Source organism: Heterodontus francisci, chromosome 21, assembly GCF_036365525.1.
Source record: "Heterodontus francisci isolate sHetFra1 chromosome 21, sHetFra1.hap1, whole genome shotgun sequence".
Taxonomy (NCBI): Eukaryota; Metazoa; Chordata; class Chondrichthyes; order Heterodontiformes; family Heterodontidae; genus Heterodontus; species Heterodontus francisci.
In genome coordinates, this window is record NC_090391.1 from 65,808,334 (window position 1) to 66,385,049 (window position 576,716).

Below are 576,716 nucleotides of genomic sequence, written 5' to 3' on the forward strand. Positions count from 1 at the left end.
AAAGACAAACACTGATACCCAGGAACACAGACACACACTTACACCAAGTAACAAAGAAAGACAATCACACCAAGTAACAAAGACATACACTGATACCCAGTAACACAGACACACACTTACACCAAGTAACACAGACACACACAGACACCAAGTAACAAAGACATACACTGATACCCAGTAACACAGACACACACTTACACCAAGTAACAAAGACATACAATGACACCAAGTAACAAAGACATACACTGACACCAAGTAAAAAAGACATACACTGACACCAAGTAACAAAGACATACACTGATACCCAGTAACACAGACACACACTGACACCAAGTAACAAAGACAGACAATAATACCCAGTAACACAGACATACACTTACACCAAGTAACACAGACATACACTGACACCAAGTAACAAAGACATACACTGATACCCAGTAACACAGATACACACTTACACCAAGTAACAAAGAAAGACAATGACACCAAGTAACAAAGACATACACTGATACCCAGTAACACAGACACACACTTACACCATGTAACAAAGACATACACTGACACCAAGTAACAAAGACATACACTTACACCAAGTAACACAGACAGACACAGACACCATGTCACAAAGACATACACTGACACCAAGTAACAAAGACATACACTTACACCAAGTAACACAGACATACACTGACACCAAGTAACAAAGACACACACTTACACCAAGTAACACAGACATACACTGACACCAAGTAACAAAGACGGACACTGATGCCCAGTAACACAGACACACACTTACACCAAGTAACAATGACAGACACTGATACCCAGTAACACAGACACACACTTACACCAAGTCACAAAGACATACACTGACACCCAGTAACAAAGACATACACTGACACCCAGTAACAAAGACACACAATGACACCAAGTAACAAAGGCACACAGTGACACCAAGTAACAAAGACATACACTGATACCCAGTAACACAGACACACACTTACACCAAGTAACAAAGAGGTACACTGACACCAAGTAACAAAGACATTCACTGATACCCAGTAACACAGACTCACACTTCCTCCAAGTAACAAAGACATACACTGACACCAAGTAACAAAGACATGCACTGATACCCAGTAACACAGACACACACTTACACCAAGTAACAAAGACATACACTGACACCAAGTAACAAAGGCATACACTGACACCCAGTAACAAAGACATACACTGACACCCAGTAACACAGACACACACGGACACCAAGTAACAAAGACATACACTGACACCCAGTAACAAAAACATCCACTGACACCAGGTAACAAAGACATACACTGACACCAAGTAACAAAGACATTGACTGATCCCCTGTAACACAGACACACACTTACACCAAGTAACAAAGACATACACTGACACCAAGTAACAAAGACATACACTGATACCCAGTAACACAGACACACACTTACACCAAGTATCAAAGACAGACAATGACACCAACTAACAAAGACATGCACTGATACCCAGTAACACAGACACACACTTACACCAAGTAACAGAGACATACACTTACACCAAGTAAGAAAGGCATACACTTACACCAAGTAACAAAGACATGCACTGACACCAAGTAACAAAGACGTACACTTGCACCAAGTAACAAAGACATACACTGATACCCAGTAACACAGACACACACTGACACCAAGTAACAAAGACATACACTGACAACAATTAACAGAGACATACACTGATACCCAGTAACACAGACACACAGTTCCACCAAGTAACAAAGACATACACTGACACCAAGTTACACAGACACACACTTACACCAAGTAACACAGACACACACAGACACCAAGAAACAAAGACATACACTGATACCCAGTAACACAGACACACACTTACACCAAGTAACAAAGTCATACAATGACACCAAGTAACAAAGACATACACTTACACCAAGTAAAAAAGACATACACTGACACCAATTAACAAAGACTTACACTGATACCCAGTAACACAGACACACACTTACACCAAGTAACAAAGACATACACTGACACCAAGTAACAAAGGCATACACTTACACCAAGTAACAAAAACATGCACTGACACCAAGTAACGAGGACGTAAACTTACACCAAGTAACAAAGACATACACTGACACCAAGTAACAAAGACATACACTTACACCAAGTAACACAGACATACACTGACACCAAGTAACAAAGACACACACTTACACCGAAAACACAGACATACACTGACAGCAAGTAACAAAGACATACACTGGTATCAAGTAACTCAGACACACACTTACACCAAGTAACAAAGACAGACACTGATACCCAGTAACAAAGACATACACTGACACCAAGTAACAAAGACATATAGTTACACCAAGTAAAAAAGACATACACTGACACCAAGTAACAAAGACAGACACTGATACCCAGTAGCACAGACATACACTTACACCAAGTATCAAAGACATACACTGACACCAAGTAGCAAAGACATACACTTACACCAAGTAACAAAGAAATACACTGACACTAAGTAACAAAGACATTCAATTACACCAAGTAACAAAGACATACACTGACACCAACTAACAAAGACATACACTTGCACCAAGTAACACAGACATACACTGACACCAAGTAACAAAGGCATACACTTACATCAAGTAACAAAGACATACAGTGACACCAAGTAACAAAGACATACACTGATACCCAGTAACACAGACACACACTTACACCAAGTAACAAAGACAGACACTGATACCCAGTAACACAGACACACACTTACACCAAGTAACACAGACATACACTGAGACGAAGTAACAAAGACATACACTGATACCCAGTAACACAGATGCACACTTCCACCAAGTAACAAAGACAGACAATGACACCAAGTAACAAAGACATACACTGATATCCAGTAACACAGACACACACTTACACAAAGTAACAGAGACATACACTGACACCAAGTAACAAAGGCATACACTTACACCAAGTAACAAAAACATGCACTGACACCAAGTAACAAAGACGTAAACTTACACCAAGTAACAAAGACATACACTGACACCAAGTAACAAAGACATACACTTACACCAAGTAACACAGACATACACTGACACCAAGTAACAAAGACACACACTTACACCGAATACATAGACATACACTGACAGCAAGTAACAAAGACATACACTGGTACCAAGTAACTCAGACACACACTTACACCAAGTAACAAAGACAGACACTGATACCCAGTAACAAAGACATACACTGACACCAAGTAACAAAGACATACAGTTACACCAAGTAAAAAAGACATACACTGACACCAAGTAACAAAGACAGACACTGATACCCAGTAGCACAGACATACACTTACACCAAGTATCAAAGACATACACTGACACCAAGTAGCAAAGACATACACTTACACCAAGTAACAAAGAAATACACTGACACTAAGTAACAAAGACATTCAATTACACCAAGTAACAAAGACATACACTGACACCAACTAACAAAGACATACACTTACACCAAGTAACACAGAAATACACTGACACGAAGTAACAAAGGCATACACTTACACCAAGTAACAAAGACATACAGTGACACCAAGTAACAAAGACATACACTGATACCCAGTAACACAGACACACACTTGCACCATGTAACAAAGACATACACTGACACCAAGTGACAAACACATACACTTACACCAAGTAACACAGACACACACGGACACCAAGTAACAAAGACATACACTGACACCCAGTAACAAAACCATACACTGACACCAGGTAACAAAGACATACACTGACACCAAGTAACAAAGGCATACACTTCCACCAAGTAACAAAGACATACAGTGACACCAAGTAACAAAGACATACACTGATACCCAGTAACACAGATACACACTTCCACCAAGTAACAAAGACAGACAATAATACCCAGTAACACAGACATACACTTACACCAAGTAACACAGACATACACTGACACCAAGTAACAAAGACATACACTGATACCCAGTAACACAGATACACACTTACACCAAGTAACAAAGAAAGACAATGACACCAAGTAACAAAGACATACACTGATACCCAGTAACACAGACACACACTTACACCATGTAACAAAGACATACACTGACACCAAGTAACAAAGACATACACTTACACCAAGTAACACAGACAGACACAGACACCATGTCACAAAGACATACACTGACACCAAGTAACAAAGACATACACTTACACCAAGTAACACAGACATACACTGACACCAAGTAAAAAAGACACACACTTACACCAAGTAACACAGACATACACTGACACCAAGTAACAAAGACGGACACTGATGCCCAGTAACACAGACACACACTTACACCAAGTAACAATGACAGACACTGATACCCAGTAACACAGACACACACTTACACCAAGTCACAAAGACATACACTGACACCCAGTAACAAAGACATACACTGACACCCAGTAACAAAGACACACAATGACACCAAGTAACAAAGGCACACAGTGACACCAAGTAACAAAGACATTCACTGATACCCAGTAACACAGACACACACTTACACCAAGTAACAAAGAGATACACTGACACCAAGTAACAAAGACATTCACTGATACCCAGTAACACAGACTCACACTTACTCCAAGTAACAAAGACATACACTGACACCAAGTGACAAACACATACACTTACACCAAGTAACACAGACACACACGGACACCAAGTAACAAAGACATACACTGACACCCAGTAACAAAACCATACACTGACACCAGGTAACAAAGACATACACTGACACCAAGTAACAAAGGCATACACTTCCACCAAGTAACAAAGACATACAGTGACACCAAGTAACAAAGACATACACTGATACCCAGTAACACAGACACACACTTACACCAAGTAACACAGACATACACTGACACCAAGTAGCAAAGACATACACTGATACCCAGTAACACAGATACACACTTCCACCAAGTAACAAAGACAGACAATAATACCCAGTAACACAGACATACACTTACACCAAGTAACACAGACATACACTGACACCAAGTAACAAAGACATACACTGATACCCAGTAACACAGATACACACTTACACCAAGTAACAAAGAAAGACAATGACACCAAGTAACAAAGACATACACTGATACCCAGTAACACAGACACACACTTACACCATGTAACAAAGACATACACTGACACCAAGTAACAAAGACATACACTTACACCAAGTAACACAGACAGACACAGACACCATGTCACAAAGACATACACTGACACCAAGTAACAAAGACATACACTTACACCAAGTAACACAGACATACACTGACACCAAGTAACAAAGACACACACTTACACCAAGTAACACAGACATACACTGACACCAAGTAACAAAGACGGACACTGATGCCCAGTAACACAGACACACACTTACACCAAGTAACAATGACAGATACTGATACCCAGTAACACAGACACACACTTACACCAAGTCACAAAGACATACACTGACACCCAGTAACAAAGACATACACTGACACCCAGTAACAAAGACACACAATGACACCAAGTAACAAAGGCACACAGTGACACCAAGTAACAAAGACATACACTGATACCCAGTAACACAGACACACACTTACACCAAGTAACAAAGAGATACACTGACACCAAGTAACAAAGACATTCACTGATACCCAGTAACACAGACTCACACTTACTCCAAGTAACAAAGACATACACTGACACCAAGTAACAAAGACATGCACTGATACCCAGTAACACAGACACACACTTACACCAAGTAACAAAGACATACACTGATACTCAGTTACACAGACACACACTTACACCAAGTAACAAAGACATACACTGACACCAAGTAACAAAGGCATACACTGACACCCAGTAACAAAGACATACACTGACACCCAGTAACACAGACACACACGGACACCAAGTCACAAAGACATACACTGACACCCAGTAACAAAAACATCCACTGACACCAGGTAACAAAGACATACACTGACACCAAGTAACAAAGACATTGACTGATCCCCTGTAACACAGACACACACTTACACCAAGTAACAAAGACATACACTGACACCAAGTAACAAAGACATACACTGATACCCAGTAACACAGACACACACTTACACCAAGTATCAAAGACAGACAATGACACCAACTAACAAAGACATGCACTGATACCCAGTAACACAGACACACACTTACACCAAGTAACAGAGACATACACTTACACCAAGTAAGAAAGGCATACACTTACACCAAGTAACAAAGACATGCACTGACACCAAGTAACAAAGACGTACACTTGCACCAAGTAACAAAGACATACACTGATACCCAGTAACACAGACACACACTGACACCAAGTAACAAAGACATACACTGACAACAATTAACAGAGACATACACTGATACCCAGTAACACAGACACACAGTTACACCAAGTAACAAAGACATACACTGACACCAAGTTACACAGACACACACTTACACCAAGTAACACAGACACACACAGACACCAAGAAACAATGACATACACTGATACCCAGTAACACAGACACACACTTACACCAAGTAACAAAGTCATACAATGACACCAAGTAACAAAGACATACACTTACACCAAGTAAAAAAGACATACACTGACACCAATTAACAAAGACTTACACTGATACCCAGTAACACAGACACACACTTACACCAAGTAACAAAGACATACACTGATATCCAGTAACACAGACACACACTTACACAAAGTAACATAGACATACACTGACACCAAGTAACAAAGGCATACACTTACACCAAGTAACAAAAACATGCACTGACACCAAGTAACGAGGACGTAAACTTACACCAAGTAACAAAGACATACACTGACACCAAGTAACAAAGACATACACTTACACCAAGTAACACAGACATACACTGACACCAAGTAACAAATGCACACACTTACACCGAAAACACAGACATACACTGACAGCAAGTAACAAAGACATACACTGGTATCAAGTAACTCAGACACACACTTACACCAAGTAACAAAGACCCACACTGATACCCAGTAACAAAGACATACACTGACACCAAGTAACAAAGACATACAGTTACACCAAGTAAAAAAGACATACACTGACACCAAGTAACAAAGACAGACACTGATACCCAGTAGCACAGACATACACTTACACCAAGTATCAAAGACATACACTTACACCAAGTAGCAAAGACATACACTTACACCAAGTAACAAAGAAATACACTGACACTAAGTAACAAAGACATTCAATTACACCAAGTAACAAAGACATACACTGACACCAACTAACAAAGACATACACATGCACCAAGTAACACAGACATACACTGACACCAAGTAACAAAGGCATACACTTACATCAAGTAACAAAGACATACAGTGACACCAAGTAACAAAGACATACACTGATACCCAGTAACACAGACACACACTTACACCAAGTAACAAAGACAGACACTGATACCCAGTAACACAGACACACACTTACACCAAGTAACACAGACATACACTGACACGAAGTAACAAAGACATACACTGATACCCAGTAACACAGATACACACTTCCACCAAGTAACAAAGACAGACAATGACACCAAGTAACAAAGACATACACTGATATCCAGTAACACAGACACACACTTACACAAAGTAACAGAGACATACACTGACACCAAGTAACAAAGGCACACACTTACACCAAGTAACAAAAACATGCACTGACACCAAGTAACAAAGACGTAAACTTACACCAAGTAACAAAGACATACACTGACACCAAGTAACAAAGACATACACTTACACCAAGTAACACAGACATACACTGACACCAAGTAACAAAGACACACACTTACACCGAATACATAGACATACACTGACAGCAAGTAACAAAGACATGCACTGGTACCAAGTAACTCAGACACACACTTACACCAAGTAACAAAGACAGACACTGATACCCAGTAACAAAGACATACACTGACACCAAGTAACAAAGACATACAGTTACACCAAGTAAAAAAGACATACACTGACTCCAAGTAACAAAGACAGACACTGATACCCAGTAGCACAGACATACACTTACACCAAGTATCAAAGACATACACTGACACCAAGTAGCAAAGACATACACTTACACCAAGTAACAAAGAAATACACTGACACTAAGTAACAAAGACATTCAATTACACCAAGTAACAAAGACATACACTGACACCAACTAACAAAGACATACACTTACACCAAGTAACACAGACATACACTGACACGAAGTAACAAAGGCATACACTTACACCAAGTAACAAAGCCATACAGTGACACCAAGTAACAAAGACATACACTGATACCCAGTAACACAGACACACACTTACACCATGTAACAAAGACATACACTGACACCAAGTGACAAACACATACACTTACACCAAGTAACACAGACACACACGGACACCAAGTAACAAAGACATACACTGACACCCAGTAACGAAACCATACACTGACACCAGGTAACAAAGACATACACTGACACCAAGTAACAAAGGCATACACTTCCACCAAGTAACAAAGACATACAGTGACACCAAGTAACAAAGACATACACTGATACCCAGTAACACAGACACACACTTACACCAAGTAACACAGACATACACTGACACCAAGTAACAAAGACATACACTGATACCCAGTAACACAGATACACACTTCCACCAAGTAACAAAGACTGACAATGACACCAAGTAACAAAGACATACACTGATATCCAGTAACACAGACACACACTTACACAAAGTAACAGAGACATACACTGACACCAAGTAACAAAGACATACACTTACACCAAGTAACAAAAACATGCACTGACACCAAGTAACAAAGACGTAAACTTACAGCAAGTAACAAAGACATACACTGACACCAAGTAACAAAGACATACACTTACACCAAGTAACGCAGACATACACTGACACCAAGTAACAAAGACACACACTTACACCGAATACACAGACATACACTGACAGCAAGTAACAAAGACATACACTGGTACCAAGTAACTCAGACACACACTTACACCAAGTAACAAAGACAGACACTGATACCCAGTAACAAAGACATACACTGACACCAAGTAACAAAGACATACACTTACACCAAGTAAAAAAGACATACACTGACACCAAGTAACAAAGACAGACACTGATACCCAGTAGCACAGACATACACTTACCCCAAGTAACAAAGACATACAGTGACACCAAGTAACAAAGACATACACTGATACGCAGTAACACAGACACACACTTACACCATGTAACAAAGACATACACTGACACCAAGTGACAAAGACATACACTGACACTAAGTAACAAAGACATTCAATTACACCAAGTAACAAAGACATACACTGACACCAACTAACAAAGACATACACTTACACCAAGTAACACAGACATACACTGACACCAAGTAACAAAGGCATACACTTACACCAAGTAACAAAGGCATACACTTACACCAAGTAACAAAGACATACAGTGACACCAAGTAACAAAGACATACACTGATACGCAGTAACACAGACACACACTTACACCATGTAACAAAGACATACACTGACACCAAGTGACAAAGACATACACTTACACCAAGTAACACAGACACACACGGACACCAAGTAACAAAGACATACGCTGACACCCAGTAACAAAACCATACACTGACGCCAGGTAACAAAGACATCCACTGACACCAAGTAACAAAGACATTGACTGATCCCCTGTAACACAGACACACACTAACACCAAGTAACAAAGACATACACTGACACCAAGTAACAAAGACATACACTGATACCCAGTAACACAGATACACACTTACACCAAGTATCAAAGACAGACAATGACACCAACTAACAAAGACATACACTGATACCCAGTAACACAGACACACACTTACACCAAGTAACAGAGACATACACTTACACCAAATAACAAAGGCATACACTTACACCAAGTAACAAAGACATGCACTGACACCAAGTAACAAAGACGTACACTTGCACCAAGTAACAAAGACATATACTGATACCCAGTAACACAGACACACACTGACACCAAGTAACAAAGACATACACTGACACCAATTAACAGAGACATACACTGATACCCAGTAGCACAGACACACAGTTACACCAAGTAACAAAGACATACACTGACACCAAGTTAGAAAGACATACACTTACACCAAGTAAAAAAGACATACACTGACATCAAGTAACAAAGACATGCACTGATACCCAGTTACACAGACACACACTTACACCAAGTAACACAGACACACACAGACACCAAGTAACAAAGTCATACAATGACACCAAGTAACAAAGACATCCACTTACACCAAGTAAAAAAGACATACACTGACACCAATTAACAAAGACTTACACTGATACCCAGTAACACAGACACACACTTACACCAAGTAACAAAGACAAACACTGATACCCAGTATCACAGACATACACTTACACCAAGTATCAAAGACATACACTGACACCAAGGAGCAAAGACATAAACTTACAGCAAGTAACAAAGACATACACTGACTCCAAGTAACACAGACGTACACTGACACCAAGTAACAAAGACATACACTTACACCAAGTAACAAAGACATACACTGACACCAAGTAACAAAGACATACACTGATACCCAGTAACACAGACACACACTTACACCAAGTAACACAGACATACACTGACACCAAGTAACAAAGACATACACTGATACCCAGTAATACAGATACACACTTCCACCAAGTAACAGAGACATACACTGACACCAAGTAACAAAGGCATACACTTACACCAAGTAACAAAAACATGCACTGACACCAAGTAACAAAGACGTAAACTTGCACCAAGTAACAAAGACATACACTGACACCAAGTAACAAAGACATACACTTACACCAAGTAACACAGACATACACTGACAACAAGTAACAAAGACACACACTTACACCGAATACACAGACATACACTGACAGCAAGTAACAAAGACATACACTGGTACCAAGTAAATCAGACACACACTTACACCAAGTAACAAAGACAGACACTGATACCCAGTAACAAAGACATACACTGACACCAAGTAACAAAGACATACAATTACACCAGGTAAAAAAGACATACACTGACTCCAAGTGGCAAAGACATAAACTTACACCAAGTAACAAAGAAATACACTGACACTAAGTGACAAAGACATTCAATTACACCAAGTAACAAAGACATACACTGAAACCAACTAACAAAGACATACACTTACACCAGGTAACACAGACATACACTGACACCAAGGAACAAAGGGACACATTTACACCAAGTGACAAAGACATACACTTACACCAAGTAACACAGACAGACACAGACACCAAGTGACAAAGACATACACTGATACCCAGTAACACAGACACACACTTACACCAAGTAACACAGACACACACAGACACCAAGTAACAAAGACATGCACTGATACCAGTAACACAGACACACACTTACACCAAGTAACAAAGACATACAATGACACCAAGTAACAAAGACATCCACTGACACCAAGTAAAAAAGACATACACTGACACCAAGTAACAAAGACAGACACTGATACCCAGTAATACAGACACACACTTAAACCAAGTAACAAAGACAGACACTAATACCCAGTAACACAGACATACACTTACACCAAGTATCAAAGACATACACTGACACCAAGTAGCAAAGACATACACTTACACCAAGTAACAAAGAAATAAACTGACACTAGGTAACAAAGACATACACTTACACCAAGTAACAAAGACATACACTGACACCAAGTAACAAAGGCATACACTTACACCAAGTAACACAGACAAACACTGACACCAAGTAACAAAGACATACACTTACACCAAGTAACAAAGACATACAGTGACACCAAGTAACAAAGACATACACTGATACCCAGTAACACAGACACACAATTACACCAAGTAACACAGACATACACTGACACCAAGGAACAAAGACATACACTGATACCCAGTAACACAGATACACACTTACACCAAGTAACAAAGAAAGACAATGACACCAAGTAACAAAGACATACACTGATACCCAGTAACACAGACATACACTGACACCAAGTAACAAAGACACACACTTACTCCAAGTAACACAGACATACACTGACACCAAGTAACAAAGACATCCACTGACACCAAGTAATACAGACACACACTTACACCAAGTAACAAAGACAGACACTAATACCCAGTAACACAGACATACACTTACAACAAGTATCAAAGACATACACTGACACCAAGTAGCAAAGACATACACTTACACCAAGTAACAAAGAAATAAACTGTCACTAAGTAACAAAGACATACACTTACACCAAGTAACAAAGACATACACTGACACCAAGTAACAAAGGCATACACTTACACCAAGTAACACAGACAAACACTGACACCAAGTAACAAAGACATACACTTACACCAAGTAACAAAGACATACAGTGACACCAAGTAACAAAGACATACACTGATACCCAGTAACACAGACACACAATTACACCAAGTAACACAGACATACACTGACACCAAGGAACAAAGACATACACTGATACCCAGTAACACAGATACACACTTACACCAAGTAACAAAGAAAGACAATGACACCAAGTAACAAAGACATACACTGATACCCAGTAACACAGACATACACTGACACCAAGTAACAAAGACATACACTGACACCAAGGAGCAAAGACATAAACTTACAGCAAGTAACAAAGACATACACTGACTCCAAGTAACACAGACGTACACTGACACCAAGTAACAAAGACATACACTTACACCAAGTAACAAAGACATACACTGACACCAAGTAACAAAGACATACACTGATACCCAGTAACACAGACACACACTTACACCAAGTAACACAGACATACACTGACACCAAGGAACAAAGACATACACTGATACCCAGTAATACAGATACACACTTCCACCAAGTAACAAAGACAGACAATGACACCAAGTAACAAAGACATACACTGATATCCAGTAACACAGACACACACTTACACAAAGTAACAGAGACATACACTGACACCAAGTAACAAAGGCATACACTTACACCAAGTAACAAAAACATGCACTGACACCAAGTAACAAAGACGTAAACTTGCACCAAGTAACAAAGACATACACTGACACCAAGTAACAAAGACATACACTTACACCAAGTAACACAGACATACACTGACAACAAGTAACAAAGACACACACTTACACCGAATACACAGACATACACTGACAGCAAGTAACAAAGACATACACTGGTACCAAGTAGCTCAGACACACACTTACACCAAGTAACAAAGACAGACACTGATACCCAGTAACAAAGACATACACTGACACCAAGTAACAAAGACATACAATTACACCAAGTAAAAAAGACATACACTGACACCAAGTAACAAAGACAGACACTGATACCCAGTAGCACAGACATACACTTCCACCAAGTATCAAAGACATACACTGACACCAAGTGGCAAAGACATACACTTACACCAAGTAACAACGAAATACACTGACACTAAGTGACAAAGACATTCAATTACACCAAGTAACAAAGACATACACTGACACCAACTAACAAAGACATACACTTACACCAGGTAACACAGACATACACTGACACCAAGTAACAAAGGCACACACTTACACCAAGTGACAAAGACATACACTTACACCAAGTAACACAGACAGACACAGACACCAAGTGACAAAGACATACACTGATACCCAGTAACACAGACACACACTTACACCAAGTAACACAGACACACACAGACACCAAGTAACAAAGACATGCACTGATACCAGTAACACAGACACACACTTACACCAAGTAACAAAGTCATACAATGACACCAAGTAACAAAGACATACACTTACACCAAGTAAAAAAGACATACACTGACACCAATTAACAAAGACTTACACTGATACCCAGTAACACAGACACACACTGACACCAAGTAACAAAGACAGACACTGATACCCAGTATCACAGACATACACTTACACCAAGTATCAAAGACATACACTGACACCAAGGAGCAAAGACATAAACTTACAGCAAGTAACAAAGACATACACTGACACCAAGTAACAAAGACATACACTGATACCCAGTAACACAGACACACACAGACACCAAGAAACAAAGACATACACTGATCCCCAGTAACACAGACACACACTTACACCAAGTAACAAAGTCATACAATGACACCAAGTAACAAAGACATACACTTACACCAAGTAAAAAAGACATACACTGACACCAATTAACAAAGACTTACACTGATACCCAGTAACACAGACACACACTGACACCAAGTAACAAAGACAGACACTGATACCCAGTATCACAGACATACACTTACACCAAGTATCAAAGACATACACTGACACCAAGGAGCAAAGACATAAACTTACAGCAAGTAACAAAGACATACACTGACACCAAGTAACAAAGACATACACTGACACCAAGGAGCAAAGACATAAACTTACAGCAAGTAACAAAGACATACACTGACTCCAAGTAACACAGACGTACACTGACACCAAGTAACAAAGACATACACTTACACCAAGTAACAAAGACATACACTGACACCAAGTAACAAAGACATACACTGATACCCAGTAACACAGACACACACTTACACCAAGTAACACAGACATACACTGACACCAAGGAACAAAGACATACACTGATACCCAGTAATACAGATACACACTTCCACCAAGTAACAAAGACAGACAATGACACCAAGTAACAAAGACATACACTGATATCCAGTAACACAGACACACACTTACACAAAGTAACAGAGACATACACTGACACCAAGTAACAAAGGCATACACTTACACCAAGTAACAAAAACATGCACTGACACCAAGTAACAAAGACGTAAACTTGCACCAAGTAACAAAGACATACACTGACACCAAGTAACAAAGACATACACTTACACCAAGTAACACAGACATACACTGACAACAAGTAACAAAGACACACACTTACACCGAATACACAGACATGCACTGACAGCAAGTAACAAAGACATACACTGGTACCAAGTAGCTCCGACACACACTTACACCAAGTAACAAAGACAGACACTGATACCCAGTAACAAAGACATACACTGACACCAAGTAACAAAGACATACAATTACACCAAGTAAAAAAGACATACACTGACACCAAGTAACAAAGACAGACACTGATACCCAGTAGCACAGACATACACTTCCACCAAGTATCAAAGACATACACTGACACCAAGTGGCAAAGACATACACTTACACCAAGTAACAACGAAATACACTGACACTAAGTGACAAAGACATTCAATTACACCAAGTAACAAAGACATACACTGACACCAACTAACAAAGACATACACTTACACCAGGTAACACAGACATACACTGACACCAAGTAACAAAGGCACACACTTACACCAAGTGACAAAGACATACACTTACACCAAGTAACACAGACAGACACAGACACCAAGTGACAAAGACATACACTGATACCCAGTAACACAGACACACACTTACACCAAGTAACACAGACACACACAGACACCAAGTAACAAAGACATGCACTGATACCAGTAACACAGACACACACTTACACCAAGTAACAAAGACATACAATGACACCAAGTAACAAAGACATCCACTGACACCAAGTAACAAAGACATACACTGACACCAAGTAACAAAGACAGACACTGATACCCAGTAATACAGACACACACTTACACCAAGTAACAAAGACAGACACTAATACCCAGTAACACAGACATACACTTACACCAAGTATCAAAGACATACACTGACACCAAGTAGCAAAGACATACACTTACACCAAGTAACAAAGAAATAAACTGACACTAAGTAACAAAGACATACACTTACACCAAGTAACAAAGACATACACTGACACCAAGTAACAAAGACATACACTTACACCAAGTAACACAGACAAACACTGACACCAAGTAACAAAGACATACACTTACACCAAGTAACAAAGACATACAGTGACACCAAGTAACAAAGACATACACTGATACCCAGTAACACAGACACACAATTACACCAAGTAACACAGACATACACTGACACCAAGGAACAAAGACATACACTGATACCCAGTAACACAGATACACACTTACACCAAGTAACAAAGAAAGACAATGACACCAAGTAACAAAGACATACACTGATACCCAGTAACACAGACATACACTGACACCAAGTAACAAAGACACACACTTACTCCAAGTAACACAGACATACACTGACACCAAGTAACAAAGACGTACACTGATGCCCACTAACACAGACACACACTTACACCAGGTAACAATGACAGACACTGAAACCCAGTAACACAGACACACACTTACACCAAGTAACAAAGACATACTCTGACACCAAGTAACAAAGGCATACACTGACACCCAGTAACAAAGACATACACAGACACACAGTAACACAGACACACACTTACACCAAGTATCAAAGACAGACAATGACACCAACTAACAAAGACATACACTGATCCCCAGTAACACAGACACACACTTACACCAAGTAACAGAGACATACACTTACACCAAGTAACAAAGGCATACACTTACACCAAGTAACAAAGACATGCACTGACACCAAGTAACAAAGACGTACACTTGCACCATGTAACAAAGACATACACTGATACCCAGTAACACAGACACACACTGACACCAAGTAATAAAGACATACACTGACACCAATTAACAGAGACATACACTGATACCCAGTAACACAGACACACACTTACACCAAGTAACAAAGAAAGACAATGACACCAAGTAACAAAGACATACACTGATACCCAGTAACACAGACACACACTTACACCATGTAACAAAGACATACACTGACACCAAGTAACAAAGACATACACTGATACCCAGTAACACAGACACACACTTACACCATGTAACAAAGACATACACTGACACCAAGTGACAAAGACATACACTTACACCAAGTAACACAGACACACACGGACACCAAGTAACAAAGACATACACTGACACCCAGTAACAAAACCATACACTGACACCAGGTAACAAAGACATCCACTGACACCAAGTAACAAAGACATTGACTGATCCCCTGTAACACAGACACACACTAACACCAAGTAACAAAGACATACACTGACACCAAGTAACAAAGACATACACTGATACCCAGTAACACAGACACACACTTACACCAAGTATCAAAGACAGACAATGACACCAACTAACAAAGACATACACTGATACCCAGTAACACAGACACACACTTACACCAAGTAACAGAGACATACACTTACACCAAGTAACAAAGGCATACACTTACACCAAGTAACAAAGACATGCACTGACACCAAGTAACAAAGACGTACACTTGCACCAAGTAACAAAGACATACACTGATACCCAGTAACACAGACACACACTGACACCAAGTAACAAAGACATACTCTGACACCAATTAACAGAGACATACACTGATACCCAGTAACACAGACACACAGTTACACCAAGTAACAAAGACATACACTGACACCAAGTAACAATGACATACACTTACACCAAGTAAAAAAGACATACACTGACACCAAGTAACAAAGACATGCACTGATACCCAGTTACACAGACACACACTTGCACCAAGTAACACAGACACACACAGACACCAAGAAACAAAGACATACACTGATACCCAGTAACACAGACACACACTTACACCAAGTAACAAAGTCATACAATGACACCAAGTAACAAAGACATACACTTACACCAAGTAAAAAAGACATACACTGACACCAATTAACAAAGACTTACACTGATACCCAGTAACACAGACACACACTGACACCAAGTAACAAAGACAGACACTGATACCCAGTATCACAGACATACACTTACACCAAGTATCAAAGACATACACTGACACCAAGGAGCAAAGACATAAACTTACAGCAAGTAACAAAGACATACACTGACACCAAGTAACAAAGACATACACTGATACCCAGTAACACAGACACACACTTACACCAAGTAACACAGACATACACTGACACCAAGTAACAAAGACATACACTGATACCCAGTAATACAGATACACACTTCCACCAAGTAACAAAGACAGACAATGACACCAAGTAACAAAGACATACACTGATATCCAGTAACACAGACACACACTTACACAAAGTAACAGAGACATACACTGACACCAAGTAACAAAGGCATACACTTACACCAAGTAACAAAAACATGCACTGACACCAAGTAACAAAGACGTAAACTTGCACCAAGTAACAAAGACATACACTGACACCAAGTAACAAAGACATACACTTACACCAAGTAACACAGACATACACTGACAACAAGTAACAAAGACACACACTTACACCGAATACACAGACATACACTGACAGCAAGTAACAAAGACATACACTGGTACCAAGTAGCTCAGACACACACTTACACCAAGTAACAAAGACAGACACTGATACCCAGTAACAAAGACATACACTGACACCAAGTAACAAAGACATACAATTACACCAAGTAAAAAAGACATACACTGACACCAAGTAACAAAGACAGACACTGATACCCAGTAGCACAGACATACACTTCCACCAAGTATCAAAGACATACACTGACACCAAGTGGCAAAGACATACACTTACACCAAGTAACAACGAAATACACTGACACTAAGTGACAAAGACATTCAATTACACCAAGTAACAAAGACATACACTGACACCAACTAACAAAGACATACACTTACACCAGGTAACACAGACATACACTGACACCAAGTAACAAAGGCACACACTTACACCAAGTGACAAAGACATACACTTACACCAAGTAACACAGACAGACACAGACACCAAGTGACAAAGACATACACTGATACCCAGTAACACAGACACACACTTACACCAAGTAACACAGACACACACAGACACCAAGTAACAAAGACATGCACTGATACCAGTAACACAGACACACACTTACACCAAGTAACAAAGACATACAATGACACCAAGTAACAAAGACATCCACTGACACCAAGTAACAAAGACATACACTGACACCAAGTAACAATGACAGACACTGATACCCAGTAATACAGACACACACTTACACCAAGTAACAAAGACAGACACTAATACCCAGTAACACAGACATACACTTACACCAAGTATCAAAGACATACACTGACACCAAGTAGCAAAGACATACACTTACACCAAGTAACAAAGAAATAAACTGACACTAAGTAACAAAGACATACACTTACACCAAGTAACACAGACACACACGGACACCAAGTAACAAAGACATACACTGACACCCAGTAACAAAACCATACACTGACACCAGGTAACAAAGACATCCACTGACACCAAGTAACAAAGACATTGACTGATCCCCTGTAACACAGACACACACTAACACCAAGTAACAAAGACATACACTGACACCAAGTAACAAAGACATACACTGATACCCAGTAACACAGACACACACTTACACCAAGTATCAAAGACAGACAATGACACCAACTAACAAAGACATACACTGATACCCAGTAACACAGACACACACTTACACCAAGTAACAGAGACATACACTTACACCAAGTAACAAAGGCATACACTTACACCAAGTAACAAAGACATGCACTGACACCAAGTAACAAAGACGTACACTTGCACCAAGTAACAAAGACATACACTGATACCCAGTAACACAGACACACACTGACACCAAGTAACAAAGACATACTCTGACACCAATTAACAGAGACATACACTGATACCCAGTAACACAGACACACAGTTACACCAAGTAACAAAGACATACACTGACACCAAGTAACAATGACATACACTTACACCAAGTAAAAAAGACATACACTGACACCAAGTAACAAAGACATGCACTGATACCCAGTTACACAGACACACACTTGCACCAAGTAACACAGACACACACAGACACCAAGAAACAAAGACATACACTGATACCCAGTAACACAGACACACACTTACACCAAGTAACAAAGTCATACAATGACACCAAGTAACAAAGACATACACTTACACCAAGTAAAAAAGACATACACTGACACCAATTAACAAAGACTTACACTGATACCCAGTAACACAGACACACACTGACACCAAGTAACAAAGACAGACAATGATACCCAGTATCACAGACATACACTTACACCAAGTATCAAAGACATACACTGACACCAAGGAGCAAAGACATAAACTTACAGCAAGTAACAAAGACATACACTGACACCAAGTAACAAAGACATACACTGATACCCAGTAACACAGACACACACTTACACCAAGTAACACAGACATACACTGACACCAAGTAACAAAGACATACACTGATACCCAGTAATACAGATACACACTTCCACCAAGTAACAAAGACAGACAATGACACCAAGTAACAAAGACATACACTGATATCCAGTAACACAGACACACACTTACACAAAGTAACAGAGACATACACTGACACCAAGTAACAAAGGCATACACTTACACCAAGTAACAAAAACATGCACTGACACCAAGTAACAAAGACGTAAACTTGCACCAAGTAACAAAGACATACACTGACACCAAGTAACAAAGACATACACTTACACCAAGTAACACAGACATACACTGACAACAAGTAACAAAGACACACACTTACACCGAATACACAGACATACACTGACAGCAAGTAACAAAGACATACACTGGTACCAAGTAGCTCAGACACACACTTACACCAAGTAACAAAGACAGACACTGATACCCAGTAACAAAGACATACACTGACACCAAGTAACAAAGACATACAATTACACCAAGTAAAAAAGACATACACTGACACCAAGTAACAAAGACAGACACTGATACCCAGTAGCACAGACATACACTTCCACCAAGTATCAAAGACATACACTGACACCAAGTGGCAAAGACATACACTTACACCAAGTAACAACGAAATACACTGACACTAAGTGACAAAGACATTCAATTACACCAAGTAACAAAGACATACACTGACACCAACTAACAAAGACATACACTTACACCAGGTAACACAGACATACACTGACACCAAGTAACAAAGGCACACACTTACACCAAGTGACAAAGACATACACTTACACCAAGTAACACAGACAGACACAGACACCAAGTGACAAAGACATACACTGATACCCAGTAACACAGACACACACTTACACCAAGTAACACAGACACACACAGACACCAAGTAACAAAGACATGCACTGATACCAGTAACACAGACACACACTTACACCAAGTAACAAAGACATACAATGACACCAAGTAACAAAGACATCCACTGACACCAAGTAACAAAGACATACACTGACACCAAGTAACAAAGACAGACACTGATACCCAGTAATACAGACACACACTTACACCAAGTAACAAAGACAGACACTAATACCCAGTAACACAGACATACACTTACACCAAGTATCAAAGACATACACTGACACCAAGTAGCAAAGACATACACTTACACCAAGTAACAAAGAAATAAACTGACACTAAGTAACAAAGACATACACTTACACCAAGTAACAAAGACATACACTGACACCAAGTAACAAAGACATACACTTACACCAAGTAACACAGACAAACACTGACACCAAGTAACAAAGACATACACTTACACCAAGTAACAAAGACATACAGTGACACCAAGTAACAAAGACATACACAGATACCCAGTAACACAGACACACAATTACACCAAGTAACACAGACATACACTGACACCAAGGAACAAAGACATACACTGATACCCAGTAACACAGATACACACTTACACCAAGTAACAAAGAAAGACAATGACACCAAGTAACAAAGACATACACTGATACCCAGTAACACAGACATACACTGACACCAAGTAACAAAGACACACACTTACTCCAAGTAACACAGACATACACTGACACCAAGTAACAAAGACGTACACTGATGCCCACTAACACAGACACACACTTACACCAGGTAACAATGACAGACACTTATACCCAGTAACACAGACACACACTTACACCAAGTAACAAAGACATACTCTGACACCAAGTAACAAAGGCATACACTGACACCCAGTAACAAAGACATACACTGACACACAGTAACACAGACACACACGGACACCAAGTAACAAAGGCAAACACTGACACCAAGGAACAAAGACATACACTGATACCCAGTAACACAGACACACACTTACACCAAGTAACAAAGACATACACTGACACCAAGTAACAAAGACATTCACTGATACCCAGTAACACAGACACACACTTACTCCAAGTAACAAAGACATACACTGACACCAAGTAACAAAGACATGCACTGATACCCAGTAACACAGACACACACTTACACCAAGTAACAAAGACATACACTGATACTCAGTTACACAGACACACACTTACACCAAGTAACAAAGAAATACTCTTACACCAAGTAACAAAGGCATACACTGACACCCAGTAACAAAGACATACACTGACACACAGTAACACAAACACACACGGACACCAAGTAACAAAAACATACACTGACACCCAGTAACAAAAACATACCCTGACACCAGGTAACAAAGACATACTTTGACACCAAGTAACAAAGACATTGACTGATCCCCAGTAACTCAGACACACACTTACACCAAGTAACAAAGACATACACTGACACCAAGTAATAAAGACATACACTGATACCCAGTAACACAGACACACACTTACACCAAGTATCAAAGACAGACAATGACACCAACTAACAAAGACATACACTGATCCCCAGTAACACAGACACACACTTACACCAAGTAACAGAGACATACACTTACACCAAGTAACAAAGGCATACACTTACACCAAGTAACAAAGACATGCACTGACACCAAGTAACAAAGACGTACACTTGCACCATGTAACAAAGACATACACTGATACCCAGTAACACAGACACACACTGACACCAAGTAACAAAGACATACACTGACACCAATTAACAGAGACATACACTGATACCCAGTAACACAGACACACACTTACACCAAGTAACAAAGAAAGACAATGACAGCAAGTAACAAAGACATACACTGATACCCAGTAACACAGACACACACTTACACCATGTAACAAAGACATACACTGACACCAAGTAACAAAGACATACACTGACACCAAGTAACACAGACACACACAGACACCAAGTAACAAAGACATACACTGATACCCAGTAACACAGACACACATTTACACCAAGTAACACAGACACACACTTACACCAAGTAACAAAGACATACAATGACACCAAGTAACAAAGACATACACTGACACCAAGTAAAAAAGACATACACTGAAACCAAGTAACAAAGACATACACTGATACCCAGTAACACTGACACACACTTACACCAAGTAACAAAGACAGACACTAATACCCAGTAACACAGACATACACTTACACCAAGTATCAAAGACATACACTGACACCAAGTAGCAAAGACATACACTTACACCAAGTAACAAAGAAATAAACTGACACTAAGTAACAAAGACATACACATACACCAAGTAACAAAGACATACACTGACACCAAGTAACAAAGACATACACTTACACCAAGTAACAAAGACATACAGTGACACCAAGTAACAAAGACATACACTGATACCCAGTAACACAGACACACACTTACACCAAGTAACGCAGACATACACTGACACCAAGTAACAAAGAAATACACTGATACCCAGTAACACAGATACACACTTACACCAAGTAACAAAGAAAGACAATGACACCAAGTAACAAAGACATACACTGATACCCAGTATCACAGACACACACTTGCACCATGGAACAAAGACATACACTGACACCAAGTAACAAAGACATACACTTACACCAAGTAACACAGACACACACCTACACCATGTAACAAAGACATACACTGACACCAAGTAACAAAGACATACACTTACACCAGGTAACACCGACATACACTGACAACAAGTAACAAAGACACACATTTACACCAAGTAACACAGACATACACTGACACCAAGTAACAAAGACGTACACTGATGCCCAGTAACACAGACACACACTTACACCAAGTAACAATGACAGACACTGATACCCAGTAACACAGACACACACTTACACCAAGTCACAAAGACATACACTGACACCCAGTAACAAAGACATACACTGACACCCAGTAACAAAGACACACAATGACACCAAGTAACAAAGGCACACACTGACACCAAGTAACAAAGACACACATTTACACCAAGTAACACAGACATACACTGACACCAAGTAACAAAGACGTACACTGATGCCCAGTAACACAGACACACACTTACACCAAGTAACAATGACAGACACTGATACCCAGTAACACAGACACACACTTACACCAAGTCACAAAGACATACACTGACACCCAGTAACAAAGACATACACTGACACCCAGTAACAAAGACACACAATGACACCAAGTAACAAAGGCACACACTGACACCAAGTAACAAAGACATACACTGATACCGAGTAACACAGACACACACTTACACCAAGTAACAAAGACATACACTGACACCAAGTAACAAAGGCATACACTGACACCCAGTAACAAAGACATACACAGACACCAAGTAAAAAAGACATCCACTGAAACCAAGTAACAAAGACATACACTGATACCCAGTAACACAGACACACACTTACACCAAGTAACAAAGACAGACACTAATACCCAGTAACACAGACATACACTTACACCAAGTATCAAAGACATACACTGACACCAAGTAGCAAAGACATACACTTACACCAAGTAACAAAGAAATAAACTGACACTAAGTAACAAAGACATACACATACACCAAGTAACAAAGACATACACTGACACCAAGTAACAAAGACATGCACTTACACCAAGTAACAAAGACATACAGTGACACCAAGTAACAAAGACATACACTGATACCCAGTAACACAGACACACACTTACACCAAGTAACGCAGACATACACTGACACCAAGTAACAAAGAAATACACTGATACCCAGTAACACAGATACACACTTACACCAAGTAACAAAGAAAGACAATGACACCAAGTAACAAAGACATACACTGATACCCAGTATCACAGACACACACTTGCACCATGGAACAAAGACATACACTGACACCAAGTAACAAAGACATACACTTGCACCAAGTAACACAGACAGACACAGACACCAAGTGACAAAGACATACACTGATACCCAGTAACAGACACACACCTACACCATGTAACAAAGACATACACTGACACCAAGTAACAAAGACATACACTGACACCAAGTAACAAAGACACACAATGACACCAAGTAACAAAGACATACACTGATACCCAGAAACACAGACACACACTTACACCAAGTAACAAAGACATACACTGACACCAAGTAACAAAGGCATACACTGACACCCAGTAACAAAGACATACACTGACACCCAGTAACACAGACACATACGGACACCAAGTAATAAAGACATACACTGACACCCAGTAACAAAAACATACACTGACACCAGGTAACAAAGACAGACACTGACACCAAGAAACAAAGACATTTACTGATCCCCAGTAACACAGACACACAGTTACACCAAGTAACAAAGACATACACTGACACCAACTAACAAAGACATACACTGACACCAAGTGACAAAGACGTACACTTGCACCAAGAAACAAAGACATACACTGATACCCAGTAACACAGACACACACTGACACCAAGTAACAAATACATACACTGACACCAATTAACAGAGACATACACTGATACCCAGGAACACAGACACACAGTTACACCATGTAACAAAGACATACACTGACACCAATTAACAAAGACGTGCACTGATGCCCAGTAACACAGACACACACTTACACCAAGTAACAATGTCAGACACTGATACCCAGTAACACAGACACACACTTCCACCAAGTCACAAAGACATACACTGACACCCAGTAACAAAGACATACACTGACACCCAGTAACAAAGACACACAACGACACCAAGTAACAAAGGCACACACTGACACCAAGTAACAAAGACATACACTGATACCCATTTACACAGACACACACTTACACCAAGTAACAAAGACATACACTGACACCAAGTAACAAAGACATGCACCGATACCCAGTAACACAGACACACACTTACACCAAGTAACAAAGTCATACACTGATACTCAGTTGCACAGACACACACTTACACCAAGTAACAAAGACATACACTGACACCAAGTGACAAAGGCATACACTGGCACCCAGTAACAAAGACATACACTGACACCCAGTAACACAGACAGACACGGACACCAAGTAACAAAGACATACACTGACACCCAGTAACAAAAACATACACTGACACCAGGTAACAAAGACATACACTGACACCAAGTAACAAAGACATTGACTGATCCCCAGTAACACAGACACACACTTATACCAAGTAACAAAGACATACACTGACACCAAGTAACAAAGACATACACTGATACCCAGTAACACAGACACACACTTACACCAAGTATCAAAGACAGACAATGACACCAACTAACAAAGACATACACTGATACCCAGTAACACAGAAATACACTTACACCAACTAACAGAGACATCCACTTACACCAAGTAACAAAGGCATACACTTACACCAAGTAACAAAGAAATGCACTGACACCAAGTAACAAAGACGTACACTTGCACCAAGTAACAAAGACATACACTGATACCCAGTAACACAGACGCACACTGACACCAAGTAACAAAGACAAACACTGACACAAATTAACAGAGACATACACTGATACCCAGTAACACAGACACACAGTTGCACCAAGTAACAAAGACATACACTGACACCAAGTAACAAAGACATACACTTACACCAAGTAAAAAAGACATACACTGACACCAAGTAACAAAGACATGCACTGATAACCAGTTACACAGACACACACTTACACCAAGTAACACAGACATACACAGACACCAAGTAACAAAGACATACACTGATACCCAGTAACACAGACACACACTTACACCAAGCAACAAAGAAAGACAATGATACCAAGTAACAAAGACATACACTTACACCAAGTAAAAAAGACATACACTGACACCAAGTGACAAAGACATACACTGATACCCAGTAACACAGACATACACCTACACCATGTAACAAAGACATACACTGACACCAAGTAACAAAGACACACAATGACACCAAGTAACAAAGACATACACTGATACCCAGAAACACAGACACACACTTACACCAAGTAACAAAGACATACACTGACACCAAGTAACAAAGGCATACACTGACACCCAGTAACAAAGACATACACTGACACCCAGTAACACAGACACATACGGACACCAAGTAATAAAGACATAGACTGACACCCAGTAACAAAAACATACACTGACACCAGGTAACAAAGACATACACTGACACCAAGAAACAAAGACATTTACTGATCCCCAGTAACACAGACACACAGTTACACCAAGTAACAAAGACATACACTGACACCAACTAACAAAGACATACACTGACACCAAGTAACAAAGACGTACACTTGCACCAAGAAACAAAGACATACACTGATACCCAGTAACACAGACACACACTGACACCAAGTAACAAAGACATACACTGGCACCAATTAACAGAGACATACACTGATACCCAGGAACACAGACACACAGTTACACCATGTAACAAAGACATACACTGACACCAAGTAACAAAGACATACACTTACACCAAGTAACACAGACATACACTGACACCAAGTAACAAAGACACACAGTTACACCAAGTAACACAGACATACATTGACACCAATTAACAAAGACGTGCACTGATGCCCAGTAACACAGTCACACACTTACACCAAGTAACAATGTCAGACACTGACACCCAGTAACACAGACACACACTTCCACCAAGTCACAAAGACATATACTGACACCCAGTAACAAAGACATACACTGACACCAGTAACAAAGACACACAACGACACCAAGTAACAAAGGCACACACTGACACCAAGTTACAAAGACATACACTGATACCCATTTACACAGACACACACTTACACCAAGTAACAAAGACATACACTGACACCAAGTAACAAAGACATGCACCGATACCCAGTAACACAGACACACACTTACACCAAGTAACAAAGACATACACTGATACTCAGTTGCACAGACATACACTTACACCAAGTAACAAAGACATACACTGACACCAAGTGACAAAGGCATACACTGGCACCCAGTAACAAAGACATACACTGACACCCAGTAACACAGACAGACACGGACACCAAGTAACAAAGACATACACTGACACCCAGTAACAAAAACATACACTGACACCAGGTAACAAAGACATACACTGACACCAAGTAACAAAGACATTGACTGATCCCCAGTAACACAGACACACACTTATACCAAGTAACAAAGACATACACTGACACCAAGTAACAAAGACATACACTGATACCCAGTAACACAGACACACACTTACACCAAGTATCAAAGACAGACAATGACACCAACTAACAAAGACATACACTGATACCCAGTAACACAGAAATACACTTACACCAAGTAACAGAGACATCCACTTACACCAAGTAACAAAGGCATACACTTACACCAAGTAACAAAGAAATGCACTGACACCAAGTAACAAAGACGTACACTTGCACCAAGTAACAAAGACATACACTGATACCCAGTAACACAGACGCACACTGACACCAAGTAACAAAGACAAACACTGACACAAATTAACAGAGACATACACGGATACCCAGTAACACAGACACACAGTTGCACCAAGTAACAAAGACATACACTGACACCAAGTAACAAAGACATACACTTACACCAAGTAAAAAAGACATACACTGACACCAAGTAACAAAGACATGCACTGATACCCAGTTACACAGACACACACTTACACCAAGTAACACAGACATACACAGACACCAAGTAACAAAGACATACACTGATACCCAGTAACACAGACACGCACTTACACCAAGCAACAAAGTCATACAATGACACCAAGTAACAAAGACATACACTTACACCAAGTAAAAAAGACATACACTACACCAATTAACAAAGACATACACTGATACCCAGTAACACAGACACACACTAACACCAAGTAACAAAGACAGACACAGACACCAAGTGACAAAGACATACACTGATACCCAGTAACGCAGAAACACACTTACACCATGTAACAAAGACATACACTGACACCAAGTAACAAAGACATACACTTACACCAGGTAACACCGACATACACTGACAACAAGTAACAAAGACACACATTTACACCAAGTAACACAGACATACACTGACACCAAGTAACAAAGACGTACACTGATGCCCAGTAACACAGACACACACTTACACCAAGTAGCAATGACAGACACTGATACCCAGTAACACAGACACACACTTACACCAAGTCACAAAGACATACACTGACACCCAGTAACAAAGACATACACTGACACCCAGTTACAAAGACACACAATGACACCAAGTTACAAAGGCACACACTGACACCAAGTAACAAAGACATACACTGATACCCAGTAACACAGACACACCCTTACACCAAGTAACAAAGACATCCACTGACACCAAGTAACAAAGGCATACACTGACACCCAGTAACAAAGACATACACTGACACCCAGTAACACAGACACACACGGACACCAAGTAATAAAGACATACACTGACACCCAGTAACAAAAACATACACTGACACCAGGTAACAAAGACATACACTGACACCAAGTAACAAAGACATTCACTCATACCCAGTAACACAGACACACACTTACTCCAAGTAACAAAGACATACACTGACACCAAGTAACAAAGACATGCACCGATACACAGTAACACAGACACACACTTACACCAAGTAACAAAGACATACACTGATACTCAGTTGCACAGACACACACTTACACCAAGTAACAAAGACATACACTGACACCAAGTGACAAAGGCATACACTGACACCCAGTAACAAAGAAATACACTGACACCCAATAACACAGACAGACACGGACACCAAGTAACAAAGACATACACTGACACCCAGTAACAAAAACATACACTGACACCAGGTAACAAAGACATACACTGACACCAAGTATCAAAGACATTGACTGATCCCCAGTAACACAGACACACACTTATACCAAGTAACAAAGACATACACTGACACCAAGTAACAACGACATACACTGATACCCAGTAACACAGAAACACACTTACACCAAGTATCAAAGACAGACAATGTCACCAACTAACAAAGACATACACTGATACCCAGTAACACAGACATACACTTACACCAAGTAACAGAGACATACACTTACACCAAGTAACAAAGGCATACACTTACACCAAGTAACAAAGACATGCACTGACACCAAGTAACAAAGACGTTCACTTGCACCAAGTAACAAAGACATACACTGATACCCTGTAACACAGACGCACACTGACACCAAGTAACAAAGACATACACTGACACCAATTAACAGAGACATACACTGATACCCAGTAACACAGACACACAGTTGCACCAAGTAACAAAGACATACACTGACACCAAGTTAGAAAGACATACACTTACACCAAGTAAAAAAGACATACACTGACACCAAGTAACAAAGACATGCACTGATACCCAGTTACACAGACACACACTTACACCAAGTAACACAGACATACACAGACAACAAGTAACAAAGACATACACTGATACCCAGTAACACAGACACACACTTACACCAAGTAACAAAGTCATACAATGACACCCAGTAACAAAGACATACAATTACACCAAGTAAAAAAGACATACACTGACACCAATTAACAAAGACATACACTGATACCCAGTAACACAGACACACACTAACACCAAGTAACAAAGACAGACACAGACACCAAGTGACAAAGACATACACTGATACCCAGTAACACAGACACACAGTTACACCATGTAACAAAGACATACACTGACACCAAGTAACAAAGACATACACTTACACCAGGTAACACCGACATACACTGACAACAAGTAACAAATACACACATTTACACCAAGTAACACAGACATACACTGACACCAAGTAACAAAGACGTACACTGATGCCCAGTAACACAGACACACACTTACACCAAGTAACAATGACAGACACTGATACCCAGTAACACAGACACACACTTACACCAAGTCACAAAGACATACACTGACACCCAGTAACAAAGACATACACTGACACCCAGTAACAAAGACACACAACGACACCAAGTAACAAAGGCACACACTGACACCAAGTAACAAAGACATACACTGATACCCATTTACACAGACACACACTTACACCAAGTAACAAAGACATACACTGACACCAAGTAACAAAGACATGCACCGATACCCAGTAACACAGACACACTCTTACACCAAGTAACAAAGACATACACTGATACTCAGTTGCACAGACACACACTTACACCAAGTACCAAAGACATACACTGACACCAAGTGACAAAGGCATACACTGGCACCCAGTAACAAAGACATACACTGACACCCAGTAACACAGACAGACACGGACACCAAGTAACAAAGACATACACTGACACCCAGTAACAAAAACATACACTGACACCAGGTAACAAAGACATACACTGACACCAAGTAACAAAGACATTGACTGATCCCCAGTAACACAGACACACACTTATACCAAGTAACAAAGACATACACTGAAACCAAGTAACAAAGACATACACTGATACCCAGTAACACAGACACACACTTACACCAAGTATCAAAGACAGACAATGACACCAACTAACAAAGACATACACTGATACCCAGTAACACAGAAATACACTTACACCAAGTAACAGAGACATCCACTTACACCAAGTAACAAAGGCATACACTTACACCAAGTAACAAAGAAATGCACTGACACCAAGTAACAAAGACGTACACTTGCACCAAGTAACAAAGACATACACTGATACCCAGTAACACAGACGCACACTGACACCAAGTAACAAAGACAAACACTGACACAAATTAACAGAGACATACACTGATACCCAGTAACACAGACACACAGTTGCACCAAGTAACAAAGACATACACTGACACCAAGTAACAAAGACATACACTTACACCAAGTAAAAGAGTCATTCACTGACACCAAGTAACAAAGACATGCACTGATACCCAGTTACACAGACACACACTTACACCAAGTAACACAGACATACACAGACACCAAGTAACAAAGACATACACTGATACCCAGTAACACAGACACACACTTACACCAAGCAACAAAGTCATACAATGACACCAAGTAACAAAGACATACACTTACACCAAGTAAAAAAGACATACACTGACACCAATTAACAAAGACATACACTGATACCCAGTAACACAGACACACACTAACACCAAGTAACAAAGACAGACACAGACACCAAGTGACAAAGACATACACTGATACCCAGTAACACAGAAACACACTTACACCATGTAACAAAGACATACACTGACACCCAGTAACAAAAACATACACTGACACCAGGTAACAAAGACACACACTGACACCAAGTAACAAAGACATTCACTCATACCCAGTAACACAGACACACACTTACTCCAAGTAACAAAGACATACACTGACACCAAGTAACAAAGACATGCACCGATACACAGTAACACAGACACACACTTACACCAAGTAACAAAGACATACACTGATACTCAGTCGCACAGACACACGCTTACACCAAGTAACAAAGACATACACTGACACCAAGTGACAAAGGCATACACTGACACCCAGTAACAAAGACATACACTGACACCCAATAACACAGACAGACACGGACACCAAGTAACAAAGACATACACTGACACCCAGTAACAAAAACATACACTGACACCAGGTAACAAAGACATACACTGACACCAAGTATCAAAGACATTGACTGATCCCCAGTAACACAGACACACACTTATACCAAGTAACAAAGACATACACTTACACCAGGTAACACCGACATACACTGACAACAAGTAACAAAGACACACATTTCCACCAAGTAACACAGACATACACTGACACCAAGTAACAAAGACGTACACTGATGCCCAGTAACACAGACACACACTTACACCAAGTAGCAATGACAGACACTGATACCCAGTAACACAGACACACACTTACACCAAGTCACAAAGACATACACTGACACCAAGTAACAAAGACATACACTGACACCCAGTAACAAAGACACACAATGACACCAAGTAACAAAGGCACACACTGACACCAAGTAACAAAGACATACACTGATACCCAGTAACACAGACACACCCTTACACCAAGTAACAAAGACATCCACTGACACCAAGTAACAAAGGCATACACTGACACCCAGTAACAAAGACATACACTGACACCCAGTAACACAGACACACACGGACACCAAGTAATAAAGACATACACTGACACCCAGTAACAAAAACATACACTGACACCAGGTAACAAAGACATACACTGACACCAAGTAACAAAGACATTCACTCATACCCAGTAACACAGACACACACTTACTCCAAGTAACAAAGACATACACTGACACCAAGTAACAAAGACATGCACCGATACACAGTAACACAGACACACACTTACACCAAGTAACAAAGACATACACTGATACTCAGTTGCACAGACACACACTTACACCAAGTAACAAAGACATACACTGACACCAAGTGACAAAGGCATACACTGACACCCAGTAACAAAGACATACACTGACACCCAATAAAACAGACAGACACGGACACCAAGTAACAAAGACATACACTGACACCCAGTAACAAAAACATACACTGACACCAGGTAACAAAGACATACACTGACACCAAGTATCAAAGACATTGACTGATCCCCAGTAACACAGACACACACTTATACCAAGGAACAAAGACATACACTGACACCAAGTAACAACGACATACACTGATACCCAGTAACACAGACACACACTTACACCAAGTATCAAAGACAGACAATGTCACCAACTAACAAAGACATACACTGATACCCAGTAACACAGACATACACTTACACCAAGTAACAGAGACATACACTTACACCAAGTAACAAAGGCATACACTTACACCAAGTAACAAAGACATGCACTGACACCAAGTAACAAAGACGTTCACTTGCACCAAGTAACAAAGACATACACTGATACCCTGTAACACAGACGCACACTGACACCAAGTAACAAAGACATACACTGACACCAATTAACAGAGACATACACTGATACCCAGTAACACAGACACACAGTTGCACCAAGTAACAAAGACATACACTGACACCAAGTTAGAAAGACATACACTTACACCAAGTAAAAAAGACATACACTGACACCAAGTAACAAAGACATGCACTGATACCCAGTTACACAGACACACACTTACGCCAAGTAACACAGACATACACAGACACCAAGTAACAAAGACATACACTGATACCCAGTAACACAGACACACACTTACACCAAGTAACAAAGTCATAAAATGACACCAAGTAACAAAGACATACAATTACACCAAGTAAAAAAGACATACACTGACACCAATTAACAAAGACATACACTGATACCCAGTAACACAGACACACACTAACACCAAGTAACAAAGACAGACACAGACACCAAGTGACAAAGACATACACTGATACCCAGTAACACAGACACACAGTTACACCATGTAACAAAGACATACACTGACACCAAGTAACAAAGACATACACTTACACCAGGTAACACCGACATACACTGACAACAAGTAACAAAGACACACATTTACACCAAGTAACACAGACATACACTGACACCAAGTAACAAAGACGTACACTGATGCCCAGTAACACAGACACACACTTACACCAAGTAACAATGACAGACACTGATACCCAGTAACACAGACACACACTTACACCAAGTCACAAAGACATACACTGACACCCAGTAACAAAGACATACACTGACACCCAGTAACAAAGACACACAATGACACCAAGAAACAAAGGCACACACTGACACCAAGTAACAAAGACATACACTGATACCCAGTAACACAGACAAACACTTACACCAAGTAACAAAGACATACACTGACACCAAGTAACAAAGGCATACACTGACACCCAGTAACAAAGACATACACTGACACCCAGTAACACAAACACACACGGACACCAAGTAATAAAGACATACACTGACACCCAGTAACAAAAACATACTCTGACAACAGGTAACAAAGACATACACTTCCAACAAGTAGCAAAGACACACACTTACACCAAGTAACACAGACATACACTGACACCAAGTAACAAAGACAGACAATTACACCAAGTAACACAGACATACACTGACACCAAGTAACAAAGACAGACAATTACACCAAGTAACAAAGACATACACTTGCACCAAGTATTTTGAAAAACACTGACACCAAGTAACAAAGACATACACTGAGACCCAGAAACACCGACACACACTTACACCAAGTAACAAAGACATACACTGACACCAAGTCACAAGGATACACACTGACACCCAGTAACAAAGACATACACTGACACCAAGTCACAAAGACATACACTGATACCCAGTAACACAGACACACACTTACACCAAGTAACAGAGACATACACTTACACCAAGTAACAAAGGCATACACTTACACCAAGTAACAAAGACATGCACTGACACCAAGTAACAAAGACGTTCACTTGCACCAAGTAACAAAGACTTACACTGATACCCTGTAACACAGACGCACACTGACACCAAGTAACAAAGACATACACTGACACCAATTAACAGAGACATACACTGATACCCAGTAACACAGACACACAGTTGCACCAAGTAACAAAGACATACACTGACACCAAGTTAGAAAGACATACACTTACACCAAGTAAAAAAGACATACACTGACACCAAGTAACAAAGACATGCACTGATACCCAGTTACACAGACACACACTTACACCAAGTAACACAGACATACACAGACACCAAGTAACAAAGACATACACTGATACCCAGTAACACAGACACACACTTACACCAAGTAACAAAGTCATAAAATGACACCAAGTAACAAAGACATACAATTACACCAAGTAAAAAAGACATACACTGACACCAATTAACAAAGACATACACTGATACCCAGTAACACAGACACACACTAACACCAAGTAACAAAGACAGACACAGACACCAAGTGACAAAGACATACACTGATACCCAGTAACACAGACACACAGTTACACCATGTAACAAAGACATACACTGACACCAAGTAACAAAGACATACACTTACACCAGGTAACACCGACATACACTGACAACAAGTAACAAAGACACACATTTACACCAAGTAACACAGACATACACTGACACCAAGTAACAAAGACGTACACTGATGCCCAGTAACACAGACACACACTTACACCAAGTAACAATGACAAACACTGATACCCAGTAACACAGACACACACTTACACCAAGTCACAAAGACATACACTGACACCCAGTAACAAAGACATACACTGACACCCAGTAACAAAGACACACAATGACACCAAGAAACAAAGGCACACACTGACACCAAGTAACAAAGACATACACTGATACCCAGTAACACAGACAAACACTTACACCAAGTAACAAAGACATACACAGACACCAAGTAACAAAGGCATACACTGACACCCAGTAACAAAGACATACACTGACACCCAGTAACACAAACACACACGGACACCAAGTAATAAAGACATACACTGACACCCAGTAACAAAAACATACTCTGACAACAGGTAACAAAGACATACACTTCCAACAAGTAGCAAAGACACACACTTACACCAAGTAACACAGACATACACTGACACCAAGTAACAAAGACAGACAATTACACCAAGTAACACAGACATACACTGACACCAAGTAACAAAGACAGACAATTACACCAAGTAACAAAGACATACACTTGCACCAAGTATTTTGAAAAACACTGACACCAAGTAACAAAGACATACACTGAGACCCAGAAACACCGACACACACTTACACCAAGTTACAAAGACGTACACTGACACCAAGTCACAAGGATACACACTGACACCCAGTAACAAAGACATACACTGACACCAAGTCACAAAGACATACACTGATACCCAGTAACACAGACACACACTTACACCACGTAACACAGACATACATTGACACCAAGTAACAAAGACATACACTGATACCCAGTAACACAGACACACACTTACACCAAGTAACAAAGACAGACACTGACACCCAGTAACACAGACACACACTTACACCAAGTAACAAAGACACACACTGACACCAAGTAACAAAGACATACACTGACACCCAGTAACACAGGCACACATGGACACCAAGTAACAAAGACACACACTGACACCCAGTAACACAGACACACACTTACACCAAGTAACAAAGACATACACTGACACCAAGTAACAAAGACATACACTTACACCAAGTAACAAAGACATACACTGACACCAAGTAACAAAGACATACACTGATACCCAGTAACACAGACACACACTAACACCAAGTAACAAAGACATACAGATACCCAGTAATACAGACACACACTTACACCAAGTAACACAGACATACACTGACACCATTTAATAAAGGCATGCTCTGATACCCAGTAACACAGATATACACTGACACCAAGTAACAAAGACATACAATGACACCAAGAAACAAAGACATACACTGATACCCAGTAACACAGACGCACACTTACAACAAGTAACAAAGACATACACTGACACCAAGTAACAAAGGCATACACTTACACCAAGTAACAAAGACACACACTTACACCAAGTAACACAGACATACACTGACACCAAGTAACAAAGACAGACAGTTACACCAAGTAACAAAGACATACACTTACACCAAGTATTTTGACATACACTGACACCAAGTAACAAAGACAGACACTGATACCCAGTAACACCGACACACACTTACACCAAGTAACACAGACATACACTGACACCAAGTAACAAAGACAGACAATTACACGAAGGAACAAAGACAAACACTTACACCAATTATTTTGACATACACTGACACCAAGTAACAAAGGCACACACTGACACCAAGTAACAAAGACATACACTGACACCAAGTAACAAAGGAATACACTTACACCAAGTAACAAAGACACACACTTACACCAAGTCACAAAGACATGCACTGATACCCAGTAACACAGACACACACTTACACCAAGTAACACAGGCAGACATTGACACCAAGTAACAAAGACATACACTGATACCCAGTAACACAGACACACACTTACACCAAGTAACAAAGACAGACACTGATACCCACTAACACAGACACACACTTACACCAAGTAACAAAGACATACACTTTCACCCAGTAACAAAGACATACACTGACACCCAGTAACACAGGCACACACGTACACCAAGTAACAAAGACACACACTGACACCCAGTAACACAGACACACACTTACACCAAGTAACAAAGTCATAAAATGACACCAAGTAAAAAAGACATACAATTACACCAAGTAAAAAAGACATACACTGACACCAATTAACAAAGACATACACTGATACCCAGTAACACAGACACACACTAACACCAAGTAACAAAGACAGACACAGACACCAAGTGACAAAGACATACACTGATACCCAGTAACACAGACACACAGTTACACCATGTAACAAAGACATACACTGACACCAAGTAACAAAGACATACACTTACACCAGGTAACACCGACATACACTGACAACAAGTAACAAAGACACACATTTACACCAAGTAACACAGACATACACTGACACCAAGTAACAAAGACGTACACTGATGCCCAGTAACACAGACACACACTTACACCAAGTAACAATGACAGACACTGATACCCAGTAACACAGACACACACTTACACCAAGTCACAAAGACATACACTGACACCCAGTAACAAAGACATACACTGACACCCAGTAACAAAGACACACAATGACACCAAGAAACAAAGGCACACACTGACACCAAGTAACAAAGACATACACTGATACCCAGTAACACTGACAAACACTTACACCAAGTAACAAAGACATACACTGACACCAAGTAACAAAGGCATACACTGACACCCAGTAACAAAGACATACACTGACACCCAGTAACACAAACACACACGGACACCAAGTAATAAAGACATACACTGACACCCAGTAACAAAAACATACTCTGACAACAGGTAACAAAGACATACACTTCCAACAAGTAGCAAAGACACACACTTACACCAAGTAACACAGACATACACTGACACCAAGTAACAAAGACAGACAATTACACCAAGTAACACAGACATACACTGACACCAAGTAACAAAGACAGACAATTACACCAAGTAACAAAGACATACAATTGCACCAAGTATTTTGAAAAACACTGACACCAAGTAACAAAGACATACACTGAGACCCAGAAACACCGACACACACTTACACCAAGTAACAAAGACATACACTGACACCAAGTCACAAGGATACACACTGACACCCAGTAACAAAGACATACACTGACACCAAGTCACAAAGACATACACTGATACCCAGTAACACAGACACACACTTACACCAAGTAACAGAGACATACACTTACACCAAGTAACAAAGGCATACACTTACACCAAGTAACAAAGACATGCACTGACACCAAGTAACAAAGACGTTCACTTGCACCAAGTAACAAAGACTTACACTGATACCCTGTAACACAGACGCACACTGACACCAAGTAACAAAGACATACACTGACACCAATTAACAGAGACATACACTGATACCCAGTAGCACAGACACACAGTTGCACCAAGTAACAAAGACATACACTGACACCAAGTTAGAAAGACATACACTTACACCAAGTAAAAAAGACATACACTGACACCAAGTAACAAAGACATGCACTGATACCCAGTTACACAGACACACACTTACACCAAGTAACACAGACATACACAGACACCAAGTAACAAAGACATACACTGATACCCAGTAACACAGACACACACTTACACCAAGTAACAAAGTCATAAAATGACACCAAGTAACAAAGACATACAATTACACCAAGTAAAAAAGACATACACTGACACCAATTAACAAAGACATACACTGATACCCAGTAACACAGACACACACTAACACCAAGTAACAAAGACAGACACAGACACCAAGTGACAAAGACATACACTGATACCCAGTAACACAGACACACAGTTACACCATGTAACAAAGACATACACTGACACCAAGTAACAAAGACATACACTTACACCAGGTAACACCGACATACACTGACAACAAGTAACAAAGACACACATTTACACCAAGTAACACAGACATACACTGACACCAAGTAACAAAGACGTACACTGATGCCCAGTAACACAGACACACACTTACACCAAGTAACAATGACAAACACTGATACCCAGTAACACAGACACACACTTACACCAAGTCACAAAGACATACACTGACACCCAGTAACAAAGACATACACTGACACCCAGTAACAAAGACACACAATGACACCAAGAAACAAAGGCACACACTGACACCAAGTAACAAAGACATACACTGATACCCAGTAACACAGACAAACACTTACACCAAGTAACAAAGACATACACAGACACCAAGTAACAAAGGCATACACTGACACCCAGTAACAAAGACATACACTGACACCCAGTAACACAAACACACACGGACACCAAGTAATAAAGACATACACTGACACCCAGTAACAAAAACATACTCTGACAACAGGTAACAAAGACATACACTTCCAACAAGTAGCAAAGACACACACTTACACCAAGTAACACAGACATACACTGACACCAAGTAACAAAGACAGACAATTACACCAAGTAACACAGACATACACTGACACCAAGTAACAAAGACAGACAATTACACCAAGTAACAAAGACATACACTTGCACCAAGTATTTTGAAAAACACTGACACCAAGTAACAAAGACATACACTGAGACCCAGAAACACCGACACACACTTACACCAAGTTACAAAGACATACACTGACACCAAGTCACAAGGATACACACTGACACCCAGTAACAAAGACATACACTGACACCAAGTCACAAAGACATACACTGATACCCAGTAACACAGACACACACTTACACCACGTAACACAGACATACATTGACACCAAGTAACAAAGACATACACTGATACCCAGTAACACAGACACACACTTACACCAAGTAACAAAGACAGACACTGACACCCAGTAACACAGACACACACTTACACCAAGTAACAAAGACACACACTGACACCAAGTAACAAAGACATACACTGACACCCAGTAACACAGGCACACATGGACACCAAGTAACAAAGACACACACTGACACCCAGTAACACAGACACACACTTACACCAAGTAACAAAGACATACACTGACACCAAGTAACAAAGACATACACTTACACCAAGTAACAAAGACATACACTGACACCAAGTAACAAAGACATACACTGATACCCAGTAACACAGACACACACTAACACCAAGTAACAAAGACATACAGATACCCAGTAATACAGACACACACTTACACCAAGTAACACAGACATACACTGACACCATTTTATAAAGGCATGCACTGATACCCAGTAACACAGATATACACTGACACCAAGTAACAAAGACATACAATGACACCAAGAAACAAAGACATACACTGATACCCAGTAACACAGACGCACACTTACAACAAGTAACAAAGACATACACTGACACCAAGTAACAAAGGCATACACTTACACCAAGTAACAAAGACACACACTTACACCAAGTAACACAGACATACACTGACACCAAGTAACAAAGACAGACAGTTACACCAAGTAACAAAGACATACACTTACACCAAGTATTTTGACATACACTGACACCAAGTAACAAAGACAGACACTGATACCCAGTAACACCGACACACACTTACACCAAGTAAGACAGACATACACTGACACCAAGTAACAAAGACAGACAATTACACGAAGGAACAAAGACAAACACTTACACCAATTATTTTGACATACACTGACACCAAGTAACAAAGGCACACACTGACACCAAGTAACAAAGACATACACTGACACCAAGTAACAACGGAATACACTTACACCAAGTAACAAAGACACACACTTACACCAAGTCACAAAGACATGCACTGATACCCAGTAACACAGACACACACTTACACCAAGTAACACAGGCAGACATTGACACCAAGTAACAAAGACATACACTGATACCCAGTAACACAGACACACACTTACACCAAGTAACAAAGACAGACACTGATACCCACTAACACAGACACACACTTACACCAAGTAACAAAGACATACACTGTCACCCAGTAACAAAGACATACACTGACACCCAGTAACACAGGCACACACGTACACCAAGTAGCAAAGACACACACTGACACCCAGTAACACAGACACACACTTACACCAAGTAACAAAGTCATACACGGACACCAAGTAACAAAGACATACACTTACACCAAGTTTCAAAGACATACACTAACACCAAGTAACAAAGACATACACTGATACCCAGTAACACAGACACACACTTGCACCAAGTAACACAGACATACACTGACAGCAAGTAACAAAGACATGCACTGATACCCAGGAACACAGACACACACTTACACCAAGTAACACAGACACACACTTACACCAAGCAACAAAGACATACACTTAGAACAAGTAACACAGACATACACTCACACCAAGTAACAAAGACAGACAATTACACCAAGTAACAAAGACACACACTTACACCAAGTAACACAGATATACACTGACACCAAGTAACAAAGACATGCACTGACACCTAGTAACACAAACACACACGGACACCAAATAACAAAGACACACACTTACACCAAGTAACACAGACACACACTGACACCCAGTAACACAGACACACAATTACTCCAAGTAACACAGTCAGACACTGACACCAAGTAACAAATTCATACACTGATACCCAGCAACACAGACACACACTGACACCAAGTAACACAGACATAAACTGACACCAAGTAACAAAGACATACACTGATACCCAGGAACGCAGACACACACTTACACCAAGTAACACAGACACACACTTACACCAAGTAACACAGACATACACTGACACCAAGTAACAAAGACAGACACTGACACCCAGTAACACAGACACACACTTACACCAAGTAACAAAGACACACACTGACACCAAGTAACAAAGACATACACTGACACCCAGTAACACAGGCACACATGGACACCAAGTAACAAAGACACACACTGACACCCAGTAACACAGACACACACTTACACCAAGTAACAAAGACATACACTGACACCAAGTAACAAAGACATACACTTACACCAAGTAACAAAGACATACACTGACACCAAGTAACAAAGACATACACTGACACCCAGTAACACTGGCACACATGGACACCAAGTAACAAAGACACACACTGACACCCAGTAACACAGACACACACTTACACCAAGTAACAAAGACATACACTGACACCAAGTAACAAAGACATACACTTACACCAAGAAACAAAGGCACACACTGACACCAAGTAACAAAGACATACACTGATACCCAGTAACACAGACAAACACTTACACCAAGTAACAAAGACATACACTGACACCAAGTAACAAAGGCATACACTGACACCCAGTAACAAAGACATACACTGACACCCAGTAACACAAACACACACGGACACCAAGTAATAAAGACATACACTGACACCCAGTAACAAAAACATACTCTGACAACAGGTAACAAAGACATACACTTCCACCAAGTAGCAAAGACACACACTTACACCAAGTAACACAGACATACACTGACACCAAGTAACAAAGACAGACAATTACACCAAGTAACACAGACATACACTGACACCAAGTAACAAAGACAGACAATTACACCAAGTAACAAAGACATACACTTGCACCAAGTATTTTGAAAAACACTGACACCAAGTAACAAAGACATACACTGAGACACAGAAACACCGACACACACTTACACCAAGTAACAAAGACATACACTGACACCAAGTCACAAGGATACACACTGACACCCAGTAACAAAGACATACACTGACACCAAGTCACAAAGACATACACTGATACCCAGTAACACAGACACACACTTACACCACGTAACACAGACATACATTGACACCAAGTAACAAAGACATACACTGATACCCAGTAACACAGACACACACTTACACCAAGTAACAAAGACAGACACTGACACCCAGTAACACAGACACACACTTACACCAAGTAACAAAGACACACACTGACACCAAGTAACAAAGACATACACTGACACCCAGTAACACAGGCACACACTAACACCAAGTAACAAAGACAGACACAGACACCAAGTGACAAAGACATACACTGATACCCAGTAACACAGACACACAGTTACACCATGTAACAAAGACATACACTGACACCAAGTAACAAAGACATACACTTACACCAGGTAACACCGACATACACTGACAACAAGTAACAAAGACACACATTTACACCAAGTAACACAGACATACACTGACACCAAGTAACAAAGACGTACACTGATGCCCAGTAACACAGACACACACTTACACCAAGTAACAATGACAGACACTGATACCCAGTAACACAGACACACACTTACACCAAGTCACAAAGACATACACTGACACCCAGTAACAAAGACATACACTGACACCCAGTAACAAAGACACACAATGACACCAAGAAACAAAGGCACACACTGACACCAAGTAACAAAGACATACACTGATACCCAGTAACACTGACAAACACTTACACCAAGTAACAAAGACATACACTGACACCAAGTAACAAAGGCATACACTGACACCCAGTAACAAAGACATACACTGACACCCAGTAACACAAACACACACGGACACCAAGTAATAAAGACATACACTGACACCCAGTAACAAAAACATACTCTGACAACAGGTAACAAAGACATACACTTCCAACAAGTAGCAAAGACACACACTTACACCAAGTAACACAGACATACACTGACACCAAGTAACAAAGACAGACAATTACACCAAGTAACACAGACATACACTGACACCAAGTAACAAAGACAGACAATTACACCAAGTAACAAAGACATACAATTGCACCAAGTATTTTGAAAAACACTGACACCAAGTAACAAAGACATACACTGAGACCCAGAAACACCGACACACACTTACACCAAGTAACAAAGACATACACTGACACCAAGTCACAAGGATACACACTGACACCCAGTAACAAAGACATACACTGACACCAAGTCACAAAGACATACACTGATACCCAGTAACACAGACACACACTTACACCAAGTAACAGAGACATACACTTACACCAAGTAACAAAGGCATACACTTACACCAAGTAACAAAGACATGCACTGACACCAAGTAACAAAGACGTTCACTTGCACCAAGTAACAAAGACTTACACTGATACCCTGTAACACAGACGCACACTGACACCAAGTAACAAAGACATACACTGACACCAATTAACAGAGACATACACTGATACCCAGTAGCACAGACACACAGTTGCACCAAGTAACAAAGACATACACTGACACCAAGTTAGAAAGACATACACTTACACCAAGTAAAAAAGACATACACTGACACCAAGTAACAAAGACATGCACTGATACCCAGTTACACAGACACACACTTACACCAAGTAACACAGACATACACAGACACCAAGTAACAAAGACATACACTGATACCCAGTAACACAGACACACACTTACACCAAGTAACAAAGTCATAAAATGACACCAAGTAACAAAGACATACAATTACACCAAGTAAAAAAGACATACACTGACACCAATTAACAAAGACATACACTGATACCCAGTAACACAGACACACACTAACACCAAGTAACAAAGACAGACACAGACACCAAGTGACAAAGACATACACTGATACCCAGTAACACAGACACACAGTTACACCATGTAACAAAGACATACACTGACACCAAGTAACAAAGACATACACTTACACCAGGTAACACCGACATACACTGACAACAAGTAACAAAGACACACATTTACACCAAGTAACACAGACATACACTGACACCAAGTAACAAAGACGTACACTGATGCCCAGTAACACAGACACACACTTACACCAAGTAACAATGACAAACACTGATACCCAGTAACACAGACACACACTTACACCAAGTCACAAAGACATACACTGACACCCAGTAACAAAGACATACACTGACACCCAGTAACAAAGACACACAATGACACCAAGAAACAAAGGCACACACTGACACCAAGTAACAAAGACATACACTGATACCCAGTAACACAGACAAACACTTACACCAAGTAACAAAGACATACACAGACACCAAGTAACAAAGGCATACACTGACACCCAGTAACAAAGACATACACTGACACCCAGTAACACAAACACACACGGACACCAAGTAATAAAGACATACACTGACACCCAGTAACAAAAACATACTCTGACAACAGGTAACAAAGACATACACTTCCAACAAGTAGCAAAGACACACACTTACACCAAGTAACACAGACATACACTGACACCAAGTAACAAAGACAGACAATTACACCAAGTAACACAGACATACACTGACACCAAGTAACAAAGACAGACAATTACACCAAGTAACAAAGACATACACTTGCACCAAGTATTTTGAAAAACACTGACACCAAGTAACAAAGACATACACTGAGACCCAGAAACACCGACACACACTTACACCAAGTTACAAAGACATACACTGACACCAAGTCACAAGGATACACACTGACACCCAGTAACAAAGACATACACTGACACCAAGTCACAAAGACATACACTGATACCCAGTAACACAGACACACACTTACACCACGTAACACAGACATACATTGACACCAAGTAACAAAGACATACACTGATACCCAGTAACACAGACACACACTTACACCAAGTAACAAAGACAGACACTGACACCCAGTAACACAGACACACACTTACACCAAGTAACAAAGACACACACTGACACCAAGTAACAAAGACATACACTGACACCCAGTAACACAGGCACACATGGACACCAAGTAACAAAGACACACACTGACACCCAGTAACACAGACACACACTTACACCAAGTAACAAAGACATACACTGACACCAAGTAACAAAGACATACACTTACACCAAGTAACAAAGACATACACTGACACCAAGTAACAAAGACATACACTGATACCCAGTAACACAGACACACACTAACACCAAGTAACAAAGACATACAGATACCCAGTAATACAGACACACACTTACACCAAGTAACACAGACATACACTGACACCATTTTATAAAGGCATGCACTGATACCCAGTAACACAGATATACACTGACACCAAGTAACAAAGACATACAATGACACCAAGAAACAAAGACATACACTGATACCCAGTAACACAGACGCACACTTACAACAAGTAACAAAGACATACACTGACACCAAGTAACAAAGGCATACACTTACACCAAGTAACAAAGACACACACTTACACCAAGTAACACAGACATACACTGACACCAAGTAACAAAGACAGACAGTTACACCAAGTAACAAAGACATACACTTACACCAAGTATTTTGACATACACTGACACCAAGTAACAAAGACAGACACTGATACCCAGTAACACCGACACACACTTACACCAAGTAAGACAGACATACACTGACACCAAGTAACAAAGACAGACAATTACACGAAGGAACAAAGACAAACACTTACACCAATTATTTTGACATACACTGACACCAAGTAACAAAGGCACACACTGACACCAAGTAACAAAGACATACACTGACACCAAGTAACAACGGAATACACTTACACCAAGTAACAAAGACACACACTTACACCAAGTCACAAAGACATGCACTGATACCCAGTAACACAGACACACACTTACACCAAGTAACACAGGCAGACATTGACACCAAGTAACAAAGACATACACTGATACCCAGTAACACAGACACACACTTACACCAAGTAACAAAGACAGACACTGATACCCACTAACACAGACACACACTTACACCAAGTAACAAAGACATACACTGTCACCCAGTAACAAAGACATACACTGACACCCAGTAACACAGGCACACACGTACACCAAGTAGCAAAGACACACACTGACACCCAGTAACACAGACACACACTTACACCAAGTAACAAAGTCATACACGGACACCAAGTAACAAAGACATACACTTACACCAAGTTTCAAAGACATACACTAACACCAAGTAACAAAGACATACACTGATACCCAGTAACACAGACACACACTTGCACCAAGTAACACAGACATACACTGACAGCAAGTAACAAAGACATGCACTGATACCCAGGAACACAGACACACACTTACACCAAGTAACACAGACACACACTTACACCAAGCAACAAAGACATACACTTAGAACAAGTAACACAGACATACACTCACACCAAGTAACAAAGACAGACAATTACACCAAGTAACAAAGACACACACTTACACCAAGTAACACAGATATACACTGACACCAAGTAACAAAGACATGCACTGACACCTAGTAACACAAACACACACGGACACCAAATAACAAAGACACACACTTACACCAAGTAACACAGACACACACTGACACCCAGTAACACAGACACACAATTACTCCAAGTAACACAGTCAGACACTGACACCAAGTAACAAATTCATACACTGATACCCAGCAACACAGACACACACTGACACCAAGTAACACAGACATAAACTGACACCAAGTAACAAAGACATACACTGATACCCAGGAACGCAGACACACACTTACACCAAGTAACACAGACACACACTTACACCAAGTAACACAGACATACACTGACACCAAGTAACAAAGACAGACACTGACACCCAGTAACACAGACACACACTTACACCAAGTAACAAAGACACACACTGACACCAAGTAACAAAGACATACACTGACACCCAGTAACACAGGCACACATGGACACCAAGTAACAAAGACACACACTGACACCCAGTAACACAGACACACACTTACACCAAGTAACAAAGACATACACTGACACCAAGTAACAAAGACATACACTTACACCAAGTAACAAAGACATACACTGACACCAAGTAACAAAGACATACACTGACACCCAGTAACACTGGCACACATGGACACCAAGTAACAAAGACACACACTGACACCCAGTAACACAGACACACACTTACACCAAGTAACAAAGACATACACTGACACCAAGTAACAAAGACATACACTTACACCAAGAAACAAAGGCACACACTGACACCAAGTAACAAAGACATACACTGATACCCAGTAACACAGACAAACACTTACACCAAGTAACAAAGACATACACTGACACCAAGTAACAAAGGCATACACTGACACCCAGTAACAAAGACATACACTGACACCCAGTAACACAAACACACACGGACACCAAGTAATAAAGACATACACTGACACCCAGTAACAAAAACATACTCTGACAACAGGTAACAAAGACATACACTTCCACCAAGTAGCAAAGACACACACTTACACCAAGTAACACAGACATACACTGACACCAAGTAACAAAGACAGACAATTACACCAAGTAACACAGACATACACTGACACCAAGTAACAAAGACAGACAATTACACCAAGTAACAAAGACATACACTTGCACCAAGTATTTTGAAAAACACTGACACCAAGTAACAAAGACATACACTGAGACACAGAAACACCGACACACACTTACACCAAGTAACAAAGACATACACTGACACCAAGTCACAAGGATACACACTGACACCCAGTAACAAAGACATACACTGACACCAAGTCACAAAGACATACACTGATACCCAGTAACACAGACACACACTTACACCACGTAACACAGACATACATTGACACCAAGTAACAAAGACATACACTGATACCCAGTAACACAGACACACACTTACACCAAGTAACAAAGACAGACACTGACACCCAGTAACACAGACACACACTTACACCAAGTAACAAAGACACACACTGACACCAAGTAACAAAGACATACACTGACACCCAGTAACACAGGCACACATGGACACCAAGTAACAAAGACACACACTGACACCCAGTAACACAGACACACACTTACACCAAGTAACAAAGACATACACTGACACCAAGTAACAAAGACATACACTTACACCAAGTAACAAAGACATACACTGACACCAAGTAACAAAGACATACACTGATACCCAGTAACACAGACACACACTAACACCAAGTAACAAAGACATACAGATACCCAGTAATACAGACACACACTTACACCAAGTAACACAGACATACACTGACACCATTTAATAAAGGCATGCACTGATACCCAGTAACACAGATATACACTGACACCAAGTAACAAAGACATACAATGACACCAAGAAACAAAGACATACACTGATACCCAGTAACACAGACGCACACTTACAACAAGTAACAAAGACATACACTGACACCAAGTAACAAAGGCATACACTTACACCAAGTAACAAAGACACACACTTACACCAAGTAACACAGACATACACTGACACCAAGTAACAAAGACAGACAGTTACACCAAGTAACAAAGACATACACTTACACCAAATATTTTGACATACACTGACACCAAGTAACAAAGACAGACACTGATACCCAGTAACACCGACACACACTTACACCAAGTAACACAGACATACACTGACACCAAGTAACAAAGACAGACAATTACACGAAGGAACAAAGACAAACACTTACACCAATTATTTTGACATACACTGACACCAAGTAACAAAGGCATACACTTACACCAAGTAACAAAGGCACACACTGACACCAAGTAACAAAGACATACACTGACACCAAGTAACAAAGGAATACACTTACACCAAGTAACAAAGACACACACTTACACCAAGTCGCAAAGACATGCACTGATACCCAGTAACACAGACACACACTTACACCCAGTAACACAGACAGACATTGACACCAAGTAACAAAGACATACACTGATACCCAGTAACACAGACACACACTTACACCAAGTAACAAAGACAGACACTGATACCCACTAACACAGACACACACTTACACCAAGTAACAAAGACATACACTGTCACCCAGTAACAAAGACATACACTGACACCCAGTAACACAGGCACACACGTACACCAAGTAACAAAGACACACACTGACACCCAGTAACACAGACACACACTTACACCAAGTAACAAAGTCATACACGGACACCAAGTAACAAAGACATACACTTACACCAAGTTTCAAAGACATACACTAACACCAAGTAACAAAGACATACACTGATACCCAGTAACACAGACACACACTTGCACCAAGTAACACAGACATACACTGACAGCAAGTAACAAAGACATGCACTGATACCCAGGAACACAGACACACACTTACACCAAGTAACACAGACACACACTTACACCAAGCAACAAAGACATACACTTAGAACAAGTAACACAGACATACACTCACACCAAGTAACAAAGACAGACAATTACACCAAGTAACAAAGACACACACTTACACCAAGTAACACAGATATACACTGACACCAAGTAACAAAGACATGCACTGACATCTCGTAACACAAACACACACGGACACCAAATAACAAAGACACACACTTACACCAAGTAACACAGACACACACTGACACCCAGTAACACAGACACACAATTACTCCAAGTAACACAGTCAGACACTGACACCAAGTAACAAATTCATACACTGATACCCAGCAACACAGACACACACTGACACCAAGTAACACAGACATAAACTGACACCAAGTAACAAAGACATACACTGATACCCAGGAACGCAGACACACACTTACACCAAGTAACACAGACACACACTTACACCAAGTAACACAGACATACACTGACACCAAGTAACAAAGACAGACACTGACACCCAGTAACACAGACACACACTTACACCAAGTAACGAAGACACACACTGACACCAAGTAACAAAGACATACACTGACACCCAGGAACACAGACACACACTTACACCAAGTAACAAAGACATACACTGACACCAAGTAACAAAGACATACACTTACACCAAGTAACAAAGACATACACTGACACCAAGTAACAAAGACATACACTGATACCCAGTAACACAGACACACACTAACACCAAGTAACAAAGAAATACAGATACCCAGTAATACAGACACACACTTACACCAAGTAACACAGACATACACTGACACCATTTAATAAAGGCATGCACTGATACCCAGTAACACAGATATACACTGACACCAAGTAACAAAGACATACAATGACACCAAGAAACAAAGACATACACTGATACCCAGTAACACAGACGCACACTTACAACAAGTAACAAAGACATACACTGACACCAAGTAACAAAGGCATACACTTACACCAAGTAACAAAGACACACACTTACACCAAGTAACACAGACATACACTGACACCAAGTAACAAAGACAGACAGTTACACCAAGTAACAAAGACATACACTTACACCAAGTATTTTGACATACACTGACACCAAGTAACAAAGACAGACACTGATACCCAGTAACACCGACACACACTTACACCAAGTAACACAGACATACACTGACACCAAGTAACAAAGACAGACAATTACACCAAGGAACAAAGACATACACTTACACCAATTATTTTGACATACACTGACACCAAGTAACAAAGGCATACACTTACACCAAGTAACAAAGGCACACACTGACACCAAGTAACAAAGACATACACTGACACCAAGTAACAAAGGCATACACTTACACCAAATAACAAAGACACACACTTACACCAAGTCACAAAGACATGCACTGATACCCAGTAACACAGACACACAATTACACCAAGTAACACAGACAGACATTGACACCAAGTAACAAAGACATACACTGATACCCAGTAACACAGACACACACTTACACCAAGTAACAAAGACAGACACTGATACCCACTAACACAGACACACACTTACACCAAGTAACAAAGACATACACTGTCACCCAGTAACAAAGACATACACTGACACCCAGTAACACAGGCACACACGTACAACAAGTAACAAAGACACACACTGACACCCAGTAACACAGACACACACTTACACCAAGTAACAAAGTCATACACGGACACCAAGTAACAAAGACATACACTTACACCAAGTTTCAAAGACATACACTAACACAAAGTAACAAAGACATGCACTGATACCCAGTAACACAGACACACACTTGCACCAAGTAACACTGACATACACTGACAGCAAGTAACAAAGACATGCACTGATACCCAGGAACACAGACACACACTTACACCAAGTAACACAGACACACACTTACACCAAGCAACAAAGACATACACTTAGAACAAGTAACACAGACATACACTCACACCAAGTAACAAAGACAGACAATTACACCAAGTAACAAAGACACACACTTACACCAAGTAACACAGATATACACTGACACCAAGTAACAAAGACATGCACTGACACCCAGTAACACAAACACACACGGACACCAAATAACAAAGACACACACTTACACCAAGTAACACAGACACACACTGACACCCAGCAACACAGACACACACTGACACCAAGTAACACAGACATACACTGACACCAAGTAACAAAGACATACACTGATACCCAGGAACGCAGACACACACTTACACCAAGTAACACAGACACACACTTACACAAAGTAACACAGACATACACTGACACCAAGTAACAAAGACATACAAATACACCAAGTAACAAAGACACACACTTACACCAAGTGACACAGATATACAATGGCACCAAGTAACAAAGACATGCACTGACACCCAGCAACACAGACACACACGGGCACCAAGTAACAAAGACACACACTTCCACCAAGTAACACAGACACACACTGACACCCAGTAACAAAGACATACACTTACACCAAGTAACACAGAAATACACTGACACCAAGTAACAAAGACATACTCTGATACCCAGTAAAACAGACACACACTTACACCAAGTAACACAGACATACACTGACACCATGTAACAAAGACATACAATGATACCCAGGAACACAGACACACACTTATACCAAGTAACACAGACACACTTGCACCAAGTAACAAAGAGATACACTTACACCAAGTAACTCAGACAAACACTGACACCAAGTAACAAAGACATACACTGATACCAAGTAACAAAGACATACACTTACACCAAGTAACAAAGGCATACACTTACACCAAGTAACAAAGACATGCACTGACACCAAGTAACAAAGACATCACTTGCACCAAGTAACAAAGACATACACTGATACCCAGTAACACAGACGCACACTGACACCAAGTAACAAAGACATACAATTACACCAAGTAACAAAAACACACACTTACAACAAGTAACAAAGACATAGACTGACACCAAGTAACAAAGACATACACTGTTACCCAGTAACACAGACACACACTTACACCAAGTAACAAAGACATGCACTGATACCAAGTAACACAGAAACACACTTACACCAAGTCACACAGACATACACTGACACCAAGTAACAAAGACATACACTGATACCCAGTAGCACAGACACACACTGGGCGTCACATTGGCACAGTGGTTAGCAGCCTCACAGCTCCAGGGGCCCGGGCTCGATTCTGGGTCCTGCCTGTGCGGAGTTTGCAAGTTCTCCCTGTGTCTGCGTGAGTTTCCTCCGGGTGCTCCGGTTTCTTCCCACATGCCAAAGACTTGCAGGTTGTTAGGTTAATTGGCCATTATAAATTGACACTAGTATAGGTAGGTGTTTGGGAAATATATAGGGACAGGTGGGGATGTGATATGAATTCGGGATTAGTGTAGGATTAGTATAAATGAGTGGTTGATGGTCGGCACAGACTCGGTTGGCCGAAGGGCCTGTTTCAGGACTGACACCCAGTAACACAAACAAACACACACTGACAGCCAGTAACATAGAGAAACACTGATACACAGTAACAAAGACATACACTGACACACAGACACACACTGTCACCAATCAACAGACATACACTGACACCCAGTAACAAAGACATACACTGACACCGAGTCACAAAGACATACACTGATAACCAGAAACACAGACACACACTTACAAGAAGTAACAACGACATACACTGACACCAAGTAACAAAGACATACACTGACACCAAGTAACAAAGGCATACACTTACACCAAGTAGCAAAGACACACACTTACACCAAGTAACACAGACATACACTGACACCAAGTAACAAAGACAGACAATTACACCAAGTAACAAAGACATACACTTGCACCAAGTATTTTGAAAAACACTGACAGCAAGTAACAAAGACATACACTGATACCCAGTAACATCGAGAAACACTGACACACAGTAACACAGACATACACAGACACACACTGACACCAAGTAACAAAGACTAACACAGACACACACTGTCACCAAGTAACAAAGACATACACTGACACCCAGTAAGAAAGACATACACTGACACCATGTCACAAAGACATACACTGATACCCAGTAACACAGACACACACTACCACAAAGTAACAAAGACAAACACTGACACCAAGTAAAAAAGACATCTACTGACACCCAGTAACACAGACACACACTTACACCAAGCAACAAAGACATACACTGACAGCTAGGAACAAAGACATACACTGATACCCAGTAACACAGACACACACTTACACCAAGAAACAAAGACACACAATTACACCAAGTAACACAGACAGACACTGACACCAAGTAACAAAGACACACACTGACACCAAGTAACAAAGACATACACTGACACCCAGTAACCAAGACATACACTGACACCAAGTCACAAAGACATACACTGGCACCAAGTAACAAAGACATACACTGATACCCAGTAACACAGACACACACTTACACCAATTAACAAAGACATACACTGACACCAAGTAACAAAGACATACAATTACACCAAGTAACAAAGAAACACACTTACACCAAATAACACAGCCATACACTGACACCAAGTAACAAAGACATACACTTACACCAACTAACAAAGACATACACTGATACCCAGTAACACAGACACACACTTACACCAAGTAACAAAGACATACACTTACACCAAGTAACAAAGACATACACTGACACCCAGTAACAAAGACACACACGGACACCAAGTAACAAAGACACAGACTTACACCAAGTAACACAGAAACACACTGACACCCAGTAAAACAGACACGCACTTACACAAAGTAACACAGACATACACTGACACCAAGTCACAAAGACAGTCACTGAAAACCAGTAACACAGACACACACTTACACCAAGTAACAAAGACATACACTGACACCAAGTAACAAAGACATCCACTGACAGCAATTAACAAAGACATGCACTGATACCCAGTAACACAGACACAAACTTACACCAAGTAACAAAGACATACACTTACACCAAGTAACAAAGACATACACTTACACCAAGTAACAAAGACATACACTGACACCAAGTAACAAAGACATACACTGATACCCAGTAACACAGACACACACTTACACCATGTAACAAAGACATACACTGATACCCAGTAACGCAGACACACACTTACACCAATTAACAAAGACATACACTGACACCAATTAACAAAGACATACAATGATAACCAGTAACACAGACACACACTTACACCAAGTAACAAAGACAAACACTGAAACCAAGTAACAAAGACATACACTTACACCAAGTAACAAAGACATACACTGACACCAAGTAACAAAGACATACACTGACCCGCAGTAACAGAGACACACACTGACACCAAGTAACAAAGACATACACTGACACCAAGTAACAAAGACATACACTTACACCAAGTATTTTGACATACACTGACACCAAGTAACAAATACATACACTGACACCCAGTAACACAGACACACACTGACACCAAGTAAAAAAAACGCTCACTTACACCAAGTAACAGACACACACTGACACCCAATAACACAGACACACACTTACACCAAGTAACACAGACACACACTGACACACAGTAACACAAACAAACACACTGACACCAAGTAACACAGACATAAACTGACACCAAGTAACAAAGACATACACTGACACCCAGTAACAAAGACACACACGGACACCAAGTAACAAAGACACACACTGACACCCAGTAACACAGACACACACTTACACCAAGTAACACATGCAATCACTGACACCAAGCAACGAAGACATACACTGATACCCAGTAACACAGGCACACACTGCGGAGGGGGGTGGCACATTGGCGCAATGGTTAGCACCGCAGCCTCACAGCTCCAGGGACCCGGGTTCGATTCTGGGTACTGCCTGAGCGGAGTTTGCAAGTGCTCCCTGTGTCTGCGTTGGTTTCCTCCCGGTGCTCCGGTTTCCTCCCACATGCCAAAGACTTGCAGGTTGATAGGTTAATTGGCCATCATAAATTGCCCCTAGAATAGGTAGGTGGTAGGGAAATATACAGGGGACGGTGGGGATGTGATAGGAATACGGGATTAGTGTAGGATTAGTGTCGGATTGCTGTAAATGGGTTGTTGATGGTCGGCACAGGCTCGATGGGCCGAATGGCCTGCTTAAGTGCTGTATCTCTAAACTAAACTAAATACTAACACCTCGTGTCACTGACACCCAGTAAAACAAACAAACACTGACACCCAGTAACAAAGACATACACTGATACCAAGTCACAAAGACATGCAATGATACCCACTAACACAAACAAACACACACTGTCACCCAGAAACACAGAGAAACACGGATACACAGTAACAAAGACATACACTGACACCAAATAACACAGACACACACTGACACCCAGTGACACAGACACACACTTACACCAAGTAACACAGACACACTTACACGAAGTAACAAAGACATACACTGACACCCAGGAACAAAGACACACACGGACACCAAGTAACAAAGACACAGACTTACACCAAGTAACACAGAAACACACTGACACCCAGTAACACAGACACGCACTGACACCAAGTAACACAGACATACACTGACACCAATTAACAAAGACATACACTGATACCCAGTAACACAGACACACACTTACACCAAGTAAGAAAGGCATACACTGACACCAATTAACAAAGACATACAATGATAACCAGTAACACAGACACACACTTACACCAAGTAACAAAGACAAACACTGAAACCAAGTAACAAAGACATACACTTACACCAAGTAACAAAGACATACACTGACACGCAGCAACAGAGACACACACTGACACCAAGTAACAAAGACATACACTGACACCAAGTAACAAAGACATACACTTACACCAAGTAACAAAGACAGACAATTACACCAAGTAACAAAGACATACACTTGCACCAAGTATTTTGACATACAATGACACCAAGTAACAAAGACATACACTGATACCCAGGAACACAGGCACACACTGACACCATGTAACAAAGACATACACTGACACCCAGCAACAAAGACAGACACTGACACCCAGTAACACTGACACACTCTTACACCAAGTAACAAAGACGCTCACTTACACCAAGTAACAGATACACACTGACACCCAGTAACACAGACACACACTTACACCAAGTAACACAGACATACACTGACACCAAGTAACAGAGACATACACTGATACTAAGTAACACAGGCACACACTGTGGGGCGGGGGGGGCACATGGGCGCAGTGGTTAGCACCGCAGCCTCACAGCTCCAGGGACCCGGGTTCGATTCTGGGTACTGCCTGTGCGGAGTTTGCAAGTTCTCCCTGTGTCTGCGTGGGTTTCCTCCGGGTTCTCCGGTTTCCTCCCACATGCCAAAGTCTTGCAGGTTGATAGGTTAATGGGCCATTATAAATTGCCCCTAGTATAGGTAGGTGGTAGGGAAATATATAGGGAACGGTGGGGATGTGATAGGAATACGGGATTAGTGTAGGATTAGTGTAGGATTACTGTAAATGGGTTGTTGATGGTCGGCACAGGCTCGGTGGGCCGAAGGGCCTGCTTAAGTGCTGTACCTCTAAACTAAACTAAATACTGACACCCAGGGTCACAGACCCACACTGACACCCACTAACATAAACAAACACCAACTGACACCCAGTAACACAGAGAACCACTGATACACAGTAACAAAGACATACACTGACACCAAGTCACGAAGACATAAACTGATGCCCAGGAACACAGACACACACTGACACCCAGTAACAAAGACATACACTGATACCAAGTTACAAAGACATACACTGAAAACCAGTAACACAGACACACACTGACACCCAGTAACAAAGACATTCACTGATACCAAGTCACAAAGAAATACACTGATACCCAGTAACACAGGCACACACTGACACCAAGTAACAAAGACATACACTGACACCAAGTAACAAAGACGGACACTTACACCAAGTAACAAAGGCACACACTTACACCAAGTAACACAGACATACACTGACACCAAGTAACAAATCATACACTGACACCAAGTAACAAAGACATACACATACACCAAGTAACAAAGAAAGACAATTACACCAAGTAACAAAGGCATACAATTAAACCCAGTAACAAAGACATACACTGACACCCAGTAACACAGACACACACGGACACCAAGGAACAAAGACACAGACTTACACCAAGTAACACAGACACACACTGACACCCAGTAACACAGACACACACTTACACCAAGTAACACAGACAGACACTGACACCAAGTAACAAAGACAGACACTGATACCCAGTAACACAGACACACACTTACACCAAGTAACAAAGACATACACTGACACCCGGTAACAAAGACTTACACTGACACACAGTGACACAGACACACACGGACACCAAGTAACAAAGACATACACTTACACCAAGTAACAAAGTCATGCACTGATACCCAGTAACACAGGCACACACTATGGGGGGGGGGGGGGGGGGGCACATTGTCGCAGTGGTTCGCACTGCAGCCTCACAGCTCCAGGGACCGGGTTCGATTCTGGGTACTGCCTGTGCGGAGTTTGCAAGTTCTCCCTGTGTCTGCGTGGGTTTCTTCCGGGAGCTCCGGTTTCCTCCCACATGCCAAAGACTTGCAGCTTGATAGGTTAATTGGCCATTATAAATTGCCCCTAGTATAGGTAGGTGGTAGGGAAATATATAGGGACCGGTGGGGATGTGATAGGAATACGGGATTAGTGTAGGATTAGTAAAATGGGTTGTTGATGGTTGGCACAGACTCGGTGGGCCGAATGGCCTGTTTAAGTGCTGTATCTCTAAACTAAACTAAATACTAACACCTAGTGTCACTGACACCCAGTAAAACAAACAAACACTGACACCCAGTAACAAAGACATACACTGATACCAAGTCACAAAGACATACACTGATACCCAGTAACACAAACAAACACACACTGTCACCCAGTAACACAGAGAAACACTGATACACAGTAACAAAGACATACACTGACACCAAGTAACACAGACACACACTGACACCCAGTGACACAGACACACACTTACACCAAGTAACACAGACACACTTACAACAAGTAACAAAGACAGACACTGACACCCAGTAACAATGACATACACTGACACCCAGTAACAAAGACACACACGGACACCAAGTAACAAAGACACAGACTTACACCAAGGAACACAGAAACACACTGGCACCCAGTAACACAGACACACACTTACACCAAGTAACAAAGACATGCACTGATACCAAGTAACACAGACACACACTTACACCAAGTCACACAGACATTCACTGACACCAAGTAACAAAGACATACACTGATACCCAGTAGCACAGACAAACACTGGGCGTCACATTGGCACAGTGGTTAGCAGCCTCACAGCTCCAGGGGCCCGGGCTCGATTCTGGGTCCTGCCTGTGCGGAGTTTGCAAGTTCTCCCTGTGTCTGCGTGAGTTTCCTCCGGGTGCTCCGGTTTCTTCCCACATGCCAAATACTTGCAGGTTGTTAGGTTAATTGGCCATTATAAATTGCCCCTCGTATAGGTAGGTGGTAGGGAAATATATGGACAGGTGGGGATGTGATAGGAATTCGGGATTAGTGTAGGATTAGTATAAATGAGTGGTTGATGGTCGGCACAGACTCGGTTGGCCGAAGGGCCTGTTTCAGGACTGACACCCAGTAACACAAACAAACATACACTGACAGCCAGTAACATAGAGAAACACTGATACACAGTAACAAAGACATACACTGACACACAGACACACACTGTCACCAATCAACAGACATACACTGACACCCAGTAACAAAGACATACACTGACACCGAGTCACAAAGACATACACTGATAACCAGAAACACAGACACACACTTACAAGAAGTAACAACGACATACACTGACACCAAGTAACAAAGACATACACTGACACCAAGTAATAAAGGCATACACTTACACCAAGTAGCAAAGACACACACTTACACCAAGTAACACAGACAAACACTGACACCAATTAACAAAGACATACACTTACACCAACTAACAAAGACACACACTTACACCCAGTAACACAGACACACACTTACACCAACTAACAAAGACAAACACTGACACCAAGTAAAAAAGACATCTACTGACACCCAGTAACACAGACACACACTTACACCAAGAAACAAAGACACACAATTACACCAAGTAACACAGACAGACACTGACACCAAGTAACAAAGACACACACTGACACCAAGTAACAAAGACATACACTGACACCCAGTAACCAAGACATACACTGACACCAAGTCACAAAGACATACACTGGCACCAAGTAACAAAGACATACACTGATACCCAGTAACACAGACACACACTTACACCAATTAACAAAGACATACACTGACACCAAGTAACAAAGACATACAATTACACCAAGTAACAAAGACACACACTTACACCAAATAACACAGCCATACACTGACACCAATTAACAAAGACATACACTTACACCAACTAACAAAGACACACACTTACACCCAGTAACACAGACACACACTTACACCAACTAACAAAGACATACACTTACACCAAGTAACAAAGACATACACTGACACCCAGTAACAAAGACACACACGGACACCAAGTAACAAAGACACAGACTTACACCAAGTAACACAGAAACACACTGACACCCAGTAACACAGACACGCACTTACACCAAGTAACACAGACATACAATGACACCAAGTAACAAAGACAGTCACTGAAAACCAGTAACACAGACACACACTTACACAAAGTAACAAAGACATACACTGACACCAAGTAACAAAGAGATACACTGACACCAATTAACAAAGACATGCACTGATACCCAGTAACACAGACACAAACTTACACCAAGTATCAAAGACATACACTTACACCAAGTAACAAAGACATACACTTACACCAAGTAACAAAGACATACACTTACACCAAGTAACAAAGACACACACTTACACCATGTAACAAAGACATACACTGATAACCAGTAACACAGGCACACACTTACACCAAGTAACAAAGACAAACACTGAAACCAAGTAACAAAGACATACACTTACAGCAAGTAACAAAGACATACACTGACACCAAGTAACAAAGACATACACTGACCCGCAGTAACAGAGACACACACTGACACCAAGTAACAAAGACATACACTGACACCAAGTAACAAATACATACACTGATACCCAGTAACACAGGCACACACTGACACCAAGTAACAAACACATACACTGACACCCAGCAACAAAGACATACACTGACACCCAGTAACACAGACACACACTGACACCAAGTAAAAAAAACGCTCACTTACACCAAGTAACAGACACACACTGACACCCAGTAACACAGACACACACTTACACCAAGTAACACAGACACACACTGACACCCAGTAACACAAACAAACACACTGACACCAAGTAACACAGACATAAACTGACACCAAGTAACAAAGACATACACTGACACCCAGTAACAAAGACACACACGGACACCAAGTAACAAAGACACACACTGACACCCAGTAACACAGACACACACTTACACCAAGTAACACATGCAATCACTGACACCAAGCAACGAAGACATACACTGATACCCAGTAACACAGGCACGCACTGCGGAGAGGGGTGGCACATTGGCGCAATGGTTAGCACCGCAGCCTCACTGCTCCAGGGACCCGGGTTCGATTCTGGGTACTGCCTGTGCGGAGTTTGCAAGTGCTCCCTGTGTCTGCGTGGGTTTCCTCCCGGTGCTCCGGTTTCCTCCCACATGCCAAAGACTTGCAGGTTGATAGGTTAATTGGCCATCATAAATTGCCGCTAGTATAGGTAGGTGGTAGGGAAATATATAGGGAACGGTGGGGATGTGATAGGAATACGGGATTAGTGTAGGATTAGTGTAGGATTACTGTAAATGGGTTGTTGATGGTCGGCACAGGCTCGGTGGGCCGAATGGCCTGTTTAAGTGCTGTATCTCTAAACTAAACTAAATAATAACACCAAGTGTCACTGACACCCAGTAAAACAATCAAACACTGACACCCAGTAACAAAGACATACACTGATACCAAGTCACCAAGACATGCACTGATACCCAGTAACACAAACAAACACACACTGTCACCCAGTAACACAGCGAAAAACTGATACACAGTAACAAAGACATACACTGAAACCAAATAACACAGACACACACTGACACACAGTGACACAGACACACACTTACACCAAGTAACACAGACACACTTACACCATGCAACAAAGACATACACTGACACCCAGTAACAATGACATACACTGACACCCATTAACAAAGACACACACGGACACCAAGTAACAAAGACACAGACTTACACCAAGTAACACAGAAACACACTGGCACCCAGTAACACAGAAACACACTTACACCAAGTAACACAGACATACACAGACACCAAGTAACAAAGACAGACACTGATAACCAGTAACACAGACAGACACTTACACCAAGTAACACAGACCACCACTGACACCAAGTAACAAAGACATACACTGATACCCAGTATCACAGACACACACTGATACCAATTAACAAAGACATACACTGACACCAAGTCACAAAGACACACACTGACACCCAGTAACAAAGACATACACTGATACCAAGTCACAAAGACATACACTGATAACCAGTAACACAGACACACACTGACACCAAGTAACAAAGACATACACTGATACCAAGTAACAAAGACGTACACTGACACCAAGTAACAAAGACACACACTTACACCAAGTAACGCAGACACACACTTACACCAAGTAACGCAGACACACCCTGACACCAAGTAACAAAGAAAGACAATTACACCAAGTAACAAAGACATACAATTAAACCCAGTAACAAAGACATACACTGACACCCAGTAACACAGACACACACGGACACCAAGGAACAAAGACAAAGACTTACACCAAGTGACACAGACACACACTGACACCCCGTAAATCAGACACACACTTACACCAAGTAACACAGACATGCACTGACACCAAGTAACAAAGACAGACACTGATACCCAGTAACACAGACACACACTTACACCAAGTAACAAAGACATACACTGACACCCGTTAACAAAGACATACACTGACACCAAGTAACACAGGCATACACAGACACCAAGTAACAAAGACAGACAATTACACCAAGTAACAAAGACCTACACTTACACCAAATATTTTGACATACACTGACACCAAGTAACAAAGACATACACTGATACCCAGTAACACAGACACACACTTACACCAAGTAACAAAGACATACACTGACACCAAGTCACAAAGACACACACTGACACCCAGTAACAAAGACAGACACTGACACCAAGTCACAAAGTCATGCACTGATACCCAGTAACACAGGCACACACTATGGGCGGGGGGGGGGCACATTGGCGCAGTGGTTAGCACCGCAGCCTCACAGCTCCAGGGACCCGGGTCCGATTCAGGGTACTGCTTGTGCGGAGTTTGCAAGTTCTCCCTGTGTCTGCGTGGGTTTCCTCCGGGAGCTCCGGTTTCCTCCCACATGCCAAAGACTTGCAGGTTGATAGGTTAATTGGCCATTATAAATTGCCCGTAGTATGGGTAGGTGGCAGGGAAATATATTGGGACCGGTGGGGATGTGATAGGAATACGGGATTCGTGTAGGATTAGTATAAATGGGTTGTTGATGGTCGGCACAGACTCGGTGGGCCGAATGGCCTGTTTAAGTGCTGTATCTCTAAACTAAACTAAATAATAACACCAAGTGTCACTGACACCCAGTAAAACAAACAAACACTGACACCCAGTAACAAAGACATACACTGATACCAAGTCACCAAGACATACACTGATACCCAGTAACACAAACAAACACACACTGTCACCCAGTAACACAGAGAAACACTGATACACAGTAACAAAGACATACACTGAAACCAAATAACACAGACACACACTGACACACAGTGACACAGACACACACTTACACCAAGTAACACAGACACACTTACACCATGCAACAAAGACATACACTGACACCCAGTAACAATGACATACACTGACACCCATTAACAAAGAAACACACGGACACCAAGTAACAAAGACACAGACTTACACCAAGTAACACAGAAACACACTGGCACCCAGTAACACAGAAACACACTTACACCAAGTAACACAGACATACACAGACACCAAGTAACAAAGACAGACACTGATAACCAGTAACAAAGACAGACACTTACACCAAGTAACACAGACCACCACTGACACCAAGTAACAAAGACATACACTGATACCCAGTATCACAGGCACACACTTACACCAAGTAACAAAGACATACACTGACACCAAGTCACAAAGACACACACTGACACCGAGTAACAAAGACATACACTGACACCAAGTCACAAAGACATAAACTGATGCCCAGGAACACAGACACACACTGACACCCAGTAACAAAGACTTACACTGATACCAAGTCACAAAGACATACACTGATAACCGGTAACACAGACACACACTGACACCCAGTAACAAAGACATACACTGATACCAAGTCACAAAGAAATACACTGATACCCAGTAACACAGACACACACTGACACCAAGTAACAAAGACATACACTGACACCAAGTAACAAAGACGTACACTTACACCAAGTAACAAAGACACACACTTGCACCAAGTAACGCAGACACACACTGACACCAAGTAACAAAGACATACACTGATACCCAGTAACACAGACACACACGTACACCAAGTAACAAAGACATACACTGACACCAAGTCACAAAGACACACACTGACACCCAGTAACAAAGACAGACACTGACACCAAGTCACAAAGACATACACTGATATCCAGGAACACAGACACACAATTACACCAAGTAACACAGACATACACTGGCACCAAGTAACAAAGACATGCACTGATACCCAGTAACACAGACACACAATTACACCAAGTAACTAAGACACACACGGACACCAAGTAACAAAGACATACACTTACACCAAGTAACAAAGTCATGCACTGATACCCAGTAACACAGGCACACACTATGGGCGGGGGGGGGGGAGGGGGCACATTGGCGCAGTTGTTAGCACCGCAGCCTCACAGCTCCAGGGACCCGGGTCCGATTCTGGGTACTGCTTGTGCGGAGTTTGCAAGTTCTCCCTGTGTCTGCGTGGGTTTCCTCCGGGAGCTCCGGTTTCCTCCCACATGCCAAATACTTGCAGGTTGATAGGTTAATTGGCCATTATAAATTGCCCGTAGTATGGGTAGGTGGCAGGGAAATATATTGGGACCGGTGGGGATGTGATAGGAATACGGGATTAGTGTAGGATTAGTATAAATGGGTTGTTGATGGTCGGCACAGACTCGGTGGGCCGAATGGCCTGTTTAAGTGCTGTATCTCTAAACTAAACTAAATAATAACACCAAGTGTCACTGACACCCAGTAAAACAATCAAACACTGACACCCAGTAACAAAGACATACACTGATACCAAGTCACCAAGACATCCACTGATACCCAGTAACACAAACAAACACACACTGTCACCCAGTAACACAGCGAAAAACTGATACACAGTAACAAAGACATACACTGAAACCAAATAACACAGACACACACTGACACACAGTGACACAGACACACACTTACACCAAGTAACACAGACACACTTACACCATGCAACAAAGACATACACTGACACCCAGTAACAATGACAAACACTGACACCCATTAACAAAGACACACACGGACACCAAGTAACAAAGACACAGACTTACACCAAGTAACACAGAAACACACTGGCACCCAGTAACACAGAAACACACTTACACCAAGTAACACAGACATACACAGACACCAAGTAACAAAGACAGACACTGATAACCAGTAACACAGACAGACACTTACACCAAGTAACACAGACCACCACTGACACCAAGTAACAAAGACATACACTGATACCCAGTATCACAGACACACACTGACACCAAGTAACAAAGACATACACTGACACCAAGTCACAAAGACACACACTGACACCGAGTAACAAAGACATACACTGACACCAAGTCACAAAGACATAAACTGATGCCCAGGAACACAGACACACACTGACACCCAGTAACAAAGTCATACACTGATACCAAGTCACAAAGACATACACTGATAACCAGTAACACAGACACACACTGACACCCAGTAACAAAGACATACACTGATACCAAGTCACAAAGAAATACACTGATACCCAGTAACACAGACACACACTGACACCAAGTTACAAAGACATACACTGACACCAAGTAACAAAGACGTACACTGACACCAAGTAACAAAGACACACACTTACACCAAGTAACGCAGACACACACTGACACCAAGTAACAAAGAAAGACAATTGCACCAAGTAACAAAGACATACAATTAAACCCAGTAACAAAGACATACACTGACACCCAGTAACACAGACACACACGGACACCAAGGAACAAAGACAAAGACTTACACCAAGTGACACAGACACACACTGACACCCCGTAAATCAGACACACACTTACACCAAGTAACACAGACATGCACTGACACCAAGTAACAAAGACAGACACTGATACCCAGTAACACAGACACACACTTACACCAAGTAACAAAGATATACACTGACACCCGTTAACAAAGACATACACTGACACACAGTAACACAGACACACACGGACACCAAGTAACAAAGACTCACACTGACACCAAGTAACACAGGCATACACAGACACCAAGTAACAAAGACAGACAATTACACCAAGTAACAAAGACCTACACTTACACCAAATATTTTGACATACACTGACACCAAGTAACAAAGACATACACTGATAGCCAGTAACACAGACACACACTTACACCAAGTAACAAAGACATACACTGACACCAAGTCACAAAGACACACACTGACACCCAGTAACAAAGACAGACACTGACACCAAGTCACAAAGACATGCACTGATACCCAGTAACACAGACACATAATTACACCAAGTAACTAAGACATGCACTGACACCCAGTTCCAAAGACATACACTGACACCCAGTTACACAGCCAGACGGACACCAAGTAACAAAGACATACACTTACACCAAGTAACAAAGTCATGCACTGATACCCAGTAACACAGGCACACACTATGGGCGGGGGGGGGGGCACATTGGCGCAGTGGTTAGCACCGCAGTCTCACAGCTTCAGGGACCCGGGTCCGATTCAGGGTACTGCTTGTGCGGAGTTTGCAAGTTCTCCCTGTGTCTGCGTGGGTTTCCTCCGGGAGCTCCGGTTTCCTCCCACATGCCAAAGACTTGCAGGTTGATAGGTTAATTGGCCATTATAAATTGCCCGTAGTATGGGTAGGTGGCAGGGAAATATATTGGGACCGGTGGGGATGTGATAGGAATACGGGATTCGTGTAGGATTAGTATAAATCGGTTGTTGATGGTCGGCACAGACTCGGTGGGCCGAATGGCCTGTTTAAGTGCTGTATCTCTAAACTGAACTAAATAATAACACCAAGTGTCACTGACACCCAGTAAAACAAACAAACACTGACACCCAGTAACAAAGACATACACTGATACCAAGTCACCAAGACATACACTGATACCCAGTAACACAAACAAACACACACTGTCACCCAGTAACACAGAGAAACACTGATACACAGTAACAAAGACATACACTGAAACCAAATAACACAGACACACACTGACACACAGTGACACAGACACACACTTACACCAAGTAACACAGACACACTTACACCATGCAACAAAGACATACACTGACACCCAGTAACAATGACATACACTGACACCCATTAACAAAGAAACACACGGACACCAAGTAACAAAGACACAGACTTACACCAAGTAACACAGAAACACACTGGCACCCAGTAACACAGAAACACACTTACACCAAGTAACACAGACATACACAGACACCAAGTAACAAAGACAGACACTGATAACCAGTAACACAGACAGACACTTACACCAAGTAACACAGACCACCACTGACACCAGGTAACAAAGACATACACTGATACCCAGTATCACAGACACACACTTACACCAAGTAACAAAGACATACACTGACACCAAGTCACAAAGACACACACTGACACCGAGTAACAAAGACATACACTGACACAAAGTCACAAAGACATAAACTGATGCCCAGGAACACAGACACACACTGACACCCAGTAACAAAGACATACACTGATACCAAGTCACAAAGACATACACTGATAACCAGTAACACAGACACACACTGACACCCAGTAACAAAGACATACACTGATACCAAGTCACAAAGAAATACACTGATACCCAGTAACACAGACACACACTGACACCAAGTAACAAAGACAGACACTGACACCAAGTAACAAAGACGTACACTGACACCAAGTAACAAAGACACACACTTACACCAAGTAACGCAGACACACACTGGCACCAAGTCACAAAGACATGCACTGACACCAAGTAACAAAGACATACACATACACCAAGTAACAAAGAAAGACAATTACACCAAGTAACAAAGACATGCAATTAAACCCAGTAACAAAGACATGCACTGACACCCAGTAACACAGACACACACGGACACCCCGTAAATCAGACACACACTTACACCAAGTAACACAGACATGCACTGACACCAAGTAACAAAGACAGACACTGATACCCAGTAACAAAGACACACACTTACACCAAGTAACAAAGACATACACTGACACCCGTTAACAAAGACATACACTGACACACAGTAACACAGACACACACGGACACCAAGTAACAAAGACACACACTGACACTAAGTCACAAAGACACACACTGACACCCAGTAACAAAGACATACACTGACACCAAGTCACAAGACAAACACTGATACACAGACACACACTTACACCAAGTAACACAGACCACCACTGACACCAAGTAACAAAGACATACACTGATACCCAGTATCACAGACACACACTTACACCAAGTAACAAAGACATACACTGACACCAAGTCACAAAGACACACACTGACATCCAGTAACAAAGACATACACTGATACCAAGTCACAAAGACATACACTGATACCCAGTAACACAGACACACACTGACACCCAGTATCAAAGACATACACTGATACCAAGTCACAAAGACATCCACTGATACCCAGTAACACAGACACACACTGACACCAAGTAGCAAAGACATACACTGACACCAAGTAACAAAGACGTACACTTACACCAAGTAACAAAGACACACACTTGCACCAAGTAACACAGACATACACTGACACCAAGTAACAAAGACATACACAGACACCAAGTAACAAAGACATACACTTACACCAAGTAACAAAGACAGACAATTACACCAAGTAACAAAGACAGACAATTACACCAAGTATTTTGACATACACTGACACTAAGTCACAAAGACATACACTGATACCCAGTAACACAGACACACACTTACACCAAGTAACACAGACATACACTGAGACCAAGTAAAAAAGACATGCACTGATACCCAGAAACACAGAAACACACTGACACCAAGTAACAAAGACAGACACTGACACCAAGTAACAAAGACGTACACTGACACCAAGTAACAAAGACACACACTTACACCAAGTAACGCAGACACACACTGGCACCAAGTCACAAAGACATGCACTGACACCAAGTAACAAAGACATACACATACACCAAGTAACAAAGAAAGACAATTACACCAAGTAACAAAGACATGCAATTAAACCCAGTAACAAAGACATACACTGACACCCAGTAACACAGACACACACGGACACCAAGGAACAAAGACACAGACTTACACCAAGTGACACAGACACACACTGACACCCCGTAAATCAGACACACACTTACACCAAGTAACACAGACATGCACCGACACCAAGTAACAAAGACACACACTTACACCAAGTAACAAAGACATACACTGACACGCGTTAACAAAGACATACACTGACACTCAGTAACACAGACACACACGGACACCAAGTAACAAAGACACACACTGACACCAAGTCACAAATACACACACTGACACCCAGTAACAAAGACATACACTGACACCAAGTCACAAGACAAACACTGATACACAGACACACACTTAAACCAAGTAACACAGACCACCACTGACACCAAGTAACAAAGACATACACTGATACCCAGTATCACAGACACACACTTACACCAAGTAACAAAGACATACACTGACACCAAGCCACAAAGACACACACTGACACCCAGTAACAAAGACATACACTGATACCAAGTCACAAAGACATACACTGATACCCAGTAACACAGACACACACTGACACCCAGTATCAAAGACATACACTGATACCAAGTCACAAAGACATCCACTGATACCCAGTAACACAGACACACACTGACACCAAGTAACAAAGACATACACTGACACCAAGTAACAAAGACGTACACTTACACCAAGTAACAAAGACACACACTTGCACCAAGTAACACAGACATACACTGACACCAAGTAACAAAGACATACACAGACACCAAGTAACAAAGACATACACTGACACCAAGTAACAAAGACAGACAATTACACCAAGTAACAAAGACATACACTTACACCAAGTATTTTGACATACACTGACACTAAGTCACAAAGACATACACTGATACCCAGTAACACAGACACACACTTACACCAAGTAACACAGACATACACTGAGACCAAGTAAAAAAGACATGCACTGATACCCAGAAACACAGAGACACACTTACACCAAGTAACAAAGACAGACACTGATACCCAGTAACACAGACACACACTTACACCAAGTAACAAAGACATACACTGACACCCAGTAACAAAGACATACACTGACACCCAGTAACACAGACCCACACGGACACCAAGTAACAAAGACATACACTTACACCAAGTAACACAGACAAACACTGACACCAAGTAACAAAGACATAAACTGATACCTAGAAACACAGACACACACTTACACCAAGTAACAAAGACAGACACTGATACCCCGTAACACAGACACACACTTACACCAAGTAACAAAGACATACACTGACACCCAGTAACAATGACATACACTGACACCCAGTAACACAGACACCAAGTAACAAAGACACAGACTTACACCAAGTAACACAGACATACACTGGCAGCCAGTAACACAGACACACTTACACCAAGTAACACAGACATACACTGACACCAAGTAACAAAGACATACACTGATACCCTGGAACACAGACACACACTTACACCAAGTTACACAGGCACACACTTGCACCAAGTAACAAAGACATACACTGACACCAAGTAACAAAGACATACACTGATACCCTGGAACACAGACACACACTTACACCAAGTTACACAGACATACACTGACACCAGATAACAAAGACATACAATTAGACCAAGTAACAAAGACACACACTTACACCAAGTAACACAGAAAACACTGACACCCAGTAACACAGACACACACGGACACCAAGTAACAAAGACACACACTTACACCAAGTAACACATACACACACTGACACCCAGTAACACAGACACACACTTACACCAAGTAACACAGACATACACTGACACCAAGTAACAAAGACATACACTGATAACCAGTAACACAGGCACACACTTACACAAAGTAACACAGACATACACTGACACCAAGTAACAAAGACATACACTGATACCCAGGAACACAGACATACACTTACACCAAGTAACACAGACACACACTTACACCAAGTAACAAAGACATACATTTACACCAAGTAACACAGAGATACAATGACACCAAGTAACAAGGACATACAATTACACCAAGTAAAAAAGACACACACTTACACATGTAACAAAGACAGACACTGATACCCAGTAACACAGACACACACTTACACCAAGTAACAAAGACATACACTGACACCAAGTAACACAAACAAACACACACTGACACCCAGTAACACAGAGACACACTAATAAACAGTAACAAAGACATACACTGACACCAAGTAACACAGACACACACTTACACCCAGTAACAAAGACAGACACTGACACCTTGTCACAAAGCCATACACCTACACCAAGTATTTTGACATACGCTGACACCAAGTAACAAAGACATACACTGATACCCAGTAACACAGACACTCACTTACACCAAGAAACAAAGACATACACTAACAACAAGTCACAAAGTCACACACTGACACCCAGTAACAAAGACATACACTGACACCAAGTCACAAAGAAACAAACTGACACCCAGTAACAAAGACATACACTGACACCAAGTCACTAAGACATACACTGATACCCAGTAACACAGACACACACTTACACCAAGTAACAAAGACACACACTTACATCAAGTAACACAGACACACTCTGACACCAAGTAACAAAGACAGGCAATTACACCAAGTAACAAAGACATACAGTTACACCAAGTATTTTGACATACACTGACACTAAGTCACAAAGACATACACTGATACCGAGTAACACAGACACACACTTACACCAAGTAACACAGACATACACTGAGACCAAGTAACAAAGACATGCACTGATACCCAGTAACACAGAGACACACTTACACCAAGTAACAAAGACAGACACTGATACCCAGTAACACAGACACACTCTTACACCAAGTAACAAAGACATACACTGACACCCAGTAACAAAGACATACACTGACACCCAGTAACACAGACACACACGGACACCAAGTAACAAAGACACAGACTTACACCAAGTAACACAGACATACACTGACACCAAGTAACAAAGAAATACACTGATACCCTGGAACACAGACACACACTTACACCAAGTAACACAGGCACATACTTACACCAAGTAACAAGGACATACACATACACCAAGTTACAAAGACATGCAATGACTCCCAGCAACACAGACACACACGGACACCAAGTAACAAAGACACACTTTTACACCAAGTAACACATACACACACTGACACCCAGTAACACAGACACACAATTACACCAAGTAACAAAGACATACACTGATACCCAGTAACACAGACACACACTTACACCAAGTAACACAGACACACACTTACACCAAGTAACAAAGACATACACTTACACCAAGTAACACAGACATATACTGACACCAAGTAACAAAGACATACAATTACACCAATTAACAAAGACACACACTTACACCAAGTAACAAAGACATACACTGATACCCAGTAACACAGACACACAATTACACCAAGTAACAAAGACATACACTGACACCAAGTAACACAAACAAACACACACTGACACCCAGTAACACAGAGAAACACTAATAAACAGTAACAAAGACACACACTTACACCAAGTAACACAGGCACATACTTACACCAAGTAACAAGGACACACACATACACCAAGTTACAAAGACATGCAATGACTCCCAGCAACACAGACACACACGGACACCAAGTAACAAAGACACACACTTACACCAAGTAACACATACACACACTGACACCCAGTACCACAGACACACACTTACACCAAGTAACACAGACACACACTGACACCAAGTAACAAAGACAGACACTGATACCCAGTAACACAGACATATACTGACACCAAGTAACAAAGACATACAATTACACCAATTAACAAAGACAGACACTGATACCCAGTAACACAGACACACGATTACACCAAGTAACAAAGACATAAACTGACACCAAGTAACACAAACAAACACACACTGACACCCAGTAACACAGAGAAACACTAATAAACAGGAACAAAGACACACACTTACACCAAGTAACACAGGCACACACTTACACCCAGTAAAAAAGACATACACTGACACCAAGTCACAAAGACATGCACTGATACCAAGTCACAAAGACATACACTGATACCCAGTAACACAGACACAGACTTACACCAAGTAACAAAGACATACACTGACACCAAGTAACAAAGACATACACTTACACCAAGTAACAAAGACAGACAATTACAACAAGTAACAAAGACATACACCTACACCAAGTATTTTGACATACACTGACACCAAGTAACAAAGACATGCACTGACACCAAGAAACACATACACACACTGACACCCAGTAACACAGACACACACTTACACCAAGTAACACAGACATACACTGATACCCAGTAACACAGACACACACTTACACCAAGTAACACAGACATACCCTGACACCAAGTAACAAAGACATACACTGATACCCAGGAACACAGACACACACTTACACCAAGTAACACAGACACACACTTACACCATGTAACAAAGACATACACTTACACGAAGTAACACAGACATACAGTGACACCAAGTAACAAAGACATCCAATTACACCAAGTAACAAAGACGCACACTTACATCAAGTAACAAAGAAAGACACTGATACCCAGTAACACAGACACACACTTACACCAAGTAGCAAAGACATACACTGACACCAAGTAACACAAACAAATACACACTGACACCCAGTTGCACAGAGAAACACTAATAAATATTAACAAAGACATACATTGACCCCAAGTAACACAGTCACACACTTACTCCCAGTAACAAAGACATACACTGAAACCAAGTCACAAAGACGTACACTGATACCAAGTCACAAAGACATACACTGATACCAAGTAACACAGACATACACAAACACCAAGTAATAAAGGCATACAATTACACCAAGTAACAAAGACGCACACTTACACCAAGTAACAAAGAAAGACACTGATACCCAGTAACACAGACACACACTTACAACAAGTACCACAGACATACACTGACAACAAGTAACAAAGACATGCACTGATACCCAGTAACAAAGACATACACTTACACCAAGTAACACAGGCACATACTTACACCACGTAACAAGGACATACACTTACACCAAGTTACAAAGACATGCAATGACTCCCAGTAACACAGACACACACGGACACCAAGTAACAAAGACACACACTTACACCAAGTAACACATACACACACTTACACCAAGTAACACAGACATACACTGACGCCAAGTAACAAAGACATACACTGATACCCAGTCACACAGACACACACTTACACCAAGTAACACAGACATACACTGACACCAAGTAACAAAGACATACACAGATACCGAGGAACACAGGCACACACTTACACCAAGTAACACAGACACACACTTACACCAAGTAACACAGGCACATACTTACACCACGTAACAAGGACATATACTGACACCAAGTAACAAAGACATACAATTACACCAATGAACAAAGACACACACTTACACCAAGTAACAAAGACAGACACTGATACCCAGTACCACAGACACACACTTACACCAAGTAACAAAGACATACACTGACACCAAGTAACACAAACAAACACACACTGACACCCAGTAACACAGAGAAAAACTAATAAACAGTAACAAAGACATACACTGACACCAGGTAACACAGACACACACTTACACCCAGTAAAAAAGACATACACTGACACCAAGTCACAAACACCTACACCGATACCAAGTCACAAAGACATACACTGACACCAAGTAACAAAGACATACACTTACACCAAGTAACAAAGACAGACAATTACACCAAGTAACAAAGACATACACCTACACCAAGTATTTTGACATACACTTACACCAAGAAACACATACACACACTGACACTCAGTAACACAGACACACACTTACACCAAGTAACACAGACATACACTGATACCCACTAACACAGACACACACTTACACCAAGTAACACAGACATACACTGACACCAAGTAACAAAGACATACACTGATACCCAGGAACACAGACACGCACTTACACCACGTAACACAGACACACACTTACACCATGTAGCAAAGACATACACTTACACCAAGTAACACAGACATACACTGACACCAAGTAACACAGACACACAGTTACACCAAGTAACACAGACATACACTGACACCAAGTAACAAAGACATACACTGATACCCAGTAAGACAGACACACACTTACACCAAGTAACACAGACATACACTGACACCAAGTAACAAAGACATACACTGATACCGAGGAACACAGACACACACTTACACCAAGTAACACAGACACACACTTACACCAAGTAACAAAGACATTCACTTACACCAAGTAACACAGACATGCACTTACACCAAGTAACACAGACATGCACTGACACCAAGTAACAAAGACATACAATTACACCAATTAACAAAGACACTCACTTACCCCAAGTAACAAAGACAGACACTGATACCCAGTATCACAGACACACACTTACACCAAGTAACAAAGACATACACTGACACCAACTAACAAAGACATACACTGATATCAAGTCACAAAGACATACACTGATACCCAGGAACACAGACACGCACTTACACCACGTAACAAAGACAGACAATTACACCAAGTAACAAAGACATACACCTACACCAGGTATATTGACATACACTGACACCAAGTAACAAAGACATAAACTTACACCAAGAAACACATACACACACTGACACCCAGTAACACAGACACACACTTACACCAAGTAACACAGACATACACTGATACCCAGTAACACAGACACACACTTACACCAAGTAACACAGACATACACTGACATCAAGTAACAAAGACATACACTGATACCCAGGAACACAGACACGCACTTACACTAAGTAACACAGACACACACTTGCACCATGTAACAAAGACATACACTTACACCAAGTAACACAGACATACACTGACACCAAGTAACAAAGACATGCAATTACACCAAGTAACAAAGACGCACACTTACACCAAGTAACAAAGAAAGACACTGATACCCAGTGACACCGACACACACTTACACCAAGTAACAAAGACATACACTGACACCAAGTAACACAAACAAACACACACTGACACCCAGTAACACAGAGAAACACTAATAAACAGTAACAAAGACATACACTGACACCAAGTAACACAGACACACACTTACACCATGTAACTAAGACATACACTTACACCAAGTAACACAGACATACACTGACACCAAGTAAGAAAGACATGCAATTACACCAAGTAACAAAGACGCACACTTACACCAAGTAACAAAGAAAGACACTGAATCCCAGTGACACAGACACACACTTACACCAAGTAACAAAGACATACACTGACACATAGTCACAAAGACATACACTGATACCCAGTAACACAGACACACACTTGCACCAAGTAAAACAGACATACACTGACACCAAGTTACAGAAACAAACACACACTGACACCCAGTAACACAGAGAAACACTAATAAACAGTAACAAAGACATACACTGACACCAAGTAACACAAACAAACACACACTGACACCCAGTAACACAGAGAAACACTAATAAACAGTAACACAGACATACACTGACACCAAGTAACAAAGACATACACTGATACCGAGGAAAACAGACACACAATTACACCAAGTAACACAGACACACACTTACACCAAGTAACAAAGACATGCACTTACACCAATTAACAAAGGCACTCACTTACACCAAGTAACAAAGACAGACACTGATACCCAGTAACACAGACACACACTTACACCAAGTAACAAAGACATATACTGACACCAAGTAACAAAGACATACAATTACACCAATTAACAAAGGCACTCACTTACACCAAGTAACAAAGACAGACACTGATACCCAGTAACACAGACACACACTTACACCAAGTAACAAAGACATGCACTGACACCAAGTAACACAAACCAACACACACTGACACACAGTAACACAGAGAAACACTAATAAACAGTAACAAAGACATACACTGACACCAAGTAAGACAGACACACACTTACACCCAGTAAAAAAGACATACACTGACACCAAGTCACAAAGACATACACTGATATCAAGTCACAAAGACATACACTGATACCCAGGAACACAGACACGCACTTACACCACGTAACAAAGACAGGCAATTAAACCAAGTAACAAAGACATACACCTACACCAAGTATATTGACATACACTGACACCAAGTAACAAAGACATGCACTGACACCCAGTAACACAGACACACACACGGACACCAAGTAACAAAGACATAAACTTACACCAAGAAACACATACACACACTGACACCCAGTAACACAGACACACACTTACACCAAGTAACACAGAAATGCACTGATACCCAGTAACACATACATACACTTACACCAAGTAACACAGACATACACTGACACCAAGTAACAAAGACAGACACTGATACCCAGGAACACAGACACGCATCACACCAAGTAACACAGACACACACTTACACCATGTAACAAAGACATACACTTACACCAAGTAACACAGACATACACTGACGACAAGTAACAAAGACATGCAATTACACCAAGTAACAAAGAAAGACACTGATACCCAGTGGCACAGACACACACTTACACAAAGTAACAAAGACATACACTGACACCAAGTAACACAAACAAACACACACTGACACCCAGTAACACAGAGAAACACTAATAAACAGTAACAAAGACATACACTGACACCAAGTAACACATTCACACACTTACACCCAGTAAGAACGACATACACTGAAACCAAGTCACAAAGACATACACTGATACCAAGTAACAGAGACATACACTGACACCATGTAACAAAGGCATACAATTACACCAAGTAACAAAGACGCACACTTACACCAAGTAACAAAGAAAGACACTGATACCCAGAAACACAGACACACACTTACAACAAGTAACAAAGACATACACTGACACCAAGTAACACAAACAAACACACACTGACACCCAGTAACACAGAGAAACACTGATAAACAGTAACAAAGACATACACTGACACCCAGTAAAAAAGACATACACTGACACCAAGTCACAAAGACATACACTGATATCAAGTCACAAAGACATACACTGATACCCAGGAACACAGACACGCACTTACACCACGTAACAAAGACAGACAATTAAACCAAGTAACAAAGACATACACCTACACCAAGTATAATGACATACACTTACACCAAGTAACAAAGACATGCACTGACACCCAGTAACACAGACACACACGGACACCAAGTAACAAAGACATAAACTTACACCAAGAAACACATACACACACTGACACCCAGTAACACAGACACACACTTACACCAAGTAACACAGACATACACTGATACCCAGTAACACAGACACACACTTACACCAAGTAACACAGACATACACTGACACCAAGTAACAAAGAAAGACACTGATACCCAGAAACACAGACACACACTTACAACAAGTAACAAAGACATACACTGACACCAAGTAACACAAAGAAACACACACTGACACCCAGTAACACAGAGAAACACTGATAAACAGTAACAAAGACATACACTGACACCAGGTAACACAGTCACACAGTTACACCCAGTAACAAAAACATACACTGACATCAAGTCACAAAGACATTCCCTGATACCAAGTCACAAAGACATACACTTACACCAAGTAACACAGACATGCACTGACACCAAGTAACAAAGACATACAATTCCACCAAGTAACAAAGACGCACACTTACACCAAGTAACAAAGAAAGATACTGATACCCAGTAACACAAACAAACACACACTGACACCCAGTAACACAGAGAAACACTAATAAACAGTAACAAAGACATACACTGACACCAAGTAACACAGACACACACTTACACCCAGTAACAAAGACATACACTGAGACCAAGTCACAAAGACATACACTGATACCAAGTCACAAAGACAGACACTGATAACCAGTAACACAGACACACACTGACACCAAGTAACAAAGACATACACTGAAACCAAGTAACAAAGACATACACTTACACCAAGTAACAAAGACAGACAATTACACCAAGTAACAAAGACATACACCTACACCAAGTATTTTGACAGACACTGACAACAAGTAACAAAGACATGCACTGACACCCAGTAACACAGAAACACACGGACACCAAGTAACAAAGACACGCACTTCCACCAAGTAACACATACACACACTGACACCCAGTAACACAGAGAAACACTAATAAACAGTAACAAAGACATACACTGACACCAAGTAAAACAGTCACACACTTACACCAGGTAACAAAGACATACACTGACACCAAGTCACAAAGACATACACTGATACTAAGTCACAAAGACATACACTGATACCCATTAACACAGACTCACACTGACACCAAGTAACAAATGCATGCACTGATACCCAGTAACACAGACACACACTTACACCAAGTAACAAAGACAGACACTGATACCCAGTAACACAGACACACACGTACACTAAGTAACAAAGACATACACTGACACCCAGTAACAAAGTCATACACTGACACCCAGTAACACAGACGCACACGGACACCAAGTAACGAAGACACACACTAACACCAAGTAACACAGACATACACAGACACCAAGTAACAAAGACATACACTGATACCCAGTAACACAGACACACACTTACACCAAGTAACAAAGACAAACACTGACACCCAGTAACAAAGACATACACTGACACCCAGTAACACAGACACACACGGACACCAAGTAACAAAGACACAGACTTACACCAAGTAACACAGACATTCACTGACACCCAGTAACACAGACACACACTTACACCAGGTAACACAGACATATACTGACACCAAGTAACAAAGACATACACTGATACCCAGTAACACAGACACACACTTACATCAAGCAACACAGACATACACTGACACCCAGGAACACAGACACACACTTACACCATGTAACACAGACACACACTTACACCAAGTAACAAAGACATACACTTACACCAAGTATCACAGACATACACTGATACCAAGTAAAAAAGACACACACTTACACCAAGTAACAAAGACACTCACTGACACCAAGTATACAAAGACATACAAAGACACCAAGTAACAAAGACATACACTGATACCCAGTAACACAGACACACACTTACACCAAGTAACAAAGACATACAAAGATACCCAGCCACACAGACACACACTTACACCAAGTATCACAGACATACACAGACACCAAGTAACAAAGACATACACTGATACCCAGTAACACAGACACACACTTACACCATGTAACAAAGACATACACTGACACCAAGTAAAAAAGATATACACTGATCCCTAGTAACACAGACATACACTGACACCAAGTAACAAAGACACTCACTTACACCAAGTAACACAGACATACACTGACACCAAGTAACAAAGACATACACTGATATCCAGTAACACAGACACACACTTACACCAAGTAACAATGACAGACACTGATACCCAGTAACACAGACACACACTTACACCAAGTCACAAAGACATACACTGACACCCAGTAACAAAGACATACACTGACACCCAGTAACAAAGAAACCAAATGACACCAAGTAACAAAGGCACACACTGACACCAAGTAACAATGACATACACTGATACCCAGAAACACAGACACACACTTACACCAAGCAACAAAGACATACACTGACACCAAGTAACAAAGACATTCACTGATACCCAGTAACACAGACACACACTTACACCAAGTAACAAAGACATACACTGACACCAAGTAACAAAGACATACACTGACACCAAGTAACAAAGGCATACATTGACACCCAGTAACAAAGACATACACTGACACCCAGTAACACAGACACACACGGACACCAAGTAACAAAGACATACACTGACACCCAGTAACAAAAACATACACTGACACCCAGTAACAAAGACATACACTGACTCCAAGTAACAAAGACATTCACTGATGCCCAGTAACACAGAGACACACTTACACCAAGTAACAGAGAAATACACTGACACCAAGTAACAAAGGCATACACTGGCACCAATCAACAAAGACATGCACTGACACCAAGTAACAAAGACGTACACTTACACCAAGTAACAAAGTCATGCACTGAAACCAAGTAACAAAGATAGACACTTACACCAAGTAACACATACATACACTGACACCAAGTAACAAAGACACACACTTATACTAAGTACACAGACATAAACTGACACCAAGTAACAAAGAGATACACTGATACCCAGAAACACAGACACACACTTACACCAAGTAACAAAGACAGACACTGGTACCCAGTAACAAAGACAGACACTGATACCCAGTAACACAGACAGACACTAACACCAAGTCACAAAGACATACACTGACACCCAGTAACAAATTAACACACTGACGCCAAGTAACAAAGACACACACTGACACCAAGTATACAAAGACATACAAAGACACCAAGTAACAAAGACATACACTGATACCCAGTAACACAGACACACACTTGCACCAAGTAACAAAGACATACAAAGATACCCAGCCACACAGACACACACTGACACCAAGTATCACAGACATACACAGACACCAAGTAACAAAGACAGACACTGATACCCGGTAACTCAGAAACACACGAACACCAAGTCACAAAGACATACACTGACACACAGTAACAAAGACAAACACTGACACCAAGTAACAAAGAAACACACTGACACCAAGTAACAAAGACACACACTGACACCAAGTATACAAAGACATACACAGACACCAAGTAACAAAGACATACACATGATACCCAGTAACACAGACACACACTTACACCAAGTAACAAAGACATACACTGATACCCAGTAACACAGACATACACTTACAACATGTAACAAAGACATACACTGACACCCAGTCACAAAGGCATTCACTGATCCCCAGTAACACAGACACACACTTACACCAAGTAACAAAGACACAAACTTAAACCAAGTAACACAGACATACACTGATACCCAGTAACACAGACACACACTTACACCAAGTAACAAAGACATACACTGACACCCAGGAACAAAGACACACACTGACACCAAGTAACAAAGACATCCATTGACACACATTAACAAAGACATGCACTGATACCCAGTAACAAAGACACACACTTACACCAAGTAACAAATACAGACACTGACACCAAGTAACAAAGACATACACTTATACAAAGTAACAAAGACATGCGCTGACGCCAAGCAACAAAGATGTACACTGATACCCAGTAACACAGACATGCAATTACACCAAGTAACAAAGACATACACTGACACCCGGTAACAAAGACACACGCTGACACCAAGTATCACAGACATACTCCAACACCAACTAACAAAGACATACACTGATACCCAGTAACACAGACAAACACTTACACCAAGTAACGAAGACATACACCGACACCAAGTAACAAATACATACACTTACTCCAAATAACACAGACATACACTGACACCAAGTAACAAAGATATACACTTACACCAACTAACAAAGACACACACTTACACCAATTTACACAGACATACACTGACACCAAGTAACAAAGACATGCACTTACACCAAGTAAGAAAGACACACACTTACACCCAGTAACACAGACCTACACTGACACCAAGTAACAAAGACATACACTGACACCAAGTAACAAAGACATACATTTACACCAAGTAACACAGACATACACTGACACCAAGTAACAAAGACATACACTTACACCAAGTAACAAAGACATAAACTGACACCAAGCAACAAAGACATACACTGATACCCAGTAACACAGACATGCACTGACACCAAGTAACAGAGACATACGCTGACACCAAGCAACAAAGACATACACTGATAACCACTAACACAGACAAACACTTACACCAAGTAACAAAGACAGACAATGACACCAAGTAACAAAGACATATACTGATACCCAGTAACACAGACACACACTGACACCAAGTAACAAAGACACACACTTACACTAAGTGCACAGACATACACTGACACCAAGTAACAAAGACATACATTGATACCCAGTAACAAAGACATACACTTACACCAAGTAACACAGACAAACACTGAGACCAAGTAACAAAGACATACACTGACACCAACTAACAAAGACACACACTTACACCAAGAAACACAGACATACACTGACACCAAGTAACAAAGATATACACGTACACCAAGTAACAAAGACACACACTTACACCAAGTAACAAAGACATACACTGACACCAAGTAACAAAGACATGCACTTACACCAAGTAACACATACACACAGACACCAAGTAACAAAAACATACACTGATACCCAGTAACACAGACACACACTTACACCATGTAACAAAGACATACAATGACACCAAGTAACAAAGACATTCACTGATCCCCAGCAACACAGACACACACTTACACCAAGTAACAAAGAGACACACTTACACAAAGTAACACAGACATACACTGACACCAAGTATCAAAGACATACACTGACACCAAGTAACAAAGACATACACTTACACCAAGTAACAAAGACATACACTGATACCCAGTAACACAGACACACTCTTACACCAAGTAACAAAGACAGACACTGATACCCAGTAACAGCGACACATACTTACACCAAGTCACAAAGACAGACACTGACACAAAGTAACAAAGACACACACTGACACCAAGTAACAAAGACATACACTGACACAAATTAACAAAGACATACACTGATACCCAGTAACAAAGACACACACTTACACCAAGTAACAAATACATACACTGACACCAAGTAACAAAGACTTACACTTACACCAAGTAACAAAGACATGCAATTACACCAAGTAACAAAGACATACACTGACACCAAGTAACAAAGACATACACTGATACCCGGTAACTCAGAAACACACGAACACCAAGTCACAAAGACATACACTGACACACAGTAACAAAGACAAACACTGACACCAAGTAACAAAGAAACACACTGACACCAAGTAACAAAGACACACACTGACACCAAGTATACAAAGACATACACAGACACCAAGTAACAAAGACATACACATGATACCCAGTAACACAGACACACACTTACACCAAGTAACAAAGACATACACTGATACCCAGTAACACAGACATACACTTACAACATGTAACAAAGACATACACTGACACCCAGTCACAAAGGCATTCACTGATCCCCAGTAACACAGACACACACTTACACCAAGTAACAAAGACACAAACTTAACCCAAGTAACACAGACATACACTGATACCCAGTAACACAGACACACACTTACACCAAGTAACAAAGACATACACTGACACCCAGGAACAAAGACACACACTGACACCAAGTAACAAAGACATCCATTGACACACATTAACAAAGACATACACTGATACCCAGTAACAAAGACACACACTTACACCAAGTAACAAATACAGACACTGACACCAAGTAACAAAGACATACACTTATACAAAGTAACAAAGACATGCGCTGACGCCAAGCAACAAAGATGTACACTGATACCCAGTAACACAGACATGCAATTACACCAAGTAACAAAGACATACACTGACACCCGGTAACAAAGACACACGCTTACACCAAGTATCACAGACATACTCCAACACCAACTAACAAAGACATACACTGATACCCAGTAACACAGACAAACACTTACACCAAGTAACAAAGACATACACCGACACCAAGTAACAAATACATACACTTACTCCAAATAACACAGACATACACTGACATCAAGTAACAAAGATATACACTTACACCAACTAACAAAGACACACACTTACACCAATTTACACAGACATACACTGACACCAAGTAACAAAGACATGCACTTACACCAAGTAAGAAAGACACACACTTACACCCAGTAACACAGACCTACACTGACACCAAGTAACAAAGACATACACTGACACCAAGTAACAAAGACATACATTTACACCAAGTAACACAGACATACACTGACACCAAGTAACAAAGACATACACTTACGCCAAGTAACAAAGACATAAACTGACACCAAGCAACAAAGACATACACTGATACCCAGTAACACAGACATGCACTGACACCAAGTAACAGAGACATACGCTGACACCAAGCAACAAAGACATACACTGATAACCACTAACACAGACAAACACTTACACCAAGTAACAAAGACAGACAATGACACCAAGTAACAAAGACATATACTGATACCCAGTAACACAGACACACACTGACACCAAGTAACAAAGACACACACTTACACTAAGTGCACAGACATACACTGACACCAAGTAACAAAGACATACATTGATACCCAGTAACAAAGACATACACTTACACCAAGTAACACAGACAAACACTGAGACCAAGTAACAAAGACATACACTGACACCAACTAACAAAGACACACACTTACACCAAGAAACACAGACATACACTGACACCAAGTAACAAAGATATACACTGACACCAAGTAACAAAGACATGCACTTACACCAAGTAACACATACACACAGACACCAAGTAACAAAAACATACACTGATACCCAGTAACACAGACACACACTTACACCATGTAACAAAGACATACAATGACACCAAGTAACAAAGACATTCACTGATCCCCAGCAACACAGACACACACTTACACCAAGTAACAAAGAGACACACTTACACAAAGTAACACAGACATACACTGACACCAAGTATCAAAGACATACACTGACACCAAGTAACAAAGACATACACTTACACCAAGTAACAAAGACATACACTGATACCCAGTAACACAGACACACTCTTACACCAAGTAACAAAGACAGACACTGATACCCAGTAACAGCGACACATACTTACACCAAGTCACAAAGACATACACTGACACCCAGTAACAAAGACATACACTGACACAAAGTAACATAGACACACACTGACACCAAGTAACAAAGACATACACTGACACAAATTAACAAAGACATACACTGATACCCAGTAACAAAGACACACACTTACACCAAGTAACAAATACATACACTGACACCAAGTAACAAAGACTTACACTTACACCAAGTAACAAAGACATGCAATTACACCAAGTAACAAAGACATACACTGACACCAAGTAACAAAGATATACACTGATACCCAGTAACACAGACACACACTTACACGAAGTAACAAAGACATACACTGATACCCGGTAACACAGACAAACACTTACACCAAGTAACAAAGACATACACCGACACCAAGTAACAAATACATACACTTACACCAAATAACACAGACATACACTGATACCCAGTAACAAAGACACACACTTACACCAAGTAACAAATACATACACTGACACCAAGTAACAAAGACTTACACTTACACCAAGTAACAAAGACATGCAATTACACCAAGTAACAAATACATACACTTACACCAAATAACACAGACATACACTGACACCAAGTAACAAAGATATACACTTACACCAACTAACAAAGACACACACTTACACCAATTTACACAGACATACACTGACACCAAGTAACAAAGACATGCACTTACACCAAGTAAGAAAGACACACACTTACACCCAGTAACACAGACCTACACTGACACCAAGTAACAAAGACATACACTGACACCAAGTAACAAAGACATACATTTACACCAAGTAACACAGACATACACTGACACCAAGTAACAAAGACATACACTTACACCAAGTAACAAAGACATAAACTGACACCAAGCAACAAAGACATACACTGATACCCAGTAACACAGACATGCACTGACACCAAGTAACAGAGACATACGCTGACACCAAGCAACAAAGACATACACTGATAACCACTAACACAGACAAACACTTACACCAAGTAACAAAGACAGACAATGACACCAAGTAACAAAGACATATACTGATACCCAGTAACACAGACACACACTTACACCAAGTAACAGAGACATACACTGACACCAAGTAACAAAGACATACACTGATACCCAGTAACACAGACATGCACTGACACCAAGTAACAGAGACATACGCTGACACCAAGTAACAAAGACATACGCTTACACCAAGTAACAAAGACATACACTGACACCAAGTAACAAAGACACACACTTACACTAAGTGCACAGACATACACTGACACCAAGTAACAAAGACATACATTGATACCCAGTAACAAAGAAACACACCGACACCAAGTAACAAAGACACACACTGACACCAAGTATACAAAGACATACACAGACACCAAGTAACAAAGACATACACTGATACCCAGTAACAAAGAAACACACCGACACCAAGTAACAAAGACACACACTGACACCAAGTATACAAAGACATACACAGACACCAAGTAACAAAGACATACACTGATACCCAGTAACACAGACACACACTTACACCAAGTAACAAAGACATACACTGATACCCAGCCACACAGACACACACTTACACCAAGTATCACAGACATGCACTGATATCCAGTAACACAGACACACACTTTCACCAAGTAACAATGACAGACACTGATACCCAGTATCACAGACACACACTTACACCAAGTAACAAAGACATACACTGACACCCAGTAACAAAGACATACACTGATACCCAGTAACACAGACACACACTTACACCATGTAACAAAGACATACACTGACAACAAGTAACAAAGACATACACTGATCCCCAGTAACCCAGACATACACTGACACCAAGTAACAAAGACACACACTTACACCAAGTAACACAGACAAACACTGACATCAAGTAACAAAGACATGCACTGATATCCAGTAACACAGACACACACTTTCACCAAGTAACAATGACAGACACTGATACCCAGTAACACAGACACACACTTACACCAAGTAACAAAGACATACACTGACACCCAGTAACAAAGACATACACTGATACCCAGTAACACAGGCACACACTTACACCATGTAACAAAGACATACACTGACACCAAGGAACAAAGACATCCACTGATCCCCAGTAACACAGACATACATTGACACCAAGTTCAAAGACACACACTTACACCAACTAACACAGACATACACTGACATCAAGAAACAAAGACATGCACAGATATCCAGTAACACAGACACACACTTTCACCAAGTAACAATGACAGAAACTGATACCCAGTAACACAGACACACACTTACACCAAGTAACAAAGACATACAATGACACCAAGTATACAAAGACATACAAAGACACCAAGTAACAAAGACATACACTGATACCCAGTAACACAGACACACACTTACACCAAGTAACAAAGACATACAAAGATACCCAGCCACACAGACACACACTTACACCAAGTATCACAGACATACACAGACACCAAGTAACAAAGACATACACTGATACCCGGTAACACAGACACACACTTACACCATGTAACAAAGACATACACTGACACCAAGTAACAAAGACATGCACATATATCCAGTAACACAGACACAAACTTACACCAAGTAACAATGACAGACACTGATACCCAAAAACACAGACACACACTTACACCAAGTCACAAAGACTTACACTGACACCCAGTAACAAAGACATACACTGACACCCAGTAACAAAGAAACCCAATGACACCAAGTAACAAAGGCACACACTGACACCAAGTAACAATGACATTCACTGAAACCCAGTAACACAGACACACACTTACACCAAGCAACAAAGACATACACTGACACCAAGTAACAAAGACATTCACTGATACCCAGTAACACAGACACACACTTACACCAAGTAACAAAGACATACACTGACACCAAGTAACAAAGACATACACTGACACCAAGCAACAAAGGCATACACTGACACCCAGTAACAAAGACATACACTGATCCCCAGTAACACAGACACACACGGACACCAAGTAACAAAGACATACACTGACACCCAGTAACAAAAACATACACTAACACGAAGTAACAAAGACATACACTGACACCAAGTAACAAAAACGTACACTTACACCAAGTAACAAAGGCATACACTGACACCCAGTAACAAAGACATACACTGACACCCAGTAACAAAGACACACACTTATACTCAGTACACATACATACACTGACACCCAGTAACACAGACAGACACTAACACCAAGTCACAAAGACATACACTGACACCCAATAACAAATTAACAGACTGACACCAAGTAACAAAGACACACACTGACACCAATTAGACAAAGACATACAAATACACCAAGTAACAAAGACATACACTGATACCCAGTAACACTGACACACACTTGCAACAAGTAACAAAGACATACAAAGATACCCAGCCACATAGACACACACTTACACCAAGTATCACAGACATACACAGACACCAAGTAACAAAGACATACACTCATACCCAGTAACACAGACACACACTGACACCAAGTAACAAAGACACTCACTTACACCAAGTAACACAGACATACACTGACACCAAGTAACAAAGACATACACTGATATCCAGTAACACAGACACACACTTACACCAAGTAACAATGACAGACACTGATACCCAGTAACACAGACACACACTTACACCAAGTCACAAAGACATACACTGACACCCAGTAACAAAGACATACACTGACACGCAGTAACAAAGAAACCCAATGACACCAAGTCACAAAGGCACACACTGACACCAAGTAACAATGACATTCACTGAAACCCAGTAACACAGACACACACTTACACCAAGCAACAAAGACATACACTGACACCAAGTAACAAAGACTTTCACTGATACCCAGTAACACAGACACACACTGACACCAAGTAACAAAGACATACACTGACACCAAGTAGCAAAGACATACACTGACAACAAGTAACAAAGGCATACATTGACACCCAGTAACAAAGACATACATTGACACCCAGTAACAAAGACATACACTGACACCCAGTAACAAAAACATACACTGACACCCAGTAACAAAGATATACACTGACACCAAGTAACAAAGACATTCACTGATCCCCAGTAACACAGACACACACTTACACCAAGCAACAAAGACATACACTGACACCAAGTAACAAAGACACACAATGACAACAAGTAACACAGACACACACATACACCAAGTATCAAAGACATACACTGACACCAAGAAACAAAGGCATACACTGACACCCAGTAACAAAGACATACACTGACACCCAGTAACACAGACACACACGGACAACAAGTAACAAAGACATACACTGACACCAAGTGACGAAGACATGCACTGATACCCAGTAACACAGACACACACTTCCACCAAGTAACAAAGTCATGCACTGATACCCAGTAACACAGACACACTTACACCAAGTAACAAAGACATACACTGACATCAAGTAACAAAGACATACACTTACACCAAGTAACACAGACAAACTCTGAGACCAAGTAACAAAGACATACACTTACACCAAAAAAACAAAGACACACACTTACACCAAGAAACACAGACATACACTGACACAAAGTAACAAAGATATACACTTACACCAAGTAACAAAGAAACACACTTACACCAAGTAACAAAGACATACACTGACACCAAGTAACAAAGACATGCACTGACACCAAGTAACACATACACACAGACACCAAGTAACAAATACATACACTGATACCCAGTAACACAGACAAACACTTACACCATGTAACAAAGACATACACCGACACCAAGTTACAAATACATACACTTACACCAAATAACACAGACATACACTGACACAAAGTAACAAAGATATGCACTTACACCAACTAACAAAGACACACACTTACACCAATTTACACAGACATACACTGACACCAAGAAACAAAGACATGCACTTACACCAAGTAAGAAAGACACACACTTACACCAAGTAACACAGACCTACACTGACACCAAGTAACAAAGACATACACTGACACCAAGTAACAAAGACATACATTTACACCAAGTAACACAGACATACACTGACACCAAGTAACAAAGACATACACTTACACCAAGTAACAAAGACATAAACTGACACCAAGCAACAAAGACATACACTGATACCCAGTAACACAGACACACACTTACACCAAGTAACAAAGACATACACCGATCCCTAGTAACACAGACATACACTGACACCAAGGAACAAAGACACTCACTTACACCAAGTAACACAGACATACACTGACACCAAGTGACAAAGACATGCACAGATATCCAGTAACACAGACACAAACTTACACCAAGTAACAATGACAGACACTGATACCCAAAAACACAGACACACACTTACACCAAGTCACAAAGACATACACTGACACCCAGTAACAAAGACATACACTGACACCCAGTAACAAAGAAACCCAATGACACCAAGTAACAAAGGCACACACTGACACCAAGTAACAATGACATACACTGTTACCCAGTAACACAGACACACACTTACACCAAGCAACAAAGACATACACTGACACCAAGTAACAAAGACATTCACTGATACCCAGTGACACAGACACACACTTACACCAAGCAACAAAGGCATACACTGACACCCAGTAACAAAGACATACACTCATCCCCAGTAACACAGACACACACGGACACCAAGTAACAAAGACATACACTGACACCCAGTAACAAAAACATACACTGACACGCAGTAACAAAGACATACACTGACACCAAGTAACAAAGACGTACACTTACACCAAGTAACAAAGGCATACACTGACACCCAGTAACAAAGACATACACTGACACCCAGTAACAAAGGCACACACTTATACTCAGTACGCAGACATACACTGACACCCAGTAACACAGACAGACACTAACACCAAGTCACAAAGACATACACTGACACCCAGTAACAAATTAACAGACTGACACCAAGTAACAAAGACACACACTGACACCAATTAGACAAAGACATACAAAGACACCAAGTAACAAAGACATACACTGATACCCAGTAACACTGACACACACTTGCACCATGTAACAAAGACATACAAAGATACCCAGCCACACAGACACACACTTACACCAAGTATCACAGACATACACAGACACCAAGTAACAAAGACATACACTGATACCCAGTAACACAGACACACACTTACACCATGTAACAAAGACATACACTGACACCAAGTAACAAAGACATACACTGATCCCTAGTAACACAGACATACACTGACACCAAGTAACAAAGACACTCACTTACACCAAGTAACACAGACATACACTGACACCAAGTAACAAAGACATACACTGATATCCAGTAACACAGACACACACTTCCACCAAGTAACAATGACAGACACTGATACCCAGTAACACAGACACACACTTACACCAAGTCACAAAGACATACACTGACACCCAGTAACAAAGACATACACTGACACGCAGTAAGAAAGAAACCCAATGACACCAAGTAACAAAGGCACACACTGACACCAAGTAACAATGACATTCACTGAAACCCAGTAACACAGACACACACTTACACCAAGCAACAAAGACATACACTGACACCAAGTAACAAAGACTTTCACTGATACCCAGTAACACAGACACACACTGACACCAAGTAACAAAGACATACACTGACACCAAGTAGCAAAGACATACACTGACAACAAGTAACAAAGGTTTACATTGACACCCAGTAACAAAGACATACACTGACACCCAGTAACAAAAACATACACTGACACCCAGTAACAAAGATATACACTGACACCAAGTAACAAAGACATTCACTGATCCCCAGTAACACAGACACACACTTACACCAAGCAACAAAGACATACACTGACACCAAGTAACAAAGACACACACTGACAACAAGTAACACAGACACACACTTACACCAAGTATCAAAGACATACACTGACACCAAGTAACAAAGGCATACACTGACACCCAGTAACAAAGACATACACTGACACCCAGTAACACAGACACACACGGACAACAAGTAACAAAGACATACACTGACACCAAGTGACGAAGACATGCACTGATACCCAGTAACACAGACACACACTTACACCAAGTAACAAAGTCATGCACTGGTACCCAGTAACACAGACACACACTTACACCAATTATCACAGACATACACAGACACCAAGTAACAAAGACATACACTGATACCCAGTAACACAAACACACTTACACCAAGTAACAAAGGCATACACTGACACCAAGTAACAAAGACATACACTTACACCAAGTAACACAGACAAACTCTGAGACCAAGTAACAAAGACATACTCTTACACCAACAAACAAAGACACACACTTACACCAAGAAACACAGACATACACTGACACCAAGTAACAAAGATATACACTTACACCAAGTAACAAAGAAACACACTTACACCAAGTAACAAAGACATACACTGACACCAAGTAACAAAGACATGCACTGACACCAAGTAACACATACACACAGACACCAAGTAACAAATACATACACTGATACACAGTAACACAGACAAACACTTACACCAAGTAACAAAGACATACACCGACACCAAGTTACAAATACATACACTTACACCAAATAACACAGACATACACTGACACAAAGTAACAAAGATATGCTCTTACACCAACTAACAAAGACACACACTTACACCAATTTACACAGACATACACTGACACCAAGAAACAAAGACATGCACTTACACCAAGTAAGAAAGACACACACTTACACCAAGTAACACAGACCTACACTGACACCAAGTAACAAAGACATACACTGACACCAAGTAACAAAGACATACATTTACACCAAGTAACACAGACATACACTGACACCAAGTAACAAAGACATACACTTACACCAAGTAACAAAGACATAAACTGACACCAAGCAACAAAGACATACACTGATACCCAGTAACACAGACACACACTTACACCAAGTAACAAATACAGACAATGACACCAAGTAACAAAGACATATACTGATACCCAGTAACACAGACACACACTTACACCAAGTAACAGAGAAATGCACTGACACCAAGTAACAAAGACATACACTGATACCCAGTAACACAGACATGCACTGGCACCAAGTAACAGAGACATACACTGACACCAAGTAACAAAGATATATACTTACACCAAGTAACACAGAACTACACTGACACCAAGTAACAAAGACACACACTTACACTAAGTGCACAGACATACACTGACACCAAGTAACAAAGACATACATTGACAACCAGTAACACAGACACACACTAACAACAAGTCACAAAGACACACACTGACACCCAGTAACGAAGACAAACACTGACACCCAGTAACAAAGAAACACACCGACACCAAGTAACAAAGACACACACTGACACCAAGTATACAAAGACATTCACTGACACCAAATAACAAAGACATACACTGATACCCAGTAACACAGACACACACTTACACCAAGTAACAAAGACAGACAATGACACCAAGTAACAAAGACATCCAAAAATACCCAGTAACACAGACACACACTTACACCAAGTAACAAAGACATACACTGATACCAAGTTACACAGACACACACTTGCACCAAGTAACGCAGACACACACAGACACCAAGTAACAAAGACATACACTGACACCCAGTAACACAGACACACACTTACACCAAGTAACAAAGACATACACTGACACCAAGTAACAAAGACAGGCACTGATACCCAGTAACAACGACACATACTTACACCAAGTCACAAAGACATACACTGACACCCAGTAACAAAGACATAGACTGACACCCAGTAACAAAGACACACACTGACACCAAGTAACAAAGACTTACACTGATACCCAGCAACACAGACACACACTTACACCAAGTCAGAAAGACACACACTGACACCCAGTAACAAAGACATACACTGACAACAATTAACTATGACATACACCGACACCCAGCAACACAGATACACACTGACACCCAGTAACAAAGATAAAAACTGACACCAAGTAACAAAGACACACACTGACACCAAGTAACACAGACACACACTGACACCAAGTAACAAAGACATCCACTTACACCAATTACAAAGACATACACTGACACCAAGTAACAAAGACATAAAATTATACCCAGTAACACAGACACGCACTGACACCCAGTAACAAAGACATACACTGACACCAAGTAACAAAGACAGACACTGATACCCAGTAACACAGACACACACTTACACCAAGTAACAAAGAAATACACTGAACCCCAAAAACACAGACACACACTTAGACCAACTAACACCGACATACACTGACACAAATTAACAAACACATACACTGACACCCAGTAACAAAGACATACACTGACACCAAGTAACAAAGACACACACTGACACCAAGTAACAAAGACACACACTGACACCAAGTAACAAGGACATACACTGACACCAAGTAACAAAGACACACACTTACACCAAGTAACAAAGACATACACTGACACCAAGTAACAAAGACATGCACTTACACCAAGTAACAAAGACATGCACTGACACCAAGTAACAAAGACATACACTGATACCCAGTAACACAGACACACACCTACACCAAGTAACAAAGGCATACACTGATACCCAATAACATAGACACACATTTATACCACCTAACACAGACATACACTTACACCAAGTAACAAAGACAGATACTGATACCCAGTAAAACAGACACACACTTACACCAAGTCACAAAGAAATACACTGACACCCAGTGACAAAGACATGCACTGACACCCAGTAACAAAGACACACACTGATACCAAGTAACAAAGACATACAATGATACCCAGTAACACAGACACACACGTACACCAAGAAACAGAGACATACACTGACACCAATAAACAAAGACATACACTGATACCCCGTAACACAGACGCACACTTACACCAAGTATCAAAGACATACACTGACGCCAAGTAACAAAGACATACAATTGCACCAAGTAAAAAAGTCATACACTGACACCAAGTAACAAAGACATACACTGATACCCAGTAACACAGACACACACTTACACCAAGAAACAAAGACATACACTGATACCCAGTTACACAGACACACACTTGCACCAAGTAACAAAGACACACAGACACCAAGTAACAAAGACATACACTGACACCCAGTAACACAGACACACACTTACACCAAGTAACAAAGACATACACTGACAACAAGTAACAAAGACAGGCACTGATACCCAGTAACAACGACACATACTTACACCAAGTCACAAAGACATACACTGACACCCAGTAACAAAGACATAGACTGACACCCAGTAACAAAGACACACACTGACACCAAGTAACAAAGACATATACTGATACCCAGTAACACAGGCACACACTTACAACAAGTAACAAAGACATACATTGACACCAAGTAACACAGACACACACTTAAGCCAAGTAACAAAGACATACACTGACACCAAGTAACAAAGACATAGACTTACACCAAGTAACAAAGACATACACTTAAACCGAGTAACAAAGACATACACTGATACCCAGTAACACAGACACACACTTACAACAAGTAACACAGACACACACAGACACCAAAGAACAAAGACAAATAATGACACCCAGGAACACAGATACACACTGACACCCAGTAACACAGAGAAACACTGAAACCAACTACCAAAGACACACACTGACACCAAGTAACACAGACATACACTGACACCAAGTAAAAAAGACATCCACTTACACCAAGTACAAAGACAAACACTGACACGAAGTAACAAAGACATACAATTATCACCAGTAACACAGACACGCACTGCCACCCAGTAACAAAGACATACACTGACACCAAGTAACAAAGACAGACACTGATACCCAGTAACACAGACACACACTTACACCAAGAAACAAAGAAATGCACTGATACCCAATAACACAGACACATACTTACACCAACTAACACAGACATACACTGACTCAAAGTAACAAAGACATACACTGACACCCAGTAACAAAGACACACACTGACACCAAGTAAAAAAGACATCCACTGACACCAAGTAACAAAGACACACACTTATACCAAGTATCAAAGACATACACTGACACCAAGTAACAAAGACATACACTTACACCAAGTCACAAAGACATACACTGACACCAAGTAACAAAGACATGCACTGATACCCAGTAACACAGACACACACTTACACCAACTAACACAGACATACACATACACCAAGTAACAAAGACATACACTGATACCCAATAACACAGACACACACTTACACCAACTAACACAGACATACACATACACCAAGTAACAAAGACATACACTGATACCCAATAACACAGACACACACTTACACCAACTAACACAGACATACACATACAGCAAGTAACAAAGACAGACACTGATACCCAGTAACACAGACACACACTTACACCAAGTCACAAAGACATACACTGACATCCAGTAACAAAGACATGCACTGACACCCAGTAACAAAGACAAACACAAACACCAAGTCACAAAGACAAACACCGTTACCCAGTAACACAGACACACACTTCCACCAAGTAACAAAGACATACACTGACACCAAGTAACAAAGACAGGCACTGATACCCAGTAACACGGACACACACTTACACCAAGTCACAAAGACATACACTGTTACCCAGTCACACAGACACACACTTACACCAAGTAACAAAGACATACACTGACACAAAGTAACAAAGACATACGCTTACACCAAGTAACAATGACGTACACTGACACCAAGTAACAAAGACATACACTGATACCCAGTAACACAGACAAACACTTACACCAAGTAACAAAGAAATGCACTGATACCCAATAACACAGACACACACTTACACCATCTAACACAGACAGACACTGACACCAAGTAACAAAGACATAAACTGACACCCAGGAACACAGATACACACTGACACCCAGTAACACAGAGAAACACTGACACCAAGTAACAAAGACAGACACTGATACCCAGTAACACAGACAAACACTTACACCAAGTCACAAAGACATGCACTGACACCCAGTAGCAAAGAGATGCACTGACACGCAGTAACAAAGACACACACTGACACCAAGTATTAAAGGCATACACGTACACCAAGTAACACAGACACACAGTTACACCAAGTAACACAGACATACACTGACACCAAGTCACAAAGACATACACTGATGCCCAGTAACACAGACACACACTTACACCAAGTAACAAAGACATACACTGACACAAAGTAACAAAGACATACACTTACACCAAGTAACAAAGACAGACACTGACACCAAGTAACAAAGACAGGCACTGATACCCAGTAACACGGACACACACTTACACCAAGTCACAAAGACATACACTGTTACCCAGTCACACAGACGCACACTTACACCAAGTAACAAAGACATACACTGACACAAAGTAACAAAGACATACGCTGACACCAAGTAACAAAGACGTACACTGACACCAAGTAACAAAGACATACACTTACACCAAGTAACAAAGACAAACACTGACACGAAGTAACAAAGACATACAATCATCACCAGTAACACAAACACGCACTGACACCCAGTAACAAAGACATACACTGACACCAAGTAACACAGACTCACACTTATGCCCAGCAACACAGACACACACTTACACCAAGTAACAAAGAAATGCACTGATACCCAATAACACAGACACATACTTACACCAACTAGCAAAGACATACACTGACACAAAGTAACAAAGACATACACTGACACCCAGGAACAAAGACAAACACTGACACCAAGTAACAAAGACATGCACTGACACCAAGTAACAAAGACACACACTTATACCAAGTATCAAAGACATACACTGACACCAAGTAACAAAGACATACACTTACACCAAGTAACAAAGACATACACTGACACCAAGTAACAAAGACATACACTGATACCCAGTAACACAGACACACACTTACACCAACTAACACAGACATACACATACACCAAGTCACAAAGACATCCACTGATACCCAATAACACAGACACACACTTACACCAACTAACACAGACATACAATTACACCAAGTAACAAAGACAGACACTGATACCCAGTAACACAGACACACACTTACACCAAGTCACAAAGACATACACTGACATCCAGTAACAAAGACACACACTTACACCAAGTAACAAAGACATACACCGACACCAATTAACAAAGACATACAATTACACCAAGTAAAAAAGACAGACACAGACACCAAGTAACAAAGACATACACTGATACCCAGTAACACAGACACACACTTACACCAAGTAACAAAGACATACACTGACACCAAGTAACAAAGACAGGCACTGATACCCAGTAACACGGACACACACTTACACCAAGTCACAAAGACATACACTGATAGCCAGTAACACAGACACACACTTACACCAAGTAACAAAGACATACACTGACACAAAGTAACAAAGACATACGCTAACACCAAGTAACAAAGACATACACTGACACCAAGTAACAAAGACATACACTGATACCCAGTAACACAGACAAACACTTACACCAATTAACAAAGACATGCACTGATACCCAATAACACAGACACACACTTACACCAACTTACACAGACATACACTGACACCAAGTAACAAAGACATACACTGATACCCAGTAACAAAGACGTACACTGACACCAAGTAACAAAGACACACACTTACACCAGGTCACAAATACATACACTGATACCCAGTAACACAGACACACACTTACACCAAGTAACAAAGACATACATTGACACCAAGTAACAAAGACATACACTGATACCAAGTAGCTAAGATATACACTGACACCAAGTAACAAAGACACAAACTTACACCAAGTAACAAAGACATACACTGATACCCAGTAGCAAAGACATACACTGACACCAAGTAACAAAGACACAAACTTACACCAAGTAACACAGACATACACTGACACCAAGTAACAAAGAAATACACTTACACCAAGTAACAAAAACATACACTGATACCCAGTAACACAGACACACACTTTCACCAAGTAACAAAGACAGACACTGATACCCAGTAACACTGTCACACACTTACACCAAGTCACAAAGACATACACTGACACCCAGTAACAAAGACATACACTGACACCCAGTAACAAAGACACACACTGACACCAAGTAACAAAAACATACACTGATACCCAGTAACACAGACACACCGTTAACCAAGTAACAAAGACGTACACTGACACAAAGTAACAAAGACATACACAGACACCAATTAACAAAGACATACACTGATACCCAGTAACACAGACACACACTTACACGAAGTAACAAAGACACTCACAGATACCCAGTAACACAGACACACACTTACACCAAGTATCACAGACATACACAGACACCAACTAACAAAGACATACATGATACCCAGCAACACAGACAAACACTTACACCAAGTAACAAAGACATACACTGACACCAAGTAACAATCACAGACACTTACACCAAATAACACAGACATACACTGACACCAATTAACAAAGACATACACTTACACCAACTAACAAAGACACACACTTACACCAAGTAACATTGACATGCACTGACACCAAGTAACAAAGACATGCACTTACACCAAGTAAGAAAGACGCACACTTACACCAAGTAACACAGACCTACACTGACACCAAGTAACAAAGACATACAGTGATACCCAGCAACACAGACACACTCTTACACCAAGTAACAAAGACAGACACTGATACCCAGTAATACAGACACACACTTACACCAAGTATCAAAGACATACACTGACACCAAGTAACAAAGACATACACTTACACCAAGTAACAAAGACTTACACTGAAACCAAGTAACAAAGACATACACTTACACCAAGTCACAAAGACATACACTGACACCAAGTAACAAAGACATACACTGACACCAAGTAACAAAGACATACACTTACACAAAGTAACACAGACATACACTTACACAAAGTAACACAGACATACACTTACACCAAGTAACAAAGACACACACTTACACGAAGTAACACAGACATACAGTGACACCAAGTAACAAAGACATACACTGATACCCAGTAACACAGACACACACATACACCAAATAACAAAGACAGGCACTGATACCCAGTAACACAGAAACACACTTACACCAGGTCACAAAGACACACACTGACACCCAGTAACAAAGACAGACACTGATACCCAGTAACACAGACACACACTTACACCAAGTAACAAAGACAGACACTGATACCCAGTAACACAGACACACACTTACACCAGGTCACAAAGACATACACTGACACCCAGTAACAAAGACATAGACTGACACCCAGTAACAAAGACACACACTGACACCAAGTAACAAAGACATGCACTGTCACCAAGTAACAAAGACATACACTGACACCAATTAACAAAGACATACACTTACAAAAAGTAACAAAGACATACACTGACACCAAGTAACAAAGACATACACAGATACCCAGTAACACAGACACACACTTACACCAAGTCACAAATACATACACTGACACCCAGTAACAAAGACATAGACTGACATCCAGTAACAAAGACATACACTGATACCCAGTAACACAGACACACACTTACACCAAGTCACAAAGACATACACTGACACCAAGTAACAAAGAAATACACTTACACCAAGTAAAAAAGACATACACTGATACCCAGTAACACCGACACACACTTTCACCAAGTAACAAAGACACACACTTACACGAAGTAACACAGACATACAGTGACACCAAGTCACAAAGACATACACTGACACCCAGTAACAAAGACATACACTGACACCCAGTTACAAAGACACACACTGACACCAAGTAACAAAAACATACACTGATACCCAGTAACACAGACACACCGTTACACCAAATAACAAAGACGTACACTGACACAAAGTAACAAAGACAGACACAGACACCAATTAACAAAGACATACACTGATACCCGGTAACACAGACACACACTTACACGAAGTAACAAAGACACACACAGATACCCAGTAACACAGACACACACTTACACCAAGTATCACAGACATACACAGACACCAACTAACAAAGACATACACTGATACCCAGCAACACAGACAAACACTTACACCAAGTAACAAAGACATACACTGACACCAAGTAACAAACACAGACACTTACACCAAATAACACAGACATACACTGACACCAATTAACAAAGACATACACTTACACCAAGTAACAAAGACTTACACTGACACCAAGTAACAAAGACATACACTTACACCAAGTCACAAAGACATACACTGACACCAAGTAACAAAGACATACACTGACACCAAGTTACAAAGACATACGCTTACACAAAGTAACACAGACATACACTTACACCAAGTAACAAAGACACACACTTACACGAAGTAACACAGACATACAGTGACACCAAGTAACAAAGACATACACTGATACCCAGTAACACAGACACACACATACACCAAATAACAAAGACAGGCACTGATACAAAGTAACACAGAAACAAACTTACACCAGGTCACAAAGACACACACTGACACCCAATAACAAAGACATACACTGATACCCAGTAACACAGACACACACTTACACCAAGTAACAAAGACAGACACTGATACCCAGTAACACAGACACACACTTACACCAAGTCACAAAGACATACACTGACACCCAGTAACAAAGACATTGACTGACACCCAGTAACAAAGACACACACTGACACCAAGTAACAAAGACACACACTTATACCAAGTAACAAAGACATACACTGACACCAATTAACAAAGACATACACTTACACCAAGTAACAAAGACATACACTGACACCAAGTAACAAAGACATACACTGATACCCAGTAACACAGACACACACTTACAACAAGTCACAAAGACATACACTGACACCCAGTAACAAAGACATACACTTACACCAAGTAACAAAGACAAACACTGACACGAAGTAACAAAGACATACAATCATCACCAGTAACACAAACACGCACTTACACCAACTAACACAGACATACACATACACCAAGTAACAAAGACATACACTGATACCCAGTAACACAGACACACACTTACACCAACTAACACAGACATACACATACACCAAGTCACAAAGACATACACTGATACCCAATAACACAGACACACACTTACACCAACTAACACAGACATACACAAACACCAAGTAACAAAGACATACACTGATACCCAATCACACAGACACACACTTACACCAAATAACACAGACATACACATACAGCTAGTAACAAAGACAGACACTGATACCCAGTAACACAGACACACACTTACACCAAGTCACAAAGACATACACTGACATCCAGTAACAAAGACACACACTTACACCAAGTAACAAAGACATACACCGACACCAATTAACAAAGACATACAATTACACCAAGTAAAAAAGACAGACACAGACACCAAGTAACAAAGACATACACTGATACCCAGTAACACAGACACACACTTACACCAAGTAACAAAGACATACACTGACACCCAGTAACAAAGACATAGACTGACACCCAGTAACAAAGACATACACTGATACCCAGTAACACAGACAAACACTTACACCAAGTAACAAAGACATACACTGATACCCAGCAACACAGACAAACACTTACACCAAGTAACAAAGACATACACTGACACCAAGTAACAAACACAGACACTTACACCAAATAACACAGACATACACTGACACCAATTAACAAAGACATACACTTACACCAACTAACAAAGACACACACTTACACCAAGTAACATTGACATGCACTGACACCAAGTAACAAAGACATGCACTTACACCAAGTAAGAAAGACGCACACTTACACCAAGTAACACAGACCTACACTGACACCAAGTAACAAAGACATACACTGATACCCAGCAACACAGACACACTCTTACACCAAGTAACAAAGACAGACACTGATACCCAGTAACACAGACACACACTTACACCAAGTATCAAAGACATACACTGACACCAAGTAACAAAGACATACACTTACACCAAGTAACAAAGACTTACACTGAAACCAAGTAACAAAGACATACACTTACACCAAGTCACAAAGACATACACTGACACCAAGTAACAAAGACATACACTGACACCAAGTAACAAAGACATACACTTACACAAAGTAACACAGACATACACTTACACCAAGTAACAAAGACACACACTTACACGAAGTAACACAGACATACAGTGACACCAAGTAACAAAGACATACACTGATACCCAATAACACAGACACACACATACACCAAGTAACAAAGACAGGCACTGATACCCAGTAACACAGAAACACACTTACACCAGGTCACAAAGACACACACTGACACCCAGTAACAAAGACAGACACTGATACCCACTAACACAGACACACACTTACACCAAGTAACAAAGACAGACACTGATTCCCAGTAACACAGACACACACTTACACCAAGTCACAAAGACATACACTGACACCCAGTAACAAAGACATAGACTGACACCCAGTAACAAAGACACACACTGACACCAAGCAACAAAGACATGCACTGTCACCAAGTAACAAAGACATACACTGACACCAATTAACAAAGACATACACTTACACCAAGTAACAAAGACATACACTGATACCCAGTAACACAGACACACACTTACACCAAGTCACAAAGACATACACTGACACCCAGCAACAAAGACATAGACTGACACCCAGTAACAAAGACATACACTGATACCCAGTAACACAGACACACACTTACACCAAGTAACAAAGACATACACTGACACCAAGTAACAAAGACAGACACTGAAACCAAGTAACAAAGACATACACTGATACCCAGTAACACAGGCACACACTTGCACCAAGTAACACAGACATACACTGACACCAAGTAACAAAGACATATAATGACACCCAGGAACACAGATACACACGACACCCAGTAACACAGTCATCCACTGACACCAAGTAACAAATACATAGACTTACACCAAGTACAAAGGCACACACTGACACGAAGTAACAAAGACATACAATTATATCCAGTAATACAGACACGCACTGACACCCAGTAACAAAGACATACACTGACACCAAGTAACAAAGACAGACACTGATACCCAGTAACACAGACACACACCTACACCAAGTAACAAAGAAAGGCAGTGATACCCAATAACACAGACACATACTTACACCAACTAACACAGACATACACTGACACAAAGTAACAAAGACATACACTGACACTCAGTAACAAAGACACACACTGACACCAAGTAACAAAGACATACACTTACTCCAAGTAACAAAGACACACACATATACCAAGTAACAAAGACAGACTCTGACACCAAGTAATAAAGGCATGCACTTACACCAAGTAACAAAGACATACACTTACACCAAGTAACAAAGACATACACTGATACCCAGTAACACAGACACACACTCACACCAATTAACAAAGCCATACACTGATACCCAATAACACAGACACACACATACAGCAACTAACACAGACATACACTTACAGCAAGTAAAAAAAGACAGACACTGATACCCAGTGACACAGACACACACTTACAACAAGTCACAAAGACATACACTGACATCCAGTGACAAAGACATGCACTGACACCCAGTAACAAAGACACACACTGACACCAAGTAACAAAGACATACACTGATACCCAGTAACACAGACACACACTTACACCAAGAAACAAAGACATACACTGACACCAATTAACAAAGACATACACTGATACCCAGTAACACAGACATACAATTACACCAAGTAAAAAAGACATACACAGACACCAAGTAACAAAGACATACACTGATACCCAGTAACACAGACACACACTTACACCAAGTCACAAATACATGCACTGATACTCAGTCACACAGACACACACTTACACCAAGTAACAAAGACATACACTGACACAAAGTAACAAAGACATACACTTACACCAAGTAACAAAGACGTACACTGACACCAAGCAACAAAGACATACACTGATACCGAATAACACAGACACACACTTACACCAACTAACACAGACATACACTGACACAAATGTAACAAAGGCATACACTGACACCCAGGAACACAGATACACACTGACACCCGGTAACACAGAGAAACACTTACACCAAGTAAGAAAGAAAGGCACTGATACCCAATAACACAGACACATACTTACACCAACTAACACAGACACACACTGACACCAAGTAACAAAGACATACACTGACACCATGTAACAAAGACACACACAAATACCAAGTAACAAATACATACACTGACACCAAGTAACAAAGACATACACTTACACCAAGTAACAAAGACATAAACTGACACCAAGTAACACAGACACACACTTACACCAAGTAACAAAGACAGTCACTAATACCCAGTAACACAGATACACACTTACACCAGGTCACAAAGACACACACTGACATCCAGTAACAAAGACAGACACGGATACCCAGTAACACAGACACACATTTACACCAAGTAACAAAGACTTACACTGATACCCAGCAACACAGACACACACTTACACCAAGTCAGAAAGACACACACTGCCACCCAGTAACAAAGACATACACTGCACCCAGTGAGAAAGAAACACACTGACACCCAGTAACAAAGACATGCACTGATACCCAGCAACACAGACACACACTTACACCAAGTAACAAAGACATACACTGACACCAAGTAACAAAGACATACACTTACACCAAGTAACAAAGACATACACTGACAACAATTAACTATGACATACACCGACACCCAGCAACACAGATACACACTGACACCCAGTAACAAAGAGAAAAACTGACACCAGTAACACAGACACACACTGACACCAAGTAACAAAGACATACACTGACACCAAGTAACAAAGACATAAAATTATACCCAGTAACACAGACACGCACTGACACCCAGTAACAAAGACATACACTGACACCAAGTAACAAAGACAGACACTGATACCCAGTAACACAGACACACATTTACACCAAGTAACAAAGACTTACACTGATACCCAGCAACACAGACACACACTTACAGCAAGTCAGAAAGACACACACTGACACCCAGTAACAAAGACATACACTGCACCCAGTGAGAAAGAAACACACTGACACCCAGTAACAAAGACATACACTGATACCCAGTAACACAGACACACACTTACACCAAGTAACAAAGACATACACTGACACCAAGTAACAAAGACATACACTTACACCAAGTAACAAAGACATACACTGACAACAATTAACTATGACATACACCGACACCCAGCAACACAGATACACACTGACACCCAGTAACAAAGAGAAAAACTGACACCAAGTAACAAAGACACACACTGACACCAAGTAACACAGACACACACTGACACCAAGTAACAAAGACATCCACTTACACCAAGTACAAAGACATACACTGACACCAAGTAACAAAGACATAAAATTATACCCAGTAACACAGACACGCACTGACACCCAGTAACAAAGACATACACTGACACCAAGTAACAAAGACAGACACTGATACCCAGTAACACAGACACACACTTACACCAAGTAACAAGGAAATACACTGAACCCCAATAACACAGACACACACTTACACCAACTAACACCGACATGCACTGACACAAAGTAACAAACACATACACTGACACCCAGTAACAAAGACATACACTGACACCAAGTAACAAAGACACACACTGACACCAAGTAACAAGGACATACACTGACACCAAGTAACAAAGACACACACTTACAACAAGTAACAAAGACATACACTGACACCAAGTAACAAAGACATGCACTTACACCAAGTAACAAAGACATGCACTGACACCAAGTGACAAAGACATACACTGATACCCAGTAACACAGACACACACCTACACCAAGTAACAAAGGCATACACTGATACCCAATAACACAGACACACATTTCCACCAAGTAACACAGACACACACAGACACCAAATAACAAAGACAAATAATGACACCCAGGAACACAGATACACACTGACACCCAGTAACACAGAGAAACACTGACACCAACTACCAAAGACACACACTGACACCAAGTAACACAGACATACACTGACACCAAGTAAAAAAGACATCCACTTACACCAAGTACAAAGACAAGCACTGACACGAAGTAACAAAGACATACAATTATCATCAGCAACACAGACACGCACTGCCACCCAGTAACAAAGACATACACTGACACCAAGTAACAAAGACAGACACTGATACCCAGTAACACAGACACACACTTACACCAAGAAACAAAGAAATGTACTGATACCCAATAACACAGACACATACTTACACCAACTAACACAGACATCCTTTCCTTTTGGGCCTCCTTATCTCGAGAGACAATGGATATGCGCCTGGAGGTGGTCAGTGGTTTGTGAAGCAGCGCCTGGAGTGGCTATAAAGGCCAATTCTGGAGTGACTGGCTCTTCCACAGGTGCTGCAGAGAAATTTGTTTGTTGGGGCTGTTGCACAGTTGCCTCTCCCCTTGCGCCTCTGTCTTTTTTCCTGCCAACTACTAAGTCTCTTCGACTCGCCACAATTTAGCCCTGTCTTTATGGCTGCCCGCCAGCTCTGGCGAATGCTGGCAACTGACTCCCACGACTTGTGATCAATGTCACACGATTTCATGTCGCGTTTGCAGACATCTTTATAACGGAGACATGGACGGCCGGTGGGTCTGATACCAGTGGCGAGCTCGCTGTACAATGTGTCTTTGGGGATCCTGCCATCTTCCATGCGGCTCACATGGCCAAGCCATCTCAAGCGCCGCTGACTCGGTAGTGTGTATAAGCTGGGGGTGTTGGCCGCTTCAAGGACTTCTGTGTTGGAGATATAGTCCTGCCACCTGATGCCAAGTATTCTCCGAAGGCAGCGAAGATGGAATGAATTGAGACGTCGCTCTTGGCTGGCATACGTTGTCCAGGCCTCGCTGCCGTAGAGCAAGGTACTGAGGACACAGGCCTGATACACTCGGACTTTTGTGTTCCGTGTCAGTGCGCCATTTTCCCACACTCTCTTGGCCAGTCTGGACATAGCAGTGGAAGCCTTACCCATGCGCTTGTTGATTTCTGCATCTAGAGACAGGTTACTGGTGATAGTTGAGCCTAGGTAGGTGAACTCTTGAACCACTTCCAGAGCGTGGTCGCCAATATTGATGGATGGAGCATTTCTGACATCCTGCCCCATGATGTTCGTTTTCTTGAGGCTGATGGTTAGGCCAAATTCATTGCAGGCCGACGCAAACCTGTCGATGAGACTCTGCAGGCATTCTTCAGTGTGAGATGTTAAAGCAGCATCGTCAGCAAAGAGGAGTTCTCTGATGAGGACTTTCCGTACTTTGGACTTCGCTCTTAGACGGGCAAGGTTGAACAACCTGCCCCCTGATCTTGTGTGGAGGAAAATTCCTTCTTCAGAGGATTTGAACGCATGTGAAAGCAGCAGGGAGAAGAAAATCCCAAAAAGTGTGGGTGCGAGAACACAGCCCTGTTTCACACCACTCAGGATAGGAAAGGGCTCTGATGAGGAGCCACCATGTTGAATTGTGCCTTTCATATTGTCATGGAATGAGGTGATGATACTTAGTAGCTTTGGTGGACATCCGATCTTTTCTAGTAGTCTGAAGAGACCACGTCTGCTGACGAGGTCAAAGGCTTTGGTGAGATCAATGAAAGCAATGTAGAGGGGCATCTGTTGTTCACGGCATTTCTCCTGTATCTGACGAAGGGAGAACAGCAAGTCAATAGTCGATCTCTCTGCACGAAAGCCACACTGTGCCTCAGGGTAGACGCGCTCGGCCAGCTTCTGGAGCCTGTTCAGAGCGACTCGAGCAAAGACTTTCCCCACTATGCTGACATAGTGTTACCCAGTCACACAGACATACACTGACTCAAAGTAACAAAGACATACACTGACACCCAGTAACAAAGACACACACTGACACCAAGTAACAAAGACATACACTGACACCAAGTAACAAAGACACACACTTATACCAAGTATCAAAGACATACACTGACACCAAGTAACAAAGACATACACTTACACCAAGTAACAAAGACATACACTGACACCAAGTAACAAAGACATGCACTGATACCCAGTAACACAGACACACACTTACACCAACTAACACAGACATACACACACACCAAGTAACAAAGACATACACTGATACCCAATAACACAGACACACACTTACACCAACTAACACAGACATACACATACACCAAGTAACAAAGACATCCACTGATACCCAATAACACAGACACACACTTACACCAACTAACACAGACATACACATACAGCAAGCAACAAAGACAGACACTGATACCCAGTAACACAGACACACACTTACACCAAGTCACAAAGACATACACTGACATCCAGTAACAAAGACATGCACTGACACCCAGTAACAAAGACACACACAAACACCAAGTCACAAAGACAGACACTGTTACCCAGTAACACAGACACACACTTACACCAAGTAACAAAGACATACACTGACACCAAGTAACAAAGACAGGCACTGATACCCAGTAACACGGACACACACTTACACCAAGTCACAAAGACATACACTGTTACCCAGTAACACAGACACACACTTACACCAAGTAACAAAGACATACACTGACACAAAGTAACAAAGACATACGCTTACACCAAGTAACAAAGACGTACACTGACACCAAGTAACAAAGACATACACTGATACCCAGTAACACAGACAAACATTTACACCAAGTAACAAAGACTTGCACTGATACCCAATAACACAGACACACACTTACACCAACTAACACAGACAGACACTGACACCAAGTAACAAAGACATACACTGACACCAAGGAACACAGATACACACTGACACCCAGGAACACAGAGAAACACTGACACCAAGTAAAAAAGACAGACACTGATACCCAGTAACACAGACACACACTTACACCAAGTCACAAAGACATACACTGACATCCAGTAACAAAGACATGCACTTACACCCAGTAACAAAGATACACACAAACACCAAGTCACAAAGACAGACACTGTTACCCAGTAACACAGACACACACTTACACCAAGTAACAAAGACATACACTGACACCAATTAACAAAGAAATACAATTACACCAAGTAAAAAAGACATACACAGACACCAAGTAACAAAGACAGACACTGATACCCAGTAACACAGATACACACTGACACCCAGTAACACAGAGAAACACTGACACCAAGTAACAAAGACATACACTTACACCAAGTAACAAAGACAGACACTGACACCAAGTAACAAAGACACACATTTACACCTGGTCACAAAGACATGCACTGACACCCAGTAGCAAAGACATGCACTGACACGCAGTAACAAAGACACACACTGACACCAAGTATTAAAGGCATACACGTACACCAAGGAACACAGACACACAGTTACACCAAGTAACACAGACATACACTGACACCAAGTCACAAAGACATACACTGATGCCCAGTAACACAGACACACACTTACACCAAGTAACAAAGACAGACACTGACACAAAGTAACAAAGACATACACTTACACCAAGTAACAAAGACAGGCACTGACACCAAGTAACAAAGACACACATTTACACCTGGTCACAAATACATACACTGATACCCAGTAACACAGACACACACTTACACCAAGTAACAAAGACAGACATTGACACCAAGTAACAAAGACATACACTGATACCAAGTAGCTAAGACATACACTGACACCAACTAACACAGACATACACATACACCAAGTAACAAAGACATCCACTGATACCCAATAACACAGACACACACTTATACCAACTAACACAGACATACACATACAGCAAGTAACAAAGACAGACACTGATACCCAGTAACACAGACACACACTTACACCAAGTCACAAAGACATACACTGACACCCAGTAACAAAGACATGCACTGACACCCAGTAACAAAGACACACACAAACACCAAGTCACAAAGACAGACACTGTTACCCAGTAACACAGACACACACTTACACCAATTAACAAAGACATACAATTACACCAAGTAAAAAAGACATACACAGACACCAAGTAACAAAGACAGACACTGATACCCAGTAACACAGACACACACTTACACCAAGTAACAAAGACATACACTGACACCAAGTAACAAAGACAGGCACTGATACCCAGTAACACGGACACACACTTACACCAAGTCACAAAGACATACACTGTTACCCAGTAACACAGACACACACTTACACCAAGTAACAAAGACATACACTGACACAAAGTAACAAAGACATACGCTTACACCAAGTAACAAAGACGTACACTGACACCAAGTAACAAAGACATACACTGATACCCAGTAACACAGACAAACATTTACACCAAGTAACAAAGACATGCACTGATACCCAATAACACAGACACACACTTACACCAACTAACACAGACAGACACTGACACCAAGTAACAAAGACATACACTGACACCCAGGAACACAGATACACACTGACACCCAGTAACACAGAGAAACACTGACACCAAGTAACAAAGACTGACACTGATACCCAGTAACACAGACACACACTTACACCAAGTCACAAAGACATACACTGACATCCAGTAACAAAGACATGCACTGACACCCAGTAACAAAGACACACACAAACACCAAGTCACAAAGACAGACACTGTTACCCAGTAACACAGACACACACTTACACCAAGTAACAAAGACATACACTGACACCAATTAACAAAGACATACAATTACACCAAGTAAAAAAGACATACACAGACACCAAGTAACAAAGACAGACACTGATACCCAGTAACACAGATACACACTGACACCCAGTAACACAGAGAAACACTGACACCAAGTAACAAAGACAGACACTGATACCAAGTAACACAGACACACACTTACACCAAGTCACAAAGACATGCACTGACACCCAGTAGCAAAGACATGCACTGACACGCAGTAACAAAGACACACACTGACACCAAGTATTGAAGGCATACACGTACAACAAGTAACACAGACACACAGTTACACCAAGTAACACAGACATACACTGACACCAAGTCACAAAGACATACACTGATGCCCAGTAACACAGACACACACTTACACCAAGTAACAAAGACATACACTGACACAAAGTAACAAAGACATACACTTACACCAAGTAACAAAGACAGACACTGACACCAAGCAACAAAGACACACACTTACACCAGGTCACAAATACATACACTGATACCCAGTAACACAGACACACACTTACACCAAGTAACAAAGACATACATTGACACCAAGTAACAAAGACATACACTGATACCAAGTAGCTAAGACATACACTGACACCAAGTAACAAAGACACAAACTTACACCAAGTCACAAAGACATACACTGACACCCAGTAACAAAGACATACACTGACACCCAGTAACAAAGACGCACACTGACACCAAGTAACACAGACATACACTGATACCCAGTAACACAGACACACCGTTACACCAAGTAACAAAGACGTACACTGACACAAAGTAACAAAGACATACACAGACACCAATTAACAAAGACATACACTGATACCCAGCAAACACAGACACACACTTACACCAAGTAACAAATGCATACACAGACACCAACTAACAAAGACATACACTGATATCCAGCAACACAGACAAGCACTTACACAAAGTAACAAAGACATACACTGACACCAACTAACAAACACAGACACTGACACCAAATAACACAGACATACACTGACACCAATTAACAAAGACACACACTTACACCAACTAACAAAGACACACACTTACACCAAGTAACACAGACATGCACTGACACCAAGTAACAAAGACATGCACTTACACCAAGTAAGAAAGACACACACTTACACCAAGTAACACAGACCTACACTGACACCAAGAAACAAAGACATACACTGATACCCAGCAACACAGACACACTCTTACACCAAGTAACAAAGACAGACACTGATACCCAGTAACACAGACACACACTTACACCAAGTATCAAAGACATACACTGACACCAAGTAACAAAGACATACACTTACACCAAGTAACAAAGACTTACACTGACACCAAGTAACAAAGACATACACTTACACCAAGTCACAAAGACATACACTGACACCAAGTAACAAAGACATACACTGACACCAAGTAACAAAGACATACACTTACACAAAGTAACACAGACATAAACTTACACCAAGTAACAAAGACACACACTTACGCGAAGTAACACAGACATACAGTGACACCAAGTAACAAAGACATACACTGATACCCAGTAACACAGACACACACATACACCAAGTAACAAAGACAGGCACTGATACAAAGTAACACAGAAACACACTTACACCAGGTCACAAATACACACACTGATACCCAGTAACACAGACACACACTTACACCAAGTAACAAAGACAGACACTGATACCCAGTAACACAGACACACACTTACACCAAGTCACAAAGATATACACTGACACCCAGTAACAAAGACATAGACTGACACCCAGTAACAAAGACACACACAAACACCAAGTAACAAAGACATACACTGACACCAATTAACAATAACATACACTTACACCAAGTAACAAAGACACACACTGACACCAAGTAACAAAGACATAGACTGACACCAAGTAACAAAGACATACACTGACACCAAGTAACAAAGACATACACTGACACCAATTAACAATAACATACACTTACACCAAGTAACAAAGACACACACTGACACCAAGTAACAAAGACATACACTGATACCCAGGAACACAGACACACACTTACACCAAGTCACAAAGACATACACTGACACCCAGTAACAAAGACATACACTTACACCAAGTAACAAAGACAAACACTGACACGAAGTAACAAAGACATACAATCATCACCAGTAACACAGACACGCACTGACACCCAGTAACAAAGACATACACTGACACCAAGTAACAAAGACAGACATTGATACCCAGTAACACAGACACACACTTACACCAAGTAACAAAGAAATGCACTGATACCCAATAAGACAGACACATACTTACACCAACTAGCAAAGACATACACTGACACAAATTAACAAAGACATACACTGACACCCAGGAACAAAGACAAACACTGACACCAAGTAACAAAGACATACACTGACACCAAGTAACAAAGACACACACTTATACCAAGTATCAAAGACATACACTGACACCAAGTAACAAAGACAAACACTTACACCAAGTAACAAAGACATACACTGACACCAAGTAACAAAGACATACACTGATACCCAGTAACACAGACACACACTTACACCAACTAACACAGACATACACATACACCAAGTCACAAAGACATACACTGATACCCAATAACACAGACACACACTTACACCAACTAACACAGACATACACAAGCACCAAGTAACAAAGACACACTGATACCCAATAACACAGACACACACTTACACCAACTAACACAGACATACACATACAGTAAGTAACAAAGACAGACACTGATACCCAGTAACACAGACACACACTTACACCAATTCACTAAGACATACACTGACATCCAGTAACAAAGACACACACTTACACCAAGTAACAAAGACATACACCGACACCAATTAACAAAGACATACAATTACACCAAGTAAAAAAGACAGACACAGACACCAAGTAACAAAGACATACACTGATACCCAGTAACACAGACACACACTTACACCAAGTAACACAGACACACACTGACACCAAGTAACAAAGACAGGCACTGATACCCAGTAACACGGACACACACTTACACCAAGTCACAAAGATATACACTGATACCCAGTAACACAGACACACACTTACACCAAGTAACAAATACATACACTGACACAAAGTAACAAAGACATACGCTTACACCAAGTAACAAAGACATACACTGACACCAAGTAACAAAGACATACACTGATACCCAGTAACACAGACAAACACTTACACCAATTAACAAAGACATGCACTGACACCCAGTAGCAAAGACATGCACTGACACCCAGTAACAAAGACACACACTGACACCAAGTATCAAAGGCATACACGTACACCAAGTAACACAGACACACAGTGACACCAAGTAACACAGACATACACTGACACCAAGTCACAAAGACATACACTGATACCCAGTAACACAGACACACACTTACACCAAGTAACAAAGACATACACTGACACCAAGTAACAAAGACATACAATGATACCCAGTAACACAGACACACACTGACACCAAGTAACACAGAGAAACACTGATATACAGTAACAAAGACATACACTGACACCAAGTAACACAGACAGACACTGACACCCAGTAACAAAGACATACACTGACACCGAGTCACAAAGACTTACACTGATACCAAGTGACAAAGACATACACTGATACCCAGTAACACATACACGCACTGACACCAAGTAACAAAGACAGACACTTACTCCAAGTATTTTGACATACTCTGACACCAAGTAACAAAGACATACTCTGATACCCAGTAACACAGACACACACTTATACCAAGTAACAAAGACAGACACTGATACCCAGTAACACAGACACAAACTTACACCAAGTAACAAAGACATACACTGACACCAAGTAACAAAGCCATACAATAACACCAAGTGACAAAGACATACACTGACACCAAGTAACAAAGACATACAATGATACCCAGTGACACAGACACACACTTACACCAAGTAACAAAGACATACACTGATACCCAGTAACACAGATACAAACTTACACCAAGTAACACAGACATACACTGACATCAAATAACAAAGACACACACTGACACCCAGTAACAAAGGCATACACTGACACCAAGTCACAAAGACATACACAGATACCCAGTAACACAGACACACACTTACACCAAGTAACACAGACATACACTGACACCAAGTAATAAAGACAGGCACTGATACCCAGTAACACAGACACACACTTACACCAAGTAACAAAGACAGACACTGATACCCAGTAACACAGACACACACTTACACCAAGTAACCATTACATACACTGACACCAAGTAACAAAGACATAAACTGACACCCAGTAACGCAGACACACACGGACAGCAAGTAACAAAGACATACACTGATACCCAGTAACACAGATACACACTTGCAACAAGTAACAAAGACATACACTGACACCAAGTAACAAAGACATACAATGATACCCAGTAACACAGACACACACTGACACCAAGTAACACAAACAAACACACACTGACACCCAGTAACACAGAGAAACACTGATACACAGTAACAAAGACATACACTGACACCAAGTAACACAGACAGACACTGACACCCAGTAACAAAGACATACACTGACACCGAGTCACAAAGACTTACACTGATACCAAGTGACAAAGACATACACTGATACCCAGTAACACATACACGCACTGACACTAAGTAACAAAGACATACACTTACTCCAAGTATTTTGACATACTCTGACACCAAGTAACAAAGACATACTCTGATACCCAGTATCACAGACACACACTTATACCAAGTAACAAGGACAGACACTGATACCCAGTAACACAGACACACACTTACACGAAGTAACAAAGACATACACTGACACCAAGTAACAAAGACATACAATAACAACAAGTAACAAAGACATACACTGACACCAAGTAACAAAGACATACAATGATACCCAGTAACACAGACACACACTTACACCAAGTAACAAAGACATACAAAGATACCCAGTAACACAGATACAAACTTACACCAAGTAACACAGACATACACTGACATCAAGTAACAAAGACACACACTGACACCCAGTAACAAAGGCATACACTGACACCAAGTCACAAAGACATACACAGATACCCAGTAATACAGACACACACTTACACCAAGTAACAAAGACAGACACTGATACCCAGTAACACAGACACACACGGACAGCAAGTAACAAAGGCACACACTTACACCAAGTATCACAGACACACACTGACACCCAGTAACACAGCCACACACTTACACCAAGTAACAAAGACATACACTGACACCAAGTAACAAAGACATACACTGACACCAAGTAACCAAGACATACACTGACACCAAGTAACCAAGACATACACTTATACCCTGTAACACAGACATACACTTACACGAAGTAACAAAGACATACACTGATAACCAGTAACATAGACACACACTTACACCAAGTAACAAAGACAGACAATGATACCCAGTAACACAGACACACACACACCAAGTAACAAAGACATACACTGATACCCAGTAACACAGACACACACTTACACAAAGTAACAAAGACAGACAATGATACCCAGTAACACAGACACACACACACCAAGTAACAAAGACGGACACTGACACCAAGTAACAAAGACATAAACTGACACCCAGTAACACAGACACACATGGAAACCAGTAACAAATACACACACTTACACCAAGTAACACAGACACACACTGACACCCAGCAACAGAGACACACACTTACACCAAGTCACAAAGACATACAATGACATCAAGTAACAAAGACATACACTTACACCAAGTAACAAAGACATACACTGACACCAAGTAACAAAGACATACACTGATACCCAGTAACACAGACACACTCTTACACTAAGGAAGAAAGACATACACTGACACCAAGTAACAAAGACATACACTGACAACCAGTAACACAGACACACACTTACACCAAGTAACAGAGACACCACTGACACCAAGTAACAAAGACATACACTGATACCCAGTAACACAGACACACACTTACACCAAGTAACAAAGACAGACACTGATACCCAGTAACACAGACACACACTTACACCAAGTAACACTGACATACACTGACACCAAGTAACAAAGACATACACTGATACCCAGTAACACAGACACACACTGACACCCAGTGACACAGACACACACTTACACCAAGTAACAAAGACAGACACTGATACCCAGTAACACAGACACACACTTACACCAAGTAACACTGACATACACTGACACCAAGTAACAAAGACATAAACTGATACCCAGCAACACAGACACACACTTACACCAAGTAACACTGACATACACTGACACCAAGTAACAAAGACATACACTGATACCCAGTAACACAGACACACACTGACACCCAGTGACACAGAGAAACACTGAAACACAGTAACAAAGACATACACTGACACCAAGTAACAAAGACATACACTGACACCAAGTCACAAAGACATCCACTTCCACCAAGTAACACAGACATACACTTACACCAAGTAACACAGACATACAATGACACCAAGTAACAAAGACAAGCACTGATACCCAGTAACACAGACACACATTTACACCAAGTAAAAAAGACAGACACTGATACCCAGTAACACAGACACACACTTACACCAAGTAACAAAGACAGACACTGACACCCAGTAACAAACACATAATCTGACACCCAGTAACACAGACACACACGGACACCAAGTAACAAAGACACACACTTACACCAAGTAACACAGACACACACTGACACCCAGTAACACAAACAAACACACTGACACCAAGTAACACAGACATAAACTGACACCAAGTAACACAGACATAAACTGACACCAAGTAACAAAGATGTACACTTACACCAAGTAACAAAGACATACACTGACACAAAGTAACAAAGACATACACTTAAACCAAGTAACACAGACATGCACTCACACCAAGTAACAAAGACAGGCACTGACACCAAGTAACAAAGACACAAACTTACAACAAGTCACACAGACATACACTGACACCAAGTATCAAAGAATGACACTGACACCCAGTAACACAGACACACACTTACAGCAAGTCACAAATACATACACTGATACCCAGTAACACAGACACACACTTACACAAAGTAACAAAGACATACACTGACACCAAGTAACAAAGACATACACTGATACCCAGTAGCAAAGACATACACTGACACCAAGTAACAAAGACACAAACTTACGCCAAGTAACACAGACACACACTGACACCAAGTATCAAGGACATATACTGACACCAAGTAATAAAGACATACACGTACACCAAGTAGCAAAGACATACACTGATACCCAGTAACACAGACACACACTTACACCAAGTAACAAAGACAGACACTGATACCCAGTAACACAGACACACACTTACACCAAGTCACAAAGACATACACTGACACCCAGTAACAAAGACATACACTGACACCCAGTAACAAAGACACACACTGACACCAAGTTACAAAGACATACACTGATACCCAGTAACACAGACACACAGTTACACCAAGTAACAAAGACATACACTGACACCAAGTAACAAAGACATACACAGACACCAATTAACAAAGACATACACTGATACCCAGTAACACAGACACACACTTACACCAAGTAACAAATGCATACACTTACACCAAGTAACAAAGACATACACAGACACCAAGTAACAAAGAAATACACTGATACCCAGTAACACAGACACACACTTAGACGAAGTAACAAAGGAATACACAGATACCCAGTAACACAGACACACAATTACACCAAGTATCACAGACATACACAGACACCAACTAACAAATACATACACTGATACCCAGTAACACAGACAAACACTTACATCAAGTAACAAAGACATACACTGACACCAAGTAACAAACACAGACACTTACACCAAATAACACAGACAGACACTTACACCAAGTAACAAAGACATACACTTACACCCATAACAAAGACACACACTTACACCAAGTAACAAGACATACACTGACACCAAGTAACAAAGACATGCACTTACACCAAGTAGGAAAGACACACACTTACACCAAGTAACAAAGACAGACACTGATGCCCAGTAACACAGTCACACACTTACACCAAGTAACAAAGACATACACTGACACCAAGTAACAAAGACATACACTGATACCCAGTAACACAGACACACACGTACACCAAGTAACAAAGACATACACTGACACCAAGTGACAAAGACATAAACTGACACCCAGTAACACAGGCACACACGGACACCAAGTAACAAAGACACACACTTACACCAAGTAACACAGACACACACTGACACCCAGTAACACAGACACACACTTACACCATGTAACAAAGACAAACACTGACACCAAGTGACAAAGACATACACTGACACCCAGTAACAAAGACATACACTGACACCAGGTCACAAAGACATACACTGATACCCAGTAACACAGACACACACTTACACCAAGTCACACAGACATACACTGTCACCAAGTAACAAAGACATACACTGACACCAAGTAACACAGACACACACTGCCACCCAGTAACACAGACACACACTTACACCAAGTAACAAAGACATACACTGACACCAAGTAACAAAGACATCCACTTACACCAAGGAACAAAGACAAACACTGACACCAAGAAACAAAGACATACACTGATACCCAGTAACACAGACACAAACTTACAACAAGTAACAAAGACATACACTGATACCCAGTAACACAGACACACACTGACACCAAGTAACAAAGACATACACTGACACCAAGTAACAAAGACATAAACTGGCAACCAGTAACACCGACACACACGCACACCAAGTAACAAAGACACAGACTTACACCAAGTAACACAGATACACACTGACACCCAGTAACACAGACACACACTTACACCAAGTAACAAAGACATACAATGACACCAAGTAACAAAGACATACACTTGCACCAAGAAACAAAGACATACACTGATACACAGTAACACAGACACACACTTACACCAAGTAACAATGACATACACTGATACCCAGTAACACAGACACACTCTTACACCAAGTAACACAGACATACACTGACACCAAGTAACAAAGACATACACTGATGCCCAGTAACACAGACACACACTTACACCAGTAACAAAGGCATACACTGACACCCAGTAACACAGACACACACTGGCACCAAGTAACAAAGACATACACTGACACCAAGTAACACAGACACACACTGACACCAAGTAACACAAACACACACTGACACCAAGTAACACAAACACACACTTACACCAAGTAACAAAGACATACACTGACACTAAGTAACAAAGACACACACTTACACCAAGTAACACAGACATAGACTAACACCAAGTAACAAAGACACACACTTACACCAAGTAGCACAGACATAAACTGACACCAAGTCACAAAGACACACACTGACACCCAGTAACAAAGACATACACTGACACCAAGTCACAAAGACATACACTGATACCCAGTAACACAGACACACACTTACACCAAGTAACACAGACATACACTGACCCCCAGTAACACAGACATACACTGATACCCAGTAACACAGACACACACTGACACCAAGTAACAAAGACATACACTGACACCAAGAAACAAAGACATAAACTGACACCCAGTAACACAGACACACACGGACACCACGTAACAAAGACACACACTTACACCAAGTAACACAGACACACACTGACACCCAGTAACACAGACACACACTTACACCAAGTAACAAAGACATACACTGACATCAAGTAACAAAGACATACACTGACATCAAGTAACAAAGACATACACTGACACCCAGTAACAAAGACATACACTGACACCAAGTCACATAGACATACACTGATACCCAGTAACACAGACACACACTTACACTAAGTCACACAGACATACACTGACACCAAGTAACAAAGACATACACTGACACCAAGTAACACAGACATACACTGACACCAAGTAACAAAGACATACACTTACACCAAGTAACAAAGACATACACTGACACCAAGTAACAAAGACATACACTGATACCAAGTAACACAGACACAAACTTACAACAAGTAACAAAGACATACACTGATACTCAGTAACACAGACACACACTGACACCAAGTAACAAAGACATACACTGATACCCAGTAACACAGACACACACTTACACCAAGTAACAAAGACAGACACTGATACCCAGTAACACAGACACACACTTACACCAAGTAACAAAGACATGCACTGACACCAAGTAACAAAGACATAAACTGACACCCTGTAACACAGACACACACGGACATCAAGTAACAAAGACACACACTTACACCAAGTAACACAGACACACACTGACACCCAGTAACACAGACACACACTTACACCAAGTAACAAAGACATACACTGACACCAAGTAACAAAGACATACACTGATACCCAGTAACACAGACACACACGGACACCAAGAAACAAAGACACACACTTGCACCAAGTAACACAGACACACACTGACACCCAGTAACACAGACATACACTGACACCAAGTAACAAAGACATACACTGACACCCAGTAACACAGACACACACTGACACCAAGTAACAAAGACATACACTGATACCCAGTAACACAGACACACACTTACACCAAGTAACAAAGACAGACACTGATACCCAGTAACACAGACACACACTTCCACCAAGTAACAAAGACATACACTGACAACCAGTAACAAAGGCATACACTGACACCCAGTAACACAGACACACACGGACACCAAGTAACAAAGACACACACTTACACCCAGTAACACAAACACACACTTACACCAAGTAACAAAGACATACACTGACACCAAGTAACAAAGACATACACTTACACCAAGTAACACAGACATCGACTAACACCAAGTAACAAAGACATACACTTACACCAAGTAGCACTGACATACACTGACACCAAGTCACAAAGACTCACACTGACACCCAGTAACAAAGACATACACAGATACCCAGTAACACAGACACACACTTACACCAAGTAACACAGACATACACTGACCCCCCAGTAACACAGACATACACTGATACCCAGCAACACAGACACACACTGACACCCAGTAACACAGACACACACTTACAACAAGTAACAAAGACATACACTGACACCAAGTAACAAAGACATACACTGACTCCAAGTAACAAAGACATACACTGAAACCAAGTAACAAAGACATACACTGATACCCAGTAACACAGACACAAACTTACAACAAGTAACAAAGACATACACTGATACCCAGTAACACAGACACACACTTACACCAAGTAACACAGATATACACTGACATCAAGTAACAAAGACATACACTGATACCCAGTAACACAGACACACACTTACACCAAGTAACAAAGACAGACACTGATACCCAGTAACACAGACACACACTTACACCAAGTCACAAAGACAAACACTGACACCAAGAATCAAAGACATAAACTGACAACCAGTAACACAGACATACACGGACACCAAGTAACAAAGACACAGACTTACACCAAGTAACACAGATACACACTGACACCCAGTAACACAGACACACACTTACACCAAGTAACAAAGACATACAATGACACCAAGTAACAAAGACATACACTTACACCAAGTAACAAAGACAGACACTGATACCCAGTAACACAGACACACTTACACCAAGTAACAAAGACGTACACTGACACCAAGAATCAAAGACATAAACTGACAACCAGTAACACAGAGACACACAGACACCAAGTAACAAAGACACAGACTTACACCAAGTAACACAGATACACACTGACAACCAGTAACACAGACACACACTTACACCAAGTAACAAAGACATACAATGACACCAAGTAACAAAGACATACACTTACACCAAGTAACAAAGACATACACTGACACCAAGTAACAAAGACATTCACTGATACACAGTAACACAGACACACACTTACACCAAGTAACAAAGACATACACTGATACCCAGTAACACAGACACACACTGACACCAAGTAACAAAGACATACACTGATACCCAGTAACACAGACACACACTTACACCAAGTAACAAAGACAGACACTGATACCCAGTAACACAGACACACACTTCCACCAAGTAACAAAGACATACACTGACAACCAGTAACAAAGGCATACACTGACACCCAGTAACACAGACACACACGGACACCAAGTAACAAAGACACACACTTACACCCAGTAACACAAACACACACTTACACCAAGTAACAAAGACATACACTGACACCAAGTAACAAAGACATACACTTACACCAAGTAACACAGACATCGACTAGCACCAAGTAACAAAGACATACACTGACACCCAGTAACAAAGACATACACTGACACCAAGTCACAAAGACATACACTGATACCCAGTAACACAGACACACACTTACACCAAGTAACACAGACATACACTGACCCCCCAGTAACACAGACATACACTGATACCCAGCAACACAGACACACACTGACACCCAGTAACACAGACACACACTTACAACAAGTAACAAAGACATACACTGACACCAAGTAACAAAGACATACACAGACTCCAAGTAACAAAGACATACACTGAAACCAAGTAACAAAGACATACACTGATACCCAGTAACACAGACACAAACTTACAACAAGTAACAAAGACATACACTGATACCCAGTAACACAGACACACACTTACACCAAGTAACACAGATATACACTGACATCAAGTAACAAAGACATACACTGATACCCAGTAACACAGACACACACTTACACCAAGTAACAAAGACAGACACTGATACCCAGTAACACAGACACACACTTACACCAAGTCACAAAGACAAACACTGACACCAAGAATCAAAGACATAAACTGACAACCAGTAACACAGACATACACGGACACCAAGTAACAAAGACACAGACTTACACCAAGTAACACAGATACACACTGACACCCAGTAACACAGACACACACTTACACCAAGTAACAAAGACATACAATGACACCAAGTAACAAAGACATACACTTACACCAAGTAACAAAGACAGACACTGATACCCAGTAACACAGACACACTTACACCAAGTAACAAAGACGTACACTGACACCAAGAATCAAAGACATAAACTGACAACCAGTAACACAGAGACACACAGACACCAAGTAACAAAGACACAGACTTACACCAAGTAACACAGATACACACTGACAACCAGTAACACAGACACACACTTACACCAAGTAACAAAGACATACAATGACACCAAGTAACAAAGACATACACTTACACCAAGTAACAAAGACATACACTGACACCAAGTAACAAAGACATTCACTGATACACAGTAACACAGACACACACTTACACCAAGTAACAAAGACATACACTGATACCCAGTAACACAGACACACACTGACACCAAGTAACAAAGACATACACTGATACCCAGTAACACAGACACACACTTACACCAAGTAACAAAGACAGACACTGATACCCAGTAACACAGACACACACTTCCACCAAGTAACAAAGACATACACTGACAACCAGTAACAAAGGCATACACTGACACCCAGTAACACAGACACACACGGACACCAAGTAACAAAGACACACACTTACTGCCAGTAACACAAACACACACTTACACCAAGTAACAAAGACATACACTGACACCAAGTAACAAAGACATACACTTACACCAAGTAACACAGACATCGACTAGCACCAAGTAACAAAGACATACACTGACACCCAGTAACAAAGACATACACTGACACCAAGTCACAAAGACATACACTGATACCCAGTAACACAGACACACACTTACACCAAGTAACACAGACATACACTGACCCCCCAGTAACACAGACATACACTGATACCCAGCAACACAGACACACACTGACACCCAGTAACACAGACACACACTTACAACAAGTAACAAAGACATACACTGACACCAAGTAACAAAGACATACACAGACTCCAAGTAACAAAGACATACACTGAAACCAAGTAACAAAGACATACACTGATACCCAGAAACACAGACACAAACTTACAACAAGTAACAAAGACATACACTGATACCCAGTAACACAGACACACACTTACACCAAGTAACACAGATATACACTGACATCAAGTAACAAAGACATACACTGATACCCAGTAACACAGACACACACTTACACCAAGTAACAAAGACAGACACTGATACCCAGTAACACAGACACACACTTACACCAAGTAATAAAGACATACACTGACACCAAGTAACAAAGACATAACTGACACCCAGTAACACAGACACACACGGACACCAAGTAACAAAGACACACACTTACACCAAGTAACACAGGCACACACTGACACCCAGTAACACAGACACACACGAACACCAAGTAACAAAGACATACACTGACACCAAGTAACAAAGACATACACTGAAACCCAGTAACAAAGACATACACTGACACCAAGTCACAAACACATGCACTGATACCCAGTAACACAGACACACACTTACACCAAGTCACACAGACATACACTGACACAAAGTAACAAAGACATACACTGACACCAAGTAACACAGACACACACTGACACCCAGTAACACAGACACACACTTACACCAAGTAACAAAGACATACACTGACACCAAGTAACAAAGACATACACTTACACCAAGTAACAAAGACATACACTGACACCAAGTAACAAAGGCATACACTGATACCCAGTAACACAGACACAAAATTACAACAAGTAACAAAGACATACACTGATACCCAGTAACACAGACACACACTTACACCAAGTAACACAGACATACACTGACACCAAGTAACAAAGACATACACTGATACCCAGTAACACAGACACACACTTACACCAAGTCACAAAGACAAACACTGACACCAAGAATCAAAGACATAAACTGACAACCAGTAACACAGACATACACGGACACCAAGTAACAAAGACACAGACTTACACCAAGTAACACAGATACACACTGACACCCAGTAACACAGACACACACTTACACCAAGTAACAAAGACATACAATGACACCACGTAACAAAGACATACACTTACACCAAGTAACAAAGACATACACTGACACCAAATAACAAAGACATACTCTGATACACAGTAACACAGACACACACTTACACCAAGTAACAAAGACATACACTGATACCCAGTAACACAGACACACACTTACACCAAGTAACACAGACATACACTGACACCAAGTAACAAAGACATACACTGATACCCAGTAACACCGACACACACTTACACCAAGTAACAAAGACAGACACTGATACCCAGTAACACAGACACACACTTCCACCAAGTAACAAAGACATACACTGACAACCAGTAACAAAGGCATACACTGACACCCAGTAACACAGACACACAAGGACACCAAGTAACAAAGACACACACTTACACCAAGTAACACAGACACACACTGACACCCAGTAACACAAACAAACACACTGACACCAAGTGACACAGACATACACTGACACCAAGTTACAAAGACATACACTGACACCAAGTAACACAGACACACACTGACACCAAGTAACACAAACACACACTTACACCAAGTAACAAAGACATACACTTACACCAAGTAGCACAGACATACACTGACACCAAGTCACAAAGACACACACTGACACCCAGTAACAAAGACATACACTGACACCAAGTCACAAAGACATACACTGATACCCAGTAACACAGACACACACTTACACCAAGTAACACAGACATACACTGACCCCCAGTAACACAGACATACACTGATACCCAGTAACACAGACACACACTTACACCAAGTCACAAAGACAAACACTGACACCAAGAATCAAAGACATAAACTGACAACCAGTAACACAGACATACACGGACACCAAGTAACAAAGACACAGACTTACACCAAGTAACACAGATACACACTGACACCCAGTAACACAGACACACACTTACACCAAGTAACAAAGACATACAATGACACCAAGTAACAAAGACATACACTTACACCAAGTAACAAAGACAGACACTGATACCCAGTAACACAGACACACTTACACCAAGTAACAAAGACGTACACTGACACCAAGAATCAAAGACATAAACTGACAACCAGTAACACAGAGACACACAGACACCAAGTAACAAAGACACAGACTTACACCAAGTAACACAGATACACACTGACAACCAGTAACACAGACACACACTTACACCAAGTAACAAAGACATACAATGACACCAAGTAACAAAGACATACACTTACACCAAGTAACAAAGACATACACTGACACCAAGTAACAAAGACATTCACTGATACACAGTAACACAGACACACACTTACACCAAGTAACAAAGACATACACTGATACCCAGTAACACAGACACACACTGACACCAAGTAACAAAGACATACACTGATACCCAGTAACACAGACACACACTTACACCAAGTAACAAAGACAGACACTGATACCCAGTAACACAGACACACACTTCCACCAAGTAACAAAGACATACACTGACAACCAGTAACAAAGGCATACACTGACACCCAGTAACACAGACACACACGGACACCAAGTAACAAAGACACACACTTACACCCAGTAACACAAACACACACTTACACCAAGTAACAAAGACATACACTGACACCAAGTAACAAAGACATACACTTACACCAAGTAACTCAGACATCGACTAGCACCAAGTAACAAAGACATACACTGACACCCAGTAACAAAGACATACACTGACACCAAGTCACAAAGACATACACTGATACCCAGTAACACAGACACACACTTACACCAAGTAACACAGACATACACTGACCCCCCAGTAACACAGACATACACTGATACCCAGCAACACAGACACACACTGACACCCAGTAACACAGACACACACTTACAACAAGTAACAAAGACATACACTGACACCAAGTAACAAAGACATACACTGACTCCAAGTAACAAAGACATACACTGAAACCAAGTAACAAAGACATACACTGATACCCAGTAACACAGACACAAACTTACAACAAGTAACAAAGACATACACTGATACCCAGTAACACAGACACACACTTACACCAAGTAACACAGATATACACTGACATCAAGTAACAAAGACATACACTGATACCCAGTAACACAGACACACACTTACACCAAGTAACAAAGACAGACACTGATACCCAGTAACACAGACACACACTTACACCAAGTAATAAAGACATACACTGACACCAAGTAACAAAGACATAACTGACACCCAGTAACACAGACACACACGGACACCAAGTAACAAAGACACACACTTACACCAAGTAACACAGGCACACACAGACACCCAGTAACACAGACACACACGAACACCAAGTAACAAAGACATACACTGACACCAAGTAACAAAGACATACACTGACACCCAGTAACAAAGACATACACTGACACCAAGTCACAAACACATGCACTGATACCCAGTAACACAGACACACACTTACACCAAGTCACACAGACATACACTGACACAAAGTAACAAAGACATACACTGACACCAAGTAACACAGACACACACTGACACCCAGTAACACAGACACACACTTACACCAAGTAACAAAGACATACACTGACACCAAGTAACAAAGACATACACTTACACCAAGTAACAAAGACATACACTGACACCAAGTAACAAAGGCATACACTGATACCCAGTAACACAGACACAAAATTACAACAAGTAACAAAGACATACACTGATACCCAGTAACACAGACACACACTTACACCAAGTAACACAGACATACACTGACACCAAGTAACAAAGACATACACTGATACCCAGTAACACAGACACACACTTACACCAAGTCACAAAGACAAACACTGACACCAAGAATCAAAGACATAAACTGACAACCAGTAACACAGACATACACGGACACCAAGTAACAAAGACACAGACTTACACCAAGTAACACAGATACACACTGACACCCAGTAACACAGACACACACTTACACCAAGTAACAAAGACATACAATGACACCAAGTAACAAAGACATACACTTACACCAAGTAACAAAGACATACACTGACACCAAATAACAAAGACATACACTGATACACAGTAACACAGAAACACACTTACACCAAGTAACAAAGACATACACTGATACCCAGTAACACAGACACACACTTACACCAAGTAACACAGACATACACTGACACCAAGTAACAAAGACATACACTGATACCCAGTAACACCGACACACACTTACACCAAGCAACAAAGAAAGACACTGATACCCAGTAACACAGACACACACTTCCACCAAGTAACAAAGACATACACTGACAACCAGTAACAAAGGCAGACACTGACACCCAGTAACACAGACACACAAGGACACCAAGTAACAAAGACACACACTTACACCAAGTAACACAGACACACACTGACACCCAGTAACACAAACAAACACACTGACACCAAGTGACACAGACATACACTGACACCAAGTTACAAAGACATACACTGACACCAAGTAACACAGACACACACTGACACCAAGTAACACAAACACACACTTACACCAAGTAACAAAGACATACACTTACACCAAGTAGCACAGACATACACTGACACCAAGTCACAAAGACACACACTGACACCCAGTAACAAAGACATACACTGACACCAAGTCACAAAGACATACACTGATACCCAGTAACACAGACACACACTTACACCAAGTAACACAGACATACAGTGACCCCCAGTAACACAGACATACACTGATACCCAGTAACACAGACACACACTGACACCCAGTAACACAGACACACACTTACACCAAGGAACAAAGACATACACTGACACCAAGTAACAAAGACATACACTTACACCAAGTAACAAAGACATACACTGACTCCAAGTAACAAAGACATACACTGATACCCAGTAACACAGACACTAACTTACAACAAGTAACAAAGACATACACTGATACCCAGTAACACAGACACACACTTACACCAAGTAACACAGATATACACTGACACCAGGAAACAAAGACATACACTGATACCCAGTAACACAGACACACAATTACACCAAGTAACAAAGACAGACACTGATACCCAGTAACACAGACACACACTTACACCATGTAATAAAGACATAAACTGACACCCAGTAACACAGACCAAGTAACAAAGACACTCACTTACACCAAGTAACACAGACACACACTGACACCCAGTAACACAGACACACACTTACACCCAGTAACAAAGACATACACTGACACCAAGTCACAAAGACATACACTGATACCCAGTAACACAGACAAACACTGACAGCAATTCACACAGACATACACTGACACCAAGTAACAAAGACATACACTGACACCAAGCAACACAGACACACACTGACACCCAGTAACACAGACACACACTTACACCAAGTAACAAAGACATACACTGACACCAAGTAACAAAGACATACACTTACACCAAGTAACAAAGACAGACACTGATACCCAGTAACACAGACACACTTACACCAAGTAACAAAGACGTACACTGACACCAAGAATCAAAGACATAAACTGACAACCAGTAACACAGAGACACACAGACACCAAGTAACAAAGACACAGACTTACACCAAGTAACACAGATGCACACTGACAACCAGTAACACAGACACACACTTACACCAAGTAACAAAGACATACAATGACACCAAGTAACAAAGACATACACTTACACCAAGTAACAAAGACATACACTGACACCAAGTAACAAAGACATTCACTGATACACAGTAACACAGACACACACTTACACCAAGTAACAAAGACATACACTGATACCCAGTAACACAGACACACACTGACACCAAGTAACAAAGACATACACTGATACCCAGTAACACAGACACACACTTACACCAAGTAACAAAGACAGACACTGATACCCAGTAACACAGACACACACTTCCACCAAGTAACAAAGACATACACTGACAACCAGTAACAAAGGCATACACTGACACCCAGTAACACAGACACACACGGACACCAAGTAACAAAGACACACACTTACACCCAGTAACACAAACACACACTTACACCAAGTAACAAAGACATACACTGACACCAAGTAACAAAGACATACACTTACACCAAGTAACACAGACATCGACTAGCACCAAGTAACAAAGACATACACTTACACCAAGTAGCACTGACATACACTGACACCAAGTCACAAAGATTCACACTGACACCCAGTAACAAAGACATACACTGACACCAAGTCACAAAGACATACACTGATACCCAGTAACACAGACACACACTTACACCAAGTAACACAGACATACACTGACCCCCCAGTAACACAGACATACACTGATACCCAGCAACACAGACACACACTGACACCCAGTAACACAGACACACACTTACAACAAGTAACAAAGACATACACTGACACCAAGTAACAAAGACATACACTGACTCCAAGTAACAAAGACATACACTGAAACCAAGTAACAAAGACATACACTGATACCCAGTAACACAGACACAAACTTACAACAAGTAACAAAGACATACACTGATACCCAGTAACACAGACACACACTTACACCAAGTAACACAGATATACACTGACATCAAGTAACAAAGACATACACTGATACCCAGTAACACAGACACACACTTACACCAAGTAACAAAGACAGACACTGATACACAGTAACACAGACACACACTTACACCAAGTAATAAAGACATACACTGACACCAAGTAACAAAGACATAACTGACACCCAGTAACACAGACACACACGGACACCAAGTAACAAAGACACACACCTACACCAAGTAACACAGGCACACACTGACACCCAGTAACAGACACACACGAACACCAAGTAACAAAGACATACACTGACACCAAGTAACAAAGACATACACTGACACCCAGTAACAAAGACATACACTGACACCAAGTCACAAACACATGCACTGATACCCAGTAACACAGACACACAATTACACCAAGTCACACAGACATACACTGACACCAAGTAACAAAGACATACACTGACACCAAGTCACAAACACATGCACTGATACCCAGTAACACAGACACACAATTACACCAAGTCACACAGACACACACTTACACCCAGTAACAAAGACATACACTGACACCAAGTCACAAAGACATACACTGATACCCAGTAACACAGACAAACACTGACAGCAATTCACACAGACATACACTGACACCAAGTAACAAAGACATACACTGACACCAAGCAACACAGACACACACTGACACCCAGTAACACAGACACACACTTACACCAAGTAACAAAGACATACACTGACACCAAGTAACAAAGACATACACTTACACCAAGTAACAAAGACAGACACTGATACCCAGTAACACAGACACACTTACACCAAGTAACAAAGACGTACACTGACACCAAGAATCAAAGACATAAACTGACAACCAGTAACACAGAGACACACAGACACCAAGTAACAAAGACACAGACTTACACCAAGTAACACAGATGCACACTGACAACCAGTAACACAGACACACACTTACACCAAGTAACAAAGACATACAATGACACCAAGTAACAAAGACATACACTTACACCAAGTAACAAAGACATACACTGACACCAAGTAACAAAGACATTCACTGATACACAGTAACACAGACACACACTTACACCAAGTAACAAAGACATACACTGATACCCAGTAACACAGACACACACTGACACCAAGTAACAAAGACATACACTGATACCCAGTAACACAGACACACACTTACACCAAGTAACAAAGACAGACACTGATACCCAGTAACACAGACACACACTTCCACCAAGTAACAAAGACATACACTGACAACCAGTAACAAAGGCATACACTGACACCCAGTAACACAGACACACACGGACACCAAGTAACAAAGACACACACTTACACCCAGTAACACAAACACACACTTACACCAAGTAACAAAGACATACACTGACACCAAGTAACAAAGACATACACTTACACCAAGTAACACAGACATCGACTAGCACCAAGTAACAAAGACATACACTTACACCAAGTAGCACTGACATACACTGACACCAAGTCACAAAGATTCACACTGACACCCAGTAACAAAGACATACACTGACACCAAGTCACAAAGACATACACTGATACCCAGTAACACAGACACACACTTACACCAAGTAACACAGACATACACTGACCCCCCAGTAACACAGACATACACTGATACCCAGCAACACAGACACACACTGACACCCAGTAACACAGACACACACTTACAACAAGTAACAAAGACATACACTGACACCAAGTAACAAAGACATACACTGACTCCAAGTAACAAAGACATACACTGAAACCAAGTAACAAAGACATACACTGATACCCAGTAACACAGACACAAACTTACAACAAGTAACAAAGACATACACTGATACCCAGTAACACAGACACACACTTACACCAAGTAACACAGATATACACTGACATCAAGTAACAAAGACATACACTGATACCCAGTAACACAGACACACACTTACACCAAGTAACAAAGACAGACACTGATACACAGTAACACAGACACACACTTACACCAAGTAATAAAGACATACACTGACACCAAGTAACAAAGACATAACTGACACCCAGTAACACAGACACACACGGACACCAAGTAACAAAGACACACACCTACACCAAGTAACACAGGCACACACTGACACCCAGTAACAGACACACACGAACACCAAGTAACAAAGACATACACTGACACCAAGTAACAAAGACATACACTGACACCCAGTAACAAAGACATACACTGACACCAAGTCACAAACACATGCACTGATACCCAGTAACACAGACACACAATTACACCAAGTCACACAGACATACACTGACACCAAGTAACACAGACACACACTGACACCCAGTAACACAGACACACACTTACACCAAGTAACAAAGACATACACTGACACCAAGTAACAAAGACATACACTTACACCAAGTAACAAAGACACACACTGACACCAAGTAACAAAGGCATACACTGATACCCAGTAACACAGACACAAAATTACAACAAGTAACAAAGACATACACTGATACCCAGTAACACAGACACACACTTACACCAAGTAACACAGACATACACTGACACCAAGTAACAAAGACATACACTGATACCCAGTAACACAGACACACACTTACACCAAGTCACAAAGACAAACACTGACACCAAGAATAAAAGACATAAACTGACAACCAGTAACACAGACATACACGGACACCAAGTCACAAAGACACAGACTTACACCAAGTAACACAGATACACACAGACACCCAGTAACACAGACACACACTTACACCAAGTAACAAAGACATACAATGACACCAAGTAACAAAGACATACACTTACACCAAGTAACAAAGACATACACTGACACCAAATAACAAAGACATACACTGATACACAGTAACACAGACACACACTTACACCAAGTAACAAAGACATACACTGATACCCAGTAACACAGACACACACTTACACCAAGTAACACAGACATACACTGACACCAAGTAACACAGACATACACTTACACCAAGTAACAAAGACATACACTGACACCAAGTAACAAAGGCATACACTGATACCCAGTAACACAGACACAAAATTACAACAAGTAACAAAGACATACACTGATACCCAGTAACACAGACACACACTTACACCAAGTAACACAGACATACACTGACACCAAGTAACAAAGACATACACTGATACCCAGTAACACAGACACACACTTACACCAAGTCACAAAGACAAACACTGACACCAAGAATCAAAGACATAAACTGACAACCAGTAACACAGACATACACGGACACCAAGTAACAAAGACACAGACTTACACCAAGTAACACAGATACACACTGACACCCAGTAACACAGACACACACTTACACCAAGTAACAAAGACATACAATGACACCAAGTAACAAAGACATACACTTACACCAAGTAACAAAGACATACACTGACACCAAATAACAAAGACATACACTGATACACAGTAACACAGAAACACACTTACACCAAGTAACAAAGACATACACTGATACCCATTAACACAGACACACTCTTACACCAAGTAACACAGACATACACTGACACCAAGTAACAAAGACATACACTGATACCCAGTAACACCGACACACACTTACACCAAGCAACAAAGAAAGACACTGATACCCAGTAACACAGACACACACTTCCACCAAGTAACAAAGACATACACTGACAACCAGTAACAAAGGCAGACACTGACACCCAGTAACACAGACACACAAGGACACCAAGTAACAAAGACACACACTTACACCAAGTAACACAGACACACACTGACACCCAGTAACACAAACAAACACACTGACACCAAGTGACACAGACATACACTGACACCAAGTTACAAAGACATACACTGACACCAAGTAACACAGACACACACTGACACCAAGTAACACAAACACACACTTACACCAAGTAACAAAGACATACACTTACACCAAGTAGCACAGACATACACTGACACCAAGTCACAAAGACACACACTGACACCCAGTAACAAAGACATACACTGACACCAAGTCACAAAGACATACACTGATACCCAGTAACACAGACACACACTTACACCAAGTAACACAGACATACACTGACCCCCAGTAACACAGACATACACTGATACCCAGTAACACAGACACACACTGACACCCAGTAACACAGACACACACTTACACCAAGGAACAAAGACATACACTGACACCAAGTAACAAAGACATACACTTACACCAAGTAACAAAGACATACACTGACTCCAAGTAACAAAGACATACACTGATACCCAGTAACACAGACACTAACTTACAACAAGTAACAAAGACATACACTGATACCCAGTAACACAGACACACACTTACACCAAGTAACACAGATATACACTGACACCAGGTAACAAAGACATACACTGATACCCAGTAACACAGACACACAATTACACCAAGTAACAAAGACAGACACTGATACCCAGTAACACAGACACACACTTACACCATGTAATAAAGACATAAACTGACACCCAGTAACACAGACCAAGTAACAAAGACACTCACTTACACCAAGTAACACAGACACACACTGACACCCAGTAACACAGACACACACTTACACCCAGTAACAAAGACATACACTGACACCAAGTCACAAAGACATACACTGATACCCAGTAACACAGACAAACACTGACAGCAATTCACACAGACATACACTGACACCAAGTAACAAAGACATACACTGACACCAAGCAACACAGACACACACTGACACCCAGTAACACAGACACACACTTACACCAAGTAACAAAGACATACACTGACACCAAGTAACAAAGACATACACTTACACCAAGTAACAAAGACAGACACTGATACCCAGTAACACAGACACACTTACACCAAGTAACAAAGACGTACACTGACACCAAGAATCAAAGACATAAACTGACAACCAGTAACACAGAGACACACAGACACCAAGTAACAAAGACACAGACTTACACCAAGTAACACAGATGCACACTGACAACCAGTAACACAGACACACACTTACACCAAGTAACAAAGACATACAATGACACCAAGTAACAAAGACATACACTTACACCAAGTAACAAAGACATACACTGACACCAAGTAACAAAGACATTCACTGATACACAGTAACACAGACACACACTTACACCAAGTAACAAAGACATACACTGATACCCAGTAACACAGACACACACTGACACCAAGTAACAAAGACATACACTGATACCCAGTAACACAGACACACACTTACACCAAGTAACAAAGACAGACACTGATACCCAGTAACACAGACACACACTTCCACCAAGTAACAAAGACATACACTGACAACCAGTAACAAAGGCATACACTGACACCCAGTAACACAGACACACACGGACACCAAGTAACAAAGACACACACTTACACCCAGTAACACAAACACACACTTACACCAAGTAACAAAGACATACACTGACACCAAGTAACAAAGACATACACTTACACCAAGTAACACAGACATCGACTAGCACCAAGTAACAAAGACATACACTTACACCAAGTAGCACTGACATACACTGACACCAAGTCACAAAGATTCACACTGACACCCAGTAACAAAGACATACACTGACACCAAGTCACAAAGACATACACTGATACCCAGTAACACAGACACACACTTACACCAAGTAACACAGACATACACTGACCCCCCAGTAACACAGACATACACTGATACCCAGCAACACAGACACACACTGACACCCAGTAACACAGACACACACTTACAACAAGTAACAAAGACATACACTGACACCAAGTAACAAAGACATACACTGACTCCAAGTAACAAAGACATACACTGAAACCAAGTAACAAAGACATACACTGATACCCAGTAACACAGACACAAACTTACAACAAGTAACAAAGACATACACTGATACCCAGTAACACAGACACACACTTACACCAAGTAACACAGATATACACTGACATCAAGTAACAAAGACATACACTGATACCCAGTAACACAGACACACACTTACACCAAGTAACAAAGACAGACACTGATACACAGTAACACAGACACACACTTACACCAAGTAATAAAGACATACACTGACACCAAGTAACAAAGACATAACTGACACCCAGTAACACAGACACACACGGACACCAAGTAACAAAGACACACACTTACACCAAGTAACACAGGCACACACTGACACCCAGTAACAGACACACACGAACACCAAGTAACAAAGACATACACTGACACCAAGTAACAAAGACATACACTGACACCCAGTAACAAAGACATACACTGACACCAAGTCACAAACACATGCACTGATACCCAGTAACACAGACACACAATTACACCAAGTCACACAGACATACACTGACACAAAGTAACAAAGACATACACTGACACCAAGTAACACAGACACACACTGACACCCAGTAACACAGACACACACTTACACCAAGTAACAAAGACATACACTGACACCAAGTAACAAAGACATACACTTACACCAAGTAACAAAGACACACACTGACACCAAGTAACAAAGGCATACACTGATACCCAGTAACACAGACACAAAATTACAACAAGTAACAAAGACATACACTGATACCCAGTAACACAGACACACACTTACACCAAGTAACACAGACATACACTGACACCAAGTAACAAAGACATACACTGATACCCAGTAACACAGACACACACTTACACCAAGTCACAAAGACAAACACTGACACCAAGAATAAAAGACATAAACTGACAACCAGTAACACAGACATACACGGACACCAAGTCACAAAGACACAGACTTACACCAAGTAACACAGATACACACAGACACCCAGTAACACAGACACACACTTACACCAAGTAACAAAGACATACAATGACACCAAGTAACAAAGACATACACTTACACCAAGTAACAAAGACATACACTGACACCAAATAACAAAGACATACACTGATACACAGTAACACAGACACACACTTACACCAAGTAACAAAGACATACACTGATACCCAGTAACACAGACACACACTTACACCAAGTAACACAGACATACACTGACACCAAGTAACAAAGACATACACTGATACCCAGTAACACCGACACACACTTACACCAAGTAACAAAGACAGACACTGATACCCAGTAACACAGACACACACTTCCACCAAGTAACAAAGACATACACTGACAACCAGTAACAAAGGCATACACTGACACCCAGTAACACAGACACACAAGGACACCAAGTAACAAAGACACACACTTACACCAAGTAACACAGACACACACTGACACCCAGTAACACAAACAAACACACTGACACCAAGTGACACAGACATACACTTACAACATGTCACAAAGACATACACTGACACCAAGTAACAAAGACATACACTTACACCAAGTAACACAGACATACACTTACACCAAATAACAAAGACATACACTGATACCCAGTAACACAGACACACACTTACACCAAGTAACAAAGACATACACTGATACCCAGTTACACTGACACACACTGACACCATGTAACAAAGACTAACACATACACAAACTGTCACCAAGTAACAAAGACATACACTGACACCCAGTAACAAAGACATACACTGACACCCAGTAACAAAGACACGCACTGACACCAAGTAACAAAGACATACACTGATACCCAGTAACACAGACACACACTTACACCAATTAACAAAGACATACACTGATACCCAGGAACAGAGACACACACTTACATCAAGTAACAAAGACAGACACTGACACCCAGTAACACAGACACACACTTGCACCAAGTAACAAGGACATACACTGATACCAAGTAAAAAAGACATACACTGACACCAAGTAACAAAGACAAACACTGATAGCCAGTAACACAGACACACACTGACACCAAGTAACAAAGACATACACTGATACCCAGTTACACTGACACACTTACACCAAGTAACACAGACACACACAGACACCAGGTAACAAAGACATATACTGATACCCAGTAACACAGACACACACTTACACCAAGTAACAAAGACATACACTGACACCAAGTAACAAAGACATACAGTGACACCAATTAACAAAGACATACACTGATACCCAGTAACACAGACATACACTTACACCAAGTAACAAAGACATACACTGACACCAATTAACAATGACATACACTGACACCCAGGAACACAGATACACACTGACACCCAGTAACACAGAGAAAAAGTCACAGCAAGTAACAAAGACACACACTGACACCAAGTAACACAGACATTCACTGACACCAAGTAACAAAGACATCCACTTACACCAAGTACAATGACATACACTGACACCAAGTAACAAAGACATACAATTATACCCAGGAACACAGACACACACTGACACCCAGTAACAAAGACATGCACTGACACCAAGTAACAAAGACAGACACTGATACCCGGAAACAAAGACACACACTTACACCAAGTAACAAAGACATACACTGATACCCAATAACACAGACACACACTTACACCAACGAACACAGACATACAATGACACAAAGTAACAAACACATGCACTGACACCCAGTAACAAAGACATACACTGACACCCAGTTGCAAAGACATACAATGACACCAAGTAACAAAGACATACACTTACACCAAGTAACAAAGACATACACTGACACCAAATAACAAAGACATACACTGATACACAGTAACACAGACACACACTTACACCAAGTAACAAAGACATACACTGATACCCAGTAACACAGACACACACTTACACCAAGTAACACAGACATACACTGACACCAAGTAACAAAGACATACACTGATACCCAGTAACACCGACACACACTTACACCAAGTAACAAAGACAGACACTGATACCCAGTAACACAGACACACACTTCCACCAAGTAACAAAGACATACACTGACAACCAGTAACAAAGGCATACACTGACACCCAGTAACACAGACACACAAGGACACCAAGTAACAAAGACACACACTTACACCAAGTAACACAGACACACACTGACACCCAGTAACACAAACAAACACACTGACACCAAGTGACACAGACATACACTTACAACATGTCACAAAGACATACACTGACACCAAGTAACAAAGACATACACTTACACCAAGTAACACAGACATACACTTACACCAAATAACAAAGACATACACTGATACCCAGTAACACAGACACACACTTACACCAAGTAACAAAGACATACACTGATACCCAGTTACACTGACACACACTGACACCATGTAACAAAGACTAACACATACACAAACTGTCACCAAGTAACAAAGACATACACTGACACCCAGTAACAAAGACATACACTGACACCCAGTAACAAAGACACGCACTGACACCAAGTAACAAAGACATACACTGATACCCAGTAACACAGACACACACTTACACCAATTAACAAAGACATACACTGATACCCAGGAACACAGACACACACTTACATCAAGTAACAAAGACAGACACTGACACCCAGTAACACAGACACACACTTGCACCAAGTAACAAGGACATACACTGATACCAAGTAAAAAAGACATACACTGACACCAAGTAACAAAGACAAACACTGATAGCCAGTAACACAGACACACACTGACACCAAGTAACAAAGACATACACTGATACCCAGTTACACTGACACACTTACACCAAGTAACACAGACACACACAGACACCAGGTAACAAAGACATATACTGATACCCAGTAACACAGACACACACTTACACCAAGTAACAAAGACATACACTGACACCAAGTAACAAAGACATACAGTGACACCAATTAACAAAGACATACACTGATACCCAGTAACACAGACACACACTTACACCAAGTAACAAAGACATACACTGACACCAAGTAACAAAGACATACACTTACACCAAGTAACAAAGACATACACTGACACCAATTAACAATGACATACACTGACACCCAGGAACACAGATACACACTGACACCCAGTAACACAGAGAAAAAGTCACAGCAAGTAACAAAGACACACACTGACACCAAGTAACACAGACATTCACTGACACCAAGTAACAAAGACATCCACTTACACCAAGTACAATGACATACACTGACACCAAGTAACAAAGACATACAATTATACCCAGGAACACAGACACACACTGACACCCAGTAACAAAGACATGCACTGACACCAAGTAACAAAGACAGACACTGATACCCGGAAACAAAGACACACACTTACACCAAGTAACAAAGACATACACTGATACCCAATAACACAGACACACACTTACACCAACGAACACAGACATACAATGACACAAAGTAACAAACACATGCACTGACACCCAGTAACAAAGACATACACTGACACCCAGTTGCAAAGACACACACTGACACCAAGTAACAAAGACATACACTGACACCAAGTAACAAGTACACACACTTACACCAAGTAACAAAGACATGCACTGACATCAAGTAACAAAGAAATACACTTACACCAAGTAACAAAGACATACACTGACACCAAGTAACAAAGACATACACTGATACCCAGTAACAAAGACACACACTTACAATAAGAAACAAAGACATACACTGATACCCAGTTACACAGACACACACTTGCACCAAGTATCACAGACACACACAGACACCAAGTAACAAAGACATACAGTGATACCCAGTAACACAGACACACACTTACACCAAGTAACAAAGACATACACTGACACCAAGAAACAAAGATAGGCACTGATACCCAGTAACACAGACACACACTTACACAAAGTCACAAAGACATACACTGATACCCAGTAACACAGACACACACTTACACCAAGTAACAAAGACATATACTGACACAAAGTAACAAAGACATACACTTACAACAAGTAACAAAGACATACACTGACACCAAGTAACAAAGACATACACTGATACCCAGTAACAAAGACATACACTGACACCAAGTAACAAAGACATACACTTACACCAGGTAACACAGACATACACTGACACCAAGTAACAAAGACAGACACTGACACCAAGTAACAAAGACATACACTTACACCAAGTAACACAGACATACACTGACACCATGTAACACAGAATACACTGACACCAAGTATCAAAGACATACACTGACACCAAGTAACAAAGACATGCACTTACACCAAGTAACAAAGACAGACACTGATACCCAGTAACACAGACACACACTGACACCAGGTCACAAAGACACACACTGACACCCAGTAACAAAGACAGACACTGATACCCAGTAACACAGACACACACTTACACCAAGTCACAAAGACATACACTGAGACCCAGTAACAAAGACATACACTGACACCAAGTAACGAAGACATACACTTACACCAAGTAACAAAGACATACACTGACACCAAGTAACAAAGACATACACTGATACCCAGTAGCAAAGTCATGCACTGACACCAAGTAACAAAGACACAATCTTACACCAATTAACACAGACATACACTGACACCAAGTATCAAAGACATACACTGACACCAAGTAACAAAGACATACACTTACACCAAGTAACAAAGTCATACACTGGCACCCAGTAACACAGACACACACTTACACCAAGTCACAAACACATACACTGAGACCCAGTAACAAAGACATACACTGACACCCAGTAACAAAGACACACACTGACACCAAGTAACAAAGACATACACAGACACCAAGTAACAAAGACATACACTGATACCCAGTAACACAGACACACACTTACACGAAGTAACAAAGACATACACTGATACCCAGTAACACAGACACACACTTACACCAAGTATCACAGACATACACAGACACCAACTAGCAAAGACATACAATGATACCCAGCAGCACAGACAAACACTTACTCCAAGTAACAAAGACATACACTGACACCAAGTAACAAACACAGACACTTACACCAAATAACACAGACATACACTGACACCAAGTAACAAAGACATACACTTACACCAACTAACAAAGACACACACATACACCAAGTAACACAGACCTACACTGACACCAAGTAACAAAGACATACACTGATACCCAGCAACACAGACACACTCTTACACCAAGTAACAAAGACAGACACTGATACCCAGTAACACAGACACACAATTACACCGAGTATCAAAGACATACACTGACACCAAGTAACAAAGACACACACTTACAACATGTCACAAAGACACACACTTACAACATGTCACAAAGACATACACTGACACCAAGTAACAAAGACATACACTTACACCAAGTAACACAGACATACACTTACACCAAATAACAAAGACATACACTGATACCCAGTAACACAGACACACACTTACACCAAGTAACAAAGACATACACTGATACCCAGTTACACTGACACACACTGACACCATGTAACAAAGACTAACACATACACAAACTGTCACCAAGTAACAAAGACATACACTGACACCCAGTAACAAAGACATACACTGACACCCAGTAACAAAGACACGCACTGACACCAAGTAACAAAGACATACACTGATACCCAGTAACACAGACACACACTTACACCAATTAACAAAGACATACACTGATACCCAGGAACACAGACACACACTTACATCAAGTAACAAAGACAGACACTGACACCCAGTAACACAGACACACACTTGCACCAAGTAACAAGGACATACACTGATACCAAGTAAAAAAGACATACACTGACAACAAGTAACAAAGACAAACACTGATAGCCAGTAACACATACACACACTGACACCAAGTAACAAAGACATACACTGATACCCAGTTACACTGACACACTTACACCAAGTAACACAGACACACACAGACACCAGGTAACAAAGACATACACTGATACCCAGTAACACAGACACACACTTACACCAAGTAACAAAGACATACACTGACACCAAGAAACAAAGATAGGCACTGATACCCAGTAACACAGACACACACTTACACAAAGTCACAAAGACATACACTGATACCCAGTAACACAGACACACACTTACACCAAGTAACAAAGACATATACTGACACAAAGTAACAAAGACATACACTTACAACAAGTAACAAAGACATACACTGACACCAAGTAACAAAGACATACACTGATACCCAGTAACAAAGACATACACTGACACCAAGTAACAAAGACATACACTTACACCAGGTAACACAGACATACACTGACACCAAGTAACAAAGACAGACACTGACACCAAGTAACAAAGACATACACTTACACCAAGTAACACAGACATACACTGACACCATGTAACACAGAATACACTGACACCAAGTATCAAAGACATACACTGACACCAAGTAACAAAGACATGCACTTACACCAAGTAACAAAGACAGACACTGATACCCAGTATCACAGACACACACTGACACCAGGTCACAAAGACACACACTGACACCCAGTAACAAAGACAGACACTGATACCCAGTAACACAGACACACACTTACACCAAGTCACAAAGACATACACTGAGACCCAGTAACAAAGACATACACTGACACCAAGTAACGAAGACATACACTTACACCAAGTAACAAAGACATACACTGACACCAAGTAACAAAGACATACACTGATACCCAGTAGCAAAGTCATGCACTGACACCAAGTAACAAAGACACAATCTTACACCAATTAACACAGACATACACTGACACCAAGTATCAAAGACATACACTGACACCAAGTAACAAAGACATACACTTAGACCAAGTAACAAAGTCATACACTGGCACCCAGTAACACAGACACACACTTACACCAAGTAACAAAGACAGACACTGATACCCAGTAACACAGACACACACTTACACCAAGTCACAAAGACATACACTGAGACCCAGTAACAAAGACATACACTGACACCCAGTAACAAAGCCACACACTGACACCAAGTAACAAAGACATACACAGACACCAAGTAACAAAGACATACACTGATACCCTGTAACACAGACACACACTTACACGAAGTAACAAAGACATACACTGATACCCAGTAACACAGACACACACTTACACCAAGTATCACAGACATACACAGACACCAACTAGCAAAGACATACAATGATACCAAGCAGCACAGACAAACACTTACACCAAGTAACAAAGACATACACTGACACCAAGTAACAAACACAGACACTTACACCAAATTACACAGACATACACTGACACCAAGTAACAAAGACATACACTTACACCAACTAACAAAGACACACACATACACCAAGTAACACAGACCTACACTGACACCAAGTAACAAAGACATACACTGATCCCCAGCAACACAGACACACTCTTACACCAAGTAACAAAGACAGACACTGATACCCAGTAACACAGACACACAATTACACCGAGTATCAAAGACATACACTGACACCAAGTAACAAAGACACACACTTACAACATGTCACAAAGACACACACTTACAACATGTCACAAAGACATACACTGACACCAAGTAACAAAGACATACACTTACACCAAGTAACACAGACATACACTTACACCAAATAACAAAGACATACACTGATACCCAGTAACACAGACACACACTTACACCAAGTAACAAAGACATACACTGATACCCAGTTACACTGACACACACTGACACCATGTAACAAAGACTAACACATACACAAACTGTCACCAAGTAACAAAGACATACACTGACACCCAGTAACAAAGACATACACTGACACCCAGTAACAAAGACACGCACTGACACCAAGTAACAAAGACATACACTGATACCCAGTAACACAGACACACACTTACACCAATTAACAAAGACATACACTGATACCCAGGAACACAGACACACACTTACATCAAGTAACAAAGACAGACACTGACACCCAGTAACACAGACACACACTTGCACCAAGTAACAAGGACATACACTGATACCAAGTAAAAAAGACATACACTGACAACAAGTAACAAAGACAAACACTGATAGCCAGTAACACAGACACACACTGACACCAAGTAACAAAGACATACACTGATACCCAGTTACACTGACACACTTACACCAAGTAACACAGACACACACAGACACCAGGTAACAAAGACATACACTGATACCCAGTAACACAGACACACACTTACACCAAGTAACAAAGACATACACTGATACCCAGTAACACAGACACACACTTACACCAAGTAACAAAGACATACACTGACACCAAGTAACAAAGACATACAGTGACACCAATTAACAAAGACATACACTGATACCCAGTAACACAGACACACACTTACACCAAGTAACAAAAACATACACTGACACCAAGTAACAAAGACATACACTTACACCAAGTAACAAAGACATACACTGACACCAATTAACAATGACATACACTGACACCCAGGAACACAGATACACACTGACACCCAGTAACACAGAGAACAAGTCACAGCAAGTAACAAAGACACACACTGACACCAAGTAACACAGACATTCACTGACACCAAGTAACAAAGACATCCACTTACACCAAGTACAATGACATACACTGACACCAAGTAACAAAGACATACAATTATACCCAGGAACACAGACACACACTGACACCCAGTAACAAAGACATGCACTGACACCAAGTAACAAAGACAGACACTGATACCCGGAAACAAAGACACACACTTACACCAAGTAACAAAGACATACACTGATACCCAAGAACACAGACACACACTTACACCAACGAACACAGACATACAATGACACAAAGTAACAAACACATGCACTGACACCCAGTAACAAAGACATACACTGACACCCAGTTACAAAGACACACACTGACACCAAGTAACAAAGACATACACTGACACCAAGTAACAAGTACACACACTTACACCAAGTAACAAAGACATGCACTGACATCAAGTAACAAAGAAATACACTTACACCAAGTAACAAAGACATACACTGACACCAAGTAACAAAGACATACACTGATACCCAGTAACACAGACACACACCTACACCAAGTAACAAAGACATACACTGATACCCAATAACACAGACACACATTTACACCAACGAACACAGACATACACTTACACCAAGTAACAAAGACAGATACTGATACCCAGTAACACAGACACACACTTACACCAAATCACAAAGACATACACTGACACCAGTAACAAAGACATGCACTGAAACCTAGTAACAAAGACACACTCTGACACCAAGTAACAAAGACATACACTGATACCCAGTTACACAGACACACACTTGCACCAAGTATCACAGACACACACAGACACCAAGTAACCAAGACATACACTGATACCCAGTAACACAGACACACACTTACACCAAGTAACACAGACAGACACTGACACAAAGTAACAAAGACATACATTTACACCAAGTAACAAAGACATACACTGACACCAAGTAACAAAGACATACACTGATACCCAGTAACAAAGACATACACTGACACCAAGTAACAAAGACATACACTTACACCAAGTAACACAGACATACACTGACACCAATTAACAAAGACAGACACTGACACCAAGTAACAAAGACATACACTTACACCAAGTAACACAGACATACACTGACACCAAGTAACACAGACATACACTGACACCAAGTATCAAAGACATACACTGACACCAAGTAACAAAGACATGCACTTACACCAAGTTTCAAAGACAGACACTGATACCCAGTAACACAGACACACACTGACACCAGGTCACAAAGAAACACACTGACACCAAGTAACAAAGACAGACACTGATACCCAGTAACACAGACACACACTTACACCAAGTCACAAATACATACACTGATACACAGTAACACAGACACACACTTACACCAAGTAACAAAGACATACACTGACACCAAGTAACAAAGACATGCACTTACACCAAGTAACAAAGACAGACACTGATACCCAGTAACAAAGACACACACTGACACCAGGTCACAAAGACACACACTGACACCAAGTAACACAGACACACACTTACACCAAGTAGCAAAGACATACACTGACATCAAGTAACAAAGACATACACTGACACCAAGTAACAAAGACATACACTGATACCCAGTAACACAGACACACACCTACACCAAGTAACAAAGACATACACTGATACCCAATAACACAGACACACATTTACACCAACTAACACAGACATACACTTACACCAAGTAACAAAGACAGATACTGATACCCAGTATCACAGACACAGACTTGCACCAAGTATCACAGACACACACAGACACCAAGTAACCAAAACATACACTGATACCCAGGAACACAGACACACACTTACACCAAGTAACATAGACATACACTGACACAAAGTAACAAAGACATACATTTACACCAAGTAACAAAGACATACACTGACACCAAGTAACAAAGACATACACTGATACCCAGTAACAAAGACATACACTGACACCAATAACAAAGGCATGCACTTACACCAAGTAACAAAGACAGACACTGATACCCAGTAACACAGACACACACTGACACCAGGTCACAAAGACACACACTGACACCAAGTAACAAAGACAGACCCTGATACCCAGTAACAGAGACACACACTTACACCAAGTATCAAAGACATACACTGACACCAAGTAACAAAGACATACACTGGTACCCAGTAACACAGACACACACTTACACCAAGTAACAAAGACAGACACTGATACCCAGCAACACAGACACACACTTACACCAAGTCACAAAGACATACACTGAGACCCAGTAACAAAGACATACACTGACACCAAGTAACAAAGACATACACTTACACCAAGTAACAAAGACATACACTTACACCAATAACAAAGACATGCACTTACACCAAGTAACAAAGACAGACACTGATACCCAGTAACACAGACACACACTGACACCAGGTCACAAAGACACACACTGACACCAAGTAACAAAGACAGACACTGATACCCAGTAACACAGACACACACTTACACCAAGTCACAAATATATACACTGATACCCAGTAACACAGACAAACACTTGCACCAAGTAACAAAGACATACACTGACACCAAGTAACACAGACATACACTGACACCAAGTATCAAAGACATACACTGACACCAAGTAACAAAGACATACACTGGTACCCAGTAACACAGACACACACTTACACCAAGTAACAAAGACAGACACTGATACCCAGCAACACAGACACACACTTACACCAAGTCACAAAGACATACACTGAGACCCAGTAACAAAGACATACACTGACACCAAGTAACACAGACATACACTTACACCAAGTAACACAGACATACACTGACACCAAGTAACACAGACATACACTGACACCAAGTATCAAAGACATACACTGACACCAATAACAAAGACATGCACTTACACCAAGTAACAAAGACAGACACTGATACCCAGTAACACAGACACACACTGACACCAGGTCACAAAGACACACACTGACACCAAGTAACAAAGACAGACACTGATACCCAGCAACACAGACAAACACTTACACCAAGTCACAAATACATACACTGATACCCAGTAACACAGACAAACACTTGCACCAAGTAACAAAGACATACACTGACACCAAGTAACACAGACATACACTGACACCAAGTATCAAAGACATACACTGACACCAAGTAACAAAGACATACACTGGTACACAGTAACACAGACACACACTTACACCAAGTAACAAAGACATACACTGACACCAAGTAACACAGACATACACTGACACCAAGTATCAAAGACATACACTGACACCAAGTAACAAAGACATACACTGGTACCCAGTAACACAGACACACACTTACACCAAGTAACAAAGACAGACACTGATACCCAGCAACACAGTCACACACTTACACCAAGTCACAAAGACATACACTGAGACCCAGTAACAAAGACACACACTGACACCAAGTAACAAAGACATACACTGATACCCAGTAACATAGACACACAGTTACACCAAGTAACAAAGACATACACTGACACCAAGTAACAGAGACATACACAGACACGAATTAACAAAGACAGACACTGATACCCAGTAACACAGACAAAAAATTACACCAAGTAACAAATGCATACACTTACACCAAGTAACAAAGACATACACAGACACCAAGTAACAAAGACATACACTGATACCCAGTAACACAGACACACACTTACACGAAGTAACAAAGACATACACAGATACCCAGTAACACAGATTCACACTTACACCTAGTAACAAATGCATACACTTACACCAAGTTACAAAGACATACACAGACACCAACTAACAAAGACATACACTGATACCCAGTAACACAGACAAACACTTACACCAAGTAACAAAGACATACACTGACACCAAGTAACAAACACAGACACTTACACCAAATAACACAGACATACACTGACACCAAGTAACAAAAACATACACTTACACCAACTAACAAAGACACACACATACACCAAGTAACACAGGCCTACACTGACACCAAGTAACAAAGACATACACTGATACCCAGCAACACAGACACACTCTTACACCAAGTAACAAAGACAGACACTGATACCCAGTAACACAGACACACACTTCCACCGAGTATCAAAGACATACACTGACACCAAGTAACAAAGACATACACTTACACCAAGTAACAAAGACATACACTGACACCAAGTAACAAAGACACATACTTACAACATGTCACAAAGACATACACTGACACCAAGTAACAAAGACATACACTTACACCAAGTAACACAGACATACACTTACACCAAGTAACACAGACATACACTTACACCAAGTAACAAAGACATACACTGATACCCAGTAACACAGACACACACTTACACCAAGTAGCAAAGACATACACTGATACCCATTTACACTGACACACACTGACACCAAGTAACAAAGACTGACACATACACACACTGTCACCAAGTAACAAAGACATACACTGACACCCAGTAACAAAGACATACACTGACACCAAGTCACAAAGACATGCACTGACACGCAGTAACAAAGACACACACTGACACCAAGTAACAAAGACATACACTGATACCCAGGCACAAAGACACACACTTACACCAATTAACAAAGACATACACTGATACCCAGGAACACAGACACACCCTTACACCAAGTAACAAAGACAGACACTGACACCCAGTAACACAGACACACACTTGCACCAGGTAACAAGGACATACACTGATACCAAGTAAAAAAGACATACACTGACACCAAGTAACAAAGACATACTCTGATACCCAGTAACACAGACACACACTGACACCAATTAACAAAGGCATACACTGATACCCAGTTACATTGACACACACGAACACCAAGTAACACAGACACACACAGACACCAAGTAACAAAGACATACACTGATACCCAGTAACACAGACACACACTTACACCAAGTAACAAAGACATACACTGACACCAAGTAACAAAGACATACACTTACACCAAGTAACAAAGACATTCACTGGCACCAAGTAACAAAGGCATACACTGATACCCAGTAACACATACACACACTTACACCAAGTTACAAAGACATACAAAGATACCCAGTAACCAAGACATACACTTACACCAAGTAACACAGACATACGCTGACACCAAGTAACAAAGACATCCACTGACACCAAGTAACAAAGACATACATTATTACCCAGTAACAAAGACATACATTGATACCCTGTAACACAGACACGCACTGACACCCAGTAACAACGACATACACTGATACCCAGTAACACAGACACGCAGTGACACCCAGTAACAAAGACATACACTGACACCAAGTCACAAAGACATACACTGACACCAAGTAACAAAGACATACTCTGATTCCCAGTAACACAGACACACACTTGCACCAAGTAACAAAGACAAACACTGACAGCAAGTCACAAAGACATGCACTGACACCAAGTAACACAGACAGACACTGATACCCAGTAACACAGACACACCCTTGCACCAAGTCACAGAGACATACACTGACACCCAGTAACAAAGACATACACTGATACCCAGTAAAACAGACACGCACTGACACCCAGTAACAAAGACATACACTGGCACTAAGTCACAAAGACATACACTGACACCAAGTAACAAAGACATACACTGACACCCAGTAACACAGACACACACTTTCACCAAGTAACAAAGACGTACACTGATACCCAGTCACACAGACACACACTTACACCAAGTAACACAGACATGCACTTACACCAAGTAACAAAGACATACACTGACACCAAGTAACAAAGACATCCACTGATACACAATAACACAGACACACACTTACACCAAGTAACAAAGACATACACTGATACCCAGTAACACAGACACACACTTACACCAAGTAACACAGACATACACTGACACCAAGTAACACAGACACACACTTACACCAAGTAACAAAGACATACACTGACACCAAGTAACAAAGACATAAACTGATACCCAGTAACACAGAGACACACTTACACCAAGTAACAAAGACATACACTGATACCCAGTAACACAGACACACACTTACACCAAGTAACACAGACATACACTGATACCCCGTAACACAGACACACACTTACACCAAGTAACACAGACATACACTGACACCAAGTAACAAAGACATACACTGATACCCAGTAACACAGACACACACTTACACCAAGTAACACAGACATACACTGACACAAAGTAACAAAGACACACACTGACACCCAGTAACAAAGACATACACTGACACCAAGTCACAAAGACATACACTGATACCCAGAATCACAGACACACACTGACACCAAGTAACACAGACATACACTGACACCAAGTAACAAAGACATACACCGATGCCCAGTAACACAGACACACACTTACACCAAGTAACAAAGACAGACACTGATACCCAGTAACACAGACACACACTTACACCAAGTAACAAAGGCTTACACTGACACCAAGTATCAAAGACATAAACTCACACCCAGTAACACAGACACACACGGACACCAAGTAACAAAGACATGCACTGATGCCCAGTAACACAGACACACACTTACACCAAGTAACAAAGACAGACACTGATACCCAGTAACACAGACACACACTTACACCAAGTAACAAAGACAGACACTGATACCCAAAAACACAGACACACTCTTACACCAAGTAACAAAGACTTACACTGACACCAAGTATCAAAGACATAAACTCACACCCAGTAACACAGACACACACGGACACCAAGTAACAAAGACACAGATTTACACCAAGTAACACAACACACACTGACTCCCAGTAACACAGACACACACTTACACCAAGTAACAAAGACATACAATGACACCAAGTAACAAAGACATACACTTACACCAAGTATCAAAGACATACACTGACACCAAGTAACAAAGACATACACTGATACACAGTAACGCAGACACACATTTACACCAAGTAACAAAGACATACACTGATACCCAGTCACACAGACACACACTTACACCAAGTAACACAGACATGCACTTACACCAAGTAACAAAGACATACACTGACACCAAGTAACAAAGACATCCACTGATACACAATAACACAGACACACACTTACACCAAGTAACAAAGACATACACTGATACCCAGTAACACAGACACACACTTACACCAAGTAACACAGACATACACTGACACCAAGTAACACAGACACACACTTACACCAAGTAACAAAGACATACACTGACACCAAGTAACAAAGACATAAACTGATACCCAGTAACACAGAGACACACTTACACCAAGTAACAAAGACATACACTGATACCCAGTAACACAGACACACACTTACACCAAGTAACACAGACATACACTGATACCCCGTAACACAGACACACACTTACACCAAGTAACACAGACATACACTGACACCAAGTAACAAAGACATACACTGATACCCAGTAACACAGACACACACTTACACCAAGTAACACAGACATACACTGACACAAAGTAACAAAGACACACACTGACACCCAGTAACAAAGACATACACTGACACCAAGTCACAAAGACATACACTGATACCCAGAATCACAGACACACACTGACACCAAGTAACACAGACATACACTGACACCAAGTAACAAAGACATACACCGATGCCCAGTAACACAGACACACACTTACACCAAGTAACAAAGACAGACACTGATACCCAGTAACACAGACACACACTTACACCAAGTAACAAAGGCTTACACTGACACCAAGTATCAAAGACATAAACTCACACCCAGTAACACAGACACACACGGACACCAAGTAACAAAGACATGCACTGATGCCCAGTAACACAGACACACACTTACACCAAGTAACAAAGACAGACACTGATACCCAGTAACACAGACACACACTTACACCAAGTAACAAAGACATACAATGACACCAAGTAACAAAGACATACACTTACACCAAGTATCAAAGACATACAATGACACCAAGTAACAAAGACATACACTGATACACAGTAACGCAGACACACACTTACACCAAGTAACAAAGACTTACACTGATACCCAGTCACACAGATACACACTTACACCAAGTAACACAGACATGCACTTACACCAAGTAACAAAGACATACACTGACACCAAGTAAAAAAGACATCCACTGATACACAATAACACAGACACACACTTACACCAAGTAACAAAGACATACACTGATACCGAGTAACAGACACACACTTACACCAAGTAACACAGACATACACTGACACCAAGTAACAAAGACATACACTGATACCCAGTAACACAGACGCACACTTACACCAAGTAACAAAGACAGACACTGATACCCAGTAACACAGACACACACTTACACCAAGTAACAAAGACATACACTGACACCAAGTAACAAAGACATAAACTGATACCCAGTAACACAGAGACACACTTACTCCAAGTAACAAAGACATACACTGATACCCAGTCACACAGACACACACTTACACCAAGTAACACAGACATACACTGACACAAAGTGACAAAGACACGCACTGACACCCAGTAACAAAGACATACACTGACACCAAGTCACAAAGACATACACTGATACCCAGAATCACAGACACACACTTACACCAAGTAACACAGACATACACTTACACCAAGTAACAAAGACATACACTGATACCCAGTAACACAGACACACACTTACACCAAGTAACAAAGACAGACACTGATACCCAGTAACACAGACACACACTTATACCAAGTAACAAAGACAGACACTGATACCCAGTCACACAGACACACACTTACACCAAGTAACAAAGACAGACACTGATACCCAGTAACACAGACACACACTTACACCAAGTAACAAAGTCTTACACTGACACCAAGTATCAAAGACATAAACTCACACCCAGTAACACAGACACACACGGACACCAAGTAACAAAGACACAGACTTACACCAAGTAACACAGACACACACTGACTCCCAGTAACACAGACACACACTTACACCAAGTATCAAAGACATACACTGACACCAAGTAACAAAGACATACACTGATACACAGTAACGCAGGCACACACTTACACCAAGTAACAAAGACATACACTGATACCCAGTCACACAGACACACACTTCCACCAAGTAACACAGACATGCACTGACACCAGTAACAAAGACAGACACTGATACCCAGTAACACAGACACACACTTACACCAAGTTACAAAGACATACGCTGACAGCAAGTAATCAAGAAATAAACTGACACCCAGTGACACAGACACACACGGACACCAGGCAACAAAGACACACACTTACACCAAGTAACACAGACACACACTGACACCCAGTAACACAGACACACACTTACACCAAGTAACAAAGACATACACTGACACCAAGTAACAAAGACATACACTTACACCAAGTAACAAAGACATACACTGACACCAATTAACAAAGACATACACTGATACCCAGTAACAAAGACATACACTTACGCCAAGTAACAAAGACAAATCCTGACACCTAGTGTCACAGACACACACTGACACCCAGTAACACAAACAAACACACACTGACACCCAGTAACACAGAGAACCACTGATTCACAGTAACAAAGACATACACTGACACCAAGTAACAAAGACATACACTGACACCAAGTAACACAGACACACACTGACACCCAGTAACAAAGACATACACTTACACCAAGTAACAAAGACATACACTGATACCCAGTAACACAGACACACACTTCCACCAAGTAACAAAGACAGACACTGATACCCAGTAACACAGACACACACTTATACCAAGTAACAAAGACAGACACTGATACCCAGTCACACAGACACACACTGACACCAAGTAACAAAGACAGACACTGATACCCAGTAACACAGACACACACTTACACCAAGTAACAAAGGCTTACACTGACACCAAGTATCAAAGACATAAACTCACACCCAGTAACACAGACACACACGGACACCAAGTAACAAAGACACAGACTTACACCAAGTAACACAGACACACACTGACTCCCAGTAACACAGACACACACTTACACCAAGTATCAAAGACATACACTGACACCAAGTAACAAAGACATACACTGATACACAGTAACGCAGGCACACACTTACACCAAGTAACAAAGACATACACTGATACCCAGTCACACAGACACACACTTCCACCAAGTAACACAGACATGCACTGACACCAGTAACAAAGACAGACACTGATACCCAGTAACATAGACACACACTTACACCAAGTTACAAAGACATACGCTGACAGCAAGTAATCAAGAAATAAACTGACACCCAGTGACACAGACACACACGGACACCAGGCAACAAAGACACACACTTACACCAAGTAACACAGACACACACTGACACCCAGTAACACAGACACACACTTACACCAAGTAACAAAGACATACACTGACACCAAGTAACAAAGACATACACTTACACCAAGTAACAAAGACATACACTGACACCAATTAACAAAGACATACACTGATACCCAGTAACAAAGACATACACTTACACCAAGTAACAAAGACAAATCCTGACACCTAGTGTCACAGACACACACTGACACCCAGTAACACAAACAAACACACACTGACACCCAGTAACACAGAGAACCACTGATTCACAGTAACAAAGACATACACTGACACCAAGTAACAAAGACATACACTGACACCAAGTAACACAGACACACACTGACACCCAGTAACAAAGACATACACTTACACCAAGTAACAAAGACACACACTTACACCAAGTAACACAGACATACACTGACACCCAGTAACACAGACACACACTTACACCAAGCAACAAAGACGTACACTGACACCAGGTCACAAAGACACACTCTGACACCCAGCAACAAAGACATACACTGACACCAAGTCACAAAGACATTCACTGATACCCAGTAACACAGACACACACTTACACCAAGTAACAAAGACAGACACTGATACCCAGTAACACAGACACACACTTGCACCAAGCAACAAAGACATACACTGATACCCAGTAACACAGACACACACTTACACCAAGTAACAAAGACAGAAACTGATACCCAGTAACACAGACACACACTTACACCAAGTAACAAAGACTTATACTGACACCAAGTATCAAAGTCATAAACTGACACCCAGTAACACAGACACACACGGACACCAAGTCACAAAGACACAGACTTACACCAAGTAACACAGACACACACTGACACGCAGCAACACAGACACACACTTACACCAAGTAACAAAGACATACAATGACACCAAGTAACAAAGACATACACTTACACCAAGTAACAAAGACATACACTGACACCAAGTAACAAAGACATCCACTGATACACAGTAACACAGACACGCACTTACACCAAGTAACAAAGACATACACTGATACCCAGTAACACAGACACAAACTTACACCAAGTAACACAGACATACACTGACACCAAGTCACAAAGACATGCACTGATACCCAGTAACACAGACGCACACTTACACCAAGTAACAAAGACAGACACTGACACCAAGTAACAAAGACATAAACTGATACCCAGTAACACAGAGACACACTTACACCAAGTAACAAAGACATACACTGATACCCAGGAACACAGACACACACTTACACCAAGTAACACAGACATACACTGACACAAAGTGACTAAGACACACACTGACTCCCAGTAACAAAGACATACACTGACACCAATTAACAAAGACATACACTGATACCCAGTAACAAAGACATACACTTACACCAAGTAACAAAGACAAATCCTGACACCTAGTGTCACAGACACACACTGACACCCAGTAACACAAACAAACACACACTGACACCCAGTAACACAGAGAACCACTGATTCACAGTAACAAAGACATACACTGACACCAAGTAACAAAGACATACACTGACACCAAGTAACACAGACACACACTGACACCCAGTAAAAAAGACATACACTTACACCAAGTAACAAAGACATACACTGATACCCAGTAACACAGACACACACTTACACCAAGTAACAAAGACAGACACTGATACCCAGTAACACAGACACACACTTATACCAAGTAACAAAGACAGACACTGATACCCAGTCACACAGACACACACTTACACCAAGTAACAAAGACAGACACTGATACCCAGTAACACAGACACACACTTACACCAAGTAACAAAGGCTTACACTGACACCAAGTATCAAAGACATAAACTCACACCCAGTAACACAGACACACACGGACACCAAGTAACAAAGACACAGACTTACACCAAGTAACACAGACACACACTGACTCCCAGTAACACAGACACACACTTACACCAAGTATCAAAGACATACACTGACACCAAGTAACAAAGACATACACTGATACACAGTAGCGCAGGCACACACTTACACCAAGTAACAAAGACATACACTGATACCCAGTCACACAGACACACACTTCCACCAAGTAACACAGACATGCACTGACACCAGTAACAAAGACAGACACTGATACCCAGTAACACAGACACACACTTACACCAAGTTACAAAGACATACGCTGACAGCAAGTAATCAAGAAATAAACTGACACCCAGTGACACAGACACACACGGACACCAGGCAACAAAGACACACACTTACACCAAGTAACACAGACACACACTGACACCAAGTAACAAAGACATACACTGACACCAAGTAACAAAGACATACACTTACACCAAGTAACAAAGACATACACTGACACCAATTAACAAAGACATACACTGATACCCAGTAACAAAGACATACACTTACACCAAGTAACAAAGACAAATCCTGACACCTAGTGTCACAGACGCACACTGACACCCAGTAACACAAACAAACACACACTGACACCCAGTAACACAGAGAACCACTGATTCACAGTAACAAAGACATACACTGACACCAAGTAACAAAGACATACACTGACACCAAGTAACACAGACACACACTGACACCCAGTAACAAAGACATACACTTACACCAAGTAACAAAGACACACACTTACACCAAGTAACACAGACATACACTGACACCCAGTAACACAGACACACACTTACACCAAGCAACAAAGACGTACACTGACACCAGGTCACAAAGACACACTCTGACACCCAGCAACAAAGACATACACTGACACCAAGTCACAAAGACATTCACTGATACCCAGTGACACAGACACACACTTACACCAAGTAACAAAGACAGACACTGATACCCAGTAACACAGACACACACTTGCACCAAGCAACAAAGACATACACTGATACCCAGTAACACAGACACACACTTACACCAAGTAACAAAGACAGAAACTGATACCCAGTAACACAGACACACACTTACACCAAGTAACAAAGACTTATACTGACACCAAGTATCAAAGTCATAAACTGACACCCAGTAACACAGACACACACGGACACCAAGTAACAAAGACACAGACTTACACCAAGTAACACAGACACACACTGACACCCAGCAACACAGACACACACTTACACCAAGTAACAAAGACATACAATGACACCAAGTAACAAAGACATACACTTACACCAAGTAACAAAGACATACACTGACACCAAGTAACAAAGACATCCACTGATACACAGTAACACAGACACGCACTTACACCAAGTAACAAAGACATACACTGATACCCAGTAACACAGACACAAACTTACACCAAGTAACACAGACATACACTGACACCAAGTCACAAAGACATGCACTGATACCCAGTAACACAGACGCACACTTACACCAAGTAACAAAGACAGACACTGACACCAAGTAACAAAGACATAAACTGATACCCAGTAACACAGAGACACACTTACACCAAGTAACAAAGACATACACTGATACCCAGGAACACAGACACACACTTACACCAAGTAACACAGACATACACTGACACAAAGTGACTAAGACACACACTGACTCCCAGTAACACAGACACACACTTACACCAAGTAACAAAGACATACAATGACACCAAGTAACAAAGACATACACTTACACCAAGTATCAAAGACATACACTGACACCAGGTAACAAAGACATACAGTGATACACAGTAACGCAGACACACACTTACACCAAGTAACAAAGACATACACTGATACCCAGTCACACAGACACACACTTACACCAAGTAACAAAGACATACACTGATACCCAGTAACACGGACACACACTTACACCAATTACCAAAGACAGACGCTGATACCCTGTAACACAGACACACACTTACACCAAGTAACAAAGACATAAACTGATACCCAGTTACACAGAGACACACTTACACCAAGTAACAAAGACATACACTGATACCCAGTAACACAGACACACACTTACACCAAGTAACACAGACATACACTGACACAAAGTGACAAACACACACACTGACACCAAGTCACAAAGACATACACTGATACCCAGAATCACAGACACACACTAACACCAAGTAACACAGACATACACTGACACCAAGTAACAAAGACATACACTGATACCCAGTAACACAGACACACACTTACACCAAGTAACAAAGACAGACACTGATACCCAGTAACACAGACACACACTTACACCAAGTAACACAGACATACACTGACACAAAGTGACAAAGACACACACTGACACCCAGTAACAAAGACATACACTGACACCAAGTCTCAAAGACATACACTGACACCCAGAATCACAGACACACACTAACACCAAGTAACACAGACATACACTGACACCAAGTAACAAAGACATACACTGATACCCAGTAACACAGACACACACTTACACCAAGTAACAAAGACTTACACTGACACCAAGTATCAAAGACATAAACTCACACCCAGTAACACAGACACACACGGACACCAAGTAACAAAGACACAGACTTACACCAAGTAACACAGACACACACTGACTCCCAGTAACACAGACACACACTTACACCAAGTAACAAAGACATACAATGACACCAAGTAACAAAGACATACACTTACACCAATTATCAAAGACATACACTGACACCAGGTAACAAAGACATACACTGATACACAGTAACGCAGACACACACTTACACCAAGTAACATAGACATACACTGATACCCAGTCACACAGACACACACTTACACCAAGTAACAAAGACATACACTGATACCCAGTAACACGGACACACACTTACACCAAGTACCAAAGACAGACGCTGATACCCTGTAACACAGACACACACTTACACCAAGTAACAAAGACATACACTGATACCCAGTAACACAGAGACACACTTACACCAAGTAACAAAGACATACACTTATACCCAGTAACACAGACACACACTTACACCAAGTAACACAGACATACACTGACACAAAGTGACAAAGACACACACTGACACCCAGTAACAAAGACAGACACTGACACCAAGTCACAAAGACATACACTGATACCCAGAATCACAGACACACACTAACACCAAGTAACACAGAAATACACTGACACCAAGTAACAAAGACATACACTGATACCCAGTAACACAGACACTCACTTACACCAAGTAACAAAGACAGACACTGATACCCAGTAACACAGACACACACTTACACCAAGTAACAATGACTTACACTGATACCCAGTAACACGGACACACACTTACACCAAGTACCAAAGACATACGCTGACAGCAAGTAACCAAGAAATAAACTGATACCCAGTGGCACAGACACACACGGACACCAAGCAACAAAGACACACACTTCCACCAAGTAACACAGACACACACTGACACCCAGTAACACAGACACACACTTACACCAAGTAACAAAGACATACACTGACACCAAGTAACAAAGACATCCACTGATACCCAGTAACACAATCACACACTTGCACCAAGTAACAAAGACATACACTGATACCCAGTAACACAGACACACACTTACACCAAGTAACACAGACATACACTGACACCAAGTAACAAAGACATACACTGATACCCAGTAACAGAAGCACACACTGTGGGGGGGGGGGGGGGCAATGGGGGGCGTTGGCCGCATTGGCGCAGTGGTTAGCACCGCAGCCTCACAGCTCCAGGGACACGGGTTCGATTCTGGGTACTGCCTGTGCGGACTTTGCAATTTCTCCCTGTGTCTGCGTGGGTTTCCTCCGGGTGCTCCGGTTTCCTCCCACATGCCAAAGACTTGCAGGTTGATAGGTTAATTGGCCATCATAAATTGCCCCTAGTATAGGTAGGTGGTAGGGAAATATATCGGGACAGGAGGGATGTGATAGAAATACGGGATTAGTGTAGGATTAGTATAAATGGGTGGTTGAAGGTCGGCACAGTCTCGGTGGGCCGAAGGGCCTGTTTAAGTGCTGCATCTCTAAACTAAACGAAATCCTGACACCTAGTGTCACAGACACACACTGACACCCAGTAACACAAACAAACACACACTGACACCCAGTAACACAGAGAACCACTGATACACAGTTACAAAGACATACACTGACACCAAGTAACACAGACACACACTGACACCCAGTAACAAAGACATACACTGACACAAAGTAACAAAGACATACACTGACACCAAGTAACAAAGACACACACTTACACCAAGTAACACAGACATACACTGACACCAAGTAACAAAGACATACACTTACACCAAGTATTTTGACATACACTGACACCAAGTAACAAAGACATACACTGATACCCAGTAACACAGACACACACTTACACCAAGCAACAAAGACGTACACTGACACCAGGTCACAAAGACACACTCTGACACCCAGCAACAAAGACATACACTGACACCAAGTCACAAAGACATGCACTGATACCCAGTAACACAGACACACACTTACACCAAGTAACTAAGACAGACACTGATACCCAGTAGCACAGACACACACTTGCACCAAGCAACAAAGACATACCCTGACACACAGGAACAAAGACATCCACTGAAACCCAGTAACAGAGACACACACGGACACCAAGTAACAAAGACATACACTTACACCAAGTAACAAAGACAAATCCTGACACCTAGTGTCACAGACACACACTGACACCCAGTAACACAAACAAACACACACTGACACCCAGTAACACAGAGAACCACTGATTCACAGTAACAAAGACATACACTGACACCAAGTAACAAAGACATACACTGACACCAAGTAACACAGACACACACTGACACCCAGTAACAAAGACATACACTTACACCAAGTAACAAAGACACACACTTACACCAAGTAACACAGACATACACTGACACCAAGTATTTTGACACACACTGACACCAAGTAACAAAGACATACACTGATACCCAGTAACACAGACACACACTTACACCAAGCAACAAAGACGTGCACTGACACCAGGTCACAAAGTCACACTCTGACACCCAGCAACAAAGACATACACTGACACCAAGTCACAAAGACATTCACTGATACCCAGTAACACAGACACACACTTACACCAAGTAACAAAGACAGACACTGATACCCAGTAACACAGACACACACTTGCACCAAGCAACAAAGACATACACTGATACCCAGTAACACAGACACACACTTACACCAAGTAACAAAGACAGAAACTGATACCCAGTAACACAGACACACACTTACACCAAGTAACAAAGACTTACACTGACACCAAGTATCAAAGTCATAAACTGACACCCAGTAACACAGACACACACGGACACCAAGTAACAAAGACACAGACTTACACCAAGTAACACAGACACACACTGACACCCAGCAACACAGACACACACTTACACCAAGTAACAAAGACATACAATGACACCAAGTAACGAAGACATACACTTACACCAAGTAACAAAGACATACACTGACACCAAGTAACAAAGACATCCACTGATACACCGTAACACAGACACGCACTTACACCAAGTAACAAAGACATACACTGATACCCAGTAACACAGACACAAACTTACACCAAGTAACACAGACATACACTGACAACAAGTAACAAAGACATGCACTGATACCCAGTAACACAGACACACACTTACACCAAGTAACATAGACATACACTGATACCCAGTCACACGGACACACACTTACACCAAGTACCAAAGACAGACGCTGATACCCTGTAACACAGACACACACTTACACCAAGTAACAAAGACATACACTGATACCCAGTAACACAGAGACACACTTACACCAAGTAACAAAGACATACACTTATACCCAGTAACACAGACACACACTTACACCAAGTAACACAGACATACACTGACACAAAGTGACAAAGACACACACTGACACCCAGTAACAAAGACAGACACTGACACCAAGTCACAAAGACATACACTGATACCCAGAATCACAGACACACACTAACACCAAGTAACACAGAAATACACTGACACCAAGTAACAAAGACATACACTGATACCCAGTAACACAGACACTCACTTACACCAAGTAACAAAGACAGACACTGATACCCAGTAACACAGACACACACTTACACCAAGTAACAATGACTTACACTGATACCCAGTAACACGGACACACACTTACACCAAGTACCAAAGACATACGCTGACAGCAAGTAACCAAGAAATAAACTGATACCCAGTGGCACAGACACACACGGACACCAAGCAACAAAGACACACACTTCCACCAAGTAAAACAGACACACACTGACACCCAGTAACACAGACACACACTTACACCAAGTAACAAAGACATACACTGACACCAAGTAACAAAGACATCCACTGATACCCAGTAACACAATCACACACTTGCACCAAGTAACAAAGACATACACTGATACCCAGTAACACAGACACAAACTTACACCAAGTAACACAGACATACACTGACACCAAGTCACAAAGACATGCACTGATACCCAGTAACACAGACATACACTGACACCAAGTAACACAGACACACACTGACACCCAGTAACAAAGACATACACTTACACCAAGTAACAAAGACACACACTTACACCAAGTAACACAGACATACACTGACACCCAGTAACACAGACACACACTTACACCAAGCAACAAAGACGTACACTGACACCAGGTCACAAAGACACACTCTGACACCCAGCAACAAAGACATACACTGACACCAAGTCACAAAGACATTCACTGATACCCAGTGACACAGACACACACTTACACCAAGTAACAAAGACAGACACTGATACCCAGTAACACAGACACACACTTGCACCAAGCAACAAAGACATACACTGATACCCAGTAACACAGACACACACTTACACCAAGTAACAAAGACAGAAACTGATACCCAGTAACACAGACACACACTTACACCAAGTAACAAAGACTTATACTGACACCAAGTATCAAAGTCATAAACTGACACCCAGTAACACAGACACACACGGACACCAAGTAACAAAGACACAGACTTACACCAAGTAACACAGACACACACTGACACCCAGCAACACAGACACACACTTACACCAAGTAACAAAGACATACAATGACACCAAGTAACAAAGACATACACTTACACCAAGTAACAAAGACATACACTGACACCAAGTAACAAAGACATCCACTGATACACAGTAACACAGACACGCACTTACACCAAGTAACAAAGACATACACTGATACCCAGTAACACAGACACAAACTTACACCAAGTAACACAGACATACACTGACACCAAGTCACAAAGACATGCACTGATACCCAGTAACACAGACGCACACTTACACCAAGTAACAAAGACAGACACTGACACCAAGTAACAAAGACATAAACTGATACCCAGTAACACAGAGACACACTTACACCAAGTAACAAAGACATACACTGATACCCAGGAACACAGACACACACTTACACCAAGTAACACAGACATACACTGACACAAAGTGACTAAGACACACACTGACTCCCAGTAACACAGACACACACTTACACCAAGTAACAAAGACATACAATGACACCAAGTAACAAAGACATACACTTACACCAAGTATCAAAGACATACACTGACACCAGGTAACAAAGACATACAGTGATACACAGTAACGCAGACACACACTTACACCAAGTAACAAAGACATACACTGATACCCAGTCACACAGACACACACTTACACCAAGTAACAAAGACATACACTGATACCCAGTAACACGGACACACACTTACACCAATTACCAAAGACAGACGCTGATACCCTGTAACACAGACACACACTTACACCAAGTAACAAAGACATAAACTGATACCCAGTTACACAGAGACACACTTACACCAAGTAACAAAGACATACACTGATACCCAGTAACACAGACACACACTTACACCAAGTAACACAGACATACACTGACACAAAGTGACAAACACACACACTGACACCAAGTCACAAAGACATACACTGATACCCAGAATCACAGACACACACTAACACCAAGTAACACAGACATACACTGACACCAAGTAACAAAGACATACACTGATACCCAGTAACACAGACACACACTTACACCAAGTAACAAAGACAGACACTGATACCCAGTAACACAGACACACACTTACACCAAGTAACACAGACATACACTGACACAAAGTGACAAAGACACACACTGACACCCAGTAACAAAGACATACACTGACACCAAGTCTCAAAGACATACACTGACACCCAGAATCACAGACACACACTAACACCAAGTAACACAGACATACACTGACACCAAGTAACAAAGACATACACTGATACCCAGTAACACAGACACACACTTACACCAAGTAACAAAGACTTACACTGACACCAAGTATCAAAGACATAAACTCACACCCAGTAACACAGACACACACGGACACCAAGTAACAAAGACACAGACTTACACCAAGTAACACAGACACACACTGACTCCCAGTAACACAGACACACACTTACACCAAGTAACAAAGACATACAATGACACCAAGTAACAAAGACATACACTTACACCAATTATCAAAGACATACACTGACACCAGGTAACAAAGACATACACTGATACACAGTAACGCAGACACACACTTACACCAAGTAACATAGACATACACTGATACCCAGTCACACAGACACACACTTACACCAAGTAACAAAGACATACACTGATACCCAGTAACACGGACACACACTTACACCAAGTACCAAAGACAGACGCTGATACCCTGTAACACAGACACACACTTACACCAAGTAACAAAGACATACACTGATACCCAGTAACACAGAGACACACTTACACCAAGTAACAAAGACATACACTTATACCCAGTAACACAGACACACACTTACACCAAGTAACACAGACATACACTGACACAAAGTGACAAAGACACACACTGACACCCAGTAACAAAGACAGACACTGACACCAAGTCACAAAGACATACACTGATACCCAGAATCACAGACACACACTAACACCAAGTAACACAGAAATACACTGACACCAAGTAACAAAGACATACACTGATACCCAGTAACACAGACACTCACTTACACCAAGTAACAAAGACAGACACTGATACCCAGTAACACAGACACACACTTACACCAAGTAACAATGACTTACACTGATACCCAGTAACACGGACACACACTTACACCAAGTACCAAAGACATACGCTGACAGCAAGTAACCAAGAAATAAACTGATACCCAGTGGCACAGACACACACGGACACCAAGCAACAAAGACACACACTTCCACCAAGTAACACAGACACACACTGACACCCAGTAACACAGACACACACTTACACCAAGTAACAAAGACATACACTGACACCAAGTAACAAAGACATCCACTGATACCCAGTAACACAATCACACACTTGCACCAAGTAACAAAGACATACACTGATACCCAGTAACACAGACACACACTTACACCAAGTAACACAGACATACACTGACACCAAGTAACAAAGACATACACTGATACCCAGTAACAGAAGCACACACTGTGGGGGGGGGGGGGGGCAATGGGGGGCGTTGGCCGCATTGGCGCAGTGGTTAGCACCGCAGCCTCACAGCTCCAGGGACACGGGTTCGATTCTGGGTACTGCCTGTGCGGACTTTGCAATTTCTCCCTGTGTCTGCGTGGGTTTCCTCCGGGTGCTCCGGTTTCCTCCCACATGCCAAAGACTTGCAGGTTGATAGGTTAATTGGCCATCATAAATTGCCCCTAGTATAGGTAGGTGGTAGGGAAATATATCGGGACAGGAGGGATGTGATAGAAATACGGGATTAGTGTAGGATTAGTATAAATGGGTGGTTGAAGGTCGGCACAGTCTCGGTGGGCCGAAGGGCCTGTTTAAGTGCTGCATCTCTAAACTAAACGAAATCCTGACACCTAGTGTCACAGACACACACTGACACCCAGTAACACAAACAAACACACACTGACACCCAGTAACACAGAGAACCACTGATACACAGTTACAAAGACATACACTGACACCAAGTAACACAGACACACACTGACACCCAGTAACAAAGACATACACTGACACAAAGTAACAAAGACATACACTGACACCAAGTAACAAAGACACACACTTACACCAAGTAACACAGACATACACTGACACCAAGTAACAAAGACATACACTTACACCAAGTATTTTGACATACACTGACACCAAGTAACAAAGACATACACTGATACCCAGTAACACAGACACACACTTACACCAAGCAACAAAGACGTACACTGACACCAGGTCACAAAGACACACTCTGACACCCAGCAACAAAGACATACACTGACACCAAGTCACAAAGACATGCACTGATACCCAGTAACACAGACACACACTTACACCAAGTAACTAAGACAGACACTGATACCCAGTAGCACAGACACACACTTGCACCAAGCAACAAAGACATACCCTGACACACAGGAACAAAGACATCCACTGAAACCCAGTAACAGAGACACACACGGACACCAAGTAACAAAGACATACACTTACACCAAGTAACAAAGACAAATCCTGACACCTAGTGTCACAGACACACACTGACACCCAGTAACACAAACAAACACACACTGACACCCAGTAACACAGAGAACCACTGATTCACAGTAACAAAGACATACACTGACACCAAGTAACAAAGACATACACTGACACCAAGTAACACAGACACACACTGACACCCAGTAACAAAGACATACACTTACACCAAGTAACAAAGACACACACTTACACCAAGTAACACAGACATACACTGACACCAAGTATTTTGACACACACTGACACCAAGTAACAAAGACATACACTGATACCCAGTAACACAGACACACACTTACACCAAGCAACAAAGACGTGCACTGACACCAGGTCACAAAGTCACACTCTGACACCCAGCAACAAAGACATACACTGACACCAAGTCACAAAGACATTCACTGATACCCAGTAACACAGACACACACTTACACCAAGTAACAAAGACAGACACTGATACCCAGTAACACAGACACACACTTGCACCAAGCAACAAAGACATACACTGATACCCAGTAACACAGACACACACTTACACCAAGTAACAAAGACAGAAACTGATACCCAGTAACACAGACACACACTTACACCAAGTAACAAAGACTTACACTGACACCAAGTATCAAAGTCATAAACTGACACCCAGTAACACAGACACACACGGACACCAAGTAACAAAGACACAGACTTACACCAAGTAACACAGACACACACTGACACCCAGCAACACAGACACACACTTACACCAAGTAACAAAGACATACAATGACACCAAGTAACGAAGACATACACTTACACCAAGTAACAAAGACATACACTGACACCAAGTAACAAAGACATCCACTGATACACCGTAACACAGACACGCACTTACACCAAGTAACAAAGACATACACTGATACCCAGTAACACAGACACAAACTTACACCAAGTAACACAGACATACACTGACAACAAGTAACAAAGACATGCACTGATACCCAGTAACACAGACGCACACTTACACCAAGTAACAAAGACAGACACTGACACCAAGTAACAAAGACATAAGCTGATACCCAGTAACACAGAGACACACTTACACCAAGTAACAAAGACATACACTGATACCCAGTAACACAGACACACACTTACACCAAGTAACACAGACATACACTGACACAAAGTGACAAAGACACACACTGACTCCCAGTAACACAGACACACACTTCCACCAAGTAACAAAGACAGACACTGATACCCAGTAACACAGACACACACTTATACCAAGTAACAAAGACAGACACTGATACCCAGTCACACAGACACACACTGACACCAAGTAACAAAGACAGACACTGATACCCAGTAACACAGACACACACTTACACCAAGTAACAAAGACACAGACTTACACCAAGTAACACAGACACACACTGACTCCCAGTAACACAGACACACACTTACACCAAGTATCAAAGACATACACTGACACCAAGTAACAAAGACATACACTGATACACAGTAACGCAGGCACACACTTACACCAAGTAACAAAGACATACACTGATACCCAGTCACACAGACACACACTGACACCAAGTAACAAAGACATAAACTCACACCCAGTAACACAGACACACACGGACACCAAGTAACAAAGACACAGACTTACACCAAGTAACACAGACACACACTGACTCCCAGTAACACAGACACACACTTACACCAAGTATCAAAGACATACACTGACACCAAGTAACAAAGACATACACTGATACACAGTAACGCAGGCACACACTTACACCAAGTAACAAAGACATACACTGATACCCAGTCACACAGACACACACTTCCACCAAGTAACACAGACATGCACTGACACCAGTAACAAAGACAGACACTGATACCCAGTAACATAGACACACACTTACACCAAGTTACAAAGACATACGCTGACAGCAAGTAATCAAGAAATAAACTGACACCCAGTGACACAGACACACACGGACACCAGGCAACAAAGACACACACTTACACCAAGTAACACAGACACACACTGACACCCAGTAACACAGACACACACTTACACCAAGTAACAAAGACATACACTGACACCAAGTAACAAAGACATACACTTACACCAAGTAACAAAGACATACACTGACACCAATTAACAAAGACATACACTGATACCCAGTAACAAAGACATACACTTACACCAAGTAACAAAGACAAATCCTGACACCTAGTGTCACAGACACACACTGACACCCAGTAACACAAACAAACACACACTGACACCCAGTAACACAGAGAACCACTGATTCACAGTAACAAAGACATACACTGACACCAAGTAACAAAGACATACACTGACACCAAGTAACACAGACACACACTGACACCCAGTAACAAAGACATACACTTACACCAAGTAACAAAGACACACACTTACACCAAGTAACACAGACATACACTGACACCCAGTAACACAGACACACACTTACACCAAGCAACAAAGACGTACACTGACACCAGGTCACAAAGACACACTCTGACACCCAGCAACAAAGACATACACTGACACCAAGTCACAAAGACATTCACTGATACCCAGTAACACAGACACACACTTACACCAAGTAACAAAGACAGACACTGATACCCAGTAACACAGACACACACTTGCACCAAGCAACAAAGACATACACTGATACCCAGTAACACAGACACACACTTACACCAAGTAACAAAGACAGAAACTGATACCCAGTAACACAGACACACACTTACACCAAGTAACAAAGACTTATACTGACACCAAGTATCAAAGTCATAAACTGACACCCAGTAACACAGACACACACGGACACCAAGTCACAAAGACACAGACTTACACCAAGTAACACAGACACACACTGACACGCAGCAACACAGACACACACTTACACCAAGTAACAAAGACATACAATGACACCAAGTAACAAAGACATACACTTACACCAAGTAACAAAGACATACACTGACACCAAGTAACAAAGACATCCACTGATACACAGTAACACAGACACGCACTTACACCAAGTAACAAAGACATACACTGATACCCAGTAACACAGACACAAACTTACACCAAGTAACACAGACATACACTGACACCAAGTCACAAAGACATGCACTGATACCCAGTAACACAGACGCACACTTACACCAAGTAACAAAGACAGACACTGACACCAAGTAACAAAGACATAAACTGATACCCAGTAACACAGAGACACACTTACACCAAGTAACAAAGACATACACTGATACCCAGGAACACAGACACACACTTACACCAAGTAACACAGACATACACTGACACAAAGTGACTAAGACACACACTGACTCCCAGTAACAAAGACATACACTGACACCAATTAACAAAGACATACACTGATACCCAGTAACAAAGACATACACTTACACCAAGTAACAAAGACAAATCCTGACACCTAGTGTCACAGACACACACTGACACCCAGTAACACAAACAAACACACACTGACACCCAGTAACACAGAGAACCACTGATTCACAGTAACAAAGACATACACTGACACCAAGTAACAAAGACATACACTGACACCAAGTAACACAGACACACACTGACACCCAGTAACAAAGACATACACTTACACCAAGTAACAAAGACATACACTGATACCCAGTAACACAGACACACACTTACACCAAGTAACAAAGACAGACACTGATACCCAGTAACACAGACACACACTTATACCAAGTAACAAAGACAGACACTGATACCCAGTCACACAGACACACACTTACACCAAGTAACAAAGACAGACACTGATACCCAGTAACACAGACACACACTTACACCAAGTAACAAAGGCTTACACTGACACCAAGTATCAAAGACATAAACTCACACCCAGTAACACAGACACACACGGACACCAAGTAACAAAGACACAGACTTACACCAAGTAACACAGACACACACTGACTCCCAGTAACACAGACACACACTTACACCAAGTATCAAAGACATACACTGACACCAAGTAACAAAGACATACACTGATACACAGTAGCGCAGGCACACACTTACACCAAGTAACAAAGACATACACTGATACCCAGTCACACAGACACACACTTCCACCAAGTAACACAGACATGCACTGACACCAGTAACAAAGACAGACACTGATACCCAGTAACACAGACACACACTTACACCAAGTTACAAAGACATACGCTGACAGCAAGTAATCAAGAAATAAACTGACACCCAGTGACACAGACACACACGGACACCAGGCAACAAAGACACACACTTACACCAAGTAACACAGACACACACTGACACCAAGTAACAAAGACATACACTGACACCAAGTAACAAAGACATACACTTACACCAAGTAACAAAGACATACACTGACACCAATTAACAAAGACATACACTGATACCCAGTAACAAAGACATACACTTACACCAAGTAACAAAGACAAATCCTGACACCTAGTGTCACAGACGCACACTGACACCCAGTAACACAAACAAACACACACTGACACCCAGTAACACAGAGAACCACTGATTCACAGTAACAAAGACATACACTGACACCAAGTAACAAAGACATACACTGACACCAAGTAACACAGACACACACTGACACCCAGTAACAAAGACATACACTTACACCAAGTAACAAAGACACACACTTACACCAAGTAACACAGACATACACTGACACCCAGTAACACAGACACACACTTACACCAAGCAACAAAGACGTACACTGACACCAGGTCACAAAGACACACTCTGACACCCAGCAACAAAGACATACACTGACACCAAGTCACAAAGACATTCACTGATACCCAGTGACACAGACACACACTTACACCAAGTAACAAAGACAGACACTGATACCCAGTAACACAGACACACACTTGCACCAAGCAACAAAGACATACACTGATACCCAGTAACACAGACACACACTTACACCAAGTAACAAAGACAGAAACTGATACCCAGTAACACAGACACACACTTACACCAAGTAACAAAGACTTATACTGACACCAAGTATCAAAGTCATAAACTGACACCCAGTAACACAGACACACACGGACACCAAGTAACAAAGACACAGACTTACACCAAGTAACACAGACACACACTGACACCCAGCAACACAGACACACACTTACACCAAGTAACAAAGACATACAATGACACCAAGTAACAAAGACATACACTTACACCAAGTAACAAAGACATACACTGACACCAAGTAACAAAGACATCCACTGATACACAGTAACACAGACACGCACTTACACCAAGTAACAAAGACATACACTGATACCCAGTAACACAGACACAAACTTACACCAAGTAACACAGACATACACTGACACCAAGTCACAAAGACATGCACTGATACCCAGTAACACAGACGCACACTTACACCAAGTAACAAAGACAGACACTGACACCAAGTAACAAAGACATAAACTGATACCCAGTAACACAGAGACACACTTACACCAAGTAACAAAGACATACACTGATACCCAGGAACACAGACACACACTTACACCAAGTAACACAGACATACACTGACACAAAGTGACTAAGACACACACTGACTCCCAGTAACACAGACACACACTTACACCAAGTAACAAAGACATACAATGACACCAAGTAACAAAGACATACACTTACACCAAGTATCAAAGACATACACTGACACCAGGTAACAAAGACATACAGTGATACACAGTAACGCAGACACACACTTACACCAAGTAACAAAGACATACACTGATACCCAGTCACACAGACACACACTTACACCAAGTAACAAAGACATACACTGATACCCAGTAACACGGACACACACTTACACCAATTACCAAAGACAGACGCTGATACCCTGTAACACAGACACACACTTACACCAAGTAACAAAGACATAAACTGATACCCAGTTACACAGAGACACACTTACACCAAGTAACAAAGACATACACTGATACCCAGTAACACAGACACACACTTACACCAAGTAACACAGACATACACTGACACAAAGTGACAAACACACACACTGACACCAAGTCACAAAGACATACACTGATACCCAGAATCACAGACACACACTAACACCAAGTAACACAGACATACACTGACACCAAGTAACAAAGACATACACTGATACCCAGTAACACAGACACACACTTACACCAAGTAACAAAGACAGACACTGATACCCAGTAACACAGACACACACTTACACCAAGTAACACAGACATACACTGACACAAAGTGACAAAGACACACACTGACACCCAGTAACAAAGACATACACTGACACCAAGTCTCAAAGACATACACTGACACCCAGAATCACAGACACACACTAACACCAAGTAACACAGACATACACTGACACCAAGTAACAAAGACATACACTGATACCCAGTAACACAGACACACACTTACACCAAGTAACAAAGACTTACACTGACACCAAGTATCAAAGACATAAACTCACACCCAGTAACACAGACACACACGGACACCAAGTAACAAAGACACAGACTTACACCAAGTAACACAGACACACACTGACTCCCAGTAACACAGACACACACTTACACCAAGTAACAAAGACATACAATGACACCAAGTAACAAAGACATACACTTACACCAATTATCAAAGACATACACTGACACCAGGTAACAAAGACATACACTGATACACAGTAACGCAGACACACACTTACACCAAGTAACATAGACATACACTGATACCCAGTCACACAGACACACACTTACACCAAGTAACAAAGACATACACTGATACCCAGTAACACGGACACACACTTACACCAAGTACCAAAGACAGACGCTGATACCCTGTAACACAGACACACACTTACACCAAGTAACAAAGACATACACTGATACCCAGTAACACAGAGACACACTTACACCAAGTAACAAAGACATACACTTATACCCAGTAACACAGACACACACTTACACCAAGTAACACAGACATACACTGACACAAAGTGACAAAGACACACACTGACACCCAGTAACAAAGACAGACACTGACACCAAGTCACAAAGACATACACTGATACCCAGAATCACAGACACACACTAACACCAAGTAACACAGAAATACACTGACACCAAGTAACAAAGACATACACTGATACCCAGTAACACAGACACTCACTTACACCAAGTAACAAAGACAGACACTGATACCCAGTAACACAGACACACACTTACACCAAGTAACAATGACTTACACTGATACCCAGTAACACGGACACACACTTACACCAAGTACCAAAGACATACGCTGACAGCAAGTAACCAAGAAATAAACTGATACCCAGTGGCACAGACACACACGGACACCAAGCAACAAAGACACACACTTCCACCAAGTAACACAGACACACACTGACACCCAGTAACACAGACACACACTTACACCAAGTAACAAAGACATACACTGACACCAAGTAACAAAGACATCCACTGATACCCAGTAACACAATCACACACTTGCACCAAGTAACAAAGACATACACTGATACCCAGTAACACAGACACACACTTACACCAAGTAACACAGACATACACTGACACCAAGTAACAAAGACATACACTGATACCCAGTAACAGAAGCACACACTGTGGGGGGGGGGGGGGGGGGGCAATGGGGGGCGTTGGCCGCATTGGCGCAGTGGTTAGCACCGCAGCCTCACAGCTCCAGGGACACGGGTTCGATTCTGGGTACTGCCTGTGCGGACTTTGCAATTTCTCCCTGTGTCTGCGTGGGTTTCCTCCGGGTGCTCCGGTTTCCTCCCACATGCCAAAGACTTGCAGGTTGATAGGTTAATTGGCCATCATAAATTGCCCCTAGTATAGGTAGGTGGTAGGGAAATATATCGGGACAGGAGGGATGTGATAGAAATACGGGATTAGTGTAGGATTAGTATAAATGGGTGGTTGAAGGTCGGCACAGTCTCGGTGGGCCGAAGGGCCTGTTTAAGTGCTGCATCTCTAAACTAAACGAAATCCTGACACCTAGTGTCACAGACACACACTGACACCCAGTAACACAAACAAACACACACTGACACCCAGTAACACAGAGAACCACTGATACACAGTTACAAAGACATACACTGACACCAAGTAACACAGACACACACTGACACCCAGTAACAAAGACATACACTGACACAAAGTAACAAAGACATACACTGACACCAAGTAACAAAGACACACACTTACACCAAGTAACACAGACATACACTGACACCAAGTAACAAAGACATACACTTACACCAAGTATTTTGACATACACTGACACCAAGTAACAAAGACATACACTGATACCCAGTAACACAGACACACACTTACACCAAGCAACAAAGACGTACACTGACACCAGGTCACAAAGACACACTCTGACACCCAGCAACAAAGACATACACTGACACCAAGTCACAAAGACATGCACTGATACCCAGTAACACAGACACACACTTACACCAAGTAACTAAGACAGACACTGATACCCAGTAGCACAGACACACACTTGCACCAAGCAACAAAGACATACCCTGACACACAGGAACAAAGACATCCACTGAAACCCAGTAACAGAGACACACACGGACACCAAGTAACAAAGACATACACTTACACCAAGTAACAAAGACAAATCCTGACACCTAGTGTCACAGACACACACTGACACCCAGTAACACAAACAAACACACACTGACACCCAGTAACACAGAGAACCACTGATTCACAGTAACAAAGACATACACTGACACCAAGTAACAAAGACATACACTGACACCAAGTAACACAGACACACACTGACACCCAGTAACAAAGACATACACTTACACCAAGTAACAAAGACACACACTTACACCAAGTAACACAGACATACACTGACACCAAGTATTTTGACACACACTGACACCAAGTAACAAAGACATACACTGATACCCAGTAACACAGACACACACTTACACCAAGCAACAAAGACGTGCACTGACACCAGGTCACAAAGTCACACTCTGACACCCAGCAACAAAGACATACACTGACACCAAGTCACAAAGACATTCACTGATACCCAGTAACACAGACACACACTTACACCAAGTAACAAAGACAGACACTGATACCCAGTAACACAGACACACACTTGCACCAAGCAACAAAGACATACACTGATACCCAGTAACACAGACACACACTTACACCAAGTAACAAAGACAGAAACTGATACCCAGTAACACAGACACACACTTACACCAAGTAACAAAGACTTACACTGACACCAAGTATCAAAGTCATAAACTGACACCCAGTAACACAGACACACACGGACACCAAGTAACAAAGACACAGACTTACACCAAGTAACACAGACACACACTGACACCCAGCAACACAGACACACACTTACACCAAGTAACAAAGACATACAATGACACCAAGTAACGAAGACATACACTTACACCAAGTAACAAAGACATACACTGACACCAAGTAACAAAGACATCCACTGATACACCGTAACACAGACACGCACTTACACCAAGTAACAAAGACATACACTGATACCCAGTAACACAGACACAAACTTACACCAAGTAACACAGACATACACTGACAACAAGTAACAAAGACATGCACTGATACCCAGTAACACAGACGCACACTTACACCAAGTAACAAAGACAGACACTGACACCAAGTAACAAAGACATAAACTGATACCCAGTAACACAGAGACACACTTACACCAAGTAACAAAGACATACACTGATACCCAGTAACACAGACACACACTTACACCAAGTAACACAGACATACACTGACACAAAGTGACAAAGACACACACTGACTCCCAGTAACACAGACACACACTTACACCAAGTAACAAAGACATACAATGACAACAAGTAACAAAGACATACACTTACACCAAGTATCAAAGACATACACTGACACCAGGTAACAAAGACATACACTGATACACAGTAACGCAGACACACACTTACACCAAGTAACAAAGACATACACTGATACCCAGTCACACAGACACACACTTACACCAAGTAACAAAGACATACACTGATACCCAGTAACACGGACACACACTTACACCAAGTACCAAAGACAGACGCTGATACCCTGTAACACAGACACACACTTACACCAAGTAACAAAGACATACGCTGACAGCAAGTAACAAAGACATAAACTGATACCCAGTTACACAGAGACACACTTACACCAAGTAACAAAGACATACACTGATACCCAGTAACACAGACACACACTTACACCAAGTCACACAGACATACACTGACACAAAGTGACAAACACACACACTGACACCCAGTAACAAAGACATACACTGACACCAAGTCACAAAGACATACACTGATACCCAGAATCACAGACACACACTAACACCAAGTAACACAGACATACACTGACACCAAGTAACAAAGACATACACTGATACCCAGTAACACAGACACACACTTACACCAAGCAACAAAGACAGACACTGATACCCAGTAACACAGACACACACTTACACCAAGTAACACAGACATACACTGACACAAAGTGACAAAGACACACACTGACACCCAGTAACAAAGACATACACTGACACCAAGTCACAAAGACATACACTGATACCCAGAATCACAGACACACACTAACACCAAGTAACACAGACATACACTGACACCAAGTAACAAAGACATACACTGATACCCAGTAACACAGACACACACTTACACCAAGTAACAAAGACTTACACTGACACCAAGTATCAAAGACATAAACTCACACCCAGTAACACAGACACACACGGACACCAAGTAACAAAGACACAGACTTACACCAAGTAACACAGACACACACTGACTCCCAGTAACACAGACACACACTTACACCAAGTAACAAAGACGTACAATGACACCAAGTAACAAAGACATACACTTACACCAATTATCAAAGACATACACTGACACCAGGTAACAAAGACATACACTGATACACAGTAACGCAGACACACACTTACACCAAGTAACATAGACATACACTGATACCCAGTCACACAGACACACACTTACACCAAGTAACAAAGACATACACTGATACCCAGTAACACGGACACACACTTACACCAAGTACCAAAGACAGACGCTGATACCCTGTAACACAGACACACACTTACACCAAGTAACAAAGACATACACTGATACCCAGTAACACAGAGACACACTTACACCAAGTAACAAAGACATACACTGATACCCAGTAACACAGACACACACTTACACCAAGTAACACAGACATACACTGACACAAAGTGACAAAGACACACACTGACACCCAGTAACAAAGACAGACACTGACACCAAGTCACAAAGACATACACTGATACCCAGAATCACAGACACACACTAACACCAAGTAACACAGACATACACTGACACCAAGTAACAAAGACATACACTGATACCCAGTAACACAGACACACACTTACACCAAGTAACAAAGACAGACACTGATACCCAGTAACACAGACACACACTTACACCAAGTAACAATGACTTACACTGATACCCAGTAACACGGACACACACTTACACCAAGTACCAAAGACATACGCTGACAGCAAGTAACCAAGAAATAAACTGATACCCAGTGGCACAGACACACACTTCCACCAAGTAACACAGACACACACTGACACCCAGTAACACAGACACACACTTACACCAAGTAACAAAGACATACACTGACACCAAGTAACAAAGACATACACTTACACCAAGTAACAAAGACATACACTGACACCAAGTAACAAAGACATACACTGATACCCAGTCACACAATCACACACTTGCACCAAGTAACAAAGACATACACTGATACCCAGTAACACAGACACACACTTACACCAAGTAACACAGACATACACTGACACCAAGTAACAAAGACATACACTGATACCCAGTAACAGAAGCACACACTGGGGGGGGGGGGCAATGGGGGGCGTTGGCCGCATTGGCGCAGTGGTTAGCACCGCAGCCTCACAGCTCCAGGGACACGGGTTCGATTCTGGGTACTGCCTGTGCGGACTTTGCAATTTCTCCCTGTGTCTGCGTGGGTTTCCTCCGGGTGCTCCGGTTTCCTCCCACATGCCAAAGACTTGCAGGTTGATAGGTTAATTGGCCATCATAAATTGCCCCTAGTATAGGTAGGTGGTAGGGAAATATATCGGGACAGGAGGGATGTGATAGAAATACGGGATTAGTGTAGGATTAGTATAAATGGGTGGTTGAAGGTCGGCACAGTCTCGGTGGGCCGAAGGGCCTGTTTAAGTGCTGCATCTCTAAACTAAACGAAATCCTGACACCTAGTGTCACAGACACACACTGACACCCAGTAACACAAACAAACACACACTGACACCCAGTAACACAGAGAACCACTGATGCACAGTTACAAAGACATACACTGACACCAAGTAACACAGACACACACTGACACCCAGTAACAAAGACATCCACTGACACAAAGTAACAAAGACATACACTGACACCAAGTAACAAAGACACACACTTACACCAAGTAACACAGACATACACTGACACCAAGTAACAAAGACATACACTTACACCAAGTATTTTGACAGACACTGACACCAAGTAACAAAGACATACACTGATACCCAGTAACACAGACACACACTTACACCAAGCAACAAAGACGTACACTGACACCAGGTCACAAAGACACACTCTGACACCCAGCAACAAAGACATACACTGACACCAAGTCACAAAGACATGCACTGATACCCAGTAACACAGACACACACTTACACCAAGTAACAAAGACAGACACTGATACCCAGTAGCACAGACACACACTTGCACCAAGCAACAAAGACATACCCTGACACACAGGAACAAAGACATCCACTGACACCCAGTAACACAGACACACACGGACACCAAGTAACAAAGACACACACTTGCACCAAGTAACACAGACACACACTGACACCCAGTAACACAGACACACACTTACACCAAGTAACTTGATGGACCTGATGCAGAAGTGATCTGCAAACAGTTAGAGTGCGGTCCTTTCAGTTCTATCGATTATTATGCTCAGTCATTTGGAGAAGGATCCGGACCCATTTGGCTTGATGGGATGGAATGTATTTCACACGAATCGTTCCTTTGGCAGTGTCAAAAAGAACCGTGGAGTAAACACAACTGTGAACACAGGGAGGATGCTGATGTTGTTTGTTCAGGTAACACAACAAACCTCTAAATGTGCGAGTGTCATTTCAAACATTGGTGTCTGATGCAGTCAGCATGTTTCTCTTCTAAACAGAAGCAAAAGTAACTAAGGAGCAGCAGCACAGATCAAAGGACTGCATTCGAGAATATGAATGTAAACGTGGGCTTTCACCAGGTGCTACTTCCTCTTTATTATACCAACTATCTGACATGTACTCCTGTTTTACACTACATCAATAATAACCATTGATTCTCTTTGCCAGATTCTGGACATTGGTTGCGCCTGTTTGGAGGTAACAACAACTGCTCCGGGAGAATTGAGATATTGTGCAATAACAGCTGGGGCACGGTGTGTGATGACTCCTGGGATATGGCCGATGCCAATGTTGTCTGCAGACAGCTGGATTGTGGTCACGCTCTTTTGGCCCCAGGAGGAGCTACTTTTTCCCAGGGTGACGGTGTTATCTGGCTGGATGAGGTGAAATGCACTGGAAGCGTATCTTCTCTGGCCCAATGTCCTTCTTCATCGCCGGCTCAGTCTGACTGTGATCAGTGTGATTTGTTCCGGTGAGGGTGACAGGGTTTGGAGAGTGGGGTTAGGTTTCATCGTTTTGTTAAATTGACTCACTAGTTCGGGAAATTAAGAACAGTATTTATCGTTTAAATGGAAAGTGCTGAAATTTCATCCTCCTGAACTTTTTGTACAATATCCTCCACAGGGCTCGTTGTGCCTCCAATTGCTGTCCCGTCCACATCTGCAGGTACTTACCATTATTAGTATCCTCGCCAGCGTTCGGGTTTGAATTAGTTGAATTGGTATTGTAGTCATTTTCTCAAGATACTATGAGCACTTTCTCACTGACTGGAACATCTTTTCCTCACCGCATATTTCAAATGGTCTGGTTGAAATTCAGCTAATTCCAGATTCTGGCTGTACCTGAACTGTCGTGTTCTCATCAGAAACATGGGGGCACTGTCTCTGTAATTTAGACTGGCTCACACTTCCCTCTGGTGCAATGTGCATCACACATATTGCGGAATGTTCAGCCTGACTCATTGCCCGGAAGCAGTGGATATAATTATTAACTCCCTTTTGTAAATATGTTATCGTGCAAGACGGACTGTGTATGTGTTAAACCTTTCTGTATTGTTGTCATTAAGAACAGGGATATAAAACTACTTCCATCCTAGTTGCAGTCTGCTTCGGAGTCCTGCTAATCTGTGCGTTGATCTCACTGATGGTGGTTATACAGAAAAAGTTAATCAGAAGAGGTGAGTTTCATATCTTACCTCGGATCCAACTAAAGATCCCAGATATTGTGTCATATGCATGCAAAACTCTCGTTCCTTGCAGATTTCTATGGACTGTCAAGTGGCCTTGTTAGAAGCACATTATTTTTTTTTTGCTGATTTTCTCCATTCAATGTGCTCTGGATTTAGTAAAATGTGACATTTAAAATGGAGAGTGATTTGAAGTGTCCACATTCACTGTGAGAGTTCAGCACATCATACATGAAACTCTGGAAGAATTTACTTATTGTAACAAAGGATCCGGAAGTTTAATTCAACTTTTTAAGCTGTGCATTCAACTATTTACTTGTCTGCTAATCTTCCTTCATCCATTGGTTATCAGTTCCAGCCTTTCAGATTCCGGCTCTGGGCATCCAATATCGAGCTGTCTAACCGTGTCTGACTGTTATTTTGACAGGTGATACTTGTATAGGACCTTCTGTATTCACCAGGGGTGATTCAACATTCCAAAACGACGCTTCCACTCATATTTCACCCATCCAAATCACTCCTGATTTATTATAAGAAATGGGACGCTTAATAAATGACACTTTTCATAATAATATAAAGTTCCAATAGAAATAGACCTCTCTCTCTAAAGAAAGATTCTATAGCTGGGACAGCATAGGCACCTAGCACTGCCAAGGACCCGACCAGAACAGGCTCTGTAACAAGACAGTCCTAAAGCTGATAAGATCGAGCCTTGTAACCTCACTAGACAGGCAGTCGTTTACAAACGATCACAAGCAGGAGATCAGGTCATAGAGTCATAGATTAATAGAGTTATTCAGCACTGAAACAGTCCCTTCGGCTCAGCGCATCTCTGCCGGCCATCAGGCACCTATCTATTCTAATCCCATTTTCCAGCACTTGGCCCATGGTGTTGTATGCGATGGCATTTCAATTGTTCATCTAAATACTTCTGAAATGTTGTGAGGGTTCCTGCCTCTACCACCTCTTCAGTCAATGTGTTCTCGACTCCAACCATCCTCTGGGTGATACTTTTCCCCTCAAATCACCTCGAAATATCCTTCCCCTTACCTTAAAACGATGCCCCCTGGTTGCTGACCCCTGCACTAAGGGAAAAGGTTTCTTCCTATCTATCCTATCAATACCCTTCATAATTTTGTATACCTCAATCATATTCCCTCCTCAGCCTTCTCTTTTCTAAAGAAAGCAACCCCAGCCTTTCCAGTCTCGCTTCATAACTGAAATGCTCCTACCCAGGCAACATCCTGGTGAATCTCCTCTGCACCCTCTCCAGTGCAATCACATCCTTCCTACAGTGCAGTTCCCAGAACTGTGCACAGTACTCCAGCTGTGGCCTAACTAGCGTTTTATGCTGCTCCATCATAACCTTTCTGCTCTTAAATTATTTGCCTTGGCTCATAAAAGCAAGAATCCCATATTCTTTCCGAACCACCTTATCTTTCTATGCTGCTGCCTTCAGTGATCTATGGACAAGTACACCAAGGTCCCTCTGACTCTCTGTACTTCCTATGGTACTACCATCCATTGTATATTCCCTTGCCTTGTTCCTCCACCTAAAATGCATCACCTCACCCTTCACGGGATTAAATTCAATTTGCTGCTCCCTTGCCCATCTTACCAGCCCATCTATGTCGTCCTGTAATTTCAGGCTTTCTTCCTCACTATTTACGACACCACAAGTTTTTGCATCATCTGCAAACTTACTCCTCATACCTCCTATATTCAGGTTTAGATGATTAATGTTCACTACAAACAGCAAGGGTCCCAGCACCGATCCCCGTGGTACATCACTGGTCACAGGCTTGCACTCAATAAAACAACCCTCGACCATTACTCTTTGCTTCCTACCACTCAGCCAATTTTGGATCCAATTTGTCAAATTGCCCTGGATCGCATGGGCTCTTACCTTCAAAAGGGAAATATTGAGAGTTCAGGGCTAACATGTTCCCATAGAGTTGAAGGGTTGGACGAACAATTCCAGGGATATTGTGCGTGTCAAGGGATATGGAGGATTGGATAAGGAGCAAAAAGGAGGCTACTGGCAGATTCAGAGCGCTGAAAAACAGCGGACTCCCGCGAGGAGGACAGAAATTATCGGGGGTACTTAAAAATTGAATTCGGAGAGCGAAGAGGGGGCATGCAATAACACTGGTGAGGAAGATCAAGGGAACGCCCAATGCATTTTTTTAAAGTATATCAAGGGCAAGAGGATAACCAGAGAAAGAGTGGGACTGATTAGGGATCAAAATGGCCGTCTGCAATGTGCAGGCAGAGGACGTAAATGCGGCTTTAATGGATTACTTTTCATCTGTGTTCACCATGGAGACGGACGATGTCAGTGTCGAGATCAGGGAACGGGGTTGTGAAGTACTTAAACAAATTAGCATTGAAAGGCAGGAAGTGTTTGTTGTTTTCGCGGGCTTAAAATGGAAAAATCCCCAGGCCCAGATGAGATGTGACCTAGGATGTTAAGTGTGGTAAGGGAAGATCCAGCAGGGGCTTTGACACACATTTTCAAATCCTCGCTGGCCACAGGAGATGTACCAGAGGATTGAAGGACAGTGAATGTGGTATCATTATTCAAGAAGGGTAGCGGGGTAAAACAGGTAATTACAGGTAGGTGAATCTAACGTCAGTGCAAGGGAAAATATTGAAAGAATTTTGAGGAACACGATTAATCTCCACTTGGAGAGGCAGGCATTAATCAGGGACAGTCAGCATGGCTTTGTTATTGAGAGATAGTTTCTAACAAACTTGATTGAATTTTTTCCTCAGTCAACACATTTGTCCTCAGTCTGCTGCAGGTGAACATATGGATATGCAGTAAAATTGACACATGGACATGTACGAAAATACACACAACAAAACTACTCCGCATTCACTGTACCCGACTTTGTCCCTTTACTCTCTCCGTCTCTGTGATTTGGATGTGTTCGCAGATAATTTACTGTGAAACGCTCGTGGGTTGCAACTAAACTTTAATCTTCCCACCATCCATCTGACAGGTTCCGTCAAGAGTGGCAAGGGTTCACCGGCTCGTTTATACCAAGCAATTTATGAAGAGATTGGGAATATTCCACCTGGCAAGGATTCCTATCAGATCCGGCGTTCAGGTCTGTGTTTTATATTTCATGCCGAATGTTCACAAGACAAATGTCACTTCCACTTAAATACCCCATGTTAGTGGTCAGTTTACAGACTGAACACTGTCAGAAATCCGCTCGCTATCCCCAGGTGAAGGAATCATATCACAGTGCGAGTGTGTCTAAATCTGTGCGGATAGCAAGATTAGCAATGGGTTTGGGAAGATTTCCACCCGTTGCTACTGCTGAAAGAACGTGATTTCTGTTTGTTTGCAACTATCATGTCATTTTATTCCATTTAAGCTAGACCATAAATAGTCACTGCTCTCAGGAGGAGACAGTCACATTGACTCAGAGTTTATTTCTCTAAGTGACTGGATTTCTGGATCAGAAACACGCTTCCATCAGGAACTCCTAAACTGAAGTCGGTGGTTCCTGCAAAAAACATATCCGAACACTTTGTATTCTGAAGTTTAACATTAATCTACAAATTCTGTTTCACAATACTGGGGCAACAACACTGGCAAATCGATAAAAGTTTTGTCTTGCGATATATTTGGAGGGCAATTTAACCATTGAGATTAATTTCTCAGGTTGCAAAACATACCAGGAAAGAACAAATCCGTTATTCGTCTCCTTGCACTCTTTACACTTTTTTGCCTCATTATCCGGGGTGGGGTTCGGTTTTAAAGCCACCACCATCCGTTTGAGACTCTGAAATGGAAAGAAACGCGGACAGGATGGAAGGGTTCTGGGTTAAGAAAATGTGCTCACTGATTATGTTTTACACTATTGTTTCTGCTCTGATGTTTGAAATCTGACCCACCAGCTGTACTGTGTATTGTTTTAACTGCTCGCTGGATGAGCCAACATTCATGGTCCATTCCTAGTTGCTCTTGAACCACTGCAGTCCCTGTGATAAATGTTTCACAACCGTGTCAGATACAAAGTCCCAGGACATTGTCACCAGATGATGACGGTATTATGTTATTTGCTGGAACGTCCCAATCGATTTCTCCAATAACCTTCCATGTTTGTCTTTAACAGTTACTGATTCCATTGAGTCCCTCAATCAGATTGAATATTACACCAGTCACAGATTGGGTGATACTGATCCTGGATCAGAAAATCCTGAAGGGAACTCCTCCAGTATTCAGGGTGGGTACATTTTTATTTGTTACCATCACGTTTTTTTAATCCATCACGCAGTCTGTTATCTAAAATCAACAACTAAATATATCAGAATTTATTCGCTGTAAAATGATGCTGCTGAATACATGGGGATTTGATGAGGGATTTTAGTTTTTAAAAATGGAGAAATAATTTGGATGTCTGCAAAATAATACCGATTGCAACCAATACTTTAATGGAATGAAACATTCAATTATTGTGATTTATGACACTGTTGTGTGGGAGGTGAAATGTGACATTTGTGTGTTTGTTGAATGGGTGATTCAATGGGACAGATGTGACTTTAAAACGGAGGGCAGAATTTTGTCACACAGTGGCGACAGACTGGGAGGGAAATTGCCGCTGGATAGCAGTGCAAAGGAAGCCCGACGTATTTACTCTGTTAAGTGATATTCCTGGAATCGGCCGAGCTGGTGGGTGGAGGCTGCACTTTCAGGCACTGGGCAGGTAACTGAGACTATAAAACAGGAAATTCATGGCAATTTTCCAAACCATTCACAATTTAATGAAAGGTGACAACAGTTTTCAGAGACTCGCCATCTATCAGGAGGGGGAAGGTCAGAGGAAGGTCAGTTTTGGCTGTGAAAAGCATTGTGGCACTGGAGGAAGGGGGAGAGATACTGGATCGCGGTATTGGCAATCTGGAGGCTGACCTATCTTGGCGATCATAACAGGGTTATTTAGGATGAGCATCCTCTCCGACTTGAAACTTACCTACATCAAGTAAAAAGAATGGAGACCTTGAGAAGTGAGTGCAGCAATTTACAATAGGTCTAAGCCCCTCCGGTTTTGAGGCCTCCCATTGTGGAGGAGAATGAGAGATGGAAGCAGCTGCAGTCCCCAGGAGTTGGGCTGAAGCACCCAGACAGGGACAATAATCATGAGGCTGGAAAAGAGTGTGGATGAGCAGGGCACACAGCCGCACGCAACCAGCTTCTTGGGAGCAGAAGATGCTACCCACCAGAGAGGGCTTACCATCAGAGGTTCTGCTTCCTGCAAATGTCGGAACAGCAGTGTCACTGAAGATTGTGCTTCTCCAAGAAGGCGGGCACTGACCTGTGCTCCATGGTGTAGGAACATCTGAACAAATGAGTGGGGCACCCCTTCTCTAATTTAATTTTTATCATTTGTGACATTTAAGGCTGTCAAAGTAATGTTAGGCACTGCACTCACCTTGTCATACTACATCAGGGCATTGATCCCGTTCCTGCACTGAAACCTCTTATATGGGACTACCTCACGGCTGCTCACTCCCTGCTCAATGTCCTGCCATGCCCTCCCCACCTGCCTCGCTGGCCTCCTCCTCCGGTCCCGATGGAAAAGCGCTTCCCTCCTTGCCCTTGCTGCCTGGAGGATGCGAAAACCTGGGCGCCAACCTTGCTCTGGCTGCTGCCATCTGCCAAACATACAGGTTGTCAGTCTCCCAACCAATATCCTACACTGCCCCTTCCTTTCAATCGATTACAGGCTTAATTTTAAACATAGCATGAGCTATGACTCGCCTATCGTGAAACGACACGGTCCCATCATTCGCCAGCCTCTAATCTCACTACGGCTGAAGATCACAGTTTACCCTGGCTGGCCCGTGTCGACTGACGTCTAATAATATAATTCTAAGTATTCAGTGATACCATTTAATTTCAGTGAAAATCATTGTTTCCTCTCAGGTCTTCTTTCGGGTGATTATGATGATGTTGAGACTGGAGCCATTGACACTCAGGATGGTCACTTGTTGCTGGACAGTAGTCCTGATGATCTCTTCACAAGTGCCGGCGGTGATCTCTCCACTCTCGGTGAGTTAAACTCCCACAGTCACCAACACTCTGTCACTACTTTGAATTTCGTTCCACTCGGCGATGTCACATACTGCTGGTTGATTTAAATACATGTTGTGATTAAAGGAAATTAGACAAAACAATGCTTGAAATATTTTTGAAAAGACACCCTTATATTATTCGGTGTGTGATATCTCTCTTGCTAACACTTTGACTGAAAATCTTCCAGGTGCTCAATCTGAACACCCTGATTCAGTCTTAGCTGATCCATTTCATCTGCTATCACCCAGCGGTAAAAAAAACAACACGGTGAATGGAGATGGAAAACATTCCGAGCCCAACAAATTCCAGTCCCCTTTACGTTATACGTATATAGATGATCCGCATTGGACCAGTTTTCAGTCCAATCATTAATTCATAATCTTTCTCTCCACAGTATACAGCTCTCAGACCCGCACTGATCCCGCTTTCAGTCCAATCGTTAATCCATAATCTTTCTCTCCACTGTATACAGCTCTCAGACCCGCACTGAACCCACTTTCAGTCCAATCATTAATCCATGATCTTTCCCTCCGCAGTATACAGCTCTCAGACCCGCACTGATCCCGCTTTCTGTCCAATCATTAATCCATAATCTTTCTCTCCACAGTAGACAGCTCTCAGACCCGCACTGATCCCGCTTTCACTCCAATCATTAATCCATAATCTTTCTCTCCACAGTATACAGCTCTCAGACACGCACTGATCCCGCTTTCAGTCCAATCATTCATCCATGATCTTTCCCTCCGCAGTATACAGCGCTCAGACCCGCACTGATCCCGCTTTGATGCCTCCCTCCAGTCCTGAAAACAATGAGGATGTTCACTGTGACACGTTCACAATAGCAGACATTGCACCAAAGATGGGCAGTGACTGAGTGGTTCAACAGCTTACATCTCCATCAGTCTGGTAAGACCAATGTTTTATAATTTGTTCCGTGTATTGTGCTGACAGTGTGCAGTCCCAGCTGTTTCCGATATTAAGAATATCGATATTGATCCCAAAGTATCAGAAAGATGATGGGCGGCACAGTGGTTAGCACAGCAGCCTCACAGCTCCAGCGATCCGGGTTCAATTCTGGGTACTGCCTGTGTGGAGTTTACAAGTTCTCCATGTGTCTGGGTTTTCGCTGGGTTTCCTCCCACCAACAAAACATTTGCAGTTGATTGGTAAATTGGTCATTATAAATTGCCCCCAGTAGACGGAGGTTGCAGGAACAGGTGGAGATCTTGTTCGTTTTGTAACCGATTCACTTTTCCATATCCTGTTAAAAAAGGTTTAGAACACGTCAGGTGACAAATAAATGGTCTGTCTCTTTAATCTGCATTTATTGTAACTTCTTCCTCCAAATTTCCTGGACAAATTACCGCAGTTTCTAATGTAAGTGTTAATGTACAATGGGAATAACCTTCAAATATAATTAAAATGATTTATTCAATGTTGCAGTTGGAATTCGTGCCTTTGTCAATATTAACGACTGTATTGTGGTTCAAGGACTAAATATACACAAATTTCGAGATACAATATAATGTTTTCCTGCTCTACACTATCCCGGAGTATGGTGGGAGAGCAGGAGAAACTGGTCAGAAATTCATGCGTTTTTGCCGTCAATTTTAAACATTTCTGTTAGTCATCAGCAGAGCGCAATTGTTACTCTGTCGGGAGAGCAGCTACACCATGCATTACTCTCCAGAATATTGTGATTTTTGTGATTCGTCGGCTTACTGAAATACCCGTATCCACCAGCAGACGGCGAACATCATTTGAATTGAAAACGAATTATGCTGGAAACACATAACAGCTGAGATATCATCTGTGGCGAGAGACACAGGACTGGCTTTGAACGTTATTGCGATTTCTTCAGAAATATATATTAGTCGAGATTAATTACTTTTAGCAAATACAGAACCAGGGAAAAAGGGGGACTGGAGTGAGTAAAAGAGTGAAGGTTTGTGTTCAGATGGAGGCAAGTGTTATGAAATGAATTCCGCCCCCTTTACTCTCTATTATCTATCTCCCAGCACTTTATTCTCTCAACCGTGACATTGTCATTAAACCTGCTCATAATGGAATCACTTTTGTTGTTTGTTGAAAAAACCTCTACCTTGGGGAGCCTAAACACGAACTCTCTGACAAATCGTTCCACTTCCCCCAGACCATGAGTCCACCACTGAACATCATGTCATCCTTTCCCATACTATCATTGAACTCATTTCCTCTTGAGATCTTCACCCCCTGCCTGTGTCCTCGCACAGCCCCTGCTAAATCCTCCAAACATCCACAAACAAGGCTACATCGTAAGACTCAATATTTCAATCTGTTCCTTTCCGATGGATCTTAACTCTTTCTATTGCACTTTCTCCCCTTGTCTTCTTCTGTCGCCATCCACGATTTTAGCTACTCTGGTTTCCTGGCCATAAATGTTTCCTTTTCACCATGGACATCCAGTCCAACACTGTAAACAGGACATGTAGACTCCCTCAACTACATCCCTCCCCAGGCCGTCCAACCACTCTATATTTACATCTCTCACCAAGATGTTCAATCCCTTTAAACGTCTCTTTCTCTCTCTAGAGCATGTAATTCTCTTAAAACTCTATCTCTCACTCGGATGATCAATCCCTTTAAAACACAATCCATTCAGGAAATTCAGATCCCTACAAGTCCATCCCTCATCAGGACGGCCATACCCTCAATACTGCCATCTCTTACCAGGATGTTCAAACCATCTGCAACTTCGCCCATTCAAAATATTCAGGTCTGTACCTTTCCATCCCACACCGGGATGTCCAGTCGCTTTACAGTCCATCTTTCACCAGGATATATCTTCCACCAACACCTGTATCTCTGAATAGGACGTGCAGCCTCTCTGCATCGCTATCCCTCGCCTCGCCATCCAGTTGTTTGACACCTTTACGTCCCACCAGCACACGACATCTTGTTGGGTACATTGATGATTATTCATTGTCGTCTCCTGACCACATTCTCAGCTGAAAGGAATTAACTTGGCTTGTAGCTGCCAGCCGTACCTTACCTTTACACGACCCATCCCCAATTCGATTCCTCGAAATCCTATTTCCAAAACTGAAGATCGGCAGGTATCTCACAATGTCTATCTGTCGCCACCAACCCAGAGACCTTGCTCGATTATGCACCCCTACATCCCCCATCCTGCTTCGTGTCAGGTCTCTATTGCCTTCTCCAGGTATCTACATCACTGTTGCAGCAGTTCCAATGATGCCACCTTCCACATCATCATTTCCGAATTGGCTTCTGTCTTTGATCGGCTGAAGAGTTCCCTTCTTCAGGCACGTAACCTGCAATTCCGCCCTCATCCCTTCTCGTCACCACCAGAGCCATGATCCAGTTAGCCTTGTCCTCACTTGCCACAGCAACACCTACATATTCAACAGTTTTCTGCAATTTCAGCCGCCAGCGCCATGTGACGACGAAAGGCATCATTCCCTCCCTTCCCCATTCAACAATCCAAAGGCACTATTCCCTCTGTAAAGCTCTTGGTTAGTCCTCTGTCAATCCCAGAATCACTCCTCTTGCAACAAAAAACATCTCATGCAATGGTTGAATGATGCAACACCTGTTCTTTCCCCTCTTCCCTTTTCACAGAGAGCGTCCCAAACATTCTTTCTGGATGAAACAGGCATCTAATTGTACCTACTTCGAACTGAATACATGGTATTTGTTCCTCACAATGTAGTCTATTCTGTTGAGAACAAACGGCGATTCGATGAGGCTTCAATGAACACGCCAACTTTATATTAGCACTTTTCAGCCCTAAACGTGCTCCTGTATTTTTGAATAGCGGGTATTTGTAATGGACGAGCAAGTTGAATTGGAGGAAGTATGGGTTCGTGCTCGGTGTCCGGATCCCCTATTGACTCACGACAGTAGCAGTTACCCTGGACTCAACCTTCCTCTTTCCTATCATATTGGCAGATATGTGGTCCTCTTTGACAATTATTTCATATTTCCCTCCCACTGCCATGTATCAGCAGCCAGACCTGGAGCCCACACTGAGAGATGGCTCTGCCGTGCCAGTCACTGCACTGTCATTGTGCAGCAGAATTGGAGACCACACCGAAATCTGACCACGTGGTGCCTGGCATTGCACGGTGAAGCAGCGAGTAACATGTGAAGTCTGAGAACAAGTGATTAAATATTGATTGCATTGAAATGCTACTCAAACCCCTTCCTCCCATCCCTGCACCAAGTGACCCACGAAGATGATTCTTCTCCGACATTTAGGTCAAATCTCCACTGCACCTGGACAGAGAAAATCCCTGCATGAGGCATTCCCACGCCCACACACTGTGAGGGCCCTAAGTTATTACTAAAACATTTTGCACAAATTGACATGGATAAAAGTTTGACTAATATTACGTTAATAAATTGCACTCAAATTAATATTCATTCATGTGCCACGTAATAGTGTTCCCTTGAAGGCTGTTATTTTCTAATTATAGAGCTGCCCCTTTTAATTCAGCGTAGTGGACGCGTACAGCTGTCGTAAAAATGGTACTGCAGATATTTACAACCAGCATTTTCGGCGGTGCGACCGAGAATGGGACTGGATTCAGGTTGGTGCATCTGGACTGCATTGCTGGTGCCTGCATGGGCATGGGACGAGGGTCTGTCAAGGGCACAGATGTACTTCCCTCTTGAAAGAGGACACTACCTGCAGCTGCCGTAGCGCCAGTCTGATCCCATGGGACTGTGCATTATCTCTCACTGATCTGCATGAGAGAAAACTAAAGGACACCACTGATCCGACTAAAGCTCCTCTCCATTCGAACCACTAAATCTGTCAACGCTGCTTCACTACTTTTCGAGGCTGGAAGTCACTGCAGAAACCAAAGACCCAATAGCAGCAGGTTGGGTTTCAATCAAAGCTGGCCTTGGTGGCTTCCAGGGCTCTTGCATAGTAAGCTTCCGTAGAGGACAACACATTCTTCATAAGAGAATACAGGCAACTCGTTCCATGAACAGGAACGTCCGGTTGCCAGTCATAGACTATTGGCTCCTCCATAGTCTCATCCATGATGTTGAAAGTCTTTGACAGGTTACCCACGCAACCGTTCTCTGCTGTTACTATTCCAATTTCCTTTGCGTGAACACCCAGGCATTGAATTGGTACTCCCCACACTCTTCAGCAATGTTTGGGTCAGGGCGCACGCGCCTGCCTCCTCTGTCCTCTACTGTGCCTTTCACCACGACCCGTGCTGCTCACTTGCAATGTTAACTTCACCCTGCACAGACTGTGCTATCTCACCATCATTCCCATGCATTGTGCGAAATGCTGAACTGGTGCGTGTTGAAGTCAGAGGGGTGACTGTTCAGATTGGTATTGCTAGCTTGGTTCTCCTGCTTCTGAAGGGCCTAGTCGTGCAAAAGAATCTGTCAGCAGAGACAGTAAAAGCGAAATATGAGTACTGGGCAGGCTAAGCAACCTCATATCTGTGAGAGTGGAGAGGCACCGACAATTTGCCGCAGCTCCCTTAAAGTTTAGTTTAGTTTATGTTTAGACATACAGCACTGAAACAGGCCCTTCGGCCCACCGAGTCTGTGCCGACCATCAACCACCCATTTTATACTAATCCTACACTAATCCCATATTCCTACCACATCCCCACCTGTCCCTATATTTCCCTACCACCTACCTATACTAGGGGCAATTTATAAAGGCCAATTTACCTATCAACCTGCAAGTCTTTGGCATGTGGGAGGAAACCGGAGCACCCGGAGAAAACCCACGCAGACACAGGGAGAACTTGCAAACTCCACACAGGCAGGACCCGGAATTGAACCCGGGTCGCTGGAGCTGTGAGGCTGCGGTGCTATGGGATTAGTGTAGGATTAGTATAAAATGGGTGGTTGATGGTCGGCACAGACTCGGTGGGCCGAAGGGCCTGTTTCAGTGCTGTATCTCTAAACTAAAGAGATGCACATCTAGGACAAGAAGAAAAGAAGAGAACCTTTCGCAAAACAAATCAATGTCGATGGTTATGTATTTTGCTGCGATGTGTCCGCTTTAGAGACCTGTTAAGTTAGTGAGTCATGCAGCATTTTCTGAATAGTTTAGATGTGTGGTCGGGGTCAGTTTATTTTAACTTGTTCAGTTTGTCCGTAGGAGGTCAGTTTATGAAAATACTGTCCGTTTATGGTTAGTGGCCAGTTGATGTTCAATGTGCCATTCTATAGATGCCGTGCACATTTATTTTCTTGACCATGAAACAGTTATGAAATACTGGATAAACACATATTGCATCAGTTGGAGCCATTGGTGCAGTTTATGGAAGTGGATCTACCAGTGGTGGTAAGCATTATGATATTAAACATAATGTCAAGAAAACCTGCTATAAAAAGGGGATTTTTTTAAATTGATGGATTGGCAACCGACTTTAAACGTTTAATTATTAAGTATAATAAACTCACCTCTTCCTTGTTTAAACTCAAGAAAACTTGTCCAATTGGTTATTTTACGATCACAACAAAGGATAAAGGTAAAACACTCACTGGAGTGTTAAGTACATCCAGTGTTTGGAAAGGAATAAACCCTGCTGCGGTCAAATGAGAAGAAGGACAATTGGGGTGCAGTGTGACCCCTCGTCACCTGATCGTAACAATAAGCAATGCACTATTCTGTCTTCCAAAGAGACGAGGATATCACTGTGAAAATGTAGCCAGTGCACTCTTTACTCTTCCCCACCAGAGGTGTAAGCTGGTATTCACCAAATGAGGTAGACTTTACTATATCATTTTAGTCTTTGCACTCATCATTACTATATAAATATAATATTGCACTGTCATACCGACAAAAGAATGGAGGTATTACTGTATCAATGCAACAATTGTACTGTGCAGTATTCACCAGCAGAGGGAGGCAGTACTGTTTAAATGCAAGCATGACACCATTCAGAGTCCACAGGCAGATATGGACAGTATTATACCAATATAACTATTGCGCTGTGCAGTTTTCACCAGTGGAACAGTCAATCAAATTATATTCTGGGCTTTGGGAAGTTTCAATTCATGTCTGCACAATATCTGGGCAAGTACACGGTTTGACATATAACGTGTTCAGAAGAAAGCATGTTGCTGACCTTGTTTGTTTAGTGACTGTGATTCATGACACTTTCCAAGGGACCTATTTGTGCCACTGCAAGGTTTCTCTTTGATGTCAATAAGATTCTCCTTGCAATGTTACTCTACTATTGCGTCAATGACTGACAGTCACCTGCAGCTTTACAAAGAGGGAGAGAATGGATCAACATCTGAAAAGAATAGCCTGGAAGTGGATGATCTGGGAGTTTCAATGTGTATATTCAAATTGCCATATAGTATATATAGAAATTATGATACATATGGCAGTTCAGAGTGTCCACAGGTTGTGCTATCTCTGCTCGTTGGTTCCTGGTGAGCCTCCATCTCCAACTATTAATTCAGTAAACTACTGTCTTTTTGTTTCATTAACCACCTCATTACTGCTGCCTGTTCCTTGTAAGGATCAATGACTCTGATGGTCTCTGGACTGGCCTGTGGTTTAGCAGAGTTTAGTAAGACATATGAGGAAAAGACTGAGGACCGAGTCAGCAAACTCTTGAATATAATGGAGTCTTCTTTACTCTGTTTTCTTTCACTTTCTCTTTCAGTGCCATCTGCTGGCTCGTGTGTGCATGGTAGCCTCAAATTAAGAATATGTACAGTACAATTGTCAAAACACTACAATATCCAGTTAGTAACTGTATGAAGCATGCTTTACTGTATTTGTTTTATCATTTAACAACGTATATTCGCGGCTCTTGGCGGTAATTGCATCTCGCCATTTGAACAATTACATGACATCCCTGGATTGGGAGTTGTGTGTACAGGGGATCGCTCGGGTGCGAGAATTTATTTGCAAGAGAATACTGGGAGTGAGACGATGTACTAGTTTTTACAGAATCGTCGGGCATTCTCAGCATTTACAAACAGACCTCTGGATTTATGTTATCGACAGACAGTTCTGGGATTGCTTATCAATGAATACAATTTGTCCATTGAAGTGACAGCATTTGAAAAAAATCTCTGGGAGTCTGGTAATATCTTCTGTGTCCATAAGATTTTCGTTACAGGAGACCTTGCAACCTTCAGTATTTATTGTGTCCCGTTAATGTTATCTATTGACAGAGATACTCGGAAATTACCGTGTTGACAAGGAGATCCTCGATTTTCAACGTTTATATAGGATCCTGCATGTGTTACATCCGAATATCAGTGCTAACTGGATGTTCCTTCGTTACTTGCACCATTTTCAGAATGTTAATGGCTAATCAGGGCGGCACAGTGGTGCAGTGGTTTGCACCGCAGCCTCACAGCTCCAGTGACCCGGGTTTAGGTCTGGGTACTGCCTGTGCGGAGTTTGTAATTTCTCCCTGTGACCGTGTGGGTTTCTGCCGGATGTTCCGGTTTCCTCCCACAGCAAAAGACCTGCAGGTTGTTCTGTAAATTGACCAATATAAATTGCCCCGAGTTTAGGTAGGGAATATGGGATTAATTTAGGATTAGCATAAATGGGTGGTTTTTGATCGGCACAGAATGGGTGGGCCGAAGGGCCTGTTTCAGTGCTGTATCTCTAAATGAATAAAGTACCAATATTTATGATTTACAGGATTGGCCGGCTTCTCACAGATACAAGAGACCCATACCAAACATCTTAAACCTCCATCATTATGTACGAGTCAGTCAAGTTGCTGTGACAACCAGTTGCTGTCAACACCCATATCTCATACTTACTGTATTGTAAGTCTGTTTGATACCTGCAAAACATAACTCAGGGGGACAAACCTATCAAGTTATGACAGGACCCGATATCCCTGCAGAAACCAGTGAGTGGATGGCAAAATTATCAGAGTTATTAGCCTGGTTCCAAAGCAACGATGGTGAATGTTTGGAACTTCTGATTACCAGTCAGTGTGTCTTTGTGTTCTGATTCTCCAGACAGTCTCACTGAGTGATTACGTTACCTCAATGATTTGGCAAGTTACCCTCCAAAGCTACACAGTCCTTATATGGAGTATAATTGTGCGACATTTCTGAGAGGTACGATTCAGAAACACATTGCCGCTCTACAGTGGGCTTATACAGCAAAATTGGGCAAGAAAAACAGTGATGTGGTAATGGTAATCGAGGTGGCTGCCCTCGACAGCAAGGCAGCAATTACAAAATGTATTTCTAATGAGATCACTTTCCTCATCCCCTCATAGCCCCTTTTTGCCAGCCTCTCCAAAGTCATGTTTCTATTGCATGGATTTCTTTCTCTTTACATTCAATTGCAACCTCACTTCTTCTATAACATTCTATGACATTTCCTTCTGTAAAAAGGCAAAATCCTGCGGAAGCGGGGAAGCTGAGAAATTAACAGCAAGTGCTGAAACTGCCTTGTAGGCAAGGTAGCATTTTTAGAAAGAGGAACAGAGTTAAAATCCCCGGCTGGAGAATTTTCGCCAGAACGATAAAGTGTCCTGTTGCACCAGTATTTAAGTAAGAACAGAGGGTGGGAAAAGGGGAACAGAGGAAAGGAATAAAAGAACTGAAGAGAATAACTGTGATAGGGTGGAAGGCATGAATGATTGAATGGAGAGCGGAATCATTCCCAACCCCCGCTGTCAAAAACAAATGGAGGAGTAGTTATCACGTGCGCTTTTGAAGTTGCTGCTGATTCCGGAAGATTGAAACCGTGGAGCAGGCCCTGGACAGAGAGGTCAGCATGGGAATGGGGCAGGGAATTATAATGACAAGTGACTGGAAGCTAAGCATCACGTTTGCAGTCTTATTGGAAGTGCTCAGCAAAACTGAACATGTGTTTGGTTTCCTCAGTGTAAAGGACAATGATCGTGAATGCAACATTTTTTTATTTAGAGATACAGCACTGAAAAAAGCTCTCCGGCCCACCGAGTCTGTGCCAACCAACAACCACCCATTTATACCAATCCGACATTAACCCCACATTCCCGACCATTCTCCTACCACCTACCGACACTGGGAGCAATTTACAATGGACAATTTACCTATCAACCTGCAAGTCCTTGACTGTGGGAGGAAACCAGAGAACGTGGCGGAACCCCACGCAGTCACACTGAGAACTTGCAAACTCCACAAAGGCAGCAGCCAGAACTAAACCCGGGCCGCAGGAGCTGTGAGGCTGCGGTGCCAACCACTGCACCACTGTGCAAGTACAAGTAAATCACTGTTTCACCTGGAAAGAGTGCTTGCAGCCCTGACGGTTGAAAGAGAGGACGTGAAAGGGCATATGATGCATCTCCAGTATTTGCATGGGAAGGTGCCATTAGAAGGGGAGTGGGTGTTTTTACTGATGGAAGAGTGAGTCAAGATGTGCATTCAGAATGCTGAAAATTCCGCCCAGCAAATTATTCCCCCATCACAATTTTCCCCCTGCAAATTTATCCCCCCCCCCGGTAAATTTCTTCCCTCCCCCGCAAATTATTTCTACCCCCCGCAAATGTCCTCCTGTCCCAACTCAATGTTTAAAAAAGGCAACATTTCGCCCCCTGGTAAATTCCCGCACTGCAAATCCCCCCCACCCCTTGAATAGATGCCCCCATCTAATTACCCCTCGTCTACACCCCTATCTGATATCTCTCCTGTGAACAGACTCCCATCTAAATACCCCTAGGAACAGACTCACATCTAAATACCCTTCCTGTGAACAGATCATCCATCTAAATATACTCAGGAACAGACGTCTATCTAAATACCCCCAGGAAAAGACTCACATCTAAATATCCTTCCTGTGAACAGTTCCCCCATCTAATTACCCCCTGAACAGACTCCAACCTAAGTACCCCCAGGAACAGACTCCCATCTAAATACCCCTCCTGTGAACAGACTCCCATCTAAATACCCCTCCTGTGAACAGACTCCGATCTAAGCACTCCCATGAACAGGCTCCCATCTAAATACCCCCAGGAACAAACTCCCATCAAAAACCCCCTGTGAACAGACTCCCATCTAATGCTCCACCTGTGAACAGGCCCCCCCATGTAATTAATCCCTACCCTCCCCGTCAAAATTCCCACATCTAAACACCCCATGAACAGACTGGAGAATATGCAAACCCCTCCCATTTTAAACCTGGAATATCCTCCCCCTCCAGTTTTAAACCTGGAGAATCCTTCCCCTTGCATTTTTAGCATAACTAATTCCCTGTGTACATATTGCCCTCTATTTCTTCCCACTGCACCCACTGTAAATGCCCCCCTTTCTAAATACCCTCCCTGTCCTCTAAAAGCCCCACTCTACTAATTCCCATCCTGTACCATCTCCCCCGTGAGCATCCCCACCCCTCGCCCCCCACGTAACTTCCATCCCAGTCAACAGTCCGCCCCCATTCCCCACCCCCCAACCCCATCCCGTGTAATTCCAACCTCCATCACTTTCCTGGGTGTGGCTCCGTCTCCCGACAATTGATAATTCTCTTTAATCCCTGGTCTGGGTAAGCCACTGGAATTCCATCAACTGGCTCCCAGACCCCCGGCAACTTTAAATCATGTACGGCCAACGGCAGGGCCGGGCATCGAGCAATGACCAACACCCAGAGGCTAACGGCCTCCCAGCCCAGACACATCCCCGTCTGCAAAAAGGCGTTTCACCTGTTCTCCCGTGAGCTTCAGGGAATGAAGCAGAGGAGGACACACACAGACACACACATTGACTGACAGAAGGACGGGAGGAGGCCATTGAGCCCTTTGAGCCTGTTCCACCCATGTTAGATCATGGCTGATCAGTCCCTTCCCTCCTTGAGCCACAAGAAGACAGGTAGAGATAGTCCCGGAGCAGGTACACAGAGAGACAAAGAAATTCTGGGCTGGACTCGGACTTGGTGCCAATGGTGCAAACCAGGATGGAGGGGAGGAGGGTTTTTATTTAGATTAGAGATACAGCACTGAAACAGGCCCTTCGGCCCACCGAGTCTGTGCCGAACATCAACCACCCATGTTTTATACTAATCCTACACTAATCCCGTATTCCCAACAAACATCCCCACCTATCCCTATATTTCCCTACCACCGACCTATACTAGTGACAATTTATAATGGCCGATTTAACAATTAACCTGCACGTCTTTTGGCTTGTGGGAGCAAACCGGAGCACCCGGAGAAAACCCACGCAGACACGGGGAGAACTTGCAAACTCCACACATGCAGTACCCGGAATCGAACCCGGGTCCCTGGAGCTGTGAGGCTGCGGTGCTAACCACCGGGTTGTTGTGAATCGGCTGTCTGTTCAGCATCTCTCCCCTGTTTTTACCTCAATGGGAGCTAAACTGATGGAAAGCAGGATCCCTGTTCACAATCACCCTGTACAACACCAAGGCAGCAAGTTCAAATCCACCACCGAGAAAAATAAATGGAAAAGGTGATGGAGAATGAGATGCAGGTAGTCAGAAACCAGTGAGAGAGAAACGGAGAGCAGAGGTAACAGAGTTACATTGACAGCTGGAGGTGCAGAGAGTGAACACAGCAACGATATAGATATTGAGAGACGCAGAGATGGGAAGAAGTGGAGGGGCAGAGATACAATGTAAGATGTGTTAACATAATAACGAGTGGTGCCCCGGGGCATGGTGGGGGGGGGGGGGGAAGCAGGGATAATCTTTCAGGAAAGGAGGAGCAAAGATGGAAAAAGTCAGGTATTTGGAAGTGACTGAGTGAAGAAATGGACTGAGAGAGAGACAGATAAAGATGCAGAGAGTGGCAGAAAGAGAATGAAAATGAAAACTTGTGAGACTCTAGAGAGGGCCAGAGATAGAAAGGATGAGGAGAGATACAGAGATAGGGATTTAAAGATGTGAAGAAACAGAGCACGGAACATGGAGGAAGGTGCAGGGAACAGGTTGCAGCAAGAGTTGCAGAGAGGGAAATCTACGGGATTACATTGACTGTTCTGGATCAGCACTTCCCAAACTATTTGCTTCGGAGCTCCCTCCAGCCCCTACCTTGTGGTAAAAAAAAAATCGCAGACACCCGAAAACACAAAACCAAAATACTGCGGATGCTGGAATTCTGAAAACAAACCGTGCTGGAAATACTGAGCATTTGCAGCACTTGATTTTTTTTCTATCAGCCCCGCAAACACACAGTCCTCTTTTCTGTATCTAGAAATGAATTTGACAATGACACATATATCTTTATTATTACTTACCTCAAAGGTTAAAGTTCTTGTCTGACGACTCCACGTGGCCAGAAGATTCTCCCTCTGCATCATCAAAACTGCAGCTTCTAAAAAGATTCTTCTTGGATATAAGGGAAATAAAATTGATTCAAAGAAAGCAAAGCATTTTTGAACAGAAAAAAACGCAGCAAGAGCCCAGGACTCTTTCCCTCACTCACAAACACAAAAAAATCTCTCAGTGACTCCCCATCTTACAAACACATCCCCCGACACAGAGCTGAAGAATGGGAAGTGTGGATGTGTTTACCCTGTCATTTCCTGTTGTCTCACTCCGTCTCTCTCTCTCACTCTCCCTCGATTACACTGTGTGGCTCTGTCCATCTGTTTCTGCCTCTCCTCTACCCCTGCTCTCCCCCTTTGATTCTCACCATGCTTCCCTCACTCCCCTGCGTCTCTCTCCCTCTTGTTACTCTCATTCAGAAAGACAGACAGGGAAAGAGACACGGTAATCAACTCTCAGAACCTCACTCTCAATTCAAAAGACTGCAGCACATTTCATTTAACACTCAAATTCATGGCACTGCCCAAAGCACCAGCATTATTCGGGAATTATACCGGCTTCACGCTCAGGACTTTACTCCCAGGCCTTCTGGAGAGCTTTACACACAATGAATTCACTTCTAAAATTCAGTCACTGTTAAAAGGCAGGGAATTCTGCAGGCAAGCTGTGCACACTAATATCCCAGCAATGGTGACGCAGCAGTAATCAGTTGAGCAAGGTTTTGATTGTGGATTCCTTTATCTCTCTCTCTCTCTTCCTCCATCTTTCTCTGTCTTCCCTCCCTCACCCACACCCCAGCTGCCTCTCTCTCCCTGTCTCTCTGCCTTCCCTTCCACTCCCACACTTCGCCTGTCTCTCTGCGTTTAAACTGCCACGTTCAGCTTAGATTAGATTAGAGATACTGCACTGAAACAGGCCCTGCGGCCCACCGAGTCTGTGCCGAACATCAACCACCCATTTATACTAATCCTGCACGAATCCCATATTCCTATCACATCCCCACCTGTCCCTATATATTTCCCTACCACCTACCGAGACTAGGGGCAATCTATAATGGCCAATTTACCTATCAACCTGCAAGTCTTTTGGCTTGTGGGAGCAAACCGGAGCACCCGGAGAAAACCCACGCAGACACAGGGAGAACTTGCAAACTCCACACAGGCAGTACCCGGAATCGAACCCGGGTCCCTGGAGCTGTGAGGCTGCAGTGCTAACCACTGCACCACTGTGCCGCCCCCTGTTTCTCACTCTCCCTCTTTTTCTCTCCATCTGTTGTAATGTCGGAATTGATGTAGGGAATGTATGCACAGCAGGATCCCACAATGTGATTATAGCCAGATATCCCATCACAGTTCTCAGAAAATGCTGAACTCCATCTTTAAACTTCGAACAAGCCTTCATACAGCTTCACGTTCAGCTCTTGTAATTATTGGCCCTCAGGAGCAGTTGACACTCAATAAATTATTTCTTTAAAGTAGCCATCACTGCAGCAATGTCCGAAACCTGCAGGCAATCTTTGCACAGAAAGATCCCACATCCAGCAATATGATCAGATGCAGATAATCTGTTTTTCGTGATGTACGTTCAGAGATCCCAGAGGGAGGAACATTCCTGCAGTTTGAAAATCTCAAACACTCTTCTCCCTGTCTTTTTTCCTGCTCCGCCATCGCCCCAGCGCCCCTCAGCACACCCGCACTCCATCCACATCTGTTTCTTCTTCTCTGGATCTGGGATTTAATCTGGATTGAACTGTCCTGTGAAGTAACTCTATCGCCGTTTAAAATAACCACACCTCACATTGTGGCACCTATTGATTCATGGTTAAAATAGAGAAAGTGTAGGGGAGAGAAAAGCAGAGGAAGATGGAGAGAAAACACAGAGAAATCCACACTCATACCCTCAGGAACTGAATGTTAAAGAGTCTGTCTCACCATTTCAAATAACGACATTGCTGTGTCGTTATTTGAAATGGTGAGACAGAATCAACTGCTTGTTCCCGTTTAAAGAGGGAGTTTCACCCTTTCTGGGGACTGAAATCTGGCTATTATCACATTGCTGCTTGTGGGATCTTGCTGTGCTTCCGGTGCACTGCAGCATTACATACATGACAGCAATGAAGACTCTTTAAAATTCAGTTCCTGAGGGTCTGAGTGTGGAAACGTGAGGAGGTTACAGAGACGGGGAAGCCTTGTAGGGATGAAAGGATGTTCCAGCAATAGGGAGGGTTGTATTATCTAGAGGATGTTACCAAGATCGGGATCAGCTGTGAGGACTGGAGGAGGTCGGACTCATAGGCAGGGTTAACGGTTTCAGTTGTTATTGAAGCGATAGGGAGGTTTGTAGAGGCTGGTTCATCTGACAGAGGTAGTATTATTTTTTCAGGGCTGATGAGATTACAGAAATCGAGATGGATGTAGTGTCTGGAGGAGGCTACAGAGATAGGGAGGGCTTTAGGGGGCTGGAGGATCTTACAGAAATTGGTAGGATTGTAGGGGCTTCAGGAAGTTGCAGAGATATGGAGAGTATAGGGGCTGGAGGAGTTTTCAGAGATATGGAGAGTTGTAGGATTTGGAGGGAATTCCAGAGCTCATGGCCTCAGCAACTTATAGAGATAGGGAGCGTTTCAGGGTTGGAGGAGATTACAGACATAGGGAGCGCTGTGGAAGTGGAAGAGAGTACTGAGATAGGGAGGGTTATAGTAGTGGAGGAGATTACAGACATAGGGAGGGTTGTAGGAGTGAAGGAGTTTACAGAGATAGGAAGCGCTGTTGTGTAGGTTTTGATTAAAGATTTTTCAGATATGAAAGGAATTAATAAGAATTGTGTGGACATTAGCCTTTTCCTGCTGGTGTTAGATTCAAGGGCAGACCTTTAAAGTCCAAGGCAGGCCATTGATGGTGGAAGATAGGAAACAGTGCATCGCATTGGCAATATTGCTTGTGTGGAACTCTCTCCCATGAAAAAAAATCAGGAAATGCTGGAGCTTAATGAATAATTTTAAACCTGCGGTAGATAGATTTTTTTTCTCGCCAAGTGTATTGAGGAATATGAACTCTGAGGCGGTTTTTAGCCTTCAGATTCTGAGCTGCTATGATGTCACTGAATGGCAGTTCAAACTTGAGGGCTGAATGGCCTCCAGATAATTATACGTATACCAGTCATAAGAACACTAAACTGAGCAGATTAGATCCCGTTATTATGTGCAAGAAATGATGAACAATCATTTTTTTGGATGTACTAGCAGCCTCACAGTAGATTTTTCTGATACCGACGATTATCACATTAACGCCAACATCCTCTCCTCCTCATTTCCCCTCATTCTCTTCTCAGCAACATTTTTTCCACGAGAAGTCAGTTCCTACTGTCGCAAGACTCACACTGGATTGTGTGTGTGAGTGTGGGGGGGAGGGGTGTGCGTGCATGTGTATTTGTGTGTGTGCGTGTGTGTGAATGTGAGTGTTTGTGTGTGTGAATGTGAGTGTGCTTTGATTTTATTGTTTAATGGGTTGTGGACATGGCTAGCTAGGCCAGCATTTATTGCCCGTGTCTAATTGCTCGTGAGAATGACATGGTGAGTTTTAATTAGTATCAGTGTGTGTGTCTTTGAGATGGTGTTTATGAATGTGACTGCACATTTGTACTTGTGTGTATGTCACATTGAGCGGAGATTGGGTTAAATGTGTTAACCCATGTGGCTCCAAAAAATATCTTTAGTTTAAACATTTTCAGTTTTCTTTCATTCATTTGGAATGATCTGTATTTTAATCTGGCCCTTTTGAAGTTCATTTGTTATTTTTTTTGGTCTTTGCCTCTCACAAAAATGGCAGCCGCTAACGGACAACAAGACAGGCCAAGGCCGTTATTGTTGGCAAAGCGAATCCGGGAAGAGACAGGAATGAGAGAAAATTATCCTTCTTCTCCAACAGCACCAGGGGGAATTTGTGGCTTTCCAGCTGCAGCAAGCAGATTGTTTTATTTGTTTAAAATAGTTATGAAAGAAAATACGTTGCATTTCTTTCTGGCAATTCCTCAGACTCCCTCATCCAAGTGGCACAGTTTCCACCTGAGAAAAAAAAGACAGAATTTGTTGGCAGGCTATTCTACCATGGAGGGTTGCACAACTGAGCCAAATCCTGGAACTCACTCAATTGTAGCATCTGTGGGAGCTCCATTGTCGGGGGAAGAGCTGCTAGTTGAAGCCAGAAGGCTGGGCATTATCTTCTCAAGGGGCAATTAAGGATCGGCAATTAATGCCATAGTTGCAAATGGGAAGCACATGCTGTGAACCAATCGACACAGAAAATATTTTGAAAACAGCTTTAAACTTTCATAGAGTGGTGAATGACACTGCAGTATGTACTTATGATCTGAGAGTAAGTAAGTGTGGTTGATGAATGGGTTAATGTGCGATCTCAATCTAACAGTGCCACTGAATGTGAGCGGGAGGGTGAATAATGTCCATATTCTCCATTGTCTCAGCTCATCTACGTTGGAAACCATCAGCCATGACTTTGTTATCTAAAACTTGATAAATCAAATACTCTCCTTACTGGCTTCCCTATTTTCACTCTCCATCAAGTTCAGTATATCCAACTCCCTGCTGTCCCATCTCTTAACTAGGATTCGGTCCCGTTCACCCATCTCCCTCATGTTTGCTGACCGACATTCAACATTGGTACAACAACATGATTTTTAAAAAAAGAAATATTCATCCTTGTGTTCAGATCCTTCCATGACCTCATCCCCATCTCTGTAACCTCCTCCGGCTCTTCACCCCTCCCTATTTCTGTATTCTACACATGCCCCAGCAATACTCCCGAACTGTAGCACCTCCTGCAACCTCTATTACAGTCGCTATTGCTGAAATTCGTCCAGCCCTGCAACCCGCCCTATCCCTGTATCCTGCTCCAGCTCTGCAACTCACCCTATCTTCGCAACCACCTCAAGTCAGTACAGCCCCCCCCCACCCCCTTATCTCGGTAAAATCCTCCAACCCTCCAGCCCACCCAATCTCTCTAACTTCCTCAAGCCCCTACAACCCTCCCTATCCCTTTAAAATGTACAAACCCTACAACCATTCCTATCTCTGTTTCCTACTCGAGACCTTCATCCTGTCTATCCATGGAATCTCTTCCAGCCACTACCAATCTCCCAGATTCTGCACTCCGATAAGCATTGAGCAACAGAATTAAAGCGAATGGGAACAATGGGGTTAAAATCTTATTAAACCAGTCAAATCCCTCCCATCCATTATCAGTATAATAGCTTGCTTTGATAACAGAAGACCACGGTACGTGGTCTATAATCCATATCGGTCCAAGCATAAAGTAGGAGGGGATGTTTTGTGAACAGAGCAGAATACTGGTTGTTGCTGGAACCACAGCCGCAGTTTTCTCGGTGCAATATTTTGTTTTCAGCTTCTGGCAACAAATGGCCACAAATCTATCACAGGTGAAATTGATGGTGAACCAGACAGAACAGTCTGCGACTGCACAAACCATAACAACGTTAACACTACACACAGGAGTGATTTTCAGGAAGGAAACGAGGAAATAATATGTACTGAACCTTAACAGTATGACCTCAGTGATAATGACCAGTGGATCTGCCGTTGCCATAGCCACCAGGTAGCGAGTTGTGCAGGTGGAGAGGCCGCATTTTCCCTGAACCAGGATAACAATCGCCACTAAATTAACTGGAAGAGAGAAAAGGGAATAATGACTGGAAATTAATGATCAACATTTTACTGGCGGTAAGGGCAGGATTTTATCACTTCAAATAGGTGAGTTCATGACGGGTCAGAGGTTAAAATTTTAAAACTCTCACAACCCACCTCTGACCCGTCCATTTCTGGTTTTAATGAAGCTGTGACAGGGGACGGGCAGACCCACGTTCCAAGGAGGCAGGTTAGCAATTGGAATATTTTACTGATGCTGGAAATTTCTCATTTTATGTGTTTGACAGGTTTAACTCTGGCCAGCCTGCTTTCCCTGTTATCACAGGGAACATTTGCATGTGGAACGCCATGTAAAAAGAAAGCCAGGTTTGGCCATTCCAACCACCCCCCACCAGAACTGGACCCCGAACGGCGAGATTAGACAGCACTCCCGGAATTAGACCCGCACTTGCAGGATCGGGGTACCTGTCAAGGATTAAAAAGTTAGTGTATGCAGTTAAAACTCTGGAACACCTATCCCCACGTATGTCATTCATCCTTTCATACCATACCAAAGTAAAAACAAAATATTGACACTGCTGCAAATCTGATTAAAATAGGGCAATGTTGAAGAGGAAAATGTGTTGTCGTGCCACTAAGCTAGTAATCAAGAGGACCAAGCTAATGCCCCGGCAACACGGATTCAAATCCCACCTTGGCAGTTGGTAGAATTTAGATTCAATGTAATTAATAAAGTCAGAAAATCAACAAAAGGCAGGAATTGAAAGTTAGTCTCAGTAATGGTGGTACTAGCATTTTTATTGTCAAAACGTATCTGCTTCACTCATGTCCTGTAGGGAAGGAAATCTGCCATCCTTACTTGACCTGGACTACCAGTCCAAGCGCAATCCGGTTGGCTCTTAGCTGCCCTCTGAACTGGTCTGGCAAATAACTCAGTTGTCGAGGGAAATAAGGGATGGCCAACCAATGCTGGCCTGACCAGCAGCGCACACATTTCGTGGCAGAATTAAAGAAAACACTCAGCAGGGCAGACAACATCTGTGGATATAGCAAGGGTGTTAACGATTCAATCTGATAGGTTTTCTCCAGTACCGGGTGATATTAAAGATTAACAGTTTTAAAGCAATGATAGAGTCTGTGAAAAGTCGGGTATGGGGGGAACGAACAATAGGGAAGGTCTGTGATCAGTTGGAGGGCAGGAATGATACAAAGACAAAAATATATGGCGAATGGGACAAAGAAACAGGAGAGGGTTAAAACGTGGGTTGTTTAAATGGCTACAACAGATTACAGAAGGAGGGAGGAACCTGGAAAATCTGGCAAAGACGAGCCTGGAAAAGTGACTCAGAATGGTGAGTAAACCCACCAGCTGTGTATTAATAGCGAATCCCTACACCACATCCACTCTGACTGACTCTGGTGTAACCACTCCCCAGTAACATCACAGGCTGTCTGAGAAAGTGGAAGCAATGTTTATTATCTGAATATTTGAATCTATGTGTTGAACCCGAGATGCAATAAAACACCTATTCGAAATTGAGCAGCAATTGAAGTGGATAGGGGGTCAGCTGTGGAGAGGTCAGAGTGGAGTAGGATGTAAAATTAAAATTATAAGGGACTGGAAGCTCAGGGTTGCATTTTGCAGACTGAACGGACGAGTCATGCAATGCAATCACCCAATCTGTATTTGCAATTGTCCCAAAGTCCAACAGATTTCACCATGCGTACTGAATATGATTACTAAATGGTAAATAGTACAGCAAATTGTTTCACTGGGAAGGATTGTTTGGGGCCCTGGATACCTCTCCAGCTCTTGCATGGAAATGTGACAGGGAAAATTATCTGACATTGAGGGTAATTGAGGAGTGGACCAGGGTGCAGGGAACAGGGTGGTCGAAGAGGAGCCAAATATATGTTTCGTGCTGGACTTAACTGGATATGGTGGAAATGTTGGAGGATGGTGTGTTCATTGTGGAGGCGAGTGGGGTGGAAAGTGAGGACAAGGGGAACATTATGACGGTTTTGACTGGGAGGGGAATGGGTGAAGGCAGTAACACGGAAAATACGATAGACATGATGAAAGGTCTTGTTAACCACATTGGAGGGTAATATTTGGATGACGAATAATGACGACATTTCTGAAGCACTGGTGTGAAAGGGGGCATCATCGGAACAGATGGAATAGAGATGGAGAAACTGGGAGAATGGCACAGAGTCTTTCGAGGAAGTGGGGTGGATGAAAGATAATCAAGGTAGTTGTGGGAGTTGGTGGGATTAAAGTAGATAATCGTGGATAGCCAACCCATGAAATAGAGGCAGTATGGTCGAAGAAGGCAAGGGAAGTGCCAGAAATGGCCATGAGAAGCCCAAGGACGGATGATATTGAGAGAAAAAGTTGATGACATTTTCCAGTTCACGGCAAAATAAGTCAGCAAACTATCGGGAAAAAAATTGAAGGAAGGGAACAAAGAATGGTCCCCGTATGCTAAGCAAATGAAGCACCGCTTATCCCATACAGTCTTCCAGAGATATTGTTTGAATGTGTAATATCCCATTGTTTACACCCGAGGTCCATACACCTATAATTTACAACAGAGTTCCTGCGCAGGGGTCAGGATCACAAAACGGGGTTGGCTTTAATTCCCAGGCCAGAGTCACTGCCAAAGACTGGAATTCCAGTGGAAATGGTGAGAGAATGACACAAAACCAATCAGGAAATTAGGTGGAAATCAGACGCATTGTGCTGGAGCCTGTTCTCCTCCCGAAGTCGGGTTTTGTTGTGCAAGCTTGGAGAATCAAGGCAGAATCATTTCTCACAGAACCTGACACCAGGATTGCAGGTTCTCATTCTCCCAGGAGCTGGATAGGCCAAATGATACCTTCAAACCCAGAGGCCAACTGAGGCCCTTGAGTGGCATATTAACGGGGCGACAGCTTCACAGGACTACAACTAATATCCTCATAGGGAGGTTGGACTGTGCTGCTCGGGAGGTTTTAAACAATCTTGTCAGTGGGATGGGAACCGGAGGTATGGCTAAAATTGGAAGGATGCAGAGCTTCAAACAGGATGTAGAAAAGTAGACAGCAGTCTTAGAAGGTGGGCGAAATAAAGGCAAGCCTCAACTAGGTTTGGAATGCAGAATAATATTAAGAAGACAAGGTTACGGGCACTCCACCTGAATGCACACAACATTCGAAACAAGGTAGGTTATTTCAAGGCACAGATAAAGGTAAATTGGTATGATCTCATTGTCATTACAGAAACGTGACTATCGGGTGACCAAGACTGGGAACTGAAGATTCAAAGAGATTCAGCATTTCGAAAGGAAAGGAAAGCAGGAAAAGAAGGTGGTTTAGCGCTGATACTAAGGGATGGGATTAGATCATCAGTACGGGATGATCTCAGACTGTAAAAAAAAATGTGTTGTTTGGGTGGAGCTACGAAACAGCAAGGTGCAGCAAACATTGGTTGGAGTTGCTGATAGGCCAACACGCAGTAGTAACAGAGTGGGGCAATGTATTAATCAGGAGATTAGAAACATGTAGCATGGGTAATACCGTGATTATGGGTCTTTTCAATCTGCAGATAGACAGGGTAAATCTAATGAACACTAATGCTGTGGAGGACGAGACGTTGGCGTGTTAGGAATGGTTTTCTTGAGCAATATGTTGCGGAACAGACGAGAGAACAGGTTATTATAGATCAGTATTAGGTAACGAGAAAGGGCTAATTAATTATCTTGTTGGTAAAGATGCTTCCGGGATGAGTGACCATATATGATAGAAATTTGCGTTATGTTTGAAAGTGAGGTAGTTCAACCTGAAGCCAGGGTGTTAATTTTGGACAAAGGAAATTATGAAGGTATGAGGGGCAAATTAGCTGCGGTGGATTGGGAAAATGCATTAAAAGGTCTGACAGTACAGATGCAATGGATAGTCTTCAAAGAAACATTTCATAGTTTACAGCAACTGTACATTCCCTCAAGGTACAAAAAACCCAAAAGTAAATGCAGTCAACCGTGGCTAACAAAAGAAGTTAAGGGTTGTATAAGCTAAAATAAAATGCCAATAAAGTTACCAGAAATAGTAGTAACCAGTGGAATGGGAAGATTTGAGAATACATTAAAGCAGGACCAAAAGCTGATAAAGAAAGAGGGAACAGAATATGAATGTAATCAAAAAACAAACAAAATAATGCACTGCAAAAGCTTCGATATGTCCAAAAAAGGAAACGTTTGGCTCAGTTAAATGTGGGTCCATTCCAGGCAACGTCAACGAAATATATAACTAGACCAAAGAAATTGCGGAGAAGCTAAATTATTTCTTTGTGCATTTCTTCACTAAGGAAGATACAAGAATTCTCCCAAACTTAGAGATCCAAGGGACTCGGGAGAAAGAGGAGCTGACGGAATTTAATGTGAGGATGAAGACTGTATTGGAGAAATGAATGGGGCTGAAGGTTCCTGCAGGTTTGAAGGTAGCAAATGTCACACCACTATTTTCGAAGGGAGGGAGAGAGAAAACCGGGAACTACAGACCTGTTAGCCTTACATCAGCAGCAGGGAAAATATAAAAATCTATTGTACAGGATGTGATAAATGGACACTTGAATAATGATGATCTGATTGGGCATAGTCAACATGGCTTCATGAATGGGAATTCATGTTTGACGAACCTTTTGGAGCTTTTTGAGCATTTTTACCAATAGAATTGAGAAAGGGGAGTTGGTGGACCTGCTATACCTTGATTTTCCGAAGGTTTTTGAAAACGTCACCCACAGCAGATTGATAGCAAAATTAAAGCACGTGGGATAGGAGGCAATATACTGGCATGGATTACGGATGGTTAACAGGCTGAAGACAGAGAGTAGGAGTAAACGCATCATGGCATTGGCAGGTTCCCATTGGCAGGCTGCAAATAGTGAGGGACCACAGGGATCAGTACAAGGGCCCCAGCTGTTCGCTATAAATATTAATGTTTTGAATGTGGTGGCCATATGTAATATTTTCAAGTTGTCGGATGACACAAAACCAGGTGTGAATGTGTGTTGTGAGGAATATGCAAATTGGCTTCAAGGGGATTTGATCAGACCTACTGAGTGGGCAAGAAAGTGGCAGATAGAATATAATGTGGAAAATTGTGAGGTTATCCACTTTGGCAGGCGCAGCAGATATGCAGAGTATATCTGAAATGGCAAGAGATTAGAAAGTGTAGACGTACAAAGGGACCTCCATATCTTTGTCAATAAGTCACTGAAAGCTAAAATGCAGGTGCAGCACGCAATTAAGAAGGCTAATGGTATGTTAGCCTTTGTCACAAGAGGATTTGAGTGCAGGAATAGTGATGTCTTGCTTCAATTGGCTGGACCACACCAAGATTATTGTGTGCAGTTTGGTCCCCTTACCCTCGGAAGGATCTTATTGCCATCGAGGGAGTACAACGAAGGTTCACCAGACTTGCTCCCAGGATGGCGGGACAGTCCTATGAAGAGTAATTGCAGAAACTGGGCGAGTATTCTCTCGAGTTTCGAAGAATGAGAGGTGATCTCATTCAAACCTAAAAAATACATAAAGGGACAGACAGGGTAATTGCAAGTAATGGGTGGGGAGTTTAGAACCAGGAGACACAATTTCAAAATAAGAAGGAAATCATTTAGGAGAGAGATGAGGAGAAATTCTTTTACTCAGAGGGTTGTGAATCTTTGGAATTTCCTGCCTTCGAGGGCTGTGGAAGCTTAGTCATTGAGTATGTTCAAATCAGAAATTGTGAGATTTCAAAATACGACATAAGGAGATATCGGGATCGTGTGCAAAAAAGGCATTGAAGTGGATGATCAGCCATGATCGCACTGAATGGTGGAGAAGGCTCGAAGGGCTGAATGGCCTACTGCTGCTGTTCTGTTCCTAGTACCGGTAGTGGCCACCGCTCCCGGTGCTGCTGCCGTTACCGCTGTGCAGCCGGCCTTTGATAGTTCAACCCACGGCCCTATAAAGCCTTTAATGGGATGGGGATCCTGTCTCGTTAAACTTTACACGAAAAGACAGGAGGGTCGGTCCTGGGGGCGGCGGCGGGGGAGGGGGAGGGGTGAGGGGTGACATTTCAGGCCGTCTCTGGGAATCTTGCCTCCTGCACAGGACCCAGCCCATCACGTCTGTCAGGAATGATCCCATCCACTGAGTTTAAGGACAGCTCGCATTTACTCGGCTTTGGAGCAGCCAGGACAAACTAACATAGACAAACATGTAAATGGATTTCTGGAACACATCTGCTAACTCAGAAGATAGGAAGCCGTATGTCTTTTGGGACATTCAGGGAAATATAAGCCAGGGAATGAGGAGTCTGAGCCTGAAGAAGGGGAAGAGAGGTCTCTGAGGGGAAGAAATAACTGTCCAATAATAGTGAATAATTTCCAATAAAATACATCTCACAACATTTAAGGTCGGAAGTGGTAAATATTTGAAAAAGTAACTAAGCGTGGGAAAAGTCTATGGTTCGGATTCATTGTGTCTGCACATACTAAAAAGATAGGAAAGAAGCACAAGAGGCATTATTATCGGTTCATTAATAATCATCAGGTAAGGAAATAGTCTCAGAGGACTGACGGACAGTTAATGGGGTTGTTGTATTTTACACATCAGGCAGAACATGTCCAAATAACTATATCTCAGTTAGAGTCAGCGGCACAGAAGTTACTTGAATCCCTTTTCTGACATGTAGCGGATAAACACCCGGAAACACAGAATATAATGAAGAATATTCAGCACATATTCCAAAATGAAGGTCATACTTGACCAACCTTATTGGATTTTTGAATAATGTCAGAAAGCTTAGATACATGTAATACAGTTGATGTAATGGCCATCAAGTTTCCAAAGGTATTCAATAAGGGACCATGTATCAGACTGATGACTCATCTCAGGGCAAGTGAATTTAGGGGACAAGTAGCAGAATGGTCAACAATCTGACTACAAAAACAGAAAACAGGGAATAAGGGTTAAAGGTATTTTGTCAGATTGGCAGAAGTTGGGAAGTGGTTTTCCACAAAGGTCAGCGTTGCGAATACTGTCCTTCACCATTTAAATAAATCATATGGATGTGGAAGCAGAAGCACAATTTCACAATTTTCAGCCAAGTCCAAATTCAGAGAACAGTTAATACCGAGTAAGAATGCAAGCAAATACCTGAAAACATTAATAATACGTCTTGATAAAGTTGCGCAAAGGGCATTTAAATGTCAAATTATTTTGAGGATTGCTAAGTGTGAACTGCTTAATTTTGTTCTGAAAAACAAGCATCTCAAATAATGCTTGGACGGCAAGAGTCTGAATGGGGTCAAAGGGGAAAATGGGTTCAGGGGATAGATTCTCAAATCATTTAAAGTAGCAACACGTGTTAACGGGCCCGTAAAATACAAAACAATCACAGCAATTCAATTCCAGAGTATTGGAATAGAAAAACAAAAACAAAGAGCTGATCTTATACTGAAATAGAACCATGGTTTTACAAAACTTGGCGTAGTGTGTGTAGTTCTAGTCTCCATGTTACAAAAAGGATACTGATGCACTCGAGATGGTTCAAATATTTTTTCACAGGATGACACCAGAGCTGAGAGAAGTTTATTTCACCACTCATATTTTACTAAGTTATTATTTCCATCATTTGGTCTGATCTCTGTATTATGAAAACCGGATACATTTGTTCATCAGCTAAAGGTATCTCCTCATAGGGACACAACTCACTGAGCCAAGGGCAAAGATTGGTACAGGTTACATCTGGTGAGATTCTGAACGTGAGACATGAACTGATCCGTCAAAGATGAATCTGTTACAGCAGTGGACGATTCAACAAACACAGCCCAATATTTATCCTGTGCCATTAATAGGTCATATTGGTTTCAGCACACGTGACCCACAGCTTCGCAGGACTATGTTGGGTGAAGGGATTAATCAGCAATAAAATAAATAGTGTTTATAGTAACTGTACTCAGCTTAAGAATAAGTCATTATTACAGTATTAGAATATTGTATCAGTGCTGTCCTGCGGTTTAATTGTCGGTAAATAGTTAGCATCTGTTTCAGTCGGAACATTTCAAAAGGAAACAGAGAAATATCAATACATTTAAATTTATACATGGATTAGAAGATCTCAGTAAACATCTTCCACTTGGCAATGAATTCTTAAGACCCCAAGGTATCTCAATAGAGAGATCTATCATCTGAAGCAAAGATTTCAAAATAGAAACTGATTGGACAATTGCAGTCATTACAGTAAAACATGCTCACTGGGATCAGGTGTTCTACTCCAGTTCTTGACCAACACTGCGCATAATTCCACAATGACAGATACTTCCAATAGTGCATGACCACTGGAGTCAGATGTTTCGCTCCAGTTAGTGACCCACACTCAGTACAATTCTACAGTGACAGATAGTCCCAACAATACCTTCTTTTAAAGATTTGGCTGCAGTGGCATCTAAGTTAACATTATGCAATTTTCCACTGAATGCAATGACTTGATAATTCAGAGAGCCTATCAGTTACAATCAGAGGTTTATTATCAGTTCAGGCAACACAATAAAACCGCAGTGATAATGCAGGATATTTGACATAAGAAAATGATATTAGTGATCGGTTGTCTGTATATCACTGCCCACTAGATCACCAAGTAGCATTCTTAATCAGAGAAGAAATAGAGAACAACTCACACACTGTTTCACACAACTTCAATGGTTATGTTCACTTCCCAGGAACACCAATGCTGGCAAGGATCAGGTAATATATTTTCCTGATACTGATCAGTGTTTCAAGCATTTTCTGCATGAAGTGAGCTGGCCCTTTGTACTGCAGGCAATCTATCTATATTAAACTCTGAGGTGATGCATTCCCAGAGCCTATAATTTATACCCTGTGGTAGCTCCAAGGGGAAACTGAAATTGCAACATTTAAAAAATTTGAACAAATAGATTACGACATCGAGTTCAGTCCCTATTGTATTTAAATACATATGTTTCTGAAGTTGAACTGGAAAACTGCCAAGACTGGACTATTCTAATCACATCAATTATCTCATGGAAATTAGAAGCCTTATTCTCCTAGCAATGAGTTTGTACTTTGAAACATCATCCACCACATCGTCCGGCACTGTGGCGCAGTGGTTAGCACCACGGCCTCATCGCTCCAGCAACCCGGTTTCAATTCTGGGTACTGCCTGTGTGGAGTTTGCAAGTTCTCCCTGTGTCTGCGTGGGTTTCCTCCGGGTGCTCCGGTTTCCTCCCACAGCCAAAAGACTTGCAGGTTGATTGGTAAATTGGACATTATAAATTGTCACTAGTATAGGTAGGTGGTAGCAAAATATAGGGACAGATGAGGATGTGATAGGAATATGGGATTAGTGTAGGATTCGTATAAATGTGTGGTCAATGGTCGGCACAGACTCGGTGGGCCGAAGGGTCTGTTTCAGTGCTGTACATCTAAATCTAATTTTTTTCTCTAGTCTCATGCTGTTTCAGTGATGTCCTTCACTCGCCTGTGACCATTCAGCAATTTAACTCCAAATGTGTGGATGTTTCCTTCAGGGCTGCTCTACTTCACTTTGGACTCTGGATGTCCCCTTTACCTTTGATCATCCAGCAATTAAATACCAAGTGTGTAATATCTCTCTCAAGGCTGCTCTTCTTCATTGTGGGATATGGCTGCTTCTTTAACTTTGGGCTTTCAATTAAGTGATTAAAACGAGTTATTTGTGACGATGCATTGCAGAATTAAACTGATGCAGCAACTAATTCTTCATTACCAATACTACCCCACATCCTTTTCCTTTTTCCTATCCTTCTGAAATAGTGAATACCCTTGAAATTTCAGTTCCCGGCTTTGGTCAGCTGATGCCACGTTTCCGTAAAAGATCATCCTTGGTAATTAATGTTCCATCAATTCATCGATTCTAACCTAATGCGAATGCAGCATGCAGTCGATAGAGTGCCTGAAATTTGGCCTTTATAACTTGTTTCCCCATATTTTGACCTGATTTGATAGTGGCCTTCGTTTCTGCTGCCTTCCACTTTCGCTTACTTCCTTTGTTACTACCATTACCAGCTTTGTTTTTCTCCTGTCTGAAATCTGGGAAGTAAAGTTTCAGTTTCAAGTACGTACCTTTTGTTTCCGCAGCTTCTTTTACATCAGCGATAGTGCGAGCGAGGGGGCATCTGGGAAGGTAAGTTTCAGTTTATAGTACTTACCTTTTGTTTCGGCGGACACGGGGACTGCTGAGTAAGTAAACTTATGTATTCGGGCAGTGGCTAAACCCGAAACACTACAGGTGTCGTGTCTCCCACCCATCCTTCTCCTCTAGCCAAAAAAAGGACTCGTGTGGAGGGTTTGGTAAGGTAAGTTTTTCATTTTTCTTTGATCTCTGTTGACAATTTAGTGCCGAGGGGATGGAAGCTAGGGCAGTTGCTTGCTCCTCTTGCAGGATGTGGGAGATAAGGGTCTCCAGTTGTGTCCCTGCTGACTTCACCTGTGAGAAGTGCACCCAACTCCAGCTCTTCGCAGACTGCGTTAGGGAACTGGAGCTGGAGCTGGATGAACTTCGGATCATTCAGGATGCTGAGGGGGTGATAGAGAGCAGTTATAGGGAAGTAGTGACACCGCAGTTACAGGATAAAGGTACCTGGGTGACCGTCAGGGGAGGGAAAGGGAATAGGCGCAGTGCTGGCATCCCCTGTGGCCTTTCCCCTCAATAATAAGTTTTGGATACAGTTGGGGGGAACGACCTACCAGGGGAAAGCCACAGTGGCCAGGTGTCTGGCACTGAGCCTGGTTCAGTGGCTCAGAAGGGAAGGGGGAGATTAGGAGAGCGATAGTGATAGGAGATTCAATGGTTCGAGGAACAGACAGGAGATTCTGTGGTCGCGAATGAGACTCCCGGATGGTATGTTGCCTCCCGGGTGCCAGGGTCAGGGATGTCTCGGATCGAGTCTACAGGATTCATAAGGGGGAGGGGGAGCAGCCAGAGGTCGTGGTACACACCGGTACCAATGACATCGCTAGGAAAAGGGATGAGGACCTGAAAAGCGAATATAGGGAGTTAGGTTGGAAGCTAAAAGGCAGAACGAGCAGAGTAGTAATCTCAGGATTGATACCAGTGCCAAGTGCTAGTGAGGATAGAATCAGTGAGCGAGTATAGTTGAACACGTGGCTACAGAGCTGGTGTAGGAGGGAGGGCTTCAGATATATGGATCATTGGGATAGCCTCTGGGGAAGGTGACACCTGTACAAGAGGGACGGGTTGCATCTGAACTGGAGGGGCATCAATATTCTGGGCGAGAGGTTTGCGAGCGCTCTTCGGGAGGGTTTAAACAAGTTTGGCAGGGGGATGGGAACCGCAGCTACGGATCAGTGCATGGGGTAGCTGTTGAACAGGCAGATACCGAGTGCCGAGAGTCTGTGAGGATGGTTGCACAATTGATCCGACAAAGTTGCAGCCAGTATGATGGGTTGAAGTGTGTCTATTCTAACGCAAAAGTGTCAGGAATAAGGGTGAAGAACTTAGAGCATGGATCAGTACTTGGAACGACGATGTTGTGGCCATTACGGAGACGTGGATATCACAGGGGCAGGAATAGATGTTGGATGTTCCGGGGTTTAGATGTTTCAAAAGGAATAGGGAGGGAGGGAAAAGAGGTGGGGGAGTGGCATTGCTAATCAGGGATAGTATCACAGCGGCAGAAAGGGAGGTCGTCGAGGACGGTTTGTCTACTGAGTCATTATGGGTGGAAGTCAGCAACAGGAGAGGAGCAGTCACTTTGTTGGGAGTTTTCTATAGACCCCCCAATAGCAACAGAGACACGGAGGAACAGAATGGGAGGCAGATTTTGGAAAGGTGCAGAAGTAACAGGGTTTTTATTATGAGTGACTTCAACTTCCCTAATATTGATTGGAACCTCCTTAGTGCAAATAGTTTGGATGGAGCAGTTTTTGTTAGGTGTGTCCAGGAAGGTTTCTTGACTCAATAGGTCGATAGGCCGACTGGAGTGGAGGCTATGTTGGACTTGGTGCATGGCAACGAACCAGACAAATCTCTCGGTGGGAGAACATTTCGGTGATGGTGATCACAACTCCCTGACCTTTACTATAGTCATGGAAAGGGACAGGAGCAGATGGGATGGGAAAATATTTAATTGTGGGAGGGGGAATTACAATGCTATTAGGCAGGAACTGGGGAGCTTAAATTGGAAACAGATGTTCTCAGGGAAATGCACGACAGAAAAGTGGAGGTTGTTTATGGAGCACTTGCTGAGACTGCTGGATAGATTTGTCCCGATGAGGCAAGGGAGGGATGGTCGGGTGAAGGAACCTTGGATGACAAGAGATGTGGAACAGTTTGTCAAGAGGAAGAAGGAAGCTTACTTAAGGTTGAGGAAGCATGGATCAGACAGGGCTTTAGAGGGTTACAAGGTAGCCAGGAAGGAACTTGGAGAGCTAGAAGGGGACATGAAAAAGTCTTGGCGGGTAGGATTAAGGAAAGTCGAAAGGCATTATACACTTCTGTGAGGAACAAGAGGATGGCCCGAGTGAGGGTAGGGCCGATCAGGGATAGAGGAGGGAACTTGTGCCTGGAGTAGGAGGAGGTAGGGTAGGTCCTAAATGAATACTTTGCTTCAATATTCACTAGTGAGAGGGATCTGGTCGTTCGTGAGGACAGCGTTGAACAGGCTGATATGATCGAACAGGTTGAGGTTAAGAGGGAGGATGTGCTGGAACTTTTGAATGATATGAGGACAGATAAGTCCCCGGGGCCAGACGGGATATACCCAAGGATATTATGGGAAGCGAGGGAAGAGATTGCCGCGCATTTGGCGATTATCTTTGATTACGCACTGTCCACTGGAGTAGTACCAGATGATTGGAGGGTGGAAAATGTTATTCCCTTGTTCAAGAAAGGGAATAGGGATGACCCTGGGAATTATAGACCAGTCAGTCTTACGTCGGTAGTGGGCTAATTATTGGAGAGGATTCTGAGAGACAGGATTTCTGATTATTTGGAAAAGCATAGTTTGATTAGAGACAGTCAGCATGGCTTTGTGAGGGGCAGGTCATGCCTCACAAGCCTTATTGAATTCTTTGACGCTGTGACAAAACACATTGATGAAGGAAGAGCAGTGGATGTGGTGTATATGGATTTTAGCAAGGTGTTTGATAAGGTTCCCCATGGTAGGCACATTCAGAAAGTACGGAGGCATGGGACACAGGGAAGGTTGGCTGTCTGGATACGGATTTGGCTGGCCAATAGAAGACAGAGGGTGGTAGTAGATGGAAAGTATTCAGCCTGGAGCTCGGTGAGCAGTGGTGTTCCACAGGGATCTGTTCTGGGACCTCTGCTCTTTGTGATTTTTATAAATGACTTGGATGAGGAAGAGGAAGGCTGGGTTAGCCAGTTTGCTGATGACACGAAGATTGCTGGAGTTGTGGACAGTGTGGAAGGCTCTTGTAGGTTGCAACGGGACATTGACAGGATGCAGAGCTGGGCTGAGAAGTGGCAGATGGAGTCCAACCTGGAAAAGTGTGATTTGATTCATTTTTGAAGGTCGAATTTGAATGCAGAATACAGGCTTAAAAATAGGATTCTTGGTAGTGTGGAGAAACAGAGGGATCTTGGGGTCCATGTCCATAGATCGCTCAAATTTGCCACCCAAGTTGATGGAGTTGATAAGAACGCGTATGGTGTGTTTGCTTTCAGTAACAGGGGGATTGAGTTTCAGAGCCGCGAGGTTGTGCTGCAGCTCCATAAAGCCCTGGTTAGACCACACGTGGAATATTATGTTCAGTTCTTGTCGCCTCATTATAGGAAGGATGTGGAAGCTTTAGAGAGCATGCAGAGGAGATTTGCCAGGATGCTGCCTGGACTGCTGGGCATGCCTTACGAAGAAAGATTGAGGGGGTTAGGGCTTTTCTGATTGGAGCGAAGAACGTTGAGAGGTGACTTGATCGAGGGGTACAAGATGATGAGAGGCATAGATACAGTGGATAGCCAGAGACGTTTTCCCAGGGCGGAAACGGCTATCACCAGGGGGCATAATTTTAATTTGATTGGAGGAAGGTTTCGGGGAGATGTCAGAGGTAGGTTCTTTACACAGAGAGTGCTGGTTGCGTGGAATGCGCTGCCAGCGGTGGTAGTAGAACCAGATACATTAGGGACATTTAGCGACTCTTGGATACGTACATGGATGATAGTAGAATGAAGGGTAGGTAGGTAGTTTGATCTTAGAGTAGGTTAAAGGTTCGGCACAACGTCGTGGGCCGAAGGGCCTGTACTGTTCTATGTTCTCTGTTCAATCATTCTACATTATACATAACTGTGGGATGTGTCAGTACAGGAGGGGGAACTGTGTTTCCATTATTGCATATTATATATAACTGTGGGATGAGAGTGTACGGGTGGGATTGTGTGTCCATTATTACACAATATACATAACTGTGGGATGTGTCAGTACAGGATGTGCGGCCGTGTGTCCATCATTTACATATTATTTATAGCTGTGGGAGGTGTCTGTTCTGGGGATGGGACCGTGAGTCCAATATTATCTGTTATATATGTAATTGGGTTGCGTCGGTGCGGGAGGTGGGACTGTGTGTCCATTACTATTCTTTATATATACAAGTGGGATGTGGCGGTGCAGGAGGTGATTCTATGTCCTCTGAGTACTTCATAACATAGCCCATTTTTGACCTCGCTGTCCAGTGAGTTGATGCACGAGTTATCATTTCTCCCTGGCCTGGCTGCAGCTCACTCGTGCTCAGTGACTCACCACGTGCAGATTCCGACTATATACCAGGCTCCAGGATACATGCAATGTAAGAATTTGTTCTGGTGGCTGCGAGTATCAGGTCAAGTGATGGGGCTTGACCATCAGTGCTGTGCCGCTGCTCTCTGTCTCTGTCTCCTGGAAACTGCTGTGACTGGGAAACTGGCCGTTTTGGGTTATCATTGGGAAGTATCAAATCAGAAGGGGAGGGAGGAGTGAGGGATTGGGGGTGGGATGTAAAGAAAGAGGTCACACTGGATCATGGAATCACAGAAGCACTGCATTTCAGATGGAGTCCATTCGGCCTATCATTTATACACTGGCTCTCCGAATGAACAATTCATCGAGTGCCATTCCCCTGCCTTTTCCCCCTACTGTATCACTTCGCATTTCTGCGGAGTGAACCTCATCTTCCATTTGGTCTCCCATTCCAGCAAATTGTCTATGTCTTTTTGTAGTCCCTTACTATCCTCTTCACAGTTCGTAATTGTTCCAAGAACCATATCATTCACAAACTTTGAACTGGTGCCTTGTGCACCAAGGTCCAGATTATTAATATATATCAGAAAAAGCAAGACTCCCAACATTGACCTCTGGGGCACTCCATTGCAAACCTTCCTCCAAGTAGAAAAAAAACATTCATTAACCACAATTCTCTGCCGTCTACCACTCAGCCAATTTCGTACCCATGTTTCTGCTGTCCCTTTCGTTCCCATGCACATTCTTCCTTTTCAGATGACAGTCTAATTCCAATTTAAATTTCTCAATTGAGCCTTCCTCCACCACGCACTCAGGCAGTGCATTCTAGATCCTAAGTACTCACTGCATGAATGCTTTTCCACATGTTTCTTTCAAATCTTTTACGAATTAATTTAAATCTGTGCCCTCTCGTTCTTGATTCTTTCACGAGTGGGAACAGTTTCTCGCTATCTACTCTTACAAAGACATCATGGTATTGAATGCATATATCAAATCACCTCTCAGCCTTCTCTTCAGCAAAAAACAATCCCAACATCGACAATATATCATCATATCTGGAGTTTTACATCATCAGAACTATTCTTGGGAATCTTTCCTGTACTCTTTCCATTGCCCTTCTGTCTTTACTGTAATGCGGTGCCCAGAACTGGAAGCAATACTGCAGCTGATCCTAAATTTGAGTCTTATACAAGTTTAACATAGCTTCCTTGCTCTTGTGCTCCATACCCAAATTAGTTATGCCCAGAGCACTGTATGCTTTATTAACTACTCTTTCAACTTATCCTGCCACCGTCAATGACTTATGCGCATATGCACCCAGGTCCCTCAGCTCCTGCACCCTCTTTAGAGGTGTACCCTTTATTTTATATTGTCTCTGCATGTTCTTCCTACCAAAATGAATCACTTCACATTTCTCCGCATTAAACTTCAACTGCAACTTGTCTGCTGATTCTATCAACTTGTCTCTGACCTTTTGACGTTCTAAACTATCCTCCTCACAGTTCACAATTGTTCCAAATGTCGTAACATCTACAAACAACAATGCCTAGCTCATTGATATATGGGATCACCAATTTGGAACGTAATTCACCAGGACTTACAACCCAGCTATTTGTTTATTCCGATGAGATTGCTACTTTAAAAAACACCATTCTAAAACTGGTTAGCCGTCGTTTCTTTGAATGTATGTGTGTGGGTGTGAGGCGTTAAACGGAATAAGAAGTCTTAACATATCTTAGATAGAGTTCTATCTCAATAATATTTAAGATCTAGTTTCTTCACAAATTGTTATGTTTTGTGTTGCTTAACGATACCTGGTTCAGTGTGTTTAATTTTGTGGGGTTAGTACAGTGTTTAATTTGGCGAATTTCTGACAAGTATGAAAACTTTAAGCATATGCTGCGACTTGTGGAGTATTGGCACGGTATTGACAGTGCATTACTCCCGCCACGGTCGTAACATTATACATGGCACATGGAACCAGGTGAACAGTATAATTGAGGCGACTGTTGTGCTCCCTGTATGGTTTCATATACAGGGGATATGTTACCAGTGAACAGGAGAGGTGAGGCAAGAGTGCTTCCATTATGGTTTAATAGACAGGGGTCCTGTCACCGGGCGAAAAGTATAAATGAGGTGAGTTTGCTCTTGTGATGGTTAATACACACGGGACCTATTGCCAGGTGAACTGTATAAGTGAGGTGAGTGGGGTCCCATGATGGTTAATACACACGGGACATGTTCCAAGGTGAAAGCGATAGGTGAGGGGAGTTTGCCCCCTTGATGGTTCAAAACACACAAGACGTGTTAGCAGGTGACAGTATACGTGAGGCGAGTGTGTTCTGCTGATGGTTTAATGCACACGGGACAGATTCCCATGTGTGCATTAAAAGTGAGGTGAGTTTGTTCCTCTGATGGTTTATTGCACGCGGGAGAAGTAACCAGGTGAACAGTATAAGTGAGACGAGTCATTTCCGCTGATGGTTTAACCGACAGTACATGTTACCAGGTGAAAAATATATGTGAGGTGAGTCTGTTCCCCTGATGGTTTAATACACACGGGACGTGTTATCAGGTGAACACTATTAGTGAGGCGACTGTGTTGCCCTGATAGATTAATACACACGGGTCATGTTGCCAGGTGAACACTATAAGTGAGGCGATTGTGCGCTCCTAATGATCTCATATACACTGGTCAAGGGACCGGGTATACAATGTAACGGAGGTGAGTGTGCTCCTGGATGGTTAATACATATGGGACATGTAACCTGGTGAACGGTATATGTGAGGCGACTGTTCTCCCCTGATGTTTTAAAACACGTGGGGCATGTTGCCAGGTGAGCTGTATAAGTGAGGCGATTGTGCTCTACTGGTTATGTAGTACAAAGTGGATATACTACGAGGTAGTCATCATTCGTGTGGAGACGTTGTCCCCTTGATGCTTAGATACATATGTAACATTTCACCAGGTGAACAAAAAAGTGAGGCGAGTGCGTTCCTCTGATTTTTACTACACAGAGGACCTGTGACCAGGTGAAGACTATTAGATAGGCGGGTGTGCTCCGCTGATGGTTTCATGGACAAAGGATTTGTCACCAAGTTTCTAAACCCATACCCTCTCCATCACCCAGACCATCTACGTCCACCTCCATAACAACACCGGCTCTGTTCCTGATTCCAAACCTAGATCCTCCCCATCACACAGACCACCTATTTCTACCTCCATCACATCACTGTCCCTGTCTCTGATTACAACCCCAGATCCTCTCCATCACCCAGATTGTCTCCTTCGACCTCCATAACATCACCGTCTATAACCCTGATTCCAACCCCAGATCCTCAAATCATGCAGATCACCTACTTCCGCCTCCAATCCTTCAGCATCGTTGTTCATGATTCCAACCCTAGATCCTCTCCATCACCCAGATCACCTGCTTCCACCTCCATAACGTCACCGTCTCTGTCTCTGCCTCAGCTCCTCTGCTGTTGATTCCCTCATCTGTGCCTTTCTCAGCTCCACATTCGACTATTGTTATGTTCTCTTCGCTTGCCTCCCACCTTGTCCCTTACATGAACGTCAGCTCATCTAATACTCTGCTGCCTGTATCCTCACTTGCACCAAGACCCGTTCACCCGTTCACACTGTGCCCGCTGACCGACCTTGACTCTTGGTTTGGTAATGTCTCAGTTTTACTTCATATCGTCCTGTTCAGCCGTAGCTCATTGCAAATGACATGTGTCTTTGTAATGACAAATCACTCGAAAGTGAACTGTATCCCAAAATGTTAACCGTTATTGTGTTTGCGTTTTGTATTTTACCATGCGTACTTCTCAAGTCCAGGGTAGCAGTAGGATTCTTACAATTAGCATCAAGGGGACAGGAGACACAGGATGGGATATGAATTCTGCAAAGACTCTAACACAAATCGCCATCTCTTTCACATTCCCCTCCTCCAAGCCACACACCATATATGTTTGGACATATGTCAGCGTTGTTTCTTCGACACTGAGCCAAAGGCCTGAAATATTTTCAATAACCGTATTGTGGGAGCATCTTCACCACACAGACTGCAAGGGTTCAAGATGAAGGCCCACAATTTTCTCATGGTAACCGGGGATGGTTAATGCTGGCCCTGTCAGTGTCACCCATATCTTGAGAACAAATAGACATGAAATAATATAGGAATACAATCAATGAGCTTGCAATTGACTGATGGAAACCAGGTTAGGTCTGTGCTCACAGCGGGATGATATTACCCGATAAACAAGTTGTCACCACAACCTGTGATAGGTAAATTGGCCGTTGTAAATTTCCCCTCGTGAAGGGAGGTGATAGGGAATATGGGATTACTGTATGGTTAGTATAAATGGGTGGTTGTTGGTCGGCACAGACTTGGTGGGCCGAAGGGCCTGTTTCAGTGCTGTTTCTCTAAATAAAAAAAATAAAATAAAACTTGCCTCACCAGCCCCTTCTGTTCTCCTTTCTTCTGTTGTCTTCATCAGAAAACAAGTTAATCTTAACCTCTGGCTTTAAACATTGCTGAACGTCCAGTGTACAAATGAGATACGTTCTCAATTGCTTCTCTTCCCACAGTGTCATGGACTCACCTCCTTGCTCACTGATGTGCATTGGCTCCCAGTCTGGTCGCACATTAATTTTAATGTTCTCATTCTGGTGTTTGAATTCCTCCATAGTGTCACCTCTCATATTAGACCCATTCCCCTGTCCATTTCCCATGTTCTTGCAAATCTTATGCCTTCGAGTCTTTTTCCAGTTCCCTTTTTAAAGTGAGTTGCTTTCTCTCTCTAATTCTCCCGGCTGCGATTTGCACTGTACGGCAGCACTGGTGCCAGCGTTACAGAAGCCTGCAACTATAAAATGGCATGCAACGCACAGCCGACCACTTCTAGTGTGCCCAGCACAGTGCCCCATGCTGGGCAGGGCTGTAGCCCGAGCACATGGTCTGAAGTGATTCCAATGGGCCATGGTGGCAGCTTTGATGTACGTATTTGAAACTTGGTCTGTGCATGACCCCTGACCACCTGTGTTAGTCACTCTCAGCTGAAAATACATTCAGTAGCACGAAAAAACCCCTCGAGCATTATTTAAAAGACTAGGCATCCTCCTTACATGTGAGGGGCTTTTGACTTACTTCTGCGACTGTAAAGTTAGTGTAGCATTTGTGGACGTTGTTGCCCGATGTTGTGTTGTGAGCTGCTGCAGACATTCAGGGAGGGCAGAGGATTTGGTGACCTAACTTTGGACGAGGTATGGGGACGGTAGTTACAGTGTATCTGGGTCTGCAGCAGGACCAACAAATGGAGCAGAGGCTGCAAACAGGAATGGAAGAGGACGGGCTCTGCCCTTCGTACCCCAGGTTTATTGAGAGCACTTTTCCTTCCTAAACCTAACCCTTGAGCACTTTGTGACGTGACTCTGATTAAATAAGGACGTGGTCACAGAGCTGTGTCACCTCCTGAAACACGACCTGGAACTTCACACCAGAGTGAGGACGGAGGCCGTTAAGGTCACAGTTGCATTCAACTTGAATGGATCCAGATTTCTCCAGGCATGAGGAGTCGACATATCCATTATCTCCCAGTCCATTGATGAATCCATTAGGCGACGAAGGCCTTCTATGCTGGGTAAGGTGAATACATCATTTTCTCCTTCAGCAGCAAGAAGCTGGATGAGACGTCCCGTGGCTTTGTCGGGATAGCGGGATTCCCGATGGTGCTCTGTGGGGTCCCCCATGTCAACAGGGAGAGGTGCAGGAACTGAAAGAACTCTCACCCCATTAAGGTACATTTGGAGAAGTTGGGCACAGGACACGTTACTATTGAACATTATAAGTCAGGTGAGTGGGCTCCCCTGATGGTTTATAAGCACGGGGCATGTTACCACGTGAACAGTATAAGTGAGGCGAGTGTGTTCCCCTGATGGTTAAATACACACGGGACATGTCACCAGATGAGCAGTATAAGGGATGTGAGTGTACACCCCTGATGGTTTCATACACACATGGCATGTTTCCAGTTGAACAGTATAAGTGAGGTAAGTGTGCCCCACCTGATGGATTATACACACGGGATATGTTACCAGTTGAACAGTTAAGTGAGGCGAATGTGCTCCCTTCTTAGTCCGAATGACCATGGTTTTGTTACCAAGTGAACAGTCCAGTAAGTTTCTCCACAGATATTAATTACCTTAAGTTTCTATTTTCAGGCTCTAGGTTACCCTTTATTTCAGGTACGCAACTTGTGTCTTCTGTGTTCTGTAGCGTGGTGTAGACTGGCATAAAGCAATTGCTCAATGTCACTGCTATTTCCTCATGTTTGGTTTTTTTTGCCAATCACCTTACATCTGTGCCCTCGGTTTAGAGTCCCTTTGGACACTGTAAACAGATTTTGTTTTTTTTAATTTATCTAAACCTTCATAATGTTAAACACCTCAATTAGATCTCCTCATTAAGATCTCTGCTCTAAGCATAACAACACCAGCTACATAACTACAACTCCTCATGTCTGGATAACTTCTATTAAAACAGTCTGACATTTAATCTCTCCCCTCTCTGTCCCATCATAGTCCAGCCTTCGTGTTCCCCTTCCCCTCTTTCACCTGCTCAAAGATTGTAACATTTCTAACTTTTGAGATTGCTGATGAAGGGTCACAGACCAGAAACGTTTGCTTTGTTTCTCTCGACACAGATGCTGCCAGACCTGCTGAGTATTTTCAGCACTTCCTGTTCTCTTCCCTAAACTCTGGAATTCCCTCCCTAAACCCTAAATAGAGTAAGTTGCACACAGTCCCGTTTCTGGGAGTATTGCTTTTACAGAGTATTAAATGCATTAAAGTTAATGAGAGGCTGAATTTTACGAAATTTCAGAGTTTATCTGTTTCCAAAATTTAGTAAATTTTCACATGTATCATTTCACATAATTTTAAGCTGAAGTTGTAGTTTCTTTCTCAGTCTCTTTGTGACAGCTCGGCATTTAGTTGATGCTTCTGAACAGGAGGGACAGAGTCAGCTTGGGTCGAGAAAAAAAAACTGGCTTAATTACAGAGAACAGTGAGATGTGGTAAATAGATGTTTTTCAGACTGGCGGAAAGTACACAGTGGGGTTCCGAAAGTCTCAGTGTTCGGACCACAGTTTTTTTTTCTGATATGAATAACGGATTTGGATATTGGAATACAGAGCAACTTTTCACAATTTGCTGATGATACCAAACTTGGAGGCGGGGCAGACAGTGAACTTGATAACAATCGATGCGACAGGACATAGATAGGCAAGCAGAATGGGTAGACAAGAGGCAGATAGAATTTAATACAGACAAGTGTGAGCTGATGCATTTTATCAGAAATTGCAGGGAGCGGCAATATACACGTAATGGTACAGTTCGAAAGAGTGAGCAGGGGGAGGGGGACATGGGGTTCATGTGCATAGATCCTTGAAGGTTGCAGGACATACTGAGCGAGCCGTTAGTAAAGCATATGGGATCTTGGGCTTCATAAATAGAGGTTCCGAAGAAGGAAATTTATGCTGAACCTTTATAAAGCTCTGGTTCGGCCCCAGCTGGAGTACTGCATCCAGTTCTAATTACCACACTTCAGGAAGGATGTGAGGATCCTTGACCGGGTGCAGAGGTGATTGACCAGAATGGTTCTAGGGATGGAGGGTTTTAGTTACAACGTTAGTCTGCAAAAGCTGGAATTGTTTTCCTTGCAGTAAAGGCGATTGAGGGGAGATTTGATAGAGGTGCAAACGAAGACATGTTTGGATAAGGGAGACAGGGAATTATGTTCCCATTAGCTAATGGCACGAGGACCTGAGCTAAAGTCGTGGGCACGAAATACAGGGGGATGTGAGGAACAAGGTTTTTACACAGCGAGTGGGAATGACCTGGAAATCACTGTCTACGAGAGTGGTGAAAGCAGAGATGGTGAATTATTTCAAAAAGGATACTGAATGACCACTGGAGGGAAATAAACTGTCAGGAATATGGAGACAGAGCTGGGGAATAGGACTGAGGGGATTTATCAGCAAATAACTGGGATGGACTCGATGGGCCGAATGGCCTCATTCTGTGCTGAAATGACTATGTTTCTACGACTCTGTGACAGGAGAATGCGATGACTTGTGCTTTCCTATACTGGTAAGGTTTACCATGGACTGGGCAGGATCACCCTGTTGAACCCCGTGATGTAAGTGCAATGTTTGATGCCGCAGAGCGTGGTTAACAAACGTCCTTCACAAACAGTGTAAATCAGTACAGCCCCACTGACAATTCTGCAGTCATTCATAATGGAGAGTAGTTTCGCCTGCTTTTCCCTGCACAGGACAGCAGTCAGGCTTTTCTCGCTGTCCTTCGCCTTCGTGTGGAAAGCCTTGTCAATGTTAGGTGAGATAAAACACGTTGCCTGGGCAACAGTTTTCTTCAGTTGTGTTACTGCTTCCGTGCTGTCTTCAGTCCAACAGGATTAAGCCTGGTCATCATCACTATTAGGTCGTTCATAAAGAGGAGGCATAGTCTCTGCAAATCGAGGGATGAGGATCCGCTGATACCCCACCAACCTGCGGATAGGACAAAGGGCAGTCTTTGAGGTGGACAGTGGTAGCTACTGGAGGAGCATCCACTGATACGCCACCAGCCTGAGGTAGGGACCGGGGCAGGCTTTGAGTTGGACAGGGGTGGACACTGGAAGGTCGTGACATGATGCTGGTCTGGCCTGTTGCTGTATGTTCCAATATGGACACCTAGAAAAGTGACGCCATCCTCCATGACACCATCTTCCACTAGCTGGGCCTTGCGTGGATGGTCTTGCGGTCAGCTCCCAAAGTAGCTGCAGCAGTTCCTGGAAAAGGGTGAAGTGTGTTGACACGGTCTGTGGTGATGAGGAGGAGTTCATCAACATGTTGCATCAAGCAGGAAAGCTGAGAAAACTCATTCTGGACCCAGTCATACATTTGTGGAAAATAATGGAATTACTGTGGACCTCCTGGTGGCAGACATATCTTGGGATATCTCTGGTCGTCATAAGTGAATGTGAATTTAAATTGTTTCTCTATTATTACTGGTATGCTCCAAAAAACATTAGAGATTTCTAGGGTGGAGAAGGTAGTTGGGAATCCGGGAGTGTAGGGTGGTGTCTCTCGACAACCAGTGCACACAGGAGTGACCGAAGTGTGTTTCTTGTGGTCAATAGTCAGTCACCAGCTTCCATCTGGTTTTCTAACAGGGTGGCGAAGTGGTTAGCACCGCAGTCTCACAGCTGCAGCGACCCGGATTCAATTCTAGGTACTGCCTGTGTGGTGTTTGCAAGTTCTCCCTGTGTCTGCATGGGTTTCCTCCGGGTGCTCCGGTATCCTCCCACAGCCAAAATACTAGCAGTTTGATAGGTAAATTGGCCATTATAAATTGCCCCTATTATAGGTAGGTGGTAGGAGAATATAGGGGCAGGTGAGGATGTGGTCCGAATATGGGATTAGTGTAGGATTAGTATAAATGGGTGGTTAATGGTTGGCACAGACTCGGTAGGCCGAATTGCCCCTATTATCGGTAGTTGTTGGGAGAATATAGGGACAGTTCAGGATGTAGTAGGAACATAGGATTAGTATAAATGGGTGGTTGATGGTCGGCACAGACTCGGTGGGCCGAAGGTCCTGTTTCAGTGCTGTATCTCTGAAACTAAAAAACTAAAACTGAAGGGCCTGTTTCAGTGCTGTATCTCTAAATCTAAAAAAATCTAAATCAGGGAGTTAGTAGTGAATGTGTCTTTGTCACTGAAGATCTCGAGCCATTTGTCCGGGTAACTGATGCACTGCGGGAACTGATGAAGCTCCGTTACTAATCTGCATAGGCTCTATTGCTGCCTCCATCCTCTCCAGCCGCTGCTGAACAAGGTCAGGACCCCTCAGTCTCAATGGATAGCGGGAATCACTGTTACTGTCAGCATCTGTCGGCACAGTGTTGCAGTGGTTAGCATCGCAGCCTCACAGCCCCAGCGACCCGGGTACTGCCTGTGCGGAGTTTGCAAGTTCTCCCTGTGACCACGTGGGTTTCAGCCGGGTGCTCCGGTTTCCTCCCACAGCCAAAGACTTGTAGGTTGATAGGTAAATTGGCCATTATAAATTGCCCCTAGTATAGGTAGATGGGAGGGGAATTGATGAAAGGTGGGGATGGGGTAGGAATATGGGATTAATGTAGGATTAGAGAACGGGCAGAGACTGCTTGAGTTGTGTACCTTTCATAACCTCTGCATCACCAACTCGTTCTTTCACACTAAACCCTGTCACCAGGTTTCATGGAGGCACCCAAGATCACGTCGTTGGCACCAGCTGGACCTCATTGTCACAAGGCGAGCCGCCTTAAACAGTGTTCAAATCACACGTAGCTTCCACAGTGCGGACTGCGACACCGACCACTCCCTGGTGTGCAGCAAGGTTAGACTCAGACCAAAGAAGTTGCATCATTCCAAGCAGAAGGGCCACCCGCGCATCAACACGAGCAGAATTTCTCACCCACAGCTGTTACAAAAATTTCTAAATTCACTTGCAACAGCCCTTCAAAACACTCCCACAGGGGATGCTGAGACCAAGTGGGCCCACATCCGAGACGCCATCTATGAGTCAGCTTTGACCACCTACGGCAAAAGTGCGAAGAGAAATGCAGACTGGTTTCAATCTCATAATGAAGAGCTGGAACCTGTCATAGCCGCTAAGCGCATTGCACTTTTGAACTACAAGAAAGCCCCCAGCGATTTAACATCCGCAGCACTTAAAGCAGCCAGAAGTACTGCACAAAGAACAGCTAGGCGTTGCGCAAACGACTACTGGCAACACCTATGCAGTCATATTCAGCTGGCCTCAGACACCGGAAACATCAGAGGAATGTATGATGGCATGAAGAGAGCTCTTGGGCCAACCATCAAGAAGATCACCCCCCTCAAATCTAAATCGGGGGACATAATCACTGACCAACGCAAACAGATGGACCGCTGGGTTGAGCACTACCTAGAACTGTACTCCAGGGAGAATGCTGTCACTGAGACTGCCCTCAATGCAGCCCAGCCTCTACCAGTCATGGATGAGCTGGACATACAGCCAACCAAATCGGAACTCAGTGATGCCATTGATTCCCTAGCCAGCGGAAAAGCCCCTGGGAAGGACAGCATTACCCCTGAAATAATCAAGAGTGCCAAGCCTGCTATACTCTCAGCACTACATGAACTGCTATGCCTGTGCTGGGACGAGGGAGCAGTACCCCAGGACATGCGCGATGCCAACATCATCACCCTCTATAAAAACAAAGGTGACCGCGGTGACTGCAACAACTACCGTGGAATCTCCCTGCTCAGCATAGTGGGGAAAGTCTTTGCTCGAGTCGCTCTGAACAGGCTCCAGAAGCTGGCCGAGCGCGTCTACCCTGAGGCACAGTGTGGCTTTCGTGCAGAGAGATCGACTATTGACATGCTGTTCTCCCTTCGTCAGATACAGGAGAAATGCCGTGAACAACAGATGCCCCTCTACATTGCTTTCATTGATCTCACCAAAGCCTTTGACCTCGTCAGCAGACGTGGTCTCTTCAGACTACTAGAAAAGATCGGATGTCCACCAAAGCTACTAAGTATCATCACCTCATTCCATGACAATATGAAAGGCACAATTCAACATGGTGGCTCCTCATCAGAGCCCTTTCCTATCCTGAGTGGTGTGAAACAGGGCTGTGTTCTCGCACCCACACTTTTTGGGATTTTCTTCTCCCTGCTGCTTTCACATGCGTTCAAATCCTCTGAAGAAGGAATTTTCCTCCACACAAGATCAGGGGGCAGGTTGTTCAAACTTGCCCGTCTAAGAGCGAAGTCTAAAGTACGGAAAGTCCTCATCAGAGAACTCCTCTTTGCTGACGATGCTGCTTTAACATCTCACACTGAAGAATGCCTGCAGAGTCTCATCGACAGGTTTGCGTCTGCCTGCAATGAATTTGGCCTAACCATCAGCCTCAAGAAAACGAACATCATGGGGCAGGATGTCAGAAATGCTCCATCCATCAATATTGGCGACCACACTCTGGAAGTGGTTCAAGAGTTCACCTACCTAGGCTCAACTATCACCAGTAACCTGTCTCTAGATGCAGAAATCAACAAGCGCATGGGTAAGGCTTCCACTGCTATGTCCAGACTGGCCAAGAGAGTGTGGGAAAATGGCGCACTGACACGGAACACAAAAGTCCGAGTGTATCAGGCCTGTGTCCTCAGTACCTTGCTCTACGGCAGCGAGGCCTGGACAACGTATGCCAGCCAAGAGCGACGTCTCAATTCATTCCATCTTCGCTGCCTTCGGAGAATACTTGGCATCAGGTGGCAGGACTATATCTCCAACACAGAAGTCCTTGAAGCGGCCAACACCCCCAGCTGATACACACGACTGAGTCAGCGGCGCTTGAGATGGCTTGGCCATGTGAGCCGCATGGAAGATGGCAGGATCCCCAAAGACACATTGTACAGCGAGCTCGCCACTGGTATCAGACCCACCGGCCGTCCATGTCTCCGTTATAAAGACGTCTGCAAACGCGACATGAAATCGTGTGACATTGATCACAAGTCGTGGGAGTCAGTTGCCAGCATTCGCCAGAGCTGGCGGGCAGCCATAAAGACAGGGCTAAATTGTGGCGAGTCGAAGAGACTTAGTAGTTGGCAGGAAAAAAGACAGAGGCGCAAGGGGAGAGCCAACTGTGCAACAGCCCCAACAAACACATTTCTCTGCAGCACCTGTGGAAGAGCCTGTCACTCCAGAATTGGCCTTTATAGCCACTCCAGGCGCTGCTTCACAAACCACTGACCACCTCCAGGCGCGTATCCATTGTCTCTCGAGATAAGGAGGCCCAAAGAAGAGTATAAATGGGTGGTTGATGGCTGGCACATACTCGGTGTGCCGAATGGCCTGTTTCAGTGATGTATCTCTTAATAAATACATAAATAAATCACCATGGTGCCTGTTGCAGCTGTCACAGGCACAGTGGCCCAGCCTGGAGGATAGCAGGAATCACAGTTACTGTCAGCCTTACTAATCCACCTATTGCTTCAGTCAATAGCATAGAGAAGCAGGCAGTAACAATTAAAATAGTGCACTGAGGCATTCTTTCACTGGCACAGGGGTTCCAGACCTGATCTTTGACAGTATCATAAACATCGTGTCAAAACCAATGGAGGCGTACTTGAAAGTAATGTTTCACTTTGATGCAAAGTTCGAAATTTACAGAAGCTTCACTTTCACAAAACACATGCAATCATGGTGTCTAGAAACATGAAGAGATTGGCATGGCTGAGCATAGTTGAAAATAGCAATGCAGCTGCCCTAAGTGGCCCAAATTGTTTTGAAACGCTGCAAGAGATCGACATAAACTGACATCGATTGATGACGTCAGGGTTAACTTTTCTTTGGAACGCAAAGAAACGAGAATTTCTCTAAGCAACATGTGTAAAATATCAGGAATTTAAGCGACTTGGATAGTTTAATTGTCCTGCAGTTTAAATTTTTTCTGTGACCAGGAAAGGAAGCAGCTATTGTATGTGCTGATACCGATCCTGAGACATGTGCAACATCCACAAGGGGAGTTGAAATTACTGAAAGAAATGTAAACACATGCTCAATGTCAAAGCAGTCTCTCATATCATAGACTAAACAAAGAATTGGACATCTCATTCGAACATTGTAGCTTTAGGTGTATTTTCGTCGGACAGTGTGATCTTGTCAATGAAATATCCAGAAAAATCATTGCAAATAGTTATTCAGTGTTTCGGTCGGGTAATTGGTCAGCTACTGAACAGAATGATCAGCGGTGAGGCGTCTGCTCACACGGTGATCATGCATGTATGGCTCCTGGTAACGTATTTGTCACTAATGGATTTATTGATAATAGATGTACTGTAAATGGCTGTTTTTTATATTCCTGTTAACTAGTAGTATTCCTACCGAATCTAGTAAAGTCACTATTGTTTAATTTCAGCTTTGAGTGTTGTATTTTTATTTCTTGTTATTCTTATCTACAAATAAGCGATTTAATCAGTCGAGTGCAAATGTTTACTGCATCCACCTAACAGTTGTTAGATATGTGGACATGAAGTTCCACATTATCAGGTCCAGGAATGTCGACACAAGGACCTGTGCCCAGAGTTATGTCCATGACTAAATAACAACCCTTGTGAACAACTTAATCTACATCAAAGCACTGTTCTATGTCTGTGTTAAGTCTTGAAGGTTGCTGAAGAATTCTGCATAAAGAGAGATAGAGTCCATTGTTATCAAACAACCACTTTTTATGCAGGTTGTTGGAATTCTATAGCACTATTACAATGACCATTTCTTACAACATTCCCTAAAATGTAGAAGAATGAGTGATGATCGAATTCAAACATATGCAATTCTTCAGAGGTTGGTCAAGATAGATATTGGGTGAACAAAGAACAAAGAACAGGACAGTACAGGAACAGGCCATTCGACCCTCCAAACCTGCGCCTATCTTGATGCCTGCCTAAACTAAAACCTTCTGCACTTCCGGGGACCGTATCCCTCTATTTCCATCCTATTCATGTATTTGTCAAAGATGCCTCCTAAACGTCGCTCTCGTACCTGCTTGCACCACCTCCCCCGGCAGTAAGTTCCAGGCACTCACCACCCTCTGCGTAGACAACTTGCATCGCACATCCCCTCTGAACTTTGCCCCTCTCACTTTAAACCTATGTCCCCTAGTAACTGACTCTTCCACCCTGGGAAAAATCTTCTGACTATCCACTCTGTCCATGCCGCTCATAACTTTGTAAACCTCTATCATGTCGCCCATTCAACTCCATCGTTCCAGTGAAAACAATCTGAGTTTATCCAACCTCTCCTGATAGCTAATGCCCTCCAGACCCGTCAACAACCTAGTAAACCTCTTCTGTACCCTCTCCAAAGCCTCCACGACCAGAATTGCACGCAATATTATAAGTGTGGCCCAACTAAAGTTCTGTGCTGCTGCAGCATGACTTGCCAATTTTTATACTCTATGCCCCGACCGATGAAGGCAAGCATGCCGGATGCCTTCTTGACTATCTTATCTACCTGCTTTGCCACTTTCAGTGACCTGTGAACCTGTACGCCCAGATCTCTCTGCCTGTCAATACTCCCGAGGGTTCTGCCATTTACTGCATACTTCCCACCTGCATTATATCTTCCAAAATGCATTGCCTCACATTTGTCCGGATTAAACTCCATCTGCCATTTCTCTGCCCAAGTCTCCAACCGATCTATATCCTGCTGTATCCTGTGACAATCCTCAACATTATCCGTGACTCCACCAACTTTTGTGTCGTCTGCAAAGGTGGTGGGAAGGGGTGTGCCATTTCCCTTGGCTATTGAGTATAGACAGTGGTCACAGTCTCAGGAAAAGGGGATAGTCATTTAGGACTGAGATGAGGGGAAATGTGAGATCTGTGGATGCTCAGTCGCTGAATATATTCAAAACAGGATTGATATATTTGTGGGTACTGAGGGAATTAAGAAATATGGCAGAGTGTGGGAAGGTTGAGTAGAGGTGCAGGATCTGCCTCGAGTTTATTGAATGGCAGATCAGGTTCGAAGGGCTGAATGGCCTAGTCTTGCTCCCGTTTCTTATCGCCATATCTTCTTAGAGATCAGGAAAGAGGGAGAGAAGGTAGAAAGTGAGAGGGAAAGAGAGCGACTGGGTAGCAGCGAGTGTGAGAGAAAGAAAGGGAGAAGTTTAGAGAGAGGGAGAGAGCGCGAGAGACGACAGGTGAAGAAAAAACCTCATTCATGCCTTCATCACCTCTCGATGTGACTATTCCAACTCAGTCCTGGCTGATCTCCCACATGCTACTGTCCATAAACTTGAGCTCATCCAATGCTCTTCTCCCCATGTCTTAGCTCACAAAAAGTCCAGTTCGTCTATCGCTGACTGACATTGGCTCCCAGTCAAGCAATTGTCTTGATTTTAAAATTCTTATCCTTGTTTACTGATCCCTCCATGGCCTCGCCCCTCTCTACTTCTGTAATCTTCTCCAACTCCACAACCCACTGAGATATCTGTGCTCCTCTAATTCTGGCCTCCTGTGCACCCCTGATTTTAATCACTGCAGCACTGGCGGTCGTGCTTTCAACTGGCGGGTCCAAAGCTCTGTAATATCCTCCCTTCACCTCTTCGCCTCTCCACCTCGCTTTCCTCCTTTAAGACACTCCTTAACACCTTCCTCTTTTGACCAAGCTGCTGGTCCTCTGACTTAACATCGCCTGTTGTGTCTCAGTGTCATACTTTGCTTCATAAGACTACTGTGAAACACCTTGGGAAGTTTTATAACGTTAAAGGCACTATATAAATATAAGTTGTTGTTGCTGCTGAAATTTGACAGGCATCATTTGTCATTAGCATATCCTGGTTTCTATCCAGTTACTATCCATTGTTTTTCCTAGCAACAAATATTTTTCTCCTGGGTGGTCACCTCTAGAAATTTCCTCAGTTGTGACGCTAGTCTGACTGCTCAGTAGGAGCAGGCTATATCACATTTCTCCTTTTTTATATAAGGTGTAACATCTACAACCCTCCAGTCCTTAGTCATCGCTCCCATATCCAAGGAGTATTGGAAGATTCTGGCTAGTGCCTCTGTTATTCCACCATTCCTCCCCTCAGCAGCCCTCATACATCCATCTAGACTGGGTAAATGTTCTACTTTATTGTGGTACAAAAAGTAATGGATTGAAAGGAATTAACAGAACCTGTTTGTTCAGTGACTGTAATTAATGTCAGTCTCCATGGACCCTTATTGTGTCACTGGAGGGTTTTCATCTTCTATTAATACAGGACTCCATTCAATGTGTATCCCATAGTGTCAGCAGGAGCATGAAACCCGGCACTAACAGGGATCAGCGGCTCCAGAGATAGGGAAAGGATAAATCAGAATCTGAGAGCAATGGATTTGAATGCTTCAACAATGGGCAAGAGCTTATCCTCGGATCTTTACTTTTTTTCTACATATTATGATTGGCTCTCATTAGACAATCGGATCGATCATGCACTTCAGATTATTCAATACATTTACTATCCCATGCTCGCTGTTGTTGGTGTCCCTGGTAAGTCACTCTACAGAGCTATTAATTCAATAAACCATGTTTAACTGCATTAATGATCCAGTAATTTAATCTGCCCATCTTGCTGCTGTTGTAATTCCTGGTGAATCTTTATCTCCAGCTATTCACTCGATAACCCATTGCTGACTGTATTCTGGCTTGTGTAATTCAATCTCATCTTTGCTGCTGTTGCTGCTGTCTCTATTTCCAGCTAGAAGATCTGCAAACCCTGGTTCACTGAAATATGTTTATGCGATGCTATTTTTGGGAAGAGTGAAGCCAGTGCCATTGGTCTCCATTGCAATTTCCAGCCCCTATCCATGAACCACGTACCCCTCACTGCCCAATGTCTGAGGCTGAACTAGACTGTTTACAACCCCTGTGTTCTATTTATACCTGAGATGAGCTCATCTCCATATTCTCTCCATCATCAATCCTGTCTACTACCAAAATTGTAATATCACCCATCTCCACCTCTGCCTCAGCCCATCTGCTGCATAAACCCTCATCTGTGCCTTTATTGAACCACACTTGACTATTCCAATGCTATCCTCGTCACCCTCCCACTTATAAACCTCCATAAACCACCAGAATTCTGCTGCCTGTATCCTAACTCACACTAAATCCCAATCACCCGTCATCTCTTTGCTCACTGATCCACATTAGCTGGAAGCACCTTAATTTTAATATTATCATTCTTGTGTTTGAATCCCTCCATGGCCTCACCCCTCCAATTAGTCCCATTCCTCTGTCCATTCCCATGTTCCTGCAAATCTTTTGCCTTCAATCTTTTTTTTTCAATTTTCCTTCTAAAGTGAATTTCTTTCTCGCTGTATCTGTCCTTAGCCACCATTTGCGACTTGTGCTGACGGCAGAGAAGCTGGGATCCATAAAATGATGTGGCTCACACAGCTGTCCACTTCTACTGTGGCCAGCATAGTGTCCCATGTTGGGCAGGGCTCTAGTGTAGCCAGCAGAGTGCCCCATGCTGAGCAGGGCTCTGGCCCAGACATACCATGCATGTGCTGCTCATGTGATCTGTACAGCCGGCCAATCCTAGTGTGACCTGTGCAGTGCCCCATGTTGGGCAGGACTCTAGCCTGGGTGTATCACGTATGAGCTGTTAGTGTGATCTGCACAGCTGGCACTTCTAGTCTGGCCAGAAGAGTGTCCGATGCTGGGAAGAGCTCCAGCTCAGTCATACCAGCTATGTGCTGCTCATATGACGAGGGGTTTGAATGTGATGTCAATGTACCATTCCATCAGCTTTGATGTACGTCTTTGAAACTTGGTCTGTGCATGTCCCCTGCCTGCCTGTGTTCGTCATTCTCAGCAGAACATACATGAAGCAGCACGAGGAACTTCCTCTATGGTTGTTTAAAAGAACAAGCTTACAGGTGGGAATCTTTTGACTTACTTCTGCTATTGTAAAGTTAGTGGAGGTATTGTGGATGTTTTTTTGGATGTTGTGTTGTGAGCCGCTGCAGACATTCAGGAAGGACAGAGGATTTGGTGACCGAACTTTGGCCAAGGTATGGGTACTGTAGTTGCAGCGTCGGTGGGTCTGTAACATGACCAACAAATGGAACAGAGGCTGCAAAGAGGGGGAACTCTGTAAAGAGGGAGGAGGAGGAGGCTCTGCCCTACCCACCCCATGTTTTCCAATAGCACTTATCCTCCCTGCAACAAACCAAGGAGTAATATGTGAGGCAACTCTGATTCAATAAGGAAATGGTCACAGAGCTGTGTTGCCTCCTACAACACGTGTTGCCTCCTGTAGCACGAACTGCAGCCTCACACCAGGGTGAGGGCGGAGCTGCCAGTGTCTGTTAAGATCACAGCTTCATTGAACTTTTATCTATCTGGATCTTTCCAGGCAGGAGCAGCTGGCTTTTCCAATACAGAGCAGTAGAGATTCATGGAGTCATAGAGTCATTTACGACACAGAAGGAGACCATTCGGTCCATCAAAACCATTCAGGCTCTCTGTAGAACAATCCAATCAGTCCCACTCTCGCACTCAATTCCCGTAGCCCTGCAATTTAATTTCCTTCTGGTGCCCATGCAATATCCTTTTGAAATCACTGATTGTCTCGGATTCCAGCACCCTTATGGGCAGTGAGTTTTTGGGCATTACCATCCACTGTGTACAATAAAAGCTTCCTCATTTTCCCCCTGCATCTATTGCCCAATATCTTCCATCTGTGACCCCTCATCCATGTTTAATCAGTTAATGGGAATAGATTTTGCTTGTCTATCTATCTAAGCCTATCATAATCTTGCAGACCTCTATCAAATCTCTTTCAATCTTCTTTGCTCCAGTGAGAATAATTCCAGCTTGTCCAAACTAACCTTGTAACTAAAACGCCCATCCCTGGAACCATTCTGATAAATCTCCTCTGCACCCTCTCAAACACCCTCACATCCCTCCTAACGTGCGATGACCAGTTCTGGACAAAGTTCTCTAGTTGGGGTGCAAACCAAAGCTTCATTAAGTTTCAGCATAACTTCCCTGCTTTTGTATCTTTGCCTCTGATGATGAAGCCCAAGATATGATACGCTTTGTTAAGCACGTTCCTAATATGTCCTGCCACCTTCAAAGATCAATCCAGATGGAACCATGGGCCCCTCTGTTGCTGAAAACTCTTTAGAATTATGCCATTAAGTCTATATTGCCTTCCTATTCCTTCTGTCAAAATGCATCACCTCTGAATCCTAAATCATAAATTTCATCTGCCACTTCTCTGTCAGTTCTGCTCGCCAATCTATATCCCGTTGCAGGCTGTTTGTAGCATCCTCACTGTGTACCACTCCCCAATATTGGTATCATCAGACAATTTGGTATTTCCCTCTCTATTCCAATATCCAGATCATTCATTTTTAGCAAAAAAAAAAAGCACTGACCCTTGGGGAACATCACTGTCCTACCGTCCTCCACTCGAAAAAACAGCCATTTACAACGACTCGCTCTTTTCTGTCCTTTGGACAATATTTGATCCAATTGGATGCTATTCCATGAGCTTCGATTTTGAGAACCAACCTTTGTGTGCTACTTCATAAATAGTTTTCTTAAAATCCACGTCGACAACATCCACCACATTCCCTTCGTCAACCTTCTGTTACTTCATCAAGGAAAATCAATTAGCTTAGTCAAACATGACTGCGTCTTAAAAATCCCTGCTGACAATCCTCAATTAACTCAGACTTCTCCAAGTGCGTAAATTGCATGTTGATTTTTCTCATGATTATTGTTTTTAAAAACTTACTCAGAACTTACGTTGAACCAAGTGGGCAGTAGTTACTCGGCCTGTGTGTTGTCTATTGATACTTCTGGGAGGTGGGGGTGGCCATCTATGTCATCATTTCCTCCCTCAGCTGGGAGAAGCAGGATGAGAGGTATTTTGGCTTTGTCTGGAGAGCGGGATTCCTGACGGTGTCGGTGGCTCTGCGGGGCCCCAGTGTCAACAGGGAACGGTACAGGAACTGAAAGAACTCTCAATCCATTAATGTACAATTTGTGTGTGAGTATGCCCAGCACATCATGTTGGTGAATATCCACTATCCTGGCAGCCGCCACGATACATTCATTCGGAAGCAGTCAGCCAGTCCCAACACTTGGGGCTGCCATGTAGAATCAGAATGTGGCTCCAAGGAGACAAAGGAAACCCCTATACATGCAGCTCATGTTCCCACATACAAACTAGTCTCCCACTGTCAACGAACCGTATGCAATTAACATGTGTTTACCGTGAGCAATGGAGTTACCAGGACCATCATGGAACAGACCATTGGTGTGATGAAGCAATGCATCCGATGTCTGAATCTCCCGGGGGGAGCTCTCCAGTACACACGGGAGCAGGTGTCCAAGTTCATGGTGTTCTGCTGCACCATTCATATCATCACCATCATGAGGACACAGGCATTGACACCAGGAATCCAGAGGGCACCTGAGGAGGAGGTGGAGGAGGCTTCAGACCTTCACTAAAACAGCCTAGAAAATCATAGGATGTTTACACCACAGAAAGAGGCCACATGGCCCAATGTGTCTCTGCCCACCAAAAAAACGAGCCTCCAGCCGAATCCCACCTTCCAGCATTTGGTCCGTAGCCCTGCAGATTACAGCACTTGAGGCGCATCAAGCCACCTTTTGAAGGAGATGAAGGTTTCGGTCTCTACAATCCTTTCAGTCAGTGAGTTCCAGACCCCCACCACACTCTGGGTGTTTTTTTCCCCTCATATGTCTTCCAATCTTTCTCCCAATCACATTAAATCTATGTTCCCTCATGGCTGACTACTCTGCTGAGGGGAATAGACTCTTCACCTCCATTCTATCCAGTTCCCTCTACATTTTTTACATTTCAATCCGATCTCCCCTCAGCTTTCTTTGTTCCAAGAAGAACAATCACAGCCTATTCCAAACTTTCCTCATAGCTGCATTTTTCCAGACCTGGCAACATCCTCTGAAATCTCCTCTGTACTGTCTCCAGTGTAATGACATCATTTTTGTGATGAGTTGACCAGAAATGCACACAGGACTCAAGTTGTGGCCTAACTAATGATTGATATAGCTCTAGCATAGCCTCCCTGCTCTTATGTTCTATATCTCGGCTAGCAAAGGAAATGATTCCATATGCCTTCTTAACCACTGTATCGACGTCTCCTGCAACCTTCAGGGATCTGTGAACATCTGTGAACCTCCCCAAATGCATGACCTCACACTTCTCCAAGTTGATTTCCATTTGGCACTGTTCTGCCAATCTGATCAGACCATCAATATCTTCCTGCAGCCTACAGCTATCGTCCTAGATATCTTTGCATCATCTGCAAACGTATTGATCATGCTTATACATTTAGGTGCAAATCGTTAATACGCACGCGAAAAAGCAGGGGACCCAGTACTGAGCCCTGCGGAACGCCACTGAAAACAGCTGACCAGCCACAAAGTAAAAGTCTCAATTACTTTTGTTTCCTGCTACTGACCCAATTTTGCACCCACCTTGCTAGATTGCCCTGGATCCAATGGTATTTTATTTTGTTAACCAATCTTCCATGTGGGACCTTGTCAAAAACTTGCTAAAATTCATGTAGGCCACATCAACTGCACGACTCTCATCTACCTTCCTTGCTACTTCTTCAAAGCATGCATGCAAGTTAGTCAGACACGATCTTCCCTTAGCAAATCCATGCTGCCGATTCTTGGTTAACCTGTGCCTTTTGAAGTTACAGTTTTTCAGACTGTCTTTCAGAATTGATTCCAATATTTTGCCTACTAATGAGGTTAGACTGACTGGCCTGTAATTATTCGGTCTATCCTTCATTCCCTTTTTAAACAGAGATAAAATGTTAGCAGTTCTCCAATCCTCCGGCACTACATGTGTATCCATTGAGGACTGGTAATTGATGGTCGGACCCTCTGCTATTTCCTCTCTTGCTTCTTTTAATAGTATGGGGTACATTTCATCCGGATCTGGTGATTTATCAACTTTCAAGGATGCTAATCCTACTAACACTTCCTCGTTCCCTATGTTTATCACATCCGATACTTCACACTCTTCCTCCTTAACTACAATATCTGCATCGTCCCCCTCCTTTGTGAAGGTCGACACGAAGTATTCATTAAGAACAATACCAGTATCTTCCTCGCGTACACATAGGTAATCTTTTTGGTCTATTATGGGCCCTACTTTCCCCTTCGTTATCCTCTTGCTCTCATTGTAATGTAAAAAAATATCCTTGGGTTCACTTCGATTTTGCTTCCCAATATTCTTTCATGATCTCACTTTGCTTTCCTAATTTCCTTTTTGATCTGAGCCCTCCCCTTCCTATACTCTCGGTTTTATCCAGTATCGCGTTCTCAGTGTCAGACATAAGCATTCCTTTCCGGCCATATCTTTCCCTGCAGGCTCCTTGACATCCATGGGGCTGTAGATTTGGCCATCTCGCCATTTTTTCTTTGTGGGAACATTTTTACTCTGAACACCTTGAATCTTCCCAAAGATCTGACACTGATTCACCTTCAAGTAGCTGTTTCCAGTCCACTTTCGCTAAATCACTCCGCAGTTTAGTAAAACTGTCCTTGCCCCAATTGAAAACTCTAACTCCTGTTCTATCTCTGTCATTTTCCCTAATTATGGTAAAAATAACTAAATAGTGATCACGACCACCAAAATGCTCTCCCACTGCCAGTCCTTCCACCTGCCCATCTTAATTTCCTAAAACTAAGTCTAAAACTGAGCCCTCTCTTGTTGGATTTGCTGCAGGTTCTCCTGAATACGGGCCAAAAAAGTTCTTCATAACATCTCTGAACTTCACTTCTGTCTCGCAACTCTGTTCACAATTCTCATTCACGTATTCATTTCCTTTAGACTTGACCATTCCAATGCCCTCCTGCTGATCTCCCACATCCCACTCTCTGTAAACTTCAAGTCATCCAAAACTCTGCTACTGATGTGTTAAATCACAGTAACTTCCGTTCACCTATCACTCCTGTGTTTGTTGACACAGATTGGCTGTCGATTAAAACAGTGACTTGATTTTAAAATTCTCATCCTTGTTTTCAAATTCATCCATGGTCTCACCACATCCTGGGCTGGATTTTATGGGCCCCCGTAAAATGAGTTCGGAGGCAGGTGGCCCAGGGAATCGCGATGGGTGTGGTGGAAGAAGGCCTGTGGTTATCCCATCGCCAAGTGATCTTCACGGGGTGCGGATTGGCCGACAACGACTTTCCCACCAGAGGCCAATTGAGGCCCTTAAGTGACCACTTAACGATCTCTCCCACGATTGCTGAGATCTAACGAGCGGCAGGGGTACTTATGTGTCATGGAGAGGGCACCTTGTAAAACGGGGTTCCCTCCCTGCAGGCTTGGGGAGTCTCCCTCCTGCATGGGCTATCTGTGGCTCACGGAGGGGCCCATGCAGTAAACAATGAGCCTGCCAGGACACGCCATTCGCTGGGCTTTCAGACTGCCCATCCAATGCCCCTCACCAGGGCATTCCAGACTGGCCCCAGTGATCCGACACGCACACACACAAGTCAGACCCCAGATACTGAGTCAGCCAGATACACAAGTGCGCACGCGCAATCACACGCTCACACACAAACAAACACACAGCCAAAGATGTAAAAAAATATAATTAAGGAACGTACACATATACACACACACCGATCAGACCCCTGGCAGTGCGCCAGACTGATATACAAACACACACACAAACACACACACACACACACACACACACACACATACACACACACACACTGATCACACCCCAGGCTAACAGACATAGACACGCACACGTAAACACACGCACATATAGGCAGCAACACTTGCGTGCTCACACAGAGATACACACAAACACACACACCAATCCAAACACAGGCACTGTGCCAAAAAGGGATAAAAACACGCGCGCACACACACAGATGCAAACCGATCGGACTCCAGGCACTGAGACAGATTGATCTACAAACAAATACATGCACACAAGTAGAGAGAAACAAACACAAATACAGACACATATACACTGACACAGATCAGACCCCAGGCACTGAGCCAGACGGATCCACACAAACACACACACACGTGCAAACACACACGTGCAAACACACACACACGCACACACACCGACACAGGTCATAACCCAATCCCTGAGGCAGACACACAAATGCACAGCACAACAGAAACACGGCAGAAACAGACACACACACATGCACACAGACAAATGCACACAAACACACAGACGAAGGCATATAGCAGAACCCAGGCCCTGAGACAAACACGCACACACTTGGCATCACAGGCACTGAGTCAGGCATACACAAATGCACACATGCATAGTCAAACAGACAAACATACATGACAACCCAGGAATTGAGCCAGACAAGCACAGATGCACAACACACACATACACAGACATACACGCATTGGCACACACATTCAGATAGAAACACAGCACAACCCAGGCGCTGAGACACAAAAGACACACACACACACACACACAGCCAACGCAGGCCCTGAGCCACAAAACACACACAGACACACAGCACAATCGAGGTCCTGATACGCAAACACACAGCACTGCAGAATGCACGCCCTTAATGCGAGATGCACACACAGACAAACATATGCACACACGCAGGCACACACACTCACACAAAAACACATAAACATAGCACAACGCAGACCCTGGTACACACAAGCATACAGAAACACACAGACAGACAAACACAGACACACACAGAGCACAACTCAATCCCAGAGGCAAAAACACGCACACATCCACACACGACAGACATACACACGCACTACCACGGGCAAATACACAATAATCATCGATATACACGCATAGATACACACAGGCACAAAGCAACGCAACACAGCCCAGGTGCTGAGACACAAAACACAGACAGACACAAACACACTACAGCACAATGCAGGTCTGAAATACAGGAATGCACACACACACACACACACATACACACATACACACACACACACACACACACACACACACACACTCACACACACACAGCACAACTCAGGCTCTGAGACACACCAGCGTACATAAACTCACAGTCATACAAGCACACGCACAGACAGACAACACAACCCAATGCCAGAGGCAAAAGCATGCACACAAAAACACACACACAACCCAGTTCCTGAGACACAAAACACACACACATAAAAACACTGCAGCACAACCCAGTCCCTGAGACACATAAATGCATATTACACACATAAACAAACACATAGACACACACACAGAGCACAACCCAGGCCCTGAGACACTGAACACTTACACACACACAAAGATACGCAGCACAATCTAGGTCCTGATACACAAACACACCACACAGCAGAACTCACACCCTTAATACGAGACGCACACACACACAAACACACACAATCACACACACAGAAACACAGACACACACGCACGGATGCACATAGAAACACAGATACACAAACATACAGATACACAGCAAACGCACGCCCTGTCACACAAGCACACACACGCACACTTTAACAAAGGAACTGATACGAACACACACACACACACTCTCGCACATAGACGACACATACACGCACGCACACACACATCACGTCACATCGCAGATACTGAGCAAGATACCCAGACAAAGAGACATACATGCAGTCACTCAAAGACACGCAGAGATAACACACCAGCAATGAGCCAGACCCACACACGCAATCACACGCTCACATACGCACACACAAACATTGGTCACAGCCCAGGCACAGTTCCAGACACACATGTATATGTACATACACCCACACACATCACACTCCAGGAACTGAATCAGATACACACACACACACACACACACACACACACACACACACGAAGACACAAAGCACAACATATGCTTTGAGACACACATACACACAAACACATGCAAATACATACCCACACAGAAACACTGTGACTGACACACGCACACACACACACAGAGCACAGCCTAGGCCCTGAGATGTACACAAGCAAGCAAAGCATAACAGAGGGCCTGAGGCACACACACACACACACACACATATAAATTCACACACTCACACATAGATCACATCACACCCAGGCACTGAACCAGATACACGCACACACACACACACACACACGAAGATCATACCACAGGCATTGAGCAAAACCTGCAGACACACACACACACAGACACACAGGCTGCACAGCCCAGTTCCTGAGACACACAAACAAACAACACAGGCCTTGAAACAGATTCACCACACACATTAACTTTTTACACAACAGACGCTGAGCCAGATGCAAAAAGGACACACACACCCACACGCACACACGTACACACACACACACACGTACACACTCACACACACACACGAAGACAGAAAGCACAACATATGCTTTGAGACACACATACACACAAACACATGCAAATACACACCCACACAGAAACACCGTGACTGACACACGCAGAAACACACACAGTGAGAACAGCCTATGCTGTGAGATACACACACGCAAGTAAAGCATAACAGAGGGCCTGAGGCATACACACACACACGCACACATAGACATTCACACACTCACACATGGATCGCATCACACCCAGGCACTGAACCAGATACACGCACGCACACACACACGCACACGAAGATTATACCACAGGCACTGAGCAAAACTTGCAGACACACACACACGCATGCACACAGGCAGCACAGCCCAGTTCCTGAGACACACAAACAAACAACACAGGCATTGAAACAGATACACCACACACATGAACTTTTTACACAACAGACACTGAGCCAGATGCAAAAAGGACACACACCCACACTCTCACACACACACACACACACACAAACACACACACACACACACACACACACACACGCACACACACACACACACACATCACACCTCAGGCAATGAACCAGAAACACACACAAACAGAAACAGAGTTCACACCCCAGGAACTGACAAACACACTCACACACAAACATACAGATCGTGCCACGGGCACTGAGCCTGACACCCACACCCACACACACACACACACAGCCACAGAAACATGGAAAGAAAGAAAATAGGAGCAGGAGTAGGCCATTCGGCCGTTCGAGCCTGCTCCAACAATCATTATGATCATGGCTGATCATCCAACTCAGTAACCTGTTCCTGCTTTTCCCCCATATCCTTCGATCCCTTTCACCCCAAGAGCTACATCTAACTCCTTCTTGAAAACATGCAATGTTTTGGCCTCAACTGCTTTCTGTGCTAGCGAATTCCTCAGGCTCACCACTCTCTGGGTGAAGAAATTTCTCCTCATCTCAGTCCTGGAACGTTTACTTCGTATCCTTCGACTATGACCCCTGGTTCTGGACTCCCCCACCATCGGTAACATCCTTCCTGCATCGAACCTGTCAATTCATGTTAGAATTTTATCGGTTTCTATGAGATCCCCCCCTCACACTTCTGAACTCCAGCAAATATAATCTTATCCGGCTCAATCTCTCCTTATCCGTCAGTCCCGCCATTCCAGTAATCAGTCTTGTAAACTTCGTTGCACTACCTCAATAGCAAGAACATCCTTCCTCAGATAAGGAGACCAGAACTGCGCACAATATTCTAGTTGCGGCCTCAGCAAGGCCCTTTACAGTTGCAGCAAGACATCCCTGCTCCTGTACTCGAATCCTCTCGCTATGAAGGCCAATATACCATTTGCCTTTTTACCACCTGTTGTACCTGCAATTTTACAGGCTAATCTGTTATGTGGGACTTTGTCGAAAGCCTTCTGAAAGTCAAAACAAACCATATCCAGTGGCTGCCCTTTATCAACTCTCCTCGTTACATCATCGAAGAATTCTAGCAGATTTGTCAAGCATGCTCTCCTTTCCGTAAATCCTTGCCTACTCAGCCAGATTCTACCACTGTTCTCTAAGTGCTCTGCTATAAAATCTTTGATAATGGACTCGAGCATTTTGTCTACTACCGACGTCAGGCTGATTGGTCGAAAATTCCCTGCTTTCTCTCGACCTCCCTTTTTAAATAGTGAGATGACATTAGCTACCCTCCAATCTGTAGAAACTGTTCCAGAGTCTATCGAATCATGGAAGATGAACTCCAATGCATCCACTATTTCTAGGGCCACTTCCTTTAGGACTATGGGATGCATACCATCAGGCCCTGTGCATTTATCGGCCTTCAATCCTATCAATTTCCTCAACACGATTTCTCTGCTAAAACTGATTCAGTTCCTCCCTCTCAGTAAACCGTGCGTTCCCCAACATTTCTGGTATGATATTTGTGCCCTCCTTTGTGAAGACAGAGCCGAAGTATGCAATTAGTTGATCAGCCATTTCTTTTTTCCCCATAATAAATTCCCCAGTTTCTGACTGTAAGGGATTTGCATTTACCTGCACAAATCGTTTTCTCTTCACATACCTACAGAAACTTTTACAGTTTTTTAATGTTCCCCGCAAGCTTACTCTTATACTCTATTTTACACTTCTTAATCAATTGCTTGATCCTGTTTTGCTGAATTCGAAACTGCTCCCAATCCTCAGGTCTGTTGTTTTTTCTGGCGAATTTGCATGCCTTTTCTCTGGGTCTTATGTTATCTCTAATTTCCCTTGTAAGCATGGTTTGGCTACCTTTCCCGTTTTACTTCTGCGCCACACAGTTGTTGAAGTTCATCCAGGCCCTCTTTGAATTTTTGCCATTGCCTATCCACCCTCATCCCTTTAAGTAACGTTTACCAATCCATTATTGCGAACTCGCCCTTCATACCTTCGGAGTTTCCTTTATTAAGATTCAGGACCCTCGTCTCAGAATTAACTATGTCACTCTCCGTCTTGATTAAGAATTCTATCATATTATGGGCGTTCGTCCCCAAGGGGTCTCAGACAACTAGGTTGTCAATTATTTCTCTATCATTACACAATACCGAGTCTAGGATGGCCTGTTCTCTAGTTGGTTCCACAATGTATTGGTCCAGAACACCATCCTGTATGTACTCCATGAATTCCTCCTGTACGGTATTGTGACTAATTTGATTTGCTCAATCTGTATGCAGGTTAAAGTCACCCATAATTACAGACGTTCCTTTATTGCATGCATCTCTAATTATTTCCTGTTTAATGCAATTCCTCGCATCACCATTACAGTTTGGAGCTCTATATACAACCCCCACTAACGTTTTTGCCCTTTAGTGTTTCTCAGCTCGACCCATACAGAGTTCACATCTTCAGAGCTCACATCCTTGCACACTACTGTGGTAGATTGAAACGGCATTTCAACTCCACCGCCTTTTACTTTCTGTCTGCCTTTCCTAAATACTGAATATCCCTGGATCTTCATTACCCATCCCTGTTCACCCTGAAGCCATGTCTCCGTAATCCCTCTATTTCATACCTGTTTATATCTATTTGCACGATTAATTCATCCACTTTATGGTGAAAGTTCTGTGCTTTAAGGCAAACAGTCGTCAGGCTTCAATTTTTAAAATTACTTGTCACCTTCCCACTATTTTTCACGGTGGCCCTGTTTGATTTAGGCCCTTTATTTCTCTGCTTATCACTTTTCTTATGCTCATGACTGTCTATTGTTCTTGTCTTTTATCCACCTCCTTTGACAGCTTGCACAGGTTCCCATCCCCCTGCCATTTTAGTTTAAACTGTCGCCAAACACTTGAGCAAATACTCCCCCTTGGACATGAGTCCTGGTCCTGCCCAGATGTAACTGTTGTACTGGTCCCACCTCCCCAGAACAGGTCCCAATGCCCCAGAAATCTAAAACCCTTCCCCTCATCGCATCTCTTCAACCACGCATTCAACCTATATATCCTGTTATTTCCACTCTGACTAGCACATAGCATTGGTAATAATCCTGAGATCACTACTATCGGTCTTACTTTTCAACTTACTTCCTTACTGCCTATATTCTGCATTTAGGACGTCATCCTTTTTTGTATCTATGGCATCTGTACCAATCTGTACCATGGCCAGTAGATGTACAACCGCCGCCACCCCCGCCCCCTCCCCGCCCCTTCAGATTGTCCTGTAACCGCTCTGAGACATCCTTGACCATAGCACCAGGAAGGGAACATACCTTCTTGGAGTCCCAACTGCGGCCACAGGAAAGCCTAACTATCCCACTTCAAATTGAAAACCCTATATCGAATACATTCCCACATTTCGTTTTATTCATTCATGGGATGTGGGCGTCACTGGCTATGCCAGCATTTATTGACCATCCCTAATTGTCCTTGAGAAAGTGGTGGTGAGCTGCCTACTTGAACCGCTCCAGTCCATTTTGGGTAGGTAGACCCACAGTTCTGTTTGGAAGGGAGTTCCAGGATATTGACCCAGCGACAGTGAAGGAACGGCGATATAGTTCCAAGTCAGGATGGTGTGTGACTTGGAGAGGAACTTGCAAGTGGTGGTGTTCCCATGTATTTGCTGCCCTTGTCCTTCTAGTTTGTAGAGGTCGCGGGTTTGGAAGGTGCTGTTTAAGGAGCCTTGGTGCATTGCTGCAGTGCATCTTGTAGATGGTACACACTGCTGCTACTGTGCGTCGGTGATGGAGGGAGTGATTGTTTATAGATGTGGTGCCAATTAAGCGGGCTGCTTTGTCCTGGATGGAGTCGTGCTTCTTGACTGTTGTTGGAGATGCACACAAGGAGGCAAGTGGAGAGTATTCCATCACACTCCTGACTTGTGCCTTGTAGATGGTGGCAGGCTTTGGGGATTCAGGAGGTGAGTTACCCACCTCAGGATTCCTAGCCTCTGACCTGCTCTTGCAGCCACGATATTTATATGGCTACTCCTGTTCAGTTTCTGGTCGATGGTAGCCCCTAGGATGTTGACAGTGGGGGATTCAGCGATGGTAATGTCGTTGAATGTCAAGGGGAGATGGTTAGATTCACTCTTGTTGGAGATGGTCATTGCCTGGCACTTGTGTGGCGCGAATGTTACTTGCCACTTGTCAACCCAAGCCTGGATATTGTCCAAGACTTGCTGCATTTCTACCCGGACTGCTTCAGTATCTGAGGAGTCACGAATGGTGCTGAACATTGTGCATTCATCTGCGAACATCCCCACTTCTGACCTTATGATTGAAGGAAGGTCATTGATGAAGTAGCTGAAGATGGTTGGGCCGAGGACACTACCCTGAGGAACTCCTGCAGTGATGTCCTGGAGCTCAGATGATTGACCTCCAACAACCACAACCATCTTCTTTTGTGCTAGGTATGACTCCAGCCAGCGGATGGCTTTCCCCCTGATTCTCATTGACCTCAGTTTGGCTAGGTCTCCTTGATGCCATTCTCGGTCACGGCCTTGATGTCAAGGGCAGTCACTCTCACCTCACCTCTTTCGTTCAGCTCTTTTTTCCAATTTTGAACCAAGGCTGTGATGAGGTCAGGATCTGAGTGGCACTGGCGGAACCCAAACTGAGCGTCAGGGAACAGGTTATTGCTAAGAAAGTGCCGCTTGATGGCACTGTTGATGACACCTTCCATCACTTTCCTGATGATTCAGATTCGGCTGATGGGGCGGTAATTGGCCGGGTTGGACTTGTCCTGTTTTTTGTGTACATGACATACCAGGGCAATTTTCCACATTGCCGGGTAGATGCCAGTGTTTAGCTGTACTGGAACAGCTTGGCTAGCGGCGCGGCAAGTTCTGGAGCACAGGTCTTCATTACTATTGTGGAATATTGTCAGGGCCCACAGCTTTTGCAATGTCCAGTGCCTTCAGTCATTTCTTGATATCACGCGGAGTGAATTGAATTGGCTGACATCTGGCATCTATGATGCTGGGGACTTCAGGAGGAGGCCGAGATGGATCATCAACTCGGCACTAATGGCTGAAGATTGTTGCAAATACTTCAGCCTTATCTTTCGCACTGATGTGCTGGGCTCCCCCATCATTGAGGATGGGGATATTTGTGGAGCCACCTCCGCCAGTTACCTGTTTAGTTGTCCACCACCATTCACGGCTGGATGTGGCAGGACTGCAGAGCTTAGATCTGATCCGAAGCACTTGAGGAAGTAGGAAGGAACTTAAGCAAGGAGTTAGGAGGGCCAAAAGTGGTCGAGAAATGTCATTGGCAAACAGCATTAAGGAAAATCCCAAGGCTTTTTATACGTATATAATGAGCAAGTGGTAAACCTGGGAAAGGGTTGACCCACTCAAGGACAGAGATGGGACTCTATGTGTGGAGCCAAAGGAAATGGGCGAGGTGCTAAGTGAGTACTTTGCATAAGTATTCACCAAATAGAAGGACTTGCTGGATGATGAGCCTAGAGAAGGGAGTGCAGCGAGTCTCAGTCATCGCATTATCCAAAAGGAGATGGTGTTGGGTGTCTGGCAAAGCATTAAGGTAGTTAAGTCCCCAGGGCCTGATGGGATCTACCCCAGAATACTGAGGGAGGCAATGGAGGAAATTGCTGGGGACTTGACAGAAATCTTTGCATCCTCATTGGCTGCAGGTGAGGTCCCAGAGGACTGGAGAATAGCAAATGTTGTTCCTTTGTTGAAGAAAGGTGGCAAGGATAATCCAGGAAATTATAGGCCGGTGAGCCTGATGTCAGTGGTAGGGAAACTATTAGAGAGGATTCTTCGGGACAGGATTTACACCCATTTGGAAACAAACGAACTTATTGGGGAGAAACAGCATGGTTTTGTTAAGGGGAGGTCGTGTCTTTCTAATTTGATTGAGTTTTTTGAGGAAGTGACGAAGCTGATTTATGAAGGAAGGGCATTGGATGTTATTATATGGACTTTAGTAAAACCTTTGACAAAGTCCCGCATGGCAGACTGGTGCAAAAGGTGAAGTCACACGTGATAAGAGGTGAGCTGGCAAGAGGGATACAGAACTGGCTCGGTCATAGAAGACAGAGGGTATCAGTGGATGGGTGTTTTTCTGAATGGAGGTATGTGACGAGTGGTGTTCCGCAGGGATCAGTGCTGGGACCTTTGCTTTTTGTCGTATCGATAAATGATTTGGAGGAAGATGTAGCTGGATTGATTAGTAAGTTTGTGGAGGACACAAAGCTTGGTGGAGTTGCGGATAAATGATGAAGATTGTCAGAGGATACAGCCGGATATAGATCGTTGGTTACTTGGGCGGAGAAATGGCAGATGGAGTTTAATCCGGACAAGTGTGAGGTAATGCATTTTGGAAGGTCTAATGCAGGTGGGAGGTATACATTAAATGGCAGAACCCTTAGGAGTATTGACAGGCGGAGATATCTGGGCGTACAGGTCCACAGGTCACTGAAAGTGGCAACGCAGGTGGATAAGCTAGTCAAGAAGGCATATGGCATGCTTGCCTTCATCGGTCGGGGCATAGAGTACAAAAATTGGCAAGTCATGTTGCAGCTGTCCAGAACCTTAGTTCGGCCACACTTAGAATATTGCGTGCAATTCTGGTCGCCACACGACCAGAAGGACGTGGAGGCTTTGGAGAGGGTACAGAGGAGGTTTACCAGTATGTTTCCTGGTCTAGATGGCATTAGCTATGAGGAGAGTATGGAAGTACTCGGATTGTTTTCACTGGAACGACGTAGGTGGAAGGGCGACACGATCGAGGTTTGCAAATTTATGAGCGGCATGTGCAGAGTGGAAAGTCAGAAGCTTTTTGACAGGGTGGAAGAGTCTGTTACTCGGGGACATAGGTTTAAGGTGCGAGGGGCAAAGTTTAGAGGGGATGCGCGAGGCAAGTTTTTTACACAGAGAGTGGTGAGCGCCTCGAACTTGCTGCCAGGGGAGGTGGTGGAAGCAGATACGATAGCGACGTGTAAGAGACATCTTGACAAATACATGAATAGGAAGGGAATAGAGGGATATGGGCCCTGGAAGTACAGAAGGTGTTAGTTTAGGCAGGCATCAAGATAGGCGGAGGCTTGGAGGGCCGAATGGCCTGTTCCTGTGCTGGAATGTTCGTTCTTCTTTGTTCTTTGATCCGTTGGTTATGGGATCGCTTAGCTCTGTCTATCGCATGCTGCTGACGCAGTTTGGCATGCAAGTAGTCCTGGGATGTAGCTTGACCAGGTTGACACCTCATTTTGAGGTATGCCTGGCGCTCCTCCTGGCATGCCCTCCTGCACTCTTCATTGAACCAAGGTTGGTCTCCTTGCTTGATGGTAATGGTAGAGTGGGGGATATGCCGGGCCATGAGGTAATAGATTGTGGTTGTGTACAATTCTGCTGCTGCTGATGGCCCAGAGAGCCTCATGGATGCCCAGTTTTTCATTGCTATATGTGTTCGAAATCTATCCCATTTAGCACGGTGATAGTGCCACACAACACGATGGATGTTATCCTCAATGTCAAGGCGGGACTTCGTCTCCACAATTACTGTGTGCTGGTCACTCCTACCAATACTGTCACAGACAGAAGCATCTGCGGCAGGCAGATTGGTGAGGACGAGGTCAAGTATGTTTTTCCCTCGTGTTGTTCCCCCACAACCTGCCGTATACCCAGTCTAGCAGCTATGTCCTTTAGGACTCGGCCAGCTCGATCAGTAGTGGTGCTACCGAGCCATTCTTGGTGATGGACATTGAAGTCCCCCACCCAGAGTACATTTTGTGCCCTTGCCACCCTCAGTGTTTCCTCCAAGTGGTGTTCAACATGGAGGAGTACTGAGTCATCAGCTGAGGGAGGGCGGTTGGTGGTAATCAGTATGAGGTTACCATGCCCATGTTTGACCTGATGCCATGAGATTTCATGGTTTCCGGAGTCGATGTTGAGGACTCCCAGGGCCACGCCCCCCCCCCCCCCTACTGTATACCACTGTGCCACCACCTCTGGTGGCTCTGTCGTGCCGCTGAGACAGGACATACCCAGGAATGGTGATGGCAGTGTCCGGGACTTTGTCTGCAAGGTATGATTCCGTTAGTATGTCAATGTCAGGCTGTTGCTTGACTAGTCTGTGGGATAGCTCTCCCAACTTTGCCACAAGCCCCCAGATGTTAGTAAGGAGAACTTTGCAGGGTCGACAGGGCTGGGTTTGCCGTTGTCGTTTCCGGTGCTTACGTCGATGCCGAGTGATATTTCACTCCTCCCGCGGGCAGCAAAGCCAACCATGGTGCAACGGATTGGGCTATTGTTCTTTTTCCCTGAGGGGCCACCCTGCAGTATCCAAAGCAGTATATCTGTTTTGCAGGGGATTCCTGCCTAGTCATCTTGCTCTGCCTTGTGGTATCCCATTTCCTTCCTGCCTGTGGAGTCTGAGCCTGCGGTGTGGCTACCTCTCTATACGATATCCACAATATTATCCACCTCGTGGATTCTCCATGCACACACACAATTTATACGCCAGCGACAGAGTAAGATACAAACAAACAGAGAGAGAGACACACACACAAAAACACACCCTTCAGACACCAGGCGATGAGTCATGCACAGACAGACACACAAACACACATGCACAATCTTTGCACGCCAGGCACAGAGCCAGATGCAAAAATGCACGCACGCGCACACACATCCTTGCATGCACGTGCATTGATGCAAACACACATATAAACACACTCACCATTCCCCAGGCACTGAGACACCGATACAGAGACAACACAAACACTGAGGAACACCCACACAGACACAAATACACGCACGCAGCCCAGGCCTGGAAACAAAGGCACACGTACACACACACAACGAAGCACACATGCACACACACACACACACGCATATCTTACCGCAGCCACTCAGCCAGACGCACGCATATACACACACACATGCACACACACACACACAAAACACATGTCCACACACACACACGCACACAAACACATGCATGACATCATACCCCAGGCAGAGAACCAGATATGCGCACAAACACATACTTGTTCATACGCACACGCACACTCACACGCTCAGAGACACACATTATAGCTGAGGTACTGAGCCACACAGACTCACGCCAGGCACTGAGTCAGATACACACACACACACACATCCACACATGCAGACCACATTGCAGGCACACAGTCAAAAAGACAGACTGTGTCACACGCATACACACACACACACACACTGGCACACACGCAGACCAATCACACCCCAGGCATGGAACCAGACACACACACACACGCGCACGCACATCAAATCACAGCAGATCACAGGCACTAAACCAGATACACACATACACACACAATAACTCAGACACACGCACACACATCACAGCCCAAACACAGAGCCAGCTACTCACACACACAAGCAGACATAATGATTGGCACGGGTGTCCTTGCCGCATCTCGCCGTGGTCCGGGTCTCCAGTCAGGTTCGTGGTCCCTGCCCTAGTTCATTAGCAGCTGTGGCTCCGGCAACTTACTAGCCCTGGTGTCCTCGACACACTGACCTGGGAACTAAGGCGCCAGCGATGGCTCTGGTCCCAGGCCTGGTGCAGTAGTGGCAGTTCCATGGCTCCCGGTGGAGTTACTGATACTACTTCTGATTGTTCAGCAGCTTTGGCAGGCGGAATCCCCATCCTTAAAGGCATGTGGGCCACGGCACTGGGCAGTTAATTGCCTGAGCGCCACTGATGTGCACATGGCGGTGGCTCCGAATTGCTGAGGTTTTGATCTCCTCACCTATTCGTCCATCGTCGGGACCCCGCTGGCGCCGCTAAATTCAGCTCCCTGTTTCCAGCAGAAATCACTGTCACGAGCACAATAATTAGCACATACTGAATGTGGCAACACATGGACAAATGTCACCCCGAAATCCTCCAATCTGATGCATTAATTCTCGCTAATTCCCGCTGTTTACAGTTAACTTAGTGACGATTGAGATTATATGTTTCATTGATTTCTGATTAGACTCATTTCCAATTATTGCTTTGGAAAAATTGAATTCCGTGCTGCCTGTCACAGGTGAGACAATCAGTCAGTCCAACATTTAATTTTTTCTATACAAGAACAAAGATGCTGGAAATCTGAAATAAAAACAGAAAATGCTGGAAATATTCAACAGGTCTGGCAGCATCTTTGGAGAGAGAAACAGAGTTAAAGTTTCAGGTCAGTGACACTTCATCAGAACTGGGAGAGATTAGAGATGGAACAGTTTTTAAACCAGACAGGGGAGGGAGGGAGTGGGAAGATTATGATCTACATTGAGTTTAACAATGATCATATCATCCTTATATTATTTAATCTCCCCTGCCTTCCAACGTATCACAGACATTCCCATTTGTTCTTTCAGTTCCAATCATTTCAATCCATCACTGGAGACAGGAACACATTTATAAATCTCAAATAATCCTCAGTCAAACTGGTAACTTTGCTCCTAGCCTGATGTATAATTTATCGACTTATTTCTCTTCCTCATAGTTAACTTGTTGACGATTGGGGTCCTGTCTCGGGGAAAGTGCGGTCTCTCCAAATGTGTCACTCGCTACCTGGTGGCCATGTCAGCGGCGGATCTACTGGTCATTATCCTCGACCTGATATTGAGGCACATTCCCATTGTTTATTGGGAACAGTTTCGGCTCCTATGGTCCATCCCCGTGTGTAATATCCACGCCGTTCTGCTTTATACAGCCACAGACTGTTCTGTCTGGTTCACCGTCACTTTCACCTTTGATCGATTTGTGGCCATTTGTTGCCAGAATGTGAAAAGCAAATATTGCAGCGAGAAAATGGCCGCTGTGGTTCTGGGAACAGTGACTGCGCTGAGCTGTTTAAAGAATATCTTCTGGTATTTTATGTTCACACGCCGGTACTGGAGGATGAACGTCCCCTGGTTTTGTTTTGTAACACTGGCTATTGTGGAATCTCATGTCTGGGCAGCAATCGTGTTCCTCCACAACATTCTAACCCCGGGGCTCCCATTTGTGGTCATTCTGCTGCTCAACGCTCTCACCATCAGTCACATTTTAGTGAGAAGCAGAGGACGCAGAAGACTCCAGGCTCTCAGAAGTGGGGAGACTCGCAGAGACCCAGAGATGGAGAGCCGAAGGAAATCCATCATTTTGCTGTTAGTTATCTCGGCTAATTTCATCCTGTTGTGGGCCGTGTTAATGGGGTACACGATATCGAGACGGATGCGTGATTTAGGGTATCAGTCTGTGCATCTACCCCTGTTTCTGCTGGAATTGGGCTTCATGCTACAACTCCTGAGTTGCTGCACAAACACTGTGATTTACGCTGTGACCCAGACTCAGTTCAGAGAGCAGTTGAAGAATGTGCTGAAATATCCCTTTACTCCAATTGTTAAATTCATTCAAGATGAGAGGAACTGAATCACGGACTATTTCCAACAGTCGGAAGGCGGGGCCTGTCACTGTGGAGACAGAGCGTGGCGGGCCTTTCTCTGTGGAGACGAGGAGGGAGCGGCGCTTGCGCCTTTGGACACAGAACGGGGGCATGGCGTGTCGCTGTGGCGACACAGCGGAGCAGGGCCTGTCGTTCGAGAGAGACGCGGGGCGGGGCCTGTCACGATGCCACAGAGCGGGGAGGGGAGCCTGTCGCTATGGAGCCAGGGAGGGCGGAGCCTGTCGTTACGGTGACAGAGCGGGTCCGTGGTCTGCCGCTATGGAGACAGAGCGGAGCCCTGCCTGCCGTTGAGGAGAAAAAGGGTGGCAGGGCAGGTTACTACGGTGACAGAGAGGGTGCGGGACCTGTATCCAGTGTGGCGGGTAGTGGGGGCGGGGAATGTATCCAGGTTCATGCGGTGTGGCGGGCGGGGAACGTTTTACATGGTGACCGGGATAATGTGCCGGGTCTGTTTCCCAGCGTGACTGGGAGCGGGGATTGCGCCTGTTTCAAAGGTGATGGGGAGTGGAGGCGGGGCCTGATTCCCAGGGTAACAGAACGCTGCAGCCAGAATCCTTCATAATCAGATAATCTTTATAATCACATTATAATGCAAATAAGCCTCTATAACCGTTTATCATCATTTATAAACTTTTTCAGCCCTTTATAACCTTCATAAACTGTCGATAATTATTCATAATACTTTATAAATCTTTATAATCGTTTATGAGTTATTATCCATTATGAGCCTTTATGGTCTTTTCTAACCCGTTGCAGCTCATACATTTTCTGCCGTGGACAGAAAACATTGAAAATCATCACCGTGGATTGATCTAATTCCACCAGGCCACAGTGCACATCATTTAGAATGACCACAGGGCATATCATTTCAAATGTCTGCAGTGCAGGTCATTTCCAATAGCCACACGTTATATCACTTAAAATGGTAATATTGCATAAGACTTCACATGTTCGAAGTACATATCACTTAAAATGGTCTCAGTGCATGTCAATTAAAATGGCCACACGGCATGTCACTTGGAAAAGTTGCAGTACAGGTCACTTAAAATAGCCATACTGTAAATCATTTAAAATGGTCATACAGCTTATCACGTAAAGTGGCCGCAGTACATGTCACTTAAAATGGCGGCAGCGCATATCACTTAAAATGTCCATAGAGCATGTCACTTAAGATATTCGCTCTGCAGATCATTTAAAATGGGCGCAGGGAAGGTCATTTAAAATGGCTGCACTGCATAACACTTGAAATGGCCGTAGAGTATAACATCAAAAATTGCCAAAGTGCAAATCACTTAAAATGGCTGCTGTCCTGAGGGCCACACGGCATGTCACTTAAAATGGAAAGACTGCATATCACTTAAAGTGGGTACAGTGCATGTTCCTTAAAATGGTCGCAGGGCCTATCACAAAAATTGGAGACACTGCCTGTCACTTAAAATGCTCTATGCTTATCACATAAAAAGGCAAGAGTGCACATCATTTCAAATGGCAATGCCAAATATCATGCAAAATGATCGCACTACAGATTACAAACAAACCAGGAAAGTGCCAGTTCAAATCAGTCCTCTGTTAATCCAATCTGGAAAGGCACTGAGTTCCGCACAAACACCAAGAAAGTGCAAATTCAAAGCAGGGCAATGTTAAACCCATGTGGTGTGGCACTGAGTCCCACTCTCACATCAGCAAAGGGCGAATTCAAACCAAGCCTGTATTAATCCCAACTGAACTGGTACAGAGCCCCACGCACAAACAAGGAAACCACAATTCAAACCTAATTTGTGTTATTTCAAGCTGGAGTGATACTGAGTCCAACTCATTCACCAGAAAATGGGCAATTCAAACCAGGCCTCTGTTAATCCCAGCGGATTATTACTGAGACCCACTCACATACCAGGAAAGGGCCAATTCAAACCAGGCCTCTGTAAATCACATCTGGAGTAGTGCTGAGTCCCACTCACACACAAGGAAAGAGCCAATTGAAACCTGTGTTAAATCAATCTGGAGTGGAACTGATACCCACTCAACAACAGGAAAGGGCCAGTCAAGAGAGGCCTTTATTAATCCTGGTTGGATTGGTACTGATTCCTACTCACAGACCAGGAAAGGTCAAATTCAAAGCAAGCCAGTTTTATTCCCAGTTCGAGTAGTATTGAGCCCACTTACACACCAGGAAAGGGCTTTTTCAGACAAGGCCTATGCTAGTACCAGCTGGAATGGCACTGAGTCCCTAGTACACTCCAGGAATGGACAAATTCAAAGATGCCTATGTTAAATCCAGCTGGAGTGCGACTGAGTGCCACTCACACAGGAGGAAATTGCCAATTCAAACCAAGCCTCTGTTACTGCCAGCTGGAGTAGTACTGGGTCACAGTTAACACCAACAAATGGCTAATACAAACCAGGTCTATGTTAATCGTAGCTAGAGTGGCACTGAAACCCACTCACACACCAAGAAAGGGCGAATTCAAACCACGCCGATGTTAATCCGAGCTGGAGTGCTGCTGGGTCACAATCAAACACCAGAAAATGGCCAATACAAACCAGGCCTATGTGAAACCCAGATGTAGTGGTACTGAGTCCCAATCACTAACCAAAAAAGTGCCAACTCAAAGCAGGTCTGCTCTAATCCCAGTTTGGGTGGTACTGAGCCCCACTCAAACACCAGGAAAGGGCGAATTCAAAACAAGCATGCGTTAATCCCAGTTGGAGTATTACTGAGACCCAATCAAACATCAGTAAGAGCGAACTGAAACCAGGCCTGTGTTAATCCCAGAAGGAGTGGCACTGAGTCCCTTTCAAATAACATGAAATGGCCAGTACAAACCAGGATTTCGTTAATCGCATCTGGAGTGGTACTGGGTACCACTCGCAACCCAGGAGAGAGCCATTTAAAACGAGGCCTATGGTAATTACAGTTGGAGCTGTCCTGAATCCCACGCATACACCAGGTAAGTGATGATACGAAGCAGGCCAGCGATAATCTTAGTTGCATGGGTGCTGACTCCCAGTCACACGCAAGAAGTGTCAGGAATAATGGTGGTGAACTTAAAGCATGGATCAGTACTTGGAGCTACGATGTTGTGGCCATGACGGAGACGTGGATATCACAGGGGCAGGAATGGTTGTTGGATGTTCCGAGGTTTAGATGTTTCAAAAGGAATAGGGAGGGAGGGAAAAGAGGTGGGGGAGTGGCATTGTTAATCAGGGATAGTGTCACAGTTGTAGAAAGGGAGGTCGTCGAGGAGGGTTTGTCTACTGAGTCAGTATGGGTGGAAGTCAGAAACAGGAAAGAAGCAGTCACTTTGTTAGGAGTTTTCTATAGACCCCCCAATAGCAACAGAGACATGGAGGAACAGATTGGGAACCAGATTTTGGAAAGGTGCAGAGGTAACAGGGTTGTTGTCATGGGTGACTTCAACTTCCCTAATATTGATTGGATACTCCTTAGTGCAAATAGTTTGGATGGAGCAGTTTTTGTCAGGTGTGTCCAGGAAGGTTTCCTGACTCAATATGTAGATAGGCCGACTAGAGGGGAGACTATGTTGGACTTGGTGCATGGCAACGAACCAGGCCAGGTGGCAGATCTCTCGGTGGGAGAGCATTTCGGTGATATTGATCACAACTCCCTGAGCTTTACTATAGTCATGGAGAGGGACAGGAGCAGACGGGGTGGGAAAATATTTTATTGAGGGAGGGGGAATTATAATGCTATTAGGCAGGAACTGGGGAGCATAAATTGGGAACAGATCTTCTCAGGAAAATGCACGACAGAAATGTGGAGGTTGTTTAGGGAGCGCTTGCTGCGACTGCTGGATCGGTTTGTCCCGATGAGGCAGGGAAGGGATGGCAGGGGGAAGGAACCTTGGATGACAAGAGATGTGGAACAGCGAGTCAAGAGGAAGAAGGAAGCTTACTTAAGGTTGAGGAAGCAAGGATCAGACAGGGGTTTAGAGGGTTACAAGGTAGCCAGGAAAGAACTGAAGAATGGACTTTGGAGAGCTAGAAGGGGACATGAAAAAGTCTTGGCGGGTAGGATTAAGGAAAATCCGAAGGCGTTCTACACTTATGTGAGGAACAAGAGGACGGCCAGACTGAGGGTAGGGCCGATCAGGGATAGTGCAGGGAGCTTGTGCCTGGAGTCGGAGGAGGTAGGGGTGGTCCTAAATGAATACTTTGCTTCAGTATTCACTAGCGAGAGGGACATGGTCGTTTGTGAGGACAGCGTGGAACAGGCTGATATGCTCGAACAGGTTGAGGTTAAGAGGGAGGATGTGCTGGAACTTTTGAATGATATGAGGACAGATAAGTCCCCGGGGTCAGACGGGATATATCCAAGGATATTACGGGAAGCGAGGGAAGAGATTGCTGCGCCTTTGGAGATGATCTTTGCCTCTTCGATGTCCACTGGAGTAGTACCGGATGATTGGAGGGTGGCCAATGTTGTTCCCTTGTTCAAGAAAGGGAATAGGGATAACGCTGGGAATTATAGACCAGTCAGTCTTACGTCGGTAGTGGGCAAATTATTGGAGAGGATTCTGAGAGACAGGATTTATGATTATTTGGAAAAACATGGTTTGATTAGAGACAGTCAGCATGGCTTTGTGAGGGGCAGGTCATGCCTACGAAGAAAGATTGAGGGAGCTGGGGCTTTTCTCATTGGAGCGAAGAAGGATGAGAGGTGACTTGATTGAGGGGTACAAGATGATGAGAGGCATAGATAGAGTGGATAGTGAGAGACGTTTTCCCAGGGTGGAAAGGGCTATCACCCCGGGGCATAATTTTCAGGTGATTGGAGGAAGGTTTCGGGGAGATGTCAGAGGTAGCTTCTTTACACAGAGTGTGTTGGGTGCGTGGAATGCGCTGCCAGCGGTGGTCGTAGAAGCAGATACGTTAGCGGCATTTAAGAGACTCTTGGATAGCTATATGGATGCTGGTTGAACAAAGGGTAGGTAGTTAGTTTGATCTTAGAGTAGGTTAAAGGTTCGGCAAAACATCGTGGGCCGAAGGGCCTGTACTGTGATGTGCTGTTCTATGTTCTATGTTAAATGGCCCAATTCAATCCAGGCCTGGGTTAATCCCATCTGGAGTGGTACTGTGTGCCAATCACACATCAGGAAAGGGCCAATTCAAACCAAGCCTGTATTCATCGCATCTGGAGGGATACTGAGTCCCAATCACAATCCAGGAAATGGCCAGCACAAACTAGGCCTTTGTTAATCCTAGTTGGAGTTGTACACATTCCCACTCACAGAACAGGAAAGGCCAAATTTTATCCAGGCCTGTGTTCAGCCAAGCTGGACTGCTACTGAGTCCTGCTCACACACCAGGAGAGGGCCAACTCAAACCAGGCTTGTGTTAATCCTATTTGGAGGGGTGCTGTGTCCCACTCACACACCAGGAATGATATAATTGAAATCATGCCTCTGTTAATCCTATCTGAATTGGTGCTGCGACCCACTAATTCAGCAGGAATTCAGCAGGGTGAAATCATACTGTTAATCCTTTCTTGAGTGGTACAGAGCCCCCCTCTCAATCCAGGAAAGAGCTAGTTCAAACCAGGAGTCTGTTAATCACGGGTGGAGTGATACTGAGATCTACTCACACAACCGGAAAGGGCCAATTCATACCAGCTCTCTGTTAATCCAGCTGGATTGTTACAGAGTCGCACTCACACACCAGCAAAGAGCTAATTCAAACCAGGCCTGTGTTAATCGCAGCTGGTGTGGTTTTAAATCCCACGCACAGACCAGGAATGGGACAGAGAAAAAGCAAACAACACTTTGTGCATCCCATTTGGAGTGGTTTTGAGTCCCACACACACAAAGGAAGGGGCCAATTCAAAGCAGGCTTGTGTTAATCGCAGCTTGAGTGGTACAGAGCCCCACCCATGCCAAGGAAATGGCCACAACAAAGCCAGCCACGCAGAATGGTGTTGAGTCCCGCACACATACTGTGATAGAGCCAATTCAAATCAGGCCCTTGTTTATCTCAGTTGGAGTGGTACTGACTCCAACTCATACACCAGGAGAGAGCCTATTCAATCCAGTGTTGTGCTAATCGCAGCTGGAGTGGTACGAAGAACCTCACACACACCTGGAATGGGCTAATTCAAACGAGGCCCCTGGTAATGCCATCGGGAATGGTCCTGAGTCCATCCTACACTCCAGGAAAGGGAAGGTCGTCCCAGGCCTGTGTTAATCCCAGATGGGGTGGTACTGAGTCCGACTCACACACCAGGGAATGTCCAGTACATACCAGGCCTATGATAATCACATCTGGAGTGATACTGAGCCCCTCTCACCCACCAGGAAAGGGCCAGACAAATCAAGCCTTTGTTAATACCAGCTGGAGTGGTATTGAGTCCCACACACCACAACAGTTGCGGGCGAATAATATCTAGGCCTGCGTGAGTCACAGCTGGAGCAGGAATGAACCCTATTCACACACCGGAATGGCAAAATTCAATCCAGGCCTGTGTTAATCCCATCTGGAGTGGTACTCTGTATCACTCCCACACCAGGAAAGGGCCAATTAAAACTGGGCCTTGTTTATCCCAGTTGGAGTTGTACTGAGTCCCACTCACACATCAGGAAAGAGCGAATACAAATCAGGACGGTGTTAATCCCAGCTGGAGCTGTACTGGGTCCGATTCACACATCAGGAAAGAGAAAATTAGAACAAGGCCTGATTTAATCCCAGTTTAAGTGGTACTGAGTCCCACACATGTACCTGGAAGGGGTGACTTAATTTGGTGCTCCGGCCCACTCATACGGCAGGAACTGGCGAATTTCATACCCGGCCTGTGATAATCCCATTTGGAGTGGTACAGAGCCCCACTCTCAAACCAGGAAAGGACAAGATCAAACCAGGCGTCTGCTAATCCCAGTTGTTGTGATACTGAGACCAGCTCACACAGCAGGAAAGGGCCAGCTCATACCAGCCCTCTGTTCATCCACCCTGCACGGTACAGAGTCACACTCAGACACCAGCAAAGCTCTAATTCAAACCAGGCCTGTATTAATCGCAGCTGGAGTGGTGTTAACTCCCACGCATACACCAGGAAAGGACCAGAAGATCCAATCCTTTGTGAATCCCAGCTGGAGAGGTACTGAGTCCAACTCCCATACCAGGAAAGAGACAATTCAAACCAGGTCTGTGGAAATCACAGCTGAAGTGTTACTGAGTCCCATTCAAACATCAGAAAGGGTCAGTTCAAACCAGTCCTGTGTTAACTCCAATCTGTAATGCTATTGAGTCTCACTCACATACCAGGTAAGGGCCAATTCAAAGAAGGCTTGTGTTAATTCTATCTGGAGTGGTACTGTGGCCCACTCATTTACCAGGAAGTGGCCAACACAAACCAGCCATGTGTAAACCGCAGCCAGAATGGTGCTGAGTCACGCACACACACCAGTGTAGAGGCAATTCAAATCAGGCCTGCATTTATCTCTTTTGAAGTGCGACTGACTCCAAATCACACACCAGGATAGAGTCAATTCAAACCAGTGCTGTGTTATTCCCAGCTGGAGAGGTACTGAGACCAAATCACACAAAAGGAATGGGCCAATTCATAACAAGCCTGTATTAATCCTGCTGGAGTGGGACTTAGTCGCACTCACACATCAGGATAGGCTAATTCAAAGCAGACCTGTGTTAATCGCATCTGGATTGGTACTAAATCTGCTTTACACACCAGAAAAGGACCAACCAAACGAACCCTTGTTAAACCCAGCTGGAGTAGTATTGAGTCACACACACCTAAGAGGAAAGGGTCAATTCAAACCAGGCCTGTGTCAATCCAAGCTGGAGTAGTACTAAGTCCACTGACACACCAGAAAGGGGCCAGTTCAACCAGAAATGTGTTATTTCCGGCTGGAGTGGTGCTGAGTCCCACTCACACACGATGAATGGGCCAATTAAATCCAGGCATTTGTGAAACCTAGCTGGAATGGACTGAGCTCCACTAACAAGCCAGGAAAGAGCCAATTCAAGACCGGCTGCGTTAATCCCAGCGGATTGGTACTGAGCCCCACTCACAAAGCAGGAAAGGACTACTTCAAACCAGGCCTGTGTTAAATCAATCTGCAGTGGAATTGATCCCCCACTCAACAACAGGAAAGGGCCAGTCAAGAGAGGCCTATATTAATCCCTCTTGGATTGGTACTGATTCCCAATCACAGACCAGGAAAGGTCAAATTCAAAGCAAGCCTGTTTTAATCCCAGCGCGAGTCATACTGAGTCCCACTACACACCAGGAAAGGGCTATTTCCGACCAGGCCTGTGTTAAACCCAACTGGAACGTTACAGAATCCCACTTATACACCAGGAAAGGGCCATTTCAGACCAGGCCTGTGTTAAACCCAGCTGGAACGTTACAGAATCCCACTTACACACCAGGGAAGGGCCATTTCAGAATAGGCATGTGTTAAACCCAGCTGCATTTTGTACAGGGTCCCACTTACACACCAGGAAAGGGCGAATTCAAACCAGGTCCGTGTTAATCCCAGCTGGAATGGTATAGAGCTCCAGTTACACACCAGGAAAGGGCCATTTCAGACCAGGCCTGTGCTAATCCCAGCTGCATTTTGTGCAGAGTCCCATTTACACACCAGGAAAGGGCCATTTCAGACCAGGCCTGTGTTAAACCCAGCTGCATTTTGTACAGAGTCCCACTTACACACCAGGAAAGGGCCATTTCAGACCAGTCCTGTGTTAAACCCAGCTGCATTTTGTACAGAGTCCCACTTACACGCCAGGAAAGGGCGAATTCAAACCAGGTCTGTGCTAATCCCCGCTGGAATGGTACAGAGTCCCACTTACACACCAGGAAAGGGCCATTTCAGACCAGGCCTGTGTTAATCCCATCTGGAATGCAACAAAGACCCACTTACACACCAGGAAAGGGCGTATTCAAACCAGGTCTGTGTTAATCCCAGCAGGAATGGTACTGGGTCCCACCTACACACCAGAAAAGGGTCATTTCAGACCATTCCTGTGCTAATCCCAGCTGGAATGGTACTGTATCCCACTTACACACCAGGAAAGGGCCATTGCAGACCATGCCTGTGCTAATCCCATCTTGAATGGTACAGGGTCCCTTTACACACCAGGAATGGCCAATTCAAACCATGCCTATGTTAATCCCAGCGCGAGTCATACTGAGTCCTACCTACACACCAGGAAAGGGCCATATCTGACCAAGCCTCTGTTAATCCCAGCTGGAATGGTGCAGAGTCCCACTTACACACCAGGAAAGGGCCATTTCAGACCAGGCCTCTGTTAATCCCAGCTGGAATGGTACAGAGTCCCACTTACACACCAGGAAACGGTCAATTCAAACCAGGCCTGAGTTAATGCCAGCTGGAGTTGTACTGGGTCACAATCAAACACTAGGAAATGGCCAAAACAAACCAGGCCTATGAGAAACCCAGATATCGTGGTACTGAGTCCCACTCACTAACCAGGAAAGTACCAACTGAAAGCAGCTCTGTTTTAATCCCAGTTTGTAGAGTCTATGACTCTATGACTCTTTGAGTTTATGACTCTGAGTCTCTGACTCTACTGAGCCGTAAAACAAACACCAGGAGAGAGCTAATTGAAAACAGGCATGCGTTAATCCCATCTGATGTGTTGCTGAGACCCAATCAAAGACCAAGAAAGAGCGAATTCAAACCAGGCCTGTGTTAATCCCAGCATGAGTGGAACTGAGTTCCTTTCACAGACCAAGAAATGGCCAGAACAAACCAGTATTTTGGTAATCGCATCTGGAGTAGTACTAAGTACCACTCGTAAACCAGAAAAGAGTTATTTCAAACCAGGCCTGCTGTAATTCCAGTTGGAGTTGTACTGATTCCTACTCACACACCAACCAAGTGACGTTTCGAACCTGGCCTGCGATAATCCTAAATAAAAGCAAGCAATGCTGGAAATATTCAGCAGGTCCGGCAGCATTGTGGCGAGAGAGGCAGAGTTAACGTTTCAGGTCAGTGACCCTTCTTCAGAACGATACGCCTGGTTGGAATGGCGCTGAGACACACTCACACACCAGGAAAGGGACACTTCAATCCAGGACTGTGTTGATCCCAGCTGGAGTGGTAATGAGTACCACGAACACATAAGGAAATGATCAAAACAAACCAGGCCTGCCTTAATTCAAACTGGAGTTGTACTGACCCACTCTCACACACCAGAAAAGGCCTAATTCAATCCAGGCCTGAGGTAATCCCAGTTCGAGTGGTACTGAATACCACTCAGACATCAGAAAAGGGGTTAATTCAAACCAGACCTGCATTAAAGCCATCTGAAGGGGTACTGAATCCCACTCATAATCCAGGAAATATCCAGCACAAACCAGGCCTGTGTTAATGCCAGTGGGAGTTCTACTGACTCCCACTCACACAACAGGAAAGGCCAAATTCGATCCAGGCCTGTGTTCATCCAAGCTGGACTGGTACTGAGTCCCGCTCACACACCAGGAAAGAGCGAATTCAAACCAGGCCTGTGTTAATCCCAGCTGGTGAGGTACTGAATCCGATTAACACACCATGAAAGGGAAAATTCATACCAGGTGTCAGTTAATCGCAGCTGAATTGGTGCTGCGACCAATTCACACACCAGCAAACGGTTAATTCAAACCAGGCCTGTTAATTGCAACTGGTGTGGTACTATGTCCAACGCATACACCAGGAACCGGCCAGACAAACCAAGCCTTTGTTAATCCCAGTTGGAGTGGTGTTGTCCCAGTAACACAACCGAAAGCGGCCAATTCAAACCAGGCCTGTGTTAATCCCATCAGGAGTGGTAATGTGTCCCACTCCCATACCAGGAAAGGGTCAAGTCAAAACAGGCTGGTGCTAATCCAGCTGGAGTGGTACTGAGTCCCACGCATGCTAAGGAAATGGCCAAAACAAACCAGCCATGTGTTCATCCAATGCAGAATGGTACTGATACCCACTTACACACCGTGATAGAGCCAATTCAAATCAGGCCTGTGTTTATCTCAGCTGGAGTGGTACTGACTCCAACTCTTACACCAGCATAGAGCCAATCCAAACCAGTGCTGTGTTAATCCCAACTGGAGTGGTACTAAGTCCATCTCACACATCTGTAAATGGCCAAATCAAACCAGGCCCGTGTTAATCTCATAGGGGATGGGACTGAGTACATCTTACACTCCAGGAAAGGGAAGTCGTCCCAGGCCTGTGTTAATCCCAACTGGAGTAGTTCTGAGTCCCACTCACAAACCAAAAAAATGGCCAATTCAAACTAGGCCTGCGCTTATCCAAACTGGAGGGGTCAATTTAATCCTGCTGCTAAGCCATCTGAAGTGGGACTGTGTCCCACTCACAAATCAGGAAACCGCCACGACAAAACAAGCCTATGCTAAGATGACTGGAGTGGTTCTGAGTCCCACACACACTCTAGGAAAGGGCCAATTCAAACCAGGCTGCGTTAATCCCACCTGGAGTGGTACTGAATCCGATTCACACACCAGAAAATATCCTACACAAAGCAGGCCTGTGCTAATCCCAGTTGGAGTGGAACTGAGTCCCACTTAAACAGCAGGAAAGGGCCAATTCAAACCAGTACTGTGTTAATTGCAGCTGGAGTGGTACTCAGCCCCTCTCACACACCTGGAATGGGCCAATTCAAACGTGTCCTGGGTTAATCACAGCTGGAGTAGTTCTGAGTTCCACTCACAAACAAGAAAATGGCCAATTCAAAATAGGCCTGCTTTTATCCAAGTTACTGTGGTTCTGAGTGACACTGACACAAAAGGAAAAGGCCAGATCAAACCAGCACTGTGCTAATTCCAGCTGGAGTGGTACATAGTCTTATTCTGAATCCATGAAAATGGCGAGTTCGAACCAAGCCTTTGTTAATCACATCTGGTTTGGTGTTGAGTCCCACACACATGACAGAAAGGGGCCAATTCAAACCAGGCCATTGTTAATCCCAGCTGGAGTGATACTGAGTCCCGCTCTGAAACCGGCAAAGGGCCAGTTCAAGCCATGAGTCTGTTATTCCTAGTTGGAGAGGTACTGAGACCCTTGCACATAACAAGAAAGGGATAATTCAAACCAGCCCTGTGTTAATTGCATCTGGAATGGTACGGAATCCCTCTAACACACCAGGAATGGGCAAGCCAAACCAAGCCTTTGTTAATCCCAGCTAGAGTGGTATTGAATCCCACACACAACAACGAGAAGTGGGGAATTCAAACCAGGCCTCTGTTAATCCCAGTTGGAGTGGTACTGAGTACCACTCGCACACCAGGAAATGGCCAATTCAAGCCAGGCCTGCGTTAAATCCGGCTTGAGTGCTTCTAAACCCCACATAATCACCACGAAAGGGCCAATTCAAACCAGGCTGTGTTAGTCCCATCTGGTGTGGCACTGAGTCCCACTCATACACCAGGAAATGGCCAACATAAACCAGCCATGTGTTAATCTCAGGCAGAATGGTACTGAGTCACACACACACACACACACACACACACACACACACACACACACACACACACACACACACACACACACACACACACACACACACACACACACACACACACACACACACACACACACAAGCCAGTATAGAGCCAATTCAAATCAGGGAAGTGTTAATACCACCTGGAGTGGTATTAAGTCCATCTCACACATCTGTAAAGGGCCAATTCAGACCAAGCGCGTGTTAATCCCAATGAAGATGGCACTGTGTCCACCTTACTCTCCAGGAAAGGGGGAGTCAAACGTGGCTTGTGTTAATCACAGCTGGAGTAATTCTGAATCCCACTCACATACAAGAAAATGGCCAATTCAAACTAGGCCTGCGTTTATCCAGGTTATTGTGGTTCTGAGCCACACTGACACAAAAGGAAAGGGTCAGTTCAAACCAGGACTGTGCTAATTCTAGCTGCAGTGATACAGAGTCCCATTCTGAAACTATGAAAGGGGCCAATTCAAACCAGGCCGTTGTTAATCCCAGCTGGAGTGATACTGAGTCCCACTGCCATAAAAGGAAAGGGTCAGGTCAAACCACGCCTGTGTTAATCACAGCTGGAATGTTACTGTGTCCCACTCACAAAGCAGGAAATGGACAATGCAAACCAGACATGAGTTAATCCCAGGAAGAATGGTACTCAGTCCGTTTCCCACACCTGGAAAGGGCGATTTGAAAACTGGCCCGTGATAATCCCATCGGGAACGATACTGAGTCCCACTTACATTCCAGAAAAGGTTAAGTCAAACCAGGCCTGTGTTAATCCCAGCTGGAGTAGGTCTGTGTCCCTATCACAATCCAAAAAATGGCCAATTCAAGCTGGGCCTGCGTTTATGCAGGTTGGAGGGGTACTTAGAAACATAGAAAATAGGAGCAGGAGTAGGCCATTCGGCCCTTCGTGCCTGCTCCGCCATTCGTAATAATCATGGCTGATCATCCAACTCAGTAGCCGGCTCCTGCTTTTGCCACAGACCCTTTGATTGCTTTAGACCCAAGAGCTATATCAAACGTCTTCTTGAAAACATACATTGTTTTGGCCTCAACCGCTTTCTGTGGTGGCGAATTCCTCAGGTTCACCACATGCTAGGTGAAGAAATTTCTCCTCATCTCAGTCCTGAAAGGTATACCCCGTATCCTTAGACGATGACACCTGGTTCTAGACTGCCCCACAATCGGGAACATCTTCCCAGCACCTACCCTGTCAAGTCCTGTTCGAATTTTATAGGTTTCTATGAGATCCCGCCTTACTCTTCCAAACCCCAGCGAATATAATCCTAACCGACTCACTCTCTCCTCATACGTCAGTCCCACCATCCCAGGAATCAGTCTGCTAAACCGTCGCTGCACTCCCTCTATAGCAAGAACATCCTTCCTCAGATAAGGAGACCAAAACGGCACACAATATTCCAGGTGTGGCCTCACCAAGGCCCTGTATAATTGCAGCAAGACATCCCTGCCTCTGTACTCGTATCCTCTCGCTATGAAAGCCAACATACCATTTGCCTTTTTTACCGCCTGTTGCACCTGCATGCTTACCTTCAGCGACTTGTGTACGAGAAGACCCAGGTCTTGTTGCCTATTCCCCTCTCTCAGTTTATAGACGTTCATATAATAATATGCCTTCCTGTTTTTGCTACCAAAGTGGATAACCTCACATTTATCCACACTATACTGCTTGTGCCATGCATTATCCCAGTCACTCAACTTGTCCAAATTACCCTGAATCCTCTCTGCATCCTCCTCACAACCCCCACTCCCACCCATTGTTGCGTCATCTGCAAGTTTGGAGATATTGCATTTAGTTCCCTCATCTAAAATCATTAATGTATATTGTGAATAGCTGGGGTCCTAGAACCAATCCCTGTGGTACCACACTGGTCATTGCCTGACATTGGAAAAAAAGACCCATTTGTCCCTACTCTTTGTTTTCTGTCCGTGAACCAATTTTATATCCATCGCAATGCATTACCCCCAAGCCCACTTTAATTTTACATGATAATCTCTTATGTGGGACTTTATTGAAAGTCTTCCTAAATCCCAAATAAACCTTATCCACTGGCTCGCCCTCATCAATACTACAGTTACATCCTCGAAGAATTCTGATAGATTTGTCAAGCATGATTTCACTTTGGTAAATCCAGGCTGAATCTGCCCGATTCTACCACTGTTTTCCAAGTATTGTGCTATAAAATCTTTTCTAATGGACTCAAGAATTTTCCCCACTACCGACGTCAGGCTGACTGGTCTTACTTCCCGTGCTTTCTCTCTACCTCCCTTTTTAAATTGTGAGGTTACATTAGCTACCCTCCAATCTGAAGGAACTGTTCCAGAGTCTATAGCATCTTGGAAGATGACCACCAATGCATCCACTATTTCTAGGACCACTTCCTTAAGTACTCTGGGATGCATACCATCAGGCCCTGGGCATTGATCGGCCTTCAATCCCATCAATTCCCCCAACACCATTTCTCAACTAATACTGATTTCTATCATTTCCTCTCTCTCATAAAGCCCTGTGTTCCCCAACTTTTCTGGTATGACTAAGTCCAACTCGCAAACCAGGAAAGGAGCAATTAAAACCAGGCCTGTGTTAATAACTTCTGACGTGGCTCTGAGTCCCACACACACTTCAGGAACGGGCCCATTCAAAACAGGCTGCATTAATCCCATCTAGAGTGGCACTGATTCCAACTCACACATCAGGAACTCGTGAATTCAAACCAGGTCACAGTATATCTCATCTGAAGTGGTACAGAGTCCGAGTCGCACTCCAGGAATGGCCAATGCACACCAAGCCCGTGTTAATCCCAGCTCTAGTGGCACTGAGTCCCATTCAGCCACCAGGAAGGTGCAAATGCAAACTAGGGCTGTCTTAACGCCTGTTGGTACGTACTGAGTCGCACTCACACACCAGGAAGGGGCAAGTTCGAACCAGCTGTTCGTTAATCACAGCTGGAATGTACTACGTCCCACTCACAAACCATAAAATTGCCAATTCAAAACAAGCCTGTGTGATTACCATCTGGAGTGTTACTCAGTCCTGCTCACACAAGAAGAAAGGTTTAATGCAAACCAAGACTGTGTTCATCTCAGGTAGAGTGGTACTGAACTCGACTCACACATCAGAAAATGGCCAATCAAAAGCAAACCTGTGTTCATCCCAGTGGGAGTGACGCTGAGACCCACTCACACATTGGGAAAGCGCCAATGCAAGACAGGCCTGTGTTGATCCCATCTGGAGCTGCACTGAGTTCCAATCACACACCGGAAAAGGGCAAATTCAAACCAGGCCTGTTTTATTCCCGTCTGGTTAGGAACTGAGTCCCATTCACACATGAGAGAAGAGCAAATTCAGACCAAGCCTGCTTGACTCCCAGTTCGAGGGGTCCTGAGTCCCACACACGCACACACAAACCTGGAAAGGGCCAATTTACACCAGGCATGCGTTAGTTTAATCGGGACAGTACTGAGTGCAATTTACCCTTCAGGAAAGGGAAAGTTACACCAGGCCTGTGTAATCCAGCTGTAGTAGTACTGAGTACCCCTCACAAACCAGAAAATGGCCAATTCAAACTAGGCCTGAGGTTATTCGAATTGGATGGGTCCTTGGACCAATTCACTCCGCTGGAAAGGCCCAATTCAAAACAGGTCTGTGTTAATCCCAGCTGTAGTGGTACTGAGTTCCACTCACACTTCAGGAACGGGCCCATTCAAAACAGGCTGCGTTAATCCCATCTAGAGTGGCACTGATTCCAACTCACACATCAGGAACTCGTGAGTTCAAACCAGGTCACAGTTAATCTCATCTAAACTGGTACAGAGTCTGAGTCACACTCCAGGAATGGCCAATGCACACCAAGCCCGTGTTAATCCCAGCTCTAGTGGCACTGAGTCCCATTCAGCCACCAGGAAGGTGCAAATGCAAACTAGGGCTGTCTTAACGCCTGTTGGTGCGTACTGAGTCGCACTCACACACCAGGAAGGGGCAAGTTCGAACCAGCTGTTCGTTAATCACAGCTGGAATGTACTACGTCCCACTCACAAACCATAAAATTGCCAACTCAAAACAAGCCTGTGTGATTACCATCTGGAGTGTTACTCAGTCCTGCTCACACAAGAAGAAAGGTTTAATACAAACCAAGACTGTGTTCATCTCAGGTAGAGTGGTACTGAACTCGACTCACACATCAGAAAATGGCCAATCAAAAGCAAACCTGTGTTCATCCCAGTTGGAGTGACGCTGAGCCCCACTCACACATTGGGAAAGCGCCAATGCAAGACAGGCCTGTGTTGATCCCATCTGGAGCTGTACTGAGTTCCAATCACACACCGGGAAAGGGCAAATTCAAACCAGGCCTGTGTTATTCCCGTCTGGTTAGGCACTGAGTCCCATTCACACATGAGAAAAGAGCAAATTCAGACAAGCCTGCTTTGCTCCCAGTTCGAGGGGTCCTGAGTCCCACACACGCACACACAAACCTGGAAAGGGCCAATTTACACCAGGCATGCGTTAGTTTAATCGGGACAGTACTGAGTGCAACTTACCCTTCAGTAAAGGGAAAGTTACACCAGGCCTGTGTAATCCCAGCTGTAGTAGTACTGAGTTCCCCTCACAAACCAGAAAATGGCCAATTCAAACTAGGCCTGAGATTATCCGAATTGGATGGGTCCTTGGACCAATTCACTCCGCTGGAAAGGCCCAATTCAAAACAGTTCTGTGTTAATCCCAGCTGTAGTGGTACTGAGTCCCACTCACACACCAGGAAAGGCCCACTTTAATCCAGGCCTGTATTAACCCCAGATGGAGTGGTACAGGATCCGGCTCCCACACCAGTAAACGGACAATTCAAAGCAAGCCTTTGTTAATTCCAATTGGAGTTGTACTGACTCCCACTCGCACACCAGGAAAGGCTCAATTTAATCCTGACCCGTATTAATCCAAGAAGGAGTGGTACTGAGGCCCACTCACACACCAGGAGATGGCCAATTCAAACCTGTCGTGTGTTAATCCCATTTGGAGTGGTGCTGAGTCCCACGCAGACACCAGGAAGGGGTCAATTCAAATCAGACGTGATAAATCCATCTGGAGTGGTTCTGAACTCTACTCACTCTCCACGAATGGGCCAATTCAAACCAGGCCTGTCTTCATCACAGCTGGAGTGGGACTGACTCCAACTCACACACCAGGAAAGGTCCAATTCAATCCAGGCCCATGTTAATCTAAACTGTACTGGTACTGAGTCACACACACACCAGGAGAGGGCCAATTCGAATCAGGCTTGTGCTAATCCCGTTTGGAGTGGTATTGTGTCCCATTCACACACCAGGAAAGGCCCAATTCAATCCTAGCAAGTGTTAATCCAAGCTGGGGTGGTACTGAGTCCCACAGACACACCAGGAGTGGGCCAATTCCAACCAGGCTCGTATTAATCCCATTTGGAGTGGTGCTGAGACCCACTCACAAACCAGACAATGGCCAATTCAAAACAGACATGCGTTAAACCCAAGTGGAGTGGTACTGAATCTCACTCACACAACTGAAAGAGCCAATGCAAACCAGGCCTATGTTAACCGCATCGGGAATGGTACTGAGTCCAATTTGCACTCCAGGAAAGGGCAAGTCAAACCAGGCCTGTGTTGCTCCCAGCTGCTGTAGTACTGATTTCCATCCACATACCAGGAATGTGCCATGGCAAGCCAGGCCCATGCTAATTTTAGCTGCAGTGGTACTGAGTCCCATGCACACACCAGGAAGGGGCAAGTTCGAACCAGCTGTTCGTTAATCACAGCTGGAATGTACTATGTCCCACTCACAAACCATAATATTGCCAATTCAAAACAAGCCTGTGTGGTTACCATCTGGAGTGTTACTCAGTCCTGCTCACACAAGAAGAAAGGTTTAATACAAGCCAAGACTGTGTTGATCTCAGGTCGAGTGGTACTGAACTCGGCTCACAAATCAGAAAATGGCCAATCAAAAGCAAACCTGTGTTAATCCCAGTTGGAGTGACGCTGAGACCCACTCACACATTGGGAAAGCGCCAATGCAAGACAGGCCTGTGTTGATCCCATCTGGAGCTGTACTGAGTTCCAATCACACACCAGGAGTGAGCAAATTCAAACCAGGCTCGTATCAATCCCATTTGGAGTGGTGCTGAGACCCACTCACAAACCAGACAATGGCCAATTCAAAACAGGCATGCGTTAAACCCAACTGGAGTGGTACTGAGTCTCACTCACACAACTGAAAGAGCCAATGCAAACCAGGCCTACGTTAACCGCATCGGGAATGGTACTGAGTCCAATTTGCACTCCAGGAAAGGGCAAGTCAAACAAGGCCTGTGTTACTCCCAGTTGCTGTAGTATTGATTTCCATCCACATACCAGGAATGTGCCATGGCAAGCCAGGCCCATGCTAATTTCAGCTGCAGTGGTACTGAGTCCCATGCACACACCAGAAAAGGGCCAATTGAAAGCAAGACTATGTTAATCCTCGTTGGATTGGCACTGAGTCGAACTCACACAGCAGGAAAACGCCAATTCAAACCATGTATTTGTCGATCACAGTTGGAGTAGCACTGAACCCCACAAAACACCAGGAAACTACTAATTCAAAACAGGCCTGTGCTACTCCGATCTGGAGTGGTACTGAGTCAAACTTACATATAAGCAAAGGGCCTTTTCAAAGCATGCTTGTCTTAATCCCAGCTGGAGTGCTACTGAGTCCCTTTCACTCACCAAGAAAGGGACAAGAAAAAACAGAACTGTGTTAATCCCAGGCAGAATGGCAGTGAGAACCACTCACTCACCAGGATAGAGCCAATTCAAACCAGGCCTGTGCTGATCCCAGTTGGAGTGGTACTGAGTCCCACAGAAATTCCATGAAATAGCAAGTGTGTTAATCACAGCCGGAGTGGTTCTGACACGAACTCACACACCAAGAAAGAGCCAAATCATCCAAGCCTGTTTTAATCAAATCTGCAGTTTTACTGAGATTCACTCACACACCAGGAAAGCGCCAATGCAAGCCAGGCCAGTGTTACTTCCAGTTGGACTGGTGCTGTGTCCCACTCACACACCTTGAAAGGGCCACTTCAAGCCAGACCTGTGGTCATCCCATCGGGAATCGTACTGAGTTCCACTTACACTTCATAAAAGGGCAAGTCAAACCAGGCTTGTATTAAAACCAGCTGGACAGGTACTTAGACCCACTTATAAACCAGAAAATGGTCAATTCAAAACAGGCCTGCGCTATCGCAGCTGGAGTGCTACACTGCCCCACTCACAAGCCAGGAAAGTGCCAATTCAAACCAGGCCTGTGTTAATACCACTTGGAGTGGTACTGAGACTCAATCTCATACCAGGAAAGGCCAATTCAATCGAGGTCAGCGTTAATACCATCTGGAGTAGTACTGAGTCCCATTCACACAGCAGGATAGAGCCAATTCAAGAAAGGCCTGTGTTTGTCTCAGTTGGATTGGCACTGACTCCAACACAAACACTAGGATAGAGCCAATTTCAACCAGGCCGCTGTTAATTCCAGCTGGAGTGGTACTGAGACCCACTCACACACCTGAAAAGGGTCAATACAAACAATGCTGTTGTTAATCCCATTGGGAATGGTACTGAGTCCCACTTACGCTCCAGGAACGGGCAAGACATACCAGGCCTGCGTTAATACCAGCTGGGGTAGATCTGAATCTCACTCACAAACCAAAATACCCAATTTAAACTAAGCCTGCGTTTATCAAAGTTGGACGGATACTGAGTCCAACTCTCAAACCTGGAAAAGGCAAATTCAACAGGCTGTGTTAATCCCAGCTGGAGTGTTACAGAGTCCGACTGACACACCAGGAAAGGGCTAGTTCAAACCAGGCCCGGGTCAATCTGATCTAGAGTAGTACTGAGTCCCACTCACTCACCAGTAAATGGCCGATTCAACCGAGGCCTGCGTTAATACCAGTTGGAGTGGTACTGATACAGATTCTTACACCAGAATATGGCCAAATCCAAACAAGCCTGCGTTTATCCAAGTTGGAGGCGCACTGAGTCATACTTACACTCCTGGAAAGGGCAAATTCAAACGAGGGCTGTGTTAAACATTTTGGAACCGTACCGAGTCCCAATTACACTCCAGGAAAAAGCCAATTGAAACCAGGTCAGTGCTAATCCCAGCTGGAATGGTCCTGTGCTCCACTTACACACCAGGAATGTGCGAGTCAAACCAGGTCGGTGTCAACCCCACTTTGAGTGGTACTGAACCCCACTCACAGAAAAGGAAATGGCCAATTCAATCGTGGCCTATGCTAATCCCATCAGAAGGAGTACTGAAATAAAAACAAGAAATGCTGAAACCACTCAGCCGGTCTGGCAGCATCTGTGGAAAGAGAAGCAGAGTTAACGTTTCGGGTCTGTGACCCTTCTTCGGAACTGACAAATGTTAGAAATATCACAGGTTATAAGCAAGTGAGGTGGGGGTGGGGCAAGAGCTAACAAAGGAGAAGATGTAGATTGGACCAGGCCACAAAGCTTTCCAAAAAGCTCATGGAGCAAAGGCAAACATTATGTTAATGGTGTGTTGAAAGACAAAGTCCCCATCCACCACGACCCTCCTCCGCCTGGCTGAACTTGTTCTCACATTGAATAACTTCTCCTTCAACTCCACGCACTTCCTTCAAGTAAATGGTGTCGCTATGGGTACCCGCATGGGTCCGAGTTATGCCTGTCTTTTTGTGGGATATGTCGAGCATCCTTTGTCCCAGTCCTGCTCAGGCTCTTTCCCCCAACTCTCTTTCTGGTACATTGATGACTGTATCGGTGCCGTTTCCTGCTCCCGCCCCGAACTGGAAAACTTTATCAACTTTGCTTCTAATTTCCACCCTTCTCTCACCTTTACATGGTCCATCTCTGACACTTCCCTTCCCTTCCTCGACTTCTCTGTCTCCATCTCTGGGGATAGGTTGTCTACTAATATCCATTACAAGCTCACCGATTCCCGCAGCTACCTCGACTGCACTTCTTCACACCCTACCTCCTGTAAGGACTCCATTCCATTCTCCCAGTTTCGCCTTCTCCGACGCATCTGCTCTGATGATGCTACCTTCCATGACGGTGCTGCTGATATGACCTCCTTTTTCCTCAACCAAGGGTTCCCCCCCACTGTTATTGACAGGGCCCTCAACCGTGTCCGGCCCATTACCCGCACCTCTACCCTCAACCCTTCCCTTTCCTCCCAGAACCGTGACAGGGTTCCCCTTGTCCTCACTTTCCACCCCTTCAGCCTCCATATCCAAAGGATCATCCTCCACCATTTCTGCCACCTCCAGCGTGATGCCACTACCAAACACATCTTCCCCTCCCTTCCCCAGTCAGCATTCCAAAGGGATCGTTCCCTCCGCGACACCCTGGTCTACTCCTCCATTACCCCCACCACCTCTTCCCCCTCCCATGGCACCTTCCCCTGCAATCGCAGGACGTGTAACACCTGCCCATTTACCTCCTCTCTCCTCACGATCGCAGGCCCGAAACCCCCTTTCAGGTGAAGCAGCGATTTACTTGTACTTCTTTCAATGTAGTATACTGTATTCGCTGCTCATAATGTGGTCTCCTTTACATTGGGCAGACCAAGCGCAGACTGGGTGAGCGCTTTGCGGAAGGCCTCCGCTCAGTCCACAAGCAGGACTCTGAGCTTCCGGTTGCTCGCCATTTCAACACTCCCCCCTGCTCTCATGCTCACATCTCTGTCCTGGGATTGCTGCAGTATCCCAGTGAACATCAACGCAAGCTGGAGGAACAGCATCTCATCTACCGATTAGGCACACTGCAACCTGCCGGACTGAACATTGAGTTCAATAATTTCAGAGCATGACGGGCCCCACAGTTTACTTTCATTTTTAGGTATTTTTTATATTTTATTTTTTTATTTTTTACATTTTTTACAATCTTTCTTTTTTTTGCATTTATTTCATTTTATCTTAGTTTGTTCAGTTTGCTTACCCACTGTTTTTTTCATGTTTGTACTTGCTGCTGTTCAATCTTCAGTTCGTTAACACCTTATCTGTACTAATGCTTTGTCTTTCAACACTCCATTAACATATTTTTTGCCTTTGCTCCATGACCTTTTAGTCAGCTGTGTGGCCTTGTCCAATCTACACCTTCTCCTTTGTTATCTCTTGCCCCACCCCACCTCATATCTGTTAGTTCCGAAGAAGAGTCACTGACCCAAAACATTAACTCTGCTTCTCTTTCCACAGATGCTGCCAGACCTGCTGACTGGTTCCAGTATTTCTTGTTTTTATTTCAGATTTCCAGCATCCGCAGTATTTTGCTTTTATTGAAGGAGTGCTGAGCCCACTTTCACATCAAGAAAGGGCTAGTTCAAACCAGGCCGATGTTACGTCCAGTGGAAGTGGTGCTGCGACCCCCTCATACACCTGGAAAAGACTAATTTTTACCAGAACTGTGTTAATCCTATCTGGAGCAGTACAGACCCACACTCCAATACCAAGAAAGGACCAGTTCCAACCAGACCTGTGCTGATCCCAGTTGGAGTGCTACTGAGACACTCTCACATACCAAGAAAAGCCGAATTCATACCAGGACTGTGTTAATTCCAGCTAGAATGGTACTGAGTCACATTCACACACCAAGAAGGGGCCCGTTCAAACCAGGCCTGTGTTAATCCCAGTTGGAATGGTACTGAGGCCCACTCACTAACCATGAAAGGGCTAATCATACCCGGCTTGTTTTAATCCCAGCTTCAGAGATTCTGTGTCCAACACACAACCCAGGAAAGGGCCATTTCGTGTGTTAAACCCATCTGGAGTGGTACTGAGTCCGACTCACGCACCAGGATATCGTCAATTAAAACCAGGCCTGTGTTAATCCTATCTGAAGCAGTACTGAGTCTCATACCGACTGGTGCAAAAGGCCAATTCAAACCAGTGGTTCTGGGTCCCACTCACTCACCTGGAAAGTGTCAATTCAAAACAGGTATTTGTTAATCCCAGCTGAAGTGGTACTGAGTCCAAATCACAATCCAGAAAATGGCCAATTCAAAACAGGCCTGTGCTCATCCCAGGTGGATGGGTACTGAATCCTGCTGCCACACCGGGAAACATTTAATACCAACCAGGTCTGTGTTAATCCCATCTGGATTGGTACTGAGACCCAAACACATACCAGGAAAGGGCCAATTCAAACCAATCTTGTATTAATCCCAGCTGGAGTGGGACTGTGACCCACTCACAAACCTAGAAAGGGGCATTTCAAACCAGGCCTGTGTCAATCCCATCGGTAATGGTGGTGAGTCCTGCTTACACTCCAGGAAAGGGAAAGTCGAGCCAGGCCTGTGATAATCCCAGCTGCAGCAGTTCCGAGTCCCACTGACAACCCAGAAAATGGCAAATTCAAACTAGGCCTGCTTTTATCCAAGTTGGAGGGGTACTGCGTCCAATTCACGCACCTGGAACGGGCCAATTCAAACCTGGCTTTTGTTACGTCAAACTGGAGTGGTACTGAGTCCCTCACACGATCCAGGAAAGGGCCAATTCAAACCAGGCTGTGTTAATCCCATCTGATGTGGTATTGAGCCTCACACAGATTCCTGGAAAAAGCCAATTCAAACCAGGCCTGTGTTAATCCCATCTAGAGTGCTACTGAGTCCCACTCATTGACCTAGAAAGTGTTAATTCAAACCAGGTATTTGTTAATCCAAGCTGGAGAGGTACTGAGTCCGTATCACAATCCAGAAAATGGCCAATTCAAAACAGGCCTTTGCTAATCCCAGCTAGATGGGTACTGATCCCTGCTCACATACCGGGAAAGGTCTAATGCAAACCAGAACTGTGTTAATGCCATCTGGAGTGGTAGTGAGTCCCAATCACAGGCCATGAAGGGACCAATTCAAACCAGAACTGTGTTAATCCTAGATGGAGTGGCAGTGAAACCCAATCATACAACAGGAATGCGCCAATGCAAGCCAACCCTGTGTCATTTCCAGCTGGAGTGGTTCTGAGCAACACTCAGAAACCCAACAAAGGCCAATTTAAACCTGGACTGTTTTAATCCCATCTGATGTGGTACTGAGTCTCACAACGACTCCTGGAAATGGCCAATTCAAACCAAGTCTGTGCAAATCCCAGCTGGAGTGCTACTGGGTCCCACTCACTCACCTGGAAAGTGACAATTCAAAACAGGTCTGTGTTAATCCCATCTGCAGTGGTATTGACTGGCCCGTGTTATGTCCAGCTGGAGTGGTCCTGAGTAACAGTCAGAAACCCGAAAATGGCCAATTTAAACCTGGCCTGTGTTAATTATAGCTGGAGTGGTACTGAGACCCAGTCAGGCACAAGGAAACGGCCAAATCAACCAGGCGTTTGTAAATCCCATCTGGGGATGTACTGACTCTCAGACATGCTGCAGGAAAGGGCGAATACAAAACAGGCATTTGATAATCCCAGATGGAGTGCTGATGACACCCACTCACGCACCATGAAAGGGTCAATTTAAATCAGGCCTGTGTTAATTCCATCTGCAACAGTATTGAGTGGCACACACAAACCAGGGAAGGGGTAATTGAAACCAGTCCTGTGTTACTCCAGTCTAGAATGGTACTGAGTCCAACCCAAATACCACGAAAAGAGCAATTCAAACCAGGCTTGTATTTAACCCATCTGGAGTGGGACTGTGACCCACTCACAAACCTAGAAAGGGCCATTTCAAACCAGGCCTCTGTCAACCGCATTGGTAATGGCAGCGAGTCCCAGTTACAGTCCAGGAAAGGGAAAGTCAAACCATGCCTGTGTTAATCACAGCTGTGGTAGTTCTGAGTCCCACTCACAAACGAGAAAAAGGCCAATTCAATCGAGGCCTGCGTTTATCCAAGTTGGAAGGGTACTGAGTCCAACTCACAGACCTGGAAACGACCAATTTATACCTAGCCTTTGTTACGTCTAGCTGGAGTGGTGCTGAGTCCCACACACGATCCAGGAAAGGGCCAATTCAAACCAGGCTGTGTTAAACCAATCTATAGTGGTACTGAGTCCGACTCACACACCAGGATATCGTCAATTAAAACCAGGCATGTGTTCATCCCATCTGAAGTGGTACTGAGTCTCACACAGAGTCCTGAAAAAGGCCAATTCAAACCAGGTCTGTGTTGTTCCTAGCTGGAGTGGTACTGGGTCTCAATCAGAATCCAGAGAATGGCCAATTCGAAACACGCCTGTGCTAATCCCAGCTGAATGGCTACTGATTCCTGCTCACACACCGGAAACGTTTAATACAAACCAAGGCTGTGTTAATCCCATCTGAAGTTGTACTGAGACCCAATCATACACGACGAAAGGGCCAATTCAGACCAGGACTGTATTAATCCCAGATAGAATGGGACTGGGACCCAATCATACACCAGGAAAGCGGCATTGCAAGCCAGAGCTGTGTCATTTCCAGCTGGAGTGGTCCTGAGCAACACTCAGAAACCCCAAAAAAGTCACTTAAACCTATCCTGTGTTAATCCCAGCTGGAGTGGTACTGAGACCCAGTCAAACACCAGGAAATGGCCAAATCAAACCAAACGTTTGCAAATCCCATCTGGGGAGGTACTGAGTCTCACACACGCTCCAGGAAAGGGCCAATACAAAACAGCTATCTGTTATTCCCAGCTGGAGTGGTACTGACGCCCACTCACACACCATGAAAAGGCCAATTCAAATCAGGCCTGTGTTAATCCCACCTGCAGTGATAATAAGTGACACATACATACCAGGGAAGGGGTAATTCAAACCAGTCCTGTGTTACTCCAATCTGGCATGATAGTGCGTCCCAATTACACTGCAGGAAAGGGAAAGTCAAACCAGGCCTGTGTTAATCCCAGCTAAAGTAGTTCTGAGTTCCACTCACAAATCAGAACATGGCCAATTCAATCCAGGCCTGCGTTTATCCAAGTTGGAGGGGTACTGAGACCCACTCATACACCTGTTAATTCCAGCTGGATTGTTACAGAGTCCAACACACGTCAGGAAAGGGCCAATTCAAACCAGGACGGTGTCAGTCTTTTTGGAATTGAACTCAGTCATAATTACACTCCAGGAAAAAAGCCAATTCAAACCAGGTCTGTGCTAATCCCAGCTGCAATGGTACTGTGCCCAATTTACACACCAGGAAAGTGCCAGTCAAACCAGGCCTGTGTCAACTCCAGTTTGAGTGGTACTGAATCCCACTCATACAAAAGGAAATGGATAATCCAATCGAGGCCTGTGCTAATCCCAGATGGAGGAGTACTGTTTGCACTCCATAGTAAAATATTAAGTTGTATTTGCACCTCATGTGTATGCAAGTAAGTATACATAACCAAACATACTAGCATAATGGTCTCCTCCTGTTACCGTGTAACATGCTCAAGAGGGGCTGAATGGCTCCTCATGCTCCTGTGTACCAGGCTCCACAGGATCTTAACGGCCTCCGGATATTCATGTGCACCAGGCTTACGGGGGGCTGAATAGCCTCCTCCTGTTCTTGTGTAACTTGCTCGATAGGGGCTGAATGACCTCCTCCTGTTATTAATGCAATTGCTGCAGGGATGAGTGGACCCTGTTGTTAAAGAGGGTTGTACTTTTAAGACGTTGGAGATGCAACAGCTTGAAGCTCAATATCCTCCATGAACCTTAGCATCACCTCAAGCTCCTGCTCAAACTGGTTTCTGTACTGGCACTGGGAGTTCTCGGCGGAATCATCAGGATAATTGGGGATGGCAATCATGTCGAGAATTTAATGAACAATTAGCCACTGTCGTTCACTGGGGGAGGGAATACATGGTGTGCAGATCAGAGTTGCAGCTGTGTTCAGTGTTCCCTTGATCCTCGTGCGATATCAGATCTGGTGCGTGTAATACATCTTCCTGTTGGGTATGAGAGAATGCTGGATTGAATGGGTCTGTATTCATTGGAGTTTTGAAGGATTAAAATTGATCTTATTGAAACATGTAAGATCATGAGAGGACTTGACAGCGTGGATGTTGAAAGGATGTTTCCCCGTGTGGGAGAGACTAAAGCTAGGGACGCAGTTTAAAAATATGAGGTCTTCCATTTATGACAGAGGGTGGTGAGTCTGTGGAAATCTCTTCAGCGGTGTGCGGTGGACGCAGGATCACTGAATGTTCTTTTTTTTTTAAACAGAGATGGACAGATTCCTAACAAACAAGGTAGTTAATCGGTATTGGGACTAGGCAGGAACGTTGAGTTGAGTCCATAAACCGATCAGCCATGATCTTATAGAATGACAGAGTCGGCTGGAGGGGCCTGCTCGTGCTTCTTGTTCATAGCGTGGAACAGCGTGGAACAGGCTGATATGCTTGAACAGGTTGAGGTTAATAGGGAGGATGTGCTGGAAATTTTGAATGATATGAGGACAGATAAGTCCCCGGGGCCAGACGGGATATACCCAAGGATATTACGGGAAGCGAGGGAAGAAATTGCCGCGCCTTTGGCGATGATCTTTGCGTCTTCACTGTCCACTGGAGTAGTACCAGATGATTGGAGTGTGGCAAATGTTGTTCCCTTGTTCAAGAAAGGGAATAGGGATAACCCTGGGAATTATAGACCAGTCAGTCTTACATCGGTAGTGGGCAAATTATTGGAGAGGATTCTGAGAGACAGGATTTATGATTACTTGGAAAAGCATGGTTTGATTAGAGACAGTCAGCATGGCTTTGTGAGGGGCAGGTCATGCCTCACAAGCCTTATTGAATTCTTTGAAGATGTGACAAAACACATTGATGAAGGAAGAGCAGTGGATGTGGTGTATATGGATTTTAGCAAGGCGTTTGATAAGGTTCCCCACGGTAGGCTCATTCAGAAAGTAAGGAGGCATGGGATACAGGGAAAGTTGGCTCTCTGGATACAAAATTGTCTGGCCCATAGAAGTCAGAGGGTGGTAGTAGATGGAAAGTATTCAGCATGGAGCTCGGTGACCAGTGGTGTTCCACAAGGATCTGTTCTGGGACCTCTGCTCTTTGTGATTTTTATAAATTACTTGGATGAGGAAGTGGAAGGCTGGGTTAGCAAGTTTGCCGATGACACGAAGGTTGCTGGAGTTGTGGATAGTCTGGAAGGCTGTTGTAGGTTGCAACGGGACATTGACAGGATGCAGAGCTGGGCTGAGAAGTGGCAGATGGAGTTCAACCTGGAAAAGTGTGATGTGATTCATTTTGGAAGGTCGAATTTGAATGCGGAATACAGGCTTAAAGACAGGATTCTTGGCAGTGTGGAGGAACAGAGGGATCTTGGGGTCCAGGTCCGTAGATCGCTCAAAGTTGCCACCCAAGTTGAAAGGGTTGTGAAGAAGGCGTATGGTGTGTTGGCTTTCATTAACAGGGGGATTGAGTTTAAGAGCCGCGAGGTTATGTTGCAGCTCTGTAAGGCCCTGGTTCGACCACACTTGGAATATTGTATTCAGTTCTGGTCGCCTCATTATAGGAAGGATGTGGAAGCTTTAGAGAGGGTGCAGAGGAGATTTACCAGGATGCTGCCTGGACTGGAGGGCATGTCCTGCGAAGAATGATTGAGGGAGCTAGGGCTTTTCTCATTGCAGCGAAGAAGGATGAGAGGTGACTTGATAGAGGCATACAAGATGATGAGAGGCATAGATAGAGTGCATAGCCAGAGACTTTTTCCCAGGGCGGAAAGGGCTATCACCAGGGGGCATAATTTTAAGGTGATTGGAGGAAGGTTTCGGGGAGATGTCAGAGGTAGGTTCTTTACACAGAGAGTGGTGGGTGCGAGGAATGCGCTGCCAGCGGTGGTAGTAGAAGCAGATACATTAGGGGCGTTTAAGCGATTCTTGGATCGGTACATGGATGATAGCAGAATGAAGGGTAGGTAGTTACTTAGATCTTAGAGTACGTTAAAGGTTCGGCACAACATCGTGGGCCGAAGGGCCTGTACTGCGCTGTAGTGTTCTCTGTTTTATGTTCTATATGTTGTTATGTGTTTATGTTCATATCTATATGACATTGGCAGACATACCTATCGACGTTACGTGGGGTTCAACAGCATGATGTCACATGTCCTATTGATATTCGTGAGGTATTCCCATTGCCTTGATACTGGGCAATATAGAATATTTTCAGCTATCCCTTTAGTCCTGATGTGGGGTTTTATAGAATATTGTCAGTTATCCCTCTTGTCCTGATGTGGAGTATTAGAGAACATTGCCAAATATTTTTATTAACCGGAGGTGGGTTATTACATAATATTGTCAGATATACCCGCTGTCCTGATGTGGGGTATTATATGCTATTGTCAGATATCCCTCTGTCCCTGGCTTGTGGTATTGTAGACTATTATCTAATGTCCATATTGCCCTAATATGGAGTATTATAGAACTTTTCCATGTCACCTCGACCTCTAATACAAGATGTAGGGCGAGGAAATATTGAAACGCCCTTGACTTAGCAAGTTAATGGCATAATAAAGCTTAGCTCCTTGCATGCAGTATACATGAGATTTCAGCACCGATTAAATTCAACATACCCGGGTGGCCTTCAGGGGATCGCCAGCGTCTCAACCACACATGGTTGCCTCCGCATTCTAATCAATGTAACCATGGAGCCATAAGGTCTTTTATATCTAATGTGTGGCAGGGCTGATAAACCCACTGTGCAGGGCCAATATTTTTCCCTCATCAGAAATCGCTCACAAAGCTGATGTCTATCATTGCTCTTCGTGGGAGCTTGCTGTGAATAGTCTGGCAGCTATGTTGCCGACAAAATGCTTCCCAAAACGCCCCACAACCAAAAAAACAACTTATTCGTCCAAAGTATGTTATCATCATAAAAAGTCCCAAAGAAGCACGATAAAACAAAATATGACATTGAGCTCACAAAAGGAGATATTAGATCGTTAGACCAAAAGCTCATTCAGAGGTAGTTTTTAAACTGTGTTTTAAGGAAGGGGTGAGTGGTGGAGAGGTTTAAGGAGGGAATTCCAAAACTTACTGCCCAGGCAGCTGAAGGCAGGGTCGCCAATGGTAGAGCGTTGGAAATTGTAGATGGTGAATAGTCCAGAATTGGAGCAGCGCAGAGGTCTCAAAGGATTGCAGGGACTGAAGGAGGTTACAGAGATAAGCATGTTTGTAGGGGCTTGATGAGGTTACAGAGAAAGAAAAGATTTTTGGGCCTGGTCTCAACCACACATGGTTGCCTCCGCATTCTAATCAATGTAACCATGGAGCCATAGGGTCTTTCATATCTAATGTGTGGCAGGGCTGATAAACCCACTGTGCAGGGCCAATATTTTTCCCTCATCAGAAATCGCTCACAAAGCTGATGTCTATCATTGCTCTTCGTGGGAGCTTGCTGTGAATAGTCTGGCAGCTATGTTGCCGACAAAATGCTTCCCAAAACGCCCCACAACCAAAAAAACAACTTATTCGTCTTATTACCTTTTTGGAGGTAAAAAAACAGGGAGGGTAGTCGTGGCTGAAGGAAGTTACAGAGATAGGGAGGGTTGCAGGGGCTGGAGGATGTTTCAGAGATAAGAGCATAAGAACATAAGAAATAGGAGCAGCAATAGGCCATTCAGCCCCTCAAGCCTGCCCCATCATTCAATAAGATCCTGGCTGATCTATCCCAGCCATCAACTTCTCTTTCGGGACTACTCGACTCCCCGAGGTTTCAAAAATCTACCTATCTCATCCTTAAATATATTTAGTGACGTCGCCTCCACAACTCTCTGAGGCAAAGAGTTCCAGAGATTCACCACCGTCTGAGGAAGAAATTCCTTCGCATCTCAGTTTTAAATGTGTGCCTCCTTATTCTATAAATATGTCCCCTAGTTCGAGATTCCCCCAAAAGTGGTAACATCTTTTCAACATCTACCTTGTCGAGCCCCCTTAAAATCCTAAATGTTTCTGTAAGATCACCTCTCATTCTTCTAATCGCCAATGAATAAAGGCCTAACCTGTTTAGCCGCTCTTGATAAGACAGCCTCTTCGTCACAGGCATCAGCCAAGTGAACCTTTTGTGAACTGCTTCCATTGCGAGCATATCCTTTTTTAAATACGGGGACCAAAACTGTGCGCCGTACTCCAGATGTGGTCTAACCAACACCCGGTACAGTTGCAACATTACTTCCCTATTTTTAAACTCTCACCCCCTAACAAAAAGGCCAAAATTCCATTTGCCTTCCTAATTGCTTGCTGCACCTGCTGTGTGTTTCACGCACGAGAAGACCCAGATCCCACTGTACCGCAGTACTTTGTTGTCTTTCTCCATGTAAATAATAATCTGCCTTTTTATTCTTCCTGCTAAAGTGAATTACATCACACTTTCCGACATTGAATCCCATCTGCCAAATTTTGGCCGACTCACTTAACCTATCCCTTTGCAGATTTTTTGTCTCCTCATCACAACATGTCTCTCCACCTATTTTTGTATCGCCAGCAAATTTAGATTTGGGATAAGTTGGGTTGTTGGCACTGCAGGGTGATAAGTGATAGGGAGGGTTGTAGGTGCGGAAGGAGGTTACAGAGGTAGGGAGGGCTCTCGGGGTTGGAGAAGTGCAGCGCTCCTTCAGGAATGACCCTCCAACAGTGCAGCACTCCCCCTGTACTGTTAAAGTACAGCTACAACACTGGCATTTACCTGGCAATGTAGAATATTGCTCAGGTATGTCCTGTATATGAAAAGCAGGACCAATCCAACCAGGCCAATTACCACATTAACAGTCCACTCCCGATCATCAGAATAGGGGTCGTCGAGAGTGCTATCAAGCAGCACTTGCCCGGCAATAACCCGCTCACTGTTTCTCAATTTTGCTTCCGCCAGTCCAAACCTGACCCTGACCTCATTGCAGCCTTGGTCCAAACATGGACAAAACAGATGAACTCCAGAGGTGAGGTCAGAGTGACTGCGCTTGCCATCGAGGCAGAATTTGACAGAATACGGCAGCAAGGATCCCCAGAAAAAAAACTGAAGTCAATAGGAATCAGGAAGAAAACTCTCCACTGGTTGGAGTCAGAACGAGCACAAAGGAATATGGTTGTGGTTGTCGGAGGTCAATCATCTCATTCCCAGGATAAGACTGCAGGAGTTCCTCAGGTTAGTGTCCTGTGCCTAGCCATCTTCGGCTGCTTCATCAATGACTTTCCTTCAATCATAAGGTCAGAACTGGGGATGTTTGCTGATGATTGCACAATGTTCAGCACCATTCGCGACTCCTGAAATACTGAAGCAGCCCGTGTAGAAATGCAACAAAAGCAGGACAACTTTCAGTCTTGGGCTGATACGTCACCAGTGACATTTGCACTGCACTGGTGCCAGGCATCCAACCATCTCCAGCAAGAGAGGATCCAAGCGTTTCCTCTCGACGTTTAATGACATTACCATTGCTGAATCCCTCACCTTCAACATCCTGGGGGTTACCATTGACCAGAAACTGAACAGTACCAGCCACACAAATGCTGTGGCTGCAGCAGCAGGTCAGAGACTAGGCATTCTGCAGGGCAAACCTCACCTCATGTCTCCCCAGTGCCTGTCCACCATCTACAAGGAATACTCTTCACTGCCTAGTTGGGTGTAGTTCCAACACCACTCAAGAAGCTCGGCACCATCCAGGACAAAACAGCCCTTTTGATAGACACCCCATCCACCATCTTCAACATTCACTCCCTTAACCATCGATGAATTCTGGCAGCCTTGTGTACAGCCTACAAGATGCAGTGCAGCAACTCACCAAGGCTCATTAGACAGCAGATTCCAAACATGCGACTTCTATGACCTTAATGACATGAGCATCAGATGTATGAGAACATAACCACCTGCAGAGGTCCCCTTCAAAGCATTAGAGAGGGGGAGAGAAATCAGGAATTACAGACCAGTTAGCCTTACATCAATCGTTTTGAAAATGCTACAATCTAAAGCATCTGATTGGGCATATTCAACATGTATTTATGAAAGGGATATCATATTTGACGAACCTGTTGGAGTTTTTCGAGGATGTTACTAACAGAATTGATAAAGGGGATTCGATGGACGTGGTATACTAAGATTTGCAGAAGACTTTCGATAAAGTCCCCCACTAGAGGTTGGTTCGCAAAATTGAAGCACATGCGACAGCAGGTAATATACGGACATGGATTAAACATTCCTTGACAGGCAGAACACAGTGAGTAGGAAAAAGCGGGTCATTCTCAAGTTGACAGGCTGTGACTAGTGGGGTACCGCAGGGAACAGTGCTTGGGCCCCAGCTGTTCACAACATATATCAATGAATTGAATGTTGGGACTGTTCCTTGAGTACTGTGTGCAGTCTTAGTCCCTTTACCTTAGGAAAGATATCGTTGCCATTTCGGGAGTGCAACTAGACTTGTTCCCCTGATAGCGGGCCTGCCCAATGGAGAGATAGTGGGGAAACGGAGCCTGTTATCTCTACAGCTTCGACGAATGAGAGGAGATCAACTGAAACCTACAAAATGCTTAAAGGGATAGACAGGATAGATGCATGTAAGATGTTTCCCCTGGTTGGGGAGTATAGAACCAGGGGACACCATATCAAAATAAGGGGGAAGCCACTTAGGACAGAGATGAGGAGACTTTCTTTACTTGGAGGGTTGTGAATCTTTTGAATTCTCTATCCCAGAGGGCTGTGGAGGGCTGTCATTGATTATGTTTAACGCAGGGATTGACAGATTTCTAAATACAAATGACATAAGGTGATATGAGGATAGTTTGGGAAAAAGAAATTGAAATGGATGATCAGCCATGATCATATTGAATGGCGGGGCAGGCTCGATGGGCTGAATGGAGTATTCCTGCTCTTATGTTCCTAAAGCCACGCACTATCCTGTCTTGGAACTATACCGTTGCTCCTTCACTGTCTCTGGGTCAAAATCCTTGAACTCCCTTCCTAACAGCACTGTTGGTGTTCCTGCACTGCAAGGACTCCAGCAGTTCAAGAAGGTGACTCACCACTATCGTTTCAAGAGCAATTAGGGATGGGCAATAAATTCTGGTCAAGCCAGCATTGCCCACATACCATGAACGTATAAATAAAAATGAATCTTCACAAAACGAACAGTTTGTCAAACATGATTTCTCCTTCACAAATCCATGTCGATTCCCCCAATCCTACCATTATTTTCAAAGTGTCGAGTTATCACATCCTTTATAATAGATTCTGGCATTGTCCCTGCTACCGCTGCCAGGCTAACAGGCATGTCGTTTTCTGTTTTCTCTCTCCTCCTTTGTTAAATTTGCTTACTTCAAATCTGCAGGAACCGTTCCAGAATCTACAGAATTTTGGAAGATGACCACTAATGCATCCAGTCTCTCCACAGTTAACTCTTTAAACACTCCCGGATGTAGATAATCAGGTCCAGGCCTTTACCAAGGTTCAGTTCCAATAGTTTATCAACTGCAATTTTTGAATGAATACTATCTTCTTTCAGTTCTTAATTCTCGTTAGTCCCTTGGTTATCTGATATTTTTGTGAGTTTTTTTGTATCTTCCTCCGTGAGACAGGCACCGTGTATTTTGTTACTTTCTCTGCAATTTCCTGGTTTCTCATTATTAATGCCCCTGTCTCTGCCTGTGATGGGCCCACATTTGTCTTTGCTAATATTTTCATTTTTATATACCTATAGAAGCTTTTACAGTCCGTTGTTACATTTCTTGCAGTTTACTTTCATATTCCATTTTTCATTTATTTGTCAGTTTCTTTGTCCTCATTTTGTGAATTCTAAAATTCGTTTGTGAAATGTAGGCGTCGCTGACTAGGCCCAAGCTAATTACCTATCCCTAATTGCCCTTGAACTGAGTGGCTTGCTCGGCCAGTTCAGAGGGTATTTCATAATCAACCACATTGCTGTGGGTCTGGAGTCACATGTAGGCCAGACCAGGTAACTACCTTTAATGTAACTTGGTCGTCAAGGTTGGGTTGCTTATCCTGTTGGGTTTATGTGCCGCGAAGGAACGTATATTTGCTGTAAACAATGTGTTAATTCTTTAATTGACAGCCATTGCCTGTGTACTGTCATTCATTTTAATATAGTTTCCCAGTCTACCCCAAAATATTTTCGCTTCATACCTGAGTAGTTTCCTTTGTTTGGAATTAAGACCCCAGTTTCGGATTGAACTTCATCAGTTTCGAACATAATGCACAATTCTATTACATCTGATTACTCTTCCCTAAAGCCTCCTTCACAACGAGATGAATAATTTGCCCTTTCTCATTACACAACGCTAGATATAAACTAACCCGTTTTCTAGTTGGTTTCTCAACATACTGTTCTAGAAATCCATCTTCTGTACATTCCAGGAGTTCATTTGCCATAGCATTAGTGCTCAATAGCATTACCCAGTCTATATATAGATTGGAATCTCCCGTGGTTACTGTATTACCAATTAACATGCCCCTCTAACTTCTTGATTTATATTTCCTATAAGCAACTCCCACCAATGGATGTTGCCTCTCTCTGCACCTTAGCTCCTCCCGTAGAATCTATGACTCTATAATTACTTCAATATCTTAAACTTCTGATATAAGATCTCCTCTCAAAAATGAACTGACCCCATCCCTTATTAACAGCACTACACACCCTCCTTTTCCTTTATACGCATTAGATAGATAGATAGATAGATAGATAGATAGAATGGAGAAAGGCAGACCGCTGAGGCAGAGAGTGAATGAATGTGCATGAGAGAGTGATGTCGGGCAGGACAGCAGAAAAGGATAGATGAAGTGTGCCCATGTGTGTGCGAGGGAACGAGGTAGAAAGAGAGAGGTACGAGGCAGGCCAGATCAGATTGAGAGAGAATGACAATTAGAAATATGAGACAAGCCCCAAGCCAGAACATGATGTGTGTGTGTGTATGTGTGTGACAGAGAGACAGAGAGAGAGAGAGAGATGTGGGGAAAGTCATGAAAGTGAGTGAGAGATAGAGAAAGAAAGATATGAGGCAGATAAGGAAAGAGTGTGAATGATACTTGCCGGGAGGATAGCCATGACATTCTGTTCCTACGAAATATGTGACTCGATAATTGAGGTAGTATTTATTCCAGTTTTGCAGGAGAAACTAAATGCACAAAAATATTTCCAGTACTTTTTTAAAGTCTGCAGAGATTTCTGCGATTTAGTTATTACTTGCATGGAGACTGGACTAATATTAACAGGAGGGTTTCTCTCACTCTCATTGTAAATATCAGACAAGTGTGTGTGGGAGTTTTGATTGATCACAGTTAACACCTGTCATATGACACATTGTCCCAGTGAGCCTATTAATATTCCCATGTTTTCTCCGTCAGGGTATTAATATGTTTGAAGTTGGTGGGGGTGTTTTATATTTCACAGTATGTCTCAGGTGATGGGTTGCACAGTGTGTCAGCGAGGGTTTTAATATTAACCTGTATCACTGGACCAATGAGGGAGAATGGGTCAGGCATAATATGAGGCAGAATTCGGGTTGTAATGCTGGAAAACTTACAGTTCTTCTCATCGTTTATTGAATGTAACAATGAGAGTAAAAAGATATTTCTTCACATTTATTAACTGCTCTCTGAACTCAGTGTGGGATGCAGCTTAAATACCAGTGTTTCTGCAGCATCTCAGGATCTGCAGCATGAAGCCCATCTCTTGAAGGAAATAAGGCTGATATATCACATAACCCAAATCAGCCATTCGGTTACATATAGAAACCACCGTGAAAAGTGTCCATAACAGTATGAAATGTCCTGAGATAACAAAGAGTGAAATGATGGATTTCTGTCGGTTCTCTATCTCTGGGTCTCCCCACTGCTGTGACCATAGAGTCTCCTTCAGCCTCTGCTGGACAATAAAATATATCTGACGGTTAAAGCATTGAGCAGCAGAATCAGAACAAATGGTACACAAGGGTTGAGAATATAGTGAAAGATTTCAATTGATCCCCATATTGCTATCACATAGGTCGACAGCACAAAACGCGGGCTGATTAAGGACAGATAGTGTCCCAGATACATAAAATACCAGATGGCAGTCTTCAAACAGCTCAGCACGCACAGTTGCAACACCAAAATTGCCCTTCTCATGGTGCAACATTTAGTTCTCAGCTTTTGGCAACAAATCGTCACAAATCGATCAAAGGTGAAAGTGACGGTTAACCAGACAGAACAGTCTGTTGCTGCAAAAAGAAGGGTCATGTGGACAGTGCATATGGGAATGGACTCCAGGAAATGAAAATGCTCATGATAAACAATGGGAATGTGTCTCAATATCAGGTCAAGGATAACAACCAGTACATCTGCTTTTGGAATGATCACCAGATAGCGAGTGACACATTTGGAAAGACCACACTTTCCCCGTGATAGGACCACAATGGTCAGTAAGTTCACTGTGGGGAATAGCAATAAACAGTGAAGCTATACATCAGGCTGGGAGCAAAAGCAATGCTGGAATTTGTGGTGAAACCTGCAACTCATCGTTATGGAGTCATAGTCATGGAGTGAAAACAGCACCGAATCAGGCAATTCGACCCATTGACTTCATGTTGGATCTCCACAGAACAATCCAATCAGTCCCATTACCAGGCTCAATCGTTGTAGTTCTGCATGTTTATCATCCACAAGTGCCCACCCAACTTTCTTTTGAAATCATTGATTGTCTCTGCCTCCAGCACCCGCCTATACAATGAGTTCCAGGTCATTACCACGTCACACCATAAAAATGTTCACCCTCACATTCCTCCTGCATGTTTCCCCAAACCTTAAAATAATGTCCTCCGGTCCTTGTGACATCAACGAATGGGACCAGCTTTTATTTGTCTACTTTATAAAACCTGTGCACCTATACCAAATGTCCACTCATGCTCCTTTACTTCAAGGAGAACAACCCCCGTTTTCCAACCTAATATAGTAGCAAAAAAGCCGCATCCATGGAATAATTCTGGCAAATGCCCCCTGCACCTACTCAAGGACCTTCACATCCTTGCTAATGTGTGGTGAGCAGAACTGGACACGATAATCCAGATGCAGCCTAATCAGAGGATCAAAGGGTTAGAAAAATTAATTGCGTTGAAAGGACTGTGATTTAATAAGCAAAGCCAGTTTAGCTATAAAGGTAAATAGCTTAAAATATTAAAGTAACTTCGATATAATTGAGCATGACATTATTAGCATCCAGATCATACAACTTAAAATTCAGTATCTGAATGCAAACAGAAACGATTCACCATATAGTTCGTGACTTCTTGGTTTCGAACATGAGCAGATGAAATAAAATGAAAAGAAATATATGGGGCTCGACTGGACTGTGCTGGATTGGCATGGGATCCAATTGTATATGCAAATGTTTATTCAAAACATTAATTGTAAATAAATGTACTGAACTCCAATAGAGTGACGATTGAACAAGAATGATAGTTAATCTTACAAGCCTAGTCCAGCAGTCAGATGTAGTGTCACAATATTCTAGAACTGAAGATGGCGGGAAAAGAGACACTAACTGCAAATGAGTGATACTTCAGACATGTAAAAATGTAAGTGTGTGTATGTGGGATCCGCCAGAATTTGTTTATGTTGTTCTGTAGAAGAAAACATGCCAATCATTAGTGAAAAGCGAAGTGCACAACAGCGGATGCTGGAAGTCTTAAATAAGTGCAGAAAATACTGGAAATGCATAGCAGGTCAGACAGTATCTGCGGAGGGAGACACAGAGTTAATGGTTCAGGTCGGTGATCTTATGAGATTTGGTGAAAAGTCTCCGAAACCATGAAAAAATCATCTGATCTGTTACTGATGTTCGTAATAGACAGCAGAATGCAATACATAGACTCTGCTTGAGTTGATGTAGAACATCTGAACCTTGGTAATACGATTTCATGTACAGCATCAACAGCCCACAAAGTTGCACATGGGATGGGGAATTACATAGCAAGTCAAAAAGTTAAACATGGTTTATCGCGTTAGTGTCTAGATGTAGCGGCATTTCAGGGGCAAAAACAGTATCTGTATACAACAATTCATGTGTTAATAAAGATGGAACAATTTGAAACATAGAATACCATCAATAGCTGAGCCTGTAATGTTGATAACCAGATTAATATTACAGTGTAACATGGATTGCAACAATACTAACTGGACATTGATATTTACGAGGAACACTAACAGCAATAAGGATTGGATAGTAAATCTTTTCAATATTCTGAAATATTCTTTTTATTCTCAAATGTTCATTATAAGATGCAAGAAAATCGTTTAGATCCATGGCTTCACTTCTGTGTAAGTTGCTGTTGGAATTTCTGTTGGAGGCAATGTGGTGATGGTATCAGGTGACACAGTGAATGAAAACCCTTATTTAGAGCAGAGAGAAATCCCCGAGGGAGAGAATAAAGTTGTTATTACAACTGGCATTAATTACGTTTGTTGAAAAAACAGACTCATCGAAATATTTTTCATGTGACTATTTATTCCAATTACTCCCACTGAGCAAACAAGTTCAGTTAGCGCCTGACAATCCAACCTTTTCTGTCTCAAAGTATATGTTGAACTAGATATGAACTTGAAACTCCTAAATCACAGAAAATAAAATTCAGAGCTTCAGGGAAACGGAGCAAGGAGTCCCAAATTGGGTCTTCCGGTGCAGCGACTCCACAGAAGATGGCATAGAGTGGGACTTTCCTTACAGGGACTCCATGGCAGAATCGCAGAGTACATCTGTCCACACAGAAAGGCCAAGGTGTGAATGATAGAGTTACTCTGTACATGAAGTCACACGGGATCAGAGGTGAGCTGGCAAGATGGATACAGAACTGGCTTGGTCATGGAAGATAGAGGGTGTCAGTGGATGGGTGTTTTTGTGAATGGAGTGATGTGACTAGTGGTGTTCCGCAGGAGTCAGTGCTGGGGCCTTTACTGTTTGTAGTATATATAAATGATTTGGAGGAAAATGTAGCTGGTCTGATTAGTCAGTTTGTGGACGACAAAAAGGTTGGTGGAGTTGCAGATAGTGTTGAGGATTGTCAGAGGATACAGCAGGATATAGATCGGTTGGAGACTTGGGGGGAAAAATGGCAGACGGAGTTTCAGACAGACAAATGTGAGGTAATGCATTTGGGAAGGTCTAATGCAGGTGGGAAGTATACAGTAAATGGCAGAACCCTTAGGAGTAATGACAGGCAGAGAGATCTGGGCGTACAGGTGCACAGGTCACTGAAAGTGGCAACGCAGATGGATAAGGTAGTCAAGAAGGCATACGGCATGCTTGCCTTCATCGGTCGGGACATAGAGTATAAAAATTGGCAAGTCATGTTGCAGCTGTACAGAACCTTAGTTAGGCCAAACTTAGAATATTGCGTGCAATTCTGGTTGCCACACTACCAGAAGGAGTTGGAGGCTTTGAAGAGGGTACAGAGGTGGTATACCAGGACGTTGCCTGGTCTGGAGAGCATTAGCTATGAGAAGAGTTTGGAAAAACTCGGATTGTTTTCACTGGAACGACGGAGTTGGAGGGGCGACATGATAGAAGTTTACAAATTATGAGCGGCATGGACAGAGTGGATAGTCAGACGCTTTTTCCCAGGGTGGAAGAGTCAGTTAAGGGGGGGGGGCATAGGTTTAAGGTGAAAGGGGCAAAGTTTAGAGGGGATGTACGAGGCAAGTTTTTTTTAATGCAGAGGGTGGTGAGTGCCTGACACTTGCTGCCAGGGGAGCTGGTGGAGGCAGATACGAAAGCGACGTTTAAGAGACATCTTGACAAATACATGAATAGGAAGGGAATAGAGGGATAAGGGCCCCAGAGGTGCAGAAGTTGTTAGTTTAGGCAGGCATCAATATCTCCACAGGCTTGGAGGGCCGAATGGCCTGTTCCTGTGCTTTACTGTTCTTTGTTCTTTGATGCCACTCCACAGGGGAGTCACAGAATGCATCTGTCCATACAGCTAATACAAAGTGGGAGTCACAGAGATAGTTTGCACTTACAGAGACTCCATGGGGTGAGTCACAGAGAGGAGTTCTTCTTTCAGGGACACCACGGGATGCTAACAGAGCGGGTCTGCGTCTACAGCGACTGCATGGGGAGTTCTCAGAGTGGGTCTATCATCTATAAACTCAACAGGGGGAGTCAGAACGTTGGTCTGCATTTACAGATAGAGGGGGAGACAGAGAGAGAGCAGATGGAGGGAAAGATTCAGAAATAGATAGATATTCAGAGATTGAGAGATGTGTAGAAAGATAACACAAATACTACAAAGTGAGCTAGGAAGCTAAAGAGGCAGAAAAACATTCAAAAAAAGAAGGAAGGAATGTCGAGCAGAAAGGTGTATTAAGTGACAGAGCGGCCGAATTAGGAGATAGAAATGAAGCGAAAAGCGTTGTCCCACACGAGATAGGAGGGGCAGGAAGAGGGAGTGATGCATTTTTGTAGAAAACAGCACAGAAAGTGAGGGATACACAGAAATGAAGAGATACAAACAACCAGTGAGAAAAGGGAAGCTTGATGTCCTGTAATACAGAAATATTGAGGTAGGAGAAACAGGGAGAGAATAAGAGAGGCAGACAGGAAGTTGGTAGCGGGGAATAGGAGTGAGAGGAACTAGGGATGAAAACAGAAAGAGAGCGGGAGAGACAGAGGGAGAATAATTGAGAGAGACAGATCAGGAACTGGAGAGGAGATAGAGAGTGAGATAGCTAGATAGAGAGGGAGAGTGATAAAGAGGTAGATAGAGAGAGTGAGAGAGAATGCCAGAGGCAGACAGAACACGGAAACTGTAGTGGGTGTGAAAGATAGCAGAGATAGAGTAAAAGAGAGGGTGCGAATGAGAGTTAGTGGGAGTGAAAGAGAATAGATAGAGAGAGAACACACATCGGAGCAGGACAGCAAATACAGAAGGAGAAAATAAGGTGCCAGATCGGGAGATTCAGAGGCAGATAACATCGACTGACAGGGGGTAGGAACGAGAGAGATGGCGACCTAGTGAAACGCGCGGGACAGAAATGAGGAGCGTGATCTAAAGACAGAGAGTAATGGGAACAGACATGGATAGAGCAGCAGAGACAGACAAAGAGCATAAACTAGCGAGAGTAAACTGGAGGGACAGGAGGGTATTACAGGGATAGGAGAAGGTGCAGAAGGAGAGATGTGTAGATGTAGAAAGATAGTGAGAGGGAGCTCGGGAATGAGATGACAAGATAATCAGAGAGAGAGAGAGAGACCGATGGAGAACATTGAGGGCAGAAAAAGAGGGAAATTGAATGAGGGAGAGATAGAGAGTTCCAGAAGTGTAGACAGGTAACAAGAGAATTGGGGAGCGATGGAGGAAGTGGGATCCAGAAAAAAGATGTTGATGGGGCGAGAGTCAACATAAGATAGATAGGGAAAGAGAGAGAGAGAGAGAGAGACAGAGAAAGACTTGGGACCAGGAACTGGGGAGGCAGAAAGGAGTCAGATGTTTGGACAGAGAGATACTGAGATGGAGACAACGAAGGATGCAGTAAGATAGAGCTGTGGAATGAGAGATGGAGGGAATGCTACAGTTAAAGAGAAGGGGAGAGAGAGGGGATTGAGGTACACAATAGAGAAATAGAGGGTGAGGCGTGAATGGCGATGTAGAGAGAGATGGAGGGTGATGTATAGATAAAGACGTACAAAGCGAATAAGGGAAGGGTAGAGGTAGGCAGAAAGATAGATCGAGGGAAAGATAAAGAAAGGGATAGAGATGGAGAGAGCAGCATAGGGAGATGGAAGGGGAGATTCATGTCGAGGTACAGGGATAAAGGGGCTGTAAAGACAGAGGGGGTCGTGTAGCAAAATATACAGAGATGTGAGATGTTGAAAGGGAGAGGCAGGAGTTACATTGGGAGATCAGAAGTACATTGGTATAAATTCAACTCTGGGTTTCCTAAGAAACCGTGTCCCCTAGATTAATGAAAGAATCTTTCACTACACCCTTCCTTGGGCAGTAAACATGTGTACAGAAGGGAAATGGGCAAATTGGCATGAGTGTAAACAGGAGCCTGCTGAGGATTTTAAATTATAGCTGCACTATAACATGTTTCCCTCTTTGCTGTGTGTCTCTCCCAGTCTGGATTTGGACTGTGTCCTTCTTTCCTTCTCCTTCTCAGGCAGCCCCTCTGGATCGAGGGTTACTTGCTCCCACTCTAGTTCGATGGGTACTGAGGTGACTGTTAAGTCCAATGTGTGATCTTCAGACTTTGCCACATGATGGGCAGGTGGTGTTTGAGTGGTCAGTTGATGGGTACTTTGGAGGTTTGCGCACTCCATCTGACGCCTCACCTTCACCTCCACATCTTCTTCATGAAATCGCTCGAGGTGCACGATGCCTTCGCGAATAAACTTTCTCCTTGTAAGAGAGTCATGATCGAGGGTCCCCCATGAGTCCATGTGGTATTTGATCTCTTCCGGGATGCTTTCAAAATGCTCCAAACCATTTCCGTTGTCTTCCTCGGCGTTTTCTGCTGCGACCAAGTTCTGAGTTGAACAACTGCTTCAGGATCCGGTGCCATGGATGCAAATGGCAAGTCCCGCCCAGCTGGTTTTGTGGGAGCTGGTTGGAAGATCTCCATCCATTTTGACAGTGTTTAGTCAAATACCTCTTTTTATATGTTTTGGAGAAGGAGTCGACAATGATTTTGAGCTCATTTTCAGAATGAGTGCACACGCAAGCACAAAGGTTGACTGAGGTTGGAGTGACTTTGGTTTTGGATTGAAAGCGGTGCAAGGTAAAGTTTCCCGTCTGTTCTGTAGATTATTTTCACGCCTGCACGTAGCTGGCTGGAGCTGAGGTGTAGCATTGCAGCAAGCAAAATGGAGAAGAGAGTTGGCCAAGTGACAAAGCCCGGCTTGACCCGGGTATTTCTGAGATTGGGTCTATTGTGCTTGCGTTTATGTGTCTCCAATGAGAAGTCAGACACTGTAGTAATTGTCTCTGTATTCAGTGTGTGTCCCTCCCAGTGTGGAGTGTGACTCTAACAAGAACAAATCATAAGAAATAAAAAAAAAAGTGGCTTAACCGATGTTTTGACAGAACAAAAACTCTCAACAGTTCAGGCAACATTTGAGACAATCTTTCACTTTCTTTTCTCACTCCAATGCTGCCTGATGTGATGAGTATTTCTATCATTTTCTATTTTTCCTCCCAGCTCAGCCTCTCCCTCTAACTCAATGCTCACAGACAGTCCTCATTCTGGATTAACTATTAGCGCTCAGTAATAGAAAGCCGCAAATACCTCATTTCCTGCCAATAGAAAGGCTCAAATTTAAAGCTGGAATCTTGCCATTGTATAAACCAGGCTGGACCATATGTCCCGTATGCTGGGCTCATGCAGAACTTTACGCTTGAATCTTAAATTGCATGAAGTCTCCTCGCTCAGCACCGCTGCTCTCGCTGACTTATATTGGTGCACAGTTTGCAAACACTTGTGCCATAGAATTTTCATCCTCCTGTTCATATCCTTCCATGCCGCAGCAGCTCGCTTTCTCTGCTGTCACCTTCAGGCACACGATCCAACCCTATCTTTTCCTCTGATTCCAAAACTGTGATGTCCCCAGCCGCCAAGCTGTCCACCTCCCTTAATGCCTCTGCCTCTCCATAGAGTCATACACCACAGAAAAAGGCCCTTTGGCTCATCGTGTTTGTGCAGGCCATCAAGTTGCTAACTATTCTAATCCCATTTTCCAAGCCATAACCTTGTATGCTATGGCGTTTCAAGTGCTCATCTAACTAATTCTTAAATGTTGTGAGCGTTTCTGCCTCTACCACCTATTCAGGCAAAGTATTCCAGATTCCAACCACCTTCTGGGTGATTTTTCCCCTCAAATCCCCTCTCAACCTCTTGCATTCTACCTTAAATCAATTGCCCCGGTTCTTTTTTTTATTATTCATTCATGAGATGTGGGCGTCGCTGGCCAGGCTAGCATTTATATCCCATCCCTAATTGCCCTTGGACTGAGTGGCTTGCTAGGCCATTTCAGAGGGCATGTAAAAGTCAACCACATTGCTGTGGGTCTGGAGTCACATGTAGGCCAGACCAGGTAAGGACAGCAGATTTCCTTCCCTCAAAGACATTAGTGAAAATATGGATTTTTACAACAATCGACAATGGTTTCATGGCCATCATTAGACTAGCTTTTTAATTCCAGATTTCTGAATTAAATTCAAACTCCACCTTCTGCTGTGGTGGGATTCGAACCTCTGCCCCCAAAGAAACACCTTGGGTCTATGGGTTACTAGTCCAGTGGCAATACCACTATGCCATCGCCAACTTGACCCTTCCAGTAAGGCAAATACGTTTTTTTCCATCTAACCTCTCAATGCCCCTCACAGTTTTGTCTACCTCAATCATATTTCCCCTCAGCCTTCTCTGCTCGAAGGAAAACAGTCCTTGCCTTTTCAGTAATGCATTTTGGGAGGACTAACAAGGCAAGCGAATGTACAATGGATGTCGGGCCCTAGGAAGGCAAAAGGTCAGAGGGACCTTGGCGTACTTGTCCAGAGATCACTGAAGGCAGCAGTACTGGTAAATATGGTGGTTAGGCAAGCATATGGGATACTTCCCTTTATTAGCCGACACATAGAATATAAGAGCAGGGAGGTTATGATGGAGCTGTATAAAACGCCAGTTAGCTCACAGCTGTTGTACTGTGTACGGTTTTGGGCACCACACTGCAGGAAGCATTTCATTGCACTGGACAGGGTGCAGAGGAGATTCACGAGGATGTTGCCTGGGCTGGAGCATTTCGGCTATGAAGAGAGACTGAAAAGGGTTGCTTTCCTTGGAGCAGAGAAGGCTGAGGGGGGACATGATTGTGGTGCAGAAGATTATGAGGGGCACTAATATGTTTGATAGGAAAAAACTTCTTTGTGAAGTTGTTGAAATTGTTCAACACACTGAATAATTCTTTTCTAACCCTTTATCCTTCTTTCTAAACATTCCTAATTCCTTACAATACATGATAACCATTTGAAACTCCTCATAATCTGCTCACATTTTGATACACTTTGATAATACTTTAAATTCCTTTCTAACCATTATAAAGCTTATTCATCCTTAATACACCTTTCCAATACTTTATAAATGGTGGTAACCTTAATCATCCTTTCTAATGCTTTACACTGCCTGATAACCTTTGCATCCTTGATTTAAAGCCCCTATGGAAATTTATACTCCTTCATAAAACTTCAAAAACCTTCATAACTCATTATTACACTTTAGAATCCTTTGTAACATTGCCATAATCCATTCTAAAGCGTGAGGTACCAATAGAATGCTTTACAATCCAGATGTCAGATATATAGCTGGAGGGAGGGAGTCTGGGTATGGCTTGCGTTCAGCTCTAGACTCCAGATACTGGATATATAGACGGAGGGATGGAGGCTGCAAATGGAATGTGCACATCTCTGGGCTCCAAACACCACCAATATATAGGGGGAACTGAGCACAAAAATGAAGGCTGACACTCCAGTGCAGTACTGAGTGAGCGCACTAGACGAGGACCAGTAGTGAGGGAGCGCCACACTATCAGTGAAACATCACTGAGGCTTGGCTGCACTGACGGAGCTGCCTTTTATCAGATGAGACTTTAAACTGCCGCCCCCCACCCCCACTTTTCCATCTCAGCTATAGGTGGAAGATCCCATGGCATTATTTTAAGGAAGAGCAGGGCATTTCACCACGATGTCTTGGCCAATAGTTGTTCCTGAATCAACATGACACAAAGGGGTGATCTGGTCATTTCCATATTGCTGCTTGTAATAAGTTACGGTGCTCAAATTGTAAACTGTGTTTTCCACATTGCAATAGCGACTGCACTTCAGAAATACGTCATTGGCTGTAAAGCACTTTGGGACGTTCAGTAGTTGTGAAGTGGCAATCGAAATGCATAACTTTCCTTCTTCTCTTTATTTCATATCACTTAAATGGCTGCAGCAAATATCATTTAAACTAGCCCGAACACCATTTCTCCTCGAATGACCACGATAAATGTCATTTAAAATGGCCACTGTGCATATCAGATAAAATGGCCTCCGCACATATCACTGAAAATGGTGACAGCAGGTATCTCTTGAACTGAACAACATGAAAATAACTTGAAATGTTCATAGAAATATCACTTAAAAGGAGACAGCACATATCACTTAAATTGGCCACAGTGCTTACCAGTGCAAATACCTGCCATGCACACCACTTAAATTCACTGCGGTGAACATAACGAAAAATGGCCGCAGCACATGTGGCTTAAAATTACCAAAGTGCATGCCACTTAAATGGCAGGTCTGCATATCATATAAAATCACGTCCAAGACAGATATCACTTTAAGTGACCACTGCAGATCATTTAAATAAATTCGAAGGTTAAGAGATATGCTCAATTTAAAAAGGATGCCATGCATATCTCTGAACCTTCAAATTAATTGCATTGCCAGAAACGGAAGCACTATTCTGGAACTATAAGAAACATTCACACGGGTTTTCATTGAGGAATACAGTATCCTCTCTATGAGGATGAACACTGCATCGTAGATTGACATATTTGTGTCACATTGAAAGACCAGTTCTAAATTGAAAAAAAAAGCTTTGACCAGCTTTAAAACCCAAGCGCTGCAAACCAATTGGAACACGTTTAGCCGAGGCATTATCAACCAGTGTCCTGGAGAGGGAATGCACCCCCAGTGTAATAAACAGACACAATCACACAGAGACCCATTGGATGCTGCCTCAGGCTGAAGGCCTTTATCCAAGGTGGAGGAAGATCCTGCTCAATAACCTGCTTTATCAGAAAATGCTCTCACTCTCTTTGTATCTTGTCATTACTGTCTCCCAAAGAAAAGGAAATGAGGAGTGGGAAAACCAAATTGGGTAAATCAAAGCAAGAGGAAAGATAAGGTACAGGAAGATCTCAGAGCTTCGTCTCGCAGTTACACAGATAACCTGTTAGAAATATCTCATCACACCAAATCCCAGTTCGCAAGCAGAGGCTTGAAAGCTGCAAAGGTTGAGATAGAGACACTGAGACCACACAACTCGCACATACACAAGACTGAGAGAGAAGCTGGGCTTGCCCAGTGTAGATGGGAGTTTGTTCGCTCCAGCATTGTGGAAATGTCTGTTTTCCAGGCCAGAGAGAGGAGCTGGGATTATTCAGAGAAGGCTGGGGAATTGTTCATTTCCGCATTGTTGTACTGCCTGTTGTCCAGGCCAGAGAGAGGAGCAGGCAGTTTTAAATATGGATGGGATCTGTTCATTCCGCTTTGTAGAACGACCTGGTGTCCGATGACAGAGAGGAGCTGTGATTGTTCAATGGAGATTGGGGGTCTGTTCATTCCCATATTGTGGAACAGTCTGTTATCAGTGTCATAGAGAGGACTGTGATTGCACAATGGAGATGGGGGCATGATTATTTCTGCATTGCGGAACTGCCTATTATCCATGTCAGAAAGAGCAGCTGAGATTGATAAGTGGAGGCATGAAGTTTGTTCATTGCTGCATTGTGTAACTTTCTGGTATCTTGGTCAGAGACAGGTGCTGGTATTGTCCAATAAGGATGGGGATTTGTTCATTCCAGCATTGTGGAAATGACAGTTATCTGGGTCAGAAAGATGTGATTGGATTGTTAAATGGAGATGGGTGATTTGTGCATTTCCGCATTCTGTAACACCCTGTTAATGCTGTCAGGACCAATGTGGGAGTAATGCACTGTTAATTCAGTCCCACGACTCCACAGGTCAGTACATATCAAACAAAGTTTCCCACGAATCCAAGACTAGCCAAATTAAACGCTGTTTGTTTCCACTGAGTAACGCACACCAACCCAGGTTCCTTTAAACAACAACAGCATTACCTTATTACGAGAAATACTGCCAACGAGATAAATTTAAACATGAAAAAACCCTTATTCCCCGAACCCTCATGCACAAACACCCACATACATTCAAAAATAAATAGTTAACTGGTTTCAAAAGGGGACTTTGTGTTATAACTTCTTCATGGGAATAGAAGAAATAATATTTTAAAATGTGTTTCACGTCCTGGTAGGATGTTTCCGGTATGGTCAGATGTCCCACAGTAAAATAGTCGGATGTCAAACGATGTTCTCTCAGGGTTTGATTAACAGACTGTGATGGGTAGTGGTTCATGGCAATTTCACTGCAGCAGGCGTGACATACGTCTTTCATCATTGGTGGAGCAATAGGTCTGCTTGGCTTTTGAAGCAGCAGACTAGCAGTACAAGAATTCTTCAGATTACAGGATTTTCTTCGAACACAGAAGACAACAGGAATCTCAGTGGATGCAGAAATTCTTCAGAGACCAGAGGCAAAAGGATTCTGCTACCTTTCAAATTCTGAATTCCTTTACAAAAATGCACTTTTCTGCGTCTTTACTCTCTTAAAACAAGCCTGCTCTTTGTCCAATTCACAGGACTTTAAAGGGTCCATGAAGAAAAAAAATACCTTCCTGAACAAGGTCACATGACCAGACACACTGTCACCCCTTGTTACTCAAGCTGCTCTGAAGAAATATTTTCCCTGTGATTTCCTTGAATCTCTGATCTTCCTGTCCTTTTGCAAGTTCAACTTCCTTTCAAAACGCCCATAACGTTCAACTCTTTGTTCTGAACTTCGTTTCAAAATATTGCAGAAAGTCAAATTATTTTTGCAGGTGCCTTTCACTGAGAAACATCCTTTTACACATTTTTCGAAGCACATAGAAGTCCAAGATTTGATTTAAAAAATAAAACATTTTGCCACGTCTTCATCCTTGGCGAAATGAAACGCCATTTATCAGTGCATTGCATTACAATGTAAAGCATAAAATGAAAAAATGTTACACTTTTTTTCGTACTCATGCCCCTCATTTACTATGCTGGTAGTTAGCACCATTTTTGTTTGCACCATGGTTACTCGTGCAACTCAAATAAGTTAAATTCTTGATAAAGCATCTGCGAGAACATTTTTGTTTTACCGGAATTGTGTAAATTGTTCAGTAATAAGGCTGTAACAATAAACTCCATCTGAATTTTCTGGCATTTTTGTTTTTAAGTTTTGAAGAAACTTTAATGGATTATAGTTGATGTGTATCAGTGTTTCTTTGTATCCGTGGCTGGCATATACTGCAAATGTTTAAGAGCCAGCAATAGCAATAACGTTTCTTTTTATCCACTGTGGAATACCTTTTTCGGTGGCGACTTACTTTTCTTGAAAAGTACCCGGCTGGTTTTTCTATGCCCAATTCGTCATCCTGCAATTGGCGCATTTTTCACGCGAATGGCATCGCCCAGCACTGATAAATTCCGTCTGGTGTGATATTTCTTTAGCTTGAAGTCTCAAAATAACTTGCCAGTATCCCATTAACTAATCGATCTTTGTAAGAAACCTGGCACTGCCCACTCTGTCAATGTAATCTTCTAAGTGAGAATTGAACAGGAGTCTGACATCGTTACTGCATTGACTTTTCTGTAGTCTATGCAAAGTCGGTTTTACCCATCAGGTTTAGGCACGAAGACTATTGGGGAATTCAAGTTGCTTTGACTAGGTTCAATTAAATTATTTTCTAGCATGTATTGGATTTCTGCTTTGACTTGTACCTGTTTGTCTGGGCTCTGGTGGTAAGGATACTGTTTTACAGTTGCTTAGGTTGTAGATCCTGGCTTATCCCTGAAGACTTTAATAAAAAATAAAATACTGCAGATGCAGGAAATCTGAATTAAAAAGTAGAAATGGTGGAAATACTCAGCAAGTCAGGCAGCATCTGTGGAGAGAGAAGCAAAGTTAACGTTTCAGGTCTGTGACCGCTCATCGGAACTGGCAAATGTTAGAAATGTAGTGAGATTTAAGCAAACAAAGCGGGGGTGGGGCAAGTGATAACGAAAGACAAGGTGTTGATCGGACAGAGGGTCACAGAGAAATAGTGACCAGAAGGTCATGGAGCAAAGGAAAACAGTATGTTAATGATGTTTGGAAAGCCAAAGTGCTCATGCAGAGACGGTGTAAATTGGCAGAAAGATGAACAACCCTGGCCGAAAGCTCAAACATGAAAAAACCCCGATTAAGCACATGGCAAAAAAAAAAATGAACGAAGAAACAAACTAAAATAACATATACAAATTGAAGTAATGTAGAATATAAAAAAATAACCAATAATAAAAGGGGACCCGTCAGGCTCTGAAATTATTGAACCAAATCGTGCCTAATCGGTAACTGTGATGCTGTTCTTCGACCTTGCGTTGCTGTTCACTGGAACACTGCAGCAAGCCCAGGAAAGAATTGTGGACATGGGAGCGGGGCGTGCGCGGGGTGGGGGTCGGGGATGGCGGTGGTGGGCGTGGGGGTGGTAAAATGGCAAGAAATTCGGCGTCACGATTTTGGATCAGCGGAGCTGTTCCACAAAGCAGTCACCGAACCAACGTTTGGACTCCCCAGTGTAGAGGACATCACATTGTGAGCAGCGAATACAGTACTAAATTGAAAGAAGTACAAGTAAATAGCTGCTTTACCTGAGTGTCTGGGGCCTGGGATAGTGAGGAGAGAGGACGTAACTGGGCAGGTATTACACCTCCTGCGATTGCATGGGAAAGTGCTGTGGGGAAGGGACGAGGTGTTGGGGTACTGGAGGTGTGGACCAGGGTGTCGTGGAGGGAATGAAACCTTTGGATTGCTGACAAAGCAGCTAAAAGCAAAGTACTACAGATGCTGGAAATCTAAAAAAATAAAAAGTGGTGCAAATACCCAGCAGATATTGCAGCAACTGTGAAGAGAGAAGCAAAGTTAACGTTTCAGGTTTGTGAACTGTCATCAGAACTGGCAAAGGTTAGGAAATAATTAGGGTTTAAGCAAGTGAGGGGGAGTGGGATGGAAGAAAGGAGAAAGATGAAGCTGTTTGATAGGGCAGGGGGAAGGCGACGTTAAATAACAAAGCTGCGCTGGAAAAAAGGCAAACAGTGTGTTAGTGCTTGTGGTGAAAGACAAAGCATCAGTCCAGAGAGAGTGTTAATAGCAGAATACTGAGCAGCTCTGACTACATGGAAAGCAAGCACATGGTTAAAAAAATACAATGTGAATTATTTTCTAACCTTTGTCAGTTCTGATGAAAGGTCGCAGACCAGAAACGTTAACTTTGCTTCACTCTCCACAGACATGCTGAGTATTTCCAGCAATCTTTGTTCTTTACTCTTGTATTCAAAACGCCTTGTGATGATGGTCAACATGCCATTTATCGACTTAATTGCTTGCTGCTAGCTTTTAGTGACTCTGGAACAAGGACACCCAGGTCCCTTTGTACAGCAACACTTCCCAAACTCTTACCATTAAAGAAATACTTTGCCTTTGCTTTTTTCTACCAAAATAGACAACTACAGCTGTTCGTATTATATTCCATCTGCCATGCATTTAGCCTGTCCAAGTTTCCTTGAAATCACCTTGTATTATCCTCACAAGTTACATTTCTAACTAGTTTGTTTCAACAGATTTGGAGATATGACATTTGGTCACCACATCCAAATTATATTTTTTATAGACTGTGAATAGCTGCGGCCTCAGAACTGATCCTTGCGGTACACAACTAGTAACAGCCTGCCGTCCTGAGAATGACCCGTTTATTCCTACTGTCCGTTTTCTGTCTGTTAACCAATTCTCCATCCATAGCAGTCTATGACCCCCTATCCCATGTGGTCTAAATTTATTTACTAACCTCTTGTGCGGGACCTTACCAAAAGATCTCTGAAAATCCAAATGCACCACATCAACCCATTCTCCTTTATCAATCCTAAAAGTAACATCCTCATTAAATTCCAACAGGTATGACAAACATGATTTCCCTTTCATAAACCCGGGTTGACTTTGCCCAATCACATAATTATTTTCTTAATGTCTAGTTTTCACATCCTTTATAATGGATGGCATGCTTCCCTACACGAAAGATGATGGACAAGCACGAGCAATCCATTTAAGTGGGGTGTCTTCTCTTGGTGCACCTTTGTTGATGGCTGTGAAGGCCAATCCTTGAGAGGCAGGTTCTGTCTGAGATGTAGCTGTCCATGGTACCTGTGTCCCTGAATTAATTAAACTCCACCTGTTAGTTTATTTCTCAGAGCCGATCGACTGAACTCTGGGATGTAGTGTTTGGTATACACGGCCATTCAGTAAATAAATTCCAACTGTTTGGGTGTCTGTTTCAGGGCTGTTCTGCTACACTCATGGATGTGACTCTCCTCTGTAACTGCTTTAATTGATAATTAATCTCCAAGTGTTTGAGCTCTTCTCTCAGGTCAGACCAACTGTACTCCGAGATGTGGCTGTCCTCTTTAACCACGACCATTCATCAATTAAACTACAAATGTTAGAGTGCCTCACTTAGAGCTGCTCCACTGTTCCCTGTGATGTATCTATACAGTTCAACTGTGCCCATTTAGTTACGAAATTCCAGCTGTTAGAGTGTATATTAAAATCTCACACTTCGGTGTGTTAATAAAATGAAAAGAAAACGATTTTCAGAGGACTTGGACACCTGCAAATAGCTGGAAGTTTTGGATGTTGAATTTGTATACAATAATAGGAACCCCATCATTTGAAAGAAGTCAGCCAAAGGATTGAACCCCTCAAGACAACACATTGAATGCCAGTGAAGACACTGCTATGTTGCTACTTTGAGCCCCAGCAGACCTGATACTGCACCCCTGCTGAATTACCTATGTGATGCCTGCAGGAGACGAGTTGCCTTGATCGCCTTCCTATTACAAATGTTCATCACCCTTACTTGAAGAGACGTCACAGAATTGTTGCAGCGCAGTTGGAGGCCATTCGGCCCATCGTGTTCACACTGGCTCTCTGAAAGAACAGTTCCCTGAGTTACAAATCCCCTGCCTTCGCCCCATAACCCTGCACATTCTTCCTTTTCATATAACTGTCTAGCTCCCTTTTGAATCCATACTGGAACCTGCCTCCACCACATTCTCAGGGAGTGCATTCCAGAGCTTAACCACTCGCTCCGTGAAAAGGTTTTTCCCCATGTCACTTTTTCTTCTCTTACCAAACACTTCAAATCTCTGCCCTCTTGTTCTCGATCCTTTCACGGGAGGAAACATTTTCTTTCTATTTACACCGTCCAGACCCCTTATGAGTTTGATTTTTGTTTTTATTCGTTCATGGGATGTGGGTGCTTTGGCTGGGACAGTATTTCATGCCCATCCATAATACCCTGAAGAAATAGATGGTGAGCCGCCTTTTGTGCCGTTATTGACTTTGCAGCGGTTTGATACAACTGCCCATTTCAGAGGGAATTTCAGAGTCAATCAAATTACTGTGAGTCTGGACTCACCTGTAGATCGGACCAGATAAGGACAGCAGGTTTGTTTCCCTATAGCACATTAGTGAATCAGATGGGGTTTTACAACAATCGACAATGGTTTAATGGCTATCACAGGGTCACACTGTGACCGCGTGGGTTTTCGCCGGGAGCTCCAGTTTCCTCCCACAGGCAAAGACTTGCAGGTTGATAGGTAAATTGGCCATTATAACTTGCCCCTCTTAAGGTAGGTGGTAGGGTAATGGTGGGGATGTGATAGGGTAATGGGATTAATGTAGGATTAGTATAAATGGGTGGTTCATGGGCTGCACAGACTCGGTGGGCCGAAAGGCCTGTTTCAGTGCTGTATAACTAAATTAAAAAATAAACAAATTGGATTAGCATTTAATTCAACATTTATTAATTGAATTAATTGAATCTGTCATAAACACACTTCTCTTCTTTATCGTAATCTCTACCTCTTTTGTCCTCCAGTGGGTTCTGGGTTTTGCCCTAATTTTCCCCTTCGAGCCAACATACCTTGACTGTGCCCGATTGACCTCCACTTTGCAGGTTGCCCATTGTTCTTCTATCGGTTTTCTTACCAGCTTTTGACTCCAATTTAACCAGCCCAGCTGAATTCTTACCCCACAGAAATTGGACGTCCCCCAGTGAATTAGTCTTACGCTGGATTGCTCTTTGTCCTTTTCCATAGTCAGCCTAAACCTTATGATACAATGATCACTAACTCCTAAATGCTCTCTAACTGTTACTTGATCCACTTGGCCCACCTCTTTCCAAAGCACCAGGTCTAGTAGTGCCTTCTTTCTCATTCGACGCGCAACATACTGCTGTAGAACATTTTCCTGAACACACTCTAGGATCTCTTGCCCCTCACGGTTCCTTACACTGCAATTATCCAGGCTATGTTGGGATAATTAAAGACCCATTATAACTATCCTATAATTTTTTGCACCTCACTACAATTTCCTTGCAAATTTGTTCCTCCACATCCTTCGCCCAGCTGGTGGCCTACAGACAACACCGAGCAATGTAACTGCACCTTTTTTGTTCCAGAGTTCTAGCCAATTTAATTCTGTCCCCAAACGCTCTAGGACATCCTTTCTCCCCAGAACTGCAATGATCTCCTTCACCAATGCCACCACCCCTCTCTCTTTCTTTTACCCTTTCCTATCTTTCCTGAACACCTGGTATCCAGGTATATTTAACAAGCAGTCCTGTCCCTCTTAGAGCCAGGTCTCTGTTATCGCCACAACATCATATTTCCAAATGGAAATCTGCGCCTGTACCTCACCAGTCTTATTAGGCACACTCTGTATATTCACGTGCATGCACATTAACCCTGATTCAGACTTTAATACTTTCTCCGTTACTCTGACCTCACCTAATAATGTACAATTCCCTACTCTTGTGCTATCTATCTACCCGAGTATTCTGTACTCTTTGGCATTCCTCTATGATACTTGGTCCTGCCTCCTACACCCCTGACAAGTTACCAGTATAACTTCCTCCAATTTGAGCTCCCTCTCAGGTTCGCATCCCCCTGACAATTTGGTTTAAACCCTCCTCAATAGCACTAACGAATCACCTTGTCAGAGTATTTGTCCTCGTCCTGCTAAGATGCAACCCGTCCATCATGCACAAGTCCCACCTGCTCCAGAAGCTGTTCCAATGTCTTAGAAATCTGATGCCCTCCCTCTTATACCAGTTATGCTGCCACGTGTTCAATCGCTCAATTCTTCCACTCCTCTACTCAGTTACACGAGGTACTGGGCGTAATCCTGAGATTACTGTTTTCGAGGTCCTGCTTTTTCATATCCTTCCGAGATCCCTACAATCTGCTTTCAGGACCTCATCCTCCCTCTTACCACATTACATTCGCATTGTTTTTTCATATGCCCGAGTCTCGATCGTTTGAGGAATTTGAAATTATACCCGTTATATATAAGTCTAGGCAGTGCTTCCATTCCTGAAGCCTGGACAACGCCACTCGATAATCTGCCCTCCAGTGTCCGAACAACAAATGTTCACCGCTTCTCTCTGCATTATGTTATTCAGCTAACATCATCTCCATGCTCCACTACCCTTTAATCCATGAGGTTCAGAGATCCCAAATGGCTATATTAAATATTACTTGATTCCACAGCTTTTTATAGTCCAAATACAAAGTATCAACCATGCAATCCTCATCAACTCTCTCCAAAGCATCAGCAAAGGACGAGAAGACCATTGACATATATGATTTACCATTAACATATCTGTGTTGCTTCTCATTTATAATCTCATGCTTTCTGAAAAGCAGACTTTACTTGTCCCAGATTATCGACTGGAAGGATGTCCCCAACATTTCACCGAGGTATGTCTGATAGGCCTGTAATTAAATGGTTTATCACATCTCTACTGTTTAAAAGAGGGTTTAACATTTGCCTCCCCCAGCCCTCAAGCACCATTTTATTGTGGTTCAAGCTGTGTTTGATTGGAAGGAATTAACTGCACCTGTCTGTTCAGTGACTGTGATTAATGTCAGCCTCCATGGACCCAAATTGTGTCACTGGAGATTTCACAACTTCTATTAATAAAGGACTCCTTTCAATGTGTTACCCCATCGTGTTAGAGCGAACATCACCTCTGGCACCAACAGAGATCAGTGGCATCAGAGACAGGGAGCGAATACATTTGAGTCTGAGAAAAATAGATTGGAATGCTGCAACAATGGGTCAAAATCTGAGAACAATAGATTGGAATGTTACAAGAATGGGTCATAATCTTAAAACAATAGATCGGAATGCTGCAACAACAGACAGGAGTTTCTCCTGGGAGTTTGACTATCTTTCTGCATACTATGATGAGCTATCTTTAAACTGGCGGATTTTGCTCTCACTTTCCATTATTCAGTACTTGTATTACCCCATCCTGGCTACTGTTGCTGTACCTGGTAAGCTTCGCTATCCAGCTATTGAATATATAAACCATCTTCAACTGCATTACTTCTCCTGTCATTTACTTTGCCCTCCTTGTTGTTGGCATTGCTGGTAAGTATTTTCTAACTGCTCTTCCAATATACTCTCATCTTTACTACTGTTGGTGTCTCTGGAAAGACTCTAAATGCAGCTATGAGATCTTTAAAAGTGATTCATTATATGCGTAGATCACATTTGAGAGAATTACTCTACTTCTCATTTAAGCTTCGTATTTATTTATGTTTTTATTTACTCATTGGATGTGGGCGTCGCTGGCTAGGCCAGCATTTATCACAATTCCCAAATTGCCTATGAGTAGGTGGTTGTGAGTTGACTTGCTGCAGTTCATGTGAGGTAGGTACATCCACAGTGCTGCTAGAAAGGAATGTTTCAGGATTTTAATACAGCGACAGTGAAGCAACGGCGATATAGCTCCAAGTCGAGATGGTGTGTGGTTTGGAGGGGAACTTGCAGGTGGTGGTGTTTCCGGCATTTGCTGCCCTTGTTCTTCTCGTTGGTAGAGGTCGTGATTTTGGAAGATGCTGTCTAATGAGCGTTGGTGTGTTGCTGGAGTGCATCTTGCAGATGGTGCACACTGCTGCCACTGTGTGTCGGTGGTGGAGAGAGCGAATGCTTTAGGATGGGATGTCAATCAGCAGGTTTATCGCACTGAAAAAGGCCCTTCAGCCCTCAGAGTCTGTGCTGACCAACAACCACCCATTTATACTAATCAAAAGAACAACAAGAACAAAGAACAGTGCAGCAAAGGAACAGGGCATTCGGCCCTCCAAACCTGCGCCGATCTTGATGCTGGCCGAAACTAACACCTTCTGGGGCCCATATCCTTGTAGTCCCTTCCTATTTATGTATTAATCAAGATATCTCTTAAACGTCGCTATCGTATCTGCGTCCACGACATCCCCTGGCAGCAAGTTCCAAGCACTCACCACCCTCTGTGTAAAAAACTTGCCTCGCACATCCCCTCTAAACTTTGCCCCTCGCACCTTAAACCTATGTCCCCGAGTAACTGACTCTTCCACCCTGGGAAAAAGCTTCTGACTATCCACTCTGTCCATGCAGCGCATAACTTAGTCAACCTCCATCATGTCGCCCCTCCACCTCCGTCGTTCCAGTGAAAACAATCCGAGTTTCTCGAACCTCACCTGCATTAGACCTTCCAAAAAGCATTACATCACACTTGTCCGGATTTAACTCCATCTGCCATTTCTCCGCCCAAGTCTCTAACCGATCTATATCCTGCTGTATCCTCTGACAATCCTCATCATTATCCTCAACTCCACCAACCTTTGTGTCGTCCGCAAACTTACTAATCAGACCAGCTACATTTCCCTCCAAATCATTTATATATACTACAAACAGCAAAGGTCTCAGCACTGATTCCTGTGGAACAACACTAAGTCACATCCCTCCATTCAGAAAAACACCCATCCACTGATACCATCTGTCTTCTATGACCGAGCCAGTTCTGTATCCATCTTACCACCTCCACTCTGATCCCATGTGACTTCACCTTTTGTATCAGTCTGACATGAGGGACCTTGTCAAAGCCTTTACTACAGTCCATTTAGATAACATCGACTGCCCTTCCTTCATCAATCATCTTCGTCACTTCCTCAAAAAACTCAATCAAATTCGTAAGACACGACCTCCCCATCACAAAACCATGCTGTCTGTCGCTATTAATCCTACATGAATCCCATATTCCCTGTCACATCCCCACTATTCTCTTACCGACACTAGGGGACATTTACAAGGGCCAATTTACCTATCAACCTGCAAGGCTTTGGCAAGAAACCGGAGCACCTGGCGGAAACCCACGCAGTCACAAGGAGAACTTTCAAACTCCACACAGTGCAGTACCCAGAACTGAAGCCGTGTCACTGTAGCTGTGAGGCTGCGATGCGAACCACTGCGCCACTGTGCCGCCCGTGTCGTTTCGTCCGGGATGTTGATGAGCTTCTTGAGTGTTGTTGGAGAATTTCTTTCCCTCTGTATCTCACCCTGACAGTTGTTTGGCGTTCTATAGAGACACTGATGCCAGTGCTGCAAAACCAGAAACTACGCAAATGTATGGGACAATCTGCTGGCCACTACCGTAATGTCCCATGTTGTGCTCCATATTGGACTGTGGATTCTTGCAGCGTTGATACCCGTCTTTGAAGCTTGATCTCTGTGTGTCCATTGACCACCTGTGTTAGTCAGTCTCAGGTCAAAATGCGTTTGGTAGCACCAGGAACATCCCCTCCAGCAATATTTAAAAGGTCCAGGCATTCTGCATGCAGGTGAAGGGCTGATAGCATACTTCTGCTGTGGAAACGTTAATGGTGGTACTGTGAATTATTTTATTGCACCGTGTGGGGCGGTGAAGGGGGGAGGTATGGGTTGTTGCCAGTTGTTGCATACACGAGGCCAGAGGATTTGGTGACTCAGTTCTGGACGAAGTATGATACAGTGCATCTGGATCTGTAGCAGAGATCACGGAATGGAACAGAGGAATCGCTGCAAAGAAAGAAGGGGAGGAGGAGGAGTCAGTCCGACCCAGCCAGCCTTCGCCAAGAGCAATTTTTTTACCTACAACTAACCCAGGATGAGTGTGTGAGGCAACTCCAATTCAATAAGGAGGTGGTCACAGAGCTGTTGCACCTTCGACAACAGGACATGGAGATTAGAATTAGAATTAGAACATTACAGCGCATTACAGGCCCTTCGGCACTCGATGTTGCGCCGACCTGTGTAACTATCTGACCTACACTATTCCATTTTCATACATATGTCTATCCAATGACCACTGAAATGCCCTTAAAGATGGCGAGTCTACTACTGTTGCAGGCAGGGCGTTCCACGCCCCTACTACTCTCTGAGTAAATAAACTACCTCGAACATCTGTCCGATATCTATCTCCCCTCAACTTAAAGCTATGTCCCCTCGTGTTTACCATCAACAGCTGAGGAAAAAGACTCTCACGATCCACACTATCTAACCCTCTGATTATCTTATATGTCTCTATTATGTCACCTCTCCCCTCCTTCTCTCCAACGAAAACAACCTCAAGTCCCTCAGCCTTTCCTCGTAAGACCTTCCCTCCAAACCAGGCAACATCCTAGTAAATCTCCTCTGCACCCTTTCCAAAACTTCCACATCCTTCCTCGAATGCGGTGACCAGAACTGCATGCAATACTCCAGTTGCTGCCGCACCAGAGTTTTGGACAGCTGCAGCATGACCTCGTGGCTCCGAAACTCGATCCCCCTACTAATAAAAGCTAACACCACATATGCCTTCTTAACAGCCTTATTAAACTGGGTAGCAACTTTCAGGGATTGATGTACCTGGACACCAAGATCTCTCTTCTCATCTACACTACCAAGAATCTTCCCATTAGCCCAGCACTCTGCATTCCTGTTACTCCTTCCAAAGTGAATCACCTCACACTTTTCCGCATTAAACTCTATTTGCCATCTCTCAGCCCAGCTCTGCAGCCTATCTATGTCCCTCTGTAACATACAACATCCTTCGGCACTATCCACAACTCCACCGACCTTCGTGTCATCCGCAAATTTACTAACCCACCCTTCTACACCAGGTCATTTATAAAAATGACAAACAGCAGTGGCCCCAAAACAGATCCTTGCGGAACACCACTAGTCACTGAACTGCAGGATGAACATTTGCCATCAGCGACCACCATCTGTCTTCTTTCAGCTAGCCAATTTCTGATCCAAAGCTCGAAATCACCTTCAACCCCATACATCCGTATTTTCTGCAATAGCCTACCGTGGGGAACCTTATCAAACGCCTTACTGAAATCCATATACACCACATCCACTGCTTTACCCTCGTCCACCTGTTTGGTCACCTTCTCAAAAAACTCAATAAGGTTGGTGAGGCACGACCTACCCTTCACAAAACCGTGCTGACTTATTCTTTTCAAGATGGTTATAAATACTGTCTCTTATAACCTTTTCCAACATTTTACCCACAACCGAAGTAAGGCTCACAGGTCTATAATTACCAGGGCTGTCTCTACTCCCCTTCTTGAACAAGGGGACAACATTTGCTATCCTCCAGTCTTCCGGCACGATTCCTGTCGGCAATGACGACATAAAGATCAAGGACAAAGGGTCTGCAATCTCCTCCCTTACTTCCCAGAGAATCCTAGGATAAATCCCATCTGGCCCATCTGGCCCAGGGGACTTATCTATTTTCACACTTTCCAAAATTGCTAACACATCCTCCTTGTGAACCTCAATCCCATCTAGCCTGGTAGTCTGAATCATAGTATTCTCCTCGACAACATTTTCTTTCTCTACTGTAAATACTGACGAAAAATATTCATTTAACGCTTCCCCTATCTCCTCTGATTCCACACACAACTTCCCACTACTATCCTTGATTGGCTCTAATCTAACTCTCGTCATTCTTTTATTCCTGATATACCTATAGAAAGCCTTAGGGTTTTCCTTGATCCTATCCGCCAATGACTTCTCGTGTCCTCTCCTTGCTCTTCTTAGCTCTCCCTTTAGATCCTTCCTGGCTAGCTTGCAACTCTCAAGCGCCCTAACTGAGCCTTCACGTCTCATCCGAACATAAGCCTTCTTCTTCCTCTTGACAAGCGCTTCAACTCCTTTCGTAAACCACGGCTCCCTCGCTCGACAACTTCCTCCCTGCCTGACAGGTACATATTTATCAAGGACACGCAGTAGTTGCTCTTTGAAAAAGCTCCACATTTCGATTGTGCCCATCCCCTGCAGTTTCCTTCCCCATCCTACGCATCCTAAATCTTGCCTAATCGCATCATAATTTCCTTTCCCACAGCTATAATTCTTGCCCTGCGGTATATCCTTGTCCCTGCCCATCGCTAAGGTAAACCTAACCGAATTTAGTTTAGATTAGAGAGACAGCACTGAAACAGGCCCTTCGGCCCACCGAGTCTGTGCCGACCATCAACCACCCATTTATACTAATCCAACACTAATCCCATATTCCTAAAACATCCCCATCTGTCCCTTTATATTTCCCTACCACCTTCCGATACTAGGGGCAATTTATAATGGCCAATTAACCTATCAACCTGCAAGTCTTTGGCATGTGGGAGGAAACCGGAGCACCCGGAGGAAACCCACGCAGACACAGGGAAAATTGCAAACTCCGCACAGGCAGTACCCAGAATCGACCCGGGTCGCTGGAGCTGTGAGGCTGCGGTGCTAACCACCGCGCCACTGTGCCGCCCCTTGTGATCACTATCACGAAAGTGCTCACCTACATCTAAATCTAAAACCTGGCCTGATTCATTGCCCAGTACCAAATCCAATGTGGCACCGCCCCTGGTTGGCCTGTCTACATACTGTGTCAGAAAACCCGCTTGCACACACTGGACAAAAACTGACCCATCTAACGTACTCGAACTATAGTATTTCCAGTCAATATTTGGAAAGTCAAAGTCCCCCAGAACAACTACCCTGTTACTCTCGCTCCTGTCGAGAATCATCTTCGCTATCCTTTCCTCTACATCTCTGGAACTATTCAGAGGTCTATAGAAGACTCCCAACAGGGTGAACTCTCCTCTCCTGCTTCTAACCTCGGCCCATACTACCTCAGTAGACGAGTCCTCAAACGTCCTTTCTGACGCTGTAATACTCTCCTTGATTAACAATGCCACCCCCCCCACCCCCCCATTTTACCATCTTCTCTGTTCTGACTGAAACATCTAAATCCCGGAACCTGCAACATCCATTCCTGCTCCTGGTCTACCCATGTCTCCGAAATGGCCACAACATCGAGATCCCAGGTACCAACCCATGCTGCAAGCTCACCCACCTTATTGCTGATGCCTCTGGCGTTGAAGTAGACACACATTAAACCAAGTTCTTACTTGCCAGTGCCCTCTTGCGTCCTTGTAACCTTATCCCTGACCTCACTACTCTCAACATCCTGTACACTGGAACTACAATTTAGCTTCCCATTCCCCTGCTGAATTAGTTTAAACACCCCCGAAGAGCACTAGCAAATCTCCCCCCCCCCCCAGGATATTGGTACCCCTCTGCTCCAGGTGAAGACCCTCCTGTTTGTCGAGGTCCCACCTACCCCAGAAAGAGCCCCAATTGTCCAGGAAACCAAAACCCTCCCTCCTACACCATTCCTGCAGCCACGTGTTCAACTCCTCTCTCTCCCTTTTCCTCGCTTCGCTATCACGTGGCACGGGCAACAACCCAGAGATAACAACTCTGTTTGTTCTCGCTCTAAGCTTCCACCCTAGCTCCCTGAATTTCTGCCTTAAATCCCCATCTCTCTTCCTACCTATGTCGTTGGTGCCTATGTGTACCACGACTTGGGGCTGCTCCCCCTCCCCCTTAAGGATCCCAAAAACACGATCCGAGACATCACGAACCCTGGCACCTGGGAGGCAACATACCAACCGTGAGTCTCTCTCGTTCCCACAGAACCTCCTATCTGTTCCCCTAACTATGAAGTCCCCAATGACTAATGCTCTGCTCCTCTTCCCCCTTCCCTTCTGAGCAACAGGGACAGACTCTGTGCCAGAGACCTGTACCCCGTTGCTTACCCCTGTTAAGTCGTCCCCCGCAACAGTATCCAAAACAGTATACCTGTTGTTGAGGGAAACGGCCACAGGGGATCCCACAGCTGCCTGCTGGTTCCCTCTCCTTCCCCTGACAGTAACCCATCTACCTACTTCTTTTACCTGAGGTGTGACTTCCTCCCTATAACTCCTGTCAATAATCCCCTCCGCTTCCCTAACGCGGTTCTTGAGGAGCTGGAGTTGGGTGCACTTCCCGCAGATGCAGTCAGCAGGGACACTCTTGGCGACCCTTTCCTCCCACATTCTGCAGGAGGAACATACAACTGCCTTAACCTCCATTCCCACTATTCTTAAGTCCCAACAAATCTACTGGAAAACCAAAAAAAAAAGTAAAAACTTGTTAGCTTAGTAATCCGACGGACAGAACTTTTTAAATAAAAAGCTTACCTTATCAACACACAAGAGTCCTTTTTTTTGGTTAGAGGAGGAGGGTGGGTGGGAGACACTACACGTGTAGTGTCTCGGATCCAGCCACTGGCCAAATATATAGTATTAACTAACCCATCAGTCCCCTGGTCCTCCGAAAACAAAAGGGAATTAACTTTTAACTTACACTGAAACTGACCAGCTGCAAGTTCGCTCCGTACCTACACTTCTGTCAAAGTTGCTGCAACCAAAACTAAACGATGCGCACGAGGGCCAGGATGTGGCGGCCAGTGGCCTGTAATGTTCCAGTTTCATTGAACCTCTTTGCACCCGGAGCTATGCAGGCAGGAGCCGGCAATGTATCCAATGTGTCACTGCATCCAGTTCATCGATGCGTCCGGGAGACGACAGATGTCATCTATACTCGGTTAGGTGATGCACTGTTTCTCCCTCTGCAGGGAGCAGCACGATGTGAGGTCCCATGGCTTTGCCAGGAGAGCGGGATTTGCAATGGTGTACGTGGCTCTGTGGAACCTCATATGTCAATGGGGAAAGGTATAGGATCTGAAAGAACTCTCAAACCATTACTGTACAGTCGCCATGTGACCATGCACAATATATCATTTCGGTGAATGTCCACCAATCTGGCAGCAGCCATGATCCCTTCATTCTGAAGCAGTGCGTGTTCACAACGACTTCGACCCTCCAAGGAGCACCAAAATGTGGTTTTCCAGAGATGAAGGCCACCAACTCTTTCCATCGATAATGAATTCTCTCCGCCCAAACTCACACCCCTCTGTCCCCAAGCAACCAAAAATAACACAGGTTTAACGTGAAAAATGGAGCCAACAGATACATCGTAGAGCAAGCAATCGGCGTGATGAAGCAATGCTTCCAATGCATGAACCGCTCATGGGGAGCCCTGTAGTACACGGTAGAACAGGTGCACAACTTTGTGTTTTCTGCTGCACACTTCAAATCATTGCCATTGTGACAACACGGGAATCGGGAGGCCACCTCATGAGGAGGATGAAGAGGATGTAATCTGGATCCCATCAACACAGACAGGCTGTGAGACAGTTCCTGATAACACTCCAGTACAAATAGGGTAACTTTTATTCCACCAATGGATCCCCCATTCAGCAAGATACATCCATCTGAAACGCCCCATCACAGGAATAGAATTAACAATAGACGTAGACCATTCGGCTCCTCGATCCTGCACCACTATTCAATCAGATCAGGGAGGATCTGTTTGTGTTTCTAATTCCACAATCTCATCGACCCCCGATAACCGTTGATTTCTTCACCTAACAGTAATCTATCCACCTCGCCTTGAATAATATTCAATACCCTGCCTCCAGCACCTGTACAAATAATTTTTTCTTGGACATAGAGGTGTCTGACAAACAACCATAGAAAAATTACAGCACAGAAGGAGGCTATTCAGCTCATCGTGTCTGTGCCAGACAAAAAAAAAAACTAGCGGCCCAATCTAATCCCACCTTCCAACACCTGGTCCATAGCCTTGCAGGTTCCAGCACTTCAGATGCTTGTTCAGGTACCTTTTAAAAGAATTGATGCTTTCTGCCTCCATCACCGTTCCTGACAGCGAATTCCAAACATCCACCACCCTCTGAGTGAAAAACGTTTCCTCATGTCCCCACTAATCCTGCTATAATCACCTTAAATCTGTGCCCCTGGTAACTGACCACTCCACCCGGGGAACCAGGTCCTTCCTGTCTGCTCCATCTAGGCCCCTCATCATTATGTACACGTCAATTAATTCACCCCACAGCCTTCACTATTCTAAAGAAAACAAATCTATCTAATCTTTCTTCATAGCTGAAACTTTCAAGCCCTGGCAACATTCTTGTAAATCTCTTCCGTACTTCTTCCAGAGCAATTATGTCCTTTCTGCAATGTGGTGACCAGAACTGTATGCAGCACTCCGGCTGTGACTCAGCCAGTGTTTTAGACTGTTGCAGCATTATATCTCTGTCTTTGTATTCTATACCTGACCAATAAAGAAAAGCATTCCATGCGCCTTTTTCACCACTCTATCTACCTATGTATCTCCACCTTCAGCGACCTGCAAGGTCTCTCACCTCTTCTAACCCTCTCAATGCCCTCCCGTTTACTGTATTTTTTCTTGCGTTATTTTCCCTCCCCAAATGCATTACCACACACTTATCTGGGTTTAATTACATTTGCCACTTTTCTGCCCAGTCAACCAAACCACTGAAATCTTTCTGGAGTCTATCCTCTTCACTGCCGACTGCATGGCCAACTTTTGTGCCATCAGAAAATTTACCAATCATATTCTAAATCATTCATAAATGCTGCAAACAGCAAAGGTCCCAACACGGAGCCCTTTGGAACGCCACTGGAAACAGCTTTTCATTCACAAAAACAACGTCAATGACTAGCCTTTGTTTCCTATCGCTGAGCTAATTTTGGATCCAACATGCAACAGCCTCCTGCATCTCATAGGCTTTCATTTCACTGATCAGTCTGCCATGTGGGACCTTGTCAAATGTCTTACAGAAATCAATGCGATGCTTTGTAAAGAATATGGAATTTATTTTTGATTTCCTTTGAAATGCTTGTACGTTTTAAACTCTAAGCTTTATTTAATGAAAGAAAAAGAAGGATATCTCTTAATTAATGGCAAGGGCTTGCCTTCCCTGTCTGTGCTCGCTGACACTGCCACAATCATTGGAGATCCGTGTGTCCAGCGATGGTTATGGTTCCAGACCAGGTGTAGTACATGCAATGCACCCAACATGTCAACGGAACACCACCACACTTAACAGGCATTTGGGTCTCCAGCCATTTACCGTGGTTAAGTCCTCGTATAGTACTGACTGTGGTCACGCTCCCTCAGTGACTGACCACACTTACCTGGTGTCTGGCGACCCAACGATGTGTCTGGTCCCTGGCCTGGCATAGTACAAGAAGTAAGGGCTCCTTCCTGACTGGCTCGCCAGCCCCACCACCCTTACCTGGTGCTGGATCACCAGACAAAGGCATGCTCCCAGACCAGATGTAGTACCGGCAGCGGCCGCATATCCCAGATTGGCTCTGGTGACCACAATGTAAAGAAATAGTAACTGTGGCTCCAGTGATGGCCTGGTCCCAGGCCTGGTTTAGTCCCATCAGTAATGCATGTTCAGTGACTGGCCCTTGTGAACCCGCCATGGTTAGCTGGGTTCCAGGTCTCCAGCAATGTTCCTGCCTCCAGGCCTGGTGTCGAATCAGCAATGGGTCCCACTCCGGCACTGATCCAGGCGCTACGCCACACCTGCTGTTTGGGACTCCAGTGATAGGCCTGGTTCTGAGGGCTGGTGTAGCATCGTCAGTGGCTGCTGCTTGGTTGTTGCTTTTGGCATCCCTGCAACATTTCTCGGGGATTCATTCGCCCAGGTTTCCACGGCTGCTGCAGTAATGGCAATGGCCCCTACGCCTGAACAGGCCCCAGTGACACCACCACACTTATCAGTGGCCTGGTTCTCTAGCTATGGTCCTAGTACCAGGCTTGGTTTAGTGCCTGTAGTGGCCCCAAACCCAGTTCTGAAGAAGGGTCCCTGACCTGAAACGTTAACTCTGCTTCTCTCTGTACAGATGCTGCCGGACCTGCTGAGTATTTCCAGCATTTCTTGCTTTTATGCCCCATCCCTGTATGGCCCTGGAGATGCTGCGGTACTCAACTGAAACTGTACATTTTTTGCTGGATCTTCTCCTCGGGCTGGTCCAATATGGCCTGGGGCCTCCTATCCCTGACTGTCGCTGCTGACTCTGCATTACTTAACTGAAGTAGAGCTTCCAGCCATGGTCCTGTTCACGGACCTAGTGCATTGCCAGCAGTGGCTCCCCTGCAGCCTGATGGTTCCCAGCCACATTTTTGCACTTACCTGGGTTCCGTGTCTCCAGCAATGCTTCCGACCTCAATCCTGGTTTAGTGCTGGCAGCACCCACCCTCTACTGTTCCCAACAAATCTGTTTCATTTTTATATGGTCCATGGTTCCAGCGATGTATCAACTTCCAGGTCAGGTGTAGTACGAGCATTCGGCCATTCCCTGCCTGGACCCGGTGACCTCGTCATATTTAACTGGAGTTCAGGTCATCACGATGGCCCTGCTCCCAAGGCTAGTTCAGTACCGGTAGAGGTCCCGGTCTCCAGCGATTGTCCTGCTCCAAGGCCTAGTGCTCTAGTGGTAGAATCGCCTGTATCCTGACTGACACTGGTGACCGCACCACATTACCTGGGGGCTGGACTTCAGCAGTAATCTTTTTTCCCAGTACCAGCAGTAGCCCCAACTCACAGACTGGCCCCAGTGACTCTGCTACACTCACCTGGGGTCTGACGCTCATGCGATGGTCCCAGTCGTAGGCCTGGTGTATTACCAGCAGTGTTACCCCTCCATGATTGTTCCCTGTGACTCCACCACACAAATCTGGGTCTGTATCCCCAACTATGGTCCTGGCCCATGGTCTGGTTTGATACTGTCAGTGGACAACGCACACTGGCTGGCGCCAGCAACTCTGCCAGACTAAACTGTGGTCTGGAGCTCCAGCAACTCAGCAGCTCCCATGTCTGATGTCGTATAGTTAGTGGTGCCGCTACCTGTTATGTCGCAGTTTTGCTGGCACATTCATCTGGAGTTTGGTCTCCAGTGATGCTTCACATCCCAGGCCTGCTGTAGTACCAGCAGCTCCACTGCTCCCAGTAGCATTGCCAATAGAACTGAGCTATTAGTCCTGTGACTGTTTAACCCGTTTAAACAGGCGGGATCTCCATGATTAAATGTACCGGGACCAGGCACCAGGCAGTTAATTGCCCCAGTGCCGCTCAACTGAACTGTGGGATGGTCCAAAAGACCGCGGAGCGGTTTCGTTCACCTTTTTGTCCTGACATGGGGACCCTCGTTGGCTCCACTAGATTCAGCTGCTGTATCTAGCAGAAAGCCCTGTCAAAGGTATAGTAATTTACTCCATCACTGAATGTGCAAAAAATCTACAAATGTCACCAGTACTTCTTCAAACTGCTGCTGTTATTGCCAAACTGGTGTAAAGTTCATCTTCTTTATAGTTAACTGAGTGATAATTGGGATTATTTGTTTCATTGATTTTTCAGTGGACTGATTTCCAATCATTGTTTTGAAATCATTGAATTCCGCACTGCCTGTCTCAGGCGAGGGAATCTCTCTGTCAATCCAGCAGTGAACGTTCTGTACAGGACGAAAGTGCAGCAGATGCTGGAAAGTTGAAATTAAAAAAAAAAAGAATGTGCTAGAGATGCTGAGCACGTCTGGTAGCATCTGTGGAGGGAGACACAGACTTAATCGTTTCGGTCGCTGACCCTTTGTCAGGACTGCGAGCTCTTTGAGACGGAACAGTCTTGAAACCAGGAAGGGAAAGGCAGAATGGGGAGGATTATAATCAGCGTTGAGTTGAACTACTTCAGCATCATCCTTTTGCCTTTTGATCTCTCCTTCCTTCCAAGTTGTCACAGGTATTCTCATGTTTCCTTCAGTATCAATCAATGAATCGCTAGACGCAGTAACACATTTGAAAATCTCAGTCAGACCTCAATCAAACTGGTAGCTTTGCTCACAGCCTAATAAATAATTTGTCTGTTTATTTCCCTTCCTCACAGTTAACTTGATGACGATTGTCATCCTGTCTCGAGGCAAGTGTGGTCTTTCCAAATGTGTCACTCACTATCTGGTGGCCATTGCATCAGCGGATCTACTGGTCATTATATTCGACGTGATACTGAGGCACATTCCCGTTGTTTACCATGAACAGTTTTATTTCCGGGAGTCCATCCACGTTTGCAATATCCATGCCGTCCTGCTTTATGCAGCCACAGACTGTTCTGTCTGGTTCACCGTCACTTTCGCCTTTGATCGATTTGTGGCCATTTGCTGCCAGAAGTTGAAAAGAAAATATTGCACCGAGAAAACGGCAGCTGTGGTTTTGGGAACAGTGACTGTGCTGAGCTGTTTAAAGAACATTTTCTGGTATTTTATGTTAACAGGTCGGTATATTTTGTACAACCAACCCTGGTTTTGCGATGTAACAAAGGATGTTGTCTTCTCTCGGGTCTGGGCAACAATCGAATTCCTCCATCACATTCTAACCCCGGGGATCCCATTTGTGGTGATTCTGCTGCAAAATGCTCTCACCATTGGACACATCTTGCTGAGCAGCAGAGGGCGCAGGAGACTTCGGGCTCACAGCAGTGCCAAGAGTCCGAGAGACCCAGAGATGGAGAGCCGACGGAAATCTATCATTTTACTGTTAGTTATCTCAGCCAATTTCATACTTCTTTGGGCAATGTTAATGGTGGTTTTGATATGCACCAGAATACGGTATATGAACTTTCATTCTGGGTCTGTGGCTGGAATTCCTGGTTCTGTGCGGGAAATGGCCTTCATGCTGCAGCCCCTTAGCTGCTGCACAAACACTGTGATTTATGCCGTAACCCAGACTCAGTTCAGACAGCAGTTGAAGAAAATGCTGAAATATCCCTTTACGTGAATTGTTAAGTTCATTCAATGATAAGAGGGACTGTAATCACTCGACGTTTCTAAAAGATCCTCATTTTATTTCACTTTTTCAAACAGCAAGGGGCTGGGTCTGTCACAGCAGGGGCAGGGTCTGTTCACAAGGTGACAGAATAGTTGGGCAGGGATTGTTGCTCATGCTAATGGGGTAGTTTGACCGGGCCTCTTCCACATGCTGTGGAGCTAGTTGAAGGGTGTTGCTCCACATGTTGAAGGGGTAGTCCGCCCGGGCCTGTTCCGCATGCTGACGGGGAAGTTGGTGGTTATTGCTTCGCATGCTGACAGGGGAGTTGGAAAAGGGCGCTTTGCTATCAGAAAAGAGCGAGTGCGGGACCAGTCATTATACGGTGACATGGCGGGGAAGGGGTCTCTTTCCCATGGTGATGGTTCATGGCCACGGGGCATGTTCTCAAATGTGAAGCGGGAATGGAGTCGGGACTGTTCTGAAAGGTGACGGGGCAGGTGGTGGGACCTGTTCCACATGGTGATGGGGCTTTGCAGCAGGTTCCTTTTCCCATGGTAATGGGAGAGTGGGGCGAGTACTGTTCCTATGGTGACCAGAGTGGGGGCGTGGCTGTTCCCAATGGTGAAGGAAGAAGGGACTGGGGCGGGGTCTGAGGTCCTCAGCCCCGCCCAGCTTGTTCATGTATTGGAGCAGAGCGACAGCGCGAGGGGAACCCGTCAGGCTCGGACGCTCCAACCAGCCATCTCCATAGCAACTAGGATAAAAACAATTGAAAGAGAAATGATAGTGGGAATCTTCAACCTGAATTCTTCATCATCACTTACAACACATTAGAACACTTTATAATTCTTTGTAACACTTTTCAATACTTTATAACGCATTATGACATGCTCTAACATTTTATAACACTTTGTTAGCCTTGATAATCCTTTACCATCCTTTAAAATTTTTTTTAATCCTTTATCGCCCTTCAGACACTTCTTTGCACATGGTAATCCTTTATGACACCTAATAATCCTTCATAAATAGTTATAGCACAGTATAACACTTTATAGTAGCTAACACCTTTATAAAGCATGGTTAAACTTCAGAATCTTTAGAAGCTTTTCCAATCTTTCAAATCGTTTATAATCCTTTAGAATTCCTCAAAATTCTTTAACTTCCTTTATAATCCTTTCCAATACGTTTTAATCATTTATGGCCCTTAATAACCTTCATAACAATTGATAGCAATTTATACATCTTTGCAGCCCTTTGGCCTCTACTGAGTGTTGCAGGAGGGCACAGAGTGTAAAGAAGGGTATTTGGTAAGTGAGCATTTTTACGGCTTTAATGTCTAGTATTTATTGTGTTTACATTTGACAATTAATTGAAATTACTGTTTAAGTTAAGAGGCAAGTGAGGTTTCTTACAATTTTAAACAGGGATGTGCAAGCTCTCTAAGAGAACCTGTAGCTCGTTAATTAGGTAGCCAGCTTAAACTGCTTTCTGAGCTCCAGCAAAGCTGACAGATCATTGTTTTCAGAGAGTGTAAATTCAGTGGAGTCTCAGAGCTGTGCGTTTGCAATGAGTGCTGCTGGAGGGCACAGAGCATGAAGAGGGAGTTTCCTCAGTGATGGAGTTCGGTTATGGGGGGGACTACAAAGTAATTAAAAGGAAATAAATGTTATTAAATTAACAATAACGATGACAAGACAAGTGATGTGTCACGTCTGCAGTATGTGGGAAATCCATGGCAACCCCGTCTGTCGTTAGTGTCGGCTGCGTGAGGAGCTATGGCTCAAAGTCATTGAGCTGGCGGCCGAGCTGCAGATACTTCGATGTAGTAGTGAAGGGAAAAGTTACCTGGACACTTCGTTCCAGAAGGCAGTCCCTGAGGATAGGGTCACTTGTCTTGGTCAGTGATCAAGGACAGGAGACTGTGACTGCGAGTCAGACGGGGAAGGGGGTCAAGAATAGGTGGCACAGTGGTGCAGTGGTTTGCACTGAAGCCTCACAGCTCCAGCGACCCGGGTTCAATTCTGGGTACTGCCTGTGTGGAGTTTGCAAGTTCTCCCTGTGTCTGCGTGGGTTTCCTCTGGGTGCTCCAGTTTCCTCCCACATGCCAAAGACTTGCAGGTTGATAGTTAAATTGGCCATTATAAATTGTCCCTAGTATAGGTAGGTGGTAGAGAAATATAGGGACAGGTGGGGATGTGGTAGGAATATGGGATTAGTGTAGGATTAGTATAAATGGGTGGTTGATGGTCGGCACAGACTCGGTGGGCCGAAGGGCCTGTTTCAGTGCTGTATCTCTAAATTAAAATAAATAAATATAGCAGACAGAGCATGGCACCATGGAACAGGAAGCAGTTCACGTGGCAGGAGAAGAATCAAATGTAGTTGTAGAAGAGGACAGTATAGTGAGGGGATTGACATTATTTTCTACAATAAAGGGGGAGAGTTTGGAAATGTGTCACCTGCGTATGTGTCAGGGTTCTGGACTCTGCTCAGGGCTGGACAGGAAGTTCAAGTGGGAGGGGGAGGATCCAGTGATCGTCGTCCAAGTAGGTACGAACAACATAAGGAGGGCAAGGAAACAGCGAGGAGCAAGGCAACAAATTATAGAACAGAACCGCAAATGTAATAATCTCATGCATATTACCTGCGCTATGTGTAAACATAAGCAGGGCAAATGAGATTTGTGAAATGAATGTGTGGCTCAAAGACTGTGAGCGAAGTGGAATCCTATTCGTGGGCACTGGCACCAGAACGGGAGAAAGAGGGACAGTCTGCACGTGAACCATGCTGGGTCCAGTGCTCTAGCGAACCGCATACCTAGCAAAGCAGAGAGGGTTCCAAACTAAAGAGTGGAGGCAAGGGAAGAGAGAAAGGAATGAGTATGGGAAAGATAGACAGACCGTGACAGGAAGGGACAGGAAGGACAAATCAAAGCTTAAGTCAGCAGACAAGGCTAGAGTTTACAAAAATAATAACAGGACAGAACTAAAATTCTGTATCTGAATTCACATAACATTCAAAACAAAACAGATGAGCTGTCATCGCAAATAGAAATACATACGTAAAATCTGATAACCGTTATGGAGACATGGCTGCAGGATGACATAGCCTGGGATCTGAATAGTGAAGGGTACATGTCATTTAGGAAGGACAGGAAACTAGGAAAACGTGGAGGGATTAACTAATGATGGTATTAGCACATGTGCGAGAAATGACCTATGCTCAGGAAACCAGAATGTAACCGCTCCCTGCCCCTGTTTCCTTCCCGCACCGCACCGCCCTAAGAATCAAGCGATGCAGGAGCACGTGGCAGAGAAGAGGGAAGTGGCACCGCCTCGAGCTAGCACTGGAGGGATGGGGGAGAGGGCGGGTGGCGTGGTGTGGGGGAGAGAGGCGGGGTAGGCGATGGAGCGGTGCGGCCGGAGAGAGTGGCGCGTAGTGAGGGTTGTGGCGGAGAGGAGCCGACCAGGCGCGTTGCATGAAGATGTACACGTTTGTGATGAAGTTGTTGGCGCATGCGGTAACCAGTCCTGGCAATTCGTAGCGCCACGCACGCGCAGAGAACTGGAGCCCATCTGCGCATGGGCGCATTTGGCGCAGACTGATGATGTCAGCGGCTGACTGTGTTGTCTGGAATCACTTTGCTTAAACTTAATTGAGCAATTAAGTGGGCATGGAAAGAGAGCGAGCAAACGTGAACTGACAAAGTAGATTAAGAGTCGGTCAAGGGAGATGCGGTTGCAGACTTTAAAGGTGGTATTTCAAAATATACAGAATGGATACATTCCAGCGAGAAAGGAAAATTCCAAGGGGAGAACCCACCATCCGTTGTTAATAAAATTAGTTGAAGTTAGTATCAAACTAAAGGAAAAAAACATAATTGCTCACAGTTGGGTAACAGGTCAGAAGATAGAACAGAATATAAAAAGCAGCAAAGAACGACCAAAAGATTAATAAGGAGGGAAAGTTTAACGGACAAGAGAAAGCTGACGAGAAATATTCAGACAGATAGCAAGAGTTTCTTTTTATTTAAGAAACCATTTAACCAAAAGATCGTTGGTCCTATGGAAAGTGCGTAAAGGGAAGCAATAAGGGAAAATAAAGAGATGGCAGATGAATTGAACAGATACTTTGCATTGGTCTTCACAATAGAAGATAGAGCAGCATTCCAGAACTAACTGTAAATCAGGAAATGGAAGGGAGGGAAGAACGTGAGAACATTACAATCACCAGGGGAGTGGTTCAGAGCAAATTGTTTGAGTTGCAGACTGACAAGTCCTCGGGTCATGATGGACTTTATCCTAGGGTCTTTAAAAGAAGTGGCTGGTGAGATCATCGATGCGTTGATTATGATTTCCCCAAATTCCCTACATTCGGGGAAGATTACATCAGACTGGAAAATTCCAATGTAAGTCATTTATTCAAAAAATGAGGGAGACAGAAAACCATAAATTAGCTGCCAATTAGCTGAACATCTGTCATAGGGAAGATGTTATGCGTTATTCTTAAAGACGTTACAGAAGGCACTTAGAAAAATTGAACGGAATCAGGCAGCGTCAACATAGTTTGGTGAAAGGGAAAACATGGTTAACCAATTTATAGGCGTTCTTTGAAGAAGTGACACGTACTGTGGATAAAGGGTTGCACTGTACTTAGATTTCCAGAAGGCATTTGATATGGTGCTACATCAAAGGTTTCTGTGGAATATATATGTTCATAAAGTTGGGGGTAACATAATGACATGGATCGAAGATTGGTTAGCTAACAGGAAACAGAGAGTAGGCATAAATGGGTCTTTCTTCTGGTTGGCAAGTTGTAACGAATGGTGCACCACAGGGATCAGTGAACGGCCTCACCTTTTTACAATTTATATAAATGACTTGGATCAAGGGTCCGATGATATGGTTGCTGAATTTGCTAGTGACATAAAGATAGGTAGGAAAATAAGTTGTGAAGAGGACATATGGAGGCTACAAAGGGATATAGATAGGTTAAATACGTGGGCAAATATCAGACAAATTGTGTTAACGAGAAAAAAATGTGAAATTGTCCATTTTGGCAGGTTGACTAAATATTAATTATTTATATAAATGATGAGAAATTGCAAAGTGCTATGGGTGTCCTCGTGCATGAATCACAAAAGGTTCGTTTGCAGGTATGGCAATTAATGAGGAAGGCTAAAATACTTTTATCATTTATTGCGAAGGGAATTGCACACAAAAGTAGGTGATGATATTATTCAGCTAAACAAGACATTGGTGAGCCTACATCTGCATTGCCGTGTACAGTATTGGTCTTTTTATTTGAGGAAGGACGTGAATGCATTGGAAGCAGTTCACAGAAGGTGTACAAGAATGGCCGGGTTATCTAATGAAGAATTAGACAGATAGGCTTGTTTAGGCTGGATTAATGAAAGGTAAGGGGCGACTTGATTGAAACAAAGAAGATTCTGAGGGGTCTTGACAGAGTGGATGTGGAAATGATGTTTCCTCTGGTGGGAGAATCTAAAACAAGGATCACTATTTATAAATAAGGGGACGCCCAGTTAATGCATAGATGAGGATTTTATTTTCTCACAAAGTATCGTGACTCTTTGGAACTATCTTCCTCAAAAGGCCTCAGAAGCAGAGTCTTTAAATATTTTTAAGGTGGAGGTAGATTGATTCTTGATAAACAAGAGGGTGAAAGGTTATTCAGTGAAGGCGGGAATGTGGAGTTGAGGATACAAATCTATCAGCCATGATCGTATTGAATGGCGTAGCTGGCTCTAGGGGCTGAATGGCCTAACCCTGCTCTTAATTTGTGTGCTCGTATGTTCATATGTAACTGGCTATGTCCCTAAATGCCGTTCCAGAACAGCTACAACACTGTCAGCTACGCGTCAATGTGGAAAACTATCCCGCTATGTCCTCTCCACAAAAAGCAGGAACAACTGAACCAGGTTAATTCCCACCACATCAATGTGCTGTCAGTCATCATCAAAGTGATGGAAGAAGCATAGAAACATAGAAAAAGAGGATCAGGATTAGGCCATTCGGCCCCTTGAGCCTTCTCCGCCATTCAATGCGATCATTGCCAATCATCCAAACTCAGTAACCTGTTCATGCTTTCTCCGCGTATCATTTCATCCCAGAAGCCCGAAGAACTTTTTCTAACTCTTTCTTGAATATATTTAATGATTTGTCCTCAACTGCTTTCCGTGGTAGATAATTCCACAGGTTCACCACTCTCTGGTTGAATAACTCTATCCTAATCTCAGTTGAAATGGCTTACCCCGAATCCCTGGACATGGATCACTGGTCTTGGACTCCCCGACTAAACGGGAACATCCTTCCTGCAACTTCACTGTCGAGTCCAGTTAGAATGTTGTAGGTTTCTATGAGATCCCCCCTCATTCTTCTAAACTCCAGCAAATACAAGCCCAATCTCTCTTCATACCACAGGCCTGTCATCCCAGGAATCAGTCTGGTGAGCCTTCGCTGCATTAACTCCAGAGTAAGAACACCCTTCCTCAGATAAGGAGACCAAAATTGCGCACAATACTCCAGATGTGGTCTCACAAAGGACTTGTGTAAGTGTAGCAGGACATCCTTGCTAATGTACTCGAATCCTCTCGCTATGAAAGCGAACATACCATTTGCCTTCTTTACTGCCTGCTGCACCTGCATGCTTACTTTCAGCGACTGGTGCACAAGGACACCCAGGTCTCGCTGCACCTCCCCTTTCCCAATCTGCCTTTCTGATTTTGCTACCAAAGTGGATAGCCTTACAATTATTTTCATTATACTGCATCTGCCATGTATTTGCTCACTCACTCAACCTGTCCAAATTGCACTGGAGCTCCTCTGCATCCTCCTTATAGCTTACACTCATAGCCAGTTTTGTGTCGTCTGCAAACTTGGAAATATTACATATAATTCCCTCATCTATATCGTTAATATATATTGTGAACAGCTGGGGTCCTTGCACTGATCCCTGCGCTAATCCACTAGTCACTGCCTGCCACTCAGAAAAAGACCCGTTTATTCTTACCCTTTGTTTCCTGCCAGCCATCCAGTTCTCTATCCAAGTCAATACGTTTCCCCCAATCCCATGTGTTTTAATTTTGCACGCTAATCTCTTACGGGGCATCTTGTCGAAGGCCTTCTGAAAGTCCAAGTACATCACATCCACTGCTTCTCCCTTACCTATTCTACTAGTTACATCCTCAAAGAATTCCAGTAGATTTGTCAAGCATGATTTCCATTTTGTTGACTTTGTCCGACCTAGTCATTGTTTTATAAGTGCTCTGCTATTACATCTTTTGTAATGGACCCTAACACTTCCCGCACTACTGATGTCCGGCTAACCAGTCTATAATTCCCTGTTTTCTCTCCATCTTCTTTTTTAAACAGTGTGGTTACATCAGATGCCCTCCAATAGATTGGAACTATTCAACAATCTATAGAATTAAATAAATAAAAAAGACCAGCAATGCATCTACTATTTCTAGGGTCACTTCCTTAAGCACTCTGGGATGTAGATTATCAGGTTCTGGGGATTTATCAGCCTTCAATCCCATGAATTTCCCTAACTCCATATCCCTACTAATGCTGATTTCATATAGTTCCTCCTTCTCACTAGACAATATGTTCCCCAGCATTTCTGGGAGGTACATCGTGTCCTCCTTTGTGAAGACGGAACTAAAGTATGCATTTCATTGGTCTGCCATTTCTACGTTCCCCATTATACATTATCCCCCGTTTCTTACTGTAAGGGACCTACCTTTGTCTTCATTAATCTTTTTCTCTTCAAATAACTGTAGAAGATTTTACAGACTGCAAGCTTACTCTCATACTCTATTTTCCCCTTCTAAATACATCCCTTTGTCCTCGTTTGCTGAATTCTATACTGCTCCCAATCTTCAGGTTTGCTCCTTGTTCTGACCATTTTATATTTCTCCTCCTTGGATCTAATACTATTCCTACTTTCATTTGAAAGCCACGGTTGAGCTATCCTTCCTGTCTATTTTTGTGTCAGACAGGAATGAATATTTTTTGTCATTCAGCCAAGGACTCTTTAAATGCTAGCCATTGCCTATTCAATATCAACACTTTAAGTAAGTTTCCCCAATCGATCATAGCCAACTCGCGCCTCATACCTTCATAATTTCCTGTATTTAGGTTCAGGACCCTAGTCTCGGGATCAACGATCTCATCTCCATCTGAATCAACAATTATATCATGTTAAGATCGCTCTTTCCCGAGGGACCCCACACAACAAGTTTTTTAACTAATCTTTTCTCATTACACAATATCCAGTCTAGAATGACCTGTTCTCCAGTTGGTTCCTCAAACTATTGTTCCACAAAAACCATCACGTACAGACTCCAGGAATTCCTCCTCTACAGTATTATTGCTAATTTGTTTTTTTTTTCCAATCTATGTGTAGATCAAAGTAACTCAAAATTACAGTGACACCCTTATTGCTTGCAATGGTAATTTCCTGTTTACCATCCTCTACATCACCACTGTTGTTTGGGGGTCTATATAGAACCAACCCCTTAATGTTTCTGAACTCCACCCATACAGAATCCACATCAGAATTATTTGAGCTAATATTCTTCCTCACTATTGTATCGATTTCCTCTTTTGCTAACAACGCTTCTCCACCTCCTTTCACTTTTTGCCTGTCCTTCCGAAATATTTAATTACTTTGAATGTTCAGTTCCCATCCTTGGTCACCCTGCAGCCATGTATCCGTAATTGCAACTATATTGTATCTATTTATATCTATTTGCATGGTTAACTCGTCTACTTTACTGTGAATACTCCACACATTGGGACACAACGCCTTTATGCTTGTCTTTTCAACATTTTAAGCTATCTTATCATTCTTTTGCACTGTGGCCTTATTTGTTTCTTGCCCATGATTTCTAAGCTTTCCACTTTTGACTTGATTGTTTCCTGTCTTTCAATTCTATCCTTGTTTCCTCCTCCTCAGTCTCCCCGCTCAGGTTCCCAAGCCCCTGCCATTCTAGTTTAAATCCTCCACAAAAGGACTTGCAGATGCCCCTGCAAGGTCATCAGTTCCCGTCCTGCCTGAGTGCAAGCCGTCCCGGTTGAACAAGTCCCACCTTCCCTAGAACCGGTCCCGATGACCAAAAAATCTAAATCCCTCCCTCTTGCACCGTTTTTCCAGCCACGCATTGATTTGGTCTATTCTGCCGTACCGATACTCAATAACACGTGAGACAGGTTAGTAACACTGAGATTACCACCTTTGCGGTCCTGCTTTTTCATTTAGCTCTTAACTCCTTAAATTCATTTTGCAGGAACCCATCCCTTTTTCAACCTGTGTCGTTGGTACTGACATGTACCACGACCACACGCTATTCACCCTGCCCCTTCAGAATGTCGCGTAGCCGCTCCGGGAAATCTTTAACCCGAGCACCAGGGAGGCAACATACCATTCTGGAGTCCCGTTTGTGGCCACAGAAACGCCTGTATGTTCCCCTTACTATTGAATCTCCAACCAGTATGGCTCTTCCATTCTTCCACCAGCCACCCCGCCGTCCCCAGCTGTTCAGCAGAGCCATCCTTGGTGCCACAAACTTGGCACATGCTGCTTTCCCCTGGGAGCCCATCCCCCAACAGTATTCAAAGTTATATATCAGTTTGAGAGGTGAATGGTCACAGGGCACTCCTGCACTACAAGTCTGCACCTACGACTCCGCCTGGTGGTCAACCATCCACCTTTCTGCCTGTGAAGCTAATACCAGCGGTGTGACAACCACGGTATCTCTCCTTCTCTATCTGTCTATCTTTCTATCTATCTATCTATCTATCTATCTATCTATCTATCTATCTATCTATCTATCTATCCATCGATCTACCATGTGTCTCCATATTTCCTGAGTTTCCATCTATCTACCTGTCTATCTCTCTACCCATCTATCTATCTGTCTACCACATCTGTCTATTTATGTGTCTGTCTGTCTATCTATATCTATCTATTTTGTGTCTCCATCTTTTTTTCTGCCTCCATCTGTCTTCCTGTCTAGCATTTCTATCTACTTACCCACCTATCATTTCTCTCCATTTAACTGTCCGCTCATCCATCCATACATCATTCTATCTATCTATCTATCTATCTATCTATCTATCTATCTATCTATCTATCTATCTATCTATCTATCTATCTATCTATCCATCGATCTACCATGTGTCTCCATATTTCCTGAGTCTCCATCTATCTATCTGTTTATCTCTCTACCGATCTATCTATCTGTCTATCACATCCGTCTATTTATCTGTATGTCTGTCTATACATATTTATCTATTTTATAATTCCATCTTTCTTGTGTCTCCATTAGTCTAGCTGACTAGCATTTATATCAATCTTCCCCCTATCATTTCTCCCTATTTAGCTATCTCTCCATCCATCTATCTATCTATCTATCTATCTATCTATCTATCTATCTATCTATCTATCTATCTATCTATCTATCTATCTATCTATCTATCTATCTATCTATCCGTCTATCTATCGATCCATCGATTCATCTATCCACAAGAAATGCCGGAAATACTCAGCAGATCTGGCAGAATCTGTGCAGAGAGAAGCAGAGTTAACGTTTCTGGTCAGAGACCCTTCGTCAGAACTGGCAAATATAAGAAATGGAGAAGGTTTTAAGCAAGTAAATCGGGGGTGGGGAAGAGATAACACAGGTGAAGATGCTGATAGGACAGGGTCACTGAGAATAACTGACCAGAAGGTCATGGAACAAAGACAGATGGTAAGTTAATGGTGTGCTGAAAGACAAAGTGATAGGATGTGATTGACTGTAAAGCACACTGCACATCAATCAGAAACATAAAAAACACATTAAAAGAAACAAAACAGTGGGTAAGCACACTGGAAAAAAAACTAAACAAACTGAAAAACCAAACATAAAATAACCAAATAAAAAAGGAAAACGAAAAGAGACGAAAAAAACTAAGAATAAAAAGGGGACCCTTCATGCTCTGAAATTCTTGAACTCAGTGTTCAGTCCGGCAGGCAGTAGCATGCCTAATCGGTAAATGAGATGCTGTCCTTCGAGTTGCGTTGATGTTCATTGGAACACTGCAGCAAATCCCAGGACAGAGATGTGAGCATGAGAGCAGGTGGGTGTGTTGAAATGGCCAGCAACTGGATGGTCGGGGTCATGCTTATGGACTGAGCGGAGGTGTCCCACAAAAGTGTTCACCCAATCTGCATTTGGTCTCCCTAATGTGGAGGAGACCACATTGTTGGAAGCGAATACAGCACACTACATTGAAAGAAGTACATGTAAATCGTTGCGTCACTTGAAATGAGTATTTGGGGCCTGGGATAGTGAGGAGAGAGGAAGTAAATGGGCAGGTATTACAACTCCTGCGATTGCAGGGGAAGATGCCATGGGAAGGGGACGATGTGGTGGGAGTAATGGAGGAGTGGGCGAGGCTGTCACGGAGTAAACGATCCCTTCTGAAATATGACAGGGGAAGGGAGGGGCAGATGCATTCAGTAGTGGCATCAAGCTGCATGTGGTGGAAGTGGCGGAGGATGATCCTTGGGAACTGGAGGCTGGTGGGGTGGAAAGTGACGACAAGAGAAACCCGATCGCGATTCTGGGAGGGAGGGGAAGGGATGAGGGTAGAGGTGCGGGAAATAGGCTGGGCACGGTTGAGGGCCCTGTCAACCACAGTTGGGGGGAATCCTCGGTTGAGGAAAAGGGAAGTCATATCGGAAGCACTGTCGTGCAAGGTAGCATCATCAGAGCAGATGCGTCGGAGATGGAGAAACTGGGAGAATGGGATGGAGTCCTTCCAGGAGGCAGGGTGTGAAGAAGTGTAGTCGAGGTACCTGTGGGAGCCAGTGGGCTTAAAATGAATATTCGTAGACAGCCTATACCCAGAGATGTAAACAGAGTAGTTGAGGAAGGGAAGGATCGTGTCGGAGATGGACCATGTGAAGATGAGAGAAGGGTGGAAATTAGAAGCAAAGTTAATAAAGTTTCCCAATTCCAGGCAGGAGCAGGAAACGGCATCGATACAGTTATCAATGCACCGTAAAAAGAGTTGGGGGAGGGGGTCTGATTAGGACTGGAGCAAGGAATGTTCGCCATATCCCACAAAAAGACAGGCATAAATGGGGCCGATGCGGGTACCAACAGCAACACATTTTACTTGAAGGAAGTGAGTGGAGTTGAAGGAGAAGTTGTTCAATGTGAGAACAAGTTCAGCCAGGCGGAGGAGGGTGGTGCTGAATGGGGACTGGTTGGACCTCTGTTCAAGGACGAAGTTGAGAGCCACAAATGTCCTGGTGGGGGATCGAGGTATAGAGAGATTGGACGTCCATAGTGAAGAGGAGGCAGTTAGGGCCAGGAAACTGGAAATTGTCAAAATGATGTCGGGCGTCAGAGGAGTCACAGATGTAGGTTCGAAAAAGACTGGACCAGCAGAGAAAAGATAGAGTCAAGATAGGAAGAAATAAGTTGAATGGGGCAGAAACAGGCTGAAACAATGGGTCTGCTGGGACAGTCCTGTTTGTTGATTTTGTGAAGGAGCAAGAAGCGGGCTGTCCGGGGTTGCGGGATTATGAGGTTGGAAGCTGCAGAGGGAAGATCTCCAGAGGAGATGAGATCAGTGACAGTAGCCTGTGTTCGGTGGTGGTGTCATGGTGCAGGGGAGGCAGGACGAAGTGTCTGAGAGTTGGCGCTGAGCCTCGGCAAGGTCGAGAACGGTGTGCCAGACAGCAGCAGCACACCCTTATCTGCAGGTTTGATGACAATGTCGGGGTTAGACGTGACAGAACGGAATGCGGCAAGTTTAGAAGGGGGCAGGTTAGAGGGAGTGAGGGGGCAGAGAAATTGAGACGGCCGATGTCTCGCCGACTGGTTTCAATGAAAAATCAAGAGCGGGTAAGAGGTCAGAGGGAGGGGTCCAGGTAGAGGGGGAATGCTGGAGGCGCGTGAAAGGGTCCGCTGGTCGGGGGGACAACTCCTGGTTAAAGAAGTGAGCCAGAAGGCGCAGGTGATCTACGAAGAGCTCAACATCATGCCGAGCAGGGAATTCATTGAGGTGGGGGCATAAGGGAATAAAATGGAGCCCTTTGCCGAGTACCTGACCTCAAACGTTAACTCTGCTTCTCTCTGCACCGATGCTGCCAGACCTGCTAAGTATTTCAAGCATTTCTTGTTTTTATTCCAGATTTCCAGCATCTGCAGTGTTTTTTAAATATCCATCCATCCATCTATCTATCTATCTATCTATCTATCTATCTATCTATCTATCTATCTGGAACCAACCAGAGAGCAGGTTATATTAGACTTGGCATTGTGTAATGTGACATGATTAATTAATGACCGCAAAGTAAAGGCACATCTCGCTCGCAGTGACTACAAGATGATTGAATTTTGCATCCAGTTTGAAAGAGGGAGCAGTTTGTCTAAGACTTAACGAAGGACAACTATGTTTGCATGAAAGCTGAACTGGCTGAAAGAACTTGGCTACTCGGCTAGCTGATAGATTAATCGAGAAGCAGTGGCAGATATTTAAGGGGATATTTCAAAATACTCAGAATATGTATATGCCTACTGTAAAGAAAGATTCTAAGGGGAGGACCCACCATCTGTCTTTAACTGAGGAAGTTAAGGAAACCATCAAACTTAATGAAAAAGCATATAAGTATGCAAAAATGAGTGGATGGTCAAATATCAAGAATGGCAGAGCGTGACTACAAGGTTAATCAGGAGGAAGAAATTAGAGCATGAAAGGAGGCTAGCTAGAAATGTTAACCGAAATACCAAGAGTTTCTACAGGTGTTTAAAAAGGAAAAGAGTAAGTAAAGTGAGTGTAGTTGCTCTAGAGAGTGAGAATTGTGAGTTAATAGCAGACAATGAGGAAACAGCGGAAGAAATGAACAAATATTTTACTTTTATGCTCACAATAGAGGATACAAAAACATTCCGGTAATAGCTGCAAATCAGGAGGTGGAAGGAAGAGAGGAACTGCTGAAATTACAATCACCAGGAAAGCAGTACTGAGCAAAGTGATGGAGCTGTGACCTGGCAAGTCCCCTGGTCCTGATGGGCTTCATCTGAGGGTCTTAAAAGAGGTGCTAAAGAGGTAGTAGATGTGTTGGTGTTAGTGTTGCAAAATTCACTTGATGGAAAGGATCCACCAGAATGGAAAGTAGCAAATATAACCCCACTATTCAAGAGGGTGGGGAGGCAGAAAACAGGAAACTATAGGCCCGTTAGCTTGACGTCTGTCGTGGGGAAGCTGTTGGAATCGATCATTAAGGAGGTTATAGCTGGGCACTTAGAAAAACTCAAGGTAATCGAGAATAGTCAGCATGGTTTTGTGAAGGGGAAATTATGTTTATCCAATTTATCGGAGTTCTTTGAAGGAGTGACATGCGCTGTGGATAAAGAGGAACCCCCCTGATGTACTGCACTTGGATTAGCAGAAGGCATTTGACAGGGTGGCACATAAAAGGTTATTGCACAAAGTGAGAGCTCACGGTGTAGGGGGTAGTATATTAACATGGATGGAAGATTAGCTCGCTGGAAGAAAACAGAGAGCATGCATAAATTGATCCTTTTCTGATTGGCAGGATGTAACGAGTGGAATCCTGTTGCGGCCTCAACCTTTTACAATTTACATCAGTCACTTCGATGAGGGGTGCGGTGGCAAGGTAGCTAAATTTGCAGATGACATAAACCAAGGTAGGAAAGTAAGTTGTGAAGAGGGCATATGGAGCTTGCAGACCGATATAGTTAGGTTGAGTGAGTAGGCAAAAAATATGGCAGATGGAGTATAAAGTGGGAAAATGTGACGTCGTTCACTTTGGCAGGAAGATAAAAACACCAAGTTTGTCTTAAGCGGGGAACTACTGCAGAATTCTGAAGTGCAGAGGGATCTAGGTTTTCCAGTGCATGAGTCACAACAAGTTAGTTTGCAGGTACAGCAAGTGGTAAAGTCGGTCAGTGGAGTGATATCCTTCATGACAAGAGGAATTGAAATCAAGGTAAAGATGTTATGATTCAGTTAGACAGGGCATTGGTGCGACCACATCTCGAATACTGTGTGCAGTTTTGATCTCCTTATCTAAGGAAGGATATGGATGCGTTGGAGGCGGTTCAGAGGAGGTTTACTAGATTGATACTGGGAATGAACGGGTTATCCGATGAGGAAAGGCTGGACAGACTGGGCTTGTTTTCACTTGAGTTTAGAAGAGTGAGGGGAGACTTGATTGAAGTATAGAAGATCCTAACGGTCTTGACAAGATCGATGTGGAACGGATATTTCCTCTTGTGGGTGAGCCCAGAACAAGGGGGCGCTGTTTCAAAATAAGGGGTCACCCTGATAAGACAGAGGCAAGGAGATTTTTTTTCTCTCAGAGGGTTTGCGACTTTGCAGTTAGGTGCCTCAGAAGGTTGTGGAGGCGTGGTGATTGAATAATTTAAAGCGGATGTAGATAGATTCTTGTTAGGCAAGGGAATGAACTATTATCGACTGCAGATGGGAGGATGAAATTCGAGATTGAAAGCGATCATCTATGATCTTATTGAATGGCGGAGGAGGCTCGATGGGCCGAATTGCCTACTTCTTCTCCTAACTTGGCTGGTCTTATGGGCGCGCATTTAGAAATTGCTGTTTTAGGAGCCTTAATACGTTGCTGCAGTGCATCTTGCATATAGTACACACTGCTGCCACTGTGCATTGGTGGTGGAGGGAGTGAATGTTAGTGGATGGGTTGCCGACCAAGAGGAGTTCTTTGTACTGGATGGTGGAGAGCTCCTTGAGTGTTTTGGGCCTACACCCATCAGGGCAAGGGGAGAGTATTCCATCACAACCCTGCATTGTTTCTTCTAGATGGTGGACCGGCATTGGGGAGACATGCAATGAGTTACATACTGCAGAATTCCTAGCCTCCGACCTGCTCTTGTAGCCACGGCATTTATGTGGCTGGTCCAGTTCAGTTTCAGGTCAATGGTATCCCCCAGGATGCTGATAGTGGGGTTTCAGAAATGGTAATGCCAGTGAATATCAAGGGGAGATGTTTGGATTCTCTCTTTTTGGAGATGGCCATTGTCTGGCACTTGTGTGATGCAAATGTCACTTGCTACGTATCATCCCAAGCGTGAATGTTCTCCATGCCCTGCTGCACCTGGACACGGACTGCTTCGGTATCTGAGGAGTCACAAATAGTGCTGAGCATCAGTGAACATTCCCACCTCTGACCTTACGATGGAGGAACAGTCAGGAGTGATTTTGATCAGTCTTTCCCTCTCTCTCTATCTCTGTCTACCCCTTCTCTGTGTTGTTCCCCCTCTCTGTGTTGCTCCCCTCCCCTCTGTGTCGTCCTTGCTCGCAGTGTACCTCTCTTCCTCTCTGACCCCGCACTTTCTCTCTCTCTTGCCCCTCTCTCTCCACTCCCTCTCTCTCTTGCTTCTCTGTACTTCACTCTGTACCACCTGTCTGCCCCCTCTTTTACTCTTTGCCCCCTCTCTCTCTGCTCCTTTCTCTGTGCTGTGCTCTGTCTCTCCCTCTTCCTCTTTTTCTGCTCCCACTTTTCTCCCCTCTATCTCTTCTCCCTCTCTTTCCCCTTCTCTCATTCATCCCCTCTCTCTCTTGTCCCCTCTCCCTCCCCCTCTCGTCCCCACCCTCTCTCTTCACCTCACATCTCTCTCCCCACCCACCCTCTATTCTCTCTCTCTGCTCTCCCCCTCCCTCTCCCACTCTCTCCCCGACCCTCTATCTCTCTGCCCCCGCTCCACTCCCCTTCTCTGTCTGCTCGACTCGCTGTTTCTCTCTGTCCCTCCTCCCTTCTCTGCCTCCTCCCCTCTCTCTCTGCAGATCTCCCTCTCCCCTTCTCTCTCTTCCTGTCCACCCACCCCCTGTCAGGCAAAACCCCACCTGCCAAGACTGATGCACACATGATTTCGTCACAGGAACATTAAAACTTAAAATTGCAAACCCCTGACTGTAAGGATATTTGCATATTACTATCAGTGATGGAACAAAAGAGATCCAGTCGTTGCGTCCCCAATACAGAGAAGAAACGGTCAGATCAGTCTATGTCATAAAGGCATAGAGATATACCGCACAGAAATAGGTCTTTGATCCATCGTGTCCATGCTGACCTTCAAGCACTTATCTCTTCTAATCCCATTTGCCAGCACTTCGACCGTAGTCGTGTATGCTTTGGCGTTTCAAGTGCTCATCTAAATTTTTCTTAAATGTTGCGAGGGTTCTGGCCTATACCACCCCTTCAGGAAGCGTGTTCCAGATTTCCAGTACTCTCTGCGTGAAAAATTATTTCCTCAGATCCCTTCTAAACCTTCTGCCCCTTACCGTAAATCTATGCCCCTGGTTATTGACACGTCCGTTGAGGGAAAAGTTTCTTCGTATCCACCCTATCTATGCCACTCATAATTTTGTATACCGCACTCAGGTCCCCAATCAACCTTCTCTGCTCTAAGGAAAGCAACCCTAGCCTCTCCAGTCTATTTTGATAGCTGAAATGCTCCAGCCTAGGCAACATCCTGGTGAATCTCCTCGGCACCCTCTCCAGTGCAATCATATCCTCCATATAGTGTGGCGACCGGAACTGTGCACAGTACTCCAGCTGTGCTCGAACTAGCGTTTTATACAGCTCCATCATAACCTCCCTGCTCTTATATTCTATGTCTAGGCTATCAAAGGCAAGTATCCCATATGCCTTCTGAACTACCTTATCTAACTGGGCTTCTGCCTTCGGTGATCTATGGACAGGTACACCAAGGTCCCTCTGGCACTCTGTACTTCCTAGGGTATATTTCCTTTTGTTTTTATTACTTCCAAAATGCATCACCTCACACTTCTCACGATTACGTTCAATTTTCCACTGCTCTGCCCATCTTACCATCCCATCTATATCGTACTGCAACCTAAGGCTTTCCTCCTTACTATTTACGACACCATCAATTTCCGTGTCATCTGCGAACTGACTGATCATACCTCCTATTCACGTCTAAATCATTAAGGTGCACTACAAACAGCAAGGGTCCCAGCACCGATCCCTGCAGTACACCAATGGCCACAGGCTTCCCAATCGAAAAAACAACCCTCAACCATCACCCTCTGCTTCCTGCCACTAATCTAATGTTGGATCCAATTTGCAAAATTGCCCTGGATCCCATGGCCTCTTACCTTCTTGACCAATCTCCCATTTGGGACATTATCAAAAGCATTACTGAGGTCCATGGAGACTTCAGCAACTACTTTACCCTTATCTACACATCTCGTCACCTGATAAAATCCGATCAAGTTAGTTGGACATTATCAGCCCCTGATAACGCCGGCGGACTATTCTTGATTCATCCCTGCTTCTCCAAGTGGAGATTAATCCTGTCCCTCAGAATTTTGTTGCAATATTTTCCGTATCACTGATGTTGTTCAGACCACTGGCCTGTAATTACCTGGTTTAACCCTGCTGCCGTTGAATAATGGTGCCACATTCGCAGTCCTCTAGTCCTCTGGTATCTCTCCTGTGGCCAAACAGGATTTAAACATTTGTGTCAGAACCACTGCTATCTCCTCCCTTGCCTCACGTAGCAGCCAGGGATACACCTCAGCTAGGCTTGGGAATCCTTCCACTTTTTAGCCTGCTAAAACCGATAATACCTCCCCCTTTCAATGCTAATTTGTTCAAGTATATCACAATCTCCCTCCTTGATGTTTACATCTACATCGTCCTTCTCCATACTGAACATAGTCATATTACTAGCTGGCTGTTGAGATTTGAACTTCCAACAAAGGATTCGAACTGAGTAAACTCCTGGCTCCTGGTTTTATAAGACCTCTCACCAATCAGCCCTCATTTCGCTGTCACCAGCTTCGGAAACCAAAGAAGAAATATAACTTCAAAGAGAGAAAATGTCGCCTACGTGAACCAGGTTTAAAAGGAACACTGGGCCCCAACGAAACGCACGACCATAGCTTCAAACAAGGACTTCAGCGAGATCGAGAAACAGTAACAAGATATTGCCTCTAACTATTTTACTTATCTTTCCTTCTGCTCTTTTTTGTCCCTATTTGGATGTTTATATTGTGTGTGCATGATAGCGTGGGTGCGCCGTATATCCGGAGGCGTTAGCCATATTAGTGTTTATGTTTATGGTTCAATAAATTTCATTTTTCTTCTTTAAACCTAAGAAAGCATGTTTGTGCACATTTTATTGCCCAATCATTGGAAAGCGATGTACAAGGATTCACCAAGGGCGAACACAAAACACAGCGTGTTTAAAATTAAACGCTGTTACTATAAGACCAGGTGAAGACAGTAACAGACCCGTAGACACCTTTATCACATGGCCATAACACCTCCTCTCTCTCGCCTTCTCTCTCCCCTGCTTTCTTTTCCCAGATCTTTCTCTCTTTCTGCCCTCTCTCTCTTTCTCCTCCCCTCCTCCTCTCATCCCTTTCTTTCCCGCCTCTGTTCCACCCTCTCTTCCTCTCTATCACACTCTCTTTCTCTGTCCCCATCTCTTCCCCCGTCTTTCTCTCATCCCCTCGCTCTCTCTCCCCCACTCTCTCCTCTCCAGCTAATCCACCCTCCCCCCCACCCCGCTCGCCATCCCTGCTCTCTCTCTGGCAGAAGAGACAGAGCGAGACAATATAGACTTAATAGTACAGTTTTAGCGAGTGTGCAGCGACAGAGGGATCGGGGGGTACATGTACTTACATCTTTGAAGGTGGCAGGTCTTATGTAGAGAGTCGTCAGCAAAGTATATGGGATCTTGGGCTTGATAAATTGTTGTGAGTACAAAAGCATGCAAGTTATGCTGAACCTTTACAAAGCTCTCGTTCGGCCACAACTAGAATACTGCATCCAGTTCTGGACACAACACATTAGGAAGGATATGTGGGATCTTCAGGGGGATCAGAGGAGATGCGAGTTCCAGGGAAGGGACGGTTTAGCAAAGTGAATTGGAAACAGCTACATCAAGTTGTCAGTGCAATGAGAATTTGTGAGGATTGATAACAAATATTTTCCCACAAGAACAAATATAGAGTCCCCTGGAAATCAAGGAGCAAACCGGGTAGGATAAGGTACAAAAGGGAAGCTTATGCCAGATACCGAGAGCTCAATACCACAGAAAACTGAGAGCAGTTAAGAAAGTTGAAGGGAGAAATTAAAAAGCAAGTTCGGAAAGCTAAGAGGCAGTCGGAAAATAATATTACCAAGTAAAATCAAAGATAATGCAAAGACGTTTTATAAATGCATGAAGAGCGAGAGGATAACTAAGGATAGTGTATTCAGGACCAAAAAGGGGATGTGTGTATGGAGGTTGGAGATGCGGGCATGGTGTTCGTCATGAATAATTTGTGTCTGTCTTTGTATAAGAGGGGGAATGATGCAGACATTGTAGTTAAAGAGGAGGGGTGTGAAATATTGGATGGGATAAACAGAGTGAGAGGGGAAATATGAAGGTTTGGCCTCTTTGAAAGTGAATAAATGGTCAGGCCTGGATGCATTGGAATCAGTTCAGAGAAGGTTCGTTAGGCTGATTCCTGGGATGAAGTCGTTGTCTTATGAGGAATGGTTGAACAGGTTGGGCCGATACTCATTGGAGTTTAGACGAATGAGAGGTGATTTTATTGAAACCTACAAAATACTTACAGGGATCAACAGCGTAGATGCAGGTAAGATGTTTCCCCTGGTCAGGAGTGTAGAACCAGGGGACACAATTTCAAAAAAACTGGGAAGCCACTTGGGATAGAGATGAAGAGATATTTCTTTACTCAGAGGGTTGTTAATCTTTGGTTTTCTCCACTCCAAAGGGCTGTAGAAGCTCAGTCATTGAGTATGTTTGAAGCAGATCGTGACAGATTTCTAAATACCAGTGATATAAAGGGATATGAGGATAATGTGGCAAAACGGCATTGAGGTTGATGATCTGCCAAGATAGTATTGAATGGCGAAACAGGCAGGATGGGCGGATGGCCTAGTCCTGTTCCTATGTCCCCAAGCTGCTGAAATAGTTTCTCCCAAACTACGCCATCCGTTCCCCTTAATATTTCAACAACTTTGATCAAATCACCTTGATTAGCCTAAATTCCATGGAATGCATCCCTAGTTTGTGTAATATCAACTCGTAATTTATCCCTTGGAGTCCAATTATAATTCTGGCAAATCTATGCTGCATTCAAATGGACATGGACGACCCAAGTCTAATTGGACCCCCAGTGTTTCTAGCTTGTCACCATTTATAAAGTATTCTGTTCTAAACTTTTTGCTGACATTGAAATCTATCTACCACAGTTTTGTCCATTCATTTCAGATATTAATATCCCTTTGTAATTTGATGCTTCCAGCTACACTTCTCTCAATGCTGCCTAGTTATGTGTCATTAGCAACATGGGTATGTGGCATTCTACCCCATCATCTTAAATTGTTAATAAATACAGCAAAACTGAGACACACACGGGTTTAGCACGAGTAGACAGGAGTGAATTATTCCATCCTAAAGCTTTTTTTAAAATTCCAGATTTATGCTTTTTTAAAAGGAAAAAAAAACATAATTCAAATTCACAACAGCCCAGCGTGGGATTTGAACTCCTGCTTTTTCAATCATCAGTTCAGGCCTTCAAATTAAAACCAGGAAAATATGTTAATTTTCCTACTGCTATTGTCTGTCTGTCTCAGGTTTTGTATATTGTTTCCTTCTCCTCTTCTTCCAAGTGTCTGAAGTCTTTGACGTTTGTCAGAAATTGGTAAACTACTTCATACGGTGTTCTGTAAATACCTTCAATTCTGTGGATCTGCAAGGGACACAATTCAAATTCTCACCTTATTGCATCAACCAAAACCTGCAGGTCCATTCAAACACCCCTATTTCCTGTCTCTGCAAAGATAGCTCAGACTTCCACAATGCAGGAATGTCTGAATGGAAACAGCTTTTGACACATTTTCCAACACGTTTGCGAACACTTATCTGGATGAAGCTAAATTCAACTGACAAGATACCAAGCTCCAAATTGAATCTTCAAGATCTAAAAAGTGACACAAATGAAATCCCAGATCTCTCTGTCCCTGCGCCCATTTTAACATTGTACCATTTAGTTTATATCGCTTCTCCTCAGCCTTCCTTCCAAAATGCAACGCATTGTGGGGGGTGGGGGTGGGGAGGTTGAGGGGGTGGATTTGCGGAGGGATTTGTGGAGGAGAATTTTGCAGGGGTAGATTGGGGGCGTGGAGCACCCACATTCTCCGTGTGTGGGGGTGGTGTAAGAAATCTGGAAAGACTGGAAAAGCCGCCGAGACAGAGCCAGAGAGAAAGAGAACGCCAGAGAAAAGAATTCAGAGAAACAGCTGCAGACAAGACCAGAGAGAGAGAGAGAGAGAGAGAGAGAGAGAGAGAGAGAGAGAGAGAGAGAGAGAGAGAGAGAGAGAGAGAGAGAGAGAGAGAGAGAGAGAGAGAGAGAGAGAGAGAGAGAGAGAGAGAGTCACAGAAACAACTAAAGGGAAAGCCATTGAGACAGATAAAGAACGAGAAATGAAGCTACAGAGATTGAGTAAAAGAGAAAATCAGATAGAGAGAGAGAGAGCAAAAGAGCAAATGAAATAGAGAAAGAGCCAAAGAAAGAAAGAAGGACCGAATGAAAGAAAAAAAAACTACAAAGAGGCATCAAAAAGGCATAAAAAGAAAAGAAATACTGAGGTAGAGAGATGAAGAGTCGAGGACAAAGCTGAGAAAAGAGTGAAGGAGTTGGAGGGAGAAAAACATAGATAGAGAAGCGACAGAGCCAAAGAAGAGGGGAAAAGACAGCCGGAGAAAAATAAAGTCAGAGAAAGAGAGAGCTGGAAAGAGATAAAAATCTCGAGAAAGAGAGAAAGCAAAAGAGGCAAAGAGAAAGAAACAGAGAGAGGGAGACAAAAAAAAGCCTGAGAATGAGAGACTTGCAGCCTGAGAGTGTGAGAGAGAAATAAAGAAACGCAGAGAAAGAAAGAGAGAAAGAGCCAACCAGAGAGTCTGCGAGAGCGAGAGAGAGACAGAGAGAGAGAGAGACTGAGAGTGAGAGAGAAAGAGACAGAAAGAGCGAAAGCAAGAGAAAGAAAGAGACAGTCAAAGAAAAAGAGGGAGGGGAAGCCTAAAAGTGAGAGAGAGGGAAATGAAGCGAAAGAGAGAGACGCACAAAGAGAGAGAGAGAGAGAGAGAGAAAGTGGGAGTGAGAGGGCCAAAGAAAAAAGAAAGAAAGGATAGCCTGAGAGGGAGACAGAGAGACTGAGACAGTGAGAGAAGTGCACACACAGTGGGAGAAAAGAGACACACAAAGAGAGAGACGGAAAGAGATATTTAGATGAGGGAGGCAGAAAGAATGTGAGGGACATTACAGATTTAATACTTACCATCCCGCGCAGCCTTTGCTCCATCGTTGGACTCTCAACCCTTCCCACCATCCGCTCGTCCATGGTGGAAGTGGGGGGAGCATGAACATTGGCCAGAGTGTGATTAGGGTGGGAATTAGGTTAAAAGGTGAATGTAGGACAGAGAGAGAGATGGTCATTCAGGCTGGAATCGCGCTCTCACACACACACACACACACACACACACACACACACACACACACACACACACACACACACACACACACACACACACACACACACACACACACACACACTGTAGACAGCTCCTATTCACCTGGGCACAGAAACACAGAGACAGAGATGCAGAAACACACCTTCAGACATCGCATGAAAAAGACAGAATGGGACCTGATGTTGTCCTCATATGTCCCAGAACCTATCATTCAAACACCAAGTCTTCCCAAAGTACAGCTCGTCCAACCATCTCTTAGCTTCCTCCACTTGAACACTTCCTCCCAGGTCTGGGACAGTCCAAGGTGAGTCCCTGTGTACACAGGAAATGGGAGAGGGATATTTCAGCCAATGTCGCAAATGGTACAACCCAGGAACCTGTCTGTCTATGTGCATGTTTCTCCCTCCCACAAAACCTCAGTAACAACTGAATGTAGAAAATTAAAATAAATGCTGCAATATCAAACCTGGAGGGACATGTTTGGAAAATGGCCATTTAGCACAAATTGTACTGAATGCCTTTCACGAGACACCTCCAATTTACAGCAAGTGCAGCAATAACTACCTTGAAATTCTGGCAAATTGTTTTTGCTGGAGAGGCCAGTTTGCTGCAGTTTGATGAACAGATAGTTTCTATTAGGTTTCTCAGTTCCATTGGCTGACAATCCCTCAAACTAGAGCCTGGTAAATGATGCAGCCAAGAGAACATCTACAACTGGTGACATTTCACACTACAATTCGGATGCATATTTACAGTTGTATCTGTAAATGATTATTGGTATTTCATTTGATGTTGTTACATTTATGTATTAGCCTAGAATCATTCAAAGTAATTTTCTTTACATTTACCAGTTTAATGTTACAAAGGCTTACAAAGTTGGAAAACGACCACTGACGACAAATTGTATGGAAGCTCTTTTACTTTTCACCTCCAGTTTTTATAAAGTTCAGCAATAATTACCTCGAAAATCTGGAAGAGATTTTGCTGCTGCAATAAAGTGTCACTTGTTTAACTTTCCATCTTCACTGTTTGTGTCTTCTGCTTTGCTGGAGTATTCAGAGGGATTCTTTCACATGTTGATCACTGTCCAAATTCAGGAGGTACCAGCGAATCTGCAGCTGCCATGGAGCAATAAAAACATTCAAACTCTTTCACTCAGTTTGGATAATTGAGGAGAGACTGTTTCCAACAGCAGAGTTTGATGGTTGTGATGGTGGTGGGGGCGTGGGGGGGGAGCGGAGGGTGGAGGCGGGTGGGTGATGATGCGCGGGGGTCAGGAAGCAATGAAAAGAATTAAAATGAATATTAATGGGATAGCAATACAAGGAGCGAATCAGGGGAAATAATCCACAGTAAGTTGCTCTGGTCTGAAATTGACTGCCGGACAGGTTGGTGGAAACAGATTTAATATTCGCTATCAAAATACAATTGGATCAATACTTCAATTCCTCTCACTGATCGTAAAGAAGATAGCAGCACAAAAAGAGAAGTGAGCGATGTCATAACTCTCACCATATCCATCGACTGGTGTCCCTGTCTCGCTGCAGTTGCTGCCCCCTCTCACCATATCCATCTGCTGGTGCCCCATCTCACTGCAGTTACTATTCTGTCTCGCCATCTCCATCTGCTTGTGTCCCTGTCTCACTGCAGATACTGGCCCATCTCACCATCTCCAAATGCTTGTGTGACTGGCTCACTGCAGTTACTGTCACCCGCTTACCATCCCCATCTGCTGGTGGACCTGCTTCACTGCTTTTACAGTCCCCCTCTCAACATCTCCATCTTCTGGTGTCCCTGTCTCACTGCAGTTACTATTCTGTCACAACATCTCCAGCTGCTGGTCTACTTGTCTCACTGCACTTGGTTCCTGCCCCCTTCTCACCATCTCCATCTGCTGGCATCCCTGTCGCACTGCTGTTAATGTCCCGTCTCACCTTCTCCATCTGCTGGTATCCCTTTCTGACTGCAGTTACTGTCTCCCCTCTCGCTGTCTCCATTTGCTGGTGTCCCTGTTTCACTGAAGTTACTGTCCCCTCTCACCATTTCCATGTGCTGGTGTCCCTGTTTCACTGCAGTGACTGTCCCCTCTCGCCATCTCTATTTGCTGGTGTCCCTGTTTCACTGAAGTTACTGTCCCCTCTCACCATTTCCATGTGCTGGTGTCCCTGTTTCACTTCAGTGACTGTCCCCTCTCACCATTTCCGTGTGCTGGTGTTCCTGTTTCACTGCAGTTACTGTCCCCTCTCACCATTTCCGTGTGCTGGTGTTCCTGCTTCACTGCAGTTACTGTCCCCTCTCAACATTTCCGTGTGCTGGTGTTCCTGCTTCACTGATGTTACTGTCCCCTCTCACCATTTCCATGTGCTGGTGTCCCTGTTTCACTGCAGTGACTGTCCCCTCTCACCATTTCCGTGTGCTGGTGTTCCTGTTTCACTGCAGTGACTGTCCCCTCTCACCATTTCCGTGTGCTGGTGTTCCTGTTTCACTGCAGTGACTGTCCCCTCTCACCATCTCAATGTGCTGATGTATCTGTCTCACTGCAGTTATTGCCACCCCCCTCCCCTCACCATCACCATGTGCTGGTGTCCCTGTCTCACTGCAGTTGCTGCCCCTGCCACAATTGCACAATCACTGTGATATGCAGCTTTGTCCATTTTGCTGTGGGTCCAGGGTTGGTTTAGTTGAATCCAGCTGACCGTCTCAGTGATGCCTTTTTTGAGAAACACATAATGTATCTTCTGCAGAACCTCAGTAAATCAGATTATCCATAAAATATAATCTCAGAATCAGATTTAAAATAATTTCAGGGCTCTGTGCTGTGAATGTAAAATGTACTTTCTGTTCTGTGTGGAATGCAGAGAATGGAATATGAAATGGGATTTAGTTCCAGTGTTTCTATGTTCATAGTTCATAGTTTCTATTATTTCACTAATTTAGCAATGAGATTGTGAGGGTATTTCATGGCCTCTTCAGCTCCTGTCTGAATTTAGTCTGGGTCACTCCGTAAATACACGTGTTGGTGCAGGAACGGAGAAGCTACAACATTATTGATGCTTGTTCTGGGGTAAAGAGAGGTCAGTGTAGGACGAGTAATACAGAATATGTGCAATTCGCGCATAAATGTTATACACAACCCGAATCACCCAGAACAGTATAAAACTGCCAGATATATTGAAGAGTAAAATGATTGATTTTCTCCGCTTCTCCATCTCTGGGTACTTGTGATTCTCTCCATTGTTGTGGCCCTGGAATCCCCTGCGGACTTTACTGGCGAATAAAATACGTCTGACAGTCAGAACATTGAGCAGTAAAATCAGAAAAACCGGGAAACAAGGGGATAAATTGCAGTCAAACCATTCAAATCTCCCCTTATGGGGGAAGTAAAGAAGCTTGATTTATGGCCAAAACCCATGGGAACATTATCAATAATGTACTGTTGTTCCAGTGTAATGTACCAGGGGAGAGACTGTAAACAGCCCAGCACACTCAGTGTTCCTCGAACCACAGCCGCCGCTTTCTCACTGCAATATTTTGTTTTCACCTTCTCACAACAAATGGCCACAAATCGATCAAAGGTGAAAGTGACTGTGAGCCAGACAGAAAGAACTGTGGATGCAGAACCTAGAACGACAATGAGACAATACACGGGAATAAATCTCAGGAATGAATCTGGGAAATATATTCCAACAATCCAGTACAATATTGGACCAGTTATAACGATCAGGAGATCAACCACTGCCATTCCCAGGTAGAGAGTGATACATTTGGAGAGCCCGCGTTTTTCTCGGGACAGGATCAAAATCGCCACCATGTTAACTGGAAGAGAGATAAAAGGAAGCAGAGAACTTACTGATCAGACCTGGAGACAAAGCAGCGGTTTGACAGAATCTGGGCTGAAATGTACAGCTTTGTTGCTGCATCGAGCAGTTAAAACTGATTCATTGACATGGGAAAGGCTTTGCCACAGTGAAATGTGTGAAGCACAATTATTAATGTATTGGGAAATTGATGCAGAAAGTGAATAAACTTCGCACTGGAACAAATGAAAGCACTGAGTGAGGATGCAGGGTTGGTAGGTAAATGAGAAGAATGTTTTACAGAGATGGGGTAAATCGGAATTTGTCTCCAGACTGTCGGGAGGGTTTGTGGACAGCGGGAAGTGCAGCTGGTTTGTTGCTCTGGCGTCAGAGAACCGACTAAGACTGTAGTCTAATGGGAAAAGGCTTAAAACTGCAGCGCTGGCTTTGAGTGCTCGTATCAGCCATGATCTAGAATGGCAGAGCAGGCTCGAAGGGCTGAACGGCCTCCTCCTGCTCCTATGTTCCTATGATCCTATCAGGTTGGACGCGGCAGCTGACGGCGGAGCCAGTGAATAAGATTTGGTGGTGAGACAGAGAAAAGGACCTGTTGCATCTGGAAGGGAGACAGGAGCAGATGGTTTGGGAAAGTGGATAAACTGAAGCAATGGATGAGGAGACTGAGGATTCAATCTAGTGAGAGGAGAGGCTGAGATTCACAAGGAGAGACTGCAGCAGAGTGTTAGAGGAAATCAGGTCTATGGATCCCAGTAACTGAACTCAGTTAATACATTAAAACAATTATCACTGTGGTTATTGGTGTTGGCGAACAGTTCATTGGTTGTACAATATAGTCAATACATTTAGTTTGTACAGGCAATTAGCTATGAATTGAAAGAGATTTCTGATATCAGCCTCACTTTTCATTGATTTCAGCAGTAACAGAGATTTTAAATTTCAGTATTTAAATAATAAATTACCATCAGTAAAGAACTGATTCTATTCTGTTTATTCAGTGAATCAGTAAGGAATAGGACCTGACAGAAATAAACACAGAGGATCAAATCCAACAGTAAAATTAACACAATCTGACAACAGATACATTCAGCTCACAGTTTCTGTCACTAATTGTTCTGGATATTCCAGCACTTTATGATAGTGACTTATTCACACTGCTGCTTCATTATATTTCTCTTTACTTTTGTTTATCTCTTTCGCTCGGTTTCGTTTCCCCTGCTCCTTTTCCCCTTCCTTCTGTCAGTCTCCCACCCTATCTCTCTGGAGTACTCACACCCTGCAAACAGTTACTTAATGCTACTTTTCGTGTACGTTTTATTCTTAACATTCTACGCATGTGTTCTGTTCGCCAGGCCCGTATTCAATGATTCTATTCACAGAGGCAGTTTGTTCAATAGTGAAACCTCTGTGCATATTTTAATGTGTCTACAGAACACTCAGATCTCCAGCTCTTCAGCTGCACTCTTCATCCCATCTACCATGCATGGAATAAACAGGATGAAAAGCTTCTTTCAGACAAGCTTCACAATCATTGAAAATCCTTCTCCTGGAATTATAAAGTACACCGCTAGAATGTGAGATTGTTTAATTAATAAACACCAACATCAGCGTGCATCCAATAATGTACAGATAAATGGGAGACTCTTGATTCCAACTAATAGAAAATAAACCAATAAAACATCATATCAATGTTTTATATTTACAATGTAATAAAGTGACAGTGAAGGTTCCAGAGTGAAGCAGAGAAGGAGATGTGAAAGAGTCAGCAGCAAACACAGTTTAGTAGCCAGACATCTGAAGCAGCATCAGACACACAGTGAATGGAAAAAAAATATTTTATAACAGTGATAACCAATAAATACTTTGAACTGCTAGTTAAATTGAACCTTGCTATGGGTGAGCGAGGACATTGTGCTATTCCTTGCAACACTAAGACCATGAGATGTCTCATTAATAATCAACGAAAAAGATCCATTAATAAATCCAGGACCGGTTTGTTCAACATCATGAAATATTTAAAAGCTCCTGATGAAACATAGAGTCATAGAAAATAGGAGTAGGAGTAGGCCATTCGGCTCTTCGAGCCTGCTCCGCCATTCATTATGATAATGCATGATCATCCAACTTAGTAACCTGTTCCCACGTTCGCCCCATATCCACTGATCCCTTTAAACCCAAGAGCTATATCTAATTCCTTCTTGAAAACATGCAATGTTTCGGCCTTAACTGCTTTCTGTGGTAACGAATTCCATCAGTTCACCACTCTCTCTGTGAAAATCTTTCCCCTTATCTCAGTCCTGAAAGGTTTACCCCGTATCCTTAGACTATGATCCCTGGTTCTGGACTCCCCAGCCATCGGGAACACGCTTCCTGCATCTACCTTGTCAAGCCCTGTTAGAATTTTATAGGTTTCTATTTGAACCCCCCCTCACTGTTCTGAACTCCAACCAATATAATCCTAACCGACTCAATCTCTCCTCATATGTCAGTCTCACCATCCCAGGAATCAGTCTGGAAAACCTTCGCTGCACTCCCTCTATAGCAACAACATCCTTCTTCAGATAAGGAGACCAGCACTGCACATAATATTCCAGGTGTGACCTGACCAAGGCGCTGAATAATTGCAGCAAGACATCCATGCTCGCATAGTCGAATCCTCTCGCTATGAAGGCCAACATGCCATTTACCGTTTTTACCGCCTGTTGGACCTGCATGCTTACATTCAGCGACTGGTGTACGAGAACACCTAGCTCTTGTTGCATATTCACCTCTCTCAGTTTAGAGCCATTCAGATAACAATCTGCCTTCCTGTTTTTGCTACCAAAGTGGATGAACTCACATTGATCCGCATTATAATTCTTCTGCCATGCATTTACCCACTCACTCAACTTGTCCGAATCACCCTGACGCCGCTCTGCATCCTCGTCATAACTTGCCCTCCCACCCAGTTTTGTGTCATCTGCAAATTTGGAGATTTTACATTTAGTTTCCTCATCTAAATCATTAATACATATTGTAAAAAGCTGTGGTCCGAGCACCGATCCCTGCAGTACCCCACTAGTCAGTCCCTGCCATTCGGAAACGAAATACATTTATCCCTATCTTTGTTTCCTGTTTGTCAACTAATTTTCTATCCATCACAACACACTACCCCCAATCTCATGCGCTTTAATTTTACATGTTAATCTCTTACGTGGGACTGTGTGGAAAGCATTCTGAAAGTACAAATAAACCACATCCACTGGCTCCCCCTCATCAAATCTACTAGTTACATCCGTGAAGAATTGTAGCTGATTTGAAAGCATAATTTCCCTTTCATAAATCCATGCTGACTCTGTCCGATTGTACCACTGTTGTCCAAGTGCTCTGCTATAAAATATTTGATAATGGACTCCAGCATTTTCCCCACTACGGACGTCAAGCTGACTGGTCTTTCATTCCCTGCTTTCTCCCTACCTCCGTTTTTAAACAGTGGGGTTAAATCAGCTACCCTCCGAACTGTAGGAACTGTTCCAGAGTCGATAAAATCTTGGAAGATGACCACCAATGCTTCCACCATTTCTAGGACCACTTCCTTAAGTACTCTGGGATGTAGACCATCATTCGCTGGGGATTTATCTGCCTTCAGTCCCATCAATTTCCCCAGCACCATTTATCTACTCATACTGATTTCCTTCAGCTCCTCTCTCTCACTAAAGCCTGTGTCCCCCAACATTTCTGGTATGATATTTGTGTCCTCCTCTGTGAAGACAGAACCAAAGTATGCATTTAGTTGGTCAGCCATTTCTTTGTTCCACATAATAAATTCCTCTGTTTCAGACTGTAAGGGACTTACATTTGTCCCCACTAATTTTTTTCTCTTCACAGACCTATATAGAATTTTACAGTCAGTTTTTATGTTCCCCGCAAGCTTGCTCTCGTACTCTGTTTTCCCCTTCTTAATCAGTCCCTTGATCCTCCTTTGCTGAATTCCACACTGCTCCCAATCCGCAGGTTTGTTTTTTTTTCTGGCGAATTTTTCTGCCTCTTCATTGGTTCTAATACCATCTCTGATTGCCCTTGTAAGCCATGGTTTGGCTACCTTTCCCGTTTGACTTTTGCATCAGACAGAGATAAACAATTGTTGTAGTTCATCCATGCTCTCTTTGAATTTTTGCCACTGCCTTTCCACCGTCATCCCTTTAAGTAACGTTTCCCAATCCATCATAACAAACTCGCCCTTCATACTTTCGCAGTTTCCTTTATTATGTTTCAGGACCTTAGTTTCAGAATCAGCTACATCACTGTCCATCTTGATGAAGAATTCTATCACATTATGGTCGCTCATCCCCAAGGGGTCTCACACAACTAGACTGTCAATTACTCCTCTCTCATTACACAATACCCAGTCTAGGATGGCCTGTTCTCTAGTTAGTTCCTCAGTATATTGGTGCTGAAAGCCACCCCGTATACATTCAAGGAATTCCTCCTCTTCGGTGTTGCCCAATCTATATGCAGATTAAAGCAGCCATGATTACAGATGTTCCCTTATCGCATGCCCCCCAATTTCCTGTTTAATGTCATTCACAACATCACCACTACAGTTTTGGGGTCTATATACAACCCGCACTAACGTTTTTTGCCCATACATTTTCCACATCGTCAGAGCTAATATCTTTCCTCAATGTTGCATTAATGTTCTCTGCAACCAGCAATGCAACTCCACTGCCTTTTGCTTTTTGTCTGCCCTTCCTCAATACTGAATACCCCTGGATGCTTATTTCCCATCCCTGGTCACCTTGCATCCATGTCTCCGTAATCCCGACTATATCATACCCATATATATGTATTTGCAGGATTAATTCTTGCACTTTATTGCAGATGCTCCTCGCGTTAAGGCACAAAGCCTTAAGGCTTGTTTTTTGACATTACTTGGCCCCTTTCTTCTATTTTTCACTGGTTCCCCGTTTGATGCTAGCCCTTGATGTCTCTGTCTATCACGTTTCTTATTCCCTGACTTGTCTTTTGCTCTTGTCTTTTATTCCCCTTCCTCTGACTGTTTGCAAAGGGTCTGATTGGTCTGATGGTCTGAATGTTGATCCTAACTGACACATCTCATTCAAGTGCATTCAATACACAGAATAATCCAGTAACAATGTCATTGTAATTTGAAGCAAAACCATTCAAGACATAATGTAGCTGCTGTCAGACTGAAAGAGTAGACAATTTGGAGATTCCATCCGTCAATTGTTGGAAGTGTATAGCCAGCTGTGTAAAACACACATTGAGAAATAATACGGAGAGCAGAAGCACAGTTAACATCAATTTACACCATTAAAAGCTGGAAAAGAGGCTGACCAGGAACTCCAGTTGTTCCAAGTACGGGATAATAAATGTGTCGTATCTGATGCATTAATGGATATCCCATTTCTGCCGGAAGCAGAGTTCTGTTATCCTAGAACCCAGAGCTCCAACAGGCATTCTGAGCTGATGGATTCCAATGCGTCCTGATTTATACAGGGAATAGGTATCCCCTGACACAGTTATACCATGATCATTGATATTATTCACACTCACCTGTAAAAACACATTACATTAGCAGCGTTTGCTTTGTTATATATAATATGGTGGCTAAAACACAATCATTAAAATGCAAATTACATTTTCTCAGGAAAACCTCTCTCGGGAATAATCCTGAAATCTGTACTCATACTGGTGGGTGCTACAATTATGAGTGTCATCATTTACATTTTCCATATTGACCTTGTACACTCCTGGCGTTTATATTAGAAATGTACCTGATCTGTCTTCAGTGTGCACTGAATCCAGGGACAAAATCAATCCACAAAATTTACTCTGTTCCTGCCTTTTCCCAATTAAAATGTGAACGTTGAGTCTCTAATTCGGGACCACACGCAGGGCTACAGCCTAGAATTACTGCTGGTGATATTAGGGGGCAGACAATGTACACATCATGTGGGAGCCAGTGGAGTTGTGATAATATCACTGGGCTAGTAATCCAGACGCCTAACCCAATGGTCTGGTGACGGCAGTTCAAATCCAACTATGGCAGTTGCTGGAATTTAAATACAATCAATGAACAAAAGTCTGCAATTGAAAGCTCGTCTCTGTAATGGTTGCATGAAACTACCATTGATTGTTGTACTAACCCATTTGGTTCTCTAATTCATTTCAGGGAAGGAAATATGCCATTCTTACCTGATCCGGTCTACATGTGCCTACAGAACCAGAACAATGTGGCTGTTACCTAACTGCCCTCTGAAACGGTCCAGCAAGCTATCAAGGGCAACAAGTGCTGACCTTGCCAGCGGAGCTCACATCACATGAAAGAACATTAAAAAAATCTTCAATCCACTGTTCCACTGCAGAAATTTACCTGTTTGTTCTACAGTGGTTCTTGATTCCCGTGAAATTGGAACTGTGCCAACTCCTGACTCCTGAGCTCCAATTCACTGCTGACCAGACACCCAAATTCCACCTTCCCTCACCATCAACTGATCCAAATCCCTGCTTCCATGTCCAACTCACATCTCGTCCAACACCTTCAGCCTAACTGACCTGCTTTGACTCCCACTCCGTTAAGTAGTTAAATTCATAATTCTTATCATTCGGGTAAAATCCTTCCATGTCCTCACCACTACTCATCTCCAGCCACTCATCCAAACCTCCAGCAAACATGTGCGATCTCCCCAGATCTCTGGAATTGCAATCTTTCATCGTGACTGGCCCCGCCTGGTTCCAATATGACTGATCTGGTTGTAACCAGAGTATCGCCAGCAATGGCCTTTGTTCCCAAACCAACACTATTACCTCGAGTCCCAGAATTTTCCATTGTTCTTTCCTCCTCTTCGTCATCTATATACTGCCAGCTGGCGACACCATGAACAGATATGGGGTTCGCTGCCACATGTGTGCTGACAATACCCAGCTCCAGATCTCCATCAATATCTCGTGACCCTCCACTGCCTCTGTGCTATCGGACTCCAACAGTCTGTTTCCCATGATCTGCGATTTCCTCCAAATAAACATGGGCAGAGCGAGGCCTCCATCTTTGGTTCCACCACAAACTCCACGCTCGTGCCATTGATTCCATCGCCATTCCTAGCTGTTACATCAGGGTAATGTTGTGTAAAATGTGATCACTGTCATCCCTTACCTGAGCTTCCGACCTGATGTTGTTTCCATCAGAAATGACGCCTCCTTCCACCTCCATAATAACTCTTGCCTCTGTCTCTGCCTCAGGCCAATCACTCATCCATGTAAGATTATTAGCTTACTAAAAGCTACTAGCCAGGGTACTCATTGTTAATATCTAGTTATTATAACTAACAACTAAAACTAATATTTCGCTTTATTAGAAACATACTTTGCAGTGTGGTAAAGTGGGAAAATGCAGGAAATAGGGCACAGTTTCGACAAGATGTAAAGGTAGAGGGATTCTGGGAGATTTTGTCAAGTTTTAAAATGTTTACTTACAGCGAAAGGGTAAGGCTTTGAGAGCAGACAGTGAAAACAGCTTCTGCGTATATTTGTCTGGGACTGAGATAAGGAGCCTCGAAATGTGAAAGCATTGAGATAACGCAGTCAACTTTATCAAAAGGATACGACACTTGCAAATGACAAAGAATAGCAACCATCACAGAATGATCCTTGGTTGGTTAAGAAAGGCGTTCTTTAATACAATACTAATCACTGATTGGGAGAGAGGAGGGATAACCGGAATGCTGCCAGGATAAAATAAGTCCTGTCTTTGATATTATATGACAGAACATTTTCTAAAAACAACCAGAGACAAGAGAGAGAGAGATCAAACAAAAAATAGACGACCAAAAGCTGCAAGAGAAAGAGTTGTGCGCTTTGCCGCACAGTCTCTAAGATGGGTGATATCTGTGTTAGGTTGTTAATTACTGCCATGGGTTTTGACTGTAGTTTACCTGAAAAAAATGACAAACTTGTATTTGCCTTTTTGTGAAGGCCTGCAAATATTTTCCCTTCAAGTTATTATCCAATTTCCTTTTGAAAGCTATGTTTGAATCTGCTTCCACCACACTCTCAGACAGTGCAATCCAGGTCACAACCACTCCCTGTAAGAAAAAAACACTTTGCCTCACATTGCCTTTAGTTCTTTCACCAACCACCTGACATCAGTGTCCTCTGGTTCTCGAACCCTTGCCAATGGGAACAGTTTCTGTCCATTTATTCTGTCTGGATCCTCATGATTTTGAACACCTCTACGAAACCTCCTCTCAAGTTTCTCTTCTCTATGGAGAACAACCCCAGTTTCTCCAATCTATCCACGTAACTGAAGCTCCCCGATCCCTGGAATATTTCTCGTGAATCTTTTCTGTATCCTCGCTAATGCCTCGACATCCTTTCCAAAGTGTGGAGTTCAGAATTGGACACAATACTCCAGATGAGGTGAAACCAGTGTTTTCCAAAGGTCCATCATATCTTTCTTGCTTTTGCACTCTATGTCTCTTTTTATAAGTCCCAGGACCACTAATGCATTTTAACTGCCATCTCAACCTGTCCTGCCTCTTTCAGTGATTGGTGCACAGAAACATCCCCAGATCTCTATGTTTCTGCACCCCCTGTTACAATTATATCCGTTAGTTTAGATTGCCTCTCTTTCTTCTTCGTCCAAGTGGAGGTGGAAGATATGGGCATGGTTCATAATGAATACATTGCATCTGCCTTTCCAGAAGTGGGAACGAGACAGACATTGTCACAAGGAGGAGGGGTTTGAAATATTGCATGGGAAAAACATAGTGAGAGGAAATGTTAAGGGGTTTGCATCTTTCAAAGCTGATAATTCGCCAGGCTCAGATTGCACAGAGGAGCCAGGAAGGAAATAATCGAGGCGCTGACCATCATTTTCCAATTCTCTCTGGTGACAGGAATGGTGCCAGAGGACTGGAGGACTGCTAATGTTGTGTCATTGATTAAAAAGGGAGAAAGGGATAGACTGAGTAATTACAGGCCTTTCAGCTTTTCAGTGGAAGGCAAATTATTGTAAAATAAATTCCTGATAAACAGTAGTAAACGTTATTTAGAAAGGTTCAGATTAATCAAGCACAGACTGCATGGATTTGTTAAGTGAAGACCGTGTCAGACTGGCTTGACGATATTTTTTGTGGGAGTAACTAGCAGGGTCGATGAGGGGAGCAGCTCATCACCACTGTCGAAGGGAAATTAGGCAATAAATTCTGCACTTGTCAACGCTGCCCAGATCCCGTATATGAATTTAATACAGTGTCAAATACACAAACAGTACACGATGGGTACAAGGGAATGATTCACTCCTGTCTGATAATGTGTGTCTCAGTGTCTCCATGTCTGTGTCTCTGTCACGTTTAAAGCACTAACAGTACATTAGTGAGGAGTCAGTCTCTGAAATAAGTGTCCCAATGCTGTGGCAACATAAAATAGCCAACGAGAACAAATCTATAGTGGCTGACTGATGTTTCTGGATATCCACAGATGTTCTGAGAGAGGTGGGAGAGAGAGACAGACAGACAGAAAGAGAGACAAATAGGGAGACACTGACCGAGAAGGTGACGCAGATGCAGAGAGTGATAGCAGGATATTTGTCGCAGCACAGAGAAAGAGGAGGCAATTTTGCCCCTCAATGGTAGGCTATTGCAGAAAATACGGAAGTATGGGGTTGAAGGTGATTTAGAGCTTTGGATCAGAAATTGGCTAGCTGAAAGAAGACAGAGGGCGGTGGTTGATGGCAAATGTTCATCCTGGAGTTTCGTTACTAGTGGTGTGCCGCAAGGATCTGTTTTGGGGCCACTGCTGTTTGTCATTTTTATAAATGACCTGGAAGAGGGTGTAGAAGGGTGGGTTAGTAATTTTGCGGATGACACGAAGGTCGGTGGAGTTGTGGATAGTGCCAAAGGATGTGGTTGGGTACAGAGGGACATAGATAGGCTGTAGAGCTGGGCTGAGAGATGGCAAATGGGGTTTAATGCGGACAAGTGCGAGGTGATTCACTTTGGAAGGAGTAACAGGAATGCAGAGTACTGGGCTAATGGGAATATTCTTGGTAGTGTAGATGAACAGAGAGATCTTGGTGTCCAGGTGCATAATTCCCTGAAGGTTGCTACCCAGGTTAATAGGGCTGTTAAGAAGGCATATGGTGTGTTCGCTTTTATTAGTAGGGGGATCGAGTTTCGAAGCTACGAGGTCATGCTGCAGCTGTACAAAACTCTGGTGAGACCGTACCTGGAGTATTGCGTGCAGTTCTGGTCACCGCATTATAGGAAGGATGTGGAAGCTATGGAAAGGGTGCAGAGGAGATTTACTAGGATGTTGCCTGGTATGGAGGGAAGGTCGTACGATGAAAGGCTGAGGGAATTGAGGTTGTTTTCGTTGGAGAGAAGGAGGAGGAGAGGTGACTTAATAGAGACATATAAGATAATCAGAGGGTTAGATAGGGTGGATAGTGAGAGTCTTTTTCCTCGGACGGTGATGGCAAACACAAGGGGACATAGCTTTAAGTTGAGGGGTGATAGATATAGGGCAGATGTCAGAGGTAGTTTCTTTACTCAGAGTGTAGTGGGGGCGTGGAACGCCCTGCCTGCAACAGTAGTAGACTCGCCAACTTTAAGGGCATTTAAGTGGTCATTGGATAGACATATGGATGAAAATGGAATAGTGTAGGTCAGATGGTTTCACAGGTCGGCGCAACAGCGAGGGCCGAAGGGCCTGTACTGCGCTGTAATGTTCTAATTCTAATTCTAATCCTGTTCCATCATTCAGAGAAATAATGCTGATCAGTGATCTAAATCAATATACCCGTCGTTGCCCAATATCACTTAATACCTTTTGTGAGCAAAAATCTATCAGACTCAGATTTAAAATTAACAAGTGGCTCAGCATCAATGCTATTAGTGGAAGTGTGTCCCAAACTGATTACCACACCTGGTGTGTCGAAGTGTTTCTTCATTAAACTACTGAGTGGTTTTAGACTATGTTTAGATTTTTCGACTCCGCCCACAAGTTCAGGATTCCACAGCCATGGGGATAGTTTCTTTCCATGGACCCTATCAGTTTCCCTCAATATTCTGAAAAAATTGATCAATTCACCACGTAATCTTCTAAATTCCAGTGACACAGAGTAAAGCTCCATCTACACTGTCCCCTTAAACAGTCCCAAGCCAATCAGTGTTGGGCTAGACACAGAGTAAATTTCGCTCTGCACTGTCCCATCAAACACTCCCAGGGCAAGAGCAGCATGGGGTTTGATACAGAGTAAAGACAAGGCCTATTGTATTATAAACAGACAAATGGTCACGTGCAGTACAAACTGAGACATCGTAGCGTGGCGACCAGAATTGCACATAATTCTAATGTGGCCGAGCTAAAGCTCTGTACAGCTGCAGCATGACTTGCCAATTTTTATACTCTATGCCCCGACCGATGAAGGCAAGCATGCCGTATGCCTTCTTGACTACCTTATCCGCCTGGGTTGCCACTTTCAGTGACCTGTGGACCTGTACGCCCAGGTCGCTCTGCCTGTCAATGCTCCTAAGGGTTCTGCCGTTTACTGTATACTTCCCACCTGCATTAGACCTTCCAAAATGCATTACCTCACATTTGTCCGGATTAAACGGGCGGCACAGTGGCGCAGTGGTCAGCACCGCAGCCTCACAGCTCCAGGGACCCGGGTCCTGTGTGGAGTTTGCAAGTTCTCCGTGGGTTTTCTCCGGCTGCTCTGGTTTCCTCCCACAAGCCAAAAGACTTGCAAGTTGATAGGTAAATTGGCCATTATAAATTGTCACTAGTATAGGTGGGTGGTAGGGAAATATAGGGACAGGTGGGGATGTTTGGTAGGAATATGGGATTAGTGTAGGATTAGTATAAATGGGTGGTTGATGTTCGGCACAGACTCGGTGGGCCGAAGGGCCCGTTTCAGTGCTGTATCTCTTATCTAATCTAATCTAAACTCAGTCTGCCACTTCTCCACCCAAGTCTCCAACCAATTTATATCCTGCTGTATCCTCTGACAATGCTCATCATTATCCGCAACTCTACCAACCTTTGTGTCATGCGCAAACTTACTAATCAGACCAGCTGCATTTTCCACCATATCATTTATAAATACCACAAACAACAAAGGTCCCAGCACCGATCCCTGTGGAACACCACTAGTCACTACCCTCCATGAAGAAAAGCACCCTTCCACTGCTCCACTCTGTCATCTATGACAAAGCCATTTTTGTATCCATCTTGCCAGCTCACCTCTGATCCCGTGTGCCTTCATATTTTGTGCCAGTCTGCCATGAGGGACCTTGTCAAAGACTTTACTGAAGTCCATATAGATAACATTCACTGCCCTTCCTTCATTAATGATCTTCGTCTCTTCTTCAAAAAACTCAGTCAAGGTAGTGAGACACGACCTCCCCTTCACAAAACCATGCTGCCTCTTGCTAATAATTTCATTTGTTTCCAAATGTGAGTAAATCGTGTCCCGAAGAATCCTCTCCAATAATTTCCCTCCCACTGACGTAAGGCTCACGGCCTATAATTCCCTGGATTATCCGTCCTACCCATCTTAAACAAAGGAACAACATTGGTTACTCTCCAGTACTCTGGAAACTCGCCTGTAGCCAATGAGGATAAAGATTTCTGTCAAGGCCCCAGCAATTTCTTCCTTGCCTCCCTCAGTATTCTGGGGTAAATTACATCAGGCTCTGGGGACTTATCTACCTTAGTGCTTTGCAAGACACTCAACACCTCCTCGTTGTTTGATCATGAGATGACTGAGACTGTCTGAACTCCCTTCCCAGGGATCATCATCCACCACGTCCTTCTCTTTGGTGGATACTGATGCAAAGTACTCATTTAGTACCTCTCCCATTTCCTCTTCTTCCACACATAGATTCCCTTCTCTGTCCTTGACTGGGCCAACCCTTTCCCCAGTTACCCTCTTACTCTTTATATACGCATAAAAAGCCTTGGGATTCTCCTTATTCCTGTTTGCCAATGACTTTTCGTGACCCCTTTTAGCCCTCCTGACTCCTTGCTTAAGTTCCTTCCTACTGTCTTTATATTCCTCAGAGGATTCGTCTGTTCGTAGGCGTCCAGCCCTTATGAATGCTTCCTTTTTCTTTTTGACGAGGGTCACAATATCCCGCGTTATCACAGGTTCCCAGAACTTGCCAAATGTATCCTTCTTGCCCACAGGATCAGGCTGGTCCTGAATTCTAATCAACTGATTTTTGAAAGACTCCCACATGTCAGATGTTGATTTGCCCTCAAACAGCCGCCCCCAATCTAAATTCTTCTGTTCCTGCCTAATATTGTTATTATTAGCCTTCCTCCAATTTAGCATCTTCACCCGAGGACTACTCTTATCCTTATCCACAAATACCTTAAAACTTATGGAATATGGTGACTGCTCCCAAAATGATCCCCTACTGAAACTTCGACCACCAGGCCTGCTCATTCCTCAATGCCAAGTACGGTACGGCCCCATCCCTAGTTAGACTATCTACATATTGCTTCAAGAAGCTCTCCTGGATGCTCCTTCCAAATTCTGTCCCATTCAAGCCCCTAGCACTAGGTGAGTCCGGGTCAGTATAGGGGAAGTTAAAATCACCCACAACAACAACCCTGGCGTTTTTACATATTTTCAAAATCTGTCTACATATCTACTCCTCTACCTCCCGCTGCCTGTTGGGAGGCCTGTAGAAAACCCCCAACATCGTGACTGCACCCTTCCTATTCCTGTGCTCCACCCATATTGCCTCGCTGCATGACCCCTCAGAGGTGTCCTCCCGCAGTACAGCTTCGTACAAAGGAAGACATATTTGGTTGTAGGAGATCAGTCATCTCAGCAGCAGGGCATCACTGGAGGATTTCCCCTGGTTAGAGTCCTCGGCCCAAACATTGTCAGCTGCAGCCTCATTGACCTGCCCTCCATCGTAATTTCAGAAGTGGGAATGTTCAATGATTATTCCATAGTGTTCACGTCCATTCGCACATCCTCAGATAATGAAACCCTGCAGAACATGGTGGAAATTCTGAGCAGGTCAGACCACATTTGTGGACAGAGATTCGTGGGATAAATTATTGGGAAAATACTGATAAACAGTCGTAACCGTCATTTAAAATGGTGCAGATTAATCAAGAACAGTCAGAATGGATTTGTTAAGTGAAGATCGTATCAGACTAGGTTGATGATTTTTTTGTGGGCGTAACACGGTGGGTCGATGAGGATAACGATTCAAAAGTGCCTTCTCAAGAGAAATCGGGGATGGACAATAAATGCTGGTCTTGTCAGCAATGACCAGTTCCTGTGAATGAATTTAATAGTGTCAGCTCCGGTGCATGTACAGTACGCAATGGTAACAAGGGAACGATTCACTCCTGTCTGGTACTGTGTATCTCAGTGTCTTCCTGTCTGTGTCTCTGTCACTTTTAAAGCACTAAATTTACATTAGTGAGGAGTCGTTAGTCTTGGAAATAAATGCAACAGTGCTGTAGTAACATAGAATGGCCACCGTGAACAAACCTAAAATGGCCGATTGATGTTTGTAAACTGATATTAAGTGACCGAATGGCTAATGTTGTGACTGCGTTTTCTTACTGAGGTTCTCAGTGAGGATTTAGACAGAAGTTCAGAGAGAGAGAGAAATGGGCGGAGAGACTGACAAAGAGTGGCAGAGGGACCGAGCGAAGCAGTGAGAGTTAGTGAACGTTCAGAACAAATATATTCAGCATAAACAGCTGAGCCCCAGCACTGATCCTTGTGGCACTCCACTAGTCACCGTCTGCCAAATTGAAAAAGCCCTGTTTATCCCTACTCTTAGCTTCCTGTCCATTAACCGATCCTCCATCCACGTTAATATATTACCCCACAACTCCATGAGTCCTATTTTTTCATTTTAATCTTTCGTATGCCTCCTTTCCGAAATCCACGTATAAAACATCTCCTGGTACCTCTTTAGCTGCCTGAATAATTGCATCCTCAAGAAACATTTCTGTTTTGGAATACCACGTGGCTTTGTTTGATTTACAATGGCACATTTGTCAAGAGTGTACAAGTACAGAGGAACGTGATGGTAAAAGAGCAGTGATCTTTGAAGCAGGCAGGACAGATTGAGAGAACAATTAATAAAACAGATGTAAGTAAAACAGCATACTGCACTCCAAGTTTCACACAGACATACACACACCAGGTTCACACACACATGTGCGCTCACACACACATGCTTTCACACGCATGCACGCACTCACATGCAAGCACACACACGCACACGCACACGCACACACAAGTACACACATGCAAGCACACGCACACAAACACACACACAGATAGACTCATGCACACACAAAGGCTCACACACACAAAAACACACACACAAATGCACACACATGCATACACGTGCACACATACACACACATGCATACATGCACACACACGTACGCACAATGATACACAAGCACGTGCATAAGCACACACAGAGATGCTCACACATACGCGCACACACAGACACACACTCATGCATGCAAACATGCACATGGAAATCACACAAACACGCACACATGCACGCGCACACGCACACACACACACACAAACACATGCGTGCACACACAGGCGTACACACATGCACATGCATACACACCCACACACGCACGCACAGAGACACACACACACACGCAAGCACACACACACACACGCACAAATAGAAAGACAAATAGGTCACATAATGGGGAGGGATGGATTTGTCGAATTAGAATCTTGAGCGTTAAATTGGAGTATATAGTGCCGGGAGTTTGGTGACTTAGTTCTCTTCCCGGATGAATTCGGTTATTCTGAGGCTTCGGGCTGCAGATGTGGATAGCATAGTGTCATAGGATCATGGAAACATGGAGCACAGTAATAGGCCCTTCGGCTCATCGTCTCTGTGCCGGCCATCAAGCACCTGTCTATTTTAATTGCACATTTTCCAGCACTTGGTTCTTAGCCTTGTATGCTAAGGAGTTTCAAGTGCACATCTAAATACATCCGATATTTTGGGAGGGTTCCTGCCTCCAGGAACCGACAGACAGCATGTTACAGCTCCCAGCCACCCTCTGGGTCATTCTTCTCTCCCCCTCAATTCCGTTCGAAACCTCCTGCCCCTTATTTGAAATCTCTTCCACCTGGCTAAGTGAAACATGGTTATTCCTATCTACCCGATCAATGTCGCTCATAATTTTGTATGACTCAATCAAGTCCCCCCTCAGCATTCTCTGCTCTAAGAAAAAGAACCCTAGCCTATCCAGTCTCTCTTCATAAATGAAATGCTCCAGCCCAGGCAACATCCTGGTGAATCTCCTCTGCACCGTCTACATTGCAATCACATCCTTCCTATCGTGTTGTGACGAGAATTGTGCACTGTACTTCATCTGTGGTCCAACTAATGTATTATACAGCTCCATCTTCACCCGCCTGCTCTTATATTCCATGCCTCGGCTAATAAAGGCAAGTATCCCACATGCCTTCCTTGCCACCTTATCTGCCTGTGCTGCTGCCCTCAGTGAACTATGAACAAGTACACCAAGGTCCCTCTGACCCTCTGTACTTCCTACTATCCTGCCATTCATTGTATATACCCTTGCCTTGTGAGTCCTCCCAAAATACGTCACATCACACGTCACAGGATTAAATTCGGTTTGACACTGCTCCACCAGTCCATCCATATTGTTCTGCAATTTACAGCTTTCTTCCTCACTATTTATGACATACCAATTTTCGTGTAATCTGCGAACTTACTGATCATACTTCCTATGTTCACGTCTAAATCATCAATGTACACTACAAACAGCAAGGGGTCCAGCACCAATCCCTGCAGAACACCACTGGTCACAGGCTTCCACTCGCAAAAAAAACCCTCGACCATCACCCTCTGCCTCCTACCACGAAGCGAATTTTGGATACAATTTGTCAAATTGCCTAGCATCCCATGGGCTCTTACCTTCTTGCACGATCTCACATGTGGGACTTGATCAAAAAACCTTACAGAAGTTCAGATGGAGAACATCAACTGCTTACCCCTCTTCTGCACACCTAGTCAATTCCTCGAAAGGTACAATCAAGTTAGTTAGACACGATCTCCCCCTGGCATAGCCATGCTGATTATCCTTGATTAATCCCTACCTCTCCAAGTGGAGATTAATCCATCCCCTCCGATTTAATTTTTTCCAATAGTTGTCCTACCACTGATGTTCGACTCACTGGCCGACAATTACCTTCTTTCTCCTTGCTACACTTCTTGAATAATGGTACCACGTTCGCTGTCCTCCAATACTCTGGTACCTCTCCTGTGGCCAGAGAGGTTTTGAAAATCTGTTTCACATACCTGCTTGGGATACACCTCATGTGGGCCTGGGGATTTATCCACTTTTAAGCCCGCTAAAACAGCTAATACTTCCTCCATTTCGTATGCTAACTTGTTCAGGTATATCACCCCACCCCTGATCTCTTCACCTACATCGTGCTTGTCCATAGTAAACACAAATGAAAAGTAATCATTTAAAACCTCACCTATGTCCTCCGGCTCCACACACAGATTGCCAGTTTGGTCCCTAATTGGCCCTACTCTTCCCTGGTTATCCTCTTGTCCTTCACATGCTTATCAAACGTCTTGGGACTTTCCTCCATCTTACCCAACATTGTTTTTATGCCTCCTCTTTGCTCTCCTAATTCGTTTTATTAGTACCCCCTACACTCTTTATACTCATCGCGGGCCTCCGCTGTTTGCAGGGCTTTGAATCTGCCATAAGGCTCCTCTTCCTTCCTTATCCTATCCTCTATATCCCTCGGCATCCCGGGTTCCCTGGACTTGTTGGTCCTGCACTTCACTTTTACGGGAACATGTGGGCCCTGAACTATCAGTATTTCCTTTTTGAATGACTCCCACTGGAGTAGTGTAGACTTTCTCACAAGTAACTGTTCCACTTTGGATCGATCCTGTTTTATCATATTGAAATCGGTCTTTCCCAATTCAGTACTTTTATTTTCGGTCCCTCTTTGTCCTTTTCAAGAACGACCTTAAATCTTACAGAGTTATGGTCACTATCCCAGAACTGCTCCTCCACTGACACTTCTACCACTTGTCAGACTTCATTCCCCAGGATTAGGTCCATTATTGCCCCTTCTCTTGCAGGCAGCTCTATGGGTTGGGTCCATTATTGAAATTTAAGAATTCTGCCCCCTTTAATCTTTCTTTTTCACCATGACTATCGAGTTGATCTTGAGGAAGTTGAAATCCTCTACTATTTTTGCACTATTATTTATAAATCTCTTAGAGTTTTGCCGACACATCTGCTCCTCGATCTTTCCCTGACTGCTGGAGGCCTGTAGTGTACTTCCAGCCATATGTTTGCCCGATTTATGGCCGGAATTTTACTCCACCCCAGTGTGTTACCTCACCAGAGCACGACCGATTCCCCTGGTGAGACAACACAAACTTACCTTCAGTCCCAGCTCCTGGCTGTCCTCCTCAGTGGACTAGGCTGCAGGCGCTCCGGGTGGCGCGTCTGAGACTAAGAGCTGCCGGCCCGCTGATTGACCAGCAGCTCACTGAGGCGGGACCTCCTCCCTCAAGTGGGTGGAACTCCCGCCTCGGGCCAATTAAAGCCTGGGGATCCGTAAAATAAGGGGATGTATCTCCAGGCTGCGCAGAAGCAGGTTCGGCACCAACATTTACATCGCAGTACGGCTCCCATCTGCCTACTGTAAAATCCTGGCCCATGTTCTGAAGTTCTACGCATTTGACCTCATTTAAGGAACCTTTTAAGATATCATCCCTCCTTACTGCAGTAATTGACTCTTTGATCAACAGTGTAATGCCAGCTCCTCTTTTCCACCCTCCTCTGTCATGCCTGAAGATTCTATCCCCTGGAATATTGAGCTGCCGTTCCTGCCCTTCCATCAAAATGTCGCTGTGATAGCAATAATATCATAATCCCAAGTGTAAAACAACGCCCTCAATTCATCTCCCTTGCTAGTAAGACTCCTTGCGTTAGAGCAGATGCAATCCAGCCTTGTATTACTCGTGTGTGTCTTACCAGGTCCATATCTGCTCGTTCTTTCCAGATTTACTTAGTTTCCATTCCATATTTGACTGTGCATCACCCCCTACTGTACCACCACTCTGTATCCCATCTCCTTGCCAAATTAATTTAACACCCACCCCCCGCACAATTCCACCCCCCCCCCCAGTTTTAGGTTTTCCTGGAGTACAGTGACAGAGATTTGTCATTCACAGGGTGCCTATCTGCAGTAATGATAGGCCTAGATGGGTATGGTCAGCAGGCAGTTTTTGAAGCTTGTAAGGTGGAATCAAACAAAGACAAACATACACTCATACACACAGCCAATCTCACACAAACATACATTCACATGCACGCATAACTCACACACAAACATACATACACTCACATAGACACACTCACTCACACAGAACCAAACACTCACATACACACACTCACGACACACATTCACAATCTATACACACACTCATGGAGACATGCACTCTCATACATATTTAGAGTAATACGCAAACACTTTCAGGCAGACACTCATGCTCAAACTCGTGCTCTCTCTCTCTCGCTGTCACACACATACACACGCACATTCGCACACTCACTAACATACATTAACAAACCAGTATTCATTTTCCCCGTTGTCTAGTGGAACTGTTACCCGTTTGTGGGGGAGAATTTAATGGTAGAAATGTGTCGAGGAAGATCGTGGTGTTATTTTCATAATCCTGGATGGCAGGCACATCTACCGTGAGTCTGCAAATACATCCAAAAATGAATGAAAATCATTCATTGCACAGAATAACCGGAGCTAACCTGCTCTGTTTAGTGTGATGAATACTTGTATCCATCGAGACATCAGGAGGCCTTTCAGCTTGTTGAGCCTGTTCTGCTATTCAGTGAGATCAGAACAATCCACCATACCACTTAGTTTCCTTGGCGATCAAAAATCTATCCAGCTCAGATTTAAAATGATTAATTGAAGACTAGCATTCACTGCATTTTTCTGGAAGAGGGTTCCCCAAATCTACCATCCTGTGTGAGAAGAACAGTTTCTTCAATTCACTCCTGAATGGCCTGGCTATGATTGACGGGTGTATCCCACTGGCCTGGAATCAGCCACCAGCAGGAAAAAGGTTTCTCTCCATCAACCCTCCCCTCTTCTCTAAATAATCTGCATAATCCTCTATCAAATACAGGCCGATACAATCCTTATCTCTGTAACATCCTCCAGGGACGAGATCCCTCCCTATTTTTGTAACCTCCTCGGAACACTTCAATACTTCTTAACACTGTATCCACCACCATACGCTACTACCCTAGGTTGTTTGCAACTTCCTCCAACCCCTGCACCCCTCACTATCACTGTAACCTCCTCCACCACGTGAACCCACCTTTTCTCTGTATCATTCCACAGCACTACAACGCTCCCTATCTCTGTAAGTTCCTCCAGGCCCTCCACCCGACCCTATATATAGAACATGCTCCAGCCGCTCAAAGCTCCCTATGGCTGTAACTTGCACCAGCCGCTAGAACAATTCCTTGTTCTGCAAACTCTTCCAGCCTCGACAACCGCACCCCCCCCTGATCACCAGAATCTCCTTCAGTCCCTGTCACCATTCTTACTTCTGTCACGTCTGCGAGCAACTACTTCCCTCCCTATCTCTGCAACCTACGCCAGAGTCGACAATGCGTCACATCACTATAAACTCCTACAGCCCCGACAACACTCCCTATCTCTGTAGCATCCTCCAGCCCCTGGAATTCTCCATATTTCTTAATCCCCCTCCAGCCCGCACAACCCTCCCTGTCTCTGAGAACTCCTCCATGTCCTACCGCTGGCACAGAAATTACATGTATTGAGATCCTTCAGTCTGTTATTCAGGACTTAAAATGAAGTTAAAGAGCAAGACCTCGAAGGTAGTAATCGCTGAATTACTTCCAGTGCTATGTGCTAGTGAGTGCAGAAATAGGAAGATAGGGAGGATCAATGCATGCCTTGAAGCATTCAGAAGGCAGGCTTCAGATTCTTCGGGCATTGCCCCAGGTCTGGGCCAAGAGGCACCTATTTAAAAGAGACAGGTTGTGGAGAAACAGGACTGGGAGCAAAGTCCTCATGGGGAGATTCACCAGTATGCTTGGGGAGTGAATAAACTAAATTGACATGGGCGCGAGCATATAAAAAACGAAAATCCAAATAAGGTGCAAACTGTGAGAGTGTTAAACAGTATCAGAGAAGGGATTTCCTACCACGAATTCTCCGGGGTTTTTCCTGCAAATGATTTAGGCAGTCCCAAAAAGGTGACTTGTTCTTTCAGTAACTGAGCATTGCGTGAATTAACCTGAAGACCGGCCTGGAACAATATAGTTAACAGTTCGTCGAGACAGAATAAATGTTTTTCTACAGTAAGGGCAGCCAAAAGCAAATTATCCACGTACTAAAGCAAACTCTCTGGTCTTGAAAATCCCTTCAGTGTCTTTGCCAGACATCTGTGGAAAATAGTTGGTGCATGATGAAATCCCCGAGGCAAGCATGTCCAATTATAGCTTTAAAGGTAAATACAAACTTTTACTGATCCACTTTCTCAGCTGGAATACTCCAAAATTCATTTGAAATGTCCAGTGTCGAAAATAACTTACATCCCAGTGATATCTGTTACAAAAGTGTTGGCGTTTCCCTCCCGACCAGTGAACAGACTGGTGTTACAAAATAAAGCGTGCTGCATTCAATAGTCAATCTCCAACTGCTGTCCAGTTTCTTTACAGGCTAAATAGGTGAGTTGCTCGTGAAAGTAACCGGCGCTAACAACACCCTGCTGAAGGAGGGATTGAATAGTATCCCTGACAAAAGGGTAACTCTCCAGATGGACGGGGTATTTTTCGACTCGTGTGTATGGGGTCCCATTTTTGGATTCCTCCCTGGTCATTCGGCTGCAATCATGCTTACACGTGATCAACAGTAGATGGTGCTTATGGGTTGGTCCCATCGCCCCAGCATCACAGTGGCTCAGAGGATCGGAGGGAGAAGGTTCCTTAATCGCGAACAGCGAATGGACATCTGAGATATTGATGGTATGCTGTTCCCGAACAGCAGTTATTGTTATCATCAATTATAGCTCCGTATTGGTTCAGCACATCAGTTTCCAAATTTCCCCTCACATCTGGAGTGGGCATTAAAACAGGGGTCGGAGGGTTCCAGGTCAGGTCTCCCACACCTAGTTGAGAATCATCTCCTGTAAAAGCTGAATTTATCATATTTCCATTGAAATATTCCATTTCTGTTGAACCCCGTGATGTAAGTGAAATGTTTGATGCCCCAGAACATGGTTAACAAATGCCCTTCACAAACAGAATGAATCAGTTCAGCCCAACACACAATTCTGGAGTCATTCCGAATGGGGAGCAGTTCCTCCTGGTTTTCTCTACATAGGACAGCAGCCAGGCTTTTCTCTGTGCCCCCCACTACCATGTAAAATGTCTTGTCAGGGTTAGGTCAGATAAAGCACGTTGCCTGGGTGACTGATTTCTTCAACTGTGTCACTGCTTCCATGTCCTCTTCAGTCCAACCGGGTTAAACCTGGTCATCATCACCATTTGGTAGTTCATAAAGAAGACTCGCAGTCTCTGCAAATCGTGGGATGAGGGTGCACTGATAGGCCACAAGGCTACGGATAACACACAGGGCATTCTTTGAGGTGGACAGGGGATTTGCTGGATGAGGGTCCATTTACACCATTCCTTCCCTCAGCAATCTTCATACATTCCATCCAGAACGTGCAAATGCTCTACTTTATTGTGGCACAGTAAGCGTTGCATTGAAAGGGGTTAACTGAACCTGTTTGTTCAGCGACTATAATTAATATCAGTCTCCACGGACCCTAATTTTGTCACTGGAGGGTTTGCCTCCTCTATTAATAAGGGAATGTTTTCAATGTATTATTCCATAGTGTCAGTGGGAGCATCAGCTCCGGCACCAGCAGGAATCAACGCCTGCAGTGAAAGGGAGAGGCTAGATCAGAATCTGAGAGTAATGGATTGGAATGTTACAACAATGGGCAACAGGAGTTTATCCTGGGATCTTTACCTTCTTACTACAGATAATGATTGGTACTCATTTGACCAACGGATCGGTCTCGCAATTCACATTATTCAATACATTTATTATCCATTTCTCGCTATTGTTGGTGTCCCTGGTAAGTCTCTCTATCCAGCTATTAATTATCTAATCCATGTTTACCTGAATTACTGCTCCGGTAATTTAGCATGTCCTCCTTGCTGCTGTTATTATTCCTGGTGAATCTCTGTCGCCAGCTATTAGCTCAACAAACTCTATTTCAGTTCTTGTAATTTACTCTCTCAACTTTGCTGCTGCTGTCTCTATTTCCAGCTTTGAAATCTGTAAATGCTGGATCTCTGAAATACTCTTATCTAATGTAAATTTTGGGACGACTGAAGCCAGTGTCATTTGTCTGCATCACGTGGACTTTAGTAAGGTATTTGACAAGGTTCCACATGGCAGACTGTCAGTAAAATGAAAGCCCATGGAATAAAGGGGAATGTGGCAGGTTGGATCCAGATTTGGCTCAGGGAGAGGAAACAAAGGGTAGTCGTGGATGAATGTTTACTGTGAATGGAAAATTGTTTCCAGTGGCGAGCCAGAGTTCAGTTTAGTTCAGAGATACAGCACTGAAACAGGCCCTTCGGCCCACCGAGTCTGTGCCGACCATCAAACACCCATTTATACTAATCCGACACTAATTCCATATTCCTGCCACATCCCCACCTATCCCTATATTTCCCTACCACCTCCCGATACTAGGGACAATTTATGATGGCCAATTTACCGATCAACCTGCAAGTCTTTGGCATGTGGGAGGAAAGCGCAGCACCCGGAGCAAACCCACGCAGACACAGGGAGAACGTGCAAGCTCCACACAGGCAGTACCCAGAATTGAACCCAGGTCGCTGGAGTTGTGAGGCTGCGGTGCTAACCACTGGGCCCCTTGCTGTTTGTGGTATATATTAATGATTTAGACTTAAATGTGGGAGGCATGATTGGAACATTTGCTGATGACACAAAAATTGGTCGTGCAGTTGAAGAGGATGGCCATGGGTTGGTTGAGTGAGCAGAAAAGTAGTAAATGGAATTCAATCCAGAAAAGTGTGAGATAATGCACTTGGCGAAGGCAAATAAATTGAGAGAATACACAATGAACAGCAGGGTATTGAGAGGCGTCGAAGAAGTGAGAAACCTGGCTTGGAGTGCATGTCCACAGTTCCCTGAAAGTGTTAGGACAGTGGTGAAGAAGGCATGCAGAATGTTTTCCTTTATTGCCCGAGGTATAGAATTGAAAAGCTGGGATGCAATGCTTGAACTGTATAAAACGCTGGTTAGGCCACAGTTGGAGTATTTCATAGAGTTCTGATCACCACATTACAGAGACGACATAATTGCTCTGGAGAGAGTACAGAGGAGATTGACAAGATTGGTGACAGGGCTCGAAAGTAGCAGCCAAAAGGACTTATTGGGAAGATTAGTGTTGTTTTCCTTAGAACGGAGGAGGCCGAGGGATGACTTAATTGAGCTGTACAAAACTGAGGAGCCGAGATAAAGTAGACAGGAAGGACCTCTTTCCCCTAGCGGCTGATTCAATTACCAGGGGGCACAGAATTAAGTTGATTGATAGAAGGAGTAGAAGGGACATGAGGAAAAACGTTTTCAAACAGAGGTTGTCGGGCGTCTGGAATTCACTGTCAGGAACGGCAGAAACACTCATTTTTTTATTCATTCATGGGATGTGGGCATCGCTGACCAGGCCAGCATTTCATGCCCATCGCCAATTGCCCTTGAGAATGTGGTGGTGAGCTGTCGTCTTGAACCACTGCAGTCCATTTGGAGTAGGTGCACCTACAGTTCTGTTGGGAAGTGAGTTCCAGGATTTTGACCCAGCGACAGTGAAAGAACTAAGATATAATTCCAAGTCAGGATGGTGTGTGACTTGGAGGGGAACTTGCAGGTGGTGGTGTTCCCATGCATTTGCTGCCCTTGCCCTTCTAGTTGGTGGAGTTTGCGGGTTTGGAAGGTGCTGTCTAAGGAGCATAGGTGCGTTGCGGCATTGAATATTGTAGATGGTACACACTGCTGCCACTGTGCATCGGTGGTGCTGGGAGTGATATTTGTAGATGGGGTGCCAATCATGCGGGCTGCTTTGTCCTGGATAGTGTCGAGTTTCTTGAGTGTTGTTGGAGCTGCACCAATCCAGGCAAGTGGAGAGTATTCCATCAGACTCCTGACTTCTGCCTTGCAGATGGTGATCAGGCTTTAGGGAGTCAGGAGTTGAGTTACTCGTCGTAGGATTCCTAGCCTCTGACCTGCTGTTGCAGCCACGGCATTTATATGGCTACTCCAGTTCAGTTCCTGGTCAATGGTAGCCCCTAGGATGTTGATAGTGCGGGATTCAGCAATGGTAATGCCGTTGAATGTCAAGGGGAGATGGTTTGATTCTCTCTTGTTGGAAATGGTCATTGCCTGGCACTTGTGTGCCGTGAATGTTACTTGCCACTTATCAGCCCAAGACTGGATATTGTCCAATCTTACTGCATTTCTACACGGACTGCTATAGTATCTGCGGAGTCATGAATGGTGCTGAATATTGTGCAATCATTGGAGAACTTCCACACTTATGACCTTATGATTGAAGGAAGGTCATTGACGAAGCAGCTGAAGATGGTTGGACCTACGACACTCCCCTGAGGGCTTCCTGCAGTGATATCCTGGAGCTCAGATGATTGACCTCGAACAACCACAATAATCTTCCTCAATTTGTTTCAAAGGTACCTGGAAATGCATCTGAAGTGCTGAAACTGGCAAGGCTATGGACCATCTAGAAGGCGGGATTAGATTGGGCAGCTAGTTATCTTTGGGCCGGCACGGACACGGCGGGCTGAATGGCCCCCTTCTGTGCTGTAATTGTGCATTGGTTCCATTGCTTATTCTCCAATCCCTATCTGTGAAACACAAATCCCAAGTTTTACAATGTCTGAGGCTGAAGTAGGCTGTCTGCAACCTCTGTGTTCCACTAAAACCTGAGCTGAGTTCAACTCCATATTCTCCCCATCTCCAATCCTGCATATTACCACCTCTGCAATATCACCCGTATCCACCTCTGTCTCAGCCAATTTGTTGCATAAGCCCTCATCCGTACATTTGTTAAATCCACACTTGACTATTCCAGTTCTATCCTGGTTGCCCTACCAGTTGTAAACCTTCATAAATCACAGCCCACCCAGAGCTCTGCTGCCTGTATTCTAACTCACACCAAATTACGATATTCTATCACCCCTGTGTTCATTGAGCTACACTGGCTCCCAGTCTGGCAGCACTTTAATTTTAATATTCTCATTCTTGTGTTTGAATCCGTCCATGGCCTTACCCCTCCAATTAGTCCCATTCCTCTGTCCATTCCCATATTCCTGTAAGTATTTTGCCTTTAAGTCTTCATTCAATTTTTCTTTTCAAGTCAATTGTTTTTCCCTCTGCATCTTTCCCTCGCTACGGTTTTCGACTCCACAACACCTCTTTGCTGGCGGGACGGAAGCTGGGATCCATAATAAGATGTGAACCTCACAGCCAGCCACTTCTAGTGTGGCCTGAACAGTGCCCCATGCTGGGCAGGGCTGTAGCCCAGTCGCACCCTGAATGTGCTGCTCATATAGGGTGGTATTTCAATGTGACGTCAATGTACCATTCAGACAACATTGATGTACGTCTTTGAAACTTGGTCTGTGCATGTCCATTGACCGCCTGTGTTAGTCACTCTGAGCTCAACATGCATTCAGCAGCACGAGGAACCCCCTCTGGGGTCAATTAAAAGGACCAGGCATCCAATTTTCAGAATGGCCGTTTGACTTACTTCTGATATTTTAAACTTATTGGAGGTGCTTTGGATATTTTTTTCTGGAGTTTGTGTTGTGAGCTGCTGCGGACATTCAGGGAGGACAGTGGATTCTGTGACCCAACTCTGGACGAGGTATGGGGACTGCAGCTACAGTGTCTCTGGGTTTGTAACATGACCAAAAAATGGAGCACAGGCTGTCGAGAAGGCGAGCTCTGTAAAGCGGGAGGAGGAGAGGACTGTGCCCGACCCACTCCGGATTTTCCAAGAGCACTTTCCTATATACACTTTACCCAGGAGCAGGGTGGAAGGTGACTCTGATTCAATAGGCAGATGTTCACAGGGCTGCATCACTTCCTGCAACACGACCTGGAGCCTCCCACCAGGGTGAGGATGGAGCTGTCTGTGTCTATTGACGTCACAGTTTGTTGATCTTCACTGCATCCTGATCTTTCCAGGCAGGCGTGGGCGGCATATTCAACATAGAGTCACAGAGAGTCATAGAGCCATTTACGCTACCGAAGGAGTCTATGCAGTCCATCGATTCCATGCCGGTTCTCTGTGGAACGATTCAGTCAGGCCCACTCACTGCTCACTCCCCGTAGCCTTGCAAGTTCATTTCCTTCAAGTGCTCACCCAATGTCCTTTTGAAATCATAATGGTCTTGGCTTCCATTACCCTCATGGTCAGTGAGTTCCTGCTCATTATTATCCCCTGCATAAAAAATATCTTCCTCATATTCTCCTTCCATCCTTTACCCAAAACAATCCATCTGCGTTCCCCACTGCTTGTTCCATTAGTTAATGGGAACAATTTTTCTGGTCTACCTTCTCTAAGCATGTCAAAACAACGTAAGAAATAGGAGCAAGAATAGGCCATTCAGCCCCTCAAGCCTGCCCCGCCATTGAATACGATCATCGCTGATCTGTCCCAGGCCTCAACTCCTCTTTCGGGCCTACTCTGCATAACTCTCGACTTCCTGAGTGTTCAAAAACCGAGTCACATCCTCCTCAAATTCATTAAGTTACCACAACTCTCTGATGTAGACATTTCCAGAGATTCACCAGCCTCTGAGAGAAGAAATACCTTTACACCTCAATTTTAAATGTTTGATCTGTTATTCTGTCACCATGGCCCCCAGTTTGAAATTCTCCCATCCGTAGAAACATATTGTCAACATCTACCCTCTCAATCCACCTTAGAATCTTACATGTTTCAATCAGATCACCTCTCATTCTTCTGAACTCCAATGGATAAAGGCCTAACCTGTTTAGTTGTTATTGATAAGACAACCCCTTCACCCCAGGAATCAGCCAAGTGACAATTTTCTGAACTGCCTCCAATGCTGCTAATTCCTTCCTTTAATAAGGGGACCAAAACAGCACGCAGCACTCCAGGTATGACCTCACCAACACCCTGAACAGTTGTAACAAGACTTCCCTAGTTTTAAACTCGAACCCCCTAGCAATAAAGGTCAGGATTTCATATGCTCTCCTAATTACTTGTGCACCTGCATGGCAACATTTTGTGTTTCATGTACAAGAACACCCATATCCCTCTATGCTGCAGTATTTGGTAGTCTTTCTCTATCTAAATAATAATCTGCCTTTTCATTCTTCTTACCAAATTGTATGACATCACACTTTCCCAAATTGAACTCCATCTGCGAAGTTGTTTTTCCCCATTCACTTAAGCTATCTATATCCCTTTGCAGATTCTTCGTATCCTCATCACAACATGCCTTCACATCTACTTATGTAACGTCAGCAAATTTAGATACACTACACTCTGCCCCTTCCTCCAAGTCACTAAAGTAGAAAGTAAATAGTCGAGGCTCTGGGACAGATCCTTGGAGCACCCACAAGTTACGGCTTTCCAACCTGAAAAAGACCCATAAATCCCAGCTCACTGCCTTCTGTGTGTTAGCCAATCCTCAATCGATGCCAACACATTATCCCCAATATCCTGAGCTCTTACTTTGTGCAATAACCTTTTATGTGGCACATTATCGAACGCCTTCTGAAAATCCAAATGCACTGCATCTACCAGTTTCACTTTATTCACTCTGCTTGCTATATCCTCAAAGAACTCGAACAAAATTGTCAAACATGATTTCCTTTTCATAAAACCATATTGATTTTGTTTGATTGCATTATATTTTTCTAAATGTCCTGCTGTTTCTTCCTTAATAATGGACTCTAGCATTTTCCCAATGACAGATGTTAAGCCAACTGGTCTATAGTTTCCTGCTTTCTGTCTATCCCCTTTATTGCAGAGGGGCATCACATAAGCATCTTTCCAATCCGCTGGTATCCGACCGGAATCCAGTGAGTTTTGATACATTCTGACCAATGCCTCCACTATCTCTGCAGCCACTTCCTGCAAAACACTTGGATGCAGGTCATCAGGTCCTGACAATTTTTTTGCCTTCAGTACCAGCAGTTTTTCCAGCACCTTTCCCCACGTGGTACAGGTTGTTACAAGCTCCCTCTCCCATTTACACCTTTCTCATTTATTATTGTTGGGATGTTTATAGTGCCCACCACCGTAAATACCGAAGCAAAATATTGGTTTAAATTGTTCGGCATTTTCCTGTTCCCTGTTATTAATTCGACAGTCTCATCCTCTAAAGGCTCCACACTTATATTATCTACTCTCTTTTTTTATATATACACGTTGAAGCTCTTATTGACATTAATGTGCTGTTGTCCCTTCACCAGGAGAAATGCCGTGAACAACGGATGCCACCGCCACCCCCCCCCACCCCCCACCCCCAACGTTGCCTTGATAGATGTCACCAAAGCCTTTGACCTCGTCCGAATACGTGGTCTCTTCAGGCTACTAGCAAAGATTGGATGTCCACCAAGATGCGACGTATCATCACCTCATTCCATGACAATATGAAAGACACAATTCAGCATAATGGTTACTCATCAGACCCCTTTCCTATCCTGAGTGGCGTGAAAAGGGGCTGTGTTCTCGCACTTACATTGTTTGGGATCTTCTTCTCCCTGCTGCTCTCACATGTGTTCAAGTCTTCAGAAGAAGGAATTTTCCTCCACACAAGGCCAGATGGCAGATTTTACAACCTTGCCCATCTTGGACCGAAGGCCAAAGTACGGTAAGTCCGAATCAGGGAACTCCTCTTTGCTGACGATGCTGCATTCAGCACGTCAGAAATGTTCCATCCCACAATATCGGCTACCACACTCTGGAAGTGGTTCACGAGTTCACCTCCGTGCGCTCAACCATCACCAGCAACTTATCTCTCGATGCAGAAATCAATAAGCGAATGGGAAAGGCGTCCACTGCGATATCCAGAATGAGTAAGAGAGGGTGGGAAAATGACGCACTGACACGGAGCACAAACGTCCAAGTATTTTAAGCCTGTGTCCTCAATACCTGTCTCAATGGCAGCGAGGCCTGGACAACGTCTATCAGCAAGAGCGACGTTTCAACTCATTCCAATTTCGCTGTCTCTGAAGAATCCTTGGCATCAGGTGGCAGGACAGTATCGCAAACACAGAAGTCCTCGAGGCAGCCACCATCCCCAGCATTTGCGCCCCTTTGAGCCAGCGGTGTTTGAGATTGCTTGGCCACGTGAGCTGCATGGAAGATGGCAGGATCCCCCAAGGACATATTGTAAAGTGAGCTTATCGCTGGTATCTGACCCACCAGCCGTCCATGTCTCCGCTTTCAAACGCGACATGAAGTCTTGCTACATTGACCAAAAGTCGTGAGAGCCAGTTTCCAGCGATTGCCAGAGCTGGTTGACAGCCATAAAGGCGGGGCTAAACAGAGGTGAGTTGAAGAGACTCAGCAGGTGGCAGGAAAAGAGACAGCAGTGTAAGGAGAGAACCAGCTGTGTAACAGCTATGACAACCAACTTCATCTGCGGCACCTGTGGAAGAGTCTGTCATTCTATAATTGGCCTTTTTTAGCCACTCCAAGCGCTGCTCCACAAACCACTGAACACCTCCAGGCGCTTACCATTGTCTCGCGAGAGAAGGAGTCCAAAAAGGAAAGACGCTGTTACTTTTTTATATATTTCTTGTCAAATTACTATCATAAACAATTTTCTCCCTCTTTCTCAGAATCTTTAGTCATCTGATGCTGGCTTCTAAAACAAAATCCTAATCCTTTGGTCTACCACAAGCTTCCGCTGCTTTGTCTCCCTTTATTTTTGATTTTCCCCGCCCGATTTAGACAACTCTTTTGTCATACCTATGTAATTGCACTTGCTTAAATTGAAGACACTAGGTTGAGATCCGAGTTGCTCACTCTCAAATTGCATTTGAAATTCTACCATGTACTGATCGCTTCCCCCTGGAGGATCCTTAACTACGAAATCTCTTATTGACCCTACCTCACGACGCATTACCAACTCTAAAATAGCCTGTTCCCGGGTAGATTATTCAATGTATTGTTCTGAGAGACAATCCCTGATGCATTCCACAAATTTGTCTTCCCATGCTACCCTTGCCAATTTGATTTGTCCAGTCTGTATGCAGATTAAAATCACCTACGATAATTGCAGTGCACTTCTTACACGCCTCCATTATTTACTGGTTAATATTTTGTCCGACAGGGAGGCAACTCATCGGGGGCCTATTGACCACTCGACACGTGATTTCCTTCTCTTGCTATTCCTTATTTCTATCCAAACTGATTCGACATCACGATCGATTACACCTATATCCTTATTCAAAACTGCACTGGTCCCTTCTTGATAGCAAAGCAACCCTACCTCCTTTTCCTTTAGGTCTATTCTTCCAGAACGTCAAATATCCTTGAATTTTTAGTTTCCAGTCCTGGTCATCCTGCAACCACGTCTCTGAGATAGCTATCAAATCATTTTCATTTATTTCTACCTCTGCCGTCTTGTTACAAATGCTACGTGCATTCAGATAAACAGCTTTATGCTTTGACTTTTTAACATTTTTACCAACTCTGGTTCGAATTTCTGCTGCACTCTTATGCTTGTATTCTCTGTCCCTACCTGACACACTCTGATTAATGTATGTCCCTTCACTACCCTGCACCTCTGCACTTTCGATACTTTTGACTTTTTAAACTTCCCTTCAATTGAACCCCCCCCCCCCCCAACGATTTCGTTCAAAGCCTTATCTGCAATACAAGTTGTACAGTTTCCCAGGACACTGGTCTCAGCATGGTTCAAGTGAAGCCCATCCCAACGGGACACCTCTCTCTTTCCCCAGTACTGGTGCCAGTGTCTCATTAATCATAACCCATTTCACCCACACCAATCTTTAAGCTACGCATTTACCTCTCTAATCTTATTTACCATCCGACAAATTCAACTTGGTTCAGGTAGTAATGGGGAGATAATTACTTTTTTGGTTCTGCTTTTTAATTTAGCCCCAAGCTGCTCGTAGTGCCTCAGCAGAACCTGTTTCCTAGTCCTACCTATATCATTGGTACATACATGTGCCTACATGGACCACAGGAACTGGATTCTTCTCCTCCCAGTCCAAGTTCCTCTCGAGCCCAGGAAATTATGTCCTTAACCTTGTCACCAGGTAAGCAACACAGCCTTCGGGACTCTCTATCTTTGCTGCAGAGTACAGTATCTATTTACCTGACTATGCTATCCCCTATTACTGCTATATTTCTCTCTTCTCCTCTGCCCACTTGAATGGCACTCTGAACTACTATGCTGTGGTCAGTTTGCACATCCTCCCTGCTGTCTGTGCCCTCGTCCACACCAGGAGCATGAGCCTGGCACCTATTGGACAAGGGCACTGGCTGAGGCTCCTTCAAAGCTAAAGTCTGGATCCTCATACCTGCCTCACTCACAGTCACACCCTCCTGTCCCTGACAACGCTCCAAATGTGATGGAATTAATCTAACGGGTGTGAATGTCTCCTGTGTAAGGTAGCTCTCCCCTTCCCTGGTGTGTCGCAGTGTCCAAAGCTTGGACTGCGAAAGAACATAGAAACATATGAGCTAGGAACAGGAGTAGGCAATTCAGCCCCTCCAGCCAGCTCCACCATTCATAATGATCATGGCTAATCTCATCTCGGCCTCAGCTCCACTTTCCTCCCCGTGCTCCATAACCCGTAAACCCATTATTAATTAAAAATCTGTCTTTCCTCTGCTTAAATCTACTCAATGTCCCGGCATCCACCGAACTCTGGGGTAGTGAATTCCACACACTCACGACCCATTGAGGGAAGTACATTCTCCTTATCTCTCTTTTAAATCTGCTACCCCTTAACCTAAAACTATTCTAGATTGCCCCACAAGAGGAAACATCCTTCCTGCGTCTACTTTGTCAATCCAGTGAATCAACTGATATACGTCATTTAGATCTCCTCTCATTCTTCTGAACTCCAGACAGTAAAGGCCTAAACCGCTCAATCTCTCTTCATAAGAGAACCCCCCCCCCCACCCCCCGCCACCCCTACCGCCATCTCTGGAATCAATCTAATGTACCTCCTCTGAATTGCCTCCAAAGTAATTACATCTCTCTTCAAGTAAGGGGACCAAAACTGGACGCAATACTCCAGGTCTCACTAATACCTTGTACAGTTGCAGCAACACTTCCCTTCTTTTAAATACTATTCCTTTTGCAAAAAATTCCAAAATTACATTTGCCTTCCTTATTACCTGCTGTACCTGCACGCAAGCTTTCTGTGATCCCAGCACGGGAACACCCAGATCCCTCTGCACCAAAGCACTCTGAAGTTTGTCTCCATTTATATAATAATGTGCCTTTCTAATCTTCTGACCAAAATGGATAACCTCACACTTAAACTCAATCTATCACATTTTGGCCCATTTTTTAATTTCCATATCCATTTTAAAAAAATAATTCTTTCTTGCTTCATCTCTGAACCAAAGGTCCTGGAGCAACTAACACTTGCTGCAGATATGGTCACTGTGGATCGAACTGGCGTCCACCAGCTCCCACATACTGCAGCTGCACAGATCGCCTGGCCAGTCTTCTTCTATTTAATTATTTAACTATGATCTCAGTATTTAAAAAATGAATTATTGAAGTGCACTCTTAACCTGTAATGACGTCTCCGAATTTAAATCACTTGGACAAAACAAAAAAGAGACATGGAAGAAATACCCACCAATCACAGATCAGCTCCCATATGATGTCATACTTCGTATTTTATTTGTTGGTCAAGCAGGCCCACTGTTCACGCTCTCGCCGCCACATCTGCCTCTCTCTCTCTCGCTCTGTCCGGTCTCCGACCCTGTTCCTTTTGGTGCGCTTTTCAAAGCTCTGCTCCCGCTGTGTTTTCTTTCTGTCTCTCATAATCTTGTACACTTCTCTCAAATCTCCTGTCAATCTCCTTTGCTCCGAGGAGAGAACTTCCAGCTTCTCCAAAGTAACCTTGCAACAAAAATCCGTAATCCCTGGAAGCATACAGGGGGAATCATAGAATCACAGAATGCTTATGGCACGGAAAGAGGTCACTTGGCCTATCGTGTCTGGGTCGGCCGACAAGTTATCCACCTATTTAAATCCCACCTTCCAGCATTTGGTCAGTAGCCCTGCAGATTGCGCACTTGCGGTGCATATCCAGATTCCTTTGGAAAGGCACAACTACCCTTTCAGGCACCATACTCTGGATAGAAAACGCGGTCATCATCGCCATGCTATTTTTTCTACCAGTCAGTTTAAATCTATACCTCCTCGTTGCTGACCTCAGTGTTAAGGTGACTGGAGCCTTTATCCAGTATACCAATGCAGCTCAAAATTTTGTACATTTCAATCAGATTTCCCAAAACCTTCTCTGTTCTAAAGAGAACAGCCTCAACAGATCGAATCTTTCCTCAGAGCTGCATTTTTCCAGCCCTGGCAACATCCTCATTATTCTCGTCTGTACGGTCTCCAGGGCAATTTACATCCTTTCTGTAATGAAGTGACCAAAACTGCACAGATTACTCAAGTTGCGGCCTAACCAATGAATTATACAGTTCCAGCATACCTCCCTGCTCGTTTATTCAATACCTTGGCTGATAAATGAAAATATTCCATATGCCGTCTTAACCACCATATCGACCTGTCCTGCTACCTTCAGCTATCTGTGGACAGTCGCTCCAAGGTCCCTCACTTCCTCTACACTTCTCAGTAGTTTTCCATTTATTGTGTATTCCTTTGCCTTGTTTGACCTTCACAAATGCATCACGTCACACTTCTCCAGGTTGAATTCCATTTTCCACTATTCTGCCAATCTGGCCAGATCATCAATACCTTCCTGCATCCTATAGCTATTCTTCTCGCTATCAACCACGCGACCAATTTTTGTGTTCCCTGCAAATAACCTCATTGCCTCATATATTTAGATCCAAATCGTTAATATGTACAACAAAAATCAAGGTACCATGTCCAGGACCGTGCAGAGAAACCCTGGAAAGAGCACTCCAATCACTAAAATACTCGAAAAAAGCTACCATATGCTTCCTGCCACTGAGCCAATTTTCAACCCAGCTTGCTACATTCCCCTGGAATTCAAATGATTGAAGTTTGCTCACCAGTCCACCACGTGGGAGATCGTCAAACCCCTTCACAAAATCTATGTCGACCACATCACCTGCACTACTCGCACCAATCTACCTTGTTAATTCTTCCAAAAACGCAATCCAATTCGTCAGACAAGATTTTCCCTTAATAAATCCATGCTGTCTGTCCTTTATTAACCTGTGCCTTTCAATGTGACAGTTTATACTGTTTCTCAGAATAGATTCCAATAATTTGCCCGCGACTGACTTTGGACTGCCTGGCCTGTTATTATTCGTTCTTTCCCTCGCTCCCTTTATAAACAAAAGTACGATGTTGGCAGTTCTTTAATGCCCTGGCACCGAACTTGTATCCACTGAGAACTAGAAAATGATAGACAGACCCTCTGCTAATTCTTCTTTTTTTTTTGGCAGCCGAGGGTAAACTTCATCTGGTCCTAATGGTTTATCCAATGTCCAGGATAATAATCCATTTAAGACATCCTCTCCTCTCAGGTTCATCACATCCAATAGTTCACACTCCTCTTCCTTAAATACAGCAAATGCATCATTGCCCTCTTTTGTGAAGACATATGCAAAGTATTAATATTGAGCCATACCATCATGTTCCATCTCTACAAATAGGCTACGTTTTTTGCTATTTTATGCTCCCTACTCTTTCTTTAGTTATCCTCTTACGCTTCACTGATGAAACATCTTGGGTTCCCCTTGATTTTCCTTGCCAATATTCCTTATGCCCTCTCTTTTGTTTGCTACTTTCCTTTTTGATTTCACCGCTCCACTTTCTATTCTCCTCTCGGCTTTCTGGAGTATTCAGCTCTCTTTGTCGGACATAAGCTTTCCTTTTCTGCCTTAACTTACCCTGAATGTTCCTTGACATTAAAGGGCTCTAGATTCGACCATTTCACCATTTTTCGTTCTGGGAACATGTTTACTCTGAATCCTCCCGTTCAAATGCTCCCAACTGCTCTGACATAGTCTTACTATCACGTGGATCTTTCCAGTTCACTTTTGTTAAATTATTCCTCAGTTTAGTACAATTGCCCTTGCCTCAATTGAGAACTCTAACTCCTGTTCTATCTCTGTCTTTTCCAGCATTATGATCAGACTGATTGATTTATGATGGTTTCCATTAAAAGGCGCTACCATCAAAATGGGCTCCCACTGTCACTCCTACCACCTGCCCAGTTTCATTTCTTAAAACTATATCTAAAACTGCACCCTCTCTTGTTGCATTTGCCACATACTGGCCAGAAGGTTTCTCCTGAGTACTGAGCAAAAATGGTTCCTTATCATCGCCTGACTTTGCCCCTGTCTCAGCTCCTGTGATCAAAACATTCATTCATGCCATCGTTGCCACTGAACTTGACCATTACAATGCCCCCCTGCTGACCTCACACATTCTATTCACTGTAAACTGCTGGTCATCCAAAACCCTGCTGCTGATGTGTTAACTCACAAAAAATCCGGTTCACCTATCACTCCTGTGTTCGTGGCCTTAATTGGCTATAGATTAAGAAAAGTCCTGATTTAAAATTCTCGTCATTATTTTCAAATTCATCCGTGGCCTCAGTACTCCCTGATTTGGATTTTATGGGTCCCCATGAGGTCGGAGGCGGGGGAGACCATGGAATTGCAATGGGCAGTAAGGGAAGTGGTCCCTTCGTTCACGATCCTCACGTGATCTTGATAAGTGCAGGATAGGTCGACGATGACCTTCCAGCCCAGTGACCAATTGAGACCCTCAAGTGGCCACCACCGCTGTTGGGATCTAACTAGTGATGAGTTAATTCTGTCACTTGGGGAGGGCGCCATGTATAAAGGGACACTCTTCCTGTGGGCTTGGGGTTCTCTCTCCTCCCTGGGTAATATGTGGCCCACATATGGCACCGGTCAGGAAACAATGACCCTCCCAGGATACCCCTCCGCCATGGGACTTATTACTTCTGCTCCAGTCCCCCGTACCTGGGGGCTGGGTCTCCAAGACTGCTCCTGATCCGGGTGCAGTACCAGCAATGGTCCCTGCTCCTAGACTGACGACGGCTACTCCACTTAATTGCCGTTAGGTCACTGAATTGCATCGGCTGTAAGTTCCCAATATCTCGGACTCGGTTCCCCTTGTATTTTCGTACCGCCGTTAGGAAACAGGCTGGCTCCACTAAATTCAGCTCCCTGCCTCCAGCAGACATCCCTGTCACTGGTACAATAATTAGATGCAGCAGGACAGTGGTAACCAATATACAAATATCACTGTGCACCCCTTCAAACGGTTCTTTCTGCTCCCAAGTTGATGTATCATTTCGTCATAAATTTCTTTGTTTACAGTTAACTTAGTGACGATTGAGATTACATTTTTTCACTAATTTATCAGTAGACTCATTCCCAATAATTGTTTTGAAATATTTGAATTCCGTGCTGACTGTCACAGGTGATGGAATCTCTCAGTTATTCCAACATTTAACTTTCTATACAAGAACAAAGTGCTGCAGATGTTACAAATCTGAAATAAAAACGTAACATGTTGGAAATATTTAGCAGGTCTGGCAGCTTATGTTGAGTGAGAAACAGAGTTAATGTTTCAGGTCGGTAACCCTTCATTAGAACTGGGAGAGAATAGAGATGGAACATTTTGTAAACCAGACAGGGAAAGGAGAGGGAAGGGCATTATGATCAACATGAGTTTAACAATTTCAATATTATCCTCCTCTTATTTAATCTCTCCTTACTTCCACCGTATCACAGAACTTCCAATTTGTTCTTTCCGTTCCAATCATACCAATACATCACTGGATACAGTAACACATTTATAAATCTCTATAACTCCTCAGTCAAACTGGTACCTTTGATCCTGCCTGATGTATAATTTCCCTGTGTATTTTCCATCCTCACAGTTAACTTGCTAACGATTGGGATCTTTTCTCGGGGAGAGTGTGTTCTCTCCAAATGTGTCACTTGCTACCTGGTGGCCATGGCAGCGGCGGATCTACTGGTCATTATCCTGGACCTAATATTGAGGCACATTCCCATTCTTTACTGGGAACAGTTTCAGTTGCTGTGGGACATCCCAGTGTGTAATATCCACGCTGCCCTGCTTTACGCAGCCACTGACTGTTCTGTCTGGTTCACCGTCACTTTCACCTTCGATCGATTTGTGGCCATTTGTTTCCAGAAGCTGAAAAGTAAATATTGCCTCGAGAAAACAGCAGCTGTGCTTCTGGGAACAGTGACTGTGCTGAGCTGTTTGAAGAACATCATCTGGTATTTCATGTTCTCAGTGCGGTATTTGATGTTGAACCTCCCTTGGTTTTGTGCTGGAACAGGATATGTTCAGTCCTCTCGTGTCTGGGTAATAATCGAGTTTCTCCATAACATTCTAACCCCGGGAGTCCCATTTGTGGTGATTCTGTTGCTCAATGCTCTCACTGTTGGACACATTTTAGTGAGCAGCAGAGGACGCAAGAGACTACGGGCTCACAGTCGTGGGGAGAGTCGCAGAGATCCAGAAATGGAGACCCGAAGGAAATCCATCATTTTACTGTTAGTCATCTCGGCCAATTTCATCCTGTTATGGTCAGTGTTTATGGTGTATTCGATATGGAAAAGGATGCGATATTGGGGAGATCAGTCTATTTTTCGACCTGATTTTCTGCAGGAATTGGGTTTCATGCTGCAGCTCCTGAGTTGCTGCACAAACACTGCCATTTATGCCGTGACACAGACTCAGTTCAGAGAGCAGTTAAAGATAGTGCTGACATATCCCTTTATTTTAATTATTAAATTCTTTCAATGATGAGAGGAGCTGAATCACTGACTGTTATCAGCAGCGGGGGTGGGATGGGGTGGGGTTGGAGGCGGTTGTCACTATGGTGACAGAGCGAGGACGGGACCTGTCGCATGGTGACAGAGGTCACAGTGCACATCATTTAAAGTGACCCCAGTGCATATCATTTAAAATAGCCATAGTGCATCTCAGTTGAAATGGCCGGGGAACATGGCATTCATAATGGCTGGACAGCAGATGACTTTAAAAGGCAACAGCAACTGTCACATAAAATTGCCAATTGCATCCCCAGTCAGTATAAGGCCTCATCGAGAGAGGCAAAGACAGACGAACAGAGCAGGAAATGCCTAATTCGATCCCCGCCCTGCATTGAAACACACAGAGACACACACAAACAGAGCAGGAAAAGCCTCCATCTATTTGCGATCTTTATTAACCGTGCCGAGAGTTAATGGGAATACAAAAAGGGCAGGAACAGAATATGTTCATCCCTGGTCTGTATCCAACCGCAGAGATGCAGACACAAACAATCAGACCAGGGCAGGCCTAAATCTGTCAACAGTCTGCGTTGAACTAAGCAGAGAGATACTAAGACAGACAAACAAAGCAGGAAAGGTCTAATTGCAGCCCCAGACATGAGTAAATCACACAGAGAGATACTGAGTCACACAAGCAGCAAAGGAAAGAACTAATTCTGTCCCTGGTCTGTACTCAACCATACTGAGTGGTTCTAACACACGCATACTGAGCGGAAAAGGTTTAATTGTATCTGCAATCTGCACTAAACCATACACAGAGATACTGAGAAACACACACACAGAAGGGAAGGCTTGAGTCTATCCCCGATCTGTATTAAACGGTACAGCGCGGTAATGTGATCCACAAACCGAGCAGGAAATGTCTAATTTCATCCTCGGGTCCAAATTTAACAACACAAAGTGTCACTGAGACCCACAAGCATATCATGAATTGCCTAATTAAATAAACGGTTTGCGCAAAAACATGCAGCAAAACACTGAGATCTACAAACAGAGGAGGAAAGGCCTCAATCCATCCCCGGACTTATGAAGCAATGCAGAGAGGTACTGAGGCACTAACAGAGCAGGAAATGCTTACTTCTATTCCCAGTCTGCATGAAACAAGACAGAGAGATGTTCAGATGGACGAAGAGAGCTAGGCAGCAGTAGATCTTCATTTGTCAGCCCACAGGGAAACTGCAGAAATAGAACATTTGAGAATAGAAAACGGTGATTGCTTTAGGGGAAAGGCAAAAGCTCTTCTGGTCAATATAAATAATGGCATAATGGATACAAGTGATGTAAGGAAACCAGCATGTTCCCATTGCCCTAAGCCAGGACATGTAAAAGCACATTGATGGAAGCTGAAAGATAAATCAATAGGAGTATTCAGAAGCCACAATACCAGTAAAGGAAACAGATGATAAAACAGTAGCAACAGTATAAATGCACAATGTTCCCTCAGAACCTACCAGAAGGTTGATGTAGCCTCTTAAGATTGTCAAAGGCATGGCAACATTTATACTGTTGAAGTGAGTCGGGTTACTAGAGATATCGAGGTATTGTCTCGAAGGAATAGGTGTTCCCTACTCCTTCAAGTAAACAAGTAAACCAATTCATATTGTGAGGGATACTGGAGCAGTTTAGTTATTTATTGTGGCTTATGACATGATCTTTCTTTCAGATGACTTGTGTGTTCACAGGAGTTGTGAACTTGAATAAAGTTAGCTTCTGAAATAACGTAGCAAACAGAATTGTTACTGTTGAGGTTTTCCTAATATATTTATTGAAGGGCTAGAGTTTATGCTCGGAAATTATTTGACAAGTTTGAGAGTATCAGCATAGGAACTTAGGAAGATAGGAACACGAGGAGGCCCTTCAGCCACTCGAGCCTGTCCCATCATTCAATGAGATCATGGCTGATCCACGTCTTAATTCCATATACCTCCCTTGACACATATCCCTTAATATCTTTGCTTAACAAAAATCTATCTATGCCAGATTTAAAATTTACAACTGTTCTATCTTCAACTGCGGTTTGTGGGACAGAGTTCCAAACCTCTACCACCCTTTGCGTGGAGAGGTGCTTCCTAACATCTCTCCTGAATACATTAATGATATACATTAATGATTTGGAGGAAAGTATAGGTGGACTGATTAGCAAGATTGCAGACGACACTAAGATTGGTGGAGTAGCAGATAGTGAAGGGGACTGTCAGAGAATACAGCAGAATATAGATAGATTGGAGAGTTGGGCAGAGAAATGGCAGATGGAGTTCAATCAGGGCAAATGCGAGGTGATGCATTTTGGAAGATCCAATTCAAGAGTGAACTATACAGTAAATGGAAAAGTCCTGGGGAAAATTGATGTCCAGAGAGATTTGGGTGTTCAGGTCCACTGTTCCCTGAAGGTGGCAACGCAGGTAAATAGAGTGGTCAAGAAGGCATACGGCATGCTTTCCTTCATCGGACGGGGCATTGAGTACAAGAGTTGGCAGGTCATGTTACAGTTGTATAGGACTTTGGTTCGGCCACATTTGGAATACTGTGTACAGTTCTGGTCGCCACATTATCAAAAGGATCTGGATGCTTTGGAGAGGGTGCAGAGGAGGTTCACCAGGATGTTGCCTGGTATGGAGGGCGCTAGCTATGAAGAGAGGTTGAGTAGATTAGGATTATTTTCATTAGAAAGACGGAGGTTGAGGGGGGACCTGATTGAGGTGTACAAAATCATGAGAGGTATAGACAGGGTGGATAACAAGAGGCTTTTTCCCAGAGTGGGGGTTTCAATTACTAGAGGACACGAGTTCAAAGTGAAAGGGGAAAAGTTTAGGGGGATATGCGTGGAAAGTTATTTACGCAGAGGGTGGTGGGCACCTGGAACGCATTGCCAGCGGAGGTGGTAGATGCGGGCACGATGGAGTCTTTTAAGATGTATCTAGACAGATACATGAATGGGCAGGAAGAAAAGAGATACAGAACCTTAGAAAATAGGCGACATGTTTAGAGAGAGGATCTGGATCGGCGCAGGCTTGGAGGGCCGAAGGGCCTGTTCCTGTGCTGTAATTATCTTTGTTTGTTCTTGTTCTGAATGGCCTGGCCCAAATGTTTGGACTATGCGCCCTAGTTTTAGAATCTCCAACCAGTGGAAATAGTTTATCTTTATCTATCCTGTCTTTTCATATTAATATCTTGAACACTTTAATCAGATCACCCCTTAAGCTTCCAAATTCTCGCGAAAACAGGCCTAATTTGTGTAATCTCTCCTCGCAACTTGACCCCTGTAGGCAAGGTATCATTCTTGTAAACCTGCATTGCATTCCCTCCAAGGCCAATATATCTTTCCTAAGGTGCGGTGCCCAGAAGTGCGCACAGTACTCCGAGTGGGGTCTAACCACGGTTTTGCACAGCTGCAGAATAACCTCTGTGTCTTTATACTCCAAAAAAGGCAAGCACTCAATTAGACTTTTTGATTATTTTCTGCACTTGGTCGTGGCATTTTAAAGATCTATTCAAATGGACCCCCAAGTCTCTTTCGACATCCACTGTACTTAACCTCTTCCCATTTAGAAACTACCCTGATTTATCATTTTTTGATCCGAAAAAGGTAACCTCAAACTTGCCCGCATTGAAATCCATCTGCCACAGTTTTGCCCACTCACCTAGTCTGTCAACATCTCTCTGCAATTTTATGCCATCATCTAGACTGTCTACAATGCCGCCTAACGTTGTATCATCAGTAAATTTAGATATATGACTTGCTGTGCCATCATCCATGTCGTTAATGAATAATGTGAATAATTGAGACACCAACACAAATCCCTGCTGTTCACCACTAGTTACATCCTGCCAATCGGAGTACTTACCCATTATCCTCACTCTTTGTCGCCTACCACTCAACCAACTTTCTAACCATGTTAATAATTTGCCCTCAACTCCATTTCCAAGCGTTTCGAGAAAGCAGGTTGAGGTGTGAGAAACTGAGATTTTTCAGGAGGAACATTATAGATTGTTTACAGATTTTTTGGAAATTAGGTTTCAAGCTCGTCAGTCGAGACAGAATGACGATGAATCAATTAACAGAGAGGATGATTCCAGGTGATTGGTTAGCTAGGTCTTTTAAATGAGGATAAAACTCTTTAAAACAGAGAGCTAAATGATTGAGCTGGTCTTCATTGATTGGGGCCTTACAGGCAGATCCTGGTTTCCCGGGTTTGTCTCAGTTAATGTATTCTGAGGAAGAATCAGAAAAAATCTCTGAATGCTATTAATAAAAAGGACAAGTTCATGAATCCTGAGAAATGGATGAATAAGGAGTGGACAATAATCCATAACATTGTTGTCCATCATGGTTGCCACAGGGAAATTTTAAGAATTGCCGTGATATTCAGATGAAAGGTCATTTAGAAATAATAGAGACTCGGTTTTAAAGTATTGAATTATGTCTGTCGGCCAGGAATGTAAGTAGGTGTGTTTGAATTCTGCAAGATATGTCACTCATATCAAATGATTGGGAAGCCCCAGCCGTCAATTAAGCCAGCTCCATTGATCCCTACTTCAACGCTGAATAAACCATTCAGTCGGGTTCTAGTAGATTGCGTGGGACACCTGCACAAAACTAAAACGGGGTATCAAAATCTGTTAATCATCATAGATTATTTTTTTACTCGGTTCCCAGAGACATTATTCTTAAGAGGGTTGACTGCAGATGTGATTATCGAAGGTTACGTTTAGTTTTTCACTAGTTATGGGTTTCTCAGAGAGGGATCAATCTGATAATGAATGAAATTGTATTTCCAGAGCATTCCGGGAGACAATGTGTTGCTTATGAATAAAGCAGTTTAACTCATCTGCATAACATCCATATTCTCAGAGGGCATTGGAAATATGTCATCAAACATTTAAAAAGTGTGATTAGACCTTATTTCCATGAAAATCCCGCAGATTGGAAAAAGGGAATTTCATTGTTATTATTTGCCATTAAAGATCAACCTATTGAGCCAAATGGTTTCATTCAATTTGAGTTAGTCGATGGACATGTGGCAAGGAGAAAATTTCGATTTATTAAAGAAACATTATGGCTTGGGAAGAATAAATCTATTTTTGGAATACTTGTCCCAGTTTCGAGAAACAATGTTAAAATTATGTGCAGTAGCTTAGGAGCATCTTCAAGTTTCCAAACAAGTAATGTAAAACCGATTGGATAAGGCAGATGAAAACTGGAACTTTTAAAGCTGGGGATAAAGTTCTTGTTATCTTGCCTTTGCCGAGCGAATCACTGAAGGCTAGGTTTAGTGGACATTATTATGTTAAAAATAAACTTAACGGGTTAAACTATGTAATTAGCACTAGAGACAGAAGAGAAAATTAACAAATGCATGATGTAAATACTTCAACGATATTATGATAGGGAGGCTAGAAAACTAGCGAGTTTACTGCAGGTAGTAAGGAAGGAAATGGTGATATAACTGCAGCAGACGGTTCAACTGATACATCTGTGACTGAAAGTCCTCAATTCGAAACCTCCATAATAAGATTAGCCAATGCAAAGTTGTTAAATAATCTGGTGTCTTCCAGAGAAGTCCCGGGGTGACTGAGCCAAGCTGCTAAAGAACAGGAGACAGTATGAACAGATAGACCAGGGAGAACATCTTTGGCACTGCATGACCTAGATCTGGGAAATGCTACACACATCAAACAAAACCCAAACTGACTCAAACCTGGAACATTCATTATGAGCACGGCTGATCACCCAACTCAGTAATGTGTTCCTGCTTTCACCCTCTGATCCATTTAGAAGCAAGATGAGGAGAAAGAGACAGAGGAAGATTGTGGCCAGCATTGGTAGATAGATCTTTACTCTGTATCTAACCCCGTGCTATACTTGTCCTGGGAGTATTTGATGGGGACTACGAATAGAGAGCTTAATTCTGTATTGAATCCTTTTTTTTTTTAATCAAACCCCTTTTTTTATAAGTTGGCCTTTAAACCCCAGGCATCTTTTATAATTTAACGTCGAGCAGGCCTTTACTCCTCAGGCCCCTTTTTCTATGCATATTTATGTTTTAAACTTTGTGAAAGACAGATAAATAAACAAAAAAACGGAAGCGAAAATGCCATTCTCGGCGTTGACAATGCACTCCAGTCCCTGCGGTGTCGACTGGTCACGGAAGGCCACAAGTGTACCGGCGGACACCGCATGCTCCTTCTCCAGGGACACCCGGGCGCGAAGGTAACCGCAGAAGAGGGGCAGGCAATCGAGAAGGACGGACCCCACCGACGGCCAGCAGCTTGGACCTGTGAACTGCCACCATGGCCACGCCCAGGAGCAGACCGACGAGGACATCCTCCTCCCGGCCCACAGCCCTCCACACCGGGTGCCCACAGATCAGGAGTGTGGGACTGAAGTGCAGCAAGAACTTAAGGTGCAGCCCCTTCAAATACTCAAAGAGGGGCTGCAACCTTGCACAATCCATATGTACACGGAACACAGACTCGCCCAGACCTCAGAAATTACAGGCAGCCTGGGAGTCCGTGACTCAACTTAAAAGTCTGTTGCTCGCGACTGCCCTGTGCAACACCCTCCACACCAGGTACCCGATGTAAAGGGGGAGGATTCCCGCATAGAGAGACCTCCATCGGGGTTTCCCCTCGCTGCCAGATGACAACGAGGACCGCCAGGGTGTGTTCGGCCAGCTGATGAGGGCGAGGAAGTGGAGAGGGTGTAGGAGCAGCCCATGGAGGAAACCCGCTCGGCACCGTTTTAAATGGCACAGATGGCATTTCCAAGAGGTGGCTCGGGTTGTGCGGGACCGGCTACCGAGGAGGGTTTCGGGGCATGGGTCTGATGAGAAGTTCCGGCCGAGCGGTGGTCACGTCGGCCAGGAGCGCTCCGCTCTCCCGAGCCCCCTTCCCACCCGCAGTGCGGGGCATCCCGGGGGCTTTGGCTACTCCTCCACCTGCCAGTCCGTCCCCAGAGTCTGCCGCTCGGGCAGCCGAGGCACTCTCTTCCGCCGGGGGGAAGCGCCCTGACTCCATGCGACCATGAACCCTATTCGGAGTAGATCCTGGTAAAAGACAGGCAACTCCCTCAGAGAGGTGCGGTTAACGGATTATGACGGGAACTGCGTGACATCTTTAAGGCAGTGACACTGGCAGAAAAAGCACATCGCCAGTGCACACCATCTGGGAGGATGCTCGAAGTACAGATATCTCTGCTGGGTCCGAAGGTGGAGAATAGCAGTCTCGGTGCGGACTCACACCAACTCTGGCCGCCCGCCTCGAATAGGAGACTCATGACTGCGGCAGAGCACCAGTGTTTCCTCATTCCCCAGAAGAATTGGAAGATATTTCTTCTGTATCTTGGTGACAAATGCAGGGGGCGGGGCCAAAATTACCAAGCAGTACTACAGCATCGAGACCACCAGCTGGTTTATTACTAACGTTCGGCCCCTGTAGGAAAGCACTCGGAGCAATCCTGTCGAGCGCACCAGCAGAGTGGTGACTTTCACCTCCAAATCCTGCCAGGTTGCGGCCAAGCTTCCTCAGCGGGGCTAAGGTGGACTTCCAGATAAAGGAGGTGAGTGGTGCTCCAGGAAAAGGTGCCAACTCCTCCGGCAGGGAGTCCACCCGCCACTGACCCACCAGGAGACGGGAACATTTCTCCCAATTGATCCTCGCAGAGGACGCGGCAGAAAAGGTCTGCTGGCAATTGCACATCCTCCACAAGTAAACGGGATCTGTGAACGTGATGAGCATGTCGTCAGCGTAAGCCAAGAGGACGACCCGCATGGCCGGCTCGCGCAGAGCCAATCCCATCAAGCTCCTGCGAAGCAGGCACAGGAATGGCTCCACGCAGAAGGTGTAGAATTGGCCAGAATTGGGGCATCCCAAACGCACTCCTCTCCCAAAGCGAAGGGGTGCCGTCAAGGCCATGTTAATCTTGACCAGACACTCTGTGGTGGCATGTAACAGCCGGACCCAGGCCACCAAATGCGGTCCAAGTCCGAAAACGTGCAGAGTCCCAAAAAGATAACCTTGATCCACCCTGTTGAACACCTTCTCCTGATCGAGGGAAAGAAAGGAAACCGACTGAACAGTCCTCTGGGAAAGATGGATAAGGTCCCAGAGCAGGTGGATGTTGTCCTGGATGGACCGGCCCGGGACCATGTCGGACTGGTCGGGGTGGATCATGTGGGCCAGCACGGAGTCCAGGCGGGTATGCATCGCCATGGGAAAAATCTTAAATTCCTTGCTGAGGATGGAGACCGGACGGCAGTTTTTAAGCAGGCAGAGACCGCCCCTCTAAGGCAGCAGGACGAGCCACCACGAGAGGGGCATCTCCCCAGTCGCCAGGGTTTCCCCCAGGACCCGCAATTAATCGTCCCCCAGGACGTCGCAGAACGCCCTGACGAACTCCACGGTCAATGCATTTAGCCCTCGGAATTTGTCCCTCGAAAGCCGAACCAGCCGATAGGGAAACAGGCAGATTGTCTTTTGGGTCGGGCACTTCCCGGGCGGAAGAGTCAGGCTGTAGGAAGGGCGGACTCTCACAGGTCTCGCTCCCACTCAGGACACTAGACCCATCGGCCAAAGGAATGATTTCTCACGTGGGGTCCACCGATTTCCCCTACCAAGGGCGGGCCCCCCACCTTAGGAGATGACAAGATCACAGGGACTTCTCCCACACCTCCGTTCTGAGTGATGGAGGGCTCCCTCCCAGGGCTCGAGGCTCCAATCGTGCGGATGGCAAGGGGTGTCTGAGGACCCACGCCAGGAGATGGACCACGTGGTTCAGGGCCTTCGTCATTGGAGGGACATCTCCTCCTCTCATGTCGTCAGGGGCCTCTGCCTCCGAACCCGCCTTCTGCCTGGTTACCCTTTGTTTGAGCACAGCCATGGGGCACGTGGATTCCCCGGGGTGGGCATTGGGCTGAGCTCAGGCTCGGGATGTGTCAGTGTCCAGAGGACGTGCGTCTCGATGCTTACTTTCCTCCACGCCTTCCTCCCACTTGGACAGGCACTCCCCACCCCGACGGAGGCTGTGAAAATCACAGCCTCTGGCACCGACTGAACGGTATGTGGTGGAGTTGTGGCGTGGCGGGGGGAGGGGGTGGGCGGCGGTGGGAGGAAGTGCAGCGGCACCACCCTGTGCTGCCGAGGTGGAGTTGCCAGCGGGGTGGTTGGGGCAGTTCTTACAAGCATGCCCCAACCCCTTGCAGACATGACATCGTGCCCCGTCCAAGGTCCAGAAGATGCGAGAGGCCTCCCCTGGAACACTACATTGAAATGGCCCTCTGAGACTTCCTCCCGCGTCAGCTGCATGAAGAGCTGGCGGCAGAAAGAGTACACTTGCTGGAGGCTGTTCTTCCGAAGACCGAGCGGGACTGAGGTGAGCCCCGAATTTAAGTCCCCCAGATGGTGCAGGTGGGGAAGGAGGAGCTCACAAGGAATGAAGGGTGGGACATTTGACAAAATGACTCTTTGTGCAGTGGCCTTCAGGCTGTCCACTGGCAGAAAGGTCCCGCCACGGTGAGCAACTTGCTCAGAGCCAGGGACACCGCCCGCTCGGTGTTCAGCAAAAAACATTGGCTTCCCATACATTTTAAGGGCTGAAACAATGGCCGAAGGGCCGACAACCTCGGCCATTGCCTGAACACATACCTCTATCGTTATGTTTGGATGGACGTAGAACTTGACCCCATGCTTTGATGTTATTAGTGCAAACGATGGTGGGGCAACAGCTGCTGTATTCACAGCAGCATACGTGCGAGAAAGCCCCGCCACCGGTGAAAGCTGACTTGCCATGGGGTCGCAGAGCCACGGCCACCCTTCAGAAATAAACGAACAGTTTTTAAACTAAAGCAATATGATGGGACGGGTGGGGGTAGAGCAGAATAGTGGTGCAAAGGAAAAGGACAAGGAGTGGAGAAGATAGACAGCCGAGTGTTGGAAGGAAGAGTTGACCAGTGAGGATCTTGCTGTGCTTGGGTAGTTGGAGCACCTTATTTCAGAGTTCACAGTCCTGTCTTCCAGTTAGGGGAGGGTTCTTCGCCCGGGTCAGTTAGAGCCGCCCGGTTCTCTCATTTTCCACTGTTCTGTAAAGACTGTGAAGACTTTCTTCAGGCGGGCAGTTCCAGCCTTCCCGAGTCACACATTTGGGGGTGGGATTGGAGCCTCTTTTGTGCAGAATAGCAGACAAACGCAAGAGCAAATACAACCATCGGGGCGATAGAATTTGGCAGCCCCAACCCTAGTTCTCCCCCAACAGTTCAAACAACAAACAGTTCTCTCGTGCTCCAACACCAATCTCTCCAAAATGACTTGCAGGTCTTTTAGTCTTGAAAAAGTGCACAAAGAGCAAAGAAAATTCCAGCACAGCAACAGGCCCTTCGGCCCTCCAAGCCTGCGCCTATCCAGATCCTCTATCTAACCATGACGCCTATTTTCTTTGGGTCTGTATCTCTTTACTTCCTGCCCATTCATGTATCTGTCTCGATACATCTTTAAAGACTCGATCGTGCCCGCGTCTACCACCTCCGCTGGCCACGGGTACCAGGCATCCACCACCCTCTGCATAAAGAACTTTCCACGCATATCCCCCTAAACGTTTCCCCTATCACTTTGAACCCGTGACCCCTAGTAATTGAATCCCCCACTCTGGGAAAAAGCTTCTTGCTATCCACCCTGTCTATACCTCTCATGATGTTGTACACCTCAATCAGGTCCCCCCTCAACTTCCATCTTTCTGATGAAAATAATCCTAATCTACTCACCCTCTCTTCACAGCTAGCGCCCTCCATACCAGGCAACATCCTGGTGAACCTCCTCTGCACCTGCTCCAAAGCATCCACATCATTTTGGTAATGTGGCGACCAGAACTGCAACAGTTCCACAGAAAATGCAGCTGGCTCCACATTCTAGTCAGCTCTTTGCAGTTACTTAACTCTGCTGTCTCCTCTCCAGTTTTTCCACTCCAGTTGCAGTTGCAGCAACACAAGTGCAGCTGCTCCCTGTTATTGCAGACAGGAAGTGGTGCCCAAATTGCCAGCCAATCCCAGTGCTCTACCTGTCCTGGTAGTGTTTGATGGGGACAATGTGGAGGGAGCTTTACTCTTTTCTGAACCCGTTTTTTTTTCTTTCCCTTTTTTTTAGAAGGCAGCATTTATACCCCAGGAGACTTTTATATATTTTATGTCGAGGGGCCTTTATTTTCAAAACCCCCTTTATATATATTTTATTTTAAAAAATTACTGGAACAAAACAGACAAATAAAACAAAACTCAATTAAAAAAAACATCGTCAGCGTCAATTATGCTCTCTAGTCCCTGCAGTGCCCACTGGTCTGAGAAGGCCTCAAGCGTACCAGCGGACATCGCATGCTCCTTCCACTTGAAGACACTGGCGCGAACGTAACCGCAAAAGAGGGGCAGGCAATCAGGAAGGACGTACCCCCCCCGCCCTTCCATGGTGGCCTGCATGTGAATTTCCACCTTGTCCATGCCCAGGAGCAGACTGACGAGGAGAACCGCCTCCCGGCCCACGCTCCTCTACACCTGGTGCCCAAAGATCAGGAGCATGGGGCTGAAGTGCAAACAAAACCTGAGGAGCAGCCCCTTCAAATACTCAAACAGGGGCTGCAAACTCGAACATTCCATGTATACGTTGAATACGGACTCGCCCAGGCAGCAGAAATTGCAGGCGGCCTTGGAGTCCGTGAACCTACTTAAAAGTCTATTGCATGGGACTGCTCTCTACAAAACCCTCCACCCAGGTCCCCAATGCAAAGGAGGAGGACTCCCGCATCGAGAGACCTCCACCGGTGTTTTCACTCGTCGCCAGCTGGCAACACAGACCACCAGGGTGTGACCTGCCAGCTGACGAGGGCAAGGACGTGGACAGTGTGCAGGACCAGCCTGGACAGGAATCCCTTCCATACTGATTGGAATAGCACGGTGGGCACTTCTGAGAGGCGGCTTGGGTTGTGTGGGACCGGCTGCTGAGGAGGGTTTTGGGGCCTGGGTCTGAAGAATCAGCTCCACCGGGATCGCTCCACGCTCCCGAGCCCACGCGTCACCCACACTGAGGGGCGTCCTGAGGACTTCGGCTTTTCCTCCGCCCGTTGCTCTATCCCTGGATCTGGCCACTCACTCAGCCACGGCGCTCTCCTCCCCTGGCAGTGGAGTGCCCTGACTGGAGCCGACCATGTTCCAGACTCTGAATAGATCCCGGTGAAAGACAGGCAACTCTCTCACAGGGGTGCAGCTAATGGACTCTGTCAGGTGCTGCGTGGCAGCTTGAAGGCGGTGCTACTGGTGGAAAAAATGTCACCAGCGCACACCATCTGGGAGGACCCTCAACATACAAGTCGTAGGCAAAAACAAGAAATGCTGGAATCACTCAGCAGGTCTGGCAGCATCTGTGGAAAGAGAAGCCGAGTTAACGTTTCGGGTCAGTGACCCTTCTTCGGAACCGACAAATATTAGAAAAGTCACAGATTATAAACAAGTGAGGTGGGGGTTGGGCAAGAGATAACAAAGGAGAAGGTGCAGATTGGACCAGGCCAGATAGCTCACCAAAAGGGCACGGAGCAAAGGCAAACAATATGTTAATGGTGTGTTGAAAGACAAAGCATTAGTACAGATTAGGTGTGAATATACTGAATATTGAACAGCAGCAAGTGCAAACCTGAAGAAAAACAAATCCTTGCGACACTCCACTAATTAGTTTGGCAGCCAGAAATTTCAACCCGACTCTCTGTTTCATGTGAGTTAGTCAATCCCATAGCCATGCCAATACGTTACCCTCAAGTCGATGAAGTGTTATGTTGTGTAACAACCCTTGCGTGGCACCTTTTGGTAATCTGTATGTACTGCATCCACTGGTTCTCCCTTATCTACCCTACTTTCTGGATACTCAAAAAAAAAGAACTCTAACAGTACAGTTACTTGGTTCCCCAATACTTTTGGAATGGAGTTTCTCTTTCTCAGTGGAATGCAGGTTCAGATAGGAATGATGCAATATTTCTTCAAATGTTTTGTGATTGGTTATCTATATTATCAACTGATCCTTCATTTCTCTTCATTTGTCTTTATTTAAGTCCAGTGCTCTGATTTCCGACTGATGTTCATCTCTCTCAAACTCAATGTTGACTTCACCATATTCTGATCGCTGTTCCCCACAGCATTCCTTTCTTCAAGATCACTAATATACGCCGTCGCCTTGCACAAGTAAGACCCACAATAGCCTCTTTTCGGATTGCTTCCATGACATACTGATCCAGGAAACTATCTTGAATGCATTTCTCCAAATTACCTGGCTGAATTGTTTTGTCCCATTTACATGGAGACTAACGTCAACCAGGACTATTGCATTCCCTTTGTTACAAGCTCCTCTTATTTCTTGACTATTGTTCTGTCTAACAGTAGTTACTGTTACGGTACTGAGAAACTGCTCCCCCCAGCGCTTTCTACTTCTTGCTATTTCTAATCTCCACCGATACTGATTCTACGACCCATTCACCTGAGCAGACAGCATTTATAACTAATGCCCTTATGACATGATATATTATCAGAGATAAAGCACCCAATTATTTTTCCATTCTGTCTGCCTTTTCGAAATGATGAGTATTATGGATTTTAAAATTTTTTATTTAGATGTTGCCCATCACTAATTGCCCTGGAGAAGTTGGTTGTGAGCCGCCTACCTGAACTGTTCCAGTCCATGTGGTGTGGGTACACCTGCACTGCTGTTAGGGAGCGAGTTCCAGGAGTTTGACCCAGTAACACTGAAGGAACAGTGGCTACATTTACCAGCCAGGATGATGATCTTAAATACATCCATTTAATCTCCTCTTTAGCGTTTCCTCTCTAAGGAGAACAAAACCAGCTTCTCCAGTTTAGCTATAATATCCTCCCTTTTGTGCACTGTTGCTAATGCCAATATTGATATATTTAAGCCCTCTTCAATTTTCGGGACTTTGCTGTCAGTCAATTCCTGTCTCTTATGAATAGAATGAAGCTCACCTTTTCCTTGCCACACCTGTGCCAGTGGTGTGTAATAGAGGAATGAAGTGTTCTTTTCGTCTGTTATCCCTGGTTAACTTTTTGCCCCTGCATCAGTCTGTTAGATATCGAGTTGTTTTGAGGAACAACCGATTTGGAGACCGAAAGTCTGGGATTTATACGACTGTGCAGAGGTGGTCTGGCATCACCTGTCTTGAACGGTGCAGCGGAAGGCATGCCAGCTCGTCCCAGGTTCCTGGAATAGTAGAAAGCACCTCAACTCCATCGTCTAAATTTTACTTTTATTTTAGTGTCTAAATCCGTCAGTGGTTGCAATGATTAACTCTGGTACTCGCAGTTTAGTAAACCGTGTGCTCATTCCATCTTAGCTGGCGCTGTTCACCCCACACTTCAGTAGCGACATAAACGCATTTGTGCCTCAGTGTTAACTCATGTGCAGATGCTGTATGGTCGGTGTATGTGTGTCTCAGCGTCAGCTCCTGTGCATGTACAGTACACAAAGTGGGTAAAGGGGAGTGATTCACTCCCGTCTGGTGCTGTATGTAGTAGTGTGCCTGTGTCTCAGTGTCAGCTCCTGTACATGTGCAGTACAGACAGAGGATAAAAGGGCATGATTCACTGGCATCTGGTACTGTATTGTTGGTGTGTATGTGTGTATCAGTATCAGCTGTTGCATATGTGCAGTACACACAGTGGTAAAAAGTGAATGATTCACTGCCGTCTGGTACTGTACTGCCTGTGTGTGTCTCAATATCAGCTCTTGTCCATGTACACACTGCACAGAAGGGAATGATGGAGTTCCATCTTGTACTGCACGGTCCATGTGTGTGTATCTCAGTTTCAGCTCCTTCACATGTACAGTAAACACAGTGGGTAAAAGGGAACGATTCACTCCCGACTGGCAATATATGGTTCCGGTATGGATCTCAGTGTCAACTCCTCGCAATGTGTGCGTGTGAGAGAGAGAGGGATCACGATAGAGTCGCAGAGAGAGATAGAGGGAGAGAGAAAGATGGAATAAGATAGCAACAGAGAGCAATAGAGATAGACAAACAGAGACAGACAGAGAGAAGATTAGAGACTGCGAGAAATAGAGAGAAAGCCGGAGAGTGCTTTTTGTTTCTATGATGTGGTTTCTCTCACCACGTGGCGCAGGTCCAGTCTGGTAGCTATGTCCTTCAGTACTTGGCCAGCTCGGTGGCACTACCAATCATCTGTTAGCGATGGGCATTGAGGAACCCCCTCCACTACCAGGGTACATTCCTGATCGAAATTCTCACCCGCTGTTTGGAAAACCCTCCCCTGACCATCTCGGGGAACAGTGTTTCCCTGCTTGCTGAACTAACCACAGTTATAGAAACACTGATTTGCCTGGCGCAGGCAGGTCTCTATGTTTTCCCTTTCGATGCCAAGTTGCGAAATCACAAAGGGTTTCCCCGTGACAATGTCTCCGTCAAACATATACGGAGGACACTGTGCTCGACTTCTCACCTCCTACCTTCTGTCATATTCAGCTCATCCAAAACTCTGCCGTTCCCGTGTCTGATCAAACCATCGCCCCTGAGCTCGCTGACTCACACTGCTTCATATTCCACCATTTTGTGATGAATTCGTTCATGGAATGTTGGTGTCGCTGGCAAGCCAGCATTTGTTGAGCATCAGTAATTACCCTTTTGGTGAGCTGACACTTGAACCACTACAGTCGGTTTGATGTAAGTACACACACAGTGGATTTCCCGAATTTTGACTCAGCCACGGTAAAGAAACGGCTGATATGGTTTGAAGTTAATATGGTGTGTGTGGCTTGGAGGCGAACTTGCAGGCGGTGGTGTTCCCACATATCTGCTTTCCTGTCCTTCTGGGTGGCAGATGTCATAGATTTGGGCGGCGTTGTCGAAGTAGCCTTGGTACACACTGTTGCCACGGTGTACCACTGGTGGCGGGAGTGCATGCTGAAGGTTGATCTGGTGCCGATCAAGCGGGTTTGTTTGTCCTGCATGGTATCGAGCTTCTTGAGCGTTGTTGATCTGCACCATCCAGGCAAGTGTAAAGTATTCCATCACACTCCTGATTACGCCTTGTAGATTGGGGAGTCAGGATGTGGGTTAGTCAAAGCAGAATACCCAGCACCTGAGCTGCTTTTGTAGCCACAACATTTATGCAGCTGGTCCAGTTCAGTTTCTGGTCAATGGTAACACCTAGGATGTTCAGGATAGGTAGTTCACAATGATAATGCCATTGAATGTCAAGAGGAGATGGTTAAATTCTCTCTTGCTTGAGATGGCCATTGACTGGAACAAAGATGACGTGAATGTTAGTTACCACATACCATTCCAAGCCTGGATGTTGTTCACATCTTGCTGCATTTCTACGTGGACTGTTTCAGTATACAAGGGATTGCGAATTGGTATTGAACACTGTGCACTTATCAGAAAAAATCCCCATATTTGACATTATGATGGAGGTAAGGTCATTCAGGAAGCAGCTGACGATGCTCAGGCCGAGGACACTACCCTGAGAACACTTGCAGCGATGTCTTGCACTGAAATGATCAGCCTCAAGGAAGCAGAACCATCTTCCTTTGTTCTAGGAATGAATCCAACCAGGGGAGGGGAGGGTGGTTCCGCTTGATGTCCAATGACTTGAAATTTAATCTCCCTCCTTGATGCCACACTTGGTCAAATTCTGCCCTGATGTGAAGGTCAGTCACTCTGACCTGATGTCTTTTGTCCATGCTTCGACCAAGGCAGTAATGAGGTCAGGGGCCGAGTGGCCCTGGTAAAACCGAAAGTGAGCCTCAGTGAGAAAGTTATTGCTGACCAAGTCCTGCTTGATAGCTTTGTTGATGACACATTGCACAATTTTGCTGGTGATTGAGAGTAGACTGACAGAGCGGTACTTAGCCAGTTTGTCCTGCTTTTTAAGGAAAGGACATACATGAGCAATTTTTCACATTGCCAGGCCAATGCCAGTATTGTAGCTTTATTGGAACAGCTTGGCTCGATGCACAGGTTGTCAGTAGTGGATACGTGGGAATATTGGCCAAAAATTGCATAGACGCAGCATAGGTATCATGGGCCGAATGGCTTCCTCCTCTGCTCTATGTTTCATACAATAAGCACTGCAAATAATTCCTTTAAACCTTCAGCAATTCATTCATTACTCAGACTGGTCCCTCCCTTTCTTAATTTGAAAAGCAACCAGCTTAGGAGACACACTCAATGCTTGATTCCAGTTACTGTTTGTCCTAGTTAGTGCACTGCCCCTTTAACATGCCAAATATGGAGCCAATCGCCACCGCGTGTTGCTGTGGTTATTAATTACTGAATATTCTCTGAGCTCATATAAAGATCTGCTGTACTCCAGCCATCTCATTGTTCCTGAGCAGCTCGACAGAAGATGATGAATACAGTGCTCTTTGTTCTTGGAGTCCTGGTGCTGGCACAGCCCATCACTGCCATCGAAGAGAATAAACATCTTCCAGCGAAAGGTAAGTAAATCTTGCACTAGCTAAATTTTAGGACCATTCGTAGGAAGAAAAGGAAGCCAATTAGCCCCTCAAGCCTCTTCCATCATGCAACCAGCTCATGTTGATATGCATACTAATTCCATCTATCCACCTTGGTGCTCTAACAATCCACTCCGTTTCCCAATGAGAATTCAACTGTCTCCGTTTTGAACGTTTTCAAAAGATTGCAATTTTCAAATGTATTAATTATCCCCATCATCTTCACCTTTTTATCCCCCCACCCACCAAGGATTTACCCTTGACTAACTCGTATTTCACATCTTCAAACTATCCCTTGGTGACATCGTGCAAAAATGCAACATTGCTTTTCACATGCACGTTGGCGATACCCTGCTCTACCTCACGACCACCACTCTCGACTCTTCCACACTCTCTACTTTATCATATTGCTTATCCGACACACAGTACTGGATGAGCAAAAATCTCCTTCCGTTAAATTTGTGAAGACTGATCAGGGCTCCTCAGCAGTCTTCAGCTGCCTGGATCCTTAAGCTGTTGAACTCCCTCCCTAAACCTCTCTGTCTCCCTCTATCCTCCTTTAAGACGCTCCCTTAAACCGACCTCTTTGGCTGAGCTTTTGGTAGTCTGGTCCTAATATCTCCTTACATGGCTCGGTGACTGATGTTTTTCGGGTTTTCTCCTGTCACACAAATCATCGTGGGACACATCACGATGTGAAACGTGCGATATTAATTCACATTGTTGATGTTGCATAGGATACAGAAGACAGAGATAGGGCAGAAGTAGGGAAGGCGTTTTCACTTGCGGGTGAGACTGGAACTGCTGACATGGGCCCTCAACATAAGGCAGTCACTAATAAATCCAATGGGGAATTCAGGAGAAACTTCTTTACCCAGTGAGTGTGGAGACTGTGCAACTCGTTACCACAGGGAGTGTTGAGGTGAATAGTATCGATGTATTCAAGGGAAGTTAGTGAAGCACATGAGGAAGAAATACAATCTTGTGCAATACCACCACCTCCATGTGACTGAAACACTGATTAAGGACGTGTTCCTTACTGGGTTTCAGGTAAGATTTTCGTAAGTGACAACATTGGCTGTACTGTGCAGAAGGCCTGTGTAAGCCAAATGAGCTCGATTTCGATCGGCGTTGTTTGGGCAATTTCAGGTGCTACAGGAGCAGATGATGCACAATCCGGGGATATGTACCACTATGAAGCCCTTTAGAGGCATCCACAGAAGCTGACATTAATTCATGCTCTATTTGATTGTGCATCTCCCTCTACCTGTCACTCAGTACTGCCTGCATCATGGGAATAAAACACTTTGGGCTCAGCGTGCAGCCAGATTGACATTGAAATGAGTGTCAGTAATTGCTGGGCCCTCGTTAGTCTCACGACAGGGCCACTGTAGCTGAGAAGGGACGGGGCATTCGGGAGAAGGGAGCGTGTAGGGAGATGGAACTAAGAAATTGGGAGTGGTTGGGCGTGGGGGCAGAGGTAAACGAAATGGCAGGCAGCTGGAATGGAAGGGAGAGATTGGAGATGAGTGTGGAAGAGGGTTTCTCAGAGAACTCAGTCATACCTGGGGTCGGGAGAATCTCTCAGACTGCAACTAGTGATAAACGTAACACACCCCATAAACAGGACGCGGTTCCCTACACTGAACACAGCTCGTACAGTGAACGGTTGGAGGCGGTACAGTAGCATAGGGGTTAGTTTCGCAGACCATTAATCTTGAGGCCTGGAGCAGTGATCTGAAGACAAGATTTCAAATTCCATCAGGACAACTGAGGGATTTTAAATTCAGTTCATTCATACATCTGGAATAAAAACTACGATCAGTGACGTGACAATCAAAATACCAAATTGTCCTAAAAACCCATCTGATTCCCTAATTTTCTTTAGGGAAGGAAATCTGCCATCCTTACCTGGTCTGTCCTACATGTGACTCCGGACCCACAACAATGTGATTCATTCTTAACTGCCCTGTGAAATAACCAAGTAAGACACTCAAAGCATGAAACCCCTGTGGACAATTCAAATAGCACTGGATACAACAGCGGATATGACATCAGCACCAAAAACGGCAATGGTTTGCACTGCCCAATCCACCCTGCAAAATCTTCATCACTAACATCTGCGGATCTGTGCGAAAATTGGGAGAAACGTCCCACAGAGTAGGCAACAGCCTGCCCAAGTCATTCTCACCGAATGATATTTTACAGTCAATGTCACAGATTCCTCCATCACTGTTCCCGGGTATGTCCTGTCCCACTGGCAATGCCTACCAGAGGTGGTGGTACAGTGTTATACGCTCAGGAGGGTGTTGCCCTGAAATTTCTCCACATTGTTTCCTGATCCCAATAAGTCTCGTTGCATCAGGTCACACATTGGCAAGGAGACCACCTGCTGATTGCTACTTTCCCCACTTCAACTGATGAATCATGGCTCCTCCACCTTGAGTAACACTTGGGAAAAAAGCAGTGAGGGTGGCATGGGCACCGAATGTCTTCCAGTGTTAATGCTTCCAACCGATGATAGTTGGACATTCAAAAGTTGAGGCTTTGTGTATTGTCCGCAGACAGGCAGTGAGGTGCTGATTCATATTCAGGGTAAATTCATTCTTCACACCGTGCTCAAGAGAGTCAGATTGGACAGCAACTGGAGGCCATTCAACTCTGCGTCACAGGCAAATGTTTAACAAAACGACAATGGCTTCAAAGTTGGAATAGTTCGCCACCCCATTCAGGTGAATCAGGCAAGGTAACAGAGCACGGAGAGACAGAGCATGAAGAGGAGATGAAGAAGGAAAAGGTGTCAGGAGGAGATGCAAATGATGAAAGAGTGGAACTGAGCGAGAGACAGAAACCGCAACACAGTGAGTAAGATAGAGGGGTGACAGAAAGTGATGGAGAGACAGCTAGGGAGTAGAGGGTCCAATGGCATTTGCTACAGCCTTCTTACTCTCCGTTATTGGCACTGATATGCTGCGCTTGGAACATTGCATCTTCGTTTGCAAACTGGGCCCTGTAGTGTAACCAATGAGAATGCCTCAACACTGGCATGTCACCATTGGCTCTTTTGCCAATCGCCTTAAATCGGTTCCCTCTGGTTCTTGAACCTTCCATCAATGGGAATAGTTTCTCCCAATCTACTCTGAACAGACCGCTCATGGTTTTCAACACGTCTATCAAACCTCCTCTAAACCATTCCCATCGCTCACCGTGTGGTCCTCGTCTCCCTCTGTCTCTCTCTCTGTGTCTATGTCTGTTTCTCTGTCTCCTAACTTCTTAAATTATCAATTAAGTCAATTCATTACTTAAATTTGCGTCCAGTGGTACAAGTTTCTCCTCATAATCTTTCATAATGTAGCACACCTCTATTAAATATCTTCTGTTGCAACAGCATCTTTCCAGTAGTTTAACTGGTTGGTACCATACCTAGTATAAAGAAAGATGGCCTGTTGAGTCACACATCTGGTGGTGATCTGGCATTCTTGTTAGCACTGGGCGGCTTTATGATGGCTCTGGGGTTGCCTAGCTTACCAGGCCCCTGTTGGAAGACAGCCAGAGCCTCAAACCGAGCCCAGAGTCCGCTCCTTAATAAGAGCATAACATAAGAAATAGGAGCAGGAGTAGGCCATTCGGCCCCTCGAGAATGCTCCACTATGTAATATCATCATGGCTGATTTGATTGTGGTCTGAACTCCACTTTCCTGACGACCCTCAGATACCTTTGACTCTCTTGTCGATCAATAATCTATCAAACTCAGCCTTTAATGTATTCAATGACCAAACCTCCATTGCTCTCTGGGGAAGAGAGCTCCACAGGATTAACGACCTTCTGAGAGAATAACTTCCTCCTTGCCATCGTCTTAAATGGGAGACCCCTTATTCTGAATCTGTGCCCCTCTAGTTTTAGATTTCGCCAAGAGCGGAAACATCTTCTCAGCATCTCACCTGCCAAATTCCCTCAGGATGTTATCAGTTTCAATAAGAAAACCTCTCATTCTTCTATACACCAATGAGTATAGACCAGACTTCTCAACCTTTCCTTTTGAGACAACCCCTTCATCCCAGGAATCAGTTAGTTACCTTCTCTCAACTGCCTCCAAAGCAAGTACATCTCGCCTTCAGTAAGGAAGCCAAAACTATAAACAGTACTCTGGTTGCAGTCTCACCTGTACCTTTACTGTTGTAGCAAGACGTATCTACTTTTATACTTCATCCACTTGCAAAAAAGGCAAACATTCCATTTGACTTCCGGATTACTTGCTCTACCTGTAACTTTTGTGATTCATGTACACGATCCAAGTAGAAGCCTGCAATCTCCCTCTATGTTAAAAAATCTGCTTTCATATTCTTCCTGCTAAAGTGGATAACCTGACATTTTCCTGCATTATAATACATCTACCAAAGTTTTGGCCTTTCACTTACCCTACCTTCATCCCTTTGCAGACGCTTTTGTGACCTCTTCTCAACTTGTTTTCTTCCCTATCTTTCTCTCTCTCTACAGAGGCTGCAGGAGCAGCCGAACAATTGCAGCATTTTCTGTTTTCGCTTCAGATTTGCTGCCTCAGCAGCACTTAGTTTTTGCCTGCTCAATATGCAGCTAACTCCCCCTCATTTACCCTGCATGTAATCCAAACCTCTTGACATAATGATTTTGGAAATGAAAGGTCCAGCTCACTTCACCTCAACCAGTGCCAAAGAGACAATTACACAGCTAAAGAGGCTTTATCCCGTCGACGCATCATGCCTATGTTTGTACGTGGAATGGGTAGTAAAGGATGTGCCCATAAAATTGTAAAGGTGAAATAGGAAATCTGGCATTAACCTTAAACCCACATGGTGGTGGATTGTTTAAAGCACAGCAGGCACTGACTTGAACCCAAACGATTCTGCGCTGTTCTGATTCCAAATCTGAGTTGTCAGACAATTGGTGCTGCTTATTTCTGACACTGTTCCCGGCATTGAGTTCAAAATAGAAACAGGCAAAGAGGTTGCGCCCAACCTCGCTATTTATTCTATGACTGGTAAGTCATGAGCCACATGACTTTTAACAAATAAATCCACTTGCTATCTTGCAGTTATTGCAATATTTTCTGAAGCAATATTCGTTGAAAAACTTCAAATCGGAGCTATTAGAGGAGCAGTGGAGATTCAAAAGAGGTGTGCTAAATTCTGAGGGTCTGTGAGGAAAAACTGGTACCAATGACAGTCGGATCAGGAACCACTGAACACAGATTTAAGAAAAATAGTTGACTTAATTGATAATTTAAGAGAGCCAGGACAGCGAGAGAGAGGTGAGGAATGCACGGCGTGCTTGAGAATGATACCAGGGATGTGGGATTTCTGTTACATGGATGGATTGAAGAAGCTACGGCAGTTCTCCATGGAGGTTGAGAGGAGATTTGATAGAGATGTTCAAAATCATAGGGGATCTTGACAGAGTGGATGGGGAAAACCAACCGATACCTATTTAAGGCAAATGGCAAAAGAAGTATTGGCGACAAAATGATTTCGTTTATTCAGCGAATGGTTAGGATCTGGAACGCAGTGCCTGAGATTGTGATGGAGGAAGATGCAATCGTGGCGCTCAAAAGCTAATTGGATAATTATTTGAATATATAAATTTGCAGAGCAATAGGGAAAGGGCAGTGAAGCGGGATTGGTTGAGTTCCTCCTCCAGACAGCCAACACAGACAAGTGGGGCTGAATGGTCTCCTTCTGTGCTTTGACCGTTCTATAAATTTGGTGGCTGGAGTACACTGCAGAAATGGACAGTCGGAGGAAGAAAATGCGACAGTGACTATTGAAAGGGCATTGGATAAACACTTGCAAAGGAACCTCATGCAGCGCATGGGGAAAGAACAGGGAGAATGTACCCTTATAGGATACCCTAGCCCAGCACGGGCACGATGGCCCAACTGGCCTTTCTGTGTGCTCTAAGAAGGCACAAAATCCAACATATTTAAAAGGGAACTTGCGTGGAAAACTGTTGACATTATTTACCTGTACTGAAATGTGCTTAGACCACACATAGAGCAATGCACATATTTGTGGCCATCGCATTATGAGACGGATATAACGGCGTTCGAGATGGTGCAAATATTATTTACAGGGAGGCGGTGGCGTAGTGGTATTTCCACTGGTCGATTAACCCATAAACCCACGGTACTGCTCTGGGGACATGGGTTCAAATCCCAACAAAGGAGAAGGTGGAATTTGCATCTGATTTATAAATGGGGAACTAAAAAGCTAGTCTAATGATGGCCATAAAACCATTGTCGATAGTTGCAAAAACCCATCTGGTTCATTAATATACTTCAGGGAAGGAAATCTGCTCTCCTTACCTGGTCTGGCCGACATGTGACTCCAGACCCACAGCAATGTGGCTGTCTCTGACATACCCTCTGAAATAACCTTGCAAGCCACTCAGTCGTATGTAACCACTCCAATGTCAGAAAAAGGAGTGAAACCGGACGGACCACCCGGCATCGACCTCGGCACCGGAAATGACAACGGGAAATCCAGCCCTGTCGACCCTGCAAAGTCCTCCTTGCTAACATCTGGGGGCTTGTGCCAAATTCGGGAGAGCTCTCCCAAAGACAAGTCAAGCAACAGTCTTACATAGTCATACTCACGGAATGCTATCCGACATCAATGTCCCAGACACTACCATCACCAACTACGCGGATGTCCTGTCCCACCAGCAGGGCAGACCCACCAGAGGCGGTGGCACAGTGGTATACAGTCGGGTGGGAGTTGCCCTGGGTGTCCTCATCATGGACTCTGGACCCATGAAGTTTCATGGCATCATATCAAACAAGAACAAGAAAACCTCCTGCTGATTACCACCTACCGCCCTCCCACAGCTGTTGAGTCAGTACTCCTCCATGTTGAAGGGCACTTGGAGGAAGCACTGAGAATGGCGAGGGCACAGAATGCACTCTGGTTGGGGGACGTCAATGTCCATCACCATGAGTAGCTCGGCAGCACCACTACTGACCGAGCTGGCCGATTCCTAAAGGACATCGCTGCTAGACTGGATATGTGGCATGTGGAGAGGGAACCAACAAGAGAGGAAAACATACTTGACCTCATCCTCGCCAATCTGGCTGGTGCAGATGCATCTGTCCATGCATGGGCAGGAGTGACCACCGCACAGTCCTTGTGGAGACGAATTCCTGTCTTCACATCGAGGATACCGTCCATCGTGTTGTGTGGCACTACCACCGTGCGACATGGGATAGATTTCGAACAGATATAGCACTGCAAAACATGGCAACCATCAGGTGGTGTGGGGCATCAGCAACAGATGAATTGTACTCAACCACAATCTGTGACCTCATGGCCCGGATATACCCCACTCTACCATTACCATCAAGCCTGGAAACCAACCTTAGGCCAATGAAGAGTGCAGAAGGGCATGCCAGGAGCAGTAGCAGGCATACCTCAAAATGAGGTATCTGGGGAAGCTACAACACAGGACTATCTGCGTGACAAATTGCGTAAGCAGCATGTGATAGAGCTAAGCGATCCCATGACCAACGGATCAGAGCTGAGCTCTGTAGTCCTGCCACATCCAGCCATAAATGGTGGTAGACAATTCAACAACTAACTGGAGGAGGTGGCTTCACAAATATCCCCATTCGCAATGATGGCGGAGGCCAGCACATCAGTGAGAATGATAAGGCTGAAGCATTTGCAGCAATCTTCAGCCAGAAGTGCCGAGTTCATGATAGAAGCTGGCCTTCTCCTGAAGTCCCCAGCATCACATATGATAGACTTCAGCCAATTTGATTCACTCCGCATGATGTCAAGAAACGATTAACGGCACTGGATACTGAAAAGGCTATGGACTCTGACAGTATTCTGGCAATAGTACTGAATATCTGTGCTGCACAACATGCTGCGCACCTAGCCAAGCCGTTCCAGTACAGCTGCAACACTGGCATCTACCCTGCAATGTGCAAAATTGGAGAGCTATTTCCTGTACACAAAAATCAGGACAAGTCCTGCCCGGCCAATTATCGCCCCATCAGCCTACTCTCGATCATCAATAAAGTGATGGAAAGAGTCATCAACAGTGCCATCAAGCAGCACTTGCTTCGCAATAACCTGCTTAGTGACGCTCAGTTTGGGTTCCACCAGGGCCACTTTGCTCCTGATCTCATTACAGCCTTGATTCAAACATGGAAAAAAGTACTGAACTCAAGAGGTGAGGTGCGAGTGACTGGCCTTGACATCAAGGCAGCATTTGACCGAGTTTGGCATCAAGGAGCGTTAGGAAATCTGAGGTGAATGGAAATCGGGAGAAAGCCCTGTGATGGCTGGAGTCACACCTAGCGCAAATTAAGATGATTGTGGTTGTTGAAGGTCAAACATCTGAGCTCCAGGACAGCACTGCAGGAGTTCCTCAGGGTAGTGTCCTCGGCCCAACCATCTTCAGCCGCTTCATCAATTACCTTCCTTCAATCATGAGGTCAGAAGTGGGGATGGTCGCCGATGAGTGCACAATGTTCAGCACCATTCGTGACTCCTCAGATACAGAAGCAGTCCTGTAGAAATGCAAAAAGACCATAACAATATCCAGGCTTGGGCTGATAAGTGGCAACTTACATTCACGCCACACAAGTTCCAGGCAATGACCATCTCCAACAAGAGTGAATCTAACCATCTACCCTTGACATTCAATGACATTACTTACCATGGCTGAATCCCCCACTATCAATTTCCTGGGGGCTACCATTGACCAGAAACTGAACTGGGTTTAGCCATATAAATACCGTGGCTGCAAAAGCAGGTCAGAGGCCAGGACTCCTGAGGCGAGTAACTCACTCCTGACTCCCCAAAGCCTGTCCATCATCTACAAGGCACACGTCAGGAGTGTGATGGAATACTCTCCACTTGCCTGGATGGGCTCATCTCCAACAACACTCAAGAAGTTCGACGCCATCCAGGACAATCAGCTCGCTTGGTTGGCATCCCATCTACAAGCATTCACTCCCTCCACCACAGACGCATATTGGCATCAGTGTGTATCATCTACAAGATGCACTGCTGCAATGCACCAAAGCTCCTTAGACGGAAACTTCCAAATACGCGACCTGTACCAACTGGAAGGAAAAGGGCAGAAAATGCATGGGAACACCAGCACCTGCAAGTTCCCCTCCCAGTCGCATGCCTTCCTGACTCGGAACTATATCGCCGTTCCTTCACTGTCGTTGGGTCAAAATCCTAGAACTCCCTTCCTAACAGCACTGTGGGTGTACCTACTTCACATGGACTGCAGCAATTCAAGAAGGCAGCTCACCACCACCTTCTCAAGGGCAATAAATTCTGGCATAGCCAGTGATGCCCATATCCCATGAATGAATAATAATCAAAAAATATCCCGGAAATGCGTGGGTATACCTATCAGGAAAGGATTGAATAGGCTGGGGTTATTTTCTCATCGAAAGTGAAGGCTGGCAGGTCATCGAATGGAGGTCTTCAAAATTATGAAAGGTTTTGATAGCGTGGATGCCAAGAGAAATGTGTTCACTAGTGAAGAAGTGCAAAACTAGCGTTCAGCATTACAAGATCATTGACAATAAACCAAATCGGAAATTCAGAGGAACATTCTTTATCAGGGGAGTTGGAAAACTTTGGAATTCGCTGCCACAGGGAGTGGTTGAGGTGAATAGCATCGATGCATTTAATGGGAGACTGAGAAAACATGACGGAGAAAGGAATGGAGGATTACATAAGCACCTATAAAATAGGGCAGCAATAGACCATTCGGCCCCTCCAGTCTGCTTCATTCTTCATGGCAGAACTTTATCAGCTCAACTTCCCCGTTCACTCCAAAGATCTCTCGATTTCTTGACAAATCAAAAATCTATTAATCTCTGTCTGAAATATATGGAGTACCCACAAGCCTCTGTTATAGAGAATTCCAACAATTCACAGCCTTTGTTGGGAGCTGGTGGGGGGCGGGGGGGGGGGTGTGTGGCGGTGGTGAATGAGCTCATGTGCTTATGTTCCGGTATTCTTTAGGAGCCGTTGTATGGAGCACCAATGTCGGAAATGACCTCCTGGACTGATTGGCTTTATTCTGTACCATAGTTAATCTGCAGTTTAATGTAATATGATAAACCTTTATAAAACATTGGTTCGGCCACAGGAAGAGTATTGCATCGAATTCTAGGCAGCACACTTTCGAAAAGATGTCAAGGTTTTAGAGTTGGTGCAGAAAAGTCTTGCAAGAAGGGTTCCAGGGATGAGGGATTTTGGTTACTTCTACACATCGGAGAGCCTGGGGTTGTTTATTTATTTTTCGGTGCAGCACTGAAACAGGCCATTCTGCCTACTGTGTCTGTGCCAACCAACAGCCACTCACCCATGCTAACCTTACATTAATCCCATATTCCTACCACATCCCCACCAATTTACAACGATCAATTTACTTACCAACCTGCAAGTCTTTGGCGGTGGGTGGAAACCAGACCACCTGGTTTGCGGCTGACCAGCAGAAACCCACCTGATCACAGGGAGAGCTTGCGCACTCCACACAGACAGCAGCCAGAACTGAACACACGATGCCGGAGCTGTGATGCTGTGGTGCTGACCACTGCGCCACTGTGATGCCCGCTTGGTGAAAGTTGGAGAAGAGACAGTTGAGCAAAATTTGTCAGATGTATTCAAAATTAGGCGGGGTCTTGAAAGAGCAGACAGGAACAAGCTGTTCCCATTGGTGGTAGGGTCGAGAACAAGAGGGCTGTGCTTCAGGTAATCGACAACAGAAGCAATAACAGCACGAGAATAAATGTTGTTATGATGCTGAATATACTGTCTGAGAGTGTGTTGGATGTAAATCCAATCATGGCTTTCAAAAGGGAATTGAGTTACTATCTGAAGGGAAAAGAAAATTGCAGGGCCATGGGGAAAGACTTGAGGAGTGGAACTCAGTGAGTTGTTCTTCTAGAGAGCTGGCTGACTTGTGTCTGTGCTCCACCGCCGCACCCCCGTCACCACCCCGCATCCACTGGATGATGAAGGATTGAACGAGAGAGCAATCTTTACACACTTTTGTTTATGTACAGAGATACACATTGCATGCATGTACCTCCTAATCCAGCAGCCAGAGCTTCAGTCTGTTCCTATTTAAAGGGGCTCGGGATGAGTCCCATTTATTTCTCAATTGCTTGTTTACAACTAAATACGCTTAACATACAATTAATAACCGCTTCTGCCAACACATCGACCAGTAAATGGATTATCTCTGTTCTCTTGCAGACGATAATTATACCTGTCTGATGTTGAATGCTGTGTGCCGCAGAGGTGCTTGTCAAAGTGAAGAGGTCGGAATTCATGCCATGCGCCATCACGGGATGCAGTGCTGTCGGAACAAAGAACTGATGAGGCTGGACGCCCTGACCGCCCAGACTCTCGCTGTTTTCAACTCATGAATCCTTCAATTGCAGCAAACAGCTCCCCTGCCCCCATCCCCACCCGTTCAGCCATGTTAGCACCCCCACTCCGTCGCTGCGACTTCTGATTCCTCGAGCGCCACTGCACCATGAAAGCCAATAAAAGCAAACTGCCTTAACAACAACCTCCTCTCCTTGTATAATTCCTCGTCCCGATTATTGAGAAAGAGTTGAATCAGCAAGTGGGCCTGGACGTGGACGAGCGGGAGCTGGGGGAGGGGGTGAGGCGTTTGGGCATGGCCGGGGCAGTGAGGTACGATATGAGATTGACAGCACATCGCCAATTGCATCAGCCTGTGGGTGTGAGATACCCATCTGAGTGTTGATTCATGTTTTATTCGTTCATGGGATCTAGGTGTCGTTCGCAACGCTGGCATCTATTTCCCATCCATAATTGCACTTGCAATGGTGTTGGTGAGCTGCCTTCTGCCGCTATAGTCAATTAGTCAATGTGGGGTAGGAAGATGCAGAGTGCTGTTTGGAAGTGCGTTGCAGGATTTTCATCCAGTGGCAGTGAAAGAACGGCAATATAATTGGAGGGGAATTGCAGTTGGTGGTATTCTCATGCATCTGATGCCCTTGTTCTTCTGGGTGATTGAGGTCGCGGAGTTGGAAGGTGCTGTCTAAGGAGCCCTGGTGCGTTGCTGCAGTGCATCTTGTGCATGGTACACAATGCTGCCGCTGTGCATCGGTGGTGGAGGGAGTAAACGTTTGTGAATGGCGTGCCAATCAAGCAGGCTGCTTTGTCCTTGATAGTGTAGAATTTCTTGAGGGCCCGGAGATGCATGGGAAGACAACCACCACCTGCAAGTTCCCCTCCCAAGACACACCCCGTACTGAATTGGAACTATATTGCCATTCTTTCACTGACCCTAGGCCAGAATCCTGGAACACGCTTCCTTACAGCACTTTTGGCGCACCTACCTCGCAAGCACTGCAACGGTTCAAGAAGGCACCTCACCACCCCCTTCTCAAGGGCAATTTGGGATGGGCAATAAATGCTGGCCTCACCAGCGACACCCACATCCGATGAACAAATGCAACATACAAGCCTCCTCAATTTGTCTTTTCCTTCATTAATATAGTCATTTCTGGCAGCAAAGGAGGCCATTTGGCCATTGATTTCATGCCGGCTCTCCACAGAGTGCTCCAATCTGTCCCATCTCTCCTGCTTGATTCCTCTAGCCCTGTGCGTTTGTTTGTCCCAAGTTCCCATCCAATTTCCTTTGGCAATCACTGATCCTCTCTGCTTCCAGCACCCTCATATGGAGGGAGGTCTAGATGATCATCATTCGCATTATTATAAAGGTCTTCCTCACGTCCCCGCTGCATCTCTTGCTGAAAACAGTCCATCTCCGTCCTCTCGTCCTTGCACCAACAGCTAATGGGAATAGATTTTGTTTGGCTACTTTATCTAAATCTCTTAGAATCTTATCCATTCTGTGAAATCTTTCCATTAATCGCCTTTGTTCCAAGGAGAACAACCGAGCTCCTCCAACCAAACATTTTCACTAAAATGCCTCCTGTTTGGAACCATTCTGGTAAATCTCCTCTGCACCCTCTCAAGGACCGTCTCATCCTTCCCAACGTTTCGGTACCAGAACTGGATGCAACACTCCAGATGGGGCCAAACGTGACCTTCATAACGATTCAGCATAACAACCCTGTCTTTGTTCTCAATGCCTGTATTTAGTAAGCCCAAGATTCCATATGCTTTGCTAACCAATGTCTGAATATGCTATGCCGCCTTCATAGTACGTTGGCAGTGGCTGTCAAATTCAGTGACTGCCCAGCTGGAATGTGGGTCTTGTTAGCTATGGCTGGCAACGATGCCAAATGCCTCAGCAATAACGGCAGTCAAAACTAACTATTCAGTTATTCTTAATAACATGGACGACGGGAACGATTGCATTGTAGCCAAATTCGTGGACAATATAAAGATAGTTGCAAAATCAAGATATTTTGGGGGACACAAAGAGTCTTCAAAGGGATTTAGACAGGTTATGTGAGTGGGAAAAACATTGGCAGATTGAGTATAATGTGGGAAAATTTAAGGTTATCCTGTTTCGAAGGAAGAAGACAAAGCAGAATTTAATTTAAAAGGAGAGAGAATGCAAAACTCTGCGGTACAGAGGGATCTAGCTGTTTTTGTACATGAATGAGGAAAGGTTAGCAAGCAGGTACAACAAGGAATTAGGAAGGCAAATGGAATGCTGGTGTTTATTGCAACGGGTCTAGAGTTTAAAACGTCGGACAGTCTTGCATTGATTGTGTTGGTGAGACGGCATCTCGACTACTGCCTGCAGTTTTGTTCTCTTTACTTAAGGCCATGTATAAATGCATTGGAGGCAGTTCAGAGAAGGCTCACCACGCTGATTCCTGTGATGAAGGGTTGTCTTGTGAAGAAAGGTTGAGCAGGCTGTAACGATACGAATTGGAGTTTACTGGAATTATAGATGGGCTCATTGAAACATACAAGATTTTGAAAGGTTTTGACAAGGTCTATACTGATAGAATGTTACCCCTCGTGGGGAAATCGAGAACGATCGGGCACAGTTTCAGAATCAGGTGTCTCCCATTTAAAACAGAGACGAGGAGGATTTTTTTCCCACAGAGGATCATTTCTCTTTGGAATTGTCTACACCAGCCAGCAGTGGAGGCTGGAACTTTTCATACATTCAAGGCCGAGTTAGATCTTTAGAGTCATACAGTACAGAAATAGGCCCTTTGGCAATTATTTGATCTGCAAGGGAGTCAAGAGTTAATTCAGGCAGACAGGAAAATGGAGTTGAGACAACCATTAGATCTGCCATGATCTTATTGAATGGTTCAGCAAGCTCGAGGGGCAGAACGGCCTGATCCTGCTCTTATTTCCGATGTTCTTATGTTCTGTTTAACGCATGTGACCGATTATTCCCACCCCACCCTCACCCTCAGAACAAACAATCACTTAGAAACCCGACAAATGATACTTGCATGTCACAAAACCATGTGTCATCAGATTTGAATATGTGGCTTTCTCTCCCATCATCTGAGTCGTTAAAGAATAGAGTGAATAGTTGAGGCCCCGGCACATATCCTTTCGGGATACACAGAAAGAAAGCAGCAAAGTAAATATAGAGAGAGGAGTTTATAAAGTGTGTGGGAATCACCAGCAGAGGCACAGCAGCAGATCACATCTGGAGTGAGTTTTAAAAGGATGCGGCAACGTCATGCAGAGACGCAACAGCAGAGAGTCATTGGAAGAGAGGTGTTTAAAAAGAGAGCAGAGACCAGCAGCAGAGACACGTCAGCAGAGGAATTCAGAGGAGAGTAGTATAAAAATAAGAATAGGGAACGAAAACCGGATCAGTCTCCAATTTTTAAAAGATGGAAACCAGGAGTTATACCAGTAAAGGTACGTCTGATATGTTTTCAGTGTGGGAAATCAGGGCATGTCAGGTCGCATTGTTAATTTTCTGAACAAATAACATGGGGAGCTTCAGTTAAACCAGTGTCCAAGTCTATGAAAGTGTTAAGCAGGTGTTTTAACATAATACAATAGCAGAACACATACCCGAAGTTTTAGAAAAAAATATAAACGTCTCCTTTTACACACAGGCACATGGCAAAGTAATAATTTAAAAAATCCACAGGATACCAGTTTAATAAAAAACTACCGGCAGTCAAGTTTAAAAAGAAATCACTGTCTTGTTTTAAAAAAAAACATCTTACCTTCTGGGAGCAGAGCGGACAACAACAGCGACGTCAGAGGAGAGGTGTGACCTGCTTGGCTGGTATGGAATCTGCACTGAATTTGAAAATAAAAGATTGATAAACTAATTAACGCTAATTAACTAAATAATTAATAAGTAGAGGAATAACTAAACCGGAGGTAGTTGATTACTGTATTTAGCATTTAATATTTATAGTAGACATCTAGCGCTGGGGACCATATAGTGAATTGTAACTTAACTTAGTAAGGATTTAATAAGTATTTATTTTAAATTAATCTATTACTTAGTGCTAGTAATGTTAGTTAGAGGTTAAAGTGTTTAATGTGGGAGGTCCGTGATGCTTCCAGCGTTCCGGAAAACTATACCAGCAGGAAGTGTACCCAGTTGCAGCTCCTCATAGACCGCATTGATCGGCTGGAGCAGCAATTGGATGCACTGAGGAGCATGCAGGTGGCGAAAATCACCATAGACAGGAGTTTTAGAGACGTAGTTAAATCCAAGGTGCAGGCAGATAGATGAGTGACCGCTAGAAGGGGCAGGCAGTCAGTACAGGAATCCCCGATGGCTATCCGCCTCTCCAACAAGTATGCCGTTTTGGTTATGGTTCGGGGGGATGGCATATCAGGCGAAAACAATAGCTGCAGTCAGAGCAATGGGACCATGGCTGGCTCTGTTGTTCAGCAGGGAGGCACAAAGCGCAGAAGAGCAATCGTTATAGGGGACTCTATAGTCAGGGGCACAGATAGGCGCTTCTGTGGGCGTGAAAGACTCCAGGATATTATTATGTTGCCTCCCTGGTGCTAGTGTGAAGGATGTCTCTGAACGGGCAAGGGGACTCTGAAGTGGGAGGGTGAACAGTCAGTAGTGTGGTACTCATTGGTGTGAACGACATAGGCAGGAAGAGTGATGAGGTCGCGCAGGGGAAGTTCAGGGAGTTAGGAAGTAAGTTAAAAGACAGGACCGATAGCGTTGTAATCTCGGGATTATTCACTGTGCCACGTGCCAGTGAGGCTGGAAATAGGAGGATAGTGCATCTAATAACGTGGCTAAACAGGTGGTGTAGGAGGGAGCGTTTCGGATATCTGGATGATTGGAATCTCCTCCGGGACAGGTGGGACCTGTACAAGAAGGACGGGTTGCATCTAAACTGGAGGGGCACAAATATCCTGGCTGAAAGGTTTGCTAGCTTCACTCGGCAGGGTTTAAAGTCGTGTGGCAAGGGGGTGGGAACCAGAGCAGTAGGTCAGCAGGTGAAATAACTGAAGGAGAACTAGTGAATAAGGCCAGTATGACTGAGAGGAATAGCAGGCAGGGAGATGTTGCTGAGCACAGCGGGACTGGAAGTCTGAAGTGCATTTGTTTCAATGCGAGAATTATAGCAGGTAAGGCAGATGAGCTTAGAGCTTGGATTATTACTTGGAACTATGATGTTGTTGCTATTACAGAGACTTGGTTGAGGGAAGGACAGGATTCGCAGTGAAACGTTCCGGGATTTAGATGCTTCAGGCGGGATAGAGGGGCATGTAAAAGATGTGGGAGAGTTGCATTCCTGGTAAAGGTGTATATCACAGCTGTACTGCGGGAGGACACCTCGGAAGGATCATGCAGCGAGGCAATATGGGTAGAGCTCAGGAATAGGAAGGGTGCAGTCACAATGTTGGGGCTTAACTACGGGCCTCCCAACAGCCAGCGGGAGGTAGAGGAGCAGATATGTAGACAGATTTTGGAAAAATGTAAAAGCAACAGGGTTGTTGTGGTGAGTGATTTTAACTTCCCCTATATTGACTGGGACGCAATTGGTGCTAGGTGCTTGGATGGGACAGAATTTGCAAGGAACATCCAGGAGGTCTACTTGAAACAATATGTAGATAGTCCAACGAGGGAGGAAGCCGTACTCAACCTGGTATTGGGGAATGAACCCGGCTAGGTGGTCGAAGTTTCAGTCGGTGAGCATTTCGAGAACAGAGACCATAATTCCGTAAGTTTTAATGTACTTGTGGACAAGGATAAGCGTCGTCCTCGGGTTAAGGTGCTAAATTCGGGGAAGGCTAATTATGACAATATTAGGCAGGAACTGAAGAATTTAGATTGGGGGCGGCTGTTTGAGGGTAAATCAACATCTGACATGTGGGAGTCTTTCAAACGTCAGTCGATTAGAATCCAGAAGCGGCATGTTCCTGTGAGGATGAAGGATAGGTTTGGCAAGTCTCAGGATCCTTGTATAACGAGGGATATTGTGAGCCTCGTCAAAAAGAAAAAGGAATCATTCATAAGGGCTAGAAGGCTGGGAACAGACGAAGCCCTTGCGTAATATAAAGAAAGTAGGAATCAACTTAAGCAAGGAGTCAGGAAGGCTAAAAGGGGTAATGAAAAAGTCATTGGCAAACAGGATTAAGGGGAATCCCGAGAACTTTATACGTAGATAAAGAGCAAGAGGGTATCCAGGGAAAGGGTTGGCTCAGTCAAGGACAGTGGAGAGAATCTATGCGTGGAGCGAGAGGGAATGGGCGAAGTACTAAATGAATACTTTGCATCACTATTCACTGAATAGAAGGACTTGCTGGATGATGAGTCCAGGGAAGGGAGTGTAGATAGTCTGGGTCATGTCGATATCAAAAAGGAGGAGGTGTTGGCAGTCCTGTAAAACATTAAGGTAGATAAGTCCCAAGGGCCTGATGGGATCTACCCCAGAATACTGAGGGATCAAAGGGAAGAAATTGCTGAGGCCTTGACAGAAATCTTTGCATCCTCAATGGCTACCGGTGAGGTCCCAGAGGACTGGAGAATAGCCAATGTTATTCCTTTGTTTAAGAAGGGCAGCAAGGATAATCCAGGAAATTACAGGCCAGTGAGCCTTACGTCCGTGGTATGGAAATTATTGGAGAGGATTCCTCGGGATGCGATTTACTCCCATTTGGAAACAAATGGACTAATTAGCGAGAGGCAGCATGGTTCTGTGAAGGGGCCTCTCTAACTTGATCGAGTTTTCTGATGGAGTGATGAAGATGATTGTTGAAGGAAGGGCAGTGGATGTTTTCTACATGGACTTCAGTAAAGCCTTTGACAAGGCTCCTCATGGCAGACTGGTACAAAAGGTGAAATCACACGGGACCGATAGTGAGCTGGCAAGATGGATACAGAACTGTCTCGGTCATAGAAGGCAGAGGGTAGCAGTGGAAGGGTGCTTTTCTGAATGAAGGGCTGTGACTAGTGGTGTTCCGCAGGGATCAGTGCTGGGACCTTTGCTGTTTGCAGTGTATATAAAATATTTGGAGGAAAATGTAGCTGGTCTGATTAATACGTTTACGGATGACACAAAGGTTGGTAGATTTGCGGATAGTGACAAAGATTGTCAGAGGATACAGCAGGATGTAGATTGGTCGGAGATTTGGGCAGTGAAATGGCAGATGGAGTTTAATCCGGAAAAATGTGAGGTAATCCATTTTGGAAGATGTAATACAGGTGAGACGTATACAGTAAATGGCAGAACTCTTAGGAGCATTGACAAGCAGAGAGATCTGGGCCTACAGGTCCACAGATCACTGGAAGGTGGATAAGGTCGTGAAGAAGGCATACGGCATGCTTGCCTTCATCGGTTGGGGCATCGAGTATAAAAATTGGCAAGTCATGCTGCAGCTGTACAGAACCTTAGTTAGGCCACACTTAGAGTATTGTGCACCATTCTGGTCGCCACACTACCAGAAGGATGCGAGGCTTTGTGGAGGGTACAGAAGAGGTTTACCAGGATGTTGCCTGGTCTGGAGGGCATTTGCTATGAGGAGAGGTAGGAGAAACTCAGATTGTTTTCACTGGAACGACGGAGGTGGAGGGGCGACATGATAGAAGTTTACAAAGTTAGATTAGATTAGATTAGAGATGCAGCACTGAAACAGGCCCTTCGGCCCACAGAGTCTGTGCCGACCATCAACCACCCATTTATACTAATCCTACACTAATCCCATATTCCTACCAAACATCCCCACCTGTCCCTATATCCCTACCACCTACCTATACCAGTGACAATTTATCACGGTCAATTAACCTATCAACCTGCAAGTCTTTTGGCTTGTGGGAGGAAACCGGAGCACCCGGAGAAAACCCACGCAGACACAGGGAGAACTTGCAAACTCCACACAGGCAGTACCCGGAATCGAACCCGGGTCCCTGGAACTGTGAGGCTGCGGTGCTAACCACTGCGCCACTGTGCCGCCCCTTATGGGTGGCATGGACAGAGTGGATAGTCAGAAGCTATTTTCCCAGTATAGAAGGGTCAGTTACTTGAGGACATAAGTTTAAGGTGCGAGGGGCAAAGGTTAGAGGGGATGTGCGAGGCAAGTTCTTTACACAGAGGCTGATGAGTGCCTGGAATTTGCTGCCGGGGGGGTGGTGGAAGCAGGTACTTTAGCAACGTTTAAGAGCCATCTTGAAAAATACATGAATAGGATGGGAATAGAGGGATATGGACCCCGGATATGCAGAACGTTTTAGTTTAGACAGTCATCAAGATCTGCGCAGAATTGGAGGGACGAATGGCCTGTTCCTGTTCTGTACTGTTCTTTGTTCCTTGTTCGTTGTACCCCAGGATCAGTGATACAGACACCGTGTGGCCTGTCCGCTCTCCACTAAGGTCAGTGATAAAGATACAGTGGGTCCAGGCTACTCTCCACCAGGGTCAGTGCGGCAGACAAAGTGCGGTAACGCTGTTCTCCCCCAGGCGCAGTATCACAGACATAATAAAGCCGGTCTGCTCTCCCCCAAGCTTAGTCATATAGACACCGTGAGGCCAGTCTGCTCTCCCTCTGGCTCAGTGATACATACAGAGTGGGGTCATTCTGCTCTCCCCTCACTCATTGGAGCCAGTCATCTCTCCCCTGGATCAGCAATACAGACAGAGTGGAACAGAACGTTTCCCCACAGGCTCAGTGATACAGCCACAGTGAGTCCAGTCTGCTCTCACCCAGTCTCAATGATACTGTCACCGCGGGGATTGTCTGCTATACCCCAGTATCAGTGATACAGTCACGGTGGGGCGGGTCTGTTCTCCCCCAGGATCAGTGACACAGAGCACAGTGTGTCCGGTCTGCTCTACACCAGGCACAGTGACATAGGCATAGTCGAGCCAGACTTCTCTCCCCCAGGCTCAGTGACACAGAGTGGGGTGGGTATTCTCTACCGTCAGGTTCAGTGATACAGACACAGTGGGGCTGATCAGCTCTCCCCAAGACTCACTGACACAGACACATTGGGGCCGGTCTGGTCTCCCCCATTCTCAGTGATACAGACCCAATGGAGTTGGTCTACTCTCCCCAGGCTCAGTGATACAGACACAGTGGGGCCGCTCTGCGCTCACCAAGGCTCAGCGATGCAGACACAGTGGGGCAAATCTGCTCGACCCCATGTTCACTGATGCAGACAAATTGGGGCTGGTCTTCTCTCCACCGTCTTAGTGATACAGACACATTGGGACGGGTCTGTTCTACCCCAGGATCAGTGATACAGAGCACAGTGGGTCCGGTCTGCTCTGCAACAGGCTCCCCGATACAGGCACAGTGGGGCCAGTCAGCCCTCCTCACAGGCTCAGTGATGCAGACGCTGATGGGCCCGTCCGCTTTACCACCAGGCTCAGTGACACAGACACAGCAGGGTCAATCTGCCCGCCCCCAGGCTCAGTGACACAGAGTGGGACGTGTCTTCTCTCTGTCAGGCTCAGTGATCCAGACATAGTGGGGCTGGTCTGCCTTACCCCAGCTTCAGTGGTACAGAGACAGAGGGGGCCTATCTGCTGTCCCCCAAGCTCCCTCATACTAGCACAATGAGTCCAGTCTGCTGTGCCCCAGTCTCAGTGATGCAGACACAGTGCGGCTGGACTGCTCTCCAACAGGTTCAGTGGTACAGACACAATGGCGCCCGTCTGCTCTCCCCAAGACTCACTGATACAGACACATTGGGGTCGGTCTGGTCTCCCCCAATCTCAGTGATACAGACCCAGTGGAGTTGGTCTACTCTCCCCAGGCTCAGTGATACAGCCACAGTAGAGGCCGTCTGCTCTCCCCCATGTTCAGTGATGTAGACAAAGTGGGTCCGGTCTGCTGTCCCTCAGACTCAGTCATACAGACACAGTGGGGCGGCTCTTCTCTCCGTCAGGCTCAGTGATGCAGACATAGTGTGGCCAGTCTGCACTCACCCCGTCTCAGTGATCGCAACACAGTGCGGCCAGTCGACTTTCTCACAGTCTCAGTGATATAGACACAGTGGGGCCAGTCTGCTATTCCCCAGGCTCAGTGATGCAATCATTTCCAGAACTCTTAGTAAGTGATGTGCTGCTAACAGCTTCCTCCCTCAGCTACCAACTGGACACTCGAGCTACAGTTCCATCAACAAGAAGGCAAGTTCCGAAGAAGGGGCACTGTCCCGAAACGTTAACTCTGCTTCTCTTTCCACAGATGCTGCCAGACCTGCTGAGTGGTTCCAGCATTTCTTGTTTTTATAACAAGAAGGCAAGGTTGGCCCTCCCATTAGCCCCAGCCCCCGCACACCCATTCTGCATTCCCCCTTGTTACTACGATGTCTCTCCATGTCTGGGCAGAGATGGTTCATCTAATTCCCAAGATTAAGCCTTGAATGCCCCAAGGTCCGATACACAGCCTCATCACTATCCATATTGTGTTCTCCCCTTTAAAACATGTAACTAAGCATTGATGGGGAATTGAAGAGCCTGTATCAGATCCAATGACCCCTCCTCTTGTCCATATATGACAAAATACTGCGTATTTTCCATGTTCTCCTGATCATTACAATGTATCTTTTCGAAATTATTAGAGCCAATCCAGAAGCTTGTGGCTTGTTTCAACAAATAGATCAACGACAGTTTTTGGGCGGCACAGTGGTGCAGTGTTTAGCACCGCAGCCTCACTGCTCCAGAGACCCGGGCTCTCCCTGTGTCTGCGTGGGTTTTTGCTGGGTGCTCCGGTTTCCTCCCACATCCAAAAGACTTGCAGGTGATAGGTAAATTGGCCATTGCAAATTGCCCCGAGTATCGGTAGCGAATATGAGATTACTGTTGGGTTAGTATAAATTGGTGGTTGTTGGTTGGCACAGACTCGATGGGCAGAAGGGCCTGTTTCAGTGCTGTATCTCTAAAAAACAAACAAAAAAAATACTTCCCCCATCTACCCTGTCATTTGCCTCTTTCAATTATTCGGTCAAAGATTGAGGCCAGGATGAGATGAAATTTACTCTGGATGGATGACAGACAAACTGAAACTGTCTTCTTAAAGGGGAGAACACAATATGGATAGTGATGATGCTGTGCATCGGACCTTGGGGCATTCCACAAAAAAATCTGCATTTTTTGCATTGTTTGCATCAGATTTCGGCTGCAAAAAGGCAATTAAAAATCGCATCACACGTTTGTCATGAAATGGCCTTGTCCAACAAGAGAGAATCTAACCACCGCCCCTTGATATTCATCGTCGTGTTCACTCCCCAATTACCACATTATTAATCTCATAGGCGTTTCCTTTGATCAGAAAGTTAACTCGGCCAGCCAGATAAATATCGTTGCTCCAGAGAAGATCAGACGCTGGGATATATGCAACAAATAACTCACTGATTTTTACATCTGCAATCTACAAGGCATACGTCAGGAATAATGGAATACACTCCACTTTCCTGGATCTGTGCCGCCGCCACAAAATCTCAAGCGTCTTCAGCAGGATCCATGCAAATGGGCTTGCTTGATGCACATCCGATGCACCAATGTAACACTTAACGCCTTCCACCACCAGCACACAGTGGCTGCCGTGTGCACCAGATATAACATCACACCGCAGGAGGTTAATAAGTTTATTTAGACAGCTCCTTTCAAGCATGAGACCACTAACACCTAAAAGGATAAGGGCGGCAGACACATGGAAATATGAACACCTGAATGCTCCGTCCAAGCCACAGACATCCTGAGTTGGAACGACATCGTCATTTCTTCACTATTGCTGGGTAAAAATCCTGGATCTTCCTTTTTAATTGTACTGCGGGTGAACCTAAAGGAGGTGAGTCCAGCGTTTCAAGAAGGTGACTCTCCACCACGTTCCCAAGAGAAACTGAAGATGGATAACAAATCCCAGCCTCGCCAGCAATACCCACATCCAAGGAACAAGAAGGAACTGCCTTCACCTTGCTACCTCAGTCGAAGCCGAGATGTGTGGTACATTGGTGCCCTGCCCGGCCCTGAGCTCAGCACATTCTCCACCGTTTAGGAATAAGCGGTCTCCCAATTAAGACAGTGATGAGGAGGAATTCCTTCTCTTGAAAGTTCCATTGCATTTATAATTCACTTACACAGAAGTCAGTGGAGTCTGGGTCATTGAATATATTCAAGGCTAGTTTAGACTAATTTTTCATTTACGAATTCCTATTACTGAGACTTGGTTGAGGGAAGGGCATGATTGGCAACTAAATATCCCAGGATATCGATGCTTCAGTCGGGATAGAGAGGGAGGTAAAAGGGGTTCAGGAGTTGCATTACTGGTCAAAGAGGATATCACAGCTGTGCTGAAGGAGGGAACTATGGAGGACTCGAGCAGTGAGGCAATATGGGCAGAACTAAGAAATAGGAAGGATGCAGTAACAATGTTGGGGCTGTACTACAGACCTCCCAACAGCGAGCGTGAGATAGAGGTACAAATATGTAAACAGATTATGGAAGGATGTAGGAGCAACAGGGTGGTGGTGACAGGAGATTTTAATTTTCCCAACATTGATTGGGATTCACGTAGTGTTGGAGGTCTAGATGGAGCAGAATTTGTAAGGAGCATCCAGGAGGGTTTTCTAGAGCATTATGTATAGTCCAACTGGGGAAGGGGCCATGCAGGACCTGGTGTTGGGGAATGAGCCCGGCCAGGTGGTTAAAGTTTCAGCAGGGGACAACTTTGGGAATAGTGATCACAATTCCGTAAGTTTTAGAATACTCATGGACAAAAATGAGAGTGGTCCTAAAGGAAGAGTGCTAAATTGGGGGAAGGCCAACTATACCAAAATTCGGCAGGAGCTGGGGAATGTAGATTGCCAGCAGCTGTTTGAAGGTAAATCCACATTTGATATGTGGGAGGCTTTTAAAGAGAGGTTGATTGGCGTGCAGGAGAGACATGTTCCTGTGAAAATGAGGGATAGAAATGGCAAGATTAGGGAACCATGGATGACAGGTGAAGTTGTGAGACTAGCTAAGAGGAAAAAGGAAGCATCCATGAGGTCTAGGCGGCTGAAGAAAGACGAAGCTTTGGAACAATATCGGGAATGTAGGACCAATCTGAAATGAGGAATTAAGAGGGCTAAAAGGGGTCATGAAGTCTCTTTATGCAAACAGAGTTAAGGAAAATCGCAAATCCTTTTATTCATATATAAGGAGCAAGAGGGTAACTGGAGAAAGGATTGGCCCACTCAAGGACAAAGGAGGAAAGTTATGCGTGGAGTCAGAGAAAATGGGTGAGCTTCGAAACGAGTACTTTGCATCGGTATTCACCGAGGAGAGGGACATGACGGATGTTGAGGTTAGGGACAGATGTTTGCTTACTCTAGGTCAAGTCGGCATCAGGAGGGAGGAAGTGTTGGGTATTCTAAAAGGCATTAAGGTGGACAAGTCCCCAGGTCCGGATGGGATCTATCCAAGGTTACTGAGGGAAGCGATAGAGGAAATAGCTGGGGCCTTAACAGATATCTTTGCAGCATCGTTAAACACGGGTGAGGTTCCGGATTACTGGAGAATTGCTAATGTTGTCCCCTTGTTTACGATGGGTAGCAGGAACATCCAGGTAATTATAGACCGGTGAGCCTGACGTCAGTGGTAGGGAAGCTGCTGGAGAAGATACTGAGGGAAAGGATCCATTCCCATTTGGAAGAAAATGGACTTATCAGTGATAGGCAACATGGTTTTGTGCAGGGAAGGTCATGTCTTACCAACTTAATAGAATTCTTTGAGGAAGTGACAAAGTTGATTGATGAGTGAAGGGCTGTAGATGTCATATACATGGACTTCAGTAAGGCGTTTGATAAAGTTCCCCATGGTGGGCTGATGGAGAAAGTGAAGTAGCATGGGATCCGGGGTGTACCAGCTAGATGGAGAAAGAACTGGCTGGGCAACAGGAGACAGAGAGTAGCAGTGGAAGGGAGTTTCTCAAAATGGAGACGTGTGACCAGTGGTGTTCCACAGGGATCCGTGCTGGGACCACTGTTGTTTGTGATATACATAAATGATTTGGAGGAAAGTATAGGTGATCTGATTAGCAAGTTTGCAGACCACAATAAGATTGGTGGAGTAGCAGATAGTGAAGGGGACTGTCAGAGAATACAGCAGAATATAGATAGATTGGCGAGTTGGGCAGAGAAATGGCAGATGGAGTTCAATCAGGGTAAATGCGAGGTGATGCATTTTGGAAGATCCAATTCAAGAGTGAACTATACAGTAAATGGATAAGGCCTGGGGAAAATTGATGTACAGAGCGACTTGGATGTTCAGGTCCATTGTTCCCTGAAGGTGGCAACGCAGGTAAATAGAGTGGTCAAGAAGGCATACGGCATGCTTTCCTTCATCGGACGGGGTATTGAGTACAAGAGTTAGCAGGTCATGTTACAGTTGTATTGGACTTTGGTTCGGCCACATTTGGAATACTGCGTGCAGTTCTGGTTGCCACATTACCAAAAGGATGTGGATGCTTTGGAGAGGATGCAGTGGAGGTTCACCAGAATGTTGCCTGGAATGGAGGGCGCTAGCTATGAAGAGGGGTTGAGTAGATTAGAATTATTTTCATTAGAAAGGCGGAGGTTGAGGGGGGTCCTGATTGAGGTGTACAAAATCATGAGAGGTATAGACAGGGTGGATAGCAAGAAGGTTTTTCCCAGAGTGGGAGATTCAAATAATGGGGGTCACGCGTTCATAGTGAGAGGGGAAAAGTTTAGGGGGGATATGCGTGGAAAGTTCTTTATGCAGAGGGTGGTGGGTGCCTGGAACGCGTTGCCAGCGGAGGTGGTAGATGCAAACACGATAGCGTATTTTAAGATGTATCTGGACAGATACATGAATGGGCAGGAAGCAAAGAGATACAGACCCTTAGAAAATAGGCGACATGTTTCGGTCGAGGATCTGGCTCGGCGCAGGCTTGGAGGGCCGAAGGACCTGTTCCTGTGCTGTAATTTTCTTTTTTTTTTTGTTCTTTGAGGGAGTAAAGACTTACTGTTGTCTTGCAGAAAATTGGAATTATGGCAGTGGTCAGATCAGCCATTATGGTATTGAATACAGAACCTGATCTAGGGGCTGAATGGCCTACTCCCGCTTTTATTTCTAATGACCTTATGATCATAGGTGAAAGGAAATCTGTTGCATCTCTTGCATTTGCATAAAAAGGAGCTGCGGGTAAGCAAACCAGATCTTGGGTGTGATGGAAGAGTGAATGCAGCTATTTTGTTCGCGATTTTAGGTGGACATGGTGGAAATGGAGGAGGATGATTTGTTGAAGGTGGAGGCGGTTAAAGTGGAAAGTGAGAATAAGTGGTTTAATAGCATGGTTCTTGAAGGTAGGGAAGGAGGTGAGGACAGTCACTCAAGGTGCTGGAACAGATAAAGCTGAGACCTATGCAAAACTAATGTGAGGAATGCACGCTTCATGTGAAATGAAGAGACTGCAGAAGCTCTGGTATGGAAGATGGCACCGTTGGGACAAACAGAAGGCGATGAGGAAACTGAGAGAATGGAAGTTATTATTTATGCAAAATGGAGTTTGAGGAAGTGTGGGCAAGATCATTGTGGAAGTTGGTGGATCATAGTAAATATTGATGCAGAGTATGTCCACTTATATTGAGGGAATGAATTCGTGGAAGAGAAGTGAGGAGTCACAGATGGACCGTTTTCAAGCGAGGGAGGAACAGATAGTTAAATGCAAATTTGATCAAGTTTTCGAGCTCAATTTGAAAGAAGGTTTTGACACAGCAACAATTATCGATGTGTCGGATAAAAAGGTGGAAAAGGGAAACGGATTACTTAGGACCGTGTGAGGGAGAGAACAATATTGAAAATCCTGCCATTGTATCGGGTTCTAGGCACCAGAAAATGCTCAAGAGAAAACTTCAGGGGTGACAGATGTTTTATGCCGACAGATTGAAGAATCGGGGTTGTTCTCCTTAAGAGGAAATTGAGAGAGGGTTTGTTGGAGTTGTTCCAAACCATGGGCTGTTTAAACAGAGTCGATGGAGAGAAACTGCTCTCATTGGCAAACATGGCGAAAAACAAAGGCCACGGGTTTCACGGATTGGCAATAGAATCAATGGCGACATGAGGAAAAGCGTATGTTTCTACAGCACATGTTTAGGATTTGAAATGAACTGCCTGAGAGTGTGGTGTATACAGATTCAATCAGAAGCGAACTGAATAAACAACTGAAAAGAAAAACAATGCAGGTCAGTGATGTGGGGTGTGGGAGTCAGATTAGATGAGCTGCCCGTGCAGAGAGCTGACATGGACAAGACAGACCAAATGGCCAACTGCTGTGTTGCAATCATTCTATGTTTCTTTTTGTTTTAATAATTGAATTGTTGAACGGAATTGCACAATTAAAGAGAGCATCCAAATTATAGACGAACATCCCTTAGAGGCTTCTCTGACGTTAGGAATTTCATTTCTGAATAATCATTCTGAGTGAAGGCGATCACGAAAACTACTTGAGTTCGAAAGATGGGACTCATGATTTATGTAGACTTCCTTGATTTCTGTTTCACACGGCTTCCAGTTATGATTAGTTGCTTATTATGATCAGATTTGTCCAGTCTTAGGGATGGGGCTTGGTCCAAAACAAATTAGTGCAAAATATATTCCATCAACAGGGAATCAATACAGTTGTCGTAATCTGTTTGTTCAAAGATTAAGAAAAACTGTCTGAACAATTTTGCAACCTCAGTATCCCCATGGAGCTCCGGGCATGTATAAAGGTAATGCACTGGGAATGTGTCACGTCAGAATTTATTTCAGAGATATTACCTGCAGCATGAACAGACCGATCACTCCATGCAGAAAATGCATCAACCACTTCAATGGGTCAGGAACATATTCTATGTGATCCTTGCCATAGTTGGCGTTCCTGGTAATTACCTAGAACCAATGAAGTTCTGCAAATCTGTGTGTGAGCTGGTTTCTTCCATTGCCATGGGAATATTAATATTACATGAGATCGAATGGTTACAGTTACACAGACACACATTCAATAATATAATTGCATTAATTTCCTGAATTATCGGTGCAGTTTTAATCTGTTGTCTCAACTGTTTCTAGCTCAAGGCACTCTGCATTGTAAAGTTATTGAATTATGTGGAATGTTGTGTTCTGTAGAATCACAGCTCAAAGCAGGAAAATCTCAGAGGGGAAGGATTACTTGAGTTATCTGTTAATGTAGAATTATACTGTGTGTGCACACTAACTGGAGTGGAGCACCTGACCTCAGCGATCATGCATAACTGGGAATCTCTGTTACTCTAGAATTGCATTTATTGTGGCTGACTAACTGGTGTGGACAACGTAACACGGGGTACCATGTATTTCCTGGAGTATCTGTCATTGTATTCAATACAGGTCCCCATTTACTCTTCGTCGAGTTGTTGACAGCACAATGGGGTGCTGATTAATTTCCTTCCCGATCACAGTCCTGAGAAGCGTTTGGTCATAAGTGCACTGCAATAATAAATAATCCTCTTCAATATTACGGAAAAAAAGCACTGATGACTATGACTTGTTCATAGACAAGTTAATGATTTTACAGCACAGAAACTGGGCATTCGGCACAACCAGATTAGGTCTGTCTTCCTGCTCTTCACGAGCCTCTCTTCATTACAGCTCATTTAGCCTATCAGCATATCCTTCCAATAATGTCTCCCTCATGTACTAACCTCGCTTCTTCTTATTTTGTTTCCCATTGCAACTACTTCAAGAGGTCTCAATTCCACGTTCTCAGCACTCTGAGTAAATAGGTCTCTCTTGAATTCCATCGCGCATTTATTGATGATCGTCTTATTTTCAGGAAATGCAGAAACTGGTCACCAGCAAAGGTGGAAATATCAGGTCTGCGTTTTCCCTCACTAACCCCTATATAATTTTAAAGTCCTCTATTAGTTCAACACACATCCTTCACTTAACGACAGATAGAACCACGACATATCCCAATAACTATAATCTTTCAGTTAAGGTATTATTTTTGTGAAGAATATATGAACCTGCTGGTTACTCTGTATATTTTTATGATGTGTAGTCCAGAAGAGCACACATTATTTATGTGCTCAATAACCACATTTATAATAGGTTATTATAACATTTTTATTTTAGTGATATTCCTGTAGAAATGAAACCTCATGCTTTGATCACATTTGCATTGACTCATGAAACTCCCATTTCACTTCAACTCATTTATACATCAGAGAGAGTTGTCCAATCTGGATGAGTGCCTCCCATCCGAGGGACTGGTTCGAGTCAGGAAGAAATTTCTTCGACCCCAGGGGTCGAGTCCGAGTCCGGGATGGGTTCCTACTTTGGGAGTGGTTGGAGACCTTTTCTCAAGTCTACTCGTTTTTTGGCTCCTCATTGCTACATTTAACTACTTGACCAGCGTCCGGTGAGTGGGGTGCTATACCTCTCCGTCCAGGATTTGTTAAATCTGGAAGTGCTGCGGTTGGAGGCACGTTGGGGTCATGGACCCGATCTGACCCGATCCCAACCCACACGGTTTTGATGCTAAAATCCTTCCTGCCTGGGTTGAGAAGCGGACAATGTTTTTCAGCAATTTACAGCCACTTCTCCCTTCTCTCCTTTCCAGTTAATTTGGTCTCAATTGTGATCCTGTCCAAGGGAAATTGCGGACTCTCAACCTGCCCCACCCGCTACCTGGTGGCCATGTCAACGGCGGATCTACTGGTCATTATCACTGAGATCATACTCTGGAGAATCAATAGTCTTTATTTCCCATTAAATCTCCTGGACCTCAGCTCTGTGTGTCGCTCTCGTTATGTCCTGACCCGTGCAGCCATCGACTGTTCCATCTGGTTCACCATCGCTTTCACATTTGATCGATTTGTCGCCATTTGCTGCCAGAAGCTGAAATCAAAATATTGCACCAGGAAAACTGAGACTGTGGTTCTGTCAACAACTGGCATTCTGTTCTGTCTAAACAATATTCCCACCTACTTTAGATATAAACCAAAATGGGTAATCGACAATGTAGGATGGTGCTGTTCTAATAAGCCAAGCTATTTTACTGACCTTCGATGGATTGGATTCAGAATGTTTGAAAAAGCTTTAACACCATTATTACCATTCATTTTAATTCTGTTGCTGAATGCTCTGACGTTCAGACACATTTTACTGAACAGTCGAGTTCGTCAGAGTCTGAGGTGTCAGTGCAAGAAAGATAATCACAGTGACTCTGAAATGGACAGAAGAAGGAAGTCCATGATTTTACTCTTCAGCATATCTGGCAGTTTCATATTTCTGTGGCTGGTGTATATTTTATATATCTTTGATGCTGGTGATCTCTTAGATGGTGAATATTTTGATATATTTGAAGATGTCGCATATATGCTGCAGAATTTAAGTCGCTGTACAAATACATTTATTTATGTGGTCACTCAGTCCGAGTTCAGAGAGCAGTTAAAAAATGCAGTGAAATATGGAGTTACATCAATTATTAAATTAATTAATAAACAAAGCAACTGAGATCAGCTTAAAGATCCAGTGGTGAATGGACAAGAGGTGACCACTGAAGGTCCAGAAGAAAATGGCCTGCAGGAGTGAATACAAACACTAGAGCTGAAGAGGGGGTCGAGAATAGGAGGATTGGAAGGAAATTAGCAGCGGCTATCTGATATACCAAAGACCAGTGAATAAAGAACAAACCGTGACATTCAGAGGACCTGAAGTAAATGAGCAGGAGTAGTCGGTCCTGCCAAGCAGTATTGGGAGTAGCGCAAGAAGTTACTTTCAGAGGATCAACAATAAATATGCAGCAGGAGTCAGACAGAGCATAGAGCAGCGGGTCGGGTTGGATGGGGGGCGGGGGTGTTGGGGAGTGGGGGGGAGTGGGCGCCGAAAGGAGAGACTGGGAGGACCGGAGGTACATTATCAGAAATCAAAAAAGTGGAAGAGCAGAGAGAAAAATGGAAAGAGAGGACCTTCGTCAAGGGGTCAGTAGGAGAGTGATTGCGCTCCCTAAAGGAACTGATGTGAAAGAAGCTTGAACTGGATATGACTCCGATCATTAAACAAGAACCATGCCGTTTAATAAATATGTTAAACTAACTTGATCAATTAACTATAGCTGTAGAAGCAAACATCTATTTTGAAAAAATGCATTGTCTTCCTGATATTCCACTCGAAATATTTATTCTTAATTGCTTTGGCATCTTGGGAATTTTGAGGTGAATTGTTTACAATAGTTGACATCGTTGATAAGAAGATGAAACATTGATGTACAACTGCTTTGTATCTGCAAGGATGTATTATTTGTTCACACAATGAAATGTTAACTCTGGGAGCCGAGGAAATAAGCGATGTACATGCTTTCAGTGCACACCACTCTAATTACAGAGGTGCCGTGACAGCAGATGAACCTCATGTTAATCTAGTGGAAGAGGTGGTAATCTAGTGGAAGGCATGATAATAGCTTCGCAATTAACTGTACTCCTGTGAAAGGATAATGACTGTCATTGACTGAGGTGATCAGCAGATGGGGTGACAGTCTTCAATATGAGGAGTGTCAATGAAGTTTTAACAGATAATAACATTCTTCATCATCAGTAGTCATTTGGGGTAATGATATTTTAGAAGGTAACAACATGTAAAATTTGGGCAGATCACACCACTCATGAGCTAGATAAGAGAACGAGCGGTCAACAACAATAATGCGATTAAGCAGAAGGCAGATATTGTCCTCTGGGGAATTGGAGGTTCTTGGAATGGTGTTTTAAAATGACTAACGTTACTTAATCCACATTAAAATTAATGAGTGGACTCATTAAGAAAGAAATTAGTCAATGTCATACTTTGTGAATGATAACATGATTAGGAAATGGCCTGGAACGTTTCATTGGATTCACAATTACACATTCATCTACAATATAAATGTGCTCAGGTGGGGTAAAGTCAGTTACGCTGCATGTATCTTTAAATAGACAACTATTGTGTTTCAACTTGCAATATGTTATTTGAGTTATAAGAGAAACCACTTTCTATTTTAACCTCACTTATATTAAGCCAATAGGAGAGAAATTATTTGAGTATGACCACTGTGATTTAGAAGTGCAACAACGACTGAGACAAAGACAAAGGAATTATTATTGGAGGAATCAAAATGAAATAAAAGATGGTAAGACCTGGAATCAAATGGAATGCTGATTCTTGAAGCAAAAACAAACCATTTTAAATATTGTATTGGATAATAAAGTTTCTTCAACGCTCAACAGTTGGTGAATGACAGTTGTTGGAGAATAGGTCCAAATAGCTGGGTTGGTAACTAAAGGTAAAGGGACAGGTCTGCAGATTTTTTTTAATGTACAGGTAGGTTTGTTTTTAGGGAATCAAGGTCCATAGTTAATATAATATATGTTTTGGGAAATTAAAGGGGATAAATTAAGAGTAAGTCATGACAGGGCAGCTCGACAACGTGGTGTGCGCCTCCTGTGTAATGTGTGACGTCAGGGGCAATTCCAATGTCCAGGGCGAGCATGTGTACAGAACGTATCTCCAGCTGCAGCTACTCGAAATCCACGTTTTGTATCTACAGCGGGCTGGGGAGCATCTGCGAGGCTGAGATCATCGTGGATGGCACATACATGGAGGTAGTCACACCGCAGGTAAGGACTGCTCATGCAGAAAGGAAATGAGTGACCGCCAAGCAGAGCAGAAGAACCAGGCAGGTAGTGCAGGAGACCCCTTGGTCCAGCTCCATATCTATATTCCGCTTTGGACACTGTTGGGGGAGATAGCTTCTCAGGGGAACGCAGCAAGAGCTAAGAGGGTGGCACCACGGGTAGATCAACCACACAGCAGGGGAGGGAAAGGATTGGGGAACTATAGTAATAGGGGATTTTATCGTAAGGATTACAGACAGGCGTTAATGTGGCTGCAAACGTGATTCCAGGCTGGTATGTTGCCTGCTTGGTGCTCGGGTCAAAGACATCATGGAACGATTGCATGACATTCTGAAAGAGGAGCGTGAACATTCAGAGGATGTGGTACTCATTGGTACCAACGATATAGGTAGAAAGAGGGATGAGGTCCTGCAACAAGTATTTCGGGTGCGAGGTAGCAGATTAAAAAGCAAGACTTCAAACGTGCTAATCTCTGGATGTTGAGGTTAGGGACAGATGTTTGATTACTCTAGGTCAAGTCGGCATAAGGAGGGAGGAAGTGTTGGGTATTCTAAAAGGCATTAAGGTGGACAAGTCCCCAGGTCCGGATGGGATCTATCCCAGGTTACTGTGGGAAGCGAGAGAGGAAATAGTTGGGGCCTCAACAGATATCTTTGCAACATCCTTAAACACGGGTGAGGTCCCGGAGGACTGGAGAATTGCTAATGTTGTCCCCTTGTTTAAGAAGGGTAGCAGGGATAATGCAGGTAATTATAGACCGGTGAGCCTGACGTCAGTGGTAGGGAGGCTGCTGGAGAAGATACTGAGGGATAGGATCTATTCCCATTTGGAAGAAAATGGGCTTATCTGTGATAGGCAACATGGTTTTGTGCAGGGAAGGTCATGTCTTACCAACTTAATAGAATTCTTTGAAGAAGTGACAAAGTTGATTGATGAGGGAAGGGCTGTCGATGTCGTATACATGGACTTCAGTAAGGCGTTTGATAAGGTTCCCCATGGTAGGCTGATGGAGAAGGTTAAGGCGCATGGTGCCCAGGGTGTACTAGCTAAATGGATAAAAAACTGGCTGGGCAACAGGAGACAGAGAGTAGCAGTGGAAGGGAGTTTCTCAAAATGGAGACGTGTGGCCAGTGGTGTTCCACAGGGATCCGTGCTGGGACCACTGTTGTTTGTGAGATGCATAAATGATTTGGTGGAAAGTATAGGTGGTCTGATTAGCAAGTTTGCAGACGACACTAAGATTGGTGGAGTAGCAGATAGTGAAGGGGACTGTCAGAGAATACAGCAGAATATAGATAGACTGGAGAGTTGGGCAGAGAAATGGCAGATGGAGTTCAATCAGGGCAAATGCGAGGTGATGCATTTTGGAAGATCCAATTCAAGAGTGAAATATACAGTAAATGGAAAGGTCCTGGGATAAATTGATGTACAGAGAGATTTAGGTGTTCAGGTCCATTGTTCCCTGAAGGTGGTAACGCAGGTCAATAGAGTGGTCAAGAAGTCATACGGCATTCTTTCCTTCATCGGACGGGGTATTGAGTACAAGAGTTGGCAGGGCATGTTACAGTTGTATAGGACTTTGGTTCGGCCACATTTGGAATACTGCGTGCAGTTCTGGTCGCCACATTACCAAAAGGATGTGCATGCTTTGGAGAGGGTGCAGAGGAGGTTCACCAGGATGTTGCCTGGTATGGAGGGAGCGAGCTATGAAGAGAGGTTGAGTAGATTAGGATTATTTTCATTAGAAAGACGGAGGTTGAGGTGGTCCTGATTGAGGTGAACAAAATCATGAGAGGTATAGACAGGGTGGATAGCAAAAAGCTTTTTCCCAGAGTGGGGGATTCAATTACAAGGGGACACGAGTTCAAAGTGAAAGGGGAAACGTTTAGGGGGGATATGCGTGGAAAGTTCTTTTCACAGAGGGTGGTGGGTGCATGGAACGCATTGCCAGTGGAGGTGGTAGACGCGGGCACGATAGCGTCTTTTCAGATGTATCTAGACAGATACATGAATGGGCAGGAAGTAAAGAGATACAGACCCTTAGAAACTGGGCGACAGGTTTAGAGGGAGGATTTGGAGCGGCGTCGGCTTGGAGGGCCGAAAGGCCTGTTCCTGTGCTGTAATTTTCTTTGTTCTTTTTTCTTTGTGCTCCCGGTGCAACGCGCTAGTGAGTAGAGGAACAGGAGGATAGAGCAGATCAATGCATGGCTGAGTAAATGGTACAGGAGGGAGGGCTTTAGTTTCCTTGATCACTGGGTCTGTTTCTGCAAAGGTGGGACCTGTACGGATGATGAATTGAGGGCGTTGATTCGCACATGGTGATATATTATTGCTATCACTGTAATTCTGACGTTCGCTTTCTCTCTGTCTCCACATTCTTTCCCTGTGTCTCTATCTCCCTCCATGCTTTCTCTTCTCTGCTTCTGTTTCACACGAGCCTTCTCCATTTAAACCTTTAATAAATAATAAAAAACATGCCAGACACTGCAATGTGATTTGTCCTTATTTGAAATGGTGAGGCAGATTCAGCAGCTTGTTGCCAGTTTAAAGAAGGTGTTTCGCCCTTTTTGGGGACTGAAATCTGGCTATTATCACATTGCTGCTTGTGGGATTATGCTGTGCATCACGTACGCTGAAGCATTTCCTAAATGACAACAATGAGGACACTTTAAATTCAGCTTCCTGAGGCTCTGAGTGTGGATTTCACTGTGTTTTTACACGAAATTTACAACAATTGCAAGAGCTGAAGGTGAAGCTGTATAAAGGCTTGTAATAATTTTAAAGACGGATTTTCGCATTTTCTGAGAACTGTGATGGGATATCTGGCGACAATCACATTGTGGGATCCTGCTGTGCATCAATTCCTACATTAAATATGAGGCAGAAACAGAAGGAGAGAAAAAGAGGCTGAGTGAGAAACAGCTGGAGGTGGCAGTTTGAACGCAAACAGAGAGAGACAGACAGAGTGTGGGTGAGGGAGGGAAGGCAGAGAAAGATGGAGAAAGACAGAGTGTGAGAGAAAGAGAGAAAGCAATCAGCACTCAAAATCTTGGTGGACTGAATTTTGAAGTAGCACCATTCCTGGGATCTTGTTGTTCACAGCTTGCCTGCACAATTCCCTGCATAGTAACAGTGACTGCATTTTAGACGTGAATTCATTGTGCATAAAGCTCCCTTGAAAGCCTGGAATTCAAGTCCTGAGCTTCAAGCCGGTATAATTCCCGAATAACGCCGGTATTTTGGGCAGTGCCATGATTTTGAGGGTGAAATGAAATAAGCAGCAGCCATTTGAATTGAGAGTGTAGTTCTGAGAGTAGATTTTTCTCTCTCTCTCCATCTGTCTGTCTGAATGAGAGTAACAGACGCGAGAGAGACGGAAGGGAGTGAAGGAAACATGGAGGGAATCAGAGCGGGGAGAGAGGGGTATCCGGCTGTTATCACACTGTTTCTTGTGGGATCTTGCTGTGCACCAATGGCCGACAGCAGTTCCAACACTGCAACAGTGACGGCCACTTAAAAATTAATTCATTTGATTGTCAAATGCTTCTGTGACTCAGCAATTAAATTGCTGAAATGCGAAGGTTTGTAAAGGCTTGTTATCATTCCCAAATAATGCTGTTGTTTTCAGATGTGGGATGAATTTGACAGTGAAATGAAAAGCCTGGGGGCCATTTGATTTCAGATTTTCTGGGATGGGAATATGAATTTCTCTCTCTATCCTTCTCCAGGAGACGGGGTGGTCATCAGCAGTGCTTGTGTGTTTTTATAATGAGGCAGAAACAGATGTAGAGAGACACACAGAGAAACAGAGAGAGAGAGAGAGAACAGGAAATGACATGGTAAACACATTCCCACTTCCCAGTCTCTGGCTCGGTGTCGGGGATGTGCTTGTAATATGGGGAGTCACTGAGAGATTGTTTGATGTCAGTGAGTGAGTGAAAGAGCACTGGGCTCTTGCTGTGCATTATTTCAGTTCAAAAATGCTTTGCTTTGTTTGAATCAATTTTATTTCTCTTATTCCCAAGGAGAATTTTTTCGGAAGCTGCAGCTGTGATGATGCAGATGGAGAACCTTTTGGATACGTGGAATCCTCAGACAACAGCTTTAGCCAAAGAGTGAAATATTAAATATATATGTGTCATCGTCAAATTCATTTCTAGATACATAAAAGAAGACAGTGTGTTTTCGGGGCTAACAGAAGAAGAAAGTAGTGGGGCGGCACAGTGGCGCCATGGCTGGCATTGTAACTTCACAGCTCCAGCGACTCGGGTTCGATTCTGGGTGTTGCCTGTGTGGTGTTTGCAAGTTCTCCCTGTGACTGCGTGGATTCTTGCCGGGTGCTGCGGTTTCCTCCCACAGCTGAAGACTTGCAGGCGACTGGTAAATATTGGCCGTTGTAAATTGCCCCTAGTGCAGGTAGGTGGCAGGCAATATGGGATTACTGTCGGGTTAGTACAAATGGGTGGCTGTTGGGCATCACATACTCGGTGGGCCGAAGGGCCTGTTTCAGTGCTGTATCTCTAAATAAAATGCTCAGTATTTCCAGCACGGTTTTTATTTCAGATTTACAACATCCACAGTATTTGTATTTTGTGTTCTCAGAGGGTCTGTGGATTTTTTACCACAAGGGACGGGGTTGGAGGGTCTCTGCAGGAAATAGATTGGGAAGCGCTGCTCCAGAACAGTCAATGTAATCCTGTAAATTTCCCTCTCTCGCTTCAACTTGTTCCCTGTACCTTCCTCCGTGTTCCGAGCTCTGTTTCTTCACATCTCTAAATTTCTATCTCTGTATCTATCACCATCCTTTCTATCTCTGCCCCTCTCTGGAGTCTCACAAGTTTCCATTGTCACTCTTTTTCTGCGACGCTCTGCATCTTTATCTGTCTCTCTCAATCCATTTCTTCTCTCACTCACCTCCAAATCGTTGAATCTTTCCATCTTTGCTCCTCCTTTCCTGCAAGATGATCTCTGCATTTCCCCCATCCCCCATCCTGGGACACCGCTCTCTATTCTGTAAACCCATCTTACTTTGTATCTCTGCTCCTCCACATCTTTCTGTCTTTGCATCTCTCTTTGTCTGGGAACTTTCTCAATATCGTCATCTCTCTGTGTATGTCTCCTTTTCTCTCTCTCTCTCTGCCTTTCTCGATATTTATGACCCTCTGTTCTCAGTTGCTCTCTCACTGCTTTGTGACTCCCTGCATCTCATTCTCCATCTCACTTTCCATTTATTTTTCTCTCTCTCTGTTCTGTCCTAATCCCAGCATCTGTTTTCTGTGTCTTTGCCTCTCTGCCTGGGGGTGGATTTGAACTCGCTGCCTTGATGTTGTGCAGGGTGATTGTGAACCGGGATCCTGCTTTCCACCTCTCCCCAGTTTTGCTCCCATTGAAGTAAAAACAGGGGAGAGATGCTGAACGGGCAGCCGATTCACAACCCTCCTCCCTTCCACCCTCCTTTGCGCAATTGGCACCAGGTCCAAGTCGAGCCCAGTGTTTCTTTGCCGCTCTGTGTATCTGTTGCCCGACTGTCTCTGTCTTTATTCTTGTGGCTCAGTGTGGCAAGGGACAGATCAACCATGATCTAACATGGGTGGGACAGGCTCAAAGGGCTGAATAGCCTCCTCCCGTCCCTGTGCCAGTCAGTATGTGCGTTAGTGTGTGTCTCCCTCTGTTTGATTTCCTGACGCCAATGGGTAGAACAGGAGAAGCACCTTTCTGCAGAGAGGGAAGTGGCTGGGCTCGGATGTTCCTGTGCGTTAAAGGCTCAGAATGCCAGCTAGCCTCTGGAGGTCCTTGCTCTATGCCCGGCTTTGTGTTTGGCTGGACAGCAGTTAAAAGTCCTGGGGTCTGGAAAAGTCTTGGGGAAAATAGATGTGCAGAGAGATTTGGGTGTTCAGGTCCATTGTTCCCTGAAGGTGGCAGCGCAGATCAATAGAGTGGTCAAGAAGGCATACGGCATGCTTTCCTTTATCGGATGGGGTATTGAGTACAAGAGTTGGCAGGTCATGTTACAGTTGTATCAGACTTTGGTTCTGCCACATTTGGAATACTGCGTGCAGCTCTGGTCGCCACATTACCAAAAGGATGTAGATGCTTTGAGAGGGTGCAGAGGAGGTTCACCAGGATGTTGCCTGTTATGGAGGGCGCTAGCTATGAAGAGAGGTTGAGTAGATTAGGATTATTTTCATTAGAAAGACGGAGGTTGAGGGGGGACCTGATTGAGGTGTACAAAATCATGAGAGGTATGGACAGGGTTGATAGCAAAAAGCTTTTTCCCGGAGTGGGGGATTCAATTACTAGGGGTCACGAGTTCAAAGTGAGAGGGGAAAAGGTTAGGGGGGATATGCGTGGAAAGTTCTTTACGCAGAGGGTGGTGGGTGCCTGGAATGCATTGCCAGCGGAAGAGGTAGACGCGGGAACGATAGCGTCTTTTAATATGTATCTAGACAGATGCATGAATGGGCAGGAAGCAAAGAGATACAGACCCTTAGAAAATAGGTGTCATGTTTAGATCGAGGATCTGGATCGGCGCAGGCTTGGAGGGCCGAAGGGCCTGTTCCTGTGCTGTAATTTTCTTTGTTCTTTGTTCTTTGTTCAGCTGTTGGAATTCCAGTGGCTTATCCAGACCAGTAATTAATGTGAACTAAATATTGCCGGGAATTGGAGCTGCACACAGGAAAGTGATGGAGGTTGTAATAACAGAGGGGTTGGGGGTGGTGAGGTGCGGGCTGTTCACGGGGGAGTTGATACAGGGTGCGAATTAGTAGAGTGGGGGCCTTTACAGGACTAGGAGCGTATTAAGAAAGGGGGGGGTGTTTACAGTGGGAGCAGGGGGGAGAAATAGAGGGGAATAATCAAAGAGAGAATGAGTTACGTTAAAAATGGGAGGGAGGGGGAGGATTCGCCAGGTGAAAAATGGGAGGGGGCAGTGGGAAGTCTCCAGGTTTAAATTGGGAGGGGGAGGATTCTCCAGGTTTAAAATGTGAGGGGCAGTAGGGATTCACCAGGTTGAAAATGGGAGGTGTCATTGGGGATTTGCCAGGTTTAAAATGGCATGGGGCAGTGGGGATTCTCCAGGCTTAAAATGGGAGGGGGCAGTGGGGATTCTCCAGGTTTAAAATGAGAGGGGGCAGTGAGCATTGTCCAGTCCGTTCATGGGGGTGGGGGGGGGGGGGGTGGGAGGTGGTTATCTGTGCGACTGTTCACAGAGTGGATGGGAGTTAATTACTTGGGATGCTGTTCACAGGAGGAGTATTAGATGGGGGTCTGTTCCTGGGGTTATTTACATTGGGGGGGGGGGTCTGGTTACAGGAGGGGTATTGGATGGGTGTCTGTTTCTGTAGGTAATTAAATTTGGGTCTGGTCACAGGAGGGGTATTTAAATGGGAGTCTGTTCCTGGTAGTACTTAGATGGGGGCCTGGTCACAGGAAGGGTATGGGATGCCAGTCTCTACACAGGGGGTATTTAGATGGGAGACTGTTCACAGGAGGGGGGTGTAGATGGGCGTCTGTTCCTGGGGATATTTAGACGGGAGTCTGTTCACAGGAGGTGTATTCAGTTGGGAGTCTGTTCGTATGAAGGGTATCAGATAGGAGTCTGTTCTCAGGAGGGGTATTCTGATGGGCGCCTCTTCACAAGAAGGTTATTAGATGGGGGTCGGTTAGCATGGGGATATCATATCGGGTTCTGCAGACCAGGGGTATTTACGTGGTGGGTGGAGGGCGCTATTTGCAGATGTGAATAAATTGCAGGGGGGATATAAATAGTGGGGGGGAAACAAATTGCGGGGGGGATACATTTTGGGCGGATAAATTGCGAGGGGATATAAATTGCAGGGGAATATAAATTGCAGGTGGGGGGATATAAATTGCCAGGGGGAATAAATTGCTGGGGGATATAAAAATTGCATGGGAGATATAAATTGTGGGGGGACATAAATTGTGCGGGGGATTCATTTCGGGCAGGATATAAATTGCGGGGTGGGATAAATTGCGGGAGGGGGATAAATTGCGGGGTGGGGGGGGAAATTGCGGGGGTGATACTAATGGCAGGGGGTTAGGGTTAGGAAAATAAAGAGAAAATGAAAGTCAGAAATCGAGATAAAGAAAGAGAAAAGACAGAAAGAGAAAAGACAGAAAGAGAGATAAAGAAAGAGAGAGAAAAAGAAAGAGAGGAAAGACAGATAGAGACAGAGAAACAGAAAAGAGTGGGAATGTCAGGCAAATAGAGAAAATACAGAAAGTCAGAGAAATAGAGGGAAGACAGAAAGTTAGCGAAATAGAGAAAGGCAGAGCCAGACAGAGAAATAGAGACAAGACGGAGAGAGACAGAGAAATAGAGAAATGACAGAAAGAGACAAAGAAAGAGAGAAAAAGAAAGAGAGAAAAGACAGAGACAGAGAAACAGAAAAAAGAGAGAAAGTCAGACAATTAAAGAAAAGACAAAGTCAGAAATAGAGAAAAGACAGGAACTCAGAAATAGAGAAAAGACAGAAGGTCAGAGAAATTCAGAAAAGGCAGAAAGTCAGAAATCGAGAAAGGACAGAAAGTCAGAGAAATAGACAAAAAACAGAGAGAAGTAGAGAAAAGACAGAAAGTCAGAGAAATAGAGAAAGGATAGAAAGTCAGAGGAATAGAGAAAGGACAGAAAGAGCCAGAGAAAAAGAGGAGGGAAAAAGTGGAGGAAAAGAACAGAGACACAGATAAATTGCAGGCAGCAAAGAGGCAGACAGAAAGCCAGTGAGAAAGGCACACAGAGAATCACAGAGAGATTGAGAGAGAGAAGGACAGAGAAAGCCATTGAGACAGAAAGACACACAATCACTCAGAGAGAAACACAACGTGAGAGAGGGAGGGACGGAGAGAGATGGAGGTACACAGAGAAGGATAGAAACAAAGGGAGAGAGAGAAACAGAGACTGAGAAAGAGGGAGAGAAAGTGAAAGAGAGGGAGAGAGAGAGGGATTGAGTGAGAGAGACTGAGTAAGAAGGAGGGAGAAAGGCTCAGAGAGACAATAAAGATGTGATACTCACTATCCCACATGGTATGGGCTCCATCGTTGGACTCCAGCATCTTCCCTCCATCAGCGTATCCATGGGGAAAAGATCCTGGAGTGCGGCATCGGGGTGGGAATTGGAGAAAAGGGTCATGACTGGGACAGAGAGAGGGGGATTTAGACTGAACTCTCTCTCTCTCTCTCTCTCTCTCTCACACACACACACAGACACACACACACACACACACTGTAATCAGCTTGCAATTCACCTGGGAACAGAGACTGAGACACAGGAACTCACTTTCACAAAGCAGCTGCATGGAAAGAAAGAATGGAGGCTGATGTTGTCCTAATAAATCCCAGAACCTGTCACTCAAAATAGACACTCCTCCCAAAATACAGCTCATCCAACCAGCTCTCAGCTTCCTCCTTCTGTACAATGCCTCCCAGGTTTGGGACATTCCAAGGTGAGTTTCTGTGCAAACAGGGAAACGGGGAAAGAGGGATATTCCAGCCATATAACAAATGCACCATTCTAGACAGAAACCTGTCTGTATGGCTCTCTGTCTCTCTCTCCCCCCAAAATCTCATTAACAGAGCAGAAAAGCAGCTGTAATCTAAAACCTGGAGTGTTTGTGTAATGACTATGTAGCACTAATTGCATTAAATGTCTTTCACTATTCACCTGCAGTTAACAGAACTTTCAGAAAACGACTGAAAATGTCTCACTGTAGTGACCTTGAAATTCTGGCAGTGCGTTTTTGCTGGAGAGGCCAGTTTGACTGCAGTTTTAACAGGCAGTTTTTATTCGCATTTTCAATTTCACTGTGTGATAAAGACTGAAAGTAGAGCCAGGTTAATGAAGCAGCAAAGAGAACCTTCACATCTGGTGACATTTTGCACAACAGTTCTGACCCATATTTACAGTTATATTTGTCAATGATTCTTTGTAATATATCTGATGCTGCTGTATTTATGCATTAGCCTGTAATCAATCGGAAAAACCTTCTTAACAGTTACAACTTTCATGTCACAAGGGGTTACAAAGTTGGGAAATGGACATTTATCACAAAATTGTATGAAATATCTTCGCTTTTCACCTCCAGTTTGTATAAAGCTCAGCGATAACACCTGCACATTCTGACAAATAATTTTTACTGCTGTAATAAAGTGTCACTTCTTTCCATTTGCTTCCTGACTTTTTCTTTCCTCTGCTCTCCTCGGGGATTCAGAAATGATTTTTGTTCATCGCTTGTCCACATTCAGGAGGTTCCAACTCCTCTGCAGCTGCTGTCCTGGAGAAATTAATTGTATTCAAAATGTTTCCCTTGGTTTGGGGACAAGAGGAGAGACTGTTTACACTAACAGAGGGTGAAAAAATAGTCAGGGAGTTGTTCTGGTCCGGTATTCACTGTCTGAAAGGTTCTGAAAGCAGATTCCATGTTAAAATACAAAAGACAATCGGATCAAAACTTCAATTACTCTGAGTTATAGTACAGAAGATACCAGCATAGAGAGACAAGTGAGAGCGAATGAGAGATGTCATAACGTTAGTGATCAAGAATTCAACACAACTTATTAGGAGAGTTTTTATTTGTGTAAATTGTTGTTGAGTTTTATTTCGTGCTGTTGTTTTATTTTATTTCTTTAATCACTCAAAATAATTTTCGAAATAGGAAGCAGTTCCTACATAGTAGGAAAATAGCCATTTAACAACGATTGTATTGAAATTATTTTATTCAGCATCTCAAGTTTACAGAAAGTAAACTTCTCAAACCTTTTGAAACTTTCAGGCTCTCAGTGACACTGAATATCCCGTCAGCAATGGCCCATCATCGCCATCTGCTGGTGTTCCTGACTCATTGCAGTTCCTGCCCCCTCTCACAATTTCCATCTGCTGGTGTCCCTGTCTCACTGCAGTTACTGTCCCGCCTCTCACAATCTCCATCTGCTGGTGTCCCTCTTTCACTGCAGTTACTGTCCCTCTCTCACCATCTCCATCTGCTGGTGTCCCTGTCTCACTACAGCTATTGTCGCCCCTCTCATCATCTCCATCTGCTGGTGTCCGTATCTCACTGCAGTTACTGTTTCCCCTCTCACCATCTCGATCCGCTGGTGTCCCTGTCTCACTGCAGTTACTGTCCCTCCTCCCAACATCTCCATCTGCTGGCGTCCCTGTCCCACTGTAGGTGCTGTCCCTCTCTCACCATCTCCATCTGCTGGCGTCCCTGTCCCACTGTAGGTGCTGTCCCTCTCTCACCATCTCCATTTGCTGGTGCCCCTGCCTCACTGCAGCTACTGTCGCCCCTCTCATCATCTCCATCTGCTGGTGTCCCTGTCTCACTGCAGTTACTGTCCCTGCTGTCACCACCTTCATCTGCTGGTGTCCCTGTCATGAGGGTGCGATGGCTCCCACAGTGGCATAGCATGTTGGATGTTTAAAATGGAGGGTACTGTTTCTGGATGCTTCCATTTGCAAAGACGACCACATGTTCAGGGAGTGTCGCCAGCTACAGAAAGTGATCTCCTGGGATTTGAACTTGTGCCATGGCGGGAGACACTGTTCCGCATCCGTGAGGCTGAGAACCATTTAGATAGCATGTTTAGAGATGCGTTCATACTGTAGCTGAAGAGAGTGCAGGCAGAGAGGGGATGGGTGACCACCAGGGAGACTAGGAGGACCAGGCAGGTAGTCCAGGTGTTCGTTGAGTCGATTTCGCTCACCGATATATATCCCACTTTGCATACAGGTGAAGATGATGGTTCCTCATGGTTTTGCATCCACAGCTAAGTCCGTGAAACCAAGGACAGCTCAGCTGCACAGGACAGGAGGAAGAGAGGTGAAACAGTGAAGGTTGTGGGGGAATTCAATAATTAGGTGAACAGACAGGCATGTCTGCGACCATAGATGTGAATCCAGGTTTGATATGTTGTCTCCCTGGCGACAGCATCAAGGATGTCACTGTGCAACTTCAGGGTGGGTGAACAGCCAGAGCTCATGGGCCACATCTCTACTAAAGACAGGTAGAAAGAGGAATGAAGACCTGGAAACAGATTTTAGTGAGATAGGAAAGATATTAAAAAGCAAGACTTCAAAAGGAGTAAGTTCATGATTACTCCCAGTACTGCATGCTAGTGAGTACAGAAATAGGAATGTGGAGCAAATGAAGGCGTGGCTGGAAAGGTGGTTCAGGTGGGAGGACTTTAGATTCTTGAGGCATCAGTACTCGTTCTGGGCAGGTGGTAACTCGACAAGAAGGATAGATTACACCTTAGCCGAACCTCGACCAATATCCTCGCAGGACGATTTGCTGGTGATGCTGGCGAGGTTTGGCACTGGCTTGGCAGAGAATGGGAACCTGAGAGGGATTTCAGATCGGAGAAAAACGAAGCTGGTAATGGTAGTAACAAAGGAAGTAAACGAAAGTGGAACGCAGCAGAAACAAAGGGCAGCATCAAATCGGGTCAAAATATGGGGAAAAAAGTTATAAAAGGCCAAATGTAAGGCACTCTATCGACTGCATATAGCATTCGCATTAAGGTAGAATCTATGAATTGATGGAACATGAGTTACCAAGGATGTTCTTTAACGGACATGTGGCTGCAGCTGACCAAAGCTGGGAACTGAAATTTCAAGGGTATTCACCATTTAGGAAGGATAGGAAATAGGTAAAGGATGGGGGGTAGTATTGGTAATGAAGGATGACTTGCTGCATCAGCTCAATTCTGCAATGCATAGTCACAAATAACGATTTTAATCACTTAATTGAAAGTCCACAGTTAAAGAAGCAGCCAGATCACACAATGAAGAAGAGCAGCCTTGAGAGAGATATTCTGCGCTTGGTATTTAATTACTGAATGACAAAGTTAAAGGGGACAGCCAGTATCCAAAGTGAAGTAGAGCAGCCCTAAGGGAAACATCCACATATTTGGAGTTAAATCGCTGAATGGCCACAGTCGAGTGAAAGACATCACTGAAACAACATGTGACCGGAGATATTATGGATGATGTTTGAAAGAACAACCTCATTGCTAGGAGAATAAGGCTTCTAAGTTCCATGAATTAATTGATGTGATTAGAAAAGAATAAGTACATTAGAGATAGTCAGCACGGTTTTGTGACGGGTAGGTCGTGCCTCACAAACCTTATTGAGTTTTTCGAGAAAGTGACCAAACAGGTGGATGAGGGTAAAGCAGTGGATGTGGTGTATATGGATTTCAGTAAGGCGTTTGATAAGGTTCCCCACAGTAGGCTATTGCAGAAAATACGCAAGTATGGGGTTGAAGGTGATTTAGAGCTTTGGATCAGAAATTGGCTAGCTGAAAGAAGACAGAGGGTGGTGGTTGATGGCAAATGTTCATCCTGGAGTTTAGTAACTAGTGGTGTACCGCAAGGATCTGTTTTGGGGCCACTGCTGTTTGTCATTTTTATAAATGACCTGGAAGAGGGTGTAGAAGGGTGGGTTAGTAAATTTGCAGATGACACTAAGGTCGGTGGAGTTGTGGATAGTGCCGAAGGATGTTGTCGGGTACAGAGAGACATAGATAGGCTGCAGAGCTGGGCTGAGAGATGGCAAATGGAGTTTAATGCGGAAAAGTGCGAGGTGATTCACTTTGGAAGGAGTAACAGGAATGCAGAGTACTGGGCTAATGGGAGGATTCTTGGTACTGTAGATGAACAGAGAGATCTTGGTGTCCAGGTGCATAAATCCCTGAAGGTTGCTAACCAGGTTAATAGGGCTGTTAAGAAGGCATATGGTGTGTTAGCTTTTATTAGTAGGGGGGTCGAGTTTCGGAGCCACGAGGTCATGCTGCAGCTGTACAAAACTCTGGTGAGACCGCACCTGGAGTATTGCGTGCAGTTCTGGTCACCGCATTATAGGAAGGATGTGGAAGCTATGGAAAGGGTGCAGAGGAGATTTACTAGGATGTTGCCTGGTATGGAGGGAAGGTCTTACGAGGAAAGACTGAGGGACTTGAGGTTGTTTTCGTTGGAGAGAAGGAGGAGGAGAGGTGACTTAATAGAGACATATAAGATAATCAGAGGGTTAGATAGGGTGGATAGTGAGCGTCTTTTTCCTCGGATGGTGATGGCAAACACGAGGGGACAGAGCTTCAAGTTGAGGGGTGATAGATATAGGACAGATGTGAGAGGTAGTTTCTTTACTCAGAGAGTAGTAAGGGCGTGGAACGCCCTGCCTGCAGCAGTAGTAGATTCGCCAACTTTAAGGGCATTTAAGTGGACATTGGATAGACACGTGGATGAAAATGGAATAGTGTAGGTCAGATGGTTTCACAGGTCGGCGCAACATCGAGGGCCGAAGGGCCTGTACTGCGCTGTAATGTTCTAATTCTAAAAAAAAAAAGAATAGTCCAGTCTTAATAGTTTTCCAGTTCGACTTCAGAAACATATGTATTTTATTACAATAGGGACTGAACTCGATGTTGTAATCTGTTGGTTCAAATTTTTTAAAAATGCAATTTCAATTTCCCTGTGGAGATTCCACAGGGTATAAATTATAGGCTCTGGGAATGTATCACCTCAGAGTTTAATATAGGTAGATTGCCTGCAATAAAAAGGGACAGATCCCTTCATACAGAAAATGCTTGAAACACTGATCAGTATCAGCAAAATATATTACCTTATCCTTGCCAGCATTGGTGTTCCTGGTAAGTGATTATAACCATCGAAGTTGTGTAAAACTGTGTGTGAACTGGTCTATATTTCTTCTCTGATAATGAATGTTACTTGGTGATATAGTGGGCAGCGCTACACAGACAACAGATGACTGATATCATTTTCTTATGTCAAATATCCTGCATTATCGCTGCGGATTTATTGTATTCCCTTCACTGATAATAAACCTCTGATTATAACTGATAGGCTCTCTGAATTATCAAGAGTTTGCATTGAACGGAAAATCGTGTAATGTTAACTTATATATCACTGAAGCCAAATCTTTAAAAGAAGGTATTATTGGAACTACCTGTCACTGTAGAATTGTACTAAGTGTGTGTCACTAACTGGAGCGAAACATCTGACTCCAGTGGTCATGTACTATTGGGAGTATCTGTCATTGTGGAATTGTGTGGAATGTTGGTCATGAACTAGAGTGGGACACCTGATCCCAGTGAGCATGTTTTACTGTAATGACTGCAACTGTCCAATTCGTTTCTATTTTGAAATCTTTGTTTCAGATGATAGATCTCTCTATTGAGATGCCTTTGGGTCTTACGAATTGATTGCCAAGCGCAAGATGTTTACTGAGGTCTTCTCATCCATGTACAAATTTAAATGTATTGATATTTCTCTGTTTCCTTTTGAACTGTTCCGACTGAAACAGATGCTAACTATTTACCGACAATTTAACCGCAGGACAGCACTGATACAGTATTCTAAGACTGAAATAATGACTTATTCTTAAGCTGAGTATAGTTACTGTGAACACTATTTATTTTATTGCTGATTAATTCCTTCTCCCACATAGTCCTGCGAAGATGTGGGTCACGTGTGCTGAAACCAATTAACTATTAATGGCACAGGATAAATTTTGGACTGTGTTTGTTGAATCGTCCACTGCTGTAACCGATTAACATTTGACGGATCAGTTCATATCTCAGGTTCAGAATCTCACCAGATGTAACCTGTACCAATCTCTGTCCTTGGTTCAGTGAGCTGTGTCCCTGTGAGCAGATACCTACAGCTAATAAACATACATATCCGGTTTTCATAATACAGAGATCAGACGAAGTGAGATAAATAATAACTTTGTAAAATATGAATGGTGAAATAAACAGTACACTTCTCTCAGCTCCTGTATCATGCTGTTAAAAATAATTGCAGCATCTTGAGTTCATCAGTATCCTTTTTGTAACATGGAGACTGGAACTACACACAGTATGTCAAGTTTTGTAAAACCATGGTTCTATTTTAGTATAAGCTCAGCTCTTTGTTTTTTTTTCAATTCCAATCCTCTGGAATTGAACTCCTGTGATTGTTTTGTATTTTACGGGCCCATTAACATGTGTTGCTACTTTAAATGATTTGAGAATCTGTCCCCTGAACCACTTTTCCCCTTTGACCCCATTCAGATTCTTGTCGTCCAAGCATTATTTGAGATGCTTATTTTTCAGAACAAAATTCAGCAGCTCAGACTTGGCACTCCTCAAAATAGTTTGGCATTTAAATGCCCTTTGTGCAACTTTATCAAGTCTTATTAATAATGTTTTCAGCTATTTGGTTGCATTCTTACTCGGTATCAACTGTACTCTGAATTCGGACTTGGCTGCAAATTGTGAAATTGTGCTTTTACTTCCCACATCCATGTGGTTTATTTAATTGGTGAAGGACAGTATTCACAGCGCTTACCTTTGTGGAAAACACTTCCCAATTTCTGCCAATCTGACAAAATTCCTTTAACCCATATTCCCTATTTTCTGTTTTTGTAGTCAGATTGTTGTCCATTCTGCTACTTGTCCCCTAAATCCACTTGCTCTGAGATTAGTCATCAGTCTGATACATGGTCCCTTATTGAAGACCTTTGGAAAATTAATGGCCATTACATCAACTCCATTACATTTATTCCCTTTCTGACATTATTCAAAAATCCAATATGGTTGTTCAAGTATGACCTTCATTTTGGAATATGTGCTGAATATTCTTCATTATATTCTGTGTTTCCAGGTGTTTATCCCTTAAATCTCATTAAAGGGATTCCAGTATCTTCTGTGCTCTGACGCTAACTGATATATAGTAATTTGGAGATTTACTGACTTACGTGTAAAATACAACAATCACATTAACTGTCCGTCAGTCCTCTGAGACGATTTCTTTACCTGATGATTATTAATGAACCGATAATAATGCCTCTTTTGCTTTTTCACTATCTTTTTAGTAACTGTGGACGCAATGAATCCGAACCATAAACTTTTCCCACCCTTGGATTACTTTATCGAATATTTACTACCTTCTATCTTGGTGGGATTTGAATCCGTTCCCCGTGGCATTAGCCTGGTCCTCTTGTCTACTCGCTTAGCGGCGCTACAACACATTTTCCTCTTCAACATTGTCCTATTTTCAATAATATTTACATCAGTGTCAATAATTTGTTTATACTTTGGTATAGATTGCAACGGGTGAGTGACAAAGGTGGGGATAGGTGTTCCAGAGTTTTAACTGCATACACTAACGTTTTAATCCTTGACAGATACCCCGCCTGATGTAACACTAACAGGCTTTGCTTCTAATTGGGCAGGAAGGAGTGTCGACCATATTTTAGGACCAGTGCTGTCCAAATACTGACCCCGGGGTATGGGAGTACCTGCCTGACATTCGGGTCTCCAAAGGCTAACTCTAGAGCGAGAGAGAGTCTTGAAATGTCCGATCATTGGGTTGCCAATCCTGAAAGCAGGGGAGGGGCTCCTCTCCTAAAGTGTGATCTCAGGCCAGGGCTGGATGGGTCCTGGTGAGTATGTTCTCCAAGAGAAAACGTATGGTCTGATCAAGGGAGAGGAGTCCAATCCTGGAGGGACTTCTGATCCTGGACGGGCGGGTCTAATTCCGGGACTGGGGTCGAATCCCGCCGTTCGGGCTCCAGTTCTGGTGGGGGATGGTTAGAATGGCTAAACCCAGCTTTCTTTGTCCATGGAGTTCCACATGCAAATGTTCCCTATGATAACAGGGAAAGCGGGCCAGACAGAGTTAAACGTATCAAACACAGAAAATCAGAAATTTCCAGCATCAGTAAAATACTCCAATTGCTAACCTGCCTCCTTGGAACGGGGGTCTGCCCATCCCCTGTCACAGCTCCAGTAAAACCAGAAATGGACGGGTCAGAGGTGGGTTGTGCTTGGAGTTAACATTTTTAAAATTTTAACCTCTGGCATGCCTATCTGATGTGATAAAATCCTGCCCTTACAGTCTGTAAAATGTTGATCATTAATTTCCAGTCATTATGCCCTTTTCTCTCTTCCAGTTAATTTAGTGGCGATTGTGATCCTGGCACGAGGAAAATGCGGCCTCTCCACCTGCACCACTCGCTACCTGGTGACTATGGCAACGGCAGATCTACTGGTCATGATCACTGAGGTCATACTGTTGAGGATCAGTATTTATTATTTCCCAGGCTCCTTCCTGAATATCACCCCTGTGTGCAGTGTTAACATTGTCCTGGTCTGTGCAGCCACAGACTGTTCTGTCTGGTTCACCATCATTTTCACCTTTGATCGATTTGTGGCCATTTGTTGCCAGAAGCTGAAAACAAAATATTGCACCGAGAAAACTGCGGCTGTGGTTCTAGCGACAACTTGCATTCTGCTCTGTTTTAAAAACATCCCCCAATACTTTATCCTGCAGCCTGCATGGATAATGGACAACGTACCATGGTTTTGTGTTATTAAAGCAAACTATTATGCTGATAATGGATGGGTGGGATTTGACTGGTTTAATAAATTTTGACCCCATTGCTCCCATTCGCTTTAATTCTGTTGCTCAACGCTCTGACAGTCAGACACATTTTAGTGGCCAATCGAGTCCGTAAGGGACTGAGGGGTCAAAACAAGAGAGAGAATCGCAGTGACCCAGAGATGGAGAACAGAAGGAAGTCTGTGATTTTACTCTTCGCCATATCAGGCAGCTTCATACTTCTATGGTTGGTGCATGTTATACATTTCTTATATTATAACATCACAGTATCTGACCCCAGGGATCACAACAGTTCTGAATCTATATTTCGACAAGTCGCATGGATGTTGCGGATTTTAAGTTGCTGCACAAACACATTTATTTATGGGGTGACTCAGTCCAAGTTCAGAAAGCAGTTCAAAAGCGCGATGAAATATCCAGTTACATCAATTATTCAACTAATGAATAAACAATACAACTGAGAGCTGCCCAGAGGCGGGTCCCAGTATTTCCAGTACTTGAATGTAATATTTATCCACAATGGGAAAGAGGTAACTGACAGTGGGTTGACCCACAAAACATTGGTGGGTTGGGCTCATGAAGAGACACTTGCCAAACAGCACTGCAGCAGCAGAGAAGAGATGACAGAGAGCTTGATGACTGAAAAACCACTGGTGTTGGGGTTGTCACACGCACCAAAGGGCAGCTGGGCAGCGTGCCATAAGTGAACAGTTGGATACCGGATATACAAAGAACAAAGAACAAATAACAAAGAACAGTACAGCACAGGAACAGGCCATTCGGCACTCCAAGCATGCGCCAATCTTGATGCCTGCCGAAACTAACACCTTCTGCACTTCCGGGGCCCATATCCCTCTATTCCCTTCCTATTCTTATATTTGTCAAGATGTCTCTTAAACGTCGCTATCGTATCTGCTTCCACCACCTTCCCTGGCAGCAAGTTCCAGGCACTCACCACCCTCTGTGTAAAAGACTTGCCTCGCACATCCCCTCTAAACATTGCCCCTCGTGCCTTAAACCTCTGTCCCCTAGTAACTGACTCTTCCACCCTGGGAAAAAAGCTTCTGACTATCCACTCTGTCCATGCGGCTCATAACTTTGTAAACCTCGATCATGTCACCCCTCCACCTCCGTCCTTCCAGTGAAAACAGTACGAGTTTTTCCAAACAGTCCTCATCGCTACACTGTCCGGGTTTGGCGAGGTGTATGGTGGCACATGACAAATAACAGTGTGCTGGTGAGCAAGAATTGATCTTCGGAGCACCGGACAGACAAGTGGGTAGATAGAGAGTCAGAGTTCCCTCTGTAGAATATGAAGGTAAATACCAATCACACTCTCCCCTCAATCATCACTGGTTCCATTCACAGTTCATCAGTGCAACTCAGAAAACAAAACGTGGTTGGAGACAAGCAAAATGCTGCAGATGGTGGAAAGTTTTTTGTGTCAGTCATTAATATTAATATTACTTGTTCATATTGTGTAGACACTTTATTGATTCCGTCTCCCTTACATTCCCCCCAACTTGATCACTGCTCTCACTGTCTCCCTATATCTATCCCTGAGTCAGACTGTGGTGTTGTTGGGAGTTTTATTTGGAAATGCTCAAGCTGCCATAATTAAAGTAGTGCAGAATCTCGGCGAGTGGTAGAGGCAGGAGGAGTTTCCATAGATAGGCGGGGTGATGGGCCCGAGTAGGAAACAGAGATGGGGACGGTTGTAGGGTTTGTAAATATTAAAGGGATAGGGAGGGTTATAGGGGCTTGAGGAAGTTAGGGAGATTGGGCGGGCTGGAGGGTTGGAGGATTTTATCGAGCTAAGGGGGGTTGTCCTGGCTCGAGGTGGTTGCGGAGACAGGATGAGTTTCAGGGCAGGAGGAGGATACTGGGATTGTGCGGGTTGTCGGGCTGGGGGAGGTTTCAGCAACAGCGAATGTAATAGGGGTTGCAGGAGGTGATACAGTTGGGGAGTTTTGTTGGCGCTTGTGTAGGATATACAGACATAGGGAAGGGTGTGGAGCCTGAGGAGGTGACAGAGATGGGAATGAGGTCATGGAAGGATCTGAAGACAAGGATGAGTATTTCTTTTTTAAAAATCATGTTGTTGAACCAGGGTCGAATGTCGGTCAGCAAACACGAGGGGGATGGGTGAACGGGGCCTAATCCTAGTTAAGAGATTGGACAGCAGGGAGTTGGATGTACTGAACGTTATGGAGAGTGGAAATAGGGAGGCCAGTAAGGAGAGCATGTGATTTATCAAGTTTTAGAAAAACAAAGGCATGGCTAATGGTTTCCACAGCAGATTAGCTGAGACAAACGAGAATATGGACATTATTCACCTACCCGCTCACATTCAGTGGCACTGTTAGATTGAGATCGCACATTAACCCATTCATAAACCACGCTTACTTACTCACAGATCATAAGTACATACTGCAGTGTCATTCGCCACTCTATGAAAGAATAAAACTGTTTCCAAAATATTTTCTGTTTAGATTGATTCACAGCATGTGCTTCCCATTAGCAACACCAGCATTAATTGCCGATCCTTACTTGCCCCTTGAGACGATAATGCCCGGCCTTCTGTCTTCAACGAGCTGCTGTTCCCCCGGCAATGGAGCTCCCACAGTTCCTACTATTGAGTGAGTTCCAGGATCTGGCTTCGTTGTGCAGCCTTCCATGGAGAATAGCCTGCCAACAAACTCTGTCTTTTTTTTCTCAGGTGATGACTGGGCCACTTGGATCAGGGAATCCAAGGAATTGCCAGAAATAAATGGAACATATTTTCTTTCATAACTATTGTAAACAAATAAAACAATCTGCTTGCTGCAGCTAGAAAGTCACAAATTGCTCCTGGCGCTGTTGGAGAAGACGGATAATTTTGGCTCATTCCTGTCTCTTCCCGGATTGTCTTTGCCAACAATAACGGCCGTGGCCTGTCTCGTTGTCCGTCAGCGACTGCCACCTTAGTGAGAGGCAAAGACAAAAAAAAACAACAAATGAACTTCAAATGGGACAGATATAAATACTGACCAATCCCAATGAATGAAAGAGAACTGAACGTTTTTAAACGAATGATATTTTTAGGAGTCACATAGGTTAAAACATTTACCCCCATGCCCCGCTCAATGTGACATACACACAAGGGCAAACGCGCAGCTGCATTCATAAACTAAAAGCACATTACTGCGGATGCTGGAAATCTGAAATAAAAACAAGAAATGCTGGAACCACTCAGCAGGTCTGGCAGCATCTGTGGAAAGAGAAGCAGAGTTGAAGTTACGAGTCAGTGACCCTACATTCGTAAACACCATCTCAAACACACACACACATACTGATTAAAACTCACCGAGTCATTCTCATGAGCAATTAGACACGGTCAATAAATGCTGGCCGAGCTATCCACGCTCACAGCCCATTAAAGAATAAAATCAAAGCACACTCACATTCACACACACAAACACTCACATATAAACACACACATGCACGCACACCCAACCACCCCCCACCTCCCCCCCCAACCGCGCTCCCCACCCCCCCCCCCAGGGGGGATACCACAATACCAGTGAACAACCTGAATATGTTCATCACAGTAGGCGTCCTCGTGTTTTATGTTGTATTAATACCTTTCATGCCCGGCCCAATGAAAGCATTTATCACATGGTATAGTATTGCATAGGGGAGCAATCAGAGAAAAAAATGAACGCAGAGCTAGCTCGATTGCTGCTCACGCTGGCCAACATAAACTCCCACTCATTCCCGTGGTTTAGAGAACTGTCTTCTCTCCGCAATTTTCCCAGGGTACTATCCGGCTTCAAGAAAGTGGTTGAGAAACAAAGGAAAGTGAAAATATTTACAGAATAGATGGAGGCCATTCAACTCATCATCCTTGTGCTGGATCTATCCAGTCTAATCCAGCTTTTCAGTGTTTGGGTGTTGCTGAGAGAGCCTCTGTGTCACCGAAGGCAATTCATGGGCTCTTGCTGAGCTATGTTGTTTTACAATGCCTTTTAATCAATTTTCTCTCTGTCCCTCTTGCCTTAACGAACTTTCATTCTGAAAACTGCATCGTGAAGATGAAAAGAGGGTAAGCTTAGGACGAGAAATCCTTGGACAGGAGCTTTCTCCAGAGGGGACGGAATAAGGCCTTGTCCACAGGCTGCACACAAAGGGCCCACGTGAGTTGTGTCTGTTTATTAGCCCGAGGTTTAATTTCCTCTCTGGGGCCCAGCGTTAACGAGTTCCTGCTTAATTGGGGCCCTGGAGTTTTAGATAGGTTGAAAGTCTGCGCCTCCTGCGCCCCAGGAGGGAGTCCCATTTGCCACTTGCTCCTTCCATCCCTGTCTGTGAGGTTTTCTGGTGCCCATTTTAATTCACATTACAGTAGTTCTGAGGTATGCATTCCCTCCATCTCCGCATTCTTTCCCTATGTCCCTATCTTCCCCATGCTTTCTCTTCTCTGTCTCGGTTTCACACTCCCTTTCTCCACTTAAACCTTTAATAAATTAATGAAAAACACACACAGCAATGTCGTTATTTGAAATGGTGAGACTGAATCAGCAGCTTGTTCCCACTTTAAAGAGGGGGGTTTGCCCTCTTTGGGGATTGAAATCTGGCTATTATCACTTTGTTGCTTGTGGGATCTTGCTGTGCATCTGGTGTCCTGCAACATTTCCTACATGACAACAATGAGGACACTTTAAAATTCAGCTTCCTGAGGGTCTGAGTGTGGATTTCTCTGCATTTTCTCTCCATCTTCCTCTGCGTGTCTCTCCCTTGCACTATCTCTATTTTAACCATTAATCAATAGGTGCCACAATGTGAGGTGTGGTTATTTTAAAAGGCGATAGAAATATTTCAGAGGATGGTTCAATCCAGATTAAATCCCAGATCGAGGGAAGAAGAAACAGATGTGGATGGGATGTCGGGGAGGGGAGCAGGAGAAAGACAGGGAGAGGGATGTTTGAGATTTTCCAACAGCAGGAATGTTCCTCCCTTTGGGATCTCCAAACTTACATCACGAAAAACAGATTATCTGCATCTGATCATATTGCTGCCAGTGGGATCTTGCTGTGCACAGTTTGCCTGCAGGTTTCCTACATTGCAACATTGACGGCCATTTAAAAAAATAATTAATTGAGTGTAAACTGCCACTGAGGACCAATAATTACAAGAGCTGAAAGTGAAGCTGTGTGAAGGCTTGTTCTAAGTTTAAAGATGGAGGTCAGCATTTACTGAGGACTGTGATGGGATATCTTGCGATAATCACATTGTGGGATCCTGCTGTGTATACATTCCCTGCATCCATTCCTACATTACAACAGATGGAGAGAAAATGAGGGAGAGTGAGAAACAGCTATCGGTGACAGGTTAAACGCAGGGAGACAGGCGAAGTGTGGGTGAGGGAGGGAAGGCAGAGAAAGATGGAGAGAGACAAAGAGAGAGAGGCAGCTGGGGTGTGGGTGAGGGAGCGAAGACAGCGAAAGATGGAGAAAGAGAGAGAGAGAGAGAGAGAGAGAGAGAGGAATCCACAATCAAAACCTTGCTAAACTGAATACTGCTGCGTCACCATTGCTGGGATATTTGTGTGCACAGCTTGCCTGCAGAATTCCCTGCATTTTAACAGTGACTGAATTTTAGAACTGAATTCATTGTGTGCAAAGCTCTCCAGAAGGCCTGGAAGTAAAGTCCTGAGCGTGAAGCTGGTACAATTCCCGAACAATGCTGGTGCATTGGGCAGTGCCATGGATTTGAGGGTTAAAGGAAATGTGCAGCAGCCATTTGAATTGAGAGTGAGGTTCTGAGAGTGGATTTGTCTGTCTCTTTCTCTGTCTCTCCATCTGTCTCTCTGAATAAGAGTAACAAGAGGGAGAGAGATACAGGGGAGTGAGGGAAGCATGGAGAGAGTCAAAGGGGGAGAAGTGGGGTAGAGGAGAGGCAGAAACAGATGTCGAGAGACACACAGCGAAATAGAGGGAGAGCGAGAGAGAGAGAGAGAGAGAGAGAGAGAGCAGGAAATGACAGGGTAAACACATCCACATTTCCCAGTCTCTGGCTCTATGTCGTGGGATGAAAGATTGTTTAATGTCAATGTCAGTGAGTGAGGGAAAGAGTCCTGGGCTCTTGCTGTGTTTTATTTCTGTTCAAAAATGCTTTGCTTTGTTTGAATCAATTTTATTTCTCTTATTCCCAGGGAGAATCTTTTTGGAAGCTGCAGTTTTGATGATGCAGAGGGAGAATCTTCTGGCCACGTGGAATCGTCAGACAAGAGCTCCAATCAGAGAAGCAAGTAATAATAAATATATATGTGTCATTGTCAAATTCATTTCTAGGTACAGGAAAAAAGACTGTGTGTTTGCGGGGCAGATAGAAAAAAAAAAGCAAGTGCTGGAATTGCTCAGTATTTGCAGCACGGTATTTATTTCAGAATTCCAGCATCAGCAGTATTTTGATTTTGTGTTTTCCGGGGTGTGTGGACTTTTTACCACAAGGGAGGGGGCTGGAGGGAGCTCTGAAGCAAATAGTTTTGGAAGCGCTGCTCCAGACCAGTCAATGTAATCCCGAAGATTTCCCTCTCACCATCTCTTGCTACAACCTGTTCCCTGCACCTTCCGGCTTGCTCTGTTTCCTCACATCTTTAAATCCATATCACTGTGTCTCTCAACATCCTTTCTATCTCTGCACCTCTCTAGACTCTCACACGTTTTCATTTTCATTCTCTTTTTGCGACTCTCTGCATCTTTATCTGTCTCTCTCTAGTCAGTCCATTTCTTCACTCACTCACTTCCAAATACCTGAATCCTTCCATCTCTGCTCCTCATTTCCTGTAAGATTATCTCTGCATTTCCCGCCGCCGTCCCAGGACACCCCACGCTATTCTGCAAACACAGCTTACTTTGTATCTCTGCCCCTCCACTTCTTTCCGTCTCTGCGTCTCTTAATATCTACATCGCTGCAATATTCGCTCTCTACACCTCCAGCTTTCTCTCTGTCTCTCTCTCTCTATCTCATTATGTCTCCATTTATCTCTCGCTCTCTCCGCCCTTCTCGGTATTTCTGACCCTCTGTTCTCAGTCTCTCTCTCACTGGTTTCTGACTCCCTGCATGTCATTCTCCATCTCCCTTTCCATCTATTTTTTTCTCTCTGTGTTCTGTCCGAACTCCGGATTCTGTTTTGTGTGTCTCTGTCCCTCTGTTTGGGGGTGGATGTGAACTCTCTGCCTTGCTGTTGTGCAGGGTGTTTGTGAACCGGGATCCTGCTTTTCATCTCTCCCCAGTTTTGCTCCCATTGATGTAAAAACAGGGGAAAGATGCTGAACGGGCAGCCGATTCACAACCACTCTCCTCCCCTCCACCCTGGTTTACAACATTGGCACCAAGTCCGAGTCCAACCCAGACTTTCTTTGTCTCTCTGTGCACCTTCTCCCCAACTGTCTCTGCGTGTCTTCTTGTGGCTTCATGAGGGAATGGACAGATCAGCCATGATTTAACTTGGGTGGGACAGGCTCAAAGGGCGGAATAGCCCCCTCCCGTCCTTGTGCCAGTCAGTGTGTGTGTCTGTGTGTGTCTTCCTCTGTTTCATTCCCTGAATCTGACGGGGAGAACAGGTGAAACGCCTTTCTGCAGAGAGGGATATTTCTGCGCTGGGATCTTCCTGTGCGTTGAAGGCTCAGAATGCCGTTAGCCTCTGGGGTGTTGGTCATTGCTCAATGCCAGGCCCTGCCGTGGACTGTACATGGGTTAAAGGTGCCGGGGGTCTGGGAGCAAGTTGATAGAATTCCAGTGGCTTACCCAGACCTGGAATTAAACTGAATTAAAGATTGTCGAGAGACGGAGACACACCCAGGAAAGTGATGGATGTTGGAATTATACTGGGTGCGGGGGGGGGGGGGCGTGGCGGGGCGGGCTGTTGACTCAGATGGAAGTTACACGGGGGATAGGGGGGAGGGGTGCTCACGGGAGAGATGGTACAGGATGAAAATTAGTAGAGTGGGGCTTTTACAGGACAGGGAGGGTATTTAGAAAGGGGCGTGTTTACAGTTGGAGCAGAGGGGAGATGTAGAGGGCAATATTCACACAGGGAATTAGTTATGCTAAAAATGGGAGGGGGAGAATTCTCCAGGTTTAAAATTGGAGGGGGAGGATTCTCCAGGTTTAAAATAGGAGGGGGAGTGCTGATTCTCCAGTCTGTTCATGGGGTGTTTAGATGTGGGACTTCTGACAGGGAGGGTAGGGATTAATTACATGGGGGGCCTGTTCACATGAGGGACATTAGATGGGGGTCTGTTCACAGGGGGTTTTAGATGGGAGTTTGTTCCTGGGGGTATTTAGATGGGAGTCTGTTTATTGGAGTGCTTAGATGGGAGTCTGTTCACAGGAGGGGTACTTAGATGGTAGTCTGTTCACAGGAGAGGTATTTATATGGGAGTCTGTTCCTGGTGGGACTTAGTTTGCAGTCTGTTCTGGGGGTAGTTAGATGGGGGATCTGTTCACAGGAGTGGTATTTAGATGTGAGTCTGTTCCTGGGGGTATTTAGATAGAAGTCTGTTCCTGAGGGTATTGAGATGGTGGATCTGTTCACAGAACGGGTATTTAGATGTGAGTCGGTTCCTTGGGGTACTTAGATGGGAGTCTGTTCACAGGAGAGATATCAGATAGGGGTCTGTAGACGAGGGGTAACTAAATGGGGGTGTCTATTCACGGGGTGGGGGGGATTTGCAGTACGGGAATTTTCCAGGGGGGGATGTTGCCGTGGTTAAACTTTGAGTCTGGAGAGGAGGACATTTGTGGCGGGGGGGAGAAATAATTTGCGAATGGGGAAAAAATTGCGGGGATGGGGGAAAAATTTGCAGGGGGAAAATTGTGACGGGGGTATAATTTGCTATGCGGAATTTTCAGCATTCTGAATGCACATCGTGACTCACTCTTCCATCAGTAAAATCACCCACTCCCCTCCTAATGGCACCTTCCCATGCAAAAACTGGAGATGCATCACCTGCCCTTTCACGTCCTCTCTTTCAACCGTCAGGGGTGCAAGCACTCTTTCCAGGTGAAACAGTGATTTACTTGTACTTGCACAGTGGTGCAGCGGTTAGCACCGCAGCCTCACAGCTCCAGCGACCCGGGTTTAGTTCTGGGTACTGCCTGTGTGGAGTTTGCAAGCTCTCTCTGTGACTGCGTGGGTTTCCGCCGGGTGCTCTGGTTTCCTCACACAGCCAAAGACTTGCAGGTTGATAGGTAAATTGGCCATTGTAAATTGCCCCTAGTGTAGGTAGGTGGTAGGAGAATGTTAGGGAATAAGGGGTTAATGTAGGATTAGTATAAATGTGTGGTTGTTGGTCGGCACATACTCGGTGGGTCGAAGGGCTTCCTTCAGTGCTGCATCTCTAAATAAATAGCTATTGTATTAACAATCATTGTCCTTTACACTGAGGAAACCAAACACATGTTCTGTTCCTGTTTTGTTAAGCACTTCCAATAAGTCTGCAAACGTGATGCTTGGCTTCCGGTCACTTGCCATTATAATTCCCTGCCGCATTCCCATGCTGAGCTCTCTGTCCACGGCCTGCTGCATTGTTTCAATCTTCCGGAATCAGCATCAACTTCAAAAGCGCACGTGATAACTGCTCCTCCATTTGTTTTTGACAGCGGGTGTTGGGAATGATTCCGCTCTCCATTTAATCATTACTGCCTTCCACCCTATCACAGTTATTCTCTTTAGTTCTTTCATTCCTTTCCTCTGTTCCCCTTTTCCCAGCCTCTGTTCTTACTTACATACTGCTGCAACAGAACACTTGATAGTTCTGAAGAAAATTCTCCAGCTGGGAATTTTAACTCTGTTCCTCTTTCTAAAAATGCTACCTTGCCGACAAGGTAGTTCCAGAACTTGCTGTTAATTTCTCAGCTTCCCAGCCTCCACAGGATTTTGCCTTTTTACAGAAGGAAATGTCATGGATAAATGAAGAAGTGAGGTTGCAATTGAATGTAAAGAGAAAGAAATACATGCAGTAGAAACATGACTTTGGAGAGACTGGCAAAAAGGGGCGATGAGGGGATGAGGAAAGTGATCTCATTAGAAATACATTTTGGAACTTGCTGCCTTGATGTTGAGGGCAGCCACCTCGATTACCATTGCCACCATTACCAGCAATAGAGCCATCACCGTTTTTCTTGCCCAATTTTGCTGTAGAAGCCCACTGCTGAGCGGCAATGTGTTTCTGAATCGTTCCTCTCAGAAATGCCGCACAATTATATTCCATATAAGGACTGTGTAGCTTTAGAGGGCAACTTGCCAAATCTTTGAGGAAACGCGCTCACTCAGTGAGACTGTCGAGAGAATCAGAACACAAAGACACACTGACTGGCAGTCAGAAGTTCCAAACATTCACCATCGTTGAACTGTGCAGAGAGGGATGTGATGTGTTCCTTGTAAGCGTTACCGAATGTGTTTTATAAAAGGTGATCACTTGGAATCAACAAAGAATTTCCATTCCCGAAATATATGAAATGCAGCTCACAGTCTGCAGGACCTCAAAACAGTCACTGTGTGTTTTGCTGTTCTGTTCAACTGAGAGGAAGCGCCTGACAATGTGATGATTTCTGTGACATCAACAGACTGCTGTCGGACATTTCACCTCGGACTTTGAACTTAGCTACACAAAGTCATAAGGACAAAGTATCGGCGAAGAATGTGACAGCTTAGTGACTGCAAATAAACTGATCTCTTATTACAAAGACTGACTCACAGTACAAAGATACGGTAATCGGTGAACACTTGCCAAAATGTAAAACCCAAAATCAACAGGTCACGATAAATGACAAAGTTCAAATCAATCAGCAAAGTTAGGTAAAGCAGGAGCATCAATTCTCCCTGTGGTTTTAAAGTAAAATAGATGAACTCGTGAAATGTTCAGGCTGTTGTCTCTACCTGCATATATAGGTTAATGAAACAGTAATACTGTTAATAATCTAGTCAGGCGAGTGAGGCTGTGTTACTGTCAGCGGTTAACTCGTTGTGATCCAATCACCAGGAATGCAGCCTCTAATAATGTTATTTGTTAACTCACTATGATTCAATACAAAGATGGAAGCTGAAGGTAGATGGTTGTTTCAATAAACTGCCCACTGTAACTCAATAAATAAAAATGAATCTCAGCCTGATATATCCGGGAGTAAAAGTAGATCTGGAGAATGAAAATAGCCTGAAGATCTAATGCTGATCAATGAATTAGCACAGCTGAGGTTTCACTATAAAGTTACCACAAGTAGAAAACCTTGAAATGAATTCATTCCCCGGATGTAAAACAGCAACTCTCCTGAAATGGACATTTAACCAAAGAATTCACAAATTGTATTGGAACCAGGCTAATAACTCTGATAACTTTGCCATCCACTCATTGGTTTCTGCAGGGATATCGGGCCCTGTCATAACCTGATAGGTTTGTCCCCCTGAGTTATGTTTTGCAGGTATCAAACAGACTTACAAGACAGTAAGTATGAGATATGGGTGTTGACAGCAACTGGTTGCCACAGCAACTTGAATTACACGTACATAATGATGGAGGTTTAAGATGTTTGGTGTGGGTCTCTTGTTTCTGTGAGAAGCCGTCCAATCCTGTAAATCATAAATACTGGTACTTTATTCATTTGGAGATACAGCACTGAAACAGGCCCTTTGGCCCACCCATTCTGTGCCGATCAACAACCACCCATTGATGCTAATTCTAAATTAATCCCATATTCCCTACCTAAACTCGGGGCAATTTATAATGGCCAATTTACCTATCAACCTGCTGGTCTTTCGCTGTGGGAGGAAACCGGAACATCCGGCAGAAACCCACACGGTCACAGGGAGAACTTACAAGCTCCGCACCGGCAGTACCCAGACCTAAACCCGGGTCACTGAAGCTGTGAGGCTGCGGTGCAAACCACTGCACCACTGTGCCACCCTGATTAGTCATTAACATTCTGAAAATGGTGCAAGTAACGAAGGAACATCCAGTAAGCACTTATATTCGGATGTAACTTATGCCACACATGCAGGATCCTATATAAACGTTGAAATTCGAGGATCTCCTTGACAACACGGTAATTTCCGAGTATCTCTGTCAATAGATAACATTAACGGGACACAATAAATACTGACAGTTGCAAGGTCTCCTGTAACGAAAATCTTATGGACACAGAAGATAATACCAGACTCTCAGAGATTCTTTTCAAATGTTGCCACTTCAATGGACAAATTGTATTCATTGATAAGCAATCCCAGAACCGTCTGTCGATAACATAAATCCAGAGGTCTATTTGTAAATGCTGAGAATGCCGTACGATTCTGTGAAAACTAGAACATAGTCTCACTCCCAGTATTCTCTTGCAAATAAATTCTCGCAGCCGAGGGATCCCCTATACACACAACTCGCAATCCAGGGATGTCATGTAATCGTTCAAATGGCAAGGTGCACTTACCGCCAAGAGCCGCGAATATACGTTGTTAAATGATAAAAAAAAAATGCAGTAAAGCATGCTTCATGCAGTTACTAACTGGATATCGTAGTGTTTTGAAAATTGTATTGTACATATTGTTCATTTGAGGCTACCATGCACACATGAGCCAGCAGATGGAACTGAAAGAGAAAGTGAAAGAAAACAGAGTAAAGAAGACTCCATTATGTTCAAGAATTTGCTGACTCGGTCCTCAGTCTTTTCCTCATATGTCTTACTAAACTCTGCTGAACCACAGGCCAGTTCAGAGACCATCAGAGTCATTGATTCTTACAAGGAACAGAGAGCAGTAATGAGGTGGTTAATGAAACAAAAAGACAGTAGTTTACTGAATTAATAGTTGGAGATGGAGGCTCACCAGGAACTAACGAGCAGAGATAGCACAACGTGTGGACACTCTGAACTGCCATATGTATCATAATTTCTATATATACTATATGGCAATTTGAATATACACATCGAAACTCCCAGATCATACTCTTCCAGCCTATTGTTCTCAGATGTTGATCCATTCTCCCCCTCTTTGTAAAGCTACAGGTGCCTGTCAGTCATTGACGCAATAGTAGAGTAACATTGCAAGGAGAATCTTATTGATATCAAAGAGAAACCTCGCAGTGACACAAATAGGTCCCTTGGAAAGTGCCATGAATCACAGTCACTAAACAAACAAGGTCAGTAACATGCTTTCTTCTGAACACGTTATATGTCAAACGATGTACTTGCCCAGATATTGCACAGACATGAATTGAAACTTCCCAAAGCCCAGACTATAATTTGATTGACTGTTCCACTGGTGAAACTGCACAGCGCAATAGTTACATTGCTAAAATACTGTCCATATCTGCCTGTGTATTCTGAACGGTGTCATGCTTGCATTTAAACAGTACTGCCTCCCTCTGCTGGTGAATACTGCACAGTACAATTGTTGCATTGATACAGTCATACCTCCATTCTTTTGTCGGTATGACAGTGCAGTATTATATTTATATAGCAATGATGAGTGCAAAGACTAAAATGATATAGTAAAGTCTACCTCATTTGGTGAATACCAGCTTACACCTCTGGTGGGGAAGACTAAACAGTGCACTGGCTACATTTTCACAGTGATATCCTCGTCTCTTTGGAATACAGAATAGTGCATTGCTTATTGTTACGATCAGGTGACGAGGGGTCACACTACACCCCAATTGTCCTTCTTTTCATTTGACCGCAGCAGGGTTTATTCCTTCTTAAACACTGGATGTACTTAACACTCCAGTGAGTGTTTTACCTTTGTCCATTGTTGTGATCGTAAAAGAACCAATTGGACAAGTTTTCTTGTGTTTAAACAAGGAAGAGGTGAGTTTATTATACTTAATAATTAAACGTTTAAAGTCGTTTGCCAATCCATGAATTTAAAAAAATCCCGTTTTATCGCAGGTTTTCTTGACATTATGTTTAATATCATAATGCTTACCGCCACTGGTAGATCCACTTCCATAAACTGCACCAATGGCTCCAACTGATGCAATATGTCTTTATCCAGTATTTCATAACTGTTTCAAGGTCAAGAAAATACATGTGCACGGCATCTATAGAATGGCACACAAAACATCAACTGGCCACTAACCATAAACGGACTGTATTTTCATAAACTGACCTCCAACGGACAAACTGAACAAGTTCAAATAAACTGACCCCGACCATACATCGAAACTATTCAGAAAATGCTGCGTGACTCATTAACTTAACAGGTCTCTAAAGACGACACATCGCAGCAAAATACATAACCATCCACATTGCTTTGTTTTGTGAAAGGTTCTCTTCTTTTCTTCTTGTCTTCGATGTGCATCTCTTTAAGGGAGCTGCGGAAAATTGTAGGTGCTTCTCCACTCTCACAGATATGACGTTGCTTAGCCTGCCCAGTACTCATATTTCGCTTTTACTGTCTCTGCTGACAGATTCCTCTGCACGACTGGGCCCTTCAGAAGCACGAGAACCACGCCAGCAATACCAATCTGAACAGTCACCACTCTGACTTCAACACGCACCAGTTCAGCATTTCGCACAATGCATGGGAATGATGGTGAGATAGCACAGTCTGGACAGGGTGAAGTTCACATTGCAAGTGAGCAGCACGGGTAGTGGTGAAAGGCACAGTAGAGGACAGAGGAGGCAGGCGAGTGCGCCCTGACACAAACATTGCTGAAGAGTGTGCAGAATACCAATTCAATGCCTGGGTGTTCACGCAAAGGAAATTGGAATAGTACCAGCAGAGAACGGTTGCGTGGGTAACCTGTCAGAGACTTTCAACATCATGGATGAGACTATGGAGGAGCCAATAGTCTATGAATGGCACCCGGACATTCCTGTTCATGGAACGAGTTGCCAGTGTTCTCTTATGAAGAATGTGTTGTCCTCGACGGAAGCTTACTATGCAAGAGCCCTGGTAACCACGAAGGCCAGCTTTGATTGAAACCCAACCTGCTGCTATTGGGGCTTTGGTTTCTACAGTGACTTCCAGCCTCGAAAAGTAGTGAAGCAGCGTTGACAGATTTAGTGGTTCGAATGAAGAGGAGCTTTGGTCGGATCAGTGGTGTCCTTTAGTTTTCTCTCATGCAGATCAGTGAGAGATAATGCACAGCCCCATGGGATCAGACTGGCGCTACGGCAGCTGCAGGTAGTGTCCTCTTTCAAGAGGGAAGTGCATCTGTGCCCTTGACAGACCCTCGTCCCATGCCCATGCAGGCACCAGCAATGTAGTCCAGATGCAACAACCTGAAGCCAGTCCCATTCTCGGTCGCACCGCCGAAAATGCTGATTGTAAATATCTGCAGTACCATTTTTACGACAGCTGCAAGCGTCCACCACGCTGAATTAAAAGGGGCAGCTCTATAATTAGAAAATACCAGCCTTCAAGGGAACACTATTAGGGGGCACATGAATGAATATTAATTTGAGTGCAATTTATTAACGTAATATTAGTCAAACATTTATCCATGTCAATTTGTGCAAATGTTTTAGTAATAACTTAGGGCCCTCACAGTGTGTGGGCGTGGGAATGCCTCATGCAGGGATTTTCTCTGTCCAGGTGCAGACGAGATTTGACCTAAATGTAGGGGAAGAATCATCTTCGTGGGTCACTTGGTGCAGGGGTGGGAGGAAGAGGTTTGAGTAGCATTTCAATGCAACCAATATTTAATCACTTGTTCTCAGACTTCACATGTTACTCGCTGCTTCACCGTGCAATGCCAGGCACCACGTGGTCAGCTTTCAGTGTGGTCTCCAATTCTGCTGCACAATGACAGTGCAGTGACTGGCACGACAGAGCCATCTCTCAGTGTGGGCTCCAGGTCTGGCTGCTGATACATGGCAGTGGGAGGGAAATATGAAATAATTGTCAAAGAGGACCACATATCTGCCAATATGATCGGAAAGAGGAAGGTTGAGTCCAGGATAACTGCTACTGTCGTGAGTCAATAGGGGATCCGGACACCGAGCACGATCCCATACTTCCTCCAATTCAACTTGCTCGTCCATTACAAATACCCACTATTCAAAAATACAGGAGCACTTTTAGGGCTGAAAAGTGCTAATATAATGTTGACGTGTTCATTGAAGCCTCATCGAATCGCCGTTTGTTCTCAACAGAATAGACGACATTGTGAGTAACAAATACCAAGTATTCAGTTCGAAGTAGGTACAATTAGATGCTTGTTTCATCCAGAAAGAATGTTTGGGACGCTCTCTGTGAAAAGGGAAGAGGGGAAAGAACAGGTGTTGCATCATTCAACCAATGCATGAGATGTTTTTTGTTGCAAAAGGAGTGATTCTGGGATTGACAGAGGACTAACCAAGAGCTTTACAGAGGGAATAGTGCCTTTGGATTGTTGAATGGAGAAGGGAGGGAATGATGCCTTTAGTTGTCACATGGCGCTGGCGGCTGAAATTGCAGAAAACTGTTGAATATGTAGGTGTTGCTGTGGCAAGTGAGGACAAGGCTAACTGGATCATGGCTCTGGTGGTGACGAGAAGGGATGAGGGCGGAATTGCAGGTTACGTGCCTGAAGAAGGGAACTCTTCAGCCGATCAAAGACAGAAGCCAATTCGGAAATGATGATGTGGAAGGTGGCATCATTGGAACTGCTGGAACAGAGATGTAGATACCTGGAGAAGGCAATAAAGACCTGACACGAAGCAGGATGGGGGAGGTAGGGGTGCATAATCGAGCAAGGTCTCTGGGTTGGTGGCTACAGATAGACATTGTGAGCTACCTGCCGATCCTCAATTTTGGAAATAGGATTTCGAGGAATCGAATTGAGGATGGGTCGTGTTAAGGTAAAGTAGGGCTGCCAGCTAGAAGCAAAGTTAATTCCTTTCAGCTGAGAATGAGGTCAGGAAACTACAATGAAATAGTCATCAATGTTCCCAAACAAGATGTCGTGTGCTGGTGGGACGTAAAGGTGTCAAACAACTGGATGGCGAGGCGAGGGATAGCGATGCAGAGAGGCTGAACGTCCTATTCAGAGGTACAGGTGTAGGTGGAAGATACATCCTGGTGAAAGATGGACTGTAAAGCGACTGGACATCCCGGTGTGGGATGGAAAAGTACAGACCTGAATATTTTGAATGGGCTAAGTTGCAGATGGTTTGAACATCCTGGTAAGAGATGGAAGTATTGAGGGTATGGCCGTCCTGATGAGGGATGGACTTGTAGGGATCCGAATTTCCTGAATGGATTGAGCTTTAAAGGGATTGATCGTCCTGGTGAGAGATAGAGTTTTAAGAGAATTACATGCTCTAGAGAGAGAAAGAGAAGTTTAAAGGGAATGAACATCTTGGTGGGAGATGTAAATGTAGAGTGGGTGGACGGCCTGGGGAGGGATGGAGTTGAGGGAGTCTACATGTCCTGTTTACAGTGTTGGACTGGATGTCCATGGTGAAAAGGAAACATTTATGGCCAGGAAACCAGAGTAGCTAAAATCGTGGATGGCGACAGAAGAAGACAAGGGGAGAAAGTGCAATAGAAAGAGTTAAGATCCATCGGAAAGGAACAGATTGAAATGTTGAGCCTAACAATGTAGCCTTGTTTGTGGATGTTTGGAGGATTTAGAAGGGGCTGTGCGCGGTCACAGGCACGGGGTGAAGATCTCAAGAGGAAATGAGTTCAATGATAGTATGGGAAAGGATGACATGATGTTCAGTGTTGGACTCATGGTCTGGGGGAAGTGGAACGATATGTCAGAGAGTTCGTGTTTAGGCTCCCCAAGGTAGAGGTCTTTACAACAAACAACAACAGCGATTCCATTGTCAGCAGATTTAATGACAATGTCAGGGTTGAGAGAATAAAGTGCTGCACATCATGGGGAGATAGATAAGAGAGAGTAAAGGGGGCGGAATTCATTTCATAACACTTGCCTCCATCTTAACACAAACCTTCACTCTTTTACTCTCTCCAGTCCCCCTTTTTCCCTGGTTCTGTATTTGCTAAAAGTAATTAATCTCGACTAATGTATATTTCTGAAGAAATCGCAATAACGTTCAAAGCCAGTCCTGTGTCTCTCGCCACAGATGATATCTCAGCTGTAAAGTGTTTCCAGCATAATTCGTTTTCAATTCAAATGATGTTCGCCGTCTGCTGGTGGATACGGGTATTTCAGTAAGCCGACGAATCACAAAAATCACAATTTTCTGGCGAGTCATGCATGGTGTCGCTGCTCTCCCGACAGAGTAACAATTGGGCTCTGCTGATGACTAACAGAAATGTTTAAAATTGACGGCAAAAACGCATGAATTTCTGACCAGTTTCTCCTCCTCTCCCACCATACTCCGGGATAGTGTAGCGCAGGAAAACATTATATTGTATCTCGAAATTGGTGTATATTTAGTCCCTGAACCACAATACAGTCGTTAATATTGACAATGGCAGAAATTCCAACTGCAACATTGAATAAATCATTTTAATTATATTTGAAGGTTATTCCCATTGCACATCAACACTTACATTATAAACTGCAGTAATTTGTCCATATCGAGTATGTGGTGGTGGAGGAAGAAGTTACAATAAATGCAGATTAAAGAGACAGACCATTTATTTGTCACCTGACGTGTTCTAAACCTTTTTTAACAGGATATGGAAAAGTGAATCGTTTACAAAACGAACTTTGCTTAAACTCTTCATTAATAAGCACCGGTTTTAATCTCTGTAACAGTGTTGGTAATTACATGCGGAGTAATATATCTCAGTATTAGTACAGACAGAGAAATGATCCGAAATCAATTCTGTTTGGTATTTTAATTAAACAGAAAACACGCACCTTCAGACAAAATATAGAGAAAAGCCAAATCTAGTTATTTCAACACAAAGTAAAATGATGGTTGATAAAAATAAAGTGATGTTTGTATCGTAAAACAAAGTACAATTATCATGTTCAGACTGTTGGGAAAGTTCATGCGGTTCCTTCAGATTTAACACAGAATAACACATCAGTCTGTGATCCACCTCCAGACATCATACACTGGATTTGAGGCTGACTTTTACCTGAAAGGACAACAAAAACGACTTGAGAGGTTTACAGCAATGTTAACCACCAAACAAATACATCAAATACAGTATATGATCTCCTCAGAATATTTCGCTTCAATAAGCCTCTTATTTCTTTAGTAAGTACAGAAAATGTTCTCTCTTTTTTAGAGATACAGCACTGAAACAGGCCCTTCTGCCCACCGAGTCTCTGCCAACCATCAACCACCCATTTATACTGGTCCTGCACTAATCCCATATTCGTCCAAGATCCCCACCTGTTCCTACATTTCCCTACCACCTGCGTCGACTGGGGGCAATTTATAATGACCAATTTACCAATCAACTGCAAATCTTTTGGTGCTGGGAGGAAACCCGGCGAAAACCCAGACATAGGGAGAACTTGCAAACTCCACACAAGGCAGTACCCAGAATTGATCCCGGATCGCTGGAGCTGTGAGGCTGTGGAGCTAACCACTGTGCCGCCCATCATCTTTCTGATACTTTGGAATCAATATCGATATTCTTAATATCGGAAACATCTGGGACTGCACACTGTCAGCACAATACACGGAACAAAGTATAAAACATTGGTCTTACCAGACTGATGGAGATGTAAGATGTTGAACCACACAGTCACTGCCCATCGTTGGTGTAATGTCTGCTGTTGTGAACGTGTCACAGTGAACATCCTCATTGTTTTCAGGAATGGAGGGAGGCATCAAGGCGGGATCAGTGCGGGTCTGAGAGCTGTATACTGTGGAGAGAAAGATTATGGAATAATGATTGGATTGAAAGCGGGATAGGTGCGGGTTGAAGAGCTGTTTTTCGTGGAGAGAAATATTATGGATCAATGACTGGACAGAAAGTGGGTTCAGTGCGGGTCTGAAGCTGTATACGGTGATGGGAAAGATTATGGATTAATGATTGGACTGAAAGTGGGTTCAGTGCGGGTCTGAGAGCTGTATGCTGCGGAGAGTAAGATTATGGATTAATGACTGGTCTGAAAGTGGGCTCAGTGCGGGTCTGAGAGCTGTATACTGTGGAGAGAAAGATTATGGATTAATGCTTGGACTGAAAGCAGGATCTGTGCGGGTTTAAGAGCTGTATACTGTGGAGAGAAAGCTTATGGATGAATGACTGGACTGAAAGTGGGCTCAGTGCGGGTCTGAGAGCTGTATACTGTGGAGAGAAAGATTATGAATTAATGATTGGACTGAAAGCTGGTCCGATGCGGGTCATCCATATACGTATATCGTAAAGGGGACTGGAATTTGTTGGCCTCGGAATGTTTTCCATCTCCATTCACCGTGTTATTTTTTACCCTTGAGTGATAGCAGATGAAATGGATCAGCTCAGCCTGAATCAGGGTGTTCAGATTGAGCACCTGGAAGATTTCCAGTCAAAGTGTTAGCAAGAGAGATATCACACACCGAATAACATAAGGGTGTCTTTTCAAAAATATTTCAAGCATTGTTTTGTCTAATTTCCTTTAATTAGAACATGAATTTAAATCAACCAGCAGCCTGTGACGTCGCCGAGTGGAACGAAATTCAAAGTAGTGACAGAGAGCTGGTGACTCTGGGAGTTTAACTCACCGAGAGTGGAGAGATCACCGCCGGCACTTGTGAAAAGATCATCAGGACTACTGTCCAGCAACAAGTGACCATCCTGAGTGTCAATGGCTCCAGTCTCAACATCATCATAATCACCCGGAACCAGACCTGAGAGGAAATAATGATTTTCACTGAAATTAAATGGTATCGCTGAATACTTAGAATTATATTATTAGACGTCAGTCGACACGGGCCAGCGAGGGTAAACTGTGATCTTCAGCCGTACTGAGATTAGAGGCTGGCGAATGATGGGACTGTGTCGTGTCACGATAGGCGAGTCATAGCTCATGCTATGTTTAAAATGCAGCCTGTAATCGATTGAAAGGAAGGGGCAGTGTAGGATATTGGTCGGGAGACTGACAACCTGCATGTTTGGCAGATGGCAGCATCCAGAGCAAGGTTGGCGCCCAGGTTTTCGCATGCCTCCATGGAAGTGCTCCTCCAGGCAGCAAGGGCAAGGAGGGAAGTGGTTTTCCATCGGGACCGGAGGAGGAGGCCAGCGAGGCAGGTGGGGAGGACATGGCAGGAGATTGAGCAGGGAGTGAGCAGCCGTGAGGTAGTCCCATGTAAGAGGTTGCAGTGCAGGAACGGGATCAATGCCCTGATGTAGTATGACAAGGTGAGTGCAGTGCCTAACATTAAATTGACAGCCTTAAATGTCACAAATGATAAAAATTAAATTAGAGAAGGGGTGCCCCACTCATTGGTTCAGATGTTCCTACACCATGGAGCACAGCTCAGTGCCCACCTTCTTGGAGAAGCACAATCTTCAGTGACACTGCTGTTCCGACATTTGCAGGAAGCAGAGCCTCTGATGGTAAGCCCTCTCTGGTGGGTAGCATCTTCTGCACTCAAGAAGCTGGTTGCGTGCGGCTGTGTGCCCTGCTCATCCACACTCTTTTCCAGCCTCATGATTATTGTCCCTGTCTGGGTGCTGCAGCCCAACTCCTGGGGACTGCAGCTGCTTCCATCTCTCATTCTCCTCCACAATGGGAGGCCTTAAAACCGGAGTGGCTTAGACCTATTGTAAATTGCTGCACTCACTTCTCAAGGTCTCCATTCTTTTTACTTGGTGTAGGTAAGTTTCAAGTCGGAGAGGATGCTCATCCTAAATACCTCTGTTATGATCGCCAAGATAGGTCAGCCTCCAGATTGCCAATACCGTGATACAGTTTCTCTCCCCCTCCTTCCAGTGCCACAATGCTTTTCACAGCCAAAACTGACCTTCCTCTGACCTTCCCCCTCCTTATAGATGGCGAGTCTCTGAAAACTGCTGTCACCTTTCATTAAATTGTGAATGGTTTGGAAAATTGCCATGAATTTCCTGTTTATTGACTCAATTGCCTGCCCAGTGCCTTAAAGTGCAGCCTCCACCCACCACATCGGCCGATTCCAGGAATATCACTTAACAGAGTAAATACGTCGGGCTTCCTTTGCACTGCTATCCAGCGGCAATTTCCCTCCCAGTCTGTCGCCACTGTGTGTCAAAATTCTGCCCTCCGTTTTAAAGTCACATCTGCCCCATTGAATCACCCATTCAACATACACACAAATGTCACATTTCACCGCCCACACAACAGTGTCAGAAATCACAATAATTGAATGTTTCATTCCATTAAAGTATTGGTTGCAATCGGTATTATTTTGCAGACATCCAAATTATTTCTCCATTTTTAAAAACTAAAATCCCTCAGCAAATCCCCATGTATTCAGCAGCATCATTTTACAGCGATTATGTTCTGATACATTTAGTTGTTGATTTTAGATAACAGACTGCGTGATGGATTAAAAAAACGTGATGGTAACAAATAAAAATGAGCCCACCCTGAATACTGGAGGAGTTCCCTTCAGGATTTTCTGATCCAGGATCCATATCACCCAATCTGTGACTGGTGTAATATTCAATCTGATTGAGGGACTCAATGGAATCAGTAACTGTTAAACACAAACATGGATGGTTATTGGAGAGATCGATTGGGACGTTCCAGCAAATAACATAATACCGTCATCATCTGGTGACAATGTCCTGGGACTTTGTATCTGACACGGTTGTGAAACATTTATCACAGGGACTGCAGTGGTTCAAGAGCAACTAGGAATGGACCATGAATGTTGGCTCATCCAGCGAGCAGTTAAAACAATACACAGTACAGCTGGTGGGTCAGATTTCAGACATCAGAGCAGAGACAATAATGCAAAACATAACCAGTTAGCACATTTTCTTAATCCAGAATCCTTCCATCCTGTCCACGTCTCTTTCCATTTCAGAGTCTCAACCGGATGGTGGTGGCTTTAAAACCGAACCCCACCCCGGATAATGGGGGAGAAAAGTGTAAAGAGTGCAAGGAGGCGAATAACGTACTTGTTCTTTCCTGTTTTTTTTTGCAACCTGAGAAATTAATCTCAATGGTTAAATTGCCCTCCAAATATATCGCAAGACAAAACTTTTATCGATTTGCTAGTGTTGTTGCCCCAGTATTGTGAAACAGAATTTGTAGATTAATGTTAAACTTCAGAATACAAAGTGTGAGGATATGTTTTTTGCAGGAACCACCGACTTCAGTTAAGGAGTTCCTGATGGAAGCGTGTTTCTGATCCAGAAATCCAGTCACTTCGAGAAATAAACTCTGAGTCAATGCGACTGTCTCCTCCTGAGATAAGTGACTATTTATGGTCTAGCTTAAATGGAATAAAATGACATGATCGTTACAAACAAACAGAAATCACGTTCTTTCAGCAGTAGCAACGGGTGGGAATCTTCCCAAACCCATTGCTAATCTTACTATACGCACAGATATAGACACACTCGCACTGTGATATGACTCCTTCACAGTGTTCAGTCAGTAAATTGACCAGTAACATGGGGTATTTAAGAGGAAGTGACATTTGTCTTGTGAACATTCGGTATGAAATATAAAATACAGACCTGAACGCCGGATCTGATCAGAATCCTTGCCAGGTGGAATATTCTCAATCTCTTCATAAATTTCTTGGTTGAAACCAGCCGGTGAACCCTTGCCACTAGTGACAGAACCTGTCAGATGGAGGGTGGGAAGATTAAAGTTTAGTTGCAACCCACGAGCGTTTAACAGTAAATTATCTGCGAACACATCCAAATCACAGAGACGGAGATAGTAAAGGGACAAAGTCGAGTACTGTGAATGCGGAGTAGTTTTGTTGTTCTTATTTTCGTACATGTCTATGTGTCAATTTTTCTGCATATCCCTATGTTGACCTGCAGCAGACTGAGGACAAATGTGTTGACTGAGGAAAAAATTCAATCAAGTTTGTGACAAACGATCTCTCCCGAACAAAGCCATGCTGACAGTCCCTGATTAATGCCTGCCTCTCCAAGTGGAGATTAATCCTGTTCCTCAAAATTTTTTTCAGTATTTTCCCTACCACTGACGTTAGATTCACCTGCCTGCAATTACCTGGTTTACCCCTGCTACCCTTCTTGAATAACGGTACCACATTCACTGTCCTTCAATCCTCTGGTACATCTCCTGTGGCCAGAGAGGGTTTAAAAATGTGTGTCAAAGCCCCTGCTAGATCCTCTCTTGCCTCACATAACAGCCTGGGTCACATCTCATCTGGGCCTGGGGATTTTTCCATTTCAAGCCCGCTAAAACAACAAACACTTCCAACCTTTCAATGCTAATTTGTTTAAGTACTTCACAACCCCGCTCCCAGATCTCGACACCGACATTGTCCGTCTCCATGGTGAACACAGATGAAAAGTAATCCATTAAAGCTGCATTTACGTCCTCTGCCTGCACATTGCAGACGGCCATTATGATCCCTAATCGGTCCCACTCTTGCCCTGGTTATCCTCTTGCCCTTGATAAACTTTTAAAAAATGCATTGGGGTTCCCTTGATCTTCCTCACCAGTGTTATTGCATGTCCCCTCTTCGCTCTCCGAATTCAATTTTTAAGTACTCCCCATACTTCTTGTACTCCTCTCGGGACTCCGCTGTTTTTCAACGCTCTGAATCTGCCACAAGCCTCCTTTTTGCTCCTTATCCAATCCTCCATATCCCTTGACACCCACAATATCCCTGGACTTGTTCGTCCTCCCCTTCAACTTAATGGGAACATATTCGCCCTGAACTCTCACTATTTCCCTTTTGAAGGTAAGAGCCCATCGGATCCAGGGCAATTTGACAAATTGGATCCAAAATTGGCTGAGTGGTAGGAAGCAAAGAGTAATGGTCGAGGGTTGTTTTTGCGAGTGCAAGCCTGTGACCAGTGATGTACAACGGGGATCGGTGCTGGGACCCTTGCTGTTTGTAGTGAACATTAATCATCTCAACCTGAATAAAGGCGGTATGAGGAATAAGTTTGCAGCTGATGCAAAAATTGGTGGTGTCATAAATAGTGAGGAAGAAAGCCTTAAATTACAGGACAATATAGATGGGCTGGTAAGATGGGCGAGGGAGCAGCAAATTTAATTTAATCCTGAGAAGGGTGAGGTGATGCATTTTCGGTGGAGTAACAAGGCAAGGGAATATACAATGGATGGTAGGGCCATAGGAAGTACAGAGAGTCAGAGGGACCTTGGTGTACTTTTCCATAGATCACTGAAGGCAGCAGCATAGAAAGATAAGGTGGTTCGGAAAGCATATGGGATTCTTGCTTTTATTAGCCAAGGCACATAATATAAGAGCAGAAAGGTTATGATGGAGCTGCATAAAACGCTAGTTAGGCCACAGCTGGAGTACTGTGCACAGTTCTGGGAACTGCACTGTAGGAAGGATGTGATTGCACTGGAGAGGGTGCAGAGGAGATTCACCAGGATGTTGGCTGGTTAGGAGCATTTCAGTTGTGAAGCGAGACTGGAAAGGCTAGGGTTACTTTCTTTAGAACAGAGAAGGCTGAGGAGGGATTATGATTGAGGTATACAACATTATGAAGGGTATTGATAGGATAGATAGGAAGAAACCTTTTCCCTTAGTGCAGGGGTCAGCAACCAGGAAGCATCGTTTTAAGGTAAGGGGAAGGATATTTCGAGGTGATCTGAGGGGAAAAGTATCACCCAGAGGATGGTTGGAGTCCAGAACACATTGCCTGAAGAGGTGGTAGAGACAGGAACCCTCATAACATTTCAGAAGTATTTAGATGAACACTTGAAATGCCATCGCATACAACATCATGGGCCAAGTGCTGGAAAATGGGATTAGAATAGATAAGTGCCTGATGGCCGGCAGAGATACGCTGGGCTGAAGGGACTGTTTCTGTGCTGAATAACTCTATTACTCTATGACACTATGACCTGATCTCCTGATTGCGATCGTTTGTAAACGACTGCCAGTCTCGTGAGATTACAAGGCTCGATTTTATCAGCTTTAGGACTGTCTTGTTACAGAGCCTGTTCTGGTCGGGTCCTTGGCAGTGCTGGGCGCCTATGCTGTCCTAGCTGGAGAATATTTCTGAAGAGAGAGAGAGAGGTCTATTTCTGTAGGAACTTTATATTATTATGAAAAGTGTCATTTATTAAGTGTCCCATTTCTTGTAATAAATCAGGAGTGATTTGGATGGGTGAAATATGATTGGAAGCGTTGTTTTGGAATGTTGAATCACGGCTGGTGAATACAGAAGGTCCTATACAAGTATCACCTGTCAGAATAACAGTCAGACCCGGTTAGACAGCTCGATATTGGATGCCCAGAGCCGGAATCCGAAAGGCTGGAACTGATAACCAATGGATGAAGGAAGATTAACAGACAAATAAATAGTTGAATGCACAGCTTAAAAAGTTGAATTAAACTTCCGGATCCTTTGTTACAATAAGTAAATTCTTCCAGAGTTTCATGTATGATGTGCTGAACTCTCACAGTGAATTTGGACACTTCAAATCACTCTCCAGTTTAAATGTCACATTTTACTAAACCCAGAGCACATTGAATGGAGAAAATCAGCAAAACAAAATATAATGTGTTTCTAACAAGGCCACTTGACAGTCCATAGGAATCTGCAAGGAACGAGAGTTTTGCAAGCATATGACACAATATCTGGGATCTTTTGTTGGATCCGCGGTAAGATATGAACATCACCTCTTCTGATTGACTTTTTCTGTATAACCACCATCAGTGAGATCAACACACAGATTAGCAGGACTCCGAAGCAGACCACAACGAGGATGGAAGTAGTTTTCTATCCCTGTTCTTAATGACAACAATACAGAAAAATTTAACAGATACACAGTCCGTCTTGCACGATAAAATATTTACAAAAGGCAGTAAATAATTATATCCACTGCTTCCGGGCAATGAGTCAGGCTGAACATTCCGCAATATGTGTGGTGCACATTGCACCAGAGGGAAGTGTGAGCCAGTCTAAATTACAGAGACAGTGCCTCCATGTTTCTGATGAGAACAGGACAGTTCAGGTACAGCCAGAAACTGGAATTAGCGGAATTTCAACTAGACCATTTGAAATATGCGGTGAGGAAAAGATGTTCCAGTCAGTGAGAAAGTGCTCAAAGTATCTTGCGAAAATGACAGCAATACCAATTCAACTAATTCAAACCCTAACGCTGGCGAGGATACTAATAATGGTAAGTACCTGCAGATGTGGACGGGACAGCAATTAGAGGCACTTCGAGCCCTGTGGAATATTTTGCACAAAATGTTCAGGAGGATGAAATTTCAGCACATTCCATTTAAATGATAAATACCGTTCTTAATTTCCGGAACTAGTGAGTCAATTTAATAAAACAATGAACCCTAGCCCCACTCTCCAAACCCTGTCACCCTCACCGGAACAAATCACACTGGCATCTTCCTTGTGATCACAGTCAGACTGAGCCGGCGATGAAGAAGGACAGTCGGCCAGAGAAGATTCGCTTCCAGTGCATTTCACCTCATCCAGCCAGATAACACCGTCACCCTGGGAAAAAGTAGCTCCTCCTGAGGCCAAAAGAGCGTGACCACAATCCATTTGTCTGCAGACAACATTGGCATCGGCCATATCCCAGGAGTCATCACACACCGTGCCCCAGCTGTTATTGCACAATATCTCAACTCTCCCGGAGCAGTTGGTGTTACCTCCAAACAGGCGCAACCAATGTCCAGAATCTGGCAAAGAGAATCAATGGTTATTATTGATGCAGTATAAGAAAGGAGTACATGTCAGATAGTTGGTATAATAAAGAGGAAGTAGCACCTGGTGAAAGCAGACGTTTACAATCATATTCTCGAATGCAGTCCTTTGATCTGTGGTGCTGCTCCTTAGTTACTTTTGCTTCTGTTTAGAACAGAAACATGCTGACTGTATCAGACACCAATGTTTGAAATGACACTCGCACATTTAGAGGTTTGTTGTGTTACCTGAACAAACAACACCAGCATCCTCCCTGTGTTCACAGTTGTGTTTACCCCACAGTTTTGTTTGACACTGCCAAAGGAACGATTCTTGTGAAATACATTCCATCCCATCGAGCCAAATGGTTCCGGATCCTTCTCCAAATGACTGAGCATAATAATCGATATAACTGAGGGGACCGCACTGTAATTGTTTCCAGATCACTTCTGCAACAGGTCCATCAAATGTATCGGAGCACACTGTTCCCCAGGTGCCATTGTAGAACACTTCCACTCTCCCCTCACAGCGATGCTTCCCATTCACCAGCCGCAGCTCTTTGTGCTCTGTCAATGACACAAGAAATATCCAGATAGTTAGATTGATAACTCGTTGTATGTTCATACTGCACAGCTCAACACATGCTGCACCGGTTGTGTTCACTGATTTCCAGTAATTATTTCAGAAAAGCGACAGAAAAACACTGACAGCCCATAAAGTAATAAAGAATAATCAACACCGATTTCACAACAGAAAGACAAACAACGTTATTGAATTATTTGAAGAAGTTACAGAAAGATAACAGGGATAATGCAGTCGATGCAATATGCATGTTTTTTTTTTCAGAAGTCCTCTGACAAGGATCATGACTGAGGTCAGAGCCTGTGAAGTCAAGAGATCAGTGGAAGAATGATAGGAAACAAGCTCCAAAGCACAGCGTCAGGGTACAATGTGGTAACCCAGAATGGTGGAAGTTGGGAAGTGGTGTTCCACAGGGCTGGGGTCACTGCTGCTCAACATTTACATGAACGATTTGGATTTACACAAGGGAGATTTAATTTCAAATTTTAAGATTACAGCAATTTGGGGATATAGTTAACACTAAGAAAGACAGAGACAAAATACGGGAAGACGTTAATAAACGGGCCGAATGGGCATACAATTGCCAAATGCGTTGAATAGAGACAAGTCTAAGGTGCTCAGTGTTGACAGGAAGAATAAAGAGGCCACGTACTTCTTGTAAAATAAGAGTGAAAATGATATAGATCAGCAAAGAGACCTCGGGATACAGAGTCACTAATCACATCTAAAGTGACAGAGACCGAAGCTAGTGATCATAAATATAGGATAATCACGAATAAATCTAATAAGAAATTCAGGAGAATTTGTTTTTTTTGTACCTAGGGAGTGGTTTGAATTTTGAATTCCGAACACATGCAATTGCTGAGGTGATTTGCACTGATGCCTTTAAGGTAAAGCTATACAGGTACATGAGGCAGAAAGAAGCAGGAGGATATGCAAAGAGGGTTAGGTGCAGTGATGTGGGGCGATACTCGTGGGCAATGTAAACACCACATTGACCAGTTAGTCCGAATGGCCAGATTCCCTGTTGTCCATTGTATGTAATTCGAAGTCATATCTTCCCTGTGAAACCACGTGCACAACACTACGGAAAAGGGGCACATGGAAGCACCTTTACTTGAACACATGATCCTCACATCTTCTTTATGAGAACAGTCGTGGTTACCCCACGATGCTGAGGGATATTCCCAGAGAAATGATTCGTTACCGGAACAATTCAGTTCATCCAACCAAACTGGCCCTGAGCCTGGTCCACAAGATACAGGAAGTGCCAGGTCCAATGCCTTTCCACAACCCAACTGTTTGCAAACCACGTCAGCGTCCGCCAAATCCCAGGAATCATCACAAACTGAGCCCCAAGTCCCATTGTAATAAATCTCCACTCGGCCAGTACATGGGCTTCCACCGTCAGACAGCCTTAACTGCACGTGGTCTGTTGGATAACAGTACATGAGAATTATACTTTCATTAGACATTCACATCATCACTCAATACAACTGATTTTACCATCACCAGCTCAAAAAAGAACGTTATATGCACCTGTGACAGGTAAATAAAACTATACAACAGAATATCTGTTTACACTTACTTCTTACATAGAATGTAAAGAACGGCAATGTTTCATATATGCTATTACATCTGGCTTTGACAAGTTCTGGTCTCCAGTTCCCCTTTTGTGTTTTGAACGCTGTGTACGGTGTTAAACAGGCAATCACTCACACGATTAACAGTTAATTTATACTCATGTTATATAACTGTATCTGTTCCTTGTCCATGGATGTTACCCTTATTTGTTATCTTGGTCAGACATTTAATGCCATCTCCTATTTCCCTGATCTTCAATTACAAGTGACCTGCATTTATCTGGCGCCATTAACGGAATGAAACATCCCAAGGCGCGATACAGGAGTGATATCAAAGAAATTTTAACACAGAGCACCGAAAAATATATTAGGTCAGATGACCAAAAGCTAAGTCAAAGAGTTAGTTTTTATGGAACGTCTTAAAGCAGAAAGACAGGTTGACAGGCAGAGAGATTTAAGGAACTAATTCCAGAGCATGTGACCTTCGCAAATAAAGGCAAGGCCGCCAATGGTGCACAATTAAAACCAGGAATGCTCAGGAAGCCAGAACTGGGAGCTGTCAATCTGGAGCCGATTGCAAAGACAGAAGCTGTGAGGCCAGGAAGGGATTTGAAAACAAGGATGAGAATTTTAAAACCGCTCATTGCTGGGCAAAGTAGGTCAGTGAGCAGAGGGCAGATGCCTGAGTGGCAAATGGTCGAGACAGCGGAGCTTGCAGAGGTTGCAACTAGTGAAGCCAGCCAGGAGTGCATTAGAATCATCGAGTCTGGAGGGAACAACGCTATCGACAAGACGAGATAAGGGCAAATGCGGGTGATGTCATGGAGGTGAAAATAGACAGTGTTAATGAGGATATGGAGATTTGATAGGAGGATCACCCTGGTTCAAATATAACACTAAGATTACAAGCTGTCTGGCTGAGTGACAGACAGTTGGCATGGCGAGAAATGGAGTTGGAGGCAAGGAAACACGCGCTGGGGACTGATGGTTTCTATGTTTTCAATACTGAGTTGGAGGAATTTTCTACTGATGCAGTACTGAATGTCAGCCTGGAATTCTGACAGTGTACAGGCATTGGAGGGCTCAAGAGTGTTGGATGTGAGGCAGAGTTGGATACAGTGAGATACATGTGGAAACTGAGGCTGTGTTTGCGGATATCACTAAAAGGCAGCATGTAAATGAGTAATGAAGTGTCAAAGGATAGATCCTTTGGTGACACTATAGGTCACTTTGCAGGAGCGGGAAGAGAAGCCAAAGCAGGCCACTTTCTGACCATGACTGTATAGATAATACTAGAACCAGCTGAGTGCAGTCCCACCCAGCCGGGTGTTAATGGGGAGGAATTGGAGAAGTATTTCATGATCAATCATATCAAAATTTGAGACAAGTCAAGAAAGAGGAGGTGGAATCGTTTATATTTGTCACAATCACTTCGGATGTCATTTGTTTTCGTCCTGTGGTGTGGATAGAAAATTGATTTGCGGAATTGAAACATGCAGCTTCATATAGATGAGCATGGATTTGGGAGGCGACAACACATTCAAGGACTTTGGCGAGGTACGAACATTTGGAGCTGGGGCAGTAACCTGCATGGACAGGTGGTCAATGGTTCCTTTCTGAGGAGAGGTGTGATGACTGCTGATTTGAAGGAGAGGAGCCTGAAAATGTAGAGAGAGAGAGAGAGAGAAAGAGAATCGTTAATATTGCCAGCTAACATGGAACCCAGGAAGTGAATGTTTGTGTTCAGTAGTTTGATAGAAATAAGGTGTAGACAGCAAAATGTGGATACCATAAACAGCACAGGTTCAGAGAGAGAGTGAAGGATTCTAGGAGAGAAACAAGAAATGTGAATTCAGGGTGATCGTATGGGATGGGGGTGGGACCTGATAGGAAGTTAGGCCTGATGGGTTGGGGAAGAAAGGGAAGTAGTGGGGGTGACTGAACGGATGTTTTTGAACTTTGTGACAAAAAGTCTATGAGCTCCTCTCACTTATTTTTGGAGTTCAGGTTGGACGAGGCAGGGGAGTGGTTCAGGAGGAAGATTTATGATGGAGAATATTTGCTGTGCGTTTTCTTTGCCTTCCTGGATAATCTTTGTCAAACAGGAGGTTTTAGTGAAGATGAAGAGGACCCAATGATGCTTTATGTGACTGATACATTCAGGATTATATTACCAGATAGTTCCCCACATGTCACCGTGCCTTTCTGTTTTTCAATTATTTCAGGGAATGTTGGTGTCACTGGCAAGACCAGCAGTTTAATCCACGCTATTTATTACTTCATTATTACTTTATTACTCCACTTCATATTGGAGAATGTAAGGTCCACAAGTACTACCCTTAAACATCAGCCTTGCAATATGCAGTATCTTCGTGTCGAACTACGTTCTATGGTTGTGTTGATTATAACATTATTCACATTATCATAAATCAATTTAATATGAATTGCATAAGAGAATCACTTACCTTTGTAAGGATGGGACTCTGTCTTTGACAAGGAATATATTTGAGTAATTTTAGATACATAAACCGCATGTCTGAACAGAGAATATGCAGACCTGTCTGTCCAGACAGACTGCTGCAATTATGTTAAATGAGCAAACGAAACATGTGAGGCACATTAGCATTTGCTATTGTCTGTAAAAAATCAATGAACTAAACGACTAATTCTATCAATATATGACTGTTGGACCGGACCAAAGAGGGCAGAAAACAGGATCTCTCTGCAAAATGTTGGACAGGATCAGGAAGCGCCTACGAGCAATTGAACTGTAGATGTGTAGACCTCCTGACTGAACAGAAACCAGTATTTAATCTGGACTGGACAAAAATGTTTGGACTAATTGCGTCAGGCACTTTGGAGAATAAACATCAGCAATGTGACCCATCAGATACAGAAGTAGAAGACAAGGAGAAGACACATGGCTTCTGTAGGTGGGCATGAATGTTGGGTGGAGCTTAACATCTACCTAACTGAAGAACAAGATGACATACTCGACTCTGTCCAGTGACTGAGTGTGTAATAACCATTCAGCACTGTAAACTTCTGACGTGAAACGCTGGAATGTATTGATTTCCGCCATGTCCGAAGAAAATGCTTACTGTAACCAATCGGTATCAAATCTGAATCATTAACGATCTCATATGTTGTAAGTTCCACATGTCTTATGCAAATAAATGTTCATTGGATCAACCCGAAATCATCTGCCCACACTCAAGCCAAAGGACTTGCAGGTTGGCAGGTAAATTGGCCATTATAAATTCCCCCTAGCGGTGGTAGGGAAATATAGGGACAGATGGGGATGTGGTCGGAATATGGGATCAGTGCAGGATTAGTATAAATGGGTGGTTGATGGTCGGCACAGTCTCGGTGGGCCGAAGGGCCTGTTTCAGTGTTGTATCTCTAAACCAAACAAAACTAAACTGCACTCTGCATAATGCAACATCCCCAGAACACATGCCTGCATTAACATGCTACACAATGAAACTTTAAAGTGTCTAGTCCAAAACATCTATCTACTTTTATACACAACCTAATGAAACTTGCACCAGACCAACTCCCACACAGCTGCCTCCACTTAAATACTATACAGTAGAACTGATTGCAAGCTTGGCGCCGGATTTGATACCACAGCTGAGATTCCAATTCCGTATTCTCTTTATCAAAAGGCCGTTATCTTTCACCTCTATCATCATTCACCTCCCTTCCTGCCTCAGCCCATCTGCTGCTGAAATGCTCACCCATGCTTTGTTGCCTGCAGAATCGAATATTTCAATGTTCTCCTGGGCGATCACCCATCTTGTATCCTCCAGAAACATCAGCTCATCCAAAGTTTTGTTGCCTGCCCTACATGAAGCCCCTCTCAGGAACGCCATGGCACTCGGATATCTATTGGTTTCCCTGCCATCAATACCTCGAGTTTCCCATTATGATCTTCATGTTCAGAAACCTTCATGCTCTCCCCCTGCATCAGTATAACCGTCTCCAGCCTGAATCATTTCAGGAGCTCTGCTTTTCTCAGAATACAGCTTCTTGTACTTCACCCACTTCAATTGCCCACAACTTTCAGTTTTGCCTTTAACCATCAAACCCCCAGACCTGAATTTCCACCAGAAATATTTCCGTGTCTCCGGCTCTTCAAATCCAACCATCTGACTAAGAATGTCGTCACCCACTCCAACATCTCTTTGTTTGGCTCTGTGTCACTTTTCTCTCCGTTTACATTCCTGTTAAACCCCTTGTGATGTATGTGTTAATTGAAAGTTCTGTAATACAAACGTTCTTGCTGTTTAATTGTGTCCGTGTCCTCTCTCTCTGCACACCACCCCAGCTCCCCGACCGCCCACCATCCTCTACCACTCTTCACAAGTGAAATTACTGGTTTGAGAAAGCCAGGAACAAGTAACCTCGATTATCACTTTTCTCAGCAGATCAGACATCTCACTTTTATGTTTTTGTAAAAGCAGTGAAGAATTTGCTTACCTAAACACAGGACCCCGACATCCATACTGTCAGTGAGAGACGAATTCAATGTGAATAAGCTGCAGTTCTGGAGCTGCAATTCGTTTCCTTCTCACTGGACATCATTCACCCAGATGGGTCCTTCGCTCTCTCCGTCCTTTGAATAGTTATAAGCCGCTGTCGCTTCACCGCAGCCCAGCTGTGTACAGACCACGTTGGCATCATTCAGGGTCCAGTGTCTATCCTGCAATCTCCCCCTGCTGCCATTGTAGTAAATCTCCACTCGCCCATCACACCAGCTTCCCCCGTTAGTCAGCCTTAGTGACCAATTTTCATCGACAATATGAAACACATTGAGAATGGTGAAACTGAAGCAAAATATCTCAGAATTTACTGCCACCAGAAAAGTCATTAATTTTAATGGTTGCTATTTCTGTCATCATTGTTCAGAAGGCTTGTTGAAAGATCTTCTTCACCATTACCTTTTCTCAGTAAATACATTTTGGAGACGTACCAAGTAACTTACGGTTGCTGAACTGGGGACAGAGGGTAAAATGAACTGGGGGGTGATACCCGAGGGACTGAAGGTCGTCCTCCTGTCCACATGCACTGATACTTCCAGCTCTCGCCCTGTACTTGAAAATATCAACAACTTTTCTTCCCATTTATCCTCCTTATCTTCACATGGTCCATCTTCATCTCTTCCGTTCTCTTCCTCAACATCTCTGTCTCTGATTCTGGGGATAGGTTATTAACGAATATAAAGAATAAACCCAGTGACTCTCACAGTTACCTGTCTATGCTTCCTCACACCCCAATTATTCGAATGACTCTATCACATTTTTTCAAATGCTCCATCTGCATTGAATCTGTCTGGTGATGCAACCTTCCATACCAGTGGTTCCAGATAAGTCTTCCTTTTTCCTAAACTGAGGACTCTCCTCACCTACTCATCCACCCACCATGGTTGACAGGGCCCTCAAGCACGTCCATTTCATTCCCCATACTTCTGCTTTCACCAGTTCCCCCTCCAGGAACAATGATAAGATTCTGATTCTCCTCATCATCCACTCCATCAGCTTCCATATTCAACAGATCATCTTCCACCATTTCCACCACATTTAATGTGATGCCACTACAAAGCACATCTTCCCCTTCCGTCCACTTTTAACATTCTGAAGGGACCTTTCACTCTGTGGCAACCTGATGCCCTCTTCAATAATTCTCAACACCCCTTCCCCCAGGACAGTCCCATGAATGCGCAGGAGGTGCAACCACTGCCCTGATACCTCCACCTTTCTCACCATCCAAACTCCCAAATACTCCTTCCAAGTGAAACATCGATTTTCTTGTACTGCTTTCTCTTTAGTATACTGTATTCACTGTATTGACTGATCATGATACCGTTTCCTTTACATTGGGACACCAAACATAACTGAGTGCTTACTTTGCACAACACCTTTGTTCAGACTGCAAGCTTTACCTTTAGCTTCCAGGCGCCTGTCCTTTTCATTCTTTATTCCGCTCCCACTCTGACCTCTCTGTCCTCTTTCTCCTACACAGTTCCAATGAAGGTTAACATAAGTTTGAGAAACAGCACTTCCTCTTTCCACTAGACCCTTTACAGGCTTTTGGAATGAACACTGAATTCAGCAATTTCAGATCAGATTCTCTCCCCTTTTTTCCATTTTTGGACGATATTTTGCCTTCCAGTTTGCTGCTCCTTTGGAAATGTGTTTTTTACTTGGCCCATTCCTATCTCTTTCTGCCTTGCATTGTCCCATTTGCCATTTAATCTCTCATGTCTTCCACCATTTCACAGACTGTCCCTTTCGCACTTCCCTTGCTTTCCCCTTTCTTTAAAACTGTTAAATCTCGAAGTTATGATGAAAGATCTGCAAACTGTAAGGTTGATTCTGTTTCTTTCACCATAGATGCTGCCAGAACTTCTGAGTATTTTCAACACTTACAGTTTTTATTAACTATATTTTAAATAGTGAAACGTGGGTGCAATTTGCGTTGAGCAATGTCCCACGTACAGCGATCAGATAACTGAGCAGATAATCTGTTATAAGAGGGCGCTGGTTGAGGGATAACTGGGAGAATTGTAATTTACATCAAGTTTGTGAAATAATCAAAGACATGGCATATTGGTGAAATAACGAGTTACTTGACTCACTATCATTTTAATGCCCTTAATGTAATGGAAATTAAAATTTATCTCATGCTATTTAGCTGGAAACAAGTGCACAGGGTTTTCTATTATTACACTGATCTTTTCAGAGATTTCCATGATAATTCATATTTGAACGGCCAACATTGATCACAGTTTCAATGCTCGAGCAACATTTCCATTCTATGGCAGTGGTCCTGGGAGCAAATTGCTGATTCCATGCCCCTTGAATAATGCCCTAGATTTACCACAAAAGTGATATTATCTGAGCGATAAGTACTAATCACGAGACATTGTATGCATTCAATGTTTACTGGAGTGAAGCTCTTTGATTCATTGGTAATTTAATTCAGACCAATAAACCGACAAACACATATCAGAATCTTAGTGTCAAAGGAAGCATGGGATCAGCAAAACTAGTGAATCAGCGACCTGTGGAAATAGGTGGCAGGAAGAAGAGTATTTGACAGTTTTCTGCAGATTTCAGTCACACCTTATGGAGAGCTGCAGGATCAGAAAGAGGTTGTTGCACTTTATAGTGCACAGTAATGGAAATCCAGATGTAATGGTGAACGAGGATATGCAGAAGTGAACAGGAACAAAGTCCTGGCTATTTGTGAGGATAAGGATGAAGACTGTCAGAAGGACAGCCAGAATGTTGACCGTGATACCTTGGAATAGGAAGCTGTTCAAAAGGAGGAGGAGTGGAGCATAATGTGATACTTTTAAGTGATTCAATAATTAGGGCATTAAGAGTTCCACACAGTATTTTCCCAACTTGTGCGAAGTGAGGGTTATCTCAAATCAGATTGCAAGAATGGAGGGGAAATATTCAGTCGTTGTGGACCATGTAGGGATAAACAACATCGCAAAGAATAGGCAAGAGGTTCTTTTCGGAGAGTACCAGGAGCTGAAATATAAAATAAGTTCACAAGGATTATAATCTCTGGATCATTGTACAAGCCGCTTGCACTTCGGCATCAGAAAAATAAACGATCAGGGAGATGAACATGTGGTTGAAGGTTATGATGTTGGAAAGAGGTGTTACCTTTCATGGGACCCTGACACCTGTACTGGGATATTAAAGAACTATTCTGTTGGAATGTGCAGCACCTGAATCGGGTTGGGATCAGGGCCCCAGAATAAAGGATGAATAGGGTTGTTACAGGAACCTTAAACTAGTAAAAGGGTGAGGGGAGGCTGGTGGGGGGCGGGGCGAGTGGGTAGAGCACAGTTGTAAATGTAGCATATCTAGGTGCTACAGGGAAATGGAAAACTAAAATATGCAACATTTGAGTCAGACCATTTTACGGTTTTACATCACGTGCCTTTGCGCTGAAAACAGCAGTTGCTTTCTTGAAAAAGCAGTTGTTAGAAATACTGACAGACCACGACGTTTTGGGCCATGTACTCTGCCCATTGTCTGGAGAAATAATTGTAATTGGTGGAAGCTGTCTCTTTATATGTAGTGCAGAACGGGGATGTGGGCAGGATCTTACTACTGTTAGTTTATTACATGTTCTTGTTCTGGCTGTTATTGGTCAGTTAATTATATTCCATGAGAGGTCAGTATATGTCATTATTCTTGCTGCTGATTCGTCAGTTATTGTGCATCGTGGCAAGTCAATCCATGCTACTGTTCTGGTCGTGGTATGTTGGCTGCACAACAGGTGCTTGTGCGTTTCTCGAGTAGGGAAACCCTGATATTCACTGAGGAACAGGCCACATTTAGGGGGAAGGTCTTGTGTTTATCGATCTCCATAGCTTCCCTGACGCAGTGAACGGCACAAGCCTGCCATCAAAGAAGCTCAACTCAATGACCACCGCATTGAATGGTCCAATTCCAAACTCAACCTCATCTATTATGGACTGGCATGCAAGACACGGTAACATCATAAGTATAAAAGAGACCAAAAACATGCAAAAATGCAAAAAAGAAATGCACAGATCTTCGTGAATGGCAGACAAACAATGAATAGCAAAGGATGACAAAACAGTTCGCAAGAGATCCAAAACTTTTACAATAACTTCAGCAATATATTGTCATTAAAATCAATGTGGTCTCATTACGATGACAGTTGTGATATTTAGATTAGAGATACAGCACTGAAATAGGCCCTTCGGCCAACCGAGTCTGTGCCGAACATCAACCACCCATTTCTACTAATCCTACACTAATCCCATATTCCTACCAAACATCCCCACCTGTCCCTGTATTTCCCTGCCACCTACCTATACTAGTGACAATTTATAATGGCCAATTTACTTATCAACCTGCAAGTCTTTTGGCTTGTGGGAGGAAACCGGAGGACCCGGAGAAAACCCACACAGACACAGGGAGAACTTGCAAACTCCACACAGGCAGTACCCGGAATCGAACCCGGGTCCCTGGAGCTGTGAGGCTGCGGAGCTAACCACTGCGCCACTGTGCCGCCTTTAAATGAAAATAAGGAAATGGCAGGAATTATACATAATTACTTTGCATCAGTATTGACATGCACACAACTTTTATTAAGGTTCTTTGTTGCCACAGTCGGCCAAATGCTGCCCTGACATTGAGGGCAGTCACACGCATCTGGAATACAGCTATATCATACATGTTTGTATAAAGGGTGTGATGAGGTCTGAAGCTGAGTGGTCCGAACAAACCCAAACTGAGCATCAGTGAGCAGTTTATTGGTAAATCCTGCTTGATAGCGCTGTAAACAACACCTTCCATCACTTTGTTAATGATTGAGAGCAAACTGCTGGGTCAGTAATTAGAAAATTGCAATTGTCACACTGCTATTTAAAGAAGGTTATCGAGTGAACCGAGGGAATTATAGACTGGTTCGCCTAACAGCAGTTGTCAGGAAATTACTAGAGTGTAAATTTAAAGATGGAGTGTGTGATCACCTTGAAAAGTTGCAGCTAATCAGAGAGAGCCAGCGTGGATTTGTAAAAGGTAGATCATGCTTGATGATCCTGATCAAATATTTTGTGGCGGTAACTAAAGTAAAGGACAGGGGACCCTCAATGGATGTTACTCAGATGAACTTCCAGAAAGCACTGAACAAAATCCCTCATAACTGATTGTTGGCTAAAGTTGAAGCTCATAGAGTTTAGGGAAAATTATTGACCTACTTAGGACGTTAGTTTAGTGGCAGGAGATAGACAGCAGGGATAATGGGCAGATCATCTAACTGGCAGGATGTGATGGCGCCGTCCCACAGGAACCTCAACTATTCATCATATTTATTAATAAATTAGATGACTGGATAGAAAGCCAGAGATAATTGACATACTAAATATCGCCATTGAAAGAAACCATGAGCCATATTGTAATCATGCATATTTTAAGCATAACTTTACAAAAAAAAAAAGATTCAGTGACTGTGTAAAACTATTTCAATATTGGTGAGTGTGGGGTGTCCAATTTGGACTGAAAAAGATTGCAGTATTTTCTAAATCGCCGGACGCAGCACAGGGAAAAGAGATTTCAGGGTCATGGGCAAGTACAGGAACGAAAATCAAAACAGCCAATGGAATGCTGGGCTTTATGTCTAGAAACATGGAATACAAGGGGCTAGAAATGATTCGAAATCTAAAAAAATAAACTGGTCAGGCCCCATCTGGTGTAATGTTAAGCTATGGGCAAAATGCGTTGGGAAGGATATGTTGAACAGGGAAAGTGTGCAGCATAAGAGATGCTAGAATGATTCCTTGGTTTCAAATGTTGCTATTTTTTATTCATTCAACAGATGTAGGCGTCGCAGGCAAGGCCAGCATTCGTTGCTCATGCCTCGTTACCTTTCACAACTGGGTGACTTGTTAGGCTATGTAAGAGGACGGTTAAGAGTCAACAACATTGCTGTGGGTCTCTAGTCACATGTAGGACAGACGAGGTAACAATGGCAGATTTCATCCCCTAAGGATATGACTAAACAAGATTTTTTTTTTAATGACAATCGACAATGGTTTCATGGTCACCATTACTGAGACTAGTTTTCAATTCCAGATTTATTAACTGAATTCAAATTCCACTAGCTGCGACGGTGGGAATTGAACCAGCGTCCCCAGAATTAGCCTGGGTCTCTGGATTGCTAGTCCAGTGACATTAACACCATGTCACTGCCTCACGTCATTATGAAGAAGGATTACACAAACTGTGGCTGGGTTCCCTGAAATTTCGAAGAGACCTGTCTTTTCACATTCCCAGCCTATCTCTTCCAGCTGCTGGAAAGTCTTTGGGAATTCTGCAGGTGAGCTACTTGCCACAGAATGCCGATCATCTGACCTGCTCCCGCCGCCACAACATTATTGTGAATAGTCTAGTTCAGTTTCTTGGCAATGACAACACCCAGTAGGACTTGATGGTGGTAGTGAATTCACTGATTATAATAGCTAGTGGAGATGATATTGTCTCTCTTGTTGGAAATAGTCATTACCTGACACGGAGGTGGTGAGTGTGTTACTCTCTACCTTTCAGCCCAAGTCTAAATAATGTCCGAATCTTGATGTAAGTGGGCATGAACTGTTTCTTAATCCGAGGAATTGTGAATGGAAGTAAAGACCATGCAATCATCAGCAAAAAGCCCAACTTCTGACATTCTGATGTTGGGAAGGTAACTGACCAAGCACCAGAAGATAGTTGGGCCTCAGAGAACAATTAGGAAACACATGTTTCTGTAAAAACAGTGTAAATCTGGAACATTCCCTAACAACTTCCAAAGTAAAGAGCTGTGGATGTTACATCTAATCTAAATTTTCAGGCTAATATTGTTAGATTTTTGTTAGCTCGGTGTATCAAGGAATCTGGTTCAAAGCCAGGTAAAGAGACTTTGAAGAACATATCAGGTATGATCTAACTGAATGATGGAACAGGCTGGTGCAACTGAAAGCTGTGTACTGATAATGTGGATATGTGTCCGATCCTGTCATATTTAGCGGGTAAAATGCACACATTCTATAAAATAACTTTGTAATCTTTCACTTCTGGCCTGATTGCACTGAGCAGTGCTAGACCACAGCCGTTCTTTTATACCCTGCCGTTCAGTAAGTGTTAACGTGGGTACTGTGGAACAGTGGTTAGCATCACAGCTCCAGTGACCTGGGTTCAGTTCTGGGTGCTGTCTGTGCGGAGTTTGCACGTTCTCCCTGTGAATGCGTGGGATTCTGCCTCGTGCTCTGGTTTCATCCCACAGCGAAAGACTTGCAGGTCGAAAGTAAGTTGACCATTGTAAATTAACCCCACTGTGGGTAGGTGCTAGGAGAATGGTAGGTAATGTAGGATTAGTCTAAATGGGTGGTTGTTGGTCGGCAGAGACTCGGTGGGCCGAAGGACCTGTTTCAGTGCTGTATGATAAGAAAAATAACGTGGGCAGGGAGGGTCAGAAGGCTATTGTAATGTCGGATCATTCGTGGTGTTCAAATTCAAGTATCGAATTAGGCCAGTGCATATTCATTTAGTCAACTCCCAACTGTTGCAGCCAATATTCAATTCTAAATATACATTCGGTGCAGTGGTAAACAAACTTGCGAAAATTCTGCTTCTTGAAGAATAAATGTTAAGATTTAGAACCATCTTGTTAACCAGTAATTGCAGGTATTTTTACGACGTTACACCAAACCTATAGCAGTGATAGTAAAGTATAATGACTAGTTTAGATATGAACCTTACAGAAAGAAACATGGGAATGCCACCTTCCTTTGTTTTCCAAATATGAAGCAGGAAGTTGTCTGCTTTTCAGTAAGTCTGTACTCACCGGAACAGATGACACTGGCATCCTTCCTGTGGCTGCACTCCTGGGTTCTTTGATAAAGACGGCAGTCCAATAAACTGGACTCGTTTCCAGTGCATTCAAAGATATCAGTCCGTACGAGCCCAGTGCCCTCTCCAAAATGGGCATATCTTGGCACAGACACGGCGACTCCACACTGAAGCTGACTACAGACCACATTGACGTCTTTCAAATCCCAGTCAAGGTCACACACTATTCCCCAGGTTTCACCGTACTGGATCTCCAGTCTGCCTGAGCATGGAGAGTCTCCGGATGTTAGTCTATGAGATCTGTGATCTGAATAAGCATATTATATCATAATTAGCATAATACGTTAATAATCACAATAATACAAATATTTACATTTCAATACGCATCTGATTAATCACAGATCTGGCAACATTCGTTCTCAGATTCTGTTCAAAACTGATTATGCTGGATTTCCTGTATCACTACTGCTTATAATGTGACAGGACTTTAATGTTTAAAATGTTCCTTTATTTATTTACAACTTACCCAGTCGCCGTCACTGCAACTGAGAAAGATGCACTGTATCAGCAGTTGGAACTGGGCAAGAAGAAATGTGTGACAAGAACTGGTGCTAAGAGTTCTGTTGCTCATATTTAACATAAATGATTTTGACTCAGAAAAAGGATGTACAATTGTAATATTCACTAATGACATCTACTTGGAGCAATAATTAATACAAAGGCAGATTGTGAGAAAGCTACTTTATTTTAACGAAATTGTAAATGAATTTTAATGCAGATAAATGTACACTTACACATTTGGGTCGGAAGACTGAGAACCCATATTCCTTGGACAATGATAATCTAAATTGCGTCGAGGAGCAATGGGACTCAGGGGTACAGATATAAAAATCAATAAAATAGCAATACAGGTTAACAAAGCTCTAGAAAATACAGAAAAAGATTAAGGCTTATTTATGAGAGATACCTTGAAAGGAGAGTCGCACCCAGCTCAAGGAAAGATTTGGTGTTGATTGGGAGTAGGTTGATTGGGTGCTAACTGGTCAGTGTTTCCCTACTTTTCTAGGCAGTGTGTAACTGAGCAACTTTCCACCATATCAGTTGAATCCTAGTGCTGTAACTGCTGTAACTGTACTGGATCAGCTTGGCTAGCGTTGTCGTCGCTAGTTCTAGAGCACTGATCTTCAGCACTACAGCTGGAGTGTTATCGGGCCCTTAAGTTTTGCTTTGTGCTGTGTGCTCAGCCGCTTATTAATATTGTGTGCCGTAATCTTCGGAATGGACCAAACAATGGAACGCATTTGCACAGCGCTAACCCTTTGACATGAATTGTCACACAATACTTCTTACCTTTTGCCAGTCTGAATAACTACATAAACCCCGACTTTGATGACTGTTTTGTAGCCAGTTTGCTACAGTCTGCCATGATTACCCTTCAAAGCCCTTCATATGAAATTAATTACCTTGAAACCACTTCCACAGTTTTAAGTTTAAAAACTGAACAGACAGTTTGTGACCAGCAAGATGCAGCAGTCAGCTTATAATGATAGAATGTTTACAACACAGAAGGAGGCCATTCAGCCCGTTGTGTCCATGCTGGTTATCTGTAAGAGCACCTCTGCTAGTCCTATGATTCTGCCCTTTCTCCATAGCCATGCAAAGATTTTCTCATCAGGTGCTTGTCCAATTCCATATTGAAAGCCACAATTGAATCTGTCTCCATCAGACTCGCAGGCAGAACATTCCAGATCCTAACCACTCGCTATGTCAATACGTTTTTCCTCATGTCACGGCTGGTTCTTTTTCCATCCACCTTATAACAGTGTCCTCTGGTTATTGACCTTTCTGCCAAGAGGAACCCTTCCTCTCGATCTATTCTGTCTAGACCCCTCATGATTTGGAACACCTCTATCAAATTTCCTCGCAGCCTTCTCTGTTCTAAGGAGAGCAACCACAGTATATCCAATCTATCAATGTAACTGATGTCTTTCATCCCTTCAACCTTCCTTGTAAATCCTTTCTACACCCATTCTAAAGCATTCACATTCTTCTGAAGTGTCGTGTCCAGAATTGTACACATTACGCCAGTTGAGGTGAACCCAGTGTTTCACAAATGTTCATAATAACTTCCATACTTGTGTACTCGATGCCTCTATTTAAAAAGGCCAACATTCCATTGCCCTATTAACCACTTTCTCAACCTGTCATGCTGCCTTCAACCATTTGATCAGAAATACTCCCAGGTCACTCTTGGCTGCAGCCACTTTATAATTGTACCCTTGAAAACAGACTGGCAGCTAGCATTAAAAGAAATCCCAAACTTTTCTATCGATAGAGAAATAGTAAAAGGGTGGTAAAAGGAGGAGTGGGGTCGATGAGGGATCAGAAAGGGGATTTACATATGGAGGTAGCGGGCATAGTTGAGGTATTATCTGAATTCTTTTCGTCTGTCTTTGCCAAGGAAGAAGATGCACCCCAGGCAATGGTTAAAGAGGAGGTAATTCAGATACTAGAGGGGTTTAAATTAATAAAGAGGATGTATTAGATATTCCCTGTTATATACGAATATACGTATGAATATACGAATTCGGAGCAGGAGTAGGCCACTCAACCCCTCGAGCCTGCTCCACCATTCAATAAGTTCATGGTTGAACTGATGACTCCGCATTTCCACCTGCTCCTGATAACCTTCCCCCCACCCACCCACCCCCCAACTTGGTTATCAAGAATCTACCGACCTCTGCCTTTAAAAAAATCAAAGACTCTGCTTCCACTGCCTTTTGAGGAAGAGAATTCCAAAGACTCACGGCCCTCTGAGAGAAATAAATTCTCCTCATCTCTGTCTGAAATGGGCGAACCGTTATTTTTAAACAGTGACCCCTCGTTCTAGATTCTCCCACAAGGGGAAACATCTTTTCCACAACAACCCTGTCAAGTCCCCTCAGAATTTTATATGTTTCAATTATGTCGCCTCTTACTCTTCTAAATTCCAGAGGATGCAAGCCAAGCCTGTCAAATCTTTCCTCGTATAACAGGTCACCCATTCCAGATATTAGTCTAGTAAACCTTCTCTGTACTGCCTCCAACGCATTTACATCATTCCTTAAAGAAGGAGACTAGTACCGTACACAATATTCCAGATGTGGGCTCACCAATACCCTGTGTCGCTGAAGCATAACCTCCCTACATTTGTATTCAATTCCACCCACGATAAATGATAACATTCTCCGAGTTTGCTTAATTACGTACTGTACCTGCATACTAACATTTTGCGTTTCATGCACTAGGACACCCATATCCTTCTGCATCTCAGAGCTCTGCAATCTCTCACCATTCAGATAATATGCTTCCCTTCTATTCTTGCTCCCAAAGTGGACAATTTCCCAGTTTCCTACATTACACTCCATTTGCCAGGTCTTTGCCCACTCACTTAACCTATCTATATCCCTTTTCAGACTCCTTATGTCCTCTTCTCAAGTTGCATTCTTACCTATCTTTGTGTCATTAGCAAATTTAGCAAGCATACCGTCGGTCCCTGCATCTAAGTCATTTCTATAAATTGTGAAACGTTGAGGCACCAGCAAAGATCCCCATGGCACACCACTCGTTACATCTTGTCAACCAAACCAATGACCCATTTATGCTTACTCTCTGTTTCCTGTGAACTAACCAATCTTCCATCCATGTTAATACGTTACCCCCGACACCATGAACTTTTATTTTCTGCAATAGCCTTTGATGTGGCACCTTATCAAATGCCTTCTGCAAATCTAAGTACAATACATCGACGAGTTCCCCTTGATCAACAGCACATGTAACTCTCTCAAAGAACTCCAATTCATTGGTTAAACATGATCTGCCTTTCACAAAGCCATGTTGACTATGCCTGATTACCTTGAATGTTTCTAAATGCCCTGCCATAACATCTTTAATAATAGCTTGTAACATTTTCCCTACGGCAGGTGTTAAACTAATTGGCCTGTAGTTTCCTGCTTTCTGTTTCCCTCCCTTTCTGACTAAAGGAGTTGCATTCGCTATTTTCCAATCTAAATTAACCTTCCCCGAATCTAGGGAATGTTGGAAAATTAAAATTAACGCATCAACTACCTCACTTGCCACTTCTTTTAACACGCTAGGATGAAGTCTATCAGGTCCCGGGGACTTGTCAGCCTGCAGCTCCAACAATTGACTCAGTATCTTTTCCCTGGTGTTTGCAATTTTCTTGAGTTCCCCCTCCCTTCCATTTCCTGACTTACAGCGAAAGCTGGGATGTTACTTTTATCCTCAATAGTGAAGACCGATGCCAAATATCTGTTCAATTCATCTGTCATCTCCTTATTTTCCATTATTAATTCCCCAGATTCACATTTTATAAGTTCAACGCTCACTTAGTTACCTCATTTCTTTTTTATAAAATGAATATATATATATATATATATAAACTCTTTCTATCTGTCCTTATATATCTATATAGCCTTCTCTCGTCCTCTAATGTGACCTTCCTTATCAGTCTTTTAGTGATCCTTTGCATTTTTATAAATATTCTGTCCAATCTTTTGACCTGCCTTCCATCTTTGCGCAATTACAGACGTTTTCTTTCAGTTTGATACGAGCTTTGGCTGTTTCCCTTAACCACGGATGGCCGGTCCCATCCTTGGAATGTTTCTTTCTTGTTGAAATGTGTGTATTCTGAAATATCCCTTCAAATGTCTGCCACTGCATCTCGATTGACCTATCCCTTAACCTGATTTGCCAGTTCACTTTTGTTAGCTCTGCGTTCATGCCCCTATAATTGCCCTTATTTAAGTTTAAAATATTGTTCTTTGACCAACTCTTCTCTCCCTCCAACTTATTGTAAAATTCAATCATATCATGATCGCTGCTACCTAGAGGCGCCTTAACTGTGAGGTCATTAATTATTCCTATCTCATTGCACAATACCAGGTCTGGTATAGCCTTCTCTATGGTTGGCTTCACAACGTAATGTTCCAAAAAATTATCCAGAAAATATTCTATGCACTCCTCATCTAGGCTACCTCTGCCCATCTGATTTTTCCAGCCTATCTGTGGGTGAAAATCTGCCCCAAATTATCACTGTACCTTTCTGACAAGCTGCCATTATTTATTCATTTATACCCCGTCCCACAGTGTGGTTAATGTTAGGTGGCCTTCTGACAACTGACTTCTCGCCTTTATGATTTTTCATCTCTACCTGAACTGCTTCTACATCCTGGTCTCCTGAACTAAGGGTATCCCTCCCTATTGTGCGAATATCATCATTAATTAACAGAGCTCGCCCTCCACCTATTACAAACCTCTTGTCCTTCCTAAATGCCATGTATCCTTCAATATTCAGGTCCCAATCTATATATATAAATGACACAGACCTTGGTGTACAGGGCACAATTTCAAAGTTTGCAGATGATACAAAACTTGGAAGCATTGTGAACTGTGAGGAGGATAGTGCAGATCTTCAAAAGGACATTGACAAGTTGATGGAATTGACAGGCAGTTGGTGGATGAGGTTCAATGCAGAGAAATACGAAGTGATTCATTTTGGTCGGAATGACAGGGAGATAAAATATAAAATGAAGGGTTCAATTCTAAAGGGGTTACAGGAGCAGAGGGACCTTGATTTAATAGTGCATAAGTCATTGACGGTTGCAGGCTAGGTTGAGAGAGCGTTACATAAAGCATACACTGCCCTGGGCTTTATTAAAATGTGAATAGAGTGCAAGGAAGCTTTGTTGAACTTGTATAAGACACTAGTTCGCCCTCACTGGAGTATTGCATCCTGTTCTGGTCGCCAAACTTGAGGAAAGATGTGAGGGCATTGGAGGGAATACAGAGACGTTTCATGAGAATGGTTCCAGGGATGAGGAATTTCAGTTATGAAGATAAATTTGAGAAGTTTGGATTGTTTTTCTTGCAGAAGAGAAGGGTGAGAGGTGATTAGACAGATATATTCAAAATAATGAGGATTCTGGACAGAGTAGGTAGAGAGAAACTGTTTCCACTGGAGAAAGGATCGAGAAGGAGAGGACACCAATTTAATGCATTTGGTAAAGAAAAAGCTAAAGTGACATGCAGAACATGTTTTTCATGCAGCAAGTGTTTAAGATCTGGAATATTTGTCTGAGAACGTGGTACAAGCATGTTCAATTGCAGCATTCAAAATGGAACTGGACAGTTATATGAAAAGGAAGAATGTGCAGAGTTATGGAGGGAAGGCAGGGGAATGGAACTGAATGAATTTCTCTTTCAGAGAGCCCATGCAGTCATGATGGGCCGAATAGTCCCCTTCTGAACTGCAACAGTTCATTGATTCTGTGATAATGCCTCTCCTCCGTGTTCCAACCAGAATGTATCAGTTCACACTTCTCTGCATGAAATTTCATCTGCAACCTGTCCGCCCATTTCACCTGCCTCGCTTTATCCTCTTGAAGACTATTGCTATCCTCATTACTGGCCATGTTTTCAGGCAAACTCGCCTCTTTTCTTCCAATAGTTCAACGGTGTTGAGTTTAATCGTTGCAGCTACTTCCTGAACTATCTTAGCTCCTTTGTTTAATATTCTCTGCATTTTACTTTCTCAATATTTCCTAAAATTTAAAAGGCAATATGCAGGCAGTGGTGGGATCTTCAGCGCAGTTTCCTCTTGTGATACCCAGAATAACTGCGGACCCATTACTTCGGCTCCCCGAGGCTAAGAAACCTGCCTCCCTCCCTTCCATGCTCCCCAGTCTCAGCTTCACAATCTGTGTAATACATCAGATCTGAGGCCAGGCGAACATTGCAGGTGGACAGCCGGGCTGACAGTACATGCCTGGTGGCGACTGCTGGGTTGATGAATGGCGAGTTGGATTGAGATTGAGACATTTACAGCGGTTCAGATCATTCACCGCGGCTTTAGGGAATATCTCAATGGAAGCTGCTCTGTCTGTATTGTAAATGTACGGGGTATCAGGTATTTGCTGCTCCCGGTGGAGAATGCTTATTAAATATAGTACTAATGATATAATTTTAAACATTGATCCGAATATTAACATTAATTCCAACCGGAGATTACTGGGATTATTATGATCTGACTGGATCATCCCGGATTGTTTTGCTTTCACTTCTTCCCGGATTCTATCAGCCTCGGCGGGAGATGTGAGACTGAGAAAGATTTTTACCTGAGCAGATGACGCTGGCATCAGAGGAGTGTGACCCGGAATAGTGATCCCATTGAACTGACTTACAGTCCCGCAGAGCGGCCTCGGTCCCGCTGCACTTTACATTCCACGTCACAATGGGTCCGGACCCTTCCCCAAAGTGAGCCCAGCGCGGTGCAGAGACCGCAGTTCCGCAGCCCACCTCCCGACACACAACAGCGGCGTCCTACAGGTCCCAGAGATCATGATCCACAGTCCCCCACTGTCCCCTGTAGTGAATCTCCACTCTCCCAGCGCACTGACTGCCCCCATTCACCAGTCTCAGCTTTGCCTTCTCTGCAAAACATCAGAAATATCATCAAGCGGTTATAGTGTGTTAAACCCACAGGTTCCCAGCGCACGAACCCTCCCCATTCACCAGGGCATGAATTGATAGGAGCATCAGTCTGCACTCAGAACCCTAAAAGAACCCGAAGTAAATATTACACATAAGAGAAAAAGGAAACGGAAATACTGATAAACGATGCAAACGAGCAATGAACCAGGAGACAGCCGGATATTCCCACCAACACAACGGCTACAATGGGAACGGGGTGGCGACAGGCTGAGAGTAGATTTAACCTGCAGAAGTGGGGAGAGGGGCGTGGCTGTAATGATCACATGTTTACGTGCTCAGTACTCATTGGGCGAACACAGTAAGCTCCCAGCACCACGAAAGAGATGAGGAAATTGCCCCCTCACCCAACACAGCCAATAAAGGCAGGGCTCGATGGTGATGTAATCTGGGGATCAGTGTAGATGGTGAGGTGGACCTTTGGACCGGCAACAGTGTCAGTGGAGGTGATCCTTCACACTCTGCTCTTCAGAGACCCTCAATTGTTGTCCCTCTGCATGAAGACAGCAGCCATCTCTCAGCTAGGATTAAAAATCTTTACTAATACTTTGTGGGACACACTCCCTTTCTGACTAGCAACAGGGCAACGGGTTAATCCGTGATCAAAAAGGTGCTGAGATTGTCGCCAAGCTTAATATTTAATGGGATGGGTTGGAGCAGAGAGATAGCAGATAGTGTGAAAATAAAGGGCGATTACCTGACGGATCAGCCTTACTGTTCCCAGGTCTGACTGAAATGAGAAGTTAACAATTAGTGTTCACTGGGGAAATAAATGAATGAAACTGTCAGAAAGAAAAGACACAAATACAACAAACTGCAGGGTCATTATTCCCGTCACTTTGCGGAAGAAATTATGAGGGATATGTGATTTAATTCCTTAAAACCGAAAATACAGTTTCTGCAACAAATTAATATTGGTAATGGGCCTAAATGTATCCAGAATTGTTTTCACATATACACACACTGACACCCGGATACATTCTCTCCTTGTGGCGGTGGGTGGGCCTTATGTATGACCAGTGTGAAGGTGCCTGAGAAGGGGGTGGTGATGGTCCTCTCCCTTATAGAATTTTACAATGAAACAGCACAGAGGGACGCTATTCGGCCCGTGGTGCCTGTGCTGTCCCTTTGTAAGTGAAGTCTAATTAGTCCCACTCCCTTTCCCCATCGCCCTGTAAATTTGTGCTGATGGTGCTCTGATCATTGATGACACGTGTGTAGGTGCCCTGAGCAGAGGGTGGTGATGGATCTGCTTTTAAACTCACTGGTGATGGCACTCTCAGCGAATTCAGTATTCTGATCTGAAGTTCGAGAAGGAATGGAACAATTAAATTAAATTAAAGATTTTCCGATCCTGTGGTGAATTTCAATGCCTTTTCATTTAGTGCACAGCCTTCCACCTGTAACTTTCAAAGTTTCTATAAAGCTGTAATTGGGCCTTTCTACTGTTCAATAAAATATATAGCTTTCTCAAACAAAACAAAACACGACAAAGGGTCTGTCAGTCTCCTAACTCCGTGCTGACTGTGTCTCACTAAGTTGCTGCTGTTCTGATTCTCTTGTAACCTGCCCTCGCCGACGTGCCCTCTTCTTTTACCCGTTAATGATGTTAGATCAATGGTCCTCCCGTTTACTGGCTAAGCGGTTCCGCTTTTTAAAAATGCAGTCAGTCGGTTGACTCTTCCAATCCCCCTGATGACAATGTGTCTCACAGATCTCCAGGTGCTTTTTCTATTCTCGACATTATATACTATAGACGGTGTATTGACCTGCTCCCAATCTCCCTGAGCACAAAGTGTCTCACAGCTCTCCAGATGGTTTTCTATTCACAACGTTATATACTGTAGATGGTGTGTTGAATTGCTCCCCAACTCCCTGGTCAAAATATATCACCCATGTATTGTTGTCTCTTTGTATACTCTGGTGATATATTATTGCCAACGGGACACCAATTCCTGTTCTCAGCTGTGTCTTCTGAGTAATCTTGAATGCGTTACAATTTCCCAACTATAATGTCACTGGTCTCATTATCGTCCTGATTCTATAATGTAAATAGCATGTGACTTCCTCCCAGTTGGAGCCTTAGCATTCCTCCCAAATTTCCCTGATAATAGTCAGTTCCCATAAGTTGCCTTGTCAGCGACCCAATGACAGAACAAGGGGGAATAACCTTTCTGTATTTACTGAAAAACGGTTCCAATCTCAGTGTTTCTGTAGAGTCCGGAAATCCTCTTCAATCCACTCATTCATTTCCCCTACTCTTCATGCAATTATCATTTCAGCCTGTAACCACCCATGTCACACTGGACATTTTTTCCCAGATAATCCAGTGGTTCAAGAAATAAGCACACGAGCACCTTCTTAGGGAAACTAGGGATAGACAACACATGGGTGCAGAACAATATCGCCAACATGACGATAGTGGTTCAAGAAAACGTCCCGCCATCCAATCTGGCTAAGTAGGGTTGTTCAGTAAATTCTGTCTCGCCAGCAAGCTCATATCCCGAAAATGAATCTGAGCAATCTGTAACCGAAATTCCCATATTTGTCTATTCGAAAAAGTTTATTTCTTACCATCTCAGATAAATGATCAGTCGTTCCCCTTTCTCAATCATTACTATTATTCCATTTATCTACACTACTTCTCATGTCTGCTGACTCTTCCATTTTGCTCTCATATCCTTCCTCACAATTTCTAACTGCTCTCATTATTTTTCTTGAAAAACTTTGAATGCATTTCTTTGCATCCCGTTACCCAAATTACCTCCATATACAGAGAATATACCCACTATTCTCATACTCTTCTGGTCGGCCTCCTACCCTAGGTAAACTTCAACTGATCTAAAACTCTGCTGCTGTTATCCTGGCTCGGACAGTCCCGCCCACCCGTTTCCCCTGCTCTCACTGACAAGTGGTAACTCCCGCTTCCCAAAACCTCAGATTTCGGCGGTCGCACCATTACATTCCCGATGTTTAGACTAATGGGTTTGGTGCAAAACTGTTAAGTTATCTGGCGTTCGCCAGAGCTGGTGGGCAGTCATAAAGGCCGGGCTAAAGTGTGGCGGGTCGAAGAGACTTAGCCGTTGGCAGGAAAAAAGTCAAAAGCGCAAGGGGAGAGCCAACTGTGAAACAGCCCCGACGATCAAACTTTTCTGCAGGACCTGTGGAAGAGCCTGTCACTCTCGAATTGGCCTTTTTAGCCACTCCAGGCGCTGCTCCACAAATCACTGACCACCTCCAGGCGCTTACCCATTGTCTCTCGAGACAAGGAGGCCAACTATTTTAACATTTTATACTTATGTTAACTTGCTATTGTACCGTATTACTACAAACAGTAACATGGAAATATTAATTATAAATAACAATCAACTCAAAGGAGGGGAACGGAAACGGGATAAACGTGGGATATACAAAGCCCAGAATTTAAACTCTTGAATGAGTTACAAAACCAGGGACAGCGATGGTTTAGGGATTACAAAATACAATCAATGCAGAGAGTTTATAAGTACATGCTTGTCACGGCAGAGTATTAGGTGGGTCAAAAATCAAAATACTTATATTATATCAAACTATTTTAGGTCCAATTTGAACTACTTCCACAATTAAGTGAGCTCCTGGAGATTTCAGAAACAAATTATTTGATAGAATTACAGTTATTGTAGCTTACAACCACAAGCAAAGCCTGACAGAAGAAACTCATATGAAACAATCCGGATGCTGTGCGTCAATAGCATTATCAGTAAATTTTAACAATCTCTATCCATAACACATCAGCTAGTGTCTGAAGATACGTCACCACGGTTAGAAATAGCCAAACACGCATCAACCATTTACACTACCGAAAAAAATTGTTCTGGGCACTGTCTGCTGAATTGAAATATGCAAACGAATTCAGGATTTCTTCCACAGGTGACCAGAGTATGGGACATGTGGAAGGACATTAAAGAATTTAATAGGAGTAGGATTAGGCCATGCTGCCGACACAGCCTGCTCCGCTGTTCAATAAGATCATGGCTGATCTACTGCCCCAGATGTACTTTCCCACCTTTCCCCAGAGACTGGGAAACAGCTCCAGAGCTTTCATTAAACAATGCATCGCACCATATAAAAAATAATGGGACATGTGGAAAGATATTCAGAAACACGTCTGGATATTAAATACTACATCAAATGTATGAATCATATAGAAAGAGACTGAGAAACACTAACTATTACACAATACCGAGCACATAAATGTATGAAATAGAAAGCATGATTCAATGTAAAAAGGCTTTGTTTTGAAGATTGTCGGTGACTAAATAAAATTGTTCATACGCCAAATCTCCTGAAAACAGTAGCATCATTTCTGGAGGGTGTAATTGATAACTCTATTAATAATCAGTACAAATGCAGCTATATTGATCCCACCTCCTGTTAATATATTATACAATATTTATTGCCCTTTCTGAATATTCCAAATGCTGTACAAACTATTTAATCTAATTCTGCCTATCACACGCCACTTCACTGAGAAATTCCGGGGACAGATATCTCAATGTGGGATGAGTCGGCTAGATGCAGATCCCGGTATTCTGCAGTTCTCACTCACATACACTGGATTGTAACATTGAGCACTTTCTACTTCAAGGAATCTACTTTTTAAACGTCTGGTTAGAATTTTAACTCCAGTCTGCTGCGTCTGTACGAGAGTCTTGGAAATAACATAAAACCAACTCTTCCGGTGTTTATATTCAATTTTGATAATAAAACAAAATTTAACTCAAATTTCCTCTGGAAATGCAATTAAATGTTAATCAGATGACAAATATTAGATCCGTTTTTGCTGTCAGCGACAAAAATGGATAACAGTTCCCTATTTGAATTTGATGAACTTAAAACCAAACAGGACCAAATGTATTTAATGACAAATTTATAAATTAAGGAAACTGTTTCAATATTCATTTTATACGATATCAATAAATGACAAATTAAAATAAATATGCACATTTCCTAGAAATTGATTTTGATCTGGGGCCAATTGCGAAAAACAAGATTCAGGGAGTCAGATAGATTTCACACTTTCTCTTTGTTCTATGGCTTGCAGAAAATATTCTTAAATTACCTTCAAATTCAGGATTTTAGAATACAAACCCTTTTAAAAAACAAAAGAAAATTCACCATGGAAGTATGCAATAACATTTAGGGAGCGTTTCCCTGTCGTGAAGCAGCATTTGTTGTCGATAGACATTAACAAATGTAACCAAACCCGCACTGGAAACAGTGAGAAACTGAATCGAATCATCCACTGAAAAACTCTGCAAAAATATCGAGCAGGTGCAAGGAGACTATTCATGATATCTCATTAAACAATTCGCGGTGTTTTACATAAAAGAAGCATGTGGAAGGATACTTTGTCACATTTATTATTACTTGACACTGTACATATGAATATGTGAAATAAGTTGAGAATTTACAATGCAAAGTTCTACAGTTGCAAGGTCATCATTAAGAAAACAATAATAAATGGAAAATCCTCCGGAGATTTTGGAATGTTCTGTAACATTATCTTTTGGAGAGGCACTTCACAATTACAGTAATAACTAATGCTAATTGAAATAATATTGGTTCTGCCTCCGTTTAATAATATACAATATGATAAGATCATGTGCAACACTCTAACGTGGAACAAACTATTTAAATTATTTCAGTTCCATTCAGTATGTCGCACAGGGTCAGACAACACTTCGACTGTGAAATACCTGGGACAGCAATGCCCGTGTGGGTTCATTCGGCAGTAGATTTAGCTTTGACTGCTGTTCTATAATCCCTGCATTACCATCGACCCCACGCCCCAAACCGCGAGACCTTCTGCTCTCTCAGTGATCACGTTCTACTGCTAGATTGCTGTGTTTAAATCATCTCCTTAGACTTTCAACACCAGTCAGTTGTGTCGGTACAAGAGCATCAGAGGATCAAATAAAACAAATTGCCACGGTATTTGTTTTCAATTTTGGATTTAAATCAAAGTTTTACACATGTCCCACCTGGGGATTTCGACAACGTGTTAATCAGATGCAAGCTATTAGAAAACAATGTTTCCTGATAGCAAAAGAATTAATAATTCTTCCCTATTTAAGACTGATGGAATGTAAAATCAAACCATCAGCCCAAGCTCCGTATTCAATGTGAATTCTACAAATGTGATAAACTATTTCAATATTCTCTTCATATGATAGCAAAGAATAACATTGTTTTTTGTCATAGAGCATGCCTGCTTTTTAAAATGATTCTGAGCAACTAACGATTGGGGAAAAGGATACAGGGATTCATACGTGATTCATTGTTTATATTTTCTGTGGCTTGAATAAAGTTTTCTTTAAATAATCCACAAAACAGGACTTTACTCTCCAATTATTTCATATTCATGGAAATATAATTCGTTAAATACAGAAAGTATCTGATAACACTGGGACTACGTTGTCCTGTCAGTAAACCAATAAAGTATTTTTATAGACAGAGATTAATAAATGTAACCAAACACACACGGGAAATAGTGAGAAACAGAATGGAATCATCAATGGAATAACACAACAAACATCGAGCCGTTGGAACAATAATAAAGAACAATATCGCTAACTCATTACACACTGCATGGCACTGTGTAAAAATATGTGATTGGGAAAATTGAACTATCTTTAGGCACTGCACCAAAAAATAAGGAATTAGAAGAATTAATTTAATATAAAAGATATTGATCTTGAAGATCATCACTAACTGGTCAATAATACAGAGCAAATTCCCCAACGATTTAGGAACTTTCAGTAACATCATTTTTTGCAGAGTGCTCGTGAAAATTATACTAACAATGAAAACGAATTGAAAAATATTGGTTCCATCTCCAGTTGAGTGGTTATTATAGAATGAATATAACACTTCAACACTGAACAAATTACTTCAAAACATTTAGTTTCATGAACTGTATCACTAGGACAGCAGACAGCACTTGCATTGAGAAATATCTGAGACAGGAATGTGTGTGGCAGTTCATGTGGGCAGTTGATGGAGTACAAAGAACAAAGATAATAACAGCACAGGAACAGGCCCTTTGGCCCTCCAAGCCTGCGCCGATCCAGATCCTCTCTCTAAACATGTCGCCTATTTTCTAAGGTTCTGTATCTCTTTTCTTCCTGCCCATTCATGTATCTGTCCAGATACATCTTAAAAGACTCCATCGTGCCCGCATCTACCACCTCCGCTGGCAATGCGTTCCAGGTGCCCACCACCCTCTGCGTAAAGAACTTTCCACGCATATCCCCCCTAAACTTTTCCCCTTTCACTTTGAACTCGTGTCCTCTAGTAATTGAAACCCCCACTCTGGGAAAAAGCCTCTTGCTATCCACCCTGTCCATACCTCTCATGATTTTGTACACCTCAATCAGGTCTCCCCTCAACCTCCGTCTTTCTAATGAAAATAATCCTAATCTACTCAACCTCTCTTCATAGCTAGCGCCCTCCATACCAGGCAACATCCTGGTGAACCTCCTCTGCACCCTCTCCAAAGCATCCACATCCTTTTGATAATGTGGCGACCAGAACTGTACGCAGTATTCCAAATGTGGCCGAACCAAAGTCCTATACAACTGTAACATGACCTGCCAACTCTTGTACTCAATGCCCCGTCCGATGAAGGAAAGCATGCCGTATGCCTTCTTGACCACTCTATTTACCTGCGTTGCCACCTTGAGGGAACAATGGACCTGAACACCCAAATCTCTCTGGACATCAATTTTCCCCAGGACCTTTCCATTTACTGTATAGTTCACTCTTGAATTGGATCTTCCAAAATGCATTACCTCGCATTTGCCCTGATTGAACTCCATCTGCCATTTCTCTGCCCAACTCTCCAATCTATCTATATTCTGCTGTATTCTCTGACAGTCCCCTTCACTATCTGCTACTCCACCAATCTTAGTGTCGTCTGCAAACTTGCTAATCAGTCCACCTATACTTTCCTCCAAATCATTAATGTCTATCACAAACAGCAGTGGTCCCAGCACGGATCCCTGTGGAACACCACTGGTCACACGTCTCCATTTTGAGAAACTCCCTTCTACTGCTACTCTCTGTCTCCTGTTGCCCAGCCAGTTCCTTATCCATCTAGCTAGTACACCTTGGACCCCAAGCGCCTTCACTTTCTCCATCAGCCTGCCATGGGGAACCTTATCAAACGCCTTACTGAAGTCCATGTATATGACATCGACAGCCCTTCCCTCAGCAATCAACTTTGTCACTTCCTCAAATAATTCTATTAAGTTGGTAAGACATTACCTTCCCTGCACAAAACCATGTTGCCTATCACTGATGAGCCCATTTTCTTCCAAATGGGAATAGATCCTATCCCTCAGTATCTTCTCCAGCAGCTTCCCTACCACTGACGTCAGGCTCACCGGTCTATAATTACCTGGATTATCCCTGCTACCCTTCTTAAACAAGGGGACAACATTAGCAATTCTCCAGTCCTCCGGGACCTCATCCGTGTTTAAGGATGCTGCAAAGATATCTGTTAAGGCCCCAGCTATTTCCTCTCTCGCTTCCCTCAGTAACCTGGGATAGATCCCATCCGGACCTGGGGGCTTGTCCACCTTAATGCCCTTTCGAATACCCAACACTTCCTCCCTCCTTATGCCGACTTGACCGAGAGTAATCAAACATCTGTTCCGAACCTCAACATCCGTCATGTCCCTCTCCTCGGTGAATACCGATGCAAAGTACTCGTTTAGAATTTCACCCATTTTCTCTGAGTCCAAGCATAACATTCCTCCTTTGTCCTTTAGTGGGCCAATCCTTTCTCTAGTTACCCTCTTTCTCCTCATATATGAATAAAAGGCTTTGGGATTTTCCTTAACCCTGTTTGCTAAAGATATTTCATGACCCCTTTTAGCCCTCTTAATTCCTCGTTTCAGATTGGTCCTGCATTCCCGATATTCTTTCAAAGCTTCGTCTTTCATCAGCCGCCTAGACCTTATGTATGCTTCCTTTTTCCTCTTAGCTAGTCTCACAATTTCACCTGTCATCCATGGTTCCCTAATCTTGCCATTTCGATCCCTCATTTTCACAGGAACATGTCTCTCCTGCACGCTAATCAACCTCTCTTTAAAAGCCTCCCACATATCACATGTGGATTTACCTTCAAACAGCTGCTCCCAATCTACATTTCCCAGCTCATGCCGAATTTTGGTATAGTTGGCCTTCCCCCAATTTAGCACTCTTCCTTTAGGACCACTCTCGTCTTTGTCCATGAGTATTTTAAACCTTACGGAATTGTGATCACTATTCCCAAAGCAGTCCCCTACTGAAACTTCAGCAACCTAGCCGGGCTCATTCCCCAACACCAGGTCCAGTATGGCCCCTTCCCGAGTTGGACTATTTACATACTACTCTAGAAAACCCTCCTGGATGCTCCTTCCAAATTCTGCTCCATCTGGACCTCTAACACTAAGCGAATCCCAGTCAATGTTGGGAAAATTAAAATCTCCTATCACCACCACCCTGTTGCTCCTACATCTTTCCATAATCTGTTTACATATTTGTACCTCTATCTCACGCTCGCTGTTGGGAGGCCTGTAGTACAGCCCCAACATTGTTACCACACCCTTCCTATTTCTGATTTCTGTCCATATTGCCTCACTGCTCGAGTCCTCCATAGTGCCCTCCTTCAGCACAGCTGTGATATCCTCTTTGACCAGTAATGCAACTCCTCCACCCCTTTTACCTCCCTCTCTATCCCGCCTGAAGCATCGATATCCTGGGATATTTAGTTGCCAATCATGCCCTTCCCTCAACCAAGTCTCAGTAATAGCAATAACATCATACTCCCAGGTACTAATCCAAGCCCTAAGTTCATCTGCCTTACCTACTACACTTCTTGCATTAAAACAAATGCACCTCAGACCACCAGTCCCTTTATATTCATCATCTGCTCCCTGCCTGCTCTTCCCCTTAGTCACACTGACTTCATTATCTAGTTCCTTACAGGCTTTTGTTACTACCTCCTTACTGTCAACTGACCTCAATTGGTTCCCATCCCCCTGCCACATTAGTTTAAACCCTCCCCAACAGCGTTAGCAAAAGCACCTCCAAGGACATTGGTTCCAGTCCGGCCCAGGTGTAGACCGTCCAATTTGTAATAGTCCCACCTCCCCCAGAACCGGTCCCAATGTCCCAAAAATCTGAACCCCTCCTTCCTGCACCATCTCTCAAGCCACGCATTCATCCTGACTATTCTTTCATTTTTACTCTGACTATCACGTGGCACTGGTAGTAATCCTGAGATTACTACCTCTGAGGTCCTACTTTTTAACTTGGCTCCTAACTCCCTAAACTCTGCTTGTAGGACCCCATCCCGTTTTTTACCTCTATCATTAGTGCCTATGTTCACAATGACAACTGGCTGTTCACCCACCCCCTTTAGAATGTTCTGCAGCCGATCTGAGACATCCCTGACCCGTGCACCTGGGAGGCAACATACCATTCGGGAGCCTCGTTTTCGACCACAGAACCGCCTGTCTACTCCCCTTACAATCGAATCCCCTACGACTATAGCCCTTCCACTCTTTTTCCCGCCCTTCTGAACAGCAGAGCCAGCCACGGTGCCATGGACCTGGCTACTGCTGCCTTCCCCTGGTGAGCCATCTCCCTCAACAGTATCCAAAACGGTATACTTGTTTTGGAGGGAGATGACCGCAGGGGACTCCTGCGCTGCCTTCCTGCTCTTTCTCTGCCTTTTGGTCACCCATTCCCTTTCTCCCTCAGCAATCCTAATCTGCGGTGTGACCAATTCACTAAACGTGCTATCCACGACCTCCTCAGCATCGCGCATGCTCCAAAGTGAGTCCATCCGCAGCTCGAGAGCCGTCATGCGGTCCAACAAGAGCAGCAGTTGGACACACTTCCTGCACGTGAAGGAGTCAGGGACATCAGCCGTGTCCCTGAGCTCCCACATTGAGCAAGAGGAGCATGACACGGGTCTGAGATCTCATGCCATTTTTAATCTTAAGTTTAACTTAGTTGAATGAAAAAGGAACGAAAAGTTTTTACCAATCACAATAAAACCAGAGAAATCGAAACAGCCTTACCTTATAAACACCCCACCGAGTCCTTTTTTTTTGGTTAGAGGAGGAGGGCGGGTGGGAGACACAACAAGTGTGGTGTCTTGGGTTCAGAAACCGCACCGATATATAGTGTTTTACTTACCCAGCAGCCCCCTGGCCTCCGCCGAAAAACAAAAGGAAATTAAATTTACTTTCAAACTGACCTTCCCAGCTGCTCACTCGCTCACACTCTGCTCCCGAAAAAGCTGCTGCAATGAAAGGAAAGTTATTTTGAACCGCCCAAATATATAGTGTTTTACTTACCCAGCAGCCCCCTGGCCTCCGCCGAAAAACAAAAGGAAATTAAATTTACTTTCAAACTGACCTTCCCAGCTGCTCACTCGCTCACACTCTGCTCCCGAAAAAGCTGCTGCAATGAAAGGAAAGTTATTTTAAACCGCCCAAATGTATAGTGTTTTACTTACCCAGCAGCCCCCTGGCCTCCGCCGAAAAACAAAAGGAAATTAAATTTACTTTCAAACTGACCTTCCCAGCTGCTCACTCGCTCACACTCTGCTCCCGAAAAAGCTGCTGCAATGAAAGGAAAGTTATTTTAAACCGCCCAAATGTATAGTGTTTTACTTACCCAGCAGCCCCCTGGCCTCCGCCGAAAAACAAAAGGAAATTAAATTTACTTTCAAACTGACCATCCCAGCTGCTCACTCGCTCACACTCTGCTCCCGAAAAAGCTGCTTCAATGAAAGGAAAGTTATTTTAAACCGCCCAAATATATAGTGTTTTACTTACCCAGCAGTCCCCTGGCCTCCGCCGAAAAAAAAAAGGAAATTAAATTTACTTTCAAACTGACCTTCCCAGCTGCTCACTCGCTCACACTCTGCTCCCGAAAAAGCTGCTGCAATGAAAGGAAAGTTATTTTAAACCGCCCAAATATATAGTGTTTTACTTACCCAGCAGCCCCCTGGCCTCCGCCGAAAAACAAAAGGAAATTAAATTTACTTTCAAACTGACCTTCCCAGCTGCTCACTCGCTCACACTCTGCCTCCGAAAAAGCTGCTGCAATGAAAGGAAAGTTATTTTAAACCGCCCAAATATACAGTGTTTTACTTACCCAGCAGCCCCCTGGCCTCCGCCGAAAAACAAAAGGAAATTAAATTTACTTTCAAACTGACCTTCCCAGCTGCTCACTCGCTCACACTCTGCGCCCGAAAAAGCTGCTGCAATGAAAGTTTTGACTGATGTTCAACACTCAGTGAAATAACTTACACACAGACCTCGATACACTCTATTCAAACAAAGACGGCGGTCTACTTCGATCAGACTCGCTTTAAATAATCAGATTAGAATTTCAATTCCAGCTGGCTGTGTCAGTATAAGAAACACAGGGGGAAATATAAAACAAACTCCCGCAGTCTTTGTGTTGGACACAAATTCAACTGGGAATTTAAAATACCTGTTAATTAGATGTAGAATATTCCAAACTCGTTTCATGTAACCAAAACAATATTACTGTCAGCAGTAGCTCAATTGCCAGCACTCTGGCCTCTGAGTAAGGAGATGGTGGGTTCAAGTCTAATTCCAGAGACTTGAGCACAAAATCTGGGCTGCCACTCCAATGCAGTACTGAGGGTGTGCTGCACTGCCCAAGTGCTTTCCATCGGAGTAGAAGTTAAACCGAGGCTCCGTCGGCCCTTTCAGGTGCACTATTTGGAGGAAGGGCAGGGGAATTATCCCTAGTGCTCTGGCGAATGTTGATCCCTCAATCAACATCACACACACAAAAAAAGTACTCTGGTCATTATCACATTGCTGTTAGTCGGCGCTTGCTGTGTGTAAATTGGCTGCCACGTTTCCTATATTACAGTATGGACAACACTACAAAACAGTACCGAATTGACAGCAAAGCCCTTTGGGACGTCCTGACGTCGTAAAATGCGCTATCGAAGCGCAAGACATTTTTATATAAATGGAGGTTTATTCCTATTTGTAGTTGAAAGAACTTAAAATTGAAACATTCAATCCAAAATTTGTATTAAATGAAACTACTACAAATTATATAAAACAGTATCCATTTCATACCATCCCAATGAATGACAACTGTAAACAAAATAGATCCGTCTTCCGTAAATTGATCCCAGACACTGACATATTCTATTCTAACAGTGAAGTGTCTCTTTTTCTAACAGACCCTGCTTAAATCGAACGATGAGATTTTCAACGCCAGTCTGCTCTGCACGAGCGGCTGGTAGAAGGCAATAAACAAGTTCTGATATTTCATTAAACTCTGCACAAGAAAATTAAAATGTATAAAGCATTATTTACTTTCCACATCTCTTAAATGGGTTCTGTATTAAAGATGATAATTAGATTAATAATATACATCTTGTAATCATAATCAGTGTATCAGTAAATAACATAATGCATTCAATAATCTGTAACTTACAGTTCAAAAGCTGCAGTAGAGACAGGGTCAGGAAGGACCGCAGCATCGTTCTGGTGCCGGGTACAGCGATGAGAACAGAACATTAACCGAACGCTGTTCTCAGACACTAAGAGCTCCTTGCAGCAGCTTCTGAAACTCTGGCTGTTGTGGAAATTAATTCTTTGACAGAAGTTTCTACAGAAACCAATGTTTCCTTCCAAATAACCAATAGATTTTGACTTTTGTGAACCGTGAATTACAGGATGGTAAAATAAACCAATGAGAAGAAATGTGACCATTAATGGATAAAATGAACCCAGGTTCCAACTACCAGCCTATCCTGCGAGGATAATGACGTGTGACAGTGTGAAAAGTAAATGAATCACTGATCTGGCGTCCAGATCATAGATTCATAGATGCACAGGAAAGGCCATTCGGCTACTTTAGTCAGAGTCGTCCCTTTGAAAGAGCTGTCTAATTTATTGTCACATATGTAGCTTTTTCTCATAACCCTGCAAATTATTCCATTGCAAGCACTTGTTTAATTGTCATCATAAATTCCTCTGGAATCTGAATCCATCACTCTTTCGGGTCGTGCTTTCCAGATCATAACAAGCCTCAGTGTGAAGAAATGTCTCTTCACTACCTTTCTTGTTATTCTGCAGGTTCTACAGAAGGTCTCGGACCCAGGCCCATCTCTGTAACTGCAGAGAAGAGGTCGGTGATGCAGGGTCACCAGAGCCAGTACGCAAGGCCCCGGTGAGAGGGCCTGGGTGGTTTTCATGTGATGCAGGAGGAGGGAGGTCCCGGGGAATGAACTGGTTCCTGGTGGGGGTGCTCTGTGCGTCAAACATTGGCATTGAAGGAGGCAACGCCCCATCCCACCCACAAGGCCACAGGGAGAATGCTTCGTTTTGCAAGGTGTCCTCTCCATATGGTGGAGGACATCGCTGCTGGTAAGATCCCAGCGGCGGTGGAATGATCCCATAATTGTCCCTTAATAGGCCACTTAAGATCCTCAATCTGCCATTGGGCGAGAAGGCTGTTGTCGGCCTATCCTGCCTCCGGGATCACTGGACGATGGGGAGGCGCTGGGATCCCCATCCTGCCAAGTCCCTTGCCACACACCGCTTTTCCCTGTGCCCCCTCCCCACCCCTCCTGGCTTCCAATTACGCCTCTGGGGGCCAGTAAAATCCTGGCCATGATCTCTGATGACAAACGTAGTCATGAGGGTAAATAATTTCCGCATTCTTACTCTACCATAACCCCTCATTATTTTGAACTCTGTTAGATCTGGGATGGCGGGCCTGACGTCTGAGGAGAGATTGAGTCGGTTAGGATTATATTCGCTGGAGTTCAGAAGAGTGAGGAGAGATCTCATGGAAGCCTACAAAATTCTAACAGGACTTGACAGGGTAGATGCAGGAAGGATGTTCCCGATGTTGGGGAGTCCAGAAGCAGGGGTCACATTCTAAGGATACAGGTAAGCCTTTCAGGACAGAGTTAAGGAGAAATTTCTTCACCCAGAGAATGGTGAGACTGTGGAATTCGTTACCACTGAAAGCAGTTGATGCCAAAACATTGTATGATTTTCAAGAAGGAGTGAGATACAGCTCTTGGGTCTAAAGGGTTCAAAGGGTATGGGGCGAAAGCAGGAACAGGTCACTGAGTTGGATGATCATCCAAGATCATAATGAATGGCGGAGCAGGTTCGAAGGGCCAATTGGCCTACTCCTGCTCCTATTTTCTATGTTTCTATCCCACTGAACATTCCCTGCTCCAATAAGAAAAATACAAGCTCCTGAATTCTCTCCATGTAAATGAATTCACTTACCCGTGGTGCCTTCTCGATAATCCTCATTTGTACGTTTTGCAGGGCCTTGAAGTTCTTCCAAGGTATTCATGCCCGGAATTGCACATAGGACGCCAGCTGAGTCATAACAATTGATCTATAAAGTAGTAGCTTGATGCCCGTTCTGTTTGAATTCAATAACCCCATTTTCAAAGCAAATATCTCATACACTTTCTCAATCAGCTTCTCTACTTGCCCTGCAATCCTTAAAGATTTATGAACATGCATTCCCCGTCCCCCTGTTCTTGCACCTCCTGAAAATGGTACTATTTATGTTATATTGACATGATGTTTTCACAATGAACATCACTTCTGACTTGACCACAATAAGTTGCATCTACCGTTGATCTGCCCATTTCAGCAGACTGTCTACCCTGAAGTCTGCTATTATAATATTCACGATTTAATGCAGAGCCATGTTTTTCAGCATGCACAAATGTAAAAATTATACATTCTAAACCCAAGTCTATGTAATTTGCATGTCGAAGGAAAAAACAGTAGTCTTAAAATCAACCCCCGGGCAACAGCCACTCTCGCCTGTCAGAAGAGCATCCATTCACCACTGTTTTCTACCGCCTATCTCTTACACAATAGACTACTCGAGCTGACATCGTCCCTTTATTAATATGCATTCCCATTTTCTGAATAAGTGTGTTATGAGGTACTTCGTCAGCATTCGATGCCCAAATACACAAGGCCTACTTGATTAAATAACTCAATCAGCTAAGTTGCACGCGATTAGCCTTTTATAAATCCGAGATGGTTTTCTCATCTTACCCCATGCTTCTGCAAGTGAGAATTAATTTTTTCCTTGATGAAGGCCTCCAGTAGATCTCTCAACTTTCACTGTGGTTAGACAGATTAGTGTGTAGTCACATAGTTTACCCTCTCCTCTCGTTTTGAAAAGGAGTCTAACGTTTGCCAAATTCCAGTCCTTTGGCCCCAGTGCGATATACAAGGAGGATTGAAACATTGTGGGCAGGGCTGATCTTATCTCTACCCAGCTTCCTTTATCTCCCAGAATGCTTCCCATCTGGGCCAGGGGCGTTGTCGACATTCAGTCATTTCAGCGTTTTGCAACGCTGAAAGAAGACAGAGGGTAGTGGTTGATGGCAAATGTTCATCCTGGAGTTTAGTTACTCGTGGTGTACCGCAAGGATCTGTTTTGGGGCCACTGCTGTTTGTCATTTTTATAAATGACCTGGAAGAGGGTGTAGAAGGGTGGGGTGGTAAATTTGCGGATGACACTAAGGTCGGTGGAGTTGTGGATAGTGCCGAAGGATGTTGTAGGGTACAGAGGGACATAGATAGGCTGCAGAGCTGGGCTGAGAGATGGCAAATGGAGTTTAATGCGGAAAAGTGCGAGGTGATTCACTTTGGATGGAGTAACAGGAATGCAGAGTAGTGGGCTAATGGGAAGATTCTTGGTAGTGTAGATGAAAAGAGAGATCTTGGTGTCCAGGTGCATAAATCCCTGAAGGTTGCTACCCAGGTGAATAGGGCTGTTAAGAAGGCATATGGTGTGTTAGCTTTTATTAGTAGAGGGATCGAGTTTCGGACTCATGATGTCATGCTGCAGCTGCACAAATCTCTGGTGAGACCGCACCTGGAGTATTGCGTGCAGTTCTGGTCACCGCATTATAGGAAGGATGTGGAAGCTATGGAAAGGGTGCAGAGGAGATTTACTAGGATGTTGCCTGGTATGGAGGGAAGGTCTTACGAGGAAAGGCTGAGGGACTTGAGGTTGCTTTCGTTAGAGAGAAGGAGGAGGAGAGGTGACTTAATAGAGACATATAAGATAATCAGAGGGTTAGATAGGGTGGATAGTGAGAGTCTTTTTCCTCGGATGGTGATGGCAAACACGAGGGGACAGAGCTTTAAGTTGAGGGGTGATAGAAAGAGGACAGATGTCAGAGGTAGATTCTTTACTCAGAGAGTAGCAGGGGCGTGGAACGCCCTGCCTGCAACAGTAGTAGACTCGCCAACTTTGAAGGCATTTAAGTGGTCATTGGATAGACATATGGATGAAAATGGAATAGTGTCGGTCAGATGGTTTCACAGGTCGGCGCAACATCGAGGGCCGAAGGGCCTGTACTGCGCTGTAATGTTCTAATTCTAATTCTAATTCTAACGCATTCCCATCTATTTTATCCTATGCAGGATATCTACATCCCTCTCCTCGATTGGGACATTAATTTCATCCTCTTCTTTTTTGAAGGCAGTTGCAAATTACTCATTCTGTACATCAGTCACGCCCTCTGCCTCGACAGTAATATTTATTTGCTTCTCCATAATCGGCTGCACCGTTCCTTTATTTTTACTTGTATCTGTTTTACAAGATTTCTGATCCCCTTTTCTGTTAGCTGCTAATCTTTTCTATGCTTTCCCTTTGTCTGCCTTGTATTCTTTTCCAATTCTCCCTGTGCACTCTGCTTTCTATTTGGTTTGAGATTATATTCTTGATTTGGAATTTGTAATTAATCTCTTCTTTCTCTTTTCCAATAACTAACAATTCATTTTTCATCCAGAGAGTGCAGCATTTCATTCCCCATCTTCACCTCTAGATTTGAGCATTCCAATGCATTCCTGGCCAACCTCCCTGTTTGCATCCTCAGTCATCCTGAGGATATCCAAACCTCTGCTGCCGATATACAACTCTCGCAAGGAGACGGCCATCCATCACCTCTGCACTCGCATTAGCTTCTGGTCATGCACCTTAACAATATTGAAAATCCCACGTTTATTTTATGATCTCCCCATGAGCTCTTCTTTCCCTATCTCTGTAATCTCTTTCAGCCCTATAAGATATTTGTCCTCCTTCAATTCCGGATACCTGAGCATTCCAAAATTTAATCGCTCCACCGCTGGTGGTCTTATTTTCATCTGCCAAGATCCGAAATTCTGGAATTCTCTCCATAAACCTCTGCCGGTCTACATCTTTTTCCTCCTTTAAGATGCTGCTTAAAACCTACCACCTTGATGAAGCATTTGGTCATCTGCAATAATATCTGTTAACGCTGCTCGCTATCACATTGTGTTTGATAATATGAGTTGGATATTTTAAGTATGTAAGGGCACCTCATAAATAAGAAGTTGTTGATCTTGTTTTCCACCTTCTCCTTTACTCTTCTCCAGTTGGAAGTGTGCTTCAGAATGAAGTGTATTTAGCTCTTTGCCACCGTGGCTGAAATGGCCTTTGAACCTCTCCATTCCAGTTCCACTAGTATTCCTTCCATCCTTCCTTAACTATAATGAAGTTGCCCTTACCCTCAACTTTCACTCCACCAGACTCTACATGCAATGAAATATCCTCCATCACTTCTGCCAACTTCACTGCAATGCTCCCACCAGACATCCTCTCCTCCATTTTCAGCATTCTGAAGGTACAGCTTGACCCACTGTTCCTTCACTCAAAACACCCACTACTCTCCCAATGTCACCTTCCCATGCAAGTGTTGGTGATGCATGACCTGCCCTTTCACCTTCTCTCCTTCAACTGTCAGGACCACAAACAGTGATTTATTTGTATTTTTGTTTTTGTTTGATCAATGCATTAATTCTTAACAATTGTCCTCGATACCGTGGAGATGAAGCATATCTTCTGCAATTACTTTGCTGAGTACTTCCTTTTAAGTCCCTTAGCTTCCATTCACATGCCATTACAATTCGCTGTCCCACTCACAGCTGACCTCCCTGCCCTCAGCCTCCGACATTGTTCCAATTTTTCTGACTCAGCATCAACTTCAAAAATAAAAACACGTGGGAACTACTGCCACCCATTTGTTTTTGACAGCAGGTTCTGGTAATGATTCTGTTCTTCATTTAATCACTACTGCCTTCCACCCCATCACAGTTTCTCTCTTTTTCTCCTTCCTCTGTTCCCATTTTCCCAGCCTCTGTCCTTACTGAAACACTGTTGCAGCACAAACCTTTCCTGTTCTGACGAAAATTCTCTTTCTCAAAATGATACCTCGCCTACTAAGTAGTTCCAACATTTTCAGTTCATGATTTAGATTTCCAGCATCTGCAGTATTTTGACTTTTTAAAGAAGTTGATGTCATAGAGAAATGTGGTGAGGTTGCAATTGAATGTAAATACATACACACAACAGATAAATAACTTCGGAGAGAGTGGCAAATGGGAATATGATGGGATCAGGAAAGTAATCTTCTTCGGCACACACTTGGTCAAATGTTGACTTGTTGCTGAGGGCAGTCACCTCGATTACCATTACCACCATTACCAGCAATACAACAATCACTGTTTTTCTGCTCGGTTTTGCTGTATTTGCCCACTGTAGAACAGCAGAGTGTATCTGAGCCATTCCTCTCAAAACTGCTGCACTCCTTATAAGGACTGTGCAGCTTTATTGGGAAAACTGCCAAATATTTGAGGAAATGTGATCTCTAATTGAGACTGTCGAGAGACGCAGAACACACTGAGACACTGACTGGTCATCATAAGTTGTGAATATTCACCATCATTGAACTATACAGGGAGGGATGTGATGTGTTTCCTCTAAAACAAAGGAATTTGTTTTCTGGAAGGTGATCACTTGGAGTCAGGAACGGCTTTCCATTGCCGAAATATGTGAAAAAAAGCTCACCGTCTGCAGAGCCTCAGAACAGTCACTGCGTGTTTTTCTGTTCTGTTGAAATGAGAGGAAGCACCTGGCATTGTGGTGATTTCTCTGCTTCCGTTTTTCTTGCCTGCTGCTCTGCAATGTCAAGAAACTGCAGCAGCATATTAAAACTCGGAATTTGAAACTACGTTGTTTAAAATCCAGAAGGCCAAAGTATCGGGGGAAGCATTTCTGGGCAATATCATTAATTCATTGGAAATATTTGACAGCTTAGTGTCTGCAAATAAACGTAACTCATCACAAAAACTGAATCACAGCACAGAATATCTGTAATCTGTGTACAATTTCCAAATGTATAACACACAATATCAACAGGCCATGATAAATCACTCTGAGTCCAAATCAATCAGCAAAGTCAGATACACCAATGCATCAATTCTCGCTGTGGATTTGATTTAAAATAGAAGATGCCATGAGATGTTGAGGCTGTTTCCTGTTTAGGCTAATGAAGCAGGAATATTGTTAACAATCAAATACATTCAGGAGGATTGAGCCTGTGTTAATGTAAAGTGTTAACTCGCTGTGATCCGATCACTGGAAATGCAGCCTGTGTCAATATCAGTAGTTAACTTGCTGTGATTCAATTCAAAGAGGGTATCTGAAGGTAGACAGTTGCTTCAATAAATTGTCCACTGTGCCCCAATAAATAACATTTAATGTCAGCCTGATTTCTCTGGGAATGAAAGTAAATCTGGGTAATGAAAAGAGTCTGAAGAACTAAAACAGATCAATAAATGAACACAGCTGAGCAGCCACTGTAAAGTTATCACAGGTAGAAAATGTTCAAATGATTAATTCCTCTGGATCTCACAGAGAATGAAACAAAAACTCCCCAGAAATGGACATTTAATAAAAGAATTCCACAAACTGCATTGTCAATCTGGACAAAAATGATTTGAAACGAGGTAAATCCCCCAGAACACTACCTCACACTCTTTGGTTTCTGAGGATGTGTCCGGTCCTTTCCCAATCTGATAGACTTGTACCCCTGAGGTGTGTTTTGCAGATATCACAGACTGACAATTTCAGTATGAGCCAAGGGTGTTGACAGCAACTGGTTGTCAGAGAAACTTGAAACACACGCACAGAATGGTGGGGATTGAAGATATTTGGGTCAATCTCTTGTATCTGTGAGGAGCTGATCAATCCTGTAAACAGTGGCACTAACACATGAACATACTGAGAAATGGTAGCACTAACCAAGGAAATTGCAGTAAGCACTGATACTCAGCAAAGAACCTAGGTAAATTATGTTACACATGCAAGGTCTCCTCAGACTTTTTCAAATACTTAAGAAAATGCAGTATGAAAGAAATAGAGACATATAAGATACTCAGAGGGTTAGATAGGGTGGATAGTGAGCGTCATTTTCCTCGGATGGTGATGGCAAACACGAGGGGACATAGCTTCAAGTTGAGGGGTGATAGATATAGGACAGATGTGAGAGGTAGTTTCTTGACTCAGAGAGTAGGAAGGGCGTGGAACGCCCTGCCTGCAGCAGTAGTAGATTCGCCAACTTTAAGGGAATTATGTGGTCATTGGATAGACATATGGATGAAAATGGAATAGTGTAGGTCAGATGGTTTCACAGGTCGGCGCAACATCGAGGGCCGAAGGGCCTGTACCGCGCTGTCATGTTCGAAAAAAAAATCTGAGGATCTCTCTGCCAATACTGTCATTTTCTGGGATCCCTGTTAAAAATGTGACACTCAGGCAACCTAATAAACACTGACCTTAAATTAGGAAGTGCTGGAAATACTCAGCAGATCTGACAGCATCTGTGGAAACAGAGTTAGCATTTCAGGTTTGTTACCTTTCATCAGAACTGGAAAAGGTTAGAAATGTAATAGTTTTTTTTACAAAGTGAAAAGAAGGCGGCAAGAAGAAATAAAATTTCGATGTATGATGGGACGGAGGGCAGGAGAGATTTTTTGTTGTTATTATTCATTCATGGGGAGTCGGCGTCCTTGGAGAGACCAGCATTTATTGACCATACTTGATTGCCTTTGCGATGGTGTGAGTTGCCTTCTTTAATTGCTGCAGTCCTTGGGGTGTAGGTACGCCCTACAGTGCTGTAAGGAAGGGAGTGTCAGAACTTTAATCCAGCGACAGTAAAGGAACAACGGTCTTGTTCTTAGTCAGGATGGTGAATGGCTTGGAGGGGAATATTAAGGTGGTGGTGTTCATCTGCATCTGCTGCCCTTGTTCTTCTAAGTAATATGGGTAGCGGCGTTGGTATGCGCTGGGTGTGTTGCCACAGTGTACCTTGTTCTTGATACACATTGCTTCCACTGTGTGTCGGTGGTGGAGGGAATGAATGCCGGAGGTTGTGAATAGGGTGCCAATCAAGCGGACTGCTTTCCTGGATGGTGTCGAGATTCTTGTGTGTTGTTGGAACAGCACCCATTCAGGCAAGTGTAGAGTATTCCATCATACTCCTGACATGTGCCTTGTAGATGGTGGACAGGCACTGCGGAGACAGGATATGAGTTACTTGCGGCAGAATTCCTAACATCTGACTTGTGTCTGTAGCCACAGTGTTTACCTGGCTGCTCCAGTTCAGTTTCTGGTCAACGGTTATGCACTGGGTATTTATAGTGGGGGATTCAACAATTCTAATACCAGTGAACATCAAGGGGAAATGGTTAGATTACCTCCTGTTTGAGATGGTCGCTGACAAGCTCTTGTCTGGTGCGAATGTCACTTGCAACTCATTAGCACAAGGCTTGATGTTCTCCATGTCTTGCTGCATATGAACACAGGCTGCTTTAGTATATTCTGATTCACAAATGGTGTTGAACATTGTGCAATCAGCAGCAAATATCCCCACTTCTGACCTTATCATGGAGGGATGGTCATTGATGAAGCAGCTGAAGATGGTTGAGCCGAGCACACTGCCCTGAGGAACTTCTGCACTGATGTCCTGGTGTTGAGATAATATACCTCCAACAACCACAACCAACTTTCTTTGTGCTAAATAATAATCTAACCAGTGGAGAGCTTTCCCTCTGATGTCCTTTGGTTCCAGTTTTGCTGTGGTTTCTTCATGCCATGCTCAGTCAAATGTTGCCGTGATGTCAAGAGCAGTCACGCTCCCCTCACCTCTCGCATTCAGCTCTTTTGCTCATGTTTGGACCAAGGCTGCAATGAGATCAGGAGCTGAGTGGCCCTGGCGGAAACTAAACTGAGCGTCAGTGAGCATATTATTGCTGAGCAAGTGCTGCTTGAAAACACGATTGATCAACCCTCCCATCTCTTTGCTGATGATCGAGAGTAGCCTGAAAAGGCGGCAATTGGCCAGGTTGGATTTGTCCTGCTTTTTGTGCACAGGACATACCTGGGCAACTTTCCACATCGCCAGATAGATGTCAATGTTGTAGCCGTAATGCAACAGCCTGGTTCGGCGTATGGCTAGCTCTAGAACACAAGTTATCAGTACTATTACCAGAATATTGCCAGGGTCCAGAGAATTTACAGTATCCGGTGCCTTCGGCTATTTCTTGATATCAGGTGGAGTGAATAAGATTGGCTGAAGACTGACATCTGGGAGGCTGGCGACCTCAGCAGGAGGCCGAGATGGATCATCCACTCTGCACTTCTGGCTGTAGATGGATGTATATATTGCAGCCCTGTCTTTTGCACTGATGTGCTGGGCTCCACTATTAGTGAGGATGTGGATATTTGTGGAACCTCTTCCTCCTGTCAGTTGATCATTTGTCCACCACCATTCGCGACTGGATGCGGCAGGACTGCAGATCTGTTTCTGTGTTATTGGACCTGCACTCATCCAGGCAAGTGAGTGGGGACAGTATGAAGAATGATTTTTTAACTGTTAGCTTGTAGGTTTAAGAGCGTACACAAAGCTTGTGGGAGGGGGAAGGAGGATTTTTATATGAACTATGGGGAAAATGGAGTTCATCGACCAAAGGACTTACCTGTTTTCTCCACAAGTTATTTTATCTGGTGTGTCATGTGGTTGGAAGCCTTGCCTGATTCAACAGGCTGGATTTTTCAATCGTTTTGGAGATGGCCTGAGAGTCAGGATGGTTGGCAATACGTGTGGGGAAGGCATCGGGTTGGGAGCTGATCTGTGTGTTGTGGAATTGTTTAACTCTGTCTATCACATGTTGCTTCCACTGTTGGGTATGCAAGTAGTCCTGTGTTGTAACTTCACCAGGCTGACACCTCATTTTTAGGTATGCTTGGTGCTGCTCCTGGGAAGCCCTCCTGCATTCTTATTGTACCAGGGTTGATCCCACGGCTTGATGGTAATGGTAGAGTGGGGGATATGCCGTGCCGTGAAGTTACACATTATGGCTGAATATAATTCTGCTGTTGCTTCTGTTGCCTACGGCACAAAGCGTCTCGCGGATACCCAGTTTTGAGTTGCTAGATCTGTTTGCAATCTATGCCATTTAGCGTGGTGGCAGTGCCACACACTACAATGGTGAGTACACCTCAATGTAAAGACAGGACCTTGGCTCCAGAGGGACTGTGCGGTGGTCAATCAGAGAGCCATAGAGTAATACAGCACAAAAACAGGCCCTTTGGCCCAACGTGTCTGTGCTGGCCATCAAGCACCTAACCATTCTAATTCCATTTTCCAGTACTTGGCCCGGACCATTGTATGCTATGGCGTTTCAAATGCCCATCTACATAATTCTTAAATGTCGTGAGGGTTCCTGCCTTTACCACATCTTCAGGCAGTTCGTTCCAGACTCCAAAGACCGTCTGGGTTCAAATTCATTTCCTCAAATCCCCTCTAAACTCCCTGCCCCTTACTTTAAATCTCTGCCCCCGGTTATTGATCCCTCAGCTGAAGGAATACGTTTCTTCCTATCTAACCTATAAATGCCCTCAGAATATTGTATACTTCAATCACGTCCCCCCTCAGCCTTCTCTGCTCTATGGAAAACAACCCGAGCCTTTTCAGTCTCTCTTCATATCTGAAATACTCCGCACAGGCAACATCCTGGTGAATCCCCTCTGCAATCTCTCCAGTACGATTACATCCTTCAAATAAGGTGGAGGCTAGAACTGGACACAGCACCCTAACTGTGGCCTAACTTATATTTTATACAGCTCCATCATAACCTCCCTGCTCTTATATTCTATGCTTCGGCTAAAAAAGGCAATTATCCCATGTGCCTTCCTAACCACCTTATCTACCTTTGCTGCTGCCTTCAATGATCTTTGGACAAGTACACCAAGGTCCCTCTGACCCTCTATTTCCAAGTGTCCTACCATCCATTTTATATTTACTTGCCTTGTTTGCCCTCCGATGCATCACCTTTTCAGGGTTAAACTCCATTTGCGACTGCTCCGCCCATCTCACCAGCACATCTATATCGTCCTGTAATCAAAGGCTTTCCTCCTTCACTTTTTACAATATCATCAATTTTAGTGCCATCTGCAAGCTAACTAATCATACTTCCTATATTCACGTCTGAATCATTAATGTACACTACAAACAGCAAGGGTCCCAGCACAGATCCCTGTGGTAACAACACTGGTCACACGTCTGAATCCCCAAAAACAAACCCTCGGCCATCAGCCTCTACCTCCTGCCACTCAGCCACATTTGGATCCAATTTGCCAAATTACCCTGGATCCCATGGGCTCTTATCTTCTTAACCAATCTCCAATGCGGGGCCTTAGCAAAAGCGTTGCTGAAGTTCTTGTAGACGACAGAATCCACTTTACCCTCATCTACACATCTAGTCACCTCCTCGAAAAATTGCAATCAAGTTTGTTGGACAGGATCTTCCCCTGACAAAGCCATGCCGATTATCGCTGATTAACCACTGCCTCTCCAAGTGAAGATTAATCCTGACCCTCAGAATGTTTTTCCCAATAGTTTCCATACCACTGATGCAATTATCTGTTAGATCCCTGCTCCCCTTCTTGAATAATGGTACCACATTCAGTGGCCTCCAGTCCTCTGGTAACTCTCCTGTTTCCAGAGAGGATTTTAAAATTTGAGTCTGGGCCCCTGCTATCTCCTCTCTTGCTTTATATAACAGCCTGGGATGCATCTCGTCTGGGCCTGGGGATTTATCCACGTTAAATCCCACTAAAACAGCTAATACTTCCTCCGTTTCAATGCTAATTTGTACAAGTATATCACAATCCCCCTGCCTGATCTCTATGCCTACATCCTCCTTCTCCATCGTCAAAGCAGATAAAAACTAATCACTTAAAACCGTACCTATGTCCTCCGGCTCGACACACAGATTGACACTTTGGTCCCGAATGGGCCCGACTCTTTCCCTAGTTATCCTTTCGCCCTTAATATACTTATAAAACGCCTTGGGCCTTTCCTTTCCCTGCACATTCTGCAGGCTCGAGGGGCAGAATAGCCTACTCCTGCTCCTATTTTCTATGTTTCTATTCTCCTCGACGGCCGCCACTGTTTTCAGCGCTCGAAATAGGCCATAAGCCCTCCTTTTTCCTGATACGATCCTCGAGATCCTTTGACATGCAGAGTTCCCTGGGCTTGTTAGACCTACCCTTCACCTTTACGGGTACATGCTGGCTCTGAACTCTCACTATTTCCTCCTTGAATGAATCCCAATGGCCTGATGTAGACTTTCCTTCAAGTAGGTGCTCCCAATCCACTTTAGCCAAATCCTGTTTTTCATATTGATATTGGCCTTCCCCCAATTCAGTACTTTCATTTCCGGTCCCTCCTGATCCTTTTCCATAGCTACCTTAAATCTTACAGATTTATGACCACTAAGCACGAAATGCTGCCCCACTGATACTTCTATTACTTGTCCAGCTTCATTCCCTCGGATTAGGTCCAGGACTGCCCTTTGTCTTGTCGGACGTTCTATGTACTGGCTCAAAATACTGTCCTTTATGCATTTTAAGAAATCCACCCCCATTCAGCCTTTTGCATAAAGAATATCCCAGTTAATTTTGGGGGCACATGAACTCCCCTACTATAGCCCTATCAGTCTTACACCTGCCTGAGATTTGCCTACGTATCTGCTCCACTATCTCTCACTGACTGTTTGGAGGCCTGTAGTACACTGCCAGCCAAGTAATTGCCCCTTTTTTTGTTTTGAAGTTCTACCCACTTGCCCTCATTTGAGGATCCCTCTAAGATATCATCCTTCCTTACTGCAGTAATTGACCTACTTGATCAATAGTGCAATGCCACCTCCTCTTTTACCCCCTCGTCTGTCTCACCTGAAGATTCTGTATCCTTGAATACTGAGCTGCCAGTCCTACCATTCCCACAAATATGTTTCTGTGATAGCATCAATATCAAAATCCCATGTGCTAATTAATGCCCTCAAATCATTTGCCTTTCTAGTAAGACTCCTCGCATTAAAAACATAGATGCAATCCATCCTTGCATTATTCGCTCGTGCCTTAACAGGTCTGTATTTGCTCTGCCTTCCAAACTGACTTAGATGTTCTTCTTTATTTGACTGCATCATCCCGACTGTACCTCCAGTCATATACCATTGCGCTGCCAAATTAGTTTAACCCCCAACAGCAACTCCACACCCCCTCCCAACCACCCCAACAGCACTAGCAAATCTATGAGCAAGGATGTTGATAAAACACACACACAGGCAAACACACACCGATCCGTCCCCAGGCACTGAGCGAGACAGATGTACAACGACATACACAGACTGACAAAGAGAATCACACACACACACACACCGACCACACCCCAGGTTCTGAGCCACACAGATATACAAACAGACATACACAAACAGAGATACACACAAACACACACACACACACACAAACACACGGAGGGATGGGAACCTTTGCAAAGAGTCAGAGGAGGGACGAGCAAAGACAAGGACAAAAGCCAGTAAGGGGGATAGGTAACGTGAAAGGCAGAGAAATCAAGGGCCAGAATCAAACATGGCCGCAGTGAAATATAGTGGGAAGGGGCCAACTAATGTTTTAAAAACAAGCCTTAAGGCTGTGTGCCTTAACACGTGGAGCATTCACAATAAAGTGGATGAATTAATTGCTCAAATAGATATGAACGAGTATGATAGAGTCGGGATTATGGAGACATGGCTGCAAGGTGATCAAGGATGGGAAATGAACATCCAGGGCTATTCTGTATTTTGGAAGGACAGATAAAAAGCAAAAGGCATTGGAGTTTCATTGTTGGTTCAAGAGGTTTGTAATGCAATAATCAGGAAGGTTATTAGCTCTGACGATGTGGAATATGTATGGGAAGAGCTGATAAGCGCTGAAGGGCAGAAATGGTTGGTGGGGGTTGTATATAAATCCCCAAACTGTAGTGGTGATGTTCGGAATGGCATTAAACAGGGAATTAGTAGACGCATGCAATGCAGCAACATTTGTATTTTCGGGTGTCTTTAATCAGCCTATAGATTGGGCAAATCAAATTAGTCGCAATACCATAGAGGAAGAATTCTTGGAGTATATACGGGGTGGTTCTCTGGACCAATGCGTTGAGGAACCAACTGGAGAAGAGGCCATCCTAGACAGTAAATGTGTAATGACAGAGGAATAATTGATAATCTGGTTGTGCGAGACCCCATGGGGAAGAACGACCATAATATGATAGAATTCTTCATCAAGATGGGGAGTGACATAGTTGATTCTGAGACGAGGGCCCTGAATCTTAGTAAAGGAAACTATAATGGTAGAAGGCGCAAATTGTCCATGATGGACTGGGAAACGTTACTTCAAGGGACGACGGTGGAAAAGCAATGGCAAACATACAAAGTGTGCATCGATGGACTGCAATAATTGTTTATTTCTATCTGGCGCAAAAGTAAAACGGGAAAGGTAGCCAATCCATGACTTACAAGGGAAATTAGAGAAAGAATTAGATCCAAGGAAGGTGCATATGAATTCGCTAGAAAAAAAACATCAAACCTGAGGATTGAGAGCAGTTTAGAATTCAGCAAAGGAGGACCAAGGGATTGATTAAAAAGGGGAACATAGAGTATGCGAGCATGCTTGTGGGGAACATAAAAACTGACTGTAAAGGTTCGTGAAGACACATGTAGGTCCCTTACGGTCAGAAACAGGTAATTTATTATGGGGAACGAAGAAATGGCTGACCAACTAATTGTACACTTTGGTTCTGTCTTCACAAAGGAGGACACAAATATCATACCCGAAATGTTGGGGAACACAGGGCTTAGTGAGAGATGGGAACTGAAGGAAATCAGTATTAGTAGAGAAATGGTGTTGGGAAATTGGTGGGATTGAAGGCTGATAAATTCCCAAGGCCTGATGGTCTGAATCCCAGAGTACGTAAGGAAGTGCCCGAGAAATGGTGGATGCATTGGTGGTCATCTTCCAAGATTCGATAGACGCTGGAAAAGTTCCTTCAGATTGGACGGTAACTAATGTAACCCCACTATTTCAAAAGGGAGGTAAAGAGAAAGCAGGCTATTATAGATCAGTCAGCCTGACGTCGGTAGTGGGGAAAATTCTAGATTCCATTATTGAGGATGTTATAGCAGAACACTTGGAGAACAGTGGTGGAAACGGCCAGAGTCAGCATGGATTCACGAAAGGGAAATCATTCTTGACAAATCTACTGGAATCCTTCGAGGATGTAACTAGTCGAGATGATGAGGGTGAACCAGTGGATGTGGTTTATTTGGACTTTCAGAAGGCATTTGAAAATGTTCCACATAAGAGATAAGCATGTAAAATTAAAGCTCATGGGATTGGGAGAACTGTATAGCGATGGAGAGAAAATTGGTTGGCAGACAGGAAAAAAATAAGTAGGGATAAATGGGTCTTTTTCTGAATGGCAGGCAGTGACTAGTGGGGTACCGCAGGGATCAGAGCTTGGACCCCAGCTATTCACAATATATATTTATGATTTAGATGAGGGAACTAAATGTAATATCTCCAAATTTGCAGATGACACAAAACTGGGTGAGAGGATGAGTTGTGAGAAGGATGCAGAGCGGCTTCAGTGTGATTTGGACAAGTTGAGTGATTGGGCAAATGCATGGCAGATGCAGTATAATGGGGATAAATGCGAGTTTATCCAGTTTGGCAGCAAACACAGGAAGGCAGATTATTATCTGAACGGTTAAAAACTGAGAGAGGGGAATATGAAATGAGTCCTGTGTGTTCTCATACGTCCGTCGCTGAAGGTTAGCATGCAGGTCCAACAGGTGGTATCAACTCAATGGTATGTTGTCCTTCAGAGCGAGAGGATTCGAGTACAGGAGCAGGGCTGTCTTGCTGCAATTTTCAGGGCCTTGGTGAGGACGCACCTGGAATATTGTGTGCAGTTTTGGTCTCCTTATCTGAGGAAGGATGTTCTTGCTATCGTGGGAGTGCAGCGAAGGTTTACCAGACTGATTCCAGGGATGGCAGGACTGACGTATGAGAGGAGATTAAGTGGGTTAAGATTATATTCGCTGCAGTTCAGAAGAGTGAGGGGGGATCTCATAGAAACCTATAAATTTCTAACAGGGCTTGAATGGGCAGATGTAGGAAGGATGTTCCCGATGGTGGGGGAGTCCAGAACCAGGGGTCATTGTCTAAGGATACGGGGTTAACCTTTCAGGACTGAGATGAGGAGAAATTTCTTCACCCAGAGAGTGGTGAACCTGTGGAATTCGCTACCACAGAAAGCAGTTGAGGCCAAAACATTTTATGTTTTCAAGAAGGCGTTAGATATAGCTCTTGGGTTTAAGGGGATCAAAGGATATGGGGCGAAAGCGGGAACAGGTTACTCAGTTGGGTGATCAGCCATGATCATAATGAATGGCGGAGCATGCTCGAAGGGTCGAATGGCCTGCTCCTGCTCCTACACACATACACACAGCGATCACGCCACAAGCACTGAGCCAGACAGATATACACACACACACATGCACTGATCAGACTCCAGGCACTGAGCTAGAGCGATATAAAAACATACACTCGCAAAGAGACAGACAGACACAAACACACAGCACACACACATACATTAACACACACACACACGCACAGGCGCACACCGATCAGACCACAAGCACTGAGCCAAACAGGTATGCAAATGCAGACACGCGCCACACAAACACGCCACACACACACACACACACACACACACACACACACACACACACACACACACACACACACACACACAATCACTGATTAGACCACAGGCACTGAGTTGGAGCGATATACAAATAAATGCACACAAACAGAGGCAGACACAACACACCCACAGACACACAGCAAACAGACTCCCGGCACTGAGGCAGACAGTTACACAAACATTTAGACACAAACAGAGACAGACACAAACACACACACACCGATCAGAACACAGGCACTGAAACGGACAGATGTAGACACACTCACAAAGAGAGACAGACAGGCACACATACACGTGCACTCAAACACAGATCAGACCACAAGCACTGAGCCAGACAGATATACATACACACACAAATACACACACACAAACACTGATCAGACCCCAAGCACTGAGCCACACCGATGAGCAAGCACATACAGTCAAACACAGTCACACACCACACACCCAAAAATGCACACCGATCAGACACCAGGCACTGAGCCAGACAGATATTCAAACACACAGACACAGGCACACACAAACACACACACACAGAGATCAGGCACCAGGCACTGAGCCCGACCGATATACAAACACACACACACACACACCCACACACACACATAGACAGACAGACAAATACTCGCCATACACACACCAATCAGACCACAGGCACTGAGCCAGACAGATATGGAAACACATACATATGAACACAGACACACATATACACAATCGCGCACACACACTTATCAGAGCCCAGTCACTGCGCCAGACTGATATACAACCACATACACACAGACAGACAGAGAGAGACACACACGCACACACACGCACAATAACTCCAATCAGAAACCAGGCTGTGAGCCAGACAGATATGCAAAGAAGCACACACACATGCATATGTACATACACACACACACACACACCGATCAGAACCCAGGCACCAAGCCTGACAGATCTACAAACGCAAACACACACAAGCGCACACAGATGCAAACACAAACTCACACACACACCTACCAGACCCGAGGCACTGAGCCAGACAGATATACAAATACAGAAATGCGCCACACACACACACCACACACACACACACACACCAATCAGAACGCAGGCTGTGAGCCAGACAGACATACAAAGATTCACACACACACGCATACATACACACACACATACACACACACACATACACAAACATACCGATCATACCCCAGGCACTGAATCGGACAGATATACAAACACATAGACACAAACAGAGACAGACAGACTCACACACAAACACACACACACACACCGATCAGAACCCAGGCATCAAGCAAGACAGATCTACACAGACAAATACAGACAGACGCCACACACACACCACACTCACCGATCAGAACCCAGGCACCGAGCCAGGCAGATATACAAACACACACGCACACACACACAAACAAACATACACCAACACACACAGGCCAGATTTGATTAAAGCCTAACCTGCTGCTGTTGGGGCACTGGCTTCCACAATCCCTTCCAGCCTCGAAAAGTAGAGAGGCAGCATTGACAGATTTAGTGGTTCGAATGGAGAGGAGCTTTGGTCGGATCACTGCTGTCCTTTCGTTTTCTCTCATGCAGATCAGTGATAGATAATGTGCAGCCCCATGGGAGCAGTCTGGCGCTATGGGAGCTGCAGGCGGTGTCCTCTTTCAAGAAGGAAGTGCATCTGCGCCCTTGACAGGCCCTCGTTCGATGCCCATGCAGGCAACACCAAGTTAGTCGAGATGCACCAACCAGAAGTCAGTCCCACTCTCGGTTGCACTGCCGAAAATTCTGGTTGTAAGTATCTGCAGTGCCAATTTTATTACTGCAGTAAGCGTCCACCACGCTGAGGTCAAAGGGGCAGCTCTAGAATTAGAAAACACACAGCCTTCAGGAAAACACTATAAGGTGGCCCATGAATGAATATTAATTTGAGTGCAATTTTTGAACGTAATATTAGTTAAAAGTTTATCCATGTCAATTTATGCAGATTGTTTTGTGAATAACTTTAGTTCCTTCGCAGTGTGTGGGCATGTGAATGCCTCATGGAGGGATTTTCTCTGTCCAGGTGCAGTGGAGATCTGAGCGAAATGTGAGAGAAGAATGATGTTCTTGGATCTCTGGGTGCAGGGGTGGGAGGAAGGGGTGTGGGTAGCATTTGAATACATCCGATGTTTAATCACATGTTCTCAGACTTCTCATGTTACTCGCTGCTTCACCGTGCCATGCCAGGCACCACATGGTCAGCTTTCGGTGTGGTCTCCAATTCTGCCTTCACGATGACAGTGCAGTGACTGGCACGACAGAGTCATCTCTCAGTGTGGGCTCCAGGTCTGGCTGCTGAAACAGCGCAGTGGGAGGGAAATATAAAATATTTGTCAAAGAGGAGAATTGCTTTTGTCATCTCCCAATGTGATGTCCCTGTCTCACTGCAGTTACTGTCCCCCTCCCACCATCTCCATCTGCTGGTGTCCCTGTCTCACTGCAGTTACTGTCTCCCCTCTCACTATCTCCATCTGCTGGTGTCCCTGTCTCACTGCAGTTACTGTCCACTCTCACCATCTCCATCTGGAACTCTGCCACACTCTCCTTGGTTTCTGCAAGTGTATCCGGTCCTTTCTCAATCTGATAGATTCCTCCCCTTGAGGTGTGTTTTGCAGATATCACAGACTGACAATTTCAGTATGACACATGAGTGATGACAGCAACTGGTTGTCAGAGAAACTTGAAGCACACGCACAGAATGGTGCATGTTTATGATACTTGGGTCAATTCCTTGTGTCTGCGAGGAACTGATCAATCCTGTAAACGGTGGCACTTACACATGAACATACTGAAAATTGTAATAATAACCAAGGAACTTGCAGTAAGCACTGATACTCAGCAAATAACTTATATAAATTATATTACACATGCAAGATCTCCTCAGAATTTCGCTTCAGAGGATGTCGTATGAAAATAGAGACCTGAGGATCTGTATGCCAACACTGTCATTTTCTGGGATCCCTATTAATAATCTGACACTCGGGCAAACCAATGAATACTGAACTTAAATCAGAAAGTGCGGGAGATACTCAACAGATCTGACAACATTTGTGGAGAGAAAATTAGCATTTCAGGTCTGTGACCTTTCATCAGAACAGGGAAAGATGAGAAATGTCATAGTTTATTTTTTGAAAGTGAAAAATGTGTCAAGAAGAAATAAAGTTAAGATGTGCGATAGGACGGAGGGCAGGAGAGATTATTTTTTTTATTATTATTCATTTATGGGGAGTGGGCGCCCCTGGCGAGACCAGCATTTATTGACCAGCCTTGATTGCTTTTGAGATGATGTGAGTTGCCTTCTTTAACTGTTGCAGTCCTGGGAGTGTAGGTATAGCCATAGTGCTGTAAGGAAGGGAGTGCTAGAATTTTAACCCAGCGACAGTGAAGGAACGATGATACAGTTCCAAGTCAGGATGGCGTGTTGCTTGGAGGGGATTGTTTCAGGTGGTGGTGTTCATATGTATCTGCTGCCCTTGTTCTTCTAGGTAGTAATGGTAGCGGCTTTGGTCGGTGCTCTTCGAAGGAGACTTGCCACAGTGTACCTTGTTCTTGATACAAACTGCTTGCACTGTGCGTCGGTGCTGGAGGGAATGAATGCTGAAGGTTGTAGCTGGGGTGCCAATCATGCTGGCTGCTTTGTCCTGGATGGTTTCGAGATTCCTGTATGTTGTTGGAGTTGCACCCATTCAGGCAAGTGAAGAGTATTCCATCATACTCCTGACATGTGCTTTGTCGATGGCGAACATGCATTTGGGGGACGGGATATGAGGTACAAGCGGCAGAATTCCTAACCTCTGACTTGCGCTTGTATCCGTAGTGTTTACCTGTTTGGTCCAGTTCACTTTCTGGTTAATGGTTACCCACTGGATTTTGAAAGTGTGGGTTTCAACAATTCTAATGCCATTGAACATCAAGGGGAGATGGTTAAATTATCTCATGTCTGAGATGGTCACTGACTGGCACTTGTGTGGTGCAAATAAAACATGCCTCTTATTAACACAAGACTTGATGTTGTCAGGTCTTGCTGCATATGGACACAGGCTGCTTCAGTATATTATCAGTCACAAATGTTGTTGAACATCAGCGAATATCCCCACTTCTGACATTATAATGGATGGAAAATCATTGATGAAGCAGCTGAAGATGGTTGAGCCGAGCACACTGCCCTGAGGAACTCCTCATGGTGGGGCTGAGATGATTGACCTCCAACAACCACAACCAACGTTCTTTGTGCTCGGTAATACTCCAACATGCCCATTGATAATAGTTTTTCTAGAATTTCTTAATGTCATGCTCAGTCAAATGCTGATGTGATGTCAAAAGCTGTCACACCCCCCTCACATCCGAACTTCAACTCTTTTGCCCATGTTTGGACCAAGGCTGTGATCCGGTCAGGAGCTGAGTGGCCCTGGTGGGAACCAAATTGTGCGTCAGTGAACATGTTATTGCTGAGCAAGTGTCGCTTGATAACAATGACCACCCCTCCCCACTATCACTTTGCTGATGATCGAGAGTAGACTGATAAGGCGATAAGTGGCCAGGTTTGGGTTGTCCTTCTTTTTTGTGGACAGGACATACCTGGGCAATTTTCCACATTGCATGGTGGATGTCACTGTTGTTGGCGTACTGGAACAACTTAGTTTGGCGTATGGCTAGCTCTGGAACATAAGTTATCACTACTATTGCCGGAATATTGTCATGGCCCATAGCATTTGCAGTATTCGGTGCCTTCAGCTATTTCATGATACGTGGAGTGAATAAGATTGGCTTTAAACTGACATCTGTGACATTGGCGGCCTCAGGAGGAGGCCGAGATGAAACATTCACCCTGCACGTCTGGCTGAAGATTGATGTAAATATTGCAGCCTTGTCTTTTGCACTAATGTACTGTGCTCCCCTATTGGCGAGGATGTGGATATTTGTGGCACCTCTTCCTCCTGTTACTTGTTCACTTGTCCACCACCTTTCGCAGCTAAATGCGACGGGACTGCTGCGCTGTTTGTGTTATTGGACCTGCACTCATCCAGGCAAGTGAGTGGGGACAGTATGAAGAATGATTTTTTTTTAACTGTTTGCTTGTAGGTGTAAGAGAGTAAGATAAGTTTGTGGGAGGGGGGAGGAGGAGTTGTATATGAACTGTGGGAAAAATGGAGTTCATCGACCAAAGGACTTACCTACTTTCTATAAATGTCTCTTAGAACATTAGAACATTACAGCGCAGTGCAGGCCCTTCGGCCCTCGATGTTGCGCCGATCATCTGACCTACACTATTCCATTTTCATCCATATGTCTATCCAATGACCACTTAAATGCCTTTAAAGTTGGCGAGTCTACTACTGTTGCATGCAGGGCGTTCCACGCCCCCACTACTCTCTGCGTAAAGAAACTACCTCTGACATCTGTCCTATATCTTTCACCCCTCAACTTAAAGCTATGTCCCCTCGTGTTTGCCATCATCATCCAAGGAAAAAGACTCTCACTATCCACCCTATCTAACCCTCTGATTATCTTGTATGTCTCGATTAAGTCACCTCTCCTCCTCCTTCTCTCTGACGGAAACAACCTCAAGTCCCTCAGCCTTTCCTCGTAAGACCTTCCTTCCATACCAGGCAACATCCTAGTAAATCTCCTCTGCACCCTTTCCAAAGCTTCCACATCCTTTCCATAATGCGGTGACCAGAACTGCATGCAATACTCAAGGTGCGGCCTCACCAGAGTTTTGTACAGCTGCATCATGACCTCGTGGCTCCGAAACTCGATCCCCCTACTAATAAAAGCTAACACACCATATGCCTTCTTCACAGCCCTATTAACCTGGGTAGCAACTTTCAGGGATTTATGTACCTGTACACCAAGATCTCTCTGCTCATCTACACTACCAAGAATCTTCCCATTAGCCCAGTACTCTGCATTGCTGTTACTCCTTCCAAAGTGAATCACCTCACACCTCTCCGCATTAAACTCCATTTGCCATCTCTCAGCCCAGCTCTGCAGCCTATCTATGTCCCTCTGGACCCTACAACACCCTTCGACACTATCCACAACTCCACCGACCTTCGTGTCATCCACAAATTTACTAACCCACCCTTCTACACCCTCATCCAGGTCATTTATAAAAGTGACAAACAGCAGTGGCCCCAAAACAGAACCTTGCGGTACACCACTAGTAACTAAACTCCAGGATGAACATTTGCCATCAACCACCACCCTGTGTCTTCTTTCAGCTGGCCAATTTCTGATCCAAAGCTCTAAATCACCTTCAACCCCATACTTCCGTATTTTCTGCAATAGCCTACCGTGGGGAACCTTATCAAACGCCTTACTGAAATCCATATACACCACATCCACGGCTTTACCCTCATCCACCTGTTTGGTCACCTTCTCGAAAAACTCAATAAGGTTTGTGAGGCACGACCTACCTTTCACAAAACCGTGCTGACTATCGCAAATGAACTTATTCTTTTCAAGATGATTATAAATCCTATCCCTTATAACCCTTTCCAACATTTTACCCACAACCGAAGTAAGGCTCACAGGTCTATAATTACCTGGGCTCTCTCTACTCCCCTTCTTGAACAAGGGGACAACATTTGCTATCCTCCAGTCCTCCGGCACTACTCCTGTCGACAATGACGACATAAAGATCAACAACAACGGCTCTGCAATCTCCTCCCTGGCTTCCCAGAGAATCCTCGGATAAATCCCATCTGGCCCAGGGGACTTATCTATTTTCACTCTTTCCAAAATTGCTAACACCTCCTCCTTGTGAATCTCAATCCCATCTAGCCTAGTCGGCTGTATCTCAGTAATCTCCTCGGCAACATTTTCTTTCTCTACTGTAAATACTCGACGAAAAATATTCATTTAACGCTTCCCCTATCTCCTCTGATTGCGCACACAACTTCCCACTACTATCCTTGATTGGCCCTGTTCTAACTCCAGTCATTCTTTTCTTCCTGATATACCTATAGAAAGCCTTAGGGTTCTCTTTGATCCTATCCGCCAATTACTTCTCGTGTCCTCTCCTTGCTCTTCTTAGCCCTCCCTTGAGATCCTTCCTGGCTAGCTTGTAACTCTCAAGCGCCCTAACTGAGCCTTCACGTCTCATCCTAACATAAGCCGCCCTCTTCCTCTTGACAAGCGCTTCAACTTCTTGAGTAAACCACGACTCCCTCGCTCGACAACTTCCTCCCTGCCTGATAGCTACATACTTATCAAGGACACGCATTAGCTGCTCCTTGAATAAGCTCCACATTTCGTTTGTGCCCATCCCCTGCAGTTTCCTTCCCTATCCTACACATCCTAAATCTTGCCTAATCGCGTCATAATTTCCTTTCCCCCAGCTATAATTCTTGCCCTGCGGTATATACCTGTCCCTGCCCATCGCTAAGGTAAACCCAACCGAATTGTGATCACTATCGCCAAAGTGCTCACCTACATCTAAATCGAACACCTGGCCGGGTTCATTACCCAGTACCAAATACAATGTGGCATCGTCCCTGGTTGGCCTGTTCACATACTGTGTCAGAAAACCCTCCTGCACACACTGGACAAAAACAGACCCATCTAAAGTACTTGAACTATAGTATTTCCAGTCAATATTTGGAAAGTTAAAGTCCCCCATAACCACTACCCTGTTACTTTCGCACCTGCAGAGGATCATCTTCGCTATCCTTTCCTCTACATCTCTGGAACTATTCGGAGGTCTATAGAAAACTCCCAACAGCGTGACCTCTCCTCTCCTGTTTCTAACCTCGGCCCATACTACCTCAGTAGACGAGTCCTCAAACGTCCTTTCTGCCGCTATAATACTTTCCTTGATTGACAATGCCACCCCCCCCCCCTCTTTTACCCTCTTCTCTGTTCTTACTGAAACATCTAAATCCCGGAACCTGCAAGATCCATTCCTGCCCCTGCTCTACCCATGTCTCTGAAATGGCCACAACATCTGGATCCCAGGTACCAACCCATGCTGCAAGCTCACCCACCTTATTCCGGATGCTCCTGGCGTTGAAGTAGACACACTTTAAACCAAGTTCTTTCCTTCCCAGTGCCCTCTTGCGTCCCTGTAACCTTATCCCCTACCTCACTACTCTCAACAGCCTGTACACTGGAATTACAATTTAGGTTCCCATTCCCCTGCTGATTTAGTTTAAAACCCCCCGAAGAGCAGTAACAAATCTCCCCCCCAGGATATTGGTACCCCTCCGGTTCAGATGAAGACCATCCTGTTTGTAGAGGTCCCACCTACCCCAGAAAGAGCCCCAATTATCCAGGAAACCAAAACCCTCCCTCCTACACCATCCCTGTAGCCACGTGTTCAACTCCTCTCTCTCCCTATTCCTCTCTTCGCTAGCACGTGGCACGGGCAACAACCCAGAGATAACAACTCTGGTTGTTCTCGCTCTAAGCTTCCACCCTAGCTCCCTGAATTTCTGCCTTAAATCCCCATCTTTCTTCCTACCTATGTCGTTGGTGCCTATGTGGACCACGACTTGGGCGTGCTCCCCCTCCCCCTTAAAGATCCCAAAAACACGATCAGAGACATCACGTACTCTGGCACCTGGGAGGCAACACACCAACCGTGAGTCTCTCTCGTTCCCACAGAACCTCCTATCTGTTCCCCTAACTATGGAGTCCCCAATGACTAATGCTCTGCTCCTATTCCCCTTTCCCTTCTGAGCAACAGGGACAGACGCTGTGCCAGAGACCTGCACCCCATTGCTTACCCCTGGTAAGTCGTCCCCCCAACAGTATCCAAAATGGTATACCTGTTGTTGAGGGAAACGGCCGCAGGGGATCCCTGCACTGCCTGCTGGTTCCCTTTCCTTCCCATGACGGTAACCCATCTACCTACTTCTTTTACCTGAGGTGTGACTGCCTCCCTATAACTCCTGTCAATAATCCCCTCCACCTCCCGAATGATCCGAAGTTCATCCAGCTCCCGCTCCAGTTCCCTAACGCGGTCTGCGTGGAGCTGGAGTTGGGTGCACTTCCCGCAGGTGCAGTCAGCAGGGACACTCTTGGCGACCGCTGCCTCCCACATTCTGCAGGAGGAACATACAACTGCCTTTACCTCCATTCCCACAATTCTAGATTCACAACAAATCTACTGAAAAACCAAACGAAAAAAAAAAGTCTAAACTTGTGTGTCATGTGGCTGGAACTCTTTCCTGTTTCAATAGACTGGCTTTTTAAAGCCTATTGGAGATGGCTTTTGAGTCAGGAGGACTGGCAATACGGGTGGGGAAGGCATCCTGTTAGGAGCTGATTTTAACGTTGCGGAATTGTTTAGCTCTGTCTGTCGCACGCTGCTTCCACTGCTGGGCATGCAAGTAGTCCTGTGTTGCAGCTTCACCAGGCGGACACATCATGTTTAGGTATGTTTGGTACTGCTCCTGGGAAACCCTTCTGCAATCTCATTGAACCAGGGTTGATCCCACGGCTTGATGGTAATGGCAGAGAGAGGGACATGTCGTGCCATGAAGTTACACATTGTGGTCGAATATAATTCTGCTGTTACTGATGGCCCAAAGCGCCTCATGGATACCCAGTTATCCATGATCTGTTTTGACCCAGAGATCTGTTTTGCAATCATTTTAGCATGGTGGCAGTGCCACACAGCACAATGGTGAGAATACCTCAATGTCAACACAGGACTTCGTCTCCACGATGACTGTGTAGTGGTCACTCCTACCAATATTGCCTTTGACAGATTCATCTGCAGCAGGTATATTGGTAAAGACGAGGTCAAGTAGGTTTTTCCCTCTTGTTGCTCCCCTCAGCGTCTGCCACAGACGCAGTCTCGATGTTGTGCCCTTTCGGACTCAGCCAGCTTGGTCAGCAGTGGAACTACCCAGCCACTCTTGCTGATGGGCATTAACGTCTTCCACCCAGAGTACATCTTATGCCCATGCTGCGTTAATTGTTTCTTCCAATGGGTCTTCTATATGGATAAGCACTGATTCTTCAGCCAAGGCGTGGGCGACGGGGCGTGCAGGCGAGGTGGCAATCAGCAGGAGGTTTCCTTGTCCATGTTTGATCTGATGCAATGAGACTTCATGAGGTCCAGAGTCAATGTTGAGGGCTTCCAAGGCAACTTAATCCTGACTGTATACCGCTACGCCACCAGCGTCGGTGGACATGTCCTGACAGTGTGACAGGACATATCTGGGGATGATGATGGTGGTGTCTGCGACATTGTCCGTTATGTATGATTCCATAAGTATGACCAAGTCAGGCTGCTGCTTGCATAGCCTGTGGGACATCCCTTCCAATTTTGGCACATGCCCCCAGATGTTACTAAGGAGGATTTTGCAGAGTTGACAGGGCTGTGTTTCCAGAGCCTAGGTCAATGTTGGATGGTTCTTCTGGATTCATTCCTTTCCTTAGACTTGTTCGTGGTTTGATACAACTGAGTGGCTTGCTGGACTAGCTCAGAAGATATTTTATGAGTCCACCACATTGCTATGGGTCTGGATTATCCTGTAGGCCAGACCGGGTAAGGACAGCAGATTTCCTTCTGTAAAGGACTTGAGTGAACCAGATGGATTTTTTTCAACAATCAACAATCGGTTCAGGGTCACCATGACACTAACGTTTAATTCCAGATGTGTGAAATAACAGAGATAACACGGAATAAAAGGAAAAGGGAGTGCTAAGAGTTGTAGTAGACAGCCATAGTATTACTCCAGAGAGGGTATTAAATGCAGTGCAATGATAAGCTCTGTCCAAAAGCAAAAGCACGCCAAACTGACACATGGTTAAAAATAAAATGAAATCAAATAAATAAATAAAAAACTAATGGCAGTCATGAACTCAGATCGTTGAACTCGATGTTGAGTCCAGAAGACTGTAGAGTGTCTAATAAGAAGACGAGGTGCTTTTTTCGAGCTTGTGTTGAGCTTCACTGGAACACTGCAGGAGGCCAAGGACAGAAATGTGGGTGTGAGAGCAGGGTGGTGAATTCAAATGGCAAGTAATAGGAAGCTCGTAGTCAAACAACAAAGACAATAATGTCACAAGAACTTTAATTTCTTTGTATTGAATGCTAAGAATTCTGTGTGACTTTAAATGATTGAGCAAAAGAATTTTCTGTGAACATTGGATGCTGAAACTTGGTGTTGGAACTGAGTTCAGATGGCCGTCACCTGTTGCCAAACAGCTCAACAGGGAAATGACAGGAAGATTTATGAATGTCATATGACTTATTGTTCGGGATGTAGTTTCACTTTGCACAGTGAGAGATCAGTGAGCTGAGCAGCATTGCAGCGAGCTGGCAGGGACCTATGTTTGCAGAGAAGGGAAAAGAGCTATTATCTGAAAAAATATGATTTTCCTCTCTTGGAAAAAAAATCCGACATTTGCGGTGTGGTTGTAGTCTGCTTGGAGAGGGAGAAAGAGCTCTGGAGAGAGAAAAGACCAAGGAAAAGAAACGTTGCTACATTCTGTGGTGGAAAACTACTTTGCAGAAAGGAAGCCCTGCATTGTTAAAGGAACAGAATCATATTTTATTTTTTTTTACAGATACAGCACTGAAACAGGCCCTTCAGCCCACCGAGTCTGTGCCGACCATCAACCACCCATTTACACCAATCCCACACTAATCCCATATTCCTATCACATCCCCACCTGTCCCTATATATTTCCCTACCACCTACCTATACTAGGGGCAATTTATAATGGCCAATTAACCTATCAACCTGCAAGTCTTTGGCATGTGGGAGGAAACCGGAGCACCCGGAGGAAACCCACGCAGACACAGGGAGAACTTGCAAACTCCGCACAGGCAGTACCCAGAATCGAACCCGGGTTCCTGGAGCTGTGAGGCTGCGGTGCGAACCACTGCGCCACTGTGCCGCCCGATATTGCCTCCAGTCTCTGAAAAATATCTGCCTCAAGACTGATTCCTGCTGCCTGTTATATTTTAGAAAACCCAGATAGCTCAAGAAATCTTATATTGCTAGACAGCTGCTTCAAAATCCAAGTAGGCCTGTTGCTACACCCTTTGCTGAAAGGTCTGTGTGACGCCTGCTGCAGACGAATCGCCTTGAACTCCAAACTATCAACAAACTGTTCATTGAACCCGCCTGTAGAGTTTTCAAGCGGCATCCGACTATTGGACTCTGGGACACCTCAAAAACTCTGGAATATCTGACCAGAATATTTTGACGAAGTTATTTTATTATTCTCAGGAAACAGTTGGAAAGAGAAAATCCTTTTTCCCCCGTTAACCAGTGTTTGAATGTATATGTGTGTGCATAAGAGTTAGGAAGAGTAATAAGATATAAAATATTTTCATCTATAGATTTGTTTCATAATTGTTTAGGATTTAATTTATTAAAAATAATTAATTTTGTTGTTTAAGAAACCTGGTTTGGTCTGCCTTATTCTTGGGGGGTGGGTGGGGTGGGGGGGGGTGGTGGTAGGGGGTGCAAATAAAGTGTTTAATGTGATTATTTTTCTGGTTGCTGGAAAACTTTACGAATATGTTGTGATCTGTGGAGCTGTGAGACTTAATTAACTCTTGCTCATTACAGTATTCTAAATTGAAGGAAGTACAACTAACTTGGTGCTTCACCTGGAAAGATTGCTTTTAGCCTTGGATGGTGAGGAGAGAGGAGGTAAAAGGTAGTACACATCCTGCAGTTGCATGGGAATTTTCCATGAAAAGGGAACAAGGTGACGGGGTGATGGAGGAGTGGACAAGTGTTTCGCAGAGGGAATGGTCTCTTCGGAACTCTGACAGTGAAGATCAGGGGATGATGTGTTTGGTTGGTCGCATCAAGCTGGATATGGTGGAAATTGAGGAAAATAAAATTTTGGATGTGGAAGCTGCTGGTGTGGAAAGTGAGGGCAAGGAGAACCCTGAAACTGCTTTGGGAGGGAGGGGTAGGGGCGACGGCGTAAGTGTGGGAAATGGGTTCGACAGATACAGACAGATGCCTGATCTGTACATTCTTTGACATTCACCTTGCCCCCCTCCCCCGAAGATACATCCAGACTCCCAGATATCTTGATCAAATACTGTCAATTCCATGGAATACCCGCAAATATCGATACACAATCCAGAACCGTGTATATTTCTATTAAAATTTAGAGGCATCAATATTTGTACATCGAGTCTCACCAGGAACACCAGCATCAGCGAGTCTGATTTAGTACAACCCAGAACTGCAATATATATATCCTAATTTCAAAAGATGGTATGTTGTCGTTTGACAATGCATATTGAAGCTTGCAGATCATACTCTTGCAAACTAATCTTCTCAGACGTTGATCCATTCTCTCCCTCCATATAGAGCGGCTGATACATGTCTGTGCCGATTTGATGATCTCACTGACGTTTGGGGAGAATAACATAACAATGAAACTCTGATTCATAGCAAAGAAATTCAATTGGGCCCCATTAAAATTGACAAGTTCAGTGAAAGATTTTCATCATTCAGAGATATATATAAAAATAAACTTAACCAGATATAATGCAGGCAGAAATTGTAACTTCCGAGTTATAAGTTGACTAACTGTCACACTGTTGAAACCTGCACAGCGCAATGTTCACATTGATTCAATAATGACCACATCTGCCTGCGGATTCTGCACAGAACCATGATCACAATAATGCCTCCCTCTGGTGGTCAATATTACACAGTTCGTCGGCTGTATTTAAGTAGTAATATGTCCCTCTAATTGTGCATAAACAATTCAATATTTACAGTTAGAGAGATGATGAATGCTGAAGACTGCAAGGCGTAATTTGATACATTAAATTTCCATCCATTGATAAGTACTGTTTTTTTTACCTCTGTTGTGGAATTCTGCACAGTGTACGTCTACATTTACACAGTAATAGCCTCATCCTCTTTTGGATACTGGGCAACAATTGGTTATACTTACATCATAATGCCTACATACATCTGTAGATCCTCCTGCATAAACTGTGCCAATGGCTTCAACTGATACAAAAGCTGCTTTCTCAAGTCAGAAACGGACACCCATCCAGTATTTCTGCATTCCTTCAAGATCAAGACAAAAAATGCAAACAACAGCGAGTGAATGAAGGATAAACCAACTAATGGCCTGCTAACAATAAACTTATAGTTTTCATAAATTGACCACCTTGCGTACAAACTCAATTAATTCATACAAACTGACCCACGCCATAACTTGAACTTATACATTAAATGACATGTGACTCATCAACTGAAGACCTCTCCAAAGATAACACATCAGCAATGAAGTACGTGACCGTCCAAACTGATCTGAATTGCGATTGGCTCTCTTCTCTTCTATTTGTTCTGCTAGCGAATCTCTTTAAGGAAACATCCCAAGTCTTGGATGCCTCACCACTCCCAGATGGAGCAAGCTGTATAACCTGCCCAATGTTTTCATTCGCTCATCCTTTTTCCCTGTTTTCACTGGTTCGGCCCTTCAGAAGATGGCGAGCCCGAACAGCACCACCAACATGTACCGTCATCCCATCAGTCTTCAGCACGCACCAACTCAAAGATTATTATCCTGCGTGGGAATGATAGTGAGTCAGAGGAGTCTGTTCAAGGTAAAGTTCACATCACAGTTGCACAGTACCGACGGCGGTGGAAGGTACAACGGACGACTGATGTGACTGGAAGGTAAGCCTGGACCCAAGCATCACTGAAGAATCCGGGATAAACAGTTCATTAACCCATCTTTAACATTTTTAGCTGTTTTTTCTTTTTACTTTTTTCGTTTATTAGATTTTTTAAAACCATTTTTTGCATTTGTTTCATTTCATCTTAGTTTGTTCAGTTTGCTTACCCACTGTTTTTTCATGTTTGCACTTGCTGCTGTTCAATATTCAGTCCGTTAACACCTTTTCTGTACTAATGCTGTGTCTTTCAACACACCATTAACATATTGTTTGCCTTTGGCTCCATGACCTTTTGGTCAGCAATGTGGCCTTGTCCAATCTGCACCTTCTCCTTTGTTATCTCTTGCTCCCACCTCACTTGCTTATAACCTGTGACATTTTTAATATTTGTCAGTTCCGAAGAAGGGTCACTGACCCGAAACGTTAACTCTACTTCTCTTTCCACAGATGCTGCCAGACCTGCTGAGTGGTTGCAGCATTTCTTGTTTTTATTTCAGATTTCCAGCATCCGCAGTATTTTGCTTTTATTTTATGTGGTGGATGTTGTTTTGTATGGATTGGAAGAAAACGTTTGACAAGGCAACACATGAAGGTTAGTGAACAAAACTGCAGTTCACGGAATAGGAGGATTTTTGTTCAATTGGATCAAAAATTGGCTTCGGGACACAAAACACCGAATCATAGTAAATTATTGTTTTTCAGACTGGAGGATGGTAGACAGTGGTGTTCCCCAAGAGTCAGTGGGACAGCAATGTTTTCCTGCTTTGATCTTTATAAATTCTTTGGATCTCAGAATACAGAGTAGAATCTCAAAATCTCCAGATGACACCAAACTTGGAGAGGTGGCAAAAAGTGAGGATTATATGAACCGCATCCAAAAGGACATAGATAGGCCAGCAGAATGGGCAGACAGGTGACAGATGGAATACAATACAGACAATTATTGATGCATTTTGGCAGATGGAATAGGGAGAGTCAATATATAATTAATGATACAGTTCTAAAGAGTGTGTGTAAAGGAAAGACCAGGGGCTGCATGTGCATCGATCTTTGAAGGTGGCAGAACATATTGAGAGTGTGATTAGTAAATCATGTGGGATGTTGGGCTTCCTGAACAGAGGCATTGAGTACAAAAGTAGGGATGTTATGCTGAACATGTATAAAGCTCTTCTTTTTGATTCCAACAGGGGTATTGTGTCCAATTATCATTACTACACTTTAGGAAGAATGTTACTGTTTTTGAGATGATGCAGAGGAGATCTGCCAGAGGATAGACGATTTTAGTTATAAGGTTAGGTTGGAAAAGCTGGGCTGCTCTCCTTCGAACAAAGGAAGTTGAGGGGAGATTTAATGGAAGTGTACACGGTTTTGGCAGGATTAGATACGTTAGAGAACGAAAACCCTTTCCCTGCAACTCGTGGTACAAGGACGAGAGGACACAGATTGAAGGCTTTGAGCAAGAGATGGAGGCTATATATGATGAGGAACTTTTTTACACAGCGAGTGGTAATGATCTGGATCCTGCTGCCCACAAGTGTGGTGAAAGCAGAGACAATCAATGACTTCAAATTGAAATTGTCCAGAAACGTGAAGGCAATAAACTTGCAGTGCTATGGGGATTGAGTGGGGGGACTGGGAATGACTGGATAGCTCCATGAAGAAACAGCATAGAGGCAATGAGCCGGTGTACCATCTTTAAACTGCTTCACTCTCTGTCCTACATTTAATACACTCCTTAAAACGTCCCTCTTTGATCAACCTTTTGGTCATTTGTTCTAATATCTTCTTTGGTCATTTGATCTAAATATCCCCTGTCTTAGGGCCAATTTTTCTTTGATAATGCTCCTGTGAAGTGCCTTGGGATATTTCGCTGCCTTAAAGCTACGGTATAAATACAAGCTGGGGTATTGTGCAATGGCTGCTCCGGACTTATCTTCTGTTGAAGCCTGTGATTCCACTGAATTCCAATTTGACAGATGTTACTAGTTTCCCACTACTTTGCCCAAGTAGCTGTTCTTCATATGTGAGCCTTCGAACTGAGTGGTTGTAGGCTATTTGACTAGTAGGTATCGACTGCTAATTTTGCATCTGAAGCCCACACATGACCACTTATTCTGCTGCAAGGCTTGTGTCACATGGTGTGTTTACCCTGTGCAGAAGATGACTAATCTGCAAGCTGTAGGCTATGGGGTCAATATGAGCGTATGTCATTTGGGTTCATGTCGACAACATTACAGGCATATCACCAGTACCTAGCTACCCCAAGTCTGCCATACACCTCTCCCCCTAGATCACTGTACTTGTGTTGGGGGCAGAGAGACGTTCGGTGTGTTAGTAGTGGTGGTTGGGTTATGAATGCTAATACAACTTACTTTGCTCTTAAACTCAGCAACCTGCTTCTTTGGTAGGTAACTGGCACCCACCCGGAGGCATGGACAGCTCACCTCCCTTAGTGCTGTGGCGTTCTGTACTGGCCTTCTGAGCTCGGGAAGCAACACCGGTAGTGCTCTCTAGTATTTCTGGCCCTCTTGGATCATATGCCTTGAAAAGTATAGGAGGAGATTTAACTCTACTGTATGAGCAAACTGTTCACTTCCAGAGTTGGAAAGCTGGAACGCTCCAGCAGTTCTCACCAGGCTCAGAATCTAACTACTGGCCATTTTCTTTACAAAAGGGAATGGTAAGAGCTCTGTGCCGGTACACCCCGGGCCCTTTGTTTAATATTGTGACTATTCACCTTGTGGCTTCCCCTGGGCCCAGTGTTTAATCTTGTGACTATTCACTGTGCGGCTCCCCACGGGCCCTGTGTTTAAACTTGACATGAATCACTGTGCAGGATCTCCCCGGGCCCTGTGTTTAACTTTGACACAAATCACTGTGCAGGATACACCCGAGTAATGTGTTTAAACTTGACAGGAATCACAGTACAGGATCCTCCGGGCCGTGTATTTAATCTTGCGACTATTCACTGTGCAAGTTTCCCCCAGGCCATGTGTTTAAACTTGTCCCCATTCACTGTGCAGGATCCCTCGAGCCCTCTGTTTAGACTTGTGACTAATCACTGTGCGGGAGGCCCTGGTGCCTGTGTTTAATCATGTGATGAATCACTGTGCATCTTCCGCCCAGGCCATGTGTTGAAACTTGTGACTATTCACTGCACAGGTTTCCCTGGAAGCTGTGTTCAACCTTGTGACGATTCACTGTGCACGACAAAGCCACTAATAAGTTTTCTTTTTTCCATAACCAAGGATTCCTCTCCACTGTGGGTGACAGCGCCCTCAATCGTGTCCAGTCTATTTCCTTCACCTGAGCCCTCAGCCCTTCCTCTGCCTCCCAGAACCGCGACAGGGATCCTCTTGTCCACATTTTCCTCCCACCAGACTGCACATGCAAATGATTATCCTCCGCCATTTCTGCCACGTGCAGCGTGATGCCACCTCCAAATACATCTTCCTCTCCCTGTCAGCCTTCCGAGGGGATCATCCCCTCTGCAACACCCTGGTCCACTCCTCCATTACCCACGCCACCTCGTCCCCGTCCC

The 576,716-nt window shown here is 43.7% G+C and overlaps 1 protein-coding gene across 1 annotated transcript; it reads left to right on the plus strand.

Moving 5' to 3' along the window:
• Positions 1–267,462: 267,462 nt before the first annotated feature.
• On the plus strand, positions 267,463–270,666 carry LOC137381150 (probable G-protein coupled receptor 139). Its single transcript, XM_068053536.1, has 3 exons — positions 267,463–267,559; positions 269,246–269,299; positions 269,756–270,666. Exons 1-3 carry the CDS (start codon positions 267,463–267,465, stop codon positions 270,664–270,666), a joined length of 1,062 nt encoding a protein of 353 aa, XP_067909637.1.
• Positions 270,667–576,716: the final 306,050 nt, after the last annotated feature.

What these genes read in the sequence shown, in the direction of transcription:
- LOC137381150 (XM_068053536.1), top strand. Translation starts at nt 267,463, where the DNA reads ATGCCGAGTGATATTTCACTCCTCCCGCGGGCAGCAAAGCCAACCATG. An exon ending in CCCTGAGGGGCCACCCTGCA is followed by an intron (nt 267,560 to 269,245) that starts GTATCCAAAGCA and finishes ATTTCTGATTAG; the next exon opens with ACTCATTTCCAATTATTGCT. An exon ending in TTCCGTGCTGCCTGTCACAG is followed by an intron (nt 269,300 to 269,755) that starts GTGAGACAATCA and finishes TCTTCCTCATAG; the next exon opens with TTAACTTGTTGACGATTGGG.